This window comes from Triturus cristatus, chromosome 12, assembly GCF_964204655.1.
Source record: "Triturus cristatus chromosome 12, aTriCri1.1, whole genome shotgun sequence".
NCBI lineage: Eukaryota > Metazoa > Chordata > Amphibia > Caudata > Salamandridae > Triturus > Triturus cristatus.
In genome coordinates this window covers 685,216,537-685,793,252 of record NC_140595.1, presented here as the reverse complement: position 1 = coordinate 685,793,252, position 576,716 = coordinate 685,216,537, and the positions used below count along the sequence as shown (strand labels likewise).

Genomic DNA, 576,716 nt, shown 5'->3' with positions numbered 1-576,716 from the left:
CTTATGTTTTTATATGTGTATAGCTCACTTGGATTTTATAACATTTGTCAACTTGCAGTCTGATTTATGGTATAACGTAGACCGTATGACTTTTATGGGTTTATCCTTAAAGCCGAATAAAGTTTTATTGACTTGACTAGTGTTGTTGATCTGATATCTTGATAGCGCCCCAAAACCTCCATCTCTTCAATGTGCACAATTGTTGTGTTACGAACGTCAGTTTATAACATAATATTATCCGCGCAGAGGTAATTTTTTCTCAAAATACCTTGGGACCCAAAGGGATAACCTAATTGTGAGTTCTGATAGTCTGACCCAGAGGCTCACTATACATTTACATAAGTAACTGGGAAAGTAAACATCCCTACCTCGTCACTCTAGTAATATTGATTCTCTTTTTTAGATTCTTGTCAAAATAGAGGGTGGCTCGTAATTTTTTTTTTAGTAATGTTTATTAAAGTGGGATTTATCCCAAAAGCTGGCATCATCTTCCAAAGATACATCCAATTTATTCTGTCAGATGACTTAGCAACATCTATTATCATTATTGCCAGTATGTCTGTGTATGTGGTTGCAGATATATGTAGCCAATAAGTAGTTGTGTTAGGTCACAAATCTGTCTGTTCGAAATCAACTCTTTCTGATCGGCATGTGTAAATTTTGGTTCAAGTTTAATAATGGAATGGAATGACATTTATAAAGCGCGATGGCTACCCAGAGGCCTCCCAGCACTGCGGACTAGTAAAAGCGAAGGACAGTGGAAGGAGATACAGAGCTAAAACAGCTAAGTTTTTAAGAGCTTGCGAAATGAAAGAAAATTGGGCGCTTTCCGCAGTTGAAGTGGAAGAGCATTCCTACCAATGGCACCATTATATGAGTAGGATCGCCCAATAATGACATGAGTTTGTATGAATCAGATCTCTTTGGGTATTTTTTAGGTTTTAGTATCAGGACTATTTATCTTCTTTCCAGGTGGGAGGAGTTTCGGAGTTGGTTCAGTAGATTTGATTAAACATTTCCTTCCACATGGGAACTTGCAATGTTATCGAATTTCTTATAAAGTTTTATCAGGATGCCTGCCATCTGTTCCAGCTGATTTCCCATTTTAAGCTTTTTTCATTTGGGCTTAGATTTCCTCCTCAGTGATCTCTTCTGATAGGGCTTATTTTTGCTCTTCTGAGAGAAACGAAGATGTCTGCTCTTCAGCCATGTTTTTATTTTAGATATGTCAGGTAAATTACTTTCTGTATGTAGAGAACTGAACATCTTAGGTAGGCATGCTTCCAAATCCTCGGTTTTATTTGATATGTTGCTTTTATCATCAACCGCGAATTCAGATTTCTTGGTATATCTGCCCTCGTTGTCTGAGCTAAAAGGGCTCCACTTCTTTCCCCATATTCAAAAAGCTTGATTTTGTTGGCCTCCTAAAGTGCTCGACTGTTTTCTCTATCATGGCCCTGAATGAATGTCTCCTGCCTAACTTTTGATTATGAGTATTTGCAGCAATTTTGGGATTTTTTTTTCTAGTTATATCCTGAGTTGACGTATTTCCTGCTCTTGGGCGCGGTCTTCATTTTGGTCAATTTTAAAATATAGTTGCTGATTAGCTGCACATCACCCGTCGAATAAATGCCTTACAGGCATCCAAAACCATCCAAAACAAATATGTCCCTGCATTGAATTGAAAGTACTCATGGCTTTCCCTCACACTTGAATGAGTTCTGGGTGTAGTAACAAAGTGTGATTTAAGGTCTACCTATGCTACCTGCTAAGGAAGCGCAAAGGACAATATTACTGATGAGTGATCTGAGAAATGCACTGGTATATGTCGAATATCCTTCACTTTATACAATATTGTCCAATAAATGGTAATCTAATCTAGAGTAATGACCATATTTCTTACTTTGGTACGTGTAGCAATTCTGGGATTCCATCTTCCTATATCAAGTATCACATAAACCAAACTCCTGCAAAATATTCTACAATGTGTTGCTGACTTTCAGGATATTTATCAAACTTTGCTTTGACGACCTATCAAACACCTTACTAAGTAGTCTATTGAGGACACCCCCCCCCCCCCCCCCCCCGAATCAATATGGCAATCTGGGCATAGGGAACTCCAAAGAAGTTAGGGCAAGAGTGTTTAAAGTGCCATAACACCAACATTTGGGCCTTTCAAAGCAGCGCATGTGAAATTTACATGATTTCTTTGTAGATTGCAAATTATCTCTTCCTGTTGAGTCTGTTATCTGACTAATATGCATTATCACCAAATTATGTTTTATGATTAAGGCAGCTCCTTTTGAAATGCCCATCTGATCTGCACCTTCATAATGATGTAAACAACTCCCTTTATTTATTAGTGTTTAGCCCTCTATACATTTCAAATAAGTTTCTTGCACTATTAAAATTTGTAATTCACAGTGTTCCAAATATTGCGATATACACGTCTGCTTCCCTCAAACTTGGAGATCATTTACATTCCATGATATGACATAACATTCTCTAGTCTTATCATTCCCACCCCATAAAGAGTGTTCTACTATGAACTGCTCAGAGATATACTGAATCTTGGCTTGCCTTTGTTGAACATGTTTGAAATGAGGACATTTTGTTTATTTTTATCCCAATGCTCCCCACCCAATGTCTCCCAGGAAATCCTCCCATTATTTATTTATTTTTTCATCCCATAGCCAAATGCTATGATTTGAACCTCAAAATAATACACAATAATACAAAGACAAATATACAACAAGCTAAATATTTTGTGTAATCACCTTCAAAATCCTCACTCATGCCTACAAATGGCCTCACAACACCGGACCCAAATACCTCATCGACAGAATCAACTTCCACGTACCCAAAAGAAACCTCCGCTCTTCCAACCTCGCACTGGCCGAAACCCCGCGCATCAGCAGAGCCAGAACAGGTGGAAGATCTTTCACTCACATTGCGGCCAAAACCTAGAACGAGCTTCCGGCCGACATCAGACTGGCCCCCTCCCTGAACACCTTCAGAAAGGCCCTCAAGACCTTGCTCTTCGACTAACGGACCTGCGATTAAACCATTATTTTCATGTCATCTTGTCGGGCAACACATATTTTTTCAGAAAGTATTAAGCAAATCAAAACAATAGTTCATAATGCAACACCACAACACGTAAAACACAATTAACATTACAAAAATACATATATAATGCAATTACATGCACCCAGTCCTTGATTTACAAATACACCTGGCGGACACAAAGAATCGTCACAGAGGTTACTGCCTCTTGTCCTGCCTGTGTGAAGAGCTCAGAGGATGATTATCTCAAAGGTGTTGTCTTTATGGGAACAAAAAGATATATATGTTCCCTCGTGGCACACCCTACTCTTTTCCCCGTGAGCACAAGCCAACGTGTTTCGAACCCTATCCTGCTCAAGGATTCTCCTCAGGACTTGGACCTGGTCTTGAACTGAAAAATTAAAGCCAAAAAATGTAGATTTTAATATAGTTTCCCTATACTCCTCACACAGCCCCACTACCCTCTGGGCATATGCAAATTAGCCCTACTTCGTTTCGGATGGTGATAGGCACTTTTCTTGCTGACACCGTTTAGTCTCTTTCAATCTTCCTGTTCTAATAAGGTGAAAGAATATTATAGCATCAGTGTGCCCTTGACCAGTAATTAATTATGATCTAACATACTTAAAAGAGAAAAAGGGAAGAAACTCACGACCTGTACATTAGTCATTCTTAGTGTTCCAATGCCTGCAATCATTAGGGCATTTCATCTTCTGTTGGTTAGTTTTACGGAAAATGAAACAGATTGCGAAGCCATATTAGGAACTTTTTTTTTTTTAAGTGTGCTTCGCGCTGCTCTGGCGTCTCGAATGCTGGAAAGTTACGGGGACAGGATGTCCCTTCCTGTCCCTTCCTGTCCTTAAGCTGTGGGTTACGTAACTGATTTCACTCTGTGCGTGCTAGCATTCTATGCAATCAGTGGTCGAAGTGGGCGGGGTCGGCAGGGCACGGCGTGCCCCTACTTCTATAATTCATTAGATCCCGTCCCCCTATTTTTCTCGTTTTAATAATGCGTCCCAGGACGGCAGAAGTCGCCGAGGCCTGCAGAGAAGGTTCGTCGTTCCCGCCCTTCGGGGACGGGTGGTGCGCAAGAAGGAAAAGGTATTTTCTTTCTTGCCAGAGAAGGCAAGGACAGTGTCCACTTCTGCTCCGTCGCTGGCAGCTGACCCCTCCCCCCCCCCCCTTTCTTCCTCTTGAAATCGGTGACTTCAAGAAAGGGTTCACTTCTCATCCTCTCTCTTTCCTCCTTTCGTTTATTTCTTCCCCTGTGAAATGGATCCAAAAAAGAAAAATACTTTTGCTGCAAGTGTTGTCTTTTTCTGACATTATTCTATTCCAGAGTACAGCCTCGGGAGGGAGAGAAATAAAAGGTTCAAAATATGAAAAATAAAGAAAAAACGAAATAAATCATGACAGTGTTCACAAAGCGGCCAGATTGAGTTTCCCAGTGAAGCGCTACTTTTGTTTAAACTTTTCTTTGAAGAAGCCTTGCTTTCCCTGAATGAGGATGTGCACCATTCCTGGAGATACTGCAATGCCGATTGATGGGTGGATTGGAAAATAAAATGCGTACCGCGGCTAGGTGTTCATGGATGTGGTCTTTTTACCATACTGCTTGCGTTTTGTAAGGACATAAGCAATGGACAATGAAGCGGTTCCCTTCTGGGCCCTGTAGTCATGTCCTTAACTTTTCAGGCACAATCACTCTCTGATTTCTGAATAGTGAGTGTAAATGCATTAAGATAACCATATTGTTCCTGCTTACATTTCACATGCTTAACTTAATTTTCCACTCCCTACGAGTGTTTGCTTTTTTCAGGATGTTGTTACGTTTTTTAGGCAGCATATTGCTCTTGTCTAGTGCGTAATTTGCACTGAGTCACATCCAGGTATTTATAGCAGGGCACAACTGGGTTGTAGCTGAAGGCCATGCCAGTTTCTCTCAGTGGCGCAGTATGGTGTTTAGTAGGGGGGAGAGGATGTGGCACTATGGTCAGAGCTGCCGAATTGGAATTGGGGAACCAGGTTCAGCCTTCATGACCAGTCCACCAGACCACTCTCTTGAGGGAGCACATTCCCATGCTAGGCCTAAGAAGGCCCCGCAAGACCATAGAAGCCCTGGTGTCTTAGCACCAGCAGGTTTACCCTAGTGGTGGCAAGTGTGGGTTAACCTTGGAGGCCTGTCCCCTCCAATCCATACTGAAGTTCACCTCTAGTGTTGCGGGCAGGCTTATGAAGCAGCACACCCTGGAGCGAGGTCACAGGACCCTTGAGAAGTGCCAATTCTAGGGTGGTGCGACCGGTGTGTTCCCACCAGGTGCTGACTTTAGGTGGCCCTTTGTCTTCTGTAACATTTCCTATACAGTGATTTACACACGTATTATTGATTGCCTCTGTGTAGTGTGTCTGATGTAAAGTGCTCTGACACCCTACACTGGTATGAGTGGCGCTGTGAATCAAATTAAATGCATCTGAGAGAGAGTGTAGTTATAGAGACATTCAGGGCTCTGTTAAAGGGTGGAATTGAGGGAATCCATGGCGGAGGTGTTCATTGGGGGGCACCAACAAACATTGTTGCACAGGGTGCCACCAGCGCTAAAGCCGGCCCTGCCCTTAAGGCCAGTCCGCCTCACCCATTAGTACCTCCATTGGCCTTGTTTCAGCAGTAGTAGCTGCAACTCACCAGGGATTGACAAAGCAGGATTTGCACGCACACCAAACTATGTTAGCAAACTTCACATTTCTCTGCTTCATGCTCAAGCACTTTTAAGACATGCTGCCTGCTTTGGGGCCACTAGAATTTTGCAGCAAAAGAAGACAAAATTATGTTGCATTGTTGACTAGATTATGCAGTTAAAAAAGGCTGCAACATAATGCAGTATATTTTCGGACACTTTAGTATTTTGACATTTTTACACATGCTAACAGTCTCTAGAAAGATTTTGCCTTATTAGTACCAGTGTAACATACAAATGCAGCAGTGAGAAAGGTGACCAGTCAACCTTTGCAAAGGGCCGTCCTCTTCGCAGCAACACACGTCACATTTTTTTAGTAACTTTTAAACCGTTTGAGCTACAAACAATTTATTAGTTAAAATTGTCAGATTATGTAGCAGATGTTGTATTATGTGGCAAATATGCAGAGCCATAATTATATAGAAAACTTTTCCAAACTAGGATATTTTTCCCACTTATGTTTGAACTGCTCTTGTGGAAAAAGGGAGAAGTGCTGATGACAGAAACTCCATGGACTAAAGACAAATGGTTTGTGCTTCCACTTTTAAGCGTATTTGGGACATTCTGTGATTGGAAACATATCCCACTTTGTGATTGCATTTTAATGTCAGTAACTCATATTAAACCTTAAATAATTATGTGTATCCATTCATTGAATTAAATAACATATTAAGCTGTAACTGGTCAGGGAAATGTCAAACAAATACTAAAAATTGGGACGTTTTGCGCATTCTGGCCACACCTCTGACTCCGCCCACTGATCCAGTTCTCTGGTTATTCCCGCCCTCTGATTCTCCACCCACAGTTCCCCTACTTTTTTTACCCCACTTCAACCACTGTATTCAATGCAGGCATTTGTCAGCGTGAGTTCTGTACGCGCATTCTTGAAACAAAAATATGTCAATAAACAGCCGCATGGTATCCCAAATACTTGCCTTTCAAAGTCTTCTGCACAGCAGTCATACAGCTTACCGGTCTGCACTTAGTCAGCATTCACACTTGAATGACAGTTACGTTGATTTTGAATTCGAGTATGCAACAAGCAAAAACCAGCGAGTGGATCCAGCCCGGTTCAATGCATTCTGGGTATCGTAGTGTGATTCAAATTGCTATCTGCCAAATGTGTTACACCCTAGCGATTTCGGACGGTTCATTCAACCCCGTATGGCTGTATCAAATTTCATAATCAGGGATGCCTCTTTTTGGTTCAAAAGTATGTCCGAATCGCCCCTCACCTTTGATTTAATGGAACATAAAACTGTCCATTTGAACTCGTTTTCAGAGTGATTGTTTGCAATGAAATGGTTCACCATAGGTGCTGTTAAAACCTTGTTTTTCAGACTTGACCGGTGTTGTATGATCCTTTGTCGCACTTCCTGAGTGGTTTTCCCTATGTAGATCTTTCCACATGGACAAAGGATTGCAAATACTACATTTCTAGGTTTGCAATTGGTAAAGTCGTTATGACACCAATGTCTTCGATCCTCAATGCAGATCTTTCCTTCTATTGTGGCACTACACACAGAAGTTCCCACATTTGTGGTGCCCCTGAATGGTTCGGCGCTCCTGCAGGCACTGGAGGCCTGTGCCTGCTCTCCGCCCAGATGTCTAAAACAGCTGGGTGGAGAGATTTACACTGCGTGTGTCAGGCTGGCTGTCACCAGACAGCCGGCAAAGTGACATGCGCAGTGTAAACTGGAGGAGTGAACAAAACTCCTGTGCTGCTGGTGCAGTTCGGATCACTCAATTACCCCCTGCTTCCGCAGACAGAATGATTTCTCAGTCACACGCACATACACACATCATACGCTGGTGGGGCCCATAACACCAACATTCATTCTCTCAATCTATCCGTGCCTACAAAGGGTTATCAAATCCTAACTACAACTGTTCTTTTGATAGAAGAAAACCAGATCAAATAACATTTCAATGAAATAATCACCCAACACAGTAATTCAAATAATGATTTTCTTTATCTAATTTAAATGCAAGTTAAATCTTAATAATGCAATATTATCTTTTGTCATATTTACCTATTCTGGCTAAATGTCGTTCTCTAAGTCAGAACTGGTCCTCAGTAAATTCATCAGAGTTATAAAGTCTCCGTCCTCTCCGTCAGCATAAAGATCTCTGATCATCGATTCTCCGTCAATAGCTTCTGCATAAAGTGGCGTCTAGCGTAGAGTAGCCTCTTCCCTCTCTAGTCTACTAATATTTATACTAAAATTTACATATTAAAGTTACATTTTCTCATTTCCCAAGCCAACGATTGACTGAATTCAAATACATCTCAATACATTAGGAAACATTTTCAAATTTTCCCATGTGGAAGAAGTCTCACAGCAAATGTATGGGAAAGACTAATCCTTAGTCCTAAATGTATCAGTTTGTTGGAAACAGGTTGGGTTCGACAGTTCATATTTCCAAATAGCAACATTTGCTTCACGTTCAGGGGCATTGGCACCTCGCCCAGGGTAGTCTTCATGGGCATGGTCTGACAGGTCACACAAGGGACACGGACGATGTCAGTGCAGGCGCCTTTCTCCATTGTTCAAATGAGGAAGTAATGTACTTTAGTTAGGTTTCAGTCGGCGGCCATCTTTTGGTAGGCCAGAATAGTCAACTTTAAGCAAAGAAACACAAAATCGTAATTAATACATAGAAATGAATAATACAGTGTTATTCCTTTGCTAATACCCTTATGTGTATGCATTTATCTAGCCATATGCAACATTCAAAGCCGTTAATGCTGGTTTATTTAAGCGCAAATCACAATAACATTACTCAAGCAACATTTATCGTTTTAATATGCATACAAACTTAGTTCACGTATTATTTTAGCCATGCAATGCATTCCCACGTGTGTTCTTTCTGTTAATAAGGTTGGTTTAGTACTTTCACATCAAGCTATTAATTATTATAATTAATTATTAATCATTTTAATATAAACTTATATAAATGGACTGGGTATATAAAAAGAAAACATTTTACCCGCTCCATCACTGCCAGTCAGCAGCAGTGGCCTCGCCCACAAACACGGCTCACCTGGGGAGATGGAAAAATAAAATGGTAATAAATGCACTTCACTAACATTCTTGTTTTCACCTTTGCAGCGGTGGCAGCATGGGGGACGCTCCTCTGCCCTAATAAAGGGTCTGCCGCTGGATTCTTGTAAACACTTACTACACAGAACGGTGCGGAGAATGTCTCTTTAAGAGCACACATTTACAAACTAACTGACTTGTAAGGACTTAACATGAAGCGCATTCCTTGTTTTCAGACTTCATGCTGCAAAAGCAATACAACTCATGCATATACTGTTATAAAAAAATATGTAAATTTACTTACCCATGTGCTGACTCAACTCCTCCGGTCCTTGTGCGCCTTCGGTCCGTCGGCGCTGGTGTGCAGCAATAGTCCACACAATCCCGAAAGCTGCGCTCATGCTGCTGATAATGTTAGCAGCATGAAAGCAGGGCCAGGATTGGCTGGAGTGGGCTGCCTTGACGCTCACACAAGCGCCGCGAGCCTGTGCCTGCTCTCCTCCCAGCTGTCTAAGACAGCTGGGAGTAGTAGATTGCACGGCGCATGTCAGGCTGGCCGTCGGACGACAGCCGCCCGAAGGGACATACTCAGTGTAAACTGGTGGAGTGAGCAGCACTCCCCTACTGCCAGTCAGCAGAAGTGGCCCCCGCCCCCAAACACTGCTCGGCTGGGGAAAGGGAAAAATATAATTGTGATAAATGCATTTTATTAGCATTTTAGTTTTCACCTTTGCGGCGCTGGCAGCCGGGGAGGGGGCAGGGGAATGCTCCTCTGCCCTTATTGAGGTAACTGCCGCTGCAGTGTATGTGCTATTGATTAGCGCAGCTATTCTGTACCCAGTGTACTGGGAAGTCATTGCCTTAATTATGCAGACAAGCATTGGCAAAGCCAAAATGTCTTGCCTTTGGATGAAACAAAGTGACAGTGTGGCGGGGTTGGGTGAGGGGCGGGGGAGAAGTGGCAGCATAGTGAAGAAGTTACAACAGAGGACTCCTTTAAGCTCCGTGTAATCCTCCACAAAAAATCCTGACTTTAAGAACAACTCACCCAGCCATTGGCAGAACTTGAAGCGCACAGGTGCACTGTAGGTATCCATTTATGTATGGGTGTATTGATAGCATGGGGTCTCCAACAGTTTCATCAGTCGGTAGAAGAGACCTAAACCTATCAATCCGGCTTGACCTCAGCTCTCTGTGAATGTTCAAGGCCAAGTGGGCTTAAATCACATTGTTCACCAGCCTTACCCAGGGGCTGATGAGCCACACTTTCATCAGCCCTTTTCCTCTTGCCATCCCTTGCTACGACACCGTAGATTGGAGGACCGATATAAAGAACTACTCTTACTTGTCCCTGGGGTGCTCATCACCTTGAAGTTGCTGAAATGCTCCATTATCTTACCCAGGCACTGGGAAGACATCACCAGTATGGTATGGGAAGGTGTCAGTAAAGGCAGGCTGCCTTCTTCCACTCTGCATGACTTGTAGGGGACTGTGGGATATACAAATGTATCCTAGCCTGGTCCACTGCCTGAGAACTTATGTTAAAAACGCCTTGTAATCCATTGTTGCTATCTACCTAGCCTTGTAAAAGAGCTTCGAAGCACTATTAGACCTCCCTTGTACTCCCCTTATTACATCTCTGCAGCTTCAATTGCTCAATGATAGGGAGCAATATCAACACCAAAATATACTGAATTGTACACAGACACATATGCAAAAGCATATACTAAATATGCACCAAAACATAGACCATCACTTTCGCACACATACCCAAACACATGGATGAGCATACACATGCACTCTGAAACCTGTGTGTTTTATCACCTTGGGACTGAGCATGCAGAATAAAAGTAAATATGGGGTCGCCTTGTGACAGAGTGTTCAGTGTGAAAGTGCATGAGGGTGAGTGTCTATAGGAGGGAGTAGGAGAAAGTAAGATTAGGTAGGAATAGGAATATGTAGGCGCAAGATTAGGAAGAAGTAGGCACAAGAATAGGAATACATGCGCGTAAGTAGGAGTATGCAGAAAGCGAAGTAAGCAAAATAAAGGATGGTTGTAAGTAAGAGAGTAGGATTAAAAAATAGCAGTGCGTGCTGGCGTAAGAGCTGGAGTAAGTGTGGGAATATTTGTAAAAGTATGTATGATTAGGAATGAGCGAGTAGGTAGCAGCTACTTAATGTTAGGAGCAAGAGTAGCAGTAGAAGTAGGCAGGAATAAGTAGTAGGGGTAATTATAGGAGTAACAGGATGAATCTGTGTAGGGTAAGAATGAGGTAAGTAGGAGTAAGAGTTTGAACAGAAGTAAATAGGATTGAGGGTGGGTAAGATCAGGTGTATGTATGGATAACAGTAGAAAGGAGTGGGTAGTAAAGGTTGGAGTAAGTGGGAGCAGGAGTAAATGTAAGAATGCATTTGAAAAGGTAGGAGCAGGTTCAAGTAAGAGTGGAAGTAAGTAAAATAGGTGTAAATAGAAGTAATATGAGGTGTAAGCGTGAGCAAAAGTAGATCTTAGTATGAAAGTAGGCAGGAGTGGATAGTATAGGTGGAAATAAAAAGTAAGAGTAAGAACAAGATGGCAAGATTATGTAGGCGTAAGAAAGAGTAATATAAGGGCTTAGTTGGGCTAAGAGTAGCTGTTGGAGTAGACGTACGCAGGACTAAGTAGACATACAAATAGGACTAAGATTATGTGTAAGAGTAGGAAAAGGCGGAATTAGAACAATGATTAGAAGCAATGAAGAGCAGTAATAAGCAAAATTAAGATGAGTAATTAGAGGTAGATAAAAGTAGATAGGAGTAAGTAGGACTAAGGAGTAAAAGAATAAAGAGCAAGCGAGAGTAGGGGTACCAGCATGAATAAGTAGTATGTAGAAGAAAGTTGAAGAGAGGAAGGAGGAGTAAGAATAGGCATAAGAAGGGCTAAGCAGAAGTAAGAGCTGGAGTATCTAGATATAAAAGTAGTAGAAGGTAGGTTCAAGTAGGAGTAGGAGTGAGAGTGTAAGTAGGTAAGCAGAACCGTAATAATGGCAGATGCAAATACAGTAGAAACAGTAAGAATAGGAGTAAGCAGAAGTAATAGGAGTAAGCAGAGAAATTAGTAAGATCATGAGGAGATAATTGTAACCAGTTAGAAGTGGAAGCAAGAGTATGTTGGAATAATAAAATGTAGGAGTAGGAATAAATATGAGGAGCAAGAAAAGGGAGACGTAAGTGAAATGAAGAGGTTAAGTAGCAGAGTAAGAGTATGTAGGCAATGTATGAGTAGAAACAAAAATAAGTAGGAGTATCTTTAGGAGAAACAGTAGGCATGAGCAGGAGGAGTTGGTGCTAGTAGAGTTAAGTGTAAGAGTACTGAAATTAAGATTGAAGATGAGAAAAGAAAGATGAAAAGACAGCGAATCCTTTCATAGGACTGCAGAGCTAATCATGCCTGGCACGCGTTTCATTTAATGCGCACAGAGCAGGGACCTTCCATTAGGCACATTTGTAAGAAGCTTCAGTGGTCACTTGTGTGCAGTTGAAATAGGTACCATTTACGTGTTTTATAGCGCTCAGAAATCACAGAAGCGTGTTACTTGGCGCTATTTGAAAACAAGTTATTGCAATGCACTGACAGAGATTAAGGGTGGGCGTCAAATTCCGTTCCGCTCGCGGAATTTGTGATATTTTGACATTTGCGCAAAAATGCCCAAATTTCCGCTATTTGCCGCGTTATGAAGATTTTTTTCATGTTCGCGCTTTGAAAATGTGTTCTCGCGCACGCGATCGCATAACTGCGATCCCTGCGTTCGCCGACGAGTTTGCCAATCCATTCGCGTGCTCCACGAGATGATGATAGCCGGTCGCGCTATCCCGTGAGAGTTTGCGATCACGTCATTCTCCTCGCCATCAGACACTGCGAGAGTCTGCGATCGCGAACACGTCATTTTCCACCGCGAGAGAGAGCGTGAGGTCGCAAACACATCAATCTCCACCACGACAAAGAGCATGAGATCGCGAACACGTCATTTTGGACGCGCCATCGACATGCGGCGGAAGTGTGGTGAAGGTCGCGAACACGCCAAATTTTCGATTTGGAGAAGAATATTAACTCTAGCTGCATAAAACCTTCTCTAAATGATGATTTGGATGGAAAAAACTCCTCTGATTGACTTCTGGCTGTCCTTTTTTTGTGCAAGGAGTCCTTTTAAAAAAAAACTTTTGGGGGGGAGAGGGAGGAAGTGCCACAGAGTCTCCAACTTCCTGTTCCTGTCCATCAGGCTCCTCCCAGTGCTTCGTCCATCTCCTGTTCATTCTGCCTTTGGATTTCAGCTGGAAGGATCACTCTTTGTGTCTGCTGCATCATTATCATTGGTTTTGAGGACTTTTGAATTTGATATTTTACAAGTAAGTTGGTGTTGTGTCTGTTTGATTGGGGGCATTGCAGTTGCTGCAAGTACAATTTTGGTACTTATCATTCTTTTTTTTAAATTGTTGGGGGTAGCCAGTAGGCCCAGAGCTAGTCATGGGTGGATGCATTATGAAGCAACTGTTCCTTTGGTGTGTGTTGAATGTCTTTCAAACATCATTTAGGGCATGGATGGCATTGGATTGAGTTGGAAAATGTGTTTTTTGGGGGGTATATCTGTTTTTGGGTGTGTGTTAAAGAAATGCCTTTGTTGTGTGTGTCTGGTGTGTTGGTGTGCACCCTGCAGAACTTGTTTTTCCCTGTGGAGTTTCGATTTTGCATTTTATTGCATTAAAAAGGCACAGCAGTGTGGTTCAGCATGCATCTTTTGCCTGGCTTCTTTGTAGGCCTTTTGGCAGTTCATGGTTTCCCAGGCCTCCAGCTTGTTGCTTGTGATTTGCGAGTGTCCATGTGGCTGGGGGCCTTTTCTGGTGGGAGTTATTAGTGTGCTGCTTTTGCCATATATAGGCCTGCATGGTATTCCTTTGTGGCCTAGGCTTCTTGTTGTGGGCCTGGTCATGAGGCTGGCGGCCATTTTGAAGGCAGGCAGTGTGTTTTTTGCAACAGGCCTGCATTGTCTGTCTTCTGTTTCTTGTATGTGGGTGGGCCTGGCCATGTGGCTGGCAGCCATTTTGAAGCCTAGGCCTGCAAGCTTGTGTGGCCTTGTCTGTCCATGGGCCTGCCTTCATCCAGTAGGCTCAGAGCATGTAGCCACAGGTGCATTAAACAAGTGTTTATCTGTGTGTTCTGTTGAATTTAAACATCATTTAGGGCATGGATGGCATTGTATTGAGTTGGAAAGTGTGTGTTTTGGGGGGTATTTCTGTTTTTGGGGATGTGTTAAAGAAATGCCTTTGTTGTGTGTGTGCCTGGTGTGTTGGTGTTCACCCTGCAGACCTTGTTTTCCCCTGTGGATTTTCGTTTTTGCATTTTATTGCATTAAAAAGACACAGCAGTGTGGTTTAGCATGCATCTTTTGCCTGGCTTTTTTATAGGCCTTTTGGCAGTTCATTGTTTCCCAGGCCTCCAGCGTGTTGCTTGTGATTTGCGAGTGTCCATGTGGCTGGGGGCCTTTTCTGGTGGGAGTTATTAGTGTGCTGCTTTTGCCATATATAGACCTGCATGGTATTCCTTTGTGGCCTAGGCTTCTTGTTGTGGGCCTAGCCATGAGGCTGGCAGCCATTTTGAAGGTAGGCAGTGTGTTTTGTGCAACAGGCCTGCATTGTCTGTCTTCTGTTTCTTGTAGTTGGGTGGGCCTGGTCATGTGGCTGGCGGCCATTTTTAAGCCTAGGCCTGCAAGCTTGTGTGGCCTTGTCTGCCCACGGGCCTGTTTTCATCCAGTAGGCTCAGAGCAGGTAGCCACAGGTGCATTAAACAAGTGTTTATCTGTGTGTTCTGTTGAATTTAAATATCATTTAGGGCATGTATGGCATTGGATTGAGTTGGAAAATGTGTTTTTGGGGGGTATTTCTGTTTTTGGGGGGGTGGTAAAGAAATGCCTTTGTTGTGTGTGCCTGGTGTGTTGGTGTGCACCCTGCAGACCTTGTTTTGCCCTGTGGATTTTCGTTTTTGCATTTTATTGCATTAAAAAGGCACAGCGGTGTGGTTTAGCATGCATCTTTTGCCTGGCTTCTTTTATAGGCCTTTTGGCAGTTCATTGTTTCCCAGGCCTCCTGCTTGTTGCTTGTGAGTGTCCATGTGGCTGGTGGCCTTTTCTGGTGGGAGTTAATATCGGCCTGCATGGTTTTCCTATTGGCTTACTGCTTCCATCCATCCCCTTTGCCAGCAGCAGCTTCCTTCCATTACATTTGTATTTTGGTGGTTGTACTTATTCTTTCCTATCCTTCCTGAGAGTGTAGTGTGCACACTGTACACAGTAAGTGGTATACCATAGCCCTTGTTGCCAAAGTCTCATAAATGGCTACACTATATCTTCTATTTTTTTGCTTGTACTAGTACTAATTGAACCACAACAACAAATGTAACATTTCACTGATGTTCTTCTCCTGGCTTATTTGCTTTTAGGTGCACAAAAAGACAGAGGAGGAGGTAACTATCAACATCATCCGTTGTACTGCCAGACAGAAGTCCTGCTGCGCTCCACATCACGCCCAACTGTGACCTCAGACATCTCTGCAACTTGTGCACCTGCGTCTTGTCTGACCTCTGAAGAAAATGGGCCCAAAGAAAGGTACCAGGTCCTCCAGTACCAAGAAAGTTGCCGGTGAGAAGAAGGAACAGAAAAAGCAAGAGGCACTAACCAAGACTGGTGTGCCGGCAAATGTGTTTTTTGGGACCAAAAAAGACACGCCTGCAGCAGCGTTGTCTGGCGGGAACCAAGCTGGGAGCAGCACATCCGCACCAGCGGGCCAACCCCACCAACCTAGGCCCAAGCCCATGAGTGTCGCAGAGGTAGCCAGTCTACTAACGAGCAGCGATGTTGAAATGTCATTATCGCAAAGTAGTACACAATCAACGCAGGCGGAAACTCAGCAGATAAGTCTGCAGCAGCAGGAGCAGCCGCAAGAACAGCAGCAGCCGCAAGAACAGCAGCAGCCGCAAGAACAGCAGCAGCCGCAAGAACAGCCACAACAGCCCACAATAGTAGTCGTTCCTCCTGAAGTAGGGGCATTTCAGGAAATCGAGCTTCCTGCAGACAAAGAGGGGCAAGCCTCTGTTTCAGAAGATCCATTGTCTTCCAGACCCCCAGCAAGGAAAAGGAGGGTTATCCCATCATCATCTTCTTCAAGCCTGAGAGTCATGCACGCCGCAAGACAAGGCTAGTGAAAAGGAAGGTTCCAGAAAGTCTTAGAGTTATGGAGGTAGATGTACAAGAGGGGGATGGGGATGATGATGATGACGAGCCAATCATCACGGACATCACTCCCGGCCCAAAGGATATGGAGACCAACATTATTACCCTATCCAAAATGGCTGCAAGGGATGTAGCACGGATACCACCAACACAGGTAACACCACCACGACCTCCAGCTTCCATATTTTCATTTGCAAAGGAAAGGCAGGGACCTACATCCAGCTCAACCACCACCTCAGTAGGTAGTGGTAGAAGTCGCAGTGTAGCTGCACAGAGTCACATTCCAAGCACACCCTCCAGTTCATCTGAGATTGAAAGTAGCACATCCAGCAGCACCAGAAAGTTCTCCTCACCGTTTGGGACTTCTTTTCGGTTAGCAGTAAGGAGGAGAACATTGCTATATGCTCAACTTGTCGACATGCTGTTAGGCGGGGTAAGCTTGGTACAAACTATGGTACTGGAGGCCAAACAAGTCATCTCAAAATACACCACACTATCGTGTGGGAGGCTCACCTACTTCGCTTAGAACAAAGTAAAACTCAACAAATTTTTGTTGGGCATGAAGAATCTGGGGACGATATTATCGCGGTGGAAGGTGAACAAGAGGGAGACATTTCTAGCCCTATCCCCAGTAGTGTAGTAGTACCACCCACATCCTCCTCAGCAACATCTCAGTGGCACCGCAGTAAGAGTCAGGCTGAGACACCAAGGCGACCGAGTAGTACTGCAATGATTATGAAACAAAGTGCGTCGTTGAGCCTAACTGGGTTAAAGAAAACGACTGAACCACAAAGGAAAATAATCCAGCCTACCATTGACTGCATGCTTAGGTTGGAGGGACAGTACCAACGCAACCACCCAACGGCACGGTTTTACAATGCGAAGCTGGCTAAAATGTTAGCGCTGGACCTTCTCCCTTTTTCATTTGTGGAAGGGGTGGGTTTCCTTGAATTTGTGTCAACCATCTGCCCTAAATGGAAGGTTCCCAGCCGGTCCTATTTTGCAAGAGTTGCTGTTCCAGCACTACATCATGATGTGCTGGAATTGGTTGGACAAGCTTTGCAGCAGAGTGTTGTTCACAATATCCACCTAACAACAGACATGTGGACCAGTTGCCAAGCCACTGATTACATGTGCATCACTGCACACTGGGTCTCATTTGTGGGGGTTAGAGATAAGCTATCTGAAGTAGGTGCTGTTGACACAGCTGAGATTTTTAAAGCTACTCGGAAACATGCAACTGTATCCATGTTCGCCATGGAGAAATCTCATACTGCTGTAAACATATTGGAAGAGTTTCACAGCAAGGTTTTTGAATGGCTGCGCCCAAGAGGGCTTAAGATTGGTTTTGTTTCCACAGATAATGGCAGTAATGTACTTAAGGCCATGGAGCTTGGTTCCTATTTCAGGGTTCCGTGTTTGGCGCACTGCATTAACATTATTGTTCAAGACTTTCTGAAGAAAGAAACCATAGTCAGCAACTTACTGACCACCTGCAGAAGAATATGCACTCATTTCAGCCATTCTTTTGAAGCTCGGAAGCAGCTGAGGATCTTTCAACGTGACTATAGAATGCCAGTCAAAGCACTCGTCCAGGAGGTGGCAACACGTTGGAACTCACTTATTACATGCTTGACCGTCTGTTTGAGCAGTACAGGCCAATCAATGAATATGTCATTCGAAGAGGAGATGCTACTGTGAAAGGCATGACCCTTCAGATGGACCAATGGTGCCTAGTTAAATTCCTAACTGAGATGCTTCTTCCTTTCGAGGTCTTCACACGTGAAGTCAGCAAGGAGGACTGTACTATGGACCAAGCTATCCCATTGTTGCAAATGCTAGAGCATCAGCTGAAGGAGGTGTCTGAAGCATACAAAGATGTAGAGGAAAAAAAAGCATATGAGTTGGTGGAGAGCTTAGCCCGTCGCTTTGCTGACAATACAAGGGTGCAAAATAAGATTTTATCACAAAAACATTACATTTGTGCCACAATTCTGGATCCACGGACAAAATGGGCACTGAAGACATTAATTCCTTTTTCAGAAATGGATGTTGCCTGGTACAAAACTTGGATAGCTGAGCCAGCGAGTAAGTTGGAAAATGAACGGCTGCTAATTAAAAGCCCGCTAGATAAACCCACAACAAGCACTGCAGCAGGGCGTCCGGCGTCAAGTTCAACTTCGGAGCCTGAGGGCAGTGCGTTTGGCTCAGAACACTCACCAACACTATCGACAACAGCAAGAACTGGATCTTCAGGCCCAGTAAAATCGTTACAGGATTGGTATTTACAGCAAGACACTAGTAAGTCCAGTGCTGCTGCAATGAGACAAGAGCCCGAAAAAAGTTTTGCACCCCTGAACATTGAGCGGATGGTCCAGGCCTTTCTGGACGACCCAACAGAGGTGTACATTGATCAAAACCCATTGAGATATTGGTATGGGAAAAGGGCCCAATGGCCAGTGCTCAGCAGGCTGGCGATAAACTATCTGGCTTGCCCTGTCGCAAGTGTCTCTTCGGAACGTGTTTTCAGTGCTGCTGGTTCCATTGTAACAGTGAGAAGGACCCGTCTCACCCAAAAACGTGGAGGGGTTAACAATGATCAAAATGAATAAGCACTTTATACCACCGAATTATACAATACATGAATCAAGGAAGGAAGATGAGGACGGCAGCTCAGGTGTGGTGTGTTAGATGACGATTACCTACTTCTGGTTGAACCCCCAGAGTTTGAGGATGAGCTATACTTCCCTGACAATTAGGCTTTCACTTCCAGTTCTTACTGTCTTCCTCCCTTATTTTCTTTTATTTGTGTATCTGTCATTCTGGTTAGAAACTTCGAATCACAACAAATCCATCACCACCGTCTTCTAATTGTTTTATTGCCATATACAAGTGTCGGCTGGCTGCATATCACAGTACACTCCTCCAAATCCTGCTCTTCCATCCTCCTGAATCTCCCTAAATCCATTGCCCTCAGGAAGACAGATGATGATTGGATGATGCAAAATAGAAGAAAAAAGAAAATATTTCCTAGTCCCTCCAAAAGAAGTGGAACATGATTGATGATGACTACTATAGCTATCCTCCTTTGTGATCCGAGAGATACTGCCCATTAACTGAAGATGAGAAGGAACAGGTAATGAATGATGCCATGCATTGGACGCTGACTGAGTGATTTTGTTGTTGTTTGTTGTGCATGCAGTTACTTCATTGTGTACTTTATGTAATAATCTACACACTAAAAGTAACTCAAGTCCCTTTTCCCTTCTTGTATTTTTAATAACAAATTTGTACTTCTACTGCAGGCCGATATATTGCATTTTGAATATAGGAAGGGGACCCACTCAGTACACGCAGACTGAGTTGAACAACACCATCATGATGACCACAGTGACATAGTATCTTCACAGTCACTCAGTAGACGGATCGGAGATGATTGATGGAATAAGTCAGGGCGTTTCATGAGTGGCATAAAAGGTAAACAAGTAAACACAACCACAGCAGACCTAAATGTCTGTGTAGCGGTGGAGTCAAGTGTAGCGGTGGTATGACTGCGGTGCATTGATTTAGTCGCTTAAATTGTAAAATGCTATGTTGCTGGATATGTGCTTTGTCTAACTCATTCAAAAAATGTGTGCTAAATGGAGGATGTGCAAAGGGTGCCGTCACCGTGGGCCTGCTCCGTCCTGTTGGTGTTGTAGGTTAATGCTGGAAACAGACTAGAGTAGAGATGATGCATCCATGCCGCCTCGGAAAGTGTTCTTGTAGCACTACACCATAACTTGTGCATTTTTTTCAACTTGGTTTCTCAATATCCCTTTTGTTTTTGCATCTACAATTACAGGCCAGGCCTTACCCTGTGCTATACTTGGGAAAACAATGCACACTTACGTTACCAATGAATCTACATCTGCCAGGCAGGCAGTGGCGTCACCCAAGATTGATGGACGGAGCATCCATGGAAGGGAGGACCAAGAGGAATGCTGAGATTCAACTCCCCATTTGACCAGGATAACACAGTAACAGTATCAACTTTCATCATCTTTTAAATAATGCGATTAATTTTTTTTGTCGACAATGATTACAACAGTGTGTTTGTTCTTGTTGTTATTACTATTATTATTATCATCATTAGGTTTGCTCTGTCTATAATTCATCCCTACAGATATTTTAAAATTTTCTTTGCTATCTGTAAAAGTAAGCCCGGTAACACCATCATCATCATGCATGCATTTCCTTTTTCTCCCTCAACATATTGATATGGATATGGTAGTCTACAAAGATTCTGTCGTTTGATGTTTGTCCACTGTTTTTCTTTCTCAAACCTTTCCCCAAACCCCCCTTCCCAACCATTCAACAAACCCTAACACGAACTTGCTCCTCCAGGCGGGCAATACGGCGCTTCAATGCGCGGCAGTTGCATCCACAGGGGGGGCAGTTCTGATGGAGGGGCAGCGGGTGGCTGCCAGACGGTGGCACCGTACCACTGGAGGGAGGTGGCTGGAGCCCGGGGCATTGGAGCAGGCTGCAGCTGCTGCCGCCTCCTCCTCCTCCTCTTCCAGAACCACCAGCCGACGATATTCAGGCTGTATGGCCTCCAGTTTCCGGCGCCGGGCCTTTGAGCCAACTCCTTCCGGTCAGGTTTCCCCTTGGAAGGAGTAGCTATGTATGAAGAAGAAAAAACAAGACTATTGTAAAATATACTCTTAGCAAATCAGTAAGACAAATATTTCTACACATAGTGTCACGGTAGCACTAGCAAGCACAGTACATAACGTTTGTGGTATGTATCTATCCTCCCGCTTTCTTGGACTTAAACATTTGTGGGAGTTTCAGGCATTGAACCAACCATGCATCTGATTCCTATCAGCCACCTATGCATGCTGCATGCATCCCACGAATCCTTCTCTGCCAGTCATAAATATTAAATCTTGCCCGTCCTTCTTCCTTTCACTCTTCTTTCCCTTTTCGTTCAACCCATCCATCAAGGTCATCTGATCTGACTTTTAGTCTTCTCCATAAAACTTTCACAGTTGAGTTGAAATCAGATAGAAGAGGCCATTGGTTACTCAACACTCCTGCCACTAATGCTTTTACTAATGCTAAGTAAAGGGTGTCTTCAACCGTTCACAACAACTTCTTACTTAGTAAGTCAACTGTACAGTATTATACAGTACGCCCTTGCAGTGAGTGTAATGCCAATAAGTAAGGATTAGGAATCTAACTTACCACCGCCCGCCACTGCTGCTGGCTCACCCCCTGCAGCTCCTCTTGCAACTGCCGCATCCTCCTCTCCTCCATCAGCAGCCGCGTCGCCTTCACCGCTGGCCCCGGCACTGGTGGTTGGTAGTGCGCCTTGAAAAAACATTACACATTTTTTAGGTGTCATATCCACCTCCCCCTATTTTTCACTAGCAAGATTGAAAAATGAGTTAATAGTAATACATACATATACAACATACATCACTAGTACAAATCGGGTAGTAGTAAAGTAGACACTAGTAGTTATATGGTCCCTAGGGTCATTCTAGTCCTTGCTTAGTTAGCCCGAGCCATGCTACCATTTTACCTTTGTGTCTTTTATTTTAGCACACGCGTCATTACCTCGCAGCTTGTTGTATAAAGAATGACGCCTTTGAGCCCACATAAGCTCATACTGCTACTGTCTAAGCGCTGCGCACAAGGTCAAACAAAACAAGCCACTTTATTATGGAGATCTGGTGTTAGTCCATATTGCTTATCCAAAATGCTACACTTTTTGCCACGACTAAGAAATGCTTGCAATATACTAACACGCACCATTTTTCTCCTAACAGACGGTAGATTCCCTTCTACGAACCAGAGCTTTGCAGAGCTTATGATGTAACCAGTACTAGCTTCTTCTAAGGTGAGGGGTCCACAGAATCTTCATTTATAATTTTATATAAACTATATTCCTATTCCTACAAAGGGGATGGTGGTGCTTCCACCACTGTTCAGTTTTCAATCATGATTTCGCATTTTTTTTTCTTCGTTCTATGGACTTGTAGTTCTTGTAAGTGTAACTAAGTGTAACAATGTTTATAGTTTTAATCTTATGCATTTTGCTGTTGGTGCTGCATTATAGAACAACGTAGAGAGCTTGTCAGTTGCAAATAACATTTTTGAACTTACAAAGACTCAGTGGTATTTGGTGTGGATGGACTTACACGAGTGAGCGAGCGAAAGGAAGGGTGTGCAAACTGTGCATTGCTTCCACGACTGAGAGGTCGGGAGCGTTATGTTCTGGGTGGTCTACTCATTGGGTATCTTGGGGGTGGTTCGGAGAGCTAATAGTAATGAAACACTATTATAACTAGTCGGGCAGGGGATTGTGGTGGTTCTGTTCTGATTGAGGTGTGAGGAAGGTCCAACCTCCCATCACCAACATCCTATTTTCTTGCAAAGTTCTGTATGTGGAAAATCCCTACAACAGTAGTAGTATTTCCTATCCTATCAAAATAGTAAAAACTGGTTGGGCATTTTGTTGGTTGGAATTGTCGAAAAACATCAAGATTAATAAAGCCTCAAAGATTAAGAAGAATAGAAGGAGTACAAGAGGACAACCCAAAGGACTGGACTCAATGTCTAGAGCTACTGATAAATCTGAGTTTTATTTAAAACCTTTTAAACAAAGAGTGGCCAACTGGACATGCTTAGCTACAGACAGACTAATAGTAGTAGTACAGAGAGTCATAGCAGAGGCAGTTGAGGCAGGGATAATAAGAATTTAGAAACAGATAGTCTAGATCGAAAGGTAATTGTTGGTAAAAAATAGCATTAGGAAACGGAAACAATAGTTCAGGAAAAAAAATACGGTGGAGTAAAAGTTAGTGAATAAGAATTATTAATATTAAAAACAGGAAGACTTACTGGGGCCAGCAGAAGAGCCCTCGTTCTTGTCCTCCTGTCCGACTGGAACTGCTCCCGCCGACTGCCCCCGTCTTCTTGCCCCTGCGTGCTGATCATGAAAGATATAAGAAAGAAAGAGACAAACATTGATTGGTGTGAAACAAATAAAATATTTTTATAAGACTGTCAAAAAAAAATTTGTGTAAACAACAATTGCAAAAAAAATGACCTATCTAATCTGGTCGACAAGTAGTATCTGGGGATTCGTGGACCGACTAGTTATTATTTATCTACACTAATCCAGTGTTCCATTCTGATTCCGGAATACTAACTAAGCCTAAGTAGTACGTACCACATGACCTAGCCCACCTATTCCAGGCGTGCCAATTGTTCATTAAGTAAGCATTTCCACTTCTTTTAGTCCTCAAAAATGCATAACTGGAGGACATATGCCTGCATTTTTGCACACACAAAATTGTTGGTTGGTTGATGCAGATGTTCTGCTAGTGCTAAGCCTATTACCACTCACTGAACAAACTACAAAAGGTTCTACTAAGGACTGGGGTAAGCACTAGCAGCACGTGACGTAACAGAGGGGGAGTCACGCGTCGCAGACCTCTAAAAAATTACAAACTTAAAATAAGTAACTAAACCTAAGTATCAATCCACCCCTATCTCTTAGTGACAGGACAAAGGAAGGACTAGAGTCACTCTAGCATTACCTAACTTAAGTTTTCTAAAACTCTTACATAATCACGCAAAACGAGCGCAAACTCAAAGTTACAAATAACAAGAATAGTAGCGCAGAGAACCTGTGTCATAACAATCACAGAAGACTTTTAAACGGAAATTACCTGTAATGTAAGCAGCAGCATTCTAGCTGGTCGGAAAAAAAATATTTTTGCAATATATAACACAGAGCAGAAGAACAGACACAAAGTAGGAATAATTAAATAGCTACTCACCAAGACCCGGGACCTCCACTCCTAGCAGGTCCAGCAGGTCCTGCTCCCGGTTCAGGATATCAGACCACCGGTGCGTCAGCAGGTTCTGGCTGCGCCGGACACCAGAGCAGCGAAACACTACCCGGCGCAACTTTCCCCACTGCTGCCGACGCTCCCGGAGCCCGTACCCGGACCCAGGCCTGCCGCCTGCTGCCAGGGTTAAGGGGAGGTGGAGCTGCACAAAAAAATACAGTGCGGCCAACTCCATATTTGCCATTGTTCTGGGGTAGTAAAAAAGTAAGTAAGTAAAAGAAATGAAAAAAGCAGGTAATAGAAAAAGAGTGAAAAAGTAGTTAAAAAACACACAAAAAGTAGACAAAAACAAAAAATAGAGAATCAGGAAAATAGAGAGAGAGATAATAAATAAAAAAGATCAAAAAAAAGTTTTCAGAAACAAAGGATTGAAAAGATAGAGGGACGATTGAAAAGCAGGTCCCAGAACCATAGCATAGAATGAAAAACAAGATGGCCGTGCCCATTGCGACCGCATGGGCAAGTTGCGAGATATTTTCCCCCCCCCGAGCACGCAAAAAGCGTCACGAACACGCAATACGCGTTCCCGAACAGGAAATACCTATCGCGAACGGGCGCGAGCATGCATTGCGCGACCCGGAACAGGAAATAGCATCGCGAGCGGGCGGGACAAGTGAAGACAAGATGGCTGTGCCCATTAGCGACCGCATGGGCAAGTTGGCGACACATTTCCAACGCGATCACGCGCAGGACAAAAACTTCCGCGTCTTCGCGATATTCCCGCGTCTTCGCAGAGATTTTTCGCGTTTTCGCGAAGATTTGCATAACACGATTACGCAATTTCCGCTCACCCTTAGCAGAGATACAATTTCTGGCAATAATGAGCTACACACAGACCTTCGCTGTAACGTGCTTTGTCACGAAGTGTAAAAAGTGATTTCTCAATTCCACGTGAGCAGCACCTCTGAACTGTTCGGACAAAGCTGAGCCCATGCCCGGGAGCCGAACAGTGATTTGTATGGGTCTCTGACTGGCAGTGCGTTTAGCCAGAGGGCGCTAAAATGCCTTTTTTCACTTGAAAACACCATTGTAGAGCAAATGTACATACCAGGTAAGCTAATGTGTTGACGAATGCAACAAGGGTTGCCAATCCCTGCCTCCCCCTTTCTCTGCACTCCATGGCACCGATGGGAGGTGGATAGGAAGGAGACCTCTCTCCTTCCAGCAAAGCTCAACCACAGATTAGCACCAAAACCAACACAAACAGCTCCTGGTAGCTCAGCTCGCGCGCCCTGGTAGACGTGAGGCTGTGAGCTGGTGAGGAACAGGTTTAGAGGCAAAGTGAGGAACCGGCAGCGTATACCGGGGTGGCGGGTCTCCTCAGCTCTGAAGCACCAGGCCGGCACGCGGTAGCCATGCAGCATTTTCCAATGCGTGTGAAGCAAGTAGTCAAGCATTGGCAAAGACAAAAATAAAAACAAAGCTAGTGCCAACTAACGCAAAGGGTGGGACGGGAGAGCTTGGGAAACGGTAAAAGTGTGTGTGGGGGGCAGGGGGGGACAGGAGGGAACATATCCTGCGCTGGAAAGGTTGGTGAGACAGAGAAAAGGGGCAGTGACAGGAGGAGGAGAGTTTACAGCTGGAACTAATTAAAGTCTCAGATAACCTCAAATTATCTGTCTGTAGTTATGTTTTTTGTTTGTTTTTTAATTAAAAAAAAGGACAGTGGAGATAAAGGAGTGGGGCATAGAGAGCTCGATGCAGGTGCAAGAAGACATTTAATGGTCTAAAGAGGAAGGAAACAACTGAGGTGTGGGTGAAGCATAAAGAAGAGCAAGTTACCTACCTTCTGTAACGCCTTATCTGGTAGGGGGCTATATCAAGCCACATATTCCTTACCTTTTCAACTTCTTCAGGCGTCAAACCCGATCTGAAAGGTTTTTAGGTCTCATCTGAGCCAGCGCATGCGATGCTCGGAGAAACATTTTGTAAGCGGGTTTTCGCAGTGCTACCACAGGCTTTTGGTGGCCTCAAGCTTGCGTGCATGTGCGCGTGCACGTGCACAGCTGCCATCTGACTTTCCTCCTGTCACGTCTGGACCACGATCAGTTTCACATTCGGGCGCACGCACACAACTCCCTTTCACGGTCGCACGTCACAAACATTACCGGCTTGTTTCATACTGCACTTCAACCCACAATTGTTGTTGCCGCTAAAACACTCTAATTAAAATTAGGTAATATTTCCCTAATTATCAGTAATCCGCGTATTGACCTCGGAATGATGAAAAGCAGATTTGGTATTGTCTTTCGAACTTGTCAGCCAAGAGAATTCAATTTCACAGGCCTCTTAAGTACTTGGCGGCTCCTCTGGTTTTGCTTTATTTATCCAGCTATTTGACAAGAAACCTGTCCCAGAGACTGATGGACAGAGATTAATTCCTGTTCGCTGCAGGCTGCTCCAAAGTCTCAGCAGTCCTTCAGGATGCAAATATCAAAATAAAAGCCGAAAGAACAATTACTATTTAGGAAGAACAGCGGGCAGGAAGCCCTTTTATACAGCAGAGCTCTTCTTCGAACGAACAGTTTTCAGTAGTTTCTGAGACAGCAGTGCTATCTCTATGGTAACATCAACATTAAGGAAGTCAGCAGCAGGATTCCATCAATCAGACGCCCCTCATTGATGACACCGCCAAGGAGATTTCGTTGTGCAACTCTGTGACGACACAGCTGAGCTATCTCTCACATTACATAGGATTCAGTAGGGCGTCAGACCTCAGACGACACGCGCTCTCAGTAACCATTAAGAGAGCACAGTAATCCACAAGTAATTACCTACTGACAATTTCAGCCAGCAGTATTGACTAGAGTTTGTCAATGCTTATTGATTTTGATAAACCCGAGTTAACTGCCACTGCTGCGGACAGTGCGCTCTCTCTCTCACCTTTCTCTGACTGTTTTTAGGTCTCGGCTGACGTGGGCTGCGCACATGCGCAGTCTCACTGGCGAGATGTAACGTTTTGGGGTATTTTCAGTAACGGTCTTTAAGCCCCGCCCCTCTTTTCCATTAGCCGGCATCACCGTTTATGCTAAACGGTGGCCAGCCATTGGAAAAGAGCTATTCATGACGTTCACGTTTGGCTTTTTGAGCCGTCCCACTTGGACGGGCTCGTCTGCCTTCCGTGTGTCGCGAAAAGTTTCTTATCTTTATGTGGCCATGTGTTTCAAACACATGGCCCCATAAAGACGAAAAAGCTTTCGCGACGGACGAAAGTGAAAGCGGACCGTGCTTGTTCTTTTCAGTGAATCAGTTTATCTCCATGCCTGACTGCACCAACATTGATAAAGGATGTCAGACTTCCCTGTACAGTACCTACGGCAGAAAGGGCTCTGTTCTTCGTTTTGTGGGATCCCTGATGTCTCATGGCAATTCGGATCTGTGATCCTTGCAGCGAGCCCCAACTCCCAGAGCTGTCAGCCGTGGCGATCTGATGCAGCTCGCACAATTTAGTTTTCGTCTCGGCTTCTCCACTCTCTCAAACTGTGTGACCCTTGAAGAATCAAGTAGTTTGTCGTTGTTTTGGTTCCTATAAAAACGAAACATTGCGATCTTCCATAAATTGAAGGAAAGGTGCTCTGACGCTGTCTGAACGGGCGCAATGAATTGCAGCCGTTTTGCTCCGTTGGGCTATTTCTTTACACACTTTAGGTGACTTTGCGCTTACTTTCCGTGTGCTTAAAAACGTGTGTTTTTTCCTGCGGGATCAGAGTATATAATCTGTATATTCCTTTAAAGTTCGAAGCTGATGACAGCCTCCTGCAGGGATACATATAAAAGTATTAATTTCCTTACACTTGAGCTCTCTGTAAGCGTGAGCGCCGCCCCACGGCTCTAATTTATTTCTTTATATGATTTTCAGGCGTCGTTCCTGTTCCCATAAGCACCACTTGCTCCTGCAATCATCCGTGCGTGTTTATTCCTGTTTTCTTTGCGTAAAGCCACTGGGCATGCCCCTTGCAGTTGCTGCTCAGCCTTAATCTCTCTAATGAGGTCAGAGCAGGCAGAGGTCGGTCCCCGGGCGGCTCTATCCCCAGAGACTCAGCCGCCGATGCGGACACTGCGAGAACCCGGATCCCTCCCTCGTGTTCACATCGCGGCTGCTGTCAGTGGGGCCGCGTGTTTAAGGGTTCTGGACACGAGCACCCTTTGGTTGATTCTGGAGGTGGGGGTATTCCAGGCGAATAGTAGAGCGGTTGTTTGGCATCGCAATGCCATCATTTATTTAGCAGAACGAGCGGTGCCCGCTGCTTTCCCTACTGAGGTTTGACAGCAGCTAAAACATGCTCCCTTCCCAGAGTGTACTTGGGTAGGTTGGAAAACTGTTAGCAGAAAGATTGCGCGATTTCTATTTCAGGCTCAGGGCTGGGCCCTTGTGGTTTGTTTCTCAGCTGAGCAGTGTTGTGTGTTTTTATTGTTGGAATTTTTTAAAGGTCACAGATTTGTAGTTGTGCACTGACACACACCGCGCGCTCTGAAAAATGTGTGGTCTGTGCGTGGCTAGCGTGGAGTTCCAAGCAGTGTGCACTATGATAGGTTCATGTTTGTTTCTGGAGCGCGCGGAGAAGCTCGCGCGGGGCTCTCGGATCGTTCCCCCGAATCCGTAAGAATCATCTGCGTTCTGCACTGGCACTGCCCTTAAAAGGTCAAATTGAGGCAGGAGAACCTCGTGATGAGGAGGTGCTTAGAGGTCCTTAAGTATCGAGTTATCGCTGTGCAGGTAACAGTTTGCAGCTTGTTTCCAGCTACCAGAAAGGACTTCTTGACTTTATAATTTTACAGCATGGCAAATGCCCCGATGCCAGCATTAAACTGGGGTTGTTTGAGTTTGCCTTTTGAAATATTACAAAGTGTAATTTTCACTACAAGAGTAAGGCAAGTCGGGCAACTTTATATATTTCTCCGCAATTTAGTGACAGTTCGGCGGGTTTAATAATATTTAAATTTAAAGCCGCCAGCCACATTATAATGTTTGGCTTTCCATTCCTGAAATAAATGTATAAAAATGCTTCCCGTTCCGAGAAGGACGTCAAAATCGCATTTTACAACCCGGGTTATCGTTTCAAACGTGAACAGTAAATCTGCTGTGGCAGTTTCCGACCGGAAATGGATTGCCGACGAAATATATCCAGAACTTGGCTGGGCACGAGTGGATCAAAGAGGGGCAGAGGGGGGCGTGGAGGGTGACGGGTGCAAAGGGAGACTGAGTTAGCACCGGTAAAGGGAAAAGCACCGGGCCTGGTGGCTTTGGAGCGCTAGGCAGCCTTTGGCAACAAACATTAGTGCAAGGCCTAGGATGATGCTGGGAAGACATGGCGCAACCATTCGGCACCAGGTGCCCAGGATGGCACTGGGCAGCCTTGGACAGAAACCATTGGTAGGGTTGAAGGAACAAAACACCATTAGACACTAAGGCAGCCACGGGTAGCAGGCATTGGTAAGGCTGGAGGAGCAATACACCATGTGCCTCTGTGGCACTGATCAGCCCTTGTGGGTTTTTTTTGTTGCAGTTTCATATAGGGCGAACTCGACCCGAAGGTATCAGGGCGCTTTATATGAGTACCAGTTGCATTGCAGACGGACACACTCATTTTTAGGCATGGGGAGATTACGTGATTTGCCCAGGATCACAGGATGCTTCAGCCTCCTCGAACCTGGTTCCCCAGCTTCAAAGTCGGACACTCTAGGTTATGCCACACCCTTAGTGGCCCCGGTAATAGGAAAAATCACTTTAATAAGCAGCACCTGGCCCGCCCCAAAGTCACTGGTGGCACTGGGCACCGTGCAGTAATAAGAGACTGGGCAACCCGTTGGGAGCCTGTAGCGACACCGGACAGCTCTACAGAATACCCCAAGATGGTTCCCTCATTTCTGCTTGGGACACAGCACAGGGCTGGGGTGACTGTACATACCGGTGTGGGTTGCAAACATGTCCTGTCTATTAGTCTCACGCTTTCCGTTACCCCTAAAAACACATTCTCACTTGTTAATGTCCACCAAGGTCGATCATCTCCGACCGCACTTTACTGCGCATCTTGTTTCTCCATTTTAATTCAGGGTCGGACTGGCCTCTAGGGCAATCTAGTAGTGCCGAAGGGGTATTAGGGCTTTTTTTGGCTGCTTGTGGGCCTGTTTCAGGGTCTGCTGGGCTGGTTTTTGCTATTAATTTCCCTGATATTAAAACAAACATTGCCTGCAACAAACTCAAAATGCGTGCAGTCTTCCATGATGCCCATCTCAGACAAAGGGTAAAGGGGGAGCAACTCTGCAACCCATATGAAATAGAAGTTGGCACACACGCACAGAGGATCACACACAAGCGCACCTAGGGGCGGATCCGGACAGGCAGTAATGCTTTACTGGGGTGCTGAAATATTGTGTTTTTTAATGGTTGACTGGGCTGGTCTTCCAGTTCTGAACTGTATTCAATGCACGAAAGACCAGTCAGCGATGTGGATTGGGGTGTGCCACGCGCTTATACCTGTTTCAACTGCAATGAGCCTGCAACACGCTAATACCCCAAAATTATTGTACATGCCAACATATAGAAGTCAAGAAGGAGAAAGCGCTGTGTTGCCCTTTGGGTTGCATTGAGCGTGGATTTCTTTTGAACACAAGTATGAAGAAGTTGGGCACTAGTATAATTTTGCTAAAAAGAGGTTGCCTCCTTAATTTGAGTTGTGTGTGATTTTGAGATTTTATAGCGCCTATCACCAGCATGTAGTCAGTCTCCAAGGGAGGAAATGGCGCTGCAAAAAGACGTTTTTAAAGACATGAAATACATTGATTTTTCTCATGTCAAGTGGAATTGCCTTTGTTTGCTTTGCTCAACAAACAGCTGAAGGGGTTTACGTAAAGGTGCACTAAAAGCAGGGCCAAGGGATGTTTTAACTGCTCTGTGGAGGCAGAGAGCACTTGTGTTTGCTTTGCCCTGTCATAAACAGGGCTGGCCTTCAGGTGAAGAGGCGGAGGGCAGATTTACACCTGTCCTGCAGCCTCGTCTGATAGCCCTATAGGCTACAGAGCCGGACACTGGTGCCAGCCAGTCTGGGAGGCATCAGGTTAACTTTTCAGCCACAGAGGAGGGAAATGAGATTACGAAAATTGATCCACAACACACTTCAAGCCTCCTCTCCGGCCCAGCAGTCTGTGCCGTCTAACCTGCCCCCGCCCGTCCTCCCCGGCTCCACTTGAGACAAACGTCAGCGCTTCAGCGACTGGCGGCTTTTGTGCGTCCTGTCGCTTATCCATGTGTGTAGTGAAAGAAGTCCAGGAGGCCGATTAGTTGAGTAAGTGCTTCTTTAATTGTAAGTTCAAATGCACCCACGACCAGACGCTCCCACCGCATACCAAGATGTCACACAACTGATTACAGTTGTCAGAATCCTGGCACGCAACGTTCAGCATCAGATCGCGGAACATACTTCAAAAGAATACATTACATCAATAAGCATTCTCGAGCCAGGTTACTGGCACGAGGATGCCAATCAGAGAGAACACTACAACTTCTCCCTCCTCACAAGAAACAAAATGTAATTAACAATAAAAATAAAACACAAGAAATGCATATAGCAGCTTCAAATTGAATTCAAAATAAGCAAACAAACCTCAGAAAATAGAAAATTTACATTTTCATGACAAAACATAGTCATTTAATTTTGAAGGCAACCTTCTACAACGAACTCTGAAATCCGATGAAGAAGAACCTGCATTAAGCTTGGTCACATCAGGACTAGTATCAGAAACATGTTCCGGACTGGAATGTAAAATGGGAGCCAAAGTTGAAGAGGAAGTTCCAAGACCAGCAACTGAATCATAAATTAAATTAATCCAACCAGAATCATCTAATTCTTGTCTAGATAATTTGAGTAAAGAATCGGCTTGAGAATCAGAAAGATGAACAAGCGATCTTTGATTCCACCACCCCTTCTGACCAAGAAGGGCTGAGCCTTTACTGACACCAGTAACCCGCACTGGGGGAGAAAATCTTGAAGACCTCTTTGATACTTTCTTAAGATTCTTAATGAGGACCCGACTACCAACTTTCAGATGTGGAGAATTTAAATGTTTTCAAGAGGGTCCCTGTTACGGTTCCACAAAGCTGCACAGCCGTGTAATGGATTAAATCCAATGAATCAAATTTATTTCATTTTTCTTTGCTTTAACGTTTTACTCCTTTCACTTTCACCATACTTTTCACCTAGGTTCAATTCATTTTATTCAATGTATTACTTTCCGTATTCCAAAGAGCACTCAGAAGCATGGGGTTTATTCCATGTCATTATTTATTGTCAACAATCCAATGCATTTCGGGAGAAACCCTCCCTTCGTCAGGGACATCTAAAAGTATAAACAAATACATATCTTTAAATGCTTTATGCCAGTATTCATTACCAATATACTATAACCTCACAAATTGCATTATCAATCATTACATGCCACTAATCATTAACATTTGCTGCACATTTATATTGGATACATTAAAAAGCAGTTCGGTATTCACTTTTGTTTAATAGCTGTTTGGGTGCACCCTTAATTCACCCCCTAACTACCTTAAACAGAAATCCCAAATTATCACAGTTCTATTACGGTCACATTTTTAGGTCTCGCCTTGCTATCGCGTAAGCGATTGCAAAGCGAGGCTATAGAATACGGGTTTCAAAAGTGCTCCCAAAAAGCGGATTGCATGGCTAGCACGCGCACAATCACGCGCATCGTGCCGCCATGCAATCCGCCTTTTGGGAGCACTTCAAAGGGTCCGCTCCCCCACCCCCAAGCGCGCGCGCGTGCCACGCTCCGCCGGGCTTCTTCTTTTTTTTTAAACTTCAAGCGCGAGGCGTGCGTGCGGCCAATGCTTGTTTATCTCTGTCGCCCCCTGCTCACCTCCATGAGCTACGTGGTCCAGAAATCCTGTTGATCCTTCCACAGCTAAAGTTGCATGCCGCCCGAGTACAGCAGCTCTACTCCCAACAACCGGCTCTACCGTTACTCTAGTTTTCCCTCCCCTAGCAGTTTTGGGAGGCATGTCGGCGTCCAGAGCTTACGAGGAATCACCACACACAGCTGTGTTCCGGACTAATGAGCCGCCCTTCTCCTGCAGCACTGTTGTTCTCTTCGATGCTACAAAGTTTCCCTTTTTTTTTTCTTCCTTGATCCGAAAACACACTACCCTCGGACTTCCGAGCCCTCCTTTTAAACCATTATGCTCCGCCGAGTTCAGCACTGACTTCTCCAGTACCGCTGCCGTTCACGAACACCGCCGTAAGTAATTGTGCTTTTTTTCCCCCTTGCTTGCGTCCAGCGTTTTTCCACTAAGCAGAAACTATTCTCCCAGCATTTTTCTGCGTTCCATGAGGCTTTTTTTTAAACCTTCTTCAGCCATGCATAATCCTCCATTGTTTCCAGCTAAATTTCTCTCCCGCTAACTATATCGAAAGAGGGAAGGGGGAAAGACACCGGGAGCCCGCTACTCACTTGTACGCAATGAACGTGTTACATTTCAATGAAAATGTCGAAATCCAGTTTAAAGTTGATTTGAAGAAAGAGTTTAATCTTCAAGATAAAATCCCATCCATACAAGTTCACCAGTACAGCATCAGCTCCTAGTCAACTGTCCCAAACTCCCTTATGACCTATATACATTCTATTTCTGACTACATCAAAACCATAGAAACATTTAGTATGACAGATAGGCATAACCATAGAGAACCTGTATAAACAAATCATCAAACAGGACACTACACCATCTCCCTTCCCCAACAAATTAAATACATTTGTATATGTAACAGCACACTACACATAATCTTCAAGATTACCTGGTCTCTTCACCAATCTTGAAGACTGACGTGTAGAACAATCACTAGTTTGAGCATTTCCCTATACATTTGTATATGTAACTGCACACTACACATAATCTTCAAGATAACCTGGTCTCTTCACCAATCTTGAAGACTGACGTGTAGAACACTCACTAGTTTGAGCATTTCCCTTTACAGTCTTAGTGACCCCTTCTCTCCTTACAACAACCACTCTATTAAGATTCCACACCCGATGGTCTTCCGTTCTAACCGCATTCTTAAACACTTTAATGACCATCATAGGATCAAAATATTTTGAATTACCACTCCTCACATGACCAGGACGTTTTACTACAACCACATCACCAACATTCACTTCCAACTTCTTGACTGAATTCTTTTTGTCAAAATTATCTTTTCTTAATAATGCTTTCTCTTCTTCTCTTTTTTCAACCAGTTCTTCATCACAGACTCGTTCTTTCCCCTTATTAAAACAATAATCATTCACCCAAAATGGTTCCAAGTGTGTATTCGGAACCCTACCACGGAACAAAAGAAAGGGAGATTTCCCTGTAGTAGAGTGAGGAGTCAACCTATAATCCTCTAATTTCTTAAGTACTTCCTCCTTCCATCCAATAGATAAAGATTTAGCCAAAGTAATGGTTTCTTTCAAAACCCTATTGAGTCTCTCTACCATCCCATTTGCTTCGGGATGATAGAGAGAACATGTTTTATGAATGATTCCACAGGATGACAAATACTGTTCCATCTCTTTAGAAACTAGTTGTACGCCATTATCCGTCAAAATACTCTTAGGAAATCCTTCCTTTGCAAACAACTGTTTAAGGCACTTGATGACATTAATTGAATCCACAGTGTACAAAAAGAAAACCTCAGGCCAGCGAGAATACATGTCAATCACAACCAATAAAAATACTTGAGAACCATTACTATACACAGGACCTAAAATATCTAAAGCGATATCCTCCCATGGTTGCTTTGGTCTCCTTCTCAAAATCATAGGTTGTACTCTAGTAATTTTAGACTTATCACTCAAATTACAAGCAAAACACTCACGTATTTCTCGTTCCACCAGCTTATCCATACCTGGCCACCAATAAGACAAAAGTAATCTCTCCTTTGTTTTAGAGATACCAGAATGAGTAGCATGTGCCAAATCTATCAAGTCCTTTCTAAGACTTACTGGAGGAACTAACTTAGTACCACGAAACAACATCTCCTTATCCACAGAAAGTTCATTTTTCACATACCAAAAAGGTCTTGTATCTTCTGATCCATTTTTAATACTTGACCAATTTCCCAATAAAAGGGACACAACCTCTTTAAGAGTTACATCCAGTTCCATTTCTTTTCGCCACTTCTCTTCAGATATATGATCCGCATCCAAAGCACACACCCACTCATAACTTAGATCATTACTATCCCCATCACAAGTGTTACTTGACACCAAACGTGAAAAGACATCAGCTATTCTATTGTTAACTCCTGGAATGTACTTGATTGAAAAAGAATATTCTTGCAAACTTATAATCCATTTTGTTATGCGACTAGAAATAGCATCCAAACCTTTCTTCTAAAAAATTTCCACTAAAGGTTTATGATCAGTTCTCACCTCGAAATTCACTCCCCACAAAAATTTCTTCAGTTTTCTGATTGCCCAAAAAACTGCAAGGGATTCCCTTTCAACCACAGAATACCTTGTCTCAGGGTCTTTCAAAGCTCTAGAAAGAAACAAGATGGTTTTAATTCCTTGAGGACTCTCCTGTTGCAAAACCGCACCTAACCCCTTCTCACTAGCATCAGTCGTAAGAATTGACTTAAGCTTTGTATCAAAACTTTGCAAAAATGGTGCATCACTTAACTTCTTCTTAACATCAGAAAACTCTCTTTCACATATATCCGTCCATCTGAAACTAACACCCTTCTTTAACAAACTTCTCATATTGACAGTTAACTCAGAAAAATTCATGATGAATTTCCCATAGTATTCTATTAAACCAAAAAACTCACCAATTCTTCCTTTGAAGTAGGGGAATGCATACCACGTATAGAAGACAACAAATCATCTTTGGGTTTGACCCCACTACCTGAAATATTGTGCCCAAGATAGTCAATAGAATTTGATCGGAACTTACACTTCTCAATTTTAATGGTGAGATTAGCATCAGATAACCTAGACAGAACAGATCTGAGGCGGTCGTCATGTTCATTATCATTATCACCAAAGATAAGTATGTCATCCTGATAGATGCAGACACCCGGTAAACCTTTCAAAACCTTCTCCATTGCACGCTGGAAAACAGAAGAAGCTGATACCAAACCGAATGGCATTCTTTTAAATCTAAATGTACCAAATGGCGTGATGAAAGCAGTAAGATCCCTGCAAGATTGCTCCAATTCAATTTGATGATAAGCTGAAGTTAAATCAAGGGTGCTAAAAACCTTGGCACCACCCAGAAGAACTAAGAGTTCCGAAATATTAGGAAGAGGATATCTATCCACAACCACACTCTTATTTAATTGGCGTAAATCTATGCAAAGACGCAAATCACCGTTCGGTTTGCGCGCAGCGACGACCGGAGCCATCCACTCCGTTCCCTCAACCTCTTCAATGATACCACCATTTTTATGTTTAAAACGTTTTTATTGAAACAAAAACAAACCATGGGGGAGGGGGATAGGAGGTCAGGATACATGGAATACAGTCAAAGAAAAAGGGTGCAACTCCAGAGGGTTGGCAATAGGTAGCGCAGTAAGTCAGGGGGAAAAACACAGTAGATGAAGGCTAGAAATACAAGCTATGGAACCCCACCCGCGCATCCGACACCCCAAATCTAAGCAATGAAAGCCATCAGCAACTCAACAGAACACAATCCCCCCCCATCCCCCATCCTCCCAGTAACGAAACCCCCCCCCCCCCCCCCCCCCCCGTCCTATGGTCCCGCACCAGAGTAATCCTCACCAGGAAGCCCCGCACCCCCCCCCCCCTCCCTGGGAGGTCCCCGCCTCACAAGTAAACTAGTCCGCCGGGGTCACCGGCGGCGTCAGCCTGAGAAGCCTAAGATACCTCGGGCAGGTGAGCTCCCGGAATTCAGTGGACAGCAGCGCTAGAAAGGGTTGCCACAGCTCTTCAAATTGGGCTATCTCCCCCGCAACCGTAAGCGACAGCTTCTCCATCCCCAGCACATGCCAAAGCCTATGCAACCAACCGGTGATGGAGGGGACGGTGGCTGTGCGCCAGTGGATTAGAATGTTCTGAACCGCAGACCCCAGCGCAATTGCGATCTGCCTACCCCTACGGGACTTCAGTGGGTACATTAGGTCATTGGGGAGGCCCAACAGGACATACGCCGGGAGTCGCGGCAGCTCTATCCCAAAGTGCTTATCCACCTCGTCCAGAACTTCCTTCCAGTAGGCGGTCAGCACTGGGCAATCCCAAAGAATGTGTGAAAGGGTACCTTCCTGCCCGCAGCTCCGCCAGCACCCCCTGTCAGTGTGCTTATGCATTTCATACAGTCTCTCCGGGGTGTAGTACCAGTATGTGGACACCTTAGTAAAGGTCTCCGTAAGGCCCGTGTGATATGCAGAGTGCCGCGCCCGATACGCAATTTTGTCCCATTCCTTGTGGCTGAGTGTCCTGCCCAATTCCCTGTGCCAGCGCTCCCTCCCCGGGTTGTAATAGTGAAACGGCGGGGGTTGTAGGTATTGGTACAGATCGGTAATTAGCTTAGCGTCGGAGGTCCGAGTAGCCAACCACCTCTCATACGGTGTAATTGGACGGGCGGCGGTGGCACGCACCTGGGGCTGGAGGGCCCAATGCCGAACCTGCATGTAGCGCAATCTGTCCAGCTCCGTCAGGCCGAACTCCTGGCGGAGTTGCTGAAAAGGAACCACTCCTTCCGGGCCATAGATCTGGAAGAGTGCCCTGCAGCCCGCCTGCACCCAGTGGGAGAAAACCCCCGGCTCCATCCCTGGGGAGAAGTCCGGGTTGCCCACAATGGGCGTGAGCGGCGAAGGGAAGGTGGTAAGGCCCCGGGCCTCACAGACCGCGTCCCACACACGCAGGGGGACCCGCGTAACAAAGGAAGCATAAAGATTAGGGGGGCGATGCGCGCGGCGCAGGAATGGAACCTCTTGTAAGGTGCGGCCCGCCGATGCCTGGTCTTGGAAGAGCCAATGTTTGTCGGACTCCCACCTGCTCCACTCCACCAGATAGCGTAGCTGTGCCGCCTGAAAGTACTTACGGAGGTCTGGAATACCGAGACCCCCCGCCTCCGGAGCAAGCGTGGAGAGGACCCTCTTCATGCGTGGCCTGCGGCCCTGCCAGACAAAGCGGGAGATGTCAGCCTGCATTTGTCGTATCCAGCCCACCGGGGGCTGGAGCGGGAGGGCCCGGAAAAGATATAGTATCTGGGGCAACACCTTCATCTTGACCGCCGCGATTCGCCCCAGCCAGGACAGCAGGCGTTTGTTCCAGCGGCCAAGCTCATCCTTGATCTTCCTGCTGAGGGAGGCATAATTGGCCGTAACCATCTCCGGTAATGTAGGCGCCAGTAGGATCCCCAGGTACGGCACCGTGGACGAGGACCACTGCATGGGGAAGAGCCGCTGAAGATCCCTCCTGGTATCCGCAGCCAGGGACACGTCTAACGCCATCGACTTGCTCATATTCATTTTGAAGCCGGCCACCCCCGCAAAGGCGTCCAGCTCCCGGAGGCAAGCAGGCAGCGACCTCCTAGGGTCGTCCAAGGTCAACAGGACATCATCCGCGTAGAGACTGACGGTGTGGACGTACTGGCCCATCCGGACCCCGACAGCATCCGGATTATTACGAATCCTCTGAGCAAACGGCTCCATGTAGAGGGCAAACAAGAGCGGCGAAAGAGGGCAGCCCTGCCGCGTGCCGCGCTCGATGGCAAAGCCACCGGAGCTACACCCATTGACCCGCACCGACGCTGAAGGATGCTTATAGCAGTTAAATACCATGGTGCGGAACTTATCGCCGATTCCCAATTTCTTGAGGACCAGCTCAAGATACGGCCAGTGGACTCTGTCAAAGGCCTTCTCCGCATCGACGGACAGCAACATCCGCTCCCCCGAGATCCTTGAGGCCTTCTCCAGAACATGCGTCACCCGCTTGGTGTTGTCAACCGTCTGTCTGCCGGGCACAAAACCAGCCTGGTCCGCCTCCACCAGACCGGGGAGGTGTGGACTCAGCCTGGACGCGAGGATCCCCGTGTACAACTTTAGGTCGACATTTAAAAGCGAGATGGGTCGGTACGAGCCGCAGAGGGCCCGGTCCTTCCCAGGTTTCGGGATTACCGCGACCGTCGCCCTCAGGAGATCCGGAGGGATGGCTCCCGGTTCGGAGAAAGAGTTAAATAGCCGAGTAAGGACAGGGGCCACAACCGTGCAAAAAGTCTTGTAAAATAGCGACGTGTACCCGTCCGGGCCCGGGGCCTTGCCATGTTTCAGCCGCGCGATAGCGGAAATCACTTCCTCAACATGGATGTCCCGCTCCAGGTGGTCCGCCTGAGCCGGATCCAGTACCGGGAGGGTCACCGACTCCAAATAGCCGTCGGCATCCCGTGGCGAGGAGGGCTCCTCAGCATACAGCGCCTCGTAGAAGCCGCGGAAAGATTCCGCTACCTCCGCGTCCCCGGAGACAACCCCCCCGTCCGTGCCCACCAATTCTTTCACAACGCTACGCTGTTGCGCGACCCGGAGCCGGTGTGCTAGGAGCTTGCCACATCTGTCCCCCCCAGTGTAGTAGGCATGTTTCAAGCGTAGGGCGGCATACTCCGCCCTGTCAAGATCCAGAGCCGACAGGAGCTTCCTCGCTGCCTTCAACTGCCTCCACACCCTCGGCGCCCCCGTGCGGCGGTGGACCTGCTCAAGCTCCCGGACCTGAGCTGTCAGCTCATCCCTCTTCAGTTGCCGCTCCTTATTTTCAGCTGCAGAGATAGAGATAAATTCCCCCCGGAGGACTGCCTTCAATGCCGCCCACTGTGTCGCCTGCGAGGTGTCAGTGTTGCTATTGTGGGTGAGATAGTCCCGTATGACCTCCCCGATGCGTTGCACCACCGACTTCTTGTGTAGAAGGGTATCCCGGAGGCGCCACACCCCCCGAGAGGGGGAGGCCGCCTGCCACTGGAAAACGCCGGTGACTGGGGAGTGGTCAGACAGGGTCAGGACCCCGATGTCTGCCGCCGTGGCAGCGGCACGCATCGGTCCACTCACCAGGAGGTAGTCCAGCCGTGAGTAGGTTCGGTGTGCGTGCGAGAAATAAGAGTAGTCCCTATCCGTGGGGTGCATGGAGCGCCAGAGGTCGTGCAAGTCCATTTCCGCAATCCGGGCCCTCCCAGCCCGGGACAGTTCCCCCGTCTGCGGGAAGCGCTGCGCCGATCTGTCCATCACAGAATCGAAGACAATGTTAAGGTCCCCCCCCAAGATAATGTGGCGGTCGGGGGAAGCAGTGACATCCACCAGAGCGGAGTCTAGGAAGCGCTCTTGGTGATCGTTTGGGCTATAAACGGAGCCGACCGTAAATGCTATGCCTCCCAGGCGCATGCGATACGCAAGGAGCCTCCCCTTCTGTTCAGCACACTTATGCAAAACCTCCCCCCGAAAGGAGCTCGCTAGGAGAATGGCTACCCCCGCCGTCTTGTTCGCTGCCGAGGAAAAGAACTGGGTAGGGAACCTGGCAGAACGCATCCTATGGCAATCTCGGGGCAATAAGTGTGTCTCCTGCAAAAGGCAAATGTCCGCCTGCATCCCCTCCAGCAACGATAGGATCGCTCTGCGCTTCACCGGGTTATTCAGCCCCTGAACATTAAGGGTCACTACCTTTAGGCCCGGCATTCCTCGCGGGGATCGGGAGCGCCATGCAATGGGCAGGGGATCAGCGGGTGGGGCGCGCGGGGCCGCCGCGCAGGACAAGCCAAAACAAAGCGGGCATAGACAACATCGGACGGGACCTTCCCAACCCCAAAACAACCCCCTCCCCCACCCCAAACACAACCCTGGCAACTAGCCACCCACAAACTCAAACACCCCATTGTCTCAGTCAAGCCCCAAGACGGGCAAGTCCGTAGAGAAGAACGAAGTGGACGTCCAGCCACTCACCTCCATCCGCTCCCCCCCCACCCCCCCGCCCCGTACCAAGCATGTAAAGAAGCTAAAGACATCTCCCCCCGGAGTGTGTGTTAGGCCGTCAAGGCCACGCCAGAGGAGCCGGTCGAGTCCCCGGCCGCCGCCCTCAGAGCGTCGGCCATGTCCGCCCTGATGGTAGGGGAGTCCGGACGCCCCACGCTGGCCGCTGAGCGCCGCCTCGTTGACCTCCGCCGGTTCCGTCTCTCCGAGGACCTCCACGACGGCGTAGCTCCTTCTTCCTCCGCCGCCGTGAGCCCCAGGACACCACAAATGTCTTGCAAGGAGCGTAGCTGGTGTAACACCCCATTCCACCGAAAAATCAGGCGGAAGGGGTGACCCCAAGAGTACTGCGTCTCGTGTTCGCGCAAAAAGTCAGTGGCAATCCTAAAGGACCTGCGTTTCTGCAGCGTGATGGCGGAGAGGTCCTGGTAAAGCGCCACCGGCCGATCCCGGAAAGTCAGGGGCTGTTTCCTGCGGGCCTCAGCCATGATGCGCTCCTTCAGTGGAAAGTCGGGCAGGAAGGCCAGAATGTCCGGTGGAGGTGCCGATGACTGGCGCTGCCGGCCGATCCTATGCGCCCTATCAATGCTGATGGGAAAGTCCGCAGCTTCCCCCAGGATCTCTCTGAACAGGGCCTGCAGGTAGCCCCTCAGATCGGACCCCTCATCCGCAGTCGGCACACCACGCACTCGGATGTTGTTCCTCCGAGATCTGTTCTCAAGGTCCTCAGAGTGGGCCTGGAGCTCCACACACTGCTCCCGGAGGCGGAGAACGTCCTGCTGTAGGTGGACTATCTCCTCCGCTCGATGTTGGCCCTCCGTCTCCACCGCTTCAACACGTTCGCCGAGGCCCTCCACCTCCCTGCGCACTTCTCGGACCTCACTGGCCACCTCCCGCTTCAGTGTCTGGAAGTCCTCCCTGAGGGAGCTAAACAGTTCCTCCATAAAGGCCCTCGTGACGGGCGGCTCCCCCCCAGTCACATCCGCCGGAGCCCGGGAGGACCCCGGTGAGGGCTGCGTCCTGTCCCGCAATTGCTGGGCCCTGCCAAGCATATCCGGCAGGGTACGGTCCCCTTTCTTCGGGCCGCCTCTTCCAGACATCGCTAGCTCCGCAGTCGAACACAGATCCAGGCGCCCCAGGGGTGCCCAGCCGCCGGCAAGCACTCGACGTGGGTATCCCCCACGAGCGAAGTCGCTGCGTCACAGGTGACAAAATGGCGGCCCAGTCCGGTCACCGTCAGACGCGGGAGCCCGTGCGAGACAACCAAGGGGGCCGCAGTGGGGGGGTCTCATCAGCACATCCCTCCGAGAGTCAGCCCAGCAGCAGCGGGGGTCACTTGCATCCAGCAGCCAGGACTCCGGCGAAGGCTGCCACCACTGCTCCTTCGGGGACAAAATGGCGGCAGGGCGGAGCAGGCCAAAATGACCAGGCCCGACGACACCACCGGGGCCCCTGAAGCACCCCACAGTCAAATAAGTTCCACCACCGGCCCCAGTCCGTCACGCACAGGGCCCAGCTGGTCCAACCCCGTCAGGGAGTCCGCTGTACCTCGGCTAGGGGTTAGGGGCCCCCGCAGTGCGAGGTGTCGCCGTCACAAGTCCGAGTGCCGGGGTGCCCGTCTCAAGCCCTCCGCCCCGTCGGGTCCTCTCCCGCAAGGCTCCTTCGATCTCCGTCGAGCGGCGGGCCAGATCCCCTCCAAATCGCAACTTTCAGCACCAGGCCCAACCGAGGTGTCCGGACAGCACTCCAATGCGCTCCGCCCCTCGGGCTCGCCGTCGTCTCTTGAACTCGATCGAACTTTTGGGGGGGTTCCCCCGAGGCGATCCGAACCAAAACAGCACCAATATGCACCCCTGATGCTCCGCCACTCTCCTCTCCCGCGCTGAGCCTCAGCAGGGGGAGAAAAGCGTAAGAAAAGGGCTCAAGCTTGGCCGGGCCGGAGGAACTACGGGAGGAAGCGTCCGCTCACCCCGCCATCTTGGCCACGCCCCCCCCCGCCATCTTGGCCACGCCCCCGATACCACCATTTTTAAGCTTGATGATCTCCTTTTCCATGTCGGACCTAACAGCCAACGGGACATTCCTGACTTTACAGGCAACCGGTACAGAATTCTCCTTTAACATTATCTTATGCTGATAACCTCTCATGCAACCCAAATCTTTTTTGAACACTTTTGGAAAATCACACATCAATCCATTGACCAATTTCTCATCTTGTACAGATTTTACCGTACATACATCTCTTAACAAAATGGGTGGATCAGAATTTGGATCAAGATAAACCCCCAAATCTCCCTGATGAATCCAGCTAATTATACTGTCACCCTTTTTTGAAACATAAATTTTCCCTGATACAAATCTTCCCTTGTACTCAATTAATCCCAGAAAGTACCCATGTAATTTAATGGGTTCTCCCCCATACGCCAATGGAATTATGTCAGCTTTCAACAAAACAACTTTTTGCTTCAATTTCTTGTTGTAAAAATCATTCGAAATTATAGTAATTTTTGCTCCTGAATCAAACAAGACCTGAGTTAACTCCCCATCAACTAAAATTTCATCCGTAGGACACATTTTCATGTTGTTATCACTTCCTATCTCTAAAATTATTTGACCACACTCAAAATCTTTGTGCATCTCTCTTGAATGCTCATCCTCATAAACCTCTACCATTTTAACTTTTGAATTAAGCTTAGTTTTACACACAAATTCAAAATGACCCTTCTTTTTACACTTCAAGCACATATGACTAAGAGCAGGACACCTTTTATCATTAGCAAGATGCCCTAACTTATCACATCTGTAACATTTAAAGGACATTGACTTATCAGAAAAAGTATTACTTATTTTGCTCCTATCCACTTGACCTTTGTCTTTTGTTTTAAACTTGACATCACTTTGTTCTTTAACCACTTGTACCTTGGCTTCCTTAACATTATCCTTTTTTATGATGGCAACACACTTTAATGAATGTTCTATCTTTTTAGCTACAACAATGACCTCATCTAGAGTAGGGTCATCTCGTAACCACAATTCTTCTCTTACTTTATCCATATTACAACCTAACATGAATTGATCACGCACATGTTCATCCGTCAGGTTTTCAAATTTACAAGATGAAGCAAGTTTCCGTAAACTTGTCAAATAATTTTCAATAGTTTCACCCTCATTCTGCAGTCTCTTCCCAAAATGGTACCTCTCCAATATCGTGCTTACTTTTGGAAGATAATGCTTGTCTAACTTAGATATGCATATTTCATAATCATTTAAACCATCTGACTCAGAAGTTGCCAATTCAGGGAGATGATCGAACACATCTTGTCCTTCTGAGCCCAGGCAATGAAGCAAAAGAGATGTTTTTCTTTCAGCACTCAACGAAGCGCCACACACCCTAGCATATCTTTCGAATACACTCTTCCATTTTTTCCATTTGATAGGAGGTTCACCAGGTTGGGAAAGAAAGAAAGGTGCTGCAGTAACATTCTGCATTGCACCAAACATAAAGTGAACCCTTTTTTTTTTTTAAACAAAATATATGATAAATAAAAAGAAAACTAAAAAATAAATTTTAAGGACAATAAAACTGTGCGTTGTAACCTATTATTAAATTTACAATAACAGTTCAAGCCTTTTGATACATACAATTAACATCTATATCATGGAGATTAAACCCTAATATGCACATACATTAGCGTGCATATCGCTGTCGAAACTGTTTGTAATTTCTTTCCTGGAACGCTTTAAATACCAGCGTGTATCTCTCTGTCAAAAATACCTCTTAACTGACATGAGTAGAATTACTGTACCATACTGGAATTGGGACTCGCTTTAGATCACTGGTGTGCGAGTCACCGATGAGGAATTCAAATTGACTGAGAGGAGGAATTTATCGTACCACAAACAAATGGATTCGAAGCTCACTTCTAGCTGATGTACGAGCCACCGATGAGGAATCCGAAGTAGAAACAAAACGTGCAAACGTACAAGATGTGATGTTAGTTCACATAGTTCACCGCAATCATCCCAATCCAAAATGGCCGCAGGAACGTGCGACGTAATGACGTTGTCCCAGCATGCAATTTCGCAGTCAGAGCGTGAAGAAAGCCTCAAAAAGAAGTCGACTCCGAAAGAACACTTGAAAGTTCGAAGAAGATGAACAATCCAAAACGAAGCTTGAAGGTACGAGTTCTATAAAATGTTAGCATTTAAAACAGAGCGCGAGACTCCTTCTCAACGTATTCCAGTAACGTACAGTAAAAGTTAACGCAAAGTTAATTCATTGCGAAAACCATCACATAGAAAAAAAAATTACTTTTGAAGATCCTCTCACGCTTGAATTGTAATAATTTTCAATTACATCGAATTTTCACCAGCCTCTCTGACCGTGGTTCACCAGTACAGCATATTTGACCGAGCCACTAATAACATTTGAAGCTCATGAGAGAAGACATACGATCCAGCTGATCCAACGAAAATTCGTAAATTAAAGCAATTCGCGATTGAGGGATAAATTGCTTAAGAGTATGTTATACCTTCCACTACTAAGAGAGTGAGCCCACATCGAGTTAAACCCCTCAAATCACCGTGGGAATGTGGTGAAATGCTCCCAACCCTCTAGTATAAATTTTTTTTATATCTCACCAGAATAAGTTTAATAATACTTGTTGTTGAAATCTTCTTGAAGACTGCCGACTACGCCAGTGTTACATTTCAATGAAAATGTCGAAATCCAGTTTAAAGTTGATTTGAAGAAAGAGTTTAATCTTCAAGATAAAATCCCATCCATACAAGTTCACCAGTACAGCATCAGCTCCTAGTCAACTGTCCCAAACTCCCTTATGACCTATATACATTCTATTTCTGACTACATCAAAACCATAGAAACATTTAGTATGACAGATAGGCATAACCATAGAGAACCTGTATAAACAAATCATCAAACAGGACACTACAGAACGCAATCTTGCCCGTCAAAGATTTCACAATTTTCAAAGCAATATCCACATGTCCAGTATTTACCGGGCCTTTTCCCTGTTAAATTTTGACATTTTTGGTCTGCAACATTTATCTAGTGTACAAACTTTATTACAACTGATGTCTACCAGGTGCAGTAAAATCCCCACACTTCTTGTTTGTTTTAATTACTTTTAAGAAAAATGCGCATCCGCTTCAGGGACACCATGCTTTCTTTTACCTTTTATTCATTTATTTTTTTAATAAACTTGCATGCTGAGCGCGGCGCCCGCTTTAGGGACACCGCGCCCAGTTTCTTATATTTTTTAAAAACTTTACTAGTGAGCGCGGCGCCCACTTCAGAGACACCGCGCTGTCTCCCTCTTTTTTTGTTTTTTTACTTTACTGTTGAGCACGGCTCCCGCTTCAGGGACACTGCACTCGTGCTCTGCATTACAATAGGTCTCGCTTTTGGCGAAGTTTGACCTATTGGTATTGTAAATGACAATTCCTTTTAATATTATAAAAGGCATTGCCATTTACAATGCCAATAGCTCAAAATCTCGCAGTTGCGAGACCTATTGCATTGTAAATGCTTGTTAAATCTGAACTTACCATGACATGTAGACAAATCATATTACTTAAAAATGCATTCCCATTCGGCCATCTCTATGTAAAATGATAACCATTTTTTCATTTTCCTAGCGTGCCGTAGCACGCATCTTCATTGTTCCAACAAACTGGTTCGAAACTCTCTCACCCCTATATTAATATATGTTCCCGCCCTCCACAATGAACAACAGGTGATACCCTATGAGAACCTCAATCTCTTTAACGCTCTCAATTAGGAGTACCTAGAGATGGCCGAATGGGAATGCATTTTTAAGTAATATGATTTGTCTACATGTCATGGTAAGTTCAGATTTAAAAATGTGACCGTAATAGAACTGTGATAATTTGGGATTTCTGTTTAAGGTAGTTAGGGGGTAAATTAAGGGTGCACCAAAACAGCTATTAAACAAAAGTGAATACCGAACGGCTTTTTAATGTATCCAATATAAATGTGCAGCAAATGTTAATGATTAGTGGCATGTAATGATTGATAAATGCAATTTGTGAGGTTATAGTATATTGGTAATGAATACTGGCATAAAGCATTTAAAGATATGTATTTGTTTATACTTTTAGATGTCCCTGACGAAGGGAGGGTTTCTCCCGAAATGCATTGGATTGTTGACAATAAATCATGACATGGAATAAACCCCATGCTTCTGAGTGCTCTTTGGAATACGGAAAGTAATACATTGAATAAAATGAATTGAACCAAGGTGAAAAGTATGGTGAAAGCGAAAGGAGTAAAACGTTAAAGCAAAGTAAGATGAAATAAATTTGATTCATTGGATTTAATCCATTACACGGCTGTGCAGCTTTGAGGAACCGTAACAGGGACCCTCTTGAAGTTGTTATTGCTGCAGCGCAACGAGACGAGCGCGGAGAAAGTTTTACACGCCAAAACGCTGAAATTAGTTAAATAATAATGAAGAAAAACAATGGAGTAAACCGGTGTGCATCTCATTTTCTGTGAACTCATAGAATTGAAATGTTTACCATCATGAATAGATTTCATGAGATTTTGTTTTTGAGAAACTCTAGAAGCTACCTCCTTATTGCAATGAGAGTTTTTGTCAGGTTTGTTGATCAACCACTTTGGAAACAAATTAGTGTGAGCAGCCCTAACTCTTAGAAGTGAAAATGGTGAAACACATGTGGTGCTATGAGGAGAAATGTTGTAAGCCCATAATTTTGCTTCAAGAAAGTCTTGAACATCTTGTTGGGAGGAAAGAGCTGTTTGAATAGCATCTTTAACTAGTCTATTTGCTCTTTCAACCAAACCGTTAGAGGTTGGCGAGTAAAGAGCAACTTTAAAGTGTTTGGCATCACAATCAGTAAGAAAAGAACTGAATTTTTGAGAAGTGAAATGAGTGCCATTATCTGAAACTAAAACAGGAGGCGACCCTTCCACAGAAAATATTTTCTTTAAAAATGTTATGGCATTAGTAGAATTGAGTGAGTCACAAAACATATGATAAATCCACTTAGAGTGGTAATCAATCAACAAAATGATATACTTGAGATCATGTGGCTAAAGATCGTAAGGTCCAGAAAAATCTAAACCAACTTTGTCCCAAGGTTTAGTAGGAAAAGGAACAGGGTGTAGTGGTGTATTCATGACTTTCCATTTCTTATCCGATAATAGACATTCAGGGCATGAATCAATAAGAAATTTAACTTGAGATTCTAAGGATGGCCAAAAATAGTATAACTTAATGAGCTGAGAAGTCTTCGAAATTCCTAAATGGCCTTTGTGAGCAAACTTAATGATGTCATTCCTGAGACTGGAGGGGGGAACAAACCAATCGTGTCTCATGACCTTGTTATTAACTAAAGATAACTCAGATGCAACCATGGCAAAAGCTTTCAACTCATTGGAAAGTTTCCTATTTTCTGGCCAACCTTTAACAATATACTCAGAGACGAGTTTAAGATTTTCATCTTTGTGCTGTGCTTCTAACCAGGATTCTTCAGTGATATTAGGACAAGAGTTAACAGCATCAAGAGTAACAATGACACATTCTGCATCCTCTAAATTCTCGACCTCTGAGGGGGTCATGAAAAGCCATGCGAGAAAGGCAATCAGCTCTGAAATTTCTCCCTCCAGAAATGTTTAATGGAGAAATGGAATTCTTGTAACTTAGACAGCAGTCTAACTAACCTAGCTGATGCTTTGCCAAGTCCGTTACCAGTTAATAACTGCGTAAGAGGCTTGTGATCCGTGAACCGTTCAAATTGACGTCCCCAAATGTAATACTTGAACTTTTCTATGGCCCAAACACAGGCAAGAGCCTCGCGTTCAATAGTGCTGTAATGGGTTTCAGATGATTTTAACATTCTTGAGGAGAAGGCTATGGTGTGTTCTTTACCTGAGACCCATTGACCAAGAACAGCACCTACCCCAGTGAGGCTAGCGTCTACCATAATGAAACTTTTTGAGGATTCATGAAAAGGGTAAAGAACAGGCGCATCCACAATAAGTTTCTTAACTTGAATAAAGGAAGCTGAAACTTCTTCAGACCAATCAAATTTTGAGCCTTTACGCAGGAGAGAACGCAATGACTCAACTGTTTGTGCATACCCTTTAACAAAACGGGCGTAGTACTCTGCTAAACCTAAGAAAGACCGAAGTGCGTCTTTGGGAGGTGTGGCATGACTAAAAGCTTTAGATACCCTCCGGAGAAAGTGTATGACCCAAGTATTCCAATTGCTCTGTGGCAAATCTACATTTTTCAGCCCTGATTGTCATGCCTGCCTCATCTAATTTGCTTAAAACAGAATATAAGTTGCTCAAGTGAGTCTCCCAGTCATTAGCATAGACTAAAATATCGTCTTGGTAGGCTTGGACTCCTGGAATGTTCTTAAAGAGATTATCCATGATTATTTTAAATACGCTGGCTGCCGAGGCCAAGCCAAAAGGTAGTTTAAGATATTTAAACACTCCAAATGGTGTGACAAAAGTAGTGAACTCCTGAGAATCAACTGTTAAGGGAACCTTATGATAAGCTGAACGCAGATCAATGAGTGAGAAAAATTTCGCCCCTCCCAAATTGGCCAGGAGTTCGTGAATTTTAGGAAGGGGGTGGCAGTTAATAAGTATGTTATTATTTAAGGTGCGTAAATCCGCACATAATCTGACCTTCGCAGATTTTACACGGACAATAACAATGGGAGAAACCCACTCTGAGGAGTCACAAGGAGCAATGACTCCATCATCACACAATTTTTGAGGACAGATTTAAGTTCATCCTTTGCACTAAGAGGCAAAGGACGTACCTTATGAACGACCGGTTGAGCGTCAGATTTCAACCTAATTTGGTGTTGGAAACCTTTGACCGTTCCTAATTTTTCAGAAAATAAATTTGGAAATTTATCCAAAACATTTTTGATATCAGAAGTATGATCTGTGAGACATAAACAATCTGTTTTGGGATGCAAATCATTTCTAGAGCCAGCAGGACTGTAACCTTGAGGGGGATCACCAAGAGCAATTGGATTATCAGAACCTGGAATAAGATGTAAACCCATTTTCGCCAGATCCTGCCAACCAATGATATTGCGTCCTCTAACTGCAACATACACCTTTGTGAATATGGATCTCCCTAAGCATTCCAGTCTATAATTGAAATATCCCAACATGTCCATGTCAAACTCGCCAAAAGCCTTGGGGTTAATGTCAGTTTGACACAAAGTGATGGATCCTTTCCATTTATCGTGAAATATGACATCTGATAAAATGGTTATGGGCGAACCAGAGTCTGCCATAATGGGAATTTCTATATTACCAAAGAATGCCGTTCCTAAAGGACCTTTCACAAAATGAGGAGTAAAAACAGCATTGCATTCAATAGAAACTACCATATCTTGAAACTGATCAGAACAATCATTAATGGCTTCAGAGTAGTCAACACTATTAATACTGGTAGGTCTCTTTAAGGATCTGCATGAACCTTGAAAATGACCAATCTTTTTACAAAGAACACATCTTTTCCCAATAGCGGGGCACATAGGATAATTGCTTAAGTGTGATTTAGACCCACATCTATAACAGAAAGTATTTCCTTTTTTAACAAAGTGTTTAGTAGGTTTATGCGTAGAGACAGCATTGACAGAGTTGACAATGTCTTGTGTTGGAGTCTTGAAAGTGTTGAGAGATTGATCTTGTTGAAGGACCTTAGAAGTGACAATAGATCACTCAATACTCTTAGCAATATCAATTGTTTCTTGGAGGGATGGTTTTCTACAACTAAGAAGGCGTTGCTGAATTTTTCTTGAGAAACAAGAAAAAACAAATTGATCACAAATGTAAATATCAGGGTCGGCTTCAAACTCACAAGTTGACGCTAAAACTTGCAACTGTGCGATATACTGTTCCCCAGATTCATCTCCACGTTGTTTTCTCCTAAAGAAATTATGTCTTTCAAGCATAATGTTTGACTCCTGATCATAGTGATTCGCAAGGCGTGATAGGGCCTCTTTATAAGAGTTCCAATGATCAGCATCACCAGCAGGAGTAGGAAATTTGGGTAAGTTCTCAAAAACGTGTTGTGCAGCAAGACCTAAACAACCATAAAGAATTGCTACTTTACGTTCTGGTGGAAATTTGACGGCATCAATGGCTACGATGTGATTTTCAAATGCTTTTACCCATTGGCGCCATGGAATACTGGGTTTTCCAGGTTGTTGCAAAAAAGGAGGCGGTTGAGCGAATTGTTGAGAAGAAGCCATCCTTAAGTAAAAAAGGTTACTAACCAACAGAACAATCTGGTGCTGAAATAAAGGCAGTTATGCCATAAACCATATATTACTTGTAATTTGTCGAACAAAAATGAAATGAAATGTCTTTCTGAATTTTAAATTGACATCAAATACATTAAAATATGCAAGTACAATAAAGATGATGAAGTAAGGTGAGCCTATCACCGAAATTGAAGGCTCGAGGATGTTATAAACAATTGTGTTGTTTTTAAATTAAATGGTGTGCCTGTCACCGTAGAAATGTGCAGGCTGAATCCACAGACATCAATAAATAATTGTAGTAGTTTTAATTTAAATGGTGTGCCTGTCACTGTAGAAACGTGAAGGCTCAATCCTACCTGTGGTCAAAATAAAGATGAGGATCACTGAAGAAAGACAGCGCGATGGGCTGTCTGCTGAATCTATGTGGCGTTGCGTTAAATGTATTTGGTTACCTTGGAAACCAAAAATCTCCTCGGAAAATGGCTGCCAACGTTAATGCGCAAGCGTGTAGACGTCACTGCACTGTGTGAATTGCAGACGTCGACGTCAATGCGCATGCGTTAGAAACTCACAGTGCTTACGTGAGTGGACAACGTCAGGCAGCATCGACTGTTGCTAGGAGATGAATCATTGGTAGAGACGCGGAAGGTGAAGTCACGATCTCTACGTTGCGTTGCAATCCCGAAAATCACCAATTTGCCCAGAACTGCCAGACACGATTTCCTCATACAGAAATTTGAAACAGGAACCGAGGAAGTCTTCCGCTGAGGGCAGATTGATCAAACAGGATGCAGATGGTTAATGAAGAATCCGACGAGTTTGAAATGTCAGGCTGGTGGGTGCAGGACGCGCAGCTTCGTCCGCTTGTCGCCAAATGTAGTGAAAGAAGTCCAGGAGGCCGATTAGTTGAGTAAGAGCTTCTTTAATTGTAAGTTCAAATGCACCCACAGCCAGACGCTCCCGCCACATACCAAGATGTCAGACAACTGATTACAGTTGTCAGAATCCTGGCACGCAACGTTCAGCATCAGATCACGGAACATACTTCAAAAGAATACATTACATCAGTAAGCATCCTCGAGCCAGGTTACTGGCACGAGGATGCCAATCATAGAGAACACTACAGTGTGTGAGGTGACGGAGCGCTGTGTAGGACGGCAGAGCAAATAGCACGGGTTCGGGGCGCCTAGGTGTGATGAGTCTATGTGGGAGGCATACCCCAAGAGAAGGAGGAGGCCTTTAGTTCCAGCAGACTTCGGGATCGGCTGAGGAGGAGCGTGATGCGGGGGGCGGGGCTAGATTGACAGACACTGTCCAGATGTCTCAGAAATCTGCGCCCATCTCGTGTACTTTGAAGCCCTGTCTGCAGGGCGGGATCTTAGAATTTCCGTCGTGTGAAGACCTGTTGACACCTATCGGTGTCCCCCCTCCCTGGTGCAGGCTGTCTTCGCAAGTGCCTCTTCGGAGGCTTTGAGTTGCAAGAACTCGACCCATTATCAGCCGCTCCCTGAACTCTCATCCTATTACCTCACATGCCCTCAACCATGTTCTCACACTAAGCCCTCAATCCATCATTGCACACTCTTAAACAGCTCTCAAACCCTCAGCCATTAACCCCCACTCTTAAGCAGTTCACACACCTTAGCCATTACCGATGCCCTCACACTTTGGTGACCCTGCGTTTTGTGTTTTTATGTCATTGCGTCACAATGCTTCAACTATACCCTCCTTCCTCATTGGTCAATGACCTTTCACTCTGACATCTTGCCCCTGAAACCAACAGTAACTCTTGCCTTTACAAAAACACGGACCATGCTAGCACACTGAGTTGCACCATGTCCTCACTACCAGACTTAACATCAGACTCAATTCAATTCAAATTCTTTATTCGGCTGAATAGAAGGCCATAAGAGTACATGATATCAAAATACGAATAAACAATATGACAATAGTAAGAAACCAAATTTACGTTAATTTAAAAAAAAAAACATTTAAAAGTATGATTAAGTCAGTGCATTTTATGTCTCCGAGTTCACTGTATGCCTAAGTTAAAAAAAAAAAAAAAGCAAGCACAGACAAACAGAAACAGACACAGATGCACAATTATCAGGCAAGATAGGAGGAAAAAAACCTCAAATAGGGTCTCCCGTGTGCTCCTAGCTAATGCTAAAAGAACAAAACAAAGACACCTCGATCTAATACAATGTGACAAAAGGGGTATTCAATGCATGCAAGTTATCCAGCCATAGGTTTTTTTGGCCCAAATGGCTGCTTTCAGGAAAGCACACACAGAAAAAGAAATTTCGTATGAGCTTAAAAACTGTAAGTGGTGCAAGGCTACTCTACACTGTCGGAAACCTAGTTTGCATAGCAAAGGCTGGATAAAGTGCTTGCGTGCTAGACTGTACAATTTGCAAAAGAACATAAAGTGCAAAAATGATGGTGCAGATGGATAATCACAAGGGCAGGTCAAATATGTGTTTTCTGAGGAATCAGGGAGATTTCTAAACAAGCATTGAAAATGCAATAGGTCTCGCCTTTGATTAAGTTAAAGCCATTTGCTTTGCTAATGGTATTGTTTAGCAAAGCAAATGGTTTTAAATTAATGAAAGGCGAGACCTATTGCATTTTTAATGCTGGTTCTCTCCTCTCTCCCCTCTTTTCCTCATTCTCTCTGATCTCATCCATTGACACTCATTCTCTACCTCTCAATCAATCGGTTTTTCTACCCCCTCCCTTCTGCTCTCTATCTTCCATCAGTTCTCATGTTCATACCACTTTTCTTTTGCTTCTTACTTTATCAACCCTCTCCCTCCTTCTTTGCTTGTCTCATCCATCCTAGCTGGCCCTACCCGCTCATTTCTCTCTCGTCTCCTTTTCTCCCCTATTCTCTTTGGCTTCTGGGCGCTGTATTTTCCTTTCTTCTCCAATTACTGTATTTGCTCTGCCTCACTCACCTTTCCTTTATCTTCCTTCCTCTAGCTCCTCTCAATCACGCACCTCCCCACCCCAACTCTGTTGTCAACTCTTTCCGTTTCTTCCTTCTTCTATTCCTTCACTTTGTTCTTTTTCTACCTCTCATTTTGCTTTCTTGTCCCTCCCTTCTCCCTCTCAACTGTCATCTTGCCCCCCCCCCCCGTTTTTTTATTCCTCTTCACAGCCGCGCTTGATATCTTTGCTCAGAGACTGACAAGCTCTAATCACTCCGTTATTCACACTCGTCTGAGCCCCCCTCACCCCTCGACGCCGTCCCCCGGGTCTCACTGGCACGGAGAACGCGGCGTCGCTCTCATCTGCTCTTTATAAAATGGCCGCGCAGCTGAAAGCGCGGTGACGGACGCCTCATTAATGGCTTAATAAATCGGCGCGGTTTTCATTCTGCTTTCTGGTCCGCCTCCGCTGGGGTAAAGGAAGGATTCCAGCGCGTGCCAGAGATGGAGGCCTCTCCAGGAAACGGGACGTGTTCAAGGCGCGGACGAGAGAGAGGGGGGAAGCTGAGGAGTCGAGTAGACAGGGGGGGCTCTTGGAAAGTGCAAGTGTTGATACAAGATTGCTTTTTTTTTATAAACAGAAGTGATATTGCATAATACAGGAACAGCAGCAAAACAAAAGATCTAAACCCTGGGCGCCGCCATGCCACTACAGCACTCGACCACACGAGAATGTAACTTTAGCACCACCACAAAATCAAATAGTTAGAGCAAACATACATCCATTACATAATTCAAGGGTCAGGCAACCTAAAATGTATCGGTTATTTAACACTCCAAAGACACTAGCATGCGGTTTAAGCCGCACTTGCACCAAAACATGGGTTTCCTAGTGTCTACAGGAGCCCAGCCCACAACAGGCTGCACACTGGTTGCTACGAGAATCACAGGGCCTACAAGAAAAACATACTTTCAAATCCTTTAGGCACTGGATTACAAATAAACAAGGATGGTAATTCTTCAAACTGTCTGCTAGCAGGACTCAAGTGATTAATGTGCGAAAATGTTTGCACATTACTACTTGAGCGCTTTTGTCATGAGTAAAAACACAAAAGGAGAAGTGGAGCGCCTTGGACTTTCCACATTTCTGGATAGTAGGTGGGCTTCCCAACGTCAGTACAAAGCTGTCAATCCAATGGACGCGTTTCCATCATCATTTCACCCCCGTGAGATCACATTTTAGAGGTACCATAATGAAACCCCTCATTGCCTGTGATTGAAAAAGGGGTGGGTGTGGCGTCTAAACATTAATAATCAATGCTATGTTAACAAGCATTGGCATAGCCAATAGTTCTCGCCTTTGGAACCTTATAAATATTTAGTTATAAAGTACAATATCCTTGGTGCAACATCATTAACTGTTGCATGGCTAAACACTTATAAGGTCCCAAAGGCGAGACCTATTGGCTATGCCAATGCTTGTTTTTTAATATTACCCCTGCACCAGTAGATGGCGCCGATCGGCTCCATGTCCGTTGATGCTGTGCGTGCCTGAAGTGACACTGCCGCACCGGTTTAGGCACCACACAGATGCGCTGTCAGTTCTTTTCTTTCCACGCCAGCCAGCACTAATTAGAGAGAGCTACCCCCTCAGTCTGTTTTTGACCAAACTTTTTTGACATCTTGTCGCCCGTTTTTGAGGTTTTACCTGTCGAGGATGTTATTGTACAAGACAGTATTCAAGCCCTGCAGAGCATAACCCCGAACGATATCAGTGAGGGACCCTCACCTCATCTGTCTGTGGTGTTTGGAGCACGGCCATGACCCAAAGTCCTACTCCGATTGCCTGGCCATGCATACGAAGGCTTGGAGGAAGAGATCCCTAAAGCTCATGGTGGCCCAGCAAGCCACTCTGCGCTAGTCAAGCTCCCGGTCGAGGGGAAGTTCCCGGGACCAGTTGCGGAACCCGAAGTCTACATTGTCCCACTCCAAAGTCCTCAGGACACATGAGTAAGTCGAGGCACAAGAAGTCTGTTTGGTATAGGCATTTGCATATGTGTCTGTGTACAGTTAAGTATATTTTGGTGTTGATATTGCTCCCTATCATTGCACAATTTAAGCTGTGGAGGTGCAATGAGGGGAGTACAGGGCAGGTCCAGTAGTGCTTCGAAGCTCTTTTACAAGGCTCGTTAGATAGCAACAATGGATTACAAGGGGTTTTTGACATTCATTCTCAGGCAGTGGACCAGTCTAGGATACATTTGTATATCCCACAGTCCCAGACAAGTCAGGCAGAGTGAAAAAAGGCAGTCTGCTTATTCTGAAACCTCCCCATACCATACTGGTGTCGTCTTCCCAGTGCCAGGGCTAGATAATGGAGCATTTCTGCAACTTCAAGGTGAAGAGCACCCCAGGGACAAGTAAGAAAGTTATCCTTTATATGGGTCCTCCCAAGCTACTGTGCCACAGCAGGCAACTTATCCTCATTTATGTGAAATATGTGGGAAATGTGTGCTTGTTTCAGTAATGTTCAATCTGAATGTTAGGAATCCATTTTGAAAACGATATACACAACTGCAAATTTGCTAATACAGTGGACTGGAGAGCTACATATCCTATGCTTCGGGGGTCGCTTCACTTAAAATCGACTTAACTCCTTGAGAAGGGGAGGCAGGTCATCTCATCCCTTCCACTGCAAGCATAAATTTGCCATTAGCTCAGTGAAACCCACCATTGCCCTTTTCCTCTGCTGGTGGCTTTTTCCCAGCAATTTGAGCTCATCCACTGCACCTCTCGGAGTCCAATAATCAGTTTGGCCCTGCACTCTTGTAGTCAAAGTGGGAATAACAAAGCTCCATTGAGACACTGCATTATCTAGAGAGAGGAGACAGCATACTAGGTGGTGGTGGAAAAGAGGTATTTACCACGGACAGACTCTGTATTCATGACTGCCAAACCTGAAGGCTTGGAATAAACCGTGGGCGTTGCTGCTAAGAGTCATAAGATGCAGAATAGCTGAACTGACCATCGTGTAGGATATAGAAAACCTAAATGTTATTAAAATCGCCACAAAGCCCAGCTGGCAGAACAGAGGTGGCCACTAATTGTGAACTCTTTGCAGCCTAGAGGGCCACACTCACTAAAACAACTGATGATCTGTGGGAGCAGCTGGATTTCACAACTTTGGAACCTGGAGAGCAAGGTTCGCATATGGCCTTGGCGCATCACTCCACATCGTGGATTCTGGGCAAATCATTTAATCTCCCAGTGTCTACAAATGTGCAATTAATTGTATTTGTACAATCCCACTTGATACTTCAGATTGTTTCACATTCTCCTAAGTAAAGTACAGTGGTCTGTTGCTTCCTTGCTAGGTCCGCACAGTACAAAATCTGATACATACACACAAGATCATCACATAGGTGATGCAGAAGGTCTTTTCTGCCTACCTCCCGTGATGAGGATGAACATTTTCTGATCTGTCACATACTTTTATGCTTCCAGCGAAATCACCCATTCCAGCCTCAGAGGGACACATGTCCTTCCTCTTTTGGTTGTCCTGATATTGGAAGCATCCGAGCTACCCCTCTATCGTGTAGGCTTCCAGGAATCAATGTTGAAAGTCAGTGTTGGACACAAACCCTAAAGTCCAGTTCCCCAACGGGACAATAAATCCTTTATGTTACGTGTGTGGTTCATTATTGTAAGTTCTTGACCACTAGCGGCCTTTCTGGAGAGAGAGACCTCTAAATGTTGGGACTTCCTTTACGTTTCACAGTGGGGCGCAGACCCACTACATCTGCTCCCGTTGCAGGAAACTTTAAAGGCCTGTAGACTAGCTGGGTCCTTAAGTGGTCACAGACCTATCTTCCAACGGGGCACATGCTATTGGATATCCAGCACTCCTCTGGAACCGTTCAGGACTCTTGGCACCCTAAAATTCAACATTTGTTTTACTTGGGTGGTGAGTTTTTGAGGTACTGGTTTTTCAAACCTTTTTGGGAAATTCTGAGGTAGGGTCTCCAACTCACTGAGCTGCCCACATTGCACCAACATGCATTAAAACAGGGCCAGGTGCATCTTCCTAAACTTGCGCATTGCATTCCTTTCTCTAGCACCCAATCTGAAATCAACTGTTTACAAACTAAAATTAACTACACCAGTTCTGGAGATTACAGAGAGCAGGCAAATGTTGCCCTAAAGAATAGCATTGGCCAGTTTCCCAAGACTACTGAAAATCTAGGGTGTGAAGTTTAAGCACTACAAAATCCTTTGGGATCATATCACAGCCCCAGAAGGTGCTAGTATCAAAGGACTGATGTGGAGTTGCTGCTGTTGTTGAGTCCTGACTGATCAGGTGGTCTGTGTATGCCCTGGAACCCAGTACAGGAGGTGTTTGAGGTAATGGTCATCTATTACTGAGGGTCAATAAATGACCTATCCAGCAACAAATTGTTATTGTTCCACTATTTTAGTTTGTGCTAAACTATGGGCTCTACTAACACTAGATCTTCCAAACTACCAATGGTTTGTGACCATTGCCTGAGAGACACCCACCTATGTAGAGGGCGCTAGTGAAAGCAAACATTTGGACCTACTGCCAAGCCAGATGCCATCATCCCCAGAAATGTAACAATTCCTCTCACTGTCAGAGGATGCAATGTCTGGTAAAAGAGAAACAGCCCCCAATGTCTCACTGTTGGGGTAGGCTTCACCTGTCCCTATGCTCAATAGGGCTAAACAAAAAAAAGGCTGCATTTTTGAGAACAGAGATTGAGGTTTGGCATTTTCAGTGAATCCCAATTTGTGTAAAAGTGGCATGCCTTGAGTGAGCGCTAGGCACCGCTGCTGGCTGCTGCCCTTTATCAGTCAGTCATTCAGGTATGAAATAAATGGAGCAGTCATGAAGTACTGCAACCACTGCTAGACATTTGGTAAACACCAAGGAGCTGCGGTGACCTCAAAGGTAGTACTTTGAACAGGTACTTATGCCAACTTACCATCAACCTGAATTAGCAATGGTGCGCTGGGTAGTTGGGTCTATAAAAGTAGGTGCCCTCGATTTTTAGGGTCACCATGTAACCTCCAGTGTAGAGTAGTGGAAATAGTCATCTTGAAAAATCTCTGACACTACGTAACGGTTGAGTGGCCCGAGGTCTACTGTTGGCATCAATATCTCACCCTTTTTGGGAATTAGGAGATACAGGGAATGAAGTTGTTGTCCTCCTTGGTTATTTGGAGCTAGTTGAAATGGAACTTTGCCCCCACTGCCTCCAGCAGCGGCCTTTGATGTTTCTGGCTGCTTATGTGGTGACAAAGAGGTACAATTGGTGGAATGGTATAAAATTCAGAGCAATACCCATGGGTGATAAGAACAGCTTGCTTGTGGTTACCTCTTCTTACTGATTAAGGAATGACTTATTCTTCCCCTGACAGGTGTTTTAGGCTCAGTGGGAATGAAGAGCAAGTCAATGTTTTGAAGAGGAAGAATCTTGCCCTGTGATCCTGTTCCTTTTCTGCAGTCATTGCCCTGGATTCCTCCCTGGTAAGGCTTGACACTTTGTCCCTTCTGAAAGGGATGCTGATGCTGGAAAAGATGGAGCTGTGGAGTCACTGCAGCTTTGGCTCCTGCTTTTGTCTGCTGACACTGAAACCCATGCTTGCCAGCTTGGCATGCCCTCATGGTCTTTCAGTCCAATTGGAATTATTAAAGCCATTGAACAGCTTCAAATAAAAAAAAAAAGTACAGATGGACTAACTAACCACTTCATTAAGCAACTTAAGAATACATAAGTGAACTTGATGCACGAGGATCCTATCCAACACAGTTTCTGAAAAAGTACAAAAGAAGATTCATGTGCTGACGCAACAACACTTCTGATCCCCAGGAGAATAAATACCCATTAGACTCAAATATCGGCCAATATCATTATTGAATGCAGACCGTAAAATACGATCAAATATGCTTCAAAAAGTGATTAGTCAACCTTATTTGCATTTACAAACAGTTTTTTTTAAACCACTGGACAAAGTTTTGAGTAAATGTTTGAAGCCGCTGCAAGTTAACGCAATTTCATTTTATCTATGTCCAAAGACCATTTCACTTTAAGGCTTCTAAGCAGAGGTTATACGTGAAACCGATGCATTTGATATCTAGAAGATGCTATTATCAAGTCGATAAGACAGATAGCAATAGAATTTGTGCAGTTTTGTGAAGCAGACAGCAATTACAGATCTGTGTACACAGATGCGTTTAAAGTATGGGGTAGCATTTTGTATCGCTAGTGCTGATCTGACATGGTAGGATAGGATATATGTTTGTATAGCGCTCGAATGCCACGGCGTCTTGGCGCTGGTGTATGTGAAAAATGGCACAGCCTGTGTTACCAGGGAGTTAGATCGAAGTGAACAGCCACGTTTTCAGATCCTTTCTGAAGGACTGTCGATTTAATTGGAATCTCATGGCTATTGGCATCTTGTTCCATAACTTTGCCGCACAGTTTGAAAAAGTTCTGCCGCCCCATTTTACCCGCCTAATCCTGTCAATCTGGAGGAGGCCTAGATTGCCAGACCTAAGGGCACAAGCGGGGGTATAGGATGAAAACATTTTTTGGATGTCCCTAGCCCCTCCCCGTAGAGTGCTTTATGAACCAGGCATTAGGCCTTGAATTCCACGTGCAGTGTACTGATTCCTGCCGAGGTTGATTGACCTCTAGGTATATTTAGAAGCAGCCTTGCTGCGGCATTCTGTAGGGACTGCAACTCTCTCATCTGGGTTTTATCAATGCCCAAAAACAGGGCATTGCAGTAATCAAGTTTGGATTGCAAAAGAGCCACCACCACCACCGTCTTTTGCAATTCCTGTGAGATGAAAGGAAAAATCTTTCTCAAGGTTTTTATTAGAAAGAAACAGGAAGAGGTAAGGCTGTTTACCTGAGCAGAAAATGTAACTGGTCATCAGAGATGACTCTGAGGTTTCTAACCTGAGGCACCGGTTCACAGGTGAACAGGAGGCCTTAATGCCAAGAGGTGTGAAAATAGGCGATCTTATCTAATTTCTGAATTGCAGACCTGTGTTATAATCCTGCCCTTAGCACTTCACTGAATGTGATTCCAGTCACATCTGTGGTATCTCGCAAGAATGCTAAAAACGATGATGGGGTAAACGCTAAATCAATCAAATGTTGCATGGTGGACCAACCACACCTTCAGAATAACCTCAGGCAAGGCCTTTTAAGTCGCATGACTTTCTCATGTAGGAATGGTCTGGGGAGGTGGGCCTGGAGGATGGAAGCACTCCATGGCCCTTACTCATTATGCATCGTTTCAGCTTTAACTAAAACCTTTTTTGGTTCTGATGTAGACCAAACTTGTTCCCCAATTGGTCAGAGGTCTTGAAAGAGCTGGAATAGTAAATATAGGTATATGAGCCTCGAATTGAGGAGCAGACCTTCGCACACTGCAAAAGTAGCCTGCCTACATCAAATCTTGAAGTAGACATCAAGAAATTGGATAATCACTACTTACCTTGTATAAGTACAATATTTGAGAGATATCATTTTTGAAGGTGTACACAGACAGATGAGGAAGAGGAGTTTGAGGAAACAGCAATGCACCTGCAAATTCAGTGCATTGATTGAAGAACGCACCAGAACCAATTTTTACTTCATTGCCAAAGTGGTCGCATTAGAGAGTAATTATTGTTAAAAGATGATCCACTTTTGAGTGATGTATTGGCTACTGCGAAGAGGGTGGAACACATGTTTAATGAGTCAATGAACAATGCAAAAGCAACAAGGTGGAAGAAGTAGTAAAGGCAAATGAGACAAAACATGTAAATAAAGCTGGAGATGACATTAAAGGAAGATGTTCTGGGATGTGGGCAAATAGGGCATTTAGCAAATAACAGTGGATGTCCTGTGTCATCAGTGTCAAGAGGAAAGGGGCATTTCATGAAATGTTGCCTCTCTCTTAAATGTCCAAATCCTCTTGTGCTGGAAAAAATTGTCATACCAAGGAAAAAGCGTACAAAAACTGTGGAATTAAAGAGGTTGGATAAGAATATGCTTTACATATCAATAAGGAAAAAGGTGATATCAATGCATCTGACAATCCTGCAGAAAAAGTGGGTGATGTTGATGTTAATATGTTGTTTGATTCCTGTTCGAGGCTAACTATAATAGATAATGGTGTATTACCGAAAAACTTCCAGGTATCAATCTGTGCTGCATGGATGTTAGGTCAGGGGGGTATAGAGGATTGGAAATAATGGTGTAGGCTTATGTTTTAAGCACTGTAGAATATCAAGGGCTTATTATTCCAGCAGCGATTTATGTAGCATTCAAGTGTGATAACATCCTGGGATGGCTTGAACAAAAAGAGTTTGGGTAATATTCTGGATCCCAATGCTCAACATCAGGTGGGAATCGGACAAAAGACAAAAGGTTGTGCAGAGATCTCTAAGAAATTAGGATGTGCCAGGTAATGTCATCATTACACCAAACTTAAGGCTGAAGATGTACCAGTCTCACATAAGGTCAGGAAAATCCCACAAAGTGTACAACAGGATGTACATAAGGATTTAGAGAGATTGGAAACACAAGGAATTATAACCCTAGTAGAAGCCACAGAGTGGTTTGCACCCATAGTAATGGCTAAAAAAACGTCAGGTGCTATTCGCCTATGTTTAGACTTAAGGGGGTTGAACAAAGAATTGATAGTGGAAGAGTTTCCATTACCTAACATTTCAAGAAGGATGTTCGCTACCTGTGATGCGAGATTATTCACTACACTGGATCTCACATCTACCTATCATTAGATCAAGGTGCACCCTGAGTTTCAGTATCTGTCTGCTTTTATAACACCCATGGGAGCATTTAAATTCATGAGGATGTTATTTGGCCTTGTGTCTGCGGCCTCTGTATTCCAGAGAATAATGGTGTTGGTGCTAGGAAAGAAGGGGTACATTGTTTCCAGGACAATGTGCTCATTTATGGGAACAACTGGAAGAAACACAATAGCAGACTTTTTACTGTGTTGCGTAAGTTGAGCGCTGTTGGTTTGACATTAACTGGACATAAATGTTTGTTTGACAAACCTGAAATATCATATCTGGGTCACACGATCACGCCTGAAGTGGTAAACCCAAACTGGACCTAGTGGAAACATATGCAAACTGTGTCCACCTAAGAACAAAGATGAGGTGCAGTCTTTTTTGGGCAAGAAAGGTGTAGAATTCAAATCGGAGTGATAAGTGCCAAAAGGAGTTTGATACTATAAAAGATGAGCTACAAAAGGCTCCAAAACTAAATGTGTTCAAGGCACACAGACTTACCCAAGTTGTCACTGATGCCAGTAACAAGGATCTGGGGCAGTTCTTCAACTTGAGGTTGGAGAGGATCACACTATTGCAGGTGCATCACTTGCATTGAAAGGGGCAGAGCACAATTACTCTGTTTTTGAGAAAAAGGCCCTGGCAATGAGTTGGGAAATACATTTATATTTCTTCTGGGGAAGGACATTAACAGTAGTAACTGATCATAAGCCACTTTAGGAGATCTTCTTGAGAAAGGGGCAAGACAATGTGTCAGGTAGAATTTGAAATTTGGTTCTGGAGCTACAGGAATACACATTCTCTGTCAAGTGCATTACTGATGTGCAAAATTGCACTGCAGACTGTTTGTCAAGATTTGTCACTAAAAGTCCTGACGTCAACCATGACAATTGGAGGACACCAAATGAGCTGATGAATGTGTTTGTGTTGTGATGGATGGTGCGATCAGTGAGGAAGAATGAAAAACAGAAGTAAAGAGTGATGACTTCCCATACACCGTGAATGGATGGCCTGAACAAAGTAATCTCAGTGGAGTGGTTTGCCCATTTTGGCTGGTCAGGTATGAACTTACTGATCATGATGGTTCAGTGTTAAGTGGCAGTCACCTGGTTGTTCCTGTGAGCATGAAGAGTAGAGTCATCAATATGGCTCATGAAGGACACTTAGAGGTGTGCAAAACTAAAGAGAAAACTGGCCTGTTGAGATAAAATTTACGGAAAAATGTGAGATCGACAAAGCTCATATAATTCCTTCACATAGAAGCCCAAATCAAACTAAACTTTGTCACATGATATTCAATGTGTTTCGTCATCACCATCTTGTATTAATACGGAAAGTGTCAAGAGAAATTCCATCTTTAATGGTTAACTATAATAAATCTGTTATTCATCAAGATTTTGTAAGGAAACTGTAAAAATCTGTAAAGAATTTACTGATCTTTGTCCAAGATTGAGAAGTTGTGGATTCAAATATGGACTTTTCGACCCGTCTACCATGCGAATATGGAAAGATGGCTTCTCGAGGTCCTTTTAACGTCCGATGACCTTTGTCTATACTTAGACCAACACTCGCCGCTCTCCATGGATATTAACGAAAATGTTACTAGATTATTACGCATCTATAGTAAGCCTAAATTTATGTCATTCTTCACTGGGGGTGTTTTGAATGGTTATTCTTATGCATGTGTGCAATTCAAGAATTATATATCTGTCTATATGTTGTATTTGTTGTATGTTGGTCCGTTTTTTTTTCATTCCTTTTTCTACAGAACTACGTACATTTGGTCATTTCTTTAATCCTTTATTTTCTTCTCAACTTAATTTCTTTCAATGATGTCTTTTAAATGTTAAAGGTTTAAGCGTACTAAAGTTTTGGATTATCTGGCTAGACATAAGGCGGATATTTGTTTATTACAGGAAACTTATATTGATGCCGGCAACGGAAACAGGGCAACCAAGCTTTGTTCAATACTAAGTCAAGTAGGAGTATTATTAGGTGTCACAGTTTGAAACCATAATGCACTTTGCTTTAAAATGAAAGATGTAAGATACTTTACAAAATCAGGTAAACCTAAATCACTATTGTTCTTGACAACCTTCGATTTCTTATAGCTTATACGAGGAGGTTTGTTATTCCAAATATATCTGGTAATAATGCTATCAAGTTATTATATAATTTAGGAGGAAGCTGTATAGGCATCATGGATAGAAATTAAAAGGTTTTCGGAGGAATACCCATTTTAATAGAATCTATCTTCCACCACCAGGTTAAATGGCGTGCAGACCATTTTTGAAATTTTCTCGGATATATTCTAAAATACATTTACAGTTTAATGAAATTGATTGTTTTATATTATGTGAAAATAATATACCCAGGTATTTGATTTCGTCAGCGGCCCAAATTATATCTTTGTTGGGAACCATAACTAGTGAACAATGAACATTTAAGGGGGAAAATTCAGTTTTGTAGTATTTAGTGAGTGTCCTGAAAATTAAGAATAAGCATTAATTGAATTTAATAATGAAGGAATTGATGAAGCCGGATTACCAATATAGAGAAGTACGTCATCAGCGTATGCAGAGGTTTTAATAGGAATGTTGTTAATAGTAAGACCTTCAATTTCTTTGGAAATTCTAATAGCAAGTAACCAAAGGTTCTATTACAAGTAAGAAAAGTAAAGGTGATACCGGGCATCCTTGCCTAGTACCTCTGTAAAGTAAAAATGTATTGGACCTCTGACCATTAATAAAAAGTTGAGCAGACGGACCCGAATCTAAAGCTGAAATCCTACGAATAAATGAGAAACCCATATTAAATGCAGCTAATGTATGAAAGAGATATTGCTAATGTACTTTGTCAAAAGCCTTTTCTGCTTCTGAGGCAAGAAGGCCAGCAGGTTGAGTTAATGATGCACCACTTTCGATTGCATGGAGTAATAATTTTACATTGTTTATTGACTGTCTGTTTTTCATGAAACCTGATTGATCAATATGCGCAATGGAATGCAATACTGAATCTAACCTTGTTGCCAGGATCATTGCAGAAAGTTTACAATCCTGATTAATCAAGGAAATAGGCTGATAGTTTGAAACCATTGCGGGGTCTTTATCTAGTTTTGGAAGGACTATAATTAAAACTTCTGTAAAAGACCCTGACATTGTTCCTGTAATACTAAAATGGGTAAATAATTTTAATGAATGTGGTGACAGGAGAGTTGCAAATTCTTTATAAAAATCTGCAGGAATACCGTCCGGGCCTGGAGATTTACGCAACTTGGCTCATTGGATAGCTGAGAGTACTTCATCAATAGAAATTGGCATATCCAATTTATCTCTGTTTGAGAAATTTGAGGTAAATCACACTTCTCTAAAAATGTATCAATAAGTGATAAACCACTTGTTGGAGGTTTAATATATAACTGAATAATACTGCATTCATTCATTCACTATTGCTGTATGAGATATGGCTAATTGTCCATCCGATTTGTGGATAGCACTATTCTAGCTTATATGAACAAAAAATGGGTGGGTAAAATTGTTTCTTCACCTGCTCTCAATAAGAAAAACTGAGTTGCTATCTTATTTTCAAAAAAAAATTCTTCAGATATTACATAAGTACTCCGATTCTGATGGTCGTTTTCTCATAATTAAAATTGATGACATGGTCCTGCACTTGATTAATATATACGGTCCCACAAAGGATGAACCTGAGTTTGTCTGTTTTTACGTCAGAAGTCTTAAAATTAGGTAATGTTCCACATATTACTGTAGGTGAATTCAATCCTATAAATGATCCTTTATTAGATTGATGTTCTCAAATCAATCATCCTCCTCTAAAAGCCTTTTTTGCTCTTAAATCTTTTTTAAATCAACTAAATTAATGGATATCTGGCGTTTACATCATCCAACAGACAAACAATTCACTTTTTTTTCCCAATCCTCATAATTCATATTCTAGATTAGATTTTGTATTAATATCCTAACATTTAGTTCCCTCTATTTCTGAGCCCAGTATCCAAAATATTGATATTTTGGATCATGCACTTGTTTTTCATTTCACATCCTACAGTATCTCAGTCTTGAGGACGATGGCGCATAAACACAAATAATGTTCTTACTAACGACAACAAACCCAAAATTCTATAATCAATTGATGAATATTTTATGTTTAATCCCGAAGGTTCTACATCAATTATAAACAGATGGGATGCCTTTAAGGAATACATTAGGGGAGTTACAATTTCCATTATGGCCCATACAAATAAGACATTTAACACACAAATTAGAAAAACAAATAGCTAAATATGAACGTATTTTTTTTACATCCAGTGACATTAAATACAAAATACATGTGCAAAAACTTTGCTATGAACTGAACTCTATATTAAGTACAAGAGCAGGCATACAACTCTCTAATTCAAACGCTGAATTCTGTTTTAATGCAAATAGATCTGGAAGATTTTTAGTTAACTATTTGCATATTAAGAAAGATAAAACTCAAATGAGTGCTATCCACAAATCGGATGGACAATTAGCCATATCTCATACAGCAATAGTGAATGAATGAATGCAGTATTATTCAGTTATATATTAAACCTCCAACAAGTGGTTTATCACTTGTTGATACATTTTTAGAGAAGTGTGATTTACCTCAAATTTCTCAAACGGAGATAAATTGGATATGCCAATTTCTATTGAAGAAGTACTCTCAGCTATCCAATGAGCCAAGTTGCGTAAATCTCCAGGCCCGGACGGTATTCCTGCAGATTTTTATAAAGAATTTGCAACTCTCCTGTCACCACATTCATTCAAATTATTTACCCATTTTAGTATTACAGGAACAATGTCAGGGTCTTTTACAGAAGTTTTAATTATAGTCCTTCCAAAACTAGATAAAGACCCCGCAATGGTTTCAAACTATCATCCTATTTCCTGGATTAATCAGGATTGTAAACTTTCTGCAACGATCCTGGCAACAAGGTTAGATTCAGTATTGCATTCCATTGCGCATATTGATCAATCAGGTTTCATGAAAAACAGACAGTCAATAAACAATGTAAAATTATTACTCCATGCAATCGAAAGTGGTGCATCATTAACTCAACCTGCTGGCCTTCTTGCCTCAGAAGCAGAAAAGGCTTTTGACAAAGTACATTAGCAATATCTCTTTCATACATTAGCTGCATTTAATATGGGTTCCTCATTTATTCGTAGGATTTCAGCTTTAGATTCGGATCCGTCTGCTCAACTTTTTATTAATGGTCAGAGGTCCAATACATTTTTACTTTACAGAGGTACTAGGCAAGGATGCCCGGTATCACCTTTACTTTTCTTACTTGTAATAGAACCTTTGGTTATTTGCTATTAGAATTTCCAAAGAAATTGAAGGTCTTATTATTAACAACATTCCTATTAAAACCTCTGCATATGCTGATGACGTGCTTCTCTATATTGGTAATCCGGCTTCATCAATTCCTTCATTATTAAATTCAATTAATGCTTATTCTTAATTTTCAGGACACTCACTAAATACTACAAAACTGAATTTTCCCCCTTAAATGTTCATTGTTCACTAGTTATGGTTCCCAACAAATATATAATTTGGGCCGCTGACGAAATCAAATACCTGGGTATATTATTTTCACATAATATAAAACAATCAATTTCATTAAACTGTAAATGTATTTTAGAATATATCCGAGAAAATTTCAAAAATGGTCTGCACGCCATTTAACCTGGTGGTGGAAGATAGATTCTATTAAAATGGGTATTCCTCCGAAAACCTTTTAATTTCTATCCATGATGCCTATACAGCTTCCTCCTAAATTCTATAATAACTTGATAGCATTATTACCAGATATATTTGGTATAACAAAACTCCTCGTATAAGCTATAAGAAATCGAAGGTTGTCAAGAACAATAGTGATTTAGGTTTACCTGATTTTGTAAAGTATCTTACATCTTTCATTTTAAAGCAAAGTGCATTATGGTTTCAAACTGTGACACCTAATAATACTCCTACTTGACTTAGTATTGAACAAAGCTTGGTTGCCCTGTTTCCGTTGCCGGCATTAGTCACCATGTCTAATTCAACAAGTTTGCTTCAGAAATCAACTATTGTGAAATCTACAAAATTTATACTATATGATCTTGATTACATTTTTCAATACACACGTTCATTTACATTGCACTCATCGTTATGGTATAATCCTAGACTTAAATTAAATACACACACAACATTTTGGAATACCTGGATTAGATATGGCATTTTTTACTTGAAAGATATATACTGTGACAATAATTTGTTATCTTTTCAGGAACTAAAACAATTGTTCAAACTAAAATCTACAAAATCTACAGATCGTTATAAATATGAACTATTGTGTAATTCAATACTAGACTCTTTCCATAATAATTTCCCCCAGAATGTGACATCTGATTTGGCTGTATAGATGCAAACTCTGGCCCCCATTTTCCCATGCTGTCTCTCTCGTTTATTAAAAAAAATTGAATGGAAGTATAAATGATAATATTATTTTCCTAACTTCTTTTTGGAATAAAGAATTAGATATTGTATTATCCTTAGATTATTTGGTGGAAAATCTGGCTGAATACCGTCTCAGGATGGTTGCCTGTTTCAATATACCAAACAAATACATTTATTTTATTCAATTTCTTATGGACTCCTTTTAGGTTATTTAAAGCAAAATTATTGAATTCTTGTGTATGTTGGAATTTCTCTCAACAAGAAGGACTGTTAAAACTTATGCTCTTTGACTGTCCTAACATTAGTAAGTTTTGGGATGATGTTTGGAATATAGTAACAAAAACATTGAATATTTTTATTATAATAATATTTAAATTATAATAATTTGTAAATCAGTAACTATTAAAACAACATTGACAGATCTTGAAGGCAAGATTTTTGATTTTTCAATTTCAGCTGCATTGAAATGTATTACTGCTAATTGGAAAAATGCTTCATTACTGTCAGTACATACATGGCGAGCATGGATAATTTTTTACAGAAGAGGAGACAATTTATCCCTTACAGGTGTTATTCATAACACTTCTAATTATAATTTATTTTGGAAACCAATTGATAATTATACAGCTTTACAGCCATGACTATATCTAATCTGTTGAATAAATTAATAATTGTTTAACTATTCTTAATACAACTACGTAGTTCTACTCAAATTTTACTAGAGTCATAATAACTTGTAATATTTTGTTCTATTAACCCCTTCAGCGCGGCGCGGATTACCGCGCTGTGCTGAAGGGTTCGTGCGCGGGCGGGGCCGTGACGGAGCGGTTCCGTCATCCGCACAGCGCGACCGGCGCGCATGACGGAACCGCTCCGTCACACGCATCAAAGGGGTTAAAGATTTATCTATTTTCTATCTTTTATTATTTTCCTTTTTTATCATTCTTGCCTTCCTTTTCTTGCTTTTCTTTTATTACAGTATATAATTATGCTCATGGTACTTAAGATTGTTTAGCCAATATTAAAATGTTAAATAACTGTTAGATAGTTCACTAGTTAGCAAACTATAACGTGTACTTTTTGCGATGCTCTTTTTTGTATGGTCTTGTTTATATATGATCAAAATCAATAACCTATTTGAACACAAAAGAACAGATATTTTCAAAATATGGTTTTAATTAATTGATGTGTTTATGGTTCATGTTTAATCAGCTCACGACCGCTGACCCTTTACACCTCTCCATGACTGTCTGCCCCAGGACTTTACATTGACAGCCTTTTCTATGTTGGCTGTCTCCACAGACTGTAACTAAAACCATTGTTAAAAATAAAAATCACACCGGACATTTACGGCATATTTATATTTTCTATGTATTGTGTGCCTTGGGAAAGAGTAGTCCGATAAATACGAAAAGTCTGAATTTCAGTTTCCCCTCATCTGGATCCCTGCCATCATTTACATTCTGTGTTTTTTAATGTTCCTGTTATGACGCTGCAGGTTGGTCTTTTAACCCAGTGTGCTCACTCTAAATGGACATTTTGGATACCCGTAGCCTCTTTGTGGGAGCCTTGAGGAACCCCCATAAACAGACTTTTCTCATGCATTTTACCAGCTCAGTGGTGCTCCTTTTGTGAACTCAGTAAAGCAGAAAGGAGCAGTAAACTGGCAGGATTGTGTCCTGTGTTCTTCAGATTACAAATGCACCTCTGCAGCCGGCGCACAGACATATTGTGGTGGTTGTTCACCTGTAACCGACAACTTTTACCAAGTAGGCCAGGTTTGAACATTGTATTTTGGGAAGAGCTTGACAGCGAAGGATTGATCATCATTGCTGCACAGTGCACTCTATGGCATAGGACATTCTGTGAGGGGCAATCTCTATGGTGGGACTGGCTATGATGGGGGTTCTAGAATGTTGGTGGGTCCTGCCAGGGCCTGTTCTAGGGTTTCTGGGACCCCGGCAAAGGGGAATGTGCAAGCCCCCTCTAATTTACATAAGTGCAGTGGCGGCTGGTGACATTTGAAAGTGGTGAGGTGTAAAACAATTGTCGTACTTCACTGCGGCAAGCGAGCGTAGCGAGCGTGCCTGAACCACCTACGGGGGGGGGGGGGGTTCGAGAGGGTTCTCCGCCCGAGAAAATTTTGAAAAAAAGAGTAGGCAAATGATGCATTTTCAAGCAAATTTGAGAGTGTGACACTATCCAGGAAGTGCTGCAGGCTGTGCTTAAGATATATATGTATCACATATATGATTGACCTTGTATTGAACCCCCATACCACAGCAGGCACCTGCATAACGCCCCTGCTGCCTCAAGGCCCCGCTTAAGGTATTCTAATGCTCCTGAGAAGTGCTGGCGATCACCTGGCTTGTCAGCAAGGCGCTGTTCAGGTTCGCCATGCAAACCCTTCAAGCCATTACGGCGCTACACAACCCGAGCATCTATTTTGACAAAATGAAGCAGACTGTAGCATATCATCACGTAAGGAAAAGCCACACAGTATAATAAAAAAAAATTGTAACATAAAGCAATGTCATTTACAAAACATAGTACATTCTAACAAACCATTGCATAGCATAAAGTAGTATAACATTGACTGGCCTGAGCCACGAAGGAAAAAACACGCACAAAGCACTTTGAAGTCCGGAGAAAATAAAACCCACCTCGCCCTCTAAACCTAACATACAAGAGAGAGCGAAGGGGATGGAGGAAGACCCCAGCAGCCCCCAGCTGCAGTGCTCAAAAGAGAGTACCACAAATGGAAGGCGGTGTCCCCTCCACTGCTTCGGACACCACCCAGGCCCGCCAGTGCTGGAGGTGATGGTGACCACATGATGGGGCTGATGGTAGCGCTGTGGCACCGTCCCGGTGACCAGCCCGGCATCCGATGTGCTGGAGGGTTTCTGCTGCAAGGATGGCTCTCTTCCTGTCACGCACCCGCAGGCAAGCTGTGGGGGGGGGGTGGGGGGAGTGCTGCTGGCAGCTGCTCCAGGAGGTGAGAAGTTAGCATGCACGACATCAGTGAGACACACAGCACAGTCTCTTCATCTTCAGACAGATGCCGCTGGGATCCCACCACCGGGGGACAGAGGGATCATCCCAGGGGGCCCTGCCCTCTGTTGGACTTCAGTTCATCCACACCATATTTTTTGTTTTCTTCCCCGGAGCCTTTGGCATGGCTGGCCTTCTTTCACTCTACACTGGGAGCAGAAGGGGGGAGGGAGGGGGTGGTGGCAGGGACAGGACATTAGGAACCGATTCTGCTGACTTTACCGCCTAACCTCGGAGGCTCAGATGTGAGGTAAAATGAGGTGTGTTTTATTCTCACATTTGCATTCCCCACCCGAACAGTGACTTTAACCTCTGCAAACGCATCTAGGAGTGTAGCAAGGGTGGACATTGGGGCTGCCGGAGCAGCCCACTCCCGTACATCTCAACCAACCCCGTGTTTACATAGAGGGTGGTCTGTCCCGGCCGTCTCCATGCACCCAGTACTATTTCGGCAGGTTTAGCGGAACCCGGACCCATGCCGAGTCTCCTCTCCCACAATTTGTAAGCTTAATGCGGGCACCCCTTTTTGTTGCCACATAAGCGGCACCATGCCCCTGCTCTCTATTGTGATGCAACGCTGCCTGACAAGCAGTCGCAGCCGGCAAAACGGGCAGGTGGGTTCGCGCACGGAGAGGGAGGGAAGTGGGACTGCTAAAATAAAAGACTTACCTTACCGGCTTCCTCTGAGACAGCATCATGCGCCGCCGCCTCAGCTCCTGCTAGCTCTGGGGTCCTGGCGCGTTTTAGGCAGCCTCCCTCCTCCTGCTCCCCTAAGCCAATCACAACGCTGCAATAGCAGCGTTGTGATTGGTGAGGCGCAGAGGAGAGCACCCCAGCAGGGCCATTTTCTCTATGTAGGCCCCCAACCAGGCACTTCTGCTTTCTCGCAGTGCGAGAGGCAAAAACATAAAATGGCAGCAGCGGCGTCACTAGGGTTGGTGTCACCCAGTGCGGTAACTCATGGTGATGTGCGGTCCGCACCCCCCTAGTGACGCCACTGCTCGGGTGCGCTCTTCGAACAGCACCAATTACAAAATAGGGAAGCCAGGCGACTGTCCCTAGCAGCACCTGCGGTCGGCGAGCGAGGGGCAGTCTGCAGCCAGGGTCCAGGACGCACACACTGTGTAACCTTCTTGATATTGTGACACTCTCCGAGGCTTTGTCTTCTCTGGTAAAGAATATGTCTTGCAGCTTCCTCCATCGCACTAGCATCTTTGGTCCAACTAGCACCTTTGGTTGTGACGCACACTCATCTTCCCGTGATACTAAGAACCTGGCTCTGGCTGCCTCCGGCCCTAGAATGGCCTCTGCAAGCGCTTCTGGGGCCGGATTTGGTACAAAAGGGGGGAGGGGGGGGGGGGGCGGATTTGGAGCAGTTTCAGAAACTCTCTCTCATCCTGGTGGCCTCCACCCTAACAATCCACTCTGGCCTCTTGGCTTGAGCTTCTCTGCCAGCCTGCTATCTGTCCTCTCCAACACATTCATACAGATCACACATGTACAGACACATCCCACGCATCGCAAACATAAATTGACTCATTTAGCCTTAAAATGTGCCATTATGAAAATTTTGGGTCATGCATATAACATACCAGAACGGAGACATACCGGAAGCACACGCACAGATCACTCACAAAAACCGTTCTCACGGAGTCAGACACGCACACACCGCTCATTATCACACCTATCCATACCAACCGTGCCCCTTCCTTCCACACACAAACTCACTGATCACACATATGTAAACTCTAACCACTCTCCCTGCTCACAACACACGTTCACACCGAAATATACACAGACATCTCGCAGCTGTTTCCCACCGCCCATATAGGCCGATAGCACGTATACAGACAAGTTAATTCACGCGTATGTAAGTACACACTCTGCACACTGACACTCCATCCATGCAGATAACACACACATATACCCAGAGTACACCACACACGGATCATTCACTTACGAACCAAAATAGGATGGCATACAGATCATTCACACACGACCAGGCCACACATTCCCCACGCACCCATGCCGACTATCTGCACAGCTACCTACACCCCAAATGCACACAATCACCCCCACACACAGACAGGGCAGAGAAACCAGATGATTCACACCTACGCACTACGATTGTACGCATTAAGATATTATATACACCATAGCACTCACACCTCTATGAGCCCTCCACATACATATGCGCACATTGCTTGACCATGCAAGTATACACCATTTATACACACAGAGGACACATACACAACAAATTTACAGGCACACAATCACTCAGCAACGCATCGCACACACCAAGCAGTTTGACCGTGCAGGCCCGCCTGTCATGAGAAAAACGCACTTTGAGCGCCTTTTTAAATATGCCAAAATGGGAGAGATAATGGACAACAGCGGACTAAATTGATTTTGGAGTTTTTCACCAGCTAAGATAAAAAAATGCAAACACCTCAGGGGACAAGTTGTTATTGTAACAATGGAATCTAATGCCTTACAGTTCATTTTAACAGCTACGCCATCTGATCCGCGGCCGCTTTTTGTCGGCTGAAGCACTTCTGTTGCCAATCAATCTTGCATTTTAGTGTCATCCCATGTGGTGGTGTCACCTGGTGCGGTCCGCACCCCCCGCACCCCCCTAGTGACGCCACTGAATGGTAGTTTTACCATTTTTTGTTTCTGCCTTCTCGCACTGCGAGAAAGCAGTGGGGCACGCCCCCACACCCCAATGGGGGAGCCCCAACTGCATAAGTGTCACCTTCAGGGCACCGGAAACTGCTTTGTGCAGACTCCTCCTGGGCCGCAGCTCCTCCTCTCAGCCACCTGCAAGCACCTCTTTTCAGACGCCCCCAGTTTATTACGGCATAGATTTGCAAATTTAGCGGCACAAAAAAGCAAATTTTGCAGCACAAAAATGGCAATTTTGCAGTACTTTATTTTACTCATGATCATTCCTTTCCAGCCTCAAATCAATGGAAACTGTTTTAGCAGAGTATTTCACTTTGAAATAGGCATGTTTAAATCGTCTGGGAGTGTTTTTTGCTATATTCTTCTTTGTTGGGACATTCTGGAGCAAAGGTTAAAACCAGCACAATAGCACAGGGAGACCTCAGAGACACCACTGACCATGGAGACCTCAGAGACACCACTGACCATGGAGACCTCAGAGACACCACTGACCATGGAGACCTCAGAGACACCACTGACCATGGAGACACCCCAGATCATGGAAATGGGAATCAGTTTTGATGAAGCTCCCAGATGTTGCGCAAACTTTTTTAAGCACCAACGTCACTTAAACGACCAACATCTGCTTAACTCTGAATACGTGTGATGTACCAGCGATGTTCAACAAGCAGACCGCTACTTCATCAATTAATGAATGACACAGTGAGTCATCAACATGCAAATGTCACTCGCTCGATCTGCAGAGAATGCAGGGTCCTGATGTGCTTCAACACACAAACCCCTTGAGTGGACGATGATGCCGCGACCCGGAAGTATCACGTGTGCCAACGTCACTCAAGCAGCAGACTACACGAGAGAACCCTGACCATGCAAATGTCTCTCCGCTCACGGACACTGCTCACGCCGTTTGACGTGAAGATGGCTCAACGGGCAGCCATTACGATGCACTATCGTCCCTCAAGCTACACGCATTCACTTAACAGAGAACTTAATCACGCAAATGTAACTTAACCAGCAAACAGCCACTGACAGCAACCTGACAGATGTCAGCACAACACTCATAACACACCAGCGTCACTCAAACTGCAGACATTGCTCATCCCACTGACTATCTGACTTACACACACCCTTCGACCAGCAAACATGGCCGCCACCAACACATCAGCGGCTCCTTCTAGGACATCTGCCTCCCTTTAGACAAGCATTCGAGTGGTAAGTATAATAAACGACAAATGCAATAACGACGACACAGGCAGATCCCCACTGCTCAGTGCACTTTCTGGCTGTCCAACTACCAGGACATTGTTTGAGCGGCTTCTCTCTTTGAAATCCTCCGTTCTGCGTTCTAATAGGACTCTGTCCATGATTTTCCATAATTGCTCTTTGACATTCTTAGAGGCCATTCAGCTCTCCCATCATCATCATCACACCCCCTCCCCCCCACCCTCTCCTGGAGCTTCTGTTGGTCTGCCAACCTCAGGGCACTATTTAACACCCCTTTTGGGAGTCCTAACCTGTTTTTCCAGATGCTCGTTTCAACTCTCTCGATCTGATGCATTCCCTTGATCACTGTCTCACATCCGAAGACCTGCTGTGCACAAAGCCTGCCGGAGAGGACAGTGTGAGCACAGGGGCTGCTGGGCCAAGCCTACTGTCCAGAACTTTGGCCGAGATTCCCATGTTGTATTTTGTATGGAAATGGGACTATAGCTAGCACACACCAGGGGAGATTTACCTGGTGTTGTAATCAGAGTGAATATTGCGTTGTTAAATTTTGGGTGCTACGTTCCGGTCTGCTCTACGTCCGTAAATGACCTGCACAGTAGCTGAGAGACTCTTATCTTAATGACCCTAGCACATTCTATGGGAAGCCCCTTTTACCCATGGGCCGGACAATTCACATCTTTGGAATAGTCCTTATTTGTTTCTTTATATTGCTACCCTCTAGGCAGACAGGGAAACTCCTGGGGGAATGTTGAGTCAGAACACGGCATTTTACACTTGGGACGTAAAAGGGGAGTTAGATTGAAGTTTGCTCTTGTCAGCTGCTGCTGCAACAACCGGTTTTGTTACAGAACTCGAAGTGTTCCCACATAGTTATGAATTTACGGTGTACAGCCACAAGATGGACACAAGATGTCCCCGTTTCCAAAAAGTTGGGAATTGAGAGGCAACAATATCTGTAACTTATGCATTCACAACCCTTGTTCAGCCTCGTCAAATAAAAATATATCAGATCGCATTTTCTCCAAATTTTGGGGGCGGTTTTGTAAAAAGATAGGGCTTTTTACAAAACAGTAGATTGTGATTTTTTTTGCAAATCACTAAATCCTGGAGTTTTTTTGTGTGTTTTTTTGCATATTTATAGAGCGCGAACTCGACCCGAAGGTATTGGAGCGCTTTACACGAGCACCGTATTTACATTACACATGCAGGCACGGGGAGACGAAGTGATTTGCCCAGAATCTTTTACCGCTCCTATCGGGCTGAGATTTAAAACTATGGGGGCGCTAATGTGCTGACACGGGCATCCTGCGCTGTCGCTGAATGGGCAGCTGGACAGGAGGCCGAATTGCAGGACAAACCTGCAAAATGTGTTGCGTTGCAACTGGGACAAGAGGAAGTGCCCCCTCCCCTAGGCCTTCCCACACCATCCCCGAGAGTCGGGGGAGGGGAGGGGGGTCAATTGTTACGAGACGCCTTCCTTTCAACTGGTAGGTGGGGGTACATGAGGACTGGTGGTGTGTTGCACTTGTAGGGGGCGCCAAGCTGGTAGGCTGAGTGCGAGGCCCTGGGCAGCTGCCCACACTGCCCTTGCTTGCCTTGCGCCGGCCCTAGGTCCTGCCTGGGGTTGCACCCTTTTGACATGTATGGGCGTTGCTCTGAAATAAACCTGTTATTGAATCAAATTGGCTATGAAACTGAGTCACCTTCTTTCATTCCCAATGTGTGTGTGTGTTTTGGGGACCCAGGCAGTACTTGAACCGCGTCAGGGATATTTCACAGTTATAATCAGCTTTTCCGTGGTAGGTTCAGAGCGTGTTCATTAGTTTTAGGGAGATGGAAGGCTCCGTGTCTTTGCTTTCCTGTTTAGAACATTCTCTCTCCCACAGCTTCAGAAAGTGCTTGTTTAACCGGTGGTCTCACTAGGGAACGTGCTGCAGCTTCAGTGCAAGATCACCGCGGAGACGCTGCATAGTGACCACACCGTCATCCGCTCCACTCAACACGCATGCACAGACGTCACCCATAGATTACACTGACACTTTCATTGTGGGTGAAGAACTGCTGCAGGTTTATTTCATACAACATAAGTATGACGATAAGTGGGTTATCTTACGGGCGATCCAGGGCAAGCAGCCCCTCGCTGCTCCGCCCGCCTGTCGAGCCAGCACGCACGGTGGGTCGATGCCCTGCAGTGCGGCACATATTTTCAGATCATCCTTTGGATCACGTGATCTGTCGCATACTCCCGCCCCTTTTGATGGGGGCGGAGCGTGTTGTGGCACACCCCCGGTTGGTCAGGCCCCCCAACCGCCCGAAGGACTAACGGGGCGCCGTCGCGGTCTTCGCAGAACCTCCTTTGGCTCCCGGACCTTGGCTCGGGCACCCTTACTGTGCCGGACAGGGGTACCCTTACTGTACCCTTCTGCCTCCAGATCGCCCTGTAACTCCGCCTGCAACGCAAGAAAAAACATTAAAACGTTCCAATAGCGCGCTACCTCCGCTGCGCAGGGTAAGAGGAAAGGGTGGGAAAGCGCGTGGCCGGGAGGAGCGGCGCAGGAAGCAAGAGGAAGATCAGAGGAGGTGAGGCGCCTGAAAAGGGGGTGCTAGCCTCGCCCTCCCTGGTGGCACGCCTCCCCCAGCCAGTCCCATTGGGTGCCTCCCCTCCCCGAGGTGCGGCCTCAAGCGAGGCGGAGCAAAAGGGGGGGGGGGGGGCTCCAACGGGCGGCCACTAGAAGGCTGCCCTGCTGATGTCCCCCTGCGCGGGACGCGGGCAGCGGCATTTCCAAGGTGTCCGTGCTCAAGAGCATCTCCAGAGGCACAGGCAAAGCCATGACCGGTCCCAAAGGCGAGAGCTATTGGCTCTACCAATGCTTGTGCTTGGTGGGAAACAGCCTTTACCACTAAGGCTTTTCTACGCGTTACGTTTACAACGGTACACTTACCTCGTAAACGTCTTCACAACGCGTATTGCTTCCACGACCGTCTTTATCACGCAAGCAACGTCTTCACGGAACGTCTTCTACCTCATCTGAAAAAATGCGTCAGTCCTTTTTTAGTGTCGGCAAAGACGTGAAAAAAAGGCAAAAAAAAAAAGAAAAAAGGGGGCTTGGGGGGGGGTCCTCCCCCCCCCAAAAAAAAGCGTGGTAAAGGAAAAATCGAGGTAAAAGCTATGCGTAGAAAAATCATTCCGTTGTAACGCATGCGTGGAAAAGGCATGCGTTGCAACGGAATGCGTAGTAACAACATATATTCGTGCTTGGTGCTTCCTCGTCCTCCAGGGGTTTGTGAAGGCGATGCACTGTGCCCCTTCCCTTTCGGTAGAGGAACCCCTTTTCATCTTTCCGTCCACGAGCGCGTTTTGTAATTTAAAAGCTGTCCCCACTCACATGCAGGTGAATCATCTCACCTGTATCTTCCCCCCTCTGACGTGCAAGTCGGGTTGCCATTTCCACGGCTTGTTTCTTTCAGTGCGGGTAATAACCCCCCCCCACGTTGTAGGGGAGACGCGTATACACGGATCTCTGGAGTGCGCTTATCATAGAGCGACGGGTTATGTACTTGTGATTTTGTGATTATCAGGGCGTCAATTCTCCCCTTAACCACAGTAACTTCATACATGTAGCGCCTGGCAGAAATGTATTGGCTATTGTGTATACACACATTGACGCAGCAAGGTTGCCATTGGCCATACTAAAAGCAACATAAATGGGTCCAAACAGTTCATTCGGGTAAGCTAGTGGAATAGGCCCTTCACATCCTGGACCACTGTGCCACCTACTGCACTATTAATAGCTGGGCCCCTGTTTCCCTCCTTGAACTTTGTGGCTTGTGTGAAGAAAACAATCCACAGTGAACATTCATTGGGTGTGGAGGCTTAGTGGACTAAAGCAGAGAGGCCTCCATTCCACGTCATGGTCACAGGTTCAAATCCCGGCAGGTCCACTCAGCCTTTCATCCTTCTACAGGCAATAAAATGAGTACCACTGAGCTGGGTAACAATAAACGTGTTATTCAGCGCTAAGATTCCCTTGCGTGAACGTTCTCTGTACAAATACTTATGTTATTGTATCTGATAGAGACTTCTAGCTGCAGATTCCTTAACTTTGCAGCAAGGAATCTGCAGCTAGATAGAGTCCCTACCAGATAAAGCGTTACCGAAGGTAAGTAACTTGTTCTTTAGTGTGTTGAAGTCAGTATGGTTTGTGTACCGGTGTCTGTGCATCCTTATATGTTTGCGGGTGTCAGTAGGGTTGCATGCTTGCCAAGAGGTGCTCGTGGGACTACAGAAAAGAAGAGAGAGAGTAGGTCCTGTCAGGGAAGCAAATGACACCCATAAATGGCGTGCAAAGCCAGTTATAGAAGAGTTGCAACGCTTCACTATTTGCAACATATACCGCCTGTGACTAGGTCATGGGTAAAGCCTACTTTTACAGGCACTGAATGCTCTGCCCCAACACTGGTGGCTGAAGCTGAGCACAAGTTATTGATTATTATCGCTCGAGGTAAAAGTAAGGACAAGTGTGCATCCCCACACAGCACTTTACACTAAGGCAGTCAGCAGAAGGCCCAGCAGTCGCAGCAACGGCTTCAGGTGGATGCGAGTGCATGAAGAATCTGACCCCAGAGGCGGATATTGCCTCAGAAGCCACTGTGGGCGCTAATTCCGGGTCCATCACCAGCGGCCGTGCCGCCAGCACCTGTGGCTTCGAAGACGGTGCAGCCCTTGCAGCCCGACCAGGGCAGCCCAGTGCTTAATTTGTATAATATTAAGTGCCAGGGCTCTGACCGGGAGGCCACTGCAACTTGCACCACCCATCGCCCTTATCATCGCTGCCAAAACAACTACCAACCGTCTCTCTTGGATGTAAATGCTACAGTTCTGATTATTCCAGGTCCCCAAAGCTAAAGGAATGGCTGGAGAGGCAGGTGTTTGCAATTTTAAGGTATATTGGATTCCTAAACAACTGTTCTGCTCATCTCTAAATTAGATGAGAAGCCCCACCGTGTGGTAGACTGTTCTAGGTATGGTGTTGACAATTATGTGTCAGTGCCGAGCACCGGAAACCAATTAAGTGCCGGTGCTTAACACCTGGAAGTCCCGGCTCAAATTAAGCACTGGGGAAGCCTCTCCTCTACACAATCCCAGTCCATGCCTCCACGACCCGCAATGCACCTTGACTGCATGTGTGGGTGCAATGAAAGAGGTCTGGGGCACAAATGGCACTGGGAACAGGGAGTACAAGGAAAGTAGACAAGAGAAGGAAAGTAAGATTGGGGGAGGACACCGGTGCTCAGGAAAGGGCTGTAAGGGCCTTTGTAAAAGGGTTCAAGCTCTGTAGGCATTGGACAATGGCTGCGCTCAGGGTTTCATGACCGGCGGCTATACTGCTCGAGGCTCTGTGAGTGTCTGTTCTAAGACCCGCAGGACAGCTCTGGCTACCACGTACCTGAACTACAACACAAACTGCGGACGGACACTAGGGGAGAATCAGCAGATTCTAAGAGCAGACTGAGGTGGGACTGAGGTAGTGGTGTGCTGGTGCGGAGGTGGTGCTGAGAGATACTCAGGTGGTGCGGAGTGATCCTCTGGTGCTGAAACATGCTGAGGTGGTGGGGCTGGGCAGAAGCCAAGGTGGGGCTGGGCAGAAGCCAAGGTGGGGCTGGGCAGAAGCCAAGGTGGGGCTGGGCAGAAGCCAAGGTGGGGCTGGGCTGAAGCCAAGGTGGGGCTGGGCTGAAGCTAAGGTGGGGCGGCGCTGAAGCTAAGGTGGGGCGGCGATGATGGGGATATGCTGGTGTGGAGGTGGTGCTGGGGATATGCTGGTGTGGAGGTGGTGCTGGTGCTGCGCTGGTGTGGCTGTGGTGCTGCGCTGGTGGTGGCACACTAATGAGGAGGAGGTGTTGATGCTGTAGTGGTGCTCAGGTGATGCTGAGTCATTCTGAGATGGTTCTGACTGATGCGGAAGTGGTGCTGTTGTCAGGCTGAGGTGGTGCTGGAGTCAGGTTGAGATAGTGATTCTGCGCTGGTGCTGAGTATTGCTGTGCTGAGGTGATGCACTGGAGTGGAGGTGGTGCCGAGGTGGTCACGCGCAATGCCGAGGTGGTGCAGTGCTGAGGTGATGCTGTGCCAATGCTGAAGTGGTGCTGTGCTGATGTTGTGCTGTGCGGATGCTGAAGTGGTGCTGTGTGGAAGCCGAGGTGGTGATGCGCTGATGTGGTGTTGGTGCTGCACTGGCGCTGAGGTGGTTTTATGCTTGTGTGGAGGCAGTGCTACGTTCTGCTGAGGGGGTGCGGAGTGATGCGTTGGTGGTGCTGTGGCTCAAGTGGTGTTGAGTAATGCAGAGATGATGTTGAGTAATGCGGAGTTGGTGCTGCACTGTTAGTGAAGTGATGCTGTGTTAATGCAGGTGTAGTGTTGTGTTGGTGCTGTGGTGGGGCTGAGCTGATGTTGAGATGGTGCTGCACTGGTGCGGAGGTGGTGCTGCGCTGGTGCTAGTACACTGATGCAGAGGTGGTGCTATGCTAATGCTGTGCTGTGGTGTGGTGATGTTGAGTGATGCTGATTTCTTGCTCAGTTGGTGCCGAGGCATGCTGAGATGGTGGTGCTGCACTGGTGCTCAGTTGGTGCTGAGTAATGCAGAGTTGGTGCTGTGCTGAGGTCATGCAGTGCTGATGCTGAGGTGGTGCTGTGTGGGTGCTGAGTCGGTGGTGCAGCACTGGTGCTCAGGTGGTGCTGTGCTGATCCACAATCCCCTGCTAGAATGGATACATAATCATAAAAACATAGTTAACAAACTCAAATCCTTGAGTTGGTATTATTTCCACAGGATATGTTAGGATCAATTCTCCACAAAACAAAGTAAAGTTATTCACTCCTGGTGAACAAGTCAAGGTGTACGTGTGTACACACACACAACCACACACACAACCACACACACACACTAGAAGCTGGTACAACTCCTACCATACACCCTTGCACCGGTATTCCTCCCACTCGCAAGAGACCACAAACGTGTGTCTTACCAATGAGGAGGAACACCAAGTGCTTCGGGTTTGTCATAGTACTGAGACAAAACGCTTGTACCCACAAGCGTCGACCTCGAGGGATAAGTAATCCAGTTGCAATACCCCCTGTATTAATGTTCTTACACACTTTCACAACCCAATGCTCGCCGGTGTCAGAAGTGGTGCGACTGCACCCATACCGGACCCGCTCTGTTTGCCGGTGATTATTGGGACCGGTGATCCTTCCACCGGGTTTTAATTGCTGCTAAGTTTCTCCGGGGACCCAACAGCAGTTCTGCTAAAAGACGACCCCCGCTGACTGCCGCACTCAAACTACGGACAAAAACAGGAACAAAAGAAACACGCAACAGCCCACGCTGAAGCGTCTTGAGATCCAAAATACTCAGCAACACCGCCAGGGTGGAAGTGGAATAATAAACCTTCCGCTGCTGTGCGTGCCATGCTGCTGCCAGTGCTCATGGTACATGTAGTCCTTGGGCCATTTTCCGCGCTAATTGCTGAAGTCAAGACGGGCCGCCTTCGCGAGTCCTGAGAGATGTGGAGGTGGTGGTGACGAGCAATGCCGAGGTGGCGACGCGCAATGCTGAGATGGTGCAGTGCTGAGGTGATGCTGTGCCGATGCTGAAGTGATGCTGTGCTGAAGTGGTGCAGTGTTGAAGCTGAGCAGATGATGCGCTGATTCTGTGTTGGTGCTGCACTGGTGCCGAGGTGGTTTTATGCTTGTGTGGAGGCAGTGCTACGTTATGCTGAGAGGTGACGAGTGATGCTTTGGTGGTGCTGTGCTGGTGCTCAAGTGGTGTTGAGTAATGCAGAGTTGGTGCTGCACTGGTGATGCTGCACTGATAGTGAAGTGATGCTGTGTTAATGCGGATGTAGTGCTGTGTTGGTGCTGTGGTGGGGCTGAGCTGATGTTGAGATGGTGCTGCACTGGTGCTAGTACATTGACGCAGAGATGGTGCTATGCTAATGCAGTGCTGTGGTGGTGCTGAGGTCTTGCTGAGGTGGTGTCGAGTCATGCTGAGGTGGTGCCGTGGCATGCTGAGGTGGTGGTGCTGCACTGGTGCTCAGGAGGTGCTGTGTAATGCTGAGTTGGTGTTGTGCTGAGGTCATGCGGTGCTGTGCTGATATGGTGCTGTGTGGGTGCTGAGTCGGTGGTGCTGCACTGGTGCTCAGGTACTGGTGCTCAGGTGGGGCTGTGCTGAGGTGGTGCTGCGCTGATACTGAAGTGCGGCTGTGCTGGTGCTGAAGTGGGGCTGCGCTGGTGCTGAAGTGGGGCTGCGCTGGTGCTGACGTGGGGCTGCGCTGGTGATGTGCTGAGATGATGCTGTGCTGATGCTCAGGTGGTACTGAGGTGATGCTGGAGTCAGACTGAGGCGGTGCTGGACTCATGCTGAGGTGGTGATTCTGCGCTGGTGCTGAGTGATGCAGAATTGGTGTTGAGGTAATGCTGCACTGAGGTAGTGCACTAATGCTGAGCTTGTGGCACTGATGCTGAGGTGGTGCTGTGCTGAGATGGTGCTGTGCTAAAGTTGAGGCGGTGCTGTGCTAATGTTGAGGCGGTTCTGTGCTACAACTGCACTGATGCTGAGGAAATGCTTGTAGTGAAGTGCCCCTTTTTGCATGGTTACCCCCCCACCCAGTCTTTTTGCCTGACATCTGATGCATTTTTGACTTGACGTGCCCTGGGGACGGGACGTGCCCTGGGTCCCTGCCAATCAGGGTCCATGGCCTGTGCTCTTTCCCAAAGCTGAACCTTTGTACCTACAATTAGCACATCTCTGGCCACAGGTAAGCCCCTTGTAAAACGTACAATTGGTACCAAGGGCACTGTGACAAGGGAAAGCCTCTAAGGGCTTCAGCACCTATTGTGCCACCCTTAGAGGCCCTGTACCTTATCACCCACACATTGACATTGCAGGCCATGTGTTTTTGGTGCAGAGAAAAGTGAAGAGTCTGCAGGAAACGCATCCCTGTGTGCCATGCCTGCAATCCACTGCCTATGGCCTAGGTAAGCCACCCCTCTAGCAGGGTGCACTAGACCACAGGTGAGGGTCCAGTTACATGAACACTGTACCCCTACAGTGTCTAAGTCAATTCTTAGACATTGTAAGTCCAGTGAAGCCATAAACAGTGTATAGTCTGGGAGTCGGTCAGTACGAACTCCACAGCTCCATAATGGCTTCACTGATGACTAGGAAGTTTGGTAGCAAACCTCTCAGCACATTAAACCCACACTGATGTCAGTGTGGGATTTAATGTAAAATGCACACAGAGGGCATCTTAGAGATACCCCTAGGAAAAAAAAAACCAAGCCCTGGTCTGGTTCCTGAATGGCTGCCCTCCTTTTGCCACAAACAGACTAGTTTCTGTCCCTTTGGGTAGAAAGCCTCCACTCTCTGGATCCCGAGACAAAGCCCATCCCGGGCAGAGGTGTAATGGGGTGGGTCCATGAAGGGGAAGCTTCAAAGTGCTGCCACCTTTGTGAGCTGTCCCTGCCTTTTGCTGCTCCCCAGCAACTGGCTCACACTGGCTCTGACCTTCACTTTGGGTGGGGGAGAATCAGTGGGAAAACAGAGTTGGAAGGAGAGGTGTGCCCACCTTTGCCAATCCCATCCCTCAGGTTGGGGAGGCGAGGTGGAGCCCACATCTCAGTCCCCTCCATCTTGAAGAAGAGGAGACTCAGCCAATTACGGAGAGGCTCATGCACATTCCCACTGGAGGGTGGCATAAAAAGGGGGTGCACCCACCCCAGGGAAGAGACCCATTGGTCTTGACCTACACACCTCTTTTAATGCCTCTAAAACTAGTATTTAGGAGCCACCCTGAACCTTGCTTCCTCAGATTTGAGGAAGAAAGAAGAAGGACCAAAGAGCCGTGCTGACCCAGGAACAAGAGGACACCAACTGCTTTGGCCCCAGCTCTACCGGCCTGTCCCGTCTACGACCTGACTACAGCAAGAACCCCAAATAGTCCAGCAGCCAGTAACCCCTAAAGCCCAGAGGACCTGCCTGCACTAAACTAACCAACTGTCTCCCATGAGCACTGTATTTGCTCCAGCCAAGACTCACCCAGAGAATCTGGATCCAGGCGGCGCCGCAATTCTGCACCACTCTGCACCTAACGCCTACGGCCCAAGATCGAGTGGCCTAAAACCACAAGGTTTCTCCAGCGATCCCGACCTGGGATCAAGTAATCCCCGACCTCACTCAAGCTTCAAGACGATGCCTGTAGCCTCAGCCTGAAGGGTCCCCACTAACAGCGACCAGAGCTGCTAAAGAAACCAGATGCCAAAAGACACCCCTGCACCTGATGTCCCATGGCCTCGAGTGGCCCAATCGACAGTGCCCAGGCATTCCCCCAAGAACCCAATGTACCTCTCCAGCCGGTGGTCGCCTTCAAGAAGTCTCCCTGCCCGAGCCTGCAGTAACTTTGCAGAATCGATGGTCTCCATTGGAAACCAGAGGGCCCGACGTCTTCTTAGCACTCTGCACCCGGCCGTCCCTGTCCCGCTCCTGTGCTAATTGTTGGCCACTACAGTGCTGACCTGAACCCCAGGAGCTTTGCTCCCACACCAGAGTGGCCTACTCGAAAGCAGTCCCTAACCTAAGGCCCCATTGGATAACATTGGGCCCCTGCACTCTGTACCCGGCTGCCCCAGTGCTGTCGGTGGTGCAACTCTAGTGCCCATCTAGACTTTTGGGAACCTTGGTCCTAGCCCCCACAACTCACCCTCGTAAGTTGTGTGCTTACCTGAGAAACCGTGAACAATTTTTCTCTCATAGGAACCCATGGTATGTGGTTTTGACCCTAAAAATGTTTTAAGTGTTGAACTGATGTTTGTATGGAGAAAAGCAGTGGCGGTGCGTCCATTGGGGGCGTTGGGGCGTTGCCCCACCAAACAGTCACACAATAATAAATTATAATTCCCCAATAAATTGCATGCAAACAAATTGCAATAAATGGCAGCGCAGCGCACTGGTAGTGAGTGACTGAAGTGACAAGCGAGCGCGCGCCGCGCACTCACTCGCAGTCTGTGGGTGGGTGTGTGTGGGGGCGGGGCTGCCGCTGACGTGGGAATAGCGCAGCAGACATTGATTCAACACTGCGCATGTCACGTTTTGGGCTTTATTCTTGAATCCTCGCCCGAACATGCGCACACGGTTTGTGTGCTGTATCTATTAGCACCCATCGACTTCAGCGGCGACCGGGACACGAGGGTGCGTCTCATGACGCAGCCCCCCGGGTCTCATTATGGGCAGGGAGTAACCCTGCTCTTAAGCCAATCCTGGTGCTGCTGGCGCAGTGGCACTGGTAATGCAGCGCCAGAATTGGCTGAGTCTTTCACCTCGCGCGCAGTGCATCAGCAGCATGGTCATCATGATGACTCATGGTGCCGCGTATGGCCAATCACACTGCGGCAATGTGAAGCCCTGCAGTAGTGATTGGCCATTCCTACGCTGTCAGCGCACCACGTCACCGCGCCAGTGCGCCTGCTGCTGCCACGACACGAGTCGACACTCGACAGACACGAGACGACACGCGACACGACACGAGGAGTCAGAGATCATCATCAGTCAGGCAGTCACCGAGTCACGAGCACGAGTCGTCGAGACTCTTTAATTATTCTTTCCATATAAAAATGTAAGTTTTCCTTTCACCCTGCAGAACATAACCGAGACCAGCTTCCTTATTCCCTCCCCTCCTTTCACCGTGCAGAATGTAACCCCGTCCCCAACATGTCCCTCTCTCTCCCCGTCTCACCTTTCACCCTCTCCTGATCACCTCGAGCGGACGGCCTTTGTGGACTTAGTGGAGAAAGAGAAAGTAAGTGGCGGCCCGCGCCCACATTTCACAATCACTTCTGATTAAAGTGATGAAGGATGGCCGCTCTGAGCCCTAACGGGACTCCAGAGGCGTGCCACTGCCACGTGCAGCTCACACACGCTCATTTGGCTTAGGGTTCGCGAGCGGGGCTTTTACCAAATTACCCTCAAAATATTGGCTGCTGTCGCCAGATTGAATTAAACCTTGCATTTCCGGCCATGCCAAAAGTTGGTACCTGTTAGCTAAACCTGGAAGCACTTTCCAGCTCGAGAGGCGGGATCGGGGGCAGCATGGGAGGGGTGTGACGAGTGTGTTAACCGGTGCCCTTCTTTTCACTTGTTTCAAAGAGCCAAACAGTGAGAAAACCAACAATGGGGTTCACTGAACTGCAGCTCTTGTACAGTAATGGTAAGTTGTTGGCACGGGGTGCAGGGCAGCCCCTGCTTCTCGCTGCCGGGGGCACGGGGCTGCGCACTAGGCACACACTGCCTGTAAACGTAAATCTTCTCATGGCACGGAACGAAAACAAAGCATAAGCGATCGATAAGGGCCCTGTTGTCGGTGGTGCCCAGGGCCGCTCTGTGAACGAGTAGGGACTATTCATTTCTGAATGACAAGTACATAACTGCCATCACCTATTTAGATGGGTTACTCGATATTTTAATGCCAAAATGCTTCTGTTTTAACCGTCCAGGCTTAAACAATTAATTGTCCCAATTTCTTCCAGCTTAAAGCCTGGAAGGAGTTCAAGTGCCTTTGAAAAGGCAGTCCGGAAATATGACATAAATATGGCTCGCCTTGACAAGCCCCTCTTGTGTAAGTGTCAAAAGAGTTCTGCTTTGCTTCCATTGGCCGCTTGATTTACCGCTGTATGGGCAGCATATGTTTAATATGGTCTTAATTAGGTGGTACAGTAATAGGTTAATAATGGAACATGTGTGACAAGCATCAGGTTCAGCCGCGTGCAGTGAAGGGGCAGACTCAGACAGGCTTTCGGCGGGATCCGTCTCAGTTAATTTGGGGTGAACAAGGAAGACTGAAAGCCATCGTGGGGGTGATGGACTAATAACAGCGACCACAGACCGAAGGGGGAGGGAGGTGTCGTTAAGGCGTCCACATACCCACTACCAACATTTAACAGTGGAGCGACGATATAAACCAGTTGTTGCATCTTTTGGCAACTTAACACCTTTGGCCGTACCCCTGAAATTAACAAGCATTTGCCCTGCAATAGGTCAAGCATTTATGCAAGTTTAAACTATTGGCATTTTAAATGACAATGTATTTTATTTATGTTTCAAAAACAAAAAATAAATAAAAGGCATTGTCATTTACAATGTCAATAGCTCAAACTCACGTAAATGCGAGACCTGTTGCATTGCAAGTGCTTGTCCTAATCTGCAATGTATTTTTGACTTGCACCAGGGGGTTTACAAGTCATTCCGGAGTGCAGAGAGGAAAGGCCTGAAAGGGGCATCCTGTTAACCTCGGAGACATCAAAAATGTTGATGTCTCCGAGGTTAACAGTTCACGGGTCTCTTTGTATTAACAATTCTTTGTTAAGATTTTAGGTAAACAGTAAATCCAACTGTGGGACTTTTCAGTGTATTCAGGTTAACAGCTATTCCTACTGGATTAATGGAAGAGCCGCTTATGTGCCGTTTCTGAGTCTAAATTTGCACAGAGTCGCTTTGATGTGAGTTTTGTATCTGAATGAGTGAGAGAATGAACTGTGCCATTTCTCTTGTTTAGAAGCATTATTACTCAGTAGTTTGTATTGAGTTGTCGTTTTAGAGGGCATCCTGCTGCCCACTACATGGCACTGGTGATCTATTGTGTGTGAGGGTGAAATGGACTAACTAATAATGTGTGTAGTATCTTTGGGTGTTGGTGTGCATGAGGAGCATATTGTGAGGATATTGTTAATGTTTTTCCTAGAGAGAGATCAGAGTTTTGTGTAATGGAAGTTTTGACTCATGGAAAGGTAGCGCAGAACTTCAGAAGGTTAATGTGCCTGCTGCAAAGAACATGTACCTGATGCAGATCACAAAATGCACATGATGTAAATAGGTCAGTGTCACTGCATTTGTCAGAGAGATCATTTTGTTACTTGCAGTTTGTAAGTTGTAATCCTAACATACAACAGTGAGCTATTATTAACTGTCATGTAAGAGCTGCATGCAAACTGCAAGCAGGTAAAAATTGTAGCGTTATGTTTTCCCCCCCCCAGTCTTTGTCTGATTACCCTAATGTTTCAAAAATTTGTTATATTTTTATTTTCAGCACCTGGTAAAGCCTGAAACATTAACTGAACCACTACCTAATTTTTGGGCAATTTTTGGACAGAGAACAGGAGGACCCAACCTCCTTTGCTGCTCTTTCATCCCGTCTACGACCCAGCAAACAACAGTGTTAAAGGTAAGGAAACTGATGATATCCTTTTTTATATTGGAATTAGGGCTATGTTTGTGGTCACTGGTCACTCTAGATGGTAGTTGGGGTGGGTGCACATTCTGAAGATTGTTCTCTCAGTGGATAGCATTTACTAATACTGAGCCTTAGCCCTGTGCTTTGGGCACTAACGGTTGTTAAAGGCACTATCTATCCCTTGCCTTGTTCAAGGCCCTCAAACAGTCTCTTTTGCAGTGTCTTCAGCAACCACTATGGCACACAGAGGCAGCAGGCAGTAAGGCTGTATTTTTAGCAGTCCTGTTGTCCAAAGGGGAGCTTTGGAGATATATTGCGATAATGCACATGATTGATGTACTTATACTGAAATTTGATATTATTGCACCAAATCTAATAAGTTGTACTTTGACTATTGACAGGCTTCTTTCATATTGGTAAGGACAGCATCGACATCCATGATGAATACGGTAGAACAATTAATTACACGGTCATTCCATGCACGGCCACTACAAGATAAACGACATATAAAGAGATTAGGACCTGATCGGCCAGACCTACAACTATAACAAGTTACCCAGGACAGAGGAAAATTGTACACACGTACATTCTCAAACACCTGGTACACAAAAGCTGAATGGCTTACAGGGTGTCCGTCAAGAAACAAACTGTTCTGCTTCCCCTGCTTGCGGTTTAATGGTGATTTTCCTTGGACAAGAGAAGGAGTGATAGACTTGAAGCATCTGTCTGAAAAAATCAAAAAGCATGCACACACAAGAAACCATATGGAAAACGTAACAAGACTGGGAATGTTGGGAGACACACCGATTGAGCAGCACATAAACAGTGCATACCGCCAAACAATACAGAAACACAATGAAGCAGTTGATCGGAATAGGCACATACTATCAAAAATAATTGCATTTGTTTCTGTGGTGCTTTCGAACTGGCATTGCGAGGCCATGATGAATCTGAAGATTCCACAAATCCAGGAATATTCAAAGGCCTTGTGGATTTAATAGCAAGCATAGACCAGGAAATGGAAGCACATTTAGCAACTGCTACAGTCTTTAAGGGCACCTCTAAAACTATACAAAATGAACTCCTTGAGTGTATGCTCGAAATTATGAGAAGCCATATTGTCCAAGAGTTGCAAAACACAGACTTTGTGGCTATTCAGGCTGATGACACCACTGATGTGGCAACACAAATACAGTCCGTATTAGTCTTTCGGTACCTGGACAATGACAATAATGTTGTGAAGAGGTTCTATGGTTTCACTCATTTAAGAAACTCTACTGCAGAAACCATTACTGCAGCTATACTGCGTCAACTGAACTTCATTTTTCCAGAGGTGCACCAAAAAAAAAAACTTATTGCACAAAGCTATGATGGTGCTTCCGTAATGAGTAGAAGCCTTGGTGGAGTACAGAAAAGAATTAGAGATGTGTACCCTTATGCTCATTACGTGCACTGTTACGCCCACCAACTTAATCTTATTATGCAGCAGGCAGTATCAAAGATCTCCAAGACACGAATTTTCTTTCAGGATGTAGGAGGCATGGCAGCATTCTTCTCACGTTCCCCAAAAAGAACGGAAGCACTTCAGGAGATTGTGGACAAAAGGGTTCCAAGGGGATCCTCAACTCGTTGGAACTTTAACATACGTACAGTCCAACTAATAGATCAATATAGGGAGGACCTTGTGAAATGTTTTCATAATATAGAAGTCAATGAAACCTTTGATTTCAAAACTCAAAGTGAAGCCCGTGGCTTTGCTAGAACACTAGAAGATAGAGAGTTTCAGCTCTTTCTGTTTTTATTTCAAGACATAATGTCAGCTGTCGAAAATTTATACAATCAGTTACAAGCACGAGAGATCGATACGGTCTCTGTGAAAAGAAATACCGCTATGTTTGTCGAGCGCATAAGCATAGTGAGAAATGAGGTTGACAATTTAGACAGCAAACTGCCAGAGGCTTCGATTTTTGCAAACCACAGGAAAAACATCACCACTCTGGTCCGAAATGCAAAGGAGATATGTGACATTGTAATTGTGCATGCACAAGAACGTTTTGCTTTCACAAAACATTTGGTGAGTGCCGCATTATTGGAAAGTCAAAACTTTGCAAAATATGGTGAATCCTTCCCTGAGCATGCTCTGCATGAGGCTGTGGAAGCTTATCCTATGCTCAACCAAGAGGACCTCAAAAGTGAGCTGACTGTACTGTACTCAATGCCTGTGTACCGAAATGCCAGAGATGCCAGGGCTTTGCTGACTTTAATTCATAAACTTAATATGGAAAAGACATTTACAGAGACAGTGACTTTACTTAAAATTGTCATAACCACTCCTATGACAACAGAAGAGGCAGAACGATCTTTTTCCGCCTTAAAGAGGATTAAGACATTCCTAAGAAACACCATGCTTCAGGAAAGACTGAATGCTTTGGCAATGCTCTCTATAGAGAGCAAGTTAGTTCAAAATATCTCTGATTTTAACGTTCAAGTAATTGAAAAGTTTGCTGCTCTTAAAGACAGACGTGCTGATTTTAGATACAAAAAGTAAACATATGTATGTTCAATGCTGCTAGTTTCCGACCACCTGTTTAGTTGTTTGTTAAATAAAAAACACCTGTGAGGTACTCAGAAATGCATTATATCTCAAAGTCTGTTATGAAGCTCTGTGGTTATACTGAATAAGCAGCTACCTATGTTATATGACATGATCTCTTTATTACTGTAATAACTGCACTTTCTTCATTGCTTTATTAACCTTTCTGCTTTCTCAAATTTGCTTGAAAATGCACCATTTTTCCACTCTTTTTTCAAAATTTTCTCTGGGGGGAGAACCCCCCCCGAACCCCCCTTAGGTTGTTCGGGCTACGCTCGCTATGCTAAAGTATGCCAAACATTTTACGCCCACCACTTTCAAATGTCACCGTCCGCCACTGGAGAAAAGATAACTAAACTGCAAAGTTGAAAAAGTCTTACTTATCTTGTATTGTAAAGATGCTTAGATGTGGTATCTAGGCATGCCACTACAGAACTCAATGTAATCTGAAATTAATCAAAAAGTATCCTAAAATTAATTACTGTGTAATTCAAACTGTTTTTAAAGATGAACCAACCTGTAATAACTGCAAATCCAACCTCAATTGCATTTGTGTGTAAAGGTTTACAATTGAAAGTATATTTTACCTACCTGTACCAAGTCTAGCTTGGTTCTAGAATTGAGCTGCACATATACCTTTTTTATACTAACCCAATTGTTCTAGATTCTGTCTAAGTGTGTGCATCAGTCTTGATTGAGTAAATACAATAAATGTTTAACACACCCTCTGGATAAGCATAACTGCTCGCTCACATTACCACAAAGAGAGCTATGAGTACTTACCTAATTTTGCCTCTGCTATACCTCTGGGGACTCCCTGGACTCTCTGCACATTATACCATACTTTGGTTTATTATATACAGAGCCAGATTCCTAGAGCAACCCTAGCTGTATTTTTTTTTTATTTTTTTATTTTAGCGATTTCTAAAGCGCCTGGTGACCCAAGGGCATCCCCGCGCTATGTAACTTGAAATCCTAGTGAGGGGGAGAGAGGGGGGAGGCGACCGAAGGGTGTTATTTAGGAAACAGATGGGTCTTTAGTTTTTTGCGAAAAGCAAGGTAGTTGGATTCTAGTCTGAGGGCGCGAGGGAGTGCGTTCCAGCCCTTAGCCGCTTGAACGGAGAATTGTCGACCTCCTGTGCGGGTTCTTTTGAATCTGGGGGTGCTGACTAAATTCTCATTTTGAGATCGTAGGGATCTGGTTGCTGTGTAAGGTGTGATCATTTTACTAAGGATCGCTGGACCAGATCCGTTGTAAAGCTTGTGTGTAGTACACATTGCTTTAAAGTGCACCCTTTGGCGCACGGGGAGCCAGTGCAGGGCTTTGAGGGCTGGCTTGGCGGACATTCTGGAGGGAGTGTTAGTAATCATGCGTGCTGCCGCGTTCTGTGTCCGCTGGAGTTTCGTGATAGTAGACTCGGGGGCTCCCAAGTAGACCAGGTTGCTGTAGTCCAGGCGGGACAGCACTAGTCCCTGGATGAGGAGCTTCCTGGACATAGGTGGGAGTAAGGGCAGGATTTACCGGGTCGTGCGCATGAGCCCGAAGCATGTGCCCGAGGTTTTGGTTGCTTGGGTTTTCATCGTGAGCTGTGGCTCAAGCCACACCCAGAGTGTCTTGATTTCGCGTTTTGGGGGGGGAATTTCTCCGAACACATCGGGCCATAGTGTAGGAGGGATAGTTGTCCATTGCTTGCCAAGTAGCATTACTTCTGTCTTTGTCCCATTCAATTTTAGTGATGAGTCATTCATCCAGTTGTGGATACCTATGAGGCAGTTAGTCAGATTTTCAGGATGGTCGATCAACTGGGACAAGGAGACGACTAGTTGGGTGTCGTCAGCGTAACTCACCATTTTTATGTTAAATGGTGTTACCACGTCCTCGAGGGGGGCCATATAGACATTAAAAAGCGTCGGGCTCAGGGAAGAGCCCTGGGGGACGCCGCTGGTGAGTGGGAGGGTGGATGAGTGATGGTTATCGTCCCACACTTGAAAAGTGCGTCCTGTAAGAAAGGATTCGATCCATTTGATTGCTGTCCCGGTAAGTCCTGCATTCGCCAGTCTATGCAGAAGGCCACGGTGGTTGACCGTGTCAAAGGCTGCACTTAGATCCAGGAGGATCACTGCCACTGATCCTCCTGAATCCAGTAAGCCCCTTGCCTCTTCAATGACTGCGAGGAGTGCGGTGTCCGTTCCATGGCCCGGGCGAAATCCGGTTTGGGATTGTCGGAGCAGGTTATTGGTTTCAAGGAACTGGGATAGTTGGATGTTTACCAGTTTCTCAGTGACTTTGCTGATGCCAGGGAGTAGGGATATTGGTCTGTAGTTGGACAGGTCCGATGGATCTAGCTGAGGTTTTTTTAAGAGTGCTTTGACCACAGCACTCTTCCAGCTGTCGGGAACAGTTCCGTGGGCGAACGAGCAGTTGATGAGATCCGTGATGGTAGGTACAATTACTGAGGCTACGGTCTTGAGGAACCTGATAGGGGCTGGGTCCAAGGGTGATCCACTTTTCATTTTTGTTAGGGTTCGCTCAACCTCTAGGGGGGTGACAGGTCGGAATGTCTGTAGCGTGGGGCGACAGATGCTTTCAGTCTGTTCGAGGGGAGTACGGCTTTCCGTGAGGCTGGGGGAGCTGGGGGGTGGGAGGGAGGCCAGGATGCGGGTGATTTTATCGTTGAAGAAGTTCGCTAGCTCATTACTTCTATCAACTTTGGGGGTGTTGGAGGGGGAGGTGATGGGGACCTTGATCAGCTCTTTGACAATTAAAAAGGATTCTCGGGCTGAATTAGATGCTTCTTGTATTCGCGTATCATAGTATGAAGCTTTGGCTGATTTAATGGCCTCTTTGTAGAGTTTGACCGTAGACTGGTAGGCTTCTTTGTTGGCATGTTGCCAATTTTTTCTCCAGAGTCGTTCGGCTTTTTTGCAGTTTTTACGAAGTATTCTTAGATCTGCGGAATACCATGGTGCTGAGCCATGTTTGCCGTTTTTGTCTTCCCTATTTCTGAGTGGGAGCACTAGGTCTAGCGAGGCGGTAATCCAGTCCCTGAATCTTCTGTCTGCCGTAGTTGGATCTCCCGCGTGAGCAGGGATCGTTTTTTCAAGGGTCTTTGCCCATTCATCCGTGGGGAGTCTGGACCAGGTCCTGTCCTTACTGAAGGTGGGGGGTATTCGGTTTTTCCTGAAGGTTCCAGGTAATTGGAAGGGGACAAGGAAGTGGTCTGTCCAAGGGAGGGGAAGGGCCTCCTTCGCTAGCATCAAGGGCGAGCTGGTAAACACAGGGTCTAATAGGTGGCCCTTGGTGTGGGTGGCTCCGGAGTTTAATAGGCGGATGTCAAAAGCCGCTAGATCTTGAATCAGATCATTGGCTACCGAGTCGGCCGGATCTTCTAGGTGGATGTTCAGGTCCCCAACTATCATATAGTTTGATAGGGAGTGGGCCTGAGTTGTGACTAGGTCTAGAAGAGAGCAGGTGAAGGGGCCTGGGAGGCCAGGGGGGCGGTAAACAAGGAGTCCTGTTAGAGAAGTGGTTGGGTTAAGTGTAACGGTAAAATGCAGACTTTCTGCGTCGGTAATCTGTGCGTCGTGGGTTTTGCAGTGGAGGTGTTCTCGATGGATGATAGCTACACCGCCTCCTCTACCTAGAGGGCGGGGTAGGGATTGGATACAGTAGCCCTGTGGTGTTGCTAGTATCATGTCTGATTGCGAGTGAGGGCCGAGCCACGTTTCCGTGAGGAAGAGTATATCAATTTCATGATCTTCTATGATGTCGGTAATCTGTGTCGCATGTTTTGGAAGTGAACGACAGTTTAGAGAGGCAAGGTTAAGGATGGCGGGTTTGATAGGTTTAGTGGGGAGCGTGAGCTGGACTGGCTTGCATAAGGAGCAGCGAGTGAAAGGTCCCTTGAGATCATAGGTGTAATCACAGGAGGGTGGGGGGGGTCTGAGGCTCAGTAGTTCTCTACGAGAGTACCTTATGTTAGGGTAAAATGATTCGGGCAGGAGTTCTGGCCCTAGGCCCGGTCGTGCGCGGACGGGCGCAGACGGGCTTGCCTTAGGCGCGCCTTCGGCGCGCAAACGGCGCTCCCGCTGCGCTCGTCCGCTGCGCTGGTGGGGGCGGCACATTTGTAGTAAATGGTAGAGGGCGTGGCCTCGCAGGGGGCGTGGCTACACCTTTGCCGCGCTGGCGGAGAGGGCGTTTTCCAAGTCGATCCGGGGGTCTGGCTGGCGCTAAGAGGCAGCGCTTCAGCAGGTGAGCTCGTGAAGTAAAGTGGTCTAAAATCAGAATTACAATTTTTTTTAAAAAACAAACAGTGCGTGAGCAAGTAGCAAACCTCCGGCTTCCGCCTCAGAGGGAGTTCAGGTTATATGATTCGTTGCGCTTTTCTAGCGTTTTTATACTGGTTCCTAGGTGGGCGTGGCCTCGCAGGAGGCGTGGCTACACCTTTGCCGCGCTGGCGGAGAGGGCGTTTTCCAAGTCGATCTGGGGGTCTGGCTGGCGCTAAGAGGCAGCGCTTCAGCAGGTGAGCTCGTGAAGTAAAGTGGTCTAAAATCAGAATTACAATTTTTTTTAAAAACAAACAAACAGTGCGTGAGCAAGTAGCAAACCTCCGGCTTCCGCCTCAGAGGGAGTTCAGGTTATATGATTCGTTGAGCTTTTCTAGCGTTTTTATACTGGTTCCTAGGTGGGCGTGGCCTCGCAGGGGGCGTGGCTACACCTTTGCCGCGCTGGCGGAGAGGGCGTTTTCTAAGTCGATCTGGGGGTCTGGCTGGCGCTAAGAGGCAGCGCTTCAGCAGGTGAGCTCGTGAAGTAAAGTGGTCTAAAATCAGAATTACAATTTTTTTAAAAAACAAACAAACAGTGCGTGAGCAAGTAGCAAACCTCCGGCTTCCGCCTCAGAGGGAGTTCAGGTTATATCACATATCAGGTACCCGCAGCACCCCAAAATCAATAGGTCAAATGTAGAAGCCCTTAGGGATACAGGAGCCAGTGTCACTAAGGTGAGAGAATCACTAGTTTCCCCAGGACAATTCCTAACTGGGAAATCTTTCCCAGTAACCAACGTGGACATTGACACTGTAGTCCATCTCCTGGCTATGTTAACATTAGATTGGGGTGGGGTTACTTGCCTGAAACAGGTGCTGGTCTCCACAAAACCTCCAGTCCTTTGTCTGCTTGGAAATGATTCAGAGACCTCAGCATGGGCTGAGGTCGAACGAAGGAGACATGCAGCAATGCGGATCATGCCTGAGACAGTGTGTGTGAATAGAAAGCACAGTGTCTAGCACAGGATGAAAAAAGAGTTGGAGCCTGTAATGATGGCCCAACTTCCCAAGAGGAAAGGAAGGAAGACTGGTGAAACAGCTTCTGTACAGCAAAAAGACCAGGACCCCTCTCCCCAGGGAGAGGACTTTCCGGCACCAGAGGGAACTGAGCCCATGCAGCTTGACCCTTACGGGGTAGAGCTCTTGGGCCCAGGGGGACCCTCAAGTGAACAGCTGTGTCTTGGGCAGCAAGTCTTCCCCACTCTTGATTGCATGAGGCAGTAAGATGCTGCACAGGAGCAGGAAGATGTCAGTGGCTCCCACAGGCTCTATTGGGAGAAAGAACTCCTGTACACTGAGGCCAGAGACGCCAAACCTGGTGCCACTAGGAGAGTGGTAGTGCCTCAGTTGTATAGAGTGTCTGCTCACATTGGCCCATTACACTCCCTAGCTGGACATCTGGGCCAGATAACTTGGGAACGACTTGTCAACCACTTTAATTGGCCTCAGATGTCCCTGAAAGCGAAGGAGTTTTAAGCTCCTGTGTCACCTGCCAACCCAGTGGCAAAACTGGTGGGCACCCAAACGCCCCCTTAATTCCACTATCAGTGGTTGGGGTACTCTTTGAGAGGAAAGGTGTTGATATAGGGGGTCCACTTAAACCTCCCACAGCCCCAGGAAACAAATGCATACTGGTGGTAGTGGATCATGCCACCAGGCATCCAGAAGCCATTCCCCTCAGGATTACTACAGCCCCTGTGGTAGCCACGGCCCTCATTAGTGTCTTCACCAGGGTAGGGTTTTCTAAGTAGATAGTATCAAACTGAGGTTCCAACTTCCTGTCTGCATACTTTACACATGTGTGGGGTGGTCTATAAGCTCACAACACCCGAGACAATGGCCTTGTTGAAAGATTTAATAAGACCATGAAAGGCATGATAATGGGACACCCTGAAAAATTCAAAAAGAGATGGGATTTTTCTTGCCCTGCCTGCTTTTTGCCTAGAGAGGTGCCTCAGAAAGGAGTAGGATTCAGCCCTTTGAACTTCTGCTTGGCAACCCTGTAAGGGGACCTCTCTTGTGAGTGAAGGATGGGAGAAGCCGCATAATGTACCAAAGCAAGATGTGGTGGACTATGTACTTAGGCAATCGCTCCCGGATGGCAGAGTGGATGCAGAAAGCATAAAATATTCTTGAGGCTAGCCAGGCGCTCGAGAAGATCTGGCATGCCCAGAAAGCTGCACCGGTGGAATTCCAACCAGGGTAACAGGTGTGGGATTTGAAGCCAGTGGCACCGGGGCTCTGCAGGACAAATGGAGTGGCCGTTACCCTATCCTAGAAAAGAAGCGTGACATCACCTGCTTGGTAGATCTGGGCACTAGCAAGTCCCCCAAAAAGGTGATACATGTGAACTGCCAAACTCTTCTGTGACAGGGCTGATGTAACCATGTTGTAGGTTACTGATGAGGATCAGGAAACAGAGTTAACCTCTCCCTGACCTTCTCTTCTCCAGCCCCCAAGATGGGTCAGTGGATGGAGTGATCTATTCACACACCCTCTCTGCCCAACAGCAGGAAAATTACAGGCAGGTCCTGTAGCAGTATGCACCGCTGTTCTCCTTAACCCCTGGTCAGACCCACTGGGGTACCCATGATGTTGGCACTGGATACAGCTTGCCTGTCAAAACAAAAATCTTTCGCCAGTCTGACCAAGGTAAAGAAAGCATCAAGGCTGAGGTCAGCAAGTTGCTGGAGTTGGGGATCGTTGAGCCTTCTGAGTGTCCCTGGGCCAGCCCATGGTCCTAGTCCCCAATCATCATCCACAGTGTGGAAATAGAGAAATTAGGTTATATGTGGACTACAGAGGCCTCAATACTGTCACCAATACAGATGCACACCCAATCCCCAGTCAATGAATTGATAGATAAGTTAGGGGCTGCCAAATTTCTAAGTACCGTTGACTTGACTGCAGGGTACTGGCAGATTGGCATGGCCCCTGGAGCAAAGAACACGTTACTTACCTTTCTCTGTAAGAGACATATGTTAGTTATAGATTCCTTACCCTAGAATTACCCCCAGGCGTCAGACTGGATCTGGAGATTTTTCTTTAGCAGTACCCCTGTGCGTCCGTCGTTGGCATCGTGATCGCCGGAATGGCGTTGCGGTGTTTACTTAGACACCGCCCCTGAGCGCTGATGTAAGTTCTGACATGACTTTCCATGCCAGAAGCGCAGAGCCATGCAAGACACTGGCCACTGGCACACATAACTAGGGCCCTGAAAGGGAGTCCCTATCCCTAGAAGTCAGTTCGCAGAACGGGGAAGATGGGTGGGGCGGTAAGGAATCTAGAACTAACATATGTCTCCTACAGATACATTGTTACCGAAGGTAAGTAACTTGCTCATCTGAAAGAGACTGTTAGTTATAGATTCCTTACCTTAGAAGAGATACCCCAGCAATGCCAATCCCAGAGGAGGGTCTGCAAACTTAGTTCACACCAGAAAGTCCTGGCGAACAGAACGGCCAGAGTAGCCGTCTTGCCGGACTTGGTTGTCCAAGCAGTAATGTTTGGTGAACGTGTGCAGGGATGCCCAAGTGGCCGCCTGACAGATGTCAAGGAGTGGGACTCCATGCCCCAAGGCAGTAGTAGCTGCCATAGCCCTGGTGGAGTGGCCATGCTGTCTCACTGGCGCTTCCTTTTTCCACTAAGGAGTAGCAGATTTTAATGCAAAGGACAACCCATCGAGAGATGGTGCGTTTTTGTACAGCCCGACCATTCTTGGCGCCTATATCGCCGACAAAGAGTTGATCGCCCAGCCGGAAATCTTTTGTGTGCTCTAGATAGAAAGACAGCACACGTTTTGGGCCCAGACGGCGAAGTCTTTCCTCCTCCTTGGAAGGGTGTGAAGGTGGGAAGAAGGTGAGCAAAGTGATGGTCTGTCCTATGTGGAAAGAGGTAACCACTTTGGGAAGAAAAGAGGGCCTTGTGCGTAAGACTACTTTGTCCGGATGGACAACAAGAAAAGGAGGTTAAACGGACAGAGCCTGAAGCTCACTCACTCTGCGAGCAGAGGTGATGGCAACAAGGAAGGCATTCTTTAGAGTAAGAAGTCTGATAGGACAGTTATGTAGAGGCTCAATGGGAGCACACAAGGAACGTCAAGACAAGACTCAAGTCCCACTGGGGCATTGTGAAAGGAGAAGGAGGAAAGGGATGAGTAATGCCCTTTAGAAATCTATTTACAATAGGGGACTTGAAAAGAGAAGGCTGATCTGGAAGGTAAAGAAAGGCAGATATGGCCGAAAGGTAGCCTTGAAGAGTGTGCAGGGCAGAGCCCTACTGGGCTAAAGAGAGGATTAACAAGAGTACCTCCGAAAGGGGGGCAGAAAGGGGTTCCACAGCCTTTGCTGTGCACCATGCCACAAACGTTTTTCATCTACAGGCGTATACAGACTTGGTTGAGGGCCGCCTGGCTGCCAAGATGACATTACAGACTTCGGGTGGAAGATCAAAAGCTGTCAACTGCCGCCGCTCAATCTCCACGCAAGGAAATGGAGGCTGGACAGGTTCGGGTGGAGGACCGTCCCCTGCTGCTGTCACAGAAGATCCTCCCGAAGAGGCAGTCTGATCACCTTGAGACCCGTAAGGGTGAGTAGTTCGCGCTTTACAAATACGGATTTACATTTACATTTTTATTTTTACATGCTCAAGAGCTCGGGGTACCAGACTCTTCATGCCCAGTCCAGAGCAACAAGAATAACTTGGGCCCGGTCACGCTTGATCTTCAGCACTTGGGCCAGAAGTGGTACCGGCAGAAAGGCGTACAGGAGGCCACAAGCCCACTTGCGACTAAAAGAGTCGCAGAGCAAATGCCGCCTTGGAAATTCCGACGCACAGAACCACAGACATTGCGCGTTCTCTTCAGTGGCAAACAGATCTAATCAAGACTCTCCCCACTGCTGAAAGAAACATTGCACCACATCTGAGTGAAGACGCCATTCGTGATCCATCATGCACCAACGGCTGAGCTTGTCCGCCCTAGCATTCAGAGAACTTGCCAGGTGTTGAACCACCAGGGACATGCCTTGATATTCCAGTCATGCCCAAAGGCAAAGAGCCTCTTGACATAGGGTACACGACCCCACCACGCCCTGTTTGCTGCCGTACCACATGGCTGTGGTGTTGTCTGTGAACACCTGCACTACTCTGCCTTTGATAGAGGGAAGGAATGCCTTCAGTGCCAGACGAATTGCCCGGAGCTCCAAAAGGTTGATGTGGAGGGCAGACTCCGCCGGAGACCAGAGTCCTCTGATCTCCGTCTCTCCCAGGTGGCTGCCCCAACCCAGGAGTGCCGCATCTGTCACCACTGTCAGCTCTGGTTGGGGAAGGGAGAGGGATCTGCCGCTGACCCAATCTTGGTTCATTAACCACCACTGCAATTGATGTACAGTCCCCTCAGAGATCTGGACGATGTCAGAAAGATTGCCACAATGCTGCGCCCACTGAAACTTCAAGTCCCACTGCAGAGCCCACATATGCCATCTTGTATGATACAACAGCAAGATGCAGGAGGCCATGAGGTCCAGCAGCTTCAGGGTCATTCTCACCGAAATCCGGGCTAGAGGCTGAAATGTCGTATCATAGCCCAAGTATTCCAGACTAGCTGTTCGGGAGGATAAACCAGAAACAGCGCCGTATCCAGACCGCTCTGATGAAACAAAGCTTCTGAGAGTCAGGTGAGACTTCGGCACGTTGATAGTGAACCCCAGTGAATGCAGGAGGTCTGCCGTAGTCTGGAGGTGGGAGACGACAGCCTGGGGCGATCTCGCCTTCAACAGCCAGTTGTCGGGATAGGGGAAGACTGGAACCCCTGATCTGCCCAGATGAGCTGCGACCACCGCCATCACTTTTGTTAACACCCGAGGGGCGCTGGTAAGGCCAACTGAAAATGCTTGTGGCCCACCGTGAACCGTAGGCAACGCCTGTGGGCCAGCAGGATGGGGATATGGAAATATGTGTCCTGCAAGTCCAACGCTACCATCCAGTCTCCGGGGTAGAGGGCAGACAGGACCTTAGCCAACGTGAGCATCTTGAACTTCTCCTCCAGGAGGAAGCAGTTGAGTGCCCCGAGGTCTAAGGTAGGACACTGGCCTTTGTCCTTGGGTACCAGAAAGTAGTGGGAGTGGAACCACAACCTACTTCTGGCACAGAGACCCTTTCAATGGCTCCCTTGGCCAAGGGAGCTGCAACGTCCTGGCAGAGAAGGGCCAAATGATCCTCCGCATGCGATGGAAGGATGATGGAATGGAGGGAGGAGTAGTTTAGAAGGGGATGGAGTAGCCCCTTCAGACTATCTGCAAAACCCACCTGTCTGACATGATGTGCCAGTGGGGTAAGTGATGGCATATCCTGCCGCCCACTGGCCTCTGGTGGCCCTGAAAGTTCAGATTAGGAGGGTTTGGATGCTTTTGCAGGGGGGTTATAGGTAGACTGGCCTGCCCTCTGGCCCCCAAACCATGTCACTGGGTCCCACGTCCCAGCCACGCACAGGCTGGGCAGCTTGCGGGAATCAGTGGCTAGACTGGGCCAAACGTGGTGGGGCACCCCTTCTGTAGCCATGAAAGGGGCAAAAAGGAGACTGATGGGGAGAGAGGTTGCCGTGAGACCCAAGGATCTGGCCGTAGCCTTAGAATTCTTAAAGCACTCTAGCGCTGAGTCTGCCTTATCACCGAAAAGGCGAAGGCCATTAAAGGGCATGTCCAGTAAGGTGGATAGGACATCCCCCAGAAAAGCCAGACCTCCTCAACCAGGCGTAGAGCCTCAGCGCTACTGACGTGGAAACCGTTCTGCCCAGTGAGTCGGCGGTATCCAGCCCACATCTGATTGTGAATTTGGATGCATCTCTACCCTCTGCCACTACGTGGGTGAGAATGGCCCGGGCCTCCTCCAGGGACTGCGGCAGCACTTGTGCAACCATATCTCACACTGCATGGGTATAACCGCCAAAGAGTCATACGGTATTCACAGACTGCAGCGCTAAGAAAACATCTTCTTCCCAAGATAGTCCAGCTTCTTTGACTCCCTATCTAGGGGACAAGTAGGGAATGCACCCTTAGAGGACGAGGCTTGGACCACCAAGGTCTCTGGGGTCGGGTTTTGGGAGAGGAAAAGTGGGTCACCGGGGACCGGGTGGTGGTGTCGGGCAATCATCCTGTTCACAGTGCCCAGAAGGACATCCTTGAGCGTTTCTTTGAAGGGCAAAATGTGTTCTGAAGTAGCCGCCGCAGGTTGAAGCACCTCTGTCAGGAGGTTATTCCTGACTGCCGCTGTAGGAAGCTCCAGGCCCAAGGCCTCAGCCGCTCTACGCAACATCACTGCATATGATGCTCCCTCCTCGGTAGGGGGTGAAAGCATGCCAAGGTCTGGGGACCACTGGCGTCACCCAGGTCCTCTCGCCAGTCCAGCTCATCAAGTTGATCAGCTAAAGGGTCCAGAGACCCCTTCCAGTCCTCTTCACCCTCCTCTGGTTGCCATTCAGGCCTGAAAGGAACACCAGGGATGAACAGTGGCACAAAAGTGCCCTCTGGCATCTGCCGATGTTGATCTGACGGTGTGTCCAAGTCAAGGGTGAGGCTGGGGTCGTGACCTCAACCGGCGCTGAGGGCATCGTCTTTGGGATCAGTGCCAGGTAAGGTACCGTGAGGTCGACCGGCGTCAATCCGGATCCAGGCCTGGATCCTCGAGTGCCCTCTGGCTTCAACCGGGTCCGCAGGGCGCGCTGGCGGAATTGGGCTGCCCAAAGATGGTGTGAAGCGCTTTGTAGAAAGCTCGAAGCTGGGCAGGGGACGCTTCGGGAAAAGGAGGGAAGCACGGAGCCATAGCAGGAGCAGGCTCTGAAGACTGAGCTGGAGAGTGGCGCTGCTCTGGGTCCCGCTTCGCGTCGGCTGACGGACAGGGAGAAGGTGAAGAAAGACGCTGCTTCTTCACCTTCTTGTGCTTCAACATACCCGAAGACCTCAATGACTTGGAAGATGAATGGTGGTGGCTCCGTGACCGGTCCCGGGACCTCACTCCCGACCGGGACCGCGAACAATGCAGAGCAGACTGCAGGGCCTCCAACAGCTATTTGGACCGCTCCCGCAAAGACTTCAGATTAATGGCTCAGCAGTTGGAGCAAGACTTGTGGTCGTGCTCCAGGAACCAAAGGCACACAAGGTGGGGGTCCATAACCAACAACAGGTAGTTACAGGCCTTGCACTGCTTGAAAACCCAGTCCATCGATGGGACATCCCTTGTACACCAGGAGTCGGATACTCAAAAAAGAATTCGACAAAGTCGAGAAAAAATTCAGTCAAAAACATGACTAACGGGGTAGTTCTCTCCAGATCTGCGCAAGGCTGGTGCGGAAAAACAAAGACCTGACGGCAGTGCCCAGGGATCAGCGTCTAAGTGGACACCGCGATGTCATTCCTGCAATCACGACGCCAACGACTGACGCGGAGTCGACCGATGCCACCTACCGAAGCGCAGGGGTAAAGAAAAATCTCCGGATCCAGTCTGACGCCTGGGGGTAATTCTTAGGTAAGGAATCTATAACTAACAGTCTCTTTCAGATAGAAAAGATAGAATTCTCCAAACCTGAGGGACATTAAACCAAAGGGCATAACAGTGAGCTGATAAAGAATGCCCCTACCACCCTCCAAAGGTTGGTGAATCAAGTCCTTGCTGGGTTAGAAGGTTTTAGTGCAGTTTATCTTGATGATATTGCTATGTTTAGAACTTCCTGGCAGGATCACCTGACCCACCAGGGAAAGGTTTTACAGGCCCTGCACACTGCAGGCCTAACTATCAAGGCATCCAAGTGCCAGATAGGGGTGGGAACTGTGGCATACTTGGGCAATCTTGTAGGTGGAGGCCAAGTTCAACCCCTACAGCCCAAAATCCTGACATTTCTGGACTGGGAAGCTCCAACCACCCAGACCAAAGTCAGGGCATTCCTCAGTTTGACTGGGTACTACAGGAGGGTTGTGAAGGGGTATGGATCCATTGTGGCACCCCTCATAGAATTCACCTGCAACAAAATACCAAAGAAAGTGAATTGGACAGTTCGCTTTCAAAAGGATTTTGACACCCTGAAAGAGGCGAGGTGCTCAGCACCTATTCTCAAGGCTCCAGATAACTCTAAGTAGTACATTGTGCAGACTGATGCCTCTGAGCTAGGGAGAGGAGCGGTTCTATCCCAGACCAATGCTGATGGACAAGACCACCTGTTGCTTTCATAAGCAGAATTCAACTCCTCAGGGAACAGCGTTGGAGTGCCACTGAGAGGTAGGCCTTTGCTATGGTTTGGTCCCTGAAGAAGTTGAGACCATACCTGTTTGGTACTCACTTCCTTTTTCAGACTGACCACAGGCCTCTCAGTTGGCTATTGTAGATGAAGGGTGAAAATGCAAAACTTTTGAGGTGGTCCATCTCACTACAGGGAATGGACTTTACAGTGAAACATTGACATGGGACTGCCCATGCCAATGTAGATGGTCTTTCTAGATTTTTCCACTTAGACAATGAAGACTCTCTTGGGAAAGGTCAGTCTCATTACCTTTAGTTTGTGGGGGTTGTGTGGGAAAGTGCCCCTTTTTGCATGGCTACTCCCCACCTTTTTGCCTGACATCAGATGCATTTAAATAAAAAAAATCTTTTTATTTCACACATAGGAATAACAGAACACAATACAACCATGTGCATCACATCTGATCCAACATTAAGATTACAATCCAGTACGAGCATCCCAGATATCGGTCCTAGCCCCTCTCCCCGTAAAATTGTGTCATAAGTGTAGCATAGTCGGTCCATGTCTTTGCTCCGAGGGAAATGTGCAAATATTACCTCTATACGTATTCCATTTCCCCCATATCTTATCCCATTTTTTGGAACAACATCTGGTTTGTGTAGACTGCTCGTTCTGCCAGCATGCTCCAATCGACCTCTCATTTCCATTCCACCAGTGTTGGTGGGTCTGGGACACCCCATTTACGGGCGATATTACGCTTCGCTATTATGAAACCATTGGCTTCCCACAGTTGGTCCTTGGGGTTACTGTCAGTAGCGTCTCAGATATTAAGGAGGCACATCTTATGGGAGAGTGCTAGGGTGATCCCACTTACTTTACTTACTACTCAATTGACCTTTTCCCAAACAATCTGTATCGCTGGACACTCCCAGATTGTGTGGTAGAACGTACTAGTTTACCCGCATCTCCTTCGACAGTCCATAGAGTTACTATGACCCATTTTGACCAGTGTTGTGCATGTGATATATGTTCGGTGTAGCACATTCAATTGGACCAGTCGCATTCATGATGGTATGGCCACCTCACACGGGGAGGACAGCGCCTCCCAGCAGACTTTGTCCTCCAAGTCACCTACGTCAGTCTGCCATCATGCATGCAGGTCTATCAGTGGGTCTGGAGTGTTGTGGATTATTTTCCGGTATGTGAGTGAAATTGCTTTGCTCTCCATGGGGTCTGTTAGTAATATGTCTTAGAGTGGGGTGTACTCCGGGATCTCCTCTATTGTTTTTGTAGCTTCCTGTAAAATCCATGGCGGATTTGTAAATATCGAAAGGTTTCTCCTGTGGATAGCTTATACTCCTTTTGCAATTCTGTAAATGCCAATATTTTTCCCCCTTCTTTAATAAGTCGCTAACTTGCGATATGCCGATGAGGTCCCATTTGTCAAAACCCCTGCATTTACTGAAATTGCCCAGTATGGCAGCATGCCATAGAGGCATCATTTGCATCAATTTTTCACCCAACCGAGTTTTGTCGTGGTAGTATGCCATATGGTTACTGTGAGAGCAGTGGAACCAGTAAGCTGTTGTCCTTGCACTTGTGTACAGTGCCTCTCTATACCCTCCTTGGCCCATTAGCCATTTATCCATCTGACATGCTCGGTCTTGCTGTGATCCAAGCACCCATCTGTTTATAACAAACAGGTGTGCGGTTCAATAATAGCAGCGAACGTCTGGTAGGGCAATTCCTCCATCGTACAACCCTCAAACCACTTTAGCCCCTGCTATACGTGGAGGCTTTCCATCCCAGAGCAAATTCCTAATTTCTTCTTCAACTGATTTAAAATAAGCCTCAGACACCCCATATGGGGTATTCTGCAACGCATATAGGAGCCGGGGGAAGGCCATAATTTTGTAGAGTGTAGCACGCCCGCCCCAATAGCGGCACTGGCAGCGATCGCCAATGACCGACATCACTCCGCAGAGAGGTCAGGGGACCCAGAAGGTTTCATTCATAAGAAAGCTATGGGTCAGCCTTTGCATAGATCCCGAGGTATCTAAACACATCTTCAACTACTATGGCTTCACAGGTGGTCGGAAGGGTTGGCGCTGGCCCATGAAGTAAATATATAACTGACTTGGACCAGTTTATTACATATCCCAAATAATTGCCATGAGTGGAGCAAATTTGGAGGATTCTACTGATGGAGGCGGCAGGGGATGCAGACAAAGTAGAATTTTGTCCGCATAGAACCATCTGATGCATTTTTGACTTGATGTGCCCTGGATCCCTGACAATCAGGTTCCCAGGGCCTGTGTTCGTTCCCAAGCTGTACCTTTGTACCCACAATGAGCACATCTCCAGCCACAGGTAAGCCCCTTGTGAAAGGGTCCATGGGTACCAAGGGCACCGTGATTAGGCAAGGCATCTAGGGGCTGCAGCACCTATTTTGCCACCCTTAGAGGCCCTGTACCTTAACGCCCACACACTGCCATTGCAGGCTGTGGGTTGTTGCTGCAGTAAAAGTGAAGAGTTGACATGGCACACAGCCCTGTGTGCCATGGCTACAATCCACTGCCTGAGGCCTAGGTAAGCCACCCCTCTTGCAGGGTGCACTAGACTACAGGTGAGGGTCCAGTTACACGGGCACTGTACTCCTACATTGTCCAAGTCAATTCTTAGCTATTGTAAGTGCAGTGAAGCTTTAAAGAGTATTTGGTCTAGGAGTTGGTCATTACGAACTCCACCACTCTATAATAGCTTCACTGAAAAACTGGTAGCAAACCTCTCAGCACATTAAAACTGCACTGATGCCAGTGTGGGATTTAATGTAAAATGCACACAGAAGGCATCTTCGAGATGCTACCTGAAAAACGACAAGCCCTGGTGTGGTTTCAGAATGGCTGCCTGCCATTTGCCACCACCAGTCAGGTTTCTGGACCCCTGGGTAGAGAGCCTCTGATATCTGGGTCCTGAGACAAAAGCCCATCAAGGGCATCAGTGTAATGCCGCCTCCCCCATCATGGGCTGGGTCCATGAAGGGGAAGCTTCAAAGGCCTGCCAACTTTGTGAGCTGTCCCTGCCTTTTGCAGCCACCAGCAACAGGCTCCCACCGGTTCTGCCCCCCACTTTGGGTGGGAGAATCAGTGGGAAAACCAAGGCAGGAGGAGAGGTGTGCCCACCTTTGCCTACCCCACCCCTCAGGTGGGGGAGGCGAGGTGAAGCATTTATCTCAGTCCCCTCCATTTTTAAGATGAGGGGACCCAGCCAATTAGTAAGAGGCTCCTGCCCCTCTCCCACTGGAGGGTGGCATCATTGGGGGTGTACTCACCCCAAGGAAGGAACCCATTGGTCCTAACCTGCACACCCCTAAATGAAGTATTTAGAGGCAACCCTAAACCTTGCCTCCTCAGATTCGAGGAAGAAAGAAGGAGGACTAAAGTGCTGTGCTGACTCAGGAAGAAGAGGACATCTACTGCTTTGGCCCCAGCCCTACCGGCCTGTCCTGACCAGACTACAGCGAAACGCCGGCCTGAGTTTGAGTGGCACAACACCATGAGGTCTTCCCAGCGATCCTTACCTGGGATCTGATGATGCCCAACCTCCCTCAAGCTTCAAGTCAAATTTGGCAGCCTCATTCTGAAGGATCCCCCTCAAGCACGACCAAAGCTGGTAAAAAGAACTAGACGCCAAAATACACCCCTGTATCTGATGCCCCACGACCTTCGATGGCCCAAACGACAGTGCCCAGGTACCCCCTCCCCAAGACCTCAACCTACCTCTCAAGCCCGTGGTCACCTTCAGGAATTCTCCCTGCCAAAGCCTGCAGCATCTTTACCGAACCCAAGATCTTTATTGAAATCCAGTGTCCCAGATTTCGCCTTGGCACACTGCATCCGGCCCCTCCTGTGCCTCTGGTGGTGTAGCTCCTGTGCGGATTGTTGACCCCTGCAGTGCCGACTTTAACCCCAGGAGCTTTCCCACACCCAAGTGGTCTGCTCAGAAGTAGTCCCTGACCGAAGACCTCATTAGCCCCATTTGCTAACATTGGGCCCCTGCACGCTGCACCAAGCGGCCCCAGAGCCCCTAGAGGTGCAATTTAAGTGCCTTACTAGACCTTGGGGGACCTACCCCAAAAAACTCCCACTCGTAAGATGTTTACTTACCGGAGATCCGTTAATCCTTTTTCTCCCAAGGGAACCAATGTTATGAGTTTTGTTCCTAAAAATATTCTATCGAGTTGAACTTAGTATGAAAGAAAAAATAACTAAACTGCAAACCTTAAAAAGTCTTACTTACCTTGAAGTGTGAGATCCCCGGTGTGGTATCTAGGCATACCTCCCTGAGTAGTCAATGTAATCTAAAAGTAATATAAATGTATTTCAAAAGTAATTACTGTGTAATTTAACCTGTTTTGAAACCCAATACAAATATGTAACGATTGCAATTTCAACCACAACTGCATTTCCTTGTAAAGTCTTGCATTTGAGAGTATATTTCATTTACCTGTGCCAAGTCCTGCTTGGTTCTAGAAATAAAACATAAGTATACCTTACCTAATTGGCCTGGATTATGTCACGGAGTGTGTGCCACCAGTCTTGGGATTGGGTGAATACAATAAATGATTAACACACCCTCTGGATAAGTTTAGGACAGTCAGTGAAGACACCTTCACTGAAAAGGACAACTTTTAGCATGGTTGACCAAGAGACTACAGCTAGAGACTAGGCCCCTAGCCCTAGAAAAAGAGAGAGCAGGTCCCATCAATGGTGGCAGCAATCATAAGAATCAAGAGAAAGTGTTGTTGGCCTGAAACAGGTAGTGGTCTCTCCAAAGCTCACATTCGCCTGTATGCTCGGAAATGATCTGGAAACCTCAGCATAGGCTGAGGTAGAAAGAAAGACGCACGCAGCCATGCTGAAATTCCCTGAGATAGTGTGTGTGAAGACAAGAGCACAATGCCTATCACAAGGTGAAAAAGAAGAATTGGAGCCTGAAATGATGGTCCAGCCTACCAAGAGGAAAGGTAGGAAGACTAGTGAAACAGCTTCCACACAGCAAAAAGATCAGGACCCTCCCCTCAGGGAGAGGACTTATCAGCCTCAGATGAAAGTGAGCCAATGGAGCTTGAACCTTACAAGATAGAGCTCTTGGGACCAGGGGGACCTCTAGGGAACAGCTGTGCCTTGGGCAGCAGGTTTGTCCAACTCTTCAAGTCTTGAGGCAGCAAGCTGCTGCACAGGATCAGGTAGATGTTCGTGGCTCCCACAAGGTCTCATGTACACGGAGGCCAGAGACCCCAACCCTGGTGCCACTAGGAGAGTGGTAGTGCCTCAGTTGTAAAGCGAGTTTCCAATCACATTAGCCCAGTACATCCCCTAGCTGGATATTTGGGTCGGACAAAAACTTGGGAAAGACTGGTCACCCACTTCTATTGGCCACAGATGTATCTATAAGTGAATGAATGAATGAAGGAAATGATATTTATAAAGCGCGATAGCTACCCGAAGGCCTCCCAGCGCTGCGGACGAAAAACATGCAAAGAAGAGAGGCAGAGGAGAAAGCTAAAACAGCCAGGTTTTTAGGAGCTTGCGAAAAGATAGAAGATTGGATTCTTTCCGTAATTGAAGCGGAAGGGCATTCCAGCCAATGGCGCCATTATACGCGAAGGAACAACTCCCACATCTGGCCCTCCTTATTCTAGGTTGACGGGCAAGGAGAGATACAGATGACCGAAGGTCTCTTCGGGTGATAGGGGGTGATCAGGGACTGAAGAATGGGAAGGCCATTCTTCCAGAAGGCTTTATGGACCAGGCACATAGCTTTAAACTGGATCCTTTCCCTGATTGGCAGCCAGTGCAAGCTCTTTAATGCTCGTTTGGCAGAGTGCCAACGGGGAATCTGAAGCAGTCTACGAGCAGCAGAATTCTGAATAACTTGGAGCTTATTGATGGTGTACTGCGGAGCTCTCAGGTATAATGCATTCCCATAGTCCAGGCGAGAGAGGATCAGGGCTTGTACCATGATCCTTCTGGCGCGGAAAGGAAGAAGGGGCAGAATCTTATGAAGCATCCTTAGTAGCCCGAAGCAAGTTGCAGAGAGTTTCGCTGCCTGGTGACTAAACGTAAGGGAGTGGTCAATCCAGATGCCCAGGCTCTTGATTTGCTCTTTGGGGGCCGGGGCAGGGCCTAGGCAATCTGGCCAGAGGGATGCCGGATTGAAAACAGGGGAATTGCCTAGGAGCATAAGCTTCGTTTTGTCCCAGTTAAGTTTAAGACACGAACTTTTCATCCATTTGGCAACCTCCTCTAAACAGCTGCTTAGAGTGCTAGATGGCCCTTCGGAGTGGTTAAGTGCCACCACGAGCTGGGTGTCGTCTGCATAGGAGACGATTTTTATGCTAAATGGTTGGACGATCTCTGCCAGGGGTCTCAGGTATATATTGAAAAGTGTGGGACTAAGGGCCGAGCCCTGAGGAACCCTGCAATTAAGGGGAAACTCATTAGAAGCCACATCTCCCTTAAAGACCCTGAACGAGCGGTCACTGAGAAAGGATTGAAGCCACTGTACTGCCATACCTGATTCTCCCACATTCTTAAGTCTGAGGAGCAAGGATAATGGCCGCGGTGACCCCTGACCCAAAATTCTTCTTGTTTCCTCTATCACCGCAAGGAGGGCAGTCTCCGTACCCAACTGGGGACAAAACCCCGTCTGGGAAGGGTGAAGTAAGTTATTAGTTTCCAGAAAGGCTACCATAGTATTGTTTACATGCCTCTCTAGAATCTTATTCACCCAAGGTAGGAGAGAGATAGGGCGATAATTGGCAAGATTGTCCTGATCCAGATTGTTTTTTTTTAGAAGGGCTTTAACCATAGCACATTTCCATGCTAACGGGACTGAACCTGAGGAAATAGAAGAATTCACCAGTTCCAAAATTATAGGGCGAATGGTGTCAGCTACTATGGTGAGAGCCGGGGGGGGCAGGGTCTGTGGGAGAACCCGATTTTATGTGTGCCATGATTAAACCCAGCATGGCAGAGTTGAGGAGAGGAAATTGTGCTAGAAGAATATGGGGCCCTACAGACAGCTCAGCAGGGGTGGTAATGGAAATAGTAGATTGAGAGGTCGAGAAAGCCTGATAAATAGTTTGAATTTTCTTTTGAAAAAACTCTGCCAGAGTGTTGCAGTGCGTCAAAGTGTCATGCAACCTAGGAGGCTTTTGAGGCAGTTTGGTGAGGGTTCTGGCAATTTAAAAAAATTCTTTGGGAGAGTTAGCAGCTAATTCAATTTTCTGTTCGTAAAATGTAGCTTGGGTAGTTTTAATTTCCAATTTGTAGCATCTGATGGATTCCCTATATTCCGTTTTACTGATATCAGAGTAGTCCAACCTCCACTTCCTTTCAAGCCGTCTGCAACGCTGTTTAAGTTCCCTCAAATTATGAGTGAACCACGGCACAGTTTTTGTCCTATTGGTTATATAAGCAGGTTACTTAGGAAGTACTATATCTAAGGAACCTTGTATCCAGGAGTTGAATCTCTTATTCGCTTTCCCCAGATAAAAATTTACTTCACAGGATGGTTTGTTAATTTCCAGGACCGATTTCCACTGGTCAATAGGGAGTTTAGACCAGTTTCGCTCACACACCGGGATTATATTGGGGGAGCGAGCGGGACCGGGGATTTCCCACCTTAGCGGGATCAAGAAATGGTCAGTCCAGGGAAGAGGGATGGGAAGTCTGCTAGTGAGTTCACTACAATTACTAAAGACTGGGTCCAAAAGATGACCTTTGGAGTGGGTGGGTTTCGACACTTTCTCCACAAGCTGGAGAGCTGACAAATGCTCAGCTCCATAGCCATTTTATCAGATGAATTATCTAGATGTACATTACAATCACCTAGTATGGTAAAATTAGCTGGTCCCAGGGATAAGTCTGCCACTGCGGGAGGAAGTGCATTGAGAAATTGTCTAGCATTACCTGGAGGACGATACACCAGGATGCCAGAGAGAGTGCTAGTAGGAGAGATCACTAAGGAGAATGCCAGACTCTCGCAGTTTAATAACGGATCTGCGGTGATACGACATAGAAAGGTATTTTTGTAGATAATGGCTATACCCCCTCCTCTACCAATCTTCCGATCAATCCGATTTATAGCATAATCAGGAGGGATGGCTTGCACAAGAGTGGGATCGGACTCATCATGGAGCCAGGTCTCAGTTAGAAAGAGGATATCCGGTTTTAGATCGTCCAACAGCATTGCAAGTTCCGTAGAATGTTTAGAGAAGGATCTACAGTTAAGTAGAAACATTTTTAAAAAGAGAGGGGTATTCAGGCATTTTAATGAGAGGCGAGAAAGCAAAATCACAATGAGGGCATTGCGTGTCTTAGTTTAGTGCATTCATGGAGTGCCAACAGGTTTCTGTGATGACTGTGCGAAGTGCATGAAGAAAATGAGGGCTATAGGAAATCGGTCCGACCCCAGAACAAACCGGGGTTGTGGCCCCTGGACCCGTTCAGGCGCAGACGGGCTTGCCTTTGGCACGCCTTTGGCGTGCCGCCGGCATGCCCACTGCGCGCGTCCGCTGCGCGTATGCCAGGGCATCCGGTTAAATAGACGGGAAAGCGCGAAAACTAGAGCGCTAACCCCCCCAAGTCCGGAAGTTGCCTTTTCCTCCCTCCACGCAATCGGGACAGCACCCGTGGTGGACCGGGGAGGGGCAACTAAGCAGCAACAGAGATCGGTATCCCTCCCAAGTACAGGTAGCGCAAATCTTACATAAGTGAAGGAGTTTGTAAGCTCCTGTGTCACCCATCAAGCCAGTGGCAAGACAGGAGGACATGCAAAGGCCCCTCAACTCCTTTGAGAGGGTAGGTGTGGATATAGAGAGTCTACTTGAGGCTCCCACTGCCTCGGGAAACACATCTATACTGGTGGTAGTGGATCATGCCACCAGGTATCCAGAAGCCATTCCCCTCAGAACTACTACAGCTTCTGTAGTAGCCAAGGCCCTTATTGGTGTCTTCATCAGCCTAGGGTTTCCTAAGGAGGTAATATCAGACAGACGTTCCAACTTCATGTCTGCATACTTAAAACACATGTGGGATGTGTGTGGAGTGATCTATACATTCACACCTTACCACCCACAAACCAATGGCATTGTTGAGAGATTCAACAAGACATTGAAAGGCATGGTAATGGGACTCCCTGAAAAACTCAAAAGGAGATGAGATGTTCTGTTACCCTGCCTGCTTTTTGCCTACTGAGAGGTGACTCCGAAGGGAGTAGGGTTCTCGCCCTTTGAACTTCTGTTTGGCCAGCCTTCACTCCAGGATGGCAGAAAGCATCCAAACATGTTGAGACCAGACAGGAGCTACAGAAGTTCTGGTATGACCAAAAAGCTGCCCTGGTAGAGTTCCAACCAGGAGAGCTGGTGTGAGTTTTGCAGCCTATGGCACCAAGGGCCCTACAGGACTAATGGAGTGGCCCTTACCCTATCCGAGAGAAAAAGATTGAGGTCACCTACTTGGTAGACCTGGGCACTAGCAGGTCCCCCAAAAGGGTGAAACATGTGAACCGCCTCAAGCTCTATTGTGACAGGGCTGATATAACCATGCTGATGAGGATCACCAGACAGAGTGTGAACCTCTCATTGATCTCCTCTCTTACAGCCCCCAAGATGGGTCAGTAGATGTACTTGTCTATCCAAACACCCTCTCTGACCAACAGCAAGTAGATTGATACAGGTTCTGTAATAATATGCACAGCGCTTTTCCTTGACCCCTGGTCAGATGTCCATAGTATACCCATGATGTGGACACTGGAGACAGCTTGCCTGTCAAAACCAAAATCTATCACCAGTCTGATCAAGTCAAGGAAAGCATCAAGGCTGAGGTCAACAAGATGCTGAAGTTAGGGGGGGCATTGAGCCTTCTGAGAATCCCTGGGCCAGTCGGTGCCCTAGTCCCCAAACCTCATCGAAAGGTTGCAAAGAGAGAAATGACGTTTTGTGTGGACTACAAAGGCCTCAAGGCTGTCACCAAGACAGATGCACACCCCATCCCCAGAGCTGGTGAATGGATAGATAAGTTAGGGGCTGCCAAATAATTAAGCGCCTTTGATTTAACTGCAGGGTACTGGCAGATTTGTATGGCTCCTAGAGCAAAAGAAAACAGCATTCTCCATACCTGATGGGCACTTCCACGTCACTGTGATGCCCTTTGGTCTAAATATTGCCACTCTCACCTTCCAAAGGACGGTGAATCAAATACTTGCTCGGTTGGAAGGCTTTAGTGCAGCTTATCTGTATGATATTGCTGTGTTTAAATCTTCCTGGCAGGATCATCTGGTCCACCTGGGGAGGATTTTAAAGGCCCTGCAAACTGCAAACCTAACTATCAAGGCATCCAAGTGCCAGATAGGGCAGTGAACTGTTGTTTACTTGGGCCACCTTCTAGGCGGAGGCCAAGTCCAACCCTTTCAGACCAAAATTCAGACCATTGTGAATTGCGAAGCTCCAACAACCCACACCCAAGTAAGGGTATTCCTTGGTTTGACTGGGTACCATAGGAGGTTTTTGAAGGGGTATGGGCCCATTCTGACCCCTCACAGAACTCACTGCCAACAAGATGCCCAAGAAAGTGAACTGGACAGTTGGCTGCCAAAAGGCATTTGACACCCTAAAAGAGGCAATGTGCTCAGCACCTATTCTCAAGGATCCAGACTACTCCAAGCAGTTCCTATTGAAGACTGCTGCCTCTGAGCTAGGGATAGGAGCAGTCCTATCCCAGACAAATGATGTACAAGACCAACCTGTTGTGTTCATATGCAGAAGGCTGCTCCCAAGGGAATAGCATTGGAGTGCCATTGCTTTGCTGTAGTTTGATCCCTGAAGAAGTTGAGACCATACAGGTTTGGTACTCCGTTCCTAGTTCAAACAGACCACAGGGGAGGTCATTCTCCCTACAGGGAATGGCGTTTGCAGTGGAACATTGACCTGGGACTGACCATGCCAATGCAGATGGCCTTTCCAGATTTTTCCACTTAGGCAATCAAGACTCTGTTGGAAAGGTTAGTCTCACCTGTTTTCATTTTGGAGGGTGGTTGTGTAGGAAGATGCCCCTTTTTGCATGGTTACCCCCCACTTTTTGTCTGACATCTGGTGCAACCTGACTTGATGTGCTCTGTCTCCCTGCCAATCAGGTTCCAAGGGCCTGTGTGCTTTCCCCAAAACTGTACCTCTGTACCCACAATTGGCAAGACTGGCCACAGATAGGGCCCTTGTAAAAGGTACCATGGGCACTGTGACCAAAGAAGACCTCTAAGGGCTTGCGCACCTATTGTGTCACCCTGCGTGCCCTGCACCTAAATACCCGTACACTGCCATTGCAGGCTGTGTGTTCTGGTGCAGAGAAAAGTGAAGAGTCGACATGGCGCACATCCCTGTGGGCCATGCCTGCAACCCACTGCCTGAGGCCTTGGTAGGCCACCCCTCTCGAAGGATGCACTAGCCCTCAGGTGAGGGTACAGTGGCATGAGCCCTGTATCCCTACAGTGTCTAAGTCCATTCTTAGACATTTTAAGTGTAGTAAAGCCATAGAAAGTATATGGTCTGTGAGTTGGTCATTACGAACTCCACAGCTCCATAAGGGCTTTACTAAAAACTGGGATGTTTGGTAGAAAACTCCTCAGTACATTAAACCCACACTGTTGCTGTAGGAAGCTGGCTCTGTATATAGTATACCAAAGTAAGGTATAGTGTGCACAGAGTCCAGGAAGTCCTGAAGGTATAGGAGAGGCTAAATTAGGTAAGTACTAACAGCTCTCTTTGTGGTAGTGTGGACGAGCAGTTAGCCTTATCCAGAGGGTGTGTTAAACATTTATTGTATTCAGTCTAGGACTGATACACTCAGACAGAATCTAGACCAATGAGGTATGTATAAAAAAAAAAACCACTCCTGTTTAATTTTAGAACCAAGCAGGACTTGGCACAGGTGAGTAATGTATATTTTCAAAATGCAAGACTGTTCAAGGTAATGCAGTTGTGCTTGAAATTACAATTGTTACAGGTCTGTATCACTTTTTAATGCAGTCTGTATCATACAGTAACTGCTTTCAGATTAGTTTTGAGTAACTATGGATTGCTTCGAGTACTGGGGGTGGTATGCCCAGATACACCTTAGGATCTCTACATACAAGGTAAGTATGACTTTTTATACTTTGCAGTGAGTTCACTTTTCTTTATGCATTCCACACTTAGAACATCTTTACGCCCAAAATCTTATAATATAGGTTCCTATGGGTGAAAAATGGTTATCGGTTTTGAAGGCAAGTAATCGACTCACCAAGGTTCCCCAAGGTCTAGATGGGCACTCAAGCAGCACCACCAGCGGCACTGAGGTGGTCAGGGGCAGGTTGAAGGGACCAATGTTTGCCAATGGGGGTAAGGGGGCCTTCACCTAGGGACTGCTGACGAGCAGGCCACTAGGGTGTGGGAGTCAAGCTCCTGGGGTTAAGGTCAGCACTGCAAGTGCCAACGACCAGCATAGGAGCTGCACCACCAGCGGCACTCAGGCGGCCGGGTGCTGGGTGCAAAACAATAATCAGGGACCCTGTGCTTTCTAATAGAGACCTTTGATTTTGGAAAGATGCTGCAGGCTCGGGCAGAGTTCCTGAAGGCTACCACCAGCTGGAGAGGTAAGTTTGGGATATTAGGGGATACCTGGACACCGTCAGTTGGGCCACCCAAGGCTGTGGGGCGTTCGGTGCAGAGGCCTCTTCTGGCTTCGGGTTTTCTTACTAGCTCCGGTCATGGTCAGGGGGGACCCTTTAGGTTGCGGCTGCAGGCGTCGTCGGGAGTCTTGAGGGAGGTCGGAGATCACCAGATCCCAGGTCAAGATCACTGCCGGGACTTCCTTGGGGTGTTGGGCCATTGGAAATTGGGCCATGGGCGTCGGGTGCAGAATCGCAGGGTCGACGGAATCAACCCAGGACGGACTCTGGTATTTCTGAGCACCCTTGAACTTAATTCTATACTCCTCAGTAGGGAGTCAAAATCCCTCAATCCGGGTGACTATGCTTCCTTGCCATTAAGGGTCAGAAGTCTGTCCCTGCACTACCCAGAGAACAGTTCCCACAGGAGAGCCCCCCAGTAAGATTTGCTCACTTTTTCTGGCTTCCCTAGCCCTCTCAAAGGCTGTGAACCACTTGGTGATGTCATCCCCATCCTCAAATTTAGGGACACGCCCTTTTGGGATTGTAGGATCATAGAATCCTTCTTTTTATACACTTTTTAATTTGCTGCCACCATTGATGGGTCCTAGGCCCATCTCTGCTCTCTCATTTTTTTTTTTAGAGCTAGGAGCCTAGTCTCCACGTCTAGCCTTTTGGTCATCCTTACTAAAAGGAGATCCTCCTCAGTGAGGTTGTCTTCCCTGTCTGGTATTGAGTTGGCCCTACCTCCGTAGGAGCCAGACCCTGTACCTCTTGGATGTGGAGGGCAGGACACAATGTTCCCTTCCTCCCCAAGTAGTTGAGGTGGTTGGTCTAAGACTTTATCATCCTTACTACTTTGCCCATTTTTCTTGAAGGCCCTCACTGTTTTCTGCAGGGTGGTCCCTTGCATGCCCTGCCAGGAACTCCTGAAGTTTGCTCCTGGTAGGGTTGGACCCAGTTCTGATCTGTTTAGCTCTACAGAGAAGCCTTAACTCTCTTACCTCTAGGTTGGTGTAAGGGGTGAGGTCGAGCTCCTCAGTCATATTCCCTGGATTGCTAATCATTTTTCTAAAGTGCGGTTCTTTTTGGAAGACCTACACTAACAGTTCTAGATACTCTCAACCCCCCCCCCCCCCCCCAACTTCAGTGACTTATTTTTCCCAAAAATGCTATAGGGACTTAGCACAGGCCCTAACAAGACTTTTAGAGTTTTGGAGTAAAGAGCAAATTCAAAAAAATTATTTTGTACTAAAGACAATTTTTGAATTCTTGTCATGTGATCAGAGTTTGACTAAGTTAGTCCAATAAATCGAATGATTTACATCCCACCACTGATTCGCCAATGTAGGAAGCTAGCTCTGTATATACTATATCAAAATAAGGTATAGAGTCCAGGGAGTCCCCAGAGGTATAGCAGAGGCTAAGTTAGGTAAGTACTAACAGCGCGCATTTGAGCATTTATTGTATTCACTCACTCAAGGACTGATGACACTCTCTCAGACAGAATCCAGACCAATTGGGTAAGTATAAAAAAGATATACCTATGTTTTATTTTAGAACCAAGTAGGACTTGGTACAGGCAGGTAAAATGTGCCTTCAATTGTAAACCTTTACAAAGAAATGCAATTGGGAATGGATTTGCAATTGTTACAGGTGGTAGGGTTTGTAAAAGCAGGTTAAATTACACAGTAATTACTTTTAGATTACATGGACTACTGGGGGTGGTATGCCTAGATACCACACACAGATCTCACAATACAAAGTAAGTAAGGCTTTTCTTAGTTTAAGTTATAGTGACTTTTTCCTCCATACAAAACAACAGTTCAGCACTTAGAACATTTTGGGCCCAAAAACTCATAACATGGGTTCCTACGGGATAACAATGGTTATTGATTTCACAGGTATTTAAACGTCTCATGAGTGGGAGTTTCGGGGGTCAGGATCAAGGTTTCCCAAGGTCTAGGTAGGCACTCAAGTTGCACCACTGGGGTTAAAGGAGCCTTTGGTTAGGGACTGCTTACGAGCAGGTCACATGAGTGTGGGAGCAAAGCTCCTGGGGTTAGGGTCAGCACTGCAGGGGCCAACGATCAGCACAGGAGCTCGACCACCAGCTGCAAGGGGGCTGCCGGATGCAGAGTGCCAAGAAGATGTCGGGACCCAGTTGTTTCCAATGGAGACCTTCAGTTTGGCAAAGTGGCTGCAGGCTCGGGCAGGGAGACTTTCTGAAGGCGACCACCGGCTGGCGAGCTAAGTTGTTTTCTTGGGGGTTGCCTGGACACAGTCTATTGGGTCACCCAAGGTCAAGGGGCATCCGGTGCAAGGATGTCTTCTGGCATCGGGTTTCTTTACTAACTTCAGTTGCGGTCGGGGGGACCCTTCAGGTTGAGGCTGCAGGAGTCGTCTTGAGGCAGGTCGGGATCACCAGATTCCAGGTCAGGATTGCTGGGGAGACCTCCTCGTGGTGTTGGGTCTCTCGAAGTCCGGCTGTGGGCATCAGGTGCAGAATCACAGAGCCACCCGGAACCGTATTCTGTGGTGGAGTCTTAGTTTGAGCAAATCCGGTGCTCACAGGAGACAGTCTGTAAGGTGAGTGCAGGGCAGGTCCTCTGGGCTCTGGAGGCTGCTGGACTCACCGGTTTCTTCACTGTAGGCAGGTCAGAGTGGGGACAGGCCGGTAGGGCTGGGGCCAAAGCAGTGGGTGTCCTCTTCTTCCTTTGGTCCTTCTTTCTTACTCGAATCTGAGGAGGTAAGGTTCATGGTTGCCTCTAAATACTAAATTTAGGAGCTTTAAAGAGGTATGAAAGTCGGGCCTAATGGGTCCCTTCCTGGGGGAGGGGGGGGTACACCCCCTATTACGCCACCCTCCAGTGGGAGGGAGCATGAGCCTCTCCCTAACTGGCTGGGTCCCCTCATCTTCAAGAGATGTGGGTTTCACCTCGCCCCCCCCCCCCCCCCCACATGAGGGGTGGGGTTGGCAAAGGAGGGCACAATTCTTCTATCTTGGTTTTCCCGCTGATTCTCCCGCCCAAAGTCGGGGCAGAACAGGTGGGAGGCAGTTGCTGTTGGCAGCAAAAGGCAGGGACAGCTTCCAAAGGTGACCGGCCTTCGAAGCTTCCGCTTCAAGGACCCAGCCCATCCTGGGGGAGGCTGCATGACACCTCTGCCCAGGATGGGCTTTGTTTCTGGACCCAGAGAGCAGAGGCTCCAGGGGTCCAGAAACCTGTCTGGCAAACGGCAGGCAGCCATTGAGGAACCACACCAGGGATGGTCATTTTTCAAGGGGGAATCTCTAAGATGCCCTCTGAGTGCATTATACATTAAATCCCACACTAGCATCAGTGTGGGTTTAATGTGCCGAGAAGTTTGCTACCATACTTCCCAGTTTTTAGTAAAGCCCTTAAGGAGTGGTGGCATTCGTAATGACCAACTCCCAGACTATGTACTCTTTATGGCTTTACTACACTTACAATGTAATTGCGGACGTACCTGCGGCGCGCCAAAGGCAAGCCCGTCTGCGCCTGTTCCGCAGCCAGTGGCAGGCATGCTGCCAGTGGGCCCCCCGAAGGTCCAACATACTGGTCCAGTGCTCAACTCAACCGTAGGGACGGGAACTGTAGGTGCTCGATCATTCCTGACCTTTCTGGGCTACTTTATTTATTTTTATTTATTTATGTGAGCTTATAACGCGCAACAGCTACCCACAGTGGGTTTCCCAGCGCGAAGGGATAGACTCAAGAAGAAAAAGCAGACCACCTAAAAGGCAACATCAGAAAACAACTAGGGCGGCGGCAGATCAATTAAAAAGCAAAGTCTTCAACCTTTTTCTAAAGATGAAAAAGTTATTTTCTGATTTCAAGGTGATAGGTAAGGCATTCCAATATTTGGGGGCAAGATGGGAAAAAGCTCGTCCTCCCATTTTTACAAGCTTAAAACGGGGAATGACGAAATCGCAGTTAGCAGAAGATCTAAGAGTGCGATTCGGCTTATACAGTTGGACTAGGTTTTGCAAATATTTAGGGGCCGAACCCTGCTTAATTTTAAAGAGATAACAAATAGCCTTGAAATTAATGCGGCTAGGGATCCGGAGCCAGTGGAGGTCACGCAGAGCTTGAGTGGCTGAAAGTCTCCTAGGGATGTTACAAAGACGAGCAGCTGAGTTTTGAACCACTTGAAGTTTATTTATAGTGGCCGCATCGGCACCAAGATAAAGGACTTTTCCGTAGTCCAGGCGAGAGGTTACTAACGCCTGGACAACGGTTCTCCTAGTGGCTAGGGGCAGCATCCATAGAATTTTCTGAAGCCACCGCAGAGTGGTAAAGCAGATGGCGGCCACCTGAGTGGCCTGCTGCCTCATGGAGAGTTTATCGTCAATGAGAAAGCCGAGATTACGGGCCACAGGGGAAGGTTGAGGGAGCGTTCCCATCTCGCTAGGCCAATGTTGTGGGCCCCATAGGTCTTTCTGCTTCCCAAAAATAAGGATTTCAGTTTTGTCACCGTTTAACTTGAGAAGATGCCTCTGCATCCACTCAGCTATACGTGACAACCCAATTTTCAGAACCGAAGCATCATTACTCTCACTGCTGGAGAGGGAGAAACAATTTGAGTATCGTCGGCATATGAAAAAATAGTCAGCCCAGCATCTTCTGCAATAGAGGCCGAAGGTCTCATATAGATGTTGAACAATAAAGGGCTGAGTATAGACCCCTGAGGGACACCATATGCCGATGGATAAGTGGAGGAAGTGGCTTTCGTGGAGAAGACTTGGAAAGTGCGTTCACTTAAAAAGGAAGCAATCCAAGTCAAAGCCGGACCGTCCAGTCCCAGGGATCGAAGAGAGTTCAAAAGAATGGAATGGGACACGGTGTCGAACGCCGCACTTAAGTCCAAAAGGATGAGTGCAGATGTTTCCCCGTGGTCGACACCGTGTCGTAAACTCTGTTACCCCGAGAAGGGTGGTCTCAGTAGAATGGTGAGCACGAAAGCCAGACTGGGATGGATGCAAAAATCCAGAAGATTCCACTAAATTGTATAGTTGAGTGTTAACATGCCTCTCCAGCACTTTAGAGAGTACAGGTAGTAGAGATATTGGTCTGAAATTGGCAAGATTGGACACATCCGCTCCAGCTTTTTTCAGGAGGGGGACAACCATTGCGTGCTTCCAATCCTGTAACACCTTGGATTCAAGTAATGAGGCATTTAGAAGTCTCATTAGAACTCTACGCGGTTCAAGATCCAGTAATTTAAGAATTTTAACTGGTACAGGGTCACGTGGCGAACCAGATTTGATACTGTTTAAGCAGATAGAAAACGAGATCATCGAATAGTACCAAAGGGGCATCTTCACAGGGGAAAGCAATTCGATCCCTACAGCCTGTGTAGAACCAGGTTCTTCAGTATTCAAGGAAGGGCTCATGGAGTCATATATACGTTTGACCTTTGTAATAAAAAATTCCGCAATGGAATTGCACTGGGCCTCCTCTAAAGGTCGAGGTGTTGGAATGGTATCCACTCCTGTCAATTTTTTGACTACAGAAAAAAAAGAGTGCGAGGGCAGTTCTGTGCTTGTGTTACAGTGTTTGAAATGTAAATCGCTCTAGCAGTTTTACATTTTAGATGGTATTCTTTTAGAGCCTCTTTGTAAATAGTTTTCTGTACAACAGAATAAGAGTGCCTCCATTTACGTTCTAAAGCCTTGCATTTAGTACGTAGTGTCTTCAGATCAATGGAAAACCAAGGCGCAGGAGGGCGATGAGACCTGGGATGTTTAGACGTGAGTGGGAGAAGAATGTTAACAGCATTAGTAAGCCAGTAGGAGACAGCAGTATTCATCTCCACAACCGAGCTCTCGCACTCCTCAGGACTTTCCCAATTCAAGTGGGATTCCTGTCAATCTACTCTTACTACTGACTTCGTACCACCGTTCTTGGCTACACCCACTCCCCCTAACACTTCAAATGGTAACGCCACTAATCCCCCCCTCCCATTAAAGCCTGCCTACTCAACTGCAGATCCCTCCTCCGCCACTCAGATGACATCTGGCTCTCCCTGGAAGCACGTTTCTGGGATTTAACGTTCCTGACTGAAACATGGGTCAGAGACAATTTGAATCCCGACCTTACCCTAGCCCTTCCTAATGACTGTCGGTTCGCTGGGGTGAATAGGGCTGACAAAGTGGGAGGTGGGGTTGCAGTGGTCCTTCGCTCAACTTGGGAAATCTCGTATAGGAAACTCCTGAATATCGGACACTTAGAAGACATGTACTTTAGCATAACAATGGCCCCAAACATCACAATGGCCGGAATCTTGATTTACAAACGCCCTAACGCCCCATCACCAAATAGAACTCTCTAATATAGCTGCTGACCAGTCGCTTAAGCACACCCATTTTCTGATCCTTGGAGATTTTAATGTGCACGCTGACGACATAACATGCACCAAAGCCCGTCAGCTTATAGAGACTTTAGAGGGCCTTAATTTGACCTAGCTGAACAGTGGCCCCACGCATCGGACAGGTCACATGCTAGACTTGCTTTTCACCAACAACCCCAATTTGGCTATAGTTTCACCCTTACCACTTACCTGGTCCAACCATTTCTTAATTCCTTTTAGCCTGGCACTACCTCCCGAACCTCCAGTCCTCCCATTAACTTGGATTATAGAAGGAAATAGCTCAAAATAACTAGCAATACTATGACTCCAGTGCTCTCCTCCACCCCCTTCTGCTGACAGGAGTGCTGCAGGGATTCTGCTCATGCACAGAACTATGCGCAGGAAACCAGGACCTCAGTGAATTGTGGTGTACCAAAAACTCACCTCAGTACCCAGAACCCCTATCCGACCAGCATCAGTGTCCCATTCGTTAATCCGGATTATCTCGGAGGTCCCAATGTATATACAACCCAGAACAAGCGACTTAGAGTATTCTCAGGAATGGTGGGAATCAGAAATACCGGTTCGCTATTATACATATATCAATCCACAACAAAGTAATCAGAGACACGGTAAAGTTTAAAAGGTTTATTTTATAAACTACGTGTCCTAAAATGCAGTACTTTGGCTAACATAAGCAGACAAATGATTATAATTAAAACCATCAGCATTGCTACAATACCATAGAAAATGAAAGGAGAAATCATAGTATAAATAACAGTGGCATACAGCCACCTTCCTTTCGCTAGTAAACTATTATTAGACTAGTAGAAGGTCTCTTAGGCTTGAATGGGGAACCCCATACCGTAAAGATCAGCTTTATGTGGATCACATCACAGGATCAGCTTTGCTCTGCGCCTGGAAATGTTCTTCTCCAGAATGTGTTTCAAACGCATGCAAACTGTAATATTAAAGGCTCTCGATATTCAGGTATTTGCAGCTGTGTGCATATTATGACTAGACAGTGGGCCGATCAACCTGGATTCAAAAACATACATTGTCTGGCTGCTCAAAGTGTTTTGCACACAATGTTCAGACCAAGGTTGCAGTGCACGTCTAGGGAGGTGAACAACAGACAGTTCTCATGTGAAGCAAAGGCAAGCAAGCAGTTCTCAAATAATAACATGTATCTGCAGTGTCGCGTGCAAAAGCAGCAAAAGTGGCAAGATGGCTTTCTAAAAGCAAACGCGCTTATGCTAACATAGCAATGTATGTAGCTACCTTCACTACAGGAGACCTGGTTCTAGATTCCTTAAATTTTAACAGCTGGCTCTCTGCAGCCCTAGACACTGTTGCCCCCTTAAATTCACTAACTCCTATAGACAAAAAACATCAGCCCCATGGCTTACCTCTGAGCTCCGTGAAGAGAAAAGCCACTGCAAGAAACTGGAGCGCAGCTGGAGATTATCCTATGACCCCATGGCTAAATCAGTTTACAAAGCCGCCATAAAAAATCTTCACAAACTCAAACATTCTACGATGAGAAAGTATTTTGTTAACAAAATTCACACTACTGGTAATTCACCTAAAACTCTTTTTAAAATTGTTAAAGACTTCACTAAGCCATCTGCCATCTCAAGTCTAGTCCCTCCTACCTGGGATCTATGCAATGGGCTATCCGATTTCTTTCATGACAAAATATTGGATATATACTCAACGTTTTACCCACCTCCTCACTCCCTAATCCCTGATACCGAGACGGTTAACAGTGATGCTCTGACCACTTTCCACCCTATATCCACCGAAACCTCATTTCAGAAACTATTAACTTGTAAATCAGGCTCACCTAAGGATCCTGGCCCGGCTCAGTTCTTTAGCATCTTAACCCCTCTCATCAATTCCCCTCTGAACCAGATCTGGAACTCCTCCCTCTGCTCTGGTACCTTCCCCACAACCTGGAAACAGGACCTTCTAGTACCCATCATGAAAAAATCAGATGCCGACGCTGCAGTCTATAAAAACTATCGACCTATTTCTCTTCTACCAGCTCCAGCCAAAATCTTGGAAAAATTAGTTCAGGAACAGCTCTCTAGTTATATGGAATCTGGACACCTTTTTCGTGACTCCCAGTCCGGGTTTAGATCCGGATACAGTTCTAAGACCGCCCTCCTAGCAGTTTTGGAGACCATAAGGGAATGCGTGGATTCAGGCAAAGCAGCCATGTTGGTGCTTCTTGACCTGTCTGCAGCATTGGACATGGTCTCGCACTACTTCCTTCTAGAGAGACTCTACAACAAGGCATTCTCCTATCTTGGATTCAGTCCTACCTTTGCTGCTGGACTCAACAAGTTTCCCTCTACCCTTTTGTCTCCGATGAGAAACCCTTGGCTGTGGGGTCTCCGAGGGCTCTGCTCTGACCCATCTCTTCTTCAACACTACCTCTCACCCCTTGCAGCTTTGGTTGAATCTTGTGGGGTGAGAGTGATCTCCTACACCGATGACACCCAACTGGTGTTCTCCTTTGAAGATCACTCCGAAGCGGCATTCACCAATTTCAGACACTGCCTGTCTAACATCTCTTCATGGACAAAACTGAGGTTCTTTTCCTTAATCAAAAAAGCCCACCTCCCCTGACGCTCTGGTGGCCAACTGAGTTGAATCCTCCTCCTAAGCCTGTGGACCCAGCTAGGAACCTTGGTTTCTGGTTTGACAATGACCTGTAAATCCCAAATTAGTCAGATATCATCCTCCTGCTTTGGTAAGCTTCATATGCTCTGTAAATTCCTCCACTTCCTCCCCCTGGAGTCACGCCGGACCATCACCCATGCCTTAATTACCTCTCATTTTGACTATGCAAATAGTTTCTATCTCGGGGCACCAGCCTATCTGATCAGTCAACTGCAGATCATTCAAAACGCGGCGGCCAGACTGATATGTAAAATTCCATCTTGTCATTCGATCACCCCCCATCTGAGGAAACTCCATTGGCTTCTGGTGATCAAACATATGCAGTTCAAGGCCCTCGTCTTGGCTTTTAGGGCCTTCCAAGGACGTGGCCCTGCCGACCTTAGAGCACTCCCTACATAGCCGTACCCTCAGATCTAACCACCTTTGCCTCCTAGGGATCCCCCGCTTTCGCCGGTCTAGAATGGGTGGCAGAGCCTTTGCAGTGATCACCGCCAAAGCGTGGAATAGCCCGCCACTCTCTCTTTGCACTGCGGAGTCTGAAGCTATCTGCCGATGTGCTCTAAAGACCTGGCTGTTTACTTCCCTCTAGTCCCCTGCTGGTACCTACCTCTGCCGTCTGACATAGCGCCGGGACAGCCCCGTTGGGTGTAGCGGTGCGCTTTATAAACTTCTAAAATAATTTTTTTTTTTAATTAAAATGTCTAATAATGGACTTAAACACTGTGGGGGGTACAGGACTCATGCCACTGTACCCTCATCCAAGGGTTAGTGCACCCTGCTAGAGAGGTGGCTTACCGAGGCCTCTGGCAGTGGTTGCAGGCATGGCACAAAGGGATGTGTGCCATGCCAACTCTTCGCTTTTCTCTGCACCAAAACACACAGCCTGCAATGGCAGAGAGTGGGTGTTTAGGTACAGGGCCTCTGAGGGTGACAATTCATACTGCAGCCCTTAGAGGCCTTCCCCTGGTCACAGTGCCCTTGGTACCCGTGGCACCTTCTACAAGGTGCCTTCCTGTGGCCAGAGATGTGCCAATTGTGGGTACAAAGGGACAGATCTGGGAAAGAACAAAGGACCTGGGAAACTGATTGGCAGGGACACAGGGCACATCAAGTCAGGTTGCATCAGATGTCAGGCAAAAAGTGGGGGTAACCATGCAAAAAGGGGCACTTTCCTACACCGAGGTGATGCAGAGTGATGCCGAAGCAGGGATGTCGAGATGGTGCAGTCATAATGAGGTGATGCTTGTATCAGGCTGAGGTGGTCATGTTGAGCTGGTGCTGAGTGATGCGGAGTTGGTGACGAGGTAATGCTGCGCTGATGCGGAGGTGGTGCTGTGCTAGTGCTGCACTGGTGTTGAGGAGGTGCTGCACTGTTGAGGAGGTGCTGCACTGGTGAGGAGGTTGTGCAGATGTTGATCCTGAGGTGGTGCTGTGGTGGTGCTCAGGTGATATTGAGTGATGCAGAGGTAGGTGGCAAGTGATGCGGAGGTTGTGCCGAGTGATGTCAAGGAAATGATGCAGAGAATGTACTGCACCACCTCTACGCCACCTGGCATCACCTTGCCATCACTTGGCACCAACTCACCACCACCTCAGCATCCCCCCCAAGACCACAAATTACCTCTATTCAGGTGGTTCAGTGTGTTGCAAAGGGGTTGCAAAGGGGTTGCAAAGGGGTTGCTGAGAGGCAGTGCCTAGTGGCGGTGCCGAGTGGCGGTGCCGAAGCGGTAGTGCGCCGTGGCTGTGCCAAGGTAGAGAGCCGTGGCTGTGCCAAGGTCTCTCTGCACCACCTCGGCATAGCCACTCGGCCCAGTCACTCTGCACCGCCTCTGCATAGCCACTCGGCCCAGTCGATCGGCACCGCCTCGGCATAGCCACTCGGCCCAGTCGATCGGCACCGCCTCGGCATAGCCACTCGGCCCAGTCAATCGGCACCGCCTCGGCATAGCCACTCGGCCCAGTCAATCGGCACCGCCTCGGCATAGCCACTCGGCACCGCCTCGGCATAGCCCCTCGGCACCGCCTCGGCATAGCCACTCGGCCCAGTCACTCGGCACCGCCTCGGCACCGCCACTCGGCACCGCCACTCGGCACCGCTGTGGCAAAGCGGTGCCGAGTGGCTGTGGCAAAGACATGCTGCGTGATGGCGAAGACGTGCCGCGTGATGGCAAGACGAGTGGCTGTGGCAAGGACGTGCCGCGTGATGGCAAGACGAGTGGCTGTGGCAAAGACGTGCCGCGTGATGGCAAGACGAGTGGCTGTGGCAAAGACGTGCCGCGTGATGGCAAGACGAGTGGCTGTGGCAAAGACGTGCCGCGTGATGGCAAGACGAGTGGCTGTGGCAAAGACGTGCCGCGTGATGGCAAGACGAGTGGCTGTGGCAAAGACGTGCCGCGTGATGGCAAGACGAGTGGCTGTGGCAAAGACGTGCCGCGTGATGGCAAGACGAGTGGCTGTGGCAAAGACGTGCCGCGTGATGGCAAGACGAGTGGCTGTGGCAAAGACGTGCCGCGTGATGGCAAGACGTGCCGCGTGATGGCAAGACGTGCCGCGTGATGGCAAGACGTGCCGCGTGATGGCAAGACGTGCCGCGTGATGGCAAGACGTGCCGCGTGATGGCAAGACGTGCCGCGTGATGGCAAGACGTGCTGAGGTTGTGCCAAAGTGGTGCTCTGTGGTGGTGTGCTGTGGGTGCACCGAAGTGGTGCAGCGTGGCTGTGCCGAGGTGGTGCAGAGTGGCTGTGCCGAGGTGGTGCAGAGTGGCTGTGCCGAGGTGGTGCAGAGTGGCTGTGCCGAGGTGGTGCAGAGTGGCTGTGCCGAGGTGGTGCAGAGTGGCTGTGCCGAGGTGGTGCAGAGTGGCTGTGCCGAGGTGGTGCAGAGTGGCTGTGCCGAGGTGGTGCAGAGTGGCTGTGCCGAGGTGGTGCAGAGTGGCTGTGCCGAGGTGGTGCAGAGTGGCTGTGCCGAGGTGGTGCAGAGTGGCTGTGCCGAGGTGGTGCAGAGTGGCTGTGCCGAGGTGGTGCAGAGTGGCTGTGCCGAGGTGGTGCAGAGTGGCTGTGCCGAGGTGGTGCAGAGTGGCTGTGCCGAGGTGGTGCAGAGTGGCTGTGCCGAGGTAGTGCAGAGTGGCTGTGCCGAGGTAGTGCAGAGTGGCTGTGCCGAGGTAGTGCAGAATGGCTGTGCCGAGGTGGTGCAGAGTGGCTGTGCCGAGGTGGTGCAGAGTAATACTGATTTGGTGGTGCAGAGTAATGCGGAGGTGGTGTCATGATGATGCTGAGGTGGTGCCGAGTGATGCTGAGGTAGCGCTGAGTGGTTCTGGGTTGGTGCTGAGGTGGTGTGCCATGGCTATGCTGAGGTGGTCCGCCGTGGCTGTGCAAAGACACCAGGTGGTGAAGACCTCGAAGGGTAGTTGTCTACTCTTTCCTGAGGGGATTTGGTGTCAAAGTCGTTTCACAAATTCTTCTTATAACCCTCCTGCCCCGCCGGTCTCTTCAGGTTTGTAGAACTCCTCTTCGGGTTCTTCTTTCTAGGGTTCTGGTGTTGCAGGAGCCTTTTAGGCAGACAGGTCTTCTGCGATGCCGAAGGTTTCAACGGTTTTGGTGGGATCTGAAATTGGGTGGGTGACCCACGTAGGAACAGGTTTACGCTCTCAGCCCCTCACTCAGATACACATTCAGGGCACACCCAGTGATAGAAACACTCAGATGGAGCCAAAGATACAGTAACGCTTTGAGAGTACAGTGAAGGTGCTATTATACGCATACCACCACTCACTCAGATACACACTCCGGGCTACACGCAGAAATATATATCCAACAGAGGCAATGGGAATGGGAGGAGGTGGGTGTCCACCACAGACCTACATTTACATACAGCGTCACTCACTAAGATATGCAGTTTGGGCCATATTCAGGGATATGAACTCTCCCAAGCAAGCAAAGGTACACTGAAGCATCCAGCACAGGTCCAAGTTTACTCACACGGCCACTCACTATGGTAAATACTCATGGATATGAACGCACAGATGCAGGTACGGTTAGGCAGAGGGCATCCAAGAAAGGCCCAGGTTTACATACAAAGATACTCACTCAGAAGGGCACTCATGGCTACAATGCTAAGATGGAGTCAGAGATACAATGAAGAGGTTGGTGGTCAACGCTGGACCAGTGTAACACGCACACACACTCAGACATGCATGCAGAGCTACACTCTCAGATACTAACGCTTAGATGGATGCAAAGGTACACTGATGTGGTGGGTGTCTAGAACAAGTCCCGGTTTACCGACACTGCCACTCACTCAGATATGCACTAGGAACTACAATCAGGAATATGAATGTTTTGATGAAGACAATGGTAGAGTGAAGCAGTAGGTATCCAACACAGGTCCAGGTTTACGCACACAACCGCTCATTTGCATATACACTGTGGGGTTCACTCAGGACTATGAAAGCTCTAATGCAGGTAAAGATACACTGAGGTGTGGATGTTTAACACAGGTCCAGATTTATGCACATCGCGTCTCCCACAGATATGCACTCAAAGTAATCCACACGCCGATGGAGCCAAAGGGACTGTGAGGCAGTGGGTGTACAACGCAGATCTAAATTTACGCATACTGCCACTCAATCATATTTAGAGTACGGGATACGAACACACTGATTGAGCCACAGTGAGGCAGACAGCTTCCAAAACAGACTCTAGCTTTATGCATTCCACCTCTCACTCAGATAAGCCTTCAGGGCTACACTCAGATATATGAACATTCCGATGGAGGTAAAGGTAAAGTGAAGGGGCAGGTGTCTGGCTGATCCAGAGTTCATCAAAAGAATACATGATAAAGGATTCTGAAAGAGGCAAGTCACACAATTTGAGTAAATACATTTTTAAATGCAAAACTATGTTTAAAAAAAGTCGAGATTAACTGGAAATAAGAGTTATGGCTCTGACTCAAATGTACAGAACCAAAGAAATTCACTGGTTATGGTTTGAGGCACCAAACATAATTTAAACATTCCCCTTGCACTGCCAGTGACATTACGCATGACATAATATGTAATAACATTCATGACATCATTTACATCACCTTTGACTTCACTTGCAAACTCGAGTATCAATAGAAATATTTGTTTTTAAAGAAATTTTAGGCCAGCTATGTTTGACAGTTTGCGTATGTGGAGGAAAGAAGTGAAGGAGCGGCAGCTCACGGCAGAGAAGGTACAAAGGAAACAGAAAAGGAAGACAGAGTATCAGAAGTATAAGGAATTGAAGGATAAGGAAGTTCAAAAGAAAAAGGAATGTTTAGATAGAGAGCATAGATTATTAACATCTAAGGATTATATAGTTAGACCAACTGTAGCAGTTTAGGTCCACCAAGAAGAAGTGGATTCAGATATTGATGGGTTGTTGATCGAACAACCCCCACCCCCAACAGCTCTTCCACCTCCTTTACCCGCGATTGTCCAGCTCCCTATTTTTCAACCAGTACTGGCACATTCCTTACCCCCTCCAATCCAGGCCACTGCACCCCCATCCCAGGCCTCTGCGCTTCCATCTCAGGCCATTGTACCCAAAATGATTGATTATCCCGTACTTCCTGCATCTGCCCTGACCCCTCGAGTTCTTCGCTCTACTGTATCTCAATCACGTCAGGATGCGATAAGGTTGATGGTATTAAATTGGTCACGTGATCTAGAAATGGAAGTAGAAGAAATGATAGATCAGATACAGGATTTTTCTGAGGGCGAGCTTCTTTGTCTTATAAATAAGCTTTCTCATCAACTTATGGTCCAATGGGAGAGGACTACAGGACAGAATGGCTCTGATGATTTTAGAGCTATTAATCGACAGTGTCAGATAGGAGCCTTTCCTGTGAGCAGAATAAATACTGCCATAACAACGATAATTGGATATCGTAATGAGCTCTCTTCCTCTTCTCGAATAAGACCTATGAGGGAAGCTGCACCACAGTTCATTCCTGGAAGTAGTTTCCTCTAATGTATGCAATAGTCTCATTCTACCCATTCTAAAACGGGTTGATGGAACAGGGGACAAGATTTATGATTGACTTTAGGGAAGTCAACAAAATCGTGATTCCTCAATATCCTGTCGTCTCTGATATTACGACTTTGTTGACATTAATCCCACTTACAGCTACTGTATTCTCGGTTATCGACCTCAAAAATGATTTTTCTCTTTTCCTATACATGGAGAGACAATATCTTTTTGGATTCTCATTACGGGCCGCTCATTTAGATTTTGTAGCGCTCCACAAGGGTATCCAGAAAGCCCTAGCATTTATAGTCAGGCACTAGAAAATTTAACGTAAGGGGTAAGCCCATTAAAAGGGTGGAACAGTTTACATATCTGGGTAACATGTTTAATAAGGATATGAAATGGGATTCGTTGATCACGGCTAGAGCACAGCAAACAAGCAGAGTAGTAGAGGGGCTTCTTAGGTTTGCTTGTAAGTTAGGCCACAAGCCAGTGCCTGAGCTTGTTACCTTATACAAGGTAAAATGCATGTCAGTTGCATTGTATGGAGCGGGGTGTGGGGTTACCAAAGAAGCCGCCCGTTGCAAGTGGTGGAGAACAAGTTCATAAAACGCCTGTTGATGATTCCTAGCACAGCTGCCACCTCATTTTCTCACCGAGAAGTGGGGATGGAATATATAGAAGACCACTTCGGCGCTGCCCCCTTGCTTTTGTGGGCCAAAATTTGGGCCTCAGAAGAGTTGCAGTTTTCCAGGGAGATCATCGAAGACTGTATTAACTTGGACAAGTCTCGGAGGATCCCTTGGCAACGGTGTGTGAGGGATAGGTTACTCCAGATTGGGCTGGGTGAGTGCTTTGACACCCCGTCAAGCATCCCCACTAATGCAAAGGGCAACGTTAAAGAGGAGTATAGTGTCTGGGCAAAAATGCGCCATTTACAGCTGGAGGTACCCGGCCCTAGATGCCCTTTTATGCATAAACAGCGATATTACCTTTCCTTCACCACGAACAGCCAGATGCGTTTTCTTTTAACAAGATTCCCTCTTCGCACGTTGCACTTTCTGGTAGGGTTTCATAAACAATCCGGGTGGACAGATAACCTTATTCCTTGCCCATGCGACAATAGTACTACCCAGAGCACTTTGCACTTTATTCTTTTTTGTGCACTTTATAAAGATCTAAGGAGCAGATTTTTGGTGCCCTTGTTAAAGAACATTCACCCATGTACATATTTAGAGGGCTTCAGATATTAACAATCATTGACTAATCCTGATATTTGCTCTGACGTATTACATTTTATCAAATCAGCAATGGGCATTAGGAAATTATATGAAGTGCAGTAGCTAAGGGGAATGAGGAAATGTATTGAATTTATTTTATGTTAAATAGGAACTAAACTCAATGGTCATTACTTCATCTATGTACAAACATGTTTTTAGCTTGTATAGGAACTTTTATTTTTTTAAATAATATTTTCAAAGGACAAAAATGTATTTTAAACTTGAATTGTGTATTTTAAACTTGAATTGTTTGTTTGTTGAAACTTTTATGGCTGTGTGCCAAATAAAGTTAATTTGTCCTGTCCTAGTCAGGCACTAAAACGACAGTTGGATGAACTACTTTTGCCACCAGTAGTTACACCTGTGCAATATGTTGATATTTTGCTAGCCGCAGACACAGTTGAGCATTGTAAAGAAGCCACTCTTTCTCTATTGCATCATCTTGCTGTTAAGGGACATAAGGTCTCTAAGAATAAGCTACAATATTGTCAGTCTGAGGTCACTTATTTAGGTCACCTCTTGTCTAAGGAAGGTCGCACGCTGACTAAAGACAGGATTCAAACTATCCTGAAAATTCCTATTCCAAGTACACAAAAAGAAGTCGGGGCACTTTTTGGTATCACTTCCTACTGTAGACAGTGGATCCCCAACTTCTCACTAATTATCAAACCTCTTTTGTCCCTTGTTACTAAAGACACTCCCGCTCCTCTACCAGGAACATCTGAATGTCAGGAAGCATATCAGCAGCTCCGTGCAACCCTTTGTTCTGCTCCAGTGTTAGGCACTCAAACAATACAAAGCCTTTCATACTATATGTTCACGAGAGAGAAGGATGTACATTGTCAGTTTTGACACAACCACATGGTAATAAGCATCGTCCATGTGCTTATTTCTCAGCTGTATTAGACCCAGTAGCCAGAGGACTCCCAGGTTGTCTCAGAGCGGTTGCCGCCACAGCGATTTCTATACGCCAATCTGAGGGAATAGTGTTGAGCAACAAGCTTATGGTTATGGGACCGCATTCCGTAGATGCACTCCTGAATCAGACTAAGACACAGCATTTGACTAGCGCACAGACTACAAACTTACACTTTTAGCACCTCACATCACACTCGAGATGTTGAATATTGAACCCAGCTACATTGCTACCTTCTCCAGCTGAACAAACACATGATTTGCACGATTGCATTTTCTTAACAGAAGAACAGACTAAGGGAAGAATAGATCTAAAGGACACACATTTGTTAGACCCTGAGGGAGAACTATGGGTGGACGGCTCTTGTTTAAGACTACCTGATGGCACCACCTCTGCATCCTATGCCATAACCACATTACTGACTGTGGTAGAAACAGCCCGTATCCCACAAAAATCTGCCCAAGCAACTGAACTCATTGCACTTTTGAGGGCTTGTGAACTTAGTGAAGGATTAAGAGTGAATATTTACACAGATAGTATGCATTTGGTGTGGCACACAATTTTGGCAAGCTTTAGAAGGAATGGGGATTCCTAACCTCCCATGGCTCCAAAATACAACATGGTGAATTGGTGAATAGTCTTTTTACTGCTTTGACACTGCCAAAGAGTGTAGCCATTATCAAATGTAGTGCCCACAAGAAGGTTACAGACAAGGTGGGACAAGGAAATGCTTTTGTTGACGAAGTTGCACGAGAGACCGCAAGTGCACTCGCAAGTAAAATGTATGCGTTACGATCCCAAACTGAAAGATGGGAAAATATGTATACAGAGGTCAAGGAAATACAGCCACTGAACAGGAAAGGGCAGAATGGCAAAAGGAAGGTAAATTAGATGAGGAGGGATGTTGGAGGTCAAAAGACATGTTAAAATGGAAATTGCCCTATGCCTATGTATTGCCTTTTGAGACTATGGCTCATGGACCTGCTCACGTTAGTGCCAAAAACATTTGCCAATTAGATCCAGTCTGGGATAGTCCACTTATTCGGAAAATGACTGAGCATTTGGTTAAAAAGAACAAGTTACTTACCTTTGGTAACGATGTATCTGGATCCAGAAGATTTTTCGTCAGCAATACCCCTTGCGCGTCACTAGGCGTCATCTGCGGCTCCGCGTCCGTCGTCGGCTTCGTGCGCCGGAATGACGGAGTACTTAAGACGCCGCCCTCGCGCGCTGACGTCAGTTCTTGTACATAGCTTTCCGCGCCAGGAAAGCAGAGCCATGCAAAGACCGACACTGGTGCCAAAAATAAAATCTAGGGGCCTGAAAAGGATAACCTTAACCCTAGATGTCAGTTCGCAGAACGGGGAGGATGGGTGGGTCGGTGAGGAATCTAACTAACTAATGTTTCTTACAGATACATCGTTACCGAAGGTAAGTAACTTGTTCATCTGAAAGAAACACGTTAGTTAGATTCCTCACCTTAGAATAGATACCCAAGCAATACCATCCCCGGTGGTGGGTCTGCGAACCAAGATCACACCAGAAAGTCCTGGAGGACAGAACGGCCAAAGAAGCCATCCCTCCGGACTTGGCTGTCAAGGCAATAATGCCTGGCAAACGTGTGTAGCGAAGCACACGTCGCCGCCTGACAGATGTCCTGCAAAGGGACTACCCGCCCCAAAGCAGTAGTAGCCGCCATGGCCCGAGTAGAATGGGCTCGCAGCCCAACAGGAATGTCCTTTTTTGCCAAGGAATAACAAATTTTGATGCACAAAACGACCCACCGAGAGATGGTCCGTTTGTGCACAGCTTTCCCCTTCTTAGCACCCACGTATCCAACGAAAAGTTGGTCGTCCACCCGGAACTGCTTTGTGCGGTCCAGATAAAAGGAGAGTGCACGTTTTGGGTCCAGACGGTGGAGCCTCTCTTCCTCTTTGGAAGGATGTGGAGGCGGAAAGAAGGTGGGCAAGGTGACAGAATGCCCAAGATGAAATGGAGTCACCACTTTCGGAAGAAAGGAGGGACGAGGCCGAAGGACAACCTTGTCCGGATGAACAGAGAGAAAAGAAGGCTTTGATGATAAAGCCTGGAGCACACTCACCCGTCTAGCCGAGGTGATGGCTACCAGAAAAGCAGTCTTAAGCGTCAGCAGACGAAGAGGACAATTATGAAGAGGCTCAAAGGGAGCACACATTAGAAATGTGAGAACAAGATTCAAGTCCCACTGAGGCATTACGAAAGGAACAGGAGGGAACGTATGAGTAATGCCTTTAAGAAAGCGTTGAACCACAGGGGACTTGAAAAGAGAAGGCTGATCAGGAAGTCGTAAGAAGGCAGAGAGGGCAGCAAGATAACCTTTCAAGGTGTCCAGGGCAGAGCCCTGCCGGGCCAAAGAAAGAAGAAAGAGGAGAACCTCAGAAAGAGGGGCGGAAAGGGGATCCACAGCCTTTGCTGTGCACCATGCCACAAATTTGTTCCACCGGCAGGCGTATACTGTCTTTGTGGAGGGACGCCTGGCTGCCAGAATGATATCACAGACTTCAGGAGGCAAGTCAAATGGCATCAACTGCCGCCGTTCAATCTCCACACATGGAGGTGGAGGCTGGACAGGTTCGGGTGGAGGACCGTCCCCTGCTGCTGCGACAGAAGATCCTCCCGATGGGGCAGACGTATCGGAGGATCGGTCAAAATACTGAGTAGCTCAGGATACCAGTACCTTTGTGCCCAATCCGGAGCCACCAAGACGACTTGGGCCCGGTCGTGCCTGATCTTCTTCAGCACTCTGGGCAGAAGTGGTATAGGCGGAAAGGCGTACAACAGACCGCAACTCCACTCGTGACAAAAAGCGTCGCCGAGCGAGTGCCGCCTTGGAAATTCCAACGCGCAGAACTGCTGACATTGCGCGTTCTCTTCGGTGGCGAATAGATCTAACCAAGGCACTCCCCACTGCTGAAAGAGACCTTGCGCCACTTCGGAGTTCAGACGCCATTCGTGATCCATCATGCACCGGCGGCTGAGTTCGTCTGCTCTGGCGTTCAGAGAGCCCGCCAGATGTTGAACCACTAGGGTGACGCCCTGGTGTTCCAGCCACGTCCAGAGGCGCAGAGCCTCCTGACAAAGGGTCCACGACCCCACCCCGCCCTGTTTGTTGCAATACCACATGGCGGTGGTGTTGTCCGTGAACACCTGCACGACACTTCCCCTGACAGAGGGAAGAAAGGCTTTCAGTGCAAGCCGGATCGCTCTCAACTCCAACAGGTTGATGTGGAGACGAGACTCCGCCGGAGACCAGAGGCCTCTGATCTCCGCCTCTCCCATATGGCCACCCCATCCCAGGAGGGACGCATCCGTCACTACGACATGCTCCGGTTGGGGAAGGGAGAGGCTCTTGCCCGTGACCCAATCGCGGTCCGTGAGCCACCACTGCAACTGCTGTGCAGTGCCCTCCGAGATCAAGACATGGTCGGACAGGTTGCCGTGATGCTGGGCCCACTGAAACTTCAGGTCCCACTGCAGAGCCCGCATGCGCCGCCTGGCGTGATGCACTAGTAGGATGCAGGAGGCCATCAGCCCCAGAAGCCGCAACACTAGCCTGACCGAAACCCAGGATAGAGGCCGAAAGATGGGAATCAGGGCCTGAATATCCCGGACCCGCTGTTCCGGCGGATAGACCCGGAACTGCGCCGAATCGAGAACCGCTCCGATGAAGAGGAGCTTCTGAGAGGGACTCAGGTGTGACTTCGGCACGTTGATGGAAAACCCCAGCAAATGCAGGAGATCCGCCGTAGTCTGGAGGTGGGAGACTACTGCCTGGGGCGAGCCCGCCTTCAACAACCAGTCGTCGAGATAAGGGAAGACTGGAACCCCTGATCTGCGCAGATGAGCTGCGACCACCGCCATCACCTTCGTGAACACCCGAGGGGCACTGGTAAGGCCGAAGGGGAGCACGGTAAACTGAAAGTGCTCTTGACCCACCGTGAACCGCAGGTAACGCCGGAGGCCGGCAGGACGGGGATGTGGAAATATGCATCCTGCAAGTCCAACGCTACCATCCAGTCTCCAGGGTCTAGGGCAGCTAGAACCTGAGCCAAAGTTAACATTTTGAACCGTTCCTTCCGGAGGAAGGTATTGACGTTCCGGAGGTCCAAGATAGGGCGTAGGCCCCCTTTGCCCTTCTTGGGAACCAGAAAGTAGTGGGAATAACAACCACGACCTACTTCTGGGCTCGGAACGCGCTCGACGGCCCCCTTGGCCAAGAGGGCCGAAACTTCCTCGTGGAGAAGATTCAAATGATCCCCCGAGATATGGTGGTGCTGCGGTGGCATGGCTGGAGGGGTCGTCTCGAAGGGGAGGGAGTAGCCCCTTCGGACGATTTGCAGCACCCACCTGTCCGATGTGATGGACCGCCAGTGGAGCAGGTGATGGCGAACTCTGCCGCCCACTGGCGTGGAATGGGCCTGAAAGCTTGGACTAGGAAGGCTTTGAGGCGGATGCTGCCGGGGTGGATGTGGGCTGACCGCGTTGTCCTCCAGAACCGCCTCGGCGGAAACCACGTCCGCGACCGCGCGCAGGTTGGTTCTGCGGCTGGTGGCTAGGCGGACGTGAGGAGGCACCCCTTCCTTGGCCACGAAAGGGGCGAAAGGCAGAAGTTTGCGACCGCGGGGCCGAGAGGCCCAAGGACTTGGCCGTAGCCCGGGAGTCCTTAAAGCGATTCAGCGCACTGTCCGCTTTCTCACCAAAAAGGCGAGTGCCATCAAAGGGCATGTCCATGAGAGTGCTCTAGACATCCCCCGAAAAGGACATGGACCGCAGCCAGGCGTGACGTCCAAGCGCCACTGTGGTAGAAATCGCCCTACCCAGCGAGTCCGTAGTGTCAAGCCCACATCTGATTGCATTTCGTGCTGCATCCCTCCCATCGGCCAGAGCCTGGGTAAGTCGTGTCCGGGACTCCTCCGGGCACAGGGGCAGCACGTCCTCCACCGTATCCCACAGAGAGTGGGAATAACGGTCCAAAAGACAGGCGGTGTTCAAGGACCGCAGACCCAAACTAAGGGAGGAGAACAGCTTTTTGCCAAACTGTTCCAGTCTCTTGGAATCCCGGTCCGGCGGTCGGGAAGGAGGATTGGGAGGTAGAAGCCTGGATAACCAGGCTCTCGGGGGTGGGGTGTTGGGACAGAAAACTGGGGTCGCCCGGAGCAGGGCGGTGGCGCCTGGCGACGTTCCTGTCCACAGGAGGAACTGTGGAGGGCTTGGACCAGGTGCCCTGCAGAACGTCAATGAGGGCCTCATTGAACTGCAGCAGAGGCTCAGTGGAGCTTGCTGCAGACTGAAGCACCTCAGTGAGGACGTTAGTCCTCACAGCCACGGCAGGCAGCTCAAGCCCAAGGGCTGCGGCCGCCTTGCGCAGCACCACAGAGAAAGCAGCACGCTCCTCCGAAGCCACAGTCGGAGGAAAGATGAATCCAGTGTCTGGTGAGGTATCCAGACCACTGGCCTCCCCCAGTTCATCTGCCCAGTCCTGTGACAGCTGAGCCTGAACGGCCATAGGATCCTCAGACCCCTCCCATTCGCCCCCGTCATCCGATTCCTGGTAAACAGGAGGAAGGATCGGAGCCGGACGATAGACATGTGTCTCTAACGGCGCCGTACGCGGCGTCCATCGACGCCGTAACGGCGCCGGGTCTGGAGCGGGGCTGAACTGGGGCTCGACGCCGAGCGGAGTCGGCGGAGGTGGAACCGGTGTCGACGCCGGCGGAGGAGGCGTGACGAGGTCGACCGGCGTCGGCGGGGACGAGTCCCTCGGTAACCTGCGGTGTCGAGGCCGGAGCTGGCGACGGCGCCGGGGCCGGAGCCGCCGGCATGCAAGGTTGCCCAGTCGGGTCCGCGGGGCCCGAAGGCGCGCCAGCGGGCGTCGACGGCGGAGCCAGGCTCCTCATGGCCGAGAGGAAGGCACTGACTTCCGCCGGCATCGCGTCAGTCCCAGGGACCGGCAGGTATGGGGACTTGCACGGTACCTGCGGCTCCGCTGGAGCCGCGGGGGTGGAACCACCGAGTCGCGCGACCGGCGAGGGGAGTCCTAAGAGCGGTGTCGCCACTTGGACTTCTTGGAGTGCTTCGACTTACCCGAAGACTTGGAGCCAGACGAGCGATGATGACGTCGGCTGCGGCTCCGCGACCGATCCTTGGACCTCCTCCTGGACCGGGATCGAGAGGGGCGCGGAGCCGAGTGGCGAAGCTCGAGGAGCTTACGGGACCGCTCCAGTCTAGCCTTCGAGGTCAGGGCCTTGCAGTCCGAACACGACTCCGCATCGTGGTCGAGGCCCAAACAGTAAAGGCACCGGCGGCGATGATCCGTAACCGACATCAAGCGGTTGCAGTCAGCACAGGCTTTGAAACCAGGCATCCTACTGGCACCGGAGTCGAGACAAGATCAAAAAGGATCAAAAAACTTAGTCAAAAAAGACTAAAAGGGGTAGCTCTCCCAGATCTGCGCTTACTGGCGCGGAAAAAAGAAGAACTGACGTCAGCGCGCGAGGGTGGCGTCTAAGTACGCCGACGACGTCATTCCGGCGCACGACGCCGACGACGGACGCGGAGCCGCAGACGACGGCTAGCGACGCGCAAGGGGTATTGCTGACTAAAAATCTTCTGGATCCAGTCTGACGCCTGGGGATATTCGAAGGTGAGGAATCTAACTAACTTGTTTCTTTCAGATTTGTATGATCTGCTTACAGCACAATCCTGGGAGGGGAGTATCAACCCCTACTGGTGGATTTTCTCCACCTCAGGTTCCTTTTGAAGCACTTCAAATGGACTAAATCCAATTGGAGCGCTGTAACAATTTAAAATACAAACTAGTTGTGGTTTGTTCCTTTAGTAAGTGGGTATAAGCCTATCCCACCAAAGAGAACACAGCCTTGACAACAGCTAAAATTCTGTTAAAAGAATTCTTCTCCCGTTTTGGGGTTTGTAGAGTTTTATGGAGCGATAATGGCCCCCACTTCACGGGCCAGATAATCGAATACCTGAGGAAGGGTTTGGGGGTAAAACAGAAGTATCATGCTGCTAATTATGCCCAGGCAGTGGGTTTGGTAGAAAGGTACAATGCCACGCTAAAACTTAAATTAGCGAAGATCCAAGCAACAACAGGTCTTAGTTGGCCAAATGCATTGCCATTTGCAAAGCATTATCTGTTCGTTCCATCCCACACAGTAAGATTGGACTTTCTCCCTATAAGATTGTCTTTGGTAGGCCTATGCATGTATGGGGACCCCCAAGACCAAAGATGATGAAAGAAATACAGTACCCTGTTTTGAGTGATTATCTTAGAAACTTGACTGAAAAACTGTTTGATTTATCAGCAGGTGCGTGAAGCTATACCAGACAAATCAAGAGGGTCCGGCCCATGGTCTCCAACCTGGAGAGTTTGTATTTCTCTGAAATTTCCAGTTTCTAAGAATCTGGAACCTCGTTGGAAAAACATCGAACAGGTGTTGTTGGCAACCCGAACTGCAGTCAGTGTCATCAACAGACGTCACTGGATACATGGATCCCACTACAAACGAATTGCAGCAACTGTTCTCCAGCCAGAAATGATCTGAAAGACATTTTGCAGACTCAGAAAAGTGTTGCTCCTCTGAACGAAGACACCCTGTTCCCAGATCAAACTGTGCCATCGGCATCACGGTACGATTTACGACCAAGAAAGGGAAGGAGCCGATAGAGATACCAGAGGGACGATTCCAAATAGTGGAACGGTTCGGCTGCGACACGGCGGGATCACAGAATTGGCTGAACTAGGTTCAGAGGGGATTGTGATAAGTGTTCCGTAGTGCCTGGATCTCTCTCAGACCTGTGGTTGTATCAATACCAAGAAGGAGCAATGCAGAAATTGGGATCGAAGTTGCAGTTGCAAAACAAAAGACAAGCCTCTATGTATGGTGACTCTGATCATACTCTTGATAATCTTGGCAGCAGTTTTTTGGACAATGGAAAGTGATTCCGGCCCGAACCCTATTGCCCGCTACTAGTCCTGTCCCCACAGAACACATGTACTATACCCTTCCCTATCACGAACAAAAGCACTTGATGTCCTTCCTCAACAACACTTTCATACAGATGTTGCATCATACTCACAACGCTACGAACACCACCAACTGTTGGGTGTGCAGAATGATGCCAGCTCACCAGAAAAAGGGAGGAACGCCTTTCATTCCCTTGACATTTTCACATAACGGCTCCTGCAGAGCCTAGTTCGCACTGTTGTGGGCCTCTGATATTGCTAACATTACTATGATGTAGGAGGACTTAATGCAAAACTGAACAGAGTGTGTTACCCCAATAAGGAAGGGGACCCACAAGCCAAAGGAACTGCATGGGAAATGGAGGAATATCGCAGAGGAAATGCCTCCACACGCTAGGTTTTCCCCAACACTCGAACGACCAAGGATAATGGGCCACCTGTTATTGCTGTGACTAGAGCTCGAGCGGACCTTTGTGTGAGCAGTATTGGCCGTATCCCTGTGGGAAAAAGTGACTGTACAACAGTACTGAACACTAGTGGACCAAACAATAGAAGCTTCCTGTCCTCACACAATACCTATTTTATCTGTGGAAGCAAAGGTTACTATAATTTGCCTATTGGTTGGTCTGGAGTTTGCTACGTGTCTTTCCTGCTTCCCCCTGTGTTCTTAGCACCTGACTCCTATCACAAAGACCAGAAACTATTTAATGACATCTCTTAAAATAGATTCAAGCTTACCATAAATAATGATGAAGTAGATCAGACCGATACAGCCTTGCAGCAATATGTAGATTTCAATTTGGGACTCTTTTTCTTCATTGGTGCAGCCCTAAAGAGTAGAAAGATTAGACGCCTAACTCGAGTAGTAGAAAAAGTAACTAATCAGACAGCAATGGCTCTAGGAAACATTACTGAAGAACTCCAGATTACAAGAATTGTAACTCTTCAAAATAGAATGGTGCTAGATGTAGTGCTATAAAAAATAGGTAGTAGTGTTCCTTATAAAGGAAAAACCGCACACCAGAATACAAAATGCAATTATTAAATGAAGCACAATTTGTCAAGGCGTGTAATTTCAACAGTTCAGGGTTAACTTGGGGTGCTAAAGGCAGTTAATGATGTCTACTACCCAGAGACATCGCCAGCATGTGTACAACATGCACAATAGTGGTTTCTCCATTTGCTTGCGGGAACTTTTGGAGTGTGGATTTTTGCACTTCCGCTCCGGGACAGGTAGCGCGTGCACTCGTATCAGGGAGTGTCACGGAACTTCGCTTGAGCGGGACATTAGCTCATTCGTTATCATTGAACACACATACTGATTTGACGACACGCTTTAGCTGAAGATTGATGATCATCCCTAATTGTAAGGGACCTTGGACTTACTGAAAGAATTGTTTGACCTATACCGATGGAGATGAGCGTTATGTATTAATCGCCTTGAAAAAGTCTTTGTAAGACGAAACACGTGTCGGCTGGTTCGTGTGCTGGGATTTCTTCTTTTTTATAAATAAAATAAAGATGACAACCAACTGGAATTGAAGGGGCTTTGGATTCATTATCAAGGATGACCATTGAATGATGGAACTGATCTTTTCCACTTTTGTTTTTGACAAATATTTGTGATTTTGATGCATTGTTCAACTAATATTAGTGCGGGATTGAAAACATTTATTGAATTAGGGTGTGCTGTTCAGGCTCTTCTGTTATGCTAGATGTAGTGCTCGCTGATCGTGGTGGAGCATGCTGCATCATAGGGAGTAGCTGTTGCGTGTTCATTCCTGACCACGCCCCTTCTGTCTATGACGCCATTTCTAAATTACACAAAATAGCTGCAGAAATACCTCAAGATCAAGGAACATGGTCCTGGTCGGACTGGTTACAGGGACTTATCTCCACTTTGGGTTGGAAATTGTTAATGGGAATAGTAATCATAGTGGCCATCTTTCTCACCTATTGCTGCTGCATTCAATGTGCCCCTATGATATGCACCACTTGTATAAATGTCTGCAGTAGTATTAAACCCTCCCCAATCAATGTTCATGAAGTAAATAGAGAAATTATTATGCGTACCGAAATTCATGAATTAATGAATATTAATGTACATGATTAATACATATACCCCTTAGAATAGATTCAGCACAGCTGAAAAGGGACTGTTAAAATGTAAAATCTGAATTCTCTCGTTTTCTGATTAAGCTGTGCTTCATTTATTTTCGCCCCTGTCCTGTTTTCAGCCTGGCTCTATCTTTGACACCGCATCTGCATCAACATTGGTAAATAATCTAGACTGAGATATTGTGTGTTTTTCCCAGAGCTCTATTTACCTCTGGGCGTTCCTGGTCTATGATTTTTACTATAAAAACCCATGCAACAATCGTTCAGTGTGTTCTCTCTTTGGGTATCTTGATGGTACTTGTCGGATGGAGATCCATTCATGAATGCTTAATAAATAACCCATGGTCCAGTGTCTATTCCTTCTTACTTGTTAAGAACCCGTGGCAAAGTGGTGATCCCTGCACCAGCAGGTTATTAATTAATCTGCTCCACAACAACGCAAGGGGAAGGTTTAAGTTACAGTTTGCACCGCGTACCAACTGTTTTATATGTTGGAGCCAGAACTTTAACTCAGATTAATAGTTTTTAAACAAATGAATAAATATAAAATATTAGTAAATAACTGAAGCGGTCTAGCGGACAGACCACATACCGGGGAACATTTGCTCTTAACCAATAATAGCGACTGCATCAATGACAGTTAACGGGAAACACATTAATGGCAGAAGGATGTCCATGACGGCCTAAGGCTGTCAGGGCGCCAGAATTACATGCAAGATCGTTACACCAACAACTAATAAGGCTTCACACACATTGGGGTAAAAGTCATGAGGTCACTCCCATTAAATGGGTTATTACAAATGATTTTACATGCATCGGAGACAGTATCACATCCATCATATACTTTGGTAACTCATGATGACAAAGGTAGACTTCCCGCCAAAAGCTGTACCAATATTGGTCATTGAATGTGGGAGTCAAGCTCATATTTCTAGAAACTTGGCAGCGAGTCCAGGCAATGTTCGCCTCTATCGGAAACGTCTTCACAAAAAGATATTCTTGCAAACTCTTCAACATGAAAAACTACAACGATATTAGGCATGTATTTTTGTACAGAAACATACTGTCGCACTTTGCACCAAACCTGCTCATGCAAACGTACACAACTTGAACCAAAAACCGTTGGCATTTCAGAGCAGGTTATAGTTTCCTCATATTTACATTGCACACACCTCTTCTCGGCCTCCCACTCTTCGAAGGTCTAGCTAGGAGCAGAACCCAGCTGCCTTGAAGAAAACAGCCTCGAGTTTCTCTGGCAACTATTCGAAGGTTGTTCAGGCTAATATGTTCAATTCCCTTTACAAAATACAACAGACATGCTTATTGCCACACCTTTATTCTTACTTGGTACACTGGCAAAAATTTACCTACAAAAAGAGCAAAAAACAAAAACAAAAAAACCCAAACAGTAAACAAACAAAACATAAAAACAACCAAAAAAAGGGTACTGAAAAGTCCTTCGGACGGCAGGGCTATGTCAAGAGCCTTTGCAGTGTTCACCACTGTTATCCTGAGCACTCAGTCAGGACATTCATTACGGCTCTTCGGCTCTTGATCGGTTAGTCTTGGATCAGACACCGGCACTTTTTGGTTAAGAGTCTGTTGGCTTGTTTCCTGGCCTGTACTCGAACCAGGAGAATTGCCATCTGCTTTACAATGCTCACAATGGCTGCAAGCTCCTCCTAGGGTGGGTGAGGAACTATGTGCTACGAGCTGGTACCAGGAGTGCAGTCTCTCTCCTCGTCTGGAGGACAGTCTATGAAGTCAGCAATCATGGACTCTGCATCATCAACTTCCTCCTGTAACAGAACACAGCGAGGTCAGTCTCAGACCCTGATAACACCACAACATGTAATGACAACTCTGGTACAATATGTTTATATTACCTACATTCCTGATTTGCCCTCCCCATGCCACAGCTAGGCATCAAATCACCATCAATCACTACGGAACTAAAAAAAAACACCATATCCACCGAAGGACTGGAACCCTTTTTGCTCTAGGCTGAAACACTATAGCTTCCTCCGGACTCGGGCCAATAGTCCCTAAAATGGCTTTATAGTCCCTAAAATGGCTTTATTCGATACTTAAAATTAAGATCTTAAAAGCACGTACACGTTATAAAAATAGGCTTTAAAATGCAACTTTCATAATACATACGTTTAAAAAACGATTTACAATCAAAATGAAAATGCACAATTCATGAAGTATTGCACAATCGTCTAGTCTTCCATGAGAGGTGTAAAAAAGAAGCCATGGAATAACACACTAATTGATTAGGCAAGGATTGTAAAAAGTACATCCCAGGATGACATTGGGTAAAACCGTGTTTGCACATTAGCGGGCGGATTAATCTAATGCGATGATCCTTGTAGAATTTACAAAAGAAAAAAAATATGTAAATTTGATTGGAGAGAGTACCCATTGCACGGACAAGGGAGGAGGTCAGGGATAGAATATATTCTAGCTAGATAGGAGAACATGCAGGGGATTAAATTCACTCTAAACCTTACTAGTATAAATCTATGGCGTGGATTGGTGACAAAAGATAAGTAAGGGGCTACGCCTTCCTGGTCTATTGGGCCTGCTAGGTATAGTATTACAGACACTTTTGTGCTGTTCATCTTAAATCACTCAGCTGCTCTTCGTTTGGATTATAGTGTCTTCATTTCTTTTTTTTGAGACAGTGGTACAGTTTGATGGAGACGTGAACAGATGTCCTAAGCCAAGGGAGAGGCTGTTTTTTTTTGTGTTAGCCACGGAATCCTGTGGCCATGGACAAGAGAGAGGCAGTCTTCTATCAGCCTCCCTGTAAGATTCACAGATTCTCTCCTCCACATCGAATTCCATAAGAGTGTTGGTGCCAACCTAATTGTATCAGTAATATAAGGGATATCTAATTTTGTATGGGAAATTAAATTAGAACAGCTGGGTGGGAGACTAACAAATCTTTTCCAAAAAGAGTCCTCGATGGACTGGAGATTATGGGAACGATTCCCCAAATCCCTGCCCCATAGGTTGCTACTGATTCTGATTTAGCGGAGTAAACCTTTTTAACCCTGTCAAGGGGCTTTGCGGCCAGTTTCGTAATGAAAGAATTTAATGCAATAATGCTCTTCTTGAGCGCTAAACCCCTATTTGTGATCATGCGAGACCAGGTTATTTGTCTGTTGAATGTTATTCCGAGACAGGAAAAGTTATCTGTGTGTGCTATATGGAAATTTGGGGCCCTCTTTTGTATACCCCCCCGATATAAGGACAACGGTCTTCGTCTAATTTGTCTTCAAATCTAAGCTATTCATGTATCTAACATAGGTTTCCAGAAGCTGATGCAGGGCGTGACCAGTGTGGGCAATCAACACCGTCATCTGCATAAAGCAAGATTGGGGTGCGCGTTTTATTAATCACTGGGACATCCTGTGTTGAGTTCAGCAACGATGATTCCACCCCATTCGAATAGATTGAGAAAAGGAATGGGGCAAGAACTCATCCCTGGTGGTCTCCCCTATTAATTGGCAATGACCTAGAGCACTCGCCCGGTTTCCAATAACGTATACTTGCCGAGGCCGAAGAGTAAAGCTGTCTGATTAAATGAGTTTTCGCCTCCTCCATGCCCATTTCTATCATTTAACTCCACAGATGGTGGTGAGTGACGCAGTTGAATGCTGCTGAAAGATCCATAAATGCCAGGTATAACCTCCACTGCTTTACTTGGGAATATTTTGCCATTAATAAGCTGAAATTGAGGCACCGATCCTGAGTTCCACCACCCTTTTTGAACCCGTATTGCACTGGGATCAAAACATTGTAGGTGGCCCATTCCTCTACCTATTTAAAAGGACGCGACTGATCAACTTGGCAGTGCTGTCCAGTAGAGAAATTGGCCTGTAATTTTTGGGCTCAGATTGGTTGCCTTTCTTGTGGATTGGAATTCTAATCGACCTCTTCCACTACTCCGGAGATCCTACAATTGCAATTGTGTTAACAACATTGGTCAGAACCAGACCCCAAAGATCTGATTGCTCCATAAAAAAATCAATTGGTGTGCCGTCCGGACCAGGAGCTCTGTTGGCCGTACACCGAGTAAGGGCCTTTCTAATTTCGTGTAAGTTGAATAATAGGGGAGACTTAGTTAGGGAGATACTAGGTGCCTGCTGGCTGACCACTCCCTCCACAGGTGGGTTAAAAATAGAAGAAAAGTGTACAATCCAAGCTTCCTCATCTACATGACAATCTGTACTCGGCTCCTCTGGAGGTTTAAGAAAAGGGGCATGAATGACTCTCCAGAACTCCCTGGCATTAGTCGAAAGAGTCGCTACGTGCAACTGCTCCCACGCCTCTTCCTTAAGGGTTTGGGTTCTCAGCTTCCTTGCCTCTAAATAGCAGTGGCTTGACTAACACAGCGTCTCTAGGGATGGATTGGAGTGCCTGATGGAAGGCGGATAGAGACTTGGTGCATGACTGGTCGAACCATTAAGGACCTGATTTGTTCGAGGTTGGACTAACCCTGGTTAAGGTCTGTTTAGCCTCTAACAATATCCGGTCAAAGGCCTAAGCTATCTGTCTTGAATAAGGGTTCTCTGCCAGGCAAGTCATAATGATGTTATATCTTTTGCATACCACGGCTGTAGTGATTCTTGGTTTGTTAGCCATTGCCCATTTTAGGATGATTCCGTTCTTCCTTGCTATCGTGGGTCTGGTTTGCCTTGTCTGCTCTAGGTGGGTTCCCCCCCCATTCCAGGTCACTGTTTATGGCACAATGGTCGTTAAACCCAAAAGGCATAATTACAGTTTTGGAAAAAAATGTTTTGGGGGACGTGGATATCAATATATAATCTTGGGTGAGCCCTGTTCAGCCGAACCAAATGTGTTTTGTAAGATGCCAGAGCTAGGGTCTACGAGATTCATAATTTCCATATCATGAATGAAAAGCAGTCTATTCAAGGCATCACCATAGGGATCATGGACAAAGTGCGAAGTAGGCTCACCTGACTCACTGGACATGCCACATCCTGTTTTATTTGAGGAAGGACAACGACGCGTGTTAAAATCACCCACCTATAAGATTTTTAGAGACTGGTTAAGGGTGTTTGAGAAAATATCCCTTTCCAATGCATCTACAACCGGTTTCATATGTCGTTAAAATGATGGTTATAAAAGATAATTATTAAGATTTTATCTCCGCTCAGGGCTTTTAGGAAGAGAAAATGGTAGTAAGGTGAGTCGTTAGAAAACAATAAAACTGTTAGTTTTAGAGTGTTTTTTAGCAGAGTTAGGATCCCCCTCTCTATCATGGCTGAAACAGGTCAAGCTGGAGTGTTAAAAGAGTGGTAGCCATCTAGTTCGATTGGTCCCGTGTCCCATGTTTCCTGGAGACATAGCAAATCCTAGTTATCAACGATTACTAGCCAGTCTGGATTAGACACTTTAGTTCTTAGGCCGGCGATGTTCCAGGAGATAAATTTCACAATCACTAGGGTTGGGTGGTTGATAGCGGCTAGCCGTGGAAGATGTAGGAAATTCGATTTAATTAGGGTTTGGATGGGACTAGAAGAAAACCTGTTCCCCCCCCACTGTCAGTCGCACCCGTCCAGATCAGTTAGGGCGCTGAAGCGGTTGTTGACAGGGAAAGGGGTGAAAGGTAGGCCCAGCAAAGGATGGGGGCAGAGGGGTTGTAATAGTTAGCATTGGGCTCACACGAAAGGACTACAAGCCTAATAGAGGGATTATGCGGTTTGTAGAAGTAGACGAGTGGCAGTGCAAACATTTGGGAATGCTTTGAAGGGCAGTCGGGTATGCGGCCATATAATAGCTGAACCAGATGGTGCGAATTAAAGCCAACTACCACACAGTCCCCCTGAATTGATTTAGTGGAGTTCCCCACCCAGGCAACCTTTCTGCCATTAGAATACAAGGTAATAACTTCCCCAACCCCCTACATGTTTGCTGATCCAGTGGCATGCCTTTGTGATGAGCTGCTCTGTATTGTTTCTAGATTGGATCCTGTTTGGGAACATTCACCAAAACTATCATGTAGGGGCATGCAGCTAGGGCAGGTCGAGCCTTCGATCACGAGTTTCTTGAGCCCCATTTCCCGGTTCATAATCAAGGCCTCTGGTGGGTAGCACAATAGATCGTATATAAGGGCTGCGGGCTCTCTGTGGGTTCGGTATATTGCTACAAGATTGAGTGAGAGGTTGAAGATCTTGCAATGTTGGAGATTTGGAGTGGCTGTTCAATCCCCCGGCTATCGAACCAGCTTGTTGGGAATCTCTTGGCTTATGGCCCCCTCTTTCAAAAAATGTGTTGTCCTGACAGTTATTAGAGGAACACTGAAGTGTCACTGGCAAGTCAGGTTTCAAAAGTTGCAAGGGGGGCCCTGCTGCCCTTATGCCTGCTTGGTTGGGATTTATCATATCAGTTTGTGTGGGGATTAGGGATTCTAGGCAAGACTCGATTCTAGATAGTCTATTTAGGATGGATTGAAGCATACGAGTGAATGACTGATCAGTTTTACAAAATGTGTCGACCGCTAAGGGTGAATAGACTGTCTCAGCTCCTTGGGAGGAGGCGGGGTGGCTTGATGAATGGTCTTCCAACCCATTTTTTCCTCTTTAAGGGCGTCTCAGCATGGGGCGGTGGCGAGTCGGATGTGGTGTTCGCGCGGGAGATTGTGCATTTTGAACGAGATGGAACTACCTTGAGTTGTCGAGAGCGAGAGCTGCCTCCTGGGCACTCAAGGGGTCAATAGTGGCACACTCATTTGGGCAGTCAGATATGTGGTCACTCGTAGATCGTCTACGTTCCACAATCTGGATCTCTTTGTTAAGTGCATCGGAGGCCCTAGTGAGGAAAACGTCTAAAGTGTTTGATGACTCACCTCCATTTGTGGAGGGCTTCCTTTTCATGATCTGCTGGACCACATCCGGGTCGGATCTGAACTGAAGAGGTGAGAGTACGGGATGTAAGAGCTGGGCCCAGCTCAGCCTCTTCTGGGCGTGGACAGACCCGCCCTTGGCCTTGGCGTGCAAGCCACTCCGCAGTCTGGGACTTGCACCCCGCAGACCACAAACAGCACCAATTGGACTCCACTCGCTGTGTGAGCCCTGTGCGAGCTTTAAGCTCCTCCTGGCACGGCCAAAATGGCGGTGCCGGCATGCAAGCCACTCGGAAGTCTGGGACAAGCAGTTCCTGCCCCCCGCGGACCACAAACCGCACCAAACGGACTCTAATGGTCAATTAAGGTTTTGCAGGAGGAAAATAACAAAACTATGATCTCTTCCTGTTTGTACACACTGTTTCAAAGAGAAATGCTCCCTTTTCAGCACATACACATGTGCCACAAAAGTTGTGACACTGGTAAGCACCTAATCGCCCAGACATCATCACTCCCAGCACGACCTGGATAGACATACTCCAGCAGTTATGTTATACAATATCTTTTGTATAGTGGCCAAACAAAGGCTTTCATATGCTGGATTACATGAATGGCTACATGTGCATCCTGTCATGCCTGATATGGCCGCTCGATTGTTGCCAGTGACAGGACCGATAAGAATTTTCCCAAGAGACAGGTGATTACAGTTAACCAGAAATAAGCGAATTCCTGATTTGATCACAGGCCCCAATATAATAGCAGCAATACGTCAAACGCTTTTGAATCTTAAAATTCTCTGTACATAGGTTTCTGCTGATCTCAGAGGCATTAAAAGTGCATACATTTAAAAAAAAAAAAGAAATTCCTGAATGAGTTAGGTCTTCAACTTTTGTTGAATGACTTAATGAATATCCAGCTTTTAAGAGTATTTTCCCCTGAAAGGCAAGGTATGTAGGGAATTGGCATAGTAAGATAGTCCATACGTCTCAGAATTGATATCAACTCTGTGTGACAATCCTGGAGTCTTTGAAGTGTAAGCAGAAAATAATAAACTCCAGACAAGAGACGAGCCCTAGGCTTGGTGAAAAAACACCAGAGTGGAACACTCCAACTTCTGATACATCCGAGATAAGGGGATCCACAGAGTACAGCCTCCACACTTACTCCCAGATTCTGGGAAGGAATTACTGGTAACTAGCTTCACTTTTGGAAAACAAAGACCAGGAAGAAGGGCACTTATGTTGCAACAACTATATTTAAGAACTCAGTTTTAACAGGATTACTTTTAAGGTGCTTATTCTTTTGTACATTCACTTGCCCACTGCTGATAAATATGCAGAAAAATGTGCATTCTCAGCAGTATCAGAGAAGAACCGGACTACTAATTGCAATCACATACATAACTATACCACAATGACAGTACGAAAACTGGCATTTGCATTGGATTCAGAAAAGGCTTGGGTTCCGAAGTCAGGCAGTGATCAAGGAAATTAATTTGGAGGAGTTACTAATCAGAGAATTCTCCTGATCCTCTACAATGACTACCACAACACATTACTTTCTATTATTTTTTTGTTTGTTCTTGTGCCTTTATCTAAGGCACTCTACACGTAGGAACCAATAAGCAGTACAATAAAAAACTAAAAACATGGTTCTACATATATCCAGCAAGATTACCCAAACTCTGCTACAGTCAGCAGATGCTGCCTTCAGTAGTTTTTTTAAGAGCATTAGCAGAAAGTATAAAAATCTGATTATTCAAGAGATAGGGAGCAAAGAGTTTAAAGGAAAGGAAGCGTGAAGAGGCAGATGGGGGATCTAAGTCAGAGGGAAATTGCAAGACAGAACAGAGAAAATAGCTATGTTGAAGCAAGTGACCATAAACACCTTAAAAAGTATTCATGGACAACGGAATCTAAGTTGGAGCCAATGAAGCGGAGATGAAGGGAGACAGTAGAACAGTCTAGAGAAAAGAAGGATACGGTAATTAGAATAAGTAGAATGAGGAGATATTTTGGCAGACCAATGTAAAGAAAGGAACTGTAGTTCATGTGAGGAAAAAAAGACACTAAAGACCTAGTTTAAGTGAAAGAGAAGGTAGAAAGATTTGATTTTACAAATATTGTGAAGATACAAGCAGCAGCTTTTGATAACTAACAAAAGGTCAGTGAAGAATTAAAGACAGTTCCAAGATTCCTAGCTGAGGAACAAAGAGGAAAAAGAGTCAAAGAAAAGGGAAGAGGTGAGGTAGATAGTGCTGAAGAGGCTAGAAAGAAGAGAATCTAGGTTTTCTTAGAATTAAGCTTTAGGAAACGCATCAACATCTAGCTTTCAGTGGTAGAAAGATAAATGTTGCCCGGATTAAGAAGAGAGTCAATAAGAGAAAAATTAAAATTGATCAAAGAGTCATCAGCAGAAATTATGAATTAAAAACCAAAACAAGAAACAGTAGAAGCTAGAGGAATGGTATTTACAGAAACAGAAGTGGGCCAAGGGCTAACACAAGGTGAATGCTTTCCTGAGAAGAGTATAGACAGTTAATGAGAGCCATTTTCGACTAGGAGGTGGCATGATCTCATGTCACATAAGTTTCAAGTAATACAGGTTGAAATTGGTGCAATTTTAACTATCTGCACAGAACATACCTAACACCACTGGAACAGAGGGAAAGTTACTTGGGAAGGCCTTCTGCATGTCTGAGATGTGGTGAAACAGAAGCCAATTGTCCGTATATGCACTGGGCATGCAGCGCAACAGAAGATCAGGTAAGTCTTATGTCCAGACTAAATCCCTAGTGGGCAATATACCAAAATTAGCAAACAGTGTTTGCTGGGGGTGATCTCTAAACTTAAAGGGAGTAAGATGAGGCAAAAATGTGCAGCACAGGGGTCTGCAGTGGCAAAACATAACATTGCAGGACATTGGCTGCACTCGCCGAAGACCAATGATGTAGGTGTGCCAAAGTCTACAGAGTCTGCTCTGGCAGAGGAGATGCACATCAGGATTTATAGGAAAGGTGGCAAGGTCACAGAAGACATGGCTGCGTGATTAGTCATGATTCAAAAGTTGATAGATCCCTCAGACAGCAGACCTCCATAGAGCATAAAGTGTGAATAAAGCAGGGGATATGGATGATGGAGATGCCAGAGTTGCAAACCTGTGTGGGATGGACTGACATGGATGAGACAACTCCATTGTACTCAGGAGAGTACCACAAAGGGATAATAACATTAGTGGTAGTAAAGGCAGCTCATAGTTGACCCAGATAAAAATGTGTATACATTTTAAGGGTAGGCGATATTCTTAAAGATGTGTTAGCGTGTTCTACTGTTTAGCATACAGGATGATTAAGGTGTGAAAGTACAGACCACATGCTTAGTTTGCTTGTCTCGAAACATGAACCATACTACTGTGACTAGGAGTTTCGTTTTTAGTACTGTATAATGCAAACGTCAATATGCTTAATTTAAACACGATCGATATAGAACACTAAACAGCCAAAGTCATGACTTGGCCACAGCAACACTGCCTTCTTTTAGAGGATCCCACAGTAGTTTGCTGGTTGCTTAGAATGTAATACCAAATGCCCAGAACAGGCCTGAACCGAACATGTAACGGTACAGACCACAAAGCCTACTACAGCATGTGCCTCGGATACCTATGAATACTTTCTTCTCCACTATGCTCTCACAAGGACACTGTGCTTGGCAAGGTCCTCTCCCACTGTGCAATAAATCCTCAAATTCCTGCAACAAAGAGAAAGATAAATGGGAGCCAGGACACCCAGCTGCGGAATACACTGAATCCAGTCCCATGGGCAGAGTTCAAATACGTGCAAAAATGGCCTTAAAGCAGCACTGTTCAGATTTTCCTATCACTCAGTTCCAGGCAACTTAGGATCACTTCTTCTCTAGACAAGCCTGTGTTCTCAAATAGTGATTGCTCCTCGTCTTGCTCTGTCCTGTCCCCACTAGCAGCACATGTTACCTGACTAGGCACCACCCACCAGCAAATGCTTCCTTTGGGACACATGATTATAGATGACAAAGACTATCTCATTATTTGGGATGGATTACTGGAGGTGGCACCACCCAACAGCCATTGCTGCCTGTCTAGCACAAATCCGAAGACCTCCCCTGCAGCAATCATTTTCAAGCATAGACAAACCTCTTCCTTTACAGCGAAGGACTCCATCTTTGCTTCTTGTTTTTGTTGGACTTTGAGTTCATGCGCGGATTCCTTGCACCTGCCTCTTTCACCTACAAGTGTCTCTGAACTTTGCTGTGAGTTCTTCGGCTCTGGTTCCAAATCAGGGGCCTCCTGATCTACCGGCAAAGGAGGTGAAGATGCACGAGGAACTTGGGGCGGACTTGATTTTTTATCTGTTGGGGCATTTTTTTCTATCTCTTTAGGCAGTGTTGGAGGTTCATCCCTCTCCATGTCCTCTTCATCCTCCTCTCCCGGCATTTTTTCACAACCATCACTTTCCACGGTCATAAAAAGATCTGTATCTCCCTCATGCTCCTCAGGTTCATCATCATCATCATCATCAGCATCAGCCTCATCTTCATGCTCTGGTTCCTCGTCCTGATCGGGCTCCTCTTCAACTTTTTCTCGCACAGGTGATAGATGGGGAGGGGCCTCATCTCGTATGTCCACAGCTTCTGGCTCATTTGCATTCTCAACTTCCATCACTTCTAGCTTAGAGGTCGGCTTCTCCAGTACCAGTGACAGTGGCTCTGGTTCTGGTTCTGCTATGGGCACTGCAGCAATCTGCTCTGGGCCTGCCTTTTGCAGGGTATCCTCCTGCTGGGTCTCCAAAGTCTGTGGCATCTCCTCTTGGAGAAGCTCAGCCTTCTGTTCTAAGAGTTCATGCTGAACCTCAACTTTTTCCTGAAGGTCTGCCTTTTCCTGGAGTACCTCCTCCTGAACAGCTGTCAATTCTTCAACCTCAGTTTTCTGCTGGTGGTTCACTGATGCCTCTAGTTGTGCCACCCGTGATAAATCAGTTGCCACCTCTGGGTCGGCTTGCTCCTCTTGCTCTGCCTGCTCCTCTGGCTCAGCTGGCTCTTCTCGCTCAGCCAACTCATCTAGCTCAGCCGTCTCCTTTCGCTCAGCCGGCTGTTCCCGGTTTGCAAGCTCCACTGGTTCAACCTGCTGCTTTTGTTCTGCTTGCTGCTCATCTATGGCCTGCTCCTTCACCTGCTCCTCCAGTTCAGCCTGCTGCTCTAGCCTGGCCTGTTCTCGTTCGGCCTGCTGCTCCTGCTCAGCCTGCTGCTCATGCTCAGCCTGCTGCTCCTGCTCGGCCTGCTGCTCCTGCTCGGCCTGCTGCTCCCGATCATCCCGCTGCTCCAGCTCAGCCCGCTGCTCCAGCTCAGCCAGCTGCTGAGAAGCGGCCCGCTGTTGAAGAGCTGCCTGCTGCTGAAGAGCTGCTCGTTGCTGAAGAGCTGCCCTTGCAACTGCATGCACTCGCTCTGCCTTCAGCTCCAAATCTGTTTGTGCATTATCCATCTCAGTGGTCAAATCTTGTGGAAGATCATCCTCTTCTTCCTCAGTCATGATTTCCTCATCTTCACCTTCATAATCTTCCTCCAGCTCCTCATCTTCCATGTCTTCCACTTCTTCTATATCCCCTTCTTCCCCTTCTTCCTCTTCTTCCTCAAGTTCTTCATCAAATTCCTCATCATAGTCCTCTTCTTCATCAAAGAACTCATCATCCTCTGGGTAATCTTCTTCATCTTCCTCCTCATCATCACTGCTATTGATGTTGATAACTGTTAGATCTTCCTCCAACGTGGCAGCAGGACTCTCGGTCACCAGCTGTGGTGTGGGCACAGAAACAGCTGGAGGTGGATGGAGAATTGGAGCAAGAACAGGTGGAGGCACACTAATAGCAACTGCAGCTGTAGTTATTGGAACAACAGTGGCCTCTTTAGGTGCTTCTTCAACCTCTTCTGGCCCTTTAGTTGGAAGCGATGCCTCTGGTGGTTTGGAGATCAACCCCTCAGGAACAATCACAACACTGTCATCAGAATCACTCTCTAAAGAAATCTCCACATCGGAAGCTTCCTCCTTGTCATAATGAATAAACAATGGACGATGTGCTTTGCCACCAAACAGCTCCTCAGTAGGTGACTGCATGTCTTGCAGTAGTGGGTCACCTCCAAGATGTGGCAGTGAATTATGGTTCTCTGTTGCAACAGAGCACGGTGGCATGACAGGGGCCTGAATCATGGAAGGAGGAAGGCGTGAGATCATTGAGTTTCCTTGCAGAGGAAGACCAATATGGTTTGACTGTGGGTGAGGAGAAGTAGCAGGGATTGGTAATGGAGTGGACACAGAGTGGCGGAATGGAGATTGTACTTGTGGTGGTCCAGGTGTTGGCAGTTTGTGAAGATCTGCATTGGTGATGCCTGAGCTGACAACTGGGATCTGAAGCGATGGCACTCGAGGGTGGATAAGACAGCTTAAAATCACCATGGCCTCAGCACAGAAGGACAACACCTGGAAAATGAAGAACAAAACACAGCTGAAGTAAAACTACCAAATCCACAATTCACAATTAAAGTACCACACATTTCTTTGCACAGTTTTATTTGAACCTTCTGCATTCTCCAGACCATAAATAAAAGGTTAAATATCCACTTCGATGCTGCTGTTCTGGTAAGTCATTAATGTAGCCATTGCTACAACACTACCATACATACTCATCTTATTAGGTCTTTAGCATCAACTGTTGAAAACTTCTTACAAGGATGCACAGTAGCACGTTTGTTTGCACGTTCGGCTTATTTGACCAACACTTTTAATGTTTTCTATTGGGCTAGGAGAGAAAGCAAGTGAAAGGAAAAATGCAAAGTTCAAAGAGTGAATGAGGGAGAAAATCTATTCAGCTGCACATAACACTTCACTTATGTACTCCTGTTTAGTAAACATTTCATACCGTGGGGGATATTAAATTAGAAGAAAAAACACTGAATAAACAAAATTTTATTCATTTGCATTCTCTAGTCCTCTTCTTTATTATCTCCTAAAACTGGTCCGTTTATGGATCAGTGAATATATAGTGACTGACTTGCACTTTTAGTTTGGTCTCAGATGTTCGACTGCCCTCTGAGGGAACTTAGCACAGAATCTGATCCAAGGGACGGTAGGCACAAGTAGTCAAACTATTCTCTATAGTGCCTTCAAAACTGGTCCAAATGACCCCCATTTACATTCTCTATCAAGCCCCAAAGAGGCCATAGCCCCATAAATTAAAACAAGGCCATGTAGACAGAAGAGGTAGAACGATTACCCTATCAAACGAACAGCCATTTCCTCTTCTGCATTGAGACCTTAGGGTGTGCATGTGTTCAAATAGCTGATGCATGGTAATCACATTTCACATAATCTCAGTTCTATGACGCCATCACTTGGGTGGATGGCCACTGTTTATACTAACAAATTTCAGTAATTCAGTTACTCCCATGTTTTTCTTCAAAATGTTTTGCTGCAGGAAACATGTTTTTGCTAGCTCTGTGGTGCTCTTATATGTGTTTTTCTACTAAGAAGATAATACTTCCTAGATATAATGCAACAAGGACACTCAAATACATACATAGGCTTCCCTGTTTTCAGTTTCTATTTTTGGCAAATTCTGGTAGTTTTTTTTCAGTGTTTTCCAGTGATTTGAATACCTTAAAAAAAATGGTAATCAGTTGTTACACATTTTTGCGCCATTAAAAACAGAAACAGCGTTTTTCCGGTGTTTATGGAATGTTTTGCTTTCATTAACGTTTCGTTTCTGCACTGCATGATATATAGACAGTGTATGTACAGTATATATGAGGTCCAAATACATTTCTACAAATCAAACTTATTGTAGTGCACCATACAATTCAGTGAGTCATTGGTCATGCATGCTCACTCTTTCCTTCCCATGTAAACTTTTGTCTGAGAAAAGGTCTTCTCAACATTGGCACTTGAGACGGGCAACGCCAAAACAGCCAGTACACAATTTGCAAAATATGGCCACTGGCATATCTTTCCATACCAACACTAGTGCACTTGAAGATTGCGATTCTCTGGGACAGGTTCTGCAACATGTGCATTGAACTGGGCACATATGCCCTCAGAGTTATTAAAGCGGTCAAAAATGAAGACATACTTTTCAAAGACCTGAGAAATTCCTCTTTACGGAAGGGATCTAGAACTAATGCAGAGGACCACAGTGCACCTTCATTGACTTCAAATGATATGGTTGGTGATGGGACATTTCTATGCATCATTGCAAGCAATTTCTCATGCATTGTAAAATAAAATTTCGCGAATTGCTCAACATTTCTTTGCTTGTCAAGTGGCAAGCATTCCAACATGGAACCCACATGGTATAATTCTTTGACACTGTCCTGGCAGACTAACTAACTTGTAATAGAGTTTTCCCCGAAGTGCATTTTTATGTAAAGTGTTAGGATAGTAGCTCATAGGTGTCAGACTTGGGGTGGGTATGTTATGTTATTTATATTTGTAACGTGCAAATATTATCTCGGGACCTGGAAATGCCGGATACTCACTGTGGTAACTGACATTTGATTTTGCCAATGCTTTAGTACCAGAATTATTCTTGGACTCTAATGCCAAATACTGAGCTATTAGAATAACACATTTTGGAAGAATCATGAATGCTCTTTATTGTCTTACACAGCTCTAGTTTTGGGCCTTGTATTATAGTGAGTTAGGAAGGGAGTAATGTGTATTTCTGTAAATGTGGTAGGCGTATTACATTTGGAAATTTGTACCCACCTAGGGATGACATTTACTGTTTACACTCAAACATACAACTGCACTCTTAAGTTTAATGTTGGGAAGAGGATGGTTTTGCGAACTGGAAAACAGCAATTCAATGTCTCATCTGGGGTTGTAGGTGCTATTTAAGGAATATGCTACTTACCAGTATGCATCTGTTCTTGGCATGTAGAGCTGCAGATCTACACACTATGCATAGATCGCCATCTGGTGTTGGGCCCGGATGTTTGCACTTGTTTGTGTCTTGGAAAGTCTTTGGAAGTCACGACGTATGTGACTCCTCCTTTGGATCAGAGTGCGCATGGGCACCAGTTCCATCCTCAGATTGTTTTTCCCCAACAGGGAAATGATGGAGCTTTGTAAGAAACAGGAAAGATGCCCATGTATGCTGTATCTAAGTAAGATAATAATGGAACAGATAAAGGTAGCCGGGGAGGCGGATGGGCGTGTGTAGATCTGCAACTCTACATGCCAAGAACAGATGCATACTGGTAAATAGCATATTCCGTTCGAGGCATACGAGCTGCAGATTACACACTATGCATAGATTGTATAGCAGTATCCCCTCCTAGCGGCGACCACCAGTATCTGTTGCAGTAGTTTGAAATAGTGTTTTGAGTACAGCCTGGCCCACACTAGCTTGTTGCTTAGTTTGCAGATCGACACAATAGTGTTTTGTGAATGTGTGCGGTGTAGACCATGTAGCTGCTCTGCAGATATCGTCTAAGGAATTGTTACCTAAAAATGCCATTGAAGCCCCTATCTTTCGTGTAGAGTGGGCTTTAGGATGAATAGATAATGTGCGTGTTGCTTTGTGGTAGCAAATTTGTATGCATTTGACAATCCACCTAGCTATCCCAGATTTTGAAATGGTGTTGCCCTTGTGTGGTGGTGAGAAAGACACAAATAGTTGTTTGGTCTTACGAAAAGGTTGTGTTCTTTCTATGTAGTACAGCAGTGCTCTTTTGAAGTCTAAGGTGTGAAGAGCTCATTCTGCGACTGTTTGTGGCTGCGAAAAGAATACAGGCAGCTCTACAGGTTGATTGAGGTCGAAGGGAGAAATTACTTTAGGGAGGAATTTAGGATTAGTTCGGAGATGATGCATCTGCAGAAAGGGTTCCTGAATAGTTAGTGCTTGTAGTTCGCTAACTCTTCGTAGAGAAGTAATGGCTACTAGGAAAGCAGTTTTCCATGTTAAGAATTGTAGCTCACATTTATGTAGAGGTTCAAATGGTGGCCCCATTAGTCTTGTGAGAACAATGTTTAAATTACACACAGGTGAAGGTGGTACTCTGGGGGTAATTATTCTTTTGAGTCCCTCCATAAAGGCCTTTATGGCAGGTACTCTGAAAAGTGATGGGTGTTGTCTATTTTGTAGATATGCTGCTATGGCAGCAAGATGCAGTCTGATAGACGGGTAGGCTAAGTTGCATCTTTGGAGGTGTAGTAAGTAGCCTATGATGTGTCCGATAGACACATCTAGGGGGTCAGTGTTGTTGTTATGACAGTATATTACAAATCGTTTCCACTTGGCTGCATAGCATGCTCTGGTGTTAAGCCGTCTAGCTTCTTTAATGACATTCATACAGTCAGGAGGAAGGTTAAGGTAACCAAATTCTAGGACTTCAGGAGCCAGATCGCTAGGTTGAGCTGAGATGGGTCTGGGTGTTGAATCTCTCCATGGTTCTGGGTTAAGAGGCATGGAGAGAGGTGTCATTTTTGGTGCGGAACTACAGAGAGTTCCAGCAATGTGGTGTACCATGGTTGTCTGGCCCAAGTTGGAGCAACTAGGATGAGTGTTAAGGAGTGTTTCTGTAATTTGCGCACCACTAGTGGAATGAGTGGGAGAGGCGGAAAAGCGCGCGCAAATCTGCCTGACCAGTTCATCCAGATCGCATTGCCTTTGGACAATGGGCGAGTATACCTGGCGGCGAAGTTTGGGCATTTGGCGTTTTCTTGGGTGGCGAAGAGGTCTATCTGTGGTTGCCCCCACATCTGTAAAAACGGTTGAAGAACTTGCGGATGAAGTTCCCACTCGTGGATTTGTTGTGTTTGACGGCTATTGTGTTTTGGACTCCTGGGACATGTTGGGCTAGGAGAAAAAATTTCTGATGTATAGCCCACCTCCATATGCTCTGTGCGAGCTGAGAGAGCTGCAGAGAGTGGGTCCCGCCTTGTTTTTGTATATAATACATGGCTGGCATGTTGTCCGTGCGGACTAAGACAGCTTTGCCTGATATGTCTTTTTGAAATGCTTTCAAGGCTTGGAATATGGCTAGTAACTCCAGGTGGTTGATGTGAAGTAACTTTTGTTGAGGTGTCCACCTGCCCTACATGGTGTGATGTAGAAGGTGAGTTCCCCAGTCAGAGAGCGATGCGTCCGCTGGCATAACTATTTGAGGAATCGGCTCTAGGAACGGTCGCCCTTTGGAAAGGTTCTTGGTGAGTTGCATGAACACTCGAGCTGGAAGAGTGTTGCGGTTGGAATTTGGTGAGAAGAGCTTGTATGCTTGCTATCCTGGTGGGACTGGGATAGGCCAGCGCCCTTGAGGTGTTTATTGTGGCACCGAGGTATTGTTGCATGTGGGACGGTTGCAGCTGGGACTTGGCGTGGTTTATTGTGAACCCCAGGTCGTGAAGTTGTTGAATAGTGGTATGAGTGTGTTGTACACACTGATTGTATAAGCTGGTTTTTATGAGCCAGTTGTCTAGATATGGGAAGACGTGGATGTGTGGTGGTCTTAGGTGTGCTTCTACCACCGCTAGGCACTTGGTAAACACTCTTGGTGCTGTGGTGACTCCGAATGGGAGTACTTTGAATTGATAGTGCTGACCCTCCACTACGAATCTGAGATATTTTCTGTGAGCGCTGTGAATGGGAATGTGGAAATAGGCATCCTTGAGGTCTAGGGTAGCAAGGAAGTCGCCCTGTGAAAGCAGACCTGCTGAAGTGTGACCATGTGGAAATGGTCTGAGTGTATGTATAGGTTTAGGGGTCTGAGGTCTAAAATAGGCCTTAGAGAGCTGTCCTTTTTTGGAATGAGAAAATAGAGGGAGTAAACTCCCTTGTTTTGTTGGTGCAGGGGAACTGATTCTATTGCACATTTTTTGTAGGAGGGAGATTACCTCCTGCTTTAGCAGTAACAGATGTTCTTGTGACATTGGACGCTGTTTGGGTGGCATGGTTGGGGGGGTAGATGTTAGTTCAAGAGAGTAGCCGATTGAATTATCTGTTGCACCCACCTGTGATGTTTGCCCAGGCAGGGAGGAATTGGTGGAGTCTTCCCCCGACTGGAATTGAATGGTCTGGGGGAAGTGGAGGGAAGTCATGGGATGGGAGTGGGGGTGGAGGCAGAGCGAGAGTTGTTGTTTTTGCCTCTGCCTTTGCTGTTGTTCCCCCTGTAACCACCTCTTTGGTAACCTCTAGTAAAGGTGGATTGGGTGGGAGCCTTGTAAGAAAGTGGAGGGGCTATCAGAGGAGTAGCCTCTGTGGGTGGTTCTGAAGGATGAATGACGAAAGGACCGTCTGGGAGCTTGCGACTGCAAGGCTCCCACTGATTTGGCTGGGTCTGTATCCTTTTTCATTTTCTCAAGTGATACGTCCACATTAGGGCCAAATAGGTGTTGCTCATCGAATGGCTGATTGAGTATGGAACTCTGGACTTCAGGTTTAAAACCTGAGATGCGTAACCAGGCATGCCTACGCAAAAGGACACTGGCGTTTATTGCCCTTGAGGCGGTGTCTGCCACATCCAAGGCACACCGGATGGAGGTATTAGTGATGGTTTTACCTTCCTGTATGAGTTCATTGGCCCTGTTTTTATACCTGTCAGGGAGGTGCTGCATTATTGACTCAAGGTCATCATAATGTGCCCTGTCATACCTGGCTAACAGCGCTTGGGTATTAGCAATGCGCCATATGTTTGCTGCCTGTGACGCTGTGCGTTTGCCAGAGGCACCCAGGAGTTTAGATTCCTTATCTGGTGGTGGTGCATCACCTGATTTTTGGGAATTGGCTCTCTTCCTTGCATTAGAGACTACCAAGGAGTCTAGTGGTGCGGGCCTTTAATGTATGCTGGATCAGTAGGAGCAGCCTTATACTTTTTTTCTATTCTCGGGTTGATGACTCGAGCCCTGACTGGGTCTTTAAAGATCTCTGGTGCAAGCTTAATGACCCCTTTAAGCATGGGTAAAATTGAGGTGGACCTTTGTGTGGTGTCGAAAGTGTCCATGAGAAAATATTCCTCTACTGGGTCTGTATGAAGGGCAACCCCGTGGTACTGGGCAGCTCTGTGAAGGAGCTGGTTGAAGCCGATATTGTTCTCTGGAGGGGACGCCCTGGAGGGATAGATGTCATCTTGTGGGGTGTAAGGGACGTCTGAGACACTAATCCCAGGGGTCTGGTGAGCCAGTAGGGGTAGGGTCCCCTAGGGGTTGATCGTCCACACCTCCCCCTACACCATCACCTACTGGGGTAGGTGATGGTGTAGCAGAGCGGTGTGGTGGGGGAGGAGGAGGGGGAGGAGGAAGAGAAGGGATCCTTAATGGAGAGGTAGCAAAGTCTCTTTGTCGGTTGTGGTGCCGGTGCAGACGTATCTAGGGTCTTTTCTTGATGCTAAGCATTAAGTGACCAGTCTTAGGATCCTTCACAAGAGTCTTTTGGGTAGAATCGGGACGAAACAGTTCTTCTGTGGGAGGCAGATCCTTCGGAGTCGACGGCTTCGGTGCCGTAAGCGTTTTTGGCGCAGACTCGGTAGTGGTTCTAGGTTTGGAACGTGCAGTTTTGCAGTGTCCGATGGAACCTGTTGGTTTTTGGTTCCGAGGTCTTTGGCTTCGAAGAATGGGAGTCGGGCCCTTTGGTGGTCGTTTTTTGGTCAGCTCCGAGGGTGTTGTCGGTGCCGAGGAACCAGTGCTAGCCTTCAACGCCGAGTGCTTAGATGTGGAAGCAGCGGTTGGCGTGGATGAGGACGTCTTCTTTTTCAGTGCCCGAGTATGTTTTTCGGCACCGAGTGAAGGCTGACTCGAGCCCGAGTCACCTAAAGGCTTAGTAGGCTTCTTTACCGGGCCCGAAGACGGGGCATGGGAAGCAGTGTCTCGGTGTGCACCTGGGCGTGAAGGTGGTACCGAAGCCTTTTTTGATGGTGTCGAGGGGGAGTTTGGGTCGGGGTCAACGTCTGTACTCACGGACCTCTGAGCAGAAGTGATGTCCTTGTCGTCTGTGTCATCTGCTTCAGAGGTGCTGATGATGCCTTCTTCGACCCGACCTTGTTCCGGAACATCGACGCCTTCTTGGAAGAGGTCGTCGGGGATCAAAGTTGACGAGCGTGCCATTGTTCTTCTAGCTCGTCGGTCCCGGATCGTCTCTTTGGAGCGGAAGGAGGCGTAAGCTGGACAGTCTCTGGCCTCGTGCTCCAGTGAGAGGCAGAGGTTACACGCCTCATGCAGGTCGGTGTGGGGAAACTTCGACCCACATCGAGGACACTTTTTAAACGGCATCCTTTCCATGATCTGGAGATGAGGCCCAGGTAGGCCCGAAGGCCTTCGTCGACAACCGGAATTGAAGACTTCGAAGTTGAAGGTCGCGTAGATTGGGAAAACGCGATCGAAACAATACCATCGAGAAGGGAAGGATTGCGCGTCGAAAGAGAAAACCGTTAACGGTTCCAAACTGGAGCGCGAGAACACATCCAGGCCCGATGGCGGAAAAAAACAATCCAAGGATGGAGCCGATGCCCATGCACACTATGGTCCAAAGGAGGAGTCGCATACCTTGTGACTTCCAAAGACTTTCCAAGACAAAAACAAGTGCAAACATCTGGGCCCAACACCAGATGGCGATCTATGCATAGTGTGTAATCTGCAGCTCATATGCCGCGAACATACAATTACTATACATATATTTCTCATGTCTTCCGTCCTCCCATCTGTGCTGCTGTCGGAGAACAACAAACAACATAAATTATCTCTGTATTTAATGTAAAGGCGGTGTGGCAGGAGTAATGGTATGGGCTGATTCGCTAGTGCAAGGGGACTTGTCTCAGGGATTGGACGGGGTGGGGGAACAGGCTGTCTGGTTCGAGTTTGTGGTTTAAGGGTCGCTGGGGTGGCGTGGGTTACAGAATGTACTCCGTGCCGCAAGCCAGCTGTTTTTAATATTGATTTCCCTGAAAGCCTCACTCGCATTGAATTCAGCAAGCACGCACACATGTGGCCTACCTTGCAAAACACTGGGGAATCCAGGTGCCCGCCCATATGGAGGGGATGTTTACAAGTAAAATACATTTGGGGCGCAGCATGCGATCCTGGCCAGGCAGTATCCACACACCTTGTTAAGAAAGCCTACCTTCTGCAGACACTCAGGGGAAACAGGCACCAAAGGATGTTTGCAATATGGCACTAGAGGCGAGAGTTGGATTCAGGGGTACATTGGGTAATGTAAATGTTGCTTATGTAAAGCGCTCCCATACCTTCAAGTCGAATTCGTGCCATATAAAACTTTGGTCGGATGGTGGTGAGATATTAACCACACCCGGTAAAAAACGGACACCCTGGGGTAAGGTATTTACTAGACTTTGCTAAATACCTCATAGTTTAAGTTTTCAATTAGAAAATGGGGGCTAACTTGGGAATTCAGCGCTTACTGCACCAAATTCTGCATGTATCAGTATCTAACAAGTCATTTTCACAAATATAATATTACAGACCATTAGATGATAATAAAACTAAATGTGCAGCATAAGAAAACAAGTTACTTACCTGTAACTTTGGTTCCCCAGTATTGGTAACTTTCATAGATTCTCATGCTTTGTATCATTCCCCGTCGTCGGAATGGGAGCCTCGGTAACAAATATATATATATATATATACATATGTATAACCATAGAAACAAAAGAGAAAAATAGGCCTAGGCCTCATCTCATTTTGTAGTATATCACCCTCTTTGTGTAAAAGAGCCCAAACTTTTGCCAGGACCAATCAGCACAGCCTCACCCTCTGGAACCTTCCTGAGAGAGCTCAGAGCCTCAGATTTTCGTAGCCGTTGTGCCAACAGCCACTACCTTAGTAAACCGACAGAGCTTTCCCAGGGGAGGTGGGTGGGCGCATGAGAATCTATGAAAGTTACCAATACTGGGGAACCAAAGTTACAGGTAAGTAACTTGTTTTCTTACCCCAGTATTGGAACTTTCATAGATTCTCATGCTTTGTATCAGAATAGCAAGCAGTAGATCACGACAAGCACATTTCGGTAAATACATGGCTTTACAAAATCATCTCAGTGTACATGATAAAACAACCATTACTAAAAAACAAATGTGCTTACCAGGATGGAGGGATTGTAGGGAAAGCTCACCTCTCATTGAAAAAGATTCCGGAGGACTGCTTGACCAACAGCAGCGTCAGCTCGTCCCACCGATTCCAGGCAGTAGTGCTTCGTGAAGGTGTGTACACTGCTCCACGTTGCTGCCCTGCAAATGTCCTTGATCGCCACTCCAGGAAAGAGAGCCACTGAAGATGCCATCGCTCTCGTAGAATGAGCCCGGGCCCTTTTATCCAAAGGTTTGCCCGCAGCCTGATGACAGTACTGAATCGCACTGGAGATCCAGCGGGAAATGCCACTCTTGGTGAGCGGCAACCCTTTCCGTGGTGCACTGTAGGCAATAAATAGTTGAGTAGACTTTCTGAAAGAGCGTGTGCGCTCCAGATAGAATTTTAGGCATCTTTGGACATCCAAAGAATGCAATGTTCGTTCCGCTTGTGTGGAAGGACGCGGAAAAAAGGAGTTCAAAATTAAGGGTTCATTCAAATGAAACTCCGAAGGCACCTTCGGGATGAATTTTGGGTTGGTTCTCAAAATCATGACATCCCTCTTGAACTGCAGAAAAGGCTCCACTATAGAGAGAGCCTGGAGTTCACTAACTCTCCTAGCCGAAGTTAATGCCAGGAGAAGGGCTAGTTTCCAAGATAGGAACTTCAAGTCCGCTTTGTGAATCGGCTCAAAAGGCGCTTTCATCAGTTGAGCCAGTACTAGGTTAAGCTGCCAGATAGGCGGGGGTGGCCGGACCGGAGGATACATCCGAAATAACCCCTTAAGGAACTGCTTAACAATCCTTGCGGACCATAGAGATGGCCCCGATGTCTTCCGTCGAAAGCGGGATATGGCAGCCAGATGTACCTTGATCGAAGAGTGCGCCAGCCCTGATTTAGCCAGAGACAGGATGTAAGGCAAAATCTGATGTGGCAGGGATTTGTAAGGATGGAGTTTATTCCTCTGGCACCACAGGCAAAATCTCTTCCATTTTGCCCTGTAGGTCTTATTAGTGCTTGGTGCCCGCGCCTGAGATAGAACATCCCTGCACTCCTTAGACAGATTCAGATGGCGGAATTCTCTGTGCTCAGGAGCCACGCTGACAAGTGAAGTGACTCCGGATCCGGATGGAGCACTTGCCCCTGATTTTGCGACAACAGAGATGGAATCAGTGGCAAGCGAATCGGGTGATCCTGGGAGAGAAGCAGGAGTTCCGAGTACCAGAACTGCCGCGCCCATGCTGGAGCAATGAGAATCATCTTGCATGGTTCCGCCCTGGCCTTCCTGAGAACTCGAGGAATGAGGGGAATCGGAGGAAAGGCGTAGCAAAATGCACCGAACCAAGCAATCGAAAGGGCATTCCCAAGAGACCCTCGCTGGGGAACCTTGCTTGCGTAAAACCGGCACTTGGCGTTCTCCGGGGTCGCAAAGAGGTCTATGGTCGGAGTACCCCATCTCTTGAACACTGCCTCCAGCGTGGCCTGATCCAACTCCCACTCGTGTGTCCCCTTCGTCTGCCGACTCAGAGCATCCGCTGTGATGTTGAGACACCCCGCTAGGTGCTCGGCTTGCAGAGTGATCTTGTGAGAGATCGCAAAATCCCAGATCATCTGAGCTTCTTTGGACAGCGTCCGCGATCTTGTTCCCCCTTGCTTGTTGATATAGTGCATGGCCGTCGTGTTGTCTGTCCGGACCAGCACTGCACGATTCTGAAGTCTGGGAAGGAACGCCAGCAAGGCTAAGTGATTGGCCCTCAGCTCCAAAAGATTGATGTGGTGTAGTCTGTCTGCTGGACTCCAGTGACCGCTGACCTGAAGCTCCTGGAGGACAGCTCCCCACCCTTCTAGGGAAGCATCCGTGGTCACCACCATAGGAGAAGGAGGGATTCGGAACGTTAATCCTCCTGCAATGTTCCCCTTCACCAGCCACCATTCGCAGGCTGTGCGCATGGCAGGCGTTATCCACACTCTGTCGTTGAACGATCCTTCTGCCTGGCGCCACTGTTTGTCCAACTCCTCCTGTAGAGGACGCATATGAAGCCTGCAATGCGGTATCAAAGGTATGCAGGATGAGATTGATCCGAGCAAGGACTTGTACTGTCGAACCGATACATGTTTCTTGTGCAGCATTTGACGAGCGGAAGTGGTCAGTTTGCCCTGACGCTCCTCTGACGGACGAGCCGTGCATCGTCTCGTGTCCAGAATAGCCCCAAGGAACTTCCGTGACCTGGAGGGTATCAGTTCCTACTTGGACACATTGAGCTGAAGACCCAAATGGGCGAACAATCGTATGCAAGTTGACACAGCCTGAGACGTTGCCCTGAACGACGGAGCCTTGATGAGCCAGTCGTCCAAGTACGGGAACACTTCCAAGGACTGCTTCCTTAGAAAAGCAGCGACTGGTGCCAGCATCTTCGTGAAAATGCGGGGTGCCGACCGAAGGCCAAACTGGAGCACCTTGAACTGGAAATGGCTCTTGCCTACTGTGAAGCGTAGATATTGCCTGTGAGCTGGGTGGATCGGAACATGAAAGTAAGCATCCTCTAAATCCAGGGATGCCAAAAAATCTCCCGGATTGAGTAGTCGTAGAATATCCTGGAGAGTGACCATCCTGAAAGAGAGTTTGATGAGATAGGTGTTGAGCTCCCTGAGGTCTAGTATAGGACGCCATGTATCCTCCGTCTTCCGAACCAGGAAGAACCTGGAATAAAACCCCTTGCCCCTTTGTGAAAGCGGCACGGGCTCTATCGCCCCCTTGACGAAAAGCTGGTGGGCTTCGAGATGTAATAGTCGGAGATGTTTCGATGCACGGGCGTCTGGAGCTCTTGTTGGAGGAAGATCTTGGAACTCCAACGTATGGCCACTCTGAACTATATTCAAGACCCACCGGTCTGATGTTAAACGCACCCAGCTGTCCAGACAAAAAGATATCCTGCCCCGACCGGTGTTTGTGGTAGGGGAGGAACAGTAGCCAGAGCCAGGAGGCCGCTATTGCCTCTTGGCGTTGTCTCGTCCCTGACGATTCTGACGTCCTCTCTGGGACTGCAGAGAGAAAGACGCCGACTGTCCTTGGCGCTGGCTGGAATATTGACCTTTATAGGACTGTCCTGATTGTGTGGAATATTGACGTTGGTTTCCTCTGTAGTTAGAAAACCCCCGACCACGTGCCCCTCTGAATGGCACCTTGCGATAGTTCAAAGATCCTAAGGACTTAGCTGTGTCGGTGTCCTTTTTAATGCTTTGGAGGGCGTCATCCACATGCTTACCAAAAAGCATCTCCCCGTCAAAGGGAAGGTCCAAGATCCTATTCTGGACCTCCTGGCGAAACCAGGTCGCTTTCAACCAGCCTTGACGGCGCAAGACCGCTGACCCTGCCAAAGCCCTGAAAGCAGTTGAAGCAATGTCCTTCGGAAATCATTGACTGTGCGATGAGCATCTTTCTCCCTCCATCAGCACCTGTCTGGCTTCCTCTTGACTAGAGTCTGGTATCTGGTCCAGGAATGGCTCCATATCACACCACATCTGGCGGTCGTACCTGCCCAGAATAGCCAGAGAATTAGCCGCACGCACCAACAAGCTGGCCATGGTGGAGAATCTTTTACCCACATTGTCCAGTCTTCTGCCTTCTTTATCTGGAGGCGTGGTTAATGGAGTGGACTGATTTTTTGACTTACTTTGTGCGGCTTGTGAAATAACGGAATCCGGCTTAGGTTGACCTAGAAGACACGCAGGACTGCCTTCAGGTGCCTTGTATTTCTTCTCCAGCCGGGGAAGAACCGGAATGACTGTCGCCGGATTTTGCATTGTCTTAAGTCCTTCATCCCAGACATGTTCTATAATGGGAATTGATCTGACCGACTTCTTATACTGAGCTTTAAAGTCATATAGGAAGCAGTCGGACTGCTCCACCGTAAAGGGCAAACCAAACCTCTTGGATGCCCGTTCCATCAAATTATGGAAACCACCAATGTCTGCTGGAGGCGATATATTTGTCTCTCGGCCCACAGCATCCGGATCCTGCGTATCATCAGGGTCCCCATCCGGATCCCCTGGATCTGTAAGAGGGATCACCTGTCCCTCGTCGTCCTCGTCCGTATCTGCATCTTGTGCGTCTCCATCAGCAGGTTCCGTACCTGAAGGTTGGGGAACCACTAAGGGCACCACCGGTGAAACGGTACGAGGTATGTCCCTTGGTAGAGGTGGCAAGTCCATTGGCATGTCACGTGGCACTACCAACGTAGAAGGACGCACCGGAGTGCGATCCGGCAATGTCGGAAAACGAGATCTATAGTCTTGCAGCATCTGTTGCAAATCCGACACTAACGCCACTGGCAAGGCAATCAAGTCCTGCCTCAGAGAGCGGGGGTGTAATCCCTGTGTCAAGCTTTGGCACCCCTCCTGCACCTCTGGACCATAAAATTCCTCCGTATCCGTGTCCTGCTGTTTGACATTCAGGTCTGAAGGGCTGTATGCGTCCCCAAACTGCCAATCCTCTTCATCCTCCTCCGAGTCCTCGAGAAGCATGGATGGTGGCAAAGGCGTGACCCGCCTAGGAGAAGTCATGTCCGGCGTAATCATTAATCTTTGGGTGGCAAATTTCAACTTTTTCGTCGTCGACGGTCCCGTCGGCGGTCCCGTCGACGGAGTCGATGGCAAAGGGATTCCCAACGTCGACGAATTAGACGACGACATCGTCGACTGAAGGGTAACTGTCGTCGACGGGGCTAGAATCGTCGTCGACGGAGCAGTCGTCGACGGAGCTTTCTTCTTCGTCGACGGAGTAGGTTTCATCGTCGGCGGAGCACCCGTCGACGGTCTCGTCGACGAACTTGTAGTCAGCAACATCGACGACCTTGTCGTCGTCATTGTCGACGTGGTCTTCGTCGTCGACACCGCCGTCGAAGACGTGAAAGTAGCCGTCGTAGACGAGGAAGTAGATATCGTCGACGGTCTCGTCGACGACCCCATGGAAACAGTCTTAACTGAGGAGATCCTCGTCGACGTACCTGCTTTAGCCTGCGTCGACGGACGCGGTTTCTTCACTGGAACTGACTGAGGAGTTTCTGCAGCATGTTTTTTCACAGATTTCTCCTTCTGGGACGGAGGGGATGATGTTGCAACCTCCTTCTTGTCCTTAAGTGCTATGTCTATAGCAGCCCGTCCCTGCCTCTCCTTTACACTGCCGTGAGGAGATTTTATGGGACCAGCCTCCTCAGACCTGTCAGAGATCCCGTGAGGGGCTTTGAGAGGGACTTTGAGAGGGGGTTCCACAGAAGTGAAGGGAGATGACCTACCCCTCTTCTTAGATCTCCTGGAGGAGGTACCAGAGATAGATTCCTCCTCATCCGAAGAGACGACCTCCTTTCTGGTCTTTATCTTCTGCAGCCACGTCAGCAAGCGCCCCTCTCTGTCTCTCAAGGTCTTGGTCGAGAAGGTCCGACAAATTTTACAGTCTGTGGCCTTGTGTTCCGGGTACAGGCAGTATATGCAGTTTTCATGTTTGTCTTCCACAAACAGTCTCTTCTTCCCACAAGAAGCACAAGCTCTAAATAAAGCTTTCTTCTCCTTTTCTGACATTCTGTCACAAAAGATGGCAATAAAGATATCCAAAAGTTAAATTCTGAGAAAAACTGAGCAGAGCTCAGTGGAGACTCCCTAGCACAACGTGCGGTAGAAAAATCTGAGGCTCTGAGCTCTCTCAGGAAGGTTCCAGAGGGTGAGGCTGTGCTGATTGGTCCTGGCAAAAGTTTGGGCTCTTTTACACAAAGAGGGTGATATACTACAAAATGAGATGAGGCCTAGGCCTATTTTTCTCTTTTGTTTCTATGGTTATACATATGTATATATATATATATATTTTTGTTACCGAGGCTCCCATTCCGACGACGGGGAATGATACAAAGCATGAGAATCTATGAAAGTTCCAATACTGGGGTAATTTACCTTTTCTTGCTACATAAATAATTTATTCCACCTTGCCGGTTCAGTCAGGCCATGGCGCAACATTACAGTGGTCCTGAGCCTTATAATTTGATATTGCTTAGTAATACTCTTGGTTAAACAATACACTTAAGCAGCAATACCTTATAAAAGAGAGGAGATAGGAAGGGTCTACCTGTGCATTGCAAAACTCAAATGTGTGCTTTTTCTAGTTGTGTCAAGCTTAATAGTGGGTTGATAATAAGGATGCTAGAGACATAGCAAAGGAGACAAGTAGGGGTAGTTAAATATGTCATATCAGGAGAGCTCCTTGACAAAATGTGAATTTTTGGCAAATTTTTCGTAGAACTTTGGTTTTAAAATGCACAGTTTGCCACATTTTCAATTTTTAACAGCAAACCCCAGTGCAAATCTGTCTCAATCGCTTGCTGGAATTCCAGACACCCTTTACACTGCACCACTTTCTACGATCACAAGCAGCAACTGGTTAGCAGGTGGGCAAGGGCTGTGTGCGAGCAGAAAGGGCAAAGCGTGCAGAGGAAAGAGGAGCAGAGATTTTAAAATTAAAGGCTTTGCCCATTCTTGAAATGTGGCTAAGCCCACAGCACTCCTGTCCTAACTGCAATTCTTCTCAATTTATATTCAGGTACACGTGTGGCCTCCTTACTGCGGCATCGCATTAGGTGAGTGCATCTGGTCGATTACCAACGTCAATTTTATAATTGATAATCATTACGACCCCATCCCTGTTACAATACTTAAAAATAATACTAATAGTGCTTAAAGGACAGAAGGACACTCACTTAAATAGCACTCGTTTTATTGACCTCGGAATGGTGAAAAGCAGAATTAGACCGTCCGTCACCAATATACTGGCCTCTTGAGAAATTTTATATTTTGTATACTAATTGCATTTAGACATTTTATGCACTTGTGCTACAAATGGGTCACTGTTGTCTGACAGTAGCTGAAGTGACAGACTCGGCCACAACTCTGTCGGGCTGTAGAGGCAGTGGCCTGCAGCACAAACACATTAGCCAGTCCTCCTCAGCTAGCGGATTCGCTGTGTCCACACCCAGCTCTATGTAGGAGGCTCATCCACTCGCCGAGCTATCTCAGTGGCCAAAAATGCTGGCACTGTGGAAGAACTCTCCCCCGGTTGCTTGGAATTACCGATTCATAGCTTGGATGCTCGTTTGTTTTTATAATGATCGGAACAAGAAGATAGCACCCCAAAGCCCACAGTCTCTTGGAACAAAGCAGTCTCCCTAAACCCCACTTGCCCTCCGTGTGGAAACCCTAAATAGCCGCACAATGGCTTCAGATCTCACTGAATGCAATGACCACCAAACGCAAAGAAATAGTTGAAATTCTAGAGTAAACTGAAAGCGCACTTGGTTAATTATGTGAGTATGACACTGCCCTTACCTTGCATTCTCTCTCTAAATTGTTTTTCTAATCTACGGCCTGCAGCAAGGCAGGTGCCCAGGACCAGTAGAGCGACAATAGCATTGGCTTTTCAGAGGGCATTATTTGAGAGATAATCGCCCTTCACCCACATTATGCATACCAAGCCAAAGAAGGTGCATAACGTTAGCGCAGGTCAATTAATGCACCACCACCACTGAACAAGGACCCACCAACTTTACCCATAAAGCAACTCCCTTTCAGAACGTATCTGCTGGATCTTGGAGCACTGTCGGTTGTAGTCTGCAGTGTGAGGTGTGTGGGGCCAGACAGAGTTGCACAGCACTTAAAATAGGACCTGAACCCCGCCAACCAACCTTGCCTAATTTAATGGGGGTGACTCATATTTTTCCCTGTTTGCTTCCAGTACAGTTCTGTTTTGTACTGCTTTGGCTCCCTCAAGTGGCCAAGGGGTGCAAAGGTGAAAGCTCAATGATACTCTTTTTAAACTGGGGTCAGCTTCTTTTCGTCCGGTAGGGTATTGTCAGGCACAATCGGGTTAAACAGATTTCTGGTCAGCCTATACATACACAACAAAAGTTAATTAGCTGCAGTAAGGCTCTTTCTTGTAGAGACTTTATGTAGCTGCAGATTCATCACCTTTTGAATATGCCACAGGCGTCAGACTATCTGGAAACGTTTGAGCAGCACCTCTGAACGTCGACAGGTGGCACCATGTAGTCGCAAACTGGTACCATTCCACTCTGAAAAGGACATGCAGAGCCTTTAACGGTAGCTGTCTGCAATCCCAGGTGCAGAGCCCCAACAAGAAATTGGCCATGACGATTGTGCAGATTGCAAGATTGAGATCGTATTAATGGCTAGAGTCCAGTCACAGAACGGGGAGAATGGGAGAGTCAGGGAACCAATCTGCAGCTAGAGAATATTTACCAGAAAGTGCATCACCAAAGGTAAATAACTTATGCTTCTGATAGATTTCCAGACGCAGCTATCTCACCTTTTAAATATATACCAAATCAGTACTTGTTCGGCGGTGGATCTGTAATTGGACTCAAACCAGAAAGTCCTGCACAACTAAATGGGCACGAAGCCCCTCTCTGTGAACTGGACTGTCCAGACAATAGTGTTTCGTGAACACATGGAGGGACGCCGATACAGCTGCCTAGCAAATGTCCAGGACAGGAACCTTTCAAAAAGCGCACAACAAACAAGTTACTTAACTTTGGTAACGCTTTATCTGGTGGATACTATCTAGCTGCAGATTCCTTACCTTTGAATATCCCCAGGCATTAGATTGGATCTGGAAATTGTTCAAGCACTACCCCTGCGAGACTGTAGGTCGTGTCGTTTGTGCCGGAAAGGACATGCACTGTACCTATATAGGCACCACATCAGTGCACTGAAGTCAGTTACTTTCAAGACTTGCCAAACCAGAAGCCAGAATGAGAACTGACCACTGGTGTAGGAAAGATTAAGGCCCGGAAAAGGGTGTTCCTTACACTCGAACCGGTTCGTATAGCAGGGACGATTGGTAAGGAAAATCTTCCCTGGGGCGGGTGAAGTGCATGTCATTACAAACCTTACTATCCAAGCAGTAATGTTCTGAGAAAGTGTGCAGTAATTCCACGCCCTTGCCTAACAAATCTCAAGGAGAGGAACGCCATGTGCTAATTAACTGTTCGCAGCCTTGGATTTGGAAGAGTGAACCCACAAGCTCTTGGGGCTGTTTTGTGGCCAATGCATAGCAGATCTTAATACACAGGAGAATCCATCGTGAGATGGTTCCCTTTTGAAGAGCTTTCCTTTATTTGCTCCAACATAGCCCACGAAGAGCTGATTGTCCACCAGGAACGCTCATGTGTGCTCAAGGTAGGACAATGCTCTTTTTGGGTCCAGGCGGTGGAATCTCTCCTCTTCTTTGGAGGGATGAGGTGGAGCAAACAAAGTAGGCAGGGTGATGCTCTGTCCTACATGGATGGGAATGACACCCTTTGGAAGGAAGAAGGCATGTGTCCAGAGAACGAGCCTGTCTGGGTAAAAGGTGGTACAAGGAAGGTGCCCAGAGAGTGCTTGCAGTTCGCTGATGTTATGGCCACTAAAAAGGCATGCTTGATAGTTAATAGCCTAAGAGGGCAATTGTGCAGAGGCTCAAATAGTGCACACATGAGAAAGGTAAGGGCCAGGTTGAGGTCCCACTGAAGCATGATTAAAGGTGAAGGTGGGAACATATGTTGCAGGCCTTTAAGGAATCTAGCCACATGTGATTTGATCAGGATTTATAAAGCACAACAAATACCCAAAGGCGTCAAGGCGCTGTAGTCAGAGAAGTCTGCTTCAATCTAGCGGAAAATTAAACACTTAAACACCGCTAATGGGTCTGCCTATGTGGTAAATAGCTAGGTCATTAAGGCCTTTAAAAAGGGCAAATGGGGCGTGGCCAAGATGGCGGGGTGAGCGGACGCTTCCTCCCGTAGCTCCTCCGGCCCGGCCAAGCTAAAGCCTTTTTGTTATGCTTTTCTCCCCCCGCTGAGGCTCGGCGCGGGAGAGGAGCGTGGCGGAACATCAGGGGCACACATCGGTGCTGTTTTGGTCCGGATCGCCCCGGGGGAACCCCCCCAAAAGTTCGTCTGAGATCAGGGGACGACGGCGGTGAGCCCGAGGGGCGGAGCGTATTGGAGAGCTGTCCGGGCGCCTCGGTTGGGCCTGGTGCTGAAAGCTGCGGTCTGGAGGGGATCTGGCCCGCCGCTCGACGGTGACTGAAGGAGCCTGGCGGGAAGGGGCCCGACGGTGTGGAGGGCTTGGGACGGGTGCCCCGGCACTCGGACTGGTGACGGCGACACCTGGCACTGCGGAGGCCCTGACCCCTAGCCGAGGTACGGCGGACTCCTTGTTGGGGCCGGATCATCTGGCCCCCTGTGCGTGACTAACGGGGGCCGGTGGTGGAACTTATTTCACGGCGGGGCACCTCGGAGGCCCCGGGGGTGTCGCCGGGCCTAGTCGGTGTGGCTTGCTCCGCCCGGCCGCCATTTTGTCCCCGAAGGAGCAGTGGTGGCGACCTCCGCTGAGCCCTGGATGCTGGCTGCACACGACCTCCCGATATTGCTGTCTTGACTACCGGAGGGATGAGCTGTTGGGACCCCCTCGCTGCGGCCCCCTTGGTTGTCTCACGCTAGCTCTTGCGGCTGACGGTGACCGGGCTCGGCCGCCATTTTGTCACCTGTGACGCAGCGACCTCACTTGTGGGGGATCCCCCGGCCCGAGTGCTTGCCGGCGGCTGAGCATCTCTGGGGCGCCTGGATCGGGGCCCGACTGCGGAGCTGACGATGGCTGGGAAAGGAGGCCCGAAGAAAGGGGACCGTACTCTGCCGGACATGCTTGGCAGGGCCCAGCACTTGCGGGACAGGACACAGCCCTCGCCGGGGCCCTCCCGGGCTCCGGCGGATGTGACTGGAGGGGAGCCACCCGTCACGAGGGCCTTCATGGAGGAACTGTTTAGCTCCCTCAGGGAGGACTTCCAGACACTGAAGCGGGAGGTGGCCAGCGAGGTCCGAGAAGTGCGCAGAGAGGTGGAGGGCCTAGGTGAGCGTGTGGAGGCGGTGGAGACGGAGGGCCAACAGCGAGCGGAGGAGATAGTCCACCTCCAGCAGGACGTTCTTCGCCTCCGGGAACAGTGTGTGGAGCTCCAGGCCCACTCTGAGGACCTCGAGAACAGATCTCGGAGGAACAACATCCGAGTGCGTGGCGTGCCGACTGCGGATGAGGGGTCCGATCTGGGGGGCTATCTGCGGGCCCTGTTCCGAGAAATCCTGGGGGAGGCCGCGGACTTTCCCATCAGCATCGACAGGGCGCATAGGGTTGGCCGCCAGCGCCAGCCATCGGCACCCCCACCGGACATTCTGGCCTTCCTGCCCGACTTTCCACTAAAGGAGCGTATCATGGCTGAAGCCCGCAGGAAACAGCCCCTGACCTTTCGGGATCGGCCGGTGGCGCTGTACCAGGACCTCTCTGCCATCACTCTACAGAAACGCAGGTCCTTTAGGATTGCCACTGACTTTTTGCGCGAGCATGAGACGCCGTACTCTTGGGGTCACCCCTTCCGCTTGATTTTTCGGTGGAACGGGGTATTGCATCAGCTACGCTCCTTGCAAGACATTTGTGGTGTCCTGGGGCTCACGGCAGCGGAGGAAGAGGGAGCTACGCCGTCGTGGAGGTCCTCGGAGGGACGGAATCGGCGGAGGTCATCGAGGCGGCGCTCAGCGACCAGTGCAGGGCGCCCGGACTCCCCTACCATTAGGGCGGACATGGCAGACGCCCTGAGGGCGGCGGCCGGGGACTCGATCGGCTCCTCTAGCGTGGCCTTGACGGCCTAACATACACTCCGGGGGGAGATGTCTTTAGCTTCTTAACATGCTTGGCACGGGGCGGGGGGGTTGGGGGGGAGCGGGCGGAGGTGAGTGGCTGGACGTCCACTTTGCTATTTTCTACGGACTTGCCCGTTTTGGGGCTTGACTGAGACTATGGGGTGTTTGAGTTTGGGGATGGCTAGTTGCCAAGGTTGTGTTTTGGGTGGGGGAGGGGGTTGTTTTGGGGTTGGGAAGGTCCCGTCCGATGTTGTCTTTGCCCGCTTTGTCTTGGCTTGTCCCGCGCTGCGGCCCCGCGCGCCCCACCCGCTGATTCCCTACCCATTGCATGGCGCTCCCGATCCCTGCGAGGAATGCCGGGCCTAAAGGTAGTGACCCTTAATGTTCAGGGTCTGAATAACCCGGTGAAGCGCAGGGCGATCCTGTCGTTGCTGGAGGGGACGCAGGCGGACATTTGCCTTTTGCAGGAGACACACTTATTGCCCCGAGACTGCCACAGGATGCGCTCTGCTAAGTTCCCCACCCAGTTCTTTTCCTCGGCAGCGAACAAGACGGCAGGGGTAGCCATTCTCCTAGCGAGCTCCTTTCGGGGGGAGGTGTTGCATAAGTGTGCTGAACAGAAGGGGAGGCTCCTTGCGTATCGCATGAGCCTGGGAGGCATAGCATTTACGGTTGGCTCCGTTTATAGCCCAAACGAGCACCAGGAGCGCTTCCTAGACTCCGCGCTGGTGGATGTCACTGCTTCCCCGGACCGACACGTTATCTTGGGCGGAGACCTCAACATTGTCTTTGACTCTGGGATGGACAGATCGGCGCAGCGCTTCCCGCAGACGGGGGAACTGTCCCAGGCTGGGAAGGCCCGAATTGCGGACATGGACTTGCATGATCTCTGGCGCTCCCTGCACCCCACGGATAGGGACTACTCTTTCTTCTCGCACGCACACCGCACTTACTCACGGCTGGACTACCTCCTGGTGAGTGGACCGATGCGTGCCGCTGCCACGGCGGCGGACATCGGGGTCCTGACCCTGTCTGACCACTCTCCAGTTATCGGCGTTTTCCAGTGGCCGGCGGCCTCCCCCTCTCGGGGGGTGTGGCGCCTCCGGGACACACTTCTACACAAAAAATCGGTGGTGCAACGCATCGGGGAGGTCATACAGGACTATCTCACTCACAATAGCAACACTGACACCTCGCAGGCGACACAGTGGGCGGCATTGAAGGCCGTCCTACGGGGGGAATTCATCTCTATCTCTGCAGCCGAGAATAAGGAGCGACAACTGAAGAGGGATGAGTTGACGGCTCAAGTTCGGGAGCTTGAGCAGGTCCACCGCCGTACGGGAGCGCCGAGGGTCTGGAGGCAGTTGAAGGCAGCGAGGAAGCTCCTCTCGGCTCTGGATCTTGATAGGGCGGAGTACGCCGCCTTACGTTTGAAACATGCCTACTACACTGGGGGGGACAGATGTGGCAAGCTCCTAGCACACCGGCTCCGGGTCGCGCAACAGCGCAGCGTCGTGAAAGAATTGGTGGGCGCGGACGGGGGGGTTGTCTCCGGGGACGCGGAAGTAGCGGAGTCTTTCCGCGGCTTCTACGAGGCGCTGTATGCTGAGGAGCCCTCCCCGCCACGGGAGACCGATAGCTATTTGGAGTCGGTGACCCTCCCGGTACTGGACCCGGCTCAGGCTGACCACCTGGAGCGGGACATCCATGTGGAGGAAGTGATTTCAGCTATTGCGCGGCTGAAACATGGCAAGGCCCCGGGCCCGGACGGGTTCACGTCGCTATTCTACAAGACTTTTTGCACGGCCGTGGCCCCTGTCCTTACGCGGCTGTTTAACTCTTTCTCCGCACCGGGAGCCATCCCTCCGGATCTCCTGAGGGCGACGGTCGCGGTAATCCCGAAGCCTGGGAAGGACCGGGCCCTTTGCGGCTCATACCGGCCCATCTCTCTCCTAAATGTCGACCTCAAGTTGTACACGGGGATTCTCGCAGCCAGGCTGGGTCCACACCTCCCCGACCTGGTGGAGGCGGACCAGGCTGGTTTTGTGCCCGGTAGACAGACGGTTGACAACACCAAGAGGGTGACACATGTTCTGGAGAAGGCCTCAAGGATCTCGGGGGAGCGGATGTTGTTGTCCGTTGATGCAGAGAAGGCCTTCGACAGAGTTCACTGGCCGTATCTTGAGCGGGTCCTTAAGAAACTGGGAATCGGCGATAAGTTCCGCACCATGGTATTTAATTGCTATAAGCATCCTTCAGCGTCGGTGCGGGTAAACGGGTGTAGCTCTGGTAGCTTTGCCATCGAGCGCGGCACGCGGCAGGGCTGCCCTCTCTCGCCGCTCCTGTTTGCCCTCTACATGGAGCCGTTTGCTCAGAGGATTCGTGACAATCCGGATGCTGTCGGGGTCCGGATGGGCCAGTACGTCCACACCGTCAGTCTCTATGCGGACGATGTCCTGCTGACTTTGGACGACCCTAGGAGGTCGCTGCCTACTTGCCTCCGAGAGTTGGACGCCTTCGCGGGGGTGGCCGGCTTCAAAATGAATATGAGCAAGTCGATGGCACTGGACGTGTCCCTGGCTGCGGAAACCAGGAGGGATCTTCAACGGCTCTTCCCCATGCAGTGGTCCTCGTCCACGGTGCCGTATCTGGGGATTCTGCTGGCGCCTACACTGTCGGAGATGGTTACGGCCAATTATGCCTCCCTCAGCAGGAAGATCAAGGACGAGCTTGGCCGCTGGAACAAGGGCCTGCTGTCCTGGCTGGGGCGAATCGCGGCGGTCAAAATGACGGTGCTGCCCCAGATACTATATCTTTTCCGGGCCCTTCCACTCCAACCCCCGGTGGGCTGGATACGACAAATGCAGGCTGACATCTCCCGCTTTGTCTGGCAGGGCCGCAGGCCACGCATGAAGAGGGTCCTCTCCACGCTTGCTCCGGAAGCGGGGGGTCTCGGCATTCCGGACCTCCGTAAGTACTTTCAGGCGGCACAGCTCCGCTATCTGGTGGAGTGGAGCAGGTGGGAGTCCGACAAACATTGGCTCTTCCAAGACCAGGCAGTGGCGGGCCGCACCTTACAAGAGGTTCCATTCCTGCGCCGCGCGCACCGCCCCGCTAATCTTTACGCTTCCTTTGTTACGCGGGTCCCCCTGCGTGTGTGGGACGCGGTCTGTGAGGCCCGGGGCCTTACCACCTTCCCTTCGCCGCTCACGCCCATTGCGGGCAACCCGGACTTCTCCCCTGGGATGGAGCCGGGGGTTTTCTCCCACTGGGTGCAGGCGGGCTGCAGGGCACTCTTCCAGATCTATGGCCCGGAAGGAGTGGTTCCTTTTCAGCAACTCCGCCAGGAGTTCGGCCTGACGGAGCTGGACAGATTGCGCTACATGCAAGTTCGGCATTGGGCCCTCCAGCCTCAGGTGCGTGCCGCCGCTGCCCGTCCAATTACACCGTATGAGCGGTGGTTGGCTACTCGGACCTCCGACGCTAAACTGATCACTGATCTGTACAAACACCTACAACCCCCGCCGTTTCACTACTACAATCCGGGGAGGGAGCGTTGGCACAGGGAATTGGGTAGGACACTCAGCCACAAGGAATGGGACAAAATTGCGTATCGGGCGCGGCACTCTGCATACCACACGGGCCTTACGGAAACCTTCACTAAAGTGTCCACATACTGGTACTACACCCCGGAGAGACTGTATGAAATGCATAGACACACTGACAAGGGGTGCTGGCGGAGCTGCGGGCAGGAAGGTACCCTTACACACATCCTATGGGATTGCCCAGTGCTGACCGCCTACTGGAAGGAAGTTCTGGACGAGGTGGATGAGCACTTTGGCATAGAGCTGCCGCGCCTCCCGGCGTATGTCCTGCTGGGCCTCCCCAATGACCTAATGTACCCACTGAAGTCCCGCAGGGGTAGGCAGATTGCGATAGCGCTGGGGTCTGCGGTTCAGAACATTCTGATCCACTGGCGCACATCCACCGCCCCCTCCATCACCGGTTGGTTGCACAGACTCTGGCATGTGCTGGGGATGGAGAAGCTGTCGCTTACGGTTGCGGGGGAGATAGACCAATTTGAGGAGCTATGGCAACCCTTTCTAGCGCTGCTGTCCACTGAATTCCGGGAGCTCACCTGCCCGAGGTATCTTAGGCTTCTCAGGCTGCGGCCGCCGGTGACCCCGGCGGACTAGCTTACATGTGAGATGGGGACCCCCGGCGGGGGGGGGGGGGGCTGTGCGGGGCTTCCTGGTTAGGGCTACTTTGCTGCGGGACCATAGGACGGGGGGAGGGGGGAGTGTTGTTGTTTTTGTACTGGGAGGATGGGGGATGGGAGGGGGGGGGACTGTGTTCTGTTGAGGGGTTGATTGGGGGGGGTTTTATTGCTCTGCTTTTGGGTGTCGGATACGCGCGTGGGATTCCACAGCTTGTAATTCTAGCGTTCATTTACTGTGTTCTTCCCTCTGAGCCAACGCTTCACCTATTGCCAACCCTCTGGAGATGCATCCCTTCTTCTTTGACTGTATTCCACGTATCCTGCCTCCTGTCCCCCTCCCCCATGGTTTGTTTTGTCTCAATAAAAACGTTTTAAACATAAAAAGGGCAAATGCCCTCTGATCAAAGAGACTGGGGAAGTGAGTTCCAAAGTCTGGCTGCAGCAACTGAGAAAGCTCCAATACCCCATCTCTATTTCTGGACTCTAGGCAAAGTGACCGGATTAAGATGGGCTGTCGGAGATTTCTGCCTGAAATGGACTGGTGGAACATCTCCCTAATCCCAACTGGACTAGCTTGATGGATGGCCTTGTGTACTATACAAAGGGCCTTAAACATGCTTCCTAAAATGGAGCCAATGCAGCTCACATAGCCCCAAAAACGCTGACTGGCGCTTGGGAATGTCAAGGATAGCCCTAGCAAGAGCATTCTACGCTACCTGCCATTCTGCCAAGGTACTGATATTATTAACCAGATAAAGGGTGTTTTAATAATCAATTCAAGACACGGGGCGACCTGCTTCCGTACCGAGAAGGGAATGCAGGGGAACATTTTCTTCAACCTTCTTATAAGCCAAGCACAAGCCGCAACTGTACGATTAACCTGTCCCTTGAGAGAAAGTTCACTATCCAGGATCACCCCAAGATTTTTGGTCTTCTCTGCTGGAGCGGGAGGGTGCCTAGAGTGTCCATCCACCAGTTATTCCAAATAAGGCTTCTGTCCCAAATATAAATACCTCGGTTTTCTCCTCATTTTTTTTTCCAAGCAATTCTTTTCCATCCATCCTGCTACACCGGACAATATATATGAGAAATTAACAGAGATAGCTGGCTGTTCTTAGAAATCAATACAATGATCTGGGTGTCGTCAGCATACAATATCGCATGTAGCCCAAAAGAGCGGATGATGTTGGCAAGTGGAGAAACCGAGATTAAATAGTTAAGGGCTCAAAGATGAGCCTTGCAGTACTCCACATGACAAGGAAAAGACAGATACTGGTTCAGCATCCCCCCTCTGGGAACGATCCTAACGGAAGTAGGGAAGCAATGAAAAGGCCCTATCTGTAATGCCCATTTCCTGTAGGTGTTCAATCAGCAGAGAAGAGGGGATGGTGTCAAAGGCTGCAGACAGATCCAACACGATCAAAGTCGTGCTTTGCCCTTCATCCACTAGCCGCCGAATATAGTCCGTGGCTGACAACAGGGCAGTTTCAGTTCCATGATGTTTCTGGAAACCGAAATGAGATGTCAAGCCATCCCTGATCTTCCACAAACTCCATCAGATGGCCGATCCGGTGTCTCTCCAGGATCTAAGCAGGCAATGGAAGTAGTGAAATTGGACAATAGTTTAAGGCCTTTAAGATCGAGATTGGGCTATTTAAGAAATGGCCTCACCACCGCCTCCTCCCATAGCTGTGGACAGCAGCCAAGAGAAATGGCTTTGTTCATTAATGATGCAAGAGGGTGTGCGACAGTACCAGCCACCATGTGCAGTGTTGAAGGTCCGCAGTGCTCCAGGGGCGAGCCTGACTTGGTATTGAGGAGGTGCTGTTTCGCAATTTAGGAGTAAGAGGAGGAAAATACGTGAGCAAGTTAGACTCTTGGTCCATAGACTCAGGTATTAGGAGGTTCCAACTGAAGCACACTGCTTAAAGTCCGCAGCATATAATTTTTCAGTTTTGATAATTCAAGCTCATCATAAACGTTAGTGATTTTGAATTGGAAAAAAACATCTAAATGATTGGAGAATTCTTGCAGACCTTCAAGTTCTGCAAACAGGAGAAGAGTAGAAATCTGGTACACCACCTTAAGCCGATTCAATTTTATTGGTACAATATAAAGATTAAAGAGAAAGAAGAATGCTGAGATGAAGGGCAGGTAAACCTTGACTAGACCCAATGCAGAGTTCTGTTGTGCCACAGACAATGCAAACAAGAGCACTAGTGAGAGAGGTGCAGATGGGCTGTCAATCTTGTGGGACACCATGACACACATTCCTCCCAACGGCAGGCGTATAACAACTTGGTAGAGGAACGCCTGTCTGCCAGAATAACATCACAGACTTTGGTCGGAAGGTCGAAAGAAGTCAACTGTCGCCATTCTATCTCCAGGCATGGAGTTGGAGGGTGCAGGCTTGGGTGCAGAAGCCTGCATTTTTGCTGCGATGGACGATCCTCCGGAAGAGGCAGCTTGACTGGGGGATGGATGGTCATGCTCAACAGTCTTGGATACCAGATAATCTGTGTCCCTTCCAGAGCCACAAGAATGACCGTTCCTGATCTTGTTGAGAACTCTGGGCAGAAGGGGTATTAGTTGAAAGGCGTACACAGAAGGCCAGAGCTCCACTCGAGACGAAAAGCGTCTCCGAGCGAGAGTTCACTTGGGAACTCCAGCAAGCAGAACTACTGAGATTGCGTGTTCTCCTGGTGGCAAACAGATCTAAATATGACAACACTGCTGAAAGAGGCCTTCCACTACCTCTGGGTGGAGATGCCATTCACGATCCGCTAGGCCAGCGTTTCCCAAACTGTGGTCCGCGGAACCCCAGGGGTCCGTGACACATTCCCAGGGGGTCCGCGGACTGGACGAGTCAACTATTTAAATATTGAAGCATTCACGCACTGTGAATGACAGCGCAGGGGCGGCGGGACCAAAACAAATCGGGCCAATCACCATTTCAGCTTAGGCCGGGGAAGCTGAAGGGTGATTGGCTTATTATTTTATAGCCGCGCACGCTCGCACGGCAGTGCGTCTTCCCTCGCGTCTGCAGCCAACCCAGGAGCATTTTGCCGCCCAATGCCCTGTCTCCGCTTTCGGCTCGCTAAACACCAGCATTCCGGCACCTCGGACCACTCGAGCACGTGAGTGTTTATTTCTAATTAATTAATTAATAATAAAAAAATGTTACCTTTACAGCTAGTGGGCAAGGCCAGACGAATTAGGACGCCGTGTTTATTTAGGCCGGGTGTACCAGTTGCGCAACACCCATTGGACTCACGTTGTGTGTGTCAGCACTCAGCCCGGGATGAGACTTCACCCGAGCACTTCACAGGTCTTTAAAATACCATTTGCACTTTAATGAGGCCTTACTGTTGTTTCACCCCTTCTAAGAGCCGCTGCAGCTCCAGGGCCGGCTTTAGGACGGTGAGACCGGTACCACCGCACCGGGCGCTGGCTTCCTGGGGCCGTGTTTGAAAGTTTATTATCCTTTTGTAGCACCTAATGCAGCGTTTCTTTCCGCCGGCAATTACCAGGCCTCACATTAAATGTCAAGTTAACTCCTGTGATTAATTATCTTCCTGGAGAGAGATCAGCATTTTGTATAGTTGAGGTTTTGACTTCTGTTAAGTTAGTGCAGAGGGTTAATATTCCTGCTGCAAAGAATGTGTGCCAAGTAGATTAGAGTGGGTATGATGTATTAACAGATCAGCAGGTTACTGCTTTCAAAAGAGACATCCTTTTGTTACTTGCAATTTATAACTTAAATTCCTAATAAAGAATAGTTAGCTATTAACTTTCACCCTGCACTGCATACACACTGCAAAGTATACAATATTAGAACATTGATTAATGTTGCAAAAAGGGTTAATTTGGCTAGAAATCGATTCTTATTATTAAAGAAAACTCCCAACTATGCTGTTTCTCTTTCGACTGAGTTTGTGCTTCTCCACACCAAGAACTACTAAACTATACTGCCTACCAGTATGGATGACATGTGACTCCAACACTTTCAGTCCTTTGTCTTATGTAATATTTCCTATACTTTTACACACGTATGATTGATTGTCTCTGTGTAATGTGTGTGTGATGCAAAGTGCTCGGACACCCACACTACACTGGTATTAATTCAATGCATCTGAGTGTGTGTGGTTATGGAGACTTGGTCACTGTTAAAGGGTGCTAGTGAGAGAATCCGTGGTGGAGGTGGTCATTGGGGGGGGGGGGGCGTCAACAAACATAGTCGCACAGGGCGCCACCAGCACTAAAGCCGGCCCTGTGCAGCTCCACTCTGCCTTTTGCTTAAACTAGATTCAGCCACCCCCTCCCCCCCCCCCCCCGAAATCAGCTCCACTCTGCCTATGTTGTGTGTGTCAGCCCTCAGCCCGGGATGCGACCGCACCCGAGCACTTCACAGGTCTTTAAAAGACTATTTGCACGTTAATTTTGTTTCACCCCTTCTAATAGACCCTGCAGCTCCACTCTGCCTTTTGCTTAAGATTCAGCCCCCCCCCCCCGAAATTTTTTCTTAGCCCCCTGCCCCCCACGAAATTTGGCTCTAGTTGCGCCTCTGGTACTTACTAAATACATTACAATTTGGTTGGAATTGTCCCACCTCTGGGTAAGCCCTGTTTGCGCAGTGATTGGGTGGTATTTATTGCAGATGACGTAATTACCAGGTATGTTAAATATTGCACCTTTCTAAAAATTTAGGACGGTCAAACCTGCCGTAAACTTACAGGGGAAAAGTGTGCTATTTATAGTACCAAAGTACCACAATCTGCATGTTAGTCTCCAAAAACTCAAAACAGATGCTATTTATCGTGCCCCATTTTTCTTGCTCGATTTAAATTTCGTCTCAGATTGAGGATAGTAACAAATAAGGTTTTATTCAGGGCAGATATGGAAAAAAGGCCTCTCAGATGTTCCTGCAGGTCAAGCTGCTGGCGGATTCTGCCCTCTCTCATTAGATCTGTTTGAGAGGGTTCTGTTTCTAGCTTATGATCACTCAGTCTGGGTTTGGTGACCATTTGCGTATGCCTGGTAACTTGTACCTATTTGCGCTTTATGACTTGTCTGCTTTCTCCTCAGTCAGTATCCGTGCAATGTGTACAGACTGCTATTGTGCTGCTGCTCTCAAAGTCTGTTTACTTTAATGTTGGCATATTCGTGCACTCCTTTTGTAGAATGTTAAGAGTGATATTATCATGATCTGAATATTTGAAACACAGTAAATCTGTAGGCGCTGGGCAGCTCAGTGTTTTAGTGTTACAAGTGAAATGACTAACTGCTAGCACGAAAATGTAATATGCATTTGGTTAAAACGCTATTCTGGCTGGAAAAGTAAAACCCGACAGAAAAAACTTGGCAATTAATGTGGTCTGATAAATTAATTGTTTATTATGCTTTGAAGCAGTTAACTTAGCCTGTCTTGTTGCCCAAATTGGTGTATTTTCTGGTATTTATGTTTCCCTCATCTTCATTGCTTTGTTTTGCTTGTGAGCAAGTGTCACTCATAGTCACTGAAATGTCACTCATAATTACACTGTATTTATGACAATATCACACACAGCAATCTGAAACCTTGGCAGCTATGATTTAGCAGCAGCCTTTCTATAATTCTTCTCGTGTGTGACGAGTGATCAGCTTGTGTGCTAGTGGCAGTGACATTATGGTTTATTCCCGCCGTCAGGGTTGGTTTCATGAAAAGTGTGGCTGCAAGTGTAGTCCGCCCCAAATTATTGCATTGATTTTAAAATGGTTTATTTTAAAATGGTTTCTTCATGGCACATTATGCAATCAATGCGTGTAATGATGTAATGATAATCCTCATTCTGAAAACTGTATTTGCCCGAAGCAGGTGCAGCGTGATTGTCATCACAATGTCACATCATACACCAAGTACTTTCCCCCGCAGGAGACACAGCCCTGCCTTGATGAAATATGCATATGTTAAAAGCATATGCACGCATTTAAAAAGTGTTTCCTTTTTATTTATGTTATCAGCCTCATGGAAGTGAAAGAGAACAGCGCAAAACAACAATCGATGGACAGAATGCAGAACAATGTCATACATTCACCCCAGTACAGAGATCTGGGCCTAAATCCATCGTATTTTTGCTCACCATGCCATTCCAGTTTGGACCCAGTCATATGCAAATGGGCCCCAAACTGGGGTGAGGAAGTGAGCTAATGAAAGATGATGGAATCAACCCAGATCTGTGACTGGTGGGGGTGGGGGGGGGCGGGGGGGGGAGGGTATGGGAGTGTCCAAAATGTTTCAGCACTTCGTCCATCATCTCCTTGTGTTTGGTATGGCGGAGAGCAGAAGCCTTGTACTGCTAAATACACCACTGCAGTCATACATTCCAATAGTCCTGATTCAGGCTGTCTCCCGCATGACATTTCCTCTTCTTCAATGGATGTAAAAGGAGGAAATGCTTTCTCCCAAGTATATATTTTTTTTTTTAAATAACCCACTTTCCTCTTCTAAAATGTAGGCATGTATTTGTATGATTTAATTTACTATTCTCGGTGTCAAATCAGCTGCTCATGCCATGTGCCATGGCTGCCAGCAAGCCACATAGGAAACGTCTGTGACATCCTGGTTTGAATTTAATTACAACCTCAACACATTTACAGCCAGTGTGTAGCAGCCAAATGACTTTCTGAAGTGTTCTCGCTTAACTCCAACCCTGGTCATGTTTTCCCATACTATTGTGCGAACCTCTCTGTGCAATCAACAATGGACTGCTTTCACAGTGAATGAGCTATGTATAATTAAACTGAGCAAATGGAATTATCTTGAACCCACAATACATAAAATTGCCATATCCATGCATATGATTTGCTAGTGTCCTCTGTCTTTTCCTTGAAAGCAGTGCTCATACAGTGTTAAAATCTTCTTACAGGTGCTGCTTAATCTCTCAACGTCAAAGCATATGTAGTCTGGAAACATCTGACGAGGGCAGCCTGTAGTAGGTTAAGTAGTGAAGGTCTAAATATGTGCTTTACCAAATAGCTTTGCTAGAAAATTATTCTACATAACCGAATGTCATTCAATATAGACTGGGCAGCTGTGGGTATCCTAAAAAAACGACGATGGTTCGCTGGCTTAACCTTAAGCGAAAATCCACTGAAGACATCAATGATGGGCCATCATGCTCAAAACAAAGGGAGTTATGTGAAAAGAAAAGGAAGTTTCGCAAGTACGATGGTGAATATTTAACATTGGATTTCACATGTTCAGGTTCAGAATATGAACAGCAACCACAATGCGTGCTATGCTATGAAAGTTTGTCAAATGAGGCCCTGAAACCTTCAAATTTAAACCAAGCATAAAGAGCATGCAACTAAATCCATAGAATTCTTCAAGAATAAAGAGCAAGAGCTCCTAAAAAGTAGAAAAATAATTAAGAAAACTGCAACGGGCACCGTTAATGAAAATGCTCTGAAAACTTCATATGAAGTGTCCATGCTCATAGCAAAAGCTGGAAAACCGCATACAATTGCTGAAGAATGAATATGCTACTTACCAGTATGCATCTGTTCTTGGCATGTAGGGCTGCTGACATTCATATCTGTGCATAGATCGCCGCCTAGTGTTGGGTCCGGATGATTGCACATTGTTGTCCTGGAAGAGTCTTCGAAGCATCCTGAGATGGGTGACTCCTCCCCTGGACCACAGTGCGCATGGGCATCCTCTCCATCCCCAGATTGTTTTTCGCCATTGTGGCAGTGATGGAGTAGATACAGGAAGTGATGACCATGCTATACAGTAATTCTGAGAGCTGCAGCTGCGACAGGCGCCGGGGAGGAGGGTGGGCGATATGAATGTCAGCAGCCCTACATGCCAAGAACAGATGCATACTGGTAAGTAGCATATTCAGTTCGAGGAATGTGGGCTGCTGAATTCATATCTGTGCATAGAATACACAGCAGTACCTCCTATTAGCGGCGGCCACCCGTGCCAGCTGCAGTAGTCTGAAAAAGAGTTTTGAGAACAGCCTGTCCTACAGCAGCTTGCTGTTTTGAGTGTACATCTACACAGTAGTGTTTGGTAAATGTATGTATAGTGGACCATGTGGCTGCTCTACATATTTCTTGTAAAGGAATGTTTCCCAGGAAAGCCATGGACGCCCCTAACTTCCGTGTTGAGTGGGCTCGTGGTGGAATCGTTAATGTGCGTTTAGCTTTTTGATAACAAATTTGGATACATTTAACGATCCATCTGGCTATACCTGCTTTGGAAATGGCGTTGCCTTTGTGTTGTGGAGAGAAGGCAACGAAGAGTTGTTTAGTCTTCCTAAAGTTTTTAGTTCTGTCAATATAGTACATGAGGGCCCTCTTTACATCTAGTGTGTGGAGCATCCTCTCAGCGACATTTTGTGGGTTTTGGAAGAAAACAGGCAGTTCAATGGTTTGGTTCATGTGGAACTGTGATATTACTTTAGGCATGAATTTGGGGTTGGTACGTAGTACGACCCGGTTTGCGTGAACTTGTATAAATGGCTCCTGAATGGTTAGTGCCTGGAGTTCACTAACTCTTCTTAAGGAAGTGATGGCAACCAGGAAAGCCACTTTCCAGGTGAGGAATTGAATCTCACAAGAATGGAGAGGTTCAAATGGTGGACCCATTAGTCTGGTGAGGACCAAGTTGAGGTTCCACACCGGTGCTGGGGGGTGCCGTGGGGGAATCACCCGTTTAAGTCCTTCCAAGAAGGCTTTGATGGCAGGCACTCTGAATAAAGAGAGGTGCTGCCTGTTTAGGAGGTAGGCTGCTATTGCTGTTAAATGGACATGTATTGAGGTGTATGCCAGATTGCATCGGTATAGGTGTAATAGATAGCAGATTATGTTCTGAATAGATGCGTCTAGCGGGTTAATGTGATTGTTGTTGCAATAAATGACAAACCTCTTCCATTTGGCTGCATAGCAAGCTCTGGTAGTGGGTCTCCTAGCTTCCTTAATTATCTCCATACAGTCAGGTGGCAGGTTTAGGTAGCCAAACTCTAAGACTTCAGGAGCCAGATTGCCAGGTTCAGCTGTTGCGGATCTGGGTGTTGAATTTCTCCATGGTTCTGCGTCAAAAGCGCGGGTTTGATCCGTAGCCTTTGATGCGGCACCACGGAAAGTTCCAGAAAGGTGGTGTACCAAGGCTGGCGTGCCCATGTTGGAGCAACCAGGATGAGTGTCAGAGAGTGCTGTCGCAGTTTGCGTGCCACCAGCGGTATCAACGGCGCTGGGGGAAAAGCGTACGCAAATCTGCCGGACCAGTTCATCCATATCGCATTGCCCTGCGACTGTGGCTGTGGGAACCTGGCGGCAAAGCTTTGGCATTTTGCGTTTTCCCTTGTGGCGAATAGGTCTATCTCTGGATGACCCCACTGCTGGAAGTACGGTTGGAGTACTGATGGGTGTAACTCCCACTCGTGCATCTGGTGGCTGTGCCTGCTGAGCAGATCTGCCATCTGGTTGTCTTTGCCTGGGAGGTGTTCCGCCATGAGGAAGATGTTCCTCTGAATGGCCCACTTCCACATGCTGTGAGCCAGATGAGACAACTGTGGAGAGTGTGTTCCTCCCTGCTTCTGTATGTAGTACATGGCAGTCATGTTGTCCGTCCGGATCAACACGACCTTGTTGCACAGGTGTACTTTGAATGCTTTCATTGCCAGGAAGATTGCCATCAGTTCCAGAAGATTGATGTGCATCTTCTTTTGTTGTGTAGTCCATAGTCCCTGCACTGTGTAATTGAGTACATGAGCTCCCCATCCCTGGAGAGACGCGTCCGCTGTCAGTATTATTTGTGGAACAGGCTCTTGGAACGGTCGGCCCTTGCAAAGGTTTTGTGGATTCCACCAATGCAGAGAGTTGTATGCCCGACCGCTCACCAACACTAGGTCTTTCAACTGTCCTTGAGCCTGATTCCACTGACGTGCTAAGCACTCCTGAAGCGGGCGCATATGTAGTCTCGCGTGTGGGACTATGAAGATGCAGGAGGCCATCATGCCTATCAACTGCATGAACACTCGCGCCGGAAGGGAGTGTTGAGGTTTGAATTTTGAGATCAGCAGTTGCATGCTGTTGATTCTCACTAAAGTTGGCTGAGCTGTGGCAGCCAGAGTGTTGATTGTAGCGCCTAAGTACTGTTGTACGTGGGCAGGTTGGAGACTTGACTTTGGGTAATTTAGTGAGAATCCCAGATCGTGAAGAAGGTGAATGGTGTGGGACATGTGGGCGGCACATTGTTGTGCTGATTTGGCCTGAACTAGCCAGTCGTCCAAATAAGGGAAGACGTGAATATTTTGTCTTCGCAGATGTGCGGCTACTGTCGCCAGGCACTTGGTAAAGACCCTGGGTGCTGTTGTTACTCCGAAGGGGAGAACTTTGAACTGATAGCGATTCCCTTGAATGGTGAATCTGAAGTATTTCCTGTGTGAAGGGTGTATTGGTATGTGGAAGTATGCATCCTTCAGGTCTAGGGTAGCTAGGAAATCCCCCTGAGTGAGTAGTGGGAGAACCTGTTGGAGGGTGAGCATATGGAAATGCTCCGACAGTATATATAGGTTTAGGGGTCGCAGGTCTAGGATAGGTCTGAGCGAGCCGTCCTTTTTTGGGATCAAGAAGTACAGAGAGTACACTACTGTGCCCTGCTGAGCGGTGGGCACTACTTCTATGGCCCCTTTTGCGAGCATAGCAAGCACTTCTTGCTGGAGTAAATCTAAGTGTTCGGCTGACATAGGACGGTGCTTTGGTGGTATGTTGGGTGGAGTGGAAGTTAGTTCCAGACAGTACCCATGTTGAATGATGTCCCTGACCCACCTGTCCGTGGTGATGTTCTTCCATGCTGGAGTCGTCCCCCGACAGGTGTTAAGTGGTCGGGGGGTAGGGAGAGGGCGTCACTGTTTGTTTTTTGGGGAGGACCTGGTGTTGCCATATCCACGTCCCCTACCCTTGGCGCTGGATCCACGATATCCACCCCTGTTTTTGTCGTAGGTGGTTTGTGTGCTACCTTTAGCATACTGTTGTTGTGACCCCTGGCCCCTTGACGTTCCCCTATTTCCAGTGCGACGAAAGGAGCCACTACGAAATTGTTGGGTTTGTAGCACCCCCATAGATTTGGCAGTATCTGTGTCTTTTTTTATTTTCTCTAGGGTAGTGTCAACGTCTGGGCCAAATAAAAATTCCGTGTTAACCGGTAAGTTGAGGATATTGTTTTGGATCTCGGGTTTGAAGCCTGAGATGCATAACCAGGCAGGACGTCGTAACATGACACTTGTTTATTGCCCTGGCCGCTGTGTCAGCTGCGTCTAGGGCGCATTTTATGGACGCATTAGTGAGGAGTTGCCCTTCTCTAATGAGGAGCTCCGCTGACTCTTTATACTCCTCTGGTAGGTGTTGGAGCAGTGACTCTAGGGTGTCATAATGTGACCTGTCATAACGTGCCAGGAGTGCTTGTGTATTGGCAATGCGCAGGATATTGGCTGCTTGCGCTGCCACACGTTTGCCAGATGTTTCAAGGACCTTTGACTCTTTGTCTGGGGGAGGAGCTTCACCAGTTGTCTGTGAGTGGGCTCTTTTACGAGCGTTGGCAACCACCATAGAGTCTAATGGCAACTGACCCCTAATGTATTTAGGGTCACCAGGTGCAGGCTTATATTTCTTTTCAATCCTGGGGTTTAACACTCGGGCTCTTGTGGTGTCCTTGAAAATGTCTTTGGCAGGCTTCAGAACCCCTTTAAGCATGGGCAGAGTCTTGACAGTTCTTTCCGAAGATGCCAAAGTGTCAAGCAGGAAGTCCTCCTCAATGGCGTCAGAGTGCAGTTCCACCCCATGATGAGCAGCTGCCCGTTCGACAAGGGCATTAAATGCGGCCGTGTCCTCTGTAGGAGAAGTTTTAATATTGTAGAGTTGCGCATCCTGAGCATGTGGCGTGACACTTGGGTCTGTGGGGTCATCCCATGCCTGATCAGGATCCTGTGTGTCATCGGGATCTGCGTCCCCGGGGTAGATGGTATCGTCCCCACCGTATTCCTGCATCGGGTCCGATTCAGAAGGGGTAGGAGAAAAGGACTGCGGAGCTAGTTGGAGGGGATGGAAGTGTTCTTGTAGCACTGGTTCCTGCTCCGCCGGTAGCTTGCGTTTAAGAGGAATTTTGTATGGCACCTCTTCCCTGACTGGCGTGATCTTGCGCTTGTGGAGCATGAGCCTGCCAGTGTCGGCGTCGATAAACTGTGGCCCTGAAGGGTCGTGTTCTGTTAGGCCAGAGGTGGTGGACTGTGTGTGGAGGACACGTGTCCGAATTTGAAAGAGTTTCGGTGCCGATGTCGGTGGCAGCCCAAAGGTGATGTTGGTGGGCTCCGAGTGCACTGTACCGGGTGAGGTAGTGTGGGGACCCGAGGTAGAGTGTAGGGCTACCTGGTCCCGGATACGTTGGAGAGATGCAGAGACCTGCTGCACAGCAAACTGAGATGGTGGTTTGGTGGGCATCTTGGTAGTAGGTGTGGAGGCCGACCCCGACTTTTTTGTCGGAAGGGGGTCACTGGCTTGAAGGGATGCATCGATAGTCGACGTAGTCGAGGACTTCTTTGGCATCGGTGCTTTAGGCGTCGACGTTGCCGAGGCGGCCATTTTGACTGCGGAGGCGACGGGCTTCGGTGTCGGCGCCGAAGGTGTCGGTGCCTTGTGGTGCACGAGGGCGCGCCTCTTCTGAGCGTCGACCGCGTCTGCTGCGGTGAGCTCGGCGCCGAAGTCTTTCTGTACGCGTTCGGAGCCGACTACTTTTTTCGGCGTCGGTGCCGGGGCAGCGGACTGTTTCGACGCCCTTGATCCGACCACCACCAGTTTCGCTTTAGATTTTGAAGGGACTGGAGCGATGGATGTTTTTGGGTTTAACAACCCGGTCGTCTTGGGTAATATTGGCTCTTGCATAGTGTTCAGTGCCGGGCCGGAAGGCGGGGCCGAGGAACCATGGATTAGGTCTTGGGTAAGGCCCGAAGGCGATCCCTCGACCGGAGCCCGACGACTAATTTCGGCCTCCGTTTCGACGGATTGGCCTAACTCCTCGGGAGAGCTGTGTTCTTCAGCCCCATAGGCTTTGTCGATGTCCCCTACCTCGTCGACGGCTTCTTCACGTCGAAAGAACTCTTAGTCATCGTCGTCCGATCGGGAACCATGCTCCGAAGCGGGGCTAGATAGTATTTCTTCCACGCTCTCGGCGTCCTCGTCCTCGGTGCTGAATATGTTGGTGGGTGCGGGCGCTGCCTGCTGCGCCTAGAGCCTCGCTGCCCGTCGGTTCCGTAGAGTTTTCTTGGATCGGAACCGCGCGCAGGCCATGCATTTTGATTCGTCGTGATCCGGCGAGAGACATTTGTTACAGACCGGGTGGACGTCGATGTGAGGGTACTTGGCGTGGCACAACGGACACCTCTTGAACGGAGTTCTCGATTCCATCGTCGATGGAGCGTCGAAGTTTGGACCAATTCGAATCGAAAGTTTCAAAAGGGTGTGGAGCACTAGGACTAGTAGTCGACACCGAACGGTAACTGTACCGACGAAAACTATAGGCCTTTTGGCCTAAACTAAGTATTCCGAAGTTGAGCTAAGATAGTTGCATCCGAATCCAATGGCGGAAAAAAACAATCTGGGGATGGAGAAGATGCCCATGCGCACTGTGGTCCAGGGGAGGAGTCACCCATCTCAGGATGCTTCGAAGACTCTTCCAGGACAACAATGTGCAATCATCCGGACCCAACACTAGGCGGCGATCTATGCACAGATATGAATTCAGCAGCACACATGCCTCGAACCTAATAGTACCTGCTGCTAAAGCCATGGTAACAGCAATGGTTGGAGAAAAAGCAGCAAAAGATTTAAATTTGGTGCCATTATCTAACAACACTGTAAATAAGCGAATTGACAAAATTTCAGACAACATGAAGGAACAGTTGATCGAAAGAATTTGTAAAAGTCTGCATTATAGCCTACAAGTAGATGAAAGTACGGACATAGCAAATAAATCTCATCTCCTGTGTTACGTTAGATACGATTTTGAGGGGAACATTTGTGAGGATTTACTGTTCTGCCGCTATTTGATACATACCACTGCTGAAGAGGTCTTCAGCAGTTTCAATGACTTTGACATCAAATGGAATTCAGTGGTCCAAATGCATAGGAATCAGCACAGATGGGGCACGTGCCATGTCTGGGAGACTAACTGGACTTGTAGCACGAATAAGGGAAATTAACCCTTCAGTTGTATGGCATCATTGTTGCATTCATCGAGAAGCATTAGCCACTAAGAAGATACCAGAGGAATTAAAAAAGGTCTTGAATGAGTCCGTCAAAATTGTAAATTTTATCAAAGCTAGATCACTAAATTCAAGGCTTTTTGAACAGCTTTGTCAGTCCATGGATAGAGATCATCATCAGCTTTTGCTGCATACAGAAGTCCGATGGCTGCCTCGTGGTAGTGTTTTGTCTCGCCTTTTTGAATTAAGAGATGAAATCAGAGTTTGTCACTGAACTGGAATCTCCATTTCCACTTGGTGAGCGCTCACATGACCATACTTGGTTAGCTATGCTGGCATATATGGCAGACATCTTCACACATTTAAATGCACTCAATTTGAGTATGCAAGGAGTAGGTATCACAATTTTTAATGTTGAAACAAGATTGAGGCAATGATAAAAAAGTTAGACTTATGGGCTCGTCGCTTAACACAAAGACATTTTGATTCTTTTCAGAACCTGAAGACATTCTTGGAATCTGCTGATGATGAATTATCGAACAAAGTCCTAGAAATCTTTATCCAGCATCTCCAAGATATGCGGTGTAGTTTCCGTCAGTACTTTCCACTTCCGGATGAAAGCAAAAACTGGATTAAAGATCCTTTTAATGTAGATATTGACAATTTAATGGGGCTGACAGCATCTGAAGAAAACGATTTGATTGAAATCTCTACAGATAGTGCACTTAAACTTCAATTCAAGGAAAAGTATCTGAGACTGACAAACTTTTGGCTGCAAGTACGATCAGATTATCCTGAATTATCAAACAAGGCACTTAAGGTTTTACTTCCTTTCCCCACCACATATTTATGTGAGAAGGCTTTCTCAAATCTTATGTACCTTAAAAATAAGAACAGAAATCGCTTGCAAAATGTAGAATCTGACCTAAGGATTCAACTTTCTGAAATAAAACCAAACATTGAAAAGTTAGTCGCCGAGATGCAGCACCATCCTTTCCATTAAAATGTTTTCATTTTTGCATATTTTTCAAGATAAAATAATAAAAGCTTTAGTAATGCAAGTATTTGTTTGGTGTGTACTTGTTTGTGTATTTTTTGCGAATTATTGTTTTAATTTTTTTAAATTTAAATTGTAAAAATTGCTTGGGTGTCCCCGGACTCCAGTAGTGATTCAGTGGGGGTCCTCAGGAGTCAAGAGTTTGGGAACCACTGCGCTAGGCATCTTCGGCTGAGTTTGTTCTGTTTGGCATTCATAGATCCCGCCAGATGCTGCACCACCAGGGAAATACCTTGACGTTTCACCCATTTCCAAAGGCGCAGAGCCTCTTGACACAGGATCCACAAGCCCACCCCTCTATTTGTTGCAGTACCACATGGCAGTGGTCTTGTCCATGAACACATGCATCAGCATCCCTTTGATTGAAAAACAGAAAGGCTTTTAACGCCAAGCAGATTGCCCGTAGTTCAAACATGTTTATGGGAAGCTTGGACTCCACCGGAAACCAGAGCCCTCTGAGCTCCATGTCTCTTAGACGACCACCCCAACTCAGAATGATGCATCGGTCACCGCCATTCGATCTGGTTGAGGAAGGGAGAGGGGTCTGCCACTGACCCAATCACAGTTCATAAGCTACCACTGCAGGTGTTTTGTAGTTTCCTCCAAGATCTGGATCATGTCGCAGAGATTCCCCTGATGCGAACTTCAGGTCCCACTGTAAAGCCTGCATATGCTTGTGTCGTCAGCAGGATGCAGGAAGCCATGAGGACCAACAGCCTCAGTCAGTCTCACCGAAATCCAGAATTAAGGCTGAAACATTAATATCATAGCCTGAATATACTCACCTCGCCACTCTGGAGGATAAGCCTGAAAATGCAGTGTCCAGAGATCTACAATGAAAGGGAGAATCTGAGAGGGAGTCGGGTGTGACTTTGGCATGTTAATAGTGAACCCCCAGCGAGCGCAGGAGGTTCACCATAGTTTGAAGGGGAGAGACAACTTCCTCAGGTGAACCCGCCTTCAACAAATAGTCGTGGAGGTAGGAGAAGACTAATCCCAGACCTCTGCAGATGAGCTGCGACCACTGCCATCACCTTGGTGAACACCCGAGGGGCACTGGTAAGGCCGAAAGGTGGCACAGCAAACAGAGCTCACAGCCTACTGTGAACCTCAGAGAGCGTCTATGGGCTGGCAGGAAGGGGATGTCGAAATATGCGTCCTGCACGTCTAATGCAACAATCCAGTCTCCCGGATCTAGGGTAGTTGAGACTTGGGCAAGTGTGAGCATTTTGAATTTCCCCTTCTTCAAGAAGAGGTTCAGAAGGTGCAGATTTAGTATAGGATGAAGTGCTCGGTCCTACTTTGCCACCAGAAATTAGCGGGAATAGCAACCATGGCCTCCGTCTGATGCAGGCATCTCCTCTATAGCTCCCTTGGCCAAGAGGGCATGCACATCTTGAAGGAACAAGGAAAGATGGTCCTCTGTTAGACCAATTGTAAGTGGGTGGAATGGGTGGAGCGGGTGTGACAAAGGGGAGTGACTAACCCTCTAGACTATCTGTAGTGCCCAAGAGTGTGATGTTACTGATTGCCAGCCAGGGAGGTGATGGTGTATCCTGCCTCCTCACCGGGTGCCCATATTGGTCTGAGGGTGCACTAAAGAGACTTGGGGGCAACAACTGTCATGTAGGGGGGTGGTCAACTGACCTTGGCCAGGAAAAGGCTGGGATGCCTGCTGGCTGGGAAGGTATGGTCAAGGTCCAGGACCTCAGCGACCTTCCGCACCACTATTGGAAAAGAGGCTTTCCTGTCCGTAGCCACAATAGGAGGGGAAAATGGACCAGTATAAGGTGAGATGTCCAACCCACTGGCCTCACCCAGTTCCTCATACCAGTTGTCCTCCTCAACTGGATCTTCTCCATGGGTCCAAAGAACCCTTCCAAATGTCTCCCTCACCCGGCATGTCCTTTAAAATAAGCACTGGCTCTGCTCCGTGAAGGATGTTCTCGGTTGGCGCTGGACAACCCCCGTCCGTCTCTGTGTCTGAGTTGGGAAGTTAGATGGGGATTGCATAGCCTAGAAGTGTCAGCACTGGAGCGTGCGCTGAGAAAGTTCTCGGTCTCACAGGCAGCTCCACTCCAAATCCTGCGAAGGATCCTTGTTGTCAGACAGGCACCAAGGGCAAACCTGCGGGTGTGGTTCCAGTAGGGGCCCTCCTCCAGCGCCCATGGGGCTTGAAGGTGCTCCGGAGCGGTCGGGCTGCCAAAAGATGAGGCGCATGGCTTCATAAAATTCCTTCAGGTGGGCGGGGGTCACCCCAGCTCTAGGTAAATCAGGTAAGGCCCCATTGACTTGTGAGACCTAGAGTGCCAAAGCTCCCTCATCTCCTCGGAGGAGTTTGACGGACACGGGGAAGTTGAGGGTGCTTGGACTTCTTTGACGTCTTGTGCAACTTCCCCAACTTCCCTGATTACTTTGAATGTGACAAAGAATGGTGGGTGGGGCTCTGCAAATGGTCCCGTGACCTCCCACGCGAACAGGTCCTTGAGCATCACGAAGTCGACAGACGTCGGGTGGCAAGGAGCTTGAGGGATCGCTCCCTCATTGCCTTCAGGTGCATGGCACGGCAGCCCTCACATGCCTTGGAGTCATATCCTGCCTCCAAGCACCACAAACACACCAAGTGGTGGGGGTCAGTCATCGATATTTGCCTATGACACATGGTTTGAAACCAGCTGGTGTCAATGGTGACATCCTCACAACTGGAGGTGAAATCTAAAAAAAAAAGTTGACAAAAAAGACAGCCAAAACGTGATTGAGGAGCAGGTCAATCTGGATCAGCCCTATCTGATGCGGAAAAGAAAGAACTGACATCAGTGCACCGAGGTGACACTCTACAGGTCCTGTGCAAGTCACTTCAGGCACGGCTCATGATGCAGAGCCGAACTGTGCCACCTACCGGCAAGTAGGCGTACTGCATGGAAATCTTCCTGATCTAGTCCGATACATGCGGATATTCAAAGGTAAAGAATCAGAGGGTAGAAATCTATATCAGATAATCTAACAATAAGGGCTGATCCAGCAACCTTAAAATTGCCTAAAGTTCTCTTTAACTGAGCTTAGAGCAAAGCCTTGCCAGGCAAGGGAAAAAAACATGAAGGAAACTTTGCTGGAGGGTGTCTATTTTCACAGTACCAAGACACAAATTTGTCCCAACAGCAAGTGTATACTCTGTTTGTCAAGGGACGCCTGGATGCCAAGATGACATCAACCACCTCCAGAGGAAGGTATTCAGCTGTCGAAGCTCAGTCTCCATGTATGAAGTTGGAGATTACGCAGGACAGGGTGCAGAACCCTGCCTTGTTGGTGCGACAAGGCAGGGTTCTGCCCCAGAGGGGCAGCCTTGTTGGAGGACAGATGCTCAATTACAGGGGTTCCTGATACCAAAATCTTTGTGCCTAATCCAGGGACACAAGGACGACTTGGGTCTAGTCAGTCCTGAGCTTTTTGGTATTGGTGAAAATGCATACAGGAGTACAGAGTTCCACTTGAGGCAGAACTCCAAAGCGCAGAAGTGCTGATATTACATGCTATTGGAGGTGGTGAGCAGACTGACCCAAGGTTCTCCCCATATGGGGAAGAGACCTTGCGCCACCTCAGTGTGTAACTACCACTCGTTATCTGATAGGTGCCGACAGCTGACCTAGTCTACCCTGGCATTTAATGATCCTGACAGATGGCCAGTTGGTTTGCCACCAGGAAAATCTCCTGGTAGCCCAGCCCTTTCCCAGGACGCAGGACCTCCTGGCACAGGACCTTGTACCCGTCCGCCTCTTTGTTGCAGTACCACACGCCGGTGACGTTGTCTGTGAGGACTTGTATAAGCCTCCTGGATGGAAGGAAGGCTTCTAATGGCAAGAGGATGGCCCTTAGCTCATGAAGGTTAATATAGAGCCGGGCTTCAGCCAGAGACCAGAGGCCTCTTATCTCCAACTCCCCAGATGGCCGCCCAAACCCAGAAGGGACGCATCTCTCACTACTGTCAGCCCTGGGTGGGGTAAGGAGAGAGGTCCGTTGCAGACCCAATCAAGATACAGTAACCACCACTGCAGATCTTTCACAGTCTCCTCTGAGATCTGGACATAGTCTGAGAAATCCCCTGATACTTCAGATCCCACTGTAGAGGCTGCATAAGTCACCTGGCATGCTTGACCAGCAAGGATGCAAGAAGTCATAAGTCCCATTAGACTCAGAATCTGTCCTGGATTTAAGTGAGGTAGAGGCTGAAAAAACAAAATCCGAGCCGGAAGGTCCTGGACACTTTTCTGGGGAAAGGCACAAAACCAAACTGTGTCCAGAATGGCTGAGATGAAGAAGGAGTCTGGGGTGACTTCAGCACATTGATAGTGAACCGTGCAAACTGTGATCTGATGACAGAGTTGAAAGAGAGGCAGCAGGTGCTGAAAGCTCAGACCCTTTGCTCATAGGTGTATGTTTTGCTCATAGGTGTATGTTTTGCCTGTGACCATATTCAAGAAGAAGCTTACGAGGGGCTGTATTTGAGAAGGCTGCAAATGGGATTTTCTGGCATCCATAGTAAAGCGCAAATCATGAAAAGTAGTACACCACCATGTGAATGCATACGAGACACTGTAGCCTGCAGCTGCTCTTGAACAGCCAATCGTCAGGGAAGTGAAAACATGAATATCTTTCCCTGCACAAATAAACCACCAGCACTTGAAAATAGGTTAACCCCCTTGGGCCTCTGGTGATTCCGAAGGGAAGACTTTGAATTGGTAGAATTACCCACATAACCCGGTGAGCAGGGTAGATGGGAATATGGAAACAGGTGTCTTTGAGATTGATTGAACAAGGAGATTTCATTATGGCAATCTATCAGTCAGAATTTGTAAAGCGCAGCACTGTCACCCAAAGGGTATCTGGGCGCTGAGGGTACAATGCCTCTGCCAAAAAGCCAGGTCTTGGGTTTCTTTCAGAAGTCCTACAGGGAGGGTGCTGTTTGGGTGTGGAGGGGCAGGTCGTTCCAGGTCTTGGCGGCGATGCAGGTTAAGGATCAGCCTTCGCTGCGGATAAGTCGGACGCGGGGTGTGTGTGAAAGAGCGAGTGCGACAGAGCGCAGATATCTTGAGGGCAGATAGAATTTCAGATGTTGGTTGGTGTAGGAAGGTCTTTGATCTCTTCTGGATGGGGAGCCATTAGAGGTTTCTGAGGTGTGGAGTGATGTGTGTCAGACTGGGGAGGTCCAGGATTAGTCTGGCCGCAGCTTTCTGTATGGTCTGGAGACTGCGGAGAAGGTGGGTGGGGATTCCGGCAGAGAGAGCGGTATCGTAGTCAAGGCAGCTGGTAATGAAGTCCTGCGTCACGGTCTTTCTGGTGTTGCTTGGGATTGATCTGAAAAATCTGAGGAGCATGCAAAGCGTGTACAAGCAGGAGGAAGCGACTGCATTGACTTGTTTTATGGTTAGTTGGCAGTCGAGTAGGATGCAGAGGTTGCGAGCATGGTCGGTCGGTATTGGTGGAGGTCCAAGTTCTGCAGGTCACCAGGTGTAGTCACATGCGGAGGTGTTCTTCCTGAAGATCAAATCCTCTGTTTTGTCAGAGTTGAGTTTGAGGCAGTTGTCACTCCTCCATTTGGCTACGTTGGTCATGGCGTTGCAGAAATTGATTTGGGGTTGAAAGGGTCCTCAGTGAGCGAGAGGAGTAGTTGAGTTTCATCTGCATAAGAGATTATGTGGAGTCCATGGGATCGGACAATGTCTGCGAGGGGGGTCATGTAGGAGTTGATGGTGGGGCTGAGGGTGGATCCCAGGGGAATGCTGCATGTGAGGTCCTTGGGCGTGGAAGTGAGAGGAGGCAGTCAGATGCTCTGTGTTTGTCCTGTAAGGAAGGAGGTGGTCCTTTTGAGGGCGTTTTGCTGTATTCTGATGATGCAGAGTCCGTTGATTAGGGTGGGGTGGGAGGTGGTGTCGAACACAGTAGAGAGGTTGAGGAGGATCAGGTCCATTGTTTCTCCGCAGTCGAGGAGGGTTCTGATGCCATCGGAGGCAACAATCAGTACGGTCTCAGTGCTGTGGTTGGCACGGAATCAGATTGAGGCGTCGAGGAGGTGGTTGTGTTCCAGGTATTCAGAGAGCTGTTGGTTGATGGCTTTCATAACTATTTTGGCTGGGTAGGGGAGCAGGGAGATCGGTCAATAATTTGAAGTTGCCGAAGTCAGCCGAGAGGTTTCATTAGGAGAGGTCTGACCTCCACATCTTTCCATCTGTCCGGGAAGGTTGAGGTGGTGATGAAGGTGTTGAGGATGCTAGTGAGTTCGGTGCCGACTGTGTTGGTTCAGAGACAGAAGAAATGGCAGGCCTGGGGTTGGTGGGAGCACAGGACTGGATGAACGACATGATGGCTGTGGTGGTGTGAGTGGAGACCAGGTGGTGAGCGTTTTGCTGGTGTTCGCTGGTGGGTTGTGGCTGAAAGAGGTGAGTTGGCGGTCGAAGTTGAGGAATATGGTGATGATTTTGCTGTGAAAGTAGGCCAAGTGGGTGTTGCAGAGTTCTTGGGAAGGGTGGATGGTGTTCTCTGCGGCTCTCGAGTTGAAGAATTTCTTGATTATTTTGAAGAGCTCCTCTGTGTGGTTGGCAGAGGCATCCATGCAGGTAGTGATGGCTGCTCTCTTGGCTTCCTTGAGCTGCAGGTGGCAGCTGCTGAGAGCTGCTTTCTTAAAGGCTCTGTAAGAGGGGTTTTTAGTGGCGAGTCATCTCCTCGAGTCAGGAGCAGCGCTGCTTTGTGGTTCTGATAGCTGGGCTTGTTTTAAGGTTTTGCCAGTTTTTGAAACTTTCAATTGTGCTACCTCTGTCGGCGCATTTGGTGATCCAGGCAGAGAATTTCTGGATGGCCTGGCCAATGTCTGCTGACGTTTTGGGCTGTGTGATGCCTAAGCCCGTGTCCACTGAGTCTAGGTAACTTTTGAAAACTTTCAGTACTCCAGCCATCATCTCCTTGTGTTTGCTCATACCAGGTACTTGACGCTGCATAAAAGTATTTGAAGGATGTTCTGTTAGTTTTGGGGGTCGCGCTATTCATGGCATATTTTCTTTCATGCTTTTATCGTACGACTTAAGTTTTTAATTACTTGCACTTTAAACTCTTTAGCCAGAAGCTTCCTGCCTCCGCCTACAGTTCGTGCTTTGCGCGTATTGGCTGACCTAGGCCAATCAGACGCTACCTGTGCGGAGCCAGTTGTGCCTCCCAGCTCTTTGATGCACGCCACAATGCGGACGCGCTGTGGCAAGCCCGTCCGTGCCTGGACGTCACCAGGCGCGAAGCACCGTCTGTTCAAATAGCCACAAGCTAGCGTACTCACGGTGTGAACTTTAATCCATTAAGGTTAAAGCCAACATCTTCAACCATGCCTGAGCCCCTACTGTTGCCATATTATCTGTGAAAAATGTGGATTTAAAATAAGGATGGGCGGCTCCATTATTGCACCATCTCCTCATAACCCGGAGTTTAGGATTCTCGGCCTAAACTGTTGGTTGTTGGTCAAACACCGCGTAGAGGTATTTGACCGACAACAAGAGGAGTCCCTGAAAGTGGTGGTGTTAACAGAAGACTGGTTGACACAAGACTCTATATCTGAACCTTGGCTGGCTCTACCCAAAGGCTACGCTATGAAAAAACTAAACAGAGTCAGCAATGGGATGGTTAACTTGGTCACCATATTAACTAGTAAATCTGCCAATTTCAACATCCTGGGAGATTTGAATCTCCATTTGGAAAATGACCAAAATAAGGAGACCGGTAGTTTTTTAGCAGACCTAGCAGCATGACAGCTGCTGCAATACGTCCCTGGTTCCACAAATTCAGCGGGGCACTTGTTAGACCCAGTGTTTCTTAATCTACCCGTTATAAAGATCCTTCTTCCGCTCCCTAGAATATGGTCTGACCACTTTCTCATCTCCATATCCCTACGCTGGCAAGGTCACTTGAAACGATCTGCCCTCAGCCTACGCTGAAACGCCCATGGAATAAATTAAATCAGGATCATTTCTGTAATTTACTGCAGGCACAGAAACCCTAACTGCCCTCAAACATAGATGCGGCACTCTACCTCTTCCAGGACTGGCTTACCCAAACCCTGGATAGCTGGATTCCAGCCAAGCTTGGTCACAGGAAGAGAAGTCATTCAAACCTATGGTTTAATGAGTCTCTTACCAGTGCAAGAAAAACTATAAGGGGCTCGAACGAGTGTGGAGACATGCATATTACCCAAAAGCCAAACGCCAGTCCCGCACAGCCCCTAGGGATTACCACAAATTAATTCGCAAGTCCAGGGCGGAATAGGTTACCTCTAAAATTAAAGAAGCAGCAATCCTTCAAAGGCTATTTTCTCCCTTCTCAATGATATGAGGAATCCAAAGTCGGCAGGCGAACCTACTATCACTTCTAACACCCAGTGTGATATGTTGGCCAGACACTTCATGAACAAGGTGGAAAATATTTATAAAAATTTCCCAGTCTCAAGTGATAATGTGAGTAAAACGGAAGGAGAACAGGACAAGGTGAATGGTAAAGGAGGGACACTTCTTTCCTTTACTAGCTCTTACAGAGGTCGAGTTTCTATGTAAAAAAATCAAATCAGGCTCTCCAGTGGACCCTATGAAACCAGACCAGTTCCGTAATTTCAGAAACACATATTACTGGTCAGTGGGGAGTTGATTAACCTATCCCTGTCCATGGCGACAGCACCGCTCGCATGAAGCATGCCAAAGACGGCCCGCTTTTAAAAAAGCCCTCTTTGGACGCATCCAAACCGGAAACTACGGTCCTATATCCCGGCTCCCATTTATGGCTAAAGCCACTGAATGCTATGTGCATTCCATCCTCACGAAGTACATAGAGACCAATGAGATACAGGACACCTCACGAAATGGTTTCAGATCACAGCACTGAATTCGCCTTGTTGGTGGTGACGGAGCAACTAAGTTGCACTCTGGATGAAGGAAACTCTGCAGCATTGATTCCCCTCGATCTGAGAGCTGCATTTGATACGGTGTCTCATGAGATTTTACTGCGTAGTTTGCAGGAGGTGGGGATAGGTGGCAGGGCCCTGGCCCAAATCATTTCTTGAGGGCAGGACATTTCAAGTGACTACACACCCCTACTGCTCTCGGGAATATGCCAAACATTACGGAGTCCCACAGGGATCAATGCTGAGTCCTACGCTCTTCAATATTTACTTACAACCTCTGGCGACAGTGGCTAAAAACAGAGGGTTGCCATTGGTATCATATGGATGAAACCTAATTGGCCATTTCTTTTTCCAACAACTGCAAACATAACCTCAAATTTAAAGAAGATATGAATGCAATAGCAGACTGGAGGACAACTAACTGTCTACAGCTGAACGCCAGCAAGTCAGAGATCTTGCTGCTAGGGAAAAATAGCCAGCTGTGGACAGATAATGGTGGGCAGGTGCTTGTCAAAATTCTAGGTGTTTGGGTGAATAGCCTTCTGTTCTTCGAAATCCAAATGAAAGTGGTTGCAGGAACCGGTTTTGGGCTTCTACATGGAATCAAACCCTTGTTAGGGTTCTTTAGTTGAACAAACCTATAGGAACTGATGGTCTAAAGGAAAAAGGCTTGTAAGAAACTACACCACCTCTAGTGTGTGAAGAGAAAAGTAACTATACATCTCCAAATAAACATTAGACAAGAAACACCGAGAGTTGTCAGGATTTCCATCAACTGCCAAAGAGAGGCCAGTGTCATCATCTGGTCATCCTTCAATCATGGCCACTTTTCCTCAAAGCCTTGAGGGGAATCATGTGGCTACCAGATTGCAACTGATCCAACAAAGTATAGTCACCAGTATGCATCTGTTCTTGGCATGTAAAGCTGCAGAGTTGTCACTGTGAAGCAACTTATTTGTTCCATGTTGCTTTAGCACGTTTTTAAGAGGAGTGGTATAGAGATAGTGATTAAAGGCTGTTTCTCTCTTCTCCAACTCCTTTTTATGTTTCACTATTTTTGCACTGCACGATTACCATCTCCACCAAATAAGAGAATACATACTATATCTCAACATTACAATCATCAGTTACCTCTGGTTTCTTTCCTTCTATGACTATACTTTGTTGGATCAGTTGCAATCTGGTAGCCACATGATTCCCCTCAAGGCTTTGAGGAAAAGTGGCCATGATTGAAGGATGACCAGATGATGACACTGGCCTCTCTTTGGCAGTTGATGGAAATCCTGACAACTCTCGGTGTTTCTTGTCTAATGTTTATTTGGAGATGTATAGTTACTTTTCTCTTCACACACTAGAGGTGGTGTAGTTTCTTACAAGCCTTTTTCCTTTAGACCATCAGTTCCTATATGTTTGTTCAGTATAAGTATTGGGGATTGGAACTAGATCAGGTCGGTAAATCTTCCCTCAGACCCTTTTGTCTCCTAATCGGAGCAGTGTATAAAGGGTTCTTTAGTTCACAAGCCCGCCAGATCATCCAAGCGATGATGTTTTCTAGACTGAATTACTGCAACTCTCTTTATTAAGGCACAAATAAAGATGGAATTCAGCGCTTGCAGCTCGAGCCTTTCTTGCTCTCCCTAAATCTGCTCAATATCAAAAAACATCTACAAAATTACATTGGCTACCAATTTATAAGAGAATACATTTTAAGTCATTATGCTTTGCCCATAAAATTCTCACTAAGCAAGCCCCTTCTATTCTCTCTGGCCTGCTCAAGCCATACTCACCGCGAAGCACGTTGCGCTCAGCAGATCTGCACTTAGCTGCATTCCCCAAGTCAACAGAGCACGAGCCGGGGGTCACTCCTTCAAAGCGCTTGCAGCTACACTCTGGAACTCCCTACCTTTATCCATCAGAAATAACAACCATCTGGCCTTTAGAAAGGCCATAAAAACCTGGCTCTTCCTGAACTAATTTCACAGCCCCTATGCTCATTATCCTGCAACGCACGTCTCCTGTAGTTTACCTTAGCGCTGGGACGCCCCGTTGCTGGGGTAGCCATGCGATATACAAATCTTCTAACCTAACTTTGCCACTGCATTCAAGCTAGCCTGGCTGATGATGGGTGTTACCCCGAAACCAGTGCCAGGATGCTTGTTTGCGGTCGAAGGAAGACCAGGCTTGGCAGTTTGGGCTGGACTGTTCCCATGAAGAACAGGGTCAAGACTGATTTGCATATGGCTGGGTCTGAACTGGGGTGGCGAAGTGAGCTAAAGAATGATGATGGATTCAACCCAGATCTGTGACTGGGGGAGAGTGTCTGAAATGTTTCAGTGCTCCATCCATCATCTCCTTGTGTTTGTATCCTTGGATTTGGAGGTCTCCTTATCTTCTCAAGTGGAATACGAGGCTAAGATGCAACTGCACCTCAGGTTTCAACAGAGATACGGAGCCAGGTATGGAGGTAGTGTTGACACCCCTGGAGACTGTCGGAGGCATCCAATGGGCAACTGATGTTGGCAGTGATGATCTTGCCCTCCAAAAATGATCCCACGTCCTCTTCCTGAACTGTTCCAGGAGGTGCTTAAGGAGCTCCTTCATCAGGTTGAGATCACGGTGATGGAAAGAACGGAGGACTATGTTTGGACTGTGTTGAGAAACTGTTGCGTGACATGTTTGGATCGGACTCTCACTCTGCATGTTTATAGTGAAACTAGCACACTGCGCGCTGCCCCTTTGTCGATCCCGGGTGCACACCCGCAGCCTATCATCGCTAAGTTGCTCAATTATAGGGACGGGATAGCATCTTGCAGCTTGGGAGGGAAAGGTGCTCTCACTTACGAGGGCATATCATGGTCACCGTTTCCAGATTTCACTCTAAGCGTGAAAGATGCACGCCAAATATTTTCTACAGTTAAAAGCTTGACATTTCATACACTATACTGTATTCAGCATGCTTACGTTTCACGCTAAAGGGGAAGACATTGATTTGTACAGTCCCAAAAGAGGCCTCTTCACTGCTCAACAAGCACCTCCAGACTGCCTGCAGTCCTCCTTCAGCTGACTCCAGCTAACGTGACCTGTGCCTTAGCAATGTCGAATGAGATTGATAGGCACGCCTACATTTTATGTCAGACTGTGATGAGTAGAGCGCTTGGCTATGTTCAATAAGAATTTGGGGGTCCAGACCCTGTGGGTAGTGGGGACTCATTGATCGCTATTCTCTGATATTGTCCAGTTCAGAGACAACATGGTTTCCTCTGGTTCTTTGAGGTCTGTAATGAACTATTTGATATTGGGTCCTCAGGCCCTTCTAGGCTAAGTGCCACTAGCTCTCACTGATATAAGTGCTTTTGACTGTTTTTGCTAATGTTGTTTAACCCCTTCAGTGCCACGCCCTTTCCCCGCCCTGTGCCGGGCGTTACATTAGCGGGCGGGGTTCATGACGAGATAGTCTCGTCATGGGCACAGCGCAACCGTGCTCCATGACGAGACTATCTCGTCATGGGCACTGAAGAGGTTAAGAGGGGTGCTTTAGAGTTCATTCACAAGGCGACTGGGGCCCAGTGTGGGACGTTTGTTTCAGGTTGTTATCATGCTGACCCATTTGCATCAACTTACTCATGCCTGCTCGCTTGCCCTATGCAGTCCTTATGGTTGCTGTTCCTGCTTGCTACAGGTCCTCTTCTACCCATTCCTTATCATGGCTTTAAAATGTGTTACCTGGAATATTATGGGCCTTGGTAACCCATGAAAGTAACCCCACATTCTGGCTTATGTGACTAGCCATCATTTTACTTTGGCCTTTCTTCAAAAAATGCATTTGGCTTCTGGTTCAACTCAGCCCCGCATTAAGGCCGGGGGTAACCATAGATACTTTGCCTCTTACTCTACCCTACTCACGAGGGGTGGCGAGCTTGATTCTATGTCAGGACCGGAGGCTCCGATTATGCTGTACTTTCTCCACTTTATTTTTGCATAGCACACATTTTTTTTAAAAGTATTAACTAACCACATTTCCAAGAACCACAGACAAATTGGTAAAAATGAATAACAGAAACAGTCTTGTAAGACCCATCCACCATTCAGGAGCCAGGATCCTCCATAAAGTCTCTTGTCTCTATCCTGGGAATCCTCTTTATTTGCTTTTTGCAGCCAAGCTAAGTATCAGTTTTCCTTCCTCTTACACTACTGCAATGGTGTCACTGATGTAGTAACTGTTTGGGTGTATGAGTGGTGCATCGTGGAACTGCTTTACGCTACTACACGACAGTAAGGAATATGCTACTTACCAGTATGCATCTGTTCTTGGCATGTAGAGCTGCAGAGTTGTACACTTAGCATAGATCGCCATCTTGTGTTGGGCCCGGATGTTTGCAGTTTGTTTTTGTTCTTTGGACAGTCTTTGGAAGTCACAAGTTCGGTGACTCCTCCTTCGGTCCGTACTGCGCATGGGCTTCGGCTCCATCCTCAGATTGATTTTCGCCAACAGGGAAATGATGGAGCGTAGTAATAACAGTGAGAAACCCATGTGTGTTGTATCTAAATAAGATGGACTGGAACGGATACAGGTAGCCGGGGAGGCGGGTGGGCGTGTACAACTCTGCAGCTTTACATGCCAAGAACAGATGCATACTGGTAAGTAGCATATTCCGTTCGAGGCATATGAGCTGCAGATTGTACACTTAGCATAGATTATATAGCAGTACCCAACCTTAGCGGCGACCACCGGTATCCGTTGCAGCGGTTTGAAAAAGTGTCTTTAGTACAGCCTGGCCCACACTAGCTTGCTGCTTGGAATACACGTCTACACAGTAATGTTTTGTGAAGGTGTGCGGTGTTGACCATGTGGCTGCTTTGCAGATGTCATCTAAGGGTATGTTCCCTAGAAAAGCCATAGAAGCCCCTAACTTTCTAGTAGAGTGGGCTTTAGGTGGAACAGATAATGTTCTTTTTGCCTTTTGATAGCAAATTTGTATGCATTTTACAATCCACCTAGCTATCCCTAATTTAGAGATGGGGTTGCCTTTATGTGGTGGAGAGAAGGAAACAAACAATTGTTTAGTTTTCCTGAAAGGTTGTGTCCTCTGTATGTAGTACAGTAAAGCCCTTTTAACATCGAGTGTGTGGAGGGCCCTTTCCGCAACAGATTGAGGTTGCGAGAAAAAGACACAGGTAATTCCACCGATTGATTAAGATGGAAGGGGGAAATGACCTTGGGCAGGAACTTTGGATTTGTACGAAGTATTACTTTGCTGTGATGTATTTGTAAGAAAGGTTCCTGTATAGTGAACGCTTGTATTTCACCAACCCTTCTAAGGGAAGTGATAGCTACGAGGAAAGCTGTTTTCCAGGTGAGGAACTGTAGCTCACATTTATGCATTGGTTCGAAGGGCGGACCCATTAGCCTTGTAAGAACTACATTTAGATTCCATACAGGGGAAGGTGGTGCCCTGGGAGGAATTACTCGTTTAAGACCTTCCATAAAGGCTTTAATAGCGGGCACTCTGAAGAGAGATAAATGCTGTCTGTTTTGTAGATAAGCAGCGATCGCTGCTAGGTGTAGGCGTATGGATGAATATGCCAGGTTACACTTGTGAAGATGGAGCAGATAGCATATGATGTGCTGCATGGATGCATCTAAAGGGTTGATTGTATTGTTACGGCAGTAAATCACAAATCTCTTCCACTTTGCGGCATAGCATGCTCGAGTGGTAGGACGTCTGGCTTCCTTGATAATGTTCATGCAATCAGGGGGAAGGTTAAGGTACCCAAATTCTAAGATTTCAGGAGCCCGATCGCAAGGTTGAGCTGAGCTGGGTCCGGGTGCCTGATTTCTCCATGGTTCTGAGTTAGGAGGCATGGGGACAGGTGCAGTTTTTGATGTGGTACCACTGAGAGCTGTAGTAGTGTGGTGTACCACGACTGCCTGGCCCATGTTGGAGCTACCAGAATGAGTGTGAGGGAGTGCTGTTGTAGCTTCCTTACCACTAATGGAATTAGCGGGAGAGGTGGAAAGGCGTATGCAAATTTGCCTGACCAGTTCATCCATATCGCATTGCCTTTGGACAATGGGTGTGGGTATCTGGCGGCGAAGCTTGGGCATTTTTTGTTTTCGTGGGTGGCAAAGAGGTCTATTTGAGGATGCCCCCACTTTTGGAAGAATGGGCGAAGAACCTGTGGATGCAGTTCCCATTCGTGTAGTTGTTGCGTTTGTCTGCTGAGCAGATCTGCCATGGTGTTTTGTACGCCTGGAACATGCTGTGCCAGGAGAAAGATGTTTTGAGGAATTGCCCATCTCCATATGCTCTGGGCTAAGCGGGAGAGCTGGGGAGAGTGTGTCCCCCCTGTTTTTGGATATAATACATTGCAGTCATATTGTCTGTGCGAATGAGGACTGCTTTGGCCGAAATCTGTTTTTGAAAAGATTTTAGGGCTAGAAAGATCGCCAAGAGCTCCAGATGGTTGATGTGGAGCAACTTTTGCTGTGGCGTCCATAGACCTTGCATTGTGAGGTGTAAGAGGTGCGCTCCCCAGCCGGAGAGCGATGCGTCCGCTGTTAGAATCACCTGAGGAACCGGGTCCAGGAACGGCCGCCCTTTGGAAAGGTTTGTGGTGTTCCACCACTGCAGAGTGATGGGTGCGGCCGTCCACCAACACCAGATCCGTCAGCTGACCCTGGGCTTGGTTCCACTGTCGTGCTAGGCACTCTTGGAGTGGACGCATGTGGAGTCTTGCATGGGGCACTATGAAAATGCAAGATGCCATCATTCCTATGAGCTTCATAAACACTCTTGCTGGAAGAGAGTGTTGAGGAAGGAATGTTTTGCGCAAGGCTTGTATGCTTGCGATTCTGGCTGAGTTTGGATAGGCAATACCTTTGGAGGTGTCTATAGTGGCCCCGAGATATTGCTTTGTGTGAGATGGTAGGAGGTAGGACTTTTGGTAGTTCACCGTGAAGCCTAGCCGGTGGAGCAGTTGAATGGTGCTGTTGGTATGTTGCACACATTGGTTGTAGGACGCAGCTTTTATGAGCCAGTCGTCTAAGTAAGGGAAGACGTGAATATGTTGACGTCTGAGGTGTGCTGCTACAACTGCTAGGCATTTGGTAAACGCCCGTGGTGCGGTGGTGACCCCAAAGGGGAGAACTGTGAACTGGTAATGTTGACCGTCCACCACAAACCTGGGGAACTTTCTGTGAGAAGGGTGTATTGGAATGTGAAAGTATGCGTCTTTCAGATCCAAGGTAGTAAGAAAGTCTCCCTGACAGAGGAGCGGGAGGACTTGTTGTAGGGTGACCATGTGGAAATGGTCTGAATGTATGTATGTATTTAGAGGCCGGAGGTTCAGAATGGGCCTCAGGGTCCCGTCTTTCTTCGGTATTAGGAAATACAGAGAGTAGACCCCTAGATTTTGCTGATTGACGGAGACCTGCTCTATAGCGTGTTTTTGGAGGGAGAGCACCTCCTGTTTGAGCAGTGTGGAATGTTCTTGAGACATTGGACGGTGCCTTGGTGGGATATTGGGTGGGGTAGATGTTAGCTCGAGACAGTACCCTGACCGAATAATTTGGGTCACCCATTTGTCTGATGTTATAGACTCCCATGCGTGGATAAAGTTTTGTAGTCTGCCCCCGACCGGAGTGGGATGGTCTGGGGGGAGCGGAGGGAAGTCATTGTGCTGGCGGGGTGGCAGAACGGGTGGTGTTAGTTTTTCCCCTGCCCTTATTGTTGTTGCCTCTGTAACCACCCCTTTGGTAGCCCTTTGAAAAGGTATTTTGAGGAGGGGATTTGTAGGAGGTAGAGGCGCTATCGGTGGAGTAGCCTCTGCCTGTGACACGAAAGGATGAGCGTCGAAAGGAGCGTTTAGGGGTTTGTGATTGCAATGCCCCCATAGACGTTGCTGTGTCTGTGTCCTTTTTCATATTTTCTAATGCTTCGTCTACCTTTGGCCCGAAGAGATTTTGTTGGTCAAAGGGGTGATTTAGTATGGACGCCTGGACTTCAGGCTTGAACCCTGAGATCCTGAGCCAGGCATGACGACGAAGTAGGACACTGGTATTTATGGCTCTAGAAGCAGTGTCGGCTGAATCGAGGGCACACTTAATGGAGGTGTTAGTAATTAGTTTACCCTCCTGTATCAGGTCATGAGCTTTGCGTTTGTGTTTTTCTGGGAGGTGCTGTATAAGAGCCTCAAGCTCATCGTAGTGTGCTCTGTCATAGCGCGCAAGCAGCGCTTGTGTATTTGCAATGCGCCAAATGTTCGCGGCTTGTGAGGCGGTGCGTTTGCCAGACGCGTCTAGAAGTTTAGATTCCTTATCTGGCGGTGGGGCCTCTCCTGAGGACTGGAGTTAGACCGCTTTCTAGCTGTGGACACAACTAGGGAATCTAAGGGAGCAGGGCCCTTAATGTATGTAGGGTCTGTGGGTGCCGCTTTATACTTTTTTTCTATTCTAGGGTTTAAGACCCTGGCCCTGACAGGGTCTTTGAACACCTCTGCAGCATGCTTGGTGACACCCTTAAGCATGGGCAAGATAGCTGTGGACTTGTCCTGAATATCGAATGTATCCAGTAAGAAGTCATCTTCCACTGGTTCACTATGCATTTCCACCCCATGGTAGTGTGCTGCTCTCTGCACTAAGTGGTGAAACCCTAATGAGTCCTCTGGGGGAGACGGCCTGGATGGGTATAGGTCGTCCTGAGGCACATCCGGTATGTCAGGGTTTTGGTAGTCTTCCCATGGGTCTGGGGTCCCCGGTGGAGTGGGGTCCATGGGGGCATCCGCCGGGTCATAATCTGGATCCCCGTAATCCGGATCTGGGGACGGGGTCGGGGAATGTTGAGGCAAAGGTGGCAGAGACCTGGGAGGGGGAGGGGGTGGAAGAGGTGGAGGAGGGGGAGGAGGAGGTAGTGGGGAGGGCACTCTGAGAGGAGAAGTAGCAGAGTACTTCCGCTTGGGCGGTGGAGGAGGAGCCGGTGTGTCAAGACGCCTTTTCTTGACAACTAAAGTCAATAGCCCAGTCTTTGGATCCTTAAATAAGGTCTTTTGTAAAGGATCTGGTGTAAAGAGGTCCAGTGGCACCGAATCGTCAGCTGGCGCCGATGTTTTCAGAGCCGAGGATTATGATGGTTTGTCTGCGCCATGCTTTTTTGGAACCTCCGGTTTTTTCGGCGTCGAAGTAGTTTTTTCGGCGTCGAAGTAGTTTTCGGCGCCGGAGCGTCGGTGCCGAGGGATTTGTGTTTGTGTTTTGTCGGCACCGAGAGTCCAGGCTTCGGCACCGGTGGCTTCGGAGTCGAGCTGGGCGTCACTTTCTTAAGTGCCGGACGATGTTTATCGGCACCAGGCGTCGGCTGGCTCGAGCCAGAGCTGCCGTGAGACTTGTGAGGCTTCGACACCGGGCCCGAAGGTGGGGTGATAGAAGCTGTGTGGTTGGTTTTACCCAGGCCTGCAGGCGAGGGTGTAACCTGAGTCTCTTTGGTTTTGGGCGCGGGGGTGGGAGGGGGTAGAGTACTCACGACCCTCTGCGCCGGTGTGATGTCCTCCACGTCGGAGTCGTCGGCCTCGGAAGCGCTGACGACGTCTTCCTCCTGCTCGGTGTGTTGTTGCCCCGAAGCTCCGGTGTCGTCTCCGAAGATGTCCGGTGGAGCCGCGGTCGATGAGTGCGCCATGGTGCGTCGAGCTCTTCGATCCCGGATGGTCTTTTTGGAGAGAAAAGACTTACAGGCGGGGCAGTCTCTAGCCTCGTGTTCTGGGGAGAGGCAAAGGTTACACACCTGATGGAGGTCGGTGTGGGGAAACTTAGACCCACATTTTGGGCACTTTTTGAACGGAGTCCTATCCATCGGCCGGGACCGGAGTCGAGGAGGGCCCGAAGGCCGGTGCCGATGTGCGGAATGGAGAAAAGTGCCGCTTCGAGAGATGAAGAAACTCGAAGAACGAGGATTTTCCGTCGAGGCTGGAACCGTAGAAGTTCGAAGCCGGAGCACGAAGTATCGCATCCGAGCCCGATGGAGGAAAAAAACAATCTGAGGATGGAGCCGAAGCCCATGCGCAGTACGGACCGAAGGAGGAGTCACCGAACTCGTGACTTCCAAAGACTGTCCAAAGAACAAAAACAAACTGCAAACATCCAGGCCCAACACCAGATGGCGATCTATGCTAAGTGTACAATCTGCAGCTCATATGCCTCGAACTTATAATTATAATTCCCCGGTGATGCACAGTGCGGTGTGTGGTCATCGACCACTAGGTAGATGCATCCATTTACGGAGCAGTGGAAGAGGTGAAGGCCCTAGTGGAGCAGCGCCTGGTGCAACAGATTGTTCAGGAATTTGTAAAGTGGGCTCAGAGCCCGACTGTCGCGCATCTCAACCCCCAGCTACAACCCAGCCACCAGATCGGCTGCTCCAACAAGATGGAATGGTTCACGATGCCTTTGCGCGTTTACGTGAAGCGTTTCTGGCCCAGAACTAATCCCTAATAGCACCTTCTGACCCCTGCCCAAGTCGTCTCCAACTTCGGTTTCAGACAATCAGCCCTGGGACGATGCCCAAGGGGACACAGAAGAGTCCTTTCCCTAAGCCCTTGTCTACTGAGCCCCAGGTCACAGGGCATGGGTCGGACAATCTGGACCAGAACAGATCCTCCACCCCAAGACGTCCAAACAGACGCCTTTCACAAAAGGTGGCAAATTCTGTCAAAAGTAAGATCAGAATCCCTATGGGGAAAGAAGCCCATAGCCATCTCAGGACTGAATGTCCTCGTCCCTCTCTGACGGCAAGGCAGCTCAGACCCCGTTATTGGACCCCAGGATGGCTACCTTTTTAGCCAAATTTATTTAGGACCCAAAGGAGGGGATAGATACGCGAGAGCGTACCAGGATAAACTCTTGGACGCCTCGGCCCCATAACAATGATCCTAGAAATTGCAGAAGAAACCAAAGCTTCAGGTGCCCTCATTTTCCAAGTCTCTCTCTCTAGTTGGGCTCAACGTGCAGTGGTCTTCTTGGGCAACGCTAACCACGCGCTCTCTACTGAGTGGCAACGTTCTTGTCTCATCAAGGTTGATTCCAAGTTGGGGGATTTGGCAGATTCTGAAGCTAGGGCTTTGGCCCAACTGGGACTGTTTGGTGAGCCCTTTATAAAGGAGCTTGGGAAACGTGAATACTTCTACATTGTTGGACAAGGCCCAGTCTTCGATTAAGCAAGTGTTCTCCTCCAGGGTTCTCTGTGGGGCTGGTCGAGACAAGGGCCGCTCAACCGGCCAGTCCTTCCAAAACTCCAGAGGGTTAAAACCCCAGGAACGGGAAATTCCAGGATCAATCCTGCTATGGAAATTTCTGCCCAACCTGCGGCAGGCGGTCAAGAGGATGAGGTTTCAGGAGTGTCGACACTGCCTCAAATGTTGGCAAGTGTGTTTTCTTCCCTGGCAAGTGTGGGAGGTCGCCTGTCATTTTGAAAACTTTTTTTTTTACATGTTTGGGGGACACTCGCCAGCGATGCTTGGGTCTTACAGACGGTTCAGGGTTTCCAGAGAGTTGTTTGCATGCCAGACCATTTCAGCTTTCGAGGCACAAGGCAGGATTGGTGGACACAGGTTACCTCACTCCTAGAGAAAGGAGCCATTTGTCTTCCCTCCCTTCACCCAGATAGTTTCATCCGCATAATGTTCTTAGTCGACAAGGAAGCTTGGATTCAGCATCCAGTTTTGAACCTGCTCAAGTTCAACAAGTGGCTGGTATACTGTCGCTTCAAAATGGAAGAAAAACACCTCCTCTGGGTCGTTTTGCGGCCAGCAGACAGGCGGGTATGATTAGATTTTAAAGATGCGAACTAAGCTATTCCAATCTTTCCTCCCCACAGGAGGTTTCTCCAGCTTGCCTGGTTTCAGTAGATATTCCATTTCATTCCATCAGCCTATTGGTCTTTACTCCGCTCCCTGGTGGTTCACGAAGGTGCTAAAGACTGTCGTGGAATACCTTTGAGTGCAGAGGGTTCACCTTATTGGGTTCACCTTATTGTGTATCTAAAAGATCTGCTTCTTTTGGCTCAAGATCCACAACAATTGGCGCAGCAATTGCAACAGGCGGTAGACCTGTTGGAGAGTCTTGGTTATGGGATCAACATGAAAAAGTCCCTTCTTGTGCCTTTGCAGGGAGCAACCTTCATGGGCTTTGTCATGGATTCCTTCAAAGCCACTCTCAGCCTCCCTTCCTGGAAGATATGCAAGATCAGGCAGAAGCTGTGCAGAACCTCAGCCAGGCATAGGGTGTCATTGCGGCAGATTGCTCCCTGATAGGACTGTTGTTGGCCTCCATCCAAGCAATCTTCACAGGACCGTTCTAATATTTGGAGTTGCAGAGATTGCAGCTGTGCATTTAAGAAAAGGCCTCACTTACTCTCACTCAGTGGTGTTGTCTGACGGAGTACAGGAAGAAATTCATTGGTGGCTCTCTAACATGGAGGCAAGGGACAGAAGAGTTATTTTTGGATTGGTTCCCGACATGGTCATAGAATTCGACGGCAGCAGATCTGGTTGGGGCACTCAGTGTGGAGATGTTTCCACCGGTAGTCGTGTGCAGGAGCAGGCGTTGCACAACAACTGTTCAGCACTTGTGGCGAGGTCGTTTGTGTTCCAGTGCTGGACAAGGAACAGGATTCAGTCTTGAGTCCTGAAAACGGATAAAGTTTCAGCCCTCCGATATATAAATCTATGGTACCTTTTACAATGGATTTACATGTGGCCAGAGAGTTGCCAATTGGGTTTTGCAACAGTACAGGTTAGGGAACAAACATCGGCCCTGGGTACCTGGTTGGCAGGAACCCAGGGCACACACAGTCAAAGTACATCAACATTAAGCAAAATGTGTGTGGGGGGGAGCAACCATGGAAAAAAGGGGCACTTTCCTACATTCATTCTTTTCTGATCTACATTCCCTTATGATTACTTAAGCATGGGCTGGCAAACAGCCAAAGACTGACAGGGCTAAATTACAGAAGCCATAGGACAAGGGTTGCTTCAGCGCACCGAATTTTGAACTGTACTATTAAGTTGCCGAAGTTCAGTTTTCTCATCATTGGATTTATAATGTCTGTTGAGTGCCGCATTTAGATCTAGAACACGGCCTGGTTGAATCTGCCCCTATCCAGGTACATCTGTACTGCTTGTCGCCTCGTCCAGATAGGAAGATCCACATAGTCAAATGCTCTGGCTGGGCACCGACTCGGATCTTGGAACTCAAGTGAGATTTGCATCACAGGCTGAGACGGCTCATTATCTATACCCCCATATTGATTCTCAAACGGCACGCTTTCCTGTGCAGCAGCTTAAACAGCTTAAATACATGGGAGACTTGTTCCACAGTCATAGCTTCCTTCCATTGAAGGACTTCATTGACTTTGAAACCTCTCCAGGTAGATATGCTCAGCTATTATAACCTCAAACAAGTCCTAAAAAGGCCGATTCCTACCTTTCGGGATGCCCCAGTGGAGTGGGAGCCCCAGTCTTTCCTGATGGCCAATCCCTTGGTTACACATTTTGTCACCCACATTTATACTATGCTCCCTCAGGCTACCTCCGAACCAGAATTGCACACCCATATGCACTGGTCTGCAGATCTGGACTTTGACATTACTGATAAAAAAATTGTCTTTTTGCTATGCTATCACCAAAGATACATCTCCTAATGACAAATATAGACTGATCCATTATACTTACATAGGGTATATAATCACTCTGGTTAGCATGTGGAATCATGGTTTGGCGTCTGACTCTACCTGTCGTAGATGTGCAGCTCCTGTTGCCGACGTTCTTCAACTTGCATGGTTGTGCCCCAAAATTGCGGCCTTCTGGGCTCCAGTGAAACAGACCCTGGACATCATGGTGGATAGTGCGGCCACTATTACTCCTTTGTTGCTTTTAATGGGTGGTGTGATGATGCCCTGAAACATTGTAGGAAACTGTTGCCGATTGTATCCCTCTTAGGTTGTCAGTGCAACCCATCTCCATGGGGGAGCAAAGGTGCCCCAGTTTTCAAGGGTTGGTTGAAGGGCATGGTTATGTGTAGTAAACTGGCCGAGTCATATGCTGAGCAACTTCTGACTACCTCTAGGCCAAGAGACTTTTGGGGAATTCTCAGATTATGTGGGGAACATGGATGAGTCTGTGTCATTGTTCTAACTCTATACATTTTGCAGTGGTTGCTGAGGAGAGCGAGTGCCCTCTTGCCACGTAGACTGGGTTTCATATTGTGAGAAAGTGGGTTTCTGTTGCAGTAAACCCGTCCCCCCCCCTTTTTTTTGTTGCCAGACTACTGATGCTCTTTGGCTTGATGTGCTCTGGAGCCCTGCCAATCAGGACCCCAGGGCCTGGGTTATTTCCCCAAAACAAAACCCAATTGGCAAATCTGGCCACAGGTAGGCCCCTGGTAAATTGTACCCCATGTACCCAGGGCACTGTGACCAGAGAAGGCTCCTATGGGCTGCAGCACCAATTGTGCCACCCTTAGGGACCTTGTACCTTTTCACAAACACACTGCCTTGCAGGCTGCGTGTCTTGGTGCAGATCAAAAGTGAAGAGTCGACATGGCACACATCCCTGTGTACCATGCCTACCAACCATTGCCCTGGCCTAGGTCAGTCACCCCTCTATCTGGGTGCACTATTCCAGTGGTGAGGGCACAGAGGCATGAGCCTTGTGCCCCTACAGTATCTGAGTTCATTTTCAGACATTGTAAGTGCAGTGTACCATTTAAGAGTATATGGTGCTGGGAGGTTGTCATTACGAACTCCACAGTACCATGATGGATACACTGAAGTCTGGGAAGTTTGGTATCAAACTTATCAGCACATTGTACCCACACTGATGCCAGTGTGGGTTTCAAACCCACACTGATGCCAGTGTGGGTTTCAATGTAAAACGCACAAGAGGGCATTTTAGAAATGCCCTCTGAACTCGACCCACAACCAGTGTCCCGACTGAGTGGCTGCTTAGGCTGCCACCCACCAGACAGGTTGCTGGACCCCTGGGTCGAGAGCCATCCGCTTTCGAGGGCCTGCAACAATGCACAACCAGGGGGGGGGGGGATCCAGCCAACCAGGGACAGGCTCCTGCCCCCCTCCCACTGGAGAGGGTCAGAATAGGGGGTGGACTCACCCCAGGGAAGGGACCCATTGGTCCCTGCCCTTTACCTACCTGTAACGCCCCTAAATTTAGTATTTAGGGGCACCCTGAACCTTCCTTCCTCAGATCCAGTAACCACAAGAAAAGAATAGAAGAAGGACGAAAAGCTGTGCAGAGCTAACAAGAGGACGACGCCCACTGACTTTGCCCCAGCCCTACAGGCCTGTCTCCCCTCAAACCTGCTCCTGCGAAATCCTGGCGTGTCCAGCAGCCAGCAACCTCAAAAACCCCGGAGGACCTGCCTGCCTTCACTTTCCAAGCTGTTTCTCTCGTGAACACCGGACGTGTTTGAACTGCAGCTTCTGGTACCAGCCAGGAACTGCGAATCCCGCACACACTGCACCCGCTGAATCCAGCCCGAGCGGACAAATACCACGAGGAGGTCCCCCCGGAGATCCTGACTCGCGACCCGGCAACCCCTGACCTGCCTCAAGCCTCCTGACGCCTGAAGCCTCAATCCAGAGGACACCCCCTTACTGCGACCAGAGCGGGTAAGAAAATCCGAAGTCCCAAGGCACCCCTGCACCCGATGCCCCACAGCCTTGTGTGCCCAACCCAGTGGTGCCTAACCAACCCTCAACATCCCAACTTACCCCTCGAAGTGGTGGTCACTCCTGAAGGATCCTCGTCCCCGAGCCTGCAGTGTTTCTTTGTCCCGGAGAATCTCCATTGAAATCAACAGAGCACCCGACCTCAAAACAGCACCCTGCACCCGGCCGCCCTGGTGCCGCTGATGGTGCCCCATTGGTGCTAACTTGGTCCCCAACTTGCCCTCAGGTTGCATCGCCGTATTTGGGGTGTTAGAGGAGGCCGCAGCTGTGGTGGTGATTTTAGTGGTGGGGGTGGGTTTAGCACCGTCCACTGCATTGGCTGTTGTGCCGAGAAGCAGGCCTTGGGATTAAAGCAATATGGTGAGGACAGCGACTGGTGAACGGTGCCCCAGGGCGTTGGTTGAAACGGCATAAAAAGTAGCAGACACAGTGGGTCCACTGGACCCAAAAGGTGCAGCAGATGCCGACGAGGCCTTTGCGAAAACAGTTTCTCATTGTGAAAGTCTGCCAGGTATGCTCCTGGCAACGGGAACTCAGGGAGAACCTGGACCAGAGCTGGGCTGCATGGAGGATCCCCTGGAGTTATGTTGACCAACTCCAGTTTTAAGGATGAAGCTCCTGTTGGGAGACTGAGACAGATGGGGAAACCCCTAGACCGTTTCTTCTCCTTTCTCCTGTGCTTTCTCTCCTTCTTGCCAGAAGAGGACAATGGCAGCAGGAACTGTGTCAGGAATGTCTTCGAAGTAAACAGTCATCCTATGCTTGGGCCATAAAACGTTTGACCTGCCGCTCCTTGATAGCCTTGGAATGCATGCTGAGGCACGATGAGCATGATTTAGGGTCATGGTCGAACTCGACACACAAAAGAAACCGGGAAGGGGATCTACAGTGTTTAGACCCAGACCTTTGTGTCAATGCGGCGGGTGCCACTTCTGGCACCACCTGAGTTCAGTGTCCTCTACCAAAACTTAATTACTATACATTTTTCCAGATCCAGTCTGAAACCTGGGGTTGTTCTACAGGTGAGTAATCTGCAAGATGTGGGAATTATCTTAAGAAGGAAGGTGGTCAAGAACAGGTACTGGACTGTTGTAGCAACTGCCAGGAGCTCTTAGAGGTCTCCTTTGCAGTCAAAATATAGATCAGGGGAAGGTTAAGGCGCTGCATTGTTTTGACAACATCTCTGGAGTACGGTAAATTATCTGGCTTGGAGAACTATCGAGGATGCTGGTGTATTATTGGTAATTCAGTCTGGATAGGCAGATATCGGTTAAGGCTGAAAATCGTTTCAGCAAACGGAATTTGCTGGAAGATTGGCATTCTATAATCTGCAAGAGTCAAGCGACTGGAAGCTGGTTTGGAGTTAGTCTGTGCTCTGATGGGCAGATTGAGACTGTCAGACATCTTTTTCTCCAGACTCTACAGACCGATTCTAAAATATTTCAGCTCCACAAATTTCACAGATAATGACACCATAAAAAAGTTTAATTGAAAGAAAAAATAATCCTATTCTGCCCACTAATAATAAGAAATACAGAGGAAACTAAGCCCACAAAGTCTGTGGCATAATGGCTAGAGAGTTTGTCCTCGAAGCTGGGGAACCAGGTTCAAGTCTCGGCAGGGGAGCTCAACATCCTGGGATTCTGGCCAAATCACTTAATCTCCCCATGCCTAACTAATTGAACGTGTCCGTCTAACGCAACTGGTGCTCATGCAAAGAGCTCTGATACTTTCGGGTCAAGTCTGCGCTATATAAAACTGTAACGCCCTGAACGTCTCAGGATCGTTTAACAGACACGATAATGAGGACACAACCACTTGTGAAGGGTTAGTTATTTTAATGAAGGCAAAAATAATACAAAGAATAAACAAAAGTTATAGTCACTGGAATCCTCCAGGCTAAGTACGTTACCAGCCCACAGCACGGATGGTCCTAACCGTCCTCTGCATATACGCCGATCCCGGCGTATGCCAACAGAGGGCAGAAATGAAATGGCCGACAATGCCAATCGGTAGGCTGTGAGGGGCACGAAGAGTGTTGGGGAGAATCGAGGAGTCAGGGAAACACCCAGCCGGGGTCTCTACCTGAAGGGAGCAGCCGCTCAACCTCTTCCTCAGACTGCACCGGGACGCGGAGTCACCTCCTGGTGATGCGTCACCGATACCCCAATCAAAAGCAAGAAGACTGAACCGAGAGCAGCCGCTCGATCGATCCTGTGGACTTCCGAGTCTGTAACACGGCAAACACCTCCTGGTGTGCGTTACAGCTGGCAGTCCCTGTAAGTCTGGTCGGGCTGGGAGTTACGACTCCAACCAGCAAAAGCGCCACTGCGCTTTGACTCAGCCGAGTCAAAAAGCGAAGCTCAATGGTTGACCGGTAGAGCTTCCGGGTCCTTCACAGGTGACGATGGGGCAAGACACGGCCCAGGGAGTAACGACTCGACCTACCTCCGTTCTTGCCTTACTGGAGCACCACTCCGGAACACTGCTCTTCACGAAGCAGGTACGTCGGTGTAAACACAATATCCGACAGCGTTGTACCTCCCGGTTCCTCCCTTTATAGGGCGTGTTTTCCTTGAGTTATGTAACAGCTCTCCTGTTTACATAAGGGCGTGTTTTCCTTGAGTTATGTAACAGCTCTCCTGTTTACATAACCTCTCAACCGCTAAGCATCCTGGGAGATGTAGTCCGTTTTCGCTGGTTACCGTTTTCCTCCCCTCGCATGACAGGAATTCTTGACAGTACATCCTCCCTCTCAGCGGCTCCCCACGGATCCAGCGCTGGCAGGAAAACGCCGATGGAACAAGGAGACCAAGCGCGGAGCATCAACCCCTTCAGCCGGTTCCCATGATTGCTCCTCCGGGCCATAGCCTTTCCACGCAACCAGGTACCACAGCTTCACCCTGCGCCATTTGGACGCCCGTATGCCCGACACTTCATACTCCACCTCCGACTCCACGCATACCGGCCTAGGTGTCCCAGACGGCTTGGAGGGTGCTGGTTTGAGCAATGATACATGAAAGACAGGGTGTATCCGCAATGACTGGGGCAAGCACACCTTCACGTTCACGGGACCCATACACTTGGTAATTCGATAGGGGCCCATGTACTTGGGATGGAACACACTGTTCTTTCGAAACCTCATGTTTCTTGTGGATATCCAGACGTAGTCTCCAGTGCGGTACAGTGGCCCGGGCCTTCTCTTCCTGTCTGCCGCAGCCTTGTATCTTCTCTTGGCCTCTATTAGGACAGCCCTTGAGCGCATCAACGTGTCTTTTATGTGTGCCACCCTGTCCGCTGTGGCGGGAATCCTGTCCTCTCTGAACGGATGTAGAAATGGGAAGAACCTGGGATGTTGGCCATAGTTGCTATAGAACGGAGATGACTGTGTGGAGCTGTGAGTGGCGTTGTTATAGGCTATCTCTGCAACCCATAGCAAGTCGACCCATTCTTCCCTGCCCTGGTCCACAAAACATCGCAGATACTGTTTGAGCGTTTGGTTCAGGCGCTCGGTTTGGCCGTCCGTTTGAGGGTGGTAGCTGGTGGACAGGGCGGTCTTAACATGCAGCGCAGTGCACCAAGTCTTCCAGAATTGCGCAGTAAACTGCGACCCCCGGTCCGACACGATCACCCCAGGTAATCCATGCAGTCGTACCACATTCTTTAGGAGTAGTGACGCCAATTCCCCGGCCGTAGGGACTCTCTTGCAGGGGATGAAGTGCCCCATTTTCGTCAAGTAATCCACCACCACCAGTATTGCCGTCATCCCCTGGTCTACCGGTAGGCCCACCACGAAGTCCAGTGATATGCTATCCCATGGTCTATCCGGGGTCAGAAGTGGATGTAAGAGCCCTTGGGTTCGGCCATGGTCGGCCTTCATGGTAGCACACGTAGGACACTCCTGTCCCCACCTCCTGACATCCACTCTCATGGTTGGCGACCAGAAATGCCGTCCCATGCTAGCCACCGTTTTTTCAAAGCCCAAATGACCTGCGCATGGAGAGTCATGGCACCAGATGAATGCTTGTTTCCTTAGCCTAGGCGTGGGTATCAATAGGCACCTGCCCTTCAGGGGTATCCCGTCCTTCAGCTGCCATTCTCTGTGACTGAGGAGCCACCTCCGCCATGCGAATGACCTGATCCCTCTCTTTATTCCCCTCAGGAAAGTATCCGGTTGGATAACCCCCAATACCATCCTCGGGGAAATGATGGAACGCTCGGTCGCAGGCAATGGTTCCTTAACTGCAGATTGACGGGACAGGGCGTCCGCCTTCCGGTTTTCCGTCCCCGGCCGATATGTGATGCGGAAGTTGAACCCCGCAAAGAAGATCATCCACCGCAGCTGCCTGGGAGAAAGGTGTCTTGTGGCCGTCATGAACTGTAGGTTCCGATGGCCCGTGTACACCGATACCACATGTCTTGCCCCCATCAACCAATGCCTCCATTCGGTGAAGGCGTCCTTGATTGCGAGAAGCTCCTTCTCCGCAATATGGTAGTTGCGTTCGGCGTCGTTGAGTTTGCGGGACATGTACGCAACGGGATGAAGCACCCCTGTGTCGTGGTTGCGTTGGGACAAGATAGCCCCCAGCGCCACATCCGATGCGTCCGCTTCCACCACGTAGGGGAGATCCGGATCGGGGTGAGCCAACACCGGCGCCTTACCAAAGGCGCTTTTCAGGGCCTCAAAGGCTTTGTTCGCTTCAGGGGACCAGACAAACTCCTTGGACTTCCTCAGTAGCTGTGTGATTGGGGCCACCAATCCTGAAAATCCATCTATAAACCGCCTGTAAAAGTTGGCGAAGCCAATGAAACTTTGGACGTCCTTCACGCTTTGGGGCACCGGCCATTCTTTCACCGCCTTGATCTTTCGTTCTGCCATCTCCTGTCCCTCTGGACTCAGCATCACTCCGAGGAATTCCACGGATGTGACGTGGAAGTCACACTTGCTGAGTTTACAAAACAGCATGTTTTTCCTCAGCTTTTGGAGCACAGCTTTGACGTGGTGTACGTGCTCCTCCACACTGGACGAATAGAGGAGGATGTCGTCGATATATACGACCACGTAGATATCCAACTCCTCTCTGAATACCTCATTCAAAAAGTACTGAAAGGCTGCCGGGGCGTTGCACAGACCGAACGGCATGACGAGGTACTCAAAAAGGCCGAACCTGGTCTTAAAGGCGGTCTTCCACTCGTCTCCGTCCCTCATGCGCACCAGATGGTATGCCCCTTTCAAATCCAACTTGGTGTAGATACGAGCTTTCTTGACCTGTTCCAGAAGTACACTGATGAGAGGCAAGGGGTACCGATTTTTTATGGTTATCGCATTCAATGCCCTAAAGTCCACACAGGCTCTCAGCTCCCCATTAGCCTTCGGGATGAAGAAGAGTGGCGAGGCGGCCGGAGACTTGGATGGGCGGATGAATCCTAGCTTGAGGAGTTTATCCAGGTACCCCCGGAGATGCACGTTTTCAGGCTCCGTCAGGGCATACAGCCTGCCGCTGGGAACGCTGGCCCCTGGCACCAGGTCGATCTGGCAGTCAAACTGTCTATGTGGTGGTAGCACTTCCGCCTTCACCTCATCAAATACATCCTCAAAACTGTGATAAGCCTGGGGGAGAGCCACATCTTTTTCTGCCGCTGTAGCCACCGTCTGACTCCCGCTCTCATCTGCGTCAAGGGATTCCGTTCTTATTCCACAATGCAGGATGCAATACGGTGACGTCATTTCGATGCGATGTGTTGGCCAATCCACAGAGGGGTTGTGTTTCTGTAGCCACGGCAATCCCAATATGACGCCATATTGGGGCGCTCGGATGATGTTAAAATCGATTTGTTCCAAATGGTTCCTCCCATATCTCATCGGAAGGACCCCCGTGTGCTGCCCGATGGGCCCCGTCACCAATCGCCTTCCGTCTACAGCATAGACGTCTTCGGGTACAGCTTTGGGAAGAAGCACTAGCCCTAGCCTGCATGCCTCGTTGTGGTCCATAAACATGCCAGTGGCCCCTGAATCCACCATGGCCACAACGGGTATCCACTGGTCATGCACTCCCACGTGCACCGTGAGAAACAGGTGTCGTTGTCCCTTAGTGACCGAGTTGGAAAGTGAAGGGATGGATGAATGTCTCCGAGATGCCCCTTCTTTGGTCTGGGAGTCCTCTAGTTTTCCGCCGGTATGTCCACCACGGCTGTTACCGACCGGTTGGCCCGATAACGTGACGTCTTCGGTTTGGCAGGGCATTCACGTACGTAGTGGCCTTTTTTGCCACAATATAGGCACAATCCTTGTTTACGGCGTGACTCTTTCTCCGTGGCTGTGAGGCTCGCTCGTATTGCGCCGATGTCCATGGGTTCTCCCTTGGATACGGTGGAAGTTTCAGGACTTCCCACCGTCACATAGGATGGAAGGGATTTTCCTTTTCTCCCATGATCCCCCTTTATTTCACTTAGCCTATGTTCCAGCCGTAATACCAGGTTGATAAGGCCCTCACATGTCTTGGGTTGAGGGTCAATATGAGCCGCGGCGTCCTTGAGCTCATCGCACAGCCCTTGATGGAAGAGCGCCGTCTGTTTAGCAACAGGCCACTTGGTGTCCGCAACCAGCCTTCGGAACGCGTTGAGATACTGCACCAGGTCGTTGGATCCCTGTCTCAACTCAAGCATTTCACGGTCCGCCGTGTACGAGTCAGCCCTTCTGTCGAATACCTTCAGGAATTCCTCGCGAAAAGCACCCCAATCACATAAGATGGGGTCGTCCCTGCTCACCAGAGGTACGGCCCATTGTGCCGCGTTTCCAGCCAAATAGGAAATAAGGAAAGCCACACGAGCCTGACTCGTGGGGAACGCCTTTGGTTTGCACGATAAATGTAGTGCCACTTGTGTGAGGAATACCTGCACTGTGTTAGGATCCCCACTGTACCTCTCTGGTGTTGCCAAGGGGATGGCTACCGGCATTTCCACTACTACCGCAGGGGTCTGGTTCGTGAGGGAGGTGCTGGGCGTGAGCGGGTCCAATTGGATAGCATCCAGTCTGGCTTTTACATCGGCTGTTTCTTGCCTAGAGGCAGCCACTTCAACTTGCACGGTCGCTAAAGCAGCCACCACATCATCAAGTGTTGCCATGTCTGTTATCGACCGGGAGACAGTTCGTGTTATTAAGGTCGGATATTTTGTAACGCCCTGAACGTCTCAGGATCGTTTTCCTCCCCTCGCATGACAGGAATTCTTGACAAAAACTCCCCCCAACCCCCCCAAAAATAAAAAATAAAAAGAAAGCCCAGCCAGGCTGTGCATCCCAATAATCAATCACAGATACAGATTAACATGCACTCTAGTACATTTCCTGCAGAGACAATGGCACCCAAAGGATCTCTGAAGCACTGCATCTTGGCAGCAAATGAACAGAAGCTGAGTGCCAAAAGAGTGTACTCCTGTGATGGGCAGTGAGTCATTCTAGGACAAGACCGGTTTCTTTTAGGTGAACAACAGTGAGTATAACAGTGAGAATATACTCAACAGAAAGAGAAGCCGCTGAGAATTGAGAGTAAATGAAGACTGAAATAAATGGCAGCTCTGTGTCAAATCTGCAGGAATATGCACAGTAATGACTGCCTTTCCAGACTACCTAGTATTTTCAGATTTTTACGCAATAACTGGCCATATTATCAGCAGGTCACCCTAGTGTGCTGGTTGGCAGTGACAATCCCTCTGTTTTGGGCTGTGGGCAGATTCACTGTATTGTGAAAGATCACTGTGATTTGTCAATGAGTAGGAGTGAAACTGATTGAGGTTGTTCCTTGTTCTTATGGAAATTTCCACGGCCCCCTTGTTTTGATTGCTCCAGGGCAAGCTGTGTAAACAGTGCTCCAATGTCTGGACAAAGGTGAAGCTCTTTATTCCTGATGAAGATCACATTAAGGCTTTATGTTTAAGCTATTCAAGAACCGCGATCCAGCACTTATGTTGCAGTGAAGAATACTAAAGCACCAGAGGTTTAGGTGGATAGGCAAGTGCATCCTTTCAGGTGGGTAGCAACCACTAAAAGGGCAGTGCAGGCCTGTAGATCAAAATCTGTGAAGGCTATGGAGGTGCAGACCAGTGGGAAGTAGATAATCATGGTCTTACCTCTGTATTCTTCTCAGCCTGGCCAAGGCTAAAAAGGCGGACGGCACAGTGAAGAGGGGGTGGTAAACGTGGGTTGGGCGCCAGCAGAAGACTGAGCAGAAGTCGATAAAGTTCCTTGCGGCAATGAGCAGAAGAATATGGGCTGGTCATCTGTCCTATGCTCTGCTGCAGGTGAATTAGCAACGGCACAACCAACTCATGGAGTTTCTGACAAAAAGGAAGAAACCAAGGAGAGGTCAGCACAAATGTTAATTGTGATTATGCCAACAAGATAGACAAGTGGTAAAGCTGATTTCAAAGATGAACAGTCACAAAAAGCCACTTAGCCATGCAGTGATTTAGTACATATATCCTCATAACATTTAGTAAACCTCCGAATCAGGCAGGTGTCCGCTTTTTATGGCAATGCGACTTTACATGTCAAACATTAAGAAAAACAAATTAGTCTTGTCGTAAAGAACAAGTTACTTACGTTTGGTAACGATATATCTGTAAGAGATATAGATTAGTTATAGATTCCATACCTTGTGAATTAGCCCCAGGCATCAGACTGGATCCAGAAAACTTTTTCAGTAGTACCCCTGCGCGTCGAAAGGTGGCATTAGTTGGCTCCGTGTTTGTCGCTGGTGTCGTAGTAGCTACTTAGATGCCACGCGGACATCAGTTCTTTACACCAACATTCCACGCCAGGAGTGCAGAGCCATGCAAGACACTGACCACTGGTGCACAAAACTAGGGCCATGAAAGGGATTCTCTAACCCTATAAGTCAGTTCGCAGAACAGGGCGGATGGGTGGGGGGGGGGAAGGAATCTATAAATAATCTATGCCTCACTCCGATATATAGTTACCAAAGGTAAATAACTTGTTCATCTGAAAGAGACAATTAGTTATAGATTAATTACCGTGTGAATAGATACCCCAGCAATACCAACCCCGGAGTGGGGTCTGCGAACCAAGTTCACACCAGAAAGTCCTGTAGAACAGAACGGCCAAAGAAGCCATCTCTCTGGACTTGGCTGTCCAGGCAGTAGTGTTTTGTGAACGTGTGAAGAGATGCCCACGTAGCTGTCTAACAGATGTCACTGAGGGGAACTCCCCGTCCCAAAGCAGTGGAAGCTGCTGTCGCCCTGGTGGAATGGGCACGCAGTCCCACTGGAGACTCCTCCTTTGCTAAAGAGTAGCAAGCTTTGATGCACAAAACGAACCACCTAGAGATAGTCCGTTTGTGCATGGCCCGACCTTTTTTGGCGCCCACGTAGCCAAAAAAGAGCTGGTCATCCACGCAGAATTGCTTGGTGCAATCGAAATAAAAGGAAGGCACACGTTTTGGATCCAAACGATGGTGCCTCTCTTCCTCCTTAAAAGGATGCAGAGGCGAAAAGAAGGTGGGTAAAGTGATGGTTTGACCAATGTGGAAAGAAGAAACCACCTTGGGAAGATAGGATAGTCTAGTTCTGAGGACAACCTTGTCCGGATGAACAGCCAGAAAAGGTGGCTTTGAAGAAAGATCTTGGAGCTCACTCACCCTGCGAGCAGAGTTGATAGTGCCCAGAGCAGAGCCCTGCTGGGCCAAAGAGAGAAGGAACAAGAGAACCTCAGTACGATGGGCAGAAGGGGGATCCACAGCTTTTGCTGCGCACCATGCCACAAATTTGTTCCATCTACAGGCGTACACTGTTTTGGTGGAGGGACGCCTGGCTGCCAAGATAACATCACAAACTTCGGGAGGCAGGTCAAAAGCATTCAACTGCTGCCACTCAATCTCCACGCAAGGAGATGGAGGCTGGACAGGTTCGGGTGGTGGACTGTCCCCTGCTGCTGAGATAGGAGTTCCTCCCGAAGAGGCAGTCTGATCGGAGGTTCGATGGCCATGTGTAGCAGCTCGGGATACCAGACTCTTCGTGCCCAATCTGGAGCCACAAGAATGACTTGGGCCCGGTCGCGTTTGATCTTGTTGAGCACTCTGGGCAGAAGTGGTATAGGCGGAAAGGCGTATAAAAGACCGCAACTCATCTTGCGACGAAAAGCGTCACCTAGCGAGTGCCGCCTTGGAAATTCCAACGTGCAGAATTGCTGACATTGCACGTTCTCTTCGGTGGCAAATAGATCGCACCAAGGCTCTCCCCACTGCTGAAAGACACCTTGCACCACCTCCGAGTGAAGACGCCATTCGTGGTTCGTTAGCCACCACTGCAATTGACATGCAGTGCCCTCCGAGATTGGATGCAATTGGAAAGGTTCCCCTGATGCTGTACCCAGTGGAACTTCAGGTCCCACTGCAGAGCCAGCATAAGCCATCTGGCATGATCCACCAGCAGGATGCAGGAGTCCTAGCAGCCATAGGGTCACCCTGACAGAAACCCGGGATAGAGGTGAGTTGGCATGGATGGAGGGGTAGTCTCGAAGGGGAGGGAGTAGAACCTTCAGACTATCAGCAAAACCCACCTGTCCAACGTGATGGTGCACCAGTGGGGGAGGTGATGGCGAATCCTGCCGCCCACTGACGATTGGTGGCCCTGAAAGATTTGACTAGGAGGGTTTGGAGACTGCTGCAGAGGGGGCTGTGGTGGACTGGCCTGCGCGCTGCCCCCCAGACCCACGGCGGTGGTTCCCCACGTCCCTGGCTGCGCAGGGGCTGAACAGCTTGCGCCGGCCTGTGGCTCTGGGTGGAATGTGGTGGGGCACCCCTTTCTTGCGGACGTGGTGGATCCAAGGGGACCCTGCGGTGCCGGGGCCCAAGCCGCTGGCGTCAAAGGGCCCAGGGTCCACAGTCAAGTCCACAGGCCCCGAAGGCGCACCGAGTAAGTCGGGCTGCCCAAAGATGGCATGCATCGCCTCATAAAAACTTCAAAGCTGGGAATGGGTGGCACCAGGTCCTGGGAAGGGAGGGAAATCTGAAGTCGACCTAGCGGGCTCTGCACGCGGTGCCGCGGGAGGGGCACCACCAGCATCCATTGTCACTGCAGCCGCCGGACGGGGAGAAGTCTAAGAGCAATGATACTTCTTTGACTTCTCCTTGTGCTTCGACTTACCGGAAAAGTGCGAAGACTTGGAAGAAGATTATTGGTGGTGGTGGCTCTGCGACCAGTTCCTCGACCTCCCATACGACCGAGACCACACGCGGCACGGAGCGGACTGCTGGGCCTCGAGAAGCTTTCGGGACCACTCGCGCAAAGACTTCGGGTTCATAGTCCGGTAGTCAGAACACGATTTGGAGTCGTGGTCTGGTTCCAGACAGAACAGGCACACGTATTAAGGATACGTCACAGACATCAACTGTCGGCAGGAACCGCAAGCCTTGAAACCGGCCATCCCTGATGTGCACCGGGAGTCGTAGACTCAAAAATGACGACGACAAAAGTCGGCAAAAAGGGAAAAAAACCTGATGTCAGCGCACGAGTCCAGCGACTAAATAGCTACCGCGACGTCATCCCGGCGACCACGACGCCAACGACGAACGTAGATCTGAACGTCGTCACCTTTCGACGAGCAGGGGTATGGCTGACAAAAATTTTTCCGGATGCAGTCCGACGCCTGGGGTTAATTCACAAGGTAAGTGTCATGACCTGCGTAGGGGACGGCCGCCGAAACACAGTTCCCCGTATAATCTACAAGCCAAGTCCAAAAAACTACACTTCCCAGAACACCCCCTTCGACTCCTACACAGCACCACAACAAGCGAGCTTCCTGATTGGGCGGCTATATAGCCCCGCCTGTTTCAGGAAACGGGGCTTGACAATCTATTCCGATCCAAAGCAACCCGCGAGCGCCAGGCGGACGGTGCTTCCCCGCCGGAGGTTGGGCGCTTTTCCAAGTTTCACAGACCCCGTTTGCAGCGAGGCTTCCTGGAGCTATTTGCGGCATTTCAGGCGAGCGCCAGGCGGATGGTGCTTCCCCGCCGGAGGTCGGGCGCCCTCTTCTGCGATCTTCACGCAATCCTTGCAACCGGAACAGGTAGGGTTCCGTGCCCGTGCGAGACCCTCGCTTTTTACTATCCAGGAAGCCACTCGCAAACCTCCCTTAACCTAGGTACTCAGGACCTTCTCGCGTGCATCTCGACGCGTGTTCCCTGAAATTATCGGGTCACTTACTGCGAGAGAGTCATTTGGCAGTGACATTGAGCTACTTTACCCCCGTTGTGCTACTAACAGAGTGAGTGTTTGTAAGGCTAAACTGCTGAGAATACTACGCCTCTCGGTGCCACTGGTGCGAGGAGGATTACCTGCAATAGACTTATTGTTTCCCCATTGTAGCTCATCACACGGGGGGCTCTTTCGTTCAACCTACTCGCGTTCAGCACTCTCACAACACGCGAGCCGATACAGAGACTCTCCATAGCCGTCCTGAAGGGGTACCTCACAGAGCCATCCTTTATTATTCCTTTCTCCCCCGGGGGGGGCGTCTTCCCACAGAGTAGTGTACTTCTCTCTGAGGAACGGCGCGCCTTCGGGAAGGAGGGAACATTCGTCTGAACATCGTCCCTGCTGCCTTCTTGTCAGGTTAGTGGCTTGCAAACAGTTGTGCCTCTACAGTGCCACGACAGATTGTCAAGCCCACGTAGTTTAGGCGGCCCGGGCGATGGATACTAATATGGTCCTGACCTCCCTGCTTGAGAGCCTTGCGGCTCTACAGCAAGAGGTGCATACCTCACGATTAGAGAATCAAGAATTAAAAAAGGAGCTGGGGACACTGCGTAGGGAGGTTGCATGCATTTCCCGACAGGACAAAGGAAAGGGGTCGTATATAAAGGAGTGGACGCTTCCCCCTCCACTCTCAACCACTCCACCAGCAACCGGGGGAGGTGCACAAGGTCCAGGGACTTTTTCCATGCCATCTGCAACCCTTCCCCACGAAAGCACAGCTCCGACGTTCCATGTACTACAGACTCGTAGCATTCCTCTTGCTCCTCCTGAGCGATTCTTCGGGGATCCCAAAAAGTTCGAGATCTTCTTGAACCAGAGTGGGCTTCATTTTCTATGCACACCGTCAGTGTTCCAAGACAATGAGGCTAAAACCTCCTTTATGATGTCGCACATGGGGGGAATGCAGCCAGTTGGACCATCCCTTTGATGTAATGCAACGATCCAGTTCTCCATAATTTTCAGGACTTTTGCAAAGAAATGAGGAAATTATTCGACCGCAAATCCCATATGATGTCCCTTGATCGAGAACTCCTAACCCTTCGACAGGGATCACAGGACTTGCTTACTTATATCACATCCTTTAATCGCCTAGTTGTGGAAACAGATTGGCCCCAAGAAAAAAGGACAACGTTATTCTTTCAGGGTCTGAGGGGCAAATTAAAGGACGTGCTGTCCCAGGTTGTCCAGATGCCAAATACCTGTGAAGAACTGATAGACCCAACGGGTCCAGTTAGACCATCGCTTACTAGAACGAAAAGGAGAGAAGGGAAGAAACGAGGAACGTTTTCTCCCGATGCGCACAAAAGCCTCGTCTGACCTTCCTGCCAGACCGCACGATGGGACAGAGCCTATGCAACTTGGGGGACTGCGAGGACCGCTGACGCTTGAAGAAAAAGACAAACGCCGGCAACAAAAGCTCTGTTTATACTGCGGGAAGAGTGGTCACTTCATCCGAGAGTGCCGTGCCAGAGCCAACGCATCGGACAGACCAACCCCTTCCCTTAAATAAGCCGCAGCCCTCCTCCCACAGACGGAAAACTAAATCGCCCAAGACAGAAGGAGACCTCTTCCTTGGGTCCAGACATAGAAAAGGTCTCAGCCTCTCTTGCCAACACCATCCAACCTTCGGTAGCGCATCTGAATGTATATGTCACCTTATGGACCGGCAACACCACTACCGCGGAGGTGGCCGCTCTCCTGGATTCAAGTGCTACCGGGAATTTTATCGATCAACACTATGCGTGCGCCATCGGAGTCCAGTATATTCGGAAAGATGCCCCTGAGGTCGTAAAAGCGGTTGATGGGAAACTCCTTACCTCCGGGCCCGTCCGATATCACACCGTGCCTCTTCAAATGCGGGTGGGAAGGAATCACCACGAGACGTTGCAATTTTACCTCATTGATGCCCCTCACTTCCGACTCATACTGGGAATGCCATGGCTCACCCTGCATGATCCCGTTATCCGATGGGCGGAACGTTCCGTATCCCTTACCTCGGAGTACTGCCGGGTACACTGCCTCGCTAAGTCTGAATCTTCGGTTATGGAGAGCGGTCCATTGGCAGGTGTATTGGCGGAAGGATGTGGGGAAGCCACCTACTGTTGCACTACCACTCTACCTGATGAATATCATGAGTACACATCTGTCTTTGATAAAGAAAAAGCCACACGTTTGCCCCCCCATCGGTCGTACGATTGCCGTATTGACCTCCAACCAGGAGCAAACATACCTTGTAGTCGGGTATATGCCCTCACCGAGCCTGAAACCCGGTACCTGAAGAACTATCTAGACGAAAACCTTGCCTCCGGTTTCATCCGGCACTCATCGTCTCCCGCATCCCCCCCTTTTTTTTTATATCGAAGAAGGACTGCGATGACTTAAGAACTTGCATTGACTATAGGGCAATCAACAGGATTACGGTCAAAAATCGATATCCACTGCCACTGATACCTGTCCTCTTAGACCAATTAAAAGGAGCACGTATTTTCACGAAATTGGATCTCCGAGGGGCATACCACCTGGTCAGGGTCCAAACAGGGGATGAGTGGAAGACGGCCTTCAGGACCAAATTCGGACTCTGAGTACCAGGTTATGCCCTTTGGTCTCTGCAATGCCCCCGCCGCATTCCAATATTTCATGGACGACGTGCTGCGGGGGTTGTTGGAAACCATCTGCATAGTCTATATAGACGATATCCTCATCTACTCCGAGACCATCCAGGAACATGTGGAACATGTGAAAATTGTTCTAGACAGACTCCGGCAACATTCCTTGTATGCCAAATTGGAAAACTGTCTTTTTCACGTCGCCGAGATAGCGTTCCTGGGTTATGTAATCAATGCCCATGGATACAATACAATATGTCTCTCCAGACCTAGATTGCTTTATATCAAATTGTTTTTGTGGGCTCACACATAACAAACAAGAAACATATTACTTGTGTCTGTTTTTAAATGTAATTTTTTTTTTGTCATTTTAGCACATAAGTACAATTCATCTCTTTTTTGTAAAAAAAAGAACATACAACAAATTCTTTTCATCTAACAAGCAGTCCAAGTTATACAAAAATGTGACAGTCTATACATATATATAATACATTTGAAAAAAACCTGAGTTTTATACCAAAATGGATGAAAAGAATAATTATATCTGTTAGAACCAACATCCAAATATTGGCATTAATCAAATAATGAAAAACAAGAAATCCCCATACCATTTATACCTCTACATACTTCACATTCATATCACTAACACTCATCTCATGCATACTACACACCCCAGAGCCAAATAGCATGCACAAAGGCTAGCTAACAGGGGTGAGGTGCTCAACCCTCTGATATTGTGCTGAACGCTGTGGTGTGTCATACAGACTGGTCGACGCGCGTTTCGATGGCTTAATCCTCTTTAAATGCCATCTTCTTCAAGACCTGTTACTTTACAATTTGGTAACGGGCAAGTCGGTGGGGGATACATTTTCTGAAAAACAATACGAATTGTTATTTAGTTGGATTTCAACTTTAGTATTAATGTGTTAAAAAACCCACAGGAGAAATCTAATATTGTCTCCACAGAAAAAGGACTAGATTGCTATTCATACTATCAGGGTTACAAATATGTCACTGAGCGGTGTTCTCTGCAAGTAAAATAGAATAGACCCACATCCATAGAGGAAAATAAGGAAAAGTGATTTAGAAGAAGGCAGATTGTATCTACTAAGAAAATACATAGTTTGAATCATGGTCATAGGGTAAGACCCACATATGTCTAGGAAAAAGTGTCAAGACTTTAAAGTCTTTTCTGTTTTCTTATATGTACCCATTCTTTGTAGAGGTCATGACAGGCATTCCCCAGTCGAAATTAATCATAAGGGGAGAAAGTTACATGGTCATGGCTCCCACCTGTTTAATAAAATAGTGTGGATGGCAGTGGTATTCTCTATGCTTTCGGACGCATTCCCACTGCTAATGTGTTATTCTACACTCAGCAAAGGAGCATATAGCCAGCAATTTAGATTTTGTGTGTTTACAAAAGTGGTCAGCGATATTACCAAAAACAAATGTTAAAAAGGTTTTGTAGCTACTTGGTATGTCTGAAGCCACCTACGTAAATGTTTACCTTTTGAACTACTTCCTGTTCTTGAACTAAGGTGGGTTTATCTTCCCATGAGCTGAGAATTCTACAGCATAATCGTGCGGGTTCAGCTACGGTGCCATCCTTCGTTTTATCATCTGTACACTCCCTATAGGGGCAGTAGATGTCATTAGTGAAGCCATAGTCGCTACTAGGCGCTGTTTTTACATATAAAACTAATAATAGTTTCAAAGAAAGAAGGAGCCTTGTTATTTTCAAAAAAGTAAGTAACAAATAACCTACTTATCCACTTATGTATCTCTGGATATCTTCTAATGCTGTCCTCTGTATTTGTTTCTTAGTAGTCACAGCATCTCAGGTTCGTTCTTAGAGATCGATAGTTCCCTCATATGAGACAATTCTGATGGTAATACAAAGAAAAATGATACTCACAAAATAAAGAACAAACTTCTCGAGAATGATTGTACTGCGAAGCGGTAAAGAAAATATTGATAATCCTAGAGGGCATATGTTAGCCTATAGTGCTGGCGGCTAGTAGTGTGCAGATTTTTCATACGATGTTGTATGGTATTCTGGACGCCTGGAAACCAGCTACTCTATGCTCCAACTGATGTTTAGAGCACCTTCTTTTTTAAATCGTGAGTCTTTTCTCATGATTATAGTGTGGGGAAGTATTTGTTAATAGCTGTCCTGGCTGTCGATTAACTCTGCATATATGGCCCAAGGATACGGCTATAGTGTTAAAATACAGTCTCATGGGAATTTGGTGACTCGTCCGGGGTCAAGCTTTAATTCAGGATAATATTATACCCCTATGCTGTTGGGGAAACAAAGCCTATTATTCAATTCTCCGAGTTGTCCGATAGCGATTAAAACCCATTCTTACAGTGTCTACAACTAACGCCTACAACGTACCAACAGCATACATCTTACCTTTGGAGAGTGAGGGAATTAGCATTAACGGCAGCCCCTGCGTGGTATCGGTACCTCACATACGCGATGGTTAGTTCCACCTATATATACCTTAGATGGAATTGGCAAATTCTCAAATGCGAGGCACCTGCGAGGCGCCTTGGCGTCATTGCGAGTGCGTCAACTCTCTCTATGTGTGGCTCGATAGCTATGCAGTCTCCTGACGCCATCTTGGGAGTGTATCCGGAAAGTAACCGTATTACATCTATAGACCTATCCTTAAGCAAGGTTGGTGTGTCCTTATGTGTTTGTTTTATCTCTAAAAACCCAAAAGAAAATTTTTCCTTTATGTTCTTAAACAAACGATCCCATATCCTGGTTTTTATAACCAGAAGGAGATCTATCCGTGTGGTTTCCCCGCTTTTGGGTAAAAAACGCCGGCGCCATCTTTGAATAGGAGAATACAACCTGAGTCGAAGGGAAATTGGGCTAGTCATATTTATAAAAAGACACCCATAGTTGGAAATTGGTAGAATTTATAACAACTGGTACTGTCTACGAGTAAGAGTACTTACTTTACATATTAAGATTGTTATCACCTGTGACAACTTGCCCAGGAGAAGAGAAAAAACATTTTTTTTTAAATGAAGCATGACTCTTGCATCGAGGTGACAACATGTGATTATTTGCATATCTTTGATCGAAGTCTGTTGGGGGCAAAGTACCATACACTCTGTGTTATTGATCGAAACATGAATGCTACGGTCCTATCATAGAGTGGCCCACCCACTCTAGGGCAGTTTTTGCAAAGATGAGACACCATGGGTAATAAGGCAGACTTATTGTGACAAATCATGATGTTATAAGTACAATGTGAGTAAGTACATCTTGTCTTCTTCTTGTCTGGTTCGTATCTGATTTAACCAAGTAAGAAAGAAGGGAGGATCTCAAGGGCAGCATAATAAGTCTATGATTGTTATGCTTCATGTTGTGTGCCACACTATTTCTGCATTTAAACCGTATTTGACAGTATCCAGAGTGTAAATCCAATAAGTTTCTCGTGCTTTCCGAACCTCTTTTATATCTTTACCTGGGGTGTGTCTTGTCTTCTCCAGGATTAACTATCTCAATTCATTTTCGTTGTGTCTGAGGTCAATGCAATGTTGGACCATTGGGCATGATATTTTACGTGTCCTGATTGCCGACCTGTGTTCGCCGTAGCGAATTCTGAACTCGCGACCCGTCTCACCCACGTATCCCAGGGTGCATGGGCATAGGATGAGGTAGATAAGATTCTGACTCCTACAGTTAGTAAAGTCGCGTAGTTTCCCTTTCTTGCCGCAATAGCTCCAGGTTTCAGTAACAATGGCACTATCACACGCAACGCATGTACCACATTTATGGTTCCCCAAGATGGGAGGACCTACCAAGGTAGTTTGCGAGACAGATTGTTTATACTTCGGTCGAGTATGGACTAAGTTATCTTTGAGATTCCTGTTTCTACGAAATGCAAGAATGGGTTTCTGAATAACCTCCTGCTCATCATTCGTGTTCAAGACAGGCCAGTTTTTGTCCAAAATTTTTCTGATCTTAAAATTCAAAGTCGAATGATTTATAACACACACCATTCTGTCATTCTTGGGACGTGTGCTCCCAGCTAGTAAGGCATCGCGATTATAATAACGTGCCCTTTTGTAGGCTTGTCTAATCAAGCGTTTTGGATAGCCGCGTGCGAGCAATCTCTGTTTTAAGTCTTCCCCATTTATGTCATAGTCCCTGATGTTAGAGCAATTGCGTCTGATTCGCAAAAACTCTCCAAAGAGGATGGAGTCTTTTTGACAGTTTGGATGGTAACTGGTGTGAGACAAAATGTTGTTTTTAGATGTGGGTTTCCTGAAAAAATTGACAGAAATTTGACCCCCATCAGACTGGATGATAATGTCTAAGAATTCTACCGATGTGGTACTTTTGTCGCAGGTGAATTTCAGATTTTCATCACTGGCATTCAGCCAGTCAATGAAAGTGGTCAGTGTCTCTTCATCACCTCGCCAGATGAAGAAGATATCATCGATAAATCTGTGCCATCTTTGGACATTCTCATAGAACGGTGCCATTTCATTAAAAATGTTTTTCAGTTCGTACTCCCCCATGTAGATGTTAGCAACACTGGGGGCACATGATGCCCCCATGCTTGTCCCTTTGACTTGATGGTATAGATCACCTCTGAAATCGAAGTAGTTGTTTTTGAGTACTATTTCCAAACATTCTACTATGAAAGCGTCGGGTCTGTCTCCTGGTGTCCTTTCTAGGAGGGTCCTGACTGCTTCCACCGCTTGTTGTTGTGGTATGTTTGTGTACAATGCTTCGATGTCTAATGTTACTAGGATCTCGCAAATGGGGTTATATGGCACGTGTTCTAGTTTGTTTATAATGTCACCTGTGTCTTTGATGTAAGATTTATACATAGTTGTCAATGGGCACAGGAACGTACCCACATATTTGGACAAGGGTTCAGTGGGGAAATTTATTGAAGATACTATTGGACGTAATGGTGGGTCTATGGTGTTTTTGTGTGTTTTAGGCACACCATATAGTGCTGGAGTTACTGTGTTGGTTTTATTCAAAAACCAATATTCTTTCTCACAAATAGTATCTTCTGCATAAGCTTTGCTAGTAGTGTGGTCAATTAGTTATTTCAATTTAGTCATCGCACCCTGTTTGATGGGTTTGTAATGTTCAACCAAAGCTAACATTTTATGGATTTTTTCCTCATATTTTTCAGTATCCATAAGGACTATGCCACCACCTTTGTCACAAGGTTTTATGGTGAGATCAGCAGTGTTTTGAAGTTTGTGGAGGGCCGTTCTTTCTTCAACTGATAAATTTGGTTTACTGTTGTAGTTGTGTCCAGTTAGTCTATTAATGTCATTTAGAACGGATTTCTCAAAGACAGCCACCTCTGGACCTACCATTTCTAGGGTGGGGGTAAAAGTCGATTTCGGCTTACAACCTGAGAGATTCTCATCTCTGTCTCTCTCTTCTTGTCACGAAAAGAATTTTTTAAGGCTAATTTTTCTAAAAAAGGAAAAGATGTCCTGCATAAGTTTAAACTTATTGCAATAGGTGCTTGGTTATAAATCATTCGACTTTGAATTTTAAGATCAGAAAAATTTTGGACAAAAACTGGCATGTCTTGAACACGAATGATGAGCAGGAGGTTATTCAGAAACCCATTCTTGCATTTCGTAGAAACAGGAATCTCAAAGATAACTTAGTCCATACTCGACCGAAGTATAAACAATCTGTCTCACAAACTACCTTGGTAGGTCCTCCCATCTTGGGGAACCATAAATGTGGTACATGCGTTGCGTGTGATAGTGCCATTGTTACTGAAACCTGGAGCTATCGCGGCAAGAAAGGGAAACTACGCGACTTTACCAACTGTAGGAGTCAGAATCTTATCTACCTCATCCTATGCCCATGCACCCTGGGATACGTGGGTGAGACGGGTCGCGAGTTCAGAATTCGCTACGGCGAACACAGGTCGGCAATCAGGACACGTAAAATATCATGCCCAATGGTCCAACATTGCATTGACCTCAGACACAACGAAAATGAATTGAGATGGTTAATCCTGGAGAAGACAAGACACACCCCAGGTAAAGATATAAAAGAGGTTCGGAAAGAACGAGAAACGTATTGGATTTACACTCTGGATACTGTCAAATACGGTTTAAATGAAGAAATAGTGTGGCACACAACATGAAGCATAACAATCATAGACTTATTATGCTGCCCTTGAGATCCTCCCTTCTTTCTTACTTGGTTAAATCAGATACGAACCAGACAAGGAGAAGACAAGATGTACTTACTCACATTGTACTTATAACATCATGATTTGTCACATTAAGTCTGCCTCATTACCCATGGTGTCTCATCTTTGCAAAAACCGCCCTAGAGTGGGCGGGGCCACTCTATGATAGGACCGTAGCATTCATGTTTCGATCAATAACAGAGTGTATAGTACTTTGCCCCCAACAGACTTCGATCAAAGATATGCAAATAATCACATGTTGACACCTCGATGCAAGAGTCATGCTTCGTTTAAAAAAAATGTTTTTTCTCTTCTCCTGGGCAAGTTGTCACAGGTGATAACAATCTTAATATGTAAAGTAAGTACTCTTACTCGTAGACAGTACCAGTTGTTATAAATTCTACCAATTTCCAACTATGGTTGTCTTTTTATAAATATAACTAGCCCAATTTCCCTTCGACTCAGGTTGTATTCTCCTATTCAAAGATGGCGCCGGCGTTTTTTACCCAAAAGCGGGGAAACCACACGGATAGATCTCCTTCTGGGTATAAAAACCAGGATATGGGATCGTTTGTTTAAGAACATAAAGGAAAAATTTTCTTTTGGGTTTTTAGAGATAAAACAAACACATAAGGACACACCAACCTTGCTTAAGGATAGGTCTATAGATGTAATACGGTTACTTCCTGGATACACTCCAAGATGGCGTCAGGAGACTGCATAGCTATCGAGCCACACATAGAGAGAGTTGACGCACTCGCAATGACGCCAAGGCGCCTCGCAGGTGCCTCGCATTTGAGAATTTGCCAATTCCATCTAAGGTATATATAGGTGGAACTAACCATCGCGTATGTGAGGTACCGATACCACGCAGGGGATGCCGTTAATGCCAATTCACTCACTCTCCAAAGGTAAGATGTATGCTGTTGGTACGTTGTAGGCGTTAGTTGTAGACACTGTAAGAATGGGTTTTAATCGCTATCGGACAACTCGGAGAATTGAATAATAGGCTTTGTTTCCCCAACAGCATAGGGGTATAATATTATCCTGAATTAAAGCTTGACCCCGGACGAGTCACCAAATTCCCATGAGACTGTATTTTAACACTATAGCCGTATCCTTGGGCCATATATGCAGAGTTAATCGACAGCCAGGACAGCTATTAACAAATACTTCCCTACACTATAATCATGAGAAAAGACTCATGATTTAAAAAGGAAGGTGCTCTAAACATCAGTTGGAGCATAGAGTAGCTGGTTTCCAGGCGTCCAGAATACCATACAACATCGTATGAAAAATCTGCACACTACTAGCCGCCAGCACTATAGGCTAACATATGTCCTCTAGGATTATCAATATTTTCTTTACCGCTTCGCAGTACAATCATTCTCGAGAAGTTTGTTCTTTATTTTGTGAGTATCATTTTTCTTTGTATTACCATCAGAATTGTCTCATATGAGGGAACTATCGATCTCTAAGAACGAACCTGAGATGCTGTGACTACTAAGAAACAAATACAGAGGACAGCATTAGAAGATATCCAGAGATACATAAGTGGATAAGTAGGTCATTTGTTACTTACTTTTTTGAAAATAACAAGGCTCCTTCTTTCTTTGAAACTATTATTAGTTTTATATGTAAAAACAGCGCCTAGTAGCGACTATGGCTTCACTAATGACATCTACTGCCCCTATAGGGAGTGTACAGATGATAAAACGAAGGATGGCACCGTAGCTGAACCCGCACGATTACGCTGTAGAATTCTCAGCTCATGGGAAGATAAACCCACCTTAGTTCAAGAACAGGAAGTAGTTCAAAAGGTAAACATTTACGTAGGTGGCTTCAGACATACCAAGTAGCTACAACACCTTTTTAACATTTGTTTTTGGTAATATCCCTGACCACTTTTGTAAAAACACAAAATCTAAATTGCTGGCTATATGCTCCTTTGCTGAGTGTAGAATAACACATTAGCAGTGGGAATGCGTCCGAAAGCATAGAGAATACCACTACCATCCACACTATTTTATTAAACAGATGGGAGCCATGACCATGTAAGTTTCTCCCCTTATGATTAATTTCGACTGGGGAATGCCTGTCATGACCTCTACAAAGAATGGGTACATATAAGAAAACAGAAAAGACTTTAAAGTCTTGACACTTTTTCCTAGACATATGTGGGTCTTACCCTATGACCATGATTCAAACTATGTATTTTCTTAGTAGATACAATCTGCCTTCTTCTATCTCACTTTTCCTTATTTTCCTCTATGGATGTGGGTCTATTCTATTTTACTTGCAGAGAACACCGCTCAGTGACATATTTGTAACCCTGATAGTATGAATAGCAATCTAGTCCTTTTTCTGTGGAGACAATATTAGATTTCTCCTGTGGGTTTTTTAACACATTAATACTAAAGTTGAAATCCAACTAAATAACAATTCGTATTGTTTTTCAGAAAATGTATCCCCCACCGACTTGCCCGTTACCAAATTGTAAAGTAACCGGTCTTGAAGAAGATGGCATTTAAAGAGGATTAAGCCATCGAAACGCGCGTCGACCAGTCTGTATGACACACCACAGCGTTCAGCACAATATCAGAGGGTTGAGCACCTCACCCCTGTTAGCTAGCCTTTGTGCATGCTATTTGGCTCTGGGGTGTGTAGTATGCATGAGATGAGTGTCAGTGATATGAATGTGAAGTATGTAGAGGTATAAATGGTATGGGGATTTCTTGTTTTTCATTATTTGATTAATGCCAATAGCTGGATGTTGGTTCTAACAGATATAATTATTCTTTTCATCTATTTTGGTATAAAACTCAGGTTTTTTTCAAATTTATTATATATATGTATAGACTGTCACATTTTGGTATAACTTGGACTGCTTGTTAGATGAAAAGAATTTGTTGTATGTTCTTTTTTTTACAAAAAAATAGATGAATTGTACTTATGTGCTAAAATGACAAAAAAACAATTAAATTTAAAAACAGACACAAGTAATATGTTTCTTGTTTGTTATGTGTGAGCCCACAAAAACAATTTGATATAAAGCAATCTAGGTGTAGAGGGACATTATATATTGTAGTCTTCTGTTCCTTTCCCCCTGTTCCCTGACCTTAAAGTTAACTTTGTAGGGGGTTGCCTTTTCTCAATTGATCAATGCCCAAGGATTCCAGATGGACGCAGGAAAAGTGGAGGCCATCACACTCTGGAAGGCACCGACTAACGTCAAGGCGGTCCAAAGCTTCCTTGGCTTCACCAATTATTATAGACGCTTTATTAAAGACCTCTCACGGATTATACACCCCATCACACGTCTACTCCGAAAGAATACATTCTTTGTATGGGATTCAGAAGCAGAACGAGCCTTTCAGGAACTAAAAAAACATTTTACTCACGCTACCATATTACGACACCCCGATTCCAGTCTGCCGTATATTGTCGAAACAGATCGTCCCAATTCGCCTTAGGAGGAATCCTATCCCAAAGACACCCAGAGACGGGCCAAATACATCCAGTGGCTTATTACTCTAAAAAACTTACTCCCTGCAAAATCAACTACTCCATCACGGACAAGGAACTCCTCGCCATAAAAAGAGCTTGTGAAGAATGGCGACACTACCTCCAGGGGGCCAGTCATACAGTAGAGATCTACACTGATCATCGTAACCTGCTATTCCTGAAGTCAGCCAAAGCACTTACTCCCCGACAACTCCGATGGTCCTTGTTTTCCTCGGATTATGACTTTGTCATTCGATACCGACCAGGAATTGAAAATGGAGAGGCCGATGCCCTGTCACGCATCCCCGTCCCAGCAGAAGACACACTTGAAATTACCGAGGAGGGTCCACCAATCCTCCCGATAGAAGCCTTTCAACCCGAAACTCTACAACCTTCTCGGAATCCTTCCTAGAAAACCTGCAAGAGTCACTAACCCAGATCGACCAGCAAGGTTGGATCAACGAACATCCTGAAAATCGTGCCTTGGAGAAAGGCTTTCTCTACCACAACCGGACGTTGTACATTCCAGAAAAGGCCCATCAAGAACAGGTACTATCCTGGGCTCACGACACCACCTTAGGGGGACACCTAGGAGAAAACAACACCATTGCATACTTAGAACTTTCCTTTTGGTGGCCCACACTGAAGAACGACACCAAAGAGTATATCCGAAACTGCGCCGTTTGTGCCAAGAGCAAAACCAGCCATGCGAAACCTACGGGACTGCTTCATCCCATTCCTATACCCGCACTCCCGTGGCACACAGTCAATGGACTTCATCGTTCAGATGCCCCCGTGCGAAGGCTTCACCACCATCTTAGTGGTAGTCTATCATCTCACCAAGATGTGACACTTCATCCCCCTGAAAAGATTGCCTACGTCGGCGGAACTTGCAGTTGCCTTCCTCCAACATGTAGTTAAGGCCCATGGATTACCCAAGGTTCTCATCACCGACAGGGGCTCCCAGTTCACTTCTCTGTTTTGGAAGGCGTTATGCACCAACATGGGAGTGGACACTAGACTATCAACCAGTTACCATCCACAAACTGACGGTAAGACGGAACGTCTTAACCATACTCTTGAACAATACCTTCGCTGCTTTTCGCTCCAGAACACCATGGACTGGTTCCCGTTGCTCTGGATAGCAGAGTTCTCCTACAACAACGCAGATCACGCCACGCTTGGTTGCTCCCCATTTTTCTGCTTATATGGATTCCATCCTAACATGCTTCCATTCGAATGGCCTGCAGAGTCCAAGCACCCCACTATACAAGAACACCACACTCATCTCCGAATAGTGCTTAAAAAAGCAAGAAACCAGTTAAAGGAATCACAGACCACACATAAATACTACGCTGATAAAAAGAGAAGCCAGGAACCTCGTTATCAGGCAGGAGAACGGGTATGGTAGGCTACGAAATACCTACGGCTAAAGGGGGTGGGTAAACTGGGCCCGAAATACATAGGCCCGTATAGCGTAGAACGTATTATAAATCCTGTAGCCGTACGTTTGATCCTTCCCCCTTCCTGGAACATCCACCCCGTGTTCCATGTTTCCTTACTAAAACCCTGTCCCAAAGACGTGAGACTCCCCGTACTCCCTCCTCCGGTAGAAATAGACGGACAGGAAGAATATGAAGTTCGGGAGCTTCTCGACTCCCGGTTAGTGAGGGGAAGGGTTCAGTATCTGGTGGACTGGAAGGGGTATGGGGTGGAAGACCGAACCTGGGAACCCATATCCAACTTAAGCTGCCCAAAACTACTTAAGCAATTTCATACTGAATAACCAGGAAAACCTGGACGACCGCCGAGACGACGGTCCTCAAGGGGGGGTACTGTCATGACCTGCGTAGGGGACGGCCGCCGAAACACAGTTCCCCCGTATAATCTACAAGCCAAGTCCAAAAAACTATACTTCCCAGAACACCCCCTTCGACTTCTACGCAGCACCACAACAAGCGAGCTTCCTGATGGGCGGCTATATAGCCCCGCCTGTTCCAGGAAACGGGGCTTGACAATCTATTCCGATCCAAAGCAACCCGCGAGCGCCAGGCGGACGGTGCTTCCCCGCCGGAGGTCGGGCGCTTTTCCAAGTTTCACGGACCCCGTTTGCAGCGAGGCTTCCTGGAGCTATTTGCGGCATTTCAGGCGAGCGCCAGGCGGATGGTGCTTCCCCGCCGGAGCCTTCTTCTGCGATCTTCACGCAACCCTTGCAACCAGAACAGGTAGGGTTGGATGTATGACGTAACAACGCGAGTCATTACAACGCGTGCAGTTACATCGCGGTCGTTACGACTGCGATGTTACTACGCTATGCCATTACAACGCAAGTCTTTACATTGACTTGCGCTAGATGGCGTGCTAACATTAGAAAAGCGTAATTTACTATTCCAAATCCAGTCCACTTAACAGTTGGGAAGGTGTTGGGATAGTAAACTACACTATTTGTAATGTTAGCACGCCATCTAGCGCAAGTCGATGTAAAGACTTGCGTTGTAATGGCAACGCGTGGTTACATCGAGTTCGTTGTAACAACCGCGTTGTAACAGCATCGCGGTGTACTGAATGCGATGTAAACGATGTTTCCCGGTAGGGTTCCGTGCCCGTGCGAGACCCTCGCTTTTTAATATCCAGGAAGCCACTCTCAAACCTCCCTTAACCTAGGTACTCAGGACCTTCTCGCGTGCATCTCGACGCGTGTTCCCTGAAATTCCCGGGTCACTTACTGCGAGAGACTCATTTGGCAGTGACATTGAGCTACTTTACCCCCGTTGTGCTACTAACAGCGTGAGTGTTTGTAAGGCTAAACTGCTGAGAATACTACGCCTCTCGGTGCCACTGGTGCGAGGAGGATTACCTGCAATAGACTTATTGTTTCCCCATTGTGGCTCATCACACGGGGGGCTCTTTCGTTCAACCTACTCGCGTTCAGCACTCTCACAACACGCGAGCGGATACAGAGACTCTCCATAGCCGTCCTGAAGAGGTACCTCACAGAGCCAGCCTTTATTATTCCTTTCTTCCCCGGGGGGGGCGTCTTCCCACAGAGTAGTGTACTTCTCTCTGAGGAACGACGCGCCTTCGGGAAGGAGGGAACCTTCGTCTGAACATCGTCCCTGCTGCCTTCTAGTCAGGTTAGTGGCTTGCGAACAGTTGTGCCTCTACAGTGCCACGACAGTAAGGCATCTATAACTAATTGTCTCTTTCAGATACCCCTATGCAAAACCCCCACTTAATGGAAAATTCCACTTTCATTTAAGCCTCAGCCCAATCTGCAAGCTTCGTTATTTGACCACCTCTCAAGAAAGAGGCCAGTGGTTCGGCATCCCGCCAAATCATCCCCGCAGCATTGCCCTTTTGGGCTCTCTTTTTTAAGTGGCCCAGCAAAGTCAAGATACCATTACCTGCCATTCAAAACTGCCACTCAACATTCTAGTTTCTCTCATGCTTTAAAGATTTTGGCCCGTTGTGAGCATGCTTCTACACCGATTTTCTTATCCTCCAGAAGCATTAGGTTTAACTTGAGCACATACCTTATTGTTGCCTACTCAGGAAATCAGGGGCTACAGTCAGAGGCTACTGAGCAGTATTTGAAAAGATTTCAATCGTTTACCACTTGCATCAAAACGCTAGTACAACTACTGCACCCCAATTGGAACCTAGTTCAAGGTGCTACAAAACATGGGCCTCGAAGGCTAATGTTGTCCTATAAGAAAACTACAGTATTGCATTGCTAGCTGTGCTATACTTTCCACACCCTTGCTGGGTTCCATCTTGCTTTTGAATGCAAAATAGGTCTAGGGCTAGATAGTAGGGAGTCTTATTCGGTACACTTTACTATAATGATTGTAAACAAACTCAGCCAAAGGGACAGAGGTGACAGACAGTTTCTGGTGCTTAGTGATCACTCTGTATTGAGAGATTGACTCTGGGTGCAGTGTGAGATGGTCTCTGTACTTTCTTGTGGAGAGGGCGCACCGCTCACTGAACTCCTGCCCAAGCCCTGGTGCACCGCCGCAACAGATAATTGTAAGGATTTTCAACTTGGTTGAAAATCCTGAGAGTTGCCTGCAAGATCGGCAGGCTCACATGTGAATCCTAACCTGTGTTGATATTCCCAGACTATACGACAAATGGTTCAACAGAGGAAATCCTTTCTGGAAGATATAAGGAAACTGCATGTTGTGAACCTCAAATACATGTTACTTTTCCCGGCATGCCTGAAAGTTATCTATAATGACAAATCCTTATTTTTGGACATCCCAGAAAGTGCATGGAGCTAGTTGGAGGAGCGCCCGCCATGTGGATGGCCCGATTTGCCTCTACTGGATTCCCTGGGACTGGGAGCACTGCTGGCGGATGTCAACAGCTAACACAATTGCATGTCCAGATGCAGATGAGGATGACTAACGCACTGACTCAAGACATGGAATGTCAACAGGTTGGGGAACAAAATTAAGAGAGGCTAGTCTCTAGAATCTTGAAGCAATCGTTAACAGAGGTGTCTTTTTACAGGAAACATCTTACTGGAACCAGTAGTCAATTACTTTGACGGTGGGGGGGGGGGGGGGGGGGGTACAAGGTACACTGGCTTCACAACAGGCTCCAGTGGAGTAGCAATATTACTAAAAAAGACTAATTCCCTTTTACCCCACAAAGCAGACGGAAGACAGCAGATGGTACGCACTGCTTCTGGGAGACTGGGAAGGGACCCGCCTCTTGCTGGTAAATGTTTTCCACCAGTTCTACAAACGGACACACAATAAACAATGACAAAATCTTGACTACGCTTCCACCAGACGTGCTGGGAGTGGATTTTAACATGGTGGTTCACATGCAGCTGGACAGAACTGTTCCTAGGTGAATTCCCCATGCATACACTGGGAAAGCTGGAAGGGTTCCTGGGTATGGGAGACATATGGAGGACGTTACATCAACAACAGCAGCGGTACTCGAACAATTCAATTTACAGAGATAGAATACCAGGTGCAGGGATGGGGTGTCAGCTCACTCAATACTGCGAGTGACATTGGGTACATACCAGCGACGTGAGAGAGGAGACTGGAGGATGGCAAAGTGATGCTTGTACAACGCTTCTATGGTTAAACAACTGGGTGAAGCCACAGAGTGCTACCTTAAAGAAAATACGGGGTAAATACTGGCAGCAGATACGCTCAAGAACGACTGTAAGACCACCATTAGAGGGGTAACCATTTCTAGCGAGGTGGGACAGAGATGAGAGAGGGAGTTACAGGAATGCAGATAGAGCAAGACCTCAGTAAGTTGGAAGCGGAGCATGCGCTGCAACCACAATAGAAGATATGGCACCCTAACTGTTAAGAGAAGAAAATAGAACCCTCCTAACATGATGTGAAGACGATCTACTTTATATAACAAAAACGACTGCACGAAACTGGAGACAAGGCTGGGAAACTTCTGGCATGGTAAAATAGTCGGGAACGGGTTCAGAGACATATTAGATGGATATGTACACCGGAGAGTGGGATAGCTTGAGACAAAACATAGCAGAAGCATTCGCTGACTACTTTCAAGCTTTTTAGCAGTCGTGACTCACGATGCAGCTGGAGGACACAGATTACTTTGTCAAAGACTGCCCCACACAGTGCCTCACGGAAACACAGGGGGAATTTCTAGGAGGGGGGCTCACTGAGGAGGAGATAAGGATGGCATTCATGCAGTTGCAGAATGAGAAGACACCGGGACCTAACGGACTACCGGTAGAATTTTATATAAAGATAGCGGAATAGGGGGGCAAGCCACTATACACCATTTACAGGCACACAATACACGTCACCAGAACTATGGATACCAACAATAGCCCTAATCCATAAAGACAGGAAGTCTAGGGCTGCACGTGAGTCCTATAGAATGATAGACCTACTTAACGTGGAAGTTAAGATCCTTGCCAAGATCTTGGCCAATAGGCTGCAAGCCATGATTGCAGATTTGGTCCTTCCAAATCAATTCAGATTCATTACACAGTGCTATACTAAGCTGAACCCGAGACCTTTATATAATAATAATAATATTAATAATATTAATAATAATAATAATAAGGCCCTGGCTGCCGTAGTACACAAACCAATAGCAGTGGCTTCTTTAGACGCCAACAAGGCGTTTGACTCAATAGAGTGGCCATTCCTCTTTGCAATCCTGGAGTAAAATGGGGTTTGGACCAAGATAACTTGTATGGGTTTGGCTGCTCTACATGGCTCCCAAGGAGACAGAGTAGAAGGCACTCAAACACGTATATTCCCCATTTGGAGAGGCAAGCATATGGGCTGCCTCGTTGCCCAAGTTGTTCGCCCTAGCTGTCGAACCACTGGCTGGGTGAATGCACAGCTGAAGGGTTGGACCTGGGAGAGAGGATGGGAGGAATGCATCTCCTTATAAGTGGATGACAATTCTCTACATAGCTAACCCAGAGGAGTCACTGACCAGGCTCTGATGGATATTTGATACATATCAGAGCTCCTCGGGACTCAGTATTAACTGGGAGAAGTCACTGTTCCGTATGGCTGGATGGCAGCCCGAGGCTGTGCTGCTGCTATCCATTGGAGTGAAAACCGGTCACTTTAAAAACCTGGGCATCACTAGGGATGACCACGCACATAATGAGGACAATTTAGTCCCTTTGCTGACCAAACTGGAGATGGCCTGGCAAAACCCCCCGATCGCCCTAATGGGAAGGGCAATGATCTTCAAAATAATGACGCTGCCCAGGTTCATCTACAAATTACAGAATTTCCCCTAAAGTAGATCACCTACTATAGACTTAACTCCCGGTGTGGGGTGGCATACCCCGGATCGCACTGCACACCTTAAAGTGTTCCACATATGATGGTGGAAAAGCATTGTCCAATGTCTAAATACTATGAAGCAGCATAAATCTGCACAGTAAACGGAAGGGCCTACGCCCCAACAGACAAGCCCCCTTTCAGACTAGATAGGTTCACTCGGGGCGAGAGGAGATACCTGCATGCCCTTTACGGGGGAAAGCCAGAGGGTCTTACTTCTGGCTACAGACACAGTAGTCACGGCACAGCACAAATTAACCAGGAAAGTGCAATGGGAAAAAAAGACTGCCCCTCAAAACACCCCTATGGATGGGAACAAGGTTGAGGTAGGTGGCTACATTATAAGGTTTCAAGATGTGGGACTTAATCGGCATATCACTAGAACAGGTATGGGATGCAAATGGAATTGTCCTAGTTGAACACCTCCAGAAAGATTATGATATGGCCCCAACCCAAACATTCAAATACTTGCAATTACGACACGCTTTACGATTCACGATTCCAGCAGAAGAAGAAATGCAAGAGGACCCCCCTCTAGAGAGGAGGTTGTTAGATGGGCAATTTACTGCTAAAGCCATATTCCTGGTCAATACTCAAATAGAACTGGCAAAAGTTTTAAGAGGGAAACGGCAACATGGCATTCGGTCTCTAGGCGTTTACTGTGGGGAGGCGGAGCAGTGCCCACAGGAAGTAGCCATAAAAGCCAGATTCTGACTTGTGCAGCTGAAAATCTTGCATATGGTTTACTACAGCAGACAGATGTAGCCAAAATAAGGCGAGCCGAAACAGAGGGATGTCTTCAGAACCGCAGGCAGAGAGAAACGGTCTTCTACCTATTGTGAGAATGTCTCAAATTACAAAGGTTCTAGCAGCTGGTAACACAAAGGTTGGAGGAGGCCACAAACTGTACCAGTGACTTAACTGCCTGCTGGCACCATTTTTCCCCCATAGTTTTATATAGCGCAAACTTGAAACAAATAGTATCGGGTAACAGAGCGCTTTACATGAGCAACTGTTGCATTGCACAAGGACACATTCATTTGTTAGGCACGGGGAGATTAAGTGATTTGCCCAGAATCACAGGATGTTGAGCGTCATTGCTGAGACTCCAACCCGGTTCCCCAGATTGGAGATCTACCGTCCTAGCCATTAGGCTACATCCTCTCCCCAAATCCCCATCCAAATCTCCGCTATTGGGGATATGGAGAGATTTGGAGGCCACCAGCTACAAAAAATTACTTATAAGCCTGGGGTTTATGGTACCTAAAAGGACAAAGCCCAAAAATGGGGTGGCACGACACCGTACGCGATTGGGAGAAGGGCATGGACTCATGCATGGCCCTGGAAAAAACAGTATACAAAGACCGAGGCAGCCTTAAGAAATTTGACAAGATATGGGCGTGGATGCTAGGGATTGCTATGGGGTTGGGGGAGGGAGCAGAATCTCGAAAGATAATAGAATACAGTTAATGACTCTCCCTTTTGTTGCTGTTGCCTCTTCCACCTCCTCCCCTCCTTTTTGCTTCTCCACCACAAAGAGTCAGTATTGTGTCCATGGAAGGGTGTGATTGGTCATGTACTGTATCTTGGGATGTGTACATGCATGACAGACTTAAATCTGTTCATTCTGCACAAGAGCGACGATGGATATAAATGTGATACTGGGATTATTGTTTTATGAGCAAGACACAAAAATATCTTTAAAAATAATAATGATGGGGACATGGCCAAGATGGGGAGCGGGTAAGACTGGTTTCACATAGTCTCCCCGCTCCCAACTCTGCCCATTCCTGCGAAGTGCAGCCCCTGAAGGCTCAGGAATAAGAGGGGACACAACTGTGGACCAACAGCGCTCTCAAATAAGGTGTAAGTGGGGCCCGAGGCTGGAGAGCGGACAACTCTGCGCCCGGCACGGCAGCGGCACAGAGCGAGGAAAATGACGGCCTTCCCAAACTAGACGAGAGGAGGTCGAGAACGGTGGTTGGCAGAGGGGTCCAGGGACACTACAGGCCCCTGTGGGGCACATAAGCACCTAATGAGAACAGCTAGCCGAGGGACTCAGCGGGGTGCCCTGTGCAGAGCCCAGCACTAACGGGAGACGGACGGGCGCGTTGGATGTGAGAGGTGGAGCGAGGCCTAGTGGGCCGCGCAGAGCCCTTGCGTGGTGTGGCGGAGGCCGAGCAGAGTGGAACCGCATCAGATTGCGGTTCCAGGGCATCGGCCAGATAATCGACTGGCGCCGGGGGCCCAGCGCACTGCTGAAAGGCAGCACCCGTAGCGGTCGCTGTTGGTGCACGAAGCGCGATAAGGGAAGAGTCCCAGCCTGCAAGCGGCCTAGCGGGCGGCAAGGGGCTCGAGCTAGCAGCGAAGGAGGCGGATTCAGGAGCTCCGGAGGACCTGACTGGCCCGTTAGAGCATCGGCCAAACGCACCGGCTGGCGCTCGCGGGCTTAGGGGCAGGCTGGGCCGTGACCAGAACAGGGGATCGCATAAGCAGGTCGGCACTAGCGGCGAGCCGAGAAGAGTCTTGTGTTCAGGGACCGAGGTCGCGGCATCTGCAGGTTGCGGGGCCGGCCCAGGCCCTACGTGGAGCAGTGACCCTTTCCGGAAAGAGTCTGGTGAGCGCCAGAGCAGCCTGCGAGCGCCACTGGGCTCAGTAACACACGCGGGCCAAAAGAGGGAACTTCGAGCCCGAGCGAGCACAGCACTACAGTGGTTCCATCAGGGGAGCCCACCAACTAGTCCAAATTGTCAGCTGACAACGAACAGCGCGAGCGGCCGGCCCTGAAGACGGGGCCTGCGTAACTTTCCTTTTGGCTGCAGAGTGAAGGGGGCCCCCGACACAGAGAGGGACAGGGACCCAAAAGTCGAAGGACAAGGAGGGACACCATGAAAGACACAGGTTCAGCCTGGAGTAAATGCACGCCGTCCACTGCAAACCACGAACGCCGCATCCTCAGCCTGAGCATTGATAGCTGTACTTAGCTGAATGTAGGGACGTCGAGGGCAGAGAGGGACTGCCCAGAAGCAGTGCTCCATAATCCACATACTCTCTGGCACAGCTCTCAGCCTGGAAGCGGCTAACGGAGAGGGAGCGACCTAGCCCTAGATGTGGCAGCCGGGCACAGCGCACGAGCTAAACACTGGGAGGACACCATTGCCCCCCACACAAATCAGACCAGGGGTGTGGATACCCATAGCTTCAGTTCTGAAGTCAGGCACCTACCTTGCAAAACCCCCAGGGGTGGCGCCACCCCGAGCATCATACCAACCTTAAGGAACCAATAGTACAGCGCCCAAGTACAGAACGCAGTGGCTTGAGGGGGCATACAATAACTGGAGCAGAGGGCGTGAACGGAAAGCCACTCTACAGCCTATTAGCTACACCGCCAACAGGTCCTCACGGCGGAGGAAGAAAGACAGAACATTGAAGGACATTCTAACCAAACCCCCACATAGCGGAAGGGGAGATGACCAATCCGCGCCCACGAACCAGCTTCAACTCGAGTTGGAAGGTGCAGAGGCCCCGATCACCCGGTCTCTTCTGGAGACAATGTTCAACACCCTCCGCGACGACTTCCACACACTGAAGAGCGAAGTGGCGGGGGAGGTGAAAGATCCGCTGAGACGTGGATGCGATCGGAGAGAGGGTGGCCACAATTTAAGACCAGGACCAGGCCAGGGAGGAAGAGGTAACACAGCTCCAACAGGAGGTGCTACGCTTGAGGGAACAACAAATAGACCTCCAGGCCCACACAGAGGATCTCAAAAACCACTCTCGGCGGAATAACATTCAAGTGAGGGGAGTTCCATCAGATGCAGAGGGGTCAGACATGGTCCACTATCTACAGGAACTGTTTCGCGATATCCTCGGAGCCCAGCCGGACTTGGAGATCCACATAGACAGAGCCCACCGAGTGGGGTTGAGAAGAAGGGCCCCTGTGCCACCGCCCAGACATCCTAGCATTCTTGCCCGACTATCCTCTCAAGGAACGCATTCTTCGGGAAGCCAGGGCAAAGCAACCAATTAAATACCAGGGCCCTTCTCTCGCCCTTTACCAGGACTTAGCAGCAATCATGCTACAGCAGAGGCGGGAGTTTTTTTTTTTTTTTTAAAGAGGTGACCTCACATCTCCGGGACAAAGGAGTGGCGTACTCCTGGGGTCATCTGTTCCGGGTAATCTTCAAGTGGGACAGCAAAATACACCAGATTAAATCACTACAGGAGGCCTGCAAGTTATTAGGTCTGCCATTCTATAGCCCTGAGGATCGGTCCAGTCCGGATCGGAGTGCGGCACGAGAGCAATGGCAGAGAGTGGGAAGGAGACGCCTTTAGGCCAATTCCCGGGGGCCCGATCCCATTACCATGGTGCAGGAACAAGCAGCAGCACTGGAGACGGTCCTCAAAGACGCAGCATCCCAAGACAGCTCCCGAGTCCTGAAGCAAGTTTACCATGTAGGGCGGGAGTTTCTAGGAGCGGGGAGTCGAGGGGTTTCTGGGCCACGATTTTTCCTTGTTTCTTTCTTTTTTCCAGGTGCATGCGATCAAGCCCTGCGGGCACTGGACAATATCAGGGGACTGGGGTGTCAGGTTAGGGAGGGGGTGGGGGGGAATTGGTGTGCTACAAAGGGGGATCCAGCTGAATAAGCGACTGACAGGGCAGCTCAGGGGCGAGGGGGTAGAGGGCACAAATCTGACAGTGGGGTGGGAAAGTCGCCACCATTGCAATCCACTTTCGATCCTATCCCATGACACACTCTACACACACATTCTCACTCTAAATCTGAGGGGCCTGCAGAAATCCATACTGTCCTACTTAGAGCACTCAGGGGGATGTGTGCCTTCTTCAGAAGACAACTCCTATTGAAGGATTGGCACCGGATGAGGTCCAGGGAATTCCCCCAGCAGTTCTTTTCTTCAACACAAGACAAAAAGGCAGGGCTGGCAATCCTGGTGGCTCAGCGTTTTGCTGGGAAAGTGGGGGACAAGGTAGCAGAAGTTAAGGGGTGCCTTATAGCCTATAAACTTTGGTTGGTGGGTTCACCCATGGTGGTGGGGTCCATTTATGCACCCAACTCCGGGCAAGAGAAATTCCTGAAAGCAGCCCTCTCTGAAGTCCTGAGCGCGCAAGAGCGGTGGATAATCATTGAGGGGACCTAAATTTAGTAATGGACACGACAGTGGACAGATCCAGCCATAGATATACCCAGACTGGTGAATTGTCTAGTGAGGGGTGGGAATGGCTACAGAATAGAGGGCTTATAGAGCACTGACGGGCGCTTCATCCTCACACCTCTCAATTTTCTTTCTATTCACATGCTCACGGCACATATAATAAGCTTGACCATTTGTTGGGCACGCAGAAACTCAAGGCCCTGGTGAGGGACAGACATCATGCCGGCGGCACTCTCGGACCATGATGCGGTGATGGTGACATTATGGGTGCCTCAGCCAAGTAGGAAATTCGGGGGTTGGAGATTGCGGGAGGGCACGTTGCATAAAGCGGCGACACAAGAACAGATCCTCAAACGCATCACAGACTACTTAGACCTGAACGACTCTCCCGACGTCTCCCTGGCTACCCTATGGGGGGGGCCCTTAAGGCAGTGGTGAGGGGGGAATGGATTGCGATCTCTGCAGCGGAAAACAGGGTCTGCAAAACCAAGAGAGCAGATCACTGCACAAGTACTCAAATTGGAGTGGGTGCACAGTAGGACAAGGGTGCCAAGAGTTTGCCGCCAGCTGAAAGCGGCTCGGGCCCAATTAGCAGGACTCTACTTGGACAGGGCTAAATACGCAGCACTCAGACTCAAACACTTCTACTACATTGGGGGGGGGGGAGGGGGGGGGAGATAAAACGGGGCACACGCTGGCGAGCAAACAGAGCCCGCACCCTGCAGACGAAGGTTCAGTCCCTCAGATCGAGCTCAGGGAAGGTAGTAGAAAGTGATGAGATAGCGAAGGTCTTTCAAACATTCTATGCTGACCTTTATCTCCAAGACACCCCTCCAAGCTCCTGCATCGACACCTACCTCCAGGATGTACACTTAACGGCTCTAGGGCCAGGGCGAGCGTAGCTGTTGGAGTCACCCATACGGGTAGAGGAAGTGGTAGGGGCAATATTGCGCCTCAAGCTACTGAAATCACCAGGACCAGACAGCTTTTCTGTCGGGTTCTATAAATCCTTCTGCCACATTCTGGCTCTGCTTTTGACAAGACTCTTCAATTCTTTTACTGGCCCGGGAGCGATCCCTCCAGAGATGCTAGAGGCGTCCATAGTAGTACTGCCCAAACCCGGGAAAGATAAATCCCTCTACGGCTCCTATTGCCCGGTGTCACTGCTCAATGTAGATCTGAAGCTTGTTGGTGGCTAGATTGGGCCCCCTCATGCCGGGCATCGTCAAACCTGACCAGTCCGGCTTTATCCACGATAGACAGAGTAGCGACAACACCAAACGCATTGTACATTTAGTGGACAAAATCCATTGCACCAACATGGATGCTCTCTTATTGTCGGTCGATGCCGAGAAGGCATTTGACCGAGTGGATTGGTCTTTCTTAGACAAGACCCTGATTCACTTTGGCCTGAGGCACAGGTTCAGGGCCTGGTATCGAGCTGCTACAGCAAGCCCACTGTGACTATTAGGGTGAATGGGATATCATCCAGCCCCTTTGAGAATCAGAGAGGGACCCGCCAGGGATGCCTGCCGTCACCTCTCCTCTTTGAACTCTATGTTGAGCCGCTCACTCAGAAGGTAAGAGACAACCCCGACATCCTGGGCCTTTCATTCAGCGGGGAAAGATACGCAATCAGTCTTTATGCGGAGGACATCATCGCTTCCCTCGAAACACCAGCACGCTCGGTACCGGCATTCTTGCGGGAACTGGACGCCTTTGGTTGGGTCTCGGGTTTCCAGGTCAATGTCGGGAAGTCTAGGATTCTTTGGTTGAACCAGAGAGGGAACACTTCAACTGCGGGCAGAGCCCCCTACGCAGGGATACAGACAATGTCATCTATCCCATACTTGGGAGTTGAGTTGGCACCATCGGTGCCACAAACGGTCATGCTCAACTATTCCAAATTAACCACTCAGATCCTCAAGGAACTGCAACAACGGAAACACCACCAGCCATCACTCCTGGGGCGGGTAGCAGCAATTAAAATGTCCATCCTTCCCAAAGCATTACATCTTTTTCAGACAATACCAATTTTGCCCCCACCAGGGCCTCTTCAGAAACTGCAACAAGTAATACAACAGTTTGTTTGGGCAGGGCAAGACCCCAGATGTGGAAAGAGTTAGGCTATCTACGACCCAATGAGGGTGGTCTGGGGATCCCAAACATTCAACACAATTACGATATCTCGTAAAATGGAACAGATCGGAATCCGAGAAGAGATGGCTGTTCCAGGATAGGGCGCTGGCCAAACTTTCTCTTTGCAAAGCCCCTTTCCTCAAGGGTGCAGATAGACCCCCAAATCTGACCCATTACGCACACACTACTCAGGGTCTGGGATGGGGTGGCCGTTAAGCTGGGATTGACACATTTTCCCTCTCCTATGACTCCTCTACTGGATAACAAGGACTCTATCCCCCCCCCTCCCCCCCCCCCCCCCCCCCCGGGAGGATGGACAGAAGGGCGTTTTTGGGTTGGCGGGAGACAGTGTCAAGTGGCAGTTCATTTCGAATTTACCATCAGTCTACGGCCTCCCGCAACTAAGTGGTTTCATTACCTGCAGCGGTCACTGGCTCCTTCACATGGGAGGTGCAGCCAAAGGTGAGCCGGAAGCTAACAAAATACGAACTATGGCTTCTAACCAAGAATACAAACAAGAAAATGATCTCTAAATTGTATGACATGTTGCGCCCCCCAGCTCCCGCGGCGAGCACGGCTAGCCAAAAAAGATGGGCGAAGGAATTGGGAAGGGATCTTTCAGTAAAAGAATGGAATGACATCTACTACCGAGCCAATCAAACCACACGCAACACTGCCAGTAGGGAAACTGCAATCAAGATAGCCACATACTGGTACCTGACCCCGGTTCGTCTTAATAGAGGAAACCCAGACCGTAGCCCAACCTGCTGGAGGGGATGTGGGGAGGAAGGCACACTAGTGCACCTGTTGAGGGAGTGCAGGGGACTATCTGGTTATTGGACAACGATCATGGACGAGGTAGACCGACAATTCGAGACGCAAATCCCACGGTTCCCAGCCTATGTAGTGCTCGGACTGCCCAATCTCCTGACATACCCATTAATATCTAGAAGAGGGAAGCAAATGGGGTTGGTTATGGGAGCGCCACTCCAAAACATCTTATCGCATTGGGGGACGCAGACAAGGTGGCTACATTTTAGGGATGGAACGGATACATGCCTCTCAAACGAATACCAGGGCAAAATTTAATTATCTATGGCAACCAATCGTCTCTTTGCTTGCATCTGAAATGAACGAGATTACATGCCCAAGATACCTTCGCCTCCTCCGACTCACAGGCCCAGATACACCAACTCTGGCATCATGATCTGCACCTGTGCTGCTGCCAGATAGTGTTCTAAGAAATATAGGTCTCAAGCACACCAGTTCGGGGGAGGGTGTAGGAGGGGGTTATGGGGGGGGGGGGGGTGGGGGGGGGGTTAAGGGGAGGGATTCTTTTTCTTGTGCGTTTCTCTTCTTTTTATTAGACACTGCTGTATAAATGTGAATTTACATGATTCCAGAATACGCAGACATGCTATGGACTACCTCATAGCAACCAAGGGGGGCCAGGCGGCATGGCACCCACACACAGTGCAAACTTGTTTGTCATTATGCCCACTAAGGGGCTGTAAAGTTGAGGTTTTGTATGATTTTCTGGAAACGTATGCTATTCTCTTACCGCAGAATGTCAATAAAAAACAAAGTTAAAACTAAAAATAATGACAATAGTGCTCATTGATTGAGCAACTAACCTGGTGGAGTCGAGGCAAGGGGAAAGAATCTGGTAAGCTGCATCTTGTTCATCCTGGGACTTTTGTGCAAAGATGGTACACATCTTCAGGCAACGCTGTTAAAATCTCACATGCCATGTCCCAGGGGATGTTGCTATAGTACCGCAAAAGGCATGACCGATTTCAATGAGCTGTACTAGAGTGATGGAAGGGGGAAAGAAAACTGTTCTTGCCCACTGCATCAACTCTTGCAGATTCTCTGTTCGGAAGAGTTGCAAGAAATAAGTTAGGATGTAACAAGTGGAGATCAGTCTACAAGACTCTCCAGAGTGGGGTGTCATGTTAGGGACTTAAGAGTCACCAGGATCTGGTCTATGGTGCTTAGCAATGTGCAATTAATCACCGGCACAGAAAATGGTCTCAATCAAGCTGCCATAATTGGGTTAACCGATGCCTTCTTAAATGCCAACAAAGGGCCTGAAATAGAAGGTCTAGGTTCCTAATTCTCTGTCAAGAGATTAATCCTAGTCTCTTCAGTTGGGAGTGCCAGTTCCAAAACCTCTGCTGCCCTCCTTACTACATATGCAAACGAGGCACCTTCTTTGGTCAGTTACCTAAATGGATAGTCTAGGACTCATTCATGGAGGGTATCAACATCAGTGTAATTCTTAAAGTCGGGATAAAGCACAGCATCTCTATGATAAGAATGTAACAGGTTTTCTGCTGCCTCATCATCATTATTGTTATGCTGGAGGGAAGTGATCCTCTACAACTGGTTGAATCGTTGTAATGGTATAGTGTGACATAGAGCAAACTCTAGCCGAAGAGAAATCCTTATTCAGGGCTAGAGCTGTAACCAGTGTCACATGTGGCTTGCTGAAAGTTTGAAGGTTGAATCCCCCAAGTTTGGGCAAATTTGGTCAACAGGAGTTTTAATGCTGCTAAAATGGGCTTTCCTATGAACTTCAGCGTCAACCTTAAATACAGAGATGCATACTGTGCATGTGTAATAAGGAATATGTTACTTACTCTGTAAGCATCCGTTTGTGGCATGTAGTGCTTTAGATTCACATGCTCTGCGTACTTCCACCATCTAATGCCTGGTCCAGATGTGTGCAAGCTGTTCATCTTCGAAGAAGTCTTTCAAGTCACGAGACAAAGTGACTCCTCCTCCTGGTGATAATGCGCATGGGCACTGACTTTACTGTAATATTGATTTCCCGTGGGCGGGTGAGAATGGGGTGAAAGTAAGTATTAGTAAAGAGGTGTCCATGCAAATGAAATAGTGTAAAGAAACAACGGCCACAAGTATCCGGGAGGAGGGAGGGCACACGTGAATCTACAGCACTACATACCACGAACAGATCCTAACAGGTTAAGTAACACATTCCGTTTGAGACATGGGTGGCTATAGATGCACATGCTCTGCTTAGACTGTAAATCAGTCCCACTCCGAAAGCAGTGATTATCCTGTGGGTGCTGCAGTTGTTTGAAAGAGAGCACATAACATTCAAGTTCTACATTGGCTTGTTGGTGTGCTAAAACATCCATACAATAATGCTTAGTGAAAGTGTGTGGTGTAGACCATGCAGCTTCCTTATAAAATATCAGCTATTGGGATTTTGCCCAGGAAAGCCATGGAAGCCCCTATTTTAAGAGTAGAGTGTGCTCTAGGGGGTATAGGCAAAGTCCTTTTAGCTTTGGCATAACATGTTTGAATGCATTTAACTATCCATCTGGAAAGGCCTGTTTTGGATATGGGATTTTCATGGGAGGTGAACAGCAACAAAGAGTTATTTAGATTTACAGATTTGTTTAGTTATGTCAATATAATACATTAGAGCTATTTTGACATCTACTGCATGGAGTGCTTCATCCGCAACAAACTAGCTGTGGAAAGAAATTAGGTAACTCATCTAATTGATTGAGGTGAAAAGGTGAAAACTTTTGGAATTAATTTGGGGTTGGTTCTAAGGACCACCCTATGTAGGTGAAAAAAAGGCTCTTCCAAAGTTAATGCCTGGAGTTCACTGACGTGTCTAAGTGAGGTAATAGCTACTAAAAAAGCAACTTGCCAAGACAAGAATTGCATGGAGCAGTAGTGTAGTGGTTCAAATGGTGGGCCCATAAGTCTAGTGAGCATTATATTGAGTGCTGGTGTAGGAGGAACTGTAGGAGGTATTACTCGTTTAAGGCCTTCCATGAACACCTTAATAACTCATACTTTAAACAAGGACAAATGTGGCCTGTTTTGTAGATAGGCAGTAACTGCGGCTGGATGTAAACGTATGGCAGTGTAAGTGAGTCCTTAGGATTGCAAATGCAGAAGGTAACAATGTTTTGTACAGTTGCATCACACAGATTAACTAATTTGTTTAATATGACAGTAAAAGGAAAATGCTACTTACCCAGTATGCATCTGTTCTTGGCATGTAGAGCTGTAGATTCACATGCTTTGCTTAAGTCTGCCATCTAGTGTTGGGTCTGGATGTTTGCACTTTGTTTTTGTTCGAAGAAGTCTTTTCCAGTCACAAGGTAGGCGACTCCTCCTTTCGGTGATAGCGCAGATAGGCATCGACTCCATTGTTGGATTCTTTTCCCGCAGAGGGTGCGAATGGAGTTAGTAAGAGTAGAATAGAGATGTCTTTGTGTATGTATCTAAGTAAGCTATTACTGGAACAGGTAACCGGGGAGGTGTGAAGGTGCATGGGAATCTACAGCTCTACATGCCAAGAACAGATGCATACGGGGTAAGTAGCATTTTCAGTTCGAGGCATGTAAGCTGTAGATCACATGCTTTGCATATACTATGCAGCAGTAATCTCCCAAAGCGGTGGCTAGCCTGTATCTGTTGCAGTGGTTTAAATAGTGTATGTAGAACTGCCTGGCCTACACTAGCTTGTTGTCTAGCTAACACATCTACACAGTAGTGTTTTGTAAATGTGTGTGGTGTAGACCATGTTGCAGCTTTACAGATGTTAGCTATGGGAATGTTTCCTAAGAAAGCCATAGAAGGCCCTAGTTTGCAAGTGGAATGGCCCTAGGGGTAATTGGTAAAATTTGCTTTGCTTTTGCATAGCAAGTTTGAATGCATTTAACTATCCATCGCGCAATACCCGATTTAGAAATGGGATTGCCTTTGTGTGGTGAAGCAAAAGCGACAAAGAGCTGGTTAGTTTTACGAAAAGGTTTTGTCCTTTCTATGTAATAGAGTAATGCTCTTTTAACATCCAAGGTGTGTAGAGCACGTTCTGCCACTGAATCTGGTTGAGGAAAGAAAACAGGCAACACAACAGATTGGTTGATGTGGAAGGCAGAAACCACTTTAGGTAGAAATTTAGGGTTAGAGCGAAGAACCACTTTCTTTTGGTGTACTTGTAAAAATGGTTCTTCTATGGTCAATGCCTGAAGCTCACCAACTCTCCTCAGTGATGTGATAGCATTGAGGAAAGCAACTTTCCAAGTGAGAAATTGCCGTTCGCATTTATGCAATGGCTCAAAGGGTCGACCCATTAGTCTGGTGAGAACAATATTAAGATTCCACAGTGGCGCAGGTGGAAGTCTTGGTGGAATAACTTTGGAGTCCTTCCATATAGGCCTTATTAACAGGCACTCTGAAAAGAGACAGATGGTGTATACTGAAGATATGCGGCTACTGCGGCGAGATGTAAGCATATAGATGTGTACGCTAAGTTTGAGCATTGTAAATGTAGTAAATAGCAAATTGTATTTTGAACCGATGCATCAAGCGGGTTGATATGGTTGTTATCACAATAAATAAAAAAACGCTTTCATTTTGCTGCATAGCAAGCTCTTGTAGTAGATCTTCTGGCCTCTAATGATATTCATAAAGTCTGGTGGAAGATTCAGATAACTAAACTATTACTTCAGGTGCCAGATCGCAAGGTTGAGAGGTTTGGGATCTGGATGTCTTATCTCTCCATGGCTCTGCGTGAGGAGGCCGGATATGAGATGTAATTTGTGATTAAGAACTAATGAGATTTCCAACATGGTAGTGAACCAGGACCGACAGGCCCACGTAGGAACTACCAGGATCAGTGTGAGGTATGTTTGTCTGAGCTAATCACTAATGGAATGAATGGGAGAGGCGGAAAAGCGTAGGCAAATATCCCTGACATATTCATCCATAGAGCATTGCCTTTGCATAATGGGTGTGGATACCTGGAGGTGAAGTTTGGGCATTTTGCGTTTTGGTGTGTGGTGAACAGATCTATGTCTGGGAAGCCCCACATCTGAAAGAATGGGAGGAGAACTTGAGGGTGAGGGATTGTCTCGGTCTGCTGAGCAGATCTGCAATCTGATTGTTTACTCCTGGGAGGTGTTCCGCTAGGAGATACATTTTTTGATGAGTGGCCCATCTCCAAATGGCTTGTGCAAGGTGTGACAGTTGGAGTGTGTGTCCGCCCCCTGTTTCTGTATGTAATACATGGCTATCATGTTGTCTTGAGGTATTAGGACAGTTTTGCCTACAAGGTGAATTTGGGAGGCTTTGCGCGCTAGAAAGACTGCCAGCAGCTCTAGATGATTTATGTGGAGCTGTTTTTCCTTTTGACTTCACAATCCTTGAATTGTGTGAGTTTGGAAATGAGCTCCCCAACCATTGAGTGCTGAGTCTGTTAACACTGTCTGTGGATCTTGGTCGATGAAAGGCCGCCCTTTGGAAAGGTTCTGTGGATTCCACCACTGCAGAGAGCGATGAGCGCAGCCGCCCACCAACACTAGATCTGTCAATCGACCCGGAGACGGATTCCACTGACGTGCTAAACATTCCTGTAGGGGGCACTTAAGTCTTGCATATGGGACAAGGATGATACAAGATGCCATATTTCCTAGTAGCTGCATAAATAAATACCTGAGCTGGTAAAGAGTGGTTGGGTTGAAATTTGGAAATGAGAACCTGAATATTGTGGATTCTGGCTGGATTGGGACAGGCTAGAGCTTTGTGTGTATCTATAGTGACCCCCAAGTACATTCGCGTTTTGGAAGGTTGAAGATGAGACCAACCGATTTACTGTGAATCCGAGGTGGTGCAGTAACTGTAGTGTTCTTTGGGTGTGCTGTAGGCATTTTGTCTGGCTTTGATGAGCCAGTTGCCTAGGAATGGGAAGATGTGAACTTGTTGTCTTCACAGATGTGCATCGACTACTGCCAGGGATTTGGTAAATACTCTGGGAGCAGTGGTAACTCCGAATGGGATCACTTTGAATTGGTAATGTTGTCCCGCAACCATAAACCTGAGATATTTGCGATGAGCGGGATGTATTGGAATATGGAAATACGCATCCTTCAAGTCCAGAGTGGACAAAGTCGCCTTGTTTAACAGAGGAAGCACCTGTTGGAGAGCGAACATATGCATGTGACCTGAATGAATGTATAGGTTTAATTCTCTGAGGTCTAATATAGGTCTGAGAGAACCATCCTATTTGGGAATCAGAAAGTAGAAGTATACACCTGTCCCTTGATATTGTAATGGGACGGGTTCTATAGCTCCTTTTTCTAGAAGAGATTGGACTTTTTGTTTGAGTAGGTGTATATGTTCTGGAGATAGTTTGTGTTTTCATGAAAATTTGTAAAACCCATTTGTCTAATGTGGTGGTATTCCAGACTTTAAGAAATTGAGTGAGATGTCCCCCTACAGGTGTTCAATGATTGAGGGGGGGGGGGGGGTAAGAGTCATTCTTTATTTGTGGCTGGGGAAGTATGGGGTGTATTACCAATCCCTCTTCCTTTGCCATTGTTTCCTCGAAATCCACCTAGAAAATAACCTCTGGTAGAGGGGAGGATTGACTATTGCCTATATATGAAGTAGAGGACCCGTCAGTAGGCATGGTCTTTGAGCCTCCCTTGTAAAAGGAGCGGCGATAGACACCACGGTTTGATGGTGTCTGCAGTGCTCCCATTGATTTGGCTACCTCAGTGTCTTTCTTAATTTTTTCTAAAGAAGTGTCAACTGTAGGGCCAAATAAATGTTCCATGTTAAATGGTAAATCTAAAATGGAAGCTTGAACCTCTGGTTTAAATCCGGATACCCTTAGGCTTGGTGATGTCGAAGTAGGACGCTGGTGTAAATAGCGCGTGAAGCAGTGTCTGCTGCGTCTAGACAACACCTGATTGAAGTGTTGGAAATAAGCTTCCCTTCCTGGATGAAGTCACAAGCTTTAGCTTTATGGTCATCAGGCAGATGTTGGATCCGATGCTCTGTCTTATCATAATGAGCTCTGTCATACCTTGCTAAGAGTGCTTGTGTATTAGCTATGCACCAATAATTGGCTGCTTGCGCTGCTACTCTTTTGACTGAGGCATCTATTCATTTAGATTCTTTATAAGGAGGCAGGGCGTCTCCCGTTTGAGAATTAGCTTGTTTACGAGCATTTGATACCACTAAAGAATATAATGAAACCTGACCTCTTATGTAAATTGGGTCTGTAGGTACAGCTTTATATTTATTTTGTCAACTCTAGGTGTGAGGATCCTAGCTCGCACTGGATCTTTGAATACCGGATCTACATGTTTTAACATACCTTTGAGCATAGGTAGTGTATGTGCAGTCTTTTGCAATCCACTTAGTATCTCAAATAAAAAATCTTCCTCAAGAGGCTCCTTATGGAGCTGTACTCCATGGTACTGTGCGGCTCTATTAAGCAGTTCAATGAACCCCACATTGTCATCTGGAGGAGAAGGCTTAGATGAGTATAGGTCTGGGTCGTTATTATTGGGATCAGTGTTCTAGTCGGCCCGAGGGTCTGGAGTATTGTCTTGTGGCACATCCCCATGTGTGTCCTCATCTTGATCCCCATCATCTAGATAATCTGGAGATTGTGGCTGAGGGGAATTTGTGGATGTTATTAGGATAAATAGGTGGAGAATGTGAAGAAGGTGAAAGAGGTGGTGGAGAAGTATTAGTACCTATACTAGTTAGAGGGATATGATGAGTCCTCAAATTCTGGCTCTCTTTTTGCTGGCAACTTTGCATAAAGGCGTCCTGCTTTAGGGTTAATACGTTTTTTGTTTGGGGTCAGTGATAGCAAGCGGAACATCCAAACAAGCCTCCTTAGATGGTGGAGAACCCACTTTTTCTCTTGGGGCCAGAATTTTCGGTGTGGAAGATTTTGGTGCCGATTATTTCGGAGTCGAGGGTTTAGGCGCTGAGGATTTCAGATCCGAAGTATGTTTCGGTACCGAAGTGTTTGAGGGATCAGTGGATTTGGTTTTGGGTTTGGTCCCTAAAGTAGGACGACTCGGTCCCAAGCCGGAAGACGTAGATACGTGTTTCGGTGCTGGGCCCGAAGGGGGAGCGGTCGAAACTTTATCTCAGTGCCGACCTTGGCCCGAAGGCAGGGGAGGGACCAGAGCCTTTTTAGAGTATCTTTTTGGGCTGAGGAGTATCTTTACTCACGGTACGCTGACCGGGCGTGATGTCTTCCTCGATGTCTGAGTCTTCCTCAGACACGTAGATGTGTTCTTTCTCGGCTCCATGTGCTTTGAAGATCTCCTGGTCGACATTTTCTCCCAAAAGATCTGGAGTCGACTCTCTGTGTTGCTGATAAATTTCGTGACATCGAGCCAGACTGTTATGGAGCATAGTCTTTGATTGGAACGATCGGCAGGCTTCCCAGTTGTCTTCATTGTGTTCGGGTGATGAACACAAATTGCACACGTCGTGTAGATCGGTGCAGGGGTACTTAGAGCGGTCCTCGGGGCAGTATTGGAACGGAGTCCGTTCCATCTACTGCAAACTTGGTCGACGTCACTAGACCCAAAGGCCTTGCACAAGACTATCCGATCAAAGTTTTAGAAATGGATACAATACACGAAGGCAGAATTACACAATCGAGAAACAATACCGTTGAGGGTAGTGGATTGCGCACCGAGGGGAACCAGAGAATGGTGTTGAACAGGAGCGCAGCACTTCACGTCTGAACCCAATGGCGGAAAAAAAAATATAACAACGGAGTCGATGCCCATGCGCACTATCACCGAACAAAAACAAAGTGCAAACATCCGGACCCAACACTAGATGGCAGACTTATGCAAAGCATATGATCTACAGCTCACAGGCCTCGAACACAAATCTTTTGAACTTTGTTGACTAACAAGCTCTAGTTGTAGGTTTACGAGCTTCTTTAAGGATGTTCATACATTCAGCGGGAAGATTAAGGTACCCAAATTCTATGACTTCATGAGCCAAAAGACAAGATTGCGCTCTTTTAGATTTGGGTGCCTGATTTCTCCATGGTCCTTGAGTGAGAAGGTCTGGGTTGAGGGGAAGCATCTGATGGGAAACTACTGAGAGTTCGAGCAGTGTAGTGAACCATAGTTGGTGAGCCCAAGTGGGAGCAACTAGAATGAGGGTTAGACACATCTGCCTGAATCTCCAAACCACAAATGGAAGAAGAGGGAGAGGCGGAAAAGCATAGGCATTGCCTTTGGATAGTGGGTGTGGGAACCTGGAAGTTAAATGTGGGCATTTTATGTTGTCTGTAGTTGCAAATAGGTCTATTTGTCGAACCCCCCACTCGTGAAAATATGGGATAAGGACTTGTGGGTGGAGTTTCCACTAGTGGACATGTTTCCGCATCCTCCTGAGAAGGTTGGCAAAGTGGTTATTCATCCCTGGGAGGTGTTCCGGCAGCAGAAGAATGTTGTGACGTATTGCTCAATGCTAATTGTCTGAGATAGGTGTGATAACTGGAGAGTGTGTCCCCCCCCCCCCCCCCGACCTGTTTTTGTAAATAGTGCATGGTTGTCATGTTGTCTGTATGAACTAAGACAATCTTTCTTGTAAGGTGAATTAGAAATGCTTTCAAAGTTAGGCGAACAGTTCGAAGCTCGAGGTAGTTGATGGGGAGAACCTGGTGATTGGAATCCAAGAAATCTAGAACTGTGAGAACATGAAGGTGAACGCCCCATCCTGTAAGGAATGCGTCCACTGTGAGAATGATATGGAAAACCGGGTCGAGGAATGACCCACCCTTTTGACAAATTTTGTGTGTTCCACCACTTCAAAGAGCAATGAGTGCGGCTGTCCACCAACTCTAGATCTTGTTGCGGTCCCTGTTTTTGAGACCACTGGTGCACCAGACATTCTTGCAGTGGCAGCATATGTAGTCGAGCATCTGGTACTATGACTATGCAAGATACCATCATGCCTAAAAGTTGCATAACTGTTTTGACTGGTATGTGTTTGGTTTGAAACTGCTACATCAATATTTAGATGTTGTGAATTCTAGCCATATTTGGGTACGTTAACCCTAACTGTGAGTAAAGTATGGCCCCTAGATACGGTTGAAACTGTAAGGGCTGAAGGTATGATTTCTGTATGTTGACAGTAAATCCCAGTTCATGTAAGATGGAGAGTAGTTTGAGTGCGTTGTTGACACGAGATGAATATCTGCTTTGATGAGCCAGTCATCTAGATATGCGAAGCCATGAATGTTTTGTTGCACAGATGTGCTGCTACCACTGCTAGGCATTTGGTGAACACCCTTGGTGCGGTAGTGACTCCAAATGGAAGCACTGTGAACTGATAATGTTTTCCAGCTATAACAAATATGAGGTATTTGCAATGATATGGGTGGATTGTTATGTGGAAGTAAGCGTTCTTTAAGTCTAGTGCTGACAAAGTCTCCTATTTGAAGCGGTGGAATCGCATCTTGGATCTAATATAGGCCGTAGTGAGCCATCTTTTTTTAGGGAATTATAAAGTAAAGAGAGTAAACTCCAGTACCTTGATGTTGATGAGGGACGGGCTCTATGGCTTCTTTGAGTAAAAGAGCGTCCACTTCCTGCTTGAGCAGAGTTTGGTGCTCTATGGACAGATTGTACCTGTGAGGGGGAATGTTTAGAGGTGTGGATGTGAGCTACAGAAAATAACCATGTTGGATAATGTCCAACACCCAATGATCTGAGGTTATGGTTTTCCAGGCGGGGAAGAAATGTTGTAGTTGTCCCCTGACAGATGTTAAGTGGTATGGGGAAAGAGCAGAGTCACTGCTTGGAGGTGGAAGTGGCAGAGGGTGTTGAAGCACCCCCTACCTCTTGAATTATTTCCTCTGCAAGAACCCCTGTAGTATCCCCTGGAAGGGAAGGTTTGCTGTTGCCTGTATGAGGAGGCAGAGGGATCAGGTAGTGTTGCTTTGGTGACCTGTGTGTAGAATGGATGCCAAAAGAAGCCACTGGAAGCAGGAGCTTGTAGTGTCGCCCCCCCTTGATTTAGTCACTTCAGTGTCCCTTTTCATTCTTTCCAAAACTTTGTTCACCTAGGGACCAAATCGATGTTCTTTATTAAAGGTAAATTTAATAATGTCCGTTGCACTTCTGGTTTTAAACCAGGGATACGTAGCCAAGCATGTCTATGCAACAAAATACTGGTGTTGACCACTCTAGCAGCTGTGTCGGATGAGTCAAAGGCACATTTAATGAAATTGTCAGAGATTAATTTTCTATCATTTACAATTTCATGACCCCTTTTTTGTTTATATTCCTCAGGGAGATGTTGAAGGAGTTCCTCCATTTCATCTCAGTGTGCCCGGTCATATAAAGCTAACAGGGCTTGCGTGTTAGCGATCCACCAATACCTGGAGGATTGAGCCGCTACCGGCTTCCCTGAAGCATTAATAAGTTTAGGTTCCTTATCAGGTGGCGAAGCGTCTGCTGAAGATTGAGAATTAGCTCTATTACGAGCAATAGATAAAACTAAGGAGTCTGGAAAGAGCAGACCTTTGATGAAAATAGGGTCTGAAGGTGCAGGCTTATACTTTGTCTACCCTACGTGTGATTGTGCGTGCACGCACTGGGTCTTTAAAAATTTCATCATCATGTCTAAGCATGCCTTTAAGCATAAGCAGGTATTGACATGCTCTATGGGTATTAGATAAGTTTTCAAAGAGAAAATCATCTTCAACAGGGTCTTTGTGTAGGGGAACCTGGTGGTAAGCTGCTGCCCTAGTGATGAGATCCAGAAGAAGATGAAGCATCATCAGGGGGTGATGGTCTAGTGAGTAGAGATCTGGGTAGGTATCACCCGGGGGACCAACATAATTATCCATTATCTCGGGGCAGTGGATATGAATCCTGTCTCTTAACCCCAACCCAATCATCAGTAGAAGACTAAGGAGACCCTTGTGATGTAAAAACATCTGGTTCACCTTGTAAATCATGTGGTGAGGAGGTGCAGTTATAGGTGTATGTGTAGCTTTTTCTGCTTTGGATCGAGCTGCTCCTGCATTACTTGGAGGGAGGGTTCTGGAGGCAACTTCAAAGTGGAAGCCAAAGTTTTTGGTGCCAAAGCAGGATTCTTTTTCGGAGCCGAAAAGATCAGAGGCGAAAGCAGGGATAGCGGCTTGCTCGGAGCCGAAGAAGCAGATGGTGGGCTCAGTGCCGGGTCCATTCGACTCGGTGCAGGTGCTTTTTATTTCAGCTTGGCTTTTGGTGCCAAGCACAAGGGCGGGGCACTCAAAGCATGTGATTGGTACCTCCCAGGGCCTGTCAGAGGTGGCCCAGGAGCCAAAGCATCGGTCGAAACAAATATCTTTTGGGAGGTGGAGCAGGGGTACTCACTGTCCCGAAGGAAGATCTTGTATTTAGAGTCCAGGGTCGAGGTCTGAATCAGAGCCCAATTTAGAGTCATGGATGAAAAAGGCTCCCTCCTCCGCAGCAGAAGCCTCATGAAGCTCTTCCTGTTCGACATCTTGACCGAAGGGGTCTGGTGTTTCTTCAATTTCTTGGCGTTGTATTTCTCTGCCACACACTTGACAGTCCCGTACAGTTTTCTTTTGATCGAAAAGATAGATACCCCTCACAGTCAGCCTCCCGATGATCAAGAGACGGACACAGGTTGCAAACATATGCTTCTCAGGTACTTAGAGTGGCAAATGGGTCAGAATCTGAATTGAGTTTGTTCAATTAGCAGCGCATTCTCGATCGAAGCGGCGTGAAACAAAGAGTAGGCCCGAAGGCGTAGATAGGAGCCCGTCGAAACGACAGACGAAAATGGTTTGATTTGTCAGAAGCAAGGATGGAATACGTGACCGAATCAATACCAATGAGGGTGGAAATGAACAGCTTCCTGAAAGGAACCAAAAACTGTCTAGAACCGGAGCGTTACAACACATGTCCGAACCACGACTGTGGAAAGAAAACAATTTAGCAAAAGAGTTGATGCCAATGCGCATTATCACCAAAAGGAGGAGTCACTTTGTCTCGTGACTCAAAAGACTTCTTGGAAGTAAAAAAACACACATCTGGACCCAATACTAGATGGCAGAAGTAAGCAGAGAATGTGCATCTACAGCTACACGTCTCGAACTATACATCACTAAGAGCTTAAGACTGCTCCAGGGAAGGAGCCTAGCGCGCATCTAAGATGGTCGCGTGAGCACAGGGCTCCCCGGACCCTTTCTGCTCCTCGGAATATATCCTGAGACTATCCTGATTTGGTTTATGGAATCTGGGAGATGAAGACCGGCTGATCATATATCTCTTTTTAAAACTCTAATCGGACCTGGGAATCCTGAGTTGTCGTCGTCGGAACTTTTGGGACCCACCCGACGGAGGTGGCCGGGGTGAAGGTGACCCGTGGGGCCGGGCTGCAATTAAACAACAGCGGCCTCAGCGCGGTGCCAGTTGCCGAGTCAGCACTTTCGGTTTCGATTTTGGCCTTCAGGAGATCGGCTGGCGTGCGTGCTCAAGGTGGCGAGGTGCCTCCTGGGCCTCTGCCCGAGGCTTGCTTCCATCTGCTACTGGTGGGCCTAACGCCTCCGGCCCCCACATCGACAGTTTGTGGTCCTTTTGCTGGCGCCCGCACACCTCTTGATCGGAGGTCCCATTGAGAGACTGCGCTCGCATGGCGGGCAAAGGGGGTCCGGAGGGGCGCAAGACCAAGGCTTCTCTGCGCGGGGGAGCGGTCCAGAGCAACAACATGGACCGCTACACCCAGGGCAGGGGGTCCCCTGGCACTACTGGCCTCTCCCCGGATGCTGCAGGGGGAGGCACGACCGTCTCTGCGGAGCTTTCCCTGCAGGACATTATGGGCGCCATCGAGGGCATCAGGGAAACCATCGCGACGCAATATGAGGCCCTGGCCCGTAAGATCGACACTGTCGCGATCGATGTCACCCTGATTCGGGCCGACCTCTCCAAAACCAACGAGAAGGTCCAGGCCCTTGATACACGGACCTCCACCCTGGGTGCGGAGGTGTCGGATCTGCGGGCCGCGCTTGGGGACATTAGAGTGGTCAACGACCATATGGCCCGGCGGCTTGAGGACTTCGAGGGACGGGCCCGACGCAACAACATCCGCATCATTGGTGTACCGGAGTCCTCCGACGGCCGCCCGGTGGACCTCGTGGTCGAGGAACTTATCCTGCAACAGCTGTCCCCGGTTGGCCTAAGCAAATTCTTCGCCGTGGAGCGGGCCCATCGAGTTTCGGGCGGCCGGCCGCGGCCGGGGGCCCCCCCGAGGCCTATCGTGGCTAAACTGTTCCACTACAGGGACCGCGACGCTATTCTGCAGGCTTCACGGACCCGTGGCCCGGTCCGCTACGAGAACTCGACCATCAATTTTTATCCGGACTTCACGCAACTGGTCCAGAAACAGCGGATGGGATTCCAAGGGGTGAAGCGCCGTCTCCGCGAGCTAGGCCTGAAGTATTCGATGATCTACCCGGCGAAACTCCGAGTGGAGCATGGAGAGCGTACAGCCTTTTTTGACTCTCCTGTGGCCGCAAGTGACTGGCTGGACTCGCTGCCGGACGGGGGTGGCCGGCCCGGGCCCTCTGGGGGCACCGCAGGTGACGGGTCCCCTTAGACTGACATTTGGTCCTTGCTTTTGCGGTTCTGCACTGTACAGTTGGGTCTTACTCCTTTTGCATACTGTGTCTTACCAGGACCCGTGAGGGGTGCGGGCGGGTTCGGGTCCCTTTCCTCCTCCGGGGTCTTTTTGTAGAATGGGGTTAGGGGGGCGACAGGCACACTGCAAGTTGGGGGGGGTCATAGGCCCGCAGGGGTGCAGGGTGGGGGGAGTTGGACTTGGGGTGGGGTTGGGGGGGAAGAGGGGTTGTTTTGTTGTGTGTTTTTTGTTTACAGGGCGAGGTATTGATTTTTGTCCATATTTGGAAACCGTGCTGCGGGCTGGGGTCCTCTTGCTCTATTGGAGGGGATGGGGGGGAGACGGGTTGAGGCTTATGTCATGGAACGTCAATGGGTTGGGGGACCGTATTAAGCGGGGTGTTGTACTGCAATATTTGCGTCGTGTGACTCCTGATGTGGTGTTTCTCCAGGAGACGCACTTGGTCGGCAATGTCTGCCATGCGATGAACAGGGGGGGATACCGCCTCGTAGCCCATTCTGGTTTCACAACGGGCTCCAGGGGGGTGGGCATTCTCCTGCGAACCTCCCTTCCGGTGGAGATCACGAGGATAGTCTCGGATGACAGAGGGCGCTATGTGTGTTTGATTGGGAGGTGGGAGGGGCAGCCCCTTACCCTGGTTTCAGTCTACGTCCCCCCGGGCCTCCAGAACTCCACCTTTACTGACTTGGGTCGAATGCTGCTTGACCTTCCGGACGGCCTCCTGCTCATGGGCGGGGACTTTAATTCTGTGGTTTCGGGTGAACTGGATCGTCACCCACCGAGGACCCTCCCCGCTGCCCAGTCATGGCTGGGTGGGATGTTGGAGACCTTCGGCTTGGTGGATAGTTGGAGACTAATGCATCCGACCCAGTGTCAGTTCACCTTTCATTCGGGGGCGCATGGGAGTCTCTCCAGGTTGGACTACTTCCTTATGCCCGCGGCGCAGACTGGTCGGATTCGAGAGGTCAGACACCTGGCGCGTGGTATCTCCGACCATTCTCCGCTGTGGCTTCTCTTTGACACCGGGTCGCGGTCCGCAGGGCGGATAGCTCCTATTAACCCCTGGTACCTGCGGGACCCTGCGACTCGTGACAGCCTGGTTGAGGCCATGGACCAATACTTCAGTGAAAACGAGGGGTCGGTGTCGTCTGCGTTGTCCCTTTGGGAAGCCTTTAAAACTGTGATACGCGGACACGCCCTCGCCCAGATAGTGGTGGCCAAGAAGGTTAGGAGCGAGGCGGTGGTGAAGCTGGAGACTGACATCTCGGGGTTGGAGTCGGCCTTGGAGGCGAATGTTACTCCGGACGGGCTGCATGCCCTTAGCCTGAAACAGTTCGAATATAGGTCCCTGGTCACTGACGCGGCCAAAACTATGTATAGGGAGCAGCAGGGCCGATTGTATGACGCGGGGGACAAGGCGGGAAAGTTGAATGCGTGGCTGGACAAAAAGGAGAGAGTGAATCGTGTGGTCCCCGAGTTGCGTGCTGCGGATGGTGTGTGTGTGACTGAGCCGGATGAGATTGTGGAATGTTTCGCTGACCACCTCCGGGCGGTGTACTCCCCGGTGACTGACAGGGATGAGGATGACTCTCGCCTCCTACTGAGAGATATTGCTCTGCCCGGCCTGTCCGTTGAGGACCGGGAGCGGCTGGACGCTCCCTTGTCGTCGGATGAAATAGCGACCGCGATCCGTTCCCTTCGCTCGGGCAAGGCTATGGGTCCTAACGGTCTGCCCATTGAACTATACAAATTGCGTCCTGATAAGCTTGCGCCCTTCCTCAGCCGCATGTTCCGCGACTCTCTTGCGGCGGGTTCCCTTCCGGCCGACCAGCGCTTGGCCACTATAGTCGTTATCCCCAAGGAGGGCAAGCCGCGAGACCGCTGTACTTCTTACCGGCCCATTTCACTGCTCAATGCGGAGCCTAAAATCCTGGCGAAAGTCCTGGCCAATCGATTGTTGAGTGTCGTGTGCGACCTTATTCATCCGGACCAATGCGGCTTTATCCCGCACCGCAACACCGCTCTTAACTTGCGGCGTCTTCACGGTGCCCTTGCCAGGGCGGAGTTCCTCTCCGAACCGGCCGTGCTGGTTTCTTTGGATGCCACGATGGCCTTTGATACTATTGAGTGGCCATTCCTCTGGGCCGTCTTGGATAAATTCGGCTTTGGAGAGGGATTTATTGGCTGGGTGAGGCTCCTTTACACGGGACCCATGGCTCAAGTGGTGGTGAATGGGCGGGTCTCTCGGCCCTTTGCCCTCGGCAGGGGCACGAGGCAGGGGTGCCCGTTGTCCCCGTTGCTTTTTGCTCTCGCCCTGGAGCCACTCGCTGCCTGGCTCCGTTGGGAACCCTCGCTTAGAGGGATCCGGTGGGGCCCGGGCTTCGAAGATCGGGTCTCGCTGTATGCGGACGACATTCTCCTGTATCTCACCTCACCGCGGCAGTCACTCAACGTCCTCTTTGACGTTCTGACCTCCTTTGGGAACAATTCGGGTCTCACGATCAATTGGTCTAAATCCTGCGTTTATCCCATCTCTGGTGGTCCTCCTCTCCTGCCGCCTCGGCTCCCGATTCAGATATCTTTGAGCGGCTTTAAGTACCTGGGGATATACGTTTCGCTGGACCCGGTGGCTCGCTATGAGCAGAATCTCCTGCGTCCACTTCGGCGACTGCGGGAGGACACGGCCCGGTGGTGCAGGCTCCCCCTGTCCCCGCTGGGTCGGGCCGCGCTGTTTAAAATGATGTCCCTTCCCAGGTTCCTCTATGCACTCCAGAACTCCTTCGACGTTATCCCAGTGGCCTACTTTCGGGAGGTGGAGAGCCTGCAGAGGAGACTGGTGTGGGACGGGCGGGCGCGTATTGCTCTTGCCAAGCTCACTCTCCCCTGGTATGACGGGGGCATCGCGCTTCCTGACATTCGCAGGTACTATTGGGCCTCGCAGCTATCTGCCATTAACCACGCCACGTATGCGCCCGGCTTGAATCCGGCGTATGAGATGGACAAGTTCCTGCTTCCCGGCGGGAACTACAACAGGGCACTTTATTCCCGCCTGGCTGGCCGGACCCTTACAGGTCCTACTAAGATTGCGGTGCGGACCTGGAGGGCTGCCACTGCGGCCATGGGCTGGAGTGAGCGATTAACCTGTGCTACTCCCTTGTTTGCCTCCGACCGCCTGGGCAGCTTGTGGACCACGAAGGGGTTTGACCAGTGGGACACGATTGGTATCAGCAAAGTGGGAGACCTGTGGCACAAGGGCGCGGTAAAGACTTTCGCGGTGCTCCAGGCCGAATACAAGCTGACCGACAGGGAGTTCTTCCGCTACGCCCAGGTTCGACACGCCCTGCTCTCGGTCTTCGGGGAGGGGACCACGATCCCTGTTTCCTCGCCCCTCGAGGACCGCATACTTGACGGACATGTCCCTGATAGTACTATTTCTTTAATTTATAAAAAATTAATTAATCACCGGGCGGACCTTTTTGTGCGCCTTCGGGAGGCTTGGACTGGGGATGGGGTGGAATTGGACGACGAAGATTGGCAGTCTGCACTGTCGTCCCCCAAGGAGGTTGCCATTCCGGCTCGTCTCCGGTTGGTACAGCTCAAGATTCTCCACCGGGTGTATGTGACGGGTCCGCGCTTGGTCTCGATGGGATTTTCCGGCGACGGGCTCTGTAAGCGAGGCTGTGGGCTCAGCGCCACCTTTCTTCATATCCTTTGGGAGTGCCGCGAGGTGGCGGACTACTGGCGCCGGGTCCACACGGTTATGGGACAGGTCACTGGGGTTGTGCTGCTGCCGGAGGTGCGTCGCTGTGTCCTGAATGTGTGGGAGCCCAATGACTACAGCGCGGCTCAGACTCGGTGGGCGGCCCTAGGGAACATGATTGCCAAGAGGGACATAGCGCAACTTTGGGGCGCTCAACGGCCGCCCACCGTGTCAGTATGGAAGGAGAATATGGACTGGTGTATGTTTAGGGAGAAGACTGTGTATGTGGCCCGTGGCAAGCCGGGGGCATGGGGTAGAATTTGGGGGCAATGGAACGCGTATCGCGGAGGCATCTGTACGCCCCCCCTGGTAGATACTGATATCGCCATGTCCCCCTGACCCTTGATGGCTCCTGGCGCCTTTTGGAACAACTACATATGGACGTTCATTTCCCTTGACCCCCTCCCCACCCCCCCTCCGTCCCCGGCCTCCCGGTACTCCTCTTTTTAGCGGTTTGCTCAATTGTCCTGACTGGAGTTTCCCGGGGGGAGCCTGACCCGCACTGGTTTCCCTCATAACTCGCCTTATGTTTTTTATTGTTTGTCCTTTTGTTTTTGTGATTGTTGGACTTACGCTTCCTGTTCCTCGAGAACTATCTGGAGCTACTGCGGGGCAGTGCCCTGGGAACTGATTGTAGCCTTGATATGTGTAGATTTCCTTCTGTACCTAGCGGCCGGCCCGGGTGGTTGTAGGCCCGTACTTGTAACCGAATTATTGCTCAATAAAAACTTTTTCAAAAAAAAAAAAAAAAAAAAAAAAAAAAAAAGACTGCTCCAGGGTTTTTCCACTTATACATTAACCACGACCTGCTATGATTAACACTTGGTCACTTTTTTCTAATCGGTTATCAGTTTACAACCCAAGACGTTGAGATGCACAATGGGATATGTCCTTGCTTCTTCCTGATAAGAACCATTTTGTCAGCATTTTACTCATCTCTTCTAAACTCACTGCAGCCTCAGCAGAGCCTGGAGCTCGCCCCAGGAAAAGCGTGTCTGCGCTGAGCCTTTGGTTTCTTACCAATCTTCTGTTATGTGAATTAGCATTAATGTAATCCTTTACATGATGTCCAAAGACAAGGCCTGCCACTCGCCCTCTGCATCTACACGGTCTCCAACTACTCAGTGATTCATTAGGCTGCCACTAAAGGTGCTGTGGATCTGATGTTTTTGTCCCTGCTTACCTCTCAATTCCACTAAGTCCAGAGTTCACCTTTCCTTCACCTCACTTGCCTGTCTGCACACCCTTACTCATTCTCCCACTTACAGCCATGGATTCGCTGTGCAAGTAACTTTCTGAATTGCACATGCGGCTTGCAGCCAAGTATTTATTTACCCTGCATGCATCCTTGAGTTTCTTATCCAGACAGCATCCGCACATTCTGTACCTGACAAGTCAAGGACCTCTTTAATCACTATTTAAGATGCAACGCAGAACATTTCTCCCTTTATCTTAAGAACAAAGAAAGAAAAAAATGGCAAAACCTAACTGAAGCCTGCGGAATGTATGTCGTCTACCAGCAGAAGAAATTTTAAAGATTGAATACATACTTACAGACTACTTCATTTAAAAAATAATTTTTCTGGTTGCCCCCAATCCAAACATTTTGTAATGATCAAATACTGAACGCTACTGTCTCTTGTCAAAGAGGTTGGGATTACACGTCATTAAATTTTCTGTAAAATATTTGTTGTATATGGCATTCACGAAAATGGCTGGAACCAGCATGCACTGCTTTGGGCACAGCAGTGCATGCCAATTCTAGGACATTTGTTCTAGTCATTCTCATCATTATCATATGGCTGGGGTGGAGCCCACTTACAGCATTGCATGCAAAACTTTTGAATTTGTTAAATATTTAGTAAAGTGTTTATATTGTTTAAATATTGAGTAAGAGCGCAATACAACCATATTCCTGCATTCTTTTTTATTCACACCATATATACATTTATCACAGATTCACATAAAAAATGATCATTTTAGTTATGTAAAACATAATACCGGATACTTCCGTTACCATCTTTCCCTTATGTACCCACAAAAAGAGATTCTTTTGTTCATCCTATGCACCTCTTCTTTCTGTCCTTGCCCACTTATGCTGCTGCCCAACCCATGGCCACCCTCTGAATATTCTGCATCAGTCACTAGAAATAGCCCAGAAGTCTCGAGCCCAGCACTCACCCTATGAGTCTCTTCTTTCATCAAACTTCCAGAAAGCAGGATTGCTCGACTTAGGACTGAAAATTAGAAATGAGAAAATATTAGCAGAACCAAAATGGATCAGGAGCACCTCATTAAGCTTTCAGAGGCATTTACATGAAAATCACCAGAGGAATTCACAACAATAGGTACAAATCCGCCAATGTAAAATGTTGCACAGTCAAAGTGGTTTGAATGACCCCGAGAAATTCTTTAAGAAAGTCAACACACTACGTGTGAAAGGTAAATGCAGTAAAACTGAAACTTTGTACCATTCTTAACCAATATGTGTTTAATGCTTGCATATTTATACTAGTTTATAAATGAAAATCAAGCAAACTAATAATCTTGAAATGTTTCAAATGCTTATTCAAGTTGGGCAATCAGTTAAGCGAAGTGGATTTTCATCATACTTTCAAAGTCAACCTTGTGTCATCATTTAACAGAGTGCCTTTATTAATGCCTCTAATTGACCCCAAATGTCTCAGAAGTCAAATCATTGAATGTGCTCTATAGCGAATATGCTACTTACCAGTATGCATCTGTTCTTGGCATGTAGGGCTGCTGACATTCATATCTGTGCATAGATCGCCGCCTAGTGCTGGGTCCGGATGATTGCACATTGTTGTCCTGGAAGAGTCTTCGAAGTATCACGAGATAGGTGGCTCCTCCCCTGGACTACAGTGCGCATGGGCATCCCCTCCATCCTTAGATTGTTTTTCGCCAATGTGGCATAGATGGAGTGTAATACAGTGAATGGTGACCATGCTAACTAGTAATTACTGAATGCTACAGCTGCTACAGGCGCTGGGGAGGAGGGTGGGCGATATGAATGTCAGCAGCCCTACATGCCAAGAACAGATGCATACTGGTAAGTAGCATATTCGGTTAGAGGCATGTGGGCTGCTGAATTCATATCTGTGCATAGATTATATAGCAGTCCCTCTATTTAGCGGCGGCTTCCCGTGCCAGCTGCAGCAGTCTGAAAAAGAGTTTTGAGAACAGCCTGTCCTACAGCTGCCTGCTGTCTTGAGTGTACATCTACACAGTAGTGCTTGGTAAATGTATGTATAGTGGACCATGTGGCTGCTCTACATATCTCCTCTAAATGAATATTTCCCAGGAAAGCCATGGAGGCCCCTAACTTTCGTGTGGAGTGGGCTCTTGGAGGTATTGTTAGTGTGCGCTTAGCTTTTTCATAGCAAATCTGTATACACTTAACGATCCACCTAGCTATTCCTGCTTTGGAAATGGGGTTGCCTTTGTACTGTGGAGAAAAGGCAAAAAAACAGTGGTTTTGTTTTCCTGAAATTTTGTGTTCTGTCAATATAGTACAGGAGAGCTCTTTTGATATCAAGTGTGTGGAGCATTCTCTCTGCTACATTCCCAGGATTAGGATAAAACACTGGTAGTTCTATGGATTGGTTCATATGGAACTGCGAGATTACCTTGGGCATGAAAGTAGGGTTTGTGCGTAGTACGACCCTGTTAGCATGAACCTGTATAAATGGCTCTTGAATGGTTAGTGCCTGAAGTTCACTAACTCGTCTTAGGGAAGTAATGGCAACTAGGAAAGCTACTTTCCATGTTAGAAATTGAATCTCACAAGAGTGTAGAGGTTCAAAGGGTGGTCCCATGAGCCTGGTGAGGACCACATTTAAGTTCCAGACTGGTGACGGGGGGTGTCTGGGGGGAATCACACGTTTGAGGCCCTCCAAGAAAGCTCTGATGGCAGGCACTTTGAACAGTGAGAGGTGCTGCCTGTTCTGAAGGTAAGCTGCCAGTGCGGTTAAATGTATACGGATGGAATTGTATGCTAGATTGCATCGGTATAAGTGTAATAGATGACAGATAATGTTTTGCGTTGATGCATCCAGCGGATTGATGTCATTTTTACAATAATGACAAATCTTTTCCACTTAGCCACGTAGCAGGCTCTGGTAGTGGGTCTCCGTGCCGCCTTGATGATATTCATACATTCTGGAGGCAAGTTTAGGTAGCCAAATTCTAAGATCTCAGGCGCCAGATCGCCGGGTTCAGCTGTTGCGGATCTGGGTGCTGAATCTCGCCATGGCTCTGCGTTAAAAGCGTGGGTGTTAGCCATAGTCGTTGATGCGGTACCACGGAGAGTTCCAGAAACGTGGTGTAGCATGGTTGGCGTGCCCACGTTGGAGCAACCAGGATGAGCGTCATTGAGTGTTGCCTCAGTTTGCGTGCCACCAGCAGTAATAATGGTGCTGGGGGAAAAGCGTACGCAAATCTGCCTGACCAGTTCATCCATATTGCATTGCCCTGCGACTGTGGATGTGGGAACCTGGCGGCAAAGTTTTGGCATTTTGCGTTTTCCCTTGTGGCGAATAGGTCTATCTCTGGATGACCCCACCGTTGGAAGAACGGTTGGAGTACTGATGGATGCATCTCCCACTCGTGTATTTGGTGGCTGTGTCTGCCGAGCAGATCCGCCATCTGGTTGTCCTTGCCCGGGAGGTGTTCCGCCATGAGGAAGATGTTCCTCTGAATGGCCCACTTCCACATGCTCTGAGCCAGATGAGACAACTGTGGGGAGTGTGTCCCTCCCTGCTTTTGTATGTAGTACATGGCGGTCATGTTGTCCGTCCGGATCAACACGACTTTGTTGCACAAGTGTACTTCATTGCAAGGAAGATTGCCATGAGTTCCAGAAGGTTGATGTGCATCCTCCTTTGCTGTGTCGTCCATAGTCCCTGCACTGTGTAATTGAGTACATGAGCTCCCCATCCCTGGAGAGACGCGTCCGCCGTCAGTATGATTTGTGGAACAGGCTCTCGGAACGGTCGGCCCTTGCAAAGGTTTTGTGGATTCCACCAATGCAGAGAGTTGTATGCCCGACCGCTCACCAACACTAGGTCCTTCAATTGTCCGTGAGCCTGATTCCACGGACGTGCTAAGCACTCCTGAAGCGGGCGCATATGTAACCTCGCGTGCGGGACTATGAAGATGCAGGAGGCCATCATGCCTATCAACTGCATAAACACTCGTGCCGGTAGTGAGTGTTGAGGTTTGAACTTTGTTATGAGCAACTGCATGCTGTTGATCCTTACTGAATTGGGCTATGCCTTGGCTGCCAGAGTGTCTATGGTCGCGCCTAGGTACTGCTGTACGTGGGCGGGTTGAAGGTGGGACTTTGGATAATTCAGGGAGAAGCCAAGGCTGTGAAGAAGGTGAATGGTGTGGGTTACGTGGTTGGCACACTGCTGGGCCGACCTTCCCTGGATAAGCCAGTCGTCCAGATAACGATAGACATGTATGTGCTGTCTCCTCAAGTGCGCCACCACTGTTGCCAGGCACTTGGTCAACACTCTGGGTGCCGTTCTTACTCCGAAGGGGAGGACTTTGAACTGGTAATGTTGGTTGAGAACAGTGAACCTGAGATATTTTCTGTGTGATGGGTGTATGGGTATATGGAAATACGCATCTTTGAGATCTAGTGTCGCGAGAAAGTCTCCCTGTTTGAGCAACGGCAGCACCTGTTGCAAGGTGAGCATGTGAAAATGCTCTGACAGAATGTAACGGTTTAGAGGTACTAAATCCAGTATGGGTCTGAGAGACCCGTCCTTTTTGGGGATCAGAAAATACAGTGAGTACACTACTGATCCCTGTTCTTCTGCTGGCACAAGTTCTATGGCTCCTTTTTGGAGCATACTGAGAACTTCCTGGTGGAATAAGTGCAAGTGCTCTGCGGACATAGGACGGTGTCTTGGTAGTATGTTTGGTGGAGTGGAAATGAGCTCCAGACAATAACCGTACTGGACAATGTCTCTCACCCACCTGTCTGTAGTGATGGATTTCCAGACCGGCAGGAACTCCTGGAGTCTCCCCCCGACAGGTGTTACGTGGTCGGGGGGCAGTGAAAAGGCGTCACTGTTTGTTGGTGGCGGAGGACCTGGAACTGTTGTTTCCTCGGCCTCTGCCCTTGACGTTGTTTCCACGGTATCCACCTCTGATATTCTTATTATAGGTGGTCTGGGTACCTTGTTTAGTGTAATGCTACTGTTGGGAGTTCTGGCCTCTAGACGGTCCTCTGTTGGTAGAGCGACGAAAGGACCCACTCCTAAACTGCTGTGATTGCAGAGCCCCCATAGACTTTGCAGTCTCTGTATCTTTTTTGATCTTTTCTAGGGTGGTGTCAACTTCGGGGCCAAAAAGGGAGTCCGGGTTGACAGGTTGATTGAGTATCATTGTTTGTATCTCTGGTTTGAATCCTGAGATTCTCAACCAAGCATGCCTTCTTAACATGACGCTGGTGTTAATAGCCCTAGCTGCAGTGTCCGCTACGTCAAGAGCGCACTTAATGGAAGCGTTGCTTATGAGCTTCCCTTCTGTAATAAGCGACTCTGATCCTTCCTTAAACTGATCTGGGAGGTGCTGTAGCAGTGTCTCTAGGGTATCATAATGTGCCCTGTCGTATCGAGCCAAAAGTGCCTGCGTGTTGGCAATTCTCCAGATGTTAGCTGCCTGTGCAGCAACTCTTTTCCCTGAAGTTTCCAAGACCTTAGACTCCTTGTCAGGGGGAGGAGCGTCACCCGTTGTCTGTGAATTGGCTCTCTTCCGAGCATTGGACACCACCAACGAGTCCAAAGGCAACTGGCCTCTTATGTAGGTAGGGTCCACAGGAGCTGGCCTATATTTTTTGTCAATCCTGGGGTTTAGTACTCTCGCCCTTGTGGTCTCCTTAAAAATGTCATTAGCCGGTTTTAGGACCCCCTTCAGCATGGGCAGAGTCTTAACAGATCTTTCTGAGGTAGAGAAGGTATCCATCAGAAAATCATCCTCAATAGGATCAGTGTGGAGCTGTACATCATGATTTTTAGCTGCTCTCTCAATCAAGGCATTGAAAGCAGCAGTATCCTCAGTAGGAGATGATTTTACCACATATGCCTGTGTGTCTGGAGCAGTATGTGGGTCCCCTGTACCAATATCGTCCACCCAAGGTTGGTTTTGATCATCAGGGTCAGTGTTCACAGGATAAGTGTCCTCAACATCACCAGCATCCCCTGCATCCACATCAAATTGTGTGGGTGAGAATGACTGAGGCTCCTGGTCATAATAATGAACATGTTCTACTACAACTGGTGACGTGGCCCTCTTCTTCTTCAATGGAATTTTGTATGGCTCCATTGATTTCTCTGATAGTATCTTTTTTTTATATATTGACAGTCTACCAGTCTCGGCATCGATGAACTGCCTTGGCTCCTCATCATCCTGAGGTACTTCGACAGCTCTCTATCCCATTGGCATTCCTGTTGGTGCTGCGACAGGTTTCTTCGGGTCGACCCCTTTTTGCGGCTCGAGACCCTTCTTTGAGTCGAACATCCTCGGTCGTACCGCCGGTGGTAGTCCGAATTTTATGTGCGTCGACGCGGCACGAACTGTGCTGACCGTCTTCGACTGCGGGGGTGCTTTTGCGCCGAGCATTGAAGCGGTGTCGTGGATGCGGAGTAACGACTCCGACACCTTCTTTAGGGAGGGGGACGGTGTTGTTGAGTCGACACGTTCCGTCGATATCCTTTTGGACGTGGCATCTAACCCCAGACGCCGTGTTCTCGACACGAGGACCGGGACGGGTTGGCCGTCGCGAGGCGCTCTGTATTTTTGTGTCGACGATCCTCTGCGCCAATCTTCTCGGGTCGGCAACCTTGACCTTGGTTGTTGGCACCGCCTTCGGCTCGACGTCCTCATGAAGTCTTCGTGCGTCGACGGCCTTCTTTTGTTTGTTCGGCTCCGAGGGCTTCGAGGCCTTGTTGCCGATGAGAGACTCTTTCACTTTCGGTTTCGAGGTAGGTGCCTGTGCCTTCAGTTTCGATTTCGTTGGATCGAATGATGGCGCTTTCGATACCGATGGCTCTTTAGGGTAGTTCGTAGCCGGGCCTTTATGCGGGGCTGTAGAACTAGAGGAATGATCTTGGGTAAGGCCTTGTGGCGATCCCTCGACCTGAGCCTTATCGAGTGCCTCGTTGGGCTTTGTACCGACATGTGGGCCTAGCTCATCTTCTGAGCCATCTTCCTCGGCCCCAAGGGCCTCCTCGTCGTCTCCTACTTCTTTGACGACACCATCTTCCTGTTCGTCTACTATACGCTCGTCTTCGGCATCATAGTCTGATTCTCGCTCCGAATCCGGATCCGAGAGCTCCCCCCGAACTTAAAGGTCCACGACTTCCTCATCTTCTGTCCCGAAGATGTTGTCCGGGTTCGGCGTCGCTTTCTGCGCCTCGAGCCGAGCTGCTCGACGAATGCGAAGGGTCTTCTTCGATCGAAACCTGGAACACGCCATACAGGTGGCTTCGTCGTGGTTTGGAGAGAGAGGCACTTGTTGCACACCGGGTGGTGAACAACCTTTACAACGCAACTTTAACACCGCACTACCATTACAACGAAACTATTACAACGCGAAATCTGTTACAACGCATGCCATTACAACGAAATGCACTAGATGGCGTGCTAACATTAGAAATAGTGTAGTTTTACTATCCAAACACCTTCCCTACTGCAACGTGGACTGGAGTTAGAATAGTAAATTATACATTTCTAATGTCAGCACTCCATCTAGTGTACGTTGTTGTAAAAGCATGCGTTGTAAAGGCTGGCGTTGTAACAGATCTTGCGGTGTAAAAAATGCGTTGTAACGGCATGCGGTGTAAAAGCATGCGTTGTAACGTCATACATCCACACCGGGTGCACGTCGAAGCGAGCATACTTAGCGTTGCAAAGAGGGCAACGCTTAAAGGGGCTATTCGATGTCTTCGGTTCCATCGTTGATGATCTACTCGAGAACGCCCTCGACAAATATACTTGGCGCCGAACGAAAATACCGACGAATGTAAAGGCCTAAATACTCAAAGAGCTAAGATTAGGACATCCGAACCCCATCCGAACCCAATGGCGGAAAAAAACAATCTAAGGATGGAGAGGATGCCCATGCGCACTGTAGTCCAGGGGAGAAGCCACCTATCTCGTGATACTTCGAAGACTCTTCCAGGACAACAATGTGCAATCATCCGGACCCAACACTAGGCGGCGATCTATGCACAGATATGAATTCAGCAGCCCACATGCCTCGAACATTTACAGACTGGAGAGAAGCCATCCTCAACTCACTGTGAATTATTAGATAGGTCAGTCTCACCATCACCTTCTCAAAGCAGAACCAGTATTATCAGCATGCATTTATCCTCAAAGCAGATCCCTAGGTCTGGTCAAGTGTATTTTAGTTCACATTAGACATCTGCCTTCTGCTAGGAAGGGCAAGGTCTTGAGGCTAGAGATCCACTGAGCTTAGAAGTCCTTCAGACTACAGATACTTATTCTGCTATTAGCAAAAAGAAAAATAACAAAATGTAAAACCCAAATAATAAGCAGGCCAGAGATTTACGCTAGACAGACTTTCTTGTCAAGTGTTACAAATATACCAAACTGTTGTGTGGTTCCTACAAATCTATAAAGGATCGGCGCATTTAGACAACATAAACTAAGGATTGGTGTCCAGACTGATTCCAGACACCCCCAAAGGATATGTTAGTCTGTAGACCCGCTAGCTCACAGTGCCACTATAAACCCCTTACTAAGAAGTGAATAGAATCTGGCAACTATCGAACATGACAAACCTGACCCCTCAGGAATCGTGGAACCAGTACAGTACTTTTAACTCAGTCATTCAAGCTCACTTTTGTCTCAAAGATACACAGAATAAACAATAGGGACGTTTTCAATAAGGATTTATTGAACCAGCATAATTCTAGTATAAAACACATGTGCTGCAACAACCATGAGACAGAAACGGATATATATGGTTATAAGCACCAGCAGAGTAAAGAAAGGGTAGAATTCTACCATGGTGCTAAAACAATGAATATATGCAGGCATATGGATACATGACAGTAATAATGCGTACTCCTACGATGCGAACCCTAACTATATGTACCTAAAAGTACATAGCATGTATGTAGGTGTAAAGCCAAGAATACCGTTAGGCTTAAGGCTGCTCCCGAGCGGTCGCTCCTTTTAAAATTTAAAACTTTAAAAATTTTAATATTGCTACTGCTCTATAGAATTTCCCTTTGTGTCCGTCCCCCCCCCCCCCCTCGAGCCAGATTAGCACACCTTATGGGCTGATATTATTTACAAGTCACGCTAGCACCTTTATTATTCCTCCTCGCTTCCCAGGGGGGCTTGGCCGTCCTCGAGGCTAAGCTTACCGGGTCCCGGGTTGCTGCAGTTGGCGGATATCTTGGGTTGGGCGCGATTGGACGAGCGCTCTAGTCGCTCTACTTAAGGAGGGGCTATTTTCCATAGCAGGCGATTATTTTCACAGACGCTTAAGGCTGCTCCCGAGCGGTCGCTCCTTTTAAAATTTAAAACTTTAAAAATTTTAATATTGCTACTGCTCTATAGAATTTCCCTTTGTGTCCGTCCCCCCCCCCCCCCTCGAGCCAGATTAGCACACCTTATGGGCTGATATTATTTACAAGTCACGCTAGCACCTTTATTATTCCTCCTCGCTTCCCAGGGGGGCTTGGCCGTCCTCGAGGCTAAGCTTACCGGGTCCCGGGTTGCTGCAGTTGGCGGATATCTTGGGTTGGGCGCGATTGGACGAGCGCTCTAGTCGCTCTACTTAAGGAGGGGCTATTTTCCATAGCAGGCGATTATTTTCACAGACGCTTAAGGCTGCTCCCGAGCGGTCGCTCCTTTTAAAATTTAAAACTTAAAAAATTTTAATATTGCTACTGCTCTATAGAATTTCCCTTTGTGTCCGTCCCCCCCCCCCCCCCCCTCGAGCCAGATTAGCACACCTTATGGGCTGATATTATTTACAAGTCACGCTAGCACCTTTATTATTCCTCCTCGCTTCCCAGGGGGGCTTGGCCGTCCTCGAGGCTAAGCTTACCGGGTCCCGGGTTGCTGCAGTTGGCGGATATCTTGGGTTGGGCGCGATTGGACGAGCGCTCTAGTCGCTCTACTTAAGGAGGGGCTATTTTCCATAGCAGGCGATTATTTTCACAGACGCTTAAGGCTGCTCCCGAGCGGTCGCTCCTTTTAAAATTTAAAACTTAAAAAATTTTAATATTGCTACTGCTCTATAGAATTTCCCTTTGTGTCCGTCCCCCCCCCCCCTCGAGCCAGATTAGCACACCTTATGGGCTGATATTATTTACAAGTCACGCTAGCACCTTTATTATTCCTCCTCGCTTCCCAGGGGGGCTTGGCCGTCCTCGAGGCTAAGCTTACCGGGTCCCGGGTTGCTGCAGTTGGCGGACATCTTGGGTTGGGCGCGATTGGACGAGCGCTCTAGTCGCTCTACTTAAACGGTTAGGCATGCCTCCGCGCAGCGGACGCGGGCAGCGGACGCGCCGGACCTGCGCCTGAGTCCAGCCCGTCTGCGCCCGTCCGCGCTCAGCCGGGCTCAGGGCATGGCAATCTGCTCATTCCTGTACAACACATGGGTCCTAGGATCAGGTACACTAGGAATGATCTGATGTCACTACATGCCCCTAGATGTTTGGGTTGTAGCTATCGATGGGTAGAGGGTACCCCCTATTTGAACTGTGCTCTCTGTGGTGCGGCCCGTGTAACCAGGGACCAAACACTGTTATCCATGGCGCTGCTTAACTGTAGGTCCATACCCTGTCATGCCACTGAAATCCACTCTTTGATCATTGACCATAAGCTGGATGTGTTGTTTCTCACAGAAACTTGGTTAACCTCTAGCTCTGGTCCGGATATTGTAAAAGCCCTTCCATCTGGATACCTTATATTTCATCAGGACAGGCCAGATGGAAGGGGGGGGAGGGGTAGCCATCCTATACAGAGACAATTTCATGTGCAAGGCTGTGGATTGCGGCATTAATAATTCAGAAAGCTGCCAATTCGTGTTGCGACTATCCCCCACTTTCTCTATATCAGGCCTCCTTCTTTACCGGCCTCCTGCTATTATGGGCAACTTTGTAGACTCTTTTATCGAAGCAGTCATACCTTTAGCCGCGGCATCATCCAATTTTTTAGTTATCGGAGACCTGAACGTGCACTTTGATGACCCTCATGATAGATGGGCGAAAGACTTACAAGGCATGTTGGGTGCACTTGACCTTCACCTTGTTAACGTCGGCGCCACCCATGAGAGAGGCCATCAGCTGGATGTTATTTTTGCGAATTCAAAAAATTTGCTTGCCCTACATCCCTTGGCTCTTCCCTGGACTGACCACCATATGGTTCCTTTCAATTGGCAGTGGGTGAAAGGGAGAGACCCGGTACCTCAACGGCATACTGTGGAACGTATCTGGTCGAGGCTGCCAGTGGGAAGTTGGGCAGCCGAGTTAGCAAGAACCTGTCCTCCCCCTGCTACTGACCCCACTATGGCGGACCAGCAGGTGGGTAATTGGATCACTAACACCTTGGATTCCCTGATCCCGAAAAAGAGGAGACCTCTCAGAGAAAGAAGAGTTGGCTCTGCCCCTTGGTATACGCCCGAACTTAGGGTTCTCAGAACTTCATGCAAAAGATTAGAACGCGCTTGGAGAAGAGAGCGGACCGACGAAAATCGGAATGATTACAAGGTAGGGATGAGGAAGTACAAGGTGGCGTTGAAGGAGGCTAAAAAGAACTTTTTTAGTGTTCGGATCGAGAAGGCAAGCAATTCCCCAGGGGAATCTTTTAAGATCTTTAAAGAGCTGCTGAAGGCCCCGGCTCCCCCAGTTGTCCATGACAACCCGCAGGAGAAATGTGAGGAGCTCGCCAACTTCTTTCATTTGAAAATCGAAAAGATTCTGTCCTCACTGCCAGCGATGCTGCAGAGCGTGGAAATGGACATCAGCTCAACAATAAATCCCGCTGAGCTGCTATCGTTCGGCCCCTTCTCAGAGGAGGAGGTCGAAAAGGTCCTGAAAAAGATGAAGAGTGGGTCTCCAAGTGACCCGGCGCCTATGAAATCCCTTAAACAGGTGGCAAATGTTCTTTCCACTCCGCTTGCGGATCTTATTAATCTTTCGCTTGCACAAGGAATAGTGCCTCAAAGGTGGAAATCCGCTGTTGTCAAAGCACTTTTGAAGAAACCGGGACTAGATCCGTCTAATCTGGCCAATTTTAGGCCCATTTCACTCTTGCCCGGTTTCTCTAAAGTCGCAGAGAAGCTGGTCAATTACCAACTTTCTCGCCATCTTGAAGACCACCATTTGCTAGGGGATTCCCAGACGGGTTTTCGCCCTGGTCAGGGGACAGATACAGCCTTACTGGCAGTGGTGGAGGAAGCAAGGAGCATTCTCGATTCAGGGGGGTCAGTGGCAGTGATCCTCCTGGACTTGAGTGCGGCCTTTGACACCGTTAACCATCAGGTGCTCCTCCAACGGCTGGCAGAGGTGGGTGTTAAAGGGATGGCCCTTAAATGGTTGAAATCCTTCCTCTCAGACCGGTCCTATCAAGTCTGGGAAGGGGGAGAACAGTCCACCTTGTTCCCTCTTCAATGTGGAGTCCCGCAGGGCTCATCTTTGAGCCCTACCTTATTTAACACCTATATGGCTCCCCTTGAAAGAGTGGTCTCCCCTTCAGGAGTGAAGATCATCAGCTATGCTGATGATACGCAGCTGGTTGTGGGCCTCACCCAGCTGGAAGAACAACCCGAAGTCCTTCATGACTGTCTCTCCAATGTTCATCGTTGGATGTCTCTGTCCGTGTTGAAGCTCAACGGTGACAAGACTGAGCTGATGGTGCTGGGCAAGGCCTGTCCCTCTCTCATCACCAGTTGCTGGCCGCGGTCCCTGGGTGATCCACCATCCCCCAAGAAGGAAATCAAGAGCTTGGGGGTTTGGTTGGAGGAAGATCTATCCTTCAGGACCCATGCTAGGAAAACCGCGGGGGTATGCTTTGGCTTGCTGCGATCTGCTCGCAAAGTGCTACCTCTGCTCCCTAACTCTTCCAGGAAGCTTTTGATTCGCGGCCTAATTTTGTCGCGGCTTGACTTCGGGAACGCACTATTTTTGGGCGCCCCAGAAGCAACTTTCAAAACCCTTCAGCAGGTGCAGAATGCAGCAGCGAGGGTGTTAATGGAAGTGCCGCGTAGACAATCAGCTGCCCCCGCCCTGAAAGCGCTCCGCTGGCTCCCTGTTAAGGAGCGGGTGAAATTTAAGGCGCTATGTACGGCCCATAAAATCTTGTACGGCAGGGGCCCTTCTATTCTGTCTTCTATGGCACGCCCCTACAAGCCCACACGCCCACTGCGCTCGGATCAAAGACATCTGATGCAGACCACAAGAGTAAAAAGAGCTCGCTCCGGGGGCCGACGCTTCTCGGTGCAAGTAGCGTCACACTGGAATGCCTTGCCCCTTAAGATCCGCGCTGAGCCCAATATCCTGCACTTCAGGAAACTACTTAAAACACACTTATTTCCAGTGTAGGATTGACTAAGAACCTTTCGTGTCTGTGTTCACAGCGCCGGGATGCCCCTGGGTAACTGCGCGCGTTACAAATTTTATATAATAATAATAATAATAAAGCCAACCCCATTATCTGATGTGGGAGAGCGAAGGACCCAGTCTTGGTCTCAAGGACACCCCGCGAGGGATGTCAGACCACTGCGTGCTGCAGTGTCTGCATGCTGCAGTGTCTGTGTGCAGGAGCCTCTGCGGCTCGCATCAGCATGGAAGTCTTTTTCTCCACTGATTTGCCCAACGAAGAAGTAGTGCTTATATACCTGAAAAGTACCCTCAGGGGTTCTACCTAGAAGTGTACTATGGGCATGTCGGGCAAGGAGGACGATAGATGTGATCCTTATACAGAGTTATTATGCAGATGATGGTAATCCTGCTGTGATACTGAGAAACCTCATTCATAATATACGAGGCTAGCTTTCGGAGAAAACCACACAACAGCCATGTTGTTTCTAACTAGGCAAAAGGTCAGCGTCAGACCCATTATGTAGAACAATGGTAGAATAGATGTAGGTAAAAGGTAGTGTACCTACCTAGGACTATATCTTTACATTAGGGTTCATAACAAAACCAGAATGCATGGATGAAGGACATACAACAGGCACAACAGACAAGTTAGTGTACAATTTGTCCAGTGGTTAATTTACTATTTTCTTTTTATGTAACGACCTTGACATTTACAAATGAAGATACAGTACACATAGAGCAGTGTGATCAAGTGGTTAACACAGAGCCGGCATGATGTGAATATCATTGGCAAAGATTAAACAGATTTAAGTACATATTCCTACAACTGAGACATTTATAGAATGTAAAGATATACTGTGTAATTGAGGGGGTTAGTTGTGATTTTCTAGTTGCAGGAGATGACAGTTCAATGTTTTTTTTTAACTCCTGGAAAAAATGCCTTGTATAATATATAGTTTCTGTGCAAGGGGCCGACATATACATACACACTCTCTCATTCATTCACTCTCTCATTCATTCACTCACTCTCATTTTCTCTCTCTCTCATTCATTCACTCTCATTTTCTCTCTCTCGCATTCATTCATTCACTCTCTCATTCACTCTCTCATTCATTCTCCCTCACATTCTCCCTCACATTCTCCCTCTCATTCTCCCTCTCATTCTCCCTCTCATTCTCCCTCTCATTCTCCCTCTCATTCTCCCTCACATTCTCCCTCACATTCTCCCTCACATTCTCCCTCACATTCTCCCTCACATTCACTCCCTCACATTCTCCCTCACATTCTCCCTCACATTCTCCCTCACATTCTCCCTCACATTCTCCCTCACATTCTCCCTCACATTCTCCCTCACATTCTCCCTCACATTCTCCCTCACATTCTCCCTCACATTCTCCCTCACATTCTCCCTCACATTCTCCCTCTCCATTTTCTTTTTTTTTACAGATGACGGAGGCATGACTTCACAATTTTTGATGGCTATTCTTCCTTCCTGCATCGATTCACAGTTTCATTAGTCAATATCTCTTGGTCTTCTCAAGGTAAAGTTTTTTAGGCAACAAAAAGACCAGTTTTACTTGATCTTTGCCCAATCTATCTGAACAGTATGCCCCTCCATCCCTAAATGATGGAGAATCAGTTGTAGAGTGCATTCCTTTAACAGAAATATTACCAGTTCCCTTCACTCATTCCTAGATTAACATTTTAGTAGCAACGATTGTAGCTTGTCTGACAATGTTTCAAGGCTTATGCAATATTGTTCCCTAAATGGCCCTTTAAACTTTAAGAAGCACTCAAAATACACCTCTTTGACAAAGTTCAACTTCACTGGATCTTTCTCGAGTTTGTCATATGTTACACAGCAAGTGCCAAGAAACTAAATGGGTGATTATTGCACTAAGTAAATTGCAACATGGGAGACTACATTCAGACATGACCTCCCCATCCCTATCAGCGACAATGTGTGACATCTGAAAAAATACTCACTGAGTGACACTTTGTTACAGGCCAGTATGTGTTTGATTTTTGTGCTTTTTATTTTAAATACAATCAGAAATACACAATACTACAGAGAAACCACACGGTTCCTTTCCACAGGCTGACAAAATGCTTTGAAGGTAAGCAACCAAACACATTAGTTAACCTAAAATAGGCACTACCTCTGCAAGACCACATGTCCCTTTCATTAGAAAAATTGTCTATATAGATAAAGGTATTTCTCCTACTTTCTGATGTGCCCCGTCTCCACACTCACTATTTATGAATGTTTACAATGGTTTTTCCACAACTATAAGAATGTGGAAGCATTTGCAGTTCATCGGATAGAGGAGTATGACATTTTTCTGAATGTGGCTATTGTCTCAGTTTGTACCTTTGAGAGCTCCACTGCACACGTCACTATTGGCATTGGAATCATGCTTCCGATGGCTCTGCAGCTCAGACGAGTCTTCCATGTCAGCCATCTTCTGCTTCTTTGAGGCTGGCTTCCCAGAACTCCCAGTCATGTCAGCTCCCACAAGTCCACCTTTCAGCTGCAAAATATACAAAGACACTATCTGAGGGGATGGCATGTGTAGAGACTTCAAGGGAAGAATGTGAGGTCACCCTCTCTTTTTGGAGCCCTCAAGTCCAGGTTAGCTTGTCAACTTATGATGCAGTTTTTCCTGTCTGCAGTGCTCCCTCTGCACCCAACCAAGCAACATGTTGATGCCATGTGTAAGCTATAAAGAGGCTTCTTACCTTAGCTTTAACAAAAACTAACTGGAGAATCAGTGGTTTTGATAATTTAATATGGTATGTTTTAAATGTCATTTTCACTTAACTAGAACATACCTTTAACCTTGTTTATTTTACAGTGATTTTTATTTAATGCAAAGTAAGATATTATTACCATATCAAACTTTAACATCACTTTAACATTTGGTTTTTCAAATTAATTTCTAGGGTTTCTAACAAAGTAGATTTTCATCACCCTAAGTGGCATGGGGATGGGCACAGGGCAGGTGCCCAAGTCGATGATGGCACAGCCTTTGGCAGTGCGCAGTGTGGTGTTGAAGGCATAACACCCTTTTTTATTTTGGGTGGGGGGTTCCATGGATCTACAGCAGCGCTCTGAGTGACAACCTGGGGATACGCTCCCGATGCATGGATCCACCACGAAACCCCAGGGATGCTGGGCTTTGCTGTGGATTCAGTACCCATGGAACACCCCCAAAAATATATATATATTTTTAAATGTGACCCCAGGGTTTCCCTCTGGAACCCACTGCACAAGGCCCAGGGGAGGACAGAGTAAACCTAGTATGGCCCCCTTTTAACTTCTTTAAAAAAAAAAAACATTTAAGACTCTGGGACAACCCCAAGTCATATGATGGTTGGCGCAATTTGTCCTGCGGTGAGCCAATCACAATGTGTGGGTGAACTTGCAGTTCGGCAGTGTTGTGAAAAATGCACCTTTTTAGCCTTCATTTCTCAAAAACTCCTGGATAGATTTACATCAAATCACGAAAAGTATGCTTTCCGGAATAAGATCTAGCTTTGTGCCAAATTTGGTGTCATTCCGCTCAGCAGTTTTTGCAGTATCGCTGTACAATTTTACTATGGAAAAGTGAATGGGGAAAAAGCGTTTTCTTCCTTCTCCTACGGATCAGCGAGTATCCTAAATCACAGCATTGATGCCGCTGTATTCATGGTCTCCTGAAGCATCTCCTCTTTGACTTGGGCTAGTAAGCTGCTAAAATCTTGGGAGTACGCTGTGGACTCACAAGAAGCCGTTGTCAGCCAAAAAGGCTTGTATAACTTGAATGCCATTCATCAACTGGATGTGAACACCGAGAAGTGCTACAGTAACATGTCAATGGAGTGCCTTAGATGTATCCAACAACATCGGCCTATCGCATGGGAAGGCAACTACATTTAAGTTGGAATACTTCATCGATGCCCGTCTGCACATGGAGCACTAATGTTCTCAAGACTGGTGGAAGAGAGTGAAGTCTGACTCCAGCAGTTTATGTTTTGCCTCTTAATTGCCATGGTTAAACATAATTGTGTAATCTTCTTGGGCATAGGTAGGCATCTTTTTACCAGAGGATTCCAGACATCTATTCGCCCTCGTCCCAACTGACAGGCACTGGGGCACCCAAACATGGGGTTTATTTTGGTGCCTAATATCTTGACTTTGAAGCAGCTGGCTCATAGTAAGGGAAAGGTTACCACCAGTGCATGGAAGGTCTCATTCATCAGTGACTAAAGGTTGTTGTCTCTAGGTACAAAACCTTGACGAGCACCAACTAATTCCTGTGGGTGTCTGGGTCGCTCTATGGTGACCATATGTCGGAAGGCGGTCTTGGAAATTGAGAAACTGTTTTATCGCCATTCTGAGATGGTCCTGCTGGAGTACACATAACTAGGCGTGCACAAGTGAGCTCAACTGACATTGGTGGTGCTGAAAGGAACATGGGGCAAGTGCTGCCAGAGGCTGATCCTCCAGTGCAGAGAGGACTCCCAGAGATGCATAGAACTGCATCAGGTGGACTGTGAAATGATGAGAAACAGGGCCCTGTGAAGCCATAGCAGTTTTTAGCTCGCCATGCATGGCATTTACAAATAGGTTTAAGATGAGGAGGGACTTCAGCAGGCTTGCATGTCTGAACCTTTAATTAGAAGAAATCCGAGCAGTCAGCTCAAGATGTAGTTGTTTCAGATCGCACAGGTCAGAGGTCACACGCAGACATGTCAGCCAGAATTAGGGGTGGGCGGAATTTGCGTAATTGCGTTACGCAAATCTCCGCGAAACGGTAAAAAATCTCCGCGAACACGCAGAAATTCCGCGAACACGCGGAATTGCTTGTTCGCGATGCTTTTTTCCTGTTCGCAATTGCTGTTTGCGTGCTCGAGGAGAAATATCTCGCGAACATGCATTTTGTGAACGCGAACAAGCAAAAATTTCGCGAAAAGCAGACTTTTGAGCAGTTTCGCGTAGCCAGAATCCACCCTTTTAGAGAGGAAAACAGAAATGGAAATTTAGAAGGGAAATAAGAAGCAGGTCTGCTGGTATTGAAATATTGCTCCTCGCCACATGAGGCATCTGTGGTATTAATCACCGAAGGTACTGGCCAACTATCGTCCGATTTCCCTGCTGCCAGCATTCTCAAAAATACTGGAGAAGCACATCCATGGTGTACTTTCAACTTTCACAGAGAATAACAACCTACTCCATTTTTCCCAATCGGGTTTTAGGGCAGGCCACTCCACCGAATCTGCCCTCCTGGGAGTCACGGAGAAGATCAGGGGACTTTTGGACGACGGGCAAACGGTTGCTCTTGTTCTGCTTGATTTAAGCGCAGCCTTCGACACCATCTCACACAACAGACTGCTTGTCAGGCTGAGTGAGGATGGCGTCGGAGGGGCAGCGCTGGACTGGATTAGATCTTACTTGAGCAACAGGACGTTTCAGATCTCGTCCTCACAGGCCCAGTCGGACATTTTTCTGTCACCCCACGGTGTGCCTCAGGGCTCAATTTTGAGCCCGCTATTTTTCAATCTGTATCTCCGCCCCCTCGCCGATTTGGCAGAGCGGGTAGGTCTAGAACTTATGACCTATGCGGACGATTCGCAGATTATTTTTTCCCTTACTAACTCAGAATCTTCATCCCCCTCTGTGCTGAAACTAGGCCTTCAGGAAATTTTCAGCTGGATGTCTACGAACCAGCTAAAGCTCAATGGGGAGAAGACAGAGATTCTTCTCCTGGGGAAAAATAAAGATCTGTGGCAGGATACCCATTGGCCACCATCTTTGGGCGCCTTCCCCACCCCGGCTACCCAAGCTAGAAATTTGGGGGTGTGCATTGATGATTCATTATCAATGAAACAGCAGGCCAACAAAGTGGCTGGTGTCTGCTTCACGATCCTTAAATGGCTGCGGAAGATTATCTGGATGCTGCCTGTGGATACCCAGAAGACCGTAGTCAATGCATTAATTACATCTAGGCTTGACTACGGTAACATCTTATACCTGGGTTCCAATCTAGCCGTGATCAGGAGATTGCAGCTGGTCCAGAACTCCGCAGCCAGGTTGCTGTGTAAGATTCCTAGGACAGCAAGGATCTCGAAGAATTTGAGGAACCTGCATTGGTTGAGGGTAGAGAACCGAGTTCGGTTCAAAGCCTTGACACACATGTTCAAGATCAGGGCAGGAACTGCACCAAAATACCTGCAAAAATTGGTTAGGCCCCATGTTCCTACACGCAATCTCCGTTCTTTAAATGGAGCAAATTTCGTGGATCCCAGGTTCAAACTGGCCCGAATGGGGGGGAAATCTTTCTCCCATCTGGGACCAGTTCTTTGGAATTCCCTCCCCTTAGCCTTACGGAAGGAGGAGAATTTTGCCAGTTTTAAGAAAAACGTTAAAACTTGGCTTTTTAATAAATAATTGTGGTCCTTGACAGTTACTGCCTCTATGTTTTGACCTCTTAGCCCTGGCGCCGGGAAACCCTTTGTGGGTATCTGTGCGCATTACAAATGCAAAAAATAAATAAATAAATAATAAAAATTGGGCTCTACAAACACTAGATATTGCTACAGACCCTCAAACTGTGACCCCTGCCCTACTAGATTCTCCTGCAGTGGATGCATGTACAATCCTGCATGTGGCACCATTGCTATATATAAAACCACCCCACCAAGTAGTTTCATCACCATCCTCACAGTAAGGGGATGTGGTTTCGTAAAATAAGATAGTTGCATTTGGAATGAAATATCCCTCCCTGGTCTTGGTTAGGCTTTTGCTGTGACTGAGTGTAATACACCTACCAGAAAAGGTTGGATCTCTCGTGGATAGAGATTCAACTTTTTCACACAGACTTTGAAGCCTAGCCTGTGTAATAAAAACACTGCTGTGCATGTGCCAGGCATCGTTGTCAGCTGCTGCAACTCTCAGCCAATCATCCAGTTAAGGGAAGACACTAATGACGTTTCTTCACAGATGTGCAGCTACCACCGCTAGACATTTGGTGAACACCCTTAGGGCGGTTGTGACCCAGAATGGTAGATCTGAATTGGTGGTGGTGTCCACTTAGCATAAAGTACAGGTAGCCGCGATGTGCCAGGCGTTTGGAGATGTAGTAAAGTAGGTCTAATAGGCAGGTAGTGTATTTAAGGGAAATGGAAATCTTTGCTCAGTCTCATTTTTAGAGACAGAGATGGGCTGAGCCTCCATACAAGTGTTTGAGATCAGGCTGGTCAAGAAAAATTAATCATGACATGTAAGAGCTGGAATGAGAAATATGCTTGGCATCAATTCCAAAAGTACAGCTGTATACGGTCACAAAAGCGAACTAAATAAAAAAACTTTAGATTTTAACGGGACACAGGCAAATGTGAAAAGCATGAAATTATCTGAATCATATGTTTAGAGCAAATGTAAAGCATTGGGGTAGTAAACAAAACAAATGCCATATCATTTTATTGGGAGCCAGTGATGGAATATATTAGAATTGGACAAGAGAGTAGTTTTGTCTCTTTTTTCTTTCAGTAATTGTGGGAGTTGTAAACTCTCAAAAAAAGTGTCGAACTCATGTAAATCAAGGTCTGGTGGAGTCGCATATAACGTCTCATAATGTTTTAAAAGTCATATTAATATCATCTTGTGTATTGATGGTCGTACCATCTTGTTTGTTAATTTCTAGGATTGGGGACGTCTGTGGGGAGTCTCTTATAATCCGGGCCAACAGAGGACCCGATTTATCTGCCTCTGGTGCTGTTTTTGGGTGTATAAATTATAATCTAACAGGTGCAAGTCTTCCAATAGTTCTGCGTGTCTAATGTGTGCCTACTGTAATTCAACTCTGACATTCACAATTGCCTCACGCTTTAACTCCCCCAGTTTATCTTCGACTGTTTTGAAGTTCTTAATCACTGCGGAGCCAGCCCCACCTGTGTGCTAACAGCAACCCCACGCATCACCGTTTTGAAAGCGTCCCATTCCATCTGATGTGTGCTGGCAGTGTTGGTGTTCTCTGTGAAGTAGTTAGTAATCGACTTGGCGAGGGTGCCATGAAACACTTGATCTTCTAATAGGGGCTGTCATTTCCATGTCGGTATAGGTACCGGGGACTTTCCACATTGCATAATTGCTTCCAGTGGGTTGTGATCTGAAAAAGTTTTTCCCTACATTAGGTAGTGTGTTACATTAACGACTAATGGTAGGGAGCAAAAAATCCTGTCTATGCGGGTTTTGCAAGCCGCGTGGAGGCAAGTAGGAGTACTCCCTACTTAGCGGATGTTTCTCTCTCCATATTTCACTCACACCCCAGCCCTCTGCCCACTTCTGAAGAGCCGCTGCCGGTTTCTTACAGCCCATGTTTTGCAATGGCGGGTGTGACCTGTCCTTGTCTATGTCCAACACCGTATTGAAATCTCCCCCAATGACCCAAGCGTAAGCATCCCATCCCGCCAGTACTGTGGATTACAAATCTAGGAATTTGTCCTGTTCTGAGTTTGGGGCGTAGACGCTTCCCAACACTATATGTTTCCAGTATAGTGTGCCTAGCAACAGAACCCATGTACCATTCACATCTATTTTCTTTTCCAAGACCGTAAAAGGGGTACCATTTTGTATCCATATTGCTGCTCCTCTGGTGAATGCAGAGTAGGATGTGTAGAACAGTTGCCCTCTCAACTTCTTTTGCATTTTTACGGCCTCTGCATTTGTAAGGTGGGACTCCTGTAAAAAGGCAATGTGTACTTTTCTACGCTTGAGCTGCGCTAGTATTCTATGTCTCTTATGTATGGAACCTAGCCCTCTTACATTCCAAGACGTAAATGCATATTTATTCAGTTGTGCCATCTAATCCTAGAGTATGTTGTATAACACCACTCACAGGTCACTTCTGCAATTGAAATAGATGTGTACCTTTAAAGGAGTCCATGTTGACATTCCCAAATACAATCCCCAATACTAGGTTCCCCTGTGTATCATTAGAGGACCAAACCAGCAACCCCTCTACAAACAGTATAACACAATGCAGCTGCCTCTGGGGGGTTGCAACTGCCGTATTCCTACTACACATTGATGTACGTGCTACAAGTACATCCAATAAGCTCCAACCAATATCCCAACATAACACAAATATAGGGGGCAGTTTGCCATTATTTGTCTTTGGTAAAAGCATATCATACTCATCCGAAACTGACTCTCCGGCTTCCAAGGAACACAGCAAACACAGCAAACAAGTTCACATGTCATCCTCAGTCTGTGAGGTCACCACCGGGAACAACAGACTACTTTCAGAGTCCGATTGCGCCTCAGGATCCTCAGATGAGTCTACATTCTCCGCTCCGGAGGTCATCGCTTGTGATGCTAATGCCGCCGCTGTCAGCAAAGTGTCCTGTTTACTAGCTGCGATCTGTTCCATCGTGGGATTGCCTTCTTGTCTGTTGTCTGTTTTTCTGTGCTGGTCTAGTTGAGGTTGATCCTTGTTATACATATGGGGAAGATGCCGTTGGCTGCCCTGCGATGAGTTTTGCGAGGAGTTAGCGTTATTTCTGCTCATTCCATTGCTTCATCAGGCTTGTCGGAAAAAAAGAGCTTTTTGTCGGTAGATGATCTTTAGGCGAGCTGGAAATAACATGGCGTATTTCAAATTATGTGCCTATAACGTCCTTTTCACTGCGTGAAAAGTGTTTCGGGCTTTTTGAACCGCTAAAGTAAAGCCTGGGTCTATTGAGATATTTTTTATTCTCGAACCGGATTGCAGCGTGTTCTCTAGCTACCTGCAGTATCATGTCTCGATCTTTATAATTCAAAATGATTGCAATAATCGGTCTCGGAAGTGTTCCAGGTGGTGGAGGTCTTGCGGGTACTCTGTTTGTTCTCTCCACACTGTACATCGCTGTTAAACCCTCCGAGACAACGTGATCACGTATCCAGCGCTCCATAAGTTGGGAAGAGTTAGTCCCTTAAATTTTTTCCCGTAGACCCAGAATTCCAACGTTGTTGCGTTCGGATCTCCCCTCCGCATCTTCCACTCTGTCCTGCAAACCCTTTAATTGGCGCTGTAGTTGTTTGGGACGAGGTTGCAATTTATTGTGCCACTAGGTCATCAAGTATTATGTTGTGTTCTTTCACTCTATCCGCTAGTTTCACATGGTCTGCTTTTAAAAGTGTAGGGCTGGCTGTTAACATGCCTATTTGTGTTTCTAATGCCTGGCGTGAGTCCCAGATCTCTAAGTATCACGCCCAGTTTGTCTACGTGTCGTTCTGGTTCCGTAGGCGGTGCCCCATCTTGCTGTGCACCTTGTTTCTGGTCCGTGTGTGTGTTGTAGTGTTAGACTCCTCGGTTGACTGAGGATCTGGGTGTTTATTTTTGGGTCTTCCCATTTTGCGCACTATAAATGCGTAGCTGTGTCTCGTGGTCTATAATCCGCTGCTCCCACTATGCAATGAGGCACCCTGCAACCTTAAAGTCCCAGTTAAATCATGCAGCCAGCTTGCGCTTTCTCTTCTTGCCAATGCTCACGCCGCTCCGTACCTTTATGCCAGCCGCAGTTACCTCCTCGTTGCGCAGCTCCACTTGCTGGTTGCAGCTGTCCTCCCCTTCGCACTAAGTTTACCGTTAGGGCCAGTGCTGGGATGCCCTGAGGAAGGAGGCCGGAATGTACGAGTGTGTGCCACTCCGGCTCGAATCACATAGCCAGCTACAGTCTGTAGCGGAAGTGCGCAACCAACCAGTCAACGCTTCAAGTCACGTCCTACAGCAAGGCACATATGTATATGCCCGTCAGTCACATGAATTATGTGTCTGACCCCACGAAGCGTGTCTGCTACTGTACAATAGGCGTCCTTACTTGTCGATTCTCCGTTCTCCGAAAGGCGCTGCCGCCATTTTGAGTATCTTCGTCGGACTCTCCATCCGGGATCTACTTCTGCTTCTCACCTCGGACTACCCACCGCAAGGAATAATTACAACCCTTGCCAGCTCTATGAAAGCTGTGGAACAGTGCAAAAAGGCTCAACTTAGGACAATGTGCAAGGTATTTTTGTAGTACCAAACCAGTAAACAAGCCAAAATGCAAAACAGCAAACATCTCAAACAATTAGAAAAAATAGAGTAAAATTTAATAAATCAAATCTCCAAAATGACAATAATACAACTAGAAGAACAAGAGATATGAACGTTTAAATCCTTGAGTAGGGATAAAGGCAAGAAGCACGAAGTGCCAACAATAGTCAATGGTTTCAGTAGACCAGGACCCAGGCACAATGCTGCGATGACCGATGTAGTACGGGTCGGATACATCAACCAGATTAATCCTGGTCAAAGATTTTACCTTATGACTTTAGTCCTTTAAGGTTCAATCCACCACTGCAGGACTACTTGGGAGGCACTTACAGACACAAGGTGTGTCTGGCAGAGGCCAAAAGTAGAGTCCAGTTGTTACTCGTCAGATGAGCCTTTGAAGGGCAGGACTCTTGTAGTTTGTTGTACCTGGTAGCTTGAACAGGAAGTCAGCCTTATGACCCTTTGAGTCCACTTATTTGTCCTGGGTACAAAAGGGAGCAGGTCCAGTCTTTCAGAGCTCCTCTCAGGTGACAGAGAGCAGGTTCATCTGTTCTGAAGTTGGTGCCTGGAGATGCCACATATATGCCTGGCACAAGGTAGTAGATGGTAAGGATTCCTGGGTATTCACTAACCAATTGACTAAAGTTCCTAGGGCCATTTCTACCTATTTTGGGCATTTCCCAGAAGGCAAAAGTCTTCGGCCATACTAAACTTGGGCTTCAATGCCTGGGGTTTGTGGGGGCAGTGTACTATGGTAATCCTAGTGTCCTCTCTCATCTAACACCAAAATCCAGTTTGAAGCAGCTGCTCTAGCCCATTAAATCTGGTGACAGAAGTCTGGTAGAAAAAACAGTTCATCAGCAGCCAGAGTGTGAATACACAAGCATTGTTTTGCCATCCAGGGTCATATGAAAAGCCCAGAGACATACGTCTGGAAGGATAAAGCAGGGTCCTTCAGCAACCAGAAAGTGGGTACACAAGAATGGTCTTGGCATCCTGTTCTAGGCCTTTCAAGTGCACCCAACGTGTTATATGTACATCCAGCAGACCAGTCCAGCAGGATCTGATACTGTAATGTAGAAAACGATGCTCACAGCCCCCTCCCTGCATAGTCTGTGAATTTCAGAGTAATTCAGTCTCATCATCTCTGCTTATTCAGGTCAGCCTATTGTTTGCTCCTGGAAGGCATGTAACACTTTTTTTACTACACCTTTTCAAATGCTAAAACCTGTCTGGGAGAAGTTTGAGAGCAAATGAAAATTAGCCTCTAGGAAATTTAGGCAAGGAAAAAGATAACTTTCTAAACATAAATTTACCTTAATAGTTATTTAAAATCTGACTTCATCAGATTTTAAATAACTATTAAGGGAAATCTAACTTCATCAATTGTCACTTGGAGGCAAGATGGCCGCTGACTGACCTCAGTGAGAGCAGCGCCAGCTCTCACTCTCCCTGATTCACCTTAAAATGCTTGGACGGACGGAATAATATGGTATCGTGGACTTACCTGCTTGATTTGCTCGAGTTGGACACACGAGGCTTGGGACCCCGGGATCACAGACAGCTTTCACACTGGTCGAAGGGGTCTGGTTTGACCCTACTGCTAATTGTTCTGCTGCATCGGAGGCTGTGCAGATTGTGTGGACGCTACCGGAACAGCATGGCTCCCAAGATGAGCAAACCGGCAAAAGAGTTGAAAGAGCCAAAGGAGCTAAAGGAGATTAAAGAGACGGTGAAGGACTGCATAACAGATCCAGTGCAACCAACGGTAGCCGAAGCATTCAGGGCAAAAACGGCCTCGAACTGAATTATTTCTGGGATCCCGGGGTCTCTGGGTGGTCCAGAACTCATGGCGGCGGATTTGGATTGCACCGGTATCGAGGCAGCACCTGGGGAGATGAACCAGGATCAGCGTATTCCTCTACCTCTTTCTCAGTTGGGTGCTGATAGTAGGATTGCTGCAAATCCTGGGACGGAGCAGTATGGTGAGCGGAGCCAGGAAACTGAAGAGAATGCATACGGAAAGGACAACGCCGAGGGGTCCATGATGGGACTGCAATCACTGGCGTTTGGTGAGTCAGCCAAGATTCCGAATAGGGACGGAAACTTCATTGCTACCAGGGTATGTACTGTTCTAGATGTTGCTAGAACATTGAACAGGGAGGCAGCAGTTCCTGGGCCCTCACCCCTAGAGACTGGTAACAGCTATGATACTTTGGTAAGCTCAGATTCATCACCAGTTCTATTAGTGGAAAACCAGCTGGAAGTACAAACTGAGGCACCTGCCATGGTGGAGAAAGGTGGGGGTAACACCAACAACGGGGTATTTGGCCATAATGATCAAATTATAACACCGCTATGGTCTAGTGCTCCCTTATTATCTCCAGAGGTGGATTAGTTCTATTCTCTGAATGATGATTCTGAGTCATCGGAGCTTAGTGAGCTTGAAACATCGGACGGGACTGTCTCAGAGGAGTCATCTGCTACACAGAAAACACCACGCAGCAGATCCGCTAATTCAAAGCGACGGGTTAAGGCTAAAGCGAGATCTTCAAAATCAGATTCAGGCACAGCTCGCAAACTTGAATAGGACTATTCTGCGACAACGTTGACATCAAGCTTGGGGGGTGGTCCTAATTTAGCAAATGCTGCATCTGGTGGTTTTAGTGGTCCCAACAACCCAGAATCCATGGCCCAGTCTTCGCTTACAACACTGGAGCTTTTATACGCTACCCTCAAGCAGATGCTAGGGGAGGATAGACAGGAAAGCAGAAGATTGTTACAGACCACTAAAAAACTACAAGGGGCTGTTCGTAAAATCAATGAGCTATGTACAGATATGACCGAAAGGGTAACATAAGTGGAAGAGAGAACTGCGGCTATGGAGGTGGAAGTCAATAAGCTACAGGCATTCAAAGAAATCCAGGAAAAGCAGTCTTCAGATGTTTGCTGGTAGCTTGAAGATTTTGAAAACAGGCAGCGTCGAAATAATGTTCGGATACTTGGTCTGGCAGAAAATGTGGAGGGGGAGAACATTATGGCCTTTGTCGTTTCTTTGATGAAGTGTTTTTCCAGATCTTGCCCACTGGAATTGGGAGACGGAAATCCAGCGGGCTCATCACTTCCCAATGACTAGGAGGACTAATGCTAATAGTCAAGGGGAGCGACCCGGAGCGATTTTGATATTTGTCGGAAACTTTCTATTAAGACCGGCCATAATAGATCGGGCCAGACCTGATTCAAAGCGGACTTATGAGGGCCACACATTCTTCGCTCGGCCTAATTTCTGCCACACTATGGTTGAGCGGAGGTGGAGACTCCGGCAGATGACAACTCCGTTTCAGGGGGTGGGATGTGAAGCTTTTTTGTTATTTACCTTACCGCTCAAGGTCATCTTGAACGGGAGGGTTAGAATGTTTTTCTCTGAAATCAAGGCACAAGAATACCTCTCTGAACTCAAGGCGGCCAGAGGGCAGAGTGGCACAGGCCGTATCACATAACAGGGTGCATTTTCGGTTGATTAAACCCTGGATTTCAATATAAATTTAAGGGATATGAAGGAGAGGTCTGCTTCACGGCTAATTATTTGTCTTATGGGTAGCCGAGTTGGGTTTATGTCACCGATTTGGATTTAGATTATTATATGGGGGTGAGTTCACTAGGGATAATGGGTATGGAGGGCCTGGGGGGGTGGAGGGGAGTGGGAAGACTGGCGCTGCTGGAGATGTGAGCTTGGCTGCCATATATACGTCATGCTTCACCTATTTGCCTGTAAGGGATGCGGGGGGTGGGGGGGGCAGAGGGGTGGGATGGGTAAGGGTTCAGCACAACACGATTCAGCACAATATGTGAGGGGAGGCATAGAGAGGAGCTCCGGGAATCAAAATGTAAATAGAATGAGATTTATAAGAAGAAAACCAAGCTTTGATGTATTAAAAGGTGGTAGGTTGATGGTGGTTTGTGGCAACGAACTGGGGAAACATAACATAATATAATGAATCTACGAATAGCTACTGTTAACATCTGTGGGCTTAATGATCAAAGTAAAAGGCAAAGGGCTGCAATTTTGTTCAAATCATTACGCATAGTTATACTCTGTGTCCAAGAAACTCACATCGAAGGCTTCTGAGGTAGCATTTTGGAACAGCTTGGATATAAGCTCATGGTGAATACCAAACATGGTACCTGCACAAGAGGGGTAGCAATTCTAACTCGTAGGAGTGATGTAAAGGTTAAAAGGAAAGCTGCTGATCAATGGGGGTCGGTGCGTAATAAAACCGAATGTTCAGTGGGAGTTGAAAACTTACAATTTGCTCAGTCTACGGGTCAACTGGTGAGGACCCTGATGTTTTCAAATTTTTGGACGCTGAATTGGCAATGTGGCCTATGCCAATGATGGCCTGCGGAGATTTTAATATTAATGGGTTGGGGGTTCACTGGGGTGCATCTGGAGTCAGATATCTGGGTAGGAAAAGGAGGGTTTCCGTAGCTCTTACAAACCGGATATGCAATAATGGTCTTACTGTTGTATGGGCTTATCTGAAACCCGATGACCCCGGTAGCACTTTTTTTTTCTGCTCCACATAAGGCTCATGACTTTATTATTTTTTTGTATCGCACCAGTTTATCTCAAATATTAGGATCGAGAAGTATCCTCGGATACTTTCGGACCATAATCCATTTGTTCTTATGGGGGCTAGGCAAATACGGGGATGGACTTTCAAAAGGAGGCTTGTACATGATCCAGAGAATGTATCACATATGAAGGGGTGTATTAAGGAATTCTGGGATTTTAATCGGGAGAGTACAAGCAAAGGGATAGTTTGGGACACCTTCAAAGCAGGGGGTCAGAGGGGAAACGAGTTATAGTATGCATCGTCAAAGGAGGGAGGCACAATATGAGGAAGTAATTAGAAATAAGTTGACTTAATTAGAAGAAGAGCTGGCCTTGGCGGTTAATATAAGCAGACCAAACTAGGATATAATTTTACAGTTAGTGGTAAATAAGGCGGAAGTTGTAGAGAGGATTGCTACTAAAGCTGCAGAAACTTATCTGGCAAAAAGAGAGCATTGCATTAGTTTAGTGAGCGGGTGGGGCATTCCCTGGCTGTGAGACTAAGACAAAAGGCTGCTGCAAGTGAGATAATCAAAATTTTGGATGCTAATGGAAGCATAATAGCTGATGCCCCTGGGATTCGGGAGGTTTTCCGGTTATATTGCCAACAGCTATATAGCAAAGAATCCTCAGAGGCGCTGAATGTAATACAAGAGTATCTAGATAAGGTACCCCTGCAGCGGACTGATCTGATAGATAGGGAGGCACTTCAGGTTGCTTTGACACAAGAGGAAATAATGGGGGCTTTGCAAACTTTACCATCCAACAAGGCAGCTGGTCCTGACCAGATTCCTTTAGAGTTTTATAAGACTTTTGCAGATATAATAGGACCAGATTTGATTGAGGTTATTCGGCAAGCTCAAAGGGGTGGATCTGCTCCGGAGTCATGGGCCGGGGCGGACATAGTAATCTTTTTAAAAAAAGGCAAGCCACCTAGGGAGACCGGTTCATTTTGACCTATTATAGTGATTTAAAACATTTTTCAAAGCCTATAGCAACAAGGCTAAACTGTATAATGAAGAAAACCATCCACCCCTGTCAACATGGGTTTATTATTGGCCGGAGAACAACGCAGCATGTCCGCCGAGTTATCACACTGTTTGATGCAACAGAGATTTCAGGGGACCCTATGGCCGCTTTGCTAATGGATGCGGAGAAGGCATTCGATAGGGTCTCCTGGGATTTTCTGTGGGAGACTCTGAAATGGTTTGGTTTAGGGGAGGGATTTATCAAAGCAGTTCAGGTGTTGTATAAGACACCTACAGCTCGCTTAAGGTTAAACGGTGGCTATACTGCACCTCTTCTCATTGAGCGTGGAACAAGGCAGGGATGCCCTTGTTCACCCCTGCTATTCGCTATATATATTGATCCCCTAATTCGGCTACTCGAGGTTAATATGAAATTAAGGCTATTGTGCGTCAGGGCTTGGAATCTAAAGTATTGGCTTATGCGGATGATGTTGCTATTATTACGGCAAACCCCTCAGCCACACTTATGGTGGTGGAGGCGGTAGCACAGGATTTCGGCAGATTTTCAGGGTATGCATTAAATAAAACTAAAACTCAAATCATCAAGAATAGGCATGCTATAATGGCTGACCCCCGAGTAACTGAGTCAGCAGTGTATTTAGGTATAATGATTATGCCGGATTTGGGGAATCTGGTCGCTAGGAATATTGAGCCGGTAATTAGGAAGGCGAGATCTGATTTTGATAGAATTAACAACTTACATTTGTCACTAGTGGGCCGCGGTAATGTGGTGAAGATGTTTTTACCCAAAATCCTTTATCTGTTCAGGGCAGTACCGTTGGAATTCGAGAAATACTGGTTTGTTGCATTGGAGAATATAGTGAACCAATTCATGTGGTCACATGGGAAAACTAGGAGGGCTCTTAGGTTTATGTCACTCCCACGGGAACGGGGGGGTGGCTTTGCGGTACCCGATTTTAGAATTTATTATTGGGCAGCAGCTCTCCAGTATATGAGAATATTATTTGGCGCACCCTTCGGAAACTCAGATGAAGATATAGGGCTTCCTGATGTGTATAAATTGTTTCTTGGGTATCATGCAGAGAATTGCTTTGTGAAATTTAGCGAGCCCAGTTACTACAAGAAGACGAAATTTAAGACTGTTGGCCGCCTTTAAAATCTGGGCGGCACTTAAAAACCAGCATTAAAAATGCAATAGGTCTCGCCTTTTATTAAGTTAAAGCCATTTGCTTTGCTATACAATACCATTAGCAAAGCAAATGGCTTTAACTTAGCCAAAGGCGAGACGTGTTGCATTTTCAATGCTTGTTTACATTTCTGCTGGCAACCATGCCTAAAACACGAAGATCATCACTGCTAGTAATCTTGCATATGGTGGCCAGTAATCTTGTCTGATGTGGTTACTACTACATCTGTAAAATTATAAGTAGCTCAGGAGGATTTTCATTGAACACAAGTAGCTCTCACTACAGAAAAGGTTGGAGACCCCTGTCCTAGAGCAACAAGTATAATAAGCTGACAAGGTAGGTTCCTCTAATACACAACAAAATTGTTTCATCCAAAGATGGCCCCCTTTGTTTCAGGGGAGTTTGATACTCAAACAACGGCGAAGGAAGTGGTTTCGAGCACATGAATCTCAGTATAAACCTCCAAGACAGTGGTATAGAAGCCACAGAAAAATACTCAACTGTGTCTAATAAGATATTGAGCAAAGTTATGTCAGCCTCTTATACAGAAATACTAAAAGCCACAGATGCAATTTTTTGTTTTGTCACTATCTTGCGTCCCAAGCCCACTTCTTGATAAACGCTGCCAAAATCAGATGTGTGATAATATATTTTTATTTGCAAGATAAAAAAGGGAGCGTAAGTTATGGGTGTGAGATAGGTGGAAGGTGGGGAGGGTGTGACAGAGAGGAAGAGAGAGCTGTGTGTGTGCGATATGTGGAGTGGGGTGTCTATATGTGAGAGCGCGAGCGGTCTGTGAAGTGTGTGGAGTTGTGTGTGAGGAGGTGTGTGGAGTTTGTGTGTGTGAGTGAGGAGATGAGTGTGAGTGTGTGTGTGTATAAGGTGGTGCGTGGAGGTGTGTGTGTGTGTAAGGTGGTGTGTGGAGGTGTGTGTGAGGAAGGGGGTGAGGAGGGGTGTGTGTGAGGGAGTGTGTGTGTGCATGCGTGTGTGACTAGGTGTGTGTGTGACGAGGTGTGCGTGTGTGACTAGGTGTTTGTGTGTGTCTACTACTGTCTTACAAACCTGGAGGGTCGCCAAGTTCTGGGAGATCCTTTGTTTTCACTTTACACGTTGCTGTCAGGTGAAACACAGCTTTAGCCATTACTTCCAGCTTTGCAAGCTTAATCTTTTAAGAAGGTTACTTTAGGCAAAATGTTTGGGTTCTCGGTACACAGGTTCACTTGATTGTAGAACAAAGTGTGCTAGCCATTTGGACAAATATTTTCCAAAGGAATGAATGGCATCTGCAAAGGGTATCGACAGATTTTGTAATACCAGGTTTATAAAAAATATATGACAACGATCTGTAACTTATCAACAGGTGCAAAACAGCTGAACTAGACGATGAATTGTTTTAAGTTGTACTAAAACCCGCCATGCACCAGCTGTAAAGTTCTACGCTGAAGCCAGAAATGGAGATTGGCAGCTGAACTTCCTGAACTATTCATGTGTGCCTCTACGTTAACTTTTATAACATGCATGGAGTTGTTATTGAGAGAGGGAGACAGACTTGGGAATGCTGAGATCCCGGAGGGGGGGGGGGGGACCAGGAGACCACGGAAGACAGAGTCCAAGCGAGAGGGAAAGATGCGACGGCAAGCAAGAGTAGAGAAAGGGTGATGGGAGGAGACCCGGACACGAACGGGCAGGGAAAGAAGGGAGACATTGACAGCTGTTGAAAGGGAGAGTAGATAGGAAGATTGGGGGGCAAAGGATACGAGAAAGAGGCAGATAACGAGAACAGGGAGACAGACGAGAAGGAAGAGACATGGCGAAGACAAGCATTGAAAATGATGTTGATTAAGTCAGGTGCTACTGCAGCCCTGAAGAGTGTCATGAATCCACTAGAGGGCAGCACATCATAAGTTAAGCGTGAACTCTGGGCCGGAATTTAAACAAAATGGAGTCAGTCTGTCCACATCGGCGTGCGCGTGCACATCTCTGTCCATCGGTACGGATGCATATTCAGCTTTGACTGAATTGATTACAAAAGGCTCTCGCATGGCGAAAGCAGCGATGCGATTTGCAAACTTTATTGGATTTGGAACCAACAGAAGCTTCTCTTTCTTTAAAAACTCCATATAATTTGCAACATCAATGAATACAATTGTTACTGATGAACCATATACAACCGCAAAACACATGGGAGACATCTTTATTAAAATGCATGCAAGTCCCTGTACACTGGGTTTCCAGCACATTACATATGTCAGTAGTTGCAAAACAGATCTAATTATAGCATACTTGCAGAGATGTACCAGAAGGTGACAATTCCACACATTTGATTATTTTCCTCAGACATGTATACCTTTCTATGTAGTTATGTATCTATATATTTATTTATTTACTCCTACTGTAGGGGGAAACTTTGACTCCAATGCAATGCTGTATGTCTCATGCTATACCTCTCTCAATCTCGCAATATATCCTCCAACTCCATTCTGAGACTCATCCCAAACCTCATTGTACTTCTGTGATCTCCCAAATAACCCTTTCTAGACTCTTCCCTCATTGGCACACACCAAACCTTATTTTACTACTATGACCTCCCAAATAACACTTTCTAGACTCTTCCTTCATGTGTCCCTCGTTTGACCAATCCTAAACCTAATTTTGCTATTATGATCTCCCTAATCCCTTTCTATACTCTTCCCTCCAATATCCCATTCAATCAAAGTAACAGACTAACATATCCACTGCTCAAATTAACAACTTTTATTTCCCCATACTAATACACAGCTAATCCTTTGTGGGTTCCGGAGTAGCGTGCTACTTGCTGAAAGGTGCTTCAACACTTCATCAGGAGTAGTAAGCACTGTAAACACAACTACAATTACAATTTGTTGATCACCTCATGGTAATGGCTATTTGGTGTATTGTTCCATCTTCCAGGGTATACTTCTATTGGAATGCATTGGGACTATTTTACAACAGGAATGTACACTCAATCATCACAATGAATGTCACATTCCAATCTTTATGTCCTAAATGCATTTATAGATAAAACAATCCTTTTGCTACATTTTTTGCAGCAGAGGCAAAACCAATAGCATCATCATCAATTCCCTCTGGCCAGTGTTTATCAGATCAACCCCCACTCCCAAGGACTCAATCAAGAGCCTGGGCATCTGGCTGGACAAATCTTTTAACTTTAACCACCAGGCAGCCAAACTTTCAGCAACCTGTGTCGGTATACTTAGGCTCACCCGGAAAATTCTTCCTCTACTACCCTTTAAAGCCAGACAAATCATGATTCAGGGTCTTATTTTAACTCGTCTGGACTTTGGGAATGCCCTTTACCTAGGGGCCCCCCAGGCTACTCTAAATAAGCTCCAGGTCATCCAGAATTGTGCAGTACGAACTCTCCTTCAGATCCCTCGCCGTCTCTCTGTCAAATCTGAATTAAGGAAACTTCACTGGCTCCCAATCAGGGAAAGAATATCATTTAAGAGCCTATGTATTGCTCATCGAGCCTTCTGGAAAACTGGCGCCATTATCAACCACTCCCTGATTTCTCCCCACCTACCCAATAGACAACTCAGATCAGCCTCCTTGTTTCTGGCCACAGTGCCCAAAATCAAGAGAGCCAGATCCGGGGGCCGGTCATTCTCCTATAACTCGGCTAAACTCTGGAACTCTCTTCCCCTACATTTACGTTCAGAGTCCAACCATCTACCCTTCCGAAAGGGGCTAAAAACCCTGCTGTTCAACAAATCTAACTAGGTCCCCTCTCCGTCCCTCCACACTCAACTGTCTATAGGGTGCCTCAGGGTAGCTATCGCGCTTTACAAATGTTCTTTCAATTCAATTCAATAGTGGAGTAATTACTGTGATAAAAAGCATTTGTGCATGTAACACATGTAAACAGCATTTGTGAATGCCTGTGTCTACATGGGTTGCCAAATTAAAGCCAACCCCTTTTGTTTTGCCGATACTTGTTTAAGCGCTAGGAGTTGTAATTTGAGGACTGTATATCCACAACACTCCAGGGAGTCCTGAGGATCAGCCATTCTGCACTGCCGCTCCCTACTAAAGGGTAATTAAAAGTGGAAAAGGCCTGCAGACATTTGTGGGGGGGTGAGCACTTTTCTTCTTCACAATGGCTTTGAAGAGCAAGCCAAAGATGTACATTTTGACCTTGAGATGCTCTGATCATTTCCTACAATGCCCGCAATAAATCTTGATAAATCCTTCAGTGAGAACTTGTGACATCTAGCCAGGAGCAGGCACATCAGCAACAATCTGAGTCTGAATGAACCCCCTATCATGCAAGGTTTCTCAGAACTGCCATTGGAATGAGTCCCTGTCAATTAGTAAGGCTAATTCAAAAGAACTATGACCCTGCCTCTTTCCTGGATACCCCTGCAGAGCCTTCTGCTGACCTCGTTGTCCATGGGCTCCAGTCACTGGTGCAATGTCTTATGCTTACCAGTGAATGGTATAAATCGTAGAGGAGTAAACTTCATAGGGCGTCCAACTAAAAAACGCCTGCAAAAGCACACACCACTAGAGGGCAGCACATCATAAGTTAAGCGTAAACTCTGGACCGGAATTTAAACAAAATGGAGTCGGCCTGTCCACATCGGCGTCGTGTGCACATCTCTGTCCATCGGTACGCGCGCATATTCAGCTTTGGCTGAATCGATTCCAAAAGGCTCTCACATGGCGAAAGCAGCAATGCGCTGCTAACGCCAGGCGAGACCTACAAAGACTGGTCTTGGGAGGATTAATTATTATACCCAGCTCTATAGAAACCCCATGTTTCCTGAAATATTCTCTGACGGGATCATGGCGGATTGGTCAGAGAGGGGGGTTCGGAAGGTTGGGGAATCAATACAAAAGGAGGGCTTCCGACAGTTTGGTGATATTCAGTCGGAGAATGGACTGGATAGATGTAATTGTTTTAAGTTTTTGCAGCTGCAAAGCTTTTTTAGTAAGAAGGTGGGGGTGTTCAATGGGTTCAGTAGAATTAATGTCATAGATACTATTAAGAGACAGCAAGAAGGGTGCTATTAGGTTATTATATGCTGAACTGCTAGTATTAAAACAAGATGATCTAACCAAACATGTGGGAAAATGGATGGAACGGGTGGGTGTCGAACCAGAGAGGTTAATTGGCTCCCTAGAATTAGGTTAAACAGTTATGTCGTTGGCAGGCATTCAAGCACAGCATTAAGACTGCTTTTTCACTTTATTATACCCCGTCGAGAACTGCACAGTGGGGTGGGTCGGTAGGAACTAGCTGTCCGCGGTGCGCTGCACCCGTGGCTGATCTTATACACATGTTCGCAGCTTGCTCACATCTTGAAAGCTTGCTAGACTCTATAACGAAGTTTTTTGACCGGTCATTAGGGCTGAACGTTACATTAACCCCTGCTCTGATTTTTCTTGGAGTTAGCAGCGGTGATGTGCAAGATCCGGCTTATCAATTTCTTTTTTTGGCTATGGGTGTTGTGCGGATAAGCATTGCTTCTGTCTGGCTTGATCCGCTGCCTCCAACTTGTCAGCAATGGTTGTCTCGATTACTTTGAATGTTTATTCTGGAAAAAGCTATATATGAGAGGAAGGGTAAAAAGGTGAGATTGCTGGGGCCGCGTATCTGGGCTCCCTTAGCGAGATGGAAGGAGTCAAAGGCTAAATAAATAAATTTGCCCGGTATGTTTGATTTATGGCAGAGCCCTGCTTAACCTAACATTTGGATGATATGTCGGAATGAATGTATTATTGTTTCTTTTTTAAATTTGATTGTTATATATGTAGGAGGTTTTGAATGCTTATCTCCTTCATGATATTATTTCTTCTTTTTCTTCTTTTATGGATTGCCTAAATGTAACCTTCCTGTTTAAATATGGTATACGAGTTTGTGCTGTTCTCCGAAAAATTAAAATTTGAATAAAAAATATATTTTTTTAAAAACTCACTTAATTGAATTGGATTTTTAATAACTATTAAAAATACTTGTTTAATTATTTTTGTTGCTAGTCCCATTCCAGAGATACAATGATTTTATTGTAATCTGTACTCTGGTTTTCTACATAAGACAGCTGACCCTGCCACAGAGAAAAATAGCTTTTGGGTGATTGTTACTCCAAGGGCATGTTAACACTATATTTGTACATGTCCTACTTTTATATAGGAAGCACCCTGCCTTATGGACTACAAGTCCTACATAGCGATAACTCATTAAAATTTAAAGAGGTTATGATATTTCAAAAGGGTTTATTTTGACAGGTTGATTTGCAGTTTTTATGCTGTCAGTCAGGCTGCACGGGTAGGCTTGAAGCCATGTTTTACACTGCCACTGTAGTGGATGGCACAATAGGAGCTACAGTCCACTAGCGACATTTATTGTACATGCCCTAGGTACATTTCGTACAATAACTACGGAATATTAGGTAAAATAAATATACTATTTGGGAATATGCTAATTTGACCATGTTTAAAGGGGGAGCACAGGCACTTTACCACAGTTTAACAGTGTTTAATTGCACAGAGGTATTATACTAGTAAAAATATAGGATCCAGCAAAAGGCAAAAAGTGTGGGGTGACCAAGCATAAAAGGTAAATTGCCTACAGAGCCCTGCTTTTTCTCACAGCACCACACCACTTCAGCAGTCACAAGGCATCTCACAGACGAGTCTGTGATGACCTCATTGCTTCCTGGATGAGGTCAACTTGGGCAGACGGCCAACACCACCCATCAAAGCCAATGATAAGCACATTTAGTTTTGTGCAGATTAGGCAGAATTCCATGGGCTGTATTTAGCATTCAAGTCCAGTCAAGTCAAAAATTGGCTTTATTCGGTTAAAAAATTTTAAAACCATCAAAGCATACACAGTAAAATTCCTATCACAATTAATCACATTACTGTATCATAACTAACACAACTAAATATATTATAATGTATATTGCTATACAATTGATAAGTACAAAAACACACTAAAAAGTTTGTCACCCAATGGAAAATTAATTGATTTTTATAAAAATTTCAGAAATCATTGCATCCAGTTATCGTTACAATAAAACTTTCTGTTGCACTGCGAACATGAAGAAGCAGAGGGGGGCGATTAGGGTAGCAGCATTTTCTTACGACATCTCACAGCCCCTATAATGTAACTCGCCACCCCGAAACAAATTGCAGAAGACCCAAGCATTTGTTAATAAACCAGAGCTGGTCCGACCTGTTCAAAATTACAACATCTTAGCAGTGGCAGGATAAATTTCTTTCGCTGCAGTACATAGAACTCGCAGAAAAAGATCATATGCAGGACATTTTGGTCAGATTTTTTGTCACATGTGCAAGGCCCTAAAGATCCACTTTTGGCATACCCCCGGGGGAAAGATAGCAACCATGGGAGCATGCTGTGTTTGAACCTTTGCAGAACAAACAAATGGAAAGGCTTATTTATGTATGTTAAGTACGGCTGAATCTCTCTCCCTGTGCTTAACATAACAAAGTTTCTGACCAATGGTTTTGCCAATCCCCCCTCTTCCCTTAGGACCATCAACCTATTTAAGTACTGAGATTTTACTGCCTTAATCGCAGTTTTACTTAAGGCCCTAGGGTTTGTTAACAAATCAAGGCTCCATTGACTCCATTTGAGTTTTAATAGAATGGATCCATGGTATAGCCATTGCCTTGATTTAGCATTCATAAACATTATTGCTGTAACGTTGGTTTTGTGATCTCCACCTGAATCACATGGTTTTTTTCTCTCCCTGTCACCGCTCCTCCCCTATGTCACCCACTATCATGCTTTTTCTCTTCTCAATACATAGGTGCCTTGCGACACAGCTATTCTTCTCTTTTTATATACTCCACCCAAAACCAGTCAATTTAAATCTAGAACCATTCTCTTACTATAGCAGATACTCCCGTTTGGTGTTCTATGTTTGGCGGATTCCAATGCTGAAAGACCAGCCAACCTTTACAAAAACGATCATGGTTGTTTTCATAGACGTTTAGCTGATTGTATGATCCAATCTGCCAATGCAGATGTCTTTATGCACCTGACATTAACAGCAACCAATATATTAAGGTATGTTTTGTTTCTTATAAATTCTGAAAATCAATAAACTCTTTAGAACAAAAAAAAGCATTCATTAACAAAAGAACAAACAAACATGAGACTGCACATAAGCGTAGATAAAGTTGGGTAACCCAAAGGTCAACTAAGAAAATGTACATCTCAGTTGCAGACTCATGTCTGCCCTAACTTTTCCTCCACATCTTCTCCAGTCAAACAATCCTGCCACTACAGCTTATGTATTCAGCCAACAAGCATCAGCTAGGGGATGTGGATGTTGGTTGTGTGAAAGTGTTGCTCAGGAACAAGCAGCCACAAGCAGACAATCTCCTTGTCATGAAAGGGACAAACATTAACTACTACTTTTTTCAGAACCTTCAACTCACTTCTGCTTTTACAGAATGTAACCAGAGGAATCAGTCACCAAGGACGCAATACATCACTCCAAGGTTTATTTTTCACAAGACATTCTAATTTAGTAGTTTACGTCAATTGGTGTCATCGATGGGAATCAAAACTGCAACTATCAGAAGGCAGTTATGAAATACATACACATCCAAGACTGGTCTCCTTTGTGGCATGTAATAGGCTAGTAAAAGTACAATCTTGCAGCAACTAAGATCTCAGGGAGTAGACAACTGGTACCCCTTAGGAACCCATAGAATAGTCCTCTCTAAAGTGTGATACTAATCCCCGAGTGTATGGGAGGGACAGATGCCCACAAAGAACTTGGATTAGCGTCAAGCCACTGCTCTGGGGTCTGTTGAACTCTGAAGCAACAGGGAACTCTTTTTAACAAATATTACTTGCTATTCTGGATCGTCAGGAATAAGATACTGCTTCAAGCCCACAAAAAGACTAGAACTTTCTTTTTTATACTTTGACTCTCAGGGAAAGCAATGGCCTGCAGGCAAGGCGAACTCTTGACAATGGCACATGGCAGGATTGTGTCATATGATATTCCAAACCGAAAAGTGAATCTGGACTAATCAGCCAATTTTATTTTTGTTCACCTGTGGAAATAAACTGGAACTTCAAAAATATCTGCAGGCAAACTAGAAAAAGAAGCAATGTTCATGGCTGAACCAGAGCAGATCCTTTGTTTGGGCTGCCTGTACATAGCTCTATGCATTATAGCACAGTTCTTAAAGAAAGCGTTTTATGATCGGAGCTGCCGACTTTAGAACCAGGTTCGAGTCTCGGTGTCTGCTCAACATCCTGTAATCCTGGGTAAATAACTTACTCTCCCGGTGTTTTAAAACAATTAAACGTGACCTTGTGTAATGTAACTGGTGCTCCTGTAAAACACTATTATAAAACAGCCAATACTTGCATTAAAAAATAAATCTCTATTTGGTCCCAACAGCAAGACCTATTGGCTTTGTCAATACTTGTTTTTATAGATTGGTGTCTGACTTCTTTTGAGTGGTGTCAATTACTTATTGTCCATGTTGGTACTCTGAAATGCTCAACACATATTCCAGTAGGAAAGCCTGACTGCTCCGGGCCACACTACCAGGACTGAGCTAGGGATTTTTTAGTATGAATCCAAAGGGACCTAGTTGTAGTATTGTGAGATTATTACACAGTGAAGTCTAACCAGCCTCACTGTATAATAACACACTTACCTACAAACTGCAGTGGCAGACAAGGAGCCAGATTTTACCTTGTCCCACTCAGGGTGGCCCACTAAGTGCTGCAGTCCCTGGGGGACACAATAAATTACAGGCCCTGTGTAACCCTGGTATTATATACTAGGGACTTATAAGTAAGTTAGGCTATGCTAATTGAGGACAAGCCAATAAAACACACAATCTTCTGGGTCAGAGCACATGCACTGAGTCCTGTTTAGCTGGGCTTAGCGCATTTCAGATCCATTACACCAGAGCATAGTAGTCAAAACTGGGGGCAAAAAAAGTCGGGATAAATGTGCAACAAGCCTTTTTCAGTATGAAGATCTCAAATTACACTTCTCTCTGCTCGTTATCCACATAGCTGCCAGGAAGAGAGCAAAGACAGTCTCAAACTGGCTCTAGCAGACTGATAGGATGGAGATTGGTATGCCTGTCTTTATCCCACCGATGGGATAAAGATGGGCCTGGTCTCAAAGTGTCCTTCTTACCTTGATAGTTTCCGTTGAAGGTGTGATGTCAGCAAGGAGGTGAGCCAACAGTACATCAGAATGGTGCGTCGATCCTTGCAGAACTCCACTTGATGCACCGCAAACCTTTATCCACAACTCCAGAACACAGTATGCCTTTGCTCTGACAGCACTAGGAAAAAGCAGTTGGGAATAAAAAAAAAATGAAACCACTGGACATTCACAAAGGTTGGTAGGAAAAGACTACTTATAAAAATTATAAAGCAAATGCCTGCTTTCTGGATAAATCAGTTGACAGCATAAAGGAAAACATCTTAAAAAAGCTGCCATGGGTGTGGGCTTTGGAAAAAAATTAATCTATGCAGACAATTCACTTGTTTAAATGTGAACCAACAGAAGCAGAGTGAGAAGTTCTGGTACAGGAATCATATCTCCTACTGCGATTTTGTAACATTATCCGAAGGTCCATTACATGAGACTTTAGCAATTTTCTTTCAGCATTTTACATACAAATATTCCTGTGAAGATCTACTTCTGACACAGTACTACAAACAAAAAGACAGAATGGTTCTAGGTCTAATTAATATCATGTTGATTTGTTTTCTTTAGCAACATACATTACCAAAGAATCTCCTGATAAAAGCAGTAATGTAATTCACCATTACGCAAATGCCTGCTTAGCTGGTGCCCATTTTTGCTTTCCTTTTTGTTCTTACTTTTCAAATTTATCTAAAGTATTCTTCGGTTGGAGACCACACCCTCCCCCTTACACATTTTGACTATCGTTTGGAATGCGTATTTCTGTCTGAGTTGTCACCCTTACTAGTGGGCTGACTGTTGAATGTGAGGCAAAAATATTATTGAAAAACACCCATTTTTTCCTTGAGAACTGTTGACTACAATACACCACTGTGTGATCCACTTTCAGGGTGGGGGGTTGGGTGTTTAGCTGGAGACAGATGACACACCTGATAACGTCTTTATTTTTGTAAACTGATAAGCGTCCAAGCTGAAAAACTTTCCCAACCTTTTGAAATTATTTTGCAGTATGTGGGTGCTCTTACAACAAATAAAAAGTGAAAAGATTGTGTCAATGATTTGGGTAGAGCACTCCAGGAATTGGATTAGAATTATTGGTCTTGTTGGGTTGTCCGGCATAAGCAAGACATTCTACTGGATGAAACCATCAGTGATTTGAAGAGGTTATCTCAACAGGCCTTTATTCAAAACGTTACCAGAGAAATGAAATTTGCTGTGGAAGTAAAAAATCCTGGTGTGGGGGTGGAGATAAGTAAGCCCTGTAAGAGATGGCAGCTCTCTACACTTGTTATGCAAAGCCCGACTTGACTCCCGTAGCACTGGGACACACCCACAAGGCCCCTCACCAGAACTGCCTACGCTACCGGACCTGCTGGCTACCACTCCACCTGTGTGGTAAACTGCGACATTGCGGTACCCCAGGGGGTGCAACTAGATCCGAATTTCAGGGAGGGGGAGAGTGGGGGGGGGTAGCTCAAGACTCAGGGCTGGCCCTAGTCGCGCACGGTGCAAGTCTTTTTTGTCACCCCTCCCCCATTTCCTCCTTCTCCATCAATTCCCTCACTACCACTCACCAACAATGCACCTCATATCTCTATAGCCCCTTTCTGACAAACATTTCATTTTTATAGGGCTACTCGTAGTTTACTCCCACTCCGTTCTGTGATCTACATGGTAAAAGTTCTTTGTAGCAGGCACATTAACCCGCTGCGTGGGTGATAGGAGTGCCCATGTAAGTGCACGGGGAGCGATGTGACAGAAAGTAGGGTGAGAGGATTGACTGCATTTTGAGTGAGGTGACCATATGAATTTGGGTGCGGACGTAAGTGCAGGGACGAATGAATGTATGGTTAGTGATGGGCTTGTTTGAGTGAGATTGCAGAGTGAGCAGTGAGGGGGGAGAGGCGAGTGGAGTGTCCCATGACTGCAGGGTGAGTAGTGTGCTTGTGACTGCAGGGTGAGGTACAGGGTGAACAGCCAAGTGGATTACAAGTGCAGAGTGATCACTGTGTGCAGAGTGAGCAGTGTGCTCATGTGACCGCACGTTAAGTGGAGGGAGAACGGTGTGAGTTCATGGCATAAGTGCTGTGTGGTCATTGTGAGTGCAGGGTGAATCGTGCAAGTGCATGGTGATCAGTGTGAGTGCATTGTGATCGCTGTGAGTGCAGGGTGAGTGTGAAAGTGAAGGGTGAGAATGAGGAGTGCGTCTGAATGCAGGGTGCATTCCCAGACACTTGAAGTAACTCTGCATGTTATTGAGGGCTGGAGTAGGGTTTCAAATACAAGTTAAACTATTACTAATATGGCATTATTCAGAGACAGGGCTGGGCTGGCTCTAGCGGGCACCGGGCGTTTTCTGAGTGGGCCAGAATTGTGGGGGCCGGTTTTGGACGGGTGGGGGCCGTTTTTGGTACAGGGGGCCAGTGCTGAAATATCGGCTCCCTGTACCAAAAGCAGCTGCAGTGTTTTCATCCCCGCCCACCTCCCCTACGGGGGGGGAGGTGGGGGGGATGAAAAACACTGCAGCTGCTTTTGGTACAGGGAGCCCTTTCAGCCCTATGGGCGCTGCACGCCTGCTGTGCCCCCCACTATGCTTTGGAGGGCTATGTTAAAACACGTCATGAAAGCCCTAAAACAACTTTTCTTTTTAGAGGCAGTAACTGGCTAACACCCATTACCGGCGCACAACACCACCCCCCCACTTTCTATGTTAACAACTGCCTGCACAAGAACCCTGCAGAGCTAAAGTCCATTAAGGTGTCTGTGACAGTCATGGGATAGTCCACGGAGGCTACAGAACTCAAAAGTTTTCCCAATCACAACTAGCCCATACCAACTTAAGGTATTGGACTTGGACACAAGAATGGACTGGGAACCAGACCTGGGCTCAGGACAGTGCAACCTACAAAGTAGAGTGATGATCCTAGAGGGCGGTGCAGGCAAGATAACATCCACCTCATCGGGGGGGCCAGAGACTTAAGGGCCCAACACTAAGCAATTCCTTACTACCTAGATTCAGACTTTCCTGAACACCACCTTTAATACACCCCCTAAGCTCTAGAGTGTGTATATCGGCTAAAAACACGATAAAAAACCACTCCAGATAACCCTCATCCGCTTACAGCCTGTCTCCTGAGCCCCGACCAAGCACCTAACATTCTTCAATTATTCCGCCAACATGGCCCTTATCTTCATAGTGGACAGAAAATTAAAGTGGCGACTGCCACCCTCCTTCAACAGCAGATCCACAAACGTCAAACAAAATTAAAGACCAAAGGTATACACTATGGCCTCCTAGACCCAGCAATCAGGCTTTTTACATTTAAAGGTGTCACCAGTGAGTACTCTGACATCACTCTCTTGGAACGGTTCCTGGACTCGATTAGCGACCATGCAATGGAGACGGGCTGGGACTCCTGCCTCTGCACCCCAAGAAGCACTAACCATGAACATTTCTGCCCCCTTTGATGATTCAAAGGACCAACAAACGCTTGAGGACATCTACCAGCAACACTTAAACTCCTAAATCCCTCAGGCAGAATGGTCATTCCCCCGGAGACCGGGACAAATCCTGATCCCTGCTAAAACCAAACAGATATACCTCTTGCTTTCTCCAGAGCATCCCCAGTGCCTCATGTATTATGCCTTCATGTCAGGCATAACTACCACTCCCAGACTAAAGTTCACCTGACTGCATTTTCCACCAAGGATCAATGATAGTATCTCTTCTTTTTCTCGCCTCTTCTGACCCCAACCTATTGCAGGATGTGCCATCTACTACAGACTATGTGGGCAGTCATTGCACCCAGAAGCCTTTTAGGCAGTGCTCTCCCTCAATGCTCCGGGAATAAGCAACTATACCAAATGCAAAAAGGTGTGATCTTTCTTGGCTGCCAATAACCCAAACATAATGATACTCCAGGAAACCCATCTGATGGAGGCCGAATCTCTGAAGCTCATAAAAGACTGGATGGGGACAGAGCTATATGCCTGTGGCAAACCCTCTAAGGAAGAAGGCACTGTTATCCTGGCTGCCAGAGTTATTTCGACATGGTCGGACAAAGCGGGCCAGTTTTTGGTAGCGGAGCTGGCAATACGGCCATCTCAGCGGGAAACAGGCATTACAACACGGCCGTTACCATGCATAATCATTACCACGCAGGATAAACACATATGCCTTTACCTTGCATGCCTTTACAACGAATATATATATATATATATATATATATATATATATATATTTTATCTACTGGCGGTCGCCAGTAGATAGTTATAGTTAGGACCGTGTTTCCATAGGAAATCCGCAACATTCTATTTGGAATAACTTTGGCGCCGATTGACGAATCCTCGCGAAATTTTCAAAATAGGTGGGGCGCTTCGCTCCGCTCCTTCCCTGAAAGTCTCGGGGGCTGAGAAAAAAGGGGGGTCCCAAAACGCGTTTTCCCCATGCATTTTTCCATAGGACCTTTAGTCCAAGCTACAGCCCGAACGGCTGAACAGAATTACTTGAAATTTGGCAGAGAGGTAGTCCTCAGGTCAGGGATGGTGTAAATCTTTTCAGTATTTCCTGAGAAAAAAGCATTTAAATCAATATATATATCTATAAGCGCGCACCGTGCGCGTACGGTAAAACTTACCGTACGCGCACGCTGCCGTGCGAGAGCGCGATTCTGATTGGTTGTTAGATCTTAGTAAACATTCGAATCGTTCGAAACCAGGAAGTGTCGGCCGCCATTTTGTCTCTCGCAGTCTGAGGGGGTGAAAAACAAAGGTGGAGAACGTGAAAAGGGGGCATGGTGGACAGTTCCTGACCCCCTAGCCTTTGTCAGGGGGTCCCAGAAGGACCCCCAAGGGCAAATATTTCCTTAAATTTTTTTGCAAAAAATCACGGAGTACGCGTAGCGTGCGCGTACGGTAGAAACGGAAAAATTCCGCGAACTGCGTAACGTGGGCGCGCGGTGAAAAACCTTAAAAAAAAAAAAAAAAACAACTTAGCATTTAAAAAACCTTGCAAATTCACTTAAAAAACCATAGGCTTCACACATGTTATAGTTAGCTGGACATTTCACTCGTGAAAAACCATTGAAATTCCCCCGTTATAGTTAGTGCAGGCAACTATAACTCACGCGACCGCAATCCTCTGCTGATGACGTCAGATATTACATCACTGATGACATATGTGTCTTTCTGAAAAATAAATATTTGTAATATATGTATAGCTAAAGATTAATGGAAGAAGACATGAGTAAAGAAGTGTCTAAATACAGTGATGTAATATCTGACGTCATCAGCAGAGGATTGCGGTCGCGTGAGTTATAGTTGCCTGCACTAACTATAACGGGGGAATTTCAATGGTTTTTCACGAGTGAAATGTCCAGCTAACTATAACATGTGTGAAACCTATGGTTTTTTAAGTGATTTTGCAAGGTTTTTTAAATGCTAATTCCTAACTATAACATGTGTGAAACCTATGGTTTTCTCAATATATATATATATATATATATATATATATATATATATATATATATATATATATATATATTTTATTACGAATATTCCTCCGCTGACTTTCACCAAACGGCTCTCCCGAAGGATGGACACAGACCCAGAAATTTGTGCAAAGTTATTCCTTTATTCCTTTGTCGCCATATATTTATATATATCCAAGTTTTCCCATTAAGGAGAGCCACAAACAGGTAGGTGAATCTTGTGTTTTAATGATAGAAGCTGCAGCACAGTGGAGACAAATCTTGCCAGTTATTAAAGCAGCCTGACGCGTTTCATGCTATGCAGCATTTCTTCATTATGGCACTACAGAGACCATCAGGCTCAGTGAGAGCCGACGCCCACTGGGGCGGGTCATCGATATGAAAAGTACTGCAAGGTGCGACACGCTGTTTAAATGGACTGCCTCTGAAGAAATGCTGCATAGCATGAAACGCGTCAGGCTGCTTTAATAACTGGCAAGATTTGTCTCCACTGTGCTGCAGCTTCTATCATTAAAACACAAGATTCACCTACCTGTGTGTGGCTCTCCTTAATGGGAAAACTTGGATATATATATATATATATATATATATATCCAAGTACATCTGCTCCTTCTGGACAGCTTGCCCCGTGGAAAGTGGCGTACACGCCAGCGAAGCAACTGGCAATAATATCCAATATACCAAAAGTTCAGTGCGCTCTCAGGCAAGTAAACAGCACAACCAACGAGTGATGGTGACCAGGTTTATTCCAGGACGCGTGTCGAAACGCGTCATGGAATAAACCTGGTCACCATCACTCGTTGGTTGTGCTGTTTACTTGCCTGAGAGCGCACTGAACTTTTGGTATATTGGATATATATATATATATATATATATATATATATATATATATATATATATATATATATATATATATATATATATATATATATATATTCACTGAAAAAACCATAGGTTTCACACATGTTATAGTTAGCTGTACATTTTACTGATAAAAAACCAATGAAATTCCACCGTTATAGTTACTGTAGGCAACTATAACTCACGCGACCGTAATCCTCTGCTGATGCTAATACTGTATTTAGACACTTATTTGCCCATGTCTTCTTCCATTAAATTTTAGCTATACATATATTACAAATATTTTTTTTTCATAAAGACACATGTCATCAGCAGAGGATTACGGTCGCGTGAGTTATAGTTGCCTACAGTAACTATAACGGAGGAATTTCATTGGTTTTTTATCAGTAAAACGTACAGCTAACTATAACGTGTGTGAAACCTATGGTTTTTTCAGTGAATTTGTACGGTTTTTTAAATGCTAACTTACTTTGCGCCATTCGTGGCGTGCGCGCCCACTTAACGCAGTTCGTTCCGTGCGCGCGCGCTTCGCGCACCGTGCGCGCACAGTGAGCACGCGGTGCGCTTCGCGCACCACGCACCCACTTTACGCAGTTAGTGCCATGCACGCACGGTGGTCACGCGGTGCGCGCAGCGCACCGCGTGCCCACATTATGCGAGATGGGCCATGTACGCACGATGCGCTTCGCGCACCGTGCGCACATGGGGGACGACATATGCGCATCGTTGTGAAATGTTTTGTTTATTAATTTCAATTATTTCATAAGCCATGCACAAATGGTGCCCTTCGGGCACCATTTGCACATGGGGTGCGGAGAGAGTGTGGATATTATTATTTTTTTTAAATTTTTTTACCGTACGCGTACGGTAAGCGTAATCGGCGATTTTTCGAAAAAAAAAAAGAATTTTTTTTTTTTGGCCTTGTGGGTTGTTTGGGGGCCCGTATATCATTGCTGGGTGATTATTATTTCAATATACTGCCCCTTTACCCATTTTTGGGCTTCATTTATGCTGCCCTACTCAGAGTGCGAGAGAGAAAATGGCGGCCGCCGCTTCCTGGTTTCGGCCGATTCGAATGTTTACTAAGATCTAAGAGCCAATCAGAATCGCGCTCGCAAACGTCACCGTGCGCGTACGGTAAGCGCACCGTAAGCGCACCGTAAGCTGGCTCAGATATATATATTGATTTAAAGGCTATTTTCTCAGAATCTACTGAACAGATTTACACCAAACCTACAAAAGGCACTTCCTTGACCTGAGGACTACCTCTCTGCCAAATTTCAAGTAATTCTGTTCAGCCGTTCGGGCTGTAGCTGTGTCTAAAGGTCCTATGGAAAAATGCATGGGAAAAACGCGTTTTGGGACCCCCCTTTTATCTCAGCCCCCGCTTGAAGAAACCCCCCGAGACTTTCAGGGTAGGAGCGGAGCGTAGCGCCCCACCTATTTTGAAAAATTCGCGAGGATTCGTCGACCGGCGCAAAAGTTATTCAAAATAGAATGTTGAGGATTTCCTATGGAAACGTGGTCCTAACTATAACTACCTACTGGCGACCGCCAGTAGGTAATATATATATATATATATATATATATATAAAATCTACTGGCGGTCGCCAGTAGATAGTTATAGTTAGGACCGTGTTTCCATAGGAAATCCGCAACATTCTATTTGGAATAACTTTGGCACCGGTTGACGAATCCTCGCAAAATTTTCAAAATAGGTGGGGCGCTCCGCTCCTACCCTGAAAGTCTCGGGGTGATTCGTCAAGCGGGGGCCGAGAAAAAAGGGGGGTCCCAAAACACGTTTTCCCCATGCATTTTTCCATAGGGACCTTTAGTCCAAGGTACAGCCCGAACGGCTGAACAGAATTACTTGAAATTTGGCAGAGAGGTAGTCCTCAGGTCAGGGAAGTGCCTTTTGCAGGTCTGGTGTCAATCTGTTCAGTAGTTCCTGAGAAAATCAAAAGTAAAATCATATATATATGTGGGCGGAGCCTAACCACACATCTCATCCTGAGATCTGATTGGCTGTCAGCACTTCATCCAAGAAGTGTTGGCAGCCATCTTGGGACCAATATACATGATAGCACCTCATTAAAAATCATTGCAGTAAATAGAAGGTTTTAAGACTTTAGTTACATTATAAATCATTTGTTGATGGTACCATACTCATTTTAGGAATTGTGGTATGTTCTAAGGTGATTTCACCATGTGAAAAAGCCTTCTGCTGGGATATCATGATTGAGAGAAAAATATTCTTTCATGCTTTTCCCACAGAGGTTTGGAAGGTGATCTATAAGCTAAACTGAGAGCATATTTTCTGTAAATTCACATTATCTTTCTCAGTCATGTGAGAATGAAGTCTGACATTCTCAGTAAAACATGTACATCCAACAAGGGCAGAGACTGTCAGTTGATTCCTTTGTGTTCTACTACAGCTTCCCAGAGTGTTCCAAAGAACAACTAGAGCGCTAACAGTCCTACTTATGATAAACGTATGGCACACCTGAAGCCATCTTGCTTGGATTAAAGTGGTAACTCTTAAAACATTTAATTTAAAAAGGAACAAAATGAGGGGGTTCATTTTTCCATAAAAAGTATGATTAGTGCTGCAGAAAGAAAAATTAGGGCACATTTTGAGTGACTTCTCAAATCCTCTTCTATTTCATTAAACAATTCTGACATGCAGACTGAAACATGCACTTTCAATACCAGCAGCAGTTTTCCCTGGTGAGCAGTAGCTTTACTACAGTGATCTAATGAGCAAAAAGAGTGCTAACATTCTGAATTTATGGCAAATGTGTGACACATCTGAATGCCTTCTTGATGGAATCAAAGTAAAAAACTGAAAGTATTTCCTACTGAGGAGACTGCAGTAAATGAGGAAATTAGGAAACTTCATAACAAATAAATCTCCCAAGATGGCCACCGGAGACAAAAGAGCCGAAATGTAGCCCAAATATCACCCAGATGTAGCCCAAGTATAGCCCAATGACAGAATGTCCCAGAGTGTTCTTAAAAACAACTAGAGCGCTTACTGTCTTCATTATGACAAAAGTGTGGCACACCTGAAGCCATCTTGATTGGAATAAACTGGTTACACTTAAAACATTTAATTTAAAAAGGAACACAATGAGGGGGTTCATTTTGCCATAGAAATTATGATTAATGCTGAAGAAAGAAAATGAGGGCACATTTTGAGTGACTTCTCAAATCCTCTTCTATTTCATTAAAAAATTCTGACATGCAGACTGAAACATGCACTTTTAATACCAGGAGCAGACTTCCATGGTGAACAGTAGTTTTACTACAGTGATCTAATGAGCAACTAGAGTGCTAACATTCAGAATTTATGGCAAATGTGTGACATATCTGAATACCTTCATGATGGAATCAAAGTAAAAAACTGAAAGCATTTCCTACTGAGGGGACTGCAGTACATGAGGAAATTAGGAAACTTCATAACAAATAAATCTCCCAAGATGGCCACCGGAGACAAAAGAGCCGAAATGTAGCCCAAAATCACCCAGATGTAGCCCAATGACAGAAGTGTGCAAAACACTTATTATTTTGTGTTTTTGCAGTGTTATATAGTGCAGACTTGTCAGGTATTGGAGTGCTTTACATGAGCATTGGTTACATCACACAAGAACAAATTCATTTTGGTTGTAGACATGGGGAGATCAAGTGATTTGACCAGAATCACAGAATGTCGAGCTGAAGCAGAAACTCCAACCTGGTCCCCAGTTGCAAAGTCTGCAGTTCTGGAAGTAACACCACATCCTCTCCCCTAAGTGCAACATTTAATCAAGTGGTCAACTGGATAAAAAAACATAAAGATAACAAATAATTTAAAAGTGCTTTGTCGCTATTTGAAAACTCAGAAAATATGTCCTTATTTTAGTCTTTTAGAGCACTAACCATAATTTTGATGCCAATAAGACCCTCTCATATATGTAATTTCTAAAGGAAATGCTCTAGGTATTACAGTTTTGATTACATCAAGATGACGTCAGGCGTTCCACACTTTTGTAATAAATATAGAATGTTAGCAATCTAGTTGTTCATTAGGATACTGTTGAGAGGCAGAGGCCAGGGGCACAGACTATTGAATGCAGGTAGGAGGGTGCAAAGGCAACAATTTAACCACACTGAGCAGGCAGGAAGGGCCATGGCAGCACAACAGACTATGGAGGGCAGTGGAAAGGGGGGCAGGGGCAACAAACCAACAATACAGGACTTGCAAGAGAGGCTGTGGCAAAGTAATAGACCATTGTGGGCAGAAGGAAGAGGCAATGGTAGTACAACCATACATGCCAACAGACCCGATTCAGCCAGGAAACGTCCAATGTTTTTAAGCTCAAATGGGCTTTATTTGATCTGTCTCCTGTCTACAATCTCCTCTTTTTCAATGTAACTCAAAGGGGAAAATCAATACCCCAGCTTTTTTTCAAAATCTCCCTCTTACCAAGTTCAAAATGTTCGCAAGTTTGGTACATTGGATCATGGAAGGAAATGGGGTAGGGACATGGACTTGGATAACAGAGGACAGGAGGGACATGGAGAGGTGCACCAAACTGACCCTGCAGGGCAGGCATCAGGGTTTGCAGCAGCATAATACACCACACAGGGCATGCGGGACGGGAGTGCAGCACAACAATCCATAGAAAGCAAGAAGGAGGGGACAGGACCATGCACATGGACAACAGAGAACAGAGGGGCAAGAGGCAATGGTAGCTAGCTGACCATAATGGACAGACAGGAGAGAAAGCTGCAGCATAACAGACCATAAAGGACAGGAGGGACGGATCAGGGGCATTACAATGGAACAGACAAGCCAGGAGGGAGGGAGTAGGGTCTGCACATGTAAACAGAGGGCTGGGGGCAAGGGGGCAGGGCAGGAGCAGCAAGATAGCCATGGAGGTCAGGCAGGATGGGCACTAGAAGCAAGACACACCATGAACAGCAACAGTGAGACTGTGATGGCATACACACAGATCATGGAGGGAAGGTGGGAGGGGGTCAGGGGCAGCTAACTGACCACACAGGGAAGGTGGGAGGGGCCATGGGAGCACAGAAGACCATGCATGGCAAGTGGGAGGGTTAGTGGCAGCACAATGGCTATGATGGGCAAGAAGGAGGGTGCAGGGGCATGCACAAAGGACGATGGAGGATAGAAGGGAGGGTCAGGACCTGTGCACAGACAAGAAAGTTCAGGGGAAGGGGCCTCACAACAGACCGCACGGGGCAGGCAGGAGGAGCAGTTGCAGCACAACAGACGAGGGAGGGCAGAAGGGTGTGGCAGTACAATGGACCATGTGGACAGGAGGAAGAGGATAGGAGCATGGCATGTGGACAGGCAGGGTGGAGGTGGCAGGGACAGGTTACAGTCATCTGACAATGCTAGGCAGGTGGAAGGGGAGTGGCAGCTCAACAGAACATTCAGAGTAGATAGGAGTGGCAGGTCCATGGAACATGGTGGGCAAAAAGGATGGAGCAGGGGCATGCACAAAGACATCGGAGGGCAGGGGGAAGGAGAATAGGGGCAGCAAGCTAAGCACAGAGTTTAAGCAGGAGGTCAATGATGGGGCATAGAATTGGGCAATGGAGGGCAGGAGGAGTGGACTGGTACATCATACTAAATTGAGGGCAGTGGCAGCACATCAGACCATGCATGGCAGGAGGGAGGAGGCTAGTCCATGGATTCACACAACAGAGGATAGGGAGGAGGGGGATGGGGCAGCAAGCTAACTGTTCAGAGAAGGCGGGTATTAGGAGCTTTATTGTTTTTAAAACGTGTGTCTGTGCGAACTACTTAAAATATGAACAAGTATGCAGCATAATCTCACTTTTATTCAGGAAGAAGAGGACGTTTGTGACTGTGACTACGGGCTCACTTGGCAGAAACACCCCCTGACCCTCCACCCCCTATCGCAAAATGTAATGCCCGTGAAAAGGGTAGGTGAACACAGTGTTATATAGAACATAGTCCTGAGAGCACGATTGAAAATGAAAACTAGATATAGTGTATGGTATAAACTATGCACCAAAAAGTGTGATATAAGATGAACCGGGCGTGAAACATAATATGCAATACATTGTGCGCAATGACAGATTCATTGGAGAGCGCGAGATAGCACAGGCACTAGCGCGTGCTATGCGATATGCGCCTTGGAGTGTAATATGCACAGGGCAGTGTTGTGTAACCTAACTAGTCTCTAAAGTTGTAATATAAAATATGTGCTGGGGAGTGTAACGTTGCATAAGCACTGTGACAAAGATATGGATCCCAGATTGTAATATGTATGGCATAGCACTGTGCGTTATAACATAGGCATCGAGGAAGGCACGTTAGATGGGGCAATATAACCCGTGAGAAGACAAGTGTGGCATGACATATTCACGGGGTGGTGTTACAGTGCACATGGGCTAGAGAGTGTCATAGCATATGCACTAGCTAGTGGAATACAACACAGAGGTGTGTGGCACTCAGCAGGCAATGGTGGGTGTAACACAGCATTGGGCTCTGCCAGGAGCGCGCTGTGAATCTCAAGTGATGTTCGTCCCCTTTCCAGAGAGTAAAATAAAAAGTATTACACATCCGGCAGTGGATGTGTGTTTTATTAATCGTGAGGGGGGTTTCTTGCATAGTTTGGTCGAATTTTTGTCGAATCCCCTTTGAATGGCTTGGTGTGCATGTGTATTAAATGTGCCCGTCAATAGCTACCCATGTTTGTATAAATAAACGACAAGGGTGTCTACCGGGATTAGGCACGGAAGGGCATCAGACATGTCAGAGCTTCACTAGTGGTGTAAATACATTCCACGTGGATTCATTGTATGCATAGTCGCCTTTTAATGAATATCACGCAAATCGTCATGGTGATAGGTACGTACGGTTTGTCCAGCATGTCCTAGGTGTGTCTATAAATATATATTTTTTAAAAATAATAAAAAACAGTGGCCGGCCCTGGGGATTGGGGTCAAAAAAATATAATTAGGAGACAGGCCCTGGGGGATGGGGTCATCAGGGCCAATAAATTAGAATAAGAAGGGAACCACACAGCCACCCTTCTTACAAAATTAAAATAAATAAAAGACTGGCATTGTGCCGGAGGCGACGCCCCCTCCTTGCAGCACTCTGCAAACGCGCCCCCTGGCGAGTTGTAAGTTGGGGAATTAATTCCTCTTCAATACTGAGGGTCCCTGGGGGCTAACTAGCCCACCAAGTGCTTCCAGTAAGCGCCACTGAGCTGCATTGCAGAGAGGTGGTCCAGGCCGTGCCACTTTTCACACCTCTCTGCAACGCAGCTCTGTGGCACTTACTGGAGGTACCTAGTGGGCTAGTTGGACCCTAGGGACCCTCAGGATTCAAATGAACTTAATCTCCCAACTAAAAACGGACACAGGGCGTGTTTACACAGTGGTGAAGGGAGGGGACGGGGCCTGAGTTAACGTGTGCAAAAACGCCCTGTGGCCTGTTTTAAGAGGTAGTTTTAATCCCCCTGCCCTATTATATACTAGGGGCTTACAGAGGTCATGCTAATCACAGGGGGACCCCAACGCATAATGTTCCCTAGTGTATGTAGGTGTTTTCACTGTATTCTAAGTGTCTTTTAACATAGCACTGGCTCTAGGACTGGTTAGTCAGACTCAGTTACCACCAGCATCCGTCTGAAAAAGTTGAGGGTACAGGATGATTTTGCAACAAGGCTTCTTTCTGCACTTTTTTTTTCTTTCTGTACATTTTTTCTTCTTTCTTCACATGTCCTATCTCTGTAGGCATAGTTAGAAATTAGCATTTAAAAAACCTTTGAAATTCACAGAAAAAACCATAGGTTTCAGGCACGTTATAGTTAGGAATTAGCATTTAAAAAACCTCAGAAATTCACTGAAAAAACCATAGGTTTCAGGGGTGTTCTAGTTAGCTGGACTTTTCACTTGTACAAAACCATTCAAATTCCCCCGTTATAATTAGTTCAGCTAACTATAACTCGCGCGCCCGCAATGCACTGCTGATGACGTCACATATTACATCACTCATGACATGGTCAGTGACATCACTCATGACATCTCAAATGACATCACTGATGACATCACTGATGACATCATCCTTGTGATAGAGTGGCAGACCTCCTCTCACCCTAATATAACCTTTGATACACACATTCAAAAATAGAGACTACAATTTTCAAAACAATGGACATACCAATACCAGTTACAACAACCTCTTCAGTAATTCTAAGATCCACATATACATCCACTCATTCACCAACAGTCCTATACAGTGACTCATACATGTACTCACTCATCATATGTACTCATACACCTATACATCCTGTTACACAATGCCACTCATCCATAGAGTTACTCACACACATAGTCACTCATGCTAATAAAGAATCAAACCTACATTTACTTGCATATACAGTTATACACACACTACCACACTTACTTCTACGGAAACTTACACATACTTAGGGGCAGATTTATGTTAACTGGCGCATCCCTGCATATCAGCAGGGATGCGCCAATTATTATGCGCCACAGCTGCGCCACCATGGATGCGCCGCATTTATAATGCGGCGCACCATGGGGCAAAAACGGCACAGATGCGTGACGCATCTGTGCCGTAAAAGTGGCGCATTGCTGGAGTTGCGTCACAAGCGCGACGCAGCTCCAGCAATGTTCTGGGGGGCCCTATCTGTACAATGCTGCGTCAATCCTTACGCCTGCTTCAAGCAGGCGCAGGGTTTTGACGCAGCATGGGCCTAAAAGTGACTGAGTGAAATCTTGTAGATTTCACCCAGCCACTTATAAAGGCGTTCCTGCGCCGGAACGCCCCCACCTGCCCTGGAACGCCTACATGTGGCGCAGGGCTTTACAACGTGACGCATCTCCCAGATGCGTCACGTTGTAAATACCCCGCACCATGGCGCAGGATTTGCGCCGCTGCTGCGTCACAAAAGTGACGCAACGGCGGCGCAAAAGTGGCGCAAGTGCAACATAAATCTGCCCCTTAGTCTTTTAAACAATCACTTATAGAAACACATACTTATTCATACAGGAACTCTTTCAATCTCTCACTCTCACATATACTCACTTATATACACCAATAGTCACATATACTAGTTTAAAACATATGTAGTTACTCATAAAGACACTATTGAGACAGTCATTCACTCACTAACACACCCATACACACACTCATCCACCCATACAGTCCTGCACACATGCTGTCTTCAACACATACAAACAGTGAGTCACTCATTCATGCAACTATGCACTACGTAATACCCCCCACCGAACCATGCAGACACTCAGACTGATACTCAAAAAACCAACTAATAACCTATATAGACACCCATGTAGCTACTCACCAACCCTTGCAGCCACTTATACACAAAGTGAGAGACTGATACAGATATTTACATATTTAAACATTACTCACTAAGCCATGTATTCACTATGATGCACTTAATCAGTCAGTTACACAATCAATTTTTCAAAAACAAATCATCCATTTAGACACTTATATACCCATTTATTCTTCCATCGACCTTGAGATATACATATATAAAACATATTTAATTTTCAGAAAAACACACATTCACTGGATGATGTCATCAGTGATGTCATCAATGATGTCATTTGAGATGTCATCAGTGATGTCATGAGTGAGGTCACTGACCATGTCATGAGTGATGTAATATGTGACGTCATCAGCAGTGCATTGCGGGCGCGCAAGTTATAGTTAGCTGAACTAACTATAACGGGGGAATTTTAATGGTTTTGTACAAGTGAAAAGTCCAGCTAACTATAACACCCCTGAAACCTATGGTTTTTTCAGTGAATATATATATATATATATATATATAGAAATTGTGCAAATATTTCTATAATGTAAATAGGAATCAAACACCAATGCCCTTGAAGGACAGCACCGAGACCGCTACCAATATTTTAACAGTAGCAGACATGCCTCTTCTTCAACATCTAGAAGAATTGAATCAAGAGAGGAGTCAGATATCTCCTACTGATGCAGCCACAGGTTCAAATATAAATATATTTTCAAAAACGCAAAGTCCCTTCAAACCGAAATCAATCTTTCTACCAATGATGCCCAGAGACGGCATAGACATTTTTTCAGAAAATGTGATCAAAGATCTGAAAGAACTAGCCACAATGAGTAGCAAGCAGTTCAGAACAAGTCTGAATAAAAATATCTTTGAATACAACAATTTAATGAATAAGATCAAATCCAGGAATGACATTATGGTGAGATGGTCGGACAAAGGAGGCAATATAGTCCTGTGGCCTACAGACATGTATCAGCAAGAAGCAATGAAACAACTTCAGGACCAAGACTGTTACTGTCGCATCAGCTCCACATACTCGACAGGAGTTAAAGAAAGATTTCATGTAGCACTATACGATTGGAAGAGAATGGGTTTGTTATCTAAGGATGAGATGGAGTTTTTAAAGAATGATTTCCCAGTAACACCGGAATTATATCTCATTCCAAAAATTCACAAAGATCCACTGAGTCCCCCTGGGAGACCGATCATCTCAGCTATTGGAGGGCTATTTGAAAATACGAGCAGGTACATTGACCACTTCCTTCAGCCCTTTGTTCGGAGTCTACCAGCATACATAGGAGACACCAGAGACTTTTTGAACAAAATTGACAATCATCTATGGAGTGACAACTATGTGTTTTTGACGTTGGATGTACAAAGCTTGTACACGAGTATCAGGCACAAAGACGGCTTGAACGCCATGGCTTTCTTTTTAAGCAAAAGAGAAATGGAACTTTACCAACACACAGCCATGCTATTGGACATGACAAAGTGGTGTTTAAACAATAATCTCTTTCTGTTTGATAGGTTGTATTATAGACAGATCCAAGGTACAGCCATGGGTACCTGCTTCGCCCCCAGTTATGCTAATTTGCATATGGGCTGGTGGGAGGAGCAGGTACTCAGGCATCAATATCACCAAGAAATGTCAAACAACATCAAACTGTATACCAGATACATAGATGATATTTTTATTTTGTGGGAAGGTACTGAAGAATCTGCTATCAAATTTGCTATTGATTTAAACCAAAATGATCTAAACTTAAAATTCACATGCACTACCAGTAAAGAGATGATTCATTTTCTAGATTTAGAAATATACCACATGAATGAAAGGATAGAGACAAAAACATTTAGAAAATTAACATCAGGGAACTCCATACTACACGCTAGTAGTTTCCATCCGAATAAACTTATTCACAACATTCCATACGGTGAATGCTTGAGGATGAAAAGAAATTGCAGCTCTGTCACCTCTTTCAATCAAGCTAAGAAAGAACTCTTTACCAGACTTAGTCATAGAGGATATAATGAACCAATATTGACTAAAGCAGAGAACAAAAGTGCAAAAATTCAGAGAATAGAGTTACTGAAACCAGACAACAAGAAAACGTTAGAAGAGACAGGAGATTATCATAAAAAGACACCCCCCAGACTCATCACTGGTTACAATCTCTATCACAACAACCTAAGAAAAATACTGCTCAGACATTGGCCATCAGTACGAAATGATCCCGTAATAGGCGAGTTATGTAAAAAACCACCGCAAATTACATTTAGACGGGCCAAATCTATGCGCCAAGAACTTGTCTGTAACTCCCCTAGAGCGAGTGCCAAAACTGAATGGCTTAAACCGCAAAAAGGATTTTTCAAGTGCGCAAAATGTAAGGCATGCAAGTATGGGACTAACACCCGCAGCCTTACACTACCATTCAGGAACACTCCGTTTGAAATCCGCAGCTACTACACTTGTAAAACCGAGTTTGCGGTTTATGTCTTAAGGTGTACTTGCAATAAGTTTTACGTAGGTAGTACCATTCACCAAGTACACGTAAGAATATTGCAGCATCTTCGTGCCATTAACAAGGATGATCCAACTTATCCGGTGGCCCGACACATAAACACCATACACAATGGCAGAAGTGAAGACCTCTCATTCTTTGTAATAGACAACATCCCTAAAAACAACAGGGGAGGGAATAGATTGTTGTCTCTACGCAAATTGGAATCTAGATATATCATGTTACTAGACAGCAAAATCCCTACAGGATTGAACGCTGACGAAGCGTTAAGTGTACATCTGCAATAAGTATTGTACTTCATATCAAGTTAATTTAGAAAATTATGGGTTCTATTTCCTCTCTGTCTATCCTAAATCCACTCCACCTACACAGGTAGCACCTTAGGCAAGCAGATATTCGTTTCTTCCTTTTTGTTGTCTCTCAACCGATGTTAAAAGATCGACTAATGGAATCATATGTTATCACTACCCACTGGGGTCAAATTTATTTAACATAGTTGTATTCTTTGTAGTCGACTACATGCAAGTTTAAATGTATGAGTATTACACTCGTATTTGATTTGTGTAAACTTTTTTCTTTTCTTGTTGACATAATGAAAGAAGAATTTTTTCTATGTCTATTACCAAACGGTTGTGTAACTATGGCAACAAAGGATTTAAATAATGTGGTAAATGTGCTGTACCTGTGTTCAGTGACCAAGGCGGCGAGTCCGTCGAAACGCGTTTGGGCATTTTGCTGTAAATAAATATTTTTCTTTGACGAATTTCCCACGGAGTCAGCGCCTCTTCATAAACAGCTTGAACTGGATTGTTGAATATATATATATATATATATATATATATATATATATATATATATATATTTACAGGGACATTATAGTTCGGCTGAGATTTCACTCGTACAAAGCCATAGAAATTCAGCAGTTGTAGTAACCAGAGCTAACTATAACTTATGTCCACACAATGCACTGCTTTTCACCTCACATATTACATCAATCATGACAGGTCAGTGACATCACTGATGACATCATCAAGTGAGTAAGTGTTTTTAACTGTTTATGGGTGCTAAACATATATACTAACCTACTACAAAAGTTAGATTAGTATACTAGTTGTGCTACTAATGAGTGATACTATCTCACGTGTGATCTGAGAGGGTGTATGACAATCAGCGTGTGAGTGGCTGTATTGTGTGTGTGAGTGCATGCATGACTGTACTGGCGAGTGGACTTCTGACTAGGTCTGTAGGTATGTGAGTGGTTGTGGAAGTGTGCGAGTGGGTATCTGAGCGAGTGTGAATGGTTTTGTGTGTGAGTGGCTGTATACGTAGGTGTGTGAGTGGCTGTATACGTAGGTATGCGAGTGGCTGTATATGTAGGTAAGTGAGTGGCTGCGTGGGTAAGTGGATGTGTGATTGACTATGTTGGCTGGGTTAGTGGGTGGTGTGTCAGTGACTGCATGGGTGAGTGAGTGTGTGTGAATGACTAGGTTTCTGACTGAATAAATCTGTATTTGTAAAGCGCAAACTACTCACACTTATGTGTCTCAAGGTGCTGGGGGCCGTCGTGGAAATTAAGTGAGCTATTGCCCAGAGTCACATGGTGCTGTGCTAAGCTGCCGCCAGAGCCGGGGATCGAACTGTCAACCCTGTGCTCCGAAGTCAGCTGCCCTGTCCGCTGCACCACACCTCTCCACTGAGTGGGTTTGTAAGTGGCTGTATTAGTGAGTGAGTGGCTGTTTCAGTGAGTGTTTTTTTAAGTGAGTTGGTGTAGAATGGTTGCATTGGAGTGTGTGAATGACTATTGGTGAGTGAGTAGATATGAGAGGGCTTATATGAATTTGTGAATGGGTATGCAAGTGGATGTGTGAGTGCTTGTAAGGGTGAGGGGTTGGCTATGTTGAGAGGCTGTATGGATGTACAAGTGGATGCATAGGTGAATAGGTTGGTGTGAATAGTTGCATGTGTAAATGAATGACTGTGTGAGTGGCTGTGAGGGTGAGTGACTGCCTGCATGCGTTACTGTTTAGGTGAGTGAATGGTTGCATCAGTGGCTCTATAGAGGTAGGAGTTGATGTGTGAGTACTGTTATGGGTCTGTGAATGGGTATGTGAGTGGTTGTGTGAGTGAGCGTAGAAAGTTGTATGGGGTGTGAGTCTGATGATGTCAGTGATGTCACTGATCATGTCATGAGTGATGTAATATGTGCAGTCATAAGCAGTGCATTGCACGGGCATAAGTTCTAGTTAGCTCAGGTAACTAGAACTGCTGAATATCTATGGTTTTGTGTGAGTGAAATCTGAGCCCAACTAGAACTTCCCTATAATCTTTGTTTTTTAAGTGAATTTTTAAAGTTTTTTTAACTAGTAGTCACATTTGCAGAGTGGTGGAGAAATGAGGCAGGTCCTCCGACCAGTTCTCAGCAATCCCGCCATGTGAGACTTACTGGAAGTAGCAAAAGGATGTTGACTGTCCTTGAGGGCCAAGAACCCCAAGAGGACTTCATCCCCCCACACTAGTAGCGCGCCACAAGGTGCATTTGCAGAGTGGTGGAAAAAGGGGACAGGCCTTCTATGAACTCTCAGCAATCCCGCTGTTTGTGACTTACTGGAGCTAACAGGAGAGATAGTTGGTTCCCAAGGATCCTCAGTAGCCAAGGGGACTTAATCTCCCAACAAGTTCTGCACCAGGAGGCTCCTTTGCAGATTGGTGGAGAAAGGGGGCGGGGCCTCGTGCGACTTTCCTGGGCCGGACATTTTTTTTTTTTACTTTTTGAACTTTTATTAGGGGAGGGAGGCAGTGTGGTCCCCCCCCTTCCCCAGGCCAATTTAGTCTCGGGGATCCCATCCCCAAGGCCTGGCCATTTTTTGGGGGGTGGTTGGTAATAGGGGAGGGGGGCAGTGAGGTCCCCACCACCGGGGCAGATTTCGGCTCCAGGGACCCCATCCCCCGGGCCCAGCCTTTTATTTCAAATATACAAAATTGGGGAGGAGAGCTGTGCCGCCCCCCTCCCTAGGCTGATTACGGCCACGGGGCCCCATCCCCTGGTGCCTGGCCATGTCTGCTGGGTGCCCCCGCGGCACCCAGTCTCCACTTCAACCGCGGGGGAGCCAGAATGCCCCAGCGGTCCCTGCCTCCTGCGGGAGCCAGCATTGCTTTCAGACATAGTGAGCTGCTAAACATGCAGCTCCCTGTGTCAAAGTAATTCTGCTCTGCTTCCAGCAAGCAAGTACATTTCTGAGCTCTCGCTTGCGTGGCTTAACGTCTTTTCTGAGACTCCGCTCAAGCCAAGTCCCAAGTAGGCTGGCAACACTTCCTGGTTTGAAGTGTTAGCAGCCAATCAGATTTGAGCACGGGGACTGTCAAATCCTCCAAGGATCTGCGTCCCTTAATATACAAATTTGAACTTTGGTTAATGGCTATAAAACTACTGAATGGATTTACACCAAATTACAAAAAGGCACTTCCGTGGGCCAACAACTACCTTTCTGCAAAAATTAGTTTAACCTCTTCATCCTCCCCCTCTTTTCTCAGCCCCCGCTTGACGGATCACCCTGAAACTTTCCATACGCAACAAGAATCACCGGCACACGTATTTTGGAAAATTTCGTGATGATTCGTCAACCATTGCCAAAGTTTTAGGCAAGTTAAAAAAATTATTTTCCTTTGGAAACTAGAACTACCTACTGCAGACCGCTAGTAGGTTATATATACTTATATAAAAACTATATTATTACACACCTGGCCAGTGCCAAGTGTACGTTGTGCAGGTCACAGCATATGAAACCTCAAGCCTCCACACTCAGTAAACCCTTCGTCAATTAAGGGTAGGCGGCGTGCTATAATCTCCAAGTGGAAAGGTGGTGGGATGTAAGCACCCTCTATTGAGCTTCAGCCAAACAGTGGAATTAGCGGTGTGCATCAGAGCCGGAGCCACCTTGAAAGGAGGGGCTTTGGGCAATTGTCACCTTTGCTATGGTGCTGCTTGATAATTAGTGAAGCAGGGAGGAGAGATGGGCATGCCTCTACACAGTCTACAGGTCCGTGTGCTAAATTAATTTAGATTCAGTTTGTAATATATTGTTGCATTAACCTTGTTTTTTTTAAATGACATTTTGGAGTACTGGCGCACGTGTCGCTAGGGAAACATTTATAATTGTGGACTTCCGGGGAACTTCTTAAAGCTCTGGGCTCTTACCCACTTCCCCCCTGTAACGATTCCTCATTAACTCCAGTCTGTTCAACCCTTTCTCTTTTAAAAACAAACGGTTTATCTCTCAGACATTTCAGCCTCCGCCCTTGCCTGTAAGCCTGTTCTGTGTTTAGTACCAGCGTCGGACGAACACCTAGTGATTCTTGGCAAATTAATTAATCTACTAATGCCTTAAAAAAACAATGTAATTGGCGCTCGTGTAAAAGCGCTTGGATACCTTTGGGTTTGCGGTACATAAAACTTAACAAAAGATAGGAGTGGGGTAAAACATGAAACCAATTGAGCAGGGGTTTGGCGAGGCATGGAGAAAAACGCAAAACCGGGCGGCAGAGACATCTCACAAAGAGAGAGAAGGAAGAAGCAGAGGGGCGAGAAGAGAAACTATATTTAAATCCATGGAGAAAAAAATGTGTCAGACAAAAATATGACCAGTGTGCCCATTTATTTCATGTGTTACTTTCAAAGAAATTCGTGTAACACAATTACAGATTAAATATACTCAAGATCGTCCCTTCAAAGATTTCCATGTCTCCCCTTCGGGTGTTTCCTGCAGACCCCAGATCTCCGGTTCTCGTACCACAGAGGGGGGCTCAATGCCCCCCAACCCCTAGGCTCATATACTTGCTGGAGCCTCACAGGTGAGGGGTTCTCTCCTGTGGTGGGCGGGGCTCAACTGAAGCCAAAGCACTTAAATAGGAAGAGTGCCAACGAGCCGACGTAGGAGCTTTATGATTGAAGGAGTTTAAAACATCCAGGCGAGTCTTTAAAACTTTGGCTACACTTCCTCTTGGAAGATGAATGTGCCTCGAGGCACACGGAGCGCGAGGAGCAGAGCTGGAAGTGAGTCTCAGGGGGGGCACTGGAGTAATTATCGGGGATAACAAGGCCCTTTCTTTGATCATACCAAAGAAGTCCTGAACACAAGATAGGGTGCCTTGAGCTCCGAGGAGCAGGAGAGGAGCTAGACGGGAGCATCAAGCAGGGTCCAGGGCTGTGCTCGGAAGGACGTTAATTAGGAGAAGGTGCTGAGAGACAGAGTGCCTGCCCAGACCTATCCGCCCTACCCTTAACAGTGCCTCCTTCCCAGGACCCGTCTCTAAGAACTTGTACAGCCTGTACTTGGTCCCTTGGGATGCGTAGACGGGCCTGGAAGGTGGGCCTGGGAGGAGCCGTCAGCCTAGAGAGCCCCAGAAGCGGCAGAGGCTCTTTAAACCTGAGCACAAATGTCAATACAATACAAAAACAAGCGCGGCTGTGAAAGCCAATATAACGATCAGGAAAGGAATGCAGCTGGCAACGCGCACCGCTGCTCGCTCCCGAGACCCCTAGGCCAGGGGAGTGAAAGTTTTTAGGGAAGACGGCACATGCACCCGTCTTTGGCCATTTGGTGCTTTCAATTATTGAAAGCCACACGCAAAGGCCAATGGGATGTGTGGGAGGAGGCAGACCCACACGGAGAAGTCTCTTGGAAGTCTGAAGTGATTCCAAGAGCCCTCTCCTAGAGCACTCAAGTGCTGCGCTAGGCGAGACCTAAAAAGGGCCCCTATCTGGGACAACAAACTACAACAGATAGCAAGTGCACTAGTACAAGGGGAGACATGGTCGAATATAGGCACTCTCAAAGCGGACAACTGCTTCAGAATGGGACTCTCAAATAATTTCCTTCACTAAGAGACAAAATCCACCACGATGCCAGACAGCAATGGAACATCTGCAAAGGTCTCACTGGGTATCTGGAGCCCTGCGGCCACTGTCATACTCCCTCTCCGGTTCTGTCACTCGTGTCTTCTTGCATTATTAGAGCACACACACTTGGCTGTCCGAGGACTGTAAAAAACGTCACCCGAGGAACACCACTTACAACCACTGTGGTCGCTTCGGAGAGAGAAACGGTGTACCACAGAGTACCTGTAAGATGACTGGGACAAACTCAAACACCCATGTCAGAGAGCTCTGGGAGGCAAAGCTAAAACAGAGCTTTTTTTAAGCTCCTAAATTGGACCCCAAACAGACACACTGCACCAAGCTAACCTTGCCCCTAGCTTGTTTGCGATGTACACACCCCTAGTGGGACATTGTGCACCTTGTTTACTCCTATAACTCCCCAGGGGTGCTAGACCCAAGTCATAGACACCATAAACACTTACAATGCTTTACATCTGTGCCACTCCCGAAAACGGATTTCCCTCACGTCCATATCAGCAGATCTTTCTTTGAACTGCAGTGCAGTGAGGGGGGGGGGGGGGGGGGGGGGGGGGAAGAGTTACTCTTGCTGCACCACCGCCGTGAAGGTAATGGCCATCACCGCAGGAGTCTGGTTCCATCAGCCGTGAGGGAAACGGCTTATCAGAACTACAGCTCCCAGCATCCCTTGCCTCGTCGCCCCGCTCCGACGCTGTGCAGCACGCCAGGAGGCGCTGTATCTTCACCCTCAGCCTCCAGCAGCGCGGGACGCCCATATCAGCAGATCTTTCCTTGGACTGCAGTGCAGTGAGGGGGTCACTCTTGCTGCACCACCACACCACTGCCGTGATGGTAACGGCCAGCGCCGCAGGAGTCCGGTTCCATCGGCAGTGAGGGGGAACGGCTTACCGGAACTACAGCTCCCAGCATCCCTCGCCTTATCGCCCCCGCTCTGACTCTGTGCAGCGCGCCAGGAGGTGCTATATCTTCACCCTCAGCCTCCCGCAGCACGGGCTGCGCCCAGGTGAAGCCCGGACCCAGGGCAGGCCCATCCTTGCCCGTCATGCCAGCTAGAGGCAGGGCAGGGCCATCCCCCTTCTGTTCGTTGACCAGTGCTGGCCCACTTGGGAGGATACAATATTGGTACTGTTTGGTGACATTCCCCATTCCCCTACTTATATAGTGGGAACACTTGTTAACTGTCCGCTGTCTAGCTGAGCTGAACTGTGTAAATCTCCTTGAGAACCACTATCATTTTGTAGAGATGGGGAAAAGAAAAACCATGGAAGGTGGGGGAGCCGGGGGTTGTTTTGGCGCGGGTGGTAAAATCCGTAAAGGGAATACGGCTAGGAAGGCAACTAAACACCCAGGCAGCAATTGTGTATTAAATTGCATTGACACATTAATTGAGGAATGCGAGGATCTACTAGTAGGTGAGCCAAATCTGCATGTGGTTACGGACAAGTCCCCGATCAGCATAGCCCACTCTACTAGGTGTAGCCCAAACAATTGCTCTGTTATCCCCAATATGTTCCTTAAGCACAAAAAGGGTTCTAAGTAAAACAAGGAAGAGAGCCACTTAAACTCTGGTAGGAAGGCAGATCCCACTGTTAGCGCTCCAAGTTCCTCTGAAACTGATGATAATCAATCATTAATAATTGATCCTATAGTCACCTGTACAAAAAGGATATGCTATACTGTCCAATCCCCAGGGGGAGGGAAGCACACAGCGTTTAGAACCACTATCTGCTAACATTGCAGAGCAGGTTGAAAATCGTACACGAGACATACAGGAAGTTCTCCTTGTAGTCCACTCGCTTCGGGCCGAAGTAGGGTCCATGAAGGCCATGATGGAGAACTTAACTATGATTACTCTCTTGACACAAGGAAGGACTTCCAGCATTAACTGTGCAGCATATAGTGACATCACTCCACACAGCCAATCAATAGCCCAGGCAAAATCATCTGCCCCTCAAACTAGTGAGATACAGAGCAAAATGATCCCCATGCGTAGTGAGGTGGTCAAGCAGAATATTCCCTCTCCAGTGATCCCTATTGGAAGTAATGCACCAGCCAACATTAGAACTACTTCTGGGTCTTCATTCACAGATACACTAAGAAAGCAGTCACTGCAGGGTAGGAGTATAAACACTGGTACATCCATAATCAAGCAATGTATTACTCAAGAAGGGAGGGGGAACCGTGCTATTGCCATTTATTTATTTTTAAAAACATGTTTTTATTGTAGAGTTGTAAACTAGGCATCCAGTAAGTCAACCTGTACACGCACGACATCTCAAAGCTCATCTGTCGTTATAACAATGCACACAGCCATTCAGCCCACATCTCGGGGGCCGGGCGGCGTTCCATCACAGTGACTCAAAGTGTCAAGGCGATCACCTCACAGAGATGTCAGGTCAACAGCGTAATATAGTATCTGCTTTTATACCCATCAAACTCCCTCCCCACAAACGCCGCCAAATATAGTCAGCCACTCAGAGTTGGCTGCACCAGGATTATCCTTATCCACAGCACCGGTCCACATTAGCTCCCTCCCGGAGGCGCAGTTCCTACGGCCTATCCCATATCACATTAGAGGCTTCCAAGGAGAGCTGCTCTGGAACCCCACTCCCTGCTGGTCCTTAGTCAGAGAGCCGGTCTGCCGGCGCTCTTATTATCCCTACAACTATACCCCATGAACTCCCCCCCACCCCTCCCACCCCCCGACTGCTGCTGCTGTGGGTTATACTTGTGGGTTCTGACGCTATGGCTTGCCATTTATCGGGTTTCGCATGTGGTCTCTCAAGCCTCAGGGAACCCCGCCTTCCGAATGTTCGTGCTCCGCACCCTCCAGCAGGTAGTCTTGCAGAGCATGTACTATCATCTCCCAAGCCCTCGCCCACTCCAAGCCCTTTTCATTACCTGTCTTGACAGCCTGTCGCCTTCTGAGCACACTCTCACATCCAGACCATTTCAACAGCTCAGCCGTCCATCTAACTGAGGGGCCCTCCCGGGATTTCCAGTGCCATGTAATTTCTCTCTGGGCCAACATGAGACCTAGGTCAATGAATTTGCTTGTCACTTTCGTCTTAGCCGTGTGGGGGAACCAGAGCAGGAGACATGCCGCCATGTCGAATTCTACCTCCCGGTCCGTGACAGTGTTCAAAAGCTCTCCCACCTCAGCCCAATATGTCCCTAGCTTCGGGCACCCCCACAGTAGGTGGTCCAGCTCGGCCCCAAGCGCTAAGCATCTCGGGCACGCCGCATCCTGCACCTGAAAGTATCGTCCAATCTTTCCCGGGGTCATGTAGGCCCTATGTAGGATGAAGAAATGTACCTGCTGAAAACGGGCATTCCTGCTACCCTTCCACGTCCTTCGCAGAATATGGCTCCAGACCGTGTCCGGAATGGGTTTGCCTAGGCTTTATTCTCAGGTCTCCTTCAACGCAGTGAGCGGCTCTATCCCCTCCTGTAGCATTCTAGAGTGGAGGCAGGTCACCGCCTTAAGCGTTCCCGCTGCCATCACCACGTACTGGCAGGCCATGTTTGCGGTAGGTTCCACCAGCCCTTCCCTCCAATGCTTTTGTATCGCCGCAATCACCGCCGCATGCAGGAGGTATGCATGTATGTATGTATGTATGTATGTATGTATGTATGTGTCTTGTAAAGCGCACTGCTGCCCTGAGGCGTCCTGGCGCTGTAGACCGCTGGGGAACCCGTCCTGGCTATCCCTGTGAGATGGTCCCTCCAGGGTATCTCCAAGGTGAAACCAGGCATCCCCGGCGAATGTGGGGGGCCGTTGTGGAGATGAGGCAAGCTAATGCCCAGAGTTGCCGAGTGTGTTCCTGGTTAGAGTAGGTACCGAGGCAAGAATTATCGAGTCTGTTTTTACCCTGGTCCACGAGGTAACTCCCATCCGGGAGGCCAAACTGCTCCTGCAACTCCCCGAAGGGGGCAAGCACCCCGTCGACATAGAGGTCCCCCCACCATCTGCAGCCCCAACTCCTCCCACTCCGCCAACGGGGACCAGTCGCCTCCATGCGGTAACGCCGTCAGCATCCCCAGAGGGATCTCCGGAGCATACGGACGCACTGCTTTCGCTCTCTTCATACTCCTGCGCCAGCACAGCTGAAGAGTTCTCTCCTCTATAGAAAAGCCTCTCGGGTCCAATTTCGGTTGCATGACTATATAAGATAAAATGTGTCTCTGGATGCCGGTCCCCCTCCCTTGTTCCGGGCCTCTAAACACTCTAGCAATGTTCTGCGTCAAAACTTGGAGCTGCGCCGCCAAGTAATATAATTCGAAATCTGGGACCGCCAACCCTCCTTCGATTTTGGGCCGCATCAGAGTCGTCAAGGCCACCCTACGTCGTCCGGTCCCCCATAGGAAACCGATAACCAACGTCCTCAGATCTTTGAAGATCCGCTGTGGGATCCAGATTGGCAGGCTGCGGAAATAATAGAGCAGTCGAGGCAGAGCCACCATCTTTAACAATGCGACACGGCCCTGCACTGATAACGGAAGGGAGGCCCAAAAGGTCATGCACCCCTTCAGGGCCCTTATGCAACGCCCTATGTTACCGTCTAACAAGTTCGCGATGTCGTGATAGATTCGGACCCCCAGATAGGTGAAGCATGTAGCCTCCCAGACCACATCCACCGTAGGAGGGGGATACGGCGTATCCGCCCGCAGCGGGAAAACACAAGTTTTAGTCCAATTTACCTTGAGGCCCGATAGCCTACCAAAGCCAGATAGCATCCCCACAGCCCCCACCAGGGCCTCCTCGGTATTTTCTAAGTACAGTAAGAGGTCATCAGCGTACAATGATATATGACGGGTCGCCTCACCACAGCTAATCCCATTGTACACCCTCCCTGTCCTCGCCCGTGCCGCCAAAGGTTCCATAGCTAAGGCAAACAACAGGGGAGACAGCGAGCAACCTTGTCTTGTCCCCCTGCGCACCGGATACTCTGAGGATATGACAGATCCCAGTCGTACCCTGGCAGTAGCCGAGGAGTAGAGGACCCTCGTCCAACGCCCAAAGCCGTCTCCCAGGCCGAACTTCTCTAGGACCTCATCGAGGTACCCCCATTCTAGGCTGTCGAAACCCTTTTCGATATCCACTGCTACCGTGCTATTGCCATGTCACAAAAAACCCACAGAATATTTATGGTGAATGTGCCGAAGGTGGGTTCAAACAAAACAGAAAGTGTAGATTCATTGACCAACAAGGCTATACATTGGATAAGGCACGTAAGGGGTTGCCATTCTGTAATAAGGGATGACATTATGAAAGCACGTAGGCTCACCTCTCCCACTAACACTCTAGATTGTATCGAGCTAACTTTCCAGAGGGAAGTGTTAGTCGAAAATTTACTAGCACTTGAATTCAGAACTTGTTCCCCTGACTTTTCATCCATCCAGTTTAGGCAGTCTCCAATTACTAGCAAGCCTAGTAATTACTAAGAGTAGTTGGCAGCAGGGCGGACAGGTAGTTCCACTCTTGAATGCAATGCTTGACTGGTTGGCGTGCCCAAATTTCATACTGGCAGTGCCGAAGAATTGATAATTACTAGGGATAGCAACCCATCAACGACTTCAATATGCGGGGACCATAACAGGCCAAAAACGCCCATCCAAAAGTTACTCTTGCACTCATTTGAACTCGTGGACCCGAAAGGGTTTAGTAGTATTCCCATAGTGACTCAAAGAACCAACACATAGCGGCCATGCTTCCAAAAGGGACACATTGATATTGTGGAATGTTGCAGGAATTAGCTCCAAACTTTTGGCTTACTTTAAAAAAATCTGTTTTCAAGAAACGTGGCTCTCGACACCAGAACATTGCGTAGGTTTTTTAAATTATTATGTGCCTGCAGTAAAAGGGACTAAAGGTCGGCCCTTGGGTGGTTTGATTATATGTGTTCGGCAAGCACTAGGTATTAACATCAAGGAACTCCCATCAAGGAACTCCCATCAAACAGCAATGACATCCAAGAACTAAGATTAAATCTGGGACGGTTAGGGAAAGTTGACATTTACAACATCTATGTGAGGTGAACAAGAGGGGGTAGGTCTCAAGTTTTAGCGGCTTTAGATGATCTCCTCGATTCACACTCACTAGAAAGTAATATAATTATAGCGGCTGATTTTAATTCAACCTTTGAGCGACTTGCCAGTGAGGAATGGCTTCTCACTGAAGAGGAAGATGCCCAGTGGGGAATCCCAAAATTGGACCTTGTACCAGTAAAGAAATGGACAGAGGCGGTAATCCAGATAAACTCGATCTGCCTAGAGAAGGGGCTTAGGGCACAAAATGGTAGGACTCCACAAGACAGATTAGGGTCCAACACATTTAATAACAGATACAGCAAAAGCAGGATCGATTATATACTTGTGAGTTTGAAACTTTGGCATACCATTGGTGATATGGATGTAAGGGAACATCTTGAAAGTGACCATAATCCCTTGTGTGTAACTAAGTTGGTGGCTGCCCGATTAATTGTCCTGCAGGGAGGTTGAATTACATTCCCATGATGTAGTCCCCATTAACGATATGAGACGACTCAAGTGGTTGAGTATAGTTGAAAATTCAGGGTCCCTGGAAGACGTTGCTAAGGATGTTGATCATGCTTTATCATTGTTGGAAAGCATTTGTTTCACTAGTGTAGGATTGGAGATCTTTACCCAGTCCCACAACAGACTTTTTTCACATATGAGAACTTATTTTATCAAACACCATAAGCCAAAGAAAGCAACAAACCAGAAATTCTGCCGCTGGTATAACAAGGAATGCCGGCAGACAAGAGCTCTTCTTGGGAACGCCATTAGAGGTGGCGAATGAGCCGCTGTATGTGCAGCTAGGCAGGCGAATAAAAACTCTATGGCCATAGCCAAACACTCTTGGGATGAAAAAAGATGGCAGGACCTCAAAGAGGCTAGTAATAGGAAAGACAGCAAACAATTCTGGTAGATCATAAAGTGGGATCGAGAGGGCATTCCTGAAACTTCACATAATCATGTTTCACAGGAAGAGTGGGTTAAACATTTTGAACCACAATATGCCCGTAGCCCACTAGAGCAAACTTTGGAAGGCCCTAGCTATGTGTTTTATATAGACGAGGCTTTCAACAGTAAAGGCATCGAGATAGCTCTTGTAACAGTTGTTGGAGGGAGTGCGCCTGGCCCAGATGGCATACCTGCTGATGTGTTGCTCTATGATAAAACTAGATGGGGACGGTATATTATGCTACTGGTTAATGCAGTCGCACAAGGAGCCCCTATAATGGACTCTTGGAAAGGAGCCAAAATAATCCCAGTATACAAAAAAGGTGATAAATCATTGCCGGGGAATTATCGGCCCATCAGCCTGATTGATTTGTTGCAAAAGATACTGGGGAGATTGATCCTTAACAAAATCCAGGATTGGATAGAGGAGCATAGCATATTGTCACCTTTGCAAGCCGGTTTTCGTGCATATACTAGTACCATCGATCAGGTGTTCCATTTTGTTTTATTACACTGGAAGACGGTGGTCCTGGGCAAAAACAGCTTATATGCTGCCTTTGTGGACTTAAAATCGGCATTTGATCTTCTTCCCCGCTCCAGTTTATGGGCGACCCTCCAAGAACTAGGGTTGCCCATTGAACTCCTCACGCTTAAAATGAGATTGAATGAGGGCAATTTTGCCAAAATACGATGAGGTTTCCAGGGTCAGGTGACTAGTTCTTTCCCTGTAGAGCGAGGGGTGCCCCAGGGATGTGTCATGGCCGCGATTTTGATCACTGTGTTTATAAATGGAATAGTTGATTGAATAAAACATGTGAACACTAATGCCCCTATCTTAGCAGGAACAAAAATTCCGATTTTAATGTTCGCGGACGACACATTGATAATTTCAAAGACTCCGAGTGGGCTCCAGCGAGCTCTGTTAGTGTTTGAGGAGTTTTGTTCTGCTCGTGGACTTGAAGTCAATGTGTCGAAAACTAAATTCATGACTTAACCAACAGAGTTTCTAAAGGTGGTATTTTAATGAATAACCGACCACTAGAACAAGTCAGAGTTCACATATCTAGGGGTGAATATTCAGAGTGATCTAAAGTGGAACCAGCAAATCGACTTGGCCACACTTAAACACCGGCAATTGTCAGGGGCACTACGCCTCGAGCACAATAGGTCCCTTACGAAACCAATTAGACCAGTGCAAAAGTGGTAAGCTCAGCATTATATGGTGTAGAACTATGGGGGCTAGAGAACTTGTCTAAACTTAGCGTGTCAGAAAACAAGTTCCTACGGGGTATTACTAACCTCGCACACAGTACGCCATTGTGCTCTTTATTTTATGATCTTGAGAGAAAACCCCTTCTTGACATCGCAAAACTACGCACTGTGTTATATTGGCACAGGTTGTGGATAACACCAGAATTGGCACCATATGCCGCGGGCTTTATGGACATAATAAAATCGGACACCTTTTACAAAATTGGTTGGCTATGTGGCATTAGAGGCATCTTAGCCGAAATTTGTATGACAATGCTCTGGGAGGACCCTATTACTGCCCGTTTTGCCCCAAAAAAGGTTTTTATCGAAAAGTACTAGGAGATGGTTGCACACAAACCACTCAACAGGAAACTGTATTTTCAGCTGAGGGCAGGTACGTTGCCCCTAAGGTCTTTTACATCAAGGTGGACCAAAACATGCGACAGCAAGTGTCCTAGTTGCTCGGCTTGCTCTGAATCAGATGCACAAATGTTATTCGCCTGCCCAGCTTACAAAACCCCTCGAAGGGGGTGGTTGAGGCCTATATGGAAACTATTAGGCACAAGAAGAAGCCTGAAAGCTGAAAGAATTATACGTACTAATACTTCATCCCCCATGTTTTTTTAGAAGTTGCAAAATACCTCGGGTGGATGTGGGTAATCAGGTCAAAATCTATATCTCTATGAAATGTGCATGTAAAATTGGGTTAAAATACTTTTCGGGTTCAGTGATTTTATACATTTATATTAATCTAAATCAACATAGTACTCTCTAGCCTTGGGCTTAGCTAGCCAACATGAATTCTTATTTACAGTGCTTTGGGGAATGAGATCACTGTGATAGATTTGGTAAGCTGCTAAAAAAGAGATTGTTCCAGGAGAAATGTATTTGTTGTTGGCATATAAGTCATATGTAATTTTACATTGGCCAAACAGGCTTATTTTATAAACTGTGTACGACACTTATTGTAAATATTATATACATTTGAATGTGCTTTTATGAATTTATGGAATTGGATTTCCCTCACCGATAAGCTGGATCTACCGGATACCAGTTGACACACCAAACCCTGGATAGACACGGCACTTTTGGTAACCACAATGGTCATTCTGAGAGGATGGAAACAGTTACCACTGTAGTAACATTTAAAAAATGCACAATTGTAAAAATGTGCAACGTCGAGTGAAAAAACGAATTCTGAAATTTTCGGGTTTTAATGATGCATAGCCGTGACCGATGAATTAATAATGATGCACTTGGAATGAGTGAACTGAGTTACCTAAAAATGTAATTAATACTCTATAGAAGTATAGCACAGTTCCACATGAAATGCCATTCGTTTTGATATGGTTGAAGATTAGGATGTTCTGTTCATCTTGCTCCTGCTCATTCCTCCTCCCAATCAGTTTCTTGCTGCAAACCAGGTCTCCGCTCATTTCCGTGGAACATCATGTGAATGACGTCATTAATGTAAAATGAACTATTGTATTAGTAAACGAAACTGGAATTTTTTTTGCAGCTGTCCCCTCATTTGTGCCTCTTTTTTGACTGCTAGATACAGTGCACTGAGGCCTACTAACCAGACCTATGTGTCAGAACTCTTTTCCTTAAACCTAGTTAAAGTCTAATTTTAACCCAATTGGCAAAGGACCCCTATACGTCCTTAGTAAAGAGTACCCCTGGTACCTAAAGCATGGGTACTGAAGAAGGTCCCTAAGGGCTGTAGCATGTCTTATGCCGCCCTAAGGTAACCACACACAGATTACATGCGGACTGCCATTGCAGGCTTCGTGAAATGGTGCAAAGCATTCTGAAGACATGACGTGGCACACTTAACCCTGTGCATTCCAAAGTGTACTGCATCTACTATCTTAAAGCCCTAAGGCAGTGTGCTTTATAGGATATGTGAGGACATATCTGCATAAGCAGATATGCCCCTGTGATGTCTAGTTCTTTTACAAGTGCTCAGGGAAGCCATCTTGAGACATGTACTGGGCACTGGTCATCCCAAGTTACCCAAGCTACATGATGGATTCACTGGAAATACCGGAGTTTTGGAATCGAACACCTTGCCTTAATAAATCTGCACTGATGGCACTACTGGATTTATTATGCCAAGCACCAAGAGGGCACCTTAGAGGTGCCCCCTGTAAGAAAGTGGCTCTGTATATACTGCACCAAAGTAAGGTTCAGTGTGCACAGAGTCCACAGTCCCCAGAGGTTTAGCAGAGTCAAAAGTCAAACTTCTTAGTCTTCAGTTCAACCATCATGGTGCTGTGGAGTTCGTGATGACTATATCCCAGCCCCATATACTCTTAATGGCAGCACTGCACTTACAGTGCCCAGGAATGGACCTGGGTATTGTAGGGGTACATGGCTCATGCACCTGTACCCACATCACTGGCATAGGACACCCAGCTAGAGGGGTGACTGAGGTATGCCAGGGCAGTGTGTTTTGTGGACATGGCACACAGGGATGTGTGCCATATCGACTGTTTTTTTCTGCACCAAGACACTCAGCCTGCAAAGGCAGTGTGTGTGGGGCAGGGTACAATAAGTGCTGCAGCCCTTAGGGGCTTCTCTGGTCACAGGGCCCTGGGTACCATTTACCAGGGGCTGACATGTGGCCAGAGATGCCAATTGGGTTTAGGATTCATGCAGTTTTAGGGAAGGAACACAGGCCCTGGGTACCTGATTGACAGGAGCCCAGAACACACTCAGTCAAAGTACATCAGCAATTCAGCAAAAAGTGGGGGCATACCATGGAAGAAAGATGGCACTTTCTCACACCCCCTGAAACTTTATTAGTCTCAGAGTGCTGGCTGACCGAACTCTTCCAGCCTGCCACCACAGACGTGTTTCTGATCTCTGCCAGGAAGAGCTCACGCTCTCAGAGATCAGGAACAATGCCTGCTCCAGAGGAAGGTGTTCACACCTCCTCCAGCAGGATGGCTAATGAGATTAGCATGTTATGGCCAGAGGCTTTAAAGCCTCTGCTGCCTTTGATAAGTGACCCGGCTTCCTCCAGTCCTGGAGAACATCCGCCCCCCCCTGCCCTGAGGCCAATTTGGCACCATGACAGGGGGGAATCTAGATAGTCAGGAGGCATGTTACACTGTCAGGCCAGACACACCCATAGGGTGGGCTACCTTAGTGGAAATAAAATGTAGGATTTCATCATCTTGGTTGTGGTGAAATTAGGAACTCTAGGACAGGATTAGGCCCACTCCCCACAGGAGGTGGTCATATAGGGGTGTAGTGACCCCATTGGCTTCTACCCTACACTCCCATTAACACCCCTAAATTGAGTAATTAGATGCCCCTCTGACACCAGGAAAACAGATTCGTCTGACTGAAGAAGGAAAAAGAAGACCTGAAGACAGGAGACCAGAGGTCCTGCTACAAATATTGGTGCCAAACACTGCCATGCTGCTTGCACCGCGACAACCATCAAGACCAACTTGTCCTTAAGCTGGCTTGCCTCCCCAAAACCCTGGAGGTCTGCCCAGCACTTCATCAATCCAGCAACATCTCCCTTGGGTGGAGGAGCCATCCTCCTAAATCCGCAGGCACCAAAAGCAGATGTCTGGTATCTTGTTCTGCTGCCCAGCAGGTTCAAAGAAGGAGCATCTTGTAAGGAGGAGGTCAGCAAAGTGCTAGGTTTCCCCAGTCTCCCAATGAGTTTCAAGATGCTGACTCCTCCACGAGTCCCACAGCACCAAATACCCTGAGTACCGGAGTAGTTGCAGCAGCCAAGACTTGTGGTGTTCAGCTCAGACACCATCAAGGAAGACCAACCTGCATGTCGAGGGACTTTAGGGCCAGTGAGCTCCATGTCGAGAGTGGCCCAGCTGTCTTGTTTTCAGGTCTTCTGCAAAGACAACCGTGAGAGCCTCTGACCACAGGGATCCGCCAGAAAAAAAAAAACACCTATACACCCGAGCCCCCCAGCCTGAGTTCACGAAAACAGACAGTGCCTTCATGGTCCAGAGACCCTCAAGAGCCGGACCTCCCTTTGGATTCTGCCCGACTGGTCCCCCAGTCCCCACCTGCTTCGTCTTTCAGGTACTTTTCCAATTGACTGAAGCATGTAGCGCTCGAGGCTACCACCGCGTAAAGCACCTCTTCACCTGGACAACCCAAGGCAGGTAAACTTGAACTCTTGGTACTTTCTTGAACCTTGGCTCCTACTTACCTTAAGAGAAGAAGAACAGTCCTTCGAGTCATCTGTAAGTTTACTTATGCAATGTACGTTTGTCCCATAGGATAACATTACTGCAGTCGAGGTTCTTGTATCAAATCTGACACCTGTCATTTTCCACAGTTTTTACTGTAAAATGTGATAACGTCTAAAGTACTTACCTGATACCGATGGTCTTGGGGTCTAAAAATACATAAAAATCGGTGTTATTTTTAGAAATTGGTGTTGGATTTTCTTATTGACAGTGTGTCTCATTTATTAGCTCTGTGTGCTCAACAAATGCCCAACACTCACCTTTGATATGGTTAAACAGCTCAACCACACTACCACAAAGAGAGCATTTGCAATTTTTTAAAGAAAACCCCAGTAAACTAATAAGGGTCGTCTGGACTATTTGCATAGTGCGCCCCTTAGGTACACTACATAGTCAACTTCCGAAAATAAGGAAGAGTGTATTTTGAATGAAGCGTCCATTGTGTACCCCAAGTATCTTATTCAACGATTTCTCCTGAAGACATGTTAATGTAAATTCTATGAGCCTTGTTGAGAAATGTTTTATTTTGTGGTGACCATATCTGGAAAGCAGTTGCTGAGAGTAGGGAAAAGAAAAGTCTTATCTTAAGAAAAGGGTTAGTATTAAATAATTATGTGGATTTAAAATGGTGTTGCTGTTTTTGATTTACCAATGCAACCCTTACTATGATTGTACCATGCAAAATTAGCAGAATCTATTAATAGAAATGTGATTTGTGTATATTAGCTCTGGAGTTTTCAGCGTTAGTGGGCTTATTTTGTTTGGGCATATTTTTATGGGCATTATTCTGCTTCCACAAGGGCATTTCTTTATACTTACACGGTGCGTTTCAAGATGCTAGTTTGTCCATAGGTCTTACATTTTTCTTCATGGTGATGTTGGGATGCTACTAACACTCTTTAGGAGTTTAACTCAAGATTTTGCCTGGACTAGACGAGTTGGGCTACGGTTTAGGATTCTGTATTGCTGTAATTGGGCCTTAATTGTATTATCATGTATTATTTTTAACGCACATTTCTGTAATAGAGCTTCGTTATTAGTGTTTGCCTTATTTAAACAGATTTACTTTGCTAAACTGTTTTCTATTTTCATGAGGAGTGCAGGCTCTAACCACTTGATGTACTGGAGACAGCAGAGCCAAATTACTTGGGTAAGAATTGGGGTGTTCAAAATATTGGAATTCAGATGATTATCGGGATTCAGCCCCCACATCACCGATTGACATGGACATTTTTTTTTAGGACATCTGGTCCACCTTTCTACATGGCCACTCTTGATATTTGGCTGTCATCACTCCTCCTACAACTCCGCCCACTTTCCTGAAAGCACAATTTCAATCAGCTGTGACGCCAACTCCATACCCCCACAGTGCTGGGCCTCACCTTACAGGCCAGAATATCTTTTGTATAATTTCTTTCTTGCTCTTGTTGAAATGTACGGCTAGTATGTACCCAGTTCTGGATTTATCGCACTAGATCATTTGTGGACCCTAAATCTTTAATTAGCTCTTCTTGACTGCTTCCCTCTCGATATCACGCTTTTTGTCATCTGCAGTTTTTTTCCATCTTTTACTGTTGATACTAGTCCTTGGCTGCATTTCATGTTTCAACTGAAAAAACGCAATAATCATCTTAAAATAAATCACGATGTGCTAAATGATGAATACTAGTTCAAATTCTGAAAGTAACTGCTATAGCTCAAGATGTATTTTACCAGCTTACACAAGCAAAAAAAGATAAATGCCAACATACCAAACCGCCTCCCTCAAATTATAATTCAAATTTATGTAAATTCAATGATTGAATAGAATAGTTTATATTTAGGTATACAAATAACTAAAATTCAAACTGCTCTAAATGCATAGGCCAGATTTCCTGCTGGCTGCCAATATGACTATTTGTCTGCCGAGAACAGGCTCTTTCATTCAGAGTCTACAGCTTTTCTCAATTCGAGAAAGAAGCATGAAATTAGCTGACTAATGTGATATTTATTGTTTTGGCCGCAAAAAAGGTCTCCAGCAGACAGAAAAAAATGGTGACATTATATTGGCTGTATGTGCATACGTCATACAATAAATGCTCCCTGCTTCTTCCTGTCGCATTACTGTGTGATGCTTCCAGTCGTTGATGACGGTGCTCCAAGATACAAGAAGCATACATGTGTCCCCTGATTAAGCTCTCTTGTGCCTACACAATGGTGTACCACGGGGCAGGATGCCTACATGTGCCCATGGTTATGTTCTCTCGAGACCATAAGATGCGGTCACAAATCCTTTACTTGTGTCTGCGCTTGCCGCATAGTGTATGTGTCTGTGTTTTTTTAAAGTGTTGGTCCTGTACAGTGTGCCACGATGTACCTCGTCCGACCATGCAGAGCTTCATCCATCTCGGGCTGAATAAAAGTAGTTGAATTTCCTGTGAAGGGGACAAAGAGATTCAGTCCTCAATAACTAACGGTTTCTGGGAGTGCAGGAGCTAGGACTGCAGCGGGTGCCGGCAGAGAGACGCCAGCATCATTGGAAGGGCCAGCAGTGACATCCTTTAGCCAGGGCAGGCTGGGGTGGGATAAAATGGGTGTTATCAGCTGTTGGTTAGCCGTGGCTCTGTCCTTTGCACAAAATACTCCTGAATCATTAGTATGCACACAGTGAAGTCAGAGGGCCGACAAGCGCCACTCAATCTGAAGAGGCACTGGGCGCTACATTCCCTATCTGCCCAGAGCAGAGCTTGGGTCTTCAACCATGCCTACCTGAACACCCACCAGGGGATGGAGCAAAAGCACTTGAAATGCCCTACTCTGAGGACTAGACTTGTTCTCCTCACACCAGAGCACCTGTCTGCAGCTAAGAAAAAAAATGAAATATTGGAAGAAATTAATAGGTCTACGGTTTGCCTCACTAAAAAACTGCAACATTGCGTAGATGGACCACACTGACCAGAATTCACTGGGAGGGTTACTGAGTCACCTCAAACCTACAAGTGAAGGCTGCTGGAAAGTGCCAGTCCTGCTGGGTGTGCAACCACATGTAGGAGATTTTATTTATATATATATATATATATATATATATATATATATATATATATATATATATATATATGAAAAAACCATAGGTTTCACACATGTTATATATAGTTAGCTGGACATTTCACTGATAAAAAACCAATGAAATTCCCCCGTTATAGTTACTGCAGGCAACTATAACTCACGCGACCGCAATCCTCTGCTGATGCTAATACTGTATTTAGACACTTATTTGCCCATGTCTTCTTCCATTAAATTTTACCTTTACATATATTACAAATATTTTTTTTTCATAAAGACACATATGTCATCAGCAGAAGATTGCGGTCGCGTGAGTTATAGTTGCCTGCAGTAACTATAACGGGGGAATTTCATTGGTTTTTTATCAGTAAAATGTCCAGCTAACTATAACATGTGTGAAACCTATGGTTTTTTCAGTGAATTTGCAAGGTTTTTTAAATGCTAAGTTACTTTACGCCATTCGTGGTGTGCGCGCCCAGTTAACGCAGTTCGTTCCGTGCGCGCACGGTGCGCTTCGCGCACCGTGCGCGCACAGTGAGCACGCGGTGCGCTTCGCGCACCGCGCGCCCACTTTACGCAGTTAGTGCCGTGCACGCACAGTGGTCACGCGGTGCCCACGTTAAGCGGGGTGGACCATGTACGAACGATGCGCTTCACGCACCGTGCGCACATGGGGGACATATTTTGCGCATCTTTGTGAAATGTATTCTTTGTTAACTTCTTACATGTTTTATGCCATACGGGGTGGGGAGAATGTGGATAATTTTTTTTTTTTTTACAATTTTTTACCGTACGCGTACGGTAAGCGTAATCGGCGATTTTCCGAAAAAAAAATTTATTTTTGTTTTGGGCTTGGGGGTGGTTTGGGGACCCCTGTATCAATGCTGGGTGGTTAGGATCTCATGAAACTGCCTCTTTACACATTTTTGGGGTTCGTTTTTGCTGCCCAACTCAGGAAGCGAGAGAGAAAATGGCAGCCGCCGCTTCCTGGTTTCGACCGATTCGAATGTTTACTAAGAGCCAATCAGAATCGCGCTCGCGCACGCCACCGTACGCGTACGGTAAGCGCACCGTAAGCGCACCGTAAGCTGCCACAGATATATATATTGATTTAAAGGCTATTTTCTCAGAATCTACTGAACAGATTTACACCAAACCTACAAAAGGCACTGCCTTGAGCTGGGGACTACCTCTCTGCCAAATTTCATTAAATTCTGTTCAGCCGTTCGGGCTGTAGCCCTGTCTAAAGGTCCTATGGAAAAATGCATGGGAAAAACGCGTTTTGGGACCCCCCCCTTTTATCTCAGCCCCCGCTTGACGAATCCCCCCGAGACTTTCAGGGTAGGAGCGGAGCGGAGCGCCCCACCTATTTTGAAAAATTAGCGAGGATTCGTCGACCGGCGCCAATGTTATTCAAAATAGAATGTTGCGGATTTCCTATGGAAACGTGGTCCTAACTATAACTACCTACTGGCGACCGCCAGTAGGTAATATATATATATATATATATATATATGCTACAACTTGCCCTGTGCAATGAGACGCACTCCAACACCAACTTGAAGCACAGCTTTTATTCAGGTATAAACAGCCGCGCGCCAGCCGATTCAATCAACAGCTGTTCCCATCAGTCTTCGGCTCTTCGCCTTACGAAGGGATATCCTTCTTCAGAGGCACATGAAGACGGACAATTATTAGCAGTTTCCGGGTTAATTCCACTTAAATAATGCTTGCCACACCCCTGGATGGGCTGAGCTGCATGTGGGGCATTCTGGGAGATAGAGTCCCAAAAGATTCCCTGCAGTCCCGGGAACATTGATAACTGTCTCAAACAATGCAATACAATAACTCGCGCGCCCACAATCCACTGCTCATGACGTCACATATTACATCACTCATGACATGGTCACTTGCATCACTCAGGACATCACTGATGACATCATCCTTGTGATAGAGTGGCGGTCGCGCGAGTTATAGTTATCTGAACTAACTATAACGGGGGAATTTCATTGGTTTTTTACGAGTGAAATATCCACCTAACTATAACATGTGTGAAACCTATGATTTTTTCAGTGAATTTGAACGGTTTTTTAAATGCTAATTTATTTATATATTATTTTTTTTATATATTTATTTTACAATAAAGTACGTATTTTTGGTTTTTCACTGTGCGCGCACGGTGCGCGCACCCCCGCGATTTAAAAAAAAAAATAAAAAAAAAAAAATTCTGCCTTCGGGGTCCTTCAGGGACCCCCTGACAAAGGCTAGGGAGTCAGGAACTCTCTACCCTGCCCCCTTTTCACGTTCGCCACCTTCCTTCTTCACTCTTGCACTGAAAACAAACAAAATGGCGGCCGACACTTCCTGATTTCGACCGATTCGAACGTTGACTGACATGTAACCACCAATCAGAATTACGCTCGCGCACGTTAGGGTGCTCGCACGGTGCGCGCTTATAGATATTTATATGCTTTTAAATGCTATTTTCTCAGGAACTACTGAACAGATTGACTCCATATATGCAAAAGACACTTCCCTGACCTGAGGACTACCTCTCTGCCAAATTTCAAGTAATTCTGTTCAGCCGTTCGGGCTGTACCTTCGACTAAAGGTCCTATGGAAAAATGCATGGGGAAAATGCGTGTTGGGTCCCCCCCTTTTTTCTCGGCCCCCGCTTGACGAATCACCCCGAGACTTTCAGGGTAGGAGCTGAACGGAGCGCACCATTAGTTTTGAAAATTTCGCGAGGATTCGTCAACCGGCGCCAAAGTTATTCAAAATAGAATTTTCAGATTTCCTATGGAAACTCGGTCCTAACTATAACTATCTACTGGCGACCACCAGTAGATATATATATATATATATATATATATATATATATATATATATATATATATATATATATTCACTTAAAAAACCATAGGTTTCACACATGTTATAGTTAGGTGGATATTTCACTCGTAAAAAACCAATGAAATTCCCCCGTTATAGTTAGTTGAGATAACTATAACTCTCGCGCCCACAATCCTCTGCTCATGACGTCACATATTACATCACTCATGACATTGTCAGTGGCATCACTCATGACATCACTGATGACATCATCCTTGTGATAGAGTGGCGGTCGCGCGAGTTATAGTTATATATAGTCAGTGATGACGGACAATAGTAATAGCAGTTCTAGCCGTTTTTGTGTCTGCCATGTCAGCATGAAAACTTTTGTAAGAGCATGCAGCCAAGCTCACTTAGAGATGAAAAAGTTTTCATGCTGACATGGCGGACACAAAAACGGCTAGAACTGCTATTACTATTGTCCGTCATCACTGACATTGCTTCTCACAACCAATGGGGAAGCACACATGGATATTTAAATGGGGGCAATGTGATTGAAAAATATCCAGAGGCATTGAAAAAGGCGTAATGCTGAAACCGGTCTGCCTGAAATTAAACCCATTGAAGCATGCAAAATCCAGTGAGTGCGTTGTTTAATTCTTTTCAGGAAATTGGTGAAATATATATATATATATATATATATATATATTACCTACTGGCGGTCGCCAGTAGGTAGTTATAGTTAGGACCACGTTTCCATAGGAAATCCGCAACATTCTATTTTGAATAACTTTGGCGCCGGTCGATGAATCCTCGCGAATTTCTCAAAATAGGTGGGGCGCTACGCTCCGCTCCTACCCTGAAAGTCTCGGGGGGATCCGTCAAGCGGGGGCTGAGATAAAAGGGGGGTCCCAAAACGCGTTTTTCCCATGCATTTTTCCATAGGACCTTTAGAACGAGCTACAGCCCGAACGGCTGAACAGAATTACTCGAAATTTGGCAGAGAGGTAGTCCCTAGGTCAAGGAAGTGCCTTTTGTAGGTTTGGTGTAAATCTGTTCAGTAGATTCTGAGAAAATAGCCTTTAAATCAATATATATATCTGAGCCCGCTTACGGTACGCTTACCGTACGCTTACCGTAAGCGTACGGTGGCGTGCGCGATTCTGATTGGCTCTTAGATCTTAGTAAACATTCGAATCGGCCGAAACCAGGAAGCGGCGGCCGCCATTTTGTGTATTTCACTCTGAAAAAAAAGAGTGAAAACAAGAAAAGGGGGCAATGAGGAGAGTTACAGACCCCCTAACATTTGTAAGGGGGTCAAAGAAGGACAGAAAAGTACAAAAAAACATTTATTGATTTTTAAAAAAATCACGGGGTACGCGTACGGTAAGCTTACGGTAAGCGTACGGTAAAAAAAATAAAAAAAAATAAATGAAAAGCAGATTTAAGAGTTTAGATATTAGGGAGCTCTAAAAAGAGCTGTTGTGTTTATGAAGTCATTTTTTTAGTGGTACCTACAAGTAAGTACCGATGCAGAGTCTAAGGTTCAAAAGGAAGACTCTGTTCCCTTCATCATTGAAGTGCACACCATCTCCTCTATAAATGTCTTGCATGTCATAACGCAAGTTGTTGTGGTAAATGGCACCCATACCATAGTCACGGAGGAAAGCAGAAACAGATTTGTTGACGTGCTTTCTTGCTTTGTCAATCTGTGGACAGAAATGATTGGACCAGTTCCATTTTTGCCTTTGGCATATGTTGGAAAACACAAAGGCAGTTTTAGGGAAAAGTGAAAACAGTTGTGCAAAGGTGTCCTTCATAAGCATTTCCAGACCTACCCCAGTCAAAGTGCCTAGGTCATTGCCACCACAGTGCACTATTATGAGGTCAGGGTGTTGGATTTGCATGAAGGATTTCACCAATGGCATCAATTGGTGCCACTTTAACCCTCTCTGACCAATCCATTTAATGTCTACATTTGGCAAAGCAAGGTCTCTCACCATATCTGTTTTCTCTGCAAACTTTTCACTCCAGAAGACATAGCTGTGCCCTACAATCCACACTGTGAACATCTTCAAAGGAGATCTGGATGCACTCAGGAGGTGTCTTTCAGTAGAATGGCAATATGAAAAGAAAGACAGTTTGGAAATGGAGGCATACATATTTTTTTCAAAACAAAAAGAACTGATTGGCTGTTTCATACCATTCTAGAATAAAAACTAGGCTGTATGTGTAAATTAATAGAAGCATGTTTTGTATTGGTACAAAAAAATGTGTAACCAAAGAACAGTACTATGGATTTGCTGTTAGGTTTGAAAAGTCAAGCACTCTTGCTCTGTGGAATTGAAACATTGTTTGGCGAACTTCTGACCTAACTCCACACAGCAGTGTTCCATGAGCTGTTGCTATGGTAGCAGGCAGAAGTCAAGTTGGGGGAAGGGTACTAGGCAGAAGTCAAGTTGGGGGAAGGGTACTTTTGGAAAAGGGTAGGTTTTCAACCAATAGAAATGTGTGATTACATTTGAAAAAAGGGGGAAGCACTGAGATTTGAAACTTACATGTATATGTGTGGAAAAATAGAGGGAAAGTTTGCCATTATCTGGTTCTGCTGAGAGGAGAGAGGTGAACACAACAGAGATCCTGGCTCTGATAATCTGCTGTTTGAGTGTCACATTTCTTTCACAACTAACTAATTTTAAAGGTGAGTTTACAGTTTGAGAGGGGATGTATGTGGTAACTTAAGAAATGAATAATAGAAATGGAAATTGTTTTTGTTGTAGTTGCGTTTATCATTTTCTGTTTTGGGAGAAATTTAAATGTGAGGAACATGTAAAATAATATGGAGTATGTTTTCACAATAAATTAAGGTGTACTGGAAAAAAAAAGAATAGTTTAAGGGTTTGAGGTTGGACTCAGTAATGCAAATACATTCAGCATCACTAAGGCTGGTTGCCCTTGCTGGAGTGTAGGCAGTCACCGAGAATACACATGGTGGTGGTCTGAAAAAACAGTTTGGACATGTGCATTTAAATAAATCAAAAAAAGTGGTTTCATAATGTGTCAGTCTGTAAAAGTGATTTTCACTTGCCCCGAAAAAAAAAAGAGCAGTAAGTGTGCTTTCAAATTGGCAAAGAAATTTCGTTTTGGGACGAATGTGAAAACATGACTCTGTGTGCAGAGAGGAATTATAGGCAGAGATTTATTGCGTATTGCTCTGGTGATTTCACAGTTGCATTAGATGGAAAGGGGGAGCGAATTTTTGGGGGAAGAAGCAGACTCTTAGCACACACCCATGTGCTTGCCATGTATAATCATGCACAGTATTTACAAGCGAGTGGGGTTTTCAGGTTTCAGTCTGTAATGCAAATACATTCAGCATCACTAAGGCTGGTTGCCCTTGCTGGAGTGTAGGCAGTCACCGAGAATACACATGGTGGTGGTCTGAAAAAACAGTTTGGACATGTGCATTTAAATAAATCAAAAAAAGTGGTTTCATAATGTGTCAGTCTGTAAAAGTGATTTTCACTTGCCCCGAAAAAAAAAAGAGCAGTAAGTGTGCTTTCAAATTGGCAAAGAAATTTCGTTTTGGGACTAATGTGAAAACATGACTCTGTGTGCAGAGAGGAATTATAGGCAGAGATTTATTGCGTATTGCTCTGGTGATTTCACAGTTGCATTAGATGGAAAGGGGGAGCGAATTTTTGGGGGAAGAAGCAGACTCTTAGCACACACCCATGTGCTTGCCATGTATAATCATGCACAGTATTTACAAGCGAGTGGGGTTTTCAGGTTTCAGTCTGTAATGCAAATACATTCAGCATCACTAAGGCTGGTTGCCCTTGCTGTAGTGTAGCAGTCTGGACATGGGCTTTTTAAAAAATCTGAAAAGTGGTTTCATAATGTGACAGTTTGTAAAAGTGATTTTCACTTGCCCAAAAAAAAGAGCAGTTAGTGTGCATTCAAATTGGCATAGAAATTTCGTTTTGTGACTATTGTGAAAAGAAAAGTAGTAATATATTTAAATACAATAAAGGAATTTTTTTTTAGTTTTTTTCAGGTATTGCTGAAGAGCAGTGAACAAAATTTAAGATGCCTACAAAATCCAGAGTTCAAAAAACGCTAAAAAAAAACTATATTTGAAGACAACTGGAGGACCAAAGTTAGTAGAAGATGCTCATGTTGGGAAAAAGAAAAAATCTTCTGGTAAGCAGAAAAAACAATTTCTTAAAAATATATTCAAAACAAGGAAAAATGTACAAAATGTCTGTACTGGAAAGAATGTTACGAAACGAACAGAACAGGAAAAAATTGAGAATTTAGTTAATGCAAATATACCTTCTGCAACTGAAAAGATTTACATAAACAGAAAAACGGCGTTTAAAGAGATACGTAGAAAAATGTTTCAGAGAAGAGTTATGTCCAATTTGATAAAGGATGTGAAGAAATATAAGCAAAAGGCAAAATATTACAAGAGAAAAAAAGAAATTGAAGCCATTGCAGCAAAGGCATTAGAATTAAAAAGGAAACTATTCATATTAATTTTGAATAGGATGCGTACATTAGACAAAATGGTTAATGTACTGAAATCACATAGCAAAAGGAAAAGAGTAGTGAACAGAACAAACTTTTGTAAAGTGTTTTTAGGAAAGTGGATGCATAGTTCAAGTAGTGAACCTTTTTTTAATGAAGAGAGCTATTTTCAAAGTAATAGTTTGCTGCATGCAGTTGACACCAGAGGTCGTTCATACGAAGTAACAAATGGTTGCATAATGGAGAAGGAGATAATGGTTCCAAGAGATGAGGTACAAGTGATGGCAGATGAGGCAATGGGGAGACGTCCTAAAGCCCCAGTGTACACTTGTAATTGTAGTAGGATTTGCACTGTGCGTCAGGAATCTATTGACAAATTTCGAGAGTTTCTAAGAGAATATAGTAAAAAAAAAGTGTAAAACAGAAGATTAAGGTGCTTCAAAGTCTGGATCCATGCAGAGTGAGAGAGAATACTGGTTTGCAAGGTCATTCTCTGGCTTGTCTATCTAGAAAAGTGTGCAATAGTGTTTTCCATCATTTTAGGATGCTGGCTGTTCATCATACTGAAATGAGAAAGTTTGTGAGACGGTTGTATTTTGCCAAAAGTCCAGCAATAAAGTTAAATGAATTGAATAGGGCTCTGTTCCGAGGAACAGTATCAGATGTAGAGAAGGTTGTTGATGAAATTCAGTTTTGTTACTTTGGTCCTGAACAAAACAGTGCAGAGAAGGACACAGTAAATGAGGAAGAAGTGGAAGAGAATGTAGAACCCTCTGTAAGTAACACATTTAATGATCACATAACAAAATTTGCAATAGTCTCTAATGAAAGACCAAATTTTACTTGTATTTGTTGCCGCAGAACTCATTATAGAAAACAAACTAGGAATGTTGATCTCTACAGAAAGAGTGAAAATGAAGATAATTATAAGTGGAAGGATTTTGCCACATATATATTTCTAGAAAATTGTTTTGAATTGGGTGAAGATCAGCGTATTTGTAAATACTGTTACAACAAGTTAGAGGAAAATAGAATGCCGACCAGAGCTGTACATAATAATTTAGAATTGGATGATATTCCTGCTGAACTTTCTGAATTAAATACATATGAGTCTATACTCATTCAATGTGTTCATCCGTTCCAGACCATAGTACGTATGGAGCCCAAAACTGGTAAATTACCTCCTTCAGATTTACTGAGAGGTTTAAAAGGTAGAGTGGTGTATTTGCCCTTGGATTTGAAAAAAAATATGGAAACTATTGATGCGGATACTTTGGAAACTGAACCATTAATTATTCTGGTTAATGGTGTACCTACAAAGAATAAGAAGATTTGGCAGGAGCTGGTAGATGTGCGGAAAGTACAAAGAGCAAATTTGTATTTGAAAAAAAACAAATGGTATGAATCAATTTATATAGAAGAAGAAGAAGAAGAAGAAGATTTACAAGAAGACACAGAAATACCAACTGGACAAATTGAAAAAGTGGACAAGTCAAAGGAAGAAGAAATTTATGAACATTTTAGCATACATCCTCTTCATTCGAAAGAAGTTATGGGAGACAATATTGATCTCTTTCAGATGAAGAAAGCAAAAGGAACTCCCGTGAGTGTATGGGAGGAGAGCTTGGAAGCTCGATGTTTTCCCCAGCTGTTTCCTAAAGGAAAAGGAGGACGATACGATGAACGTCCAGAACAGATTCCAGCTTCTGAGTATCGGACTACAAGACTATATGCAGAAGATCCCAGATTTCGACAAAGTATTCCTTATTTGTTCCATCTTTTATTTGAAAGCGACTTGTCTGCACTGTCTTATGCAGTAAATCACATTTTAAAAAGTGGAGTACATTTACAAAATGTGTCTGCTAAGGATTTTATGGAGAAAGTGCAGCACCGAGATGATCATTTGGAAACACATTAGACATTAAACATTAAACATTTCCTTAACCTTTAGAATAAGCAACAATGATGATCGTCTGCATAACTAATCACCAAGCATAATTCTTGACAATAACTAGATACTTCGGAATACTTGATATACTGCTAAACAGTACAGATACACTGCTAAAACAGTGCAGACCGGATTTGTGTACCCAAACCCGTCTTGACCGGCACAACCTATGTGCACGTCAGAAATGCCTCCCCAGTAATGGTACTCACCGGGTAGCTTCGGAAACGGAAGGCCTCGGTAACTTGAACTTGAACCGGACTGGACTCGACTCGACTCGTCGGGAACTGGACTTGACTTCGAACTGGTGGGTCTCTGTATACCTCGGATCTAGTGATTACTATGCCCGATTCGAGAAATGTTTTGGTATAAATAGTGGCATAAAAGCAAGTAGCGAATCATACCCGCATCTGTTTGTAACAAAATTAGTAGAAAATGCTCTGCCCCCAGTAAAGAATAGAGTATTAAAATTCGAGAGTACCTGGCAAGGTAACACTCCATCACAAATGTTACAAATGTTACAGTACCATCACAATAGAATTAGAGAGGAACAAGAACATGAACACAGACGCATGAAAGACACAAAAATGAAAATGCTAGTTTCCCAGACAGTACCAGCTGAAGGACATAAAAAGGGTATGACACATTCCGATTCAGCAGGACCTGTAAAAGGGACATGCAATTATTGTAAAAAGCCAGGTCATTATGTACACGATTGTCCAGTGCTAAAACATAATATCTCTATAGGTAAAACACAAGAAAGATCACGGCCATTAAGACAAGATCAGCATGAACAAGGAGCTATGCAGCATGCCCAGGCCATGCCAGCCGCACAACAGCCAATACAGTTTGTGCCAGCTGCACCACCGTTGCCTGCTGCTGCCACACAGACCACAACACGACAAATGTATCAGACTGCACAGTATGAATATCCTGAGTATCAGCGTTACGCATGAACTAGCCTAGAGAGGGAAGTTGACTTACCCCTTATCGAGATTCCTGTAGATCAAGAAGGACCTTATGTACATAGTGAATTATTAGGTCAAGATAGAAAATTTTTACTCGATACAGGGGCAAGTCGAACAACTATAAAACGAAGTGAAGTTCCAGGGGCACCCCTCTCAGGCTCTCAGAATATTTCCCTTGGTTTTTCAGGAAAACCTATTGTTAATGAAGTATCACAGCCTCTTCCACTTACGATAGGACCTTTGACCCGAACTACAGATTTATTGCTTACTAAATCATGCCCAGAAAATCTGTTAGGAATTAAAACTCTGAAAGCCCTAGAAACCATAATATGTTGTTCTCCGGAAGGAGTAAGGTTGTTTTTACGTGATTTTAAAGGTCACTATGTATCTAGAGACATGGATCCCCGACTACAGACTTTACCTACACATCTATGGGCACAAGGCCCTACTGATGTTGGATGCATGAATATTACACCATATCGAGTCACACTCAAGGCAGGAGTGGTGCTACCACGAATGCGACAATACAAGTTACCACCAGATGCTGTAGTGGCTTTACTACAAATCATTGACGAGCTAATTGCCCAAGGAGTAGTTGTAGAAACAGACTCCAATGTATGTAATTCACCGATAATTCCGATTCTTAAACGAACAGATCCTACAGCCCCGCCAGTATATCGATTGGTTATTGATCTGCGCGAGTTAAACAAATGCATTGTGCCACAATTTCCTGTGGTTCCAGATATCTCGTCATTATTGACAGCTATTGATTCTGAAGCAACATTCTTTACTGTAATTGACCTCAAGAATGCCTTTTTCAGCGTCCCAATAGATCCGGAAAGCCAATATTTGTTCGGATTTAGTTTAAATGGGCGCAGCTTTAAATTCTCACGCGCACCTCAAGGATTTACAGAAAGCCCCAGCATCTATAGCCAAGCACTGAAACGAGAACTTGACAGTATCCACATGCCAGTTAACACTGCTCTGCTCCAATATGTCGATGATCTGCTGATCACCGCGAGAAGCGAACCCGAATGTGAGAAAGCATCACTGACAGTTTTACAATTTCTAGCCGAAAAGGGGCACAAGGTGTCCCCTTCTAAGCTGCAATTCTGTGTCCAGCGAGTTGTTTATCTTGGACACTCGCTGTCCAAGGAGGGAAGGCAGCTTACACCCGACCGCATTCAGTTAATAGCTAACATGCCAATACCCAAGACACAAAAGGAAGTACGAGCTTTCATAGGCCTCACGTCATATTGCAGGCAGTGGATTCCTCAGTACGCATTTCTAGCAAAACCACTCATTCAGTTAACCACACAGGAGGCAGCCACACCGACTGTTCTCCCTTGGACTCAGGAACACACACAAGCTTTTGAAAGCCTAAAGAAAGCTTTATGTCAAGCACCCGTTTTAACAACGCCGTGTTACAGAAAACAGTTTACACTCTTTGTTACAGAACGCGAAGGTACTGCCTTGTCAGTACTCACACAGGAACAAGCAGGAGCACACAAACCATGTGCTTATTTTTCTAGTACATTAGATCCCGTAGCTCAGGCTTTGCCTGCATGCCTGAAATCAGTAGCAGCGACAGCTTTAGCAATCAGACAAAGCGATGCCATAGTGTTAGGACATCCATTGACAGTTCAAGTACCACACGCAGTAGAGGTTCTTGTGAATAGAACGCAAACACAACACTTGACTATAGCACGACTTACGGGGTATGAACTTACATTGTTTCAGCCACATATAGAAATCAGACGCTGTAACACATTGAATCCTGCTACACTTCTACCTGTAATCGGAACAGACCCACTAGCCCATGACTGTATTGAAGTTATTACGATAACAACGAAACCCAGACAAGACTTAACCGATGTCCCATTGTCAGATCCAGACCTGACATTGTATGTAGATGGTTCATGCATGAGAACAAGTACAGGAGAGTTAGTGGCCGCTTACGCAGTCACAACAGATACTGAAGTCATTGAAACTAATCGTATAAATACTTTGTCAGCTCAAGCCGCAGAGCTCATCGCTCTGACACAAGCCTGTATTCAAGCCACGAATAAAAAAGTCAACATATACACTGACTCACGTTATGCATTCGGAGTTGTACACGACTTCGGCGTGCTGTGGCGAGAGAGAGGTTATTTAACTTCCCACGGTGCCCACATTCAGCACGGACCCCTCATTCATGCCTTATTAGATGCAATACATCTACCCACTGCAATATCAATTATGAAATGTAAGGCTCATACGAAGGTTACTGATGTCATTTCCCAAGGCAATGATCTAGCCGACAAAACAGCTAAACAGACTGCTCAAACTCAAACCCCCGACATGACAAAGACAATAGTCCCGACACATTGTATGACAGTTAAAGATCCTACTCTTGACGTAATTGACATACAGACACATGCTACACCAGATGAAATAAAGAAATGGACTGAATTAGGAGGGATCCAAACGGACCAAGGATGGATGATGAAGGAAAAGTCTGTATGGTTCCTTCCTGACTCAATGGTCCAAGTTATAATTAACACTATACATAGTCCAGCACATCTAGGAGAAAAAGCTATGCTAGACAGCATTCAACACATTTGGTTCAATAAACATTTACGAGCAGCAGCAAAACAAAAGGTCCGTACCTGTATGATCTGTTGTCAGTTTAACCCAGGAAAAAGCGTTCCCGTAGAACAGGGTGGATTTCATACTCCTAATCATCCTTTTGAAGTACTCCAGATGGACTATATCCAGATGGAACGATGTCGAGGATTCAAATATGTTCTCGTAGTTGTCTGCGCTCTGTCCCGTTGGACAGAGGCATACCCGGTTTCAGATTACACTGCCCCGACTACTGCCAAACAGTTGGTTCGAGAATTCTTCCCACGATACGGTTTACCACGTGCTGTTCACTCAGATAACGGCCAGCCGTTCTCATCCGAATTAATGAAACACGTTTCACTTCTGTTAGGATATCAGTGGAAATTCCACTGTGTCCGACACCCCGAGGCAGCAGGTCTCGTAGAAAGACATAACCAAATCCTGAAAAATCAGAATGTCCAAAATATGCAGAGAAAAAGGTGTCGACTGGGTAGTAGCGTTACCCGTTGCACTCTTTTACATGAGAATGGTGGCACACTCACGAACAGGGCTATCCCCGTATGAGGTGATCTTCGGCAGACCACCGAATATGTGGGGGACGCCCATACCACGCAAAATAACTGATATTGACTGTAATATGCTGACAGATTACTTGGCTTCCTTGATGTCTGCACTACAATCTTGTCGTTCACAGGTAGCTGCAGCCTTTCCCGACAACACTGAGGTGAAACCCCATGACGTTGTTCCGGGTGATCTTGTGTTTGTGAGGAATTTCGACCGAAAGACTCAGCTGGAGCCCAGGTGGAAAGCACCCAAGTTGGTCCTGTTGACCACGAGGACAGCCGTGAAGATCGAGGGCCGCAAGGGCTGGATTCATTCAAGTCATATCAAGAAATTTCATGGACTATCCTCGGATATAGACACTGTGCCCTGCACTCCCTCACAGACTGATTCAAAACTTCCCTTTGTTGAACCGAATGACTCTGAGAACTACAAACTAAAGCTTAGGCCCAACCAGTCGAGCAATTTGATTGTTTAAGTCCTCTCCAAGGTGAAGCGGTTGAATTGTCTCTGACATGTATCCCTTGGACCTGAGTAGAGAAAATACCCGAAAAATGTTGAAACGACAGGCGTATTATAAATCACTGCGTAGCCACTGTATGGGGACATTGTTAATTCTGTTTTTATTGAGTCTTTTAATAATTATTACGAGTATGTTGTTGCACATATATTACCCTATCTCTAGACATGTTTATAATGTTACTGCTGAAGATTCTTTTAGTGACTTACCTCCGCATGAATTATCTTATAGACTTGCGCTGCGCAATAACACTTTCATTAGTAAGTTACATCATTCCCATCAGACTAGTAATGCCACCAATTGTTGGGTGTGTGGCCGACTCCCTCCCTATCAGAATTATGAAGGAGTCCTGCCTTTCTTTCCACATCCATTCACACATAATGGCTCCTGTGGAGCATGGTTTAGTTTAATCAATTCCATAGACTCAGACACAGCAGTTTACCAAGATCATTGGATATGGGGAAACCTGAACCTAGTTTTACTCAAGGTCTGCTACCCTGACAAGGAGGGTCGCGCCAAAAGAACAGGAACTGATCTAGAAAATGAAGTATATGGATTAGGTAATTTTACACCTAATCTCATGATTCTAAATGTCGTATCCGAAGTTGAACTAGTCTTACCCACCATGTCAGTATTCCCAGCGAAGGGTGAATTGTGTGTAAGAAAGGTTGGTTCCATACATATGGGCCATAGTAAATGCACTACTATAGTAGAATTCAGTGATCAAGGCAAATCTTCATTTAAAGCTTCTCGCCACTCCTACTTTATATGTGGTCAGACTGCATATATGCGTCTACCTCCAGATTGGGATGGTACCTGCTACATTGCATTCCTTCTGCCACCCGTTTTTCTAGCTCCTCCTGATTATTACAGAAATATTCATTTAGTACACAACAGAAAGCGGAGAGATCTCCCCATTGTCGATTACACTGAGACGGCATGGGACAAGTATGTAGATTTCAATAAAGGCATCTTTCCCTATATAGGTACTGTTACTAATAGTAAGCTGATACGTAGATTAACCAGAACCCTTGAAGCAGTAGTGAATGAGACTATTTCCGCCTTAGGCAATTTAACAGAAGAGCAGTCTGCTATGCGGATTGTTGTGCTTCAAAATCGTCTTGTCCTTGACGTCATCCTGGCTGATAGGGGCGGAGCTTGTAGGGTCATCGGATCAAGCTGCTGCGTATTCATACCAGAAAATTCGCCATCTGTGTATAAAGCCATCACTCGCCTTCATAAGATTGTAAACCAGATACACCAGAACCCAGGCACTTGGACTTGGTCCAGTTGGTTTTGGAGTGTGATATCAGCCTGGGGATGGAGAATTTTATCCTTCCTAGGTATTGGCCTTCTCATACTATTCAGTTGCTGTCTATGTCTACAATGTGGACCAGCGATTTGTGGTCTGTGTGCCACATCGTGTATTCCACCACCAAGATTTCATTCAAGATTACGGAAGAAAGAAGAACAAATGATGCTATATGAACAGATCAATGGATTAATGAAGATTGATATCTCTTGAAGGGCAAGTAGGGGACAAGGAGGGAATGTGGAAATGTGGATTTTCCTGGTCAGTTATGTCCCCTATCTTGGACCCCAACGGTTCTATGTGCGTGTCACAAGTACATGTATGTTCCCTCCAGTTCCAGTTATGAAGACGCAAATACATGTGCGTCCACCGTCAACATGTCCTCTGTCAGATCCGCCATGAATAGGCCGGATATTCCATTCCTAAATATGAAAGGCCACCGGCTTTATATGGTTCACTTATGCCATTTTACAGTCCAGGCAAGTAGGCCCTGATTCTGTCATCAAACTCCTTTTGCCTTCTGCCTCTGAAAGCTCCAGTCTGAGCCTGCATCTGTGACCATGAACTTTGTCTCATTCTCTGCGCGGCTCACGAAGCCTGACATCAGCCTATTCTCTGCCAAGAACTGTATTTCACCTTCGAATTATCTGCTTCCCCCTCAGCCGATGCATTCCTGCCTAGTAGTTTAAGTAAACATTCTTCCAGTTACCAAGCAAAAGGCCCGGCTTCTCTGTCCTCATGCAAGTAATTCATAGCCCTGTCACCATGGAATATTCCTACCCCCTCGCATTCAGTGTAGACACTTAGACGCTTGTACACGCACGCACAGTCAGTATAGAATAGATTCTGTCCGAGAGTCCTTCTTTTGTGGATAACATAGTTCTTTAAACATAGGATGTTAGATATGATTTGGGATAAGGTTGACCTGACCCCCCAGACTTTTCGTCTCCACATGTAGAGCTAATGTCAAGTCCCCTTCACCCCCTAGTTACACGTCAATTACACGTCATACTGCTGCGCGCGCATCTATGCCAAGTATTATCTTATAGATCCACCTATGCATGACATCATAACCAATCATGTTTCCTTTTTACTCCTTATTACACCCATTTTCGGTTACGCAGGTACCACGTCAAGTTCCTTATCAATTGTTACGCCTACTGTATTTGCTTCACTATAATGTATGTACTATAAAAGTTACTTCTTGTCAATAAAGTATGTACTTCACTTCCTGAACCCCCGTGGTGATGGAACTTGGAGCATCCGATTATAATCGATTATTGGAATAAAGCCCATTCCGAAACTCTAATATCACGGATTCTGCCTCTCATTTTACTGAGCTATTATATTATGATTCTGTATCAAATTCAGTCCCGGTAAAGGAATTTTATTTACCACACCATGGTGAACTAAAATGCATGTTACGGAATTTAGGAACACCAACATGGTTCCTTACCCTAAGCTGTGCAGAGTACGCTTGGGATGATTTACTGGATTTTCTACGAGAGGCCAATTCAAACATTAAAAACATCGAATACAAGACAGCAGGAGAACTGTGCTCATTGGATCCGGTTAATGTTTGCAGATATTTCAATCATAGATTTGAGGCTATGATGTCCTTCATCTGCAATAAAAAAAATCCACCCCTTGGAGAAGTAGTGGATTTCTTTTGGAGAAAAGAGTACCAGGCAAGAGGTGCTCCTCATATTCATATGCTGTTGTGGATCAAGGATGCCCCAAAGTTTGGAACAGATGCTGATGAAGCAGTGTTATCTTACATTGAAGAATATGCAACATGTGCTATACCAAAAAGCACAGAAGAGAACAAGTTAAAGGAGCAAGTTTTACGTTTCCAAAGTCATCGGTGTGGAAAATACTGTCGACGGAAATACAAGAGCAAAGAAAAATACTACACTAAATGTCGATTTGGATTTCCTAGACCTGTTCTTTCAAATGGAAGAGTCAACAGTTTTATGTCAGCTGTGAGACATACTATCACAAGAAAATCACCTAAGAATACCTACAACCTAAAAAGAAAAGAAGAATCAAAAAATATAAATGACTACAACCCAGTCATTTTATCCATGTGGAACGCTAACCTGGATATACAGTATGTAGCTGACAATTCCATTGCTGTTGCTCGATATGTAACGTCTTACATTACGAAATCAGAAAAAACAGAATTGAAGGAAATGTGGGAAGAGATTTCTCAGGAGAAGACTGTCAGTAAGAAGCTGTACAGTTTCAGTTTGAAGATGTTATCGCATCGAGAAATTGGATCCTACGAATGTTCAGATAGGTTATCTTCTGCAAGTCTCTACTCGAAGTCAAGAAGAATAATTTGGGCAAGTTTAGGCCTTGCAGCAATGAGAAATCGGGTACTGAAATCTGTAGGAGAAATTGAATATTTGGCCGAGAATGACCCAGAAAGTACAGATATTTTGAAAACAAACATGTTGGACACATATTATCCCAAGAGAAGTCAACATCTGGAGAACATGTGTCTCTATGAAGTGCTGCAGAACTACATTTATTCACGGAAAGCCACAGAAGACATCAACAATGGAAAATATAAAGTCGTTGGTGAAGAAGGATGTTTGGTGAAGCAAACAAAAGGAAGTTTGATAAATCACCGGAAGCTGAGTTGCGACACTACTGACAAGAAGGAATTTTACTACTTGGCTCTTTTACAGTTGTTTAAACCATGGCGTACAGAGGATGAACTACTGGGAGAATTCCAGAGCTATGAAGATTCTTTTAATGCTTGCAAAGACAGCATACAATGCAGTACATTCTCAACTTATCTGCAAATGTTAAATGAAGAAATTGATCAGGAAACTACAATTGCAGCAGAAATCGCTAGAGATAGTTCTCAGGACAGCCAAAGTTCAGGAACACTCAGTCAAGATCCCCTAGGACAACCAATCATTGAAAATGAAGCATCAATAGCCACGAATGAAGTGGAAACGGCTATGAATCAAGCTCAAGAAGAATTTATAGACTTAGAGAATTTGGAAAGACAACTGAACGAAGAGCAGCAACAAATTTATGAAGAGATCAAAAACAAAATTGATCACGGATTTCTACATGAAAAAAAGAGTGCTCATGCACATCATTTCATCCAATCAGGATGTATGTAAGCGGACAAGCTGGAACTGGAAAAAGTTTCCTAATAAAAGTCATCAGAAGCTACCTAAAGCAAAAAACGGATTCTACTTTGTCTTGTGTGGTTACTGCTCCAACTGGGTTAGCAGCATATAACATAAAAGGAATCACTTTACATCGTTTGCTAATGTTACCAGTGGAGCATGAGAACAAAATACAATTCAACAAGCTAACTGGAGAAGCATCCTTGGAAGTTTCAAGAGTATTGAAGAAGATGCAAGTTCTCATTATTGATGAGGTGAGCATGGTATCAAACTTAATGCTTGCCTTTGTGCATTTAAGAATGCAGCAAATTTTGAAGACAGACTATGACATGTTATTTGGTGGAAAACACGTCATAGTTTTTGGAGATCTTTTGCAACTTACTCCAGTTAAAGGACAACCAGTGTTTAATACTGTCACACATGAAGACACGAAGAAGTCATTGGGAAGCATCGGAAATACAAATATTTGGTCGTTCTTTGAGTACAAGGAACTTACTACTAATATGAGGCAAGCAAACGATGAAGAATATGGAAGTATTCTGAAAGATATCAGGATTGGACTACTCACAGAAGTTGGCAAAAAAAACATTACAGAGTCGGCTGCTACATAATTTATTTCCAAAGGAAGAAATAGTTGCAGAGAAGATATACAAGAACATTGCAGAAAACAAAAGTGTCATCTGCTTAATGCCAACTCTACGTGAATGCTCAATATTCAATGAGGAGCTTTTGAAATTGGAAAAGGAAGAGATCAGGAAATTGGAAGCAGTGGACAAAATTGAGGATGGAAGAATTAGTGTCACAGTAACAGGCAAACTGAAAAATAAATTGGACTCACTAGAGAAGAACATCTCCAAAACAGCTGGATTAGAAAAAAATCTATATGTTTGCATGAACTGTAGAGTATTTTTAAGGAGAAATTTGGATGTTGAAAAAGGTTTAGTTAATGGAGCGATGGGAAGAGTTGTGGGTTTTATTAATTACCAGAAAAAAGAAGGAGTTGAATGTTTAAAAATAAAATTTGATCAGATAGAAGAAGTTAAAGATATTTGTCGTTGTACAGTACGTTTTATGCTTGTGAAAGACTTATATGTACGTAGGAAGCAGTTTCCGTTTTCTCTAGCATATGCTGTAACTATTCACAAGTCTCAAGGATTGACTGTAGATTGTGCATTTGTGAACATTGGTTCAACTGTGTTCAAAGAAGGTATGGCATATGTAGCTTTGTCACGAGTGAAAACATTATCAGGTTTATTCATGATAGACTTTGATGACTCAAAAGTTAGTGCTGATACAAACTGTGTAAAGGAGTATAATAGATTAAGAAGAAGCTATGCTCCTCATTTAGGTCAGTATCCTGTGTTGGAGAAACGTGTAGTTTCTCGTAAAAGAAAAAATGAGAATATCTGTAATGAAGATGTAGAGAAGAGGAAAAAAAAAGAGGAGTGATGTAATTGCAAGCAAAAAGAAAAAGGAAAATGAAGAACAGGTTGTAGGATGTCATTTTGAAAATAGCTCTGGTGTCAACTGCTACGCAAATGTAGTGCTGAATGTTGCATTTCATCTGAAAAGTTTGCAAGAGCAGATAATAGTAAATCAGGGAAAAAGATTCTGTTCAGAGCTGAGTCTCCTTTTTCAAAAGCTGAGTAAAGATAAAACTCAAATAGAAAGTGCTACTGAAATTAGAAAACTTTTAGATGTATGTTCAGGACGAACACAGTTTTCTCAAAATGAACAGCAAGATGCACATGAATTTTTGATGTATTTTCTTCAGGTAGTGGAAGAAGAAGGAGTTCCCATTGACATTTTTTTTGGTCTCTCTTATAAATGGGAACATAGTTGTGATAATTGTTATAATATATGTGGCTCTATTGTTGATAATGAAAGATTTATTTATTTGACATTGCCAGAGAGTAAAACAGTCACTTTTGCAAAATTAGTTAAAGATGCTAATCATAGCATGAAATGTAGTGAGTGTAATTCTGACATGTTTTCAACATTAATTTTAAAGGAATACGGACAGTATGTAATTTTAATGATGCAACGATGTAGAGCTGATGGTTCAAAATTGGATACTTTAATAAAGAAGTTTACAGGACAGCAATTATCAATTTCAGGAAAAACTTTTGTAACTGTTGCAATAATTTTCCATGATGGACCTACTGTTACTTCTGGACATTACACAGTTTATCTTAAATGTGAAAAAGGCTGGACACTGTGTAATGATTCCCAATTGATTTTCAAACAACGTTTGCCTTTTGATTTAGCAAATTCCTACCTAATCTTCCTGAAACCTAAATTTTAGACAGATTTGGCAAGATCTCGACAAAATAATTTTACCATTTTACTGGATTACCATTACAATTTTGTTGAAAAAAGATTTTTAAAATTATCATTTGGCCTAATGGAAAGATAACCAATTGTAATGTGGACTTTTTAAATTTTTAATGAAACTTTGAAAAACCAATAATTTAGAGATTATCGGTAACTTCTGCACATTTTAAATTTTGGAATGTTATTGGACTGCCATTGGAATTTTTTTCAAAAATGATTTAAAAAATTACTATTTGGCCATGCGGAAAAGTAACCAATTCTATTGTGGACTTAATAAATTATTCAAAAAATTTTCGTGAACCAAAATGTTACAGAGAATCGGTGAGATCTGGACAAATTAAACTTTAGAATTTTATTGGATTACCGTTGGAAATTTATTCCAAAAAAAAATTTAAAATTACTATTTGGTCTAAAGGAAATGAAATCAGATGTATTTTGGAGTTATTTGAGATATAATATTGTGATTATATTTCTGAAACAAACATATCAGATGGTATTTTAAAGAAATAAGTATTGGTATTAGATGATATTTTTTTAGAATATTATGCATTTCTATAATGTTAAGTTTAAGTAAAAAGAGATTCTAGGCTTTTTTATTACAATCTTTGTGATTGTTATTTTTTTTTGCCCGCTGTAAAATGATGAATGCAATTGCTTTCACAATTTATAGTGAAATGCAATATATTCTGAAAACAGCAAAAATAAGGCAAAAATATTTTTGGGAAAAAAATGTAAATGTGTACTGTATTATAAAATGTTTTAAAAATATTAATACTTTTTTCTTTTTTTTCAGATTTATATAGAAAATTTTCGAAAACTAGAACCATTTTTTTTTTTTTTTTTTTTTTTTTTTTTTTGAAACCGTTTATTGCAATCTCAAATATATACAGGTATGGGCCTACAACCTTCCGGCCGGCCGCTAAAATGACGATGACAAATGGCATACATACAATGAGGCACTGAACTTTACATAGACACTAAGGCAGGAGGTATCCACAACGCGGGCCATGTGGCTCTGAGCCCACAATACGGTTTCATTTTATACAACACAACAACATAAATAAACACACACCCGCAAGGCAACCCACGATCAAAAGCGGCAGCACGTGCTCCTCAAATGGGGGACCCCAAACCATCCACTGAAAACCCCCAAGCGGGGAAGGGAAACAGGTCCGGGACTGGGAGAATACTGTGCTCGGAACTGAGGGAGGGAGTAAACTAGGGGGATGGAGCTGGGGAAGCGGGAGGCAGCAACGGCGGCTCGCAGATATCCCCGCGGTAGGCGTTCCAGGGGCCCCATATCTTCACCCATGCCCCAGGCTTACCCCGCGCCACATACACCACCTTCTCTCGGAACATGCACCAATCCATGTGTTCTTTCCAGGCCGACACCGCCGGGGACCTCTGGGATCCCCACAGCTGCGCAACGTCCCGTTTAGCCACCATATAGCCCAGAGTCACCCATCGCGTCTGCGGAACCGAGTAATCGGTCGGTTCCCACACATTCAGCAAACATCTCCTCGCTTCAGGCAACAGCGCGACATGCGTGACCGCTCGCAGGACCTCATGCACACCACGCCAGAATCGCTCCACCCTCGGGCATTCCCACAAAATGTGCAAAAAGGTCGCTGAAGCACCACACCCACGCCTACACAATCCGTCCTCGGCATAGCCCATACGCAGAAGCCTTGGCCCCGTCATGTACACCCGGTGGAGTATCTTAAGCTGGACGAAACGAAGGCGAGCCGGGATGGCCACCTCCTTCGGAGAGGCCACCGCGGAAATCCAGTCCTCGTCGTCCAACTCCAGCCCATCGGCAACCCAGGCCTCGCGGAGGCCAGTCAGTAAGCCCGAGCGATCATTTATCAATTTCTTGTAAATGAGGGAGATCGTGCTGTCCGGAACATGGCCATCTAGCACTCGATCCTCCAGGGGGGAGGACTCCGGGATGGAGGCCACGTCTGGGAAGACGGAGCCCAGCGCGTGACGGACCTGCAGGTACCGAAAGTATTCACTGCCCCGCAGCTGAAACTCCGCCTGCAGCGTCTCGAATGTTTTAAATCCTCCCCTCGTCCAGAGATCCCCCACTGTACTGATGCCTATAGTGTCCCACTGCTCAAAGCCCTTCGAGGTCCACAGAGAGCCCAACCTCTCAGACGCGTACAGCGGTGACGCCCGGGTTAAACGGTCCTTCCAGCCCATAGCTGCATTAGCCGCGTGCCATACTCGCACCATGACACGCGTGGGTCCCGTCAAGCGGGAATCGGGCACACTAGCGTAGAGCGCTCGATTGTAGTCGCCACCGGGCAGGAGCATCTTGTCCATTTCAAATGCCGGGTTTAGGGCGGGCCCATAGAGGCCCTGATTAATTGCAGCCAACTGGGAGGCCCAGTAATACCGTTTAATATCCGGGAGGGCGATCCCTCCATCGTACCACGGGAGCGTCAACTTTGTCAAGGCTATACGCGGCCTCCCATCCCAGAACAGGCGGCGCTGTAGACCTTCCACTTCACGGAAGTAGCGCGCTGGGACCAGGTCCATAGTGTTCTGGAGAGCGTACAGGAAGCGCGGCAGTGACATCATCTTGAACAACGCCGCCCGGCCGAGCGGCGAAAGTGGCAAGCGCCGCCAGCGCGCGACGTCCTCCTTCAAGCGCTGGAGGGGGGGAAGCAAATTTCGCTCGTAGCGGGCCACCGGGTCCAGCGTAATGTAGACACCCAAGTATCGAAATCCCTCCGAGGCAATCTGGATCGGACAGCCCCGCGGGAGGACAGGAGCCTCCCCGGAAAGCACATAGACACAGGATTTGGCCCAGTTGATGACAAGGCCTGAATTGCGGCCAAAAGAGCGCAGAACATCGACCAGGACAATCAGTGATTTGCGCGGGGAGGCTAAGTACAAAAGGATGTCGTCTGCATAGAGAGACACGCGGTCCTCATACTCAGGGGTCCAACGGAGACCTCGGATAGAAGGGTGCCACCGCAGCCACTCTGCCAGGGGTTCCAAGGCCAGTGCGAACAGGAGCGGCGACAGGGGGCAACCCTGTCGCGTGCCCCGTCCCAGCACGAATGGGGCCGAGACTCGACCATTCACCACCACCTGCGCAAGTGGGTCCGAGTACAACAATTTGACCCAGCTGATGAAACCCGGCCCGAAGCCAAACTTCGCCAGCATCGCCCAGATGTACGGCCACTCGAGTGTGTCAAACGCCATAGTGGCGTCCAAAGACGCCAAGATGGCCGGCTCCCGCACGAACGGAACACGCGCTAGCACGCCGTGCAGGCGTCGCAGATTAAGAGCCGTATTGCGATGGGGGATAAAGCCGGACTGGTCTTGGTGGACCAGGTCGCCCACCACGCCGACCAGCCGGTTGGCGAGCACCTTGGCGAGGATTTTAGGTTCCGCATTCAAGAGTGAGATAGGCCGATAGGATGTGACCCGATCTCGAGGTCTCCCCTCCTTGTGGATGACCACGATGGTAGCCAGACGCTGGTCCGGCGGGAGGGAGCCCCGCGAGTGGGCCGCGAGGAACATTGCGCGGAGGTGGGGTGCCAGTACATCCGGTCGCAGCTTGTATAACTCGATAGGAATGCCGTTTGGGCCCATGGCCTTGCCAGAAGCGACCGAGCGGATGGCGAGGGCGATTTCGTCCGAGGTGGGGGCGGCATCCAGCGACTCCCTGTCCTCCACAGAAAGGGAGGGGAGCGCGATGTCACGCAGCAGGGCATGGGAATCCTCCTCCGAGCAGGGAGAAACCGGGGAATATACCTCGCGGAAATAATCCGCAAAGCAAGAAACAATGCCTTCCGGCTCAATGACACGCACGCCATCCGTCCTCTCAATCAGCGGGACCACACGACTCGCTCTCTCCTTCTTATCCAGCCACGCAATCAACTTGCCCGCCTTATCACCCACATCATACAATCGCCCCTGTTGCTCTCTGCTGAGGCCCCTGGCCGCCTCCGTGACGAGGGCCCTATAGGCCGCCTGCTTAAGGTGCAGAACGTGGAGCGCAGCGTCAGTCACCCCACTCCCCAAATCACCCTCCAATTCAGTAATTTCGGCCTCCACCCGGGTCACCTCCTCCTGTGCGCGCCTCCGGGCATGGGAAATAAAGGAGAGAGCCTCCCCTCTCAGTACTGTCTTGAAAGCCTCCCACAGGGAGATAGCCGACAGGACTGACCCCACATTCTCCTCGAAATACCGTTGCAAGGATTTAATCAAGTCAGCGCGAATAGTGGGGTCGCGCAGGTACCAAGCGTTGATTGGAGCTACCCTGCCCTCCCCCCTCGGGAAGACATCAAAGTGCAACAGGAGCGGGGAGTGATCCGAAATGCCCCTCGCCAAATGGCGCACCTCCCCCACCCTCCCGGCATAGGCCGCAGGGACAAGGATATGATCAAGCCGCGAAAGGCTACCATGGGCACCCGAATGGAAGGTGTACTGCAGCTGAGTGGGATGTTTTAAACGCCAGCAGTCTACCAATCCCAGTGTGTCCAAAAGGCCCGACAGCCACGCCTGTGCCCGGGGGAGGTCCCTAGGGGGATAACGATCCATAGTCCCAGAAACCACCGCGTTGAAGTCCCCCCCAACCACCAGAAGCCCCCCCGGAAGGTCAAGAAGGAGGCGTCCCAGGTCCGCAAAGGTGGTGGACTGTAACCCCGGTGGGACGTACACTGAGACAAAGACGACTACTTTGCCCTCCATTCTCCCCACCAAAACAGTGTAGCGTCCCCTCTCATCATGACGCACCTCGTCTATTTCTAGCAGGAGCGAGGTCTTGACCATAATGCCCACCCCTCGTGAGCCTGACGTAAAGCCCGAGTGGGCCACCAAACGATAACCACGTCGATTCATGGCACAAAAGGAGTTACCAATAAGGTGTGTCTCCTGCAGAAAGACCACATCAGGCGAAATCCGTTTCAGATACTGCAGGACCACACCCCGCTTAATCCTATCCCCCAGCCCGTTAACGTTCCAGGACAACAAAGTCAGGTCCCTACCCCCCATCACATACAGAAGCCATCATTTGTCCCCCCGAGAGCAACTCAAAAACACCAGTACAATAAAGGGTTTGCCTTGCGGTAGAAACGAACCACACCCCACCCATCCCAACAGAACTCCCCCCACCCTGCACCCCTGCATGAGCCCGAACAGCCCCCCCAAAGTGCAGTGTGCCTGTCGCCCCATAGAAGAAAACTAACTAGTCCCCCAGAGGAGGAGGGAGTTCCCCCAAGAGACCCCGCACGACCTCCACAGGAGGGGAACTTACCCTAACAGTCAATGGTGACAATAACACAGCCCGGAGCAAGGCCTACCATTAGTCCCTTAATCTTGATCCGGCGGGCCCTCCCCACCAACCGCTCCCCCCCCGCCCCCCCCGCCCCCCCGGCCCCGATCTCCAGGCAAAGTGTCCAGCCAGTCCCCGGCCGCCTCGGGACGATCAAAAAAGTGCGTGCGGCCATCTACCTCCACCCTCAGCTTAGCTGGAAAAAGCATCGAATATTTGAGATTCAGGTCTCGTAGGCGACGTTTGACACCCAGAAAGCTTAGTCTCTGCTTTTGGACCGCCGGGGTGAAGTCAGGATAGAAATTAATATCCATGTTATCAAGTCTGACTGGCCCTTGGAGCCTAGAAGTCTGCAGGATAGCGTCTCTGTCCCTAAAATTGAAGATCCGGGCGATGAGAGGCCTCGGAGGGGCGCCGATCTTAGGCCTACCCCCGGGGACCCTATGGGCCCGTTCCACTGCAAAGAATTTGCTCAGCCCCCGAGGCTGTAGGTGGGTGAGGACCAGGTCCTCCACGAACAGATCCGCTGCCTCCGCCTCTCGTCCCTCCGGCACCCCGATAATGCGGACGTTGTTTCTCCGGGCCCGACCCTCGGAATCCTCCAGTCGACGATTCATCAGGGCGCTCGCCTGGCCAAGCCTGCGCACCTCCTGTTGGAGGGCCACCACGTCAGTTGTGAGGCCCGAGGTAGAGTGGGCCAAAGAATCGACCCGGTCATTTGTTTTAGACAGATCGGCTCTCACGAGGCCCACGTCCACGAGGGCCGAGTCGATCTTCTGCGCCAGAGTGTCAAAGCGCTGGTCCACCGAGGCCTTCATCTCGGCGATGGCGCCCATGACGTCCCGGAGGGTCAGGTCCGTGGGCGGAACAGGAGCATCAGTCGGGCCCGTGGGGGACCTACGCAGCACCTCTGGAGATCCCTTCTGGAGGGTGTAGCGGTCCATGTTATTGGATTGTTGGGCCGTGCCACGACGGGTCGACTTCACCTTGGCCCGGTCGCCATCTTGTTTTGTGGCCATGGTCGCAATCCCCAAATCGAGCCAATCTCCTCAGAAAAGGGGCAGACAATCCCGTTCAAGGGCTCCGGGGGGGGGCGACCACCGCTCCTCAGGACGGATCGCAGCCGGCGGGCCGGCAGGGCAGCCCAACGAGGCCACAGCACCGCACACCGCCCCGCAACCCAACCTCGCCTGGCAGCAAGGAGGGCGCAAAAGCGAAAGTGAAAGCGCGGGGTACGCGAGCCACCCAGCCTTGCCCGCCGCTGTTGTTCACTTTGTGTCCGGATCGCCCCACGACTCCAGTACGGGGGGCCGGCGTGGAGAAGGCCGCAAACCTCAATCGATGCTCCTGCCGGTGTCCGAGGTCCGATTTAAAAACGGAAAACGGGCGTCACCTCTGCACGGGTTCACAAATACAGTCCCCTCATCTGGGACAGGATTCTGTCAGGATTTATACAGGAGGTCGCGGAGGTCCTCGGGAGCCTCGCACCTACGCGGCCATCTTGGTTGCGCGCTAGGCTCCTCCCCCTCTAGAACCATTTTTAAAGCTATTTTTTAAAAAAACAAATGAATAAATATTTTTTTGAGTGAGTATGGTAAGTCAATAATAATAATTGTAGTCTCTCAAGGACCTTGTAATGTGAATATTGATTTTTAGTGTTTTTAAAAAAAAAAAGTACGCGCACCGTACGCGTACGGTAAAAAAAAAAAAAAAAAAAAAGATTTTAAAAACATATGTAAAAAAAAGATGAAAGATAAGGTTGGCTCTTAAAAGAACCGTTGTGTTCATGCAGGGACAGAGGAAAGGAAGCATGGGAAAATTATTCAAAGCGACAAATGTGCTGATCTATTTTGTTGTTCACTAGGGAAACACTGGTCTCCCTATAGCAAATTAGATCTTGACAAAATGTGCATCGAATATCAACCTTCCGAAATAGAGGGTTGATTTCCAGAGGGCCAGCAAAAGGAGATTCTCCCCCCACAGATGAAGGGCTCACCTGACCTGCAGAAGAAGGAGTCAGCCCTGCAGATGATGGTCCAGGCTGAGCTGCTGTGGATGTACTGGCTTGTCTTTCTGAATTGTTACCTCCAAAAAGATGACCATGTGTCCTTCTGTGTACATCCTGGAGGTGTCTCTTCATGGTGTGATTCCCAAAGGAATACTTCCTGTTAGGATTACCTCTAGAAAGTACACGCTTACACAGCTTACAAGTCACTAAGGGTGCATTTACCTTTTGCTGGCCTTCAGGAAAAGTAAAATAATCCCATACATAAGAGGGCTTTTGTTTCCTCGATCTCTGCTTCAAGACAGTGCTGCTAGTGCTAGCCTCACTCTCAGAAGAGCTCTGCTGTTCTGCCATCGTATCCCAAAGACAAACCAGCTCCTTCTCCCAAGGGATCACAAGCAGAAATGAGGGGAATGGGTGTGGTGTAGGAGAGTTCTAGAACTGAAAGTAGTTTCAACCAATCAAAAGTTGTGTTTCATGATCACATGACCTACCGTACGCTTACGGTACGCTTACGGTACGCTTACGTCAAAAGTGCGCATGCGCGTAAAAAAGACACGCGCTTGCGCGCATGCGCATAACAGTCACTCCCGGCACTTCCGCGTAACGTGCGCGTGTAGCGTACACGCGTACGCGTCCCACGCGGAGTACGCGCGGCTACGCAAATTGCGTAACTATACGCAAGCAGCGTAGGAAAATTACGGACGTTGCGTAAACCGTACGCTTACCGTGAGCTTACGGTACGCGTACTAAAAAAATTTTAAAAAAATAGAAAAAAAGTACTGCAAATAAATTTTACATGTTTATTTTAAAAAATATATAAAAAAAAACATATTAAAGAATTTTAAAAATTTAATCATAGTCTTTATAAAAGGTAAGAAAATTAAAATAAAAATATGTTAGAAAAAATAGAAGAAAAAAAAAATTTAGCATTTAAAAAACCTTGAAAATTCACTGAAAAAACCATGGGTTTCACACACGTTATAGTTAGGAATTAGCATTTAAAAAACCTTGCAAATTCACTGAAAAAACCATGGGTTTCACACACGTTATAGTTAGGAATTAGCATTTAAAAAACCTTAGAAATTCAGTGAAAAAACCATAGGTTTCACACACGTTATAGTTAGGAATTAGCATTTAAAAAACCTTAGAAATTCAGTGAAAAAACCATAGGTTTCACACATGTTATAGTTAGCTGGACATTTTACTCGTAAAAAACCAATGAAATTCCCCCGTTATAGTTAGTTCAGCTAACTATAACTCGCGCGCCCGCAATGCACTGCTCATGACGTCACATATTACATCACTCATGACATGGTCAGTGACATCACTCATGACATCACTGATGACATCTCAAATGACATCACTGATGACATCACTGATGACATCATTCAGTTAATGTGTGTTTTTCTGAAAATTAAATATGTTTTATATATGTATATCTCAAGGTCGATGGAAGAATAAATGGGTATATTACTGTCTAAATGGATGATTTCTTTTTGAAAAATTGATTGTGTAACTGACTGATTAAGTGTTTCATAGTGAATACATGGCTTAGTGTGTAATGTTTATATATGTAAATATCTGTATCAGTCTCTCACTTTGTGTATAAGTGGCTGCATGGGTTGGAGAGTAGCTACATGGGTGTCTATATAGGTTATTAGTTGGTTTTTTGAGTATCAGTATGAGCGTCTGCATGGTTCGGTGGGGGGTATGACGTAGTGCATAGGTGCATGAATGAGTGACTCACTGTTTGTATGTGTTGAACAGAGCATGTGTGCAGGACTGCATGGGTGGATGAGTGTGTGTATGGGTGTGTTAGTGAGTGAATGACTGTCTCAATAGTGTCTTTATGAGTAACTACATATGTTTTAAACTAGTATATGTGACTATTGGTTTATATATGTGAGTATATGTGAGAGTGAGAGATTGAAAGAGTTCCTGTATGAATAAGTATGTATTTCTATAAGTAATTGTTTAAAAGACTAAGTATGTGTAAGTTTCCGTAGAAGTAAGTGTGGTGGTGTGTGTATAACTGTATATGCAAGTAAATGTATGTTTGATTCTTTATTAGCATGAGTGACTATGTGTGTGAGTAGCTCTATGGATGAGTGGCATTGTGTAACAGGATGTATAGGTGTATGAGTACATATGATAAGTGAGTACATGTATGAGTGACTGTATTGGACTGTTGGTGAATGAGTGGATGTGTATGTGGATCTTAGAATTACTGAAGAGGTTGTTGTAACTGTTATTGGTATGTCCATTGTTTTGTAAATTTTAGTCTCTATTTTTGAATGTGTGTATCAAAGGTTTTATTAGGGGAAGAGGAGGTCTGCCACTCTATCACAAGGATGATGTCATCAGTGAGGTCATCAGTGATGTCACTGACCATGTCATGAGTGATGTAATATGTGACGTCATGAGCAGTGCATTGCGGGCGCGCGAGTTATAGTTAGCTGAACTAACTATAACGGGGGAATTTCATTGGTTTTTTACGAGTAAAATGTCCAGCTAACTATAACATGTGTGAAACCTATGGTTTTTTCACTGAATTTCTAAGGTTTTTTAAATGCTAATTCCTAACTATAACGTGTGTGAAACCTATGGTTTTTTCACTGAATATATATATATATATATATATATATATATATATATATATATATATATATATATATATATATATATATATATATATATATTACCTACTGGCGGTCGCCAGTAGGTAGTTATAGTTAGGACCCTGTTTCCATAGGAAATCCGCAACATTCTATTTTGAATAACTTTGGCGCCGGTCGACGAATCCTCGCGTATTTCTCAAAATAGGTGGGGCGCTACGCTCCGCTCCTACCCTGAAAGTCTCGGGGGGATTCGTCAAGCGGGGGCTGAGATAAAAGGGGGGTCCCAAAACGCGTTTTTCCCATGCATTTTTCCATAGGACCTTTAGACAGGGCTACAGCCCGAACGGCTGAACAGAATTACTAGAAATTTGGCAGAGAGGTAGTCCTCAGGTCAAGGAAGTGCCTTTTGTAGGTTTGGTGTAAATCTGTTCAGTAGATTCTGAGAAAATAGCCTTTAAATCAATATATATATCTGAGCCAGCTTACGGTACGCTTACCGTAAGCTTACCGTACGCGTACGGTGGCGTGCGCGATTCTGATTGGCTGTTACATCTAAGTAAACATTCGAATCGGTCGAAACCAGGAAGCGGCGGCCGCCATTTTCTCTCTCGCACTCTGAGGGGGGGGCTGTAAACAAAGGCAAAAAACATATAAAGGGGCTGTTTAGACAGCGCCCATGCACATAGCCATGTTAGTTGAGTCCTCAAAGATCCCCTAAGGCCAAAAACGGTAAATTTTTATTTTTTGAAAATTTCGCCGATTACGCTTACCGTACGCGTACGGTGCGCTTACGCTAAAAATTTTAATAAAAAAAAAAAAAACAAACACTGTGCATGGCGTATTATTGTCATCACTTACAAATTAAATTTAACAGATTACCTATCACAAGGAAGCGCATAATATGTCCTCCATGTGCGCACGGTGCGCTACGCGCACCGCGTGCCCACCTTGCGTGTACTGCACTAACTGCGTAAAGTGGGCGCGCGGTGCGCGAAGCGCACCGCGTGCTCACTGTGCGTGCACGGTGCGTGAAGCGCACCGTGCGTGCACGGAACGAACTGCGTTAAGTGGGCGTGCACGCCACGAATGGCGTAAAGTAACTTAGCATTTAAAAAACCGTACAAATTCACTGAAAAAACCATAGGTTTCACCCACGTTATAGTTAGGAATTAGCATTTAAAAAACCTTGCAAATTCACTGAAAAAACCATAGGTTTCACACATGTTATAGTTAGCGGAAATTTTACTGATAAAAAACCAATGAAATTCCCCCGTTATAGTTAGTGCAGGCAACTATAACTCACGCGACCGCAATCTTCTGCTGATGACATATGTGTCTTTATGAAAAAAAAATATTTGTAATATATGTATAGCTAAAAATGTATGGAAGAAGACATGGGCAAATAAGTGTCTAAATACAGTATTAGCATCAGCAGAGGATTGCGGTCGCGTGAGTTATAGTTGCCTGCACTAACTATAACGGGGGAATTTCATTGGTTTTTTATCAGTAAAATTTCCGCTAACTATAACATGTGTGAAACCTATGGTTTTTTCAGTGAATATATATATATATGTCCTTTTATCACAGGAAGATTACCACAATGAAGCTTTCAGACAGTTGAATGATAGAGAATGTTACAGTCGCACTAATACGGCTCATCTCAAATCCATGTACCAGGAATATTACAACAAACTTGCTGGCTGGAGAAAAAAAGATCTTATCAGCGAAGATGAATTTAAATTTTTGAGAAAAGAAAATCCTACAATTCCCAGTATCTACTTCATCCCCAAGGTACACAAGGATATGGTCAACCCGCCAGGAAGACCAATCATTACTGCAAAAGAAGGCCTTCTTGAAAACACTTCCATCTATATTGACTACTTTCTTCAGGATTTTGTCAAAGAACTGCCATCGTATGTTCGCGATACTAGTGACTTTTTAAGGAAAATTCAGGGGTTCACTTGGCAAAAAGACTTTCTCATGCTGGCACTAGATGTTTCCTCGCTGTATACCAGCATCCAGCACACTGACGGTATCAATGCAATTAAATTCTTTCTTGCACAACGTGAGGTTGAATATCAGGCACATAATGATATGCTGTTATCAATGATTGAGTTTTGTCTCACACATAACATTTTTATGTTCAACAATCTGTTATTTCAACAGACCAGAGGTGTAGCCATGGGGGCCAGCTTCTCCCCCAGTTACGCCTGTCTACACATGGGCTGGTGGGAAGAGCTGGTCCTCAACATCAGGTACAAACAGGTTATGGAGAACAACATTGTGATATGGCTGCACTATATTGACGACTTATTTGTGGTCTGGAAGGGTAACATTGAAGAGGCGTTAGAGTTTGTCAACAACTTAAACTGTAACCATCTAAATCTGCACTTCACGGTCAATGTTAGTGACACTACTGTCAATTTCTTGGACACACAAATATATGTGCTCAATGATAGACTTGAGACTCGATTATACAGGAAAGCAACAGCGGGTAATTCTATTCTTCACGCTCAGAGTTCTCACCCCCAGCACCTCATTAAGAGCATTCCTTATGGAGAAATGCTCCGTCTGAAGCGAGTATGTAGCAACAGCACTGACCTTATTATTGCCCAAGAATCGAGTAAAGCCAGATTTCTCGCTAGAGGTTACCAACTAAATGTTATTGATTCTGCCATCTCCAAAACCTCCGGTATTGATAGGAACATTCTCCTTCATGATAAACGCTCTTTGACACACCTTGAGACCTTAGACACCACTAACATCACTAAACTCAAACCTGATTTTCGCCTCATCATGAGTTTTAGTAAACAACACAGAGCCATACATAAGATTGTACAAACCTGCTGGCCCTTAGTATTATGTGATCCGGTTATTGGACCCCTGCTACCGCAGAGGGTGTCCATTACCTACAGTAAGGCCCCATCCATGAGGGATTGTCTGGTGTCGACCGACCCAGAGATCATGGAAAAAACCTCGTGGCTGCAAACACAAAGGCTTTTTTAGATGCAGAACCTGCAAAGCTTGCTCTCATGGGATTAACACACTATCCTATACCACCCCTTTTTGTCAATCTGCATTCAAAATTACCAAACTCCTGACGTGCAAGACCGAATTTGCCATCTATGTCTTGATTTGCCCCTGCAAACTCCAATACATAGGGAGTACTAAACTCCAGGTCCACAAGCGCATTCTTCAACACCTTCGCGCAATCTCGAATGAAGATAGCACTTATCCTGTGGCCAGACATTTTAAGAAATTCCATCAATCTAACAACAAAGGTCTCAACTACTTTGTAATCGATGCTGTACCTCCCAGTAGAAGAGGTGGAGACCGCGAATATAAACTCAGAAAACTCGAGACAAGATATATATTACAACTCGACACTAAGCACCCTAATGGCTTGAATGTGACTGAAGATCTGTACACATGCCTATAGATTACCTGGTCCATGGCATCCCATCTGTTATCTGCAACCTCACATGCTAGCCACATTCATGTCTCTCATTTATTGACTTGATATTCTATCTTTATTATGTCTTTTAGGTTACTGACACTGTATTTTTACTGATTTTACGGTAGATTTTTAACCTGTTTTATCCTTATTAAGTTACAAGGTCCATTTTGTTCTTAATGCATATGGTTTTATATGTATATATTTATATATTTATATTGCCTATTTATATATTTATATATTTATATGTTTATATATGCACTTTTGCTATTTTGCACACTTATACATCTTCCACCTTATTACGAGTGGTGATGTATCTGGATACCTTACAGGTTTAGGTTTGCCATGATACACATGACAAGCACCTTCAGTGTCTCTAACCATACGGACATATTATGTCCTTATTTTCACTATACATTGAAGACTGTATTGTATAGTGGCTAATATGTATGTGGGTCCTTTACTAGTTGCTCTGTCTCTGAAACTGACATTTATTATGGCGATGCCATGGCCCCCCCCCCCCCCTTTTTTATCTGCGGGTTCTAATCCAGGGTATTCACCTTCATATGACTATGATGGGAACTTCACCCATGCTTAGAAATTATATTCGAGTGTAGTTCATGCAGTTTGTTGTTACGCTACTTGTCACAGGTTTAAAGCTCTAAGCTTTTTCAAGTCTACCGGGATACTCTCACAGCCCAGGCTTGCTATTCCGTATTTTACACGATATTTTGAGGCTGAGATTGTTTACATTTATATTTTTTTTGGATGTACAAGCAAACCCCCATACACTATATATTCTGTATCTTACATGCCGCCATCTCCATTTGTTGGGGTAGAATTTGGTTCATTTATTACCATGTTGTGCTGCTCTATTCCAACAATAGGTTTCTGTTTTAAAATTTTCAATGTACTTTGAATTTTGCACATGATTGATGATTTTACCCCAAGCTGATTGATTATTTGATAGCATTACGTGTATCTCTTCTATGTCTATCCATAGTTTGACCACGTGGGGTATGACGCATGTATGCACTGTCACTTTAAATATGTGCACTTTATGTTACCATGTCGAGTGAACAAGGCTCTCCCGAGCCGAAACGCGTATCGACGACTTCTGGACAATAAATCACTTTAAGCACTTACTCTGGGTCTGTGTCCATCCCTTGGTTCTCGTTTACTGGAGCCGTGTTGGAAGAAAAGGATATATATATATATATATATATGTATACACATACACATACACACACACACACAGTCCAACATTTCACGATTTGTGAAATCTGCCAACTCCCTAATATTTGGTATTGTGAACAATAAAATGAGGCTTTTCCATAATTTCTATTGTGTTGTTGTTTGGATCAACAGGGAAGTGTAGGTGGTGGAGAGGACAAGTTCAGTGCAAAGGAGGAAGCAATGGCAGCAGGCAGCCAGAAAGAAAGGGAGAAAAATTTAGATTTTGTGAAGCAAATCAGCGCAAAATAAAATGCTTCAAAAGGAATATGCTACTTACCAGTATGCATCTGTTCTTGGCATGTAGAGCTGCAGATCTACACACTTTTGCATAGATCGCCACCTGGTGTTGGGCCTGGATGTTTGCAGTTTGTTTTTCCTCTTGGAAAGTCTTTGGAAGTCACGAGGTCGGTGACTCCTCCTTTGGATCGTATTGTGCATGGGCTTCAGCCCCATCCTCAGATTGTTTTTCGCCAGCAGGGAAAGATGGAGCGTAGTAACAACAGTGAATAAACCCATGTGTGTTGTATCTAAATAAGATAGACTGGAACAGATACAGGTAGCCGGGGAGGCGGGTGGGCGTGTGTAGATCTGCAGCTCTACATGCCACGAACAGATGCATACTGGTAAGTAGCATATTTCGTTCGAGGCATAGGAGCTGTAGATTACACACTTTTGCATAGACTATATAGCAGTTCCCAACCTTAGCGGCGACCAACGGTATCTGTTGCAGTGGTTTGAAATTGTGTTTTTAGTACAGCCTGGCCCACACTAGCTTGTTGCTTGGTTTGCACATCTACACAATAGTGTTTAGTGAAAGTGTGCGGTGTTGACCATGTAGCTGCTTTGCAGATATCATCTAGTGGGATGTTCCCTAGAAAAGCCATGGAAGCCCCGATCTTCCGTGTAGAATGGGCTTTAGGGGGAACTGAGAGCGTTCGTTTTGCTTTGTTTTAGCAAATCTGGATGCATTTTACAATCCACCTAGCTATCCCTGATTTTGAGGTGGGGTTGCCCTTGTGTGGTGGAGAGAAAGAGACAAACAGTTGTTTGGTCTTTCTGAAAGGTTGTGTTCTTTGGATATAGTAAAGTAAGGCTCGTTTGACATCTAGCGTGTGCGGAGCCCTTTCTGCAACGGTCTGAGGTTGCGAGAAAAATACTGGTAATTCTACAGATTGGTTTAGGTGAAAAGGGGAAATGACTTTAGGTAGGAATTTTGGGTTGGTACGGAGAACAACCTTGTTCTGGTGCATTTGAAGAAAAGGTTCTTGTATGGTAAGTGCTTGCATCTCACTGACCCTTCTAAGGGAAGTGATGGCTACCAGGAAAGCTGTCTTCCATGTGAGGAATTGCAGTTCGCATTTATGCAAAGGTTCGAAGGGAGGCCCCATCAGCCTTGTGAGCATGATATTTAAGTTCCACACAGGTGAGGTTGGTACTCTGGGGGGAATTATTCTTTTGAGGCCTTCCATGAAGGCTTTAATGGCAGGTACTCTGAAAAGTGATAGGTGCTGCCTGTTTTGCAAGTAAGCTGCAATTGCTGCGAGGTGTAGCCGAATGGAGGTATAGGCTAGATTACACCTTTGTAGGTGGAGTAAGTAGCATATGATGTGTTGTATAGACACGTCTAGAGGATTGATTGTGTTATGGCAATAAACAACAAATCTTTTCCACTTGGCAGCGTAGCAGGCTCTAGTGGTAGGATGTCTAGCTTCTTTGATGACATTCATACAGTCAGGGGGAAGGTTTAGGTACCCGAATTCTAGGATTTCAGGAGCCAGATCGCAAGGTTGAGCTGCGCTGGGTCCAGGTGCCTGATCTCTCCATGGTTCTGGGTTAGGAGACATGGTGAGAGGTGTAGCTTTTGGTGTGGTACTACCGAGAGTTCCAGCAGCGTGGTGTACCACGGTTGTCTGGCCCACGTTGGAGCTACTAGGATCAGTGTGAGGGAGTGCTGTTGAGGTCTATCTGTGGATGCCCCCACATTTGAAAGAACGGATGAAGAACCAGTGGGTGAAGTTCCCACTCGTGGATCTGTTGTGTCTGTCTGCTGAGCAGATCTGCCACGGTGTTTTGGACTCCTGGGACATGTTGAGCTAGGAGAAAGATTTTGTGGGGAATTGCCCATCTCCATATGCTCTGTGCTAATTGAGAGAGCTGTGGAGAGTGTGTGCCGCATTGTTTTTGAATATAATACATGGCCGTCATGTTTTCTGTGCGAACGAGGACTGCCTTGCCTGAAATCCGTGGTTGAAAGGATTTCAGGGCTAGAAAGATAGCTAGTAACTCCAGATGGTTGATATGGAGTAACTTTAGTTGTGGTGTCCATGTGCCCTGCACTGTGAGGTGTAATAGATGAGCTCCCCAGCCGGAGAGCGATGCGTCCGTTGTTAGTATTTGGGGAACCGGGTCCAGGAACGGTCGACCTTTGGAAAGGTTTGTGGTGTTCCACCACTGCAGAGAGCGATGGGTGCGACCGTCTACCAACACCAGATCTGTCAGTTGCCCCTGGGCCTGGTTCCATTGGCGCGCTAAGCACTCTTGGAGTGGACGCATCTGGAGTCTTGCGTGAGGCACTATGAAAATGCAAGAGGCCATCATCCCTATCAGTTGCATAAACACTCGTGCTGGAAGGGAGTGTAAAAGTACGAATTTTTGTCGTAAAGCCAGAATGCTTGCAATCCTGGCCGGATAGGGGTAGGCTATTGCTTTTGAGGTGTCTATGGTGGCACCAAGGTATTGTTTTATGTGGGATGGTGTTAGCTGGGACTTTTGGTGGTTCACCGTGAAGCCTAGTTGGTGAAGTAGTTGGATTGTGGTGGCGGTGTGGTGTACACATTGGTTGTATGAAGTGGCTTTTATCAGCCAATCGTCCAAGTATGGGAAGACATGAATGTGCTGTCTTCTGAGGTGTGCCGCCACCACTGCTAGCCACTTGGTGAATACCTGTGGTGCTGTTGTGACTCCGAACGGGAGCACTTTGAATTGGTAGTGTTGTCCGTCCACTACAAATCTGAGGTACTTTCTGTGAGCATGATGTACTGGAATGTGGAAGTATGCGTCTTTCAAGCCCAGTGTGGTGAGAAAGTCGTTATGGGAGAGGAGCAGAAGTACCTGCTGAAGCGTTACCATGTGAAAATGGTCTGAGTGTATGTATGTGTTTAGGGGCCGGAGATCTAGAATAGGTCGTAGAGTCTCGTCCCTTTTTGGTATTAGGAAATATAGGGAGTAAACCCCCAAATTTTGTTGATTGACAGGAACGTGTTCTATTGCCTGTTTTTGTAGTAGGGAGATTACCTCCTGCTTTAGCAATGTGGAATGTTCTTGTGACATTGGGCGTTGTCTGGGTGGAATGTGGGGGGGGGGGGGGGGGGGGGGGTTACAGATGTTAATTCCAGGCAGTATCCTGACTGAATTATTTGGGTCACCCATTTGTCTGAGGTGATGGTCTCCCAGACATGAAGAAAATTTGTGAGTCTGCCCCCGACTGGAGTGGAATGGTCTGGGGGGAGCGGGGAGAAGTCATTGGATAGTAGGTGTGACAGAACAGGCGTTGTTTGTTTTGCCTCTGCCCTTGTTGTGGTTACCCCTGTAACCGCCTCTTTGGTAACCTTTTGTAAAGGTGGTCTGAGTAGGGGACGTGTACGATGTGGACGCTGTGTCTGAGGAGTAGCCTCTGGATGCACTCCGAAAGGATGAGCGGCGAAAGGAGCGTCTGGGCGGGTGAAACTGTAAGGCCCCCATGGATTTTGCTGTATCCATGTCCTTTTTCATCTTTTCTAAGGCCTTATCGACTTTTGGCCTGAATAGATGTTCCTGGTCAAAGGGATAGGGCTTGTACTTCTGGTTTAAACCCAGATACTCTTAACCAAGCATGACGACGGAGAAGGACACTGGTGTTAATAGCCCTGGAGGCCGTGTCTGCTGCGTCTAGGGCACAACGTATAGAGGTGTTTGTGATTGTTTTACCCTCTTGAATCAACTCGTTGGCTTTACTTTTATATTTTTCAGGGAGATGTTGCATTATGCTCTCTAATTCGTCATAATGAGCCCTGTCATATCTGGCCAGCAGTGCCTGAGTGTTTGCTATACGCCATAATGTTGGCGGCCTGGGATGCTGTGAGTTTGCCTGAAGCATCTAGCAATTTTGATTCCTTGTCAGGTGGTGGTGCATCACCCGACGCTTGCGAGTTTGCCCTAGAGACCACTAAGGAATCTAGTGGCGCTGGTCCCCTGGTGCAAGAGGGATCTGAGGGAGCAGGTTTGTACTTTGATACGTGGGTTAAGGACCCTGGCTCTCACTGGGTCTTTAAAAACTTCTGCCGCATGCTTTACTACCCCTTTGAGCATGGGCAGTATGGAGGTGGACCTCTGTGTAGTATCGAATGTGTCTAGGAGGAAATCTTCCTCCACAGGGTCATTATGCATGTCCACCCCATGATAATGTGCTGCTCTTTGCAGAAGATGGTTAAACCCTAGTGAATCTTCAGGTGGAGATGGTCTAGAGGGGTAAATATCGTCTTGTGGGACGTTGGGGATATCTGGTATATGGTAATCGTTCCATTGATCTGGAGATCCTGTAGGGGTGGGGTCTTGTGGCACATCCCCTGTATCATAATATGGGTCCCCATGATCATCATCGTCTGGAGATGGAGTAGGAGAACGATGAGGTGGGGGTGGAGGGGGTGGAGGTGGGGAAGGAGGAGGAGGTGGAGGAGGAGGGGAAGGTATTCTGAATGGAGAGGTAGCAGAGTCCTTCCTCTTTGGAGGTGGAGACTGAGCAGGCTTCTCCAAATGTCTCTTCTTGGTAGTGTGTGTCAAATGTCCAGTTTTTGGATCCTTGGTAAGAGTTTTTTGCAAGGGATCCGGTGTAAAAAACTCTGGTGAGGTAATTTGGTACGTTGGCGTCGAAGGCGTTGGGCTGATGATTTTCTAGGTTTCTCCGTGCCGGTTTGTTTAGAACCCGGCTTGGGACCCTCCGGTCTCTTGGTCGGCGCCGAGATGTGCTTCGGCTTGGAAGTGTTGGTGGCCTTGTGTGGTTTGGTCGGCTCCGAAAGTGGCGTCAGTGCCGAAGAGCTGGGTTTCGACCCCAAGGGCTTCGGTGCGGAGCTCTGTGTCAAGGTGGAGGCCGTCTTCTTTTTCGGTGCTGAAGTGTGTTTCTCGGCAATGCTGCAAGGCTGGCTCAAGCCCGAGCCGCCGGAAGGTTTACTTGGCTTCTTCACCGGGCCCGAAGGTGGGGTGTGTGAAGCAGTGTCTCTGGTCTTGCCTAGGCCCGGAGGCGAAGGCGTGACCGAAGCCTTTTTGGGTGTTGGTGCGGGTGTGGGAGGGGGTAGATCGGTACCCACGACCCTCTGCGCCGGGGTGATGTCCTCCACATCTGACTCGTCGGCCTCGGAAGCGCTGACGAGGTCCTCTTCGGTACGATGATGTTCCGTATCGTCGATGTAGTCTCCGAAGATGTCGACTGGAATGGACGTCGAGGAGTGTGCCATGTTCCTTCTGGCTCTTCGGTCCCGAATAGTCTTTTTGGATCGGAAAGACTTACAGGTTGGACAGTCTCGAGCCTCGTGTTTGGGGGAGAGGCAAAGGTTGCATACCTCATGAAGATCGGTGTGGGGAAATTTGGACCCACATTGAGGGCACTTTTTGAATGGAGTTCTTTCCATGAGCCGGGACCGGAGCCTGGGTAGGCCCGAAGGCCGCCGTCGACGACTGGAACCGAAGGTTTGTGTCGATGAGAAGCACGTTGATTGAAGAGATCGTGAACGAAACAATACAGCGATTGGGGTGAGGATTGCGCGTCGATCGTCGAACTGGAAGCTGTTCGGAACCGGAGCGCGAAGATCACATCCGAGCCAGATGGCGGAAAAAAAACAATCTGAGGATGGAGCCGAAGCCCATGCGCAATACGATCCAAAGGAGGATTCACCAACCTCGTAACGTCCAAAGACTTTCCAAGAGGAAAAACAAACTGCAAACATCCGGGCCCAACACCAGATGGCGATCTATACAAAAGTGTGTAATCTGCAGCTCATATGCGTAGAACTTTCAATTTTTGTGTTGCAAAATCTGCACATCTATGCTGCAATATCCTGGGGGTCGGTTTCATTTGCTTTTGGCTGGGCTGAAAGCCCATTTTTCAAGCCCCAAAGTCTAAACACTTGTCTGGTTCCCTACCACAACACTAAGATCATGCACTTCAAAAAGGGCTCTCAAGCCAAATAAGTGCTTATCATGTGATGTCACCTCACACAGTCTTATATTGTCATTTCTGCAGCCTTTCTCTACATGTTACCATAATCAGCATGACCATCTAGAACAGTTGGTTCTCTACTGAGCTATATAAATGTGCTCAATCAGTCGCCAGTGCCCTCTGAGGGTTCATTTGTTCAAACGTCCAAGTCTCTGGCCACCAACAGCCTGCTGCAGAGACCACTAACAGTTATATCAGTCTGCCCCTCAACCAACTAATCATTATCTCCTCACTCACCTGTAAGGCTTTTCCTGGCCAGGAATGGCAGAGTCACGCAAGACACTCCATGCAGTCAGAACTTGTGAGAAAAGCCGGCATATGACACTGGCAAAGCGTACCAGTCGAGCTCCACACCTGTAGAACACAAAAAAAAGAAATGCAGTTGACTATAGGAACAGGGCAACAAAGCAACAAAGGTGTTTGGGTAGGGTTTTCCTTACAAAGGACCAAACAGGGGCCAAAACCTCTGCATCACTTGATCTAGGTAGACAAGATGATACTTTTCTAACCTTTGTAGTAGGTTCCCATCATTACTCCAATCTTAAAATCAAAACCCCATTACAATTCATGCTGCCCTAATCCATGTACACAAACCACTATATTACAGGTTAATACTTGATCACATCTTTTACACTTGCCCATATATAGTGACTGTTCTGTTAACAAAAGTACAACAGACCTACTCAAACAAACCAAACTGGACATATTGTTCATCACAAACCACTTGGAAGGGTATGTGATTCTGCAGTACTTACACCAAAACTCAATTACAACATACCATCCTCCCCAAATAACTACTTTGAAACCCTATCGGCTTACCCTATCTGAGTGCCTCTCCACCATTCCAAAGACTAGTCACAGCTCATTCACAAACACCTGTAACCCACCACTTCTTAGGACTTCATAGAAAACAGTGCAGTACCTCTCACAAACACTTTAGCAGGGTGCCTATCACCCAACAAACCCCTAAAGTCATGTGTACCACACACTCAAAATATTATAGCTTCTCCTCTTATCCATCCCCTTTCTAATTTGTCAAAATCTATAAAAACCACCTCCCAGACTGGATGGACCACCATTCCATTTTTCCCTATCACCCACAGCTCAAAAATACACGAAGGCCCAATAATGCCTTTCAAACAGACCATTAGCTTATTAAAGAAAATATTCACATAAAGAAACTACAACTTTTCCTATCCTCTCCACAACCCACCAACTCATTTGTTGAATTCACTCAATGAAATCCTATGCTTTGTCAATGATACTTGCGTACCAAGTATATAAAACACAAAACACTGGCGCGAGACAGTCTCCAACAGAGTTCAATAAATAAAGTCAGAGGCAAACAAGTGTCAGACCTGTAAATATAAGGAAAAGGTTTCGGACCATGCAACCATCTACTCTTAGTGTGTGGAGCTTTAGAGTCACATGCTCTTTATACTCCTGTGATCTCGTGTTGATTGCAGAGGTTTGCACGTTGTTTTTCTCAAAATATATTTGAGTCACAAGGTCTGCTGTGACTTCACCCTTAACCCACAATGAACCATGACAAGGACTCCACCTTTTTCTTTTCACTCAGTAGTAGGTACTGTGCTTTTTAGGACAAAACTATGATGAAAACTTCTGTGATCATCCCCAGCTTCCTGTACCAAACATAATGTTACTAGGTATGTAACATTTTTCATTTGTAGCATGTGTAGCTATTGAATGTCCAGGCAAGTAATGTTTATTGACCATGTGTGGTCTTGACCTCGTAGCAACCTTACAAATATCTGCTAAAGGAATATTTGACAAAGAAGTGTAGGAAGCTGCGTTTCTGTTGCAGTAACCCCCCCACCTTTTGCCTAACTACTGATGCACTTTGACTATCTGCCCTGGGTCCCTGCCAATCAGGTTCCCAGGACCTGTGTTCTTTCCCAAAATGTACCTTGTACCCCAAATTGGCACCACTCTGGGCACATGTCAGTCCCATGTAAAAGGTACCATGGGTACCAAGGGCACTGTGGCCAGAGAAGGCCTCTAAGGGCTGCAGCACCTATTGTGCCACCCGTAGAGGCCATGTACCTTTACATACATACACTGCCATTTGCAGGCTGCGTGTTTTGGTGCAGAACAAAGTTAAAGTCGACATGGCACACATCCCTGCGTGCCCTGCCGACAACCCACTGCCCTGGCATAGGCCAGCCGCCCCTCTAGCTGGGTGCACTATACCATTGGTGAGGGTACAGGTGCATGAGCCTTGTACCCCTACAGTGTCTAAACCAAATCGTAGACATTATAAGTGCAGTAATGCCATTAAGAGTTTATGGTGCTGGGAGTTTGTCATAACGAACTCCACAGCACCATAATGGCTGTACTGAAAACTGGGAAGTTTGGTATCACTATTTTCAGCACATTAAACCCACACTGATGCCATTGTGGGATTTAATGAAAAATGCACTTAGAGGGCATCTTAGAGATGCGCCTCTGAAAAACTACCAGCCTCTGGTGGGTTCCCTGACTGGTACACACCAGCCTGCCACCACAAGATATGTTTCTGGAACCCTGGGGTGGGAGCCTTCGCTCCCCGAGCCCAGAAATAAAGCCTTTCCTGTGCAGAGGTGGTCACACCTCCCCCAGGCCAGGAAGAGACATCTGTGGCAGGGGAGCTTCAAAGGCCTTGCAGCCTTTGTAATGTGACCCACCCCCAGCCTATCCTGCTATCAGGAGCAGGCCCCCTTCCTGTCTCCCCTCCTTTTCGGCGGAAAGACAGGCAGGAAAAATTAGCACAGCCCAGAAGGAGTGCCCACCTCTGCCAAACCCACCCCTCAGGTGGGGGAGGAGAGCTGAAGCCCTCTCTTCAGTGCTTGATTGGTAAATTTGTATAGCGCACAAATGCCCGGGCGGTTTTCTACCTTTACTTCGCAGCCACTACTACGATTTACCGTTTCTACGCATTTTTACTTCGCAGGTACGATTACTTCGCATGTTTTACTACGCATGCTACTAGTACGCAAATACCATTACTTCGCAAATGGTTTACTGCGCAAATACCATTACCACAATTCATGTAAGTTTAAAAAAAAAAATTACTTCAGTATTGTTAGAGTATTAAAATGCACAAAATATATATCAACGTTTAATATAAAAGTTTGACCACGGTTTTAAAATTGTTTCTATGGACACAAATACCGTAACTTCGCAGGCTATCCACATCGTTATTTTCATTTGGAGGCGCTTCCGATTTCAAATAATGCCATGTAACTCTGACGCTGGAAGCAGAAGAAGTGGAAGGTGAACCAAGAGGAGAGAGAGGTAAGTGGGGCTGTGTAGTTTTTAATAGTCATGCAGGGGGTAGTCTAATAGGTTGTAGGGTTGTGTACAGTAGTGTATTTGGGTGTAGCGTAGTGTCGGGGGTCGTGAAGGGTAGGGTTTGGGAGTAGGGACAGGTCTAGGGGTCAGGGGAGGGAAGTGCAGGGGGTAGTGTTTTAGGGTAGTGTTGTGGTGTATGTGTAGTGTAGTGTTTTAGGGTTTAGGGAAGTGTAGGGGGCATGGAGGGTAGTTTTTGAGTGTAGGGAGCAGACTGGGTGAAGGGGAAGGGTCTTGCAGGGGGTAGTGATTTAGGGTAGTGCTGTGGTTTTTGTGTAGGGTAGTGTTTTAGGGTTTAGGGACGTGTCGGGTGGGTTGTACAGGGTAGTGATTGAGTGTAAGGACAGGAGTGGGGGTGAAGGGAAAAGGTCGTGCAGGGGGTAGTGATTTGTGGATTAGGGTAGTGGCGTTGTGTAGGGTAGTTTTTTAGGGTAGTGTCGTGGGGTCGTGCTGGGTAGTGTTCGAGTGTAGGGCACTGACTGGGGAAGGGGGACGGTTGTGTAGGGGTAGTGTTTTAGGGTTTAGGGTAGTGTAGAGGTGTTAGAGTAGTGTAGGGTAGAGTAGTGTTTGAGGCTTAGTGTATTCTTGGGATTAAAATGAGAAATGTTAATGTGTATAAATAGTGGCAGGTGCTACAATTAAGATTGAAAAGAAATTGTCGACATATAAAGCATTTTACAATTGATTGAATACCGATTTAAACGTTTAATGTTCGATTTATGAATACACAATTATTAAATGTATTATTTATAAGAATAATACTGGTTTTTTTTATGGCCATATATATTTAAATGGTAAAGGAAATAAATATGAAGAGTGATTACACAACGTGTGTATTTATTTTTTTAAAAAGGGTGTTTACTGTAATACATGAATAATAATATAATACCCGAGTACTGCCCTACCCAAAACCCCTATTACGAACTAAAAACGCTTTGTAGTTGTATGTGTACTAATGTTAAGCGAAGTAAAAGCATATTTATTTAATTTCAATGAACTTGCGAAGTAAAAGCATGCGCACTGAAAACATGCGTAGTACTGGTAATTACGAAGTAAAAACATGCACACTAATGGTATGCGAAGTAACGTCATATATTCCCCGGAGGAGTCTTGGCGCTAGAGCTGTTAGGACAAAGTGATCCTGTTATAATATACCGGCTGCCTAATTAGTAAAGAGCCATGTTTTTATCGCCCTTCTAAAAGACATAAGCGACGTGCTGCTCTTTATAGCGATAGGAAGAAGGTTCCAGGTTTTAACTGTCTCTAGGAGGAAACTTCTTCCTCCTCACCAGAGCCGCTTGAACTTCGGTGTTTGTAACAGTTTTGAATGGGCTGATCTTAGACTTCTGGCCGCACATACCAGTTCAGATTAGTCTTCAAAAACTGATGTCCTATGCCATGTAGAGCTTTAAAGGCCAGACACTGTGATTTAAATGTAATCCTTTTGTCCACAGGCAGCCAATGGAGGGCTCTCAATCTGTGGGAGACTGGCTCATACCTAGGGATATCCAGTACTAATCTGGCTGCAGTCGCTGCAGTTTTAGTAAGTACTGGGATTGGATCCTCATATAGAAGGCATTTCCATAGTACAATCTGGATAGGGCCAGGGCTGTAACTAGTGTTTTAGTGCATCGGGGGGGGGGGGGGGGGGGGGGGGGATAAATGGACGAATACTTCTTATAATATTTAAAATGAGCCAGATGGTGGAGGATATCTTTTTAATCTGACTATTAAATACCAGATTGATGAACCCTACATTTTTGACCTTGGGGATTGGTATAGGGCAGTCGCCCAAACTGGCAGGCCACCATCTTGGTGACCAGAAGGCTGCATCTGATCCTAACAGAATGACTTTGGTTGCATCACCGTTCAATTTCAAACTGTTAGACTGCAGCCATTGATTTACCTGTGTCATACAACAGTTGAAGCAGTCTGCTGTCTCCTCCACATCACTTGAGACTGACACCACCACTTGTGTGTTGTCTGCATAGGAGACAGCCGAAAACCCAAACTGCCCAATGATCGAGGCCAACGGAGCCACATTTACGTTGAAAAGTGTGGGGCTCAGAGAGGAGCCCTGAGCCACCCCACGCCAGTTTGAAAGACATTTAGAGGCTCCCAGTTTAAGAGAAAGTTCTATTTGCTTTGTAAGATGACAGAGTGAGGGCAGTCTTGGATCCCCAGCTCTCCTAGTCGGTTGGAGAGCATTTTGTGGTTCACAGTTTTGAAGGCCGCCAACAGATCTAATAAAATCAAGGCACCATCCCCCCCCAGAACTTAGGATTCTCCTAAGTTCCTCTGCCGCCATGACCAGAGCCCTCTCTGTTCCATGCTCCTCCCTGAACCCGCATTATGAATGGTCCAGGAGGTTCCTAGATGAGATAAAGGCAGAGAGCTGTGTATTGAGCAGTTTCACAATTCGATTTTTTTAAGCAGGGGTAAGACTGAAGCAATTTTCCAAGCCTCTGGAAAGGAGGCAGACTGAATTATCTCCTTAAACACTAGATTTAGTTGTTCACTTAACATTTCTGGGAACAAATGCAGTACTTTGGGTGGACAAATGTCTGTTTGCGCCCCTGACCTGGTTGTCTTCACCAAATGAATAATCTGTTCTACTGAAGGGGGGAGAGAAACTGAAGCCCGTGTTGGGGGGTAGGAGTGTCCAAGCCTAGCTCGGTGACCATGGAAGTAGAGTAGTTGCCAATCTTAAAGAATTTATAGACTGTTGAGACTTTGTCTAAGAAAAACTGTCCGAGAGTGCTCGCCATCTCTGCCCGCCATCTTGCAGATGGCAGGCACTCCCCAATTAGGTATTGTGCCCAGTCCCCCATGTGGGGTGATCACAGCAATGGTGTAGTCACCCTAAGATCAGTAGCACATTGGCTACTGACCGATAGACCCCTGAAACACCCCCTAAATACAGTATTTAGGGGGCAGCCCTGAACCAAGAAGACAGATCCCACAACCTAAGAAGGACGAAATAAAGATACCCCGCAGAGGAGATTGCAGAGAAGAACTGACTTGGCCCCAGCCCTACCGGTCTGTCTGCAGTTTCCAGAGATCCTGTGCCAAAAGTCGCCTTGTCCTGCAGCCAGCGACCTCCAGAAACCCTGGGAGGACTGACTGCCTTCAACAAAGACCAGATCTCCTGTGAACAGCAGCTCTGTTCAAAAGAAACTTCCAATACAGACAGCCTGCTGAGGACAAAGAAACCAGACGCCTGGAACCACCACCGCACCCCTCGCCTACCGCCTTAGTTAGAGTGGTCCACCAGTCCCAGCAAAGTCCACCAGCGCTCCAGAGTCCGACTCCACCATGGGTTGCCCCCTCCAGGACTACCGGACATCGCATGCAGCCTCTTAACAGAGATACCACCAACTGCGAGGGGCCCGGTAAGGTAAAATCCGACCTCAAAAGACACCTGGGCATCCAGCAGCCCGGCGTCCTGGAGAAGAGAACCCGAAGTGCACCTACGTCCCCGAGCCCTATAACTTACCTACCAGCTGTTGGTTCATCCCGGAAGTCTTACTGGACCGAGTCTGCAGCCATAATCCAAAACCGGCAACTCTCATTGAAAACAGGGGACCCGGCGCCAAAACAGCACCCTGCACCCAGCCGCCCCCGCGGGTTTTCTTTGGGTGCTAACTCGGATCCCCCTTTGCCTCGAGCTTAACACCAGGAGCTTTGCTTCCACAACCCTGTGGCCTGCTCGTGAGCAGCCACCAACTGGAGGCCCCCTATAAACCCTTCGGATAACATTGTGCCTCAGCACTCTGCACCCGGCCACCATAGTGCCGCTGAGTGTGTTCCGAGAGTGCATCCTTTACCCTGGAGAAACCCTGGTTATAACCCCAGAATACCAACTCCCACAACAAAGTATTTACCTGTTAACCAATAACTTCATTTCTCGCCATAAGAATACACTGACTGTTTTTCCTTGAAAAATGTTCCAAGTGTGGAGTTGATTTGTCTAAAAACCTGAAAAACTGCAAGTGTACAAAGACTGATTTACTTACCTTTTCTCTAGGAAACGTCCCAGTGTGATATCTAGGCAGATCACACTGAGTAGAAAAAGTAACCACTCACTTAGGGAAAACATTATCGGATCATAATCAGGTGGACATCACACTGCAGTGGGGCAAAATCCCGGCCATGGTACCGACATGGCGACTACAACCGCAACTCCTAGAGGACTCAGTTTGCAAGACAACACTAGCTACTGCCATAGATACTTACTTCTCTGAAAATGCAAATACGGCTTCCTCCAGACAGATAGAATGGGACGCATTCAAGACTGTATTGAGAGCGGTGGCGATCAGTACAAGGGTGGGACTGAGGCATACCCTAATCACTCAGCTTACCGAAATAGAAAATGCATTAGGGGGATTGGAACAAATGACTGCATTAGATGAGGAGCATAGTCACAGCTGCAAGACGCCTACATACGTTATGCTGAACTACTGGAAGATCTAATGCTAGTGGATAATAGGCTGTATGCGCAGAAGCAACATGCGGTAGCGGACAGAGCGGGACCTTTACTGGCTAGGATTATTAAAGATGCCCCACCGGTTGTCCCATACTGGAGGTTAAAAGCACGAAAGGTGAAATGGTATGTACGCAACATGACATAAATGAGGCCTTTAGGGAGTATTATGAAACTTTATATACTAGACCAGAGGACGTAGGAGAGGTGGACTTGGACTTTTTTTTGACGGACTACCCCTTCCCCAATTACTACAGGCACACAGGGAGGAGCTCCGACTCCCAGTGACCGCGATGGAAATCAAAAAAGCGATACATAGCTTGCCCCGGAATAAATCGCCTGGTGGGGATGGACTGCCCGTTGAATTTTATGCCGCGTTTGCTGATCTGTTGGTACCCCATCTACAAAGGCTATATCACTCATCCTTAGAGGTGGGCACCCTTCCGCTTACCACGCTGCAGGCCACGGTGGTTTCACTGTTAAAACCAGGGCGGGATAGCATGGACGTGGCAGGGTATAGGCCCCTCTCCTTATTAAAGGTAGATTATAAAATTCTGAGTAAAATACTGGCGGTTCGGATTTGTCAATACATACCACAGTTAATACACAACGACCAATGTGGGTTTGTCCCGGGAAGGAGCACGGCCCTTAATACAAGGAGGCTGCATCAGATAATGGCTCATACTCTCCAGCGAGCTGATGTAGTGGGTTGTATTTCATTGGACTTGCGCCAGGCCTTTGATTGCCTACACTGGGAATATATGTTTTATGCTCTACCTAGATACGGTATCCCTGAAGAATACATAAAATGGGTAATGCTGTTGTATAAAGATCCTACGGCACGGGCACGAACGGGTAGGCATATCTCGAGGCAATATGTGGTCACAAGGGGCACCAGGCAGGGATGCCCGCTGTCGCCTCTGCTGTTTATTCTGGCATTAGTGTCCCTACTAATGAAACTGCGCGCTACCGCGGGTCATAGGAGAATAGTGTTGGGCCCCACCACACATATATCGTATCTGCATATGCAGATCTAATACTATATTTCAGGGACTTGGATAATGAGTGTGAACCCGTGCCTTCGATCTTTACCGCATTCCAAAAGCTGTCTCGACTGTCTATTAATGCAAATAAATCCCATGTCTATTATTTTACGGACGCAACGCATACTGGTACGCGGGTGTTTGGTGACTGGTCGTTCCAGATCGCGCATGGCACTTTCAAGTACCTAGGAATCAATATATATAGGGAAACGGCAGATCTTCTAGAGGGTAATCTGGGCCGTGCCATCACCTCGCTGCGTTCACACATAAAATTCTGAGTCACGTTGCCCTTATCTGTGGCAGGCAAAGTAGCCATTGCCAAAATGGTGGTGCTCCCTAGATTGTTGTACTTTTTCACCAATCTACCCATAATGGTACCATCTAAGATGTTTAAATTGCTCTCCTCCATGCTGATAGAACTGATCTGGGGTAGGGGCAGGCAGCGTATAGGGATTACAAAACTGTACCTAGATACTAAACAAGGGGGAATAGGAGTCCCTGATCTGAAAGCCTACTGCTATGCGAGTCAACTGCAATGGCTCGCGTATTGGCTGGCAGGGCAAAACTTGCAGGAAATAGACATGACGCATTCCGACTGGCGAAGAGGTGCAGTACACACACTTCTGTTGCCTAATAGCAAAATCCCACCGTTGGCACCACATCTTTTGAAAATTGCGTTACGCTATTGGAGACATTCCATTCGATACACCGAGATGACAACCCCGTATGCCCCCACTTTACCTCTGTTGGGGATCCCCACTCAGACGGGCAGGACTACCATGAGGAAGATAGGAGCATGGGAAGAGGTGGGCGTAACCACGGTGGGTGATTTCTTTAAGGAGGGTACCATGATGCCACACGATGGGTTCGTACGGGAACATGGAGCGTCGGACACACTGTTCCTTTTGCACGCAAGTCTATCTCACTACATCAGTACTACATGGGCACCTGGGGGGGTAGAACCAGCCACGCATGCATTGATCACAATGCAGCATTTGATGGGTAATGGTCGACACCTTACTAGGTGGCTATGCAAAGGCATACGCACAGTGGCAGCGGTGTCCCTTCAGACTCTGCGTGACAAGTGGGAAACGGACATAGGTCGGGTGCTTAGTGACAAGGAGTGGGGTGTGATGGTGGAATATCCCAGGAAGGTGTCAAGAAACCCGAAATTCAAGTTCATACAACTCATGCTCCTACATAGAGCCTATTTGACACCGCGCAGGTTGAAAACCATGTTCCCAGACTCATCAGATGTGTGCCCGCGTTGTCAACTACAGGCAGCGGATTTGCTACACATGCTGTGGAGCTGTTCGCGATTACGACACTACTGGGTGACAGTCTGTGGGATACTGACAAGTATAGCTCCAGTGAGGAATAACGACAGCCTGGAATACTGTCTGTTGGGGCTAGACCCCGGAGGGAAGAAAGGTAGTCCGGTCACCAAATTTAATAACTTGGCGCTCATTCTGGCCAAACGTAATATTACAATGAAATGGAAAGCTACTAGACCACCGGCATTGAAAGATTGGTATGACGAGCTGTTGAAGTCGGGCAGGGCTGAGGGCGCGGAATTGAAAAGGGAAGAACAGCGCGAATTGCGTAGGATGCCTATATTCATGGAATGGAATTTGATGGAGGAGCTTGGCGCTTTGGACATGCTAGAATACAGTCCCTAATGTGTATTCTGAGGAGGCTGGAGTTGGGGGCAGCACCTGGAGGGAGCCGGAACTCTGACATGCACAGGGGGGTTGCTGGAGGCCAGCATACTAATGAATGTATATAACAAAGAGACAATGCGCTGAATTGGACTATGTATACGATTGTACAATCTTTCATCTGCTGAGCCTGCGGGGGGAGGGAGTGGGAGGGGAAGTTAGTAAGATTTAGTTGTTTTGTCTAAAATTCTTATGATAAGCTATATGTTGATACAGTGCTTACTGGGCAGAATACCATGTTCCAGGATGTCTCCTGTCAGAACTCCATGAAAATTAGTTATGGATAACGAGGGATGGTTTCTCTTCATAACGTAACAAAACGAAAGCAGGAATGATAATGGGTATGCTTCCAGGTAAACAAGTGACAAGTTGTGACAAAGGTTGTATGATAATGTTTCACCATAGTATGACTTGCACCACTATGTCATGACCGTGCGGAATACTTAACCCAACGATGTACTGTATTACAATCCTCTAATAAAAATGTGTTAAAAAAAAAAAACACCGAGTAGAAAAAGTAACTTAAAAAGTAATCCAAAAAGTAACGGACAACTGCATTTGAAACTGCATTCAACTGTAAACTATTGCATAAGATTTTGCAAAGCATTTATTACACTTACCTGCACAAGGCTTGGCTTAGTTGTAGAAATAATATAACGAAATAATATTTTTATACAAATCAAATTAGTCTGAGTTCAGTCACAGCGTGTGACATCATTTGCTGATCGAGGGTGTCCAACAAATACTTAACACTGCCCTCCGATAAAGCCTTACAGCTCGCCCACACTACCACAAATAGAGAGTAAGGTGCTATCTACTTTGACCTCTGCCTACCTTTGGGGTTCCACTGGACTCTGTGCACACTATACCTCATTTTGGTATAGTATATACACAGCCACCTTCCTACAGTAAGCCATAGGGGCTCCCGCTTTGCATGCAAGCTTAGACTTAGCATAGCAGGTTTGAATGCAATCCATCTAACAATGCTTGCTGGGGGATTTGGGTTACTCAAGTAAGGTCCTGCAAATGCCACACAGTTGCTTTGTCTTACAGATGGACTTGAACCTTCAATGTACTACATATGTGTCCTTTTAACATCTAATGGCCTTTCATGCCACAGTGTCTGGGTATGAAAAGCAGATGAGCAATATTACAGACTTAACATTAAAGGAGGAAACAACTGAGTAGGAATTTTGGCTTTGTCCACAAGAACACCCTAGGTCTAAGAACCAGAATGAATCACTGCTCTATAGCCAAAGCCTGTAGATAATTGGTTTTCCTTAGAACTGACTAGAAATTCATGCCACAGATGTAATGGTTCACAAGGAGGACCTATAATTCTAAAAAAGGTTGATTGTCCTTTTGATGGGAGTGTGTGTGATCAATGTAAGAACTTAAAGCCCTTTTGAGGTCCAACTGATTGAGCAACACCTCCTAAGGATTGAGGAGCAGAGAATGCCAGAGTGATTGACGTCTCCATGTGAAAGTGAGTCACCTCGGGATGTAGATGCCACTTGTGATCTGCCAGATGTCGGCTCAGTTTGATCGCTCTGGCATTCACATGCAATTTCACGTTTTGGTGCTGAGCTGCCAGTTGTTGAACACTGTGGAACACAGAGCCATCTGAAGGGGAAGCCTTTATTGATTAGGAGGTCTGGATCACCTGGAGGCAGGTGTGGGTAAAATCGACAATAGTCCTCTGAAGAATCGCTTCCCTTCACAGGTGCCTCCAGGGTTCATAATAGGATTCCCTGGGGACGTAATTGGCTGCCCCGATCTGAATCCGTGTGAGGAGGAGCGTGATGACTGAAAAGGTGAAGTGTGCAGGGCAGAGGAGGTGGTGGGGAGGAAATCTGTAGGTAAGAGGCTGCGGACAAGGACTCGTGGCCCTGTCTCTAACCTTTCTAGGAACAGTAAAGGTAGGTAGTTCCAGGGAGAACAGCTGCTCAAAAGTAAGCCTCCTCTTTTTTGCCATTTGGTGTGTGTGGTTAGAGGTGGAAGGGGAAGACAGGGGTGGTTGGGAGTGAGCAGTTGAGGGAATGAGGAGTGAATGCACCAGATGTCAAAACTGAAGCGGATATCAGCCCAGAATGGGATATCTAGGGCCTTGGAATACAGACCGCTTTGATGATTGGTGCTGCTTGCACACCTGGGTGGGGGCTTGCTACGGGTTGAGGGGACACCTCAGGGTCAAGAGGAGTCAGCCACAAGAGCCTAACCCGAAGGTCAGTGCCTTTTCACACTAGGCTCTAGGTGTGATACAAGATACCTTCTGGAGTAGTGCTCAGTCTCGACCTGTGAGGTGAGTGCTTTAGAGCTAAAATCTCGTGGGACTGACTTTCAGGCACAGGAGGTGAACGAGGCCCTGGGTATGGTCCTTGTTTTAGTGCCTGTGCCATGATGTGCCGGGTGCTCCTCTTCCTAACACCTTCAAGCACTGCTCTCCTTCCATCAGCTGCAGACCATAAAAGGCCACCGCCTCCGCTTCGGCAGCTAAAAAACGTCTGCTGGCCGCAACAGGTCTTGTGCGATTCAAGGTGCTGAATTTTAGGTTTGTGCTATAAGGTCTTTTTGCACCAAAAAGCTTTGCATGCCAAGCAGGTCGCCTCGTGTTGGGGGTGGGGGGGTTGTAATGGGGGGGGAGGGGAGGTTGGAATAAGTTGCACAACCCCCTCATATGTGTCAGTCCAGGGCTACTTGATGTTGCACTTATGACAATACTGAAAAGTGAATTCTCTTCATAACACCCTCCCCCCAAAATCGAATCTCCAAATGGGATTCCTCAAACAATACTTGAAATGTAGGTCTCATCAGCTGGCAGCGAAAATAGATGCTGGATGCAAACGTTTTCCCATCGCACAGGTTAAAATCCAAACAGCTGACACTAACCGACGGAGGGATTTCCACTTGCAGAGGTGGCGGTCTAAGTCCAATCAAGGTTGCGCAAAGGTTTGCAGAAGGACGCAACAGTGAAGCTTCTCACAAAATACCATCATCCCTCCCTTCCTGGGAAGGTGGCAGACATGCCCGAGATTGACCATAGTACTGCGGTCTTCATGAGAAAATAGGCATTGAGTGTGCCTTGCGCAGCTGCCAAGACATGGTTCTCCATGTATCAGGCCCGCTTACCAAGATTCTAGAATGTTTGGGCATTCTAGTTAGTATTATGTACAAGGTCCCATAAACAAGGTTTGTTTTGGTACCTCCTTTTCAATAATACATGCATCTTCACCCCATTACACCTCACACATTACATAAATTAAAGACAAATGTCTGAATACATATACAGCAGACGTTCGGTCACCTGTGCTTTGACTATAAAAATCATTTCATTTCAATTTCCTTATTAAGGGCCCTAGATAGTAGTGTATCTGGGGTTTTCATCCACTAATGCTATCCTTGTGATAAGAGCTTTTTATTATCACCCCCTCTTTCTAATCCACGCACCTCCAATCGATAAGACATTTTATTTAAATAATGGTTCTTGTCATTAAAATGTAAGTCAATTTGTGCCTTCTAATTCTTAGTTCTAATGTTGCTCTTATGTACATTGAATCTTCATTTAACCTTTTTTCCCCGTGTTTCTTACATATGCATACTCACAGAAGTATTTTATGTAATAAATACATCCTCCAGTCACACATGCAACAAAATACTTGAGTTTTCCCTTTCCCCATACTACAATTTAGATATCAGCAGGTTTAAAATGTTTCTGCTTTTAAGAACAATTTTCTAGTAGCAATATTTCATTACATTTTGATTAATATCCATTTGTTCTTGCTCTCTTTTTAGGCAAATAACTGAGCATTGAACAAGTTACTTACCTTCGGTAACGATGTATCTGTAAGAAACATTAGTTAGTTAGATTCCTCACCTTAGAATATCCCCAGGCGTCAGACTGGATCCGGAAGATTTTTCGTCAGCAATACCCCTTGCGCGTCGCTAGGCGTCGTCTGCGGCTCCGCGTCCGGCGTCGTGCGCCAGAATGACGTAGTCGGAGTACTTAGACGCCGCCCTCGCGCGCTGACGTCAGTTCTTGTACATAGCTTTCCGCGCCAGGAACGCAGAGCCATGCAAAGACCGACACTGGTGCCAAAAATAAAATCTAGGGGCCTGAAAAGGATAACCTTAACCCTAGATGTCAGTTCGCAGAACGGGGAGGATGGGTGAGTCGGTGAGGAATCTAACTAACTAATGTTTCTTACAGATACATCGTTACCGAAGGTAAGTAACTTGTTCAACTGAAAGAAACACGTTAGTTAGATTCCTCACCTTAGAATAGATACCCAAGCAATACCATCCCCGGTGGTGGGTCTGCGAACCAAGATCACACCAGAAAGTCCTGGAGGACAGAACGGCTAAAGAAGCCATCCCTCCGGACTTGGCTGTCAAGGCAATAATGCCTGGCAAACGTGTGTAGCGAAGCCCACGTCGCCGCCTGACAGATGTCCTGCAAAGGGACAGCCCGTCCCAAAGCAGTAGTAGCCGCTGTGGCCCGAGTGGAGTGGGCGCGCAGCCCAACAGGAGGGTCCTTTTTTGCCAAGGAGTAACAAATTTTGATGCACAAAAAGACCCACCGAGAGATGGTCCGTTTGTGCACAGCTTTCCCCTTCTTAGCACCCACGTATCCAACGAAAAGTTGGTCGTCCACCCGGAACTGCTTTGTGCGGTCCAGATAAAAGGAGAGCGCATGATTTGGGTCCAGACGGTGGAGCCTCTCTTCCTCTTTGGAAGGATGCGGAAAGAAGGTGGGCAAGGTGACAGACTGCCCAAGATGAAATGGAGTCACCACTTTCGGAAGAAAGGAGGGACGAGGCCGAAGGACAACCTTGTCCGGATGAACAGAGAGAAAAGGAGGCTTTGAAGATAAAGCCTGGAGCTCACTCACCCGTCTAGCCGAGGTGATGGCTACCAGAAAAGCAGTCTTAAGCGTCAGCAGACGAAGAGGACAATTATGAAGAGGCTCAAAGGGAGCGCACATGAGAAATGTGAGAACAAGATTCAAGTCCCACTGAGGCATTACAAAAGGGACAGGAGGGAACGTGTGAGTAATGCCCTTTAGAAAGCGTGTAACTACAGGGGACTTGAAAAGAGAAGGCTGATCAGGAAGCCGCAAGAAGGCAGAGATGGCAGCAAGATAACCTTTCAGGGTGCCCAGGGCAGAGCCCTGCCGGGCCAAAGAAAGAAGAAAGAGGAGAACCTCAGAAAGAGGGGCGGAAAGGGGATCCACAGCCTTTGCTGTGCACCATGCCACAAATTTGTTCCACCGGCAGGCGTATACAGTCTTTGTGGAGGGACGCCTGGCTGCCAGAATGATATCACAGACTTCAGGAGGCAAGTCAAATGGCATCAACTGCCGCCACTCAATCTCCACGCATGGAGGTGGAGGCTGGACAGGTTCGGGTGGAGGACCGTCCCCTGCTGCTGCGACAGAAGATCCTCCCGAAGGGGCAGACGTATCGGAGGATCGGTCAACATACTGAGTAGCTCGGGATACCAGTACCTTCGTGCCCAATCCGGAGCCACCAAGATGACTTGGGCCCGGTCGTGCCTGATCTTCTTCAGCACTCTGGGCAGAAGTGGTATAGGCGGAAAGGCGTACAACAGACCGCAACTCCACTCGTGACGAAAAGTGTCGCCGAGCGAGTGCCGCCTTGGAAATTCCAACGCGCAGAACTGCTGACATTGCGCTTTCTCTTCGGTGGCGAATAGATCTAACCAAGGCTCTCCCCACTGCTGAAAGAGACCTTGCGCCACTTCGGAGTTCAGACGCCATTCATGATCCATCATGCACCGGCGGCTGAGTTCGTCTGCTCTGGCGTTCAGAGAGCCCGCCAGATGTTGAACCACTAAGGTGACGCCCTGGTGTTCCAGCCACGTCCAGAGGCGCAGAGCCTCCTGACAAAGTGTCCACGACCCCACCCCGCCCTGTTTGTTGCAATACCACATGGCGGTGGTGTTGTCCGTGAACACCTGCACGACACTTCCCCTGACAGAGGGAAGGAAGGCTTTCAGTGCAAGCCGGATCGCTCTCAACTCCAACAGGTTGATGTGGAGACGAGACTCCGCCGGAGACCAGAGGCCTCTGATCTCCGCCTCTCCCATATGGCCACCCCATCCCAGGAGGGACGCATCCGTCACTACGACATGCTCCGGTTGGGGAAGGGACAGGCTTCTGCCCATGACCCAATCGCGGTCCGTGAGCCACCACTGCAACTGCTGTGCAGTGCCCTCCGAGATCAAGATATGGTCGGACAGGTTGCCGTGATGCTGGGCCCACTGAAACTTCAGGTCCCACTGCAGAGCCCGCATGCGCCGCCTGGCGTGATGCACTAGTAGGATGCAGGAGGCCATCAGCCCCAGAAGCCGCAACACTAGCCTGACCGAAACCCAGGATAGAGGCCGAAAGATGGGAATCAGGGCCTGAATATCCCGGACCCGCTGTTCCGGCGGATAGACCCGGAACTGCGCCGAATCGAGAACTGCTCCGATGAAGAGGAGCTTTGAGAGGGACTCAAGTGTGACTTCGGCACGTTGATGGAAAATCCCAGCAAATGCAGGAGATCCGCCGTAGTCTGGAGGTGGGAGACGACTGTCTGGGGCGAGCCCGCCTTCAACAACCAGTCGTCGAGATAGGGGAAGACTGGAACCCCTGATCTGCGCAGATAAGCTGCGACCACCGCCATCACTTTCGTGAACACCCGAGGGGCACTGGTGAGGCCGAAGGGGAGCACGGTAAACTGAAAGTGCTCTTGGCCCACCGTGAACCGCAGGTAACGCCGGTGGGACGGCAGGACGGGGATGTGGAAATAAGCGTCCTGCAAGTCCAACGCTACCATCCAGTCTCCGGGGTCTAGGGCAGCTAGAACCTGAGCCAAAGTTAACATCTTGAACCTTTCCTTCCGGAGGAAGGCATTGACGTTCCGGAGGTCCAAGATAGGGCGTAGGCCCCCTTTGCCCTTCTTGGGAACCAGAAAGTAGTGGGAATAACAACCACGACCTACTTCTGGGCTCGGAACGCGCTCGACGGCCCCCTTGGCCAAGAGGGCCGAAACTTCCTCGTGGAGCAGATTCAAATGATCTCCCAAGATACGGTGGTGCTGCGGTGGCATGGCTGGAGGGGTCGTCTCGAAGGGGAGGGAGTAGCCCCTTCGGACGATTTGCAGCACCCACCTGTCCGATGTGATGGACCGCCAGTGGAGCAGGTGATGGCGAACTCTGCCGCCCACTGGCGTGGAATGGGCCTGAAAGCTCGGACTAGGAAGGCTTTGAGGCGGATGCTGCCGGGGTGGATGTGGGCTGACCTCGTCGTCCTCCAGAACCGCCTCGGCGGAAACCACGTCCGCGACCGCGCGCAGGTTGGTTCTGCGGCTGGTGGCTAGGCACACGTGAGGAGGCACCCCTTCCTTGGCCACGAAAGGGGCGAAAGGCGGAAGTTTGCGACCGCGGGGCCGAGAGGCCCAAGGACTTGGCCGTAGCCCGGGAGTCCTTAAAGCGATTCAGCGCACTGTCCGCTTTCTCGCCAAAAAGGCGAGTGCCATCAAAGGGCATGTCCATGAGAGTGCTCTGGACATCGCCCGAAAATGACGTGGACCGCAGCCAGGCGTGACGTCTAAGCGCCACTGTGGTAGAAATGGCCCTAACCAGCGAGTCCGTAGTGTCAAGCCCACATCGGATAGCATGTCGCGCTGCATCCCTCCCATCGGCCAGAGCCTGGGTAAGTCGTGTCCGGACCTCCTCCGGACACAGGGGCAGCGCGTCCTCCACCGCATCCCACAGAGAGTGGGAATACCGGTCCAAGAGACAGGCGGTGTTCAAAGACCGCCGGCCCAAACTAAGGGAGGAGAACAGCTTCTTGCCAAACTGTTCCAGTCTCTTGGAATCCCGGTCCGGCGGGGCGGTCGGGAAGGAGGATTGGGAGGTAGAGGCCTGGATAACCAGGCTCTCAGGGGTAGGGTGTTGGGACAGAAAACTGGGGTCACCCGGAGCAGGGCAGTGGCGCCTGGCGACGTTCCTGTCCACAGGAGGAACTGTGGAGGGCTTGGACCAGGTGCCCTGCAGAACGTCAGTGAGGGCCTCATTGAATTGCAGCAGAGGCTCAGTGGAGCTTGCTGCAGACTGAAGCACCTCAGTAAGGACGTTAGTCCTCACAGCCACGGTAGGCAGCTCGAGCCCAAGGGCTGCGGCCGCCTTGCGCAGCACCACAGAGAAAGCAGCGCCCTCCTCCGAAGCCACAGTCGGAGGAGAGACGAATCCAGTGTCCGGAGAGGTATCCAGGCCACTGGCCTCCCCCAGTTCATCTGCCCAGTCCTGTGACATTTGAGCCTGAAGGGCCATAGGATCCTCGGATCCCTCCCAGTTGTCCCCATCATCCGATTCCTGGTATACAGGAGGAAGGAGCAGATCCGGGCGATAGACATAATGTGTCTCCAGCGGCGCCGAACGCGGCGTCCATCGACGCCGTATCGGCGCCGGGCCCGGAGCGGGGCTGAACTGGGGCTCGACGTCCAGCGGGGGTGGTATCGGTGTCGACGCCGGCAGAGGAGGCGTTACGAGGTCGACCGGCGTCGGCGGGGACTCTGGAACGGGTCCCTCGGGCGCTTGCGGCGTCGAGGCCGGAGCCATCAACGGCGCCGGAGCCGCCGGCAGACAAGGCAGCCCAGTCGGGTCCGCGGGGCCCGAAGGCGCGCCAGCGGGCGTCGACTGAGGAGCCAGGCTCCTCATGGCCGAGAGGAAGGCACTGACTTCCGCCGGCGTCGCGTCAGTCCCAGGGACCGGTGGGTATGTGGACTTGCGCGGCGCCTGCGGCACCGCCGGAGCCGCGGGGATGGAACCACCCTGACCCTCGGCAGAGTCGCGCGACCGGCGCGGGGAGTCCGAAGAGCGGTGTCGCCTCTTGGAATGCTTCGACTTACACGAAGACTTGGATCCCGACGACCGATGGTGACGTCGGCTGCGGCTCCGCGACCGATCCTTGGACCTCCTCCTGGACCGGGATCGAGAGGCGCGCGGAGCCGAGTGGTGAATCTCGAGAAGCTTACGGGACCGCTCCCGTCTAGCCTTCGAGGTCAGGGCCTTGCAGTCCGAACACGACTCCGCGTCGTGGTCGAGGCCCAAGCAGTAAAGGCACCGGCGGTGATGGTCCGTAACCGACATCAAGCGGTTGCAGTCAGCACAGGCTTTAAAACCAGGCATCCTACCGGCACCGGAGTCGAGACAAGATCAAAAAGGATCAAAAAAGTTAGTAAAAAAATGACTAAAGGGGTAGCACTCCCGGATCTGCGCTTACTGGCGCGGAAAAAAGAAGAACTGACGTCAGCGCGCGAGGGCGGCGTCTAAGTACTCCGACGACGTCATTCCGGCGCACGACGCAGACGACGGACGCAGAGCCGCAGACGACGCCTAGCGACGCGCAAGGGGTATTGCGGACGAAAAATCTTCCGGATCCAGTCTGACGCCTGGGGATATTCTAAGGTGAGGAATCTAACGTGTTTCTTTCAGATTAAATTTTTATAAAATATATTATGAATTTTTGTACTCTTCACTGAATATTTAGAAACACAGGTATTTGAACTTTGTCATTCATTCTTGTCTTTAAAAAAAAGTTAATCAGTGTACAGTACACGTGCCGGAGCATGCACTTCTCAGCACTTTACACTTTTGATAGAAAGATTACATGGTTGCGTTTTTAATGAATAGAGAATGAAATACATCAACTTTTGTACTTCATGTATGGATCTGCCAACTTGTTTTTTGTGTGACTGGCCAGATTTGCTTCCTCATCTTACCTAGATGGCTGGTGTTGCACAATCCACCTGCTGTTTAGCTTGATGATTGGCTGCCCCTGAATAGCTATGTTCTGAGAACCTGTTATGCATTATTTATTGTCATTGTTCTGATTCTTCGGTGTCCGATACCTTTTTTTTTTGCTTCAGCAATTTTGTGTATGATAGAGGTTTCTTTAAACTCATAGGATGAAAACTACTTCCTAGTAAAAGCTTGTTGTGGTTTAAAATACACTGAGGTTGCCAAATGATCTTTTGGTCTTGAGCCATTCACATCAGTTAATTGACATACTTTAGCTGATGGTGTCAGTGGTTTTAATTCTTTCATGTCCAGTGTTTGGTTGTCTTAGTGCATGTTTCATTGTCACTCTGTTCTCAGCCCAAATTATGAACAAATAAAGTGGAAAATTATCTCGAAACCTGCCTTCTATTCTTGATTTTAAATGATATCACAAAAGGGTATTTTCATATGGTGAAAGTACAAAGGACCTCAAGCAGGTCACCAACACTTGTAAAAAGAATAGTCCCAATGTACAGAATTAGTTATCATAAAAAATGCAGTACAGTAGCTGCATTCAAAACACATTATGGACAGACTTTCTATATCTTGTTTCATTATTAATGCTCAACAGCCTACCCACTTTCTTGGTGAAGTATGGAAGTATTCAAATTTATAACAACTTTTGCCAAATCTTGTACAGAAATCTGCCCAAGTATGGTTAAAAAATGTGTATCTTTAATGTATGTTGGTACAGCCAACTGTTTCTCATCCGTCTTGTAATCTTGTTGTCTTTTAGTGAGAGCTGTCACGGAGTAGAACAGTATATTTATATTACAAGTGCTTACTATTGGCTTTGACCTGGCTTTGCCTTGCTTGCTAATTAGGAGTGCTTACTATTGGATTTGACATGGTCTCATGTCATCTTGCTTTCTGGCTTTGCTGATGAGTTCTGACTATTGGCTTTGACATGGTCTCATGTCATCTTGCTTTCTGACTTTGCCTTGCTTCTGCATGCATAGAATTATGAGTTCTTACTATTGGCTTTGACATGGCCTCATGTCTGACTTTGCCTTGCTCCTGCCTACACAGCAGTGCTTGCGATTCATATTCAAGCTCTTTCGCACCTCACTGACCAGAGTGAACTGGATATTATCTGTGGAATGTACAACTCTGTTTCAGAGTCAAAAAACAGAGGCTTGGCCAGCCAATGTCTTGGCCTTGACACAGACTGGTACAGCCTGCTCGTTTTTTTCCAAAGAGAAAGGGGCAGGGTTTTCTAGAAACTTCGCCTCACGTTGAATAATGATATTGAAGCTGGAAGCTTTTGTAGGTCAGGTGGAAGTTCAACACAGAATAGATGTATTGCTGTGAAATGGTGACAGAACTGGAGTCCTGACTGACACTTCTACCTGGGCTGTTGAAAGGGCTTCCCCAGCTAAAGAGCGGGCAATGATGTTGCAGAATCAGTCGGTGAGGTGTTCCTAACCACTCTCTCTTGTATATATTTTCTACTCTTTGCCATCTGTATTTCACTTGTTCATTTAGTTAATCATTTGACATCTGAGAATCTGTATTTACTGATATATTTGGCTTACATTTTTTGAACATTGCATTAATCAACAGTTTTCTTTGAGTCTGCCATAATTGATATATTCGGCCTGTCTTTTTAAAATGTTGCATTAATAAACTAGTGTGTGTTATTTTAAATGCACCAGAATTTGTTTTTCGTGCCTTGCCTAAAGGGAGTGCTGTGTACTTTCCTCGTCTTTAGGAAGTGCTGTTCAAAGTGTATTTTTACAGGTGCAGGGGTATATTTGCCTCCCAGAAAGGGAGTGCAGGGTTTGGGTGTGTTCTTTTAGTGAAAAGCAGATTCATTACATCTTGGCGTCATTCTCACACGATTCGAACATTGAATTTTAAAGGGTAAAATGCTCTTTGAAATGCTTGCAGATTCCCAGATGTCAATTGAGGTGTTTAAGAGGGAGCTGGTCTCTCTCAATGAAGAAAAACAATTTGGTATTTCAGACAGAAACAATGGTGTCTTTTTTAATATGCTGCTTAGCATGTATCAAACATTTAAGCAGTTAGAACAATAATGTAGTGAGTTGAAAATAGAATTGGTTGATGTTCAGTTTGAAAATCCGTTTTTGAAAACAGAATTAAGCATGTGCCAGGTTCTGAAGCCATTTGCTTTGACCAGCGACGAGTCATACGTGGAGAATGTGAACTTAGAGAACGTGCCAGTTAATCTGCAGGCTTCACAGACTGTCTTAATTCTTTTGAGGATGTTGCTCACCCAGAAAGGTATGTGTAGGGAGACAGACCAGTTTTTTAGACTTAATGATCGCTAGTTATAGGTAGGAATCAAACATGTCAGTGAACGATGAATTTTGCTTTACATGGAAAGATGCTATTTTTAAAAATGAAATGCAGCACTGAGTTTTTGACTCTGCACAGCAGACTGTGCAGCATATTTTTAAGGCATGGTCAATTCAGAAATGTGACAGTGTATCTTGTGTGCCAGTCCAAGAGCAGTGTGAGATTTTTAGTTATTGTGAAGAACAGGGGAAAAAAAGAGGATATTTTTAAATTCAGATGCTGGACAAATACAGATGCTTTTGTGCTTTTGCGCATTGAAAGATTCTGGACAGAGGACAATTAGACAAAATGTGATTTGTCAATGGGATGAAGCAAACGTTATTAAATGGTGCATACAGACAGACTGCAGTTTTGTATAAACAGTTTGCGTAAGTCTCAACAGAAGGTCCAAGGGTGGAGTTTGAGACACAGAATTCCCCAGTGAAGTGGCAGACTGTACTGCAAAGCGCAGCTACAATGCATGACAGAACATTTAATTTCCTTAAATTAGCAAGAGAGACTATATAGTACGCTTTGGATTTGTGGCCAGTGCGGGAGGGGGATGTTGAGCTGAATGTGACAGTACAAGTACCATATACCAATTGGAGTTTGTGGCAGAAGGGAAGAAGGAAAGTACCTTTAGGGTGTTGGACAAAGAAATTGCCAGACACTGGAGAGAGGTACACCCCCTTTGAAAAACAGTTGCTTGCATGCTATGGGGCTCTGGTGGATACTGAGCAATTGACTCTAGGGCATGATGTTATTTTGAGACCTGAAATTCTTATAATGCAGTGGGTGATGAGTTCCCCCAAGGCTCACAGAATTGGACATGCGCAGAAAGCCAGCATAAACAAATGGAAGTGGTATATACAGGATAGGGCCCGAGTAGGTCCCAAAGGCACCGAGGTGTTGCATCTGCAGGTGGCGCAGGTGTCAATGGAAGACACAGAGGTGTTGCATTTTGTACCTGAAATACAGGAGTCCCCTGTAACGTGGGGTAAGCCTTTTAGCGAATTGTCTGTGGAGGACAAGAAGCATGTGTGGTCTACTGATGGTGCAGCCAGGTGTGTAGGGGCTAAGAGGCACTGGAAGGCAGTGTCATACAATCCTGTGACACAGAAATTGTTGACCACTACTGGAGAAGGAAAGAGTAGTCAGTTTGCAGAACTATATGCTGTGTACCAAGCTTTGAAGCAAGAATTGCCAGGAACATGTCATATTTACACTGATTCATGGTCCACTGCCAATGGGTTAGCAACTTGGCTTGCCACATGGCATGCTCATAATTGGATGATAAATGCAAAGGAAGTGTGGGGCAAGGAATTGTGGAAAGAGATCTGGACCATGTTGACACAAAGTACAGTACAGTATCATGTAGATGCTCATTGCTCCACTGATTCACTTGACCGCTGGTTTAATTCCCCCCACAGATGAACAAGTTGAGATTTCAGAGTCCAAAGTGGCAACACAGGATTCTGAGCTGGTTGGGACTGCGAAATGGGCACATCAGAAATGCGGACACTTTGAAGAACAGATTACTAGCAAGTGGACAGAGAATAGAGGGATACACATGCCACTAGATTTGATTAATGTGACTTTGCAGTGTCCTGTTTGTCAGAATACACAAGCCAGACCAGTCTCACAGAAGGTGAAGGGCGAGTTGAAGAAAGGAAAATTACCAGAGCAGATGGAGTGCCTTGGGCTTCTGCTTTTGATAAAGGGAGCACGCATCCAGCAGTGAGTGGAGAAATAGTCAGGAAGGAGACTGCCCCAGCCCTTCTCACTGTGCAGGGAAAAAGAGTTTTTATTCCAATACCAAGAATTCAGAGGCTAAAGCGTGGGTAGGATTCTCAGACAATTCCCCAGAGTGAGCAGTGAACCGTGCAGACAGGAATGACAATATTGTGCCTTCAAAAATACAAAACATGGACAGGAAAAACGTGCGCTTTTTGAAAAATGTTTCTTGCAAGAAGAGTGATGCTTGTTTCTTTTCCGGGTCATCATACTGTGACGCGTTGATGTGCCTGAAGTCTCTGCCCGTGTGTGTGAGTGCCCAGTATGGGTGGGACTCTCTCTCTCTCTCCCCCCCCCCCCCCCCTCTTCCTTCCCCTTAAGCCTGGAGTGAGCACCGGACAAAGCAAGCTGACTTCCTGTGGCTGAACGAACCAGATGGGAACTTACTTTGCAAGGACCAATAAACTGTTTAGTGGAGATGAAGTTAAATGTGAGAAGGTGGGTGTCTTTTACACGGAAGGACTGTGTTTTTAAAGAGAAAACAGAACAAAATGTGCTGCAATTTAAACTTTTATGAAGATGAAACAATATGCGAGGGCTGTGTGTATTTCACACAGAGGGACTGTTTAAAAAAAAAGAAAAAGAACGACAATATGTGCTACATTAAAATGTTTTTGTTTTTGAGTTTGAGTTGCCTTTTATGTTATTTAGCACACAATATATACGTTTGGCTGCTTCAGCAGTAGAAGTTCTAGTATTAACCATTAGAGACATTAGTTCATATGCTTGCATCATTTATCGTGTGTTGTTCTTGCTAAGTATCCAGATAAGCATACATGTTTTTATAACTTCACAGTTTTAGTTGTGTTTCTTCAGTTAAGAAATGCAGTGCTTCAATCATAGTTGTGTTTTTCAATTATGAACTGCAGTCTTTCAATCATGGCTATGTTTTCAGTTAAGACTTGCTAACACATGCTTTTAATTGTTCATTCTTATATTTGTGTCTTCCAGTTATGAAATGAGGTTTTCCACTAGTAGTGGTGTCTTTAGTTAAGAGGTTCCGTTATTAGGTCTCGCTTGGCGTTAGCAGCGCGCATGCGCTGCTCTTGCCTTGCGAGGGCCTTTTGGAATCAATACGAATTCCAAAGAATGCACGCAGACGGACAGAAGATGTGCACGCGCTGCGTGGGATTACATGTGACATCTCTATACATGGCGCGCTTTCGGTTGTTTTGCTAATTGCTATTATACTTGCTATCCCCTTGTCGCCAGCTCTCTTGTGGTGTCATTGCTCGATACTGACCTAACAAGCATTGAAAATGCAATAGGTCTCTCCTTCAATTAAGTCAAAGCCATTTGCTTTGCTAATTGCTATACAATACCATTAGCAAAGCAAATGGCTTTAACTTAATCAAAGGCTACCATCATTTTAACTGACTTTAGTGTGTTATTTTACCCTAGCCTTAATATAGGACGGTCCTGCATATGCCTGCTTCTCTTCTGTCTTGTAATCTTGCTGTCTTTTAGTGAGAGCTGTCACGGAGTAGAACAGTACATTTATATTATAAGTGCTTAAATTTGGCTGACCTGACTTTGCCTTGCTTGCTAATTTGGAGTGCTTACTGTTGGCTTTGACATGTCTCATGTCATCTTGCTTTCTGACTTTGCCTTGCTTCTGCGTGCATAGAATTAGGAGTTCTTACTATTGGCTTTGACATGGCCTCATGTCTGACTTTGCCTTGCTCCTGCCTACACAGCAGTGCTTGCGATTCATAGTCTTTCTGCTCCTCACTTGTTTTTCGCACCTCACTGACCAGACTGAACTGGGTATTATCTGTGGAATGTACAACTCTGTTTCAGAGTCAAAATACAGAGACTTGGCCAGCCATTGTCTTGGCCTTGACGCAGACTGGTACAGCCTGCTCGTTTTTTTCCAATGAGAAAGGGGCAGGGTTTTCTAGAAACTTCACCTCACGTTGAATAATGATATTGAAGCAGGAAGCTTTCGTAGTTCAGGTGAAAGTTCACCACAGAATAGACGTATTGCTGTGGAATGGTGACAGAACTGGAGTCCTGACTGACACTCCTACCTGGGTTGTTGAAAGGGCTTCCCCAGCTAAAGAGTGGGCAAGAATGTTGCAGAATCAGTCAGTGAGGTGTTCCTAACCTCTCTCTCTCTCTCTCTCGCCCTCTCTCTCTCGTTTATATTTTCTACTCTTTGCCTTCTGTATATATTGCATTCTATTTCAATTGTTCATTTAATTATTCATTTGACATTGGAGAATCTGCATTTACTTTTTTTGAACAGTGCATTAATTAACAGTTTTCTTGGAGTCTGCCATAATTGATATATTCAGTCTGTCTTTTTAAAATGTTGCATTAATAAACTTGTGTGTGTTATTTGACAAGCACAAGAATTAGTTTTTCTTGCCTTGTCTAAAGGGAGTGCGGTGTCCTTTCCTCGTCTTTAGGAAGTGCTGTTCAATGTGTATTTTTAAAGGTGCAGTGGTATATTTGCCTCCCTGAAAGGGAGTGCATGGGTTGGGTGTGTCCTTTTAGTGAAAAGCAGATTCATTACAAACGACAAAGCCATATTCGGAAGCACTTTGTACGTCATAATGGAATCAGATGCAGATGGGGCTGCGGATTCAGATGTGGAACGATCGTTACAGGAGGCAGGTGGTCTCAGACAGAACGGCAACTACATATCACCTGTCTGAAATTCCTGGCGGGGTAGTTTGCAATCAAGAGGTTATTGCCCTTAGAAATCTCACAGTTGTATTCTCCTACGGATGGACAAGGTCTTTACGGTGCGATACGTCACCATATTGGGGGGAACCCGATTCCAACACCTAGGGGAGATTGCCAAGGATTTTACCATTTTTGTCTCCAATGCAAAATCTCACTGATAGTGAAGTACATCCAGGGAAATGCAAACGTGGCAGCAGATTGGAACTCATGGTTTCTGAGGGACTTGAGCGATTGGAGGTTACACCCCAGAGTTTTCCGTCAGCTAAACCACCAAGGGGGCCTGTGTGTAGGAGATATTTTTGCCTCCCATATGAACTTGCAGCTTCGGATAGTAGTCATTTACTGGCCTGAACCCCTTTCAGTGAGCTTGGATGCTTTACTCCAGAACTGCCTGCGGAGCATCCTTTATGCTTTTTCCCCATTCATGATTTAGAGGGTCATTTACAGATGAGCCACCAAGGGGCCAGTTCTTGTAACACCCTGTTTGAGAGCTCAGCACCGATTTCCTTTATTGTTTGAAATGTCCCGTCAGTCTTGGATAATGTTTCCAACCTTTCCGGACCTTCTCACTGCCCTCATGGGGTTCCCTCATGCTCTAATTAGCTCAGGCCAATTAGGGTTTATGGTTTCAGGAGATACTGGCACTGGCCAATTTCAGGAGACACTAGCAAATGGAGGGTCTTTCGAAGCAATCTTCCTTCTATCTCAAAGAATCTTGGCCTCCCATTACCCACAAACAATATGCTTCCGCATGGAAAAGATGAGTTTGTTGGTGCAACGAGTAGCGTATGGATCCCAGGGGCACAGAATTGCATCTCATCATCAATTTCCTATCATATTTAGCAGATCAATGATTGGCTTATAGGTCAGTCACTAATTTTCGTTCTGCCATTTCAGCAGGCCATCTTCATGGGGATCGAAAGCCATTGGGCGAACACCCTGTGGTTTGTAAGTTATTGCGGGATATCCATTTGTTCCAGCCTCCCAAACCAAAATATTCAGTTCATTAGGATGTAGATGTGGTACTTAAGTTCCTTAGATGTTGGCTGGCCAATGAGGATCTTTACTGGAAACAGTTGTTTGCCTAACTCACAATACTGTTGTGCCTTATTTGATGCAGACGTGTTGTGGACGTGCCTGCCGTGGACTTAACAGGTAGAGGTTTTTTTTCACCTTCTGGAGTGGTTTTTAGCATTCCAGTCTTAGTAAGACACACTCATTTTAAGTCAATTATCTGGCTTTTCCAGAAAAGCAGAAACTTTATGTAATACGTTGGTTAAAGGACTTTTGAGGATTGCACCAGGGAATTGAGTCAAACTAAAGACGGAGACAGACTTATTGCTTTGCAGAAACCTTTTAGACCAGACAAGTCAGCCACTCTGGCCCGATGGGTTAAATGGTTGTCGTCTGAGGCAGATATAGACACTTCCCTGTTTGGTGTACATTCCGTGAGAGGCGCCATGGCCACCAAGTCTTTCTCGTTGGGATCCCACCTAGAGAACATTTTGGTGGCTGCCGATTGGCCCTCGGATTCTAGTTTAAGGTTTTCCATCATAAGTCAATTGTTGATGTTGCCTCTGTTGTTGTGGGTCAGCTTTGAACAGGCATAATCTGAAGCCTCCGGTCCGGACATAGAATAAAAAGATTTAAAGCTATCGCCTCGAAGAATTCTCAGTTCTATTAAGGAGGCACAGGTGAGGATTATCTCACTAGCATAAATTGCATTGTATTTCTGTATATTTGATTACATATGATTGAGGAGTTCAATTATGATGTTGTTTATAAGATGATGCCCACCCTTGTTGTTATAGAGCAAGGTTTGTGATATTATCGTCTTTTTTTCTACAGGCAAGGTTGATTACTACAAGCTCAGATGTAGTTTTGATTACATTTTCCAGTTTCGTCAAAAGGATTTGTAAGAAAGTGCCTCTTTTGCATGGTTAGTAACACTTTTTGCCTGGTTTTGATGTGGTTTCAAATGAAGTGCATAGGGTTCCTGTCAATCGGGCCCCCTGTGCCAGTACTTCTTCCATAAAAAACAAACTACCAATTGGTACTTCTACCCCATACAAGTCCCTGATAAATGGTACCCTGGGTACATAGGGCCTGGGAGCCGAAGAGGGTCCCCTTGGAACACCCTCATTGGGAGTCCCCCACTGCCCTTGCAGCTTGCATTCACCTGTGGAGGGAGAAAACAACAAAGTTGACATGGCACCCTGCCTAGGAGCCATGCCAGCTAACAGTGCCTGAAGGCATAGGTAAGTCACCCCTCTAGCTGACCTCACAGCCCTAAGGCAGGGTGCACTGTACCACAGGTTAGGGCATATCTGCACGAGCCAGGGAAGTCATAGAGAGTACATGGGCTGGGAACTCGACAACTCGAGTTCCACAGCACCATGATGGCTTCCTTAACACAAGGAATCAACACTGTTGCCAGTGTGGTATTTTTTGTACCATGTACTCAAAGTGCACCTAAGAGGTTTCCCCTGAAAACATACCAACTCTAGTGTGGTCTCTGGCTGGCTGCAGGCAGCCAGCCACCACCAGACAAGTTCCTGGACCCCTGGGTAGAGAGCCATAAACAATGCACCTCCTGGGCAGAGGTGTCATACATCCTCCCCCAGGACAAGCCAGTGCTCAAAGAGTGAAGCTTCAAAGATATACCGCCTTTGCAATGCGACCCCCAGCCTCTGCTGCTAGTAGCAGATGGAAGCCCCTGATTTACACTCCCACTTTGGGAGGTAAAAACAGCAGGAATAATTTAAAAAAAGAATAGGATGTGTGCCTTTATCTGCCAACCCCGCCCCCAAGACGGGGGAGGCGAGGTGAAGCACAACTTTCAGTCCCTGCCATCTTGCAGATGGGGAGTCCCTCCAATCAGGGCTAGGTCTATCACCCCTCCCACAGAAGGGTGGCATAATAGAGTGTGTAGTCACTGCAGGCAAGGTGCCCATTGGCCCTACCCGCTACTCCCCATAAACACCTCCTAAATTTAGTATTTAGGTGGCTCCCCCAGACCTAGGAACTAGATCTGCGTCGACCTAAGACGATGACCCTGCAGAGACAACTGAATACAACGACTGCCTAGGCCCCAGCCCTCCCGGCCTGTCTCCAGGTAATGCGAACCTGCAACCTGTCTTGCAACCAGCGACCTCTGAAACCCTCGAGAGGGCTGCTGCCTTCGAGAAAGACTTCACTCTCCTGTGGATAGCGGGTCTGTCCTGAAGAAACCTACATTAAGGATTCCGGATCCCGACGGAGCCGCGCCTCCTGCCCACGCTGCACCCTGTGCAGTGAAGTCTCCTCGGCAATCCTGAACTCGTGTCCAGCATTGGTTGACCTCTCCTGCCCTCCACGACTGTGCCTGCAGTGTGAATCCAGAGGCTCCCCCGGACTGCGACCGGCAAGAAGACTCAGATGTCTAAAGGCACACCTGCACCCAAAGCCCCTAGGCTTTGGTGAGCTGAACCAATGGTGCCCCTATGACCCACTACATCCCAACTTACCCCTGGGGTTGTTGGTCTTCCTCCTGTAACCTCCGGTTCCATGCCTGCAGCTGCTTTGCCGAAAGACGAATCCCTACTGAAAAGCATTGGTTGCTAGACATAAAATTTGCAACTGGCCGCCCTGTGCCGCTAGTAATGTATGTTTGGTGCTGCTTTGTGGCCTCCCCAATGTACTTGACCTAACCGCCAAAGCTTGGCCCCCTGCAACTGATTTCCTTACCTGCAAGCAGAGTGGCTCCATGCACTTCCTGTCTCCACTGAAAAGCTTTGGGTTAAACTCCGATTTTGACCTCTGCACCCGGCCACCCCTGTGAGGTCGCCCCTGTGACAGTTGCACAATGGGTGGTGCAGTTTTGGTACTTACCGAACCACTGGCCCTTGCTGACTTTTGGCTCTGAAGAATGCGATTGTAAGTTTAATACTTACTTGTTTAACCACAATATTGTTTTCCCCATAGGATAACCTTGGACTGTGTTGCAAAGTGTCCATTTTTTAAAGTGAAAAGTATCTGTGATTATAAACGTACTTATCTGATTATGAAGACCTTAGCCTTAAAATAAAATACAAAGTATATCATTTTTTAAAAATTCGTCTGGATCTCCAGCTTGATTCATGTGTCCCTTATTGATCACTGTTGTGCTATGAATGTCTTACACGCCTCTGTGTTTGGCCTAAGGCTGCTCGGCCACACTACCAATAATAGAGCACTTTGAGTTTTACATTGAGCCCTGAACACTTTTGGGGAACCCCTGGACTCTATGCACGGTATTAACACCTAGTGGAAATAACAGACAGAGCCAGCTTCTGACCTACGTCCCAGGAGACCATCAGTTGAATAATCTACAAGGCTAAGTGGTGATCAATTATGGACATTAGCAGAGTATTCCAGATCGTTGGCTGTTACAAACGTTATGGTTCAGTTATAGCTATGTGTCTGTGTTAGACCTGTCAGCCCTTTGGGTGGTCCCTCCTCATCATTATTTATTTTGTCCCACTTTTGCCTCAAACCCTGTTTGACTTTTTCCTTTTTGGGAACCACCAGACTTTTTAGTGTTGCTGCAGATTCAGGGAGCCATTTTAGCTACCCCTGAAACCTCTGTCTGAGGGCCTGGAGCACAAAATGGTGGCCACCTGTGACATCACCAGCATCCACTGGAACCTACCAGCACCTTCCAGAACATTCCAGAACCCTGTGACAGTTGGAGGCGGTTTAGAATGTTGGGAAGCTAAGAGGGAGAGTTGGCAGTTGGAGCTGGCAGTTGGCACCTGACTGGTGAGGAGTGAGCAGCACAAACTTGAAGGAGGAAGGAGTGAAGCAGCAGGGGTGGAAACTTGTGCCTGGAGTGGGGTCCATAAACCCACCCTTGATACTAGTCCCTACTGACGGAGCCCAGCCTAGAGCCCTGTGTGGGAAGAAGTCAGAAAAACCATCCTGAGGACCTGGACAGCAGGAACAGGCCTTAGAGACAGGAGAACAGCAAGATCCTGACCTGGAAGCTGGTTTCCCTGAAGTCCGACGTCGAGTAGCCTAAGACCTGGAGCCCGAGGTGGAGAAGCGGCGCTGACTGGAAAAGCAGACGTCGTTCCCGGAGCCGCCAGAGGTCGAGAGAGGGCGCCGCCAGAGGTCGTGAGGAATACCAGAGGTCGAGGAGGAAGTCACCCGAGGTCGAGTGAGCGGCGTCATCGGAGGAGTGAAGTCCGCCCTCCGGAGTCGTCGGAGACCGAGGTGAAGGGTAACGGAGGTCGGGAGTGAGGATCGCACTCCGGAGTCGCCGGAACCTGTGAGAATCGTGCCGGAGGTCGGGAGTGGAGGTCGCACTCCGGAGTCGCCGGAAACCTAAGGAGAGGAGCACCGGAGGTCGGGAGTGAGGATCGCACTCCGGAGCCGCCGGAAGTCGACATCGAGGCAAGGCCGGCCGACGTCATCGAATCCGAGGTCACCATCGGACCGGAGCCGCCCGAAGTCGACATCGAGTAAAGGCTGCCCGACGCCATCGAATCGGAGGTCGAGATCGAACCGAGGCCGCCGACATCGAGACCGGAGCCGCCTGCCGGCGTCGTCAAAGAACTGACATTGTGCTGAGGCCGCTGACATCGAGCTGGAACCGCCTCACGGCATCGACCCGACTCCAGCGGCGTCGGAGCATCAGAAAAAGGGCAGTAAGTGGAGTAGAGGGCGCCTAAGGCCCTGTGGAGACCTGAGAGACTGCTCTAAGGGGCTAGGGAGGTGCTGGAACCAACCTGACTGTGCCAGGGGTGAACTGGGACTAATCTAGAGAAGTTGTGTGGAGAGAGAGCCAGGTCTCTGGTATTTTCCCCCTTTATCTACCTCAGTTTAGGCCTCAGCCTTGACCAAGCCAGGGAGTAGACACCCTCAAGCCTCCCACCTCCCCACAAGCTGTGCCTGGGCCAAATCAGCCCTTAGGGAGTTCAAAAGTGATCTGAGTCCATGAGTGTCACTGTCAGCTTTTAAGTATTTATTAGGGGCACTGTATTTATTGTATTTAACCTATTTATTGTTCCACTGTATTTATTGGTCCACAGTATTTATTGATGCACAATATTTATTGGTTACAGTATTTATTGCCTCAGAATATTTAATTGCCTGTCTGTATTGCACTTTTATTTATGCCTTCAGTATTTATGATCACCCCTATTTATTGAATCATTAAGCCAGTATTTATTTGTCCTGCACTTTCTAAAAAGTTTGTATATTGTGATTGTTATTTATTTTCTCCAATCAGCAACTAAGAGAAAAAGCAGATAAAGAAAGTTATTTTTATAATTTTTACGGTGTAGAGTCGTTTTTGGAACGGATGCACGCATGGTTATTGTTTGGGTATGTTGTATGCTTAGCACGGAGCCTGATTCCTGACCACTCGAGCCAAGCTACCACAGTGTGTCCGGAAGACCACCACCACCCCTTCTAGTGTGGGAGTGGTTTTCCAACAGTCTGGCAAAGAAAGAGGAAGGACAATGGGGACAGTTGATCTTATAGGCCTTCCTTAGCCCGGATTGGTTGATGAAGTGATGATGTCATGGGAAATTAAGTTTTGTAGTTCACTTTAATGCTTACTGGAAGCTGATTAGCTGCTGTGTTTTTTGCAGTAGAGTAAGAGAAACATAATCCTTGCCACTGTGACCTCAATGGAACTGAAAATTCTTGGAGGAGATAGCTCTAAAATTATTTATTCCTGCCCATAGAGAAGGGACTGCAGGCCTAGATCGTCCAATTATCAATGAAATAGAAGAGTACTGCTACTGGTAAACTCCTACATAGAAGCAGGCTGCGTTTGATTCACTAAAGCTTTTTACATTGTATGTATTACCAACCTGCAGCTTTGCATAAATGGAAATTAAGTGTCGACTTATGTTGCGATCGCTGCCAAGACGAAGAAGCAGAAATCTACCACCTGCAATGGGAATGCTGTGAAATATACAAATTCTGGGAATAAGTGATAAGCACATTACAAAACAAACAATAACAAAAATCACGGACCTATCTATACAGTTGGCCGTGGTGGTTGCTCTATTGGGATGGGTAAAAACAATACCATGTGCCAATAAAAAGTATACTGCCATGGCTTTGCGACTTGCTAAGCATTTGGTTGCCCAGTAATGCCGATGAAGTTTCACCTCGACGCAGAAAGCCAGGTTCACGGAATTCACATATTGCAATGAACAACTAGACATATGCGAAGAACTCCAGCCAGAAGCTTCACGTCCGAAAGATTTATTGGCCCCATTCAGACAAGGGGATTAGAGTTATGTCATCAGTGTACATCAAACTGGACACTTACATTTTTTTGCCATTTTAAACAAATTAAAAACAATGAATCTTTAGGATTTCCCAAACACGCTTACACAATGTGCTTTAACACTGACTCTGATCTCACAATCAAGACGCACACTGTCAGGAAGGAGCAAGTAGCTTGGTATCAACTTGGTCGCCACTAGAAAATAAAGCTTTTCCCAACTCAGCCCTCCCTCAAGCCAGATTTAAACCAGTGTTCAAGCAGTTTAATAGCACACAGAGGCTTGTGCAAGTTGGAGAGGCTATGAAGCCAGGTAGAGAGGGGTCGATGAGCTTTTTACCATCAAGCAGGTGGGTCTGGAGCGCTACAGAGGTAGAGATGAAAATGCACGCTACCTCAGTAGAGGTCATTGAAGGAAAAGCCACTTCAATTAATGTCAAACTGGTCATGTTTCCATGACTCTGCACATGAACAAATGAGGAAAAGCAACAGATGGTAAAACTTAATTAGCTTAATTTGGCTAAACAAACCCGATATCAAAAACTGCTCTTCAAAGAGTGTACCTGTTGGAACACTGATAGAAAGGAAGATCGCTTGTGAGGAAAACGCAACTATGCACAAAGAGAATCAAAACTGGAAAAAAAAACAGAGATGAAACAGTATTTGTTCAACAAACATGTAGCTATTGTAGCTCTGTTGGCAAGCCGGCAGATGAGCGGAAATATTTTGCAATCCCCCCCAGATGTTTCTGTGGGGGGGCAGCGAACTGACATGGTAGCATAGGTGTACAGGACAGACATGTGAGGTTAACTGCGGCTCAGAAAGGTAAGCAACCCTCTGAACATGTTTGGTGCTCAATCACAGTAATTGCACTATGGGCAGGCAGCAAGTGCGGGCATTTTTTGTACTTGTGTTCCATTTGTTGGGCTGGAATTAAAGAGAGAAATTACTCACGCCAGGATGAGTGCAGAAAGCATGTCTAACACCGCCATGTGAATCGTAGGCAAGAGAAGCATCTTCAGGGGTCCATCCCCAAGCCAGCTCTGAACAAAAAAATAAATGTACTGTTAGCTTGGTCATCATGACTTTCATTTACCCACCTCAAAGCAGGCTGCTTTACCACAGTTTGATTGGAAAATAAAATGCACTACAAGACATCAGGAAGCTAAATGTATGCCCAAATCAGAAATTCAACTATACCTATTGTACCAGGCTGATATGCAACCATAAAGAAAAACTATCACACTGAAAGACCAGGGCTACAGCAAACATGTATAAGTTTTCACACTAAAAATTAGCAAAAGGATATTATGAAGGGTAGTCAGTCACATTTGTCTATCAGGAGTGAGTAAATGGATGCAAACTAATTTGTAGAGGTGATATTGCTCAGAATGGAATGGTAGTCCAATCAGCCAGAGGTGAGTGGTGTAACTATATTATGTACTGCAATGCACCAAAGGTGGTGGCAAATTCACAAACAGGTGTTCACTTTTGAGGGATCCCATCATCATTTCGTCTACTAACGATGAAGGCTACAAAGTCAAACAGACTGCTTTACTCCCCAACAACTTAGTGCATGAACCCACGCCAAAGCACGACAATCCATCGAGATTTTGTACATAAGAAATGGTACACTCACACAGCAAAAAGGAATTAGGGCTATGTAAAAACCACCTTTAACAAACCTTCTTGGCCAGAACTCACCCTGCTTAACTTGTGCTATTACGCAATTGAGGATCCATGTTACAGCAACAGATCTATATCCTTCCATCTATGCCCAGGTAAACAAAAAGAGAATTCATCATGGTCCCCAACACCTTATTAAGGAAATCTCAAATTGGGCAAAATGTAACACTTCCCAAGTCCAAGAAGTACACATCAATATTAGTTTATTTTTTTCCCTTCTTTTTACTTTTTCAGATTTAAAACACACACCATGACACATGTATAGCCATATACTACACAGTACACATACCCTTAGAGGCACACTATATGTAAAGAAAAGCTGGTATATACCAACTGTGAGAAGTTGGCCTGGTATATGATGCTCACTAGTTAAAGTGATCACCTTGTACCATGCCAAGCAACCCTTATGGTGTGGTTGTAAGTCAACCTTTTCGGACCAGCTGCCCTAGTGGTAGCGTAGGCTAAGCAGTCTTTGAGGCTAAACTCGTGAAGCGTGTTAAGCCAGCTGTTTTACCAAATGCAACCCCCTTTTATACCAATGAAAGGACACCACACAGATATATATTCAAAATATATATGTATTTATTTCTCAAAGTAACCCCTAGTCTCTTTATGAGCACAGGAGCACAAATCGTCAAACAAGATTATCACAGAATACACAGAAGTTGCACTTTATATGGATAGGCCCTGGTGGCCACTCGAACCATATACTAAAATAGTGGTATAAGTACCACGAACAGAAAAGGGAAAAGGCCTAGGGCCTCTAGAATCGCTGGGCCTACAAGGAGCTAACGTCAGTTAGTGACCAGGAGGTCCACGGGTGGCGTGTGCAGAGCAAATAGTCACACGCGTGCTCCCATAGGTTTCAATGGGTGCGTAAAAAGTACAAAGTTACTGCAAAAGGAATCTTCCGGATGACCTAGGAACTTAAGATTTGGAACACAGGCACTAGAGATGTAATACTACACTTGGGCACAGGTGTGCCAGCTTTACCTCACCCACAGGAAGCGGGTGCATAGGCCTCGAAGTGCGTCGGGTTTCTTCTATCTGTTCCGTGGGGCCTGTAGACAAAAGTGCTGCAGGCGGTCGGTCGGGAAGAGATGCAGTGGATCCAAGAGTGGATCGGAGATGTTGAAGACCTGTAAGCAGAGGGGACAGTGTTCACAGTCACTAGCCAGTGACCAGCGTGGCACCAGGTGGGTACCAGGCGATGTCGGGTGCAAACAGGTGATGAGGGGTAGCTTGTCTCCGCAGCCACGTGGTCCCTGAAGGTCGACGACGTCCAGGAGTCGGCTCACGAGCTGTCCCACGCAGGCTCTCGCTGTCGGCGGTGTCGGCGACTTGATCGAAGCAAACAAGCCTTGGCAAAAGCAATTGCAGGAGGATTCGGAAATCAGCTGTTGGTTCTGACCAGCAAGGTCAGAGGGATTGCTCCTTTGGAGGGGAGCAAGGGCCAGTCTGGAGCAACCAGACCAGCGGTGTTTGTCGTAGATTTCGTCGCCAAGATGGCCACTAGCCAGCGGGCCAGCAACCGGTTAGGCGCGTCGAGTGGCAAAATGCAGAAGGGCCCCACGCAGATCGTGGAGATGCTGGAGGGCTCACCTTTGGTGCAGATGCTGCTCGAGGGTTGGGCTTCTCAGGACCCAAAGCACAACTTGGAGGGAGCCTCGGTTGTTGCACTGGTCAGCTTGTCGTAGTCGTTCCAAGATGGCTGGCTCCACGTGTCTCGGTGCCTCCACGGGTCTCCTCTTTTCAGGGACTGTGGATCGGGCGGTGAGAGGTCTGGAGGTCCAGGTCTTGTCAGTCTCTGGGCTCGGGCTCCGGCGGGAGGCGGCGGCAAAGCAGACGTTGATTCGCTGGATGGTGCTTGCGTTAGCAAGGTGGTCACTCCCTGACCACAGGGGAGATTTTCTTCAGTCTTCTGTGCAGCAGAATGTCGAAGTTCCCGTCTTCTTCTTAGTTTCAAGTTGATTCCAGGATGTCTGAAGTCTTAGGACACAGCTCCTACCTTTATTCGGATTCTAGGGGCCGGACTACCTGCTAGGTCCCTCCCTATGGGTGGGACCAGGAAGGGGGGTGGTTACACCCCCAATCCTTTGTCCAGCTCGCCCCAGGCCCGGGACTGGTGTGCCCCAGGACCGGTTTGAACTGGCATATGCACCGAGGCTCCTTGTGAGCCACAGGCATGTCTGGTTTCTTTCAAGCCCTACCTGACCAATACACAAAATCCTGTCTGGGGTGGTGCACGCACCTCCCCTGGCAGGAAACCCTTTGTCCACACCTCCCAAGCTGGAAGGACTCCCAGCAGCAGGAGGGCAGACTTGTGTCTGTGGTGGCAGCATCCATTTTGTGGAGCTGAGGCTATGTCTGATTTTACCCGGGTTTCAGGTACTGTACATGTCGTGTCCCTCTAGAAGGGTGGAATGCTAACCCCGTCGCCAGAATTGGCGAGGGGTTAGTATTCCAATTCGTATGACACCTTACTCGACATGTTTTGATAAAGCCAAACCAAAGATAGCATTTAACCGCGAGGTTCATAATGCACTTAAGAGTATATGGTATGACGATATCTGGAAACAGTAGAAGGAAGTTGTTCCGACCACTGCAGACAGGCTCAGCTCATGCCAGAGCACCATCTCACATGGAACCAAGCACTCTGCCTTCAGGATTGTTAAGGCCTGCCATAGGAGTGACTTAGAGGTTACCAGGTGTCCCATTTAAGGTTAGGTATAGGTATACTACACCTAAGTAAGAGGTGATTACACCAACTTACCCCAGCTGAGTGATCAGCCAGTTGTGTCAGATTGTTAGGCCAAGCCTGGGGTGGCATAATACATGCTGCAGCCCTTGGCAGGCCTTGGGTACACCAATGCCCTGGGTACCTAGTGTACACTGGTACAGGGGCTGACAGGGTGATCCACTTCCAATTGGTTATGCACCTAGGGTGCATAGTTTTAATTTAGTAGAGAGAACAGCAGGCTGGGGGTCTGATTGGCAGGCCCACAGCCTCAATATGTCAAAAACCAGTGAAGCAAAAAGCAAAAATTTGGGGTGACCATAGGATAGCAGACCCTACTCTCCTACACCAACTTTTTGCCCATAACATTTCTTAACATTCAGAACACCGGGCGAAAGTATAACAAAAACCAAACTCCTTAACTACAAATAGCCCAATGGTCATGCTACCAAGTCGGAGGAAACCGCCCCAAACTACACCCTTACTGTTCATAAACCAAGAAAACACTTCCAACCTACTCCGGGGATAAAAGACACCTCTCAGATATTGCAGAACAGAGATTGCATAAGCCCATCTGCAGTGTTTTCACATTTTCATAATACCACAAGCTCATCGTCTCAAAGTCAATGAGAAGCACTGTTATATCAACCTTATAACCCTGTGCATTACTCACACTTACAGCCAAAGTCAAAGTCAAACTCACAAAGTCTTAATAAGCCACAGAACTCTCACAACTAATCCATGCACAAACAGCTCTCACCATCCTTTATACTGAGCATTCCCTTTCACAAGGTCACTGTCAACTGGATTTAAAAACGCCAGTCAACTAAAAGCAAAACAGCCAACTGGTTAACTAAAGAATCAAACTCATGACACCAAACATCTTGAGGACTACAAACAATACCAGAGTTATCCTGGGAAAGGTACTTTAGCTTCACCAAAATGAAAGCAGAAGTAAAAGTCAACCCTGTCTGTCTCCCACCTCAAATATATATATATTTTTTAAATGGCTTACAAACATAATCGCCAACAAAAGAAGCATTAGTCTATATTGTCACTATTTCACATAGCCCTAATACTAAACCTCTTTCCCAGGATAAATAACAAGCATATGGTAAGGTAACTGGTACACTTACCAACCTTATCTAACCTAAATCCTATATAATGCACTCTAGGTCACTTCAGGAATCAACGCTGATAGATTAGCAGATTGCCTCGAACATTATTTTGCAAAACTTAAAATACTATACTCTTCTTGTCAGAACACCACATAGGCAATACTCGTACAAAGACTCTGTCCCACCAAGGAAAGACCAGCTGAGGAGCATGGACAGAAGTTCTCATCTTCAAGAGCCAGTTTATCAAGCCGTGGGGTGTCCTCATCAACACAAAAAGATATAGAGTGCGATTGCTGCCACACTGTCATTAGGGTACTTGAGCAGTAAAGGTGTAACTGAGAAACAAGGCTTGGAACAGTACAGGAAAATCTGCATTCACCACATCTCTGAGCCAGATGAATACAAAGACAAAACATGTCTGAGTCTTCGGAGTCAAACATAGCTTCTAAAACTAATGTAGACAACATGATTCCAAAAGGGTACAAAGTGTCCCTACGGAAATAATCACACAAGGGCTTGAGGGTCTGCTATTGTATAAAAGGAGGATATGAACACTGTTACAATGTGCAACAGTTTGAAACCCTAGTCTTTAAAAATATCAGGGAAATAATCTCATTCATAACTGATCAAAACAAATAGAAAGACAAGTGACATTTCGATTCTCATGTTAGACTATTAAGCAGAAATTAACATCAGCCAGAGAATCTTCAAAGAGGCAAAATGGATATTACTACTTCTCTTAAACAGGCCTCAAACTATATTGATACCTTTTACTCCGAATTGCAGCTCATCATGTGAAGTCACATTAAGGCCTGCATAATGATCACATCTCCAATATATAGTTTGCCCATGGACTCCAATATTATCGCTCAGACAAACATGCAATGATTATGCAGATGGCACTCTGCTCTTAATTAATTTTAGGAAAAATGAAACTCAATTTCAGCGCTCTAACTGAATGCCTTTTAGAGATTAATGAAAGAATACAGGTGGCAACAAATAATGTATTCAATCCCATCCCTTATAGCTGATTAATCTAGGAATGACAGGATCGGAGGGTGCAGTCTTCCAAACTAAACAAGACCGCTAACATAACTGCTCCCTGCAAATAAGTGTAATTGGAATACATCTCAATACGGAAGACAGCCATTCAAACAGGCCTGGAAACGCATAAAGTGCCAGGGCGGGAAAGCTTTCCAACAAATACATAACATTGTCAACACTGACTTTGATATTGAAACCCAATAGGACACTTCCTTCTCAGTCATCTTTAGATCCACTTACCTGCTGAACTTAGACTGTTGCAGGGGTTCTGTTTAAACACAACTATGCATGGGAATAACAGAGCATCAGTATGTAGTGACTGAGTCACCATACCACATCAGTACCTATGAACCCCAATCCAAACTAGCTCATAGTGCCTTATCTGCCCACCTTCCCTTCCCAGAGTGACAGGTAAGATAGCACCCCAGAACACAACGCTCTAGTCCCCCTCAGGAAACCGTGGAAACAGATCGTCCCTTTTCGTTTTCTCACTCATGCATGTCCATAATAAGCAAAACAAAAATATGAGAACAGTTTACAGTGTTTATTCAAACTATCATGCTCTATTGTAAAACAACTGTGCTGCAACTAGAAAACATATGCATACCAGCAAAGCCAGTAGCATCACAAGTAAATGATATACAATGAAAAGCCATACCCTATTTAAAGACATATCTGCCTCAGCCTATCCTCACCACGGAGGCACAGTGGTGATGTATTATAGATCTCTGGGATTAGAACGGAACCCTATACCTGTATTAGGGTTAGGTAATCTGCATCTCAGGTTGCGCAAGGCTGCCACAATATTCTCAGGACCTCTCCTCAGAAAGAATTCACCTCTCCGTTTTCAAATGGCACGTCTCATGTATATGATAGGAGGTGTCTTTTTGAAAACAGCAGATGTGAATGTATGTTGTGTCCAAATTCAAGCCTCACTTCCCCTACTCCGTAAATTGCACTGGCTACCCATTCGAAAAAGGATTAAATTCAAAATTTGCTGCATGTTCTATAAAGCCCTAAACAACCTGGGGCCAAGGTATATAACTGACAAGCTGGTCAGATACACCCATTCCAGGACTCTCCACTCAGGGGCCAAAGCTCTCCTTCTCACACCTTGCATTAAGCAGGCTTGGTTGGGGAGGAAATCCTTCTCCTATTTGGCTCCATCATACTGTAACCAATTGCCCATCCACCTCCGTCCCTGCACCAACTGCCTCACCTTCAGAAAGCTGTTAAAAACGTCACTGTTCTGATCCCTCCTGTCTGGGGGTCAAAGGCTGTCACAGCGCGGAGATACCCCAGTTGGGGCGATTCATGCGCTCTACAAACAATATAAATAGGTTGCTACCATGCATAGAAGACAGGGCACAGTGTTGTTTGACCTTGTACGAGATGTTCAGACACAGTCCCAGAGAGCAGAACTATTAACAAACGCATGTGCAGTGTTTTGCTAAAATATCATGGCACAAAAATAAACATGCTGAGTGCAACGTGTGTAAAGCAAAGCAGCCTACAATTTACAGTTAGGCTAAAATAAGGGAGAACTAAATGTGCCCTAAAGGGAACTCATGATAAGACTCTCTCAAAAATACAAGCAAGACGTAAAACACAGAGCCAATCATTAGAAACTCCAATCAATTGAATTTTATCAAAGGCAGAGGCACATTCGATAGGTTTCCAATGGTGACGGACAAACCACTTTACCTATTAAATTGTCTAACATATCCATTAATTGCATGCATCAGAATAGAAGCTCAGTAATGGTAAGTTTACAAATGCGTGGAGAGGGCTGGTAGCCCTCAAAGGTTCGAGGAGAAAATTATATCTGCATGTCACAAACCTCTACTAAAAGGGAATTGCTGCTATTTTTTGCCATGTCCGGACTTCAAGGGGTCAATATGCCCTTTAAATGTATCATAAAAACATGGTTTGGATAAATGAGTCTTTAAGTAGGGCTTTACAGGTTCTCTTTAGTGAAGATTTCCTTTTTCAAACAGAACACATCTAAAAGTTTCATTATGCCATCAAGCTCTTCCATCCTATCACATAGCAAGATAATCTGGAAACGGGATGCCCATTGTGAATCATGAATACCATTACTCATGGCAATTACAACCACCTCTCTAGATTTTTTGGAATTAACAGTCTCTCAAAATTTATTTAGAGTTGTGATTAGCTGAAGCTGTAATAATCCGATCTCAATGAAAGGTTTGGAATTTCCTTTTCTTCATTGTAGCCTTAGACAACTTTCTATAAACTGATACCTCTTCATCACTTCGAGGTTTCCTAGTCAGTGCTTCACAGAGGTACCTACTGGTGAAAGAACAGCTGTCAAACCATTGTAAAAGAGTACAAGAGTCCTAACTCAGTGTTTCAGCAGAGCATTATAAATACAGCCACACAAATAGATGAAGGACTGACTATGACTGACAGACCTTCCATAAAGATAACAAAATCATGGCTTAAAAGGATTCAAGGAAAAAGAGTGCATTACCTAGGCACCACAGTAGTCTCAAACTATTATTTTATTACAACAACAAGATTAATGTATTCAGTATGTTTATGAACAATAGGCTAGGAGGCAAAAATTACAAAGTAAGCGGATTCTGAGCCCCATAGTTCGAGTCCAGAATAATACTACATTATAAAAAAATAAGACTATAAGTAGCAAACTATCCCAATGCAGGATCACAGAAATATCCCCCATCACAGCCCCTGAGAGTTAGCCAAAGGGCAACAAAGTCCAAGATCAGGTAAGAACATCACGCAAAATAATTACAATACATTTCTTTGGCTTTGCTGATGGATGACAGATCAGTTACATACGGTTACATAACTATAGTAACCCTGAATGCTCAGTGGAAGGGGAAAGAGGTTACCAGATTCTCATAAATGAGCATCAGATTGAAAAAAAAAGGCCCGGCAGTCTAAGGAGTGTACAACAATCCATTTAGATATCACCAAAAACCAACAGAGCGCGCAAACATAAGTAGAATACCAGTCATGAGCAGTGATAGATGACCAGAGAGCAGCAACACCTGCTGACTTTGCAAGAGTCTAAAAAGCCATAAGCCATGATCCTACACCAGAGTAGAGTAGTCGGGCAGAACTGCTGCACCCCAAATTCTGGAAATAGCAAACTACTGAAGTGAGCGGTAGTCAGAGGCTTTCGAAAATCAAATCACATCGAGAAAGTGGATGGAGAGGACCCGTATGCAGCCATTTTCATAGCTTCTCCCAATACTCAATGTTGGACCTGGCCTTTTCTTCAGGGTTTCCCCAGATTTTTGCCTTCATTTGCGGAATCAGTTTTTGTTGGCTTTTAGGACTCTGCTTCATTTCCCTGCTACCTAGTGGTAAAGTGTTTTTGCTCTCCCTTGAAAACATGGTAAAACCGACCTGCACTCAATTGTTGCACGTCCCTAATAACTGGTATTACCTATACCATGGGTCTGTAGATTAAAAGCTATTTGTGGGCAGCAGGACCCATTGTACCACCCTCTAAAGTAACCTTCTAAATAATGTCGCAGGTCTTTCACTGAAGACTGTAGAGCAGTTTTAATGTACCATTTCAACCTAGCAAACTAAACCTTTTGCCAAACCTAAAGATTCCTTTTTATTACTTATAAGTCACACCTCAGGTAGGCCCCTGAAGGCTCATAGGGCAGGGTATATGTTATTTAAAAAGTAGGTTGTGTGTTTAAGTTTTACATGTCCGCACCATGAAAGACTCCTAAAGTGGTTATTCACTGGTGTACAGCATATCTCTCCCATACCCTAACACGTGGTTACCTTTTTACATTTAATAAGTGCTACTTCAGATTGGGAGTAGATTGAAAAAATGTGGTTTGCACTAAAATGAATTAGTTAGACCTGGCCCTTTCGACAGGTTTATCCCCAAACATTTTGCCTCTTGCCTCATTTTTCTCACCCTGTTTTTGCTGGCTATAGGATTCTGGGCACTTTACCATTGCTGATCAGTGCTGAAGTGCATATGCTCTCTGTATAAATTGTGACAATGATTGGTTATCCATGATTGGCATTTTTGATTTACTGGAAAGTCCCTAGTAAAGTGTGCGCCAGGGCCTGTAAATCAAATGTTACTAGAAGGCTTGCAACGCTGGTTGAGCCACCCACGTGAGTAACCCTAAAAAGGTGTCTCAAACCTACCACTTTAGTGTCTGTGTGCGCAGTTGTAAACTGCCATGCTGGCCTGAAAACTGTACCCACTTGCCAGACCCAAACCTTCACTTTCCTACTTATAAGGCACCCCTATGGTAGGCCCAAGGTACCCCCATGGACAGGGTGCAGTGTATGTGAAAGGTAGCACATGTACTGGTGTGTGTGACATGTCCTGATAATAAAATATTGTGTATTTCACTTTTCACTATTGAAAGGCTGTCTGTCCCATAGGCTTATCGTAAGGGCAACGCTGTAACATTTTTACATGTGTAGCTTTCCATAGGGACAAGAAAGAAAAGGATAATGTTACTTACCCAGTAAGCATCTGTTCTTGGCATGTAGAGCTGTAAATTCACATGCTGTGCATAGCTCGCCATCTAGTGTTGGGTCTAGATGTTTGCACTTTTCTGTTCTTCGAAGAAGTCTTTCCAGTCACGAGGTAGTGGACTCCGCCTTTCGGTGATAGTGCGCATGGGCATCGACTCCATTGTTAGATTGTTTGCCGTAGAGGGTGAGAATGGAGTAGTAGTAAAGAATAGAGATATACGTGCGTATGTATGTAAATTAAATAGTGAACTACAGCAGATACAGGTATCCTGGGAGGTGAGTGAGCGCATGTGAATCTACAGCTCTACATGCCAAGAACAGGTGCTTACTGTGTCAGTAACATTATCCGTTCGAGGCAGGTCAGCTGTAGATCACATGGTGTGCATAGACTATATAGCAGTATCCTCCCAAAGCGGTGGCTAACCGGTAGCTGTTGGAGTTGTCTAAAACAGTATCTTAAGTACTGCTTGACCCACACTGGCTTGTTGTCTCGCTAACACATCTACACAATAGTATTTAGTGAATGTGTGTGGCGTAGACCATGTTGCAGCTTTGCAAATGTCAACTATGGGAATGTTTCCCAAAAAAGCCTTGGTGGCCCCTAGCTTGCGAGCTGAATGTGCCCTAGGGAGTACAGTTAGATTTCTCTTTGCTTTCGCATAGCAGGTCTGAATGCACCTAACATTCCACCTTGCAATACCCCATTTGGAAATAGGATTGACCTTGTGTGGTGGGTCAAAAGCAACACAGTTCTTTAGTTTTCCAAAAAGATTTTGTCCTTTCAATGTAGTACAAGAGTGCTCTTCTAACATCTAAGGTGGGTAAAGCTCGTTCTGCCACTGAATCAGGTTGAGAGAAGAATACAGGTAATTTTACCTACTGATTTATGTGAAATGCAGATACTACCTTAGGTAAAAAGTTAGGTTTGGTACGAAGAACCACTTTATCTCTGTGTAGTTGGAAAATGGTTCTTGTATGGTTAATGCCTGTAATTCACTCACTCTCCTTAATGAAGCGATTGCAATGAAGAAAGCAGTTTTCCAGGAGAGGAACTGTGGTTCGCATTTGTGCATAGGCTAAAAAGTTGGGCCCATTAATCTTGTGAGAACTATGTTAAGATTCCACACTGGAGCAGGTGGAAGTTTAGGTGGTATGACTCTTTTTAGTCCTTCCATGAAAGCTTTGATCACTGGTACTCTAAACAACGACAAATGGTGTCTATTGCGTAGGTATGCAGCTATTGCTGCTAGCTGTAGACTGATGGAGGTGTAAGCAAACGCCGACTGTTGCAACTGTAACAGATAGCAGATGATATTTTGTATGGAAGCATCAAGAGGGTTGATATAATTGTTACCACAATAAACAACAAAACGCTTTCACTTAGCTGTGTAGCAGGCCCTTGTAGTAGGTCTTCTAGCCTCCCTAATGATAATCATACATTCTGGTTAAAGGTTCAAGTAACCAAACTCCAAGATTTCAGGAGCCACATCGCGAGGTTCAGCTGTTTTGGTTCTGGGGGTCTGATTTCTCCATGGCTCTGTGCGAGGAGACTGGAGGTTAGATGCAGCTTTTAATGCAGAACCAGAGATAGCTCCAACAGGGTTGTGAACCAAGGTTGACGTGCCCGTGTGGGAGCTACTAGGATTAGTGTGAGAGGGGTCTGCCTGAGCTTGTGAACCACTAATGGAATGAGTGGGAGAGGCGGAAAAGCGTAGGCAAATATCCCTGATCAGTTCATCCATAGTGCATTGCCCTTGGATTGCGGGTGTGGGTACCTGGAGGCGAAGCTGCGGCATTTTGTGTTTTGGTATGTGGCCAACAGGTCTATGTGAGGGACTCCCCAACTTTGAAAGTATGTGAGGAGAACCTGAGGATGGAGTTACCATTCATGTATTTGCTGCCTCTGCCTGCTGAGAAGATCTGCAATCTGGTTGTTCACTCCTGGGAGGTGTTCCACTAGGAGATAAAGTGTGTGGTGAATGGCCCACCTCCAGATGTCTTGGGCTAAGTGGGACAGTTGGAGAGAGTGTCCCCCCCATTGTTTTTGTATGCAATACATAGCCGTCATGTTGTCTTTACGAACCAAGTCAGCTTTGTCCTCTAGGTGAGACTGAAACGCCTCGAGGGCTAGAAAGATTACAAGCAGTTCTAGATGATTGATGTGGAGCAACTTCTGCTGTTGACTCCACAGGCCTTGCACTGTGTGATGTTGTAGATAAGCTCCCCAGCCAGTGAGGGACGCGTCAGCTGTCAGTACTGACTGTGGAACCGGGTCTATGAACGGCCGTCCTTTTGACAAATGGTGTGTTCCACCACTGCAGAGAGAAAGGAGTATGGCTGCTTACCAACTCTAGATCGGTCAATAGACCCTGTGACGGGTTCCACTGACTTGCTAAGCATTCTTGAAGTGGCTGCATGTGCAGCCTGGCATAGGGCACGATCATGATGCAAGATGCCATCATTCCCAGCAGTTGCATATAAACCTGAGCTGGATTCCAATGACTGGGTTGAAACTAGAGAACTAAAGCCTGGATATTTCGAATTCTGGATGCACTGGGGAAGGCCAGAGCTTTTTGAGTATCTAGCGTGGCTCCTAGGTAGTCCTGAGTATTGGCTGGTTGGAGATGTGATTTTGTCACATTGATTGTGAACTCAAGTTGATGTAGTAACTGAATCGTTCTGAAAGTGTGCTGCAGACATTGCTGGTACGTGCCGGCTTTGATGAGCCAGTCGTCCAAGTATGGGAAGACATGGATGCTTTGTCTTCTTAGGCAAGCAGCTACTACCGCCAGACACTTTGTGAAGACTCTGGGGGCCGTGATGACTCCGAATGGGAGTACCTTGAACTGGCGGTGTTGACCCGCTACCACAAACCTGAGGAATTTGCGGTGAGCGGGGTGGATTGGAATATGAAAATAGGCGTCTTTTAAATCTAGAGTAGACAGAAAGTCACCTTTCTGTTGAAGTGTTACCATGTGGAAATGAGCTGACTGAATGTAAAGATTGAATTCTCTGAGATCTAATATTAGTCAGAAAACCATCTTTTTTGGGTATTAAGAAGTAAAAGAAGTAGATGCCAGACTCGTGATATTGGGGTGGCAAGGGCTCATAGCCTCTTTTAGATGTAGAGACTGAACCTCTTGTTTGAGGAGGTGTAGGTGATCTGGTGAAAGTTTGTGTGACTTTGGTGGAATGTTTGGAGGAGCAGTGACCAGAACGGATCATTTGTAGTAACCACTTGTCTGTTATTGACTGCCAGATTGGTAGGAAATCTGAAAGTCTCCCCGACAGGTTTTAAGTGGTTGAGGAGGCAAGTCACTGCTTTGTATTGGTGGGGGAGGCACGTGTGTTTGAACCCCTGCCCCTGTTACCTCTGTAACCCCCTCTGAAGTAACCCCTAGATGTAGAGGGTTGGTTATTGCTCTTTTAGCTGGAGGTGGTCTCTGAGGAGGTATTTTTAGAACCTCAGCGGTAAAAAGAGCGCCAAAAAGAACCACGGCTTTGTGTTGACTGAAGGGCTTCCATGGATTTGGCCACTTCAGTGTCTTTCTTTATTTACTCTAGTGAAGAATCTACCACTGGGCCAAATAGATGTTCCTTATGAAAAGGTGTATTAAATATGGAGGTTTGTACCTCGGGTTTGAACCCAGATATGCGAAGCCAGGCATGCCTACTTAAGAGGACACTGGTGTTTATAGCTCTAGCAGGAGTGTCTGCAGCATCTAGGGAACATCTTATTGCGTTGTTAGAAATAAGTTGTCCCTTAAGCACCAGATCTTGTGTTTTAGATCTGTGTTCCTGGGCCAAATATTAGATCAATTGCTCCATCTCGTCAGAGTGCGCAGAGTCGTATCGTGCTAGCAATGCCTGAGTGTTGGAGACACGCCAAAAGGTCCCTGCCTGAGAGGCCATCATTTTCCTCGAAACATCAATAAGTTTGGATTCCTTATCTAGGGGTGTAGCATCTCCTGTTTGGGAGTTGGCTCTTTTCCTTGCATTGGAAACAACCAGGGAGTCTAGTGGTATAACTGTCCTCATATATATATACTGGGTCCGATGGTGCTGGCTTGTACTTCTGGTCTACTCTAGGGGGTAAGAATACGAGCTCTGACCGGTCAATTAAAGAGGTTATCCACAAGCCTGGTCATCCCTTTGAGCATGGGTAGTGTGTGCGATGACTTCTGCGTGGTACTGAGGGTTTCAAAAAGGAAATCCTCTTCTGAGGATTCTTTATGTAGCTGCACCCCATGGTAGTTGGCAGCTCTACCCAGTAATTCAATGTAGCCTACACTGTCATCTGGTGGAGAGGGCTTGTTAGGGTACAAGTCAGGATCACTGACTGTGGGCAAATTGGTGTGGTAATCGTTCCATGGGTCTTGTAGTGTCCGATTATCATCCCCATTGTCAACCCGATCATCCTGTATGTGGTGTTGTTTGCTCAGGTAAAATTGGCTGAAACTGAGGGGAAGGAGGTGATGGAAGTGGAAGAGGGGAAGGGTTAGTTCCAACAATTCTTTTCTTCAAAGGAATGTGATATTCCTCTTCTGTATCAGTCCTTTTTAAAGTCACTTTAGTGGTGATCTGTCCAGTCTGTGGATGAATATACAACACTTTCTGTTTCGGATCCGGTTTGTCGATCGGAGCGTCGAAACTGTGCTTTTTCTGTGTTTTCGGCACTTCTGGCTGTTTTGACACCGAAACTTTCGGTGCCAGAGTCGTAAGCATTGGTGTCTTCGGATGCAAAGTGTGTTTCAGGGCAGAATGGTGGGGGTCAGTGCCAGACTTATGTTCTGACCCCCAAGGTCTCGGCTCGAAGCTCGATTTGGAGGGAGTCTTTTCGGACCCGGAAGGCTTTTTAGTAGGCTTTGGTGCCAAACCAGAAGGCGGGGCGTCAGAAGTGTGGGCTCGGTGCCGACCGGAGCCCGAGGGCGCAGGCTGGACTGGAGCCTTCTTTTTATGTGGAGTTGTGTCTTGGGACAAGGGGGGAGCTGTACTCCCGATACGCTGTCAGAGCTCTGAGATGGCGACCAGCTACTGCTCCTCCTCGGTTCCCATGGCCTCCCCGGCTTCTTCGTCCGTTTGGTGCCCGAAGATGTCCAGAATGGACCTTATGTGCTGGCTCTGCATGTCGCAACGTCATGCCAGACGGCAACAAAGTGTTTTCTTGGAGCGGAAAGCCTGGCACGCATCGCAGTCTTGTTCTCTGTGTTCGGGGGGCAAACACAGATTACACACTTCGTGTGAGTCGGTGCGCGGGTATTTCGCGTGACGCCGAGGGCAGAATGGAGTTCATTCCATTGACTGTGGGTCTTCCCGATGCGGGTAGGCCAGACGGCCTTCCACGAGCTTTCCGATCTAAAGATTAGATTTAGTAAGTAAATACGATACGCGATAGAAAGGGAGACGCGATCCCAAACAATTCCGTCGAGGGTGAGTATCAAGCGTACAGAGGGAAACCGAAGGAACGTGTCGAACCGGAACGCAGCGATAGATGTCCAAACCCAATGGTGGAGAAAAACAATCTGACAATGGAGTCGATGCCCATGCGCACGTTCACCGAAAGGAGGAGTCACCTACCCCGTGACTGTAAAGACTTCTTCGAAGAAATACAAAGTTCAAACATCCGGACCCAACACTAGATGGCGAGCTATGCAAAGCATGTGATCTGCTGCTCACATGCCTCGAACATGGAGTTTAGGCTCTCTGAACTCAGAGGATATTAACGCAACTTTTGGTAAAGGTGGATTTAAATTCTGTGTTTGAAAATTTCACTTTTAGAAAGTGGGCATTTTCGTACTTTACCATTCTGTATGCCTCCGGCTGTTTGTGTATTCAGCTTCTGGTGTTTGAGTGACAAAAGCTGGGATATGAGTTTACTCTAGACAGTCACTGGTGGGGTTGAGGTGTGCCCTGCCTTGCCTGGGTGACTCATCCCTGGGTTGAATAGACCTGGTCTGCGTTTAGAGTGGTGTGAGGAGTTTCGCTTGCACCTGAATAGGCTGTGTCTCCATTTTCAAAATGCGATCGCTGCCCCCTATGGTCAGTCTGCAATAGGGAGGACAGGACTGGTTTGGACTAGGTTCAGAGACCCTTGCCACAAAGAGCACAATGACAAAATGGGGTATAAGTACTACACCTAAAACCCCAGGATTTTAAATTACTTCAAGGAACAAGAGGACCCAGCGAAGAAGGAAAGCAAAAGGACTGTGAGGAGCACTACCTTTTCTGAGTGACGGGTGGGTTGGTCTTTTTTACCAAGGTGGTATCTTGCTTATTAAGGACTCTTCAAGGGCATGTGTGTGCTGGCCTCCTGTTCTGGGATACTCGGGTTCAAAGTATCCACTGTGTTTTCGCTTACAACAAAAAAAGAATAACCAGGGGCTGTGTTGCTGGAAAGCTTACCAGTGTCTTAGCTCTGAAAGGCCCTGCCGTAGTGAAGAATTGCCAGGTGTTGTGGCCTAGCTGGGAGAGCTTCTTCTGTCGCGCTCCTTGAGCCCCAAGGGAGTGCTGACCTTGGTTCAGAGATTTGGGCTGAGGCCCCCACCCCAATGTGTGCAGATCAGAGGTCTGGACAGTTCGGCACACCTTCAGCGAGGTTGATCGTCCGCGAAACGCCGCTAGAGAATCTGCAATGTTGCCCTGAAGCTAAGAAAGGACACAGCGTCATCAGAGGCCGCCTGGACAGCCGGCCCACCTTGCGGAGTTCCTGGAGCAAGGCAGAGTGTGACACTCACCGGCCAAGGACCGCCAAGAGGAGCCCCGCCCTTACCGCACTAGGACGACACGCACATCTGAGCAAGTTCGTTAAGGGTGACATATGGGTAGAGGGCCAGACTACCTACCGCAAATAGCATTGCACCGGAGAGGTGCCGATAACCCAGCGATACGCCGGGGTGGCTCCTTCTTTATTTTGGGGGTACTGGTTTTCCTGAGGGGCATTCCAGTGAGAGTCCTCGATGAAGGACCCCCGGGTTTGCGGATGAGGTGCCTGGTGACCACCAAAGTTACCAGGGTAACCACAGTGAGTGCGCAGGAGCTCTCGTGCCCTGCAGTTGGCCCAGAATTTCCACATGGCCTGTAAAAGCAGTGCAGGAGCACTGTGGCTTTGCATTCAGGGGGCACATTGATAATTTGTGTGATTGCCTCCTCCTAACCCGTGCTGATTCATGAGACTTATTAAATTCACCCACAGTTTGATGCCCAAAGGTTATGATAAATGTCAGTCTAATCTTTGTGAAGACCAGATAAAGTGTCATTTGTAGGAACTGCATAACACACACAGTTATGATGTCTTTCATGATATTCCTAGGACATGTGCAATTTATAAGTATTTGCTTTATTGCACTTAATATATTGTTATGACAATTTCTTAGTTGGCAAAATGATTTATGATCCATGTGGCTAAATGACAAGCACCTAGTGCTGCAGTGATTTATGCGATTGTGGTCTAATGTGTTTTATATAGAATAGAAGTGATATTTTTATATACCACTGTGTGGAGTCTCTTTTTGAGGTGTGGCTTGTGTGTCACTGGTGTGTCTGTGAGTTGTGCAAACACTTTACACATTGCCTCTGGGATAAGCCAGACTGCTCTGCCAAACTACCAAGGGGGTGAGCAGGGGTTATCTTGGGTGTGTAACTCCCATACACTGACTAGCGTGGTGGGTTCTGCCTGGCTTAGGTGCATACCCTAGCAACCAGAAACCCGATTTCTAACAGAATTATAGTTCTGTAGAATTATAGTTCTACAGTTTGCTGTGCTGTTACCTGGAAGGAGGATTCGCTGCTGCAGAAGGGAGGACCCAGTCAACACCTCGCGGAACCCGCTTCGCGGGTCCCGCATCGCCAAGGTCGCCAAGCCGAGTGTTGTTACCTGCAGGGTGTGTGCGCGAGTGACAGGGCTGCGAGCGCTGGGAACCGGGACTCACTCTCCCAGGAGCCCCGGCGATCCCGAGGCCAAGTCACCTGGCCCGCTCTCCCTGACCGCCCCGCCCTGCAAATCAGCTGAAAAGGAGCCCGCCCAAGCGGGAAACCGGGAAGTTCTACAGTTTGCTGTGCTGTTACCTGGAAGGAGGATTCGCTGCTGCAGAAGGGAGGACCCAGTCAACACCTCGCGGAACCCGCTTCGCGGGTCCCGCATCGCCAAGGTCGCCAAGCCGAGTGTTGTTACCTGCAGGGTGTGTGCGCGAGTGACAGGGCTGCGAGCGCTGGGAACCGGGACTCACTCTCCCAGGAGCCCCGGCGATCCCGAGGCCAAGTCACCTGGCCCGCTCTCCCTGACCGCCCCTCCCCTCATGTTCCTCCTAACCAACGCCTACAAGAAGTGACGTGCCTCGCTGCGCGGGAGCGCGCGGGAGTGCCCGGGGCTAAGCCCGGGCAAAGGGCGGGCCCTCTGTGGCCCTCAGAGGCACGAGAAGGCGAGGCGAGGCCACCCCCCTAAGGTTCGCCGTCTGGGATTAGTAAGGTACAGAACTCTATTAACCCTCATTACCCCCAGGTCTTCTGCCATCTGCCTGTGGATCCTGACACATACCTTGGTCAATTGGCTCGGTCGTTTGTAAGAGGTAGGCATTATGGTAAGGAAAAAGCCCGCATCTGCTGCGACGGAGCCCCTCAACACAATGCTCTCATATGTGGTTCAAAAAGTCAATAAGATCAACAATGAGAGGAGGCAATCGCTAGGCTTGAGCCAATCGCCAGTTCTTCCGTTAGAAAGCCCGCCCGCAAGGGCATCTGCTCCAGAGTTACTGACCACACCGACAGATCTTCCCCAGTCGAATAGCCTAGTTCATATCCCACAAGACTTGCCCAGCGATGCAGAAGATCCTCATGTTTTGGTTAACTCGTCGGCCAATAACGGCAATACCTCAGAGCATAATCACCAGTCATTTTCCATCGAGGAAGTACCGTCACCGGGGCAGCCCGTTCCACGGCCAGTGAGAACCTGTAGAAAATCTCACTCAAAGAGAGGGGGGAAACAACAAGGCAGGAGAAAGGCAGCTACACCACCCCCAAGACGTGAAGGGCAACAAATTGACTTTGATGCCGATGCAGAATCCAGACGTATTGTTGATGATGAACTCTTTAATCGGATCCAAGATATGATTGATATAAAAATTAGGACAATCATCAAGCCCTTGATTGGTAAACTGGATAAATTAACTTCGGAGGTTAAGAAGGCGGGGGGTGCACAAAGTAATCTGGTGGTAGAGGTGGCCAATCTATCTGCTCTTGTCACAAAATTGGCATCGGGAGCCGTAGAGGCTCTACCAAATGAGAGTGTCCCACAGCCTACACTGCCAGAGGGGCCCTTAGCAGTAGCTTCAACTCTATTAACGGCTCCCAGTCAGGACCTAGCAGGCGGAGCCGCGCCGACATCATCATCAGGGGACATAATTGGGACAATACATGAGGATATATCAGCCCAATTTATTTTGGAAGCCTCCCCAGTTGTGCTAGTACTAGCAAATGTCCCAGTCTTAGCACAAAACAAAATAGAATCGAAACAGGACTTGAAGGATAAAGCTCTTCATTGGCTTACTACAAACATGACCATGGCCCCCCAAGGGATGGATAGTTTAGCAAGGGATATTGTTATGACCAGGAGGGTACCTTGGATTGGGTCCAATCCCAAAAAATTTAAGGGGGACTGTGTGATTATAAACTTTGCCAACACAGAGGTCCTCCCAAAAATTTTGAATAACATCTTCCCACCCCAAAGGCGAAGCGGCTCTATAGTCCCGCTCACCCTAAAATTCTTCTATAGTGAGGCTCAGCTCCCTACCTTTTCTAACCCTACTAGAGTTAGGAGAGCGAATAACGCCCCAAACTGGGAAGGCGGTTTTAGACAGATTCCCCAACGAGCGCCCTGGGCCTATATTTAACTTTGAGCACGGAAGATCTAACCACGCGCATGAGTCAAATTTGTGGCCTCCCATGCCACCAGACCCTGCCGTTAATGGTTGGGGCCCGGGTTGGATGGGCCAAGATCCCATTGGGCGAATCAATAGGTTCGTACCATGGGCGAGAAACGATTACTTTCCGATACGCCCAAATACCCCTTTACCTATGTGGAACATCGCAGCTATGGGTCAAGGTCAGGCAGCTACCCCTTTTGATTGGGGGGGCGGATTGGGGAATAGGTATGCTCCCTTAGCGGATCTAAACAACTGCGATTGACTTAAACCTTGCAATGTCCGAGCAAGTGAGTCCATAACTAGACCCGAAATAAACCTTAGCCAGTGTTACACCAATGACGGTCTCCGCCTGCTTACATTTTATGAAACACTTGAGAGTTATGTCCCGTTGGACAACCCTGGGCTATCATACCAGGGGGAGGGTTGCATAGCGTCAACCCTGAACATCGTTCCAACACAGAACGCACCCGAGGTAGCTCAGAACAAGGCGGTCAGATCCTTAAGCTTAGCTGAGGGGTGTTTGTTGGGGGAAAAAGAGCTGAGGTTACCTACCAACGCCTGTAAAATTATAACATGGAACATAGCTGGCTCATCTGCAAAACGACAGGACAAAGCATGTGTGAGCTTTATTTCTAAGCAACATATAATTGCCCTGCAAGAAACGTGGGACATATCGGCTAATTTCTGGTGGGATGGATTCACCTGCTTCTCTATCCCCGCAATCCCTAGCCGCATGGGCAGAGCTAAAGGAGGTTTGGCCATTATGTTTTCTCTAGATCTGAAGGGCACCTATAGGCAGATAAATACAGATTCCGTAAACATCCTAATGGTTGAAAGGACGACTAGTAACAATTGCAGGACGATATATATTAATTTTTACAACTCTAGGAACAGCGAACACAGTGGGAGTAATGTCGCTAACCTAGATAATATCTTAAATAAAGTGTCTCAGAATATCTATTTAGTTTATGAGTTTATCCTATTAGGAGATTTTAATATTCATCTATGTAATCTGGGTTGTATGGGAAGAGGTGACAATGTAACTGAGGGGGGCGAGGAGGCCCCTCGGGGCCCCCACTTTGAACACTCTACAGAGGGGCTTGAGTTAGAAGAATTATTAGCAAACCATGACCTTTATGAACCCGATAGGGGCGTTAGGGCGCCAACCTACATTGGCAGTCACCATGGCTCAGTGATAGACTACATCTTTGTTTCACAAGGTATTTTAAACCGGTCTATTGTACAGTCATAATACCCTACAGTGACCACAACCCTGTACTACTTGAAGTGGCCTGGGGTGGCCAGATGGGAGCACCGCCAAAAGCACTTAAACCAGCACACCCCCTGAAACCCTGCGACCAAGACAGACGACTGAAATGGGCCAAAGTGATCCTGGATAATTTCTATGAAATAAATTTTCCAAAAATAAAGGACAAAGTGGCCATCTGTCAAAAATCGGGGGCGCAAGGTAAAGAAATTATAGAGGCTTTTGAGGAAATTTGTGGCCAGGTGGCTAAGGATCTTTTAGTCAAGCCAAAAAAAGGATTTTCTGGAACAAAACGTTGGTTTGATTCTGCTTGTTCAAAAGCGCACAGAGCATTGTTGACAGCGTTAAAAACCTCTCCCAGGGCTGGGGAGGATATTGTTAGATTAAGGAAACGCTATAAGGTTGCCATTAAGAACCGCAAAGAATCCCTTAAACGCGAAGCATGGGAAAATCTCCTCTCAGCTGCAGTACTGAAGGACAGTAAAAGATTCTGGGAGATCATTAGACAACCGTTATTTTCTGAAGACAATAATGCTCTTATGGACTGTGTGATCACCGACGACAAATGGCTAAACCACTTCAAAAATGTATACGAGGGTGGGTCCAAAGGATCTGCAGATGTTTCAGTACCTGCTATAGTGGCAGACCCGTTGGTCTTCAACCCCGAAGAAGTAGAAAAAGCCCTGATGGCTACAACAAGACATAAAGCTCCCGGCCCTGACGGTGTTCCCGCTGATTTTTTCATGTACTCTCCCAAATTGTGGTCGGCGGTATTGTCGAAAGTGTTTAACGCAGCCAACAACCATGTACCCAGTTCTTGGGCCACATCCACCATAGTCCCTATCTATAAAAATAAAGGCCAGCGAGATGATCCCGCCTCCTATAGGCCCATATCTCTTTTGGACTCAATGGTAAAAATATTAGGCAGAGTTCTTCTAGCCAGACTTAATGACAACGTTGAGAGCCGTGGAGGGTTGTCTGAACTACAATATGGATTCAGAGAAAAAAAGGGGACGATCGAACAATGTATAAACTTACATCTATTAATTTCTAAATATACAGTGGCAAAGGAGGGCTCCATGTTCCTTGCATTTATGGACCTCTCCTCTGCCTTTGATCTGGTGAATAGGTCGAAATTGTGGCAGTTATTGTTGGAGATGGGCATTGATGAGTCTTTGGTTGTGTTTATGGCTAAACTGCACCAGGAGCTTTTTGCAGCTGTCCGAGTCACAAATGATGGCAGACGTACCCCCCTGTTTAAATCCCTTAAGGGGGTGCGGCAAGGCTGTATTCTAGCCCCTGTATTATTCACCATCTACATCAACAGGCTGGGCAGTCACCTGCAGGGACAGGCAGCCGACGTTCCGCATGCAGGAGATGTCAAAATTCCAGCGCTCCTGTATGCGGACGATGCAGTGCTGATAGCCCGCACTGGGGTAGGCCTACAGCATCTCCTGGACGCTTTTGGTAGCTTCATGGAGACGCTGGACCTTAAGGTCAATGCCTCTAAATCACACACGATGGTCATGGGGCGTGAATGCAACAAAAAAAGACACAAAACATTTTTTTGCAGGGGAGTCCCTGTCACAAACGTGTCCACATTTCCATATTTGGGGGTAATATTTGACCAGAAAGGAACTTGGGGCCCTCAGATAAGAGCAAAAAGATTGGCGGTAATAAGATCCTCCTCAGCGGTTTTGGGCTTTGCTGGGAAGCTAGGGGCTAGGCCCATGCAAGCCCTTCTGAAAATCTACAAGAGCAAACCAGTGGCCATAGCGGCCTATGGTTCCCAACTGTGGGGTTACGTAAACCTGGATCCAATTCAGAGAGCAGAAAATAGATTCATTAGATCCTTGCTCTCAGTCCCGCAATCCACCCCAACGTATTCCATCCATAAGGAGGTGGGTCTGCCCTATCTGTCTGATACCCTGAGCCTTGCTCCGCTAACTTTGTGGCTGAAATTGTGGACAAATGATGACCTACCTCTGAACCACAAGATTTTGCACGATGTCTTATCCTTGGATAAATACACCAGTATCCCTTGGTTGGCATATGTAGCTAAAACCCTTGCAGATCTGGGTCGCCCAGATCTTTTTTCATCTCCGGAAAATATTAGGAGACAGGACATAGTAACCATCAAAGAGTTATTTAGGGATAGGCAGGAAGCACGGAGGGAGGATCTCGAAGTGTTGAAACCCGCAGTAAGGGCACATAACCTCCTGGTTTGTACACCCTCACTCGCCCCCTACTTGAACTTTGTCACATTCCCATATCACAGGTTTTTATTATCAAAGTTCCGATTTAATTTGATACATTTTTATCTAGGTTCATTTAAGACCTGGCAGAAGCCTGAGCAGGCCCCACCGTGCTGCTGCGACAATTTTTCGGTGCAGGATACTCTGCACTTTGTTATGTTTTGTAGTATATACCATGAGCAGAGAAAGAAATATTTGTTGCCTATTTTGAAAAAAGCTGGTTTTGTCCAAGTAAGACCAGCCCTGCTCTTTCTACAACTACTACCTAACATACATGTTACTTTTTGTATGGCAAACTTTCTGGTAGCCGCAATGCGGGCGAAACCTGTTAGCCATAGCTTACTTTAAAACTTCTCTTGTTGTTTGAGCATGTTTACGTGATAGATTTGTATAGAAATATTTTATCCATGTCTAAAAAAATTGTTTTTTTTTTTTTTCTGTGTTTATTAGGTTTTTTTGTGTGGGAAATGTAAATAGATGTATAGTAGGCATTGCATTGCAAAGTAATTATTTGTTCTTTGTATGACTTGTAATAAGTCGAATAAAGATATTCTGACTGACTGACTGAATTATAATTTAAAATCCTCTTTAAAAGTATAATCAGATTTCAAGTTACATATCTGAAAATGCCACTTTAAGAATGTTGCCATTTTTTTGCCCAACCCTACTGTGACCTTCTGCGAGTTTTCTGGCTCACATGACTGTGAATGGCTCTGTCTGATGATAATACACAACCACCAACAGCAGTGAGCCAACGGAAGCTTAGGTGTGAGGGAAGAGGATCTTCTTGACAGGATGGCAGGGAGTAGCTGTATTCTGCCCAGTAGTGCGTCCATACAAAGGGCAATGCCTGCAGGAACCTGACACCAGGCCTGCCCATGCCTTTGTCACCCTAGACAGATTGGAGCCAAACCTAGTGGAGGGTAAGAACTAACCAGAGCATCTTTTTTGGGGGTAGGTCAGGGAATTCCTCCACACAAGCTGGCACCAGGTATAATAAAAATGGGATCTTCAGAACCTATCATCAGAACACTCCTGTACATATGGAAAATTCAGAATAAGAACAGCCCTTGTGTCTTAGGAAGAGGGGCCGCCCTGTGGACAGAAGTAATGTACCGGCTTGCCTTGAACACAGGCTTCCCAGATTGACTTCAAGGGTCAAGTAGGCCACCCTCCTGTGAGAGCTAGAGAGATAAAACAAGCTTCCCTTTAGCTGTTCAAATGACCAGCAGTACGTGGACCTGCTTGAGCCCTGCTGCAGGTCTTTGATGGAGTGAGTTCTGATCACCAAGAGGTGCCCTCCAGGTCCTAGACACTTGGCTGGCATCGGATAGAACTCCTCCTGAAGAAACAATGAAGTTAGAGGTTTTTAGGTCTTTGCAACCACAAAGCGACCTCTTTTTGCCGAGGATCGACCATTGGCGAGGACTACCAACGCAAAACCTGCACTTGAAGCAGACAGCAACCACCTGTGACGATCAACCAACACGAGGCTGCAGTAACAACCAGCTCTTTTCACTACATCAACGACTTTCAGAAAAGTTCAACCTGCTCCCCGCGCCAACAGCCTCCTCCTTGCGGCACCTGAAAAAGCTAACGGCTCCCTTCGCACCAGACTTGAGAAGGTAACACTTCAGTGGGACTAACTTAGTCCATGTAACCAACCCATGCTGCATCCTACACTCCCCCCCCACCAACTAGCGTGACCAGAAATCCACAAGTGGCACTTGGAGCTTCCAATCCCTAAATTTACCAAAACCTTTTAAAAATTATATCTCACGTTCTACTGATGAGATCTGGGTCATTCTGGTATTGCTTCATTTATTAAAATGTACTCTGTTTTTCTAAATTGTTTTGGGATTTTTCCTATGTTGTGTTGTCACTTTATTACTGTTTCTGTGCTGTATAAATACTTTACACATTGCCTCCAAGTTAAGCCTGATTTTGTGCCAAACTACCAGAGGGTTAAACACAGGTTTATTTTGTGACTTTTGTGGTTCACTAGGACAAAGATTTTGTTTATTATTAGAGTAAGCTTCCACTCTTCTCATCTAATAACCCAATTTCTTACACTCACCAAGTTTCTGTTGCTGATGTTCAAAACTCTGCAGACTACATCAAGGATGTCCTGCACTGGGACACTGACGGGTGCCGAAAAGTCGGAGCTGAAAGGAGAACAAAGAATGTTGAAAGTGATAAGAGACACAGGAAGAGCCAGAATGTTAAAAGAAAACCCTGGCATAAAATCAGGTAAAACAATACCCACAAGCAGGATTCGAAAAATTCAAGGTACAAGAAGGAACTAAGAAGTAGCAATAACACCAAAGTAGCGTCTAGGATTAGATGAAAGAAGGCAATAGCACACTGTGCAACATCCCTGAAGCAATTCAGCACCAAGATTATATACACTCCTAAGTCATTACTGGAAGCAGAAAAGTCTACTTGCACAGGACAGGGCATGTTAATAACGCAACATTGTCAGGTTATTCTGGAAGATGTGGGTGTGTTACCTACGGAAAGGAATTTTTCTAAGGAGGACAGAACTTGTAACGTAGGCAGTGAAAAGTCCAACAGAGAGTGCAAAACAGCTGCTCAACTTAAGTTCACAATTGGTTACTGGGAAAGGAAGTGCAAGCATTCCTTAAGATGAGAGAGAGAGTTACCACAGCAGAAAGTAAACACGTTTACTGTCTGGGGAGGGACAGGTAAGTGAGAATGGGACAGTTACCTGAGCAGGAGGCATATGCACTTGCTGATGGCTGTGAATCTATTTTTCAGATGCAGGAGTGCATTTGAATTTAAACTGTCAGTTTTTGGAAGTTCGAGCTCAAGGCCTGGACCTTCATAAAGGACTGGATCTGAAAGAAAAGTAAACTGACTCAAAGAGAAAAATGTAACCACCTAATTTGATCAAAGGCTACAGACACATAGATAACATCAATATCATGTAATTTTTATTTAGATTGAGCAAGAAATCTATTTAGTCTATTCTCCACTGGCAAAGTGTCAAATAGGGACTGAAATATTAATGGGGTTTGACAATTTGATTATCTTCATTTTCCATCTCAACACAGTTAGTCCCCACCAACTCATTTATTAAAGAAAGGAAGGAAATTTGCATGGATGGAAAAAAATGAATGTAGATCCTGGAATGGAATCCTGCCAATGGTAGATACAATAACAAAGGAGTTGCACGCAGTACTGATTCATTCAAGACAAAAAAGTTACTTACCTGCAGTAACTAACTTTCTGGCGGAAACTATACCTGCAGATTCCTCACCTGTAGAATAATCCCCTGGCATCAGACAGGATATGGAAACTTCAGTGCTCTCACATAGTCAGTAGGTGGGAGCTCTAGTTTCTAATCCACACCGAAACTCTACTCTGGTGATGTCAATAAAGCCATTTAGTGCACACTCTTGGACAAACAACTTCAGTTTCCAGCCATTTTTCCAAACTTTGAGCCGAGTGGACAGAATGACATTGTTAGAGTAGTACAGAACCAGAGCATATCTTGGGATATTAACTTTCCCTATAACTATACTTCAAACGGAGAGGCGGATAGGTTGGTGAGGAATCTGCAGGTAGACATCAACCAGAAGGCAAATGCTACTTATCAGTATGCATCTGTTCTTGGCATGTAGAGCTGCAGATCTATACACTGTGCATAGATCGCCATCTGGTGTTGGGCCCGGATGTTTGCAGTTGTTTTTCCTCTTGGAAAGTCTTTGGAAGTCACGAGGTATGTGACTCCTCCTTTGGATCGTATTGCGCATGGGCTTCGGCTCCATCCTCAGATTGTTTATCTCCAGCAGGGAAATGATGGAGCGTAGTAATAAGCAGTGAAGATGCCCATGTGTGCTGTATCTAAATAGGATGAACTGGAACAGATAAAGGTAGCCGGGGAGGCGGGTGGGCGTGTGTAGATCTGCAGCTCTACATGCCAAGAACAGATGCATACTGGTAAGTAGCATTTGCCGTTCGAGGCATATGAGCTGCAGATTACACACTGTGCATAGGTTATATAGCAGTACTCGCTCCTAGCGGCAACCACCAGTATCTGTTGCAGTGGTTTGAAACAATGTTTTGAGTACAGCCTGGCCCACACTAGCTTGTTGCTTAGTTTGCACATCTACACAATAGTGTTTAGTGAAAGTGTGCGGTGTAGACCATGTAGCTGCTCTGCAGATGTCATCTAAGGGAATGTTTCCTAAACATGCCATGGAAGCCCCTATCTTACGTGTAGAGGGCTTTAGGAGGAACAGATAGCGTTAGTTTTGCTTTGTGGTAGCAAATCTGTATGCATTTAACAATCCACCTAGCTATTCCAGATTTGGAGATGGGGTTGCCTTTGTGTGGTGGTGAGAAAGATACGAACAGTTGTTTGGTCTTACGAAAGGGTTGTGTTCTCTCGATGTAGTAGAGTAAGGCTCGTTTAACATCTAGTGTGTGGAGTGCTCTTTCTGCAATGGTCTGTGGCTGCAAGAAGAATACGGGCAGTTCCACAGATTGGTTTAGATGAAAGGGAGAAATGACTTTAGGGAGGAATTTTGGATTAGTGCGGATAACAACTTTGTTATGATGCATTTGCAGAAAAGGTTCTTGAATGGTGAGTGCTTGTATCTCACTGACCCTTCTGAGGGAAGTAATGGCTACCAGAAAAGCAGTTTTCCATGTTAGGAATTGAAGTTCACATTTGTGTAGAGGTTCAAAGGGAGGCCCCATTAGTCGATGTTTTGGTTCCACACAGGTGAGGGTAGCACTCTGGGGGAATTATTCTTTTGAGGCCTTTCATGAAAGCTTTTATGGCAGGTACTCTGAAGAGTGATAGATGTTGTCTGTTTTGTAGATAGGCCGCTATGGCCGCAAAGGTGCAGTCTAATAGACGTGTAGACTAGGTTGCATATTTGTAGGTGTAGTAAATAGCCTATGATGTGTTGAATGGACACATCTAGGGATTGAAGATATTGTTGTGACAATAGACCACAAAACGTTTCCACTTGGCTGCGTAGCAAGCTCTAGTGGTAGGGCGTCTAGCTTCTCTAATGACGTTCATACAGTCAGGGGGAAGATTTAGATAACCGAATTCTAGGATTTCAGGAGCCAGATCGCAAGGTTGAGCTGAGCTGGGTCCGGATGCCTGATCTCTCCATGGTTCTGGGTTAAGAGGCGTGGAGAGAGGTGTAACTTTTGGTGCGGTACTACAGATAGTTCCAGCAGTGTGGTGTACCACGGTTTTCAGGCCCAAGTTGGAGCTACCAGGATGAGAGTGAGGGAGTGGTGTTGTAGTTTGCACACCACTAATGGAATGAGTGGGAGAGGCGGAAAGGCGTACGCAAATCTGCCCGACCAGTTCATCCATATCGCATTGCCTTTGGACGATGGCTGCATTTGGCGTTTGTGGGTGGCGAAGAGGTCTATCTGTGGATGTCCCCACATTTGAAAGTACGGGTGAAGAACTTGTGGATGGAATTCCCACTCGTGGATCTGTTGTGTTTGTCTACTGAGCAGATTGGCCATAGTGTTTTGGACTCCTGGGACATGTTGGGCTAGGAGAAAGATTTTTGGGGGGTATGGCCCATCTCCATATGCTCTGTGCTAGCTGAGAGAGCTGCAGAGAGTGTGTGCCCCCTTGTTTTTGTATATAGTACATGGCTGTCGTGTTGTCCGTGCGGACTAAGTCGGCCTTGCCTGAGACATGCGTTTGAAAGGCCTTTAGGGCTAAGAATATGGCTAGTAACTCCAGATGGTTGATGTGGAGTAACTTTTGTTGAGGTGTCCACCTGCCCTGCATGGTGTGATGTAGTAGGTGAGCTCCCCAGCCGGAGAGCGATGCGTCCGCTGTGAGTACTATCTGAGGAACCGGTTCCAGGAACGGTCGCCCTTTGGAAAGGTTTTTGGTGGTCCACCACTGCAGAGAGCGATGGGCACGACCGTCTACCAACACCAGATCTGTCAACTGACCCTGGGCCTGGTTCCATTGGCGCGCTAAGCACTCTTGGAGAGGATGCATCTGGAGTCTTGCGTGAGGTACTATGAATATGCAAGAGGCCATCATTCCTATAAGTTGCATGAACACTCGAGCTGGAAGAGGGTGTTCCGGTTGAAATTTGGCACGTAGAGCCTGAATGCTTGCTATCCTGGCAGGACTGGGATAGGCTAGCGCTTTTGAGGTGTCTATGGTGGCACCCAGGTATGGTTTTACATGGTTCCTAGTTGGAGCAACGTCTTGCCCCTTAACGGACGCACTGCTTAGTCCTTTGAAAAAAGGTATCTTCATTTTCAGATTTTTAACGCTGTTTATTGACAAGTAACTCCAATGGTATAAACGATTCAGAACTTGTTTAAACAGTCACATGTGAGACCGTCCATGTATTACAAACAGTTCAAATGCTGCAGATTGGCATTCCAAGCCTTTTCTTTCTGCAACACGGCGTATACATTTAAAAACATCCTCAGTAGTATTTCCAATGCATTTCGGGCATTTTCTTCGCCCTTCTTCAGGGATTCACTACAAATTTTCAAAAAACAACAGCGTTAAGCCGTGAACAACAACCTCAGTAATGACCCTCTGTACAATATATCACCATGTCTCATGCCCTGTGTTACCAATTGCCCGACTCAACGTTTTCCCTCTGTTTACATAGTTCCATCTAGAAAGCTGAATAAGATTCTACATCCTAAAACTCAACCCTTCAACAACGTGCTTTCTCCGTACCTGCTTCTAATAACCTTCCAACCGCATTTCCTTCCTTCCTTTCACCAATCTGTAAACCTCTGCCTTTCACGTATCGCCCTTTTAACTACATTCACTATGTCGCCACCCTCTCAATTCAACCAATCCCCTTACTGCTTAAACCTTCCTCACTACTAATCCCAGAATTCCCTATTACAGCTTCCCCATACGTTGATGTTTTATATGTGTGTGCTAAACCATGCTTCTTACAAGGAAAACTATCTATTACCCAGCGTTAAATAGGACATTTAGACACATTAAAACGTGAAAATAGCGCATTTGTACATATTTACAACATTCATGATTTGTGAAGTGTGGCTCACGGACATCCGTGCAATTCTTCGAGAAGTCACGATCTTATAGTCAGATGTTTAAACGTTTCACATGTGGATTCGAAAAGTTAAATAGTTTTTTCAATGTTCCTTGGGTGCTACGTGTCTTAAAAGGCCAATGCGGACAAATTTTTATCAAAAACTTGATAAAAATTTGGCCAGAAAGTGGTGTGCATTGTGTCACTCATGTGAAGCTTGTCCGCAATGGTTTTACATGGGACAGTTGCAGATGGAACTTTGTGTGATTTACTGTGAAGCCCAGTTCGTGAAGTAGTTGGATAGTGGCGTGAGTGTGTTGTACACACTGGTTGTATGAGTTGGCTTTTATGAGCCAGTCGTCTAGGTATGGGAAGACATGGATGTGTTGTCTTCGCAGGTGTGCTGCCACTACTGCTAGGCACTTGGTAAACACCCGTGGTGACGCCGAATGGGAGCACTTTGAATTGATAGTGTTGACCGTCCACTACAAATCTGAGAAACTTCCAGTGAGCCTTGTGAACAGGAATGTGGAAATAGGCGTCCTTGAGGTCTAGGGTGGCAAGGAAGTCGTTTTGGGAGAGCAGGGGAAGTACCTGCTGGAGTGTGACCATGTGAAAGTGGTCTGAGTGTATATATTGATTTAGGGGTCTGAGGTCTAGGATGGGCCTTAGAGTCGTCCCTTTTTGGTATGAGGAAAATATAGGGAGTAAACTCCCATATTTTGTTGGTGGGTAGGTAGTTCTATCGCACTTTTTTGTAGGAGGGAGATTACCTCCTGCTTTAGTAGTGACAAATGTTCCTGTGACATTGGGCGTTGTTTGGGTGGAATGTTTGGTGGGGGAGGTAGATGTTAGTTCGAGGCGGTAGCCTGACCAAATTATTTGTGTTACCCATTTGTCTGAGGTGATAGTAGTCCAGACAGGAAGGAAGGAAATTGTGGAGTCTGCTCCCGACCGGAGTGGGATGGTTGGGGGGGAGGGGGGTGGGGGGGGGGGGGGAGAGTGGAGGGAAGCCATCGGTTAGGGGTGGAGGCAGAGCGGGAGGTGTTAGTCTTGCCTCTGCCTTTATTATTGTTGCCCCTGTAGCCGCCTCTTTGGTAACCCCTTGTGAAGGTGGAATGGGTAGGGGCTTTATAGGAAGTAGAAGGGTTATCGGAGAAGTAGCCTCTGAAGGAGCTTCGAAAGGAAGAGCGACAAAAGGAGCGCCTGGGAAGGTGTGACTGCAAGGCTCCCATAGACTTCGACGTATCTGTGTCTGTTTTCATTTTTTCCAGGGCATCGTCAACTTTTGGGCCGAACAGATGTTCCTGGTCAAAGGGGTGGTTCAGGATGGAAGCCTGCACCTCGGGTTTGAAACCTGAAATTCGTAGCCAGGTATGCCTACGGAGGACGACGCTGGTGTTAATTGCCCTAGAGGCGGTGTCAGCAACATCTAGGGCACAGCGAATGGAGGTGTTGGTGATGGTTTTACCCTCCTGGATTAGCTTGTTGGCTCTATTTTTGTACTTGTCAAGGAGGTGTTGCATTATGGCTTCTAGTTCATCATAATGTGCCCTGTCATATCTTGCCAATAGCGCATGTGTGTTTGCAATGCGCCATATGTTGGCAGCCTGGGATGCAGTGCACTTGCCAGATGCGTCCAAGAGTTTGGACTCCTTATCAGGTGGTGGTGCATCGCCTGATGCCTGGGAGTTTGCACGCTTTCTTGCAGTGGACACTACTAGGGAGTCTAGTGGTGCTGGCCCTCTGATGTAGGTGGGGTCTGTAGAGGCGGCCTTCTACTTCTTCTCGATGCGAGGGTTGACGACCCTGGCCCTGACCGGGTCTTTAAAGACCTCCGGCGCGTGCTTGATAACCCTTTTAAGCATGGGCAGGATGGAAGTGGCCCTGTTTGTTGTGTCAAAGGTATCTAGGAGGCAGTCCTCCTCCACGGGGTGTGTATGGAGATCCACTCCGTGGTAGTGTGCAGCCCTATGGAGTAGTTGGTTAAACCCCATTGTGTCTTCCGGAGGGCAGGACGTTAGGGATGTCTGGAATGTTATAGTCGTCCCATGGGTCTGGGGAGCCTGTAGGAGTGGGGTCCCCTGTGGGTTGGTCATGGGGCTCGTCCCCTGTGTCATCGTAGACATCGTCATCATCCTAATCCGGAGAGGGTGTGGGGGAATGATGAGGTGGAGGAGGGGGGTGAAGGTATTCTCAAAGGGGAGGTATTAAAGTCTTTCCTCTTTGGAGGTGGAGCTGGGGCAGGCTTGTCCAGCGGTCTCTTTTTGATGCTGAGCATCAAATGTCCAGTTTTAGGGTCTTTGATGAGTGTTTTTTGTAGTGGATCAGGCCGAAATAGTTCTTCAGTGAATGGCCGATCCGTCGGCGCCGAAGGCGTCGGGGCCGTAGGTTTTCTAGTCTTGGAGTCAGCATCGGTTCGTTGTTCTGAACTGTGCAGCTTCCAGATGGCTGGTTGTTTCCTCGGCTCCGAGATGACTTTCGGCTTCGAGGTGTGGGTGTCGATGGCTTTGGGTTTTTTGCTCGGCTCCGGGGTCGGTACCGAGGAGCTGGTGCTTGTCTTTGGTGCCGAGTGCTTCGGTGTGGAGCTCGGTGCGGAGGAGGCGGCCATTTTCTTTTTTGGCGCCGGTGCGGAGGAGTGTTTCTCGGCACCGACGGTAGGCTGGCTCGAGCCCGAGCCGTCGGAAGGCTTGATAGGCTTCTTAACCGGGCCCGAGGGCAAGGTGTGGGAAGCAAGGTCTTTGGTCGTGCCTAGGCCCGAGGGCGAAGGCGTGACCGAAGCCTTTTTCGATGCCGTCGAGTGTGTGGGGTGGGGGTGGATGTTAGTACTCATGCCCCTCTGTGCCGGAGTGATGTCCTCGACATCGGAGTCGTCTGCTTCGGAGGCGCTGACGAGGCCCTCTTCGGTGTGCTGTTCTTCTGGAGCATCGACGCCTTCTCTGAAGAGGTCGTCTGGGATCGCTGTCGACGAGTGTGCCATGGTTCTCCTCGCCCTTCGGTCTCAAATGGTCTTCTTGGACTGGAAGGATTTGCACACCAGACAGTCTCGACCCCCGTGTTCAGGGGAGAGGCAGAGGTTGGACACCTCATGGAGATCGGCGAGGGGAAATTTGGACCCACATCGAGGACACTTCTTGAATGGAGTCTTTCCATCAGCCAGGACCGGAGCTTAGGTAGGCCTGAAGGCCTTCGTCGACGACCGGAATCGAAGACTTCGGACAAGGAGTCGTGTCGAGTGTGGAGATCGCGATCGAAAACAATACCGCGAAAAGGGGAGGATTGCGCGCCGATCAGGAGAACTGGAAACTGTTCGAAACCGGAGCGCGAAGAATACATCCGAGCCCGATGGCGGAAAAAAAACAATCAGAGGATGGAGCCGAAGCCCATGCGCAATACGATCCAAAGGAGGAGTCGCATTCCTCGTGACTTCCAAAGACTTTCCGAGAGGAAAAACAACTGCAAACATCCGGGCCCAACACCAGATGGCGATCAATGCACTGTGTGTAATCTGCAGCTCATATGCCTCGAACAATTTGTTATTGCAGTCAAGTAACCTGTTCTTCCGATGGCTACTTGTACCTGCCAATTCCTTACCAGTAGAATAGATTACAAATCAATACCCTGCTTAGGAGGGTTGACTGATGGTTAAATGAGGAAATCCTGCAAGAAGGATCTGTTGACATGACCATCTATGCGCATTCAAAAAGTCCAGGCACTAAGGTGTGCAGAGATGTCCATGTAGCGGATTTACATATCTCTGCATTTGGTACTCTTCTTGCAAGGGCAAAAGCAGTGGATTTGACCCTGGTGGAATGGGCTCTGATCCATGCTGGAGTATCACCCTGCCATGGCATAGCAAGTTTTGATGCAGAGGATGATCCAAAATTATTTTCTGCACTGCTGTGCCTTTCTTGGCAACACATTGCCACAGGAAAAGCTGGTCTTCCAGATGCAAGTCCTTGGTGCAGTCTAGGTAGGAATTGACTGCTTGTTTACAATCCAGCCTACGCCATCGCTCCTCCTCATTAGTGGGATGGGAAGAAGGATAGAAAGCAGGAAGGATGATTGCAAGAAGCTGGCTTTTTATGTAATGTACCAAAATTAGGTACACTGTGTAGAAAGTCCAGATGACCCTTACAGGGCTTAAATTGATAATCCCAAATGCCCTCCTTCGTGGTAGTTTGGACAAGCAGTTTAGACTTGGAGGGTAGTGTTAAGCATATGTTGTACACACCGAGTCAATAAATGAGCCACACAAGAAACTCTAGACCAATTTAGAAAAATAACATTTTTATATAATTTTTAGACACCAAGATCATTGGAATCGGATACATACATAGCCATGGTAAAATTCTACACTAACCGTAGACAGTGACAGCTGTCAGATTGGAGGCATGAGCCTCAAACACAGTAATGTTGTACAAAGGGAGAAACTGCATGGGTACACTTACAGACAACTTACAGGACTGTTCTTGTGGACTTGAGGTAAGTAGGGGCCAAGGTCCAAGAAAGCACCAACAGTTCAAGTTTACCTGCCTTGGGGTGTCCGAAAACTGAGGTACTTTATGCGGTGGTAGCATCGAACGCTCCCTGCTAAAGTTAATGGGGAAAAGTACCTGTAAGGTAAGGCTGTAAGGGGTGACTGAGGGAAAAGTTCGACAGAACCCGAGAGGGGGGGGGGGGTCGGAAATTGAGGGTCTCAAGACCACAGAGACACTGTTGCTTTATGTGAGCTCGGGCTGCGTAGCTTGGGTGCAGAGGTGTTCTGTCCAGCGGGTCGGTGAGTTGGAGGCTCTCTCAATTCTTGAAGAACTTGCAGAAGAGGGAAAAGAAACACAGCAGGGCCAATCTCGGTGTGGAGCTGGCGTCTGAGTCCCTCGACATGCAGGTATGTTTTGGCAAGGATGGTGTTCCGTCTGAACACAAACAAGCCTTGGTGCTTGCAACTGGCTAAAGTACCTCGGGTATTGGTGCAGGGCGGCTCATGAAGGGAGACGTAGCTGAACTCCTGGATTACGAAGACCTCTGCCTGGGGTGCTGCTCCCTCAGTAAGCCCAGGGGTCGACAGAACGCTGTACCGGACAGCTGCAGTCAGTGCCTGCTGGTGCAGAGAAGTGGCTCCTCCGCTCCACTGGAGGTGCTGCGGGGTCGAGGAAGTGCTCAAAATGTCCTCCAAGGGTTTGGGGAGGCAGTTGCACTTCTGGACGAGTCGGTGTCCGCGATTGTCGGGAGAGCAGGAGTCGGGCAGGGTGTTGTGCCAAAGTAGTTACTGGTCCACAGTTCTCACTTCTTTGGCTCTTTGTCCTTCCGGCATCTGAGTTTCTAGTGTCAGGGCGCAATCTAAATACTAATTCTACGGACATCAAGGAGAGTGAAGGGTAGTAGGCAATGGACTACTTACCACCACCCCCCCACCCTATATGATCACTTTCTCTGGTGAGTGGATATATCCCTGTCCCAGAATGTCTAATTCCACCAAAAACAAGGTGGTGGAATCCTTCTTTCGTGGAGTACATCAGGTAGCCCACCATAGGGGTGTGACTAGCTTGGTGGGGATACATGCCTACTGCACAGCAAATGTCCTGCCTGTCCTGGGGCCAAATGTGCCTCAGGGCAGGGGTGGCATCTCCTAGGTCTGGAGGAAGTCAGGGTTGCATATCAAAGGTGGCAGGGGCTTTGAAGCCCCTGGCCTTGATATGCTACATCACTAGCCTGCTGGGGAGAGGGGTTGGGGGTGAACACCTTCCTCCGGAACAGGCATTGCTTTTGGCTCAGAGTGTGCAGGCTCTCACTTACAGGGGCTCAGAAACTTGTCGGTGGTGGCAGAATGGACAATGCCAGTCAGCCAGAACACTAGACTCTGGTATTTTTTTAGGTGGCACCTCTAATGTCATAATAGATCTAATACTAACAGCACAGATTTATAAGATAAGGTGTTTGATAGCAAACATCATAGGGTTCAGTAAAGCCATTCTGTTGCTGGGGAACCCGTAATGACCAGTGCTCAGTACATGTACTTAAAATGGCTTCCCTGGTCACTCGTACTATGTAGTAATTGAACTAGACGGCACGGGGCATATCTACTCACGCAGATATGTCCTCACATTTAATATAATGCAACCTGGTTCAGGCCTATAAGGCCTGCTGTAAAGGGGACTTACATATATTGTATGCAGTGGCGTTGGTAAGGCACACAATGAGTGAGCCAGGTCGTACTTTCACACATGGTTTGAACCATACAGTCTGCAATGGAAGCCTGCATGCAATTTGTATGGGGGTCCCTTAGGCTGGCATAATACATGCTGCGGTTCTTAGGGACCCCTTTTAGGGAAAGAGCGCTGGCACTGGGGCCTGGTTAGCAGGGACCCAGTGCAATTAGTTGAAAAATATCTGTATCAAAGTCAATAAGCAGAGGTGAACATGACAAAAAAGGACACTTTCCTCCAGCAATGAACTGGTTTAGGTGAAAAGGAAACTGATAACGCAGCCAAAACGCCCCATGACCGTGCCTATCACACAAACCATCTGGGCAAGATAAAGTGCATATTGGAGGGCCCTTGACAACTTGGGCTGTAAGGGATTAATATTGTTGTCGGCATACCATGCAATAAAGTTGCTCCATCTGCCAGCGTAACCCAATTTAGTGAGGGGGAAACCTCTGACAAGATGACGTCCACCACCTCCAATGGCAGCTGAAAGGAAGCCAGAATTACCTGTTCAAACCCCATACATGTAGGTGGAGGCATCGGAGATTGGGATGCAGAACCAATCGCTCCCCTCCAACAGGTAGAGAAGGTTCAGCATGAATGATTGCTTGAGCAGGGAACTCGTGGTGAACCACTGAAGGATCGCCTACCACACCCTTCGTGGCCAATTCAGGGTGATGAGAATGGCTTCGGTCCAATCTTGGCAAATCTTCGGCAGAACCTGAGGAAATCAAGGGTATGGGAGGGAACGCATAATTCAGCGGCAAGTTCCACCTCAACTAAAATGTGTCCCTTAAGGCTTCCCTCAATGGATACTAAAGGGCACAGAACTGCTAGCATTGACCATTTTCTAAAGAGGCGAACCAGTCTACCAAAGGAGTTCCCCACTTGAGGAGTTTCCCACTGGGCTAAGATATCGAAGGATACCTCTGGTAGTAGACAGCACTTATGGAGGGAAAGAGCTGGCTCTGGCTTTTATCTCCAATATTCAGATACCCCACTAGGTGATTGGCGGTGAGACAGATCCCATGGTGGTGCACCCAAGACCACTTTATCAATATTTTCAGGCAAAGAAAGTGAGGTGCTTATTGACATACCAAATCAGTCATGTCTGTCAAGATCTGGCTGGACTGAAATTGGATGTAGAGGAGGAAGACACTGAGCACCAGCTAAATCCCCAACAGTTGCAACAGGTTGATGGGAAGAAATTGCTTTGCAGGAAACCATAGTCCTCGGATCTCCATATCCTTCAGATGAGCTCCCCATCCTAAGGTGGAGGCATCCATCACCAACGTAGTCACATTTGAAGGGGGAGTGAAGGCCACTCCACAATTCAGGTTCGCTTGTTCCCCCACCAGACCATTTCTGCCCCAGCGCGGGGGCCCCACTACAGGTCTCTCATGTGTCAATGTGTGCGTGTGACTAGTAGAAAGCAGCCAGCAGATCTAGGAATCTTGGCACCCACAGGACAGGAATTTGTGTGCCTTGCTGAAACGATGGAATATATGTCTGGAATCCTCTGTGGTGGCGGAAAGGCACAGCCAAATCCACCTTTGCCCAAAAAAGGCATGAACTGTCGAATGGCAGGTCCATGAGGTTCACCTGAACGTCTGCAGAAACGTTATATGTATGCAGCCAAGCATGCGGCCAAATGGAGACAGAGGTGCCCATCACCTGGGTCACAAAGTCTGCCATAGACAGCCCAGATGTTATTATGTGTCTAGAGGTATTTTGTCCGTCTTGGATCATTTCCTGGAAGTTCGCACTCATGTCTTCCAGTTCATCTGAGCTATTTTCCAAAGGGTGTGGTTGTAGAGGGACAGGAGACAATTGACACTCAGTGACTTTAGCGTCATACTTATTGCAGTGAAGTGAAGGGTATGTCCCACACTGCTAGGACTGGGTCTAGGAGAGTCTCATTTAATGGTAGCAATTGATCAGTTGTTAGAGTGGACAGAAGAAAAACCTCAGTGAAGTTGTTGGTCTTTTCCTCTACTGTGGGCAGCTTGAGGTCCAACATCTCCGCTGTCTTTTTGACCACAGAATGGAAAAAACATCACCTCTAGAGTAGGGGGCTCAGTAGGAAACTCCATGACCAATTCAGGTGAGGTGTCCCGTCCACTAGCTGAAGAGAGACTTTGGAGCTCATGTTCACGGTCTGTTCCATCGTCATCGCAGCCGCATGGATATAAATCTGGGGGCTTGAATCTGCTCCATATAAGATGTGTATTTTTTCCTGTATTCACCCTCTTTATAAAGCCTGTGTGCCTTCCATTTTGATGTGTTCTGTGGCGCAACTTCAAGGACCAGCGGTGGTTGTGGAGGGGCAGCATCAGAGTTACCATCCCAGGCAGAGACAGTTGCGGCATGCTATACCTTAGAGCCCGTTCGAAGGCAGGAGGGGCCAGTATTAGTCCAGGAGGTATAGAGCCGAGCGGTGTCGCAGGCAGCGGCATAAACATAGGAAGATTGTAGTGTTCCATAAGGCCCAGATAGTATGACGGGTGGTGCTGATAAGCTTGCAAAAATGTTGTACATGATCTTGAGGAAAGCTGCCAGGTAGTGCCTGGAGTCTGCAATTCCATAAGAGTCAATGTCAAAACAGTGTTCTGCGGGAAGAAAGGTATCAGTGCCAAAGAGCCAGGGAAGGACAGTACAAAGGATTTACAGATTAGGAGCTGAAGTACCGACAAATGGCTACACATATTACTACCTCCAGCAGTCAATTATCTCCATATGCCATCTGCGGTGCATGAGTTAAGCAGGGACCAGTCACTACAATCCTCTACCTCGAAACGGCACAACCTAGCCTCGCAACTGAAAATTTTACAAATTAATTCAGCACTCTTCTCAGTCGGTCCAATGCATAAGTAGGTGACTCTAAATTACACACACAAACACAATTCATCCGGACAGAAAAAAAAGAACAAACTTGCATGATGGCCTGTGTAGTTATTTAATAGTTCCTTTATTCATTTATGGCAAAACTTACTTGTAGCAAAAACATTAGACCATCGTGCACTTTTGTTCTTTTCAACCATCAGGATGAATTATGCAGGTTACTTGCAGTCCCCTACTAGAATACTGGGGAGTGCCGACTGACTGTTGAGAGCCTATAGGCAGATGCAAACATGAAAAATAAAATTATAAGAAAACAATTATGTCATTTTATTTTTCATGACTGAGAGCAGAGTCTTGGGGGCGGGCCATCCTGACGACAGCAGTATGGAGAAGGAGTGGTGGGCACTGCAAGTGAGCATGTCGGTTTGGCCATCTTAGGACAGCCAAATCGACATGCGCACTTAGATTTCTCCAACCCAACCTGCACAGCGGTGGAGAACAGCAGGCACAGGCTCTCAGTCCCTGTGCGAGTGCAAAACCAGCCTGTTCAGACAAATCGTGGTGATTCTCTCATGCTGGGTACTACCAGCATGAGAGCAGAGTCAGAATTGGTGTAGGGGAGTCTGGGAGACGGTTGTTCACCAGTACCAGAGGAGCGAGCAGAAGAGCACAGAGGCAGCAGGTATGTTTTCTTTATATCATTATTATCCCCATGCTGCCCCACCACTTTTAATTAACAGCCACAACTGCATTGGAGTGGCTAAGAACAGCGCTGAGTTAATTTATAAAAAATATCCAGGAAAGGATGTGGTGGAGACGGTGGATACCAACTCCTGTTCAGAAGAAGAAAATCCTGTGGGAGTCGGAGGGCGTCTGGAAGGCTTGCATTTCTTCATGTTTCTTATGCTTCCTTTGCACCCTACAAGTGGGATGATGGTGACCAATAACATGGTCTTGAGCACAGCCAACTTCATCCGTCATCCCTGCCTCGACCCATGAAGAGCTTAGTCTCCCTTTCCTTGAAGGCTTTGGGGTGCATGCTCAGACAAGAACGGGAACTTGGTCGAACCCAAGGCACCATAGACGGAATGTGGAGGGGTCAGTCATAAAGTCTACATGTCCCTCATAGTCCCTGTAGAGCATAAACGCCAAATACAAGGGTGGAGACATCATACTGCAAAAGGTACATTTATTCTGGGCAGAAAACTCATAACACAGAGCGTGCTCCGGATCAGTGTCACAGGGGAATTGACGTCAACCAGCCTGGAGGAGGCATCGCCATCGTACACAAGAACACCATCTGCATCACGACCAACTCAGACGACACCCTCACCGCCGCCGAGCACCTTCACTTCCAGATACACACCGACCCCAAGACGACCCTCAGAGTCACCCTCATCTACAGACCCCCGGGACCACGCACACAATGCAGCGAAGGCATCGCAGTCTTCATGAGCCCGCACGCCCTCCCCTCCGCTGACTACATCCTCCTAGGGGACCTCAACTTCCACCTGGAGAACAACAACAACACTGCCGCCCTGCTGGACAACCTCGGACTCAAGCAACTGGTGAACACCCCCACCCACTACGCTGGCCACACGCTTGACCCAGTCTTCTCCTCCAGCAAATACATCTCCTTCATCCACTCCACTGGACTTTATTGGACGGACCACAGCTGCGTCCACTTCAGCTTCAGAAGGACCACGGCCCACCACCACCCGCAACAGGTTCCTCGCAGGAGCTGGAACAAGATCACCGCCGACCAGCTCACCACCTCTCTCAGCCAGAACCCTCCCGCCAGCACGCCGGACCCAAACGAAGCAGCCAGCAACCTCACACAGTGGATCACCAACTGCGCAGACAACCTCGCACCACTGAAGACCCCTCCCAGCAGACCCGGCAGCAAGAAAGCCTCTTGGTTCACCGACGAACTTAAGAACTCCAAGAAGAGCTGCCGCACCCTCGAGAAAGCCTGGAGCAACGACCAGACCACAGACAACATGACTGCCCTCAAGCACGCCACCCGCAAACACCACCAGCTGATCTGCACCACCAAGACGACAGCATTCAAAGAACGACTGGACAACAACGCCCACAACAGCAAGGAACTCTTCAGCATCGTCAAAGAGCTCTCCAACCCCAGCACCGGAAACAACGACATCACTCCCTCGCAAGACCTCTGCGACTCACTCGCCTCGTTCTTCCACAGCAAGATCGCCGACATACACAACAGCTTCGGCGCACAGACCACGCACCCAACCTCCGGACCAACGACCCCCATCACCACCCTCTGCGCCTGGACCCCGGTCAACACCGAAGACACCACCCGCATGATGAACACCATCCACTCCGGATCACCAACCGACCCCTGCCCCCACCAAGTCTTCAACAAAGCCGATTCCATCATCGCACGCCAACTCCGGGACATCATCAACCCCTCCTTCAACACCGCTACCTTCCCGGAGAGCTGGAAGCACGCCGAGCTCAGCGCCCTCCTGAAGAAACCAACAGCGGACCCCACCGACCTCAAGAGCTTCCGCCCCATCTCGCTCCTCTTTTTTCCCGCCAAAATCAATCGAGAAGACCGTCAGACAGCTTGCCGCCTTCCTCGAGACGAACGGATCCCTCGACCACTCGCAATCCGGTTTCGGAGCCAACCACAGCACCGAGACCGCCCTCATCGCAGCCACAGATGCCTTTGGGGCAGTGGAGTCGTCTGCTGCTGCTCTTGGGGTCACGCCGCTCTTCCCCTGCCCTCCTCCTGCTGTGCTCTCCGGGCGACCCTCTCGCTGCCGATTCGAGCAGCGGGAAAGACGCACTGGTACGGCGGCCATCTTTGGTGAGGCAGGCTTGCTAGTCGGCAGACTAGGCTTGCTGCCTCACGGGCGGGAAGTATAAAGTTAGACGGGGATGGCTCCTCGCAGAGAACGCGTACAGCGGATGCGCCTTTCCCGCGCCAAAGGAGCGCCTAAGGAAAGCCCGTCTGCGCCCGTCAGCGTCCCGGATGCGGACGGGTTGGGGACCCAGAGAGACTTTGTCACGGGGGAATCAAAGAGTACACCGCCCTACAGCTACTAGCTTTAAGACCGCGTTGTAATAGTGGCTTCAGTGTCCATGACCTCTCCGTTCGGGGTAAATCTCCTTGCACTGGTTGTGGGTGGTCATTGAAGGGTGAGTGGACGGAGACTGACTTCGCAAAGCCTAGCCAACATGTCATCGCAACAACGGTGCGGAGCTCAGCTGAACGTTTTTTCAACTGCGCCCTTCTGAACACTCGGTCTGCGAGCAAACATGCTCGGGATCGGTTTAACTTTCTCTCTGATTTTAAGCCCGCCTGCCTTTTCCTCACGGAAACGTGGCTTGGCGAAGCATCAGGCCCAGATGTAGTAAACGCCCTGCCCTCTAATTACTTTATACTAAGGAAAGATCGGAGCAAAGGCAAAGGAGGGGGGAGTGGCACTGGTGATTGACAGACGCTTTGAGTGTTCCATCATACCCACTGATGACATTCGTGGGGTTGAAGCATTGGGTTTTTGTCTAACACTTCCACCCGCTCAATCTTGCGCGGGTCTGTTGGTTTACAGACCCCCAGGCCCTGTTGGATCATTTAACGAGGAGTTGGACGCAGTGATCTCGGCTACGAGTGTTCAATTTAAGCATTTCATTCTTCTGGGCGATTTTAATGTTCACTTCGATAATGCGGATGCTGCAGATACTATCAAAATTTTAGATATTACCACTCCTCTGGGCCCATCACCCTACGTAGTGTCACCCACTCACAACAAAGGGCATACATTGGGTCAGATTTTCTCCACCTCCTCTGTTACAGTTGCGCCCCCCCCCCCTTCCTGTGTTATGGTCCGACCACCTTCTGGTGACTTAATATCCAGTCTAAAATTACTGTGACTAGTAGAGATGACGCGTGTCAGCCCCGGATGTCACGTCCTTTCCATCGAGTAACACCGGAAATGATTGATCAGTATCGGCTAACCCACCCCTGCTCTCTTACAGGTGATTTAGAATTGGACCTAGCCCGTTTTCAAGCATGGCTTGTGCAGTGTTTGGAGGATTTGGCCCCGCCTAGGGGGTCTTATAAGAAATCCTCGCGAGCGTCTGCCCCATGGTTTACGCATGTGCTTAATTCCAGCAGAAGGCTTTGTAAGAAAGCCGAAAGAGCATGGCGAGCAAACTACCTGGATCCTTTGAGGGAGGCCTATAGGTGTTGCACCAAGGCCTATCATAAGGAAATTTATCTGGCCAAAAAAGCCTACTTCGCTCAAAGGATTGAGGAGGCCGCCAACACCAGCAAAGAAATCTTCGCGATTGTGAAAGAATTCACATCACCAGCTGCCATCACTCCTAAGTGCTCTTTTTCGGAACCTTGGGTTCTGCAATTAGCCAGTTTTTTTGCCAATAAAATCAAGAGCATTCAGGCAACTTTTCCATCTTTTGCGCTGGGGGGGGTGGGGGGGGGGAGTGCCCTGTCCTGAAACCCAGTCCAATGTGTCTGACCCGGGAATGCCCAGTTTGATGAGTTTTCCATCTATTGAACCTCAAGTCTCTCTGGAATTTCTCTAAAATGAGATCCGGCTCTCCACTGGACCCCTGTCCCGTGAAGTTTCTAGCTAAAGTGGCTCATGCTATTAACCCTATGGTTAACCCAATTTTAAACTGCTCATTGGAAACAGGGATAGTGCCGCCTGCCTGGAAACAGGCGATGGTCATTCCTCTTCTGAAGAAGTCTTCCCTGGACCATGCCATTCATGCAAATTACCAACCTATCTCTTTGCTCCCTGCCCTGGCTAAAGTGGCAGAAAAACACGTTCAGTCCGTCCTCTCACATTTTGTGGAGTCCCATGGTGTTTTGCACTATACCCAATCCGGCTTCCGTGCGAATATGAGCACGGAGACGGCTCTGCTGGAGGTGGTTGAGGCAATTAAGGAAGTTCAGGACTCTGGGGGGAAGGCACTGCTGGTGCTGCTTGATCTCTCGGCGGCGTTTGACACCGTTCCTCAAGAGCGCCTGTTGGCGCGTCTTGCGGAGATTGGTGTTGGAGGAACGGTGCTCAAATGGTTCAAGTCCTTTCTGACCAACCGCCAACAGACAGTCTGGGCCCCTCCGCACTCCGCGGCAGTGCCGCCTCTGGATGTGGGAGTTCCTCAAGGGTCCATATTAAGTCCGACTCTCTTTAATATCTATATTTCCCCTTTGGTGGCGCTGGTTGAGTCTTTTGGTGCCCAGATTGTCTCATATGCTGATGACACCCAGCTTCTTTTCACATGTGGGAAAGATATGGACTTCAACGGAGATCGCATTAAAAGCTGTCTGGGAGCGGTTTTTACCTGGTTCCAATGCAATCAGCTTAAATGCATCTCGGATAAATCCGAGGTTCTTTTCTTCGGTTGTCCTCCGGATCCCTGTTGGATGTCCTGGTGGCCGGCGGATAAGTTTCCCCCTTCCGATGTGGCCTCGGTGGCTAAAAATCTCGGTGTTAAGATGGATAACTGTCTTACTTTTAAACCTCAGATTATGAGCCTGGTTGGTCAATGCTTTGGGATTCTAAAAATGCTAACAAAATTTCTTCCTTTTCTTTCCATCGCCCATAGGAAAATTACAGTGCAGGCCCTGATAGGATCTAGGCTGGACTATGCCAATGTCCTTTAGCTGGGTCTTCCGAAGCTCCTTCTTTCACGCCTGCAGGTTGTGCAGAATTCGGCCGCTCGGGCGATCTTTGGCCTCGGCCACAGCTCTCACGCTACGGGACTGCTGCAGTCTCTTCACTGGCTGCCTATTCAGAGGCGCATTGAATTCAAGGCGCTCACTATGGCATTTAAGACCCTTTATGGCACTGCCCCCCTCTATTTGAGGAAGAGGATCGGTTTTCATCTGCCAGCCAGAGCCTTGCGTTCGGCGTCACGGTCTCTCACCACGGTCCCAGCAATAAGGCGCGCCCGGATCGGAGGGCGGTCTTAAATATCTTGCGCCCTGTGCCTGGAATGCCCTCCCATTGTCCCGAAGAAAGAGTGAGAGCTTGATGGCCTTCAGAAAGAAGCTCAAAACATGGCTGTTTGGCCAATAAGTTTTCTCTCCCTGGCTGGAGCTCTACGGTTATGGGTCTGACAGCGCCGGGACACTCTGCTTGAGTAGCTGAGCGCTTAACAAAACCCCTGATAACATAACATCAGATCCATGCTCGACAACGGGTAAAACAGCGGCCCTCATCCTCCTGGACCTCTCTGCAGCGTTCAACACTGCCCCACCCTCTTAATCTACATGAGCCCCCTCGCAGCCATCGCACGCCAACACAACCTCAACATCATCTCCTACGCCGACGACACCCAGCTAATGCTCTCCCTCACCAACGACCCCGCCACCGCCAGAACCAGCCTACACGATGGGATGAAAGACGTCGCCGAGTGGATGAAGAACAGCCGCCTGAAACTGAACTCAGACAAAACGGAAGTCCTCATCCTGAGATCATCGCCCTCCGCCTGGGACGACTCCTGGTGGCCCCCTGCCCTGGGCACCACTCCCAAACCAACAGACCACGCACGCAACCTGGGCTTCATACTGGACTCCTCCCTCTCGATGACCAGACAAGTCAACGCCGTCTCATCATCGTGCTTCAACACCCTGCACATGCTCCGAAAGATCTTCCGGTGGATCCCCACCGAAACCAGGAGGACGGTCACCCAGGCTCTCGTCACCAGCCATCTGGACTACGGAAACACGCTGTACGCCGGAACCACAGCCAAACTTCAGAAAAGACTCCAACGCATGCAGAAGGCCTCCGCACGTCTCATCCTGGACATCCCCCGTCACAGCCACATCTCCTGCCACCTGAGAGACCTGCACTGACTCCCGGTCAGCAAGAGGATCACGTTCAGACTCCTCACCCACGCACACAAGGCCCTCCACGACCTGGGCCCCAAGTACCTCAACAACCGCCTGAACTTCTACACTCCCACCCGCCAGCTACGATCAACCAGCCTCACCCTCGCCGACGTTCCACGCATCCGCAGAGCCACCACCGGAGGAAGATCCTTCTCCTACCTGGCAGCCAAGACATGGAACTCCCTCCCCATCCACCTCCGGCTAACCCAGGACCATCTCTCCTTCAGGAAGCAACTCAAGACCTGGCTTTTCGAGCAGTAACATTCCCCCTCTCCCCCAGTGCATTGAGACCTCTCCGGGTGAGTAGCGCGCTATACAAATGTTATGATTGATTGATTGACGGTATGCCGAGGTGAGTGTTACAAGGCTTCCGTGACGCCACCTTAGGCCACTTCCGGCACAGATTAGAAGTCGGCACCCCCTAGCAGTGACATGAGAGTTTCAAAGAACCAGTCCGACTTCTGGGGATTATTTTACAGATAAGAAATCTGCAGGTACAAGTTTACATCAGAAAGACGACAACTGGAAAAGAAACCTTAAGCTTTGAGATATGCAAGTTAGTACAAGGAAACCTGGAAGGAGCTACTTAATTAACTAAAGTATAGACTCATCACAAAACTCTGGGAGGTTTTGAAGTGTTTTCCAGATATAGATCTGGGGAACCACCTTCCAAAGAGGTGTTGGTGGCTAAGGATTATTCATTCAAGTTTTTCATTTGGAGCCAAGAGGCATCAGGGCACTCCATAGTAAAGTGGTCAAACTTCAGTCACATGAGGGGAAAAAAACACAACCAAAACAGGGAGACGCGAAAAGTCCTAAAACAGGTGAATCAAGAAGGATTGTGTTACTTACCTTGTAGGCATCTATTCTTGGCACGTAGTGCTGTAGATTCACATGCTTTGCATACTCCTGCCATCTAGTGTTGAGAAGTCTTTCGAGTCAAGAGGTAAAGGGACTCTTCCTCTTGGTGATAACGCGCATGGGCATCGACTCTGTTGTTTTCCCTCAGGAGATGGATAATGGCGTGTGTCAGTAAAGATAAGTCCACGAGTATTTAAAGATAAAGGAACTGCAACAGCCGCTGGTGTCTGGGGAGGTGGGTGGGCACATGTGAATCTACAGCAGTACATTCCACGAACAGATGCTTACAGGGTAATCGGGCTCGAAAAATCCGAAAAATGGTACTAGTCCTGCAGGTCTAGTCCCTTGGAAAATCCCCTCGACCTCACTGCAACCTACTTGACCTCCATCTCTGAAAACTGAGAAAAAATGACAAGATAAGATTTAAAAGGCATCTTTATTGCTCATTCCCTTTGTGAGCAATAAAAATGCCTTTAAATCTTGTTATCTTGTCACTTTTGCTCCGTTTTTAAAGACAGAGGACAAAAGTTAGTTTGTCTTCCTACTCGCCAGAAAGGGCGAGTAGGACCTAAAAATAGCTCGTCCTCATCAATTCTCCCTCGCAAATGCGAGCGGGCAAGTGGATTTGTCGAGCCCTGGTAATTAACAATTTGTTCGAGGCATGTGTGGCTGTAGATAGACACGCTTTGCATAGACTGTAAAGCAGTGCCCTCCAAAAGCAGTGGCTAACCTGTGGGTGTTGCAGCTGTTTGGAAAAGTGTACGTAGCACTGCCTGACCTACATTAGCTTGTTAGCATTACTATGCGGATGTTCTAGCATGCCCAGTGGAAGTGTATGGTGTAGACCATGTAGCTGCTTCATATACATCAGCTAGTGGGATATTGCCCAGGAAAGCCATGGAAGCCCCTATTTTGCGGGTAGAGTGTGCTGTAGGTGGGCATTGGTAAAGTTTGTTTGGCTTTGGCGCAACGTGTGAATGCATTTAATTATCCACCTGGCAATGCCCGATTTGGATATGGGCTTTCCATTGTGAGGAGGCAAAAAAGCAACAAAAAGTTGTTTGGTTTTACAAAAGTCTTTAGTTCTGTCGATGTAATACATCAGAGCTCTTTTAATATCTAATGTATGAAGAACTCTTTCCGCAACGGAGTCTGGTTGAGGAAAGAATATAGGTAACTCAAATGACTGGTTAAGGTGGAAAGGGGAGACCACATTTGGAATGAATTATGGGTTGGTGCGAAGAACCACACTATCCCTATATATTTGGAAGAAAGGTTCTTCTAGGGTTGGTGCATGGAGCTCACTGACAAGTGTAAGTGAAGTAATAGCAATTAACAAAGTGACTTTCCGAGAAACAAATTGGAGGGAACAATTACATAATGGTTCAAATAGGTGACCATAAGTCTTGTGAGAGCAATGTTAAGATTCCACTTAGGTGCAGGTGGAACTCTAGATGGAATCACTCTAAGGACTTCCATAAAATCTTCGATGACTGGTACTTTACACAAAGATAAGTATTGCCTATTTTTGAGACAGGCGGACACTACAGCCAGATGTAATTGTATGGACCTGAATACAAGGCCAGAGAGCTATAGAAGGAAACAATGTTTTGCATTGAAGCACTAAATATATTGATACTTTTATTATGACAGTAACAGACTTGTATTTCCCATTTAGCTGCATAGCATGCTCTAGTAGTAGGCCTACAAGTTTCTTTGAGAATGGTCATGCATTCAGGTAGGATATGGAGATAACCGAACTCTATGATCTCAGGAGCCAAACTGCTAGGTTGAGTTCCCTGGGTTTTGGGTGACTGATTTCTCCATGGTTCTAAGTGAGAAGTTGAGGGAAGCTTCTTGTGGGGAACTACCAACAGTTCAAGTAGTGATGTGAACCAAGGCTGTAGGGCCCATGTGTGAGCTACTAGTATGAGTGTGAGGGATTTTTGCCTGAGCTTCCAAACCAGAACCGGAAGCAGAGGGAGAGGCGGAAAAGCATAAGCAAATATCCCTGACCAATTCATACATAGAGCATTGCCCTTGGATAGTGGGAGTGGTAACGTGAAGGCGAAATCTGGGCATTTTGTGTTGTCTGTGGCTGAAAACAGAACTATGTGTGGAAACCCCTACTTGTGAAAGTAAGGACGGAGGACTTTGGGGTGAAGTTCCGACTCATTAACTTGTTGCAGCATCCTGCTGAGGAGGAGGCCAAAATTGTCGTCTGTTCCTGGGAAGTGTTCTGCTAACAGAGGAGTGTTGTGATATAAAGCCCTAAGCCAAATCTTCTGAGATAGCCGTGATACGTGTAGAGAATGTGTCCTCGGCTGCTTTTGTACATAGTTGTCATTCTCTGTCCAGACGAAGACAACATTGCTGGTCAGGAGAGGTACGAACGATTTCAATGCTAGGTGAACAGCTTGAAGCTCTAGGTAGTGGATGTGGAGACCCTGGTGTTTGGTGTCCCAGAGAACCTGGACTGTGAGATCATGTAAGTGAGCACCCCAGCCTGTCAGTGCGGCGTGCGTGGTCAGGATGATCTGGGGAACATTGTCGAGGAAAAGACTTTCCTTCTAACTGGTTGTTTGTGTTCCACCACTGCAGACAGCGATGAGTGCGGCTGTCTATCAACACTAGATCCTCTAATTGACCCTGTGACTGAGACCACTCTTGGGCTAGATATTCCTGAAGGGATGCATATGTAGCATTATGGCAATACATGATGGCATTATACCCACTAGGTGCATGATAGTTCTGACTGTCAGCTGTTTATTGGGTAGAAATCGTGGTATTAGGGTTTGTAAATTTGGAATTCTTGCTGTATTGGGATAGGCTAGTCCCAGATGTGCATTTAGAATAGCCCATAGATACAGTCGAACCTGTAAAGGCTGGAGATGAGATTTCTGGAAACTGATGGTGAAGCCTAGCTGATGGAGCAAGTTTATGGTATTCTGAGTGTGTTGACTCAGAGGAAGAGTGCTGGCTTTGATAAGGCAGTCGATGAGATATGGGAGGACATGGATGTTTTGTCAGCGTAAATGTGCTGCTACCACTACTAGGCATTTGGTCAATACTCGAAGTACAGTAGTCACTCCGAATGGGAGGACTTTGAATTGGTAATGTTGGCCTGCTATCACAAATTGTAGGTATTTGCGATGTGCCGGATGTATTGGAATGTGAAAGTAGGAGTCTTAAGTGTAGGGCTGACAGAAAGTTGCCTTGTTGTAGAAGGGGGAATCATATCTTGGAGTGCGACCATATGAAAATGCTCTGACAAGATGCAATCATTTAAGGGCCATAGATCTAAATTGGTTTGAAAGACCAGTCCTTTTCGGGGATTAAGAAGTACAGGGAGTATACTCCTGACCCCTGGTGCTGTAGAGGGACAGGTTCTACAGCTCCTTTGAGAAAAAGATCTTGAACTTCCTGTGTTTGTAATGCACCCATACACTTTGTAACTTCCATGTCCTTTCTCATATTCTCAAGACTCTGGTCAACCTGTGGCAAAAAGATGTCCCTTCTCAAAGGGGACATTTAAACAGGCTCCGTTGGAACTTTGGCTTAAATCCAGATATGCGCAGCCAAGCAAGGCGGCGCAACAAAACACTAGTGTTCGTTGCCCTTGGCGGCAGTGTCTGTGGAGTCTTGGGCGCACCCGATAAGACATGTCAGAAAGAAGCTTGCCCTCAGCTACAAACTCCTGTCCCTCTTTTTATGCTCTTCTGGGAGGTGTTGGAGGAGTTCCTTCATTTCGCCCCACTGGGCATGATCGATTCTGCCCAATATATTAGCAATACACCAGTGATTAGCGAACTGAACTGCTGCTCTCTTGCCAGAGGCATCAATAAGCTTACTCTCTTTATCAGGAGGTGGAGCGTCACTCGCAGCCTGTGAATTAGCCCTCTTACGGGTGTTTCAAACAACCAGGGAGTCAGGTGGAATTTGCCAATCCGATATAACTAGGATCAGGATTCATATTTTATTACTGACCCTGGGAGTGATCTGGGCGCGCGCAGGATCTTTAAAATATTGGCGGTATTTCTTAGCATATCCTTGAGTATCGGGAGATACTGTGTTGCCCTATGTGTTGTTGAAAGAGTTTAGAAGAGGAAATACTGCTCTATAGGTTCCTTATGTAGTGGTACCTGATGATAAGTTGCAGCCCTGCCAATAAGCTCCTGATAAGAGGTAGTGTTATCAGGAGGAGATGACCTAACATGGTACAAGTCGGCATCAGTGTCCCCTAGAGGGTCAATGTCGTAGGCCGACAAAGGATCAGGGGCTGTGGTGCATCGAAGGTATCATCCCCTGTCCCATGCCGACCCTTGAATAAATGTGGGGACTCTTGAGAGGTGATGTTTAATGGATCACACCGAGTGTGAGGGGTAGAACACAGCCTGCATGACACAAGGCCCTGCACCAAAACACTCCTGTCTACCTGGCAAAGAAACTCAAATCGTGGAGTGGTAGTCGCTCTTTAAGAATCGCCAACTCCCTAATGTCGAAACTTACAACTGCTAGTCGTCAAATCCAGCCCAGAGAATTTGGAATGCACTGCTTCCTGCAATCAGGTCAAAACCCTCAACTTTCTCCTTTAAAAAAAAAAAAAAGTAAAAGTGCATCTGCTGAATAAATTCCTTCAAGTGCTGCCCTGAAGTCACTCAGCTTTACTACTTCCTGGGGCACTGCCGGTGATTAATAATGCTGACTGAGTGTTATATTGTAGATGTTTTGATGATTGCTTTTTCCTTTTGCATTTCTCACTGGTATGTATAACTTACCTGTTTGTACAGTGCTCTGGACACCCCGACGGGTCATGTTTGAGCTATATAAAACATATATAAAAAAAAAAAAAAAAAAAAAAAAAAGGCTTTATACAGCCTGAATTCTGTTTTGGGTTGCCAACATGAACTTCACCAATACTGCGAGAAGCTGTCCATCACTGTAGTTAAAACAGCTTCTTTATATCTTCTAATTCCCAATAGTAAAAATGCTGCAAACAAATAGGTTTAGGGCATATTTTAGGGCTGGGCAAATGCAAAGTAGGTGAGACATCCTACTAGATTTAATATTCAGCAATTCTTAAGAAGTATGATCTGTCACTTGTTTCTAGGAGGGCCCTGACTCACTAAAGCCAAACAATCTATTTTAATTAAATGTCTCATTGAAATTGCTATACATAATTGTGGCCCTGGTTTTGTGAATGAATTTCCTACCCAGCTGAACATTTTGCAACTATTAAATTATCTTTGTTAAATGACAGCGGTTTCCCCCCTCCTCTTTAAAATCCTTTTACAATCATTATGCAACAAGCCGAAATTTCAAAGTGGCCTCATATCCTCATTTTTGAGGGACCTTCATTGGAGCTCAGCTCCAGCTCATTTGTTTCTTGTTTGGAGCACTCATCTATCCACATAAAATTGCTTTTAAATATGCCTTCCCTAACAAATTTGTTCCTACATAACCTACATAAGTACTTCAATAATGCTGCTTCACTGGACTGAACCTAATTTAACAGAACAAATTCTAGTCTGATTTGCACTTGAGGAGCCGAAGTAGGAAGACGGAATAAATGCCTCCATACCTTGCAACGTGCAGTGTTCAGCAAAAGGGAAATCTACACTGAAAAGCTTAATTCCCATTACTTAGTTCAGGTAAATATTTTGCCCTTACAACTTCCAGTAATGGATTCAGGTAATAGCCAATTAATTCTGTCGATAGCTGGGGCACTGCGGCTGCAAGCAATCAAGACTAGAAATTCAAAGTGGTCGGATGTGTGTTTTAGCCACCTCTCTCTTGCAGTCATAACCCTAGATAGGCTTTGGGCCTAACAATAGTGGATCTTTTTAATGTCAACCTTCCATTTTATTGCATTTTTTAGTGAATGACTACATTTGCTTAGAGGTGTTCCTCGACAAAGATTTAATGTTGCAATAGGTTTCCAGGGCTGTAGGTAGACAGTAAAGACATACACCTGTCCTGTCCACCAGGACAGTGTCATCATTGTATTGCAGGAGAGAAACAGACCTCCCACCTAGCTTTGGGGGTGTGAGGTGTGTATGACTTATTTTAAAAGGCTGTTCCAAGGTCTGCACATATAAACTGAATAACACACATCTCTACTTTAGGCCTCTATTTGCTTTTATTTGATCTGAAAGTGTGTGTGAAAGTTGTGTGATGTTAAATGGATTTGTAAAGTGCATAGCTGCCCAAAAACTAGGCATCCCAGCGCTGGACCTTGCAGATGGATAAACTATAACCAGCAGCCTAACAGGCAAGGGCAGGTATTAGTATTGCAAGGTTGCTTCTGCATAATTAGATCGTGAATGAGTATTACCCATTTAAAATACATTAAAAAAAATCTATATATGGCCTTAATGGACTGCACTCTGCTGGACATTAATTAGTACGGCTGAGTGATTCAATAAACAATTTAATTTATATGCGGCTTGTGAGGAAATGGAGTATATTTTATGGTGTGGTTGTGTGGCCTCACCATGTAATACGCTTCCAACCCCCCCCTTTAGTAGCAGTCAGGTTTCATTTGTTAAACCTTAACACAACTCTGGGTAGCTATTGCTCTGAACACTCAGGCTTACACAAAGGAACATGTGTAAAGCATTTAAACAGCACCAAAAAAATTGCAGAAGAATTAAACTAGACACTCATGAAATAAGACATGATTCTTGCAGAATTTGGACACCAAATAAAAAGATCCACTGGAGGGTACCAGTATAGTTAATCAAGACTTTTTACTTAACCGCAAACTAAGAATTAGCGCAACTTCAACTAATGTGAAACTGGGAATCTTTTTCCCCAAAAAACTTGAGTTAATTATGATGCGGTTACTAAGAGTTACTTTAGGCGACAAGATCTGACAGGGAGCCAGTCAGTGGGACCAGCAAGGTCCACAAAAACATTTACCTCGATGAGAAAAGCTGTCTCTAGTCCAGTTACAGTGTCAGTGGCTCCTTGCTAGTGACTTCTATGGAGTGATCCTGATGCAAGTGATACAGGATGCTGAAGATGCTGTGTGATTGACAGGGGTCTTCCTACAGATACTCCTCAGTCCACAGACTTCGTGAGGTGAACCTGGCCACAGTGGTTGACGTTCCTCAAAGTTCTCCAAAGCTTGGCAGAAGTCTAGTCGCCACTGGACAACCTCAGGAGCAACTTTTGACCGTCGGGTCCTGGTCCCTTGGGCTTCATGGGGGTGAGAAGCGGCGATCCGAGAATCACAACTACCAACTTGCCTCATCAGGCTTCTTCATTTAAAAAATAAATAAATTGTGGCCCGGTGCTGCGAACAGGAGATCAGCCAACTGACCCTTGGAATCTTTCGCTTCAGCTGGCTCAGGAGTGGACTTCTCCAAAAGCAGGATACAGCAGGCACAGTCCTTTCCTTTGCTTTATCAGCAGGTGCAATCCACATTGGTGCAGCCGCTCTTCGCTGGGTCCTTAGTGCAGCAGAACACTCCTCCTTGGGTTTTCTTCTCAGTCCAATGAGGCCAGAGTTCTGGTTGGCAGGAGTGCCCTTTTTATTCCCAGTAAATGAGAGCAGGTTGCAATCCTAATGACTGGGCTAATGGGTTCCCTCCTGGTGACTACTTTTTGTGAAGAGTGGCATCTAGCTATCCCAGAAGGCTCCATTCTGCCCACTTCCAACGTGGCACAACCCCTTTCTCGGCGATCAGAGCTCATTAGCCAATCAGGAGGTGTGCCTACCAATGAGGGTACAAGTCCCTTAAAAACAGTTTGGCAGCTGGCTTCCTCTCTCTGTCCCCAGTGTCAGAATGCCTGCCTAAACAGAGCAGCCCCGCTCCCAAGTGTTGACCATTTGCTCTTCAAAAGGCAGCCTCTCCTTTGAAGAACGCCTTTTGGGCGAACATCCTTGTGGCTTCCTGCCCGAGAGATGCAACACCTCTCCCTCACACAGGCTTCTATTATTTCCTTTCCAGGGAGACGTTTACACGTCTCCTTAGGAGGACAGAAAGTTGTGTCAGGGGGCGAGACCCCGCGTGCAAACGTAAGCAGTCACAGGATACATTGGGCTACAAAGTGTCAAATTTTAAAAAATTGCAAATGACACCAAGTTACTGTCATTTTGACTTGAGCATCAAGTCGGGCTTAATGTAAAGACCCGTTTGATACCTTACAGTACCAACTTTATTAGTCCCAGTCAGAAGTTAGCAGGGCTGAGCCTGCAACTCAGCATTCGCCTACAGGGCTACTAGCCTTTTCCACAGTGAAAACAACAATTGCAGGTAAAAGTACATATTCCACTTATTAATATACAGTCCCCTGCCTTAAGACTCAATAGGCCTACCTTAGGGGAAACATATATATGGTAAGAAGGGAGGACTGGGCTTTGCCAGCGTTTGAAATGGAAAAATCTAGTTAGCAGTTTAAAACTGCCCTTACAGTCTGCAGTGGCAGACTGGGAGCCATATTTAACATTTGTCATACCCAGCTCCAGTCCCTGGGGTGACCCTCTAACTTAAAGCCCCCCAGAGTACCATATACTAGGGACTAACATGCAAGTTAGCTTATGGACATTTGGTATAAGCCACTCAAACTTACATATTTTAAGGTCAGGGCACTGGCACGGAGGTCTGGTTAGCTGGCCTCAGTGCACTCTCAGAGTAAAAAACCCAGTAGTATCAGTCTGAAAACTTTGGCGGTGACCATACAAAGAGTCATTTCCTTACACAGTTTCAAAAACATATAATGGGATATGTGAAAAGGTGTAAACCACCCATTAGGGTCCCGTTTAATTTATGCAGATGTAAATATTGAGAGACTAGCAGCCATAATTCCACTAGATAGCACTCATCTGGTCTGAGATCATGGACATAAAACTTACGCTCGATAGACCTACCTGTTTCACAGCCTTCATAGAGATTACCCACAATCCCATGCAGCGTCGCTAAGAATGTGTGCAGCTGATGCTCCCAGCATTCTCTGTATTTCATACCATGTGAGAAGCCTGAACCCAGAGAGGGCAAAAGGGTGTAACATTCACAGGCCAGCTGAAGGAAGACAAATACAGCAGAGTGAGAAAGGGGAGGCTTCATAGAAGAGGAGGAGAAGCAGTAAAGGGATAAGGAGGACATGAGATTTTGAACAGGGGGAGAAGAACTCACAAATCATTAACATAGAACCACCATGGCCTGTACCAGTTGTACTAGGCAATCTGACCTTACCCCACCCCCCCATTTATTTTTTGTGTCCTCTACGCCATCAAAACATATGTACACAATATCAGGAATGACGGCGCACAATACCGTAAAACATTACAAGGTCATTAAAAAAAAGAAAAAGTGAAAGGAAAAATTACAGAAATAGTGATTCTGGTTTTTAAAGAGCTACTGTGATGACAAACAAGTATGTAACTTATTTAAAGCAATAAAAGGATACTTGTTCAACCATTTTAAGACTGAAATGAACTTATTTTATGATAGCAAACTTCAGATTACAAGAAGTTCCATCTTATATAGCATTGCAGAAATAATTTGAGTGATGAAAATAGATTGTGTCTGCAAGATTACGGTTTCAAATTAGGGAGAATTTACTTCTTCGAAGCCAAGTATACAGAAACAGCAATTCAAATGTAAAATTATTGAAACAAAAGCATCAGTCCTATTTAAATGGAATGATATAAGGTTTTGTGCAAGAGACACTAACTGGGGAAAAAAACGTTAAATTAAAAAAAAATTGTTTGCATGTGCTAACTGGAAACAGGCAGATAACAATATTGCCAACTTTCCCCTTGTTGAGCCATTGCTCAAGATATGTTCAGAGCTAGACACTGAGGTTGGGTTTTTTCCTAAACTTGCAACATAAATTCAATGAAAGCAACGGCCTCCACTTTTACGCATATGCAAACGACATACACATTTTTAAACAAGCACTGGAGAAGTCAATAAGTCACTACCATGCGGGAGCTTTTGGCTTTGTTAATGTGTTTTAACCATGTTGCTCACAACAGGGGCTGCTATTCAGAATGGCTAAAGTTAGTGGCGGAGTAGAGGGGCGGCCGGGTGGAGTAGAGGGGCGGCCGGGTAGAGTAGAGGGGCGGCCGGGTAGAGTAGAGGGGCGGCCGGGTAGAGTAGAGGGGCGGCCGGGTAGAGTAGAGGGGCGGCCGGGTAGAGTAGAGGGGCGGCCGGGTAGAGTAGAGGGGCGGCCGGGTAGAGTAGAGGGGCGGCCGGGTAGAGTAGAGGGGCGGCCGGGTAGAGTAGAGGGGCGGCCGGGTAGAGTAGAGGGGCGGCCGGGTAGAGTAGAGGGGCGGCCGGGTAGAGTAGAGGGGCGGCCGGGTAGAGTAGAGGGGCGGCCGGGTAGAGTAGAGGGGCGGCCGGGTAGAGTAGAGGGGCGGCCGGGTAGAGTAGAGGGGCGGCCGGGTAGAGTAGAGGGGCGGCCGGGTAGAGTAGAGGGGCGGCCGGGTAGAGTAGAGGGGCGGCCGGGTAGAGTAGAGGGGCGGCCGGGTAGAGTAGAGGGGCGGCCGGGTAGAGTAGAGGGGCGGCCGGGTAGAGTAGAGGGGCGGCCGGGTAGAGAGTGGTGTAGAGGGGCGGCCGGGTAGAGAGTGGTGTAGAGGGGCGGCCGGGTAGAGAGTGGTGTAGAGGGGCGGCCGGGTAGAGAGTGGTGTAGAGGGGCGGCCGGGTAGAGAGTGGTGTAGAGGGGCGGCCGGGTAGAGAGTGGTGTAGAGGGGCGGCCGGGTAGAGAGTGGTGTAGAGGGGCGGCCGGGTAGAGAGTGGTGTAGAGGGGCGGCCGGGTAGAGAGTGGTGTAGAGGGGCGGCCGGGTAGAGAGTGGTGTAGAGGGGCGGCCGGGTAGAGAGTGGTGTAGAGGGGCGGCCGGGTAGAGAGTGGTGTAGAGGGGCGGCCGGGTAGAGAGTGGTGTAGAGGGGCGGCCGGGTAGAGAGTGGTGTAGAGGGGCGGCCGGGTAGAGAGTGGTGTAGAGGGGCGGCCGGGTAGAGAGTGGTGTAGAGGGGCGGCCGGGTAGAGAGTGGTGTAGAGGGGCGGCCGGGTAGAGAGTGGTGTAGAGGGGCGGCCGGGTAGAGAGTGGTGTAGAGGGGCGGCCGGGTAGAGAGTGGTGTAGAGGGGCGGCCGGGTAGAGAGTGGTGTAGAGGGGCGGCCGGGTAGAGAGTGGTGTAGAGGGGCGGCCGGGTAGAGAGTGGTGTAGAGGGGCGGCCGGGTAGAGAGTGGTGTAGAGGGGCGGCCGGGTAGAGAGTGGTGTAGAGGGGCGGCCGGGTAGAGAGTGGTGTAGAGGGGCGGCCGGGTAGAGAGTGGTGTAGAGGGGCGGCCGGGTAGAGAGTGGTGTAGAGGGGCGGCCGGGTAGAGAGTGGTGTAGAGGGGCGGCCGGGTAGAGAGTGGTGTAGAGGGGCGGCCGGGTAGAGAGTGGTGTAGAGGGGCGGCCGGGTAGAGAGTGGTGTAGAGGGGCGGCCGGGTAGAGAGTGGTGTAGAGGGGCGGCCGGGTAGAGAGTGGTGTAGAGGGGCGGCCGGGTAGAGAGTGGTGTAGAGGGGCGGCCGGGTAGAGAGTGGTGTAGAGGGGCGGCCGGGTAGAGAGTGGTGTAGAGGGGCGGCCGGGTAGAGAGTGGTGTAGAGGGGCGGCCGGGTAGAGAGTGGTGTAGAGGGGCGGCCGGGTAGAGAGTGGTGTAGAGGGGCGGCCGGGTAGAGAGTGGTGTAGAGGGGCGGCCGGGTAGAGAGTGGTGTAGAGGGGCGGCCGGGTAGAGAGTGGTGTAGAGGGGCGGCCGGGTAGAGAGTGGTGTAGAGGGGCGGCCGGGTAGAGAGTGGTGTAGAGGGGCGGCCGGGTAGAGAGTGGTGTAGAGGGGCGGCCGGGTAGAGAGTGGTGTAGAGGGGCGGCCGGGTAGAGAGTGGTGTAGAGGGGCGCACAGAGGAGACTAGCGTGGGGCGCACAGAGGAGACTAGCGTGGGGCGCACAGAGGAGACTAGCGTGGGGCGCACAGAGGAGACTAGCGTGGGGCGCACAGAGGAGACTAGCGTGGGGCGCACAGAGGAGACTAGCGTGGGGCGCACAGAGGAGACTAGCGTGGGGCGCACAGAGGAGACTAGCGTGGGGCGCACAGAGGAGACTAGCGTGGGGCGCACAGAGGAGACTAGCGTGGGGCGCACAGAGGAGACTAGCGTGGGGCGCACAGAGGAGACTAGCGTGGGGCGCACAGAGGAGACTAGCGTGGGGCGCACAGAGGAGACTAGCGTGGGGCGCACAGAGGAGACTAGCGTGGGGCGCACAGAGGAGACTAGCGTGGGGCGCACAGAGGAGACTAGCGTGGGGCGCACAGAGGAGACTAGCGTGGGGCAGTGGGGGAAGATTAAAGGGGAGTGGGGGGAAGGGGAGTGGGGGGAAGGGGAGTGGGGGGAAGGGGAGTGGGGGGAAGGGGAGTGGGGGGGAAGGGGAGTGGGGGGAAGGGGAGCGGGGGGGGAAGGGGAGCGGGGGGGGAAGGGGAGCGGGGGGGGAAGGGGAGCGGGGGGGAAGGGGAGCGGGGGGGGAAGGGGAGCGGGGGGGGAAGGGGAGCGGGGGGGGAAGGGGAGCGGGGGGGGAAGGGGAGCGGGGGGGGAAGGGGAGCGGGGGGGGAAGGGGAGCGGGGGGAAGGGGAGCGGGGCGGGGGAAGGGGAGCGGGGCCGATTAGAGCAGGCGGGACGGAGCATCTTCGGTGTTCCAGGAGGACCGTTAGAGGTATGTTTGCCAGAGGTTTGGGGGCCCCCGAGGCCGGACCATTGACCCCTGCCAGTCTACCTGGATATTGTCCGAGTGTTGCCCAAGCTCATCAGTGTCATTGTGTCTGGGGGGGATGAGAGGGCTCCGACGTCCAACTGGCTCATACATTCCCCTAGATCAATCGAGGATGACAGAGGTCAATGAAGATTGCAGAGAGCCCCAGAGAGATAGGTGTGAAAGGCATACACGGGGGGTAGCAGGAGGTGCAAGGTAATACCGCAAAGGTGAGTGACCCGTGGAAGCGGCCTGGTGTGCTTATGCCCTCAGGAAGGTCTCTGCTGCAGGCGCTCAGTGCCGTTAAACTCAGATTCTGGCCGAAGCCGGTGGAAGTCAGGCAGCCAACTTCCAGGGTCCTAGGTCACCAGATTGAGGTCATGAAGACCTGGGTGGCAGTAGCTGTGAATCCTGTAGAAAGGGGCCTTGGTGAGACTTGCAGCCCATCAAGAACTTCCTACTCACCCCAGGGCTCCTGATCCTGCAGCAGCTGCAGGAGTTCATTCTTCCCTGATTAGGAAAAGTTTGGGTGCCGATACAAGTGTTCATGCCCCATCCCACTAAAAGGTAAAAAGATAAAAACTATATCCAAGCATTTCTAGAATGATACGCCGAGTGTTCATCCACTCGTACTTTGGAGAAGGCGAGGTGGCGTCCAATATAGCTTTAACACAAAACTCTGTTAAAGCCAATATCAGCAAGTCATGCGTTGATAAGAATAAGTCGGACTTCCTTCTTTTTCAACCATGCAACAAACACAGGCAACAACCAGCCCTCAAAAGAGACAGTCTCTTATGCCAGGAAAAAACAGCAAGCACTGGAAATGCAACTAGGAGTACACCGGGAATCAAGGGGCGCATGCTCTATCTTATGGGGGAGGAAGCAATGGTGGTCCTCTGAACTCTGGGATGGGTCTGGACGAGCCTGTCTGGGCAGACGCAAGTACTCAATCTCTGTGCAACCCCCTTTTGCATCCAGTAGTGGGTACCCCTATCCAGAGGAAAACACTAGCGCACCCAAATACCTTAAGATTTCTCAGAACTCAAGAACCAAAGCACTCTATTGTAGTAGGCAAATACTGAATGGCAAGCACATAGCTAGAGTCTATGGTTTGATTGCACTTAATCCCTTTCAGGGCCAAATAAAGGCACAGGTTCATACCTCCGCTTTAAATCTAGAATCACAGCCAAGTAAGCACACACTCCATCACATAAAACACCTTACAGAACCCAAATTGTGTTTATGTTTTACTTGGGATTGTTCCCTCTCTTCCCTTTCAAAGAACAAGACGCACTGGAGATACGTACTTTCTTTTTATTCAATATTGCTGTTTCACACTGTATATAATGCTGCCATTTTGAGTAATGCTGTGTAGCGTCAACGTACAAATGTGCCTATACCATGTAAATGTCTGACCAAAATTTCAATAAACAAAATTTAACAATTTTTAAAAAACTGACAGAAGCCATTCCTAGCACAAACAAACCTTCATATATAGTGCTACCTACTAACTGTTGCATACATTCATCTGAGAAAAAGAGCGACAACTGTTCTGCAGGTTAGAGCCCACTCAGAGAAGACATCTTGAGCAATAATGAACTACCCACAGTCTCTAGTTATTTACTAAAATTATCATTAGGAGAAATAGCAACTGTAGGCTCTTGAGGAAATATGAGTCACCCTATACTCCTATCTTATACAACCACGCTGACTCTGTTGCGAGTTCAAATGAGATACGAGAAGGCCACACACTTTCAGCTAAACAATCTGAATCACTGATTCTGTGGTGAGATTATTGCAGTACAAACAACAGGAACTATATCACAGCTGGCATAGCTCAACTGTCTACTCAATCTTAGAACTTTAAAGAGCAAAACTGACACCTGCACTCATCTACAGTTCATTATTTAAAGCAATTTTAAACTAAATCTGATCATATCTTAGATGCCACAATTTGCTCAATTTCTTGTTTTCCACAGAGCACTCTGCACTGCCAACTAAGACTAGGGTTTGGTTTGATGAATTTTGGTACATTGGTAGATCTTCAGTTTCTAAAATATTGTTTTAGGTTGAGGTGTACAGAGGGTGGGTCTCTAAGGAATCTTATTTGGAGGGACTTCAACGACCACACAAACGTGCAATGCAATCACTAATCTGCACAGAATATTAAATTAACTGGACATAAAGTGGTAGTGGCAAAGTAATATAGAATATGGTGCTTTCAAGTCTATTGCCAGAAGAGCAGCAATAGCGTTCGCCGTTGACACAAAACTCGTCAACTTGTCACGTGGTCTATTAGTCTTACCAACGTACACTTCACCAGCTGCCCAGCTTTACATGGGGCTCTGAAATACAGCTTAAATGCTCGAAGGGCAAATAGCTGCAAGTGCTGCAGCTTTTGCAGAGTTGATAGAATGCATCATTTGCCGCTGCCCTTACTTGTTAAATTTATGCCTAAAAAGTTTACCCCCCCTGCTTTTTAGACATGGCATGCTCACAACTGATTTAGCTTTATTGAAGTGCCTTCAGGTGGTGGTCAGCCAATTAACCCCCTGTATGTGGAATATCTGGATTTGGCAGTTATCGAACCCAACAAACATGACATGTTGTTCACTTTGACCTATAGGGAAAGTTATATGCATCTTAGGGAGATATTAAGCTTTCCTTCAGCCCAAGAGTTTACGTGCTTCTATAAAAACTCAATCTGTCCTTTACAGGCTTTAACCCAGATTAGATGGACTTGAATTGTAATGTACTTTATCATTCAAAAGTGTACGCAAACCATTGAAATAAAGACCAGCCGGCATTTTTCGTTTTTGGAATTTGGATACACCACTATTTGATAGTTGAAGGATTTTATAACCGAATAAAGGCAGCAGTTTTATTTCAAGGTGGCAGTTCTTGCCGTAAGCAACAGGACCCACAGAATTAATCCAGGAAGTGTGGTGCTTAGGTTGTTAGCCTCATACAATGCAATATAACATGAAAAGGAAAATGTTACTTACCCAGTAAGCATGTGTTCTTTGCATGTAGAGCTGTAAATTCACATACTTTGCATTCTCCTGCCATCTAGTGTTGGGTCCGGATGTTTGCAAGTTGTTTTCTTCAAAAAAGTTATTCCAGTCACAAGGTAGGTGACTCCTCCTTTTGGTGATAGTGCGCATGGGAATCAACTCCAGTGCGCATGGGAATCAACTCCATTGTTAGATTGTTTTTCCCGCATAGGGAGAGAATGGAGTTAGTAAGATTAGAATAGAGATGTCCATGTGTATGTATATAAAGTAAGCGAGAACTGCAACAGGTATAGGTACCTGGGAAGGCGGGTTGGTGCATGTAAATCTACAGCTCCACCTGCCAAGAACAGATGCTTACTGGGTAAGTAACATTTTCAGTTTGCGGCGTGCGAGCTGTAGATCACATGCTTTGCATTGACTATACAGCAGTATCCTCCCAAATCGGTGGCTAATCTGTAGCTGTTGTAGTTGTCTGAAAGAGTGTTCTAAGTACTGCCTGGCCCACATTAGCTTGTTGTCTGGCTAACACATCTACACAATAGTGCTTGGTGAATGTGTGTGGTGTAGACCATGTTGCAGCCTTACAAATGTCAACTATGGGAATGTTTCCTAAGAAAGCCACAGTAACCCCCATCTTGCAAGTGGAATGCGCTCTAGGGGGTATTGTTAAAGCTCTCTTCGCTTTTGCATAACACGTCTGAATACATTTAATAATCCATCTGCAAAATACCTGACTTGGATATAGGATTGTCCTTGTGAGGTGGATCAAAAGCAACAAAAAGTTGTTTAGTTTTAAGATAGGACTTTGTTCTTTCTATGCATTATAAAAGGGCTCTTCTAACATCTAAAGTGTGTAGAGCTCGTTCTACCACTGAATATGGTTGAGGAAAGAATATGGGTAACTCAACCGATTGATGTGAAAGGCAGTAACTACTTTAGGTAGAAACTTAGGGTTGGTACGAAGAACTACTTTGTCTTTGTGAAGCTGGAAAAAGGATTCTTCTATAGTTAGTGCCTGTAGCTCACCCACTCTTCTCAGTGAAGTAATTGCAATGAGGAAAGCTATTTACCATAAGAGAAATTGCAGTTCACATGCATGGGTTCAAAAGCTGGGCCCATTAATCGTGTGAGGACTATGTTAAGATGTCACGCTGGGGCAGGAGGAAGTCTTGGTGGTATAACTCTTTTAATCCCTTCCATAAAAGCTTTAATAACTGGCACCCTAAAAGGGAGACAAGTGTCTATTTTGTAGATACGCAGCTAATGCAGCAAGACGTAGGCGGAAAGAAGTGTAAGCTAACTGTGACCGCTGCAAGTGCAACATATAACAGACAATATTTTGTATGGCTGCCTCAAGAGGATTGATGGTGTTATTGTTGCAATAGACAAAACATTTCCATTTGGCTGCATAACAAGCTCTTGTAGTAGGCCTTCTGGCCTCTTTAATAATGTTCATACAGTTTGGTGGAAGATTCAGATAACCAAACCCTATGATTTCAGGAGCCAGATCGGTAGGTTGAGTTATTTGGGATCTGGGTGTCTGATTTCTCCATGGCTCTGTGTGAGGAGACTGGATGTGAAATGCAGCTTTTGATGTGGAACTAGTGATCGCTCAAACAGGGTCGTGAACCAAGATTGACGGTCCCATGTGGGAGCTACTAGAATCAGTGTGAGGGATGTTTGCCTGAGTTTTCAAACCACTAATGGAATGAGTGGGAGAGGGGTATAAGCGTATGCAAAGATCCTTGACCAGTTCATCCATAGTGCATTGACGTTGGAGAGCGGGGTGGGTATCTGGAGGTGAAGTTTGGGCATTTTGCGTTTTTGTGTGTGGCAGAGATCTATTTGAGGGAACCCCCACTTTGAAAGTATGCGAGGAGAACTTGAGGGTGAAGTTCCCAAGCGTGGATTTGCTGCCTCTGTCTGCTGAGGAGGTCTGCAATCTGATTGTTTACTCTTGGGAGGTGTTCTGCTAGGAGATAGATTTTGTGGTGAATGGCTCACTTCCAAATGGCTTGAGCCAGATGTGACAGTTGAAGAGTGTGCCCCCGCCTGTTTTTGTATAGAATGAATAGCTGTCATGTCGGTACGAACAAGGACAGCTTTGCATACAAGGTGAGTCTGAAATGCTTTGAGCACTAGAAACTGCAACAGCTCTAGATGATTTATGTGGAGTCTCTTTTGCTTTTGACTCCAGAGGGCTTGAACTGTGTGATCTTGTAGATGAGCCCCAAACCAATGAGCGACACATTTGCTGTTAGCATTGTCTGTGGAACTGGGTCTATGAAGGGCCGTCTGTTTGATACATTTTGCAGGGTCCACCACTGCAGAGAGTGAGGTGTATGGCCATTTACCAACACTAGATCGGTTCCACTGACTTGCTAAGCATTCCTGAAGGGGAAGCATGTGAAGCTTAGCATGAGAAACAATCTTGATACAAGAGGCCATCATTCCCAGCAGCTGCATATACAGTTGAGCTGGTAGTGAATTAGTGGGCTGAAACTGGAGAACTAGAGCCGGAATATTGCGAATTCTGGCTGCATTGGGGAAGGCTAGAGCTCTTTGAGTATCTAAAGTGGCTCCTAGATTGTTCTGAGTTTTGGAAGGTTGAAGATGCGATTTCAACACATGGAATGTAAACCCTAGTTGGTGCAGTAACTGCAGTGTTATGTGAGTTTGCTGGAGACACTTTAGGTGCGTACTGGCTTTGATGAGCCAGTTGTCCAAGTACGGGAAGACATGAATGTGTTATCTTCGTAGGTGAGCAGCGACTACCGTCACACTTTGTGAAGACTCTGGGAGCAGTGGTTACTGTGAAAGGGAGTACTCTGAACTGGTAATGATGCCCCGCTACCACAAATCTGATAAATTTGCAATGAGCAAGATGTATTGGAATATGGAAATATGCGTCCTTTAGGTCTAGAGTAGACAAAGTCAACCTGCTGTAGAAGTGGGAGCACTTGTTGAAGCGTCACCATGTAAAAATGGTCTGATTGTATGTAAAGATTCAATTCTCTGAGGTCTAAGATGGGTCTGAGAGAACCGTCTTTTTTGCGTATGAGAAACTAGAGGGAGTATACGCCCAACCTCTGGCATTGTATTGGTACGGGCTCTATGGCTCCCTTTAAGAGGAGAGACTGAACCTCTTTGTTTGAGGTGGTAAGTGATTTGGTGACATTTTGTGTGAACGTGGAGGAATGTTTGGAGGATTGCTGGTAAACTCCAGGCAATAACCAGAATGGATAATTCCTAGCACCCATTTGTCTGTAGTTATTCACTGCCAGATGGGTAGGAATTGTGAAAGACGTCCCGCGACAGAGGAAGTGTAGGTAAGTCACTGTTCGGTACTGGAGGGGGAGGCGCGTGTGCTGGACCCTCTACCCCTACCTTTGCCATTGTTGCCTCTGTAACCCCCTCTGAAGAAACCTTTGGAAGCAGAGGCGGATTGTGGCCCTTGTACGATGTAAAGGCAGTGTCTGAGGAGGTATTCTTCGACCCTCCACGATAGAAGGAGCGCTGAAGGGAACCACGGCCTGGAGGGGACTGTAGGGCTCACACAGATTTTGCCACTTCTGTCTCCTTTTTCATTTCTCATTCTTCTAAGGACATGTCTACTACAGGACCAAAGAGGTGATGTTTGTCAAACAGTGCATTAAGAATAGAAGCTGGAACTTTTGGTTTGAACCCAGATATTCGTAACCAAGCATGTCTTCTTAGTAGCACACTGGTGTTGACGGCTCTAGCTGCAGTGTCAGCTGCATCTAACGCGCATTTGATGGAATTGTTAGAGATGAGTTTGCCCTCCTGCACTAGGTCTTGAGCTTTGGACTTGTGCTCATCAGGTAGGAATTGGAGCAATTGCAAATCTTTTGAAAAGAATATGATGACAAGCTTTCGGGACGCAGGACAGCAGCATTCTCCATAGGCTTTAAAAGAGATCCCGATAGCAGCTATTTCCACTGCACGCGCCTCCCGTGGGTCCCCTTCCTCATAACCGGGGGTGGATTCTGAAGGGGCCAGCGATCCTAAATGCCCTAGGCTTTGTCTGTAGAATTGTCGTGGTTCTTATACCACTTTTTTAATATATGGTTTGGTCCCCCCTGGGGCCCTGTGATTCCAGTGCAATTTATTGTATCTATAAATGCTTGTTTGAATTGTAACTTTACCTCTAGCCTCATAAAGAGACTTGTGGGATTCTGTCTAGGATAGCTTTCTTTAAGGGTTGTCTTTTAAACCTATCACCTTAAGAGTCGAATTGGACTGGTGCAAGGTGGCCACAATAACTAGTGACCAGAATATGCCAGGCCAACTTCTCACACTCCCCATCAACAAGAGGATCACCTTCTAACTCCTCATCCACGCACACAAAGCCCTACACAACGCCGGACCAGCATACCTCAACGACCGACTCAGCTTCTACATCCCCACCCGCAGCCTCCGCTCTGTCAACCTCGCCCTCGCCACAGTCCCACGCATCCGGAAAACCACAGCCGGCGGCAGATTCTTCTCCCACCTCGCCGCCAAGACCTGGAACACTCTCGCCACTGACCTACGACAGACCCAGGACCTGCTTGCCTTCAGAAGACTTCTCAAGACCTGGCTCTTCGATCAGCAGCAGCCCCCCCCCCCCCCCCCCCAGGGCCTTGAGACCCTCACAGGTATGTAGCGCGCTTTACAAATGTTATGATTGATTGATAACATTGTTCTCACTATCAACACTAGATTGTCTTCGGAAGGGCCATGATACTGAAATACGAGTCTTTGAATTCCCCCATATCGGGATTAAGTTTCAGGGAACACACCTAGGTTATTCCTCTCACTCAAGTAGTGGAATTAACTTGTCCTATAAGTGAAAATCCCTTCACATAAAGAAATACATCTCCAAACGAGACAAGAGCATTTCATTCTCACGGCTATTACCTGCTTGATATTTGAAATTTTCTCATATATGAGAAAATAGATATTTGCTGCAAGAGCCATGAAAAACTGTCTCACATGAGAAATTGCATTGTCTCCTCCGGAGTCATGAAATATCCCCATTTTTAGGTCGAGCCTAGCGCAGCGCGCATGCGCTGCTCTAGGGAAAAGACCTCTTGGAATCACTCTGGACTTTTCACATGCTCATGCGTGTGTATTTTTTTTTTTTTTTTTAGCATTGATTCTATTGAGCTTTGCGTGCGTCTTTCTAAAAAGACAGCACGCAATTGGGCAAAGGTGGGTGCATGTCCCACCTTTGCCAGGAAATTTATCCTCCCACGGCCTACAGTTATGAGCAGGGGCACCATCTTTTCGGTGTCATGTCACCATCTATTTTTAATTAGCGCGTTCGCCGCGCTGCCGTGCTCACTCGCCCCCGCTTCTCTCTCGCGCCATTCTTTTTAAACCAACCCTCCCTTCACATGCCACACGCACAGCCCTGCCAATGCTTTGTCTGCAATGAGAAACTTGTGCATTTGCTGTCATGCTAGGCCCATTGCTGTTGACTTGTAGAAGGAGAAGGCAGCAGAATCATGTTTGGACAGTGGCGGCAGAGGTAGCGAAACCTCTGCTTACACACACGGCTCCTGATTTTCTCTACTGTGTTTGATTTCTGATTTGGTACTGGCATTATATAACGCAAACTTAACTTTAAGGCAAGCACACGATTAATCTTATGTTTGACCTCACAACCGCAGGTTCGAACCCCAGCGCTTCTGCTCAGCCTTTCATCCTACTAGAGGCTGACTGACTAATTAACATTCATTTGGTTGGCAATAAACATCTGTTACTCTGCACCAAGATGCAGCATACTCCAGCCCCGCCTTCACTTGCACACTTGGCTAACTAACTTTCGCCTCCTTTCAATTCAGCTCCTGATTTTCTATACTATGCTTGCTTTCTGATATGGTACTGTCATTATACAATAGGAGCCAGCAGCGGCGCGCAGGCTGCCATCCGTTTTGGGTCTGGTTTCATTTCCAGACCTTGCCGCTTTCATTAGAAGGCGCGTCCCCTCCACAAGAGTGTGCTTTCATTTTCTCTAAAACACAAAGGAACAGAAACTAAATCAATTAAGGTGACATCTTACTTTTCAGCAGAATCGTCAGCACTGTCTAATGAGCGGGCCTTGGCCAACAAGCCTACCCTGGAAAGCAACAAGCAGCTGCTACAGTAATTACAGCTCCTTAAAGACCACTCATATCTTGGGGAGGAAGGGAATGATCCTCGTGGGGTTCCAGTACATAGCTACATTGTGATGCTTAACCATTTGTTGACCGGATGATCATGCTTCTGGTTAAACAAAACAGAAGAACGTGAGCAATCAGCATTTTACCCTAACTATTGTGGAGAAACCCCAAACATCTACAGCAGGTAGGCACAGCGTAACTCTACAGAGTGCATCTTTTCGCTCCCCCACCTGAGAAGTCTGCAAGCACTTCTCCTTTCATTCCTTTTTTGCATTATGTAGCGCGAATAAAGGTATCAAAGCACTTTACATAAGTACTAGTTCCATTACAGAAATCTGCCCGGTAGGTGATAATGTGCTGCATGGCTAAAGACTTATAAGGTCCCAAAGGCGAGACCTATTGGCTATGCCAATGCCTGTTGAGCCTTGGAATTGCTTTACATTTGGCGTGAAGTTGACACCAAGTCATGAAACTGCCAACATAAGAACTATGACACTGCTCAAACATGAGCATGCCATGAAATTACTGAAACATGACCCATGAAAATCCCTCTAAAGAGACTCGAACGTAACAATCAGAGACAATAATTTATTTGCTCAGGCCAGTAAAAGAAACTCACGAGTCATAACATGAACACTTAAAACACACATTTGCACCTACTGGTTATTTATAGGTCTTCAAGAGCCACTCATGTCAGACTTGTAATTAGACTTTCCTCTGACCCACTGAAGAAATCACCACATGTGTGGAGCACTATACTGGGGTGCATCATGGTTTGCATGACACTTTCAGAGGGTACACAGTTTCATCAACCACAACTTGACTTTAATTGTGTTTTAAAGCAACAGAAAGACAAGCAACAAAGGGAAGGTTATCTCTCATTATATTCTGTTATAGAGCGCTTTCAACACCTAGAAAGCCTGATATATGCGAGGGAGAGAACAGAAATGTAAGCTATCCATGTTGTTAATACTTCAGACACATTTAAATCTGGTTAGCTTCATGTCCATTTCTCTTAACTGACCTATATCACATACGAACAAATAACTTCCTGTTCTTCACAGAAGTCGTAGCACTGACTGAATGGATAATCAGTTTATTGTATTATGCATAGCCTCATTCTGCAGCAGGGTATATGTGATGCAGAAACCCAGAGGAGTAGTTGTTTGCACTGCTCATTCACCACTGGACACCTGCCCTCCAGCAAACTTTCCCTTAACTATGGCAATGAAGTATACATTTATAAACGGAAAAGAAAATGCAGACCACTAGAATCTGGAAAAATATAGCCTGTATTTATAAACCCAATGCTAGCACTAGACAAAGTGAAAACTAAACCAGTAAGCATACATGAAAGTACTAAGCCAAGCGCAATTTACAGCCCTGCCCACTGCTTGCCCACCCCTGCCTGGCTAGCTTCCTTCATTCTTTTTTTTACCCTCAAGACCTCTGTTGCTCCCCCACCTCTCTGCTCCACAAAGTTGCTCAGTTGCTTCCTCCCACCTGCCCCACAGTGGTTACCCCCTTTATATATATTTTTATTATTTGGTTCCTCAAAATGGGTTTTCACCATATTGGAATAGTAAATTAAGTTTAAATAATTTTTTTAAAAAAGAATACGTTTTTAAAAAAACTGCCTCCGCAGTGGCATGACGCATACATGCACATGGGTGCTGATGCATGCATGCCAATAAATCATCACAATGAGGCCGGACATTTTTTTTTTTGCAGATGTTATTTAGTATCAACAATAAGTATTGGAAACATTACATGGATTTCCTTTCAAAGAAGAGACCTATTCATAACTAAACCAGGGTCTTGGGTAACCAAGAGTTTAAGATTATAGTTCCTACGACTATTGGTACTGTATATATTCCAGGATGTGGTAAAATGAGACCTGGCACCTGCAACCCTTAATAATATTAACCTTTTTGAGGTAGAGGGATAATCTAATTTGGTACAGTAAAGTAAACTTAAAAGAATGTTTATTTCATGCTAGTCTTATTACCCAGACTTAGACTCCGATGTTATTGTGTCCCTGCATTTTATTTCTGTAATCTAGAAATGCTAACATTTTAGGAGTAAGAGTGGATTGCACCAGATTTTCATAATAAGGTAGATGTCTGCACCAAAAGGAAGGTCAAAGGTACTCCACAGAAGTAAGTTTCCAGCTATTGAAAATGGGTGATACACATTTTTTGGTACTTCCAGGAGAACTGAACCGTTTTCATACATAGACTGCAGGGCAGATAGCAGGAAAACAGGCTTGTTATACATAACTGATCTAGTTTAAGTGCAGAACACTTCCATCTTACTTGATAGAAGTGTGTGTGGTGCAGTGGAACTTTATTCATGTCTAATAACTGAATAGTCAGAGCTGGCATTTGTGACTGACACAGGGGCACCAATACGTTTGAAGAACCTGGAAGCCCACATTCCAAGAAATGAATGATCTTAGTATGCCACAGAAACAAAAAATTGGAGGACTAGTAAGCAAGACCAGCATACAAGCTCTTTCCGGTTTCTGAAGCGATTGAAAGAAACTAAGAGAAACATTTTTGATTCACAAGAAACAGTCTGCACTTTTGGTAATGAAAGTAATTCCATGGCACCACTTTACCTTTAAAAAAGAAAGCACAGCTGGGTTACAAAAAGAAATTAGTTATTCACTAATCCTGCAGGCACTGGCAACAGCAATTAGAAAACAGAAAAACTGGCCCAACGGTCACTATTTATAGTTATTGGTGGCAAAATCAATGAATAACTTTAGATTTCATATAGCACTGATCTCAAGACAGGAGGAAAGAGGTACAATAATCACAAAATCATCCTAACAGCATTGTACATCTTAATAGATTACACTAGGGTCCACTCCCTTTTGTTGCAGCTAAATCAGGCCTATAAATGTTCACCTGAACACAACACAACCAACTGAGAAGCAAATAAAAACCTGTATGAATATGATAGGTGGCCAATATCTGGTTTGGAAAAGCACCCAAACCATAAGCTTTAAGTCATGTAGACAGTGATGACCAATACCTCAAAAAAAAAAACAAAAAAAAAGAAGCGAATTGCTATTCCCCCACAGCGCATTATAATCATAAGCAAACCAAGTCTCTCTGCATCATATGTCAAATAAGAACACTCACAGAATCCATTTTCCTAAACCTATTGCAAAGCAACTTGTTGATCTGGCCTATGTTTCTTTAACCAAGACTAAGGGACAGCCTAAATACAGGACTCCATCAAAAACCTGCGTGAAAGCAGAACTCAAAGTGGAGCCGAGCCTCCTGAAAGATGCAAACTTTCTCTGCTAGCTTAAGTTTCCAATACAGTGCTAAGCCAGCACCCAGGAAACTTGAGCACAACAATCAAAATATCAAATTCAAATAGTAATGAAAGAACAAAACAAAGGCAACAATGTAAGCTGGAAAAGAATGGCCAGTAACCAATAATTTAAGTAGAGACAGATGAGAATTCCTGGATACCAAAAGAAGAAGGTTATCACTCAGATGAGCAACAGAAGCACGAGGCAATATCTGTGAAATCCATTTATGGTTAGAAAACATCCCTCCAAACTGTCTGTAATACTACCAAATGGGGAAATGTAAGTATACATTTCAGAGCTGGACTGAACCCAGCCACCCCTTATGCATAGCAGGCAGAATGTGAAAGATGCAAAAGTAACTAATAAAGTAGTTGCACACAGATGTTAAACAAACTGAAGGCTAAAACAACTTGCGTGAAATAACAAGGTGACTGGATCCACACAGAATCGGAGCCTTCCAACATAGCATAGTGCTGCTGGTTAGCACAGACGTGCACAAATAGTTCTTTAGCAAGCCCAGGCAAGTGAAAAATACACTGGCTGTTCTAAGAGGACAGTTTAGTCATGGGTGGCAAACACAGCAGATACGCAGACCCTCAGCCATATTACTCTAAACATCCATTTAGGCAAGATTTGTTTCACTTGTCCGTGTAAAATCCTTGACTGCAGTTCACAAAAAAAAGTGTAGTCTATGGCTCAATACCTTCCAGTTTTTTTGTAATTGTTTTATTTTAACCTGAACTAAAAATAAAAAGATCAGACACACTGACGATGATAAACATAGGTGCAGCCAGAAATCAGCAGAAAGCGTGCAAAAGCATCTACTTTATTTACTCTTCAAGATGGATCCCACACACGGGGTGAAGTATTATCCAAGAGTCTGATTAGCTTAAGTGTATACTTAGGAGTGGTGGTTCAGTTGAATTTTATTTTGGCACATAGCGTATAAAGATAATCAAATTACCTCAGCTATTCCTCCGTGGACTTGTTGGAAGGAGAAAAGTAGTGTCCACCAGACATCCTTGTATATGTGCATTTATTACAGCAATGGTGTTATCAACAGCTACAATGTACTGTACCCACAACCATACTTGGCAGCAGGTCTGTCAGGACATGTGAAACAGCAGCTAATCCGCTACAGGTTTGACAATCTCCTTACCCCCCCACCCCCTGCTGGAGCATTGGGGATGAAAGGCAGCAGTGCAGGTTATGCAATTACCATTGAGAAACAATTGAGCAGATCACATTTACCTGCCCATCCCTGCTAACTGATCGCTGTTATTGGCTAAAAACCTGTTTTATGGCAGCAGGGATCTACTCATGCAGAGTCCCTCCAAGCCACTGACTTCAGACTAACTTTTCGTTTTGTAAACTATTTGGATTATGTGGCCAAAAAATTAAAACACTGGTGATTGTGAAAAAGTAATTGTAACCAAGTTCTTTTTTTTTTCTAGATTACCTCTTTTAACCCGCCTTTTTTTCCCCTTTCCTGTTACTTTTCACTTTCAGTTAAGCAAAAAGCGTAGGTTAAGAGCATCTTAGATAAAGGGAGTGATTTCATTGCCAGACTTTAAAGAGTGGAAGGATTCTGTATCACTCTTTTCAGCCATGGATTATTAAAAAAATCATCTCAGCAAGGTTTGTGAAATGTTCCATTTGAGCTAGTGTTGTAACAGAAATCAATCTGCATATTGTTCTAATGAGTTTTTTTTAATGCGGTTTCCATTTCTTTGCTTTATGAAATCGATACTGGTGTTGGTCACTTTGTGTAACCTGTGATGTTACTGCTATTTACAATATTAAAGTGTACATAGTAGGGGGGGCGCTAGATAGCCTGCAGCAAGATGGCCACACACTAGTGCAGCTCTGCTGGTCAGGGCAGAAATCCGATAAATATCCTGGATCTCTCGGTGGAATCCAGTATTGAAATGCAGCGCTATCGATTCCCCTGATTGTGGGCAGCAGATTGCTGTGTAGAAAACGACTGTCTGATCGCCCTGCAAGCTGATTACTGGAGGGATCGTGCCCGGGTCTCTGGGCAGGAATGGAGGCGCACGCCTTGTGATCGCACCGGTAAACCAGCGAGACACGAAGGACTTTGATGAGCGTGAGGATCAGTGGTGGGCAGCCGAGAAGCACGGAGCGGTTGACGGCACTGGCACTACCGACGCGGCCTGCATTGCCCGGGTGAGTGAGTGGCGACTTTAGAACCGGAGATCCCTGCTGCTGCTGCCAGCGCTGGATGTGGTGTTGCCGCGAGGCCCCGGCTGTGTTGAGGCGGCGTCTTTCATCGGCGCTGCTCGTCGGAGGTGCTACTTTGTGGATCGCCATAGAATTCTCGCCCTGTGCGTTGTGGGGAGGCATAGACCTGTGCTACGATGCGGAGTGGGACTCCCGCATATGATGAACACTGCACTGTTTTGAGCCCGCCATTTTAAAGCACCAGGCCGCGAGGGGAGCCTGCTGACTGTCTTTCAGGCTGTACTCCTGCACAGCTGCTGTGAGGTGAGCACTGATCTGCAGTCCTGTTTGTGGGACGCGTGCTGTCTGCTGGGCGTGCTCTGCTAGAGGCCTGGCCTATTGGTACACTGGCCGCCATCTTGATTCCAGGGGCATTTCTGTACAGAGTGGGCGCCACGTGCGGTTGACTATCAGTTTGGAGGTGGACTCAAGAGCTATAGTGGACAGAAGCTCAATCTTCCTTTGACTGTTGGGGACCACGACGCCTTGGATATCTACTGTATGTGAGTCAGCCTGACTTGCTCAGTTCCCAATACAAGCGGCGCCTCCACATATGCCATCTCCTTCATGCTGCTCTGCGCAACAAGACGGAGGCTCTGATATAACGCATAGGCGCGGACACCAATCGTCACCAACTACCTGTACTGCATCCACTAGCACAATGGGCAAGCTAGATAAGCAGGTGCAATCCAAGCTGTCATTTGACTCGTAAAGTCAACCGCAAAGGCCACGTCGGACACAGAGACTGATGTTGAGGCCAGTGGCATCAGTAAACTCGAACGGATGATGTTTGCAATGCAGCAAAGTTTACATACCATTGATAGTAAAATAGATGCGCTCAATCTTCACATGGACAACATGGCGTCCAAACTGGATAAGCATGGGGCGCGCCTAACTGAAGCAGAATAGCGCATTTCAAACACCGAGGACAAGGTTGACGACATCACCAAATCCTGTGCGCAGATGGAGAAGCTAATTTCAGTGATTAATGCGAAGAATGAGGACTTGGAAGCCAGGTCCAGACGCAACAATCTGCGTATTATTGGGGTACCCGAGTCCATAAACATAGTGAAAATGGAGCTGTACATTGAGGACATGCACAAGACGCTGTTTGGTGCGGAGAGCTTCTGTTGGTGGTTGAGAGGGCGCACCAATCCCTTGCGCCGGGCCCGGTTCCGGGGGCTCCCCTACGTCCGATAATCGCTAAACTCCTCAATTATATAGAGATCGCGATGTGGCACTCAGGATGGGAAAGGGAAATGGGCACTACGAAATATCAAGGTACAGAGTTTCAGCTATTTCCAGATTTCACTACAGCGGTACAGCAAGCCAGGCGCGAGTTCCAGCTGGTAAAAAAGACTGCAGGCGCTGAAAGTTCTGTATGCGATGTTCTGCCCGGCCCGGCCCAAGATTCAGCATGGCAGCAAACGTAGAATCTTTACGACTCCGAAGTACGCTATGCTCTTCGTCAAACAACTAGAACGCAAAGCCACGGCGATGGCAGAGGGTGGTGACGCGGACAATGAGGATTGAAGCGGCTATAAGTGGTTTGTGGACTGCCTCTGTTGCTGTTGTCTACAGTAGTCTGGAGTAAGAGTCAGCGAATGTAATATACACAATCAGGATATTATGTGTTTTTTGACATATGGCAGGGGTTTGTGCCTGCATTTTGTAGCAACCACTGTCTTAAGGGTTTGTGACATGTTTTTCGGAGACGTTATTGACCTAGTATCACTGGCCGCTCATGCACCAGCCCCGTTGGGGGCCCCTATGTATGCAAGGGGATGAATTTAAGGTTCGAAAGCAAGTATTTACTGGAATTGTGTTGCGATATAAGTTTTGCAGTCAGTAACTTGATGCGCGAGCTTATATTACCCTCACGTTGCTGCATCTGATCTATGACTTGATGGTATTGTGCATGATATGGGGTGTATTTCATCATGTTGCAGCTTTCTGAAGGATGATGGTGGTCAACGCTGCATCTATTGGCTGTTGCATTTAAGCTTCGGGCTCATGAGTTTTCTGTACACTTGTTTTGGTGCAACATGTTATAATCTGCTATGCTGAGGAAGAAAAATAGGTATGGCTCTGACCCCCCTCATACCAACGAGGGGTATCTGGGCTGCTAGTGACCGCCATAAGGGTACACCCCAAGCGGTTCTACATTTGTTACTAGGGTATGAGCAGGCTCTCTGCTTGTGGTGGGTGGGGGGGATTTTTGGTGCATAGAGTTTCTTATAATGAGGCTGCTGGGCATAATTGGGATGCCTGAGTGGGTGGGGGGGTTGGTTGAGTGTTTGTTTTATTGCACTATTATGCGACTTAGAATACATTGTAGTAGCCGGAGTGTGGAATGCAGCTTGCATACAGTGACACAGTGTGATGCACCAACTGTAATTGTAGCAAATGACGACTGAGGTAGGCAAACTTACATGGATGACGTGGAACGTCAGGGGCCTTAACAATCCGAGAAAAACAAGGCAGGTGCTGGCCTACCTGGATAGACAATGTGCAGGTGGCGTTCCTCCAGGAAACGCATTTGACTAAGCAGGCTGCTGATAAAGTGGCCACAAAATGGGCGGAGGCAAAATGGGCATCCTCCTCCTATGCGAGGGGTGAAATGATTTTAATACGAAAAGGCTATCCCTTCTTATCGATACATGTGGACATAGATGATAATGGTAGATACATTATTGTCCAAAGGAGGCTATGTGACATGCTGATGACTCTTCTTAATTTATACGGTCCTAATGTTGATGACCCTGGGTTCTTTGATGAAGTCTGGAACAGAATCTATCGGTTGCAACCGGCTCCTATTGTTTGTGGGGGGGATCTGAATGTGGTTTTAGACCTGAAATTAGACCGTCACTCCATGGTGGAGCCTGTAGTTAAGAAGGCCGCACAGGCCGTAAAAAATGGTATGCAGGAGTTATCCCTAATAGACGTTTGGAGGCTGAGGCACCCAGGGCGGGCACATGTCATTCTTACACGCATCACTCCTGGTCGCGACTCGACTATTGGTTGGTTACGGATGAGGTAAACTCGCTGATCATTACAGTACATCATTTACCCAGAACGCTCTCCGATCACTCCCCGTCCTTGTTTCAAATGATTATTCCCACATACACGCTGCCCCAATTCCAATGGAGGCTGCAGGCCACAGCCCTGCAGGATCAGGTGTTCCAGGAGGGGGTAAGGGATGCCATTGTAAATTACTTTGATGAAAACACTGGCTCAGTCGACAAATTGAGTACGCTATGGGAAGCGTTCAAAGTTACAATCCGGGGTGTTTGTATAGGATTGCAAGCAAGGGTACTTAAATAGCTACGGGGATCTATAAAGCGCCTAGAACAAGACCTGGTAGAACTGGAAAGTCAGTATGAAGCGACATTTGATAACCAGATCTTGGCGTCAATTAGATCTAAAGTAACTGAATATAATGACTTAGTGGACTCGGAGGTCAAACATTTGTCACGCCGCTGGGAGGCCAGATACTATGGTGAGGGCGGAAGGCCGGGTAAGGCTCTAGCAAACAAACTCAAAGGGCCTTGGGCAAAAAGCAGTATGGTACACGCTATTGAGGATGGGGATAATAGGCATTGCGACAGTGCGAGCAGCCTTACAACCTTTGTACAGTATTACATAGGTATGTATAAAGCTAGGCAGACAGCGGATGAAGACGAAATAGCACAGTATCTAGAGGATATTGCCCAGGTGTGGTTGTCAAAAAGGCAACAAGATTTTTTAATGCACCCTATAACGCCTGGCGAACTCCGTGATGCGATCCTTGCTTTACCCAATGGCAAAGCTACAGACCCGGATGGGCTCCCCGCGGATTTTTATAAGGAATATGTTGATCTACTAGTGCCGCAACTGCATGCTATGTTTGAGGATGCCTATGAATAGCAGACTCTACCAGACACACTGCGTGAGGCACTGATTGTAACCTTATTGAATCCTGGGAAGGAATCTGACAAATGTGAGTCCTATCAACCGCGGTCCTTAATGAATACGGGCGTTAAAATACTCGCAAAGGTTTTAGCCACGAGGTTGCAGTTATGCCTGTCATGGTGCTGCCAGACCAGTCGGGTTTTGTCCCTGCGCGATCCACAGCCCATAACTTGCGAACGCTCTTTGCAGTCTTACATCTTCTGGAACCCACATTGCCTGCTGTGGCGGTCCTATTAGACGCTGCAAAAGCATTTGATTCCATCTCCTGGCGGTATATGATAGCGGTGTTGCATCGTATGGGGGTACCCTACATTTACACTAACTGGATTAAGTTATTGTATGACAATCCTGTGGCCAGAGTGAGAGTGAATGGTAGGACATCCGAACAGTTTTCAATTCGGCATGGAACGAGGCAGGGCTGTCGACTGTCGCCTATACTTTTTGCGATAGTGCTGGAGCCTTTGGCTTGTATACTGCGACAGCGTCATGCCAAGGCGGCATTGTGCTTTCATCAGAGGCCATTGGCAGTTTCCATGTACACCGATGACATGGTTTTGTATGTGCGAGAACCGGCAGTGTACCTAGAACAACTCATTAGGGAATATATAAGGTTTGAATGGCACTCCGGTTTGGGGATAAATTGGAATAAATCAGTGGTGTTCTCTCTGACGACATCCACACAGCGATTTGAGCTAGGATTCACTTTGATGTGGAGTGTGGACCCTGTCAAATATTTAGGAGTGTGGGTTCACAGGGACCTGCAATGCGTTCTTAGCGAAAACTATGGCACTGCAATTACCCGACTTGAGGAACAAGTCACTCGATGGATACGTCTACCATTGATGTTCGCGGACAGCGTGGCCCTGATTAAAATGATAGTTCTACCTAAATTTTTATACCTATTCACCACCATAACTATAATATTGAAGACACCTTTTTTTTTTAACACACTCCACGGCTTATTGACTACGCTGGTTTGGGGAGGGGAAAAAACGCGCGTTAGATGGGAGGTTCTGACAAGACCTTATGAAATGGGAGTGCCCGATATGCATTTATATTATGTATGTGCCCAAGCGCTGTATGCCTTTTACTGGCAGGCTGCACCGCCATACACACCACATGTAGCGGTTGAGGCTGGGGCGGTGCGACCAGTACCGCTGAAGGCGATGATTGTGAACAGCACTACAGTGTTTGAAAAAGGCAAAATAGATACAGTACAATGTACAACGCATGCTTGGAAAGAGCTTGGGAAACGTGCCGCGAGATTGCCATTGTATGCACCGTCCATGCCACTTTTGCACCATGAGGGGATATCAGTGTCTAGGGAGCGGGCTCACTCACAGTTTTGCACAGAACAAGAATATACACTATGGGTGATGTTTACCCTGCTGGCAAATTTATTGACCTTCAGACATTTGTGGGGGAAGAATCTAGGCCTGCTATGGCGACGTTTGTATACAGTCGATTGAGAGCTGCGGCTCGGGCATTGTACCCTGGGTTTCCTGACGAGCCCCCTACTCTGACAGCGTTACAGATACTGTACACCTCGCAGATTAGAACTAAATTTATCACCAGGTTGTACAACGCCTCGCAGGCTGATGAGAAGAGTGTTGCTATGGGGCCAATGGGACGATGGAATGATGTATTAACACAGCCACTGACAGAAGAGGAATGGGAGTCATGTTGTAGGCTAACTGGTCAATATGCATCCAATGGAAACCTGCAGTTAATTAATTCTAGACATCTCCAACAAATGTATTATAAGCCGGTGCAGCTCCATAAATATGGGCTCTGGGACTCGCCCTGCTGTCGGCGTTGTGGGGCGGATAATGCTGACTTATGTCACCTGGCCTGGAGCTGTCCGAAGGTGTCGGACTTCTGGGGTAAGGTTACAAGGGCTCTGGGGGAAATGATTGGTGCGCTGGTGGCCTGTGATATGACATTATGCCTCCTGGGAAATGTGCTAAAGCTTAAATCTTGTAATCGTAAGCTGGCTGCAATGGGGCTGCTGTTGGTGAGACGTAGGGTTTCAATTCACTGGGATGGTAGACCTGCACCGCAGATGACACAATGGCTTAAAGATGTCGCATATTGTCGTGATCAATTAGTGTGCTATGGGGAGGAGTTGCCACAAGCCTCCAGGCCTCGAGACATTTGGGGTCCTTTTACTGCTTATGTATTAACACACCTACCTGCTAAATAAGGTTTCTAAATGCCCTCCTGACATTGATGAATGATTTGCTATTCCACTGTGAGTTGCTGGACTATACCTGAATTTGATAATGCTGTCATGCATTGCTGCTATGTATTCTGTACTATGTACCAAAGGATGGATATGTGTTCTTGCTGTTCTTAATTGAAAATTTCTATTAAAAAAAAAAAAGTGTACATAGTAACTCTGGTGGCCCTGATGAAGCGACTAAGGTCGCAAAACACGTGCTGGACTTCTTCCCGGGGTATATAAACACTGCTTCACAGTTCAAGAATTAACTTGGAATAAACCATTTCACAACCTCTTTGAAATGTAAAAAAATTCCAGAGAAGTAATAACTGAGAAACAGAGAACATAAGTCTAAACAATTCTAAACTTTAACTTGAGACCTCAAGCACCGTATGTGTGAATTAAATACCACTGCCTTCTACTGAAACTGAACTATTCTTTTGGGAAACAGATGCCTTTTACTATATGGCTTACAGCCGACACTCACCTGCTGTTGATGGGGGCTTTCCACATCCAAAAGAGACAGGAAACAAGAGGCAAGTTTTCCCTGAGAAGACAGAAGGAGATTATTCTAACCAGTCTACTAAAAGTGAGTGAAAAGATGTATTCAATAAGTATAGGCTGTGTTCACATTGCCAGCAGGTGTATACCTCACTCTATCCTGCACTTGCATAATTTCTTCCAATGTAATACTTGCAATCTGCATCAATTGTTGCATAAGCATATCTTCAACATCTGCCAAAAGCCACTTACAGTCTTAAACCAGTTGCACATGCACGTCTTTACCACAAATACTGTTCGGCATCATCCACTGCCTGCTCAAAAAGGTGCTTGTTCACTGCGCACGCATGCATAAACCTCCCACTCTCCAACCTGTTACCCAAAAAATCACCATTACTGCCACTACGTACATATACTGCAGTAGTAATTCATTAGTATATATAACTCCTCAATTTGATTCCCAAGTCCTTCCCTGCTGTCCCTCATGGTGTAGGCCCCAATACCGAAAGAGCACAGAGTTCAGCAGGCAAGGAGTGAGGTCACTTAGAAGAGCTGTGAAAGAAGAGGAGATCAAGCACTCTGACGCTTAGTGGTCACCACACATACAGGTTTCACAGAGTGATGGAGGAGATCATCTCAGCCAGGAGGAGAGAACATCACTTACCCGCAAGGAGCCACAAGCTCGGGGATAGAAATTCATACATGCTTTCATGCCTTTCAGGGCTGCAGTCCGGCACTGTGGGAGGAAAGAAACAAATGCAACAAAAGGTAATGTAACAAATAATTGAATATATTATCAAAATTAAGCATGCTGCCCAACGGCCTCTCCAGCCGAGTTGGACTTAACACACTTCTCTTGCCGATCATGCACTTAAGCACTTCCATTCGACCAAAATACTTCTATGTGCCTCCCACCTAACTACTAATTGCACACTGCATGCCCTAGTGGGTCCATTTTCCCCGCTTCTCTGTGAAGCCACCATGTGATGTGCTTGCATACTCCCACCCACATACTCTCCACTCTTCAATAAATCTGGCCCTAACCGGAGTCCAATTGGGCTACTTTATGCTGACTCATTGGTTCAAGGGTCTCTACACCAAGCTAGAGCCTTCCCCGTTCCTTCAGCCACCTTACCTCTAGCTTCAGTCCCAAGAGTGAGGTCAGTATTCCCGGAATGTGGTTCATGGAGATCTCACGTGCCAGCTCAGGCAAGAGTGAAGAATATTTCAGTAGATCTTGGAGAATGAAGACAGCCAACTCCATTGCCTGAGCAGAATCTTGAGCCTAATGAGAAAGAAGATGAAGAAGAATGTAATCAGGAAAAGACAGCAGGAGTACTAGGTAAAATTAGATAGCTACCTGGCCCATAACCTAAGAAGACTCCTATGATAGAGACTTATTTGTACTGCCCACGTGGCCCCCAACAACCTTGCCTCTGCACCTCATATCCCTGGAGTACACCTTCCCCTATTAATTTCCTCGGTTTATTGGGATTGGAAGCATTCTTACATCTTCACACATACCTTTTGCTGTACCCATCCCATTTGTTAGCCTGGACTCCCAACTACCTCCTCACCTGTATGGTGTGCTGTATGCTGCGCAGCCAAGCCACACAGTGTTGTTGGAAGTGATCAGTTGGACATTCTGACACTAGAAGAGAGAGGAGGCAGAGCCCTTCATACCTGCAATCAGAGGCAAGACAGAATACAAATGCAGTCATTAGTCTGAAAAGACTGGAGGAAGAAAAATGACTTCAAAAGAATCCAATCACAAAGTTAGATAAGTATTGCCTATTTAAATGCTAAACAGCTACCTCACACGTGGGTGGCACTGCACATGACAGTAAACTAGCTATCACCAAAGTTTTGATAGGTGTGAACCCACTCAAATGAATAATGGAGAGGCCAGATGGTAGAGGGCAATAACTTAGGAAGGGAAGTCACAGGTCTACATTGCGATGTAAGGGCTGGTGAGAAGAGGCTAATGGGCGAGGTCCTTTGAAGGCCTCCAGGCCGAATCTAGTGGGTGAGGTAACTTTGAAGTCTAGTATACCAACATGAAAAAACAAAACACTTGCAGTTGTCCACAGTCATCGATAGGTATGTCTGTTTAAGTGAGAGACGTCAGGCTCTGCTGAGCACATTCAATACTGAAATAGAAAAGTGTCATCATTCTTACCGGGTCTTGACAGAACTCAGTCTGGCATTACTAATTCCAACGAGGCCTCCAATAACCGAAGAGTTCTATCAATTAGGAAAGAAAAGGAAAAAACTGTAATGCCAACAAAGCGCTGGAAAACGTCTTCCACATTTCAGATAGAAAATCAGCAGACATTCACTTACATTCAACCCACAAATCAATAGGTTAATGCTGGCGTCAGTGTGTGCACAGTTTGTGCATGAATCCTGCTGGAAACCAAATTATATATTTTGAGATTTTCAAGAAGAATGCAGACGCTTGAGCGGCGCTGAACTCCTTTCTTACACAGCTATTTTAAGATTCGTTTGGAAAATTCTAGGCATGCAATTGCAATATTGCAGACCAAGGGTGTACTACCAGAACAATTCTGAATGAAATAGTTTGGGATGGAAAAATGTTATCTGCAGCTCCTTTAATGTTTGAAACACTATTTCACTGAAATCAGGTTCCCAGATATTATTATATAAATATTCATTAAAAAAGGGAAGTTATGATTGTGTTACATATTAAGGCACAGTAAAAAAAACTGAATCTGAAATTAACTTAAAGGACAGTGCAGGAGGATCTGTGAATTAAGGGTCTGTGTATATGTAAAGCCCTCCTGCTATTATTTTAACACAAGTATCTTAAGCATTATTGGACAATCTTACTCTAAACCAAGCAAAGGCATACCTCAGAGTAACATTCTATTCTAATTTTTTTACAAACACTGGCCATGCCCATAGGTCTCCGCAATGCCCAAGCCCTGGTCAATGTGATTGTCATTTAGCTATGTTGTCTAGCAGCACACCTTCTGCTCAGAATGGTTGAAAGTTACTAAAAGCCCAGAATCACAGGATGTTGAGCCGCCGCAGAGTCTCTTAGCCCCCTATGTTGAGTTTATTGTCTTGCCCCTTCTAAGACAGAAAAGTGTTATGATATGGCCTGCGCTGGCTGCGTCATAGCGCTTTTTAAGGTGGCTTTCAGCCATGCTGAACAGCAGATGTGCTGCTAGACAACATGGCTAAAAGACATTCACAATGGCAAGGACAACAGCTCGGGCATTGCCAAGATCCATTGCCAAAACCAATGCGTGTTTGGTGTTGATGGTGGTCTGGCTGAACAAATGTGAAAGTGATAATGAGAGGCAGTTGAGGAGCTTTGAAGTGAAGCAAGAATGTGGCATAATGGCCAGAGCTACCGACAGAGGAACTGGGGAATTAGGTTTGAATCTTGGGGTGGGCTGAACAATTTGTGATTCTGGGCAGATCACTTATGCTTCCACCTGCCTACGACCATAAATGTGTCCTTGTGTAACGTAACTGGTGAGCACTGAAAGTGCTCCAATATGATAGACTGGGGCTAGCACTATGGCAAGATGAAGGATAGAACAAGCGCTCCAATACCATTGGACCATGCAAAAAGAAAATGGCAGCAGTGACTAGGGAGGTAGAGGGGGGGATCGGGTCAAACAGGAAAGTAGCAGGGGATGGAGAGATGGGCAAAAAGCAATGTGGAAAAAAGACCTTATCTGAAGCAGGATCAGTGACAAAATGTATGTGTTATTGTGTAATCTAACTGAGCACTTAAAGCGCTCCAATACCATTGGCTTGTGTTCGTGCTATGGCAAGACAGATGACTGAGTGAGTGTTCCAATACCACTGGATTGTGTAAAAAAATTAATAAACAAGTGTTGGTATTTTTAACAACTTTTTACGAAATGCATTGGTTTATGAACACAGGCATGCATTTTAGTGGTATGTGTATAAGGGAGACTGTCTGAAAACACAAATACTCCCATGGAATGCTTGAAAAAGATGAAAAAAATTGCTCCGCAGACCGGAAGCAGTGTAAAGAGAGATGAACTTGGTCCATGTGCTATGGGAGGACCAAACACAAGAAGAGGGCAAGACCCCTGCATGCCATGACCAATTGCAGCATAGAAAATTAGAGTAACGCTGAAGTTTACCAATGGTAGAAGATGGGCAGCCTGTAAGCCCACCGATAGTCCACAACGCATCTCATCGAAACAGTGCATGTGCTGTCTAGCCGAGATCTAAAAACCTCATTTTTTATTTTTCCCTTCCTAGACAGATATGACTGAAAGTCGGCATGCTGAAACTTAGCCATTAAAGCTGTATGTAATGATATTTCTATAGTGCAAACATAGCCAAAAGGCAGCAAACACTGTGCAGGTTGAAGACAAGCATTAAGTCAACAGGGAGATAGACGAGTTGTGAACAGTTAATGCACTGTGATGTAGTGCTCTTGAAAGAGTTGAGTTTTCAACTCTTTCCTATATTGGAGCAGTGTATGAGGGGCACTGATGGATATGGGGATGTTGTTCCAGATGCTCCATGCATAGATGGTAAAACATCTGCCTTGCTTTTTCATGTTTACACTTCTTAGGATGTAGTCAGATGGGGAAACAGCTTATACAACTAGGTTTTTATCTTGTTGTGCCTTTACCACGCATTTTTAGCATGTGTATTTTTACCGCGAATATGCATTTACAAAGCATGCCAATACCATGCATTTAAAGTAAGTGGGGGGATGGGGGTCTCCCCCCCACAAATACATGGTTTTTAAATCTAAAAACAATACATGGTATTGGCATGCGTTGTAAATGCGCATTTACGGTAAAAACATGCACACTAAAAAATGCGTGGCAAAGGCATGCAAAGTAATGACCTGCGTTGTATCGTCGTACAGCCGTCAGATGGTGTCTTGCCTTCAGGTGTGATGAGAAAGAACAATCAGAGATGGTGAGCTTGTCTGAAATAAAGCAGGGGTACTGGTTGTGATGGCTTTGTAAATGATACAGCAAATGTTGAAGATGGTGTGGGCTGGCAAGGAAAGCTAATGGAGTTCCATCAGGAAAGGGCTGATGTGATCTATTTTGTTTAGGCCCTGGGTGGGAAGTGCTGCAGCGTGTACGATCACGTTGCGCCAGTGTGGAGTCTGGGAGGCCATGGAGCAGGGTGTTGTCACAAACTAGATTCAAGAGTACGAGGGCTTGAACAGTAATTATGAAGTTGCTTACTAGAATAAAGTGTTTCACTTTCTTTAGTAGAGAGAGACGATACTAGGCCATCTTTTATTTTTGGCTATGTAATCCTGGAGGACGAGGTTGGTTTTCAGGGTGAATCGGCATTTTGTGAAAGTTGGGTTTGAAAGCAGTCAAAGTTCATGTCACAGAACAAAATGTATAAAGTTTCTGGTTTGCTGTTCTTGGCACATAACAGGAATTTTGTCTTACTTGGGTTGAGCTTCAGGTAGGCACTACAGGCCATATGCATCAACACATTTTCCCATAGACACAGAATAGGCAAAACCCATTGATATATATGGCCCTACAAGATTGGAAAGTTGTACGTAGATTTAAAAGGTGCAAAAGTTATAAGCAAAGTAATTATTCAATTTTTAAGGGAAATGGTTGGCTCTATAAAAACTACAGTCACACACTAAACACAACCGTTTGTCACATCAGTTATAAGTTCAAATTCCAGGTTATTCCCATAGAACAGTGAACCTGGCATGAAAAAAAAACGGATTACTACCTCAGTCGGTTTGTTAAAATACATTTACGGAGAACAACAACTCGGCATATGGTCACAAGGATAATTGTATCTCAGTGCACACATTTATCCCCTTGTAACCTGTTTTACTTTTATATATTTTACTAAATACTACACATGAAAAAATATTATGACAAAACAAATGCATTGTCTAATAAGCTACATACTAGCATTGTAGACGGGGGGGGGGGGGGGGTCATGATTGTAGGCTCTTCCTCATGAGTCACAACCACTCCAAATGCCTAACCATGGTAATAGCCCTATTACATTGTATTTACCTGCATGTATACTATATGCACACACTTCCATCTCTACATTCCTCAAAAATGAACATTAACTTCTCAAAAATCCAATTCCGACGTTCTTCAAAAGTAGTAAATGTTACTAAATTAAACATTCTTGCCTAAAGGAGGAGTTCTGTAAATTAGCCAGGAGTTGTGGTCACAGGTTGCCATGGTTAAACTTAACGCAAAATCACACACAGGACATCTCAGCTCAAGATGACAGTGAGAAGAAAGCCAAAGTCACCAATTGATGTTAGGTGCTTATGTTAGAATGTAGTGTGCTATCTCTGAAGCCTTCCTCTGTAATCGTGCAGGAAGAAGATGCACTAACTGCAAGATGAGCAATCAAGGGAGAAAAGAAAGGGACTGAATCTTGTGTTCCACAGAAGGTAAGAAACCAACCTGGGTCCTCATTGTCTTTGATCAAGTTGGTTGTCAAGAAAGCCTCATAGAAGGTGCCCAGTGAGCTTTAAGAAGGGGGCTTTAGGCATATATATTAATACCATATCCTGGGGGGGAAAGATTGAGACTAATAGAAGCCGAACTACTGCACTCAAACACATTACGGAGCTTACAAAAAGGCAACAAAAGAAATTAGATCTGAAAACAAATAATCCCAAAAAGTTATTGTGTTCCTATAAGAAAACAGATAATTAATACAGGTGGCTCACCTGAGATGGGCCTTCTCACCCCAAACCGGATAAGTAAACTGAAGACCTAAAATGACAGACACACTCTGCTGGGGACCAATTTCTAAGTGGTCCTAACAATATGGGCCAATAAATAATTTTGGGGCACTACGCTCATAAAGGCATCAGAATATTTAAATAGCAACATTTTGAGGGATAGGAACAAACAGCAGAATATAGTTTAAACAGTGAATTAATTAAAGGGTCAAAATATGTTCGATCCTTTCTCTACTCTCAAACATAAATGCAGTCTGGCCTCAAGAAGACCCAACAAGTAGTAGGACAACCTAACACAAATTTCATAAAGGGCTCCCAGAAGAAAGCTGAAAGGTGACAACTAATATTCGGTCAAAGAGCAGAAGCGAGCCACAAGACCTAGCGAAGAGGTGATGAGGTAAAGACCCAAATATAGCAAATGTAACAAGCAGACAGATCAATTATGTAGCACTCAGCAAAAAAGGAAAAATGTCACGCCTGCAAGATTTTCAAACCAAATTAACTGTAAACTTCGGCTAACAGTTTAAAACCTTCAAAGATTAAATGAGCCAAACAATTAAAGATATATGCACTGATGTACAGTAAACAGTCAACAAAACAAGAAGGCTCTTATGATGTGACCTTCACTGGAGGAGTGGTATCAAAACTTTGTTTCTGGCACTAGAAACTTCAACAAAGGAGCTCCAAGATAAAAGTTACCAACTGGAGGTCGGATCACAAAGGTCCAAATTATGCTTTTAATGTAAAAGATAAGCAGACCATTCAGATATCACGTGGGCTATTCATGAACTCTTGAGAAACACGTAAAAGGTAAGGAATTTGAAATAGAAGTGGAAAGACACCAAATACTAGAGGCAATCTGATTAAAATGACCTTTCTAAATAAAAAAATTAAAATTAAAAAAACACAAACTGACAGAATGACCTTCAGTGAGTTATACGGGTGAAAAATGTTGAGGTTTACCTCAGTTTTGTCCTAAAAAAACAGCCTTTACAAGACGGCCTGAACCACACAATACCATTACCACAAAAATGTAAGTATTTTGAAGGCAAGTATAAAGCCTTTTTACACACATACACACGTATATATAACATACATACATTAGGTTGAGGGTGTTATTAGGGTTTAGGACGGGTAAGGGTTTTTGTCTGACAAGGGGATTTTTAGGGTGGGTAAAAGTTTAGGGGTTGGGTTTGATATGGTAATAAAAAACTGTGTATATATATATATATATATATATATATATATATACACACACACACACACACACACACACACACACATTAAAGGGAAAAAAAGTTACAGAGAAGTTATAGTTAGGTTGACGTTTTACCAACACAAAACCATAGTAATTCAGCTATAAGAGTTATACTTATACATATGTTAACAAACTATAACTTATGGCCTAATGTTACTTAGTTATAGTTGCTTCAGATAAGTAGAACTATAAATATGACCGTAACACTGAATTTCTATAGTCGTGTGCAGCGGGGGTATGGCGTGTGAGTAGGCGAGGTCCCAACCCCAATTAGGATTCAAATCCATGGGTACCTGCGGAGGATCTGCATCCCTAGATATCTACACATTTCTTGAACGACTACCTGCTACTACTGCACAGATTTACACCAAATTACAAATAGATCTTTCTGGACCACAATCTAGCTTTCCGCCAAATTTTGTGTAATTCCGTTCATTGGTTCAAGCTGTATCCGTGTCTAAAAACTGCAAAGTCATCTTCGACATTGCATGGAGAAAAAGCATTTTGGGACCCCACTCCCCCTCCCCTCCCTTTTCTCAGCCCCCGCTTGAAGCATCACCGTGAAACTTTCTAGGCAAAGTAAGGCAATTTTTGGAAAATTTTGAAAAGGCATGCGTGTTAAAAGGCATATGCGTTGTAAATGTTTGTGTTGTAAAGTCATGCGTGACAAAGAAGCATGCATTGTAAAGACTGCATTGTTAAGGCATGTATGGTAATCGCATGCATGGTTCAGTCATGCAACCGCAGCATGGTTCAGTCATGCAACCGCAAAAAATGCTTCAGGGAAGTACAGAGATGACCACTATGACCAAAGAGCTCATACACCAGAAGATTAAATATAAATTAATGTTCCATGCACTGTGTACGCCCAGTTTGGATTTCAATACCACACAGGGCACGAGATTCTACAAATTAAGAGGCCACAGCTGGCCTTTATTTACTGGAGTATGTACAGAACTTAAAAAGTGAATCGAGCCACTTGGGCAACCAAGTGCTTCATAATAAACCAGATTAAAAATAGTTAAGAGTTATGTGCCAGTATCATTGGAGCAACAGTAGTAGAACCTGGCTCCTAACATACAAGGTACACCAGTAATACTTGTTACAGAGATTGAACAGCTGTCACAAGTACCACGGGCCGTGGACAACTGATCACACAACACTTGCCAGGGAATATGAACAAAGAAAACTTAAAAATTCATTAGACGTTACCCCTATATTCCTAATAATTAGAACATGATGACTGAACTCTCAAACAACCAAAAAGACCATGTAGGAAGTAAAAATGTACTGATAGGTTGAAACAACAGAAACCATAGAGCAGAATAACGTAGGCCAAAACTAGATTGAAATAACATTGCTTGCGCAAGAGAGAAAAACAAGCCCCTTGATATTAACAAATATATTCCTGAGTGAGCAAGCAATAGTTCACTGTAGACTTGCTTGCAAAAATATTCTAACAATTCGTGGATGTAGCTACTATCCACATTAGACATTAATCATGCAATACATAATAAGGAGTAAATTCCAGAAATATTAAGGCCAACCTCTGCAATGAGATACGTAATACAATTAATTCACAAGACTGATAATCAAGGAAAAAAAATTTTTATTGCATAAATGAAGTGCTTGAACGGTGAGAAAAGTGCAAAATGAACAGAAAAGGGGCAGGTGCATACAAACAAAAAGAAGATGTTTGATTCTTGATGTCAGAGTTACTTGACAGGAGAAGGGTCAATCAGTATATATATTTCATCTCAGTCAATGGTGTTTCGACTTCTATTTAGTCTAAGGTCATTATCAGGACAGGAGCAAATTTATCAGCATGACTGTAGGACAAGGCATCATGGTAGTTCGGAGTAGAGTGGAAAAGCCCAGCAGTCAGGAGCCCCATTATATGGTGGTGTCAGCTGATCATGAATTAGACGTTAGCGCGGGTGTACTGTGTCCTCAGCGCCAAGACACCTCCGGGTATTCGTGCGCTTTACAAATCCCGTCAACATTACCAATTCCACAGCAGGGAAGCTTGTTCAAGGTTACTGTTGAAGGCCCTGTTTTAGCAGACTGGGCACACCCTTGTTTGACTTCACAGACTGGAAACCAAAGTAATTTAAGATGGTTTAACACCACTCTTCCCCCATTATATAAAGGTAATGCACCTCAGCATGGCATAAAACACCGCAACAAATATATCAACAGCATCGGTTGGAAGAACAAACCCTATCTTTGTACTGGAATAAAATCCTTCTCAGGCTGGAGTAACACCCCAATGGGTGAAATGACACCCCAATTGAAGGAATATCAATAAAATGAATTGGAATTGGAAGCCAGGCACTCCTTGGTCCAACCAACAAAACACCAGTTGGTGTGCTGAAATAAAGTAATCCCCCAAGCATCACACACCTGTCATTTCTAGAATGAAAAAATAAAAACAATGTCTCATATGACAGCATAGATGGATCGGGTTTTAATTGAAATATTTGAGCATTAGCACTGGGAAATGTAACACTATAGTAAAATGACTCCTTCAGAATAGGGAGCACCGTAAAACTGCTATGCCCACTCTATGTGAAGAGTGACAGGCAAGTTCATACACCTTCAAGCAACTGGCAGCAGTTGTAGGGTGGTGCTGATTGTGCCTTCGGGCATTCCTATATGTGCTGGTACCTTGCACTGTCAAATACTGTAATCCTGTCAGGTGGAGGGCCTACATTCCTAAAACCTCTGGCTACATTTTCTAATCCCAAGGAAGCAAGTACATATCACTGGTTGATTTGCACCGTGTAATGGTGTTGGGTGGCAATTCTTTATGTTGTGACCTAATGGTCTGTTGTGATTGTCATCAGTTGGCTGACAGTGTGGGGAGAGTCATGCACCAAAAACATAAATAGCGTACCTCTTTTGAAACCATTAAAAATCCACACTGCATTAAACATGACAAAATGAAGACCTACGATAGAACACAAAGAAGGAATTTGGCACCATATTACTACTCAAAACATTTAATTTGTACATAGTGTTTACCGATCATCCTTTCAGGCTGTAATAATGTGTAAGGGAACTGAAAGGGCAGAGATCTATAACACCTTGACAAATTAAAGTAAAAACTGTGTCCAGGCCAATCGTACCAAGAGCATGTCAATGGTCTCCTGAAAGTAACAATAATTAAAAATGCACTATGCAAATGTGTGAATTAATGTATTTGGAAGATTCAAAACTGAGAAAGCGTAATGCCAAGCAAAATTGAAGGCTTTGATGCAGAAAAAACAAATAAAGTGTGTCGGTGCAGGAGACTGGGTATTCCATGTACATATAAAGGTGCAACTGTTACAATTATTTAGGCAGGACAGTGCTTACTCCAAGTGTACCCTGGTGCTAGCTAGGACCATAACCATCTGCTAAAGAAGCAAAGGTCTAAATTAAAAAGCCAAGTAATCTTGTAGTTCCTGTAGGAAAATGACTTAGTATATGGTGTACACTTATTTAAGTGAAGCACCCTGCACTAATCCAGACAACCCTTATTGTGATTTTAGGCGTCTTAGACAACCATAGAAAGCTCTCCAAGTGGTAGCTGTGGAGAGCAGCCTTCAGGCTTAGTCCAGAAAGAGCGTTAAGCAGCTTGTTTTACCAGAACTAATTAGGTAGTGTAGGTTGAACGAATAAGAACCACACAGTGTAGTTATGAAAAATAGTTATATTTATTATACACACTCACTAACACATTGGTTTATCTCCTACCAGGAGATAGCAACACAATATTTCCAAATGAAATAGGTAAGTACAAATACACAGTGGTCTCAAAGGGGAGACCAAACCATATACTAAGAAAGTGGAATGCGAACTGTGACCAAAGTCAAGACCTGACCCAGAAGACTTAGAAGAGCTGGGGACCCAAGGAACCAACCACCTAAGGTAAGTACCCAGGAACCCCACAGAGGCGGAGTGCAGGGTGGAAACACAGCACGTACTCAATGCAAGTCAAAGGGGAAGTCGCTGTTGCAGTTTTCAAGAAAGACCCTTCCCAGAGGACCCTGACGAAACCCCGTGGAAGATGGAAGGTTGGAGAGTCACCCCACCCGTGGAAACCCCACGAACCAGGATACCTGCCCGAGGGAAACGGGGTGCATAGGTGCGAAGTGACGTCGGAAACCACAATGGACTTCTTCAGTAAAGATGCTGCTGGCAAAGGTGAAAGAGTCCAGTGGAATCCAAGGGAGAATTCTTGAAGAGGAGTACCTGCTAGCAGAGGGGAAAGAGTCTGTCACTCGGGAGTGACCAGGAGGCACAGAAGACCAATGACCACTGATAACGATAAAATGCAAGAGAGTTGACAGGGACCTTGTTGCTGCAGCTGTGAGGATCAGACAACGCTGTGGAAGACCAGGAGCTGTTTATGAGCTGTCCCCCGTTTGAAGTCGAGAACCAAGGGAGAGGGGTGGGGGGGGGACTGTTGGCGGTGTCCAACGGGAGCACCAACAAGCTTTGGCAGCAGCAACAGACATGGTAAAAAGAAGGTGGTGCAGTGTTAGGACCAGCAAGGTCTAAAGGACTCACCAAGTGCAAGAGAGTCAGAGCAGGCCCCGAGCAAGCAGGGGAGCCCACTGAAGGTACAGAAGACCCTCAAGAGGACCTCGAGCAGCTCACCAAAGATGCAGGCCCGCAGTGCAAAGGATGCGGTGAGGACGAAGACTTTGGTAGGAAGAGATGCTGGAGCTTCTTGTAGCCCAATGATCTCTGGAGGACACAGACAACAAGCCTTGGCAACAGCAAGTCAACGCAGTACACAGGGGTTCTATTCCAGCTGTCCCGACGAGAGATACTTACCTCAAACTTGGCGAGAAGACAGTGTAGGCATCAAAGGAGTTGCAGAACCACCACCTGTGTTGCTGACGACACAGAAGACAGGCAGGACGATGAGACCAGGAGTAGCAGGAGTCTTCCTTGATTCAGTCTCGGTTCCAGGCGAAGTCCAACAAAGTCCAAGGTGCCCAGGCGGTTGAAGTGGAAGTGGTTTCGGATCTGAATCTTGTCCCACCACGGATCTGCAGAGCCACCCAAAGGTAAGCCCTTAAGTATCTTAAGGAAAGGATTGCAAAGATTCAAGGATCCCTCCTAGAGCAGGGGCTGGACAGAGGGGAGGATACTCCCATGTTCTTTGCTCAGTTATGCGCCAAAGCTGGAGCCAATGGCTCCCTGAACTGGTTTCAATTGCAGTATGCAAGGAGGGATCCAAATGTGCCCTTCAAAGCAGTCTGGTGGCACTGGCAAGCGCCCCCATCCCAGCCCAATACACCAAGTCCTCTATGGGAGGTGGTCACACTTCCCTGTGACAGGAGACCTATTGTTCTACTTTCCACTGCTCAAGCTTGGCTCAGCAGCAGAAGGGCAGAATCGTGTGTGGTCGGCAGCAGCACTAGCTTGCTGTCAGACCCTGAAAGGCTGTAATTGGGAGCACAGAGGGTGCCCTATAGGAGTGCCCCAGTACATGGGATCAAACTTCCAACACTGGAATTGGTGTATGATACCAAACATGACCAGTTGCAGTGCAGCAAATATATAGTTAGACATCTCGTAATTGACTTGATGTCTCCGATATGTATTAAATGGCTAACCGCTCTTACAAAGCCTGAAGAATTGACTCCGGGGTTTGAAAGGGGTGTCCTGCTTGGGTAGGGCACCCTCACACTTATAACGAAGCAACCTGCCTTCAGGATTGAATGGCCTGCCTTAGGGGTAACATATCTGTTGTGAGGGGTGCCAGCACCAACTCACACAGGCTGCAATGGCAGGCCTGTAGTCACATTTTGAGTGGTCTCTCATTTGGGCATAATACATGGTGTACCTATGCACTGAGTGCCTTATTACCATATACTAGGGACTTAGAAGGGTACACCAGTAGCAAATTAGGAAGGTAACAAAGTATTTACCATGTCACATTTAGAGAGAAAGCACAGTGACTGGGGTCTTGATCAGCAGAATCCCAGTCAGACTAGTCCAAAACACACTGACACCAGGCAAAAAGTGGGGGTAACCATGCTAGAAGGATCCTACCTTCCTACAGTACCCTTAACTGGACTGATTACAGATTTAATTGTTGGGCTGAAACAACAAAAAAAAGCTCGACCACCGGATCTTTATTTCTTAAAGTATGGAACAGAATCCAAAGCTTGCGCTCTTGAGATGAGATTTGTAGTTGGAAACTACTGAAGTACTTTTCCGTGAAAATTAGTCAGTCCTTGTTGGTAAAAGTCACTATGGAAAATACAAAGGTTCTATTGCATAATTTGTTATTCGTCATTTACTGGGTAGTCAATGGGCTTAAGCTAAAACAGGAGCCATCCGAGAAAACCTGTTTAATCCTAGCAGGTAAAGAGCTGCAAAGTTTTACGAATATTGCTACAAGGCATTACAGTAGACTAAAGGAGAATAAAATGACAGCCTGATAGATTACTTTCCTGCAGTCCATAGTTGACAAAAAAGGTAGACTTTTTAATAATGCGAGATAACAGAAACAAATCAAAATCAAGCTGTTAATCTGAGGATGTACTGAAAGATTTAGCTACTATCCAATCACATTTTTTTGCAGAGTCAATTGGAACTGGCAGATCACCTAATTCAATGGACCACATGACTGTATTCCTCAGATTGAGAGTATGCTAGAGCATCATCCAGTCTTACGAACAAATGGGCATCAACTGCAAAGGTTATAAAACAGGATGCTAAATCTTTTCAAGCAAGTCAACGATGCCACAAACGTTAAACAAAGCGGGGCTTAGAAAAGACACCTGCAGTACTCCTTGATTAAATGGCTTAAAGTCTGACTGAAATTGTAAACCATACATACATATCTTCAACATCTCTGTGAATATAACACGACTGTACACTTTACTTAACCTAATACTGAACTATTTAAAATGAGTGATCTCTGTGTTATAACATGGGCAGCCCTCTTATTTGGAATACCTGGTAGTACATGAAGTGCTAGAAAAAAATGGCAAATATAGCCCCGACATTAAAAAGTATGCACTGTTGCTTTCACAAGTAAAAGCCGGCCCAGCAACAAGGGGTTGAAATAATTAAATAAAATTATCAAGAGAACTGTTATTCTAAGATGTCCTGGTGCTAACAAAGTTCATATTTACTAAGGACCACATATACTTTGAATAGATGTGTTCTAAAATCTCTGTGGAAAGAAGTGAAATCAGAACCTAGATTAATTTTATCAACAGTAATTAACTGATGTAACCCTTTGTCATTTACTAAAGTCATATAATGAGACCTAGCTTACCTGATCAGAATACTTCACTCCTTTGGATTTTTAGCTTCAAGCCATAATTTATAGCAGACTTATTGACTACTAATATTAGTTGCCCAAAACGGAATGTGTAGGAAATTGGATTATTTGGGGTGGGTGACTACAATCAATCAAGGAATTGTAAGCGTGCTACTCACCCATGAGGGCTCAAGGAGCTGAGGGGAGGAGGGGGGTCCGTAGGTCTGTTTAGCTGAAGAGCCAGGTCTTGAGGGTCATCCTGAAGATGTTCAGGGAGGGGGCGCGTCTGATGTCTGCTGGTAGCTCGTTCCAGGTCTTGGCTGCAATGTGAGAGAAGGATCTTCCGCCTGCTCTTGCTCTGTGGATGCGCGGGGTTTCAGCCAGTGTGAGGTTTCTTTTAGATATGTGGAAGTCAATTCTGTTGTTGAGGTATTTGGGTCCATTGTTGTGTAAGCATTTGTAGGCATGGGTGAGGATTTTGAAGGGGACTCTTTTCTCCACAGGGAGCCAGTGGAGTCTTCGAAGGTGTTGGCTGATGTGTGCGTGCCAAGGGATGCCAAGGAAGAGTATGGCGGCTGTGTTCTATATTGTCTGTAGTTTGCAGAGTAGGGACTTGTTTATTGCCGGCGTAGTGTGCGTTTCCATAGTCTCGTCTGCTGGTGAGGAGTGAGTGGGTGATTGTATTCCATGACTCAGAGGGATCCTTTTGAAGGTCTTGCGGAGGGTGTTGAAGCAGCTGGAGGGGACGGTGTTGACCTGTCGGTTCATGGTGAGTGATGAGTCTATTACGATGCCGAGGTTTTTGGCGTGGTCTGAGGGGGTTGGTGGGTTTCCGAGGGCAGTCGGCCACCAGGTGTTGTCCCATGCTGAAGGGGTTGTTCCAAGGACAAGGACTTCGGTCTTCTCGGCGTTGAGCTTCAGACAGCTGTTGGTCATGCAGACTGCGACGCTTTGCATTCCTTTCTGGAAGTTGACCTGAAGGAGTAATCGCAACTCTTGACAGGGTAACTGAACTCTTAACGTCAATAAATTAAACATGAGCTTAACCCCCTGGTAGTATGGTACAGAGCCTAGAGGCTTTATGCAGTACCAAAACAATAAAAAAAAAAAGTCAAAATACAAAACAATAAAAATCCCAAACTACAAAAACACCAAAATTACTGCAAAGAACCAAAAAGCATAAAGCACCAATGGTCGTCGTAGACCTAAGTGCAATTTGAGGCAGACTGTGATGGAGCATGGGTTAGATACACCAACCAGGTTCGTACTGGTCAAAGAGTTTGCCTTCTTAGTCCAAATTAACCACAGGTGTACACTTCTAGAGCCCCCAGTACCCTTGTAAACCATTTTGGATGAGAGGCAATATGTAGACATATGTAATTGGATATACAGCAATAAATACACCAATAAAAAGCATTAGCACATGAACGTTTTCTGATCTTTTATTTTCTGCGGTGTCGAGTAAATGTGCATCACAGCCTCATCTCTTGAGTCTATCTGCAGCCTTTCTAGAATGTTCGACAAAGTTGATCTCCTCACTGCAGTTTCTGCGGATACGCAGAATTTCCCCGTATGGGATAGCTTTTTTGGTGAAGGGAGGGTGTGAGCTAGTGAAATGCAGAATACTATTAACAGCTGTTTCTTTTCTATGTAGTGTGCTATGGATGGTGCCCCCTTGAACATACAGTTCCAAATCTAAAAAGTTGATTTTAGTTTGAGACATTTCAAGGGTAAACAAGACATTGTGTGTTGTCATTGAGAAAGTTATGGTATTCCTTCAATTCAGTGCCCGTTCCAGTCCAGATGATGATAATGTCATCGATATAGCGGCCCCAGAATTTGATATGTTTTAGTCCACTCTGATAATCCTTGCTTCTCTTATCTCTCTATCATGCTTTATTTTCTAAATCTTACTTTATTTCTCTCTAGTTGTAAATTCGATGTTTTTTGTAAAAAACTTGGTCTTTTACCGTTAATTCTAAAGTATACTCATATTGTATGCCATTACAGCCCTGAAGAAGCCCATGTTTGGGCGAAACGCGTTGGCTGGCTGTTTTCCTATGAAGTGCAACAGAAAATAAAAGACCAGAAAACGTTCATGTGCTAATGCTCTTTATTGGTGTATTGCTGTATATCCGATTACATATGTCTACATATTGCCTCTCACCCAAACCAGTTTACATAATTATATTTGTGATCTACAAGCATCAGATCATTTGAGGGGGGGCAATATCGCATACTGCTGGTGACCAGTCCTGGTGGTGCAGTCCTCTGTGACCCAGCTGCTTTCAAACCTTTTTTTGCATCCCCCAGTACCCTTAGCGAAGGCACTTAGAGACTCTCACAGTATCAGGCAGAGGCAAACAGTGAAGTCTGGTCCAAGTTCAGTTGCCTCTAGTCAGTTGGACACTTTAGGAGAAAGACCTGTTGCAGCTAGTGATGTCCCTGTAACCACACAGGAGGTCAGTGAACTGACCCTTGAAGTTCACTTTTGTCCAGGGTACAAGGAGAGGTCTAGAACTTCAAGGCGCTTCTCAGGTCACAGGCAGCAAGTCCAGTCCTTTTGCGTTCTTACACAGGTCCATAGGTGTTCTGAGATGGGGCCCTGGAGGTGCCACAAATATGCCTAGCACTATTTGTGTGTGCGGGAAGGACTCCTTGGTGCACCCTAACCAGTGGGATAGGAGTTCTTGGGGCCAACTGCATCCACTATTTTAGTAGTTTTTGTTTGCCTTACTGCAAACAGCCTCAAAATGCTACATGTCAGGGCATTTTCAAGATGGTAAAAGTCTTCGGCCACACTTAACGCAGGTTTTGAGGGCTGTGTGTGGGTGTGTCAAAGGGAAATCATCAATGTCCTCTCACATTTAACACTAAAATCCAGGTAAAAGCAAGCACTGTACCCTTAAACCAAGAAACAGAAGTTTAGTAGGACAAAAGCAGGGTCCTTCAGCAACCAGACAGGGGGTACACAATAGTGGTCTGGATATCCTGTTCTTTCTTTTAAAGGTGTATCCAAAGGGCGATGTGGCTTAATAGACCAGTCAGGCACAATTTGATATAGTGTCATAAAGAATGCCCACAACCACAATCCTGCATATTCTGTTCAGCACAGAGGAGACATCGCTGCCCATTGAAGTCAGCCGATAGTTAACTCTTGGGAGGCGCTTCACAACTCAATCACACCTAGCCAAGGTTTTGCAAAGGCTTATGCTAATCAGCTTTCTGACAGTTCAGACAGGTGAAAGGTAAATTTTTATAGTTCATTTTCCTTAATATTTTTTTTAATCCAATTTCACAATTGAATTCAATTTATAATAACTGTTAAAAATAGTTTCTTATTTTTCTAGCTTATCCCATTCGTGAGATGCATTATTAGTATTTTCATCTGTACTCTGGTTTTCTAATTAGGACATCTAGGCTTACCATAGTGAAATTTACTTTTTGGGCTTTGTCACTGTAGGGACATGGCAACATAAATGTTCTACATGCCACACTTTTATATACAGTGGGTGGATTCTGCCGAAAAAGGTTATCTTAAGTCGAACTGCATGTTTCACACTGCAGCTGTCATGGTACAATAGTAAGCTTGAAGCCATGTTTGTTTTTGTTACGCTTGTGGATGGCACAATAAATGCTGCAGCCCACAGGTGACAATTAACTTTCCAGGCCATGGGTGCATTTCCACACCATATACTACAGCCTTACAGAAAAATTAAATACACCAATCTGGGATTAGCCATGTTTTAGGGGTTAGAGCACAGTCACGCTACTCCTGGTTAGCCGGGATAAAGTGCACAGAGTACTAAAGCCAGCAAACATATAAGGTCCACCAAATGGTGAAACAGACGGGGTGACCATACAGAAAAGCTGGATTTCCTACAAAGTCTCTTACCAGCTCTCACTTCAGCTAACAATATCCAGCCTTGGCTTGCACCTACCAAGAATAAACCAATAAGATCCACAGGCATCATCATTTCATCACCACGATCAGAAGCACACAAAAGGTGACACCACAGGCACATATCTGATGGGGGACACTGAACAACCAACCAAAACTGACAAGTACACCTCATCCACTATCTACCATTCTAGCAGATAATGCTTTTCACTTCATTAATTGCCCCTTTCAAAAGATAATAATGTACATTGCTTATGCTGTATACTGCTACCATTTAGTAATTGAGAACAAATAAGTTACTCAAGATAGGGAGTGCGTTATCGAAGAGTTTTATCAGACATTTATCACGTTACTTGCTGCTGAGGTTATTCAATCACCATATGGAGGTGGTGTTGGGATCACATCACTGGCAAATCCTCGATCCCAAACAGAGCATTCTTCCCAAAAGGCCATATGTTCTGCTACCTGCAGGAACCAAAATTTGCTACCATCCTTTATGTATCCATAGGTTTGCAAAAACTCCTGTAACTATGCTACTGTGAGTACTCGAAAAAAGATATGAATACTTTTAGTGTGTAGGGATGCTTGAGTAATTTTTTTTTTTCATTTTTTTTTTTTTTAAAGTATTTGCACTACTCCCTCTGCCCCAATATGACTTCCTTTAATTTATAAACGTAATATATGAGACATTATGCTAGAGTGATCAGACATCCTGGATTTGCCCGGACCGTCCTGGTTTGTAGATGACTGTCCCGGCGTCCCAACACTTGTAAGAACAAGCATTTGCAATGCAATAGGTCTCGCATTAGGAAAGTTTGAGTGTTTTGTATTGTAAATTGACTAATTTTTAATTTATGTGTTGGTATTGAAAATATTGAAATTACTAGCTTTCTCATGTACAATGTCAATAGTTTTAACTGTTGCAAATGTGACACCTATAGCATTTGTAATGCAATATGTGTTGTATTTACGTGACTTAGATGTATTGATATTACAATTAACAATGGCTTTTAATTTTTGCAAATAATTAATACTTAAATAAAAGTTAATGTAAATTATAATGGCAATCGTTTAAACTTTTGTTAATAACTCTTGTGAAGATTATGGTTAGTGTATTTATTTGCGCCTAAAATCCAAGAACAGAAGTTAAATATCATTTTTTTGTGCCATTTGTTTTATTACAAATGGCACAAAAAAATTATAATATTTAACTAAATATTGAGAGAACATATTAGAGCCAGTTGTTGAATGGTTGTACAGATTGATACTGTGGTGGCGGTGAGTGATGTTGTGGTGGTGTCGAGTGATGATGTGGTGATGCGATAGCTAGAGTGCAATAGTCCGATAAGATAGATAGAGTGTGAGGGCGATAGATAGAGTGTAATTATGTATAATATAATTATGTGGCACTAAGTGGTTTTGTGTGGAGTGTATGTTGATTTTAGTGGCGTGTAATTAGGAGACATTGAGTGTTATTTTGAGTGCATCTTGCATTGTTTGCATTGTAATTAATTGGCACTGAGTGTTATTTGGAGTGCATGTGGCATTAAGTGTAGTGTAATTATGTGGTGTGTAATTATGTGGCGATGAGTGGTATTTGAAGTGTATGTGGCATTGAGCGCTGTGTAATTATGTGGTGTGCAACTATGTGGCACTGATTGGTTTTTGGAGTGTCTGTTGTATTGAGTGCATTGTAGTTATGTGGCATGTAATTATGTAGCTCTGAGTGGCATTCGGAGTGTATGTTGCATCGAATGCAATGCAATTATGTGTTGTGTAATTATGTGGCCCTGAGTGGTATTTGGCGTGTATGTTGAATTCAGTGGAGTGTAAATATGTGGCGTGCAATTATGTGGCAGTAAGTGGCATTTGCAGTGTATGTTGCATTGAGTGCAGTGTAATTATTTGGCGTGTAATTATGTGGCACTGAGTGTTATTTGGAGTGTAGGTTACATTTAGTGCAGTGTAATTATGTGGTGTGTAATTATGTGGCACTGTGTGGTATTTGGAGTGTATGTTGCATTGAGTGCAGTGTAATTATGTGGCGTGTAAATATGTTGCACTGAGTGATTTGCAGTGTATATTGGATTGAGTGCAGTGTAATTACGTTGTGTCTAATTATGTGGCATTAAGTTGTTTTTGGAGTGTATGTTGCATTGAGCGCAGTGTAATTATGTGGAACTGAGTGCTATTTAGATTGTATGTTGCATTGAGTGTAGGGTAAATATGTCACATGTAAGTAGGTGGCATTTACTGGTATTAAGAGTGTATCTTGCAATTAGTGCAGTGTAATTTTGTGATGTGTAATTATATGGCATTGAGTGTTATTGTTTTGTGGGTTTGTCGTATTGTGTGCATTGTAATTATGTAGCATATAAAAATGTGGTGCTGAGTGGTATTGTGTGGAGTGTGTGTTGCATTTAGTGCAGTGTAAATCTGTGGCGTGCATTTTTTTTTGCGTTTATTATTTTCATGTTGGAAGTAACTTACTCCACATGTGCTGTAAAAATCAGACTGCAGTAGGGGGTTTGGGTGTTTTGAATGTCGCAGGAAACCTCAAGGATGGAGGCGGTGTCTATGTGCGTTAGTGTTTCCCTCTTGCCTGTGGCTTTATTCCCGCTAACACGTCCGGAATACAAATAGATTAATCATGCAGGATGCCTCGTTTCCCCCGAGTGGCGCCTCATGTCTGCCCCTCCCTGTAACGCTATAGACTGTTCCATTGCTGCTGCAAAGGTTTGTGAGTTAATATGCTCATGTTTAGAGGCAGGAGAAGTTACCTAATAGTGTAGGTAACAATGAAATTCCCAAAAAGAATGGGCAATGTATGTGTTGTTAACGCACCACATTTTTTAATTAGCGGTGTGGTGAAAAAGCTGCCTTTGGAGAATGTCAAAATGGGCCGACAGCAGTATGTAATTTGTGGCCATTGCATGCTTGTGTGTGTTGTAAGGGTGTTTTTGCAGCATTTTGAATGTGTCGCAACACAGCTAGGTGCTTTTGAGTGATTGCTCCTACTTCTATTTTTTTTTAGTCAATTTAGTTGTGATGCTGGTGTCTGTGCAAATATGTAGATGTTTTTGAAAGTTACATTGGGTAAATGTGTCCTGTAGGGCCAGTGTGACATCTGTGTGTGTGTGTGTGTGTGTGTAAATACAGTAATGGGGCCGGATGCCTCTAGTTTTGCCCAAGTGGCACCTCACGCCTGCTTCCCTTGTAACGCTTTTCCATTTTTTTTTTCATTAAGTTGTACGTTTAAAGCAACTTACACCACCTGGCAGAAATAGGCAGACTGCAGTAGGGTTTCCCATTCCCAACGTGTAAGTTTAAAGCAACTTATTGCACATGGTCAAATATAGGCAGACTGCAGTCGGTGGTTTGGGGGGTTTGAATGTCACAGGAAACATCAATTAAGAAGGCGGTGTCTATGTACGTTGTGGTTTCCTTCTTTATTTTTTCGCTAACTCATTTAAAATGTTAATTGAGTATTTAGGCAGGATGCCTCTGTGTTTGCCAGAGTGGCGCCTTATATCTGTTTCCCCTCGCTATACAATGTTCCATTGGCGAATAAAATTATTTGTTTTGAATTCCATGTTTAGAGGCAGGAGATGTTATTTAGCAATGCAGGTAACGTAGAAACTCCTTTAAAAGACTGCCCAATGTATGTGTTGTTAACACACCACATTTTATTTATCTAGCAGTGTAGTTAAAAAAATGTTCTGGCTGGAACGTCTGAGGGCAGCAGTGCGTGTTACAAGCTGGCTTTGAAGAAGGTCATGCAGCGCCTAGAGTGGACCAGATGGTCCTGTTTATGACCTACAGAGCTCGTGTGAAGTGGGCGCAGATGAAGTGATTGGGGGTGAGGGGGTATGCAGCCCGTTGTGCTGTAAGAACAGATTGCATGGCGGCACGATGCACCTGATTGTGCGCGTGCTCGCCATGCAATCCACTTTTGGGAGCACTTTGAAATGCCCCTCTTACTAGAGTCTCGCATAGCGATTGCGTAAACGCAATACCTAGGCGAGACCTAAAAACAGCTAAATGTCCTGTTTGAGAGAGGGTTGGGTGGGCCTGCACATTTATCACCGTGCTCAGTAGGCTCACATTCACACCGGCTATCTCACGACACCATGGACAGAGTTTGGTTAAAAAGACTACAGCTGTGGTGCCAGACTTGATTCAGGCAGCACAGCAGGATTTAACGGGGTGGGGGATTCAAACCCTGCAGAGCCCATCCCCTAAGGAGAAACACAATGCTCCCCTTGCAACACATCATAGAATGGCTGAGGAAGTTTTTAACATTCATGCTAGAGGTGTGCGTTTCTGTAGCATGAAAATTAAATACTTCCTTGGCCATGCTGTGTTCCATATGTGTGTGTGTATAATATATATATATATATATATACACATACATATACATACATATACACACACACATACATACACACACACACGTAGGACTAAATGTTGGCACGGGTCAGTGCAGTGTCAACATTTAGTCCAATTTCTGTGTCAATGACTGTCCCTGTTTTTTTAGTTCTGAAAATCTGGTAACCCTACATTATGCAAGAAATGGGAGCTCACAGGACATCTCTAGTCTCCACCCTCAAAACAGGTGCTCAACCTGGATGACCAAGTACTCTCTCTAGCCAAGCAATCTGGGACAACCATGACTTAACAACAATTCTGGTGACCAACCCCTTAACTAGAAATATCAATGGACCCAAGCTTAGATTATATCAAAAAGTCCCCTCCCTGAACGAAATAGCACTATCGCCTCCCACTGGAATAAAGCAGCAATTTAGATGGTTGGAAAACTACAGCCCATTTCTAATCTTCGATCTCAATGGCATGACAATTTGCCCAAATTCACAACTCCCCCCCCCCCCCCCCCCCCCCTTCCAAGTTTAAGCCGACTCTGCAACTAGTACGCCTTCTGCTTTACTGAGCCACTCACCTGTGTTCCTCGTAGTCCCCCGGTGTCCCGGGCACCCTGCAATACACCTGGTAAGGCACCCCCGAGCCGCTCCCGTTGTATAAGGCCGCTGAAAGCCTCCAGCACTCGCACAGAACCCGCCATCTCTACCGGCACCAACGCGCACGCGTGAAACAGGAGGCGATGACAGCGAGAGGAGACTAGAGAAATAGATTAAGTGACACCGAAGAAGGACTATCCGGAGGCCTATACACTACAGACACCAGACGAATTTCCGAAACAGAAAAGAGACTGTCTGAAGGCTAAGTAAACAAGCCAATAGCCACGTGAGGTCGGATGTTGTATCGTTCGTGAATAGGTGAAACTGAGTCTGAGGGAGGACTGTAGAGTTTGTCCTGTCATTATCAAGGAAGCAGCACTATTTCAGAAGTACAGAGGTCTTTTTTTAAACATATGAACCTGTAGGCTGTCATGAGGATGAGTCGAGAGTTTAAGGTGAAGATCCCAGTACAGTGGAGAGAGGTGATGCACGTTTGCAAAGAGGTCGGCGTGATGGAGGTCTATGGAGTCATGCTGCTTTATAGAGGGGTGAATACAATTAAAACAAGTACTGGCAAAGTCAATAGGTCAGAATTGAATGTGCTAACACATGCAACGTTTGCACATTAGAGCAAGATGTACGACAGGGATCATATGGAGCATACCGAGCAGGCTGTAGTTGTAATGTAGTCCCATGTGCTTGTCTATTCAGGCACTCGAGGTGGAAGAATACCTCCAAACAGCAATATTATTAGTTGAGAGATAGCAAAGTCACTGGTAGGGCTGCTGCCCGGCCGGTTGTATACTGGCATGCTTGGTATTTTAATACCCTGCCTTAATAATTGAGTCAAAGCCGTACACACAGTAGAGACGGGTAACCCAATCTGAACAGCCAGATCCAGTTATTACGGTGTGTTGGTGGTTTGTTAGAGTTCCATGTTAGTTTACACATACTCTTCTTTCATTTTCTGCTTGATGACTGTAGTATTGTGGTTATTTTCATTGTCGTTATTAGAATTCTCTGATTCTTGAGAATTAAGAATCAGAACTATTCATTTGGTTCTGTGTATTTATTCCCAGGTTGTAGAATGTGTGGTCACTTATACTGGTCACTCGGCGTACTTGTTTCATGCTGAGGGGTTGTCAAAATAACGAAGAAATCCACAATTCCTTTGCTTACAGCGTCATTACTTCAATGACGTTTGGTTTCTATGATTTATAGTCCTGTCCCTGTCTATCGAAGGTTTGGCGAGTTGAAATATATATACCCTAATACTGCGGGTGAGCTTTACGGTTAAAATATCACAGTTAGATGCTGTGTTGTAGGATCTCACTGGATTGGGTGTTGCGGTGGCACTTATATGATATTGACAAATGATCCTAAAGCATTGCAGACTGTATCCATTTTAATCGAATATAGGCCTTTTTTTGCATGCGTTTACAATGCATGCCATAACAACGCGGTCGTTACAACGACTGCGTTGTTTTTTCGCATACCGTTACAACGCAAGTCAAAACCACAACTTGCTTTTAGAGGGCGCTGGATTGTGGAATAGTATAATTTACTATTCCAACTCCAGTCTGTGCGGACACTAGGGAAGGTGTTGGATTTTAAATCCAACACCTTCTCCCCCCTAACACAAGTCGTGGTTTCGACTTGCGTTGTAACGGTATGCGAAATAACAACACGGTCCTTGTAACGACCGCGTTGTTATCACATGCGTTGTTTGACATGTGAAGTAAATGCTGTTTACCATTTTGAATATAGGGCTTTTTAGCTAAAACATGTTTCAAAAACAGATGAATGTGTCATCAGCCTCCAATAATGAGAGATCTTCCAATGGTTCGTCATCTTCGTCCTCAGTTCCCATAGTAAACACCCACATCAGCATGAGATCAGTTAGAAAATGGCTACAATGTATTACCGAAGTTACATCTGCGAAGGTTCTTATAAGAACCTTTGGCACGCCTACTCTGTTAGCTGTCTGGTGTCCCATCATATAACAATAAGCCAATGAAACATTAAAATTCTCATTTGTCTTGGTTAGATCACAGAATATACGCTGCAGCAATCATTTTCTTTTCATTAATACACCTGTTCATTATGTGTATGTGGCAAAGAAAGCAATCTAAGTACAATAAAGTCATATGGTATGAGGAAAGAAAGAATACATTTTTCAGGAAACGTCGCATTTCACAAATTTCAAGCCCTAGAGTTCGATTGTAACGTTAAATTACTATTTTATGAAAAACATTTATTTTCTTAAAGGGACAGAGTTAAATAAGTGAATAGTGCGTCCTAGCAATTGAAGAACAATAGAAATTAAAGTTTTCTGAAGAAAATAAACAATTTTTACGTTTCCAGGTGAAATAAAGGCACATTTTCTAACACTTAATATGCTATGTATTTTTTACGTTAAAGCTTAACACGTTTCTATATCATTATTTGGTGAAATTTTCGAGTTGTTTACATCGTTACGGTCGCTTCCGCTATTAAGCCGAGTGTGCGCTTCCACTCCAGGAGGTTAGCGGTGCAGCCTTTGTTAACACTGTTTGTTGGTCCCCCTGGAAGTCCCGCCTCCCGCTCTCTGCCAGCCGATAATAAACACTCAGTTGCGAGTGTTCACGGTAGCAGCCCGGGCCGGTAGAGAGAGGGGGTAGGAATACGGATGGTTCCTCATTCCAGAACCGTGAGTACTGAATGCAGCACTTGATGCCTCCTTGGTAGTCTGTATCGCTGCTTGGCGTGAGGCGCGCTTGGTGGTTGCTAATGTCGTTTCCACACCGCAGCGCTGCCGTCTAGTCCATGGTGAGTGCCGTTTGAGGTATGCCTGAACCTAAAACCATGGGCTCCTCGGTCAGTATGTTTTATCTTCGGCTCGCTTCAGTTCTTTTTTCACACATTGATATTTCGGAGATCAGCTCCGGGTGTTTGACTTTAGAAACCGGTCTCGCTAGTGCAGACAGGTGTTTTTGATTTGCGGGACAACCTCATGTTACGCTTCCCGTCATTGATGGCATTGACCTGGGTTAGTGGGCTGATGTCTCCAACGACTGCAGCGCGGAGGCATCTCCCACAACTTTTACATCTCGGTCCTCACTAATTGCCCGTGCACTCATCTTTAACTCAACACCATTGAGGTCCGCTATACGCTGGCCCCTTGGCACTACGCTGCCTGGTGATTTAACAGCTGTTGGACCTTGCTCTACAATGTTCTTCTACTCTCATTCACTTGGACATTATATTATAGTGTTTTCCTCTACCGGTACTCGATGCCACTCACCACTAACCCAATGAGGGTGAGTTATTTTGTGTTGCTACTAAGTGTGACATTCCATGTAATGTATTTGTGTATTTCTCACTACTAGTTTTATGTACTCGCGTGCGCTTTGATACAGCACACAGTTAATGCATGTCACGGCTCACCTGTGTCTGTCACGCATGTGATACACTATGACTGTAGAAGGAACTCCATGTACTTAGCTCTGTCCTTGATATGTTGTTTTAATATTTTCACATTATTTTATTTTGCAGGTTGTGGTCTAAATCAACTGGTACCACACATTTTATTAGGGTGCTGTACGTGTGGTCAAATCTGACACCTCCATGAGGTCGTGACCACCACCAAAAAAGTGTAGGTAGTATTTATCCTGGTCCTGAAGAATTGCCAATCAATAGATAATAGGCAAGAAACATGTTGACCATTTCAGCACATACCCTCACAAACCTTAGAGTGAGAATGTGCGTTCCACTATGGTTTTAATCAGGGTAGTGACCCCAACTCATTAAAATTGTTCTGAGTGGATCACTATCTCCTGTTTTACATCTCACTTACCCCACACATCACTGTCACCTACACTTGTTACTATCTCATTAGGGCCCTCACACACACTACACCCAACGGCATTGGGAAAAAAAGATCTCCGCTAAGAAGGCCCCTTCCCGGGCTCCTGATTGAGTATTGCACCGCCGACCCGATAAGGAGCTAGACCCGATGATGAAGCAAGACACCCGCTTGTTGGGTGTGTGAGGGTCTTTCCATAAGGAGGAATTCCTTCTCCTGCTCTCCCTTGAACCCACACCCTGGCACCACTTGTTTACTTACCATTACCTGCCACACCTTGGGAACTGCATACCAATTCTGGTTTTACTGTCTTTTGGGCACGTATGCTGGACCTTAATAATCATTATTTAAAAGCCCACCATTCTCCTATTTGGATAAGACAATATAAGGAGGGTCAACAACCCCATTGAGTTGAGGGCCAACCTACCTGGTCACCAGGCTTTGCTAATGGTAGACTTCCAGAAGGCATTTGATTCAGTGGATTAGGACTACCTGTTTGCCTTACTGACTTGTCTTTGGGTCTAATTTCATCAGTTATATTCGATTATTATACCAGGCCTTAAGGAGAGGGTGTGTGGGCGGTGCTGTGTTTCACCGGTTCAACATAGAGAGGGGCACCCGCCAGGGCTGCCTGCTCTGTCCCTTGCTCTTTGCCCTAGCGGTAGAGCTCCTGGTGGCCTAGGTGAGGGTGGATGCCTTGTTTTGTTTTTTCCAGTGGTCCCAGACAGTCAGCGACAGAATTTCCTTCTATGCAGATGATGTCTTATTATTCTTAGATGATCCTGCTGAAACAGCCCCTCGAGCACTGCAAATATTATACATCTTTGGGACCTACACCGGTCTTTGCATGAACAGGACCAAGTCTTCCATTTACCCTATCGCCCAGTCCCCGACAGTCATGCTATGGGCATCAGAGTTGCGGGCGCTCTCCTTGGGTTTCAAGTACCTGGCGGTGTTCATAACTGAGGACAAAGCCCTGGCTTACACGGCCAACCTTCAATGTCAACTGGTGGGTCTGGCCAAAGAAGTGAAATTCTCGCCCTCCGTCCCACTGTCCTTGCTCGGGCATTTGACCATCTTCAAAATGGTTTCCCTCCCATGACTGTTACACCAGCTTCAAAATAAATTACCCACCTCCTGGTGGGGTGGGGCTTCTTAAGTATAGTCAAATCTCTTATACAGGATCTCCAGTGGGAGTGGGTGCGGAGTAGTTCCCCAAATTACACTTGAGAAGTGTTGTAGGCCTACTTTCGAGGGTGGCATAGCAGCCCTGGATCTGCTGTTATATTATAGATCAGTTCACCTCTTGGTGCTTAACGACTGGTGGTTTGAAGGGTTTAGGGACCAGGCCTATGCAGTGAACGGGTGGGCTATGGGCCAGGATAAGCTAACACACCTATTGTATGGTGGAGACATACCATGATCTCTACCTGCTGCCACCGAAGTAGTACTATCCGTTTGGACAGCCTCAGCGAAGGCCATGAGATGGACCTGCAGACTCATTTTGGAGACTCCGCTGTGGAAGGGGACCAGACTCCCACAGGTTGTTGCGCTCCGCAGCTTCGCTGGGTGGGACACTATTGGTATAACAACCCTGAAAGGAGTGCTCCACAACGGGTCTCTTAAGTCCTTTAAGGAGTTGCAGGCATAATATTACATGGACCACACTCAGTTTTTCCGATGCCTCCAGCTCAGACACGCTTTCACAACATACTTACCGACCAATGTTCCGGACTACCCCTTAGAGGCAAAAATCCTTTGCATCAACATTAAGGAACACAAGCTGCCTGTCCTCTATCAGATGCTGCTGCGCAATCAACTGGATCCCATCATCAGGTTGAGGGAGGCGTAAGTCCAAGATCTGGGTCCATTGGAAGATGAGGACTGGAATGAGGTGGTGGCCACCTCCAGGCAGGCCAGGTTAGCTTCTCAGGTCCGTCTGATACAGCTCAAATTGTTACATTGCACATATCTCACGAATGCAGAGCTTTTGGGGCCGGTTAGTTTGGATGCTGCTTGAGCTATTGGGATCCCACAGGGTACCTGTTACACACATTTTGGCACTGCTCGGCTTTATCACACTTCTGGGAGGGGGTGTTTAAGCCCTGGAGATAGTATTGGGTTGGCAGAACCCTCAGAGATCCGAAATTAATCCTCCTGCACATAGCGGAAGACATGGGGAGCGACAGATTTAAGAGGGTTCTGCTCTGGCTAGGTCTGCTAATAGCCAGACGGGACATTGCAAAGGCATGGAAGGACATCGCAGCCCCCTCCTGGACAGGTGGGCAAAAGGTATGGACTACTGCATGGTCCTGAAACGCCTGGTATACCTGGTCAGGGGGTGACCCCAAAAATCTTACAAAATTTGGAAGGATTGAGCCGTGCATCATGTGATTCACCTTCAGCCATGTCCACCTCGCCCTTGGTCCCTGGAGGGCGAGTTACATTCCTTTGAGGCGGTGTTGTGCTAATTTTCTGGGAATGTCTGTTTCATGCTTAAGCCAGTGCTGTAGTGAGTCTATGGGGCTTAATCTGTGGCACTGTATTGTGATTGCGGGGATTCAATTCTATTGTACTGTTTATCCTGTTCCACGCCTGAGTGTCTTAAACGATTAAAACTCAATTAAAACATTTTTCAGAAAGAGCAACCCGCTACAAATGAAAAACGGTTAGCTTATCTCATGATTACTACAAAAAATATACACAAAAATCACAGCCCTTAGAGTGGAAAACTCGATGCCAAATCTAACGCATTCTGCTCATACTGGCGTCAACAAAGGTAGATTTTCCTCTGACAACTTTAGAATATTTGAGGATGTTGGGTGTAAGCATTTTACTCATTTCGTGTCATTATATTGTCTAAAAAGTCCCCCATGTTTAACGTATGCTGTAGAAACCATCCCTGTGAAAATCTGGACTGTTGTGAATGCTTTGGAGGGTAGGATATTGCATAATTTATGTCATTTGAATACCTTGGCAGCCATACAGGCAATCCCTTTACATGTTGGTCTAAATAGCAACTTTGTTCTGGGAATAGCAGCAGTTTTACGATGGGGGTATTAGCTACTTCATTGTGTAAAGAGTTTTCTGCTCAATATTTCACTTAGAGAAGGAAGTTAGTAAATTCTTCATAAATTTCTTCTCTGTGTCAAAACTGTATGAGCTCAAGCAGGATGACTTAGAGACTATGGCACATAATCATTTGAAATTCCATCTCAAATTCCTAGAATGCATATAAAATTAGATAGTGAATAATGCTTGCATAGGGATAAAGTTATACTATTATCACTTCTTGTGATAAACGAAATCCACAGCCCTATTTGACCTATAATATGCATCATAGTATTCAATGTTTCTTTCTTGTGTTACAAATAAGAATTTTGCCTTCAAGTGTAATAATGGTGTCCACTACTTTGATCATGTTATATTTATTTGTCCTGCACTATACATAATATGCTGTCAATTTTTGACACTACTTTTTCTTAAATTTGGAGTATGAGCTGTAGAAAATGTTCTGTAATTTTTAATGTTTCCAGAAAATGAAATGTCTTGTTTAAAATGTTTAGATGTTTTAAAAAGCTTTTTACATTTGTACTTAAGTGATATTACTTATGTATGTATATTTGCAAATGGGTACAATATGTTAAAGACATGTGGATCTCTATGAAGATACAAATTATACAATACATAAATAAATAAATAATTACAATTAAATTATTGTTTCAAACAAATGGTTCAGGCACACGACCGCCAAATGAGGGCTCATATGGGAGTAAATGGTGAGCTTTCAGAACAATTTGCATTCTCTCACGGAACCAGACAAGGGTTTCCTCTTTCACCAATGTATTCTTTTAGCAATAGAACCTTTTCTCATTCCTTTAAGGCAGAACCACAAAATAAAAGGTTTAATATTTTTATCTGAAATCCTGGACACCATTTTTTTTTTTTTTTTTAAATATTTTTTATTGTTTTCGTTTTTTAAACATCAGCATAACATCCTCATATTTTTCACAGAGTGCATGGTTATCAACTGTCCTCTGCCCATTATTGTTCAAAGTTGTTATCCTTTCCAAACAGAGGATTACATATTGTCATCTAGGCAACTAGTTGCGGTGTCTCGTGGTACATCAACAATGATTGCATACTAATATCAATATCGCTCAACCCTCCCCAACAACATAACTACTACCCCTTCCCACCCCTACCCCTCCAGTGTGCTCCACTGCTGCGTACAATTCCCAATGTGAACTGGTCTATAGGTGTTTGCCTAAAATGTGCCTTCTCTGTGGTATAGCCTCCCTCCCCATGTAATCTGGTACTTTCCCTGTCTACAGCACTTCCAATCCCCGCTCTCCCCTCACTGCTCCCAATGGTCCGCAATCTAGTGGAGGGTCAGGTTCATCTTCCAGGTCCCCGTCAGACCTGCGCAGAGCCTCAACTAGCGCCTCCCAGGCACACGCCACTTCCAACATCGTCTCTTTCTGCAACCTATGCGCCAGCCGTAGCTCAATCACACTTTCACTCGCTGCCCACTTAAGAAATTCATGTTTCCATCTCTGCACCCTAGGTCCCTGGCTGTGCTTCCAATGGCTGGTTATCTCCCTTTTAGCTAATATCAGTCCCAAATCTATTAATTTGCTGGTCACTTTGTTGCGTTTTGTATGCGGAAACCAATGCCATAAACTCACCCCCATGTCCTTGTTTAAGTGTTCGCTCCGTTGTCAACTCCAGTGCCGTTATTACTTCTGCCCAATATACTCAGATTCGGGCAGGACCACAGTATATGCCGAAAGTCCGCATCTTCTGTCCCACACCTAGGGCAGCCAGCCTTTTCCACCCTAAAGAACTGCTTAATATGCTTCGGGATCATATATGCCCTATGTAACAGGTAAAATTGTATTAGCTGGAACCTAGCGTTCTGTGTACTCTTCCATGCCCTTTCCACTAGTTTAGGCCAAGTAGCTTCCAGGATGTCCCTCTCTAGGTCCTGCTCCCACTTCTCCTTTAGTTTGGACACCATTAAACCATATGCAAAAGTATTTGGCCATTACCTCAACCAGGACAAAATAGAAGCTTTTCGCCTAACCTTCGGACATACTGTGCCAGACAGGTTTAACATGGCAAAACAATCAAACTAAACAAATCAAGTTTCAGATTATTTCTATAGGACTCTAGATGATTCACATCTCCAAAACAAATAATCACTAATTAAGAAAGTCAAAGATCACTTGATAATTGATCCCCAAAAACATATGACATGGTGGGGTACAATAGAGTGCAGTCCTGACCCATCTCTCTGATAACGTCTTCAAAACAGTAGACAGACACAGATCAAACTTTATTTGGAAAATGAAAAATGCAGCAACTACTCTACTCAAAGTACAATTAGACAAAAACTAGGGAGTAACAACCTCCCCAACTTTCATAACTATCAAAAGGCCTTTCTTATTAGACAAGGCAGCAACTGATTCCAACCAGCCCACAATAATGCACGCTTAGGGCTCTCAATAGGGAAATAACTTATGTGACAATGAACACAACAAGCGATCCCAAAAAATCAAAAGGCGTTTCTACCCAAAAAAATCAAGAGATGTGTCCTTTTGGTTTATTTCTGTTGTCTAAAGCTCCTATTGGAAGACTGGACAAATAAAGGTATTACATTTTTTTTTAAAAGAGCAATTAAGTTCCTTTTTTGATTTACAGCAAGAATACAAACTAGGCAACGTTGAATTTTACAAATTCGTAGCACTAAAGGCAGTCGTTAGCAAACTGGGTAAAATACAAACCCTGCCCTGCCTAATCCAAAAAGCAACAATAAAAGGACATGTAGCCTCTATAACTTACAAACGTCTAGCTATTAAAAGATGTGCACCCATTCTGAAAATACAGAATAAATAGAATATAATCTGCTCTAAGCTCAAATTCTCACAGACCACAATAAAACGTTGCTCAAACTGTGCAAAAACATCACCATCACTAAAATCTCACCCACATTAGCTCAATGCATATTCCAACCCATTGACAGTGCATTTTGGAGCTTGAGTTGGCTCCACAAACTGTATCTTAACCCCTTTGCTTTATGCTGGAACTAATGTTTCCTTGCAAATTTGTCAGATTGCTCTGGAAAGAAATTCAAGATACCATAAATAACAATATTCAAACACAAATCACATTAAACATTATTATCATCTCTCTTGGGATCTAGACTTTACCTGTCCCAGAAAATATCAACCAAACTGGGCTATTACTATTTGACCTCATTGCCACACTAAGAATGAAAGCCACTTTTTCGGAATGGAAAAACTTGAGTTATCACACATGTGAGACAGGATCTGCTTTGTGAGGTACCCAGACAATTTAGTCAAAACTAATGCCTTTACACTCAGATCACCAAGAAACATATGGCCGAAACTTGACTCATACTTGCAGGAATTTAAACCACCATAAATACTTTTCACCAACACCCTCACTCACCTCCTTTATGACCCAACAATCACACCCGCCCACTTCACAATACATTATGTTGGACAAGGCATCCCCTTTTCATGTACATTTAATTTTTTTGTATTAGTAATTCTTATTTTATTTTTTTCAAGAGAACACATATAATTGTTGGTGGATGGCAAGAGTCCAGTCTATAGCATTATAGCATTAGACTTTTGCAGAGTTACTTTTCAAATCTAATGAATATAGTTAATAATCATGGTCATATAAAAGAAGAAGGGCAGGAGCAGACAATGAGACAAAAGGCACCAAGCAGTATGGGTCAGTGTCTTGATATCAAACTGATATAGAGTAACCCCCATGTCTCGATTTTTCTTATGTTGCCCTTTTTAAAAAACTTCTTATTAAACACAAAAACATGCTTCAGATAAACATGAAACAAAAACGTACATTTTAGTGCACTTACATGTGTAGCAAAGACCATATATCGCACCGTATATCGTTCTCAACTACTCGCTGCTGCAACCATTACAATCCAGGTAGTCACCAGCATCATATTCTCTTTGGGAGTCTTTGGGACGCTCCTCATGGCACTGTCTATTGGCATCTATACTTTGCCTATGCACCCCATATCTTTTCCCATTTGCGTGGGCAGCCCCTAATCTCATAGATCGTTTGTTCTGCCCTGTGGCACCAATCCATGTCTCTCTTCCAGGCGTCCAGCGAAGGGACATCTCCTGCCTCTCAATGCCGGGACAACATTTCTCTTGGCCACCCCCCCTGCCAAGGCCAGCCAGGTCCTGGTCCATTGTGGCCATACAATCTCTCCTGTTTCTCCCAGGAAGTGCCACCTCGGCTCTGTCGGGACCGTTGCACCCACCACTGTTGTCGTTACTCGGGCCAGGCCCTCCCAGTACACCTACATTTTGGTGCAGGACCACAGTATGTGAAAGAATGACCCTTTCTCACCACAATCCCTCGCGCAATCTTCGGACACACAATTACCAATAGAAAATTGAACCATTTGTGAAGCATGGGATCTATGAAGAATGTGGAGCTGAACAAGCCTAAAACGTGCCATAAAAGCTATTTCTCTGGGGCTTTGTAGGGCTTCAGCCCAATCATCGTCCTCGAGCAGACCCACTTCTGACTCCCACGCCTCCCTCAGGGGGTCCCATGCAGTCGGGGGAGTTGTTCACAAGCTTTCTATACGTGAGGGATATTGCTTTGTCAATCATGGGGTCTAGGAGGAGTCTATCCTCGAGTGGTGAATATCCAGGTATCAGCGTCCCGTCCTTCAGATGACAGTGAAGCCCATGTCGTAGCTGCGGGTATCGAAGATACTCCCACCCGAAGATACTCAAACCCCCCCCTATTTGGAAATCCTCCCTCAAGGTATCGAATTCAATCATCTTCCCTCCCTTCCAGACATCCCCCAGCAGGTCAATTCCTATAAGGCTCCATTTCCGGTCGCTTAATTTTCCCCAAATAATCTCGCTCTCACTTGGTCGTCTGCTCCATGAGTTTAGCCTCCCAGCCAGTCATTTTAGTTGCCTTATGCCATGCATCAACCACTGTCCATGTGTGTATCAGGAGGTGCGTATTGCCTCTGCTCTTCCATTATAACTCCATCAGGTAGCTGCCTTTGCCCATCGCCAATCGGTCCACCCTATATACCAGCTCCTTGAGCGGCGAAAAGGACCATCCATTAATATGTTGAGAGGCCCAATAGTATTTTTTAATATCCGGAACGGACAATTATCCCTTCATACACACCTTTCTGGAGTTTCTTGAGTGCGATCATGGGACTGCCACCCCTCCCCCCCCCTGCCCCCCTCCACAGCAGCGTTCGCTGCTTGGACTCAACAGCCTGAAAAAATGGCTCCGGTATCCGATATGGGGTGTTCTGAACTATATATAGTAAATGTGTGAGGGCCATCATTTTAAATAAGACTGCTCTGCCAACAAGGGAGACATGTAGCCGCCTCCAGTGAGTTGTGTGGTCCCTCAGTCTGTCTAGTTGTGCCTGCACATTTAATTGTATGAACTCATCCTCTAACTTCGTTATCCATATGCCCAGGTATTTGAACATCTCTTTCTGCATCAGGTCCGTACATGCCGATGTCAGGGCTGGGAGCTCTCCCGCCAGGGAAAACACCAGGGATTTATCACAAATACAGTACCCCAAGTATGTACCGAAAGTCTATAATATATGAATGAGCCTGTGAAAAGTTTGTCGAGGTCTGTGGGCATACAGCAGGATGTCGTTGGCATACAAGGATATGCGTTCTTCCCAACCCCCACCTAGATTGATGCCTCTCACCAGCGGGTCTCTTCGTATCCAGGCAGCCAACGGTTCCAGTGCCAGCACAAAAAGCATCGGCGACAACGGACTGCCCTGCCGTGTGCCCCTATGAAGTGTGAAAGCTCTGGATATGGTCCCATTGACTCTGACTCGTGCCATCGGAGCGGTATCCAATAATCGTATCCAATTCCGTAGATTTGAGCCAAGTCTTACCTTGTTTGAAATGGCAAATAAGTATGTCAACTCGATACTTGTAACGCCCTGAACGTCTCAGGATCGTTTAACAGACACGATAATGAGAACGCAACCACTTGTGAAGGTTTAGTTATTTTAATGAAGGCAAAAATAATACAAGGAATAAACAAAGGTTATAGTCACTGGAATCCTCCAGGCTAAGTACGTTACCAGCCCACAGCACGGATGGTCCTAACCGTCCTCTGCATATACGCTGATCCCGGCGTATGCCAACAGAGGGCAGAAATGAAATGGCCGACAATGCCAATCGGTAGGCTGTGAGGGGCACGAAGAGTGTTGGGGAGAATCGAGGAGTCAGGGAATCACCCAGCCGGGGTCTCTACCTGAAGGGAGCAGCCGCTCAACCTCTTCCTCAGACTGCACCGGGACGCGGAGTCACCTCCTGGTGATGTGTCACCGATACCCCAATCACAAGCAAAGAAGACTGAACCGAGAGCAGCCGCTCGATCGATCCTGTGGACTTCCGAGTCTGTAACGCGGCAAACACCTCCTGGTGTGCGTTACAGCTGGCAGTCCCTGTATCTCTGGTCGGGCTGGGAGTTACGACTCCAACCAGCAAAAGCGCCACTGCGCTTTGACTCAGCCGAGTCAAAAAGCGAAGCTCAATGGTTATCCGGTAGAGCTTCCGGGTCCTTCACAGGTGACGATGGGGCAAGACACGGCCCAGGGAGTAACGACTCGACCTACCTCCGTTCTTGCCTTACTGGAGCACCAGTCCGGAACACTGCTCTTCACTAAGCAGGTACGTCGGTTGTAAACACAATATCCGACAGCGTTGTACCTCCCGGTTCCTCCCTTTATAGGGCGTTGTTTTCCTTGAGTTATGTAACAGCTCTCCTGTTTACATAAGGGCGTGTTTTCCTTGAGTTATGTAACAGCTCTCCTGTTTACATAAGGGCGTGTTTTCCTTGAGTTATGTAACAGCTCTCCTGTTTACATAAGGGTGTGTTTTCCTTGAGTTATGTAACAGCTCTCCTGTTTTACATAAGGGCGTGTTTTCCTTGAGTTATGTAACAGCTCTCCTGTTTACATAACCTCTCAACCGCTAAGCATCCTGGGAGATGTAGTCCGTTTTCGCTGGTTACCGTTTTCCTCCCCTCGCATGACAGGAATTCTTGACAGTACATCCTCCCTCTCAGCGGCTCCCCACGGGTCCAGCGCTGGCAGGAAAACGCCGATGGAACAAGGAGACCAAGCGCGGAGCATGAACCCCTTCAGCCGGTTCCCATGACTGCTCCTCCGGGCCATAGCCTTTCCACGCAACCAGGTACCACAGCTTCCCCCTGCGCCATTGGGACGCCCGTATGCCCGACACATCATACTCCACCTCCGACTCCACGCATACCGGCCTAGGTGTCCCAGACGGCTTGGAGGGTGCTGGTTTGAGCAATGATACATGAAAGACAGGGTGTATCCGCAATGACTGGGGCAAGCACACCTTCACGTTCACGGGACCCATACACTTGGTAATTCGATAGGGGCCCATGTACTTGGGATGGAACACACTGTTCTTTCGAAACCTCATGTTTCTTGTGGATATCCAGACGTAGTCTCCAGTGCGGTACAGTGGCCCGGGCCTTCTCTTCCTGTCTGCCGCAGCCTTGTATCTTCTCTTGGCCTCTATTAGGACAGCCCTTGAGCGCGTCAACGTGTCTTTTATGTGTGCCACCCTGTCCGCTGTGGCGGGAATCCTGTCCTCTCTGAACGGATGTAGAAATGGCAAGAACCTGGGATGTTGGCCATAGTTGCTATAGAACGGAGATGACTGTGTGGAGCTGTGAGTGGCGTTGTTATAGGCGATCTCTGCAACCCATAGCAAGTCGACCCATTCTTCCCTGCCGTGGTCCACAAAACATCGCAGATACTGTTTGAGCGTTTGGTTCAGGCGCTCGGTTTGGCCGTCCGTTTGAGGGTGGTAGCTGGTGGACAGGGCGGTCTTAACATGCAGCGCAGTGCACCAAGTCTTCCAGAATTGCGCAGTAAACTGCGACCCCCGGTCCGACACAATCACCCCAGGTAATCCATGCAGTCGTACCACATTCTTTAGGAGTAGTGACGCCAATTCCCCGGCCGTAGGGACTCTCTTGCAGGGGATGAAGTGCCCCATTTTCGTCAAGTAATCCACCACCACCAGTATTGCCGTCATCCCCTGGTCTACCGGTAGGCCCACCACGAAGTCCAGTGATATGCTATCCCATGGTCTATCCGGGGTCGGAAGTGGATGTAAGAGCCCTTGGGTTCGGCCATGGTCGGCCTTCATGGTAGCACACGTAGGACACTCCTGTCCCCACCTCCTGACATCCACTCTCATGGTTGGCCACCAGAAATGCTGTCCCATGCTAGCCACCGTTTTTTCAAAGCCCAAATGACCTGCGCATGGAGAGTCATGGCACCAGATGAATGCTTGTTTCCTTAGCCTAGGCGTGGGTATCAATAGGCACCTGCCCTTCAGGGGTATCCCGTCCTTCAGCTGCCATTCTCTGTGACTGAGGAGCCACCTCCGCCATGCGAATGACCTGATCCCTCTCTTTATTCCCCTCAGGAAAGTATCCGGTTGGATAACCCCTAATACCATCCTCGGGAAAATGATGGAATGCTCGGTCGCAGGCAATGGTTCCTTAACTGCAGATTGACGGGACAGGGCGTCCGCCTTCCGGTTTTCTGTCCCCGGCCGATATGTGATGCGGAAGTTGAACCCCGCAAAGAAGATCATCCACCGCAGCTGTCTGGGAGAAAGGTGTCTTGTGGCCGTCATGAACTGTAGGTTCCGATGGTCCGTGTACACCGATACCACATGTCTTGCCCCCATCAACCAATGCCTCCATTCGGTGAAGGCGTCCTTGATTGCGAGAAGCTCCTTCTCCGCAATATGGTAGTTGCGTTCGGCGTCGTTGAGTTTGCGGGACATGTACGCAACGGGATGAAGCACCCCTGTGTCGTGGTTGCGTTGGGACAAGATAGCCCCCAGCGCCACATCCGATGCGTCCGCTTCCACCACGTAGGGGAGATCCGGATCGGGGTGAGCCAACACCGGTGCCTTACCAAAGGCGCTTTTCAGGGCCTCAAAGGCTTTGTTCGCTTCAGGGGACCAGACAAACTCCTTGGACTTCCTCAGTAGCTGTGTGATTGGGGCCACCAATCCTGAAAATCCATCTATAAACCGCCTGTAAAAGTTGGCGAAGCCAATGAAACTTTGGACGTCCTTCACGCTTTGGGGCACCGGCCATTCTTTCACCGCCTTGATCTTTCGTTCTGCCATCTCCTGTCCCTCTGGACTCAGCATCACTCCGAGGAATTCCACGGATGTGACGTGGAAGTCACACTTGCTGAGTTTACAAAACAGCATGTTTTCCCTCAGCTTTTGGAGCACAGCTTTGACGTGGTGTACGTGCTCCTCCACACTGGACGAATAGATGAGGATGTCGTCGATATATACGACCACGTAGATATCCAACTCCTCTCTGAATACCTCATTCAAAAAGTACTGAAAGGCTGCCGGGGCGTTGCACAGACCGAACGGCATGACGAGGTACTCAAAAAGGCCGAACCTGGTCTTAAAGGCGGTCTTCCACTCGTCTCCGTCCCTCATGCGCACCAGATGGTATGCCCCTTTCAAATCCAACTTGGTGTAGATACGAGCTTTCTTGACCTGTTCCAGGAGTACACTGATGAGAGGCAAGGGGTACCGATTCTTTACGGTTATCGCATTCAATGCCCTAAAGTCCACACAGGCTCTCAGCTCCCCATTAGCCTTCGGGATGAAGAAGAGTGGCGAGGCGGCCGGAGACTTGGACGGGCGGATGAATCCTAGCTTGAGGAGTTTATCCAGGTACCCCCGGAGATGCACGTTTTCAGGCTCCGTCAGGGCATACAGCCTGCCGCTGGGAACGCTGGCCCCTGGCACCAGGTCGATCTGGCAGTCAAACTGTCTATGTGGTGGTAGCACTTCCGCCTTCACCTCATCAAATACATCCTCAAAACTGTGATAAGCCTGGGGGAGAGCCACATCTTTTTCTGCCGCTGTATCCACCGTCTGACTCCCGCTCTCATCTGCGTCAAGGGATTCCGTTCCTATTCCACAATGCAGGATGCAATACGGTGACGTCAGTTCGATGCGATGTGTTGGCCAATCCACAGAGGGGTTGTGTTTCTGTAGCCACGGCAATCCCAATATGACGCCATATTGGGGCGCTCGGATGATGTTAAAATCGATTTGTTCCAAATGGTTCCTCCCACATCTCATCGGAAGGACCCCCGTGTGCTGCCCGATGGGCCCCGTCACCAATCGCCTTCCGTCTACAGCATAGACGTCTTCGGGTACAGCTTTGGGAAGAAGCACTAGCCCTAGCCTGCATGCCTCGTTGTGGTCCATAAACATGCCAGTGGCCCCTGAATCCACCATGGCCACAACGGGTATCCACTGGTCATGCACTCCCACGTACACCGTGAGAAACAGGTGTCGTTGTCCCTTAGTGACCGAGTTGGAAAGTGAAGGGATGGATGAGTGACTCCGAGATGCCCCTTCTTTGGTCTGGGAGTCCTCTAGTTTTCCGCCGGTACGTCCACCACGGCTGTTACCGACTGGTTGGCCCGATAACGTGACGTCTTCGGTTTGGCAGGGCATTCACGTACGTAGTTGCCTTTTTGCCACAATATAGGCACAATCCTTGTTTACAGCGTGACTCTTTCTCCGTGGCTGTGAGGCTCGCTCGTATTGCGCCGATGTCCATGGGTTCTCCCTTGGATGCGGTGGAAGTTTCAGGACTTCCCACTGTCACATAGGATGGAAGGGATTTTCCTTTTCTCCCATGATCCCCCTTTCTTTCACTTAGCCTATGTTCCAGCCGTAATACCAGGTTGATAAGGCCCTCACATGTCTTGGGTTGTGGGTCAATATGAGCCACGGCGTCCTTGAGCTCATCGCACAGCCCGTGATGGAAGAGCGCCGTCTGTTTAGCAACAGGCCACTTGGTTTCCGCAACCAGCCTTCGGAACGCGTTGAGATACTGCACCAGGTCGTTGGATCCCTGTCTCAACTCAAGCATTTCACGGTCCGCCGTGTACGAGTCAGCCCTTCTGTCGAAGACCTTCAGGAATTCCTCGCGAAAAGCACCCCAATCACATAAGATGGGGTCGTCCCTGCTCACCAGAGGTACGGCCCATTGTGCCGCGTTTCCAGCCAAATAGGATATAAGGAAAGCCACACGAGCCTGACTCGTGGGGAACGCCCTTGGTTTGCACGATAGATGTAGCGCCACTTGTGTGAGGAATACCTGCACTGTGTTAGGATCCCCACTGTACCTCTCTGGTGTTGCCAAGGGGACGGCTACCGGCATTTCCACTACTACCGCAGGGGTCTGGTTCGTGAGGGAGGTGCTGGGCGTGAGCGGGTCCAATTGGATAGCATCCAGTCTGGCTTTTACATCGGCTGTTTCTTGCCTGGAGGCAGCCAATTCAATTTGCACGGTCGCTAAAGCAGCCAGCACATCATCAAGTGTTGCCATGTCTGTTATCGACCGGGAGACAGTTAGTGTTATTAAGGTCGGATATTTTGTAACGCCCTGAACGTCTCAGGATCGTTTAACAGACACGATAATGAGAACGCAACCACTTGTGAAGGTTTAGTTATTTTAATGAAGGCAAAAAAAATACAAGGAATAAACAAAGGTTATAGTCACTGGAATCCTCCAGGCTAAGTACGTTACCAGCCCACAGCACGGATGGTCCTAACCGTCCTCTGCATATACGCCGATCCCGGCGTATGCCAACAGAGGGCAGAAATGAAATGGCCGACAATGCCAATCGGTAGGCTGTGAGGGGCACGAAGAGTGTTGGGGAGAATCGAGGAGTCAGGGAAACACCCAGCCGGGGTCTCTACCTGAAGGGAGCAGCCGCTCAACCTCTTCCTCAGACTGCACTGGGACGCGGAGTCACCTCTTGGTGATGTGTCACCGATACCCCAATCAGAAGCAAAGAAGACTGAACCGAGAGCAGCCGCTCGATCGATCCTGTGGACTTCCGAGTCTGTAACGCGGCAAACACCTCCTGGTGTGCGTTACAGCTGGCAGTCCCTGTATCTCTGGTCGGGCTGGGAGTTACGACTCCAACCAGCAAAAGCGCCACTGCGCTTTGACTCAGCCGAGTCAAAAAGCGAAGCTCAATGGTTATCCGGTAGAGCTTCCGGGTCCTTCACAGGTGACGATGGGGCAAGACACGGCCCAGGGAGTAACGACTCGACCTACCTCCGTTCTTGCCTTACTGGAGCACCACTCCGGAACACTGCTCTTCACTAAGCAGGTACGTCGGTTGTAAACACAATATCCGACAGCGTTGTACCTCCCGGTTCCTCCCTTTATAGGGCGTTGTTTTCCTTGAGTTATGTAACAGCTCTCCTGTTTACATAAGGGCGTGTTTTCCTTGAGTTAAGTAACAGCTCTCCTGTTTACATAAGGGCGTGTTTTCCTTGAGTTATGTAACAGCTCTCCTGTTTACATAAGGGCGTGTTTTCCTTGAGTTATGTAACAGCTCTCCTGTTTTACATAAGGGCGTGTTTTCCTTGAGTTATGTAACAGCTCTCCTGTTTACATAACCTCTCAACCGCTAAGCATCCTGGGAGATGTAGTCCGTTTTCGCTGGTTACCGTTTTCCTCCCCTCGCATGACAGGAATTCTTGACAATACTATTGAAAGACATCCTCGCATCGAGTGATAGAAGGGCCGCAGGCACATCCGGTTGCCTTTGAGTCATTTACATTATACCATAGAGACGTCGCAAATTGAGCCTAGTGCTCCTGTGTGCCATGAAGCCAGGCTGGTCTGGGTGAATCAGGGACTGTATGACTGGGCTCAAAAGTGGAGGTTAATTAGTCAAGCGAAATCCTGTGATCCCTTCTGAATAACCGGGGCTAGATTCAGCTCCACAATTTGCCCTATATTAGCTGAGATTTTAACCCTCAAATACGTTACCAACTGAGTTACCCGAGGGTCGTTCAGCCCGAGATATTTATTGATTATTATTTGGGTTTTATGTGGATTGAGTGAGTACCCAGATATTTTCCCGAAGGCTAGTGTTTCTTTCGCTATTTCAGTCATTGCTCACTCTGGCTGTGGTGTAGTGACCGCTAGATCATCCGCATACCCTAAAATCTTGGTTTCGAACCCATGAGAATTTATGGATTTTATCCCAGGGTTAGCATCAATCCTGCGGAATAAAGGGTTGATATAGCAGGCGAATAGAAGTGGAGAGCAGGGGCAACCCTGCCTGGTCCACTTTGTATCTAAAATTCCTCTGTTTGTCTGCCTGCCAATATGAGTCTAGCTGTAGTGAAAGTGTACAATATTCGTCGGCCCTGATAAAATCCATTCCAACCCCCAACCGTTCGAGTACTGCCCATAAAAAGCCCCAGGAGACCCTATCAAATTCTTTCTCTGCATCTAATAATGTAAGCGCCATTGAGTCTCCTGTGACTGCCATAGTATCAAAAAGCGTAATGGCTCTTTGTCGGAGGGATGGGCGGAAATAGAAACTCGGAGGCCGGAGTGGTGGTTGAATGGTTGAGTTTTATTGTAACAAGATAAGTAGGGAAGATAAAATAGGTGAGTTTATGGTTGAGATGGTCAGATGGCTTGTGCTTTAGGACGTCTTCTGTCGACTGCCCGTCTTCTTCTTGTCCTCGGGGTCTAGGGGTTGCCTTTCCGGAGTATCTCCAAAAGAAGAAAAGAGCGGTCAAAGTTCTGTTTTGTCCTCAATAAGATTCCCGTCACCACACCCAACGTGGAGAAGGATAGAGGAAAATAAAAGAAAGATGGAAGAGATACGCTTCCCTCTCTTTGAACTTAAAGTGAAATGGGCTCGCTTTTCCTTAAGGTGTTCTTCGTGATAGGGACCGCTCCACCCTTTTGTTTCCTTTAGATTGCACATGTGTCTCAATGAGGGGACACACACATTTCAATGAGGCAACACACGCGTTTCCATGAGGTGACACACGCGTTTCTGAATCAGAGAAGCCAGGTGAAAAGAGCAAGGACTGGGTGTGTTGATTTCACACACCCCCAACACTGTTATTCCCACAGATTCGTGCCCATATACAGATAAGCCAAATTATAAAGGAGGGTGAAGGTGACTAGGGATGGTGCGGGTATTGTGCTCGGTTATGGTCTCTCGCGTGCTCCCTTTACAGTTCTCCCCCCCTCCCTTGTTATTCTACTCACCGCGTCTGCCGCAACTCTCCGGAGTTGCGGCGGCCTTCCAGCGTCATCCGGGGGCATCCACCAATCTTCGCACCAGGAGTCCACGTCTTCCCCGTCGTCTTCACCTGGTTGTGCGGCATCCTCGGTACCCTGGCTTCCTGGGGATTCCTGATGATGTTCCGTCCTGCACGCATGAGTTTCGACGTCTTCCGGGTTCCTCCTCCGGTCCACCCCTTCCTCTTTCGTCAGACGCCTAAATGCTGGTCGTCCTGCCTCTTCTGGCATAATCCTCTGTTCCCATTCGCCGGGTCGTCCTTCACTCTGGGTTGTTTCCTGTTGGATAGAGGGAGGTGAGGAGATTAACCCTTTGGCGGGATCAGTGGGATAAAGTATGTTTGTTTCCCGCTCTCGTAGGAGTCTTTCACACTCTTCTAATGTGATCTGTGGTCTCCCTCCACAGTATGAATCCGTGCTTTCTGGGCGAGATGACTCCTCCAATGATCGGGCTCAAACGATTTACCAGCACTTTTGAGTATATTTTGGTGTCTGTGTTAAACAACGTAATTGGTCGGTATGAACCTGGATCTATAGCAGGCTTCCCCTTCTTCAGCCACTCCACTATGTTGGCTTGTGCCCATGACTCTGGGGAGGGACTGGGCGGGTTCTCCTAATTGTACCTGAGAGAGCATGTTTGAGAAGTAAGCCCCAAGAGAGGGCCAAAAACCTTTAAATAAAACTCTAGCAGAATCCAGTCTGGCCCGGCGGCTTTCCCTGCTGCAGGCTCACCAAGCGCTCTAAATATTTTGTTGGGGGAAAAAGCAGCAGCCAGGGCTTCCTGTTCCTCCGAGGAAAATTTCTCCCAGCCGACAGTAGCTAAATATTCACCAATTGCATTCACCCCGCTATCCTCGCTGTCTTTCTTAGTTGTATAATTTCATATAAAACCTACGGAATTCCTCACGGATCCCCGGAGCTGTCGTAACCAAGTCCCCATTTTCATTCTGGATTGCTATTACCTTACTCCTCACGTTTTCCTCTCTGGTACACTTTGCCAGTAGGCGCCCTGCCCTTTCACTACACACGTAGCATTCCTCCCTTCACATCGTATACTTCTCAGTGATCTTGGCAATAACTACATCACCTAGCTCAGCTTTAGCGAGGGCAAGGTTATTCAAGATACCGTCGACACTCTACGAGCTAGGGAACTGCTTCAAGTTGAGTGTCATTTTGCCCTTCCCATAGCCCTGGATCTTTGGGAATTAATGTTATTGAGGGGGTCTCTTGCCGTAGAATGTTTGCCACTTTTTCTGGCCCAGCCCATCCCTCTTATTATTAGCACCATCATTACAGCTCAGCTCTTCTCTATAGGTTGTGGGTTGGTACTCTCCCCCCATCGCCTCCTACCTCACTGGTGACGCTGGTAACGTTGTGTCGCCCTCTAGGAGCGACCGTCGTGGGAGTGAAGAATTCGGTGATCGGCTGCTGCAGGGGAGAGTCCACTTTTTCCACTGTACCATTCTTGTCTACAGTGGCACTGATCTTGTTAGAGTTAATCTCCGATCCCTTGCTTCCTTTAGGTGCATTCTTAGGGCCACAGGTGAGTGTTGTTTTTGGTCCCTTGAGACTTGGAGGGGCACATGCCACCATAGTAGTGGTTGTAGGAACATGCTGCCCGTCCTCTCCACTCTGATTCCTGGCTGAGCGGGCAGATTTGGGAGGCATTCCAACTTTGGCGCTTCTCCGCGCCGAGAGCCACCCGGCCGTACTGCGAGCAAAGCCGAGAGCTCAGTAGCAGCTCGGGCGGCAAAAGTGATCCATTTAATGGAGCCCCCCAGCGCTTTCAGGACCACTCGAGTCTCGGCAGCCACGCAGATCACAGAGCCACTACCTAGTCCCAAGTAAGTACTCCACACGTTATGCTCCTGTCACGATCGCAGCACAGGAACAGGGGGAAGGGGCTCCTTGCTTTCACCATCCGTTCCCCCGTATGCCCTGCATGAGTGTGGCTGAGAAGCAGAGAGAGGTAATGGCAGGTAAGGGACGGTCCAGGAACTACATCTCTCAGAAGCTCCCGGGACTCGCAACAGGAAACCGGATCCGCCGATGCCATCCGGGTCAACGCCATAAAGCCCTTCCCCTCACAAGGGTCGGGGCTTAACAATCCGTCTTGGAACCCTGTTGGAGCCGGAGTAGCGGATGGTACTTCCCCGCTGGAACTCCTATACCTTTGCGTGTTTTTGGCAGCCTGGCAATCCGCCGGGGGCTGCTACATTCCTCCGAAGCACTTCTCCCGCATCAAACGCCGGTGAACCCGTGCCGTTGGCAGTGAGGCCGTCCCGCCGGGCGGCGGCTTTCCTCCGCGGCCCATCCCGTGCACTTGGCAGTGAGGCCGTCCCGCCGGGCGGCGACTTTCCTCCGCGGCTCATCTCCCCCAGGAACTCCTGCAACCCTCACGAGTGGCCGTCGTGGGACATCTCGCTGGGCTCAGGCAGTCACCGCAACCAGAGACCTGTCCTCTCCGGTCTTCCCAGGTATTTCTGGGTCCAGTGGGGGTCGGAAGCGTTCGTGCGCTCCCCGTGCTGAAAGACTCCGTTTGACTTTTGTTGATCTATTCGTAAGGCATTCATGGGAAGTGCGTGTGCTGTGAAGAAACAGCAGCGCTTGCTGTCACCCCTGTGTAGGTATTTAGCACTCCCCAAAGCCGGTGATACCCTGCATTCTTTTGTTGTGCAAAGACAGCGTGTTCTGTATTCCCTGAGCATACAAGACTAATCCTTGACTGAGCAGCTTACGTACTTTGTTTCTTATGCTGGGTGGTATCTACCACTATCGTGGAAACCCATTTTCAAGCTCCCAACTCGCAGCGAGACAGGAGCAAAGAATAACAGGTCTCCTTGTTGTTGTGTAAGTGCTTAGTGCAGGGGGAGTGCATGACAAGGGGATGAACGTTTTTCCCTCTTCCTTTGGTTAACTCATTATTTCTTGTCATTTCTTGGTATACAGCTATCCTATGAGGGGCATTTATCTGCATCTGTGCTGAAGGTCAAGACCAGACGTAGAACCCGAAGCTCCCATCTAGACAACACTGTTTGTTATTTTACCCACTTCCCTTTTCCCCAGTGTACTGTCTCTCATAGTGGTGTAGATTCACTCTGTGGGGGCCAGTGCCCGGGGAAGGAGGGGGGCTTCTCTCCATTCCATCGTCTCTGCTGGCTGATCTCTGAGGTTAGTGGCTTTTGGCACTACTGACATCGTGACAGCTCCCTCCACAGGGCAGTTGTGAATCTTCTGAGGCCCGGTACCTCTACAAATGGGAGCATCGAGGAGCACAGGTTCAGGTGACTGCAGCGGTCTACTCACGCAGACATCATCTTAGTCACTCATCCCTGTGTGCTCTTACCACCATAAAAAAGGTTGAGAGTGTTTTCGTCTTAAGATGGGTCAATACAATGTCCTCTAAAAAGAGTTCCATACTCGGGCCTTCTACCCCCTCCGGGACCCCCACCACTCTGATATTGTTGCAGCGGGCCCTCCCTTCCTGATCCTCCAGCTTCAGGGCCATTTGTTTATGTTGGTGTGTAAATTGTTGTACTCGTTCTTCCAATTTGCGTGCTGTAGATTGTAACACCACAATATTCATTTCAGCCGTGGTAACTCGCTCCGAGGTCTTATGCATATCCGCTCACATTAGATTCATCTCAATCGTGACCTTATCTATTTTCGTCTCTAGAGTCGTACCCAGAACTTGGATGGCTGTCATAATTGCTCCAAGGGAGGGTTCACCTGTCGCCTCCTTGTCGCCGGTCGTTCTGTCTTCTGACACCGATTGTCGAGGGACCGCGTACTTATCTAGCTTATTGGATTGCACCGAGGGTGGCGTGCCCTTTGGTTTTGTCATGGCAGGGTCCACCTCTGTTGAGCGCCGCACCTGCACTTTGTGTCTCACCGTGCTCTGATCCAGCTGTTGGACTTCTGTGGAGTTTGCTCTCAGGCCGGGGATACATGGTTAACATTTTGGAGAGTCTCCCCCTTGGTCCCACAATCTCCTTCACTCAATTGTGCATGGGTAGCAGCAGTGCCTCCATCCATGCAAGCAGTATTGTCCCCTGCATTTTGCTATCGACGGGGGAGGGGGGCCCATCAGCCAGTTCCCCACTACTCACCCAGCACCCCAACGGGGGATTAGGCCTCTTTCTGGCAAACTTTCAGGGGTATCTCAGGGTGGAGAACCCCGCCGTGTCGCAGCTGCGCAACTTTGCTTGTAGGCCTGCGGCCCTCCGTCCGACGTCTTGCCTGGGCCTTAGGCCCACTCCTTCCTCAGCGCACCTCAGGTGCTCCCAGCTACAGGGCACGTAGACCGTACCGCCGCACGATCACCACCACCCGGGGTCTGTTCCTATATTCGAAGGTAGCGCTCCTGCCACTCACCGTCTGAGATGTGGACCCACTCCAAGTCCAATGCTTCCCAACTTTGTTGTGAGGACCGGGGCTCTCCTTCCACTGGCATGCCTGAACCCTGGGTCCATCCTTCTTTAATAAACATCAGGCGCTCCTGGGCTCCAATCACACAAGCCGCCACACCCCGCAACCACGGCTGGCCGCCCTGAGTCCGTCTCCCCACCCGAGGGCAGCACTATTGCAGCTCACCGTCCACCTGGACCCGCTCAAACTGCCAGAGTCTGCCGCGTTCCTGCTATGGCTGGGGCTTGGCTTGTGGGTGGGCTCCGGTCTTGATCCCCATGCCGCTGTCCTCTCCTCCTCTTTCTCCGGGCCTTGCGATCCGATCCTGAGCTCTTCGTGTTACACGACTTCGCCCATGTCGCCGTCGCTTTCCGAGCCCACCACGCGTGCAGGCTCGTCACCGTAGCTCACAGAGATACACCCCCAAGGCACAAATTTCGTCTGTCTGCCCACCTACTAAATCATGGTTCACCTTAGACCTTAACGAAGAAAGACGCGCACTTAGACTCGCGGAAAGAACATGGAGACAACACCCTTCCCCTTCCAATCTCGCTCTCCTTAGAACAGCAAGATCCTCCTACAAACAACACATCTTTTCTGAAAAAGCATCTTTCTTCCATCTGCAACTGTCCCATGGCAAAAACAGACAACTCCCCTGCAACCCTCAACCCGGTGGCCTCCACTAACGAATGTAAAGAAATTGCTAACTTTTTCACCGAATAAATTGCCAAAATTGATCGTGCTTTCCACGGAACTCAACTCTTGCTCACCCTCCAATATCCCCCGGATACCACGCCATTACCACCCCTCCCCTGGAAACCACCCCTGATCCCCTCACCTCCCCTTCCACCACCTTCCCCTCCTGAACCCTACCTCACTACTCCACTGCTTAAAAACAATGCCTCATGGCAGAATTTCCAATCTGTGTCGGAACTGGAAATCTTAAACATCCTATCCAAACTTAAACCATCCTCTCACACTAAAGACTCTCTCCTTTCTGCACTTGTCCAAGAACTAAAGCACGTCATTGTCCCGTATTGGACCAGCATCATTAACACCTTCCACTCAACAGGGAGTGTTCCTATCTCCCTCCAACTTGGACAAATCACTCGCATCCTGAAAAACCCTAAGGCTGACCCTAATGACCCTAACAACCTCCGGCCTATCTCCAACCTCCCCCTCCTCTCTAAAGCCCTCAAAAAATGTGCCCTACTTCAATTGGACAAACACATTGACACGTACAATCTACTAGACCCCCTACAATCCGGTTTCCGCAAAGGTTGCAGTACTGAAAACTGCTCAACATAGTCGACGACATCCATCTTTCCCTGGACAAGGGCGAGACCTGCCTACTCATCCTACTCGACCTTACCGCTGCATTTGACACAGTTAACCACTCAACCTTACTCAATGCACTCAAAAATCGCTTCGGCCTTAATGGCACTGTCCTAAACTGGTTCACCTCCTACTTCCTACATAGAATCCAACAAATCAAAATCCAAAACTGCCTTTCTAGCCCAACATCTGTCTCCCTAGGTGTCCCTCAAGGATCTATCCTCTCTCCTGCTCTCTTCAACCTCTTCATAGAACCCCTTACCCTCATACTTAAACAAGCCGGAATTAACTATCACCTGTATGCCAATGAGCACCCAACTGTACTATAAAATAAAATCCCATTCTGATATCCTACACCTCAACTCCACACTAACCAAGAGCCAAACCTGGTTCCACACCAACCATCTCCCTCGCCGATTCCGTCAAATTTCTCGGCATCACCATCAACAATAAACTTACGCTGAATTCCCATATAAAGAGCTCGGCAAAAGGAGCACTTTTCACACTCGGCATCTCAAAAAAGTCAAACCTTTTATCCCAGCCGAAGACTTCAAATTAGTTATCCAATCTCTTGTCCTATCAAAAATTGACTACGGAAATGCTCTTCTCTCTGGAACACCCAAAATCCACCTTGCCCCCATCAAATCAAGCCTCAACCTTGCGGCCAGACTAACAACTAACTGTAAACGTTTTGACCATATCTCACCTGCCCTCAAAAGCCTCAAATGGCTCCCCATTGAAGGTAGATCATCCTATAAAATTGCCTGCATTACGCACAAAGCCCTCCATCAAAAGACTCCACTCTACCTCACAACCAAACTCAATAAAGCAGGCTGCGCACGAACGTTGAGAAGCACCAACTCTTTTCTCCTCATACACCCCTACTCAAAAAAAAAAGCCTCCCAATCCCGCTCCTTCTCTGGCAAGGTCCCCATCATC

The 576,716-nt window shown here is 46.6% G+C and overlaps 1 protein-coding gene across 1 annotated transcript; it reads right to left on the bottom strand.

Moving 5' to 3' along the window:
- Positions 1-148,332: 148,332 nt before the first annotated feature.
- On the bottom strand, positions 148,333-549,093 carry PELP1 (proline, glutamate and leucine rich protein 1). The gene is made up of 17 exons (XM_085639349.1): positions 548,926-549,093; positions 526,989-527,053; positions 526,387-526,492; positions 525,945-526,094; positions 525,474-525,545; positions 524,796-524,855; positions 499,538-499,688; positions 469,542-469,671; positions 468,891-468,978; positions 443,235-443,323; positions 408,036-408,152; positions 326,513-326,663; positions 300,843-301,002; positions 286,035-286,090; positions 234,014-234,220; positions 158,057-160,393; positions 148,333-148,811 (listed from the first exon to the last, which is right to left on the bottom strand). Exons 1-17 carry the CDS (start codon positions 549,046-549,048, stop codon positions 148,719-148,721), a joined length of 4,155 nt encoding a protein of 1,384 aa, XP_085495475.1. The 5' UTR covers positions 549,049-549,093; the 3' UTR covers positions 148,333-148,718.
- Between the last annotated feature and the right edge of the window lie 27,623 nt (positions 549,094-576,716).

Excerpts from the sequence above, each read along its gene's own strand:
- PELP1 (XM_085639349.1), bottom strand. The coding sequence starts at position 549,048 with ATGGCGGGTTCTGTGCGAGTGCTGGAGGCTTTCAGCGGCCTTATACAA. Across the intron at positions 524,856-525,473 it reads GAGCTTGTGGCTCCTTGCGG|GGAAAACTTGCCTCTTGTTT; the intron begins GTAAGTGATGTT and ends CTGTCTTCTCAG. Across the intron at positions 234,221-286,034 it reads TGAAAGAAGAGACTCATAGG|AAACTCCATGAGTTGGTTGT; the intron begins GTGAGTGCTGGG and ends CCTTTTTGTCAG.